Genomic DNA, 576,716 nt, shown 5'->3' on the forward strand with positions numbered 1-576,716 from the left:
TTGAAATAGAAGCCAGATTACATGGAGAAACAAAGGTCTCCCGAGAGAAAACGCATCATGGGTGAAGCTCAGAACTGGCTTGTCCAGGCAAAGTCTGGCCATGCATTCTGAGGATGGAGGTCCAGGAACAGAGCACCAGTGCACGAAAACTGCAAATTCAGTGTTGGCATGGTCTCATGGCCAGGGGACTGCCACCGCTAACAATCTACACACTGAAAGGGAAGGTATATCCTTGCTGGACAGAAGTAAATTTTACTTCCAAAGGCCAAAAGTAGAGACAGCTAGAATCTACTCTATGTGGGCCCCCCAAGATAGTGTGGAACAGGTCCATCATTCCTATCCAAAATTTTAGGAACCTGGAGGCAGGCTAGGGAAAACAAAAGTCCAGCTGGAGCTGAGAAAAGCAGAGGCGGACCCCAGGGCTGCAATTCTGAGTCTCCTCACCTCTTTTGGAGGCACCTATAGAGATCTCACACAAAGGAGCATGAGAAGGCAGTGGGAGTCTTTGGACCCACTGTGTCCAGAAACAAATGACTAAAATGCTTTCACTTAGGACCCATTTAGAGTAAAATTCTCATCACAAAACTAGGGACCCCATAGACAAGGGGAAAACATATGAGATGTTTTCCCCACAAACACTTTTTTGGTGAAGACATAACCTATTTTTCATCAAAGACAAAAATTCAAAAATAACTAAATGGGGTCTTTTGTTCCAATTTTTTATTTAAATTCTGGTCAGTTAACATAAAGTATAGTATTGGTTTCAGGAGTAGAATTCAGTGACTCATCACTTACATACAACACCAGTGCTCGTCATGAATGCCCACCCACCAAATAAGGTCTTTTATTGGCAGAATGAAACATTTCAGAAGGAGAATAAACAGGGTGAGTAAGGTTGGACATCAGATGAACCCACCAATTAGAGATCCCTTTCCATCGAAAAGTAGCATTAAAAGTGCAAGTTACACCAGAGCTAAATCTATTCACACTAAGGTACACATTTAAAATACCCAAATTAATAGATTGAGGGAGAAGAATCTGGAGTGTTAGCTCCGGAGAAAGGAGCTCATCATTGGAAAAATTGGCCGCATTGAGAACTCCAGGAAATGTCATAAGGTTCCAGTTGACAGAACAGGAGGCCAAAAGGTCCTTGAAGAAAGGTGAACAAAGGCCTTTGGAAGGGCTTCTAAGACAAACTTACAGTCCCCATAAACCACTGCCCAGATTTCTAGCACAAACTGCTCATATGCTACGGAAGGTCACTTTAACATAGCAATTGACTTTCTGCTAATGATAACCCGATAAGCTGGTTGCTAATAAAGATTAGAGCAAGAATTGCATTATACATAAACAGTGTATACAAATAAATCAATAAACAATTTGAACACATATATTTAAGATGCCACTATTTTTATATGGTGCCTTTTCCCTGCAAATACTAGTATCATTTTTATCTTGTCTTCTTAGTATCTGTTACATAAATTCCATTCGAGTTGAAAGAAATTGTACTATATAGCTATTAGTGAAAGTATTAATTACTTTCGAATAAAGTATTTGTCCTTTTTTTTTAAAAGGAAAACAAAAGATACCAAGATATAGATATAGAAATCCCTAACTCGAGAAATTAAACCAATTTTTTTTGTTCATTAGTGTTCCTTTTTTGTCAGCTTTCAGTACCTTTACACCTTCCGAAATGCTCAATTCTATTCATGTACACTCTATTGTTCTCCTTGTTTCAACTACTGGCAAAATCACAAAACAGAAGACAAAGGAAGTCATAATATTCTATCAGTTCAAATCGAAGGACCACGCGTTTAGGAAGGATTCAAGCCTGCTTTTGCAAAATGATCCTGAAACACAAAAACATGATGAATATATCAAAAATATTTCTCACATACTGCCTGCCATAAAAAGATTGTTTGAATTAAACATCATTATTGCTCTGTTGTCAACATGTTAGAATATAGAGATAAGCCACACACATGCCTAAGCTCTATCATGATCCACAAATTACTGTTATTTTTGCCATTGCTGGTTTGTTTTTAACTTTTAATATTTTCCACAGCACACTAACCCAGACCTTGGATTCTATTTTTGTCAGTTTATTTTTCTTCAAATTATGAGACAAATTCTGAGCAACCCTTTGAACCTCTTGAATGTTTTAAAGTGTATCACTGATGAATGATACCATCTAGGTCAGAGGCTGTCACTGACATGGTGTTTTGTCATATAAATGTAAGCAAGGCTAAGAAGTGGTTGCTATTATTTAAAAGGCTTATTGTGATAGACTTGCTTTGTTTCATGAAATGAGGTACCATTTTTTTAATCATTTAGAACTGACCTATCTTATTGGTAGATCATAAAAATTTTAGAGATATAAAGAATGTCAAAACTATCTCATTGAAACCTTTTCTTCTTTCTATGAGGAATCGGTGGCCCAAAGTTTAAATGGCTTGCCAAGATCACTCAACTAAAACAAGGGTTTGGGGGACCTAGAATCCACTTTTCTGCTCCACTGCTGGGTCCCTCCTAGTATATGTGACATCTCTTCATGTGTCCAGCTATGCTTATCAGAAAAGTTCCTACAAGAAGAGCTTAAGAAAAACAAAACATTTAACTGATACTGGCCCTTATTCTAGTTCCAATAAAAGACATTAAGTGGCGTTGGGAATCACTTGTGATTTTTGCTTACTGGTTATCATCCCACTTCTCTTAGAGTGGGTATGGTTTTAAAACTTCACTAACATCTAAGTGAGCATGAATTGAAGGATTCAGACTGTAGACTTTCCAAATGTGTCAGAAAAAAAAATGTGCAAATTAGAGGATCTAGGCATAAGGTGTATACCCGGTTATGTTGTTGACAGTTACATGGTCAGATCGCTGTGTTCCAGCTTGCAAATCAAGTGTTTCAGTGTGCCATAAGATAGCAGGAAAATGTGATTCTATGATTTGTCATCCATCTGGAAGTTTTATCTGATAGAAACAAAAAAATTAAGTCCTCAGAAAATAATTAATATACAATTTTCCTACAAGGCTTGCTGTGCTAAGGTCTGCTCCAAACTGGAATACCTGAAAATCCAGGATGGAGTCTCACGTGGACAGAACAAAAAAAGGAATAGTAATTCGATTGCTATGGATAACCAAATTTAAGCATTTTGACTGAAACCCAAAGTTAAGTATGCAGGGTAAATTATTTGGATGTCGTTTAACCAAGTAGTAGAAGCAAAAATTAATAGTAAAAGAAGAAATGTTTTATTCAAAATAAAAACGAATACTGGAATTTAAAAAAAAATCCTAAGGGGTACATGGGTGGCTCAGTTAGTTAAGTAGCGGCTCAGGTCATGATTGCAGGGTCCTGAGATGAAGCCCCACGTTGGGCTTCCTGCTCACAGGAGAGCCTTCTTCTCCCTCTCGCTCTGCCTCCCATTCTGCCTACTTGTGCTCTCTTTCTATCTCTCTGTCAAATAAAAAACAAAATCCTAAAAAAAGAAAAAAATCCTGAATAAGAGAACCGTAAGCTTCGTAATTCTATGGATGAAGAAGAAAGAAGATGTATTATTATAAACTTTTCTCCAGATATTAGGCACAAAGAGATAAAAAGCTATCTAATAACTATTGAGCAACCACTATGTCCAGGACACTGTTTTAGGGACAGGGAAGGATTTTAGTAAAAATAAAACAGGCGAGATCCCTGTTCTCAGGCAACCTAGCATTCTATTAAAGGAAGGCAGTGGATAAAAATGAAGAGATTCACTGAATGATGTTCCTATTCTTTTGTTGTTCACCAAGTGTTAGGTTTCTACTCCTACATCAAAAGAGTTTGAAGCAAGTAAAGAGGGAAAAAAAATCTACATCTCTTTTCATATTTGATTTCCTTTTCTGCCAGAAAATTATACAGTGATTGTCTATAAAATTTTGATTTCATCTCCTTAAATATGAATACCTATTTAGGCACATTAAATGTTTTTCATATGAATGAATCAATTTTATAGTTAATTAAACAAACACGGATTGAGTATCTACTACTTGCCAGACACTTGCACGGGGACTAGGAATATACATTTCAAGGACTCTTACAGGGTAAAGACAAGCAAAGACAATTATCTTTGCTCCCTGGAAGTGCCAATACTCTTGTCCTAAGAAAACATAGATAAGAATAATGCCTAATTTTTCGTAACACTATTTCTAATAATTCCATTTCCACCATCATTTTTAATCATACGTCCACATGGTCCAGTCCTTATAACCGTTCATGATATGTGTTATTTTTCCTGTTTTATAGATGAGGAACCAGGTGGATACAGGTCAACTGTTTTCCAAGGTGGCACAGGTAATGAATATATAATGTAATGAGACAAATTTTTCAGCCAGGAATATTTCTTTAGTTCTTGGACTATTTCTTATTTTAAGACCTGCATTCCTTCTACCAAACCCCACAGGGTCCTGTTTATCTACCACTCCCTACTATTTCCAAGCATTTAGGCACTTCTTTAAATTTGTTCAAAAGTCCAAGTAAATTGCAGAGAGTGATTTGTTTAGAGAGTGCTTTTATGGCACTGCCCCCACAAAACATGGTAACGGAGACCCCAAAATGACTTGCCTCTCTGTGAAACGATGTGCCCTATTGTGTAGGAGTGTGCTTTACTCCTAAGATATGAGATTCATGCAAATCATTTCCATGTTGTAGGCAGGCTTCTGAGCAATATGTAAATAAGCGAGAGAAAAAATATCCACATTAATAAACAGCCCTTTGGATATATGAAACCCATCTGCAACATTAGGTAAAGAGTTTGTATACTGTGTAGTCAGACGGGATGTCCATATTGCATTCCTCAGTGTCTGCAAGGGAAAACAGAATGATGGTTCAGGTAGGGCGGTGCCATATGGCTGAATCCATGAAAATATCACAGAGTTATTTTTTTTCAGCAACTGTGATCAGTCCATGTAAGCAAGGATCAAGTCTCTGCAAATAGAATTATGACACTCCAAGTTTCATCCTGTTTCCAAGGTCTCTTTCTCACACATCCTGCTGAGATTAACCTATAATATTTCTCTGCACGTGGATTGAGTTCTCCTAAAATAGGGGATGGCGACCAAAGGGAAATTGCAAGTAGAAGAGACACAAGCAACAGAAATGGCCCAAAGTGAGAATCACAGATTGACAATACAACATGTGCCAGTGAGCCCATGGCTGACATTATCAAGTAAGATGACTCAGAGGGAGGAAAAAAAAAAAAAAAATCCACCAAAGGAACTGTTAACTCACACTAAACAGGAAATGACTGATTAAAGACAGAACAGAAATGCAAAGCCAGGACCCCTCAAGTCGGAGATCTTTAGCTGTGCCCTTGTGGGACAGGACCATAACATGTAATCACACCTATACTTGCCTGATATTATTGCCACTCTCTTGGAAAAGTGGGAATGATAGCAAGAGAATAACAAGCATGCTGTCATTTCTTTCTCCCTTAATTTCTCTACTTACTATTTTTCTATTCCTTTCCTAATGAGATTAGGAGTTCAAGTTTGTTGTTATAACCACAAAATAAGAATTGAAGGATGACAGAAACCAAAGAGTTAGCCAAATTTACCTGGGACTTTGGCAGAGTGTTCACCTCACCTTCTCTTATAAGCCTTAAATTCTAGATAAAATAGACTGCTTCTTTTGCCGCTATTACCACCTGCTTTGGAAAAGATGACTTTCGATGTCTTTAATAATATTTTTGCAAGTTACACCCTGCAACCCAAGAAACTCAACACCTTTGACTAGTCTGCCTGGATTCACGTCAAAATTCCGACCACTTTGTCCCCCAAGGGAATTCTACTTTTATTTGACACATGAAGCATATTCATGCTCGTTCTCAACACCCAACTCTGGATTTCATGCTCAAATGTATTTTAATCAGTATTCTCTTTGATACCTCAAACTAACTTACCTTCTGCTAACTAGACCACAGAGAGGCAATGAAGAGGCCTACAACTCCTGAGACCCCAGTCAGCGACAGCAAACAGTTGCATATGAACATTCTCTTCAGAACATTAGCCCAGTCAGCCAGGTTTCTCTCGCAGCCCTGTCTGCCTTGCCTGTCATCCCAAACACAGGATCCCCACGGTCACTCATCTCTCCTCTACTCCCACTTCCTTATCGCTTTGCTCTTCCTGCTCCCTGAGTCCACTGCCAAATGAACTCCCTCTGCCTCTTTGCCCTTATAAAAATCTGGCTCTCCCCTGAGAACTGGCTATGCCTTGCATGTCTGGAGTTAGAGGAGTGGAATGGAGGGGTTAATTACTCTGCCAATTTCTGGTTTTCACTTTAAGACCATTTTGTTCCTCCTTCATATCAAATCTTTTCCCCTTTCAGGTTTTGCCTCCTAGGATGTCATGTTTTACTTCTCCTTGCTGTTGTCACTCACATTATCTTTACTTCATTCCACCTCATTCCCCGTCACTTCTCTACATGTTTTGAGCACTTCAGAACCTGGCTTTTTGTCTTCTCCATCCCAAGATCAACCTTTGTTCAAAGGAGCTGCAATTTCCATAGGAAAACCCTGTATCGCGGTGAGTTGGCTTCCCAAGTTTAGTGGGTTTTACTTCTTCACTGAGCACCCCCCACAAAAAAATGTCTCATTCCCACAAAATGTCCTACAATTAAACTATTAAAATCCGTGACCTTCTCTGACCACACTTGCCCTCTGTCTAAGCTCGTTTGTATTGTCTTGTTCCGTAATTTGTTGACATCCTTCAGCTTCCAGTCCCACAGCAATAACAGAGGAAAAATGTCACTTATTTACCCTTTTTTTTTCCTCCACTAGAAATGTAAGGTCTAGAACTTATATTGCACTTCCAACACTGCCTGGCATTGCTTCTCCATAGTTCATTTTTCTCCTCAGCTGCTCTTGCAAAACTTTACTTTCATTCATTGCAAACAGTCTTTTTCAGAATTATCTAGTGACGTGATCTCTTTTCCCATGAAAGTAAAGCAAAAAGGTCAATAAAGGGGAGGAAATTGTTGAACCCTCTACCTTTATTACAGTTCTTTATGTCCCCTAATCGATATGCAAGGAAATCCTAAGTTCCCATGTACCAACTGGGATGTAAAGATTAGCTGAGAGAGCTAGCAGGGGTTTGGGAGTCAAATGGCCAGGAGAAGGGGACACAGAGTTGGTTACTGTTCCAACAAGAAACCCGAGAACAACATGGCTGCATAACAGAGAAGTCAGTTGACCCAAAGATCCAAGCAGTGTCCCTATAAAACCACAGACTAGTCATCATTGAAGAAACACGGAACACCATTTACGTCAAGGGAACAGCTATAAGTCACATCTGGAGAAAGCATCTGTGCAGAGCCAAATCAGAACTGGTCCCCTCCCTGAGCCTGGTGGCAATTACAAAATCCCCCTGGAACTTGGAACTGACTCTGGGAAGAATACGATGAGAGAAAGCCAGCGTAGAAAATTTAAACCTCCACGTGTGGCTAAGTTTTTAACCTGCATTAACCAATTGTAAGTTTAGTTTATTGAACCAATTGAACCTGAAATTGACTAGGCAACATTTTCTGTTATCCAGAGAAATGGGGGCTTACAACAGAATGATGTTGAATTATGAGAAAATAAGGTTATAAATCCTACTCATGAATATGGTATGCCAAGTTAATAAAAATTTTGTATAATTACCAGTGTCAAAATGCACAAATCCTACCTGAAGAAATTTTCCCTGAGAAGATACTCAGTCAACCATACAAAAAGAGATATGTGTCCTAGGTTGTTCATCACAGCATCGTTCATAATAAGGAAAACTAAGGTATCTGTCAATGAAAGACTAGTATTTATTTAACCATAATTAATATACATAATAGTATGCAATGCAGTAATTTAAAATAATGATGTAGATCTATATTTGTGTGCATAGATAGATGTCACCACATAATACTGAGTGAAAGGGGAAAAATGACAGCTCCTCCCCATATATGAAGTATTAAATTTTCATTCTTCCTGAAATAAACAAATCCTTAATAACCACTTGGCACTCATCCAGGGCTCATTTTCCTATTATGGCCAAAGATATGCTTATCAGCATCCTTGCTGACAGTATCTTTGTGACACTTCATCAGACAACTCCTCATCTCTTCACATTTAGAAGCAGAAGGAATTTTGTCCCATCAGAAAGAGAGCGAGGGGTGAGGAGAACAGGTGGTCTGAGAGGACACTGTTGGGCCCTGATGATGACCCTACCCATAATCGTCAGATTCAAGATATGGATCTCTTAGCCTACCTCTTAACTGTGATGCTAGCCTAAGTTCCTTTGTTGGATATTTTTCCTTTTCGTTTTAAATACTCTACTTGACTGGTCTTATTCACAACAAATCTTAGGTAGATATCCCAGAAAGAGACCATGAGATGAGAATTTATTTGTGTGCCAGCGATTTCCTGGGAGGCTAGCCAGGGAGTAGGGAAATAGAGTGGGGATTTGGAACAAAGCAAGCTAAGGTGTGGTTTGGGGAAGAGTCCCCAAAGGCAAATTATACCTCACAGTTTGTCCCAACTGGAGGCAACAGAGTTGGGCTTTTGTACACCTGTATCTCTTAATTAATGGCTAAGGTCTACCATGGGCACTGAAATAACCAGACATCCCCTACTCTCTGAGGATGCAGACAAAGCAACCACAGAACCTCCCTCCATGGGTTCAGGCCACTAGATACAAAACCATAAGGAAGTTGGGGTAGGGATGCTGGCTAGAAGACAGAAATTACAGAAGGGATCCTGGGGCATCTGTGTGCAAAATATCAGTGCCCACTATAACACCCACAGCTTCAGTCAGTGTAACAAATTCCAAATCTGTATCACCACCACAGACCTAGCCCCTGAACTCCAGACCCATGTACCTGTCAATTGGACCTCTTCCTTGTCAACCAGCCTCCCCAAATACACCTTGTCCAAAATGGGGCTCACATCTTATCCTCAGGTACTGCTTCTCTCAGTGAATATCACTTTCATACCCTCATGAATCAGTCCAGAAAATTCAATTCACTTTGCAGATACCTCATCCTTAATTCACCAACCCCCGCCCCGATTTTATCTATTCAGTATACCTCTGATCTATTCCTGACTCCCATGCCTTAGTTCCAGTTAGTCCTTTCCCAAATGTCTCCTTGTTTCTTCACTGCACCCCCAATAATACATCTTCTGTTACACTACCTACCTTGGATTATCACTCTTAGATTTAAATCTTACCATGACACTCTTCTGTTTAAAATCTTTCCATAACCTCTCATTTTGCAGCTTAAAAAACTAAATACTTGGTATTTCCAATTATGTCCATCCTGTCCTAACTCCTACTATTCCAGCATCATCTTCCAACCTTAAAAGCCCAAACTCAAGACACATTTAACAATTTATAGTTTCACAAAGTTGCCTTGCTCTCTTACTCTCGAGGCAATCAATGAGTACCTTTCATCTGCCAATACTTGGTTCCTGCATTAGATTTTCTGAAGACTTCCTTGGCATACCCTTTCCATCAGGCTGATGAATTTCCCCTTTTGTTCTCCACTGCAGGCTATGCATATTCTCATGGTAGTATTTGTTTATTCCTAGATTGTTAGATGACTGGATCTTAAAGGACAGAAATATCATATACATCCTGGGCCTGTTTTGCATGTTGCCTGATGTTCTAACTCCTGTCCTTTTGTCCCTCTTTTGACCCCTTATCCATGAACAGGCAATAGAGTGTTGTATTTGGGACCAGGGATACAATGATAAGTAATGCTGGGTCTCTCCGTGCAGTCTAATAAGGAAGCTGTTCATATATGAGATGATTCAAATATAATACTATGATGAGTTCTGAATTAGGGGGCTCTACTGGGTGCTGTGAATTTCCAAGAGAAACATTAAGCCTAACCTAGAGGCTTAGAGAAGGCTCTCTGTAAAAAATGACGCCTGAGCAGAATTTCAAAGGAGGAATAAAGGTTAGCCAGTGAAAGAAATGTGATTCCTCCAGATGTTTCTATTTCAGCTTAAAGTCAGCAGCATTATCAACCAAACGGGTCTTGTCCTTAAATGTCATCAAAGAAACAACCAGCCAAGTTGGAAAAGAACAGTAGAATGAAAGGCCTTCCTCACCAAAGGTTTGTGTGATTTTGTCACTTTGTTGCATTGTTTCTGAGACTCAGTGAAGTTAAACACCAATCAGGTTTATGCATATATTTAATAGACTCCCCTTAATGTAAGCATTATCTGGAATGAACTTTATTCACACTCATTCTAGATTTTACTAGAATTAAGCAAATTTCAGGCAAACTTTATATAGCTGGTCTTCCATTGTCTTTTTAAAGAAAGGTATCACCAGAGTCCAAAATGTTTGTAAGGGTTTTTTTTTTTTAAAAACATTATTGAAATAGGGTAAATTTTTATTATTATATATGGAAGCTAATCATTTCAGAGTAAACAACAGATGTTTGCACCCTTATTACTGTTTGGTACTGACATCGGTATTAAAAGATAATATGAAAACATGTCACAAATGTGAATGATGAATTCAAATGTCAGGAATGGAGGCAAAAAAATGTTTAAAATAGAAAATTTAAGGGTCTTGGATGAGAAGTAAAACTACGAGCACCTTCTTCAGGCAATGTGAAATACTACCTTTCCACAGAATAATAATAACCTGGAAAATTCCAACGCACATTTCCCTTCAAAGAGTTATCACCAAAATGCTCACTTGACCTATTTGGTAATAGCACCTGTCAAAAAATTCAGTTCTGTCAAAAGTAATAAATTTATCAGATATTATGTATATAGATAAATAAATAGACCCATTGCTAGATAGATGTTTTCATGTTGCATACTATATTTTCTGGACATTATATAATATGTTTCTAGATACCTAAGTTCATATGTTTAGATACTGATTGACCTATCTTACATGCAGTTGCAGATTATATTATTAATTTAAATTGTTACCACCATTCAGTGTATCCTGAGACAGAATCTGATTATGCTAAGCCATGAGACTGCCAAAATGGATTAGTTTTCATCCTGTAAAAATTTACTAATCTTTTTTATCCATGTAACTAAAAAAATATTGGTGCATTGCATAAAAGCAAACATTCTATGTCTTTTTTCTCATCATTAACTTAAAGTCATCAAGCCCAAGGAAATGAGACACCAAAGGCTTTACCTCTAGAGCACAGGATCTGTCTCCTCTGAACAGAAGATAGGCTCCACTTAGTTGGGCATCTTCTCTGTCTTGTTGAGTGCCTCCTCAGGGTCTATGATAAGGTTCAGAACCTAGGAAGATATACACTACATATCTGTTAAATGAATGAATGAATAACATAATAGTAACATCATTCAGAGATTTTGGGGTTTCCATTAAAACCGTATCACCTTCAGTACAGTTTTGTAACTTTCAAGACATTGAAAGTATATTAGAAATCATAAATGTTATATCTATAACAAAATTTAGAAATAACACTGTTAATGAAGAGGCTAGAAAAGTAAGTTGAGTTCACATTCATTTTTGCTCTCCACATAGAAGTAAATGGGAATTGACTATAGCCCCCTGTTGTCTACAAGGGAAGGCCAGGGAGGCAACTGGCTCATTTCCTTCTCCACAACCATTGACTATTCATCTAGAATTCTCTAAAGTAGCCCATGAAAAACAAGAATTGTTCATTTCCCTAGAGAATTAGTAAAGATGACATGACTTAACTTTACAGTGTAAAGACATTGTTACTGCTGGAGGAATGGTTGTGACTCTTCCCTAGGGAAATGAGGTGGGGATCTAAGGCTTGGCTTCTCATCCAGGTCCCTCTCCACAGATTTGGGACTTTACTATTAATCTGAAAATATCTATTCTTGGTCACAACAGAAGCCACGATAAAAGAAAGTGACTGAATTCTTCCAGTCACATCTTTAGCATAGTGGCCAATAATACTTCTACTAGAAGTAGAACATGGGGTATGAATCTTCACATGAACTCTTAGAAGTGAGGTAATCTTGGGTAGCTTCCATAACTTTGTTGTGCCCCTTTATTGCTTGTGAAAAATGAAAACAGTAATAGTTTTCACTCTGTTGGTTGTTGTGAGAATAGTCAGTGATCAATCAGCACACAAGAAGTATTTGTGCTACAGCAGCACTAGAATAGAATATGACAGTCATTGCTTGGCCACAAAGGGTGAGAGTCTCATGTAGGGAAGAACAAACCTCCCTCCCTCCACACTTCTCACACTGGCTGACCTAGACACAGAATGTTAAACTGAGGCTATTAAAATAGGTAAGGACATTTTTCACTTGCGGGAAATAAAAGGGAAAAAAACTGAAATGTATTATCTCCCTACTTCTGGTATGTAATCACCATACTGTCCTTCAAGTCATTTTCACAATAAACCTCAATGTCACTATCATATTCCTATCTTCATATTCAAGAATATGAGGCTGAGAGAGATGAAGTAACTGGCCAAGCTCCCAGTCCTGATAAGTGGTAAATCTAGGACTCAAACTCAGGTACATATTGTTTGAAGAATGCCCTGTGCTGCTCATGGTCCTGGACCTCTTGTGCAGGGCCCTGTCCACACATCCTGTCCCAGCTACTATGAGAACACTCCCGGCAACTATGAGAACAGGTTGTGGCCCCATCGCTCCTCTGCTCCACGGCTCCTAAAGTAGTTTGAGTAATGAGAGCTTCAGCTGAGCTCTTAGGGGAAGGTAATAATTTCCGAAACCAGTGCTTCCCAAAAGCTAACATGCCCTGGAGTCACCTGAAGAACTGTACACAAGATTCAGTATTCCTAACACCTCCCTGTGATTCTGATGCTGCCGGCCCTGAAACTATGCCCTTGGGTAGTGAGAACAGCCTATCTTATGTGTGAAAAACAGAAATCAGCTTCATTCAGTGCCTGTTTGAGATGGCATGCTTTGGTTTGATCTAAAGTAAAAAAAAAAATAAAAATAAAAAAATTTTTAAAAATTCAATAATAGGGATCGATGTCCTTCTCAAGTAAGTTTACTTTCCTAAATCAACTGTTTTATTTGAATGGTACAGAAGGGTCACTTACCAGTGAGGGGAAAAAAAAAAAAGAGAAACAACTGAGAACAGCCTGAAAAAATATGAGAATGAGAGAGAGAGGCAGATTATGAGGCATCAAGACGTAAGTATGGGCACCTAGACCTCTAGCCCCTTCAAAATAAGATTCATTGATTTATCATTATTATTATACCTCTTCCAGCTATTGTATCTGGCTTAGACATCCTCACACAGAAAGCTACACCATGAGCTGAGGTACAGGAAGCTATATGCAGATATGTAGGTAAAAAAAAAATAAAATAAAATAAAATCCTCCTCTCTAGTCCCTAAATACCTACTTGAGAAAATAATCTAGACAAGTGAAAAAGAAACACACATGTTCTTCCCCACTCCCCTTCTTTCCTTAAAGGAGAGGGAATTTTCCTCTATTTCCCAGGAAGAGAAAGGTCCAAGGGGATCCATGCAGCCTTCACATTTAGGTCTCGGGAAAGGGGGAGCAATTTCTCTGAAGATGCATTCAGGAGAAAGCTCAGCATTTTTCTCCTTCAGGTCTGCCTGACAACAGGGAGAGTGTCTAGGTCCACACTTCTGTGAGTCAGGAGACTCCAGCCCTGCTAGGGAGGCCTGCAGGTATGTGACATTGCCTGAGAGGGGTGGGAGGTCTATTTACTGAGTGGTGTTTCGAGTGGTTCACCTGTTAATCAGACCCTATGTTCCACCATTTACTAGTTAAAGCTGGCATTCTGGCTTCCTCCAGCTGCCTCAAATACCTATCTTTTATTTGTATATTAATTTATTTGCCGACTTACTTATTTATTATTGATGTAGAATGAACATACAGGGTTCTATTAGTTCCAGGTGTACAACTGAATACTTAGCTTGTAATTGATTATTTATTTAGGAGAAAGAGATGTGATTTTTACTGGCCTCCTCCGAAACCCTAGTCACAGCTTACTGGAATGGGGAAGGTTGGTAGAGAAGGGCACAGTATGATTTGGAAGGAGAGGCAGCCATCACTGGTAGATTTAGAACATGTCAAATAAATGCTGTTTTTGCTACTGAACGAATCATTAGATGGGTTAATTTGTTGGTTATTTTTTCCAAATAGCTTTGTGTGTAAAAGAAATTTTCTGATCCTTTTTCTGTAGACTACTTTGCTTTGGAGGACGTAGAGTATTGGAGAAATAATGCTAGAATTAAAGTTTGGATTCCTAATAGTGCAGCTGACCTATTGCATGACCTCGGGCAAAAGCTATGCAAATAGTGAAAACCAAAAGATAGTGTTGATTGAATTATCATCCTTCTGACTCAATTTTGTAATCCACATGTGTATAGGGCTCTTGAGATTCTTGAAACAGAGAAGCTAAATGACTTCTATATATTCTAGCCCAAATGCATTAATTTTACTGAGACTATGGATTGTATCTGTTAAATTTCTTACCACCTTTCTTTTGATAGAAAATACCCTTCTGTTGCATTTACTCTATTCATAATATATTCTGATATTCATCTGCTCTTCTTTCCATTAATATTTCATTCAAATTGCAAGGTGACATCATTGTTTACATACTGGTATTTAAACATCTTTCCTGGGGAATATTTTCCCTTTTTATTGTTTAAACAAGGTAGCAAGCAGATGAATTTAAATTCAAGCTGAAGATAAGTTTTATATACATGTTTTTATTCTACTGAACACCATATACAACTCAAACTAAATATAGCCCCCCTAATTCAAAATCCAAAATGTAGGTGGAGGGAAAATATTTATTCTTCATTAAGCCTATTTGAGCTTTTGCACAAAATCTAGTATTCATGTCATTTCCCACCTAGAAAATACGAGATGAATTTGACATTTAAAAATATACTTTTCCCCTCCAGAACCCACTTTCACAATAGCTTCTGCAAGCACCAAAGGCTCGAGGGACAATCTTTAAAATAGCAGTTTATTTCCTGATTTCTTTTTCAGAATTAAGATAAAATTGTGAAAATAAATGCTGGAAGCCTTCAAGTTGAAACTTACCCATTGAAAAATAACATACATGTCTCCATTGTCAAAATGTGTTTAAAAGGGAAGAGCTTAATGGTTTCTCATTTTAGCAACCCAGATGTTTGTTGTCAGCTGATCCTATTATTATTAATAGGACTCTAATTGATATTAATTCTTCAACAACTAGGTTAGCACTTTCTCGCTGTTTAACTTCTTCTCTATCGTTGCCACATTTAACTGTTTTTTAAATTCCCTCCAGTCAAATTCTACATGACCTTGTCATCTGTAAAGATAAGCTGTAAAGATAGCAACTTTGTTTAGAAATACATTTTACCAAGCTTAAATGCTATCGAATTCTCATCAGCCAACGAAGAGCAAGCCACACTTCATTTTTTAGATAGCTCACATTGTTTTCCATAATGTAATGACTGGAACTTGGGATGTTTAAATGGTACTTCACAGTGCAGACGTGGTCTAAACTTCCTCGTGATTATACATATGCTTTTCTATGGTGCGCACTAATCTCTTCTGCCTTGGGTGTTTTAACAAAATGGCTGAAATTTTCAGCCATTATGGATGAGTTATTCAGCAAATCTGTAAAAGCAATTCCACTTGACAAGCCTATAGTACTACTTTAAGTGATTGAATCTCTTTGATTCCACAATGGCAAGGTCCTTATTATTCTTGCAGGAATTTTACAAGTTCTAAGAATATTTCCAAAATGCCACTAGCCACACTGCCAAAGAGAGACAGGCAACTCAGTCAGAACTATACTAATTTGATTTAGGGAACCCAGTTAAAGCAATGATTTCTTTTAGGGAAGAAAATAAAATAAGATGATTTGTTATACTTTATACTCATACGTGCTGATCTTTTATTGGATTGAGTGTCTTAACGTTCAGTCCATAACATGGCCTTATTCTCTTGCTTAAATTTATTTTCTAGTAAATGAATGGAAGCCACAGAATTGGTGAGGTCATGGAACTTATTTATCTGAAACACTGAATTGTATACATCCCTTAAAGGCAAAGGGATGTTTTTTGCCCTGAGGGTATTAGTCATGGTCCATAGTTCGTGGGAAAAACGAAGGAAGTCTCAAAATTGTGTTCCTATTATTTCCATTTCTCTAAGACTTTGTTTGAATTCCAAAGTGAATTTTCTATTATCCCATTGTACATTGCATAGGAGGGTACCAACCAACAGCCTTTGGGGAGCAGCACCTGCAGTTACATTCAAAGGCATGACTTTTCCAAGCAGTTTGTGAACTGGCCGGCATTGTCCCCGAAAGGATAAAGGCCTAGGTTCTTTACCTGACTGGCAGAAGCATTCCAGCACCACGAAAGGACTCTAAACATTGTTTTGTAAGTAATGAGTCCTGCTGGTTTCATCCTGCAAGACACTGAAATCCCACAGGGAAAATGTGGTTGGAAATAAAACAGAGGGCTGGGGCCTTTAATGAGTTTCCTATCCACAGATGCCATCAAGCTTTTATACTATTCATTTTATTTCTACAGCTTCAACAAAGATTCCCAGAGTTGTGGGCCATACTCTTAACACTGAAGTGCATAGAACTTGGCAGAAATCTACACTTCAGAGATAATAACATATCATTCCATGAAATAAAGAAAAAGGCATAATCAAAAAAAGAAGTTAAATATGGAAACCTGTTTTGACAACAAAGAAATACAGACGAAGCCAGATAGGAAAGGTGTTATGTATGCATGTTTTTTTCATGTTTCACATAAATTATGATATTGTAAGAACCTATCAAGTTTTCTGTTTTCTTTTTTCATATATTTTTAAGTCAGATAGATTATTTATATTGTTCTCCATCTTATATCAAGGAAAATTTTCAGGCTGGTGCTTTAAATGAACAGAACACTTGCAAAATCTATCAAAAACATATATGGCTCATTCCTCAGTTGCATTTTATTAACTATTATAGTTGGAGATTCCTCAAAGTCACTTGGATGCCCAACAAAATGAAATTAGACTTTCTGAATTAAAAAAAAATTGGAAAAATGAAAAGCAATTGTTACTTAGATGGAAATTACCAGTGGAAACAAATATTCATTACATGTATTTTGTTAATAAAGATAATTACTGAGTTATAGAAATTTCCCTGAAATTTGTACCGGGGGAAACATCAAGTCTCATCAAATTTTTAATTAAATGACAGATGAGGGATTTTTTTGGGGGGGTGGATTTGTAATTAAAAAAAAAAAAACAACTTAGATTTTTCCAATCTTATAAAACTATCCCTGGCTTTATTTTTCACTTACAAAGGGTTTTCATTTTTATTCAAACTAGAAAATTTTGCAAGAGACTAAGAGCAAACCAAGAATCATGGAGAAACTATATCATAAAAATCTATCTCCCACCCCACAAATCTCTTTCCAGAAATATTTTTACTTTGAAAAATATTGAGCTTCCATTTTGAGAACTTGATATTGACACTTGGCTGAATTTTTCAAATTGACCTCTGATAAGTCAAAATTCTCTGAATGTTTTAGATTTTACAATCTGATCGAGAGAATCATAGTTGCTTAACTAAATTAATGGTAAATCTCAAAAATGATATTCTGAGTTATTATTAATAAAAAATAATGCTGAAACAGCTAGTAAAAAATTATTGAAACCATTCTACCATTTCTAACATGTCTATTCCAATGCAAATGAAGGAGAAGGTAATAATTCAGGAGAGAGACCTATAAAAACTTAAAAAAATAATAGATATGCAAGAGACCTAAGTTGATGAACCTTCTTAAGTAGATGCTTGAGGTAGTTCAAAGGTATTAATGGAAAAAAAAAAAAGAAAAGAAAAGCTTTTTGGAAACAATGAATGAAGAAAGCTATAACATCTCTATCACTACCCCAAGTCATGTGTTTTAAATTCCTTAATTAATAACTTTCTGCACTTTTGTTCAACTGATGTTTGTAACTAAGAGGCCAATATGATGGGAAAATTATGTGTATTCAGATTCACGGATAAAACCCAGAAGTCAGAGCCCTTACTTCTACCACATCCACCATCACCTCACACATTTTCTTTTCTTCACTGCATGAGTCAGAAGAGCAGCTTTCATTCTTGTGAGTGCCTACTATGTGCCAACCATGTTAATGTACATTTGCAATAGAACAACTTCCCACAACATAGATTGTTTATTCCCATTTTATTGATGAGACTTAGAGAGTTTACATAAGAAAAGTTTCCCAAGCCCAGACCCCTTTAAAGAAGTTGATCTAGGATTTGAACTGTCTTTTTCACTCCAAAACCTATGATCCTCACACAAAACATGCTGCATTACATGTTAACTTCTATTCCTTCTTCTTTGTACACTGTATTTATGTCTCTATTTCTTCTCTTAAATCAAAGAGCCTTTTTCCAGATGATTTGATCAGTGAATTTAGTCAAAATGATCAAATGGGTTAACATTCACAGATTTAATCTGAAAGCATCAATTGAGAGGATTAATTTTTCTTAAGTGAATTTTCTAAGCTTGGCAGTTCAAATAATGTTAAATTAGTGGAACTATATTTAGCACATAATACTGCTTGAACCAACTGTAATACCTGAGATCAGCATGGTGCATCAAATATGAAAACTACAGAGAACTGTCAAATAGGAATGCCATGATCCCAGCAACAATGGGAAATCATTAAAGAGAAGAGACTAGCAAAGATGGGACAACTTTAACAAATTGAAAAGAAACACTTCCCATGAAACAGTAGATAATAGAGGTACACTTAAATTTAAGAGACAAGGAATTTTTCACCTATATACTATTTGTCTTTAATCAGAATCATTACATCTCCACAGTAGGCAAATGTTTTAAAGTACATGCAAGATTTGAAGCTATCAAAGAATTTTCCCAGTTGTTTTATTGATTCTGACAGCAAAATAGTGGTTTGGGGCTTCATTTGCCCTCTGACTATCTCTTTGGGTTTCCAGACAATTTAATAATTTAATTCTCTCAGAAAAAAAATAGCATTGATTTACTATTATGTTTGCATTATTTTGGTCTATTTCCTAGTATTATTTATCTTACCATGAATTTTAAGTGACAATACCTTGACATTTTAATTGCACATTATTTGGAATGTGTTAATTTAGTCAGTTAACCCATTCGAGATTTTTTGGTTTGTTTTTGTTATTCAGAATCGCAAAGACTTATATTAACCCTTGTGGTTTTAGCAAGCAATGGTTTGAACTAATTCAAACTAATTCACTGGTTAAAAAAATTAACATGCAGGAAAAGTGACTTTATTCCTCAGTATGCATTAAACAAAGGCCTCAGTGACTTCACACAAAGAACGTATTTGAGGGGAAAGGAACATCTTATATTGGTTTTTGATTGGGAATCATGCACTATCTCAGAAATAATAAAATAGGGTTTCATGTTTGTGGAGCTATGTGAATTTTAGAAATTTTAGCTGATTTTAAGGTTTACGACTTTAATTTGGGAGAAAACATTGGAGACTTGGATTTCACAAAGTAATTTAAAGAAAAGGTATTCTCCACATTTTAAGGACTACGGAATTGGAGTCATCTGGCAAACAGTTAATGTGAAAGTTATGCACATTCTTTCACTGTTTGTTATTAACCTTAATTTCATTTTTAAATTCTTCTCATTTTAACACAAAATGTGACATGAACCTTTTCAGTCATTTTGAATTGATTTTTGTTTCCACAGGCACATCTTTAAATGAGCAGAGCTTTGGGAAACTGAAAAGAAATTATATAGGAAATCTGTAAATTATGGAGAATGTATTCTGGCAATACCCTACTATGTACCAAAAATTACATATTTTTTTAAACAAGCAACACTCGGGATATAGATAGATTCTATGCCTCATATGTTTCTAGAGAAAGTCTCTTAAAGGCTTATGGTCACATATAATGGAAAAAACAACACACAAGAAAATTTCTATGCATAATCTATTGTTACTACCTATTTTGTGTAAGTAAAATAAGTAGCAAATTATTTCAGAGGTAAATAACCATTTTTAATGCTTAAGTTAAATTATTTGGTAAAGTGAACAAGTTTAGTGCTAACTAGTATTTTGCATACATACCATAAGATACAAAATAGCACGTGCTTTCTATTTATGTTGGTTACCAATCTTGATATTCAAGGGAAGAGTGTATAAAGTTAACAAGCAATTATTATTTGGCAAATTAGTACTCAACAACCCTGAGTAAATAGGAAGTTTGAAACCTATCTGTTATACAGCTACTTTAATTTGCATAGCACACTGGTGTGTTTGCTTTGCAAATACTTTGCAATGAATCATCATTTGTACTATACAGTCCAAAGAAAAGCAATCAAAATTCACAGCAAGACAATGAAATTAATTATAACTGTTGAATTCTGTGGTGGTAATTCCTCCTCATGCAGGAAGATTAATTGCATTGCACTTTCCTTGCACTCCACTAAATGATCTGATGAATGTATAATCATTTACAGATTTCTCAAATGCTGAAAATTGATTACCTTTGATTAGCTCTGATCTGCACAAAGAGCTCTGACAGAGTATCAGTGAAACATTACAACATTACAGACAAAGTAACAAATGATTTAATTACCAGTGTGCTTATTAATGTTAGATTCCCTGCAGTGATCCTGGCAAATCAGGGGCCTGTAATAGACCTGTGGGTTTCACTGAATTCCATTAGGGTTTAAATAATATTTCTCACTATTTCTCAAATCCTTCTTTTCATGGCTCCTTAATAACTCTAATTAATTTTAATTTGCACAAAAAAAATCCATGGCATCTTTAGAAACTTTTAATTAGCTATAAAATAAAACTATTCTCCTCCCAAGAAGACGTATATGATCAGCTTTGGAGTAGACTCACAAATAAGTTTTCATTACTGGTAGTTAGCTCTCCATAATATTATTAAATGAAAATCTAAAACAAATGTTGAATTGCGTATGTGGTCCAACTTTCTCTCCTCTTCTAGTGGCAAACAAAATGAAAAATTTAAAACAAGAACCAAGTTAAAAAACAGTATGCTAAGATGTTTAGATAGTAGTGTGTTAAGTAAGCATCATCATAATACCCTCTCCTCTTTGTCGCAAACGCATACTTTCAACCATTTTGTTAACTAAAGTATAGAAAACACACTGATTAAGAAGCTTCAGTGTATGTTGAAAGAGGATTTGAAAATGCAAGAGCAAGAGAACACTGGCCCAGTTAGACACAGAATGTGATGAATAATGTTGGCACAAACAAATCAAGCTTATCTAGGCTTGTACGCGGGAACATTCTGAGATCACTTTGGATTGGCAGCTTTTAGGGCTTTCCTCAATTTGATGCCATTATATATGACATTAAATTATTGTGAAGCAATGACAATGAAAACCCAGATGATCAGAGGAGTCAAACAGAGCAGCTTAAATTAAAATATGTGGCTGCAAGTGTTTCCAGGCAAAGAAAAATTAGAGGGTAGGCAATTAAAAGGTTGTTTAGCACAGAATGCTGATATACAGACAACTTTATAATAATATTTTTTCACAGTGGCTTTGCAGTTCTGCAGAGACAAGGCAGTGCTGCAGGTGTTTCTGGGTGGCATTTCAAAGCCACTAGCTGGAAAACTTAAGACATGGGGATATGCAGCCCCCAATGCTAATGAAAACATTTATTATGTTCCGTGCTGTCAGCAGCTGAAAAGCTATCCATCACAGGGAAATAGCACCGAGTCAGGAGTCTCTTTTAGTGGAGAAATATTGAAGTCAGATTGTTGATGTCAAAAGTCAAAGTCTAGTTCAGCTATCTGTTTTATGAATCTGACTGAGACACATTGTGCCTGTGCGCAAACTGATATCTAGCAGAGCTCATTTTAGCAAATGTGTGATTTAGAAGTCAAAAAAACATTCGTACAACCAAACTCATAGCAGGCAGAGGCTGTGGCACGCATGCATAGTTTTTACATTTTAATATGACACCGTTTGGTAGTGTTTATCATCTGAAATCCAAACCATATCAACTCTCTAGCTACGATATTTAAGATCTGTGTACTTTCAAAAAAAAAAAAAAGAAATTCACACAGAATAAGAGAATACATTAAAATACCGCCACAATAGCAGAGTGACTGGCCTCGTTGGGCTTGGTTTTGTTTTCATTTTCTTCTGCAAATCAAACCACAAATAAATAGTGAATTCACTTTATTCCCAATTAAAAAATAGACATGCGAGGTCAAAATTAGATGAGTATTTAACAGCCACCAAATTGCACACACAACTCAAAGGCCTTTTTTGGACATATGCACATCATTACACTCCTGAAACCTCTATTATAATATTGTTTATAATGTCTGAATATATATGTTACATAGCCTTATGAACCAAACATCTCCAATAGCCAAATGTCGCTATATTTGTAGAAAACAAAAGTAAAATAAAAAAAAAAAAAATGAGTGAACTCACTATGCTTAGGGCTTCTTTTCTTTTTTTCTTTTTTTTTTCTTTTTTTTTTTTTTTTTTTTTTTTTGCTTCTTTTGATACTCAGCTCACCTTGTTTCAAAAGATATCCACCTTCTTCCTTTTACCACTGGAAAAAAATTCAAATTTATTTATAATAAAAGTAAATGAGGTAAAATTGGTTTGGGTACTGCATATTCAATCCTGTTTAATCAAATTCTTAAACTAACTTCAAAATACATGACACAGCTTGGAAACTATAGTTTTCTTTTAACAAATCATGGGGATCAAAGTGTACATTCCGCCTGTATTTCTTTAAGCAAGGGCTTTGTGCCTCCGAGGGAGCATATGCTCAGAATGCTATTACACTTGCCAGCCTTCCCGCAAATTTGTGGTGTTTAACAAAAAACAAGCACATTTTTCAATTCAAGTCAGGAAGACTCTTTTATTTTTGCTGATTTCGCTTTCTTTTCTCTTTTCTAGCACAACCCTCAGGGCGCATGATGTAATGGTCAGCGCTTGTACGTGGGAGCAAGAAAGCTTTTCATGAACTGCAAACTTTATTCAATAAAAATGATTGTGCTCCAGCCCTTATTCCCTCCTAAAGAGGAGAAAACATACAAATATCATGTAGAAATCTCGAGGAATCCTAAAGACTCCAGTAGGTCTTAAAAACATTAATTTTGGGAGTGGGGGGTTGTTTGTTGTTTGGTTTTCTGTTGTTGTTGTTTTTAAACAAGGAAAAGAAGCAACACATACACACACACACACACACACACACAATAGCAGAGATTATTTTTACCCTAACTTGGTTCAATGACACTAGATGTAGAGTAGGGATCTATGGCTTGAAGGGTCACGAGTTTGAGTCAAAACCCAACTTCAAGTTAATTGGCTGGCATTGGGGGCCGCACAAATTGAAGAGAGACATATTTGTTTCTAATGGGGGATGAGTAGGTCACTGTTCCAGAGCCTCTGCCCCTCCTTGCTATCTTGCCAAGAACTCACTCTCATAAGTAAATATCTTTAGAGCAGACAACTTTCATCTTTCCTGATAATAAATAAATAAATAAAACAATCACAATAGATCCTGTTAGAAAGTGAAAGGAACAAAAAAACCTCCAAAAACAAAAAACAAGACAAAACCAAAATAAAGGTGGGATTTTATTCCTTCCAGATGCATAGTTGAAAGCAATGTTTGTTTGCTAACTCTGGGGTTTGCCTGTATTATCCAGCAAATCTGCTGACACCCATATGCATTTAAGTAAAACCTAACATCCTACCCTAATTTTAATACTTTGTAATGGATAAAGGCAAACCTTATATTTTAGTGGTCATATTTTCTTCTATCTTTTTTTTTTTTAAACCAATTTTTTAAATCAACTGAAAACTTCTTCGGGATAGTAGGCAGGAATGTTTTCCTTTAAAACTCCTTCCAGGTAAATATGTCAGCTTACTGCTATTTGGAATACTGCTATTGGAAAACCACTATATGTCTGTCAGGGAAAAAAGAAATCCACAAAAGGGGGGGCAGCCACCATATGGAATTCACTAGACACTAAACCTCTTGTCCACCCAAATTACACCAGTCCTCACATAATAAGAAGACATTGCAGAGGCTGTGCTGTATGCCTTCCAGGCAGAGCTCCATAGCCAGCAATTAGTCTATATAGTCAGAGGCCAAAAAACCTTATTGTCTTACTTGCTGTATAATTATCTGTTATGATGAACTGTGATTCTAAGGACTATTGTCTTTATGCTTGGATCTGTGTGTGGAGTGGTTGTCTGGCTGAGACCCAAGAATGGACCTTCCTTTTAGTATCTCTGCCTGAGTGATTTCTCTGGTCTCTTCCTGGCTGGGTAAAACAGAGACTGTTTCTGCATGATTTCTTGGGTTGATGAGAAGCAATTATGCCTTAAATGAAGTCATTCATGTCTGCCATTTTGTTTGCATATTTTCCAGTGTTCACCTGTTATTAAACCTGTCTTTAAACTGTAAGCTAGTTTCAAGTAGACTTTTGTGTCTAACACAGTTTGGTAATCAGAGGAAAACAAAATAGATAAAATGTTTTCTGCACAAATCACTCAAGCAAGAAATCTAATAAAGTGATTAAAATCTAAAATAGCTTTTAAGAATTTCCTGGGCATTTTTATTACTTTGAATATTCCCTCCATTCACTGAAAGATGGCAATTGTCTTAGTAGTCTTAGTTTGAAACTTAAAGCAACTTTGTCATCTGTTGGGAGAGGAGGACAGAGCAGGAAAAGGAGAAAGGAAAGTGCTAGTAAATCTTATTCTCATTGTCAAAATAGTTATGTTGTTCATTATAATATAAAAGTGATATGTTGGCATATATAATACAAGGATATTGGAAGTATTTGTTTAAAATTGATTATATCTTATAGATTGAGTCCATTAGAAAATATGGATTAAGTATTTAAATATTCTATATTGTCACTAGGCATTATTACTAATTAAAAGTATATCCTAATAAGCTTTATAAACTAAAAAGAATATTTTACATGGACTCTTATAAAGCAAATGTTCTACTGTACACCTTCTGGTCTTAAAATATCTGAAAAATAAATGCACGTACTAGCCTACAATGCAACATTAGATGAACTATAATTTAAAGATAGAATACTTACAAAACAAAAATTAAGATTACTATCAATTTATCTAAACCAATGCATGTTTTATTAAATGGAGCTTTACTGAATAACTTTTTTCCCTGTTTCGGAAGTTTTTACATTTAGGTAGCTATTAGCTACTCTTTGTTAGTGAATATACTTTATAGGTACAATTCGTTTTAAAATAAGGCTCAGTAGCTGAGCCAGAACAATTTACTGGACAGTTTTTTAACGGTAAATACAACATGGAATTTTGTTAAGCAAGTTGCACGTATAATTGATGTTATAATTATTTAAATTATTTCATATTATTTATTCCCATTCATTTTAGAAAAGAATCTTTATTTTTTTTTAAAAAAAAGGATATAGACTTGAAAGCAATTTAATTTTAAAACAATTTCATTTTGTCTAACTTTTTAAAAATTCAGCTAAGCATGTGTGTTTGATTTTTGAGCTTCAATGAAATAAGAGAAGACTTGTTGATGGTTTAAAAGTACTTAATTTATCACCACTGAACAGAAACCATTTCCCCCCTGAAGAGGTTTGTACTAAGGTGACCTCTGCTGTTTAAAAAAAAGGCTTGCAAAAAAACAGTCCCTTTCCTAAAATACTCAGTAATCTTAAATTACAAGGATAGAAGTGGATACTGCTGTGCCTAAAAGTATTTACTAAATTCATTACTGTTTCGATTATATATGTGATTTCTTAGCCTTTTTCCTTTAGAGCTGGGAAATTTCCTTACCTCCTTGCATTTTGCGTATAAATTCTGACTGACTGGGATCCCTGCCATTGGATTTTCTTCTCACTGATGGGTTTTCTCTACTCCTAGTGGGGCGAAGTCATGACCCAGAAAAAAATTGATTCATGAATTCTCAGGGTATAAGTAAAGAAGAGAGGAAATATGCCTTGGCTAAGCTCCGACTAGTGACAATTTAAAACCTGTAATTAGTCTGAATTCAAGCTGCAAAAGGAATCTGAACTTAAAATTCATTAATTCGAACTGATATATTAACTTTAACAAACTAGGTCCCTTATTTAAAGAGTCATTTTCACAAGCTGTTGAATTCACTGCTGGAACCTAAATTTTACTGATTTTAAAATTATTTAAAGATGGTGGAAAGACCACCAGATTGTATTGCATTGTGTTTGTTCTACCTTGATAAACCTAACTTTTACTGGATCTGCTGAGTATTCACACCCTAGTCCTGGGTTTTACTTCCATCTTTGTCCTAAATTTCATGTTTGTAAATCCCCATTGTCCTGGGGAACACGTGTCCTTTAGCTGTTTCCCCCCTGATGTTTCCAAGACCCCAAGTCCCCTTTAGCTAACTCCCTGACATTTCCATGAACCACACTGCTGAAATGTTATACAGTAATTAATGTTGATCCTAGTACACACTCAGCCTCCAGTACAAATTAGGATGGAAAAGGTTATCATAATATTTTGCTAGTCTATTTGGTAGATTTGAATTGCTCCCTGTGGGGGACAAACAAAAAAGAAAGGTGTTTTAAAGTTAGGCTTCAGAAGGAAAAAACCTTCTAGGTAGTAACGAGTCCTTGAGAATCACACACATTTTAAACTTTTCATTCAAAAATACTTAACCGTCCTGCATCAGCATATTGATCATTAAGCTATAACTCCCTGGGGACCAACGTGCAAGACTAACAAGTGGGTCAGTAGGTACTGTCAATGGATGGGCTCCGGAATTCAGACTGAAACTGTTATCATTGGGTGGAGTTCAAATCCAGGTACGACCAGCAGCTGGAGCCTCTCCAACTGTCAGTCGTGTCTGAAAAACACTAAGAGACTAAATAATTTAGATTACACTATATTGACCTGTATAATTGTTTAAATGAGTAATGCAGCCACCAACTGAAAGAGGTCAACCATCTGTAGAGGAAACACAGAATTCAGTTTCATTTCCAAACAAACTTTTGAAGAGCAAATTGTTTTTTCTGTGGGAAGTAGGGGAAAGTCTGAAGACAGATTAATGGCATCTCCCCCTAAATAAAGGTTAAAGCTTCTGTCACTTATAGAATGCAACTTCAATAGAAAAGAAGTCATAAAGCAGCTGGACCAGCTGCCACATAATCAGCGTAAATGGGTATTGTTTCGGGTAGGTTAAAAGGTAAGTGGCTTTGAGAATGCAGTATTATTTCATTAGATGCCGTCATCATTCATTACGTATATGTGTGAGTACATGTGTATATAAAGGGGAAAGACTTTGGAAAGACTAGATCCTGAAGTTAGACTAACCACATTTTTACAGACGATGGCAAAGTATTTGTTTTAAATGCAACTCTACCTCAATCCTTATCTCTGAAGTTAGCTATAAATCAGGATTTGAGATGCATACATTATGCATCCAGTTTATTTTGAGAAAAAGTGCCTCTTTTAACTAGATTAACATGTACTGATCAAACTCTTGGCGTTCGGGCAGTTCACATCAGATGAAAGGCTGCAACCACCAAGTACCCCTACCAAATTACTGTCCCGAGCCACTACTTTCCAGTGGGTTACTTGCCAGGCAGAGTGGGTTAATTACTGGATTTCTTCCCTGATCTTCTGTTCTCCTGCCATTGTACTTGGGAATGGGCTTCTCCAAACTCTTCATGGTATACAAATTATAAAAGAAGAGAATGACACGGAGGAAAGAGATTAAGTTTTGTATGCCTACGAGCTAACTGAATTTTAGGCCATGAATTAAAAAATAACAGAAATATCTTTGCCATTGGTCTTAACTTCCTACTTATGTGTGCACACACACGTACACACGAGCTTCCTCTTAAATTGCTTGAGGCTGTGCATAGATAAATGTTTAGTGAGTTCTTTCCTCAAATGCCTTTGGGCGTGCTGCCTATCCATCTAACAAGAATATCTTCAGTATTCACCTTTGCATCATTAGTCATCTGATAAAACTTTTTATGACAATGATTCAACACATCAAGAAGATACTTGCATTGCACATGTGAAATGTTGAGCTTTTAAATCACTATTTATTTAGAGTCACAAATCTTTGCAAATTTGGGCAATATCCACATATTGTTCCTGAACTGTAATTTGGGGAGCCACTGGCTGGTAACAAATGCTAGTTGGAAATCTATCACTTTTAAATATCATTTACTGAGAGTTGGTTCTGTGAAAAATGCCTCAATAAATAAATTCATCATTTCCTTTTAATATAATAATGTTGAAAAATCCATTGACTTATAATAGGCCCAGTCTGAAAACTAGGCCCAGAGCACATAGCCGTGACGCCAGTCCCTGTACTATATTCTCATGCTGACTTTCATGAGTAAGCGCTTTGTCTTCTCTCTCTGTCTCTCGCTCTCTCGTTCTCCCCTCTCCCCTTTCTCTTCCCTCTCGTTTTCTCCCCTCCCTTTTCTCTCTTTGTCTGTCATATACACATCTGACAGAGCCTCACATATTCCTCATCTGAGCCAAGTTCAATCAAGAAGAGAAGAAGCAGGACTTTACATGGGTTTTGTATTTATTTGTGAGTCCTGCAGGCCACCGATATTGCCCTCTTCCTCCTCATTCATATTCCAAAAGTGAAAGCCGCAAAGGGTAGTGATTTGGAAAATATGTCCCAATTGATGGATATTTTTCAACTAGAAGCTAATATATTGGATATTTCCATTGTAGCAAGCAATCCTAAGAAAAAGGAAAAACTCAGGGGTGGCTAAGGAAAGAAAAACTTCAAATATGTTTTCCACTTTTCTGACATGGTATACCAATTACATTGACATAATCTTGACACTTTGATGTCAACTTATTTCTCTTTTGGTCTAAATATTTCTCTATTATCTATTACAATATTCACCAGAATTTTGTACCAGAAACTGGAAATAGAAAAAATAGATAGTTCCAGAACACAATTACTGAAATGCTGTGCTGTATTTCTGAATATTTTTCTGGTCTTAAAACAAAAATCATATTTTGTTTGAATAATACTAATATAATCATCCTTTATTTCAGCAAATCTGAGGCCCTTACCTCCTGCTAGACGCTGGACTGAATGCTGAGGATGTGGCAGTGAATAAACATACTGCCCCAGCTCTCATGGAGCTTACACATTAGCTATAAATTATGGAAATTATTAAGCCCCTTAAGTGAAGGAGAACCCAGTTTTGATGGAAAGATAGTTTGGGGACACATATCATCTAGATCAGCACTGTCCAGTATGGTAGCCATTAGCAACATGTGGAAATAGGAGGCTACTGCAGGTTTTCAGTGAACACGCCTTATAGTTTTCAAAGACCACTGTGGCTTCTTTGTTGAGAATAGAACAATCCTGGTTTATGCCAGTTGTGTTGCAATATTATTAATAGTGCTCTCTCTCCTTCTCAAAGATGCCTGTTTGGTTAACAACCACACGGGTTACCCTACAGGATGAGACTCTGGAGGTGACCCAGTAGAACACTGATCCAGGTAGTTTGGATAAAGACAACAGTAGTGAAATAATGCATATTATGCACAGGAAATTGACATTTCTATCACATAATCTTATGATTCTTTTCATTTTTAATTGGGGCAAAATGCACATAACAAAATTTGCCATTTTGACCATTTTTAGGGGGCAGTTCAGTGGCACTAAGTACATTCATAGTGTGGTACAATCATCACTACCAGTCATCTCCTGAACTTTTTTCATCTTACAAAATGGAAACTATATACCCATTAAATAATAGCTCCTCATTCTGCTGCGCCCCTAGACCCTGGAAACTACCATTCTACTGTCTGTCTCTATTAATTTGAGTACTCTACGTACCTCATATAAATGGAATCCTTTGGTATTTCTCTTTTTGTAACTAGCTTATTTCACTTAGCATAATGTCCTCAAGGTTTATCCATGTTGTAGCAAACATCTCTTCAAGACTGCTTTAAACTCTTCTAGGTGGGTGTGCCTGGGTGACTCAGTCTGTAAAGCATCTGCCTTCAGCTCAGATCATGATCCCAGGGTCCTGGAATCGAAACCGGTGTCAGGTTTCCTGCTCAGGGGGGAGCCTGCTTTTCCCTTTCCCTCTGTGCACCCCCAACCCTGTCCTCATGCTTTCTCTCTCTCTCTCTCCTCTCATTCTGCACTATCTCTCTCTCAAATAAATAAATAAAATCTTTAAATAAATAAAATACATTATTTTGGTGTATACTCAGAAATGGAATTGCTGGATCATATGGTAATTCTATTTTTAATATTTTAAGGAACGACCATACTGTTTTCCATGGAGTCCGCACCATTTTACATTCCCACCAACAGTGAACAAGGGTTCCAATTTCTCCACATCACAGCCAATACCTGTTATTTTTGTTTGTTTTTGGTTTTTTTGATAGCCATCCTAATGGATATGAGGTAAAATCCTGTATTTCTTAAACTCAATTAGCATATCCAGATTCAACATGGTATATCTTCCTAGAATGTCAAGTTATTGCCAAGTGTTGGGTAAAACCTATTTTTGTGCTTAAACAGATTTTTTGTGAAATTGAATATATTTTGCATAAGAATTTCTCATATATATTTGTAAGATAAAAGTTTCAGCAAGACACTTCAGTCCAAGCATGGTCCCTCCCTAGGTCTCCTTGGAATGCTAGTTCATTCTTCTCTCCTTTTTGAGGTGTTTGGGTGGAAGTTTGTGAAGCAGTGGGAAATCTGTTCTTACTATTACTCATACCAGTTAATATCAGCTAATATTTGAGTGTATGGTTAACCAAATGTCTGATTTATCAGATATGACTTTTAAATATTTGAATTTTTTTTTACTGGAGGTAAGAAATGGCTGTCATACCAGTTGCTAATAACTGTGAAGATCCACAAATCATCTGAGAACTACACTTTGGCAAATTCTTCCAACCTAATTCCTCCCTTGTTTTTTCATAAATGTAACTAACAATTATTAATGTGTCCTGATTTCTTTATTTTTATGAAGCAGCAGCATTGAAAAGTAGTTAAAAGAATGGCCTCTGAAAACACACTGCCTAGATTTTTTTTTTAATTATTTATTTGACAGACAGAGATCACAAGTAGGCAGAGAGGCAGGCAGAGAGAGAGAGAGCAAGGGAAACAGGCTCCCTGCTGAGCAGAGAGCCTGATGTGGGGCTCGATCCCAGGACCCTGGGATCATGACCTGAGCCAAAGGCAGAAGCTTTAACCCACTGAGCCACCCAGGCGCCCCCACACGTCCTAGATTTTAATTTCAGTTCAGCAACTTGCTAGTTGAGTGGTCTGGATGACCTCAGGCTACTTACTTATCCTCTCTGTGCCTTTAGTGACTTCATCTTTAAGATGTCAATACATGTAAAGTATTTTGAGCAGGGCTTCAACTAATGTTTATTATTTTTATGATTATTTTAATTTAAATTGTATTTAAACATATATATTTCAACCAAAAGACTAAATGTATGCTTTCTGATTAGTCAACAGTAATGTTCACTATGGTTATGAAAATTTATTATTTCTGCTAATGGATCACTGTATAGGTAAACAAAGATAAACATAAAAGACATTCACATTGAAAAATCTCCAGATTTGTCAATCAAAAGCTTTGACTCAATTAGAAGCACAGATGAAAAAAATTATTTCAAACCATTTGATTTAACATTACTAGAAATTATTCAGATTGAGAGAACATTTCATTTGATTCATCATCTCTAAGACAACTCACCACTGACACCAATCAACTGAAGTGCTTATTTCATCCAAAAATGTGGTATTGTATAGATGTTTTACTTTTTTAAGATTTATTTATTTACTTATTTATTTATTTGAGAGGAGTAGAGAGAGCACCCACAGGGAGAGAGGGAGGGAGAAGCAGATTCCCCTCCTGAGTAGGAAGCCCCGACGTGGGGCTCAATCCCAGAAACCTGGGTTCATGACCTGAGCCAAAGGCAGATGCTTAATGCACTGAGCCACCCAGGTGCCCCGGGATAGATGTTTTATATGGCTGTGTTACACATTATTCTACAACTGCAGTGTATAAATGCCTACTCCAATGCACTATCATCTGAATTAGAAAAGGGCATTTCAACTCCACAGACATCATGATACATTCTCATCTATAAATCCAGAAAAGCCACTGACATTGAGTAAATAAATGGCAACAATAACTCAGTAACTTATCACAAAAATTCACAATCACTAAATTATTCAGTTATCTGTTGACATGACATAATTTGTGGCGGCCCAACCATTGCTACCAAACGATAGCATGTCATTATTATCAAAATATGAACTTAACCCATCATAATGACTACATCTGAATTTAACTAAGAGTTTATTAGTGAGATGAATATTGTTTTATATGAAGATAATATTTTTTTGGTCATGTGGTCTACAGTAGGCCTGAATATGTCCTTACCTGGGAATAATTTGGCTAGTAAAAATGTTAGTTACAAAAAAAAATCATTCTCCCCAAATTTAAAGATAAAAATACAAGCCTGAAGAAGTTTTAAAATTCAAAGATAAAAAAAAACAACAAAATATTAATTAAGTTCAATACAGTTTTCTCAGAATTTTATCATGTTAGTTTCTAATGAAACTATATACAGTGTAGATTTAGTCCAGCACAGGACAGCCAGAGGTAATACACAATGGCATTTGTAGGTATCTATGATTCAAGGAATTGTGTTTATCATTGATGACTAGTTGTCAAAAAACAGATTTAATATGGAAGGGAAGATCCAGTCAAAGGCTGGTGGATGATTTTCAGTTGATTCAGCTCATTCATTCATTCATTAAGTTGACATATAATTCACTTACCATAAAATACACTTTTTCAAACTGTGCACTTCAACAGTTTTCAATATATCTATAAAGTTGTGCAACCATCACCATTATCTATGTTTGTCACCTAAAAAGGAACTCTTTAATCCATTAGCAGTCACTTCCCATTTCCCAATCCCTCCACCCCTGGCAACCACTAATAGGATTTGCCAATTTTCAACATTTTATATAAATGAATCATACAATATGTGGCTTTTTGTGTCTACCTTTTTTCACTAGCATAATATCTTTAAGGTTCATCCATGTTAGAGTATTTAGCAGAACTTTATTTTTTTATGATTGAATGATGTCTCATGGTATGAATTATAGGATCAGCTTTCAATTCCTGCAAAAAAGCAGCTGTGATTTTTATAGGGACTGAAATAAATCTGTAGAAAAATTTAGGAAACATTGCCATTAACATAATGTTGAATTTAAATCCCTGAACACAGGATTTCTTTCCACTAATTGAAATCTTCTTTAATTTCTTTCAACAGTATTTTGTATTTCTCACAAGTCTTGCATTTCTCTTCTTAAATTATTCTTAAGTCTTTACTATTTTGATACTACTGAAAGTGAAATTATTTACTTAATTTCATTTTGAAATATTCACTGCAAGTGTATAAGAATACAATTTTTATATATTGTTTTTGTATCTGGTAGCCTTGCTGAACTCTAATAATTTTGTGTGTGTGAATTCTTTGGGATTTTCTGTATACAAGTTCATATCATCTGCAAATAGAGATAATTTTATTTTATGCTTTTCAATGAACTTGTCTTTTATTCCTTTTCCTTGTCTAATTTCCCAACTATAGCCTCCAGGAAAAAAGTTGAATAGAAGTAATGAGAAGTAATGAGAATAGATTTAATCTTGTTCCTGACCCTAGGAACAAAAGATTTGGTCTTTGAACATTAAGTATTACGTTAGCTGTGGTTTTTCACAAATGTCCTTTCTATAAGTGCTTTTTGTAGATGAGAAATTTCCTTTCTGTTCCTATTTTATTAAATGTTTTTATCATGAAAGTAAACTGGATTTTTGTCAAATGCCTTTTCTACATCTATTAAAGTGGTCATGTGGTTTTTCTCTTTTATTCTATTAATATGGAGTATTACATTGATTGATTATTGAATGTTGAACCAACCTTGCATTCGTGACATAAACCCCACTTGGTCATGATGTAAAATCCCTTTTATATGTTGCTGAATTAAGGTTGCTAGTGTTTTGTTAAGAAATTTTATTTCTATATTCATAAAGAGTATTGGTCTGCAGTTCTTCATTCTTGTGATTGGTTTTGGTATCAGGCTAATCCTGGGATAGGAATGAAGTAGAAAGTGTTCTTTCCTCTTCTTTTTCTTGGAAGACTTTGTAAAGAATTGGCATTAATTCATCTTTAAAAGTTTGACTGAATTCATAGTGAAGCCATCTGGGCCTGGACTTTCCTTTGCAGGGAGTTAAATGGTAGCAAGAGGAGGAGGAGGAAGAGGAGGAGAAGGAGTAGGAGGAGTAATTCCTTATTCTTATTATAGAATTATTATTTCGGATTTTCACTCTTATTTCCATTCTTTATTTCTTTCTTGTCTAGTTTTGGTAGTTTGGGACTTTCTAGGAATTTTTCCATTTAACATAGGTTACATAATTTGTTTCCAGGCATAATTTGTTCATAGTATTCCGTTATAATTCTTACTATTTCTGTAATAATAATAGTAATATCTTCTCTCCTATTATTGATTTTAGTAATTTGAATCTTCTCTCTTTTTTCTTCATCATCCTACCTAGAGATTTCCCAATTTCGTCAGCCTTTTCAAAGAACCAGCTTTTGTTTACATCACTTGTTCTCCACTTTTCCCCTATTCTCTAATGCGTTGATTTCTACTCTAATCTCTATTTTCTTCCTTCTTTTGGTTTGAGTTTAGAGCTCCTTTTCCAACTTCTTAGGGTAGAAACTTGGGTTATTAATTTGAGATTTTGTTCTCTCTTCATATAGATGTTTACTGCTAAGAACTTTTCTCTAAGCACAGTTTTAGTAGTATGCCACAAGCTTTGGTATATTGCATTTTCATTTGATTTCATCTCAAAGGATTTTCTAATTTTTCTTTGTGATTTCTTCTTTGACCCATTTGTTATTTAGGAATTTGTTGTTTAATTTCCACATGTTTGTGAATTTCCCTTAATTTTTAATTATTAATTTCAAATGTCATATCTTTGTGGTCATAGAGCATACTTGGTATAATTTCAAGGTATTTAGTCTTATTGAAAATTGATCCACTATATAATCTATCTTGGAGAAGATTTCATGTACACTAGAATTAATATGTAGTCTTCCATTACTGGTGAAGGGTTATACAAATGTCTGTAAAGTCTGTTTGTTTTATAGTATTTTTAAAGTCTTCTAATCCTTTGTTGATTTTCTGTCTTGATATTCTATACATTATTGATATTGGAGTATTGAAGTCCCAACTGTTATTGATGACTTGCCTATTTATCCCTTCATTTCTCAGTTTTTCTTTAGGTATTTGGGGCTTCTGTCATTGGGTACATATATGTTTACCATTGTTATGTCCTCTTGATGCATTGATCCTTTATTATAAAATGTCCATTATCCCTTGTAAAAAATTTTTCTACTGATATTAGTATAGTCACTACAGCTCTATTTCAGTTAATGTTTCACAGTATATTCTTTTATATTCTTTTTACTTTTACTCTTTTGCATCTTTGGTTCTGAAATATGTCTCTTACAGACAGCAAACAGTTGAATTGTGTTTTTTAATTCATTCTGCCAATCTTTGCCTTTGGATTAGAGTATTTAATCCATTTATATTTAATGTAATTATGGATAAGACAAGATTATACATAACATTTTGCTATTGTTTTCTATATGTCATGTCTTTTTTCATTCTTGCATTCATCTATTATTGGCTTCTTGTAGGTTAAACAGATATTTTCTAGTGCAGCATCTTAGATCAGTAGCACTTCCTTTAGTGTGTATTTTTATTTTCTTTAGTGACTGTTCTGGTATTTATAATTAATATATTAATTAATAATATTCTAGTTCACATTAATACCAAATTAACTTAATAGTATACAAAACTTTGCTTCTATACAGTTCCTACTCCATGCTAATACATTTTTAAAAGTTCTTTAAATGTAATTTCCTTTAGTTCTTTGAACATATTTTAAATTGTTGATCTAAAGTCTTTGTATAGTAAGTGCAACATCTGGACTCCCTCAAAAGCAGGTTCTATTGATTCCTTTTATTCCTGTGTATGGGCCATATTTTCTTGTTTCTTCTTATGGCTCACAAATTTTTGTTAAAAACTAGACATTTAAAATTAATATAATGTGACAACTCTGGAAAGCAGATTTCCTACTCCAGGTTCATTGTTGCTGCTGCTGCTATTATTTATTCATGAAGTGACTTTCCTGAACTAACTGTTACTTTGGAAAGCCTATATTATTGTTATGTGTGGTTACTGAAGTCACTGTTCAGTTAGCTTAATAGTTATCTAATGAATGGACAGAGAATTCTTTAAATTCTTGAAACTGATAAGTTTTCCAGCCTTTGCTCACATTCTATGTGTGTATTTGAGGCATCCCTTCAATGTCCAGGTAGTCAGTTTATATCTCTGCTTCAGTATTTACTGCCTACTTTCACAGAGCTTCAAGGTCAACCAGAGGTGAGAACTTAAATCCTTCTCAGACCTTTCCTAGGCATCCACACAGCCCTGGGCATGAGCACAGCATTGTTTATACATGGCCTTCTACCTTCCCTAAAGACATCTTATTCCCTAGTAGATTTTCATTCAGCTTCCTGTTTGTTCCAACTATCACTGCTGCCTTAGAAGTGATGTTAAACAATTTCAACTGATAGTTTTCTCCCAGGAAAAAAAGCTGTTTTCACTGAGAGATCTGAATCGAGTCAAGTAAATACAAACCCTAAGTGGAGATATCCAAAGAACTACCAGTCAGGTCAACTGATGACAATTCTGAGAGTGGGGCTTTAAAAAATCTTCAACCCATCATGACCTTTCCAGTGGTGGCTAAGTTGCTTGCTTTCCTTGTGCTTCTGGGGCTGTTGGTTTGCAAGACCACTACAGAGTTGGGAAGTAGGGCGTGTTATTAGACCAAGTTAAAATAAAACCATAAACCTTGCTGTTCCTATCAAGATTCAATGATTTTTTTTTTTCTTAAGTAAATGCTCCTCAGATTGCTGCAGGCCTTTGCGTAATTTCCAGAGTTCTGAAAAAGTTATTTTGACCATTTTGCAAATAGTCTCATTCTTTTATGTAGGAGTGAATTTTGAAGTTCCTTACTCTGCCATTCCTGTTGACGTCCAGCCAAAGCCCTTGATATTTAAACACCAAGCTATTTATCACTTTTAAAGAAGATTTAAATAGATGATCTGGAATGTTTACTTCTTTAATTCCTCTCAATCCATTTCAAATAATAGTTATTGAAGTCCTACAGCTCCTAGGGCCTGAGAATAACTTTCCAATATGCTCTAGGTCTAGTGCACTGACTCAGATTAAATATAGATAAAATACTATAATTATTAATAGCTCAGACTTAATAAAGAGGCATCTTTGATCCAGAGAAATTATTATTTTTTTTCTTATTAGTAACTCAGCACAGGTCACAATAGGTGTCACAGCTAGTGACTACAAAGAGGAGATCACATCAGTAAATTAAAAATATACCAGTGACAGCACTTCTTAGTTAATGTGCCCCCAAGTTTGGAGGTCAGTTCAGTCCAGAGAGAAGGAAGAGAAAGACCTGTTGAGTCACTGGGGTTCCCTGGTGGGCATGCCAGGAAATTTGCAGAGTATGCTATGTTCAACAGTATTGCATATTTTCTCTCCTAAGTCATGTCTACAATGAGACCCATTCCTATATTATGAAATGTTTTAAGTAGCCCTACTGAAATGTCATAGTATAGCTAAATTACCCTTTGCCTGTCTTTTCAAATCTTTACAATTTATAAGTTCTTGCCTTGTTATTGCTAACTTGTAATATTTCTGATATCAATTCTACAAAACCAAAATTGATGTTGGCAATATTCAATAATCAGGTCTGGTACATCAATTTATTTAATTTTCTAGAAATAGATTTAACCACTAACTTTTGCTAGTTTAGCTGTTGATTTTGGTAGAATTCAAGATCAAACATTTCAAAGATATAAAGCCATATCTGAGGTGGATGGCTTACTCTTAAAAAAGTTTCAAGGTAAAATTATCTTTGCTGTGTACTTTTCCAATACATCTTCAGGAATTTCAGTAGCTCTAAAGCCGCTTTTTAAAGGAAAAGATTAGCCCTGAGGGTCAGCATCTTTCAACCCACCTCTGCACAGAAAGGGGCTCTTCTCTATAAACAGAATCCAATCTGACTTCCTGAAGGTCATAGCAGCATATTAAACAGCCACTTGTCTGAGATGATCAGAGTATTCAATTAGATGTCACATATGTATTTAATCCTTGCTTAACCCCTTTCTATTATTAATCCTATTTTATAGAAGATGCTAACACACTGAGGTCCTGCTGCTAAAAAAGAGAGTAAATTTTATATTTGAACTTTAACGTTTTGTTTCTACAACTGCACTTTATACTACTACTCTAAACACCTGAGAGCCAAACATACTTATTCCTAATACAGAACCTGTATTCAAAATGCATTTTTTTAAAGATTTTATTTATTTATTCAACAGACAGAGATCACAAGTAGGCAGAGAGGCAGGTAGAGAGAGAGGGGAAGCAAGCTCCCTGCTGAGCAGAGAGCCCAATGCAGGGCTCGATCCCAGGACCCTGGGATCATGACCTGAGCTGAAGGCAGAGGCTTTAACCCACTGAGCCACCCAGGAGCCCCTAGTCCTGTAATTTTCAGTAGAGATGATGTATTTCCCAATCTAGTTTGCCACTAAAAATTCAAAGCAGTACATACCCAAAGGAATATTTAGAGGAATTTGTATAGATCATTTGTCTAATAGATTGAAAATTACTTCATAGCAAGGTAAATCAGAAAGTAGTAAACTTGGACCACATTATCTAAATTCCCTCACCACAGTCATAGATTTCTTAAATAATTTATAAATTATTTACCAAGAAATTACCAAAATTATTACCAAAATTTACAAATTGCTAAAATTTTGATATGATGCCCTAGATTTTTATCAAGAGTCTAAATAGGAAAAATCATACAAAACTATCATTGTAAATACCCTCTATATATTTTGTTCAATGTCTCTTATATATAATTAAAAAAAACCTGGTAGCAAAAAGGTTTCCTTTGAAGAAGCAAGCTATATATTTTCCAAGATAATAAAGAGTTCTGTAATCCATCCTCCTTACCTTGTTATCAGCTGCCAGGAATCTCTAAGCTAACTGTAGGGTTTGATCACAGTTAATGTATTTGCTCCTGTGAGAGAATACTTTCTACCTCTTTCAAAAAATCTTTCTTTCTTTATGCTAATAGCATTTTTGTCTACATGTATTTAATAAGTTACTCTGAAACCATTTTAGAAGCAAGCAGGTGATTTTTTAAGTTGTCTTTCTCAAAATTAAAGTTAAAAAAAAAAAAAAAACTCTTGTAGTTGTTTCCCTGTGACTTAATACTGAAGCTCTGTAAAAACCATAAACACTATTTTGAAAAGAATCTTTAGTGATAATTTTTAAATGTCATTTACTCTCATCATATCAACTAAATAAGAGGAAAGGGGATTGATGAACTCTAGACCTTTTACTTCCACAAACCACCTCCTTCAACCACACAATGGAAGAAGTAGCTATGGTCTACTCTTCATATTTATAACTTCCATTGGCCCTCCAGTAACAGTCTACCATACGGTTCGAGACTTGAGTAGTCCACAGGATGGAGAGTCCTGATGTTAGGACTATACTAGAAATGCCTCACCACTCTACCTCATGGTATGGAGACTGTTCCTGTCCTGTGACTTAAGTTCAAGAGCTATAGGCATGGCTCTTCTCGAAAAAAGGTGATTTATATTTCTCTTTGTGTATTTGTGTGGGTGCACTAAAGGACAGGGATCGACAGATAAATCAGGTTGTCTCTTGTCTTTTGGGAAATAAATGAGAATTAACATAATTTGGGGGTACTTCTTGTACTTCTTCCTGTTTTAAGAAAATAGTTGTGTCAAATATGCCTGTTATGTCAATTTCTACACCAGACCCTCTTAATGTTGATTGCTTTATTTCTCTCCTCACTCCTTTTACCCACCTTAGACTGGAATTTTCATGGTTATCTCTATTCTACATGATATTTTGCTTCTATGTGTGAACATATCCATCTTCCCATCGAGGTTTCTAGGTTTGAAGACAAAGAATGTGTATTTTTGTATGCTTCTAGAATCTGGCTTTAATCTGTACGCAGCAGTTCTTCAGCAAATACAGATAGATTTCACTGTGTTAGGACTACTACAGAAGGATTTTGTTGAATGGATTTTTCAATACAATTGTCCCTATTTTTTATAAATGATGAAGCTGGCCTTATCTTTAAATTAGGAAATAAAGTACTGGCAGTAGTGGGCTAGAGCAGTTAGAAATGTCAACTGTCTGGGTCAATAATCCTGGCAAATTATCCACCTCTTCTCAATATCTTTATCTGCAAAAGGGGATAGTAATTAGACACACCTCACAGGGTGTTAAGACTATTAGTTAACACATACAGAGTACTTCGTGCTTGCACAAATTATATGTTAGCAATGAAAATAAACAGGAAACACAGAAATTCTGACTGAAAATCAAGAAAGTCATGATTAAAAGAGTAACTTGTAGGGGAGAATTTGATATGTAGAATTCCATTAACAATTTATAGATCTATAGCTATAAGTCTATAGGCACTGGTGTTACATCAACATGGATTATATGACTTTCCAGAAACAATTTTATTATATGAGACATTACGAACATTGAAAAAATCTTGCCTAATAATTTTATCAGAAAAAAATTCTTATTTTATTAATGACACAATTTTGGAAAATATTGTTTTATAACTAATATAGAAAAAATAACTTTTGCATGAGTTTTGTCTCTGGTGAGATTTATCCTAGAACACTTGTTTTTAGAACACCTTCCTTCTCATAACTTGGGCAACAACTTATATTGTGAGGTAATCAGCTATCTTAATAGATCACTTCGCCTCTAGGGTCAAGGGTTGAATAACATATTAATCTCTCTTTTGTAAACGAAGTGAAATAAGTGAAATAAGTGAAATAAGCATTTATGACATGATACTATTAATAATCTCTGTGCACACATAACAAACGTTCATTCATTTACTGGTCTACTACATATTCTGATACTGCCCACAAAGGAAGAGCAACATATATTAGAAACCATAATCAACAGTTTTACTCTACATCAAGATCAGGCAGTCATAATTTATAAATTCAAGCAGCTAACTATCTTTATGCCTCTATTTGGATCTTTACACCTTCAAATTTAAAATAACTCTAGTTTCTGTCACAGATATTCTCATAGGAATTGCCCAAGGTAAATAAAGAAAACCTATGAAAATTTTTTAAAAATAATTAAGTCAAAGTTTTAAAAATTGATAATAAGCCAACATTTAGATTTCCAAAATTCCTTCTAAATATCCCTTTGATTCTTCTTTGTAAACTCTGTACTTTCTTAATAACTTAAGCTTTTCTTTTAAAAAAATTTTTTTAAAGATTTTATTTATTTATTTAAGAGGGAAAATGGTGGGGATGGAGAACAGAGAGGGAAAGGAGAAAGACAAGCAGACTCCTGGCTGAGCACGGAGCTCAATTCCAGGATCCAAGATCATGACCTGAACTGAAACCAAGTGGGACATTCAATGGACTAAGCCACCCAGGCGCCCCGCACTCAAACTTTTCTAGTTAACTCAATATTAGTCATTTTTGTGTATTAGATATTTTATTTTTTTTTTATTTTTTTTTTGTAAAGGTTTTATTTATTTATTTGACAGACAGAGATCACAAGTAGGCAGAGAGGCAGGCAGAGAGAGAAGAGGAAGCAGGCTCTCTGCCGAGCAGACAGCCCGATGCGGGGCTCGATCCCAGGACCCTGGGATCATCACCTGAGCTGAAGGCAGAGGCTTTAACCCACTGAGCCACCCAGGCACCCTGTGTATTAGATTTTTTAAATACAGCCTTGTAAAATAAAAATAATTGTCCATTACCATAAAAAATAATTTCTAAATTTACTTTTTGCCATTCCTACAGTTTCTGAGAATTAAAGACATCAACATAAATCTTGGTAAGGGAAACACAAGTTATGGCTTTATAATTCTTTGTACTTTTGCATTTCTTAAAAATATTCATGATTTAAAGACCCTTTTTTAGCTTTTGGGGGGAAGAGAATTTGGTACTATAATGAAGAAATTCTTAAACAGCAGTAAGGCTATACTATATATTAATTCTTACACAATTTAAAGATTTTTTTTCCTTTAGCATTTATCATTATCAGTTACTCGAGTTTATATTTGTTTTTTTTTTAAGATTTTATTTATTATTTATTTGACAGATAGAAATCACAAGTAGGCAGAGAGGCAGGCAGAGAGAGGGGGAAGCAGGCTCCCCCTGGAGCAGAGAGCCTGATGTGGGGCTCGATCCCAGGACCCTGGGATCATGACCTGAGCCAAAGGCAGAGGCTTTAACCCACTGAGCCACCCAGGCACCCCATCGAGTTTATATTTGTTAACTAAACATAGAAATGGTCAGAAAGGGAAATAACTTGATAAATCCATGAGCGATTTTTTTTTTTTAATGTTCTACTTCATGCCAAGGAATTTAAGCCTTGGCATTCACAATATACTACCTTATGAGCCTTCTACAGAGGAACACTCAATTAGATTTTATAACATTTAATATGGAGTTTGAGTCATCGTCCCAACAGTCAAATTAGCATCTGAAATTTAGGCTGTACATTCCACACTGGCAATAGATGTTCCCATATTTTAAAGGAATAATAATATTGTAATTTATTTTTTTTAATGATTGAGGAGCATGCAACCTTGTGAGTTGCTGTGGAATTAATGACATTACCTTAATGTGCACTTTTTAACTAAAGATTGCAAAGGACTAGATGATTGTCAGATATCAAGGGGAATTAAGGGATTGATTTTGAAAGTCATTTAAATTAACAACAAACAGTTTTATTTTAAAATATTTTTAAGAGCTGCGTGCTGCTGGATGAAAAGTATCAAATACAAAAGGAAGTTTATTTTTCATATTAATATTAGAGATTGAAAAACATGATACAGAATTCTAAAATAGCATGCTAATTTATCTCTATAAAATGTGAAGTGGACAGGCTTGATTAGCGAATTGATTAGTTAATTTCTTTAAATCTTTAGTTCTTTCTCACAATATGTTAAAATCTAAAAGAAGGCTGGAGACAATAAGCTAGACATGTTTGAAGAGATTGACAATTTAAATGTGAATAGGGGTTTATCATTTAATAACAAGGCAAATGACAGTAAGAAATATGACAAAAATGTCAGAATTTGAGATAATAACTTAAAAATATACCATAAAGATAAGTATGATTGTGGACATACACACCTATGAAAATCATATGCCTATATTTTGTTCCAAAAAATTTTAGAGTATATAAAATAACTACATGTCAAATTGTGAAAGTTTAAAAGAAAATATTAGGCATTTTAAATATTTTACCAACAATGAAAAAGTAAAAATCTAATATTTTATGCTATTTTCTTCTAGCATACTTGCACATTGAAATAATTTTAATTTCCAGAGGTAAATTTAAAATTATGAAATAGAATCAAAATGTTGAGATATGTGTGCTTGTATGTACATTGAATCAATATTTATGATCATATACATATAATATGTAATATGCATAATAAATTAGTCAATATATCCAATGTGGTGATAGTCTATAAAAAGAATAATTCCTGTATAATAAGAAATGCTACCTATTCCCCAAACTATGGGTAAATAGCAACAGCCTGTGGTCATTTCTGATGTTGCAGTTTTCATAACTATCCTGTTACTTTAAGTATAAACACAATATTTACTTTAAGCAATTTCTTTAAGTATTACTAACAGTACTGCAGTATTCATTCACAAGAAGTATTCTTTTAGTACCTATCCTAAATGGTCTGAAATGTTCTCTTTCCTCCTTCCACCAAGCACCAGCTTTCAGGAAATAAAATCTGGATCTAAAAGGTTTGATTAGCTCGTCCTTGGCTACTGTGGAGGAGGGGTTGCTACCTTCCTCCTGAAAACATAGCAAACTTCCAAACCTTGCAGACATCAACATACTGTGTGACCCAGTTTACATCCTGAGTGGCTACTAGGGATGATTCAAATCTAATGGGTGTTGGTAAGGAGTTTAGATTGTAAAGTCAGGGCAAGAAGAAGTCATTAGAAATTATTAAGCAGGAGAATGAGATGGCGTTTTTAAAACACTCTGTTGGATTTCTGTGTGGATCAGTGTGGAAAGATTAGTGTGAGGACGGGCAGTGAGGAATCCGTTCAGATGCAAGTGGGTAGCTGCAAAGATGGAGCAAGATGGACAGATTCAGAAGATGTTGTGCCAAAGGGAATTTCTGATGGATTAAAAGCTGGGCAAGGGAATCAAAGACAAATACTAAGTTTTTCACTTAGGTAAATACGTCATGAGATGAAGAATGCTGAAGGACAAACAGGTTGGAATCATCCAACCTGAAGAATTGTGCTTCAGACATGATAAATCGGCGATCTTTTTAAATGCTGCCTGTGGAGACATGGCAGGGATCAGAATCACAGATCTGGAGCTTGCAAGCTGAAGAAGTCCAGCCGGAGGTTATCCTTTGAAAGTTATCAACCTGTAAATAATACTTACACTTTGAGCCTAGAGTCATTCATTCATTTGCCTATCAAACAAATATTTATTAAGCACCTAATATGAACCAGGTACTGTTCTAAGTGTTAGGAATACAAAACTGAAAAAATTGAGATGGAAATCCTTGCTGTTACAGGGCTCACATTGTATGAAGAGATCCCCTAGGAAGAAAACGTAGATGGCAAGAAGAGAACCCAGGATGAATCTCCAGGGCATTCCCACCTTGATAGAATGATGGGGCAAAGAATCCACAGAGAATAGAGTGAAAAAACTGCCAGGGAGATAGGAGACAAACCAGAGAATTATAGTTTCACAGAAGCCAAGAGAAAAAGTGATGCTTTTAAATCATCTTTTTTTTTTTTTTTTTTTTTTAACAACTGTTCAGCTGTGCGAATGTCTGCTGAGGTGTGTAGAAAGATTGGAAATATAAAATGGCATTTTAATTAGGTGATAATAAGGTTGTGTTCTTCAAACCTAGTGAAATGGCAGGCAGAATCTGTATTGAAGTTTTTTGTTTTTGTTTTTGTTTTGTATTCAAGTGTTTTGAGCCAAAAATTGGAGGAGGGTAACAAAATGGAGACCATTAAGTATGGACCCATTAGTGAGTGTTCCTATCAATGGAAGTTGAGGAGTAGGCAAGTGGCTAGGAAGCAAATGGGTAGATTTATGTATGACGTCTGAAGGCCCTTGCCAGAGCAAGTGGCACAAACTCAACATTCCGTAAATACTACACATTATCATTGATGATAAGCGATATTTAAACGTAATAGTTTGGAATAAAAAAATAATGTACTGGCAGTAGGTTGTCAGTGAGCCTTAGAGTTATGAATTTTTCTACTGGAAGTCTTAAAATTAGTTCAGATTACATAAATATTAAATTTAGAGAATGAATAAATACAGTAAACAATAAAGATATGTGGGTGGCATTTCCATCAATTGAATTGGCAATTTTTTAAATGAATTTATTTATTTATTTGACAGACAGATATCACAAGTAGTCAGAGAAGCAGGTAGAGAGAGAGAGAGGAAGAAGCAGGCTCGTCGCTGAGCAGAGAGCCCGATGCAGGACTCAATCCCAGGACCCTGAGATCATGAACTGAGCTGAAGGCAGAGGCTTTAACCCACTGAGCCACTCAGGCACCCCTTGAACTGGCAAGTTTTAAAGGTATAATATTCAATATTGGTGAAAGGGCAAGGAAATGAATCATAAGCTGAGTTTGTAGGATTATAACCTTTGTGAAAAGCAATTTTATATGTATCAAAAGCCTTAAAAATGTGCTTACTTTTTGTTTTATTTTTCTGTGAATGTCATTATAGAATATTTAATGGAAAAGAAATTCTAAAGTTAGGGAAATACAAAACTCTGATACTGTAAAAAAGAAATGAAAAATATATACATTCTGTAAGAAGCATCTGATAGGGGGCTGTTCACATAAAATTGGTGAAATACCCATCCATTCAAACTTCAGTTACCTGCAGGCTAATTGCTATAAAGCTCTATCCTTAATGCTAGCCTTCAAGACCACCTAGAGTTTTCTGCAGGTGGAAATGCAGCTGTTTACCTTCTTAGTGGGGTGAGCTTCTAGGAGCACAAACACTTGAGTGCCAGCCTCCAGATTGATTTTGTTTGTTTCCCCTATTTTCTGAAACAGTGCTAGGTTGGCCATATTCCTCCAAGTATTTAGTGGTTAGGAACTGATTTACCTACAAGAGCTCTATGCTCCCTTTAAGCATCCCTGTTTCAGAGCATTACGGTTCAAATCTGGGCTGCTTCTGCAGGGTTCAAAGAACCATACCACCCCACCAGATAATTCTGATTTGTATAAAATTTGGTGGCCTGAGGACACAGCCCTCAAGTTGGCATATTAAGTGAAGGTAGAAGTTCTTCGCACAACCACATAAACCAGTTCAGCATCTTGGAATGAGATGATTCTGCTATGAAGGGGACTGCTGCTGATTCCCTAAAGCTTTAAAGTACAGACTTTTACTTTCCCTAAAGCTTTAAAGTACAGACTTTTACAGACTCATGTCACAAAGCAGTGCTACAATATTTTATATTTAGCACTTTACAAGATTTGAAATGTTTTATTACTTCATTTGAGCTTTGGAGTAATGCTCTCCCCATTTAAGATATTGAGAAACTCAAACTCAGGGACATCATTCCCTCTGCAATGAGATTTTGCTTCAAAAGATTCCCTTAACCTCTGTGGGCCTAATCCTAAAATACGACACAATACATGGCAGGAAGGCTACGAAGTGTGAGCGGTTATAAGGGTGTTACATCAATTTACCTCTGCCCTTTAAAGGCCGTAGGGAATACACCGACAAGGCTATCTTTGCACTAGCTGCTTCTTACATATGGCCCAGAGCATGCTTCCGGCACCAGTGTCTTTGGAAGAGGTGTGAAAAAACTTCTCTCTGAGTCCAGGAGAGTGGGCTGTTCAAATCCTCCTGGAGACAAAAGAAAGAATTGGTTCCAGTGCCTTTTTCAATCCTAACAGCTTTCAGATGACACATTGGGAGTCATTTATACAGACTTGAATATACCCAAAAGCATTTCTCGCCAAGCCTTCCCACAGTCTACACGAGCCAATGCAGATCACTTTATTTAAAAAGGTTATATGTTATGTAAAACCCACACAACTAGCTGTCTTAGATTTTTCTCTTCCCCCTACTTGGACTTCTGTGGGGTTTCCTCCATATTTTCCATCTCTAACTATAGACTAACTGATTTATTGTCACCCATAAAGCAATGTTCATTTTAGTAAGCCACCTTCCAAAGGTACCAGCCCTTGGATGTTCTGCTCGGCTCATCAATAAAACCATACTGCTAAGAATTCACTGTCCCTGCCAGTTGACAAGCAAACTAAATTCAAAAGGCTACACTCCTGAGAATTTTTTTTGGGGGGGGGGGGTTAGTAAATCAAACCAATATACTACACAGCTTATGCCCAAAATGTCACTTTTTTTCTGATAGGAAGCTCTTGGGGTCATTTTTGAATCTCTTCCTTGATCTGTGGGTTAACTGTACTTAATCTCCTGCTACAGGTGGATGCTTCAGTAGAACGTGTTTTCCTAGATGGTCATACCAGCAGCTGGAAAGTCTGCCTTATACATTTCAAAGGAAAAGACTCCACTCAGCATGGTTTAGCAACAAAGGGGTCACTAAACTTCTCTGGTGACACTGGAGTGGGGAGACTCGCTGCTGGTTATGTCTGGACCAAATGTCCTGTCCCCATGAAAGACCTTTGACAGGTACTATTGCCTCCTATCTACACAGTGGAGAATAAGGTTTTATTCTCAATTATCTGTTACTGTCTCTACTATTGTAATTCTGCATGATGCCTTTCATTTGTTGTGGTAACCAATGGCTTACTTTTTATCTTTTGTTCATATTTACAAATATGGATGGTTTTAAATAAGATTTACATACATAATATTTTTTAAGCTTGTATTCAAACTCCAGTTGGTTAACAAACAGTGTAATATTACTTTCAGTTGTATAATTTAGTGATTCAACACTTACACATAATACCTGGTGCTCATCGCAAGTGCACGGCTTAATCCCCATCACCTTTTCACCCATCTCCCCTCCCACCTCCCCTGTGGTTACCATCAGTTTGGTCTTTATAGAGTTTATTTGTTCTTGGCTGTCCTCTTCTTTTTTCCGTATGATCATGTGTTTCATTTCTTAAAATCCACATATGAGTGACATCATATGGTATTCCTCTTTCTCTGACTTATTTCGCTTAACATAGTCCTCTCTAGCTCCAACCACATCGTTGCAAATGGAAAGAGTTCTTTCTTTTTTATGGTTAAGTAATATTCAATTTTATATATATCACATCTTTTTAAAGGTAATTTTATTTACATTCAATTAATTAACATATAGTGTATCATTAATTGCACCAAAAACCATTAGATACCTAGGAATGAAGTTAACCCAAGAGGTAAAGGATCTGTACTCTGAAAACTATGCAACACTCATGAAAGAAATTCAACAAGAAACAAAGAAATGGAAAAATTTTCCACACTCACGGATTGGAAGACTAAATATTATTAACATGTCTGTTTCCCAGAGTAATCCGTACATGCAATGCAATCCCTACCAAGATACCATCAACATTTTTCACAGAGCTGGAACAAATAATCCTATAAATTGTATAGAACCAGAAAAGAGCCCAAAGAGCCAAAGGAAAGTTGAAAAGCTGTCAGCATCACAATTCCAGACTTCAAGCTCTATTACAAAGCTGTAATAATCAAGACAGTATGGCACTGGCACAAAAACAGACACACAGATCAATGGAACAGAATGGAGAACCCAGAAATGGAACCTCAACTCTGTGGTCAAGTAATCTTCAACAAAGCAGAAAAAAATATCCAATGGAGGGGGGAAAAACACAAAACAAAACATTCTCTCCAAAAAATGGTGTTGGGAAAATTAGCCACATGCAGAAGAATAAAACTGGACCATTTTCTTACACCATACACAAATATATATCCCACATCTTTTTTATCCATTCATCTGTCGATGGACATTTGGGCTCTTTTCATAATTTGGCTATTGCAGACTTTGCTGCTATAAACGTGAGGAGGCATGTGTCCCTTCAAAACTGTGTTTTTCCTGGGGGCGCCTGGGTGGCTCAGTGGGTTAAGCCGCTGCCTTCGGCTCAGGTCATGATCTCAGGGTCCTGGGATCGAGTCCCGCATCGGGCTCTCTGCTCAGCAGGAAGCCTGCTTCCTCCTCTCTCTCTCTGCCTGTCTCTCTGCCTACTTGTGATCTCTCTCTGTCAAATAAATAAATAAAATCTTTAAAAAAACAAAACAAAACAAAACTGTGTTTTTCCTGTCTTTTAGGTAAATAACTAGTAGTGCAATTGCTGGATAGTAGGGTAGTTCTATTTTTAACTTTTTGAGGAACCTCCTTATTTTCCAGAATGGCTGCACCAGTTTGCCTTTCCACCAATAGTGCAAGAGTGTTTCCCTTTCTCCACATCCTCACCAATACCTGTTGTTTCTTGTGTTGTTAATTTGAAGCATTGTGACAGGTGTGAGGTGATCTCTTTCTGTAGCTTTGATTTGTATTTCCCTGATGATGAGTGAGGTTGAGCATCTTCTTTTGGCCATCTGTAATCTTCTTCTTTTTTTCATATGTATTCTTGTTTACAGTAATGTCTATTCATGTCTTCTACCCATTTTTTTTTCAGCATACCAGTATTCATTATTTTTGCACCACACCCAGTGTTCCATGCAATCCGTGCCCTCTATAATACCTACCACCTGGTACCCCGACCTCCCACCCCCTCCCCCTTCAAACTGGATTATTTTTTCTTTGGGTATCTTTTTGTCAGTTCTCTATATATTTTGGAATCTTAACCCTTTATTGACGTCATTTGCAAAAATCTTTTCCCATTCCATTCTGTATGTTATCTTTTAGTTTCATCGATTATTTCCTTGACTGTGCAGCAGCTTTTAATTTTGATGAAGTGCCAAGAGTTTATTTTTGCTTTTGTTTCCCTTGCCTCAGGACATATCTAGAAAGAAGTTGCTACATGCAATGTCAAAGAAGCCATTGCCTATGTTCTCCTCCAGGGGTAGGATTTTTTATGGTTTCAGGTCTCACATTTAGGTCTTTAATCCATTTTGAATTTATTTTTGTGTATGGTATAAGAAAGTTATTGTTTCATTCTTTTGCATGTTGCTGTCCAGTTTTCCCAACCATTTGTTGAAGAGACATTTTTCCAATAGTTATTCTTGTCTGCCTTGTCAAAGACTAATTGACCATATAATTGTGGGTTCATTTGTGGGGTTTTCATTCTGTCTCATTGATCTACGTGTCTATTTTTCTGTCAGGACCATACTGTCCTGATACCTACAGTTTTGTAATATAACTTGACACCCAGAATTGAGATGCCTCCTGCATTGTTTTTTTTTTTTTTAATCCTGCTTTGGTTATTCATGGTTACATAGATAGTATTTTAGATATGAGAAATAATTCACTACCATGTTACAGCCCTGATGCATTTCACACGTATTTCAGTGAAATAGCAACAAGGGAAAACATTTGCTGATGGGCATTTGTCACTCATTATCTTCAGCCTCTTTTATTTTTTCTGCTTTATAATATCATTTTTATTCTTCCTTGATTGAGCCTATATGATTTTTGTTAACATATTCTTTGGTTCAAATAATTCCAAGTACAATTACTCTCATGTAATTTCAGGCTCAGCTTGCTGGTTGACCTGCAACCTCATGTTTCAAATATGCAAATACAATTAAAATGCAATTCTTCCAACTTGAGAACATATAGCAAAGCTAGGGTTTTATAAATATAAATATTTTTAAACCATTAAAAGGAAATATACACATATATTTATAATTTCTAATTATAACTTAAGAGTGAAAATTTATACTTTAATGAGTATAATTCAAGTTTTATAAGTATAAATTAAATTTTATTTATAAGTTAAGTTCATGTATATGTGTGTGCATCTTTTTTCTGGATTTTTTTCAATGCACACGTAATAAAATATGTATATATACTCAATTTTTAGATTTCATGTTTGAGTCTGCGACTAAGTGCAATGAGCAATTTTTTCAAATCAGTTTTTTTATTATTTATTTGCTAGAAATGAAAACAACATGAAATTATACTTTAATAGTGGATTGCCAATGCAATTATAAGTTATTTTCCCCAACTATCTCTATTTTTGGTAGATGATTAGTGCCCCGTGGGATCCAGAGACTTCTCTGATCGAGAGCTGTTTGTTTTCTTCATGCTGCAATTATATATTACACATACACCAATGATGAGTAGCCTCATGTGTTGGGATAAATATGTTATTATAAGTTCAAATGCTTAGATACTTTTTCGATGTTTATTTGAGCTAAGCAAAACATAGTGGTTTAAGTTCACAGGGGGCTTACATAAACCTTTTGGGGAAGAATTTCAGCTCAGAGGGGTTTGTAAGCAGATGGCATATGCAAGCAATCGCACTTCTCCTTGGTGGGAGGAATGGCATTCTCAGGGTATCAAAATAAGAGAGGGAGGTGCCATGACAAGTCTGTTCTCAGAGTCTCCACCTGGGCTTTCCCCACAAAGCAGAGATACTAAGCATAAGTTAGAAAGATAACATGGAATCAGAACACAGTGAAGTGCTTCTCTCAATACCCCATTTTCCCTCTGGGAGCCTTGGAAACAAGTTGAATCATGCCACTGAACTGAGGGGAAATTGTGCGGAAATTTGATAAGATTATGTTAAGGAATGTTAGAACACAGCACTACCCATTACTGGTCCTCCCAGTGTGCCATGGGTGGGACTACAAGAAACAATTTCAAAACCGGAATCAACTTTTAAAATAGTAGGACCAGCACCCAGTTCTCAAATGTACAGAACCCTGGAAAATCTAGGTTGGGGAACATGTAAGAAAAGCCCTCTTTCCAACCAGGTCAGTCCATTCTCCACCTAAATCCTAGAAGGTTCATTCTGTTCATTGTTATATGAACACAAAACAGAGATGAGTAAACTAAAGTGAAAAGAAAGAGATAACCTGGCCCCAAGGAAAGCCTTCAACCAGTATAGTAAATGCACATAGTTGGGTTGAATGGGGAGCAGAACAGAAGGAAAAGAAAGAAAGGGAAGCAAAGGGAAAAGGAGAAGGGAAGAGTGGAGGTGTCTTAATGCTATGATCCCACTAGTGAATATGTCTCAGTCAAAATCCTACAATCTGGCGGAAACACTGCTTCTCCCTCTGAGAGGGGAAATGAAGAAAGAAATGGACACTGAGCAAGCTGGAGAAGACACGTTTTTCCTCTCCTCCCCACCAAATCATTGTGTTTTAAAGTCTAGCCAGACTTCAAGTCATCCTTTCTAAAAAATACTACAACTACAATAGATGTTTGTGGGACAGGTGTTCGTGGACATCTTCTCTAAAAAAGACTACAACTGCAAAGATGTTTGTGGGACAGAACATGGTGCTCATATATGCTCTAAAACAGGTCTGTGTCTTGACCACTGAAACTACACAAACATATAAAACTGACTCCTGTCATTTTGGCTAAACTGAAGAAAACTTGTTTTAAAGATTTCACACCCACACTTACCTAGCATGTCAACTCATAATAAATGTATATTTCAAAGGAATTCTTTTCTATCTTGATCAACATGGATTTCCTCAGGATTACACAGAAGCCATATTGTGGCAAAGAAAAAAACAAAGGGCACTGTCATATTCAAAGAAGTTTTTTGTCTAAACTCACTTCGTAGACACTGAAAGAGTCCTGAAATGTAATACCTAAATAGAAAGATCATTTACATTTCCTTATGTCATACCATTTTCCTAGTGGCTGCTACTCCAAAACTGTGAACTTAACCTTGTTCTAGTCTTCACATTCAATTCCTTCAAAGAAAGTCATGAGTGTAACAACTGGCAATGGTGCTCATAGTTGGAGTTCCGTCGTTTCACTGGTATCTAGTTGACCCCATGATAATAAAGATAGTAAATATGTGAAAATTATTCTATAAGTGGAAAAAAATCATGTTAAATCCTGAAAATGTGGGAGATATTCTTATTAAGGCAATGGACTATTTCTTGAAAGCTGTTAGAAGAAAAACTAAGCTAATACCAATTCTAGTCACTTACATCTTCTACTTACAATGTATGCCTAATTACTATGCTGTTCAATAATGAGCATGGATATCTCTAAATGTAAAGATTATATCTGATTAGATTACAAGACAATACTTAGGTATACACAGACTTACAGTGGGTTGTTCATATAGTAGAACCATATTAAGTTTAAAAAGAAAGAATTTTAGCCTATTATCACAACCAAATGAAAGAAGAAGGATGGATAAATTCAAAGACGTTGCAAAGGAAAAATAAAGATTTGGTGACCTGGAAAATGGGTAAGTAAAAAGAGGAAGATCTCAAAGGCATATTGAAGATCTGAAAATCATTCAATTGTTCAATAGTTAAGCCATCCATTTATTCCATTAATTTATTAGTTATATAATAAATATTATATATTATAAATATAGAATATATAATAATTCCATTGTTTATTATTTATTTATTTCATTAATATAACAGCTGTTTTACTCTTTACCACCAGGAACAAGACACTCACAAAGACCAGTTTTTGTGATGCTTTTCCTGCAAAGTAGAAACGGATGACTTGGTTTCTTTAATGGGAGGTAAACCAGAACGTAAGAAAATATTGTAGAAATCTTGGCTCATATTTTTAAATGACAAGGTGACAACCAGAGAAGTCATGATGAGGTGGCTCAATGAGAGCAGATGTGACAATTAGATAAATGTGAAGAATTAAAACTGCCCTTAAGATTACAACAATATTTGGGGAGAAACCTGATTTAAAAACAAAACAAAACTGAGTTGCCTAAGAGTATATTTGTGTGGGATATTGGGCATTAGAGCAAAAACTATATTTTCCATATTTATTTTTCCATATGGAACATTTGGAACAGATAAAGGGCTTTAGAGAAAAACGAATGAAATCTGATGGAGTTTAGTTAATAATATTAACAATACTAATAATAACACATGGAGTTTGTTTAATGGTGATGTACCAAAGGTGGTTCATTAGTTGTGGTAAACATAAAAGTAAGATGCTAACAATAGAGGAAAATAGGTGTAGAGTATTTGGGAACTCACTGTACTATTTCTGTAACTTTTCTGTAAATCTAAAACTGTTCTAAAATAAAATGCTTACTTAAAGCAAAAAAAGAAAAAAATTAAAAAGCACTTGCTAATATAGGCAAATTCCAAAACTGGCCCATGAGCTTAGATCAGTTTTGAGTATACAGTAAATGCTTGATAATGATTAACATTATGCACAATGTATACAAATTTAAAAATTTAAGTAAATCTTGTACATAATATAAAGAAAGTTTTAGAAATATTGACTTAAATAGTGACTGTTTGGTGGCTGTTTTGGATAAAGTCAGTAGATGTTATAGATTCTAGGAGAGCACTTAGAAAACTTTTGTCTTTCTGTATATTGTTTTTTGTATTTATAAAATTCCAAAACTAAATTTACCTACCTCTTAGGGTTTTGTGAGGAGTCTATGAGTTGTTAAATGTAAAATGCTTAGAACAGTGCTTGACATATAGAAAGAATTCAGTAAATATTCTTATTTTATTTTTATTATCATTGCATCGTACTGAGGTTTGCTGAAGGAAAGAATAATATTAACAAAATGAGGTCGGAGGAATGGCAAAAAAAAAACAACAACACATAGTTTTGGGGAGAGAAAATTATCAGCTAAAAAAAAATGTCTAGTAGAGATTTGGCAACACAAGAAAACTTTTGAAGTAATCATGTAAATGAGAATAAATGAGATCTCTAACACTGTAGAAAAAGAAGAGAGCCCAAATCTTAGCCTTAAAAGAAACCCCCAATAAATAGCAGAACAAGGTACAGAAAGTTATGAAGGTTGTCCCAGGAGGGAACAAAATAAGATTTAAAAAGAAGAAGAAGAAGAAGAAGAAGAAGAAGCAGCAGCAGCTCAGCCATGCAGAAGACCTGAAGAGATCAAATAAAATGAGATCTAAGAAAAGCAAAAAAGGATTCACTCATGACTTGAAACGAATAGTTCAAAATAGGGTGATTATGGAGGAACCCAAATAAGAATGGTTTCATTCACCATGCATATTATTTGTTACTATCTTCTACTCCATGAATGTAAGTTGCTCTAGGGCAAGGATTTTTATCTCACTTCTTCATTGATGTAAGCTACTGCCTGGTACACAGTAGGCATTCAAAAATATTGGTGAATTGGGGTACTTGGGTGGCTCACTTGGTTAAGCATCCCACTCTTGGTTTTAGTTCAGGTCATGATCTGAGGGTTGTGAGATGCAGCCCTGCATTGGGCTCTGCATTCAGTGGGGAGTCTGCCTGAAGATTCTCTCCCTCTGCACTCTCCCTCTCTCTCTCAAATAAATAGATAAATCTTAAAAAAAAAAATATATATATATATATATATGATGAATTAAGGAGTAAAATAATTCCTATCAATCATTTTTAAAAGAGCCTATGTTGCAATATAATCGTTACACTACAGAAAAAGTGGCTGTTGTCCAAAATTATTCTTTTTTTTTCTTAAACAGAAGCTTTTCTGTTAAATCTTTGGCCAGGAGATGGGATTGGGAGGGAGACAAACCATAAGTGACTCTTAATCTCACAAAACAAACTGAGGGTTGCTGGGGTGAGGGGCGTTGGGAGAAGCAGGGTGGGGTTATGGACATTGTGGGGGGGGGGTGTGTGCTTTGGTGAGTGCTGTGGGGTGTGTGGACCTGGCGATTCACGGACCTGTATCCCTGGGGATAAAAATATATGTTTATAAAAAATAAAAAATTAAAGAAAAAATCTTTGGCCAGGAAATACCATAATGAAGGTAATTCAACACCTGTTGTTGTTGGGTTTTTTTGTTTTGTTTTGTTTTTTTTAGTTTGTTTTGCTAGGTCATAGCACATTTTATACTTGTTTCTGCTAAAAGCTATATGACTTAATCTCTGATTTAGACTTATAAAAATAAATCTCTATAATTTTTACAAATAGCATTAATTTTTAAAAGATAAAGGATAAACCAATATTAAATCTTACATCTTTCTTTTCTTTGCTTGTTTATTGCTCTATTTCAAGTGCTCAGAATAATACCTGGCAGGTAGTAAGTGCTCATTTTTCTTTTTTCTTTTTTTTTTTTAAATGGAATATTACTCAGTCATAAAAGAGAACGAAATCTTGCTATTTGCAACAACATGAATACAACTAGATAGTATTATGCTAAATGTAAATATGCTAAGTCAGTCAGAGAAAGAAAAATAGCATATGATGTCATTCATACGTAAAATTTAAGAAACAAAACAAATGAGCAAAGGAGGGAGAAAAAAACAGAGAGGGAGGCAAACTAAGAAATAGACTCTTAACTATAGAGAACGCATTGACGGTAACCAGAGGGGAGGTGGGTCAGGGGACAGGTTAAATAGGTGGTGGGGTTAAGGAGGGCACATGCGAGGAGCGTTGGGTGTTGTATGGAGCGTTGGGTGTTGTATGGAAGTGCTGAATCACTATATTGTACACCTGAAACAAAGAGTACATTGTATGTTAACTAACTGGAATTTAAATAAAAACCTGAGAAAAATTAAAGTACTAGTTTTCTTTCCCTTTTTAAGATTTTATTTATTCATTTGAAAGAGAGGGCAAGCAGGAAAGGCAGAGGGAGAGGGAGAAGCAGACTTCCCACTGAGCAGGGAGCCCAATATGGGGCTCAATTCCAGGACCCTGGGATCGTGACCTGAGCTAAAGGCAGATGCTTAACAGACTAGGCCACCCAGGTGCCCCATAAAGTACTAGTTTGCACTAAGAAAAAAAAAATGGAACTAAGACTACAGAATTCCAAACTAGCAACAATATATCTTTTTTCCCCCCAGGAAAAACATCCAATAATAAATATCACCATTAATTACATTTCAGCACTAATTACATTTTACTTTTTATCAAGAGGAATGGCTGGCTATCTTTTCTAGCACACCCAAAACTATAGTTATCCTATACATTTTTCTCACTTTTGCTGTTTATTGTAAATTAAACTTTAAAATTTAGAAATGAAGTTTCTGATTAAAAAAAAAAAAATGGACTGGGCGCCTGGGTGGCTCAGTGGGTTAAGCCGCTGCCTTCGGCTCAGGTCATGATCTCAGGGTCCTGGGATCGAGTCCCGCATCGGGCTCTCTGCTCAGCAGGGAGCCTGCTTCCTCCTCTCTCTCTGCCTGCCTCTCTGCCTACTTGTGATCTCTGTCTGTCAAATAAATAAATAAAATCTTAAAAAAAAAAAAAAACTCATAGAATTTAAAAAAAAAAAAAAAAAAAAAAAAAAAAAAATGGACTATTGAGATGATGAAGAACAAAAGGATGCCAAACTCAAATCTTGGTTGAAGATCAGGTTATCAACATTCCTTATGACAATAACAAAACTAAAGTCAAATATTTTATAGAAATAGAGGGAGAAAAGAAATGGGATGTAAAATTTCAAATTACTAAGAGATTTTTTTAAATGAGTAAAGTCAACATAATCATTCCATAGATGTCAAAATTAAATAAATGCAAATAGCAGGAAGAAAACAAAAAATAAGATGTTAAAAACAACATATAACAGAGGTCATAATATAATGAATGGACTAAAAAGCCCCTTCCAAAAGACCAACCATTCCGTTTGAATAAACAAAAAGGAAAATCTATAAATGCTGATTTTGTAGGGACATAGTTAAAGTAAAATGACACAGAAGAATTGAAAATAAATAGAAAAGTAAAAACATAATCAGAAATAAAAATAAAGCAAACTTGGAAATAATATATGAATAAGTGTTCTGGCAGAAAATTTTTAACATATTCAGTTCAGATAACTTGAAGAGAGTTGAACGGAAACCACCAGTTATAGCAGGAAATTATTATCATCCCTAGGTCTCAGTGGGTAAAGGGAGAAACCTTATTACTGGAATCCAGAGGCTATCTGACAGAAGCTGTGATTTTGTTCAAAACCTATAGGCATATGGCAACTCTACATGAAGGAATCAAGGAATAGGTATCCCAAGTTCATTCTGCTCCCTTCATGGGATATCCTGCCTGTGCTCCTGCTGGCCAAACCCAGCTAGAAGCCAGGGGGCACAGGCATCTCTTGATGTGTATGGTCCATACAAATTAGCATGTCGAGGCAGAGAACAGTAAAGAGTGGAGGGTGAATCTGGGGGGAATGCATAAGTTTTCCACCATGAATTGTCATAAAAGATAAGTAGAATTCAGCTTACAATCATTAAGTGAAGAAAAGTGGGGATGGATAAAAGTGGATAAGGTTAAAAATTTCAAAGATACATAGGAAGGAGTTTTTATGTGCCAATAAATGTATCATTAAAATATATAAAATAAAAAACATCAGCAATATAAGAATAATTTGATCAAACTCTGGCTGTGGAATGACATAGCTTAAAATCTGACATAACCAGAACTGACGGAATGATTGACAAATGTGCTTGATAAACATATACAGAGTGCTTTGCACTTAACTGAGAAACATATTTTTTCTAAAGACTCAGGAAAAATTAGTCATCCACAAGAAACAAAATAAGTCTCAGTAATTTCCAGAAGAGAATATTTATAGAAACATTCTCCGACCACAATTCAATAACTAGAATTTACCAAGCATGAATTTTACATTCTAGTATAAATCACATATGACTATAAGGAATATGTTATTATTACCTTTATTTCAGAAATGATAAAATCATAAAACTCAAGGAAAGACTTCTTATTTTAAACTCCTGTGGAGGTAGTAAATAAAACCAAATATCAGTTATATGTACTCTTGCAACAGAATGAAGTGATAAAGATAATGAGGGGGAAAGATAGCACCAGAAGATAGTATGCATATATATATATGAATATATATATGAAACCAGAAGGAAAAAATCAAATAAAAAAAGGAATTTCTCTAAAGACTCAACTATTCAGATTGAAAGAGTACCAGACAAAATGAAAGGAGTAACATGACTAAACACATCTTGTAAAAATTTCCTATTTCAAAGATTGTTAATCTTGTTAACCACAAGTCTGTAGCTACAAAAACCTAAGAATAATCATAAATACATCTAACATTTAAACAGGTAGGAAAGATCTCAATTGGAAAGAAAACTTAAAAGTTTTGTTCCCTTCTGCCCATCTTCTGAGTACTTACTTTCTCTTCTGGACAAATGTACCCATGCACTAAGATCATGGTTTTCTTGAGATTTCCTGTCAGTTGCTTTCAAACACTGATGTCAAGGCCTAAAACCAAAAATCACTTGAGGTCAGTTACAATCTCTCTCTATTTTTTATTAGCTATCTTTCAAAATGCATTGATAGAGCAATTGATGACTTAGATCCTTCTGAAACTTTATGTTTGGAAATAAATTACAGAACAATGATTCAGTTTATGTTGAAAAAAGAAAACCTATGAGGGGTGTGTGTGTGTGTGTGTGTGTGTGTGTGTGTGTGTCTAAACAGAGACTGAAACTGGAAGAACACAAGCATACAGCTAAGAGTGGTTACCAGAAGGATATTCAAAACTTCATGAAGATCCAACTATTGATCTGAAGAATATTCCCAGCCTCACCCAGGACAATCAGCACAGATCTATGTTCAGCAATCAACCAACATAATTATGCTTACATGAAAAAAAAGTCCAAATGTACAAGCAACTGTATTCAAACCAGGTGACTTCATCTGAGGCCATTTCACTATATAGATGAATTAAGTGGAAAATATCATTTAACAGACTACCACATTCTCCAGACTTCTTTATTTTATTTTACTTTTATTTATTTGGGAGAGAGGGAGCAAGTGGAGATGCAGAGGGTTAGGGATAAGCAGATGTCACACTTAGCGTGGAGCCCCAGGTGGGGCTTGACCCCATGACCCTGAAATCACAACCTGGGCCAAAATCAAGAGTCAGACACTCAGTGGACTGAACCACTGAGGTGCTCCTCCAGACATGTCTCTTGGCTTATGTTAACTATAATAGCTTTAGAGATATATAAATATCTCTTTAAAATTTTGAAAATTTTGTTGCAACATTTTTGCCATGTCCATACATTTGTGGTTCAATCAGTTACTGCAATTGTTCTGATTCCCTGTGGTGCTTAAGATAGCCCACTGAGTTGAGAGAGTTGTTATTTCTGAGTTCCTGCAGTTCACATTGCTATCTAGAAAGTGATACACGTAAACAATCACATCTTACTCACTTTGAACTCATTCATAAAAAGAGCATTTGCCTGTTTCATAGCCTAGTTTTACAATTTTGTGTTTTAGTTGTGCTATCAATGCATTTTCTGTTATTGAATGTCTTGCTCATTGTTCCACAAATTCCTTGAGGATAAGGATCAAATTCTATTCATTGCTGCATCCTTATTTCCTAAGATCTACCTACCTGTGACTGGCATAAAAAAATAGAAAATAAATATTTTATGGGTAGATAGAATGATGGGTGGATGGCTATATTCATGAACTACCTTCAGCTTTATTTTATCAGAAGAATTTTGCGTATAGGATTTCTAGAGAGGTAATTTGTATCTATCCTTTGTTAAAACCATTAAACATTGTTCTGACTTTACCGTGTTGATATGCTATAATAAACGGTTTTTAAATCTCCCTACCTTCCCCCCACAAAAAAAATTTAATCCAAGTGATTAACAAGTAAACTGACATGAAAGATACTTTATATTTCTATCTTTCTGGCCTACCATTTTCATTGATCCTTACAATTCCTCTTTTCTTTGTTCTCTAAAAGATTATTTCCCAATCTTTTCTATCCAGGGTCATCAAACAATACTAAGATTTTATTTCAAAATGTGTTCTCAGATTTCTAAGATACATTTTAAACTCCTCTAACCAACATTTCTATTAAGAGATAGTGCCTGGCATAATGTGTCTTTATTTGACCAATTCAAGATTGAAAGTGATAGAGAAACTCCTTCTCTAAAGCCTGTCACTCCTAAGTCTTTACCAAAAACCCAAATTCATTTTTACTTTATTTCTGTATCATCAGCCCAGCTGCAGGTTAATCATCCTATGACAGCTGTTGCTCACTGAATTAAACCAAAATGACATTAGTGAACAAAATTGAGCAAGCAAACCATAAAAATCCTAGAATGGAACAGATTATTTTCATTGTGTTCTCAATCTGAGAAAAGAAGAGATGTTAGAGGAGCTGTTACATTAAAAATTTCACATTAAAAAAATCCACTTCTGGCTACTTTCCTGTTTTCTCTTGGTCAAATGGCTTTAAATTGCCATTAAAAATCAGTAAAGAAATAATAAGAAGGAAAATCTCAATCTGAACTGAGATCTGTGAAATTAGGCTCACTCTCTATTGAATATACCCTGCACCTGTTACATTTTGCCACTGGAACGGGATAAGCATTGTAACTAAATGGATTACGCTGCATTTTACTAGAAACAAATTACCCAATACTACCATTTATGAGTTAAGACTTCCTGTAAGAAAATAGTGCAGGAAAAAAAGAGGGATTATTTCATATCTTTGAAGGGTGTTTTATCACACTGTGCAATTGCATGCAATTTAACACCTAAACTGCTTAAAGTGCAAATGATATCAACTAGTCCACCCTAAGGGCTTGGTAATAGTCCTGCGTTTGTGCTGCTAGGGCTGGTTTTGTCAGCACTTCCATTATAAGCCTGGTCTTTCAGGATTTTTTTCCACTCAACCATGAAAATTTGCTGTAGTTTACAACTTGGCATAGCAGGTTTTAGCTTAACAGCTCCTATTTTTCTTCCAGCTATTTTGTCCCAAAAGAAGTCAGTTGGCCATCTCTTTGTAAAGAAAGGAAGAAAAAGAATTTATGCTATAAATTATAGAAAGTAAATTTCAAATTAATAGTTCAACTCGAGTTTTATCTAACCTTACTGATGCTAGGGTAGTTTTGCCCTTATGGTCCCATCTCCTCATGAGGCTCCAGAAATATTTGGGGAACAAGAATCAATCCTTTCCAAAGTAACTTCTGGCCTGGCAAGTTTTCCTTGGTCCATAAATACTGGGACTACAGTGGAAAAATAAGAATATGTTTCATAAATGGCCAGGTAAATCTCAAGAGGGTTAAAAAGGATAGGAGCAGAGACATGATGACAATTACGTCTAGTTAACCGCCTCCTGGAAACACACACGTCCTCAGAAGAAAGCATTGTCAGCCTTAGGCCATGGGAAGCAAGATGTCCCAGTGTGGATGTTCCAACTTTTCTGATTTCTCTCACTTCTCCTGCGGATCAAGGGCATTTCTCAAGTGCACTTCTGGAGACATTCTCCCCATTTCTCACAAGAAATAATTTTTCATCCACAACCTCTAGTTTTCATGAAGAAAACTACATTTTCGTTTCTTTTGTTGTCTTGACAACCTAAAGCATCTCTACACCTGTGATAGCTCAGCAGAAGAGGGGCTGTGGTCTCTTCGGGTTGACCGTCTCCCCTAGAGAAATAGTTTAAAAATAGTTTAAACAACATTGATGTACTGGTTCCTTGGAAGTTAAATATAATGTACATATAAAATTATTTTGGCCCCCAGCCTTATCTACTGGTTTAACGTTGACTACATTTTAAATTTCTTCCACTGCCATATGTTTAGAAATTCTTTTGTATAATACTGATAATATCATATTTATCATAATAATATAAATTTTAAATTTAGAATATTGTAAATTTGCTTGCTTTGTCTCATTCATGTCAGGGATTTATACATTTTATTCAACAGTTTCAGGTGAAAACTTTTGGTTTTACTCATCATTTCTACTTTTTTCCTATTTTCCTATTCAATCATTTTTTTTTATTGAGGTAAAAAGACTTAACATGAGATCAACTCTTCTGATAAATTTTTAAGTGAACCACACAGTATTGCTAACTATGGGTGAAATGCTGCAGAGTGGGTCTCTAGAATTTCTTTGTCTTGGACATTGATGGACATTGATGTGACTTTCATTTTGTTGCTTTTCATTTTTTTTCTATGTTTACAATGATTATTTAATAATAAACTACTCAAAGCCATAAATCTTAAACATGGCCTGCACTGTGGTCATGGGTTTTGATATATTCATGTTTATTTTCTTAAATTGCAAATCATTTGCTTTCATTATGACTGGCTGTTTAGTACCTGTGTTATCTGGAATAGCGTTTTTCTCAGGTACCTAATTCTTTTGTATCTTTTTATCCCTAGTTTTTTGTTTAATTTAATCATGTACAGCAAATTTTCTGTAAAATGTACCTGTTATGAATTATAATTTAAGCTTCATTTATAACCTTCCCTTGAATGAAAGTTTCTTTTCTTCTCACAAATGTTTTGTGAAAATAAAACCTCTGTATCCTACAGAGAATACATAGTCTGCCCTCCTCCCCTCACTCTCTCTCTTTCTGTCTTTTCTCTATGTGTATTGGAGGGTATAATTAAGATTTTTTTAATTTGTGTTAATCAAATCTTTTTTATCATATTTATCATATTTCATCTAGTTTATCTGTTAAACTCTAAGATAATATATTAAAATCTTCTACTGTGATTATGGCATTATCAACTCTTTTTATTTCTAAGGAATTATGAATATTCTACTACTGGATTGTTTGTAAGATGAACATTAATGTTATTATGTCCTTCGTTTAGTTTAATTTTATCCATACACAGATAAATTAGATATAGATAACAAAGACTTAAATATATTTGTTAAAAATAATGAAGATAACCACCAGAAAAATAGACTGCATAGTACAACAGGGAATTCAGAAGACATTGCTATCAATTGAGCAAAAGCAAGGAATGGGACAAGAGGAAAGTAGAAAGTGATACTGAAAGAGTAGCAAAGAATCATCATACAATTGTAACAAAATAGAACACAACAACAAAAGATGAAAGGAATGAACATTTCAGTTATCCAGAATAATATGAATTGATTAAATTCTTACATATTAAAACAAAGATTGTTGAATTAAATTAAAAAACAAAATGGAGAGGGGTGCCTGCTTGGCTCGGTTGGTTAAGCATCCAATTCTTGATCTCAGCTCAGGTCTTTCTTTATCTCAGGGTCATGAGTTTAAGCCCAGCATTGGGCTCCACTTTTCTGAATAGAAAGAGCCACATTTAGAACAAAATAGCAAAAAAAAAAAAAAAAAAAGTCAAGTTACATTACTTATCAAAATTTACATTTGCAGCATCCAGCCCATTTAATATGTCCCCACTGATTTTATTACAGTAGTCTTTCTCCATTCTGATTTTGACTATAAAATAGCTCTTTAAGTGGACTCCATACCTGCAAATTTGCTACATCCAATTCCTCGACATTATAGCTTGAGTAATCTTTCTAAAATGCTGAGTTCCTCTCAATGTCTCCGACCGCGTTTCTCCCTAAGTCTCCAGTTTCATCACCCACTGCTGCCCTGTGAATCTTCTCCTTTAGCCACAGTAAACTGCAGTTCTTAAAGTTCTCAACATAACCCGTAGTATAGCATGTCTGAGTTTTATTATTCAATAAGAGCTCCACAAGAACAGAAATTGTGTCTGCACAGGCTCTCAATAAATATTTGTTCAGTGAATGAATGAGTGTGTGGATAAGTAAATGAACAAGGAATGAGGGAATGGCTAAATGGATGAATAAATTCTATTCCCTTTTTCTGGACTTCCACTTCCATCAGACTGTCCAATACCTACACTCGTTTTTCAAGGCTCCTCTGAGAAGCTTATGACAGTGTATGATATAATTACTTCTTTTGCAAAAACTTCTATATAAGCTGGAAGTAATGCTTGATGTATTACCTAAAAATAACATCCTTTTATCGAGTGACCGGGATTCATGTTCATTCCTCTCTCTGCCTTTATTTCCTTCCTATTATTTATCCAATGATCCCAATCCTTTCCTTTTTGTTTTGTTTTGTTCCACTCAATTCAGGATTTTTCTTTTTCTCAGTGACAAGTATTCCTCTTGTCTTCTAATACGAAGTCAAGAGTTCAGCTTTCCGAGGTTCTGGAGAATGAGTTACAGTCCCAGGAGATGACTCACAGAGAGAAAGGAGATCAGCCCACACACTTCACCTACGCTTTCTCTGAGCTGACTCACGTCTAGAAAAGAATGGCATAGTGGAGAGGAAGGGCAGGGACAAACTTTCTTGGCCTCAGTTTCTTTTTGTGTAAAATGAGGATCTCAGATCTGATGATCTTGACCACAGCTAATCTATGACCCGAAAGAAAAATATTTTGTACCAAATAATCCCAGTTCTACCTTAGATACCTAAAACACTGACAGTTCTTTCCTTTACATGAATTTTTTCCAAACCCTCCTACTATATCTCAAGAAGTGAGGGAGGGACTAGTTTTAAACAAAACTGACTATAGGAATTAGGGTAATGAAGGAAACCCTCAGCCTCTCACTTTGGGGCCTATTGTGATTAGACGACGAAGGCAGGTGTCAGGCAGACCAAAACCCAGCCCATCTACGTATACTCTTTTCTGTGTCTCTTAGACTAAAGGACCCTCAGCTGGAGTCAAAAACCTGACCAGTTTCCACACATATTAATTTGTTCTTCTCAATGTTCAAATAGCTCTAAATTGTGGTGTGCCTGGATTAATTGTGAGGTGTGCCTCAAGTAATTTCTTGCTAATCATAAACTACCAAATTTTGCAAATAATTATCTTTTTAAACAAATTAGCTATCTACAGCATCATTCTCACTAACTTGTAGCCCAGTCTTTCCTGGAACAACAAAGATGAAGTTAGAAGCAAGAATATTTAGAAAAATAAGCATGGGTTCTGCATGTAGACATCATTCCTTATATCTGTTACTGGAAAGATACTATTTAGGACTAATGTAGCAAATGATTAATTCAATTAATAACCAATCATTGCTATGAGAATGCATGTATGGTAAAAGGGGAGGATGATCTAAGTGGGAGGGAATGCGGATAAGAAAGAAGTGCTTTGATTAGCATAATCTTATATAAGAGGGAGTCTGGGAGGTAGGCTTTCCTCTGCTCCGTAAATTAATTTATTACTCAACTCTTATCTACCAAATGCCCTTCAGAGGGTCTGTGCTATGATTTCTTGCAGTGTTTCTCAGCGGCAGCTACATATTAATACCACTTTAGAAAACCTTTTATAAGATATCCTTGCCTAGGCCTTGACTTCCAGAGATCCAGTTTCAACTGGTTTCCCATTAATCCAGTGGTTCTCAAAGGTTAGCATGCCTCAAAATCATCTGATTGTCTTGTGAAAATACAAATTGCTAGGGACCACCTCTGGGGATTTTGAATGGTCTTGGATAGAGCCTGAGAATTTGTAAGTATCGCTGGTCTGTGAAGCACATTTTAAGAAACACTGTATTCAACCATGCCACAAAAAGTAGCAAAGGATCACAACACCTTGGAAACCTATTAAAAACACAGCTTCTCAGACTCTGCTTGTTACAGGTGGGAGAGCCTGCCTCCTGTAAATGGAGGCTTCAAGTCGTGGATTCCCCATAAAAGATTTATGCGAGGATCCACACTCAAATGAAGACAACCAGAGGAAAAGTAAAAAGTACAAAGCAGTTCATTATGGACACTATGCTCTCAAGAAGGGAGAGTGGGCAGGCCTGGAGGTGGCAATGCACCAGGGTTAGGAGTGTCTTTTCTTTGTTTGCATAGGTTATGGGTCATAGCTAGAGTGGTCTCCCACTGAGGTTGTTTCCAGTCATCTAAAGGATTCCTTCTAGGGGCACCTGGGTGGCTCAGCTGGTTAAGCGACTGCCTTTGGCTTGGGTCATGATCCCGGAGTCTTGGGATCAAGTCCTGCATCTGGCTCCCACTGGGAGGGAAGTCTGCTTCTCCTGCTGACCCTCTCCCCTCTCCTGCTTCTCTCTCTCTCTCTCACTCTGTCTCTTGAATAAACAAAATTAAAAAATACAAAAGACTCTCTCTACCTGTGGGGAGGGGGTGTTTTGGCTCTATAAGGTTCTTGCCAGAATGTCTTGGCCATCTTGGCGGGGGGGGGCGGGGGGTGTCAAAACCACAATGTAAATTTATCATACTGAAGCTGTAGGTTGCCCTGGGGGCAGATGTTGAAGAGGAGAGTGAATGTTCTACACCTGTGGCTCTTGGTCTGTCAGCCCCAGAGGATGGAAAGCCATAGAGCCAGGATGGTAAAAGACACAAAGGCAGGATGTTTTGCCCTCAGGCTTCTAATGTGTCACCTATTTACCGACCTTTGCCTCTGGCTGGTGTCTAACTAACAGCCTGCTCTATCATTCTTGTGAAGGTTTTGATCAGAATGTTTGGCATGGAACCGGGAAAGTTCAATTTTAACAGTTCCCCTCAATGACTCTTCTCACCAGGCTAGGTTGGCGATCCCTCCAACAAGAGACCTCTGGCAGAAAGTGGAGATGGATAGTGGGGATGGTGTCTCCGTTTTTTGCATCGTACTCTTCATGGACTGAACCCAGATGGCAAGGTGCCTTGTGTTATCCATGTATTTCCATATGGCAAGTGTCAGAATAGAACTTGTTCCACCATAATCTGCTCTCCCTGGCCTCTCCCTCCATGACTTTCTAACCACACTGGCTTCACATCATGCCCAGGTCTTCCCTATCTTGGCCCAGCCTGACTAACTCAGCTGATTCTTCTAACACCTGCCCTATTTTTCCTATTCTTTCCTCTACCGCATTTCTCTAATGGATGTTTTAAATCACTACGACCACTGATTGCTCACCCTAGACTTCCCTGAGATGAAAGAAATCTAGCTGGGATCCACATTACTCTATGAAATAAACTCTGAACAATTTTTCTTATATTTCAGATATGTACCTTTTGGAACAGAATACTCTTTTAATATATTGGCAGTGTTAAATTGTTTGTATTTCCATGTTACTTAAATATGCAGAATTTAATTTTTTTTCATCATCAACCCATAGACCCCAGGATTTATATCTATGAATTTCAGGACTACCCTGAGGGGAGTTTGAAAAAGCTACTTTAGAATACTGGTTCTCATTGGGTTGGAGGAGTTGCTTGATTGCCTCAGGCACTGGATCTGAATAAGTTGAAATATTTGTAAGCTACCCTTGTCCTACTAGGAGATTCTGGTACAAGATACTGCTTTTGGTAATTTCCTGCCCTGACAATGCATTGTTGCTCTTGAGAGTGGTTATGTATCTTGTGTTATAAAGAGAAAAAGAAGTATAAGAATCAGTATATTCAAAACCACCAAAAACTCTTTAAGATCAAAGTCAGATGCTTTTCCTCAGTTGTAAGCCTTATCTCTCAGAGCCAGAGGATGTCTACTATCTCTTTTGTAAACCTCTATTCCGCGATTCTTAAACATTTATTCTATTGTCTACACTTGCCTAATCTTTCTTTTTCACAGGTTCCTCTTCCTCTTATTTGCTGCTGCTGTTGTTGTTGTTTATGATTTATTTATTTATTTTAGAGATGGAGAGAGAAAGAGAGGGTATGAGCAGGGAGAGGGGCATAGGGGGAGAGAGAGAATCCTCAAGCTGGCTCCCACTCAGCACAGAGCCCCGTCTGGGACTCGATCCCAAGACCCTGAGATCATGACCTGTGATGAAATCAAGAGTTGGTTGCTTAACAGACTGAGCCACCCAGAAGACCCTCTTCTTTGTTCTTAAATTTTATGTTCCCTGAAAAGTTATTTTCTATATCTACACTTTCATTCTCAGCAACCATTCCCACTTCCATAAAATACTCAGAAGACTGCTTTTAATCTTCATATTATTAGTCATGGGAAAAAAAATTCCAAAAGTAAATGCATTTGTCAAATATAGATTTAAATAATCCCATTTCTCATCACTGTACAATTCCAAAAATAAGTCAATACTTTCAAGAAGTAGCCAAACATTGGAAAAACAAATTCAAATTATAACCAGAAATTTCAGTCCACACTTACCCCAGCACAATAAAAAGTTTCATTAAGGGCAAGTGGCATAAAAAAAAAATCCTTTATAGAATATAGTACCTGATTAATTCAATTTTAGAACTTAAAGTACTTTAAATTCATTTTTTTTTTTAATTTAACCAACTGCTAGTCAGAGAAAAAAATCAAGAAAAGAACTTCTGGTTTCAAATATGTTCTTAATGAATAGGATTTGATATCTGGCCCATAGCTTAAAACACAAAAATAATGATATTTGGACTGAGACGACGACAAGAATAGATAGACAAGAAGGTCTTTTCCAAAAGACTATCTGGCCTAGTTGGGAGGACTTTATGTTCAACACAGATGGAAGGAAGGAGAAAAATTATATTAAAAAAAAGTAATTTGAGATGTTATTCACTGTAGAATTTAGGAATATATATTAGGTATATTTATACAGAGGAACTGAAGAAGAGCCTGTGACTCGTAACATATGAGACTTAACATTTGAAAATGATCCGATACCTCTACATTTAATCTTTGCATTCTAGTTTTGGCTATTACACAAACTGATTTCTTGGACTTTGGTTTCCTTATTAATAGAATAAAGTGTTTGGATTAGATCAGATTATGAATTATGGTGCAATGATAATTTAATTCCTAAATATCAGTGGCCTAATGTAACAAATGTTAGATCCTGCACATGTCCATGCTGGCCTGCAAGGAATCTGTTCCATTTAGTCATCTGATGACCCAAAGGATGGAGACCTCGTTCATTGAGATGCCACCATCTCAGGACCAGGCTTCATAGGGTACCCTGGTAGGGGAAGATATGATGAAGAGGGCATATACCTTTTAATGATCTCAGTCAAAGAGTGATACACATCATTCCTACCAAAGCCAATTGATCAGAACTACTCTCATGATCCAAATTAAACACCAGGGTGTCTTAGAAATTTGAAGGAGCTCATGAAAAATTTTGTAATCGTTTCTTTCTCTCTCAATATCTCAAACATCTCAATGGAAGTCCTAAAATCGATGGCTCTCTAATTATAAAATCCAGTATTATACAACACACTAAAGTGGGTCATATTACTCCAATTTTATAGATGCAAAACAGATACAGATAGAACAATTCCCAATACTTACTGGAGTTGAGCTCTAAATCCAGGGCTGTTAAACTGAAATAAACAGTAAGACTGTTTTCCCATGTCTCACTGTCCTGAGTATGATATAATGAAAACGACTTTTGAAAGCTTGTGCTTTGGCATAAGTAGGAAAACAAATCTGAAATTTGTTTTAATTATCTTAAAATGCCTAAAGGAAATTGTATGTTTATTTGTAATAAGACTACAGGTTATCTAAAATGTCACATTTCGCTGTTTTTTTTTTTTAAGATTTATTAATTTATTTGAGAGAGAATGAGAGCACAAGCAGGAGAGGCAGAGGGAGAGAGAATAGCAAGCAGACTCTCTGCAGAGCCTGGAGTTAACACCGGGCTTGATCTCGAGATGCTAAGATTAGGACCTGAGCTGAGCCAGGAGTCAGTCACGCAGACAACCCTAAAATGGCACATTTCTTTACTTTTGATTGAAATTATATAAAATCATATGCTAACAGGGATTATCTAATGCTTATTAAATAGTCATATAGCCCATCACAGATCTTGGATGAATAAAAAGAAAATATTACAAAATATTGGCTCAATGGGATAAAAATCGAATCCTCCATGATATAAATTGGATGTTAGTGCAATAGACTAGATGATGAAGAGCTTTATAGATCTAGCATTCCCAGATCACATTACATACATTGTTGTTCCCATATTTGCAAATTCTTTGTTCTTGCCAATTGAATATGTACATAGCATCACATTGGCTCTCCTGATGTTTTGTTTATACGGCACCAACTCTGCAGTTATTTGGAAACCCCAGGTGATTGAATGAAGTTTTCCCTTTGTATTTGAAGGTTTGACATCAATTAATGCAACAAGAAAGTCATTAATTTAATTAATAATCACTGAAAATTCTCTCTTGCCCTGCCACTTCTAAATTTATCCTCAATTACAGAGATGCTTTCATTTATTCATTTAGTTATATTCATTGAGTACCTACTGTATTCTCAGCACCATGCTGGGCTGGGATTATAAAGATGAATATGACAAAGGCCTTGCTCTTCAAGAGCTCAAGGTATTATGAGTAAAAATATCTTAACATTTGTTTCAGTTTGGTTTTTTCCCCTTAAGTGGGCCCCAGCACACTCTCTAGCAATTTACTTTACCTATTTGCTAATAAAACTAAGCTTTTCATTATTTTATTAAGGCATTTATGCTTGTATTGTCTAAATGGCACCTGTTTTCAAAATACTTAGGAATATTAATTAGCTTCTTTTTCAGCACAAAAGATAAAATCATGTTTTAAAATGTAATTACCTTTTATCAGTTGTAGTAATAACATTTATTTTACATATTTGTCTTACAATAGTATACAAACAAATGCTAGAAACAAGATATGTGTGTTTTTTTTTAAGCTAATAAAATATTTTTAGGATTCAGTATTTTGAGGTAATGAGTCACTTACACCTAATACTTTAAAGTATATACTAGCTTTCATCTGACAGAAACACCAGAAAAAGAACAGCCAACTTCCTAGAGGAGAATTAATATAAGATAAAAATTTTAGAGACTTCATTTTTCTCCCCTTAAATTTTTATAATTAATTATTCTTAGTTTGCTTTTGGGAGTTGGAAATGCTTTCAGTGTTTTCCAATATAGAAAACCGTACTGAGTTAATCCATAAATGCCCTCTTGTGACAGTCTCCAAAAATGCAACTACCTTTTCCCCTATTTATTTTGCTTTGTTTCTCCTAAAATGTCCAAACTGTAACAGATTTAATAAAGAATAATCAGTTTTATATTTTAATAATAAAATTAATATTTTTTAAATAAGCTATGTGATGTTTTGAAATTTAGGCAGAAAAACTTGTGACAATACTATTTCCCTGTGTAGGATAATTATCAGAAAAACCTAGGAAAGATTCTAATCCTTCTTTACCTTACTGCCCTTTGATGTGTGTGGCAAGGGAATTCTAGATGTTGTGAAAATATCCTTTTTCGAGAACTTCTAGGTTCACAGCACATTTCTCAATGTGAGAGCTAAAAGATAATAAATACGTTGACTTGGTTTGAACTAAATTATTGATGACTGGGGTGCCTGGATGGCTAGGCTGGTTAAGTGTCCAACTCTTGGTTTCAGCTTAGCTCATGATCTTGGGGTCCCAGGATCGAGCCCTGTGTCAGACTCCGCACTCAGCAAAGATCTGCTTAAGGACTCTCTCTCTCCTAGGCCTCTCCTCCTGCTCTCCCTCTTAAAAGAAAATAAATAAATTTTAGATAAATAAATAAATAATTATTTTAAGCAATTATCTCATTTCTATTCATTGGTCATGTTGGAGTTCCTAGAAACGAATGTTACTATTCACATTTTAAAATGAAAACGATTCATTATTAAGGCAGTTAAATGGCCTGCCTGGGGTAAAAGTAAGTGCACTACTAAATGACCTGTGGGCCAACCTCTGGCCTTTACATATACCTATAAAGTCATTGGCTTTATACAGACCCGTATTCAAAATCAAATGTTGGCAAAAGCTTTTCAGAGCAAACCACATGTATTTCTTAAAATTTATTTCTAATACTTTGCTTTAGGCTAAGAATACCTAATTTTACTCTAGTTTCAAAACATAAAAAGAATGTTGAAAAGTCAGTCTTTCCAAGATTCAATCTAGAGCTTTCAATAAAAATAAATATCATGAATTTCTTAAGAAAATAATATACACAGAACTTTGCAATGAGCCAGACCTCTGTTGGAACAAATTACTTGATTTTTTAAAAAAAATATCAGTTTCTTCTTCTGAAAAAAAAGGAAGTAATAATAACCCATGTCATAGGATTTTAGTGAGGTTTACATGAGATCATGTATCTACACATTTTCTTGCCCTCAATAAAGGCTTAAAAATTATAGCCATTATTATTAGACAAAAGGCTTAACTCCGTGTTGTGAACTAAAAGAAAACACAATTTAACTTTATGTTGTGGCTAGATGGCCACATATTAATAACTGCTAATTCCTTATCCTTCGCATTTAAAAATAGTGTAAGTACACAGGTGACTCTTGAACAAAATGGTTTGAACTGCGAGGGTCCACTTATATGCATATTTTTTGGATATAAACAGTAAAGTACTATATATGTACTTTTTCTTCCTTATGATTGTGTTAATAACATTTTTCTCTTGTTTACTCTATTGTAGGGATACAGTCTATAACCCATAACATACAAAGTATGTGTTAGTCAACTATTTTATTACTAAGGCTTCTGGTTAACAGTAGACTCTTAGTAATCAAAAGTTATATATACATTTTCCCTTGCTCAGGGGGTTGGCACTCCTCACCCCCATGTTGTTCAAGAGTAAACTGTATATGGCATAGCTAATGTTCACAGCAGATGAGAATGATAAAAATAAGCCAATAATGTGAGTCCTATTTATACTTCCATCATTAACTTCAATAATTTGTTTAAATTAAATTCTCTTCATGGTAAAACCCGATAAGTAGCAGAGATCCACAGCTTTTCCTAAAGTTGATAAGATCTTGAACTTACAAAGACTCTCCATCACCAACTGAGGGCAAGAGGCATGTAGAGAATACAATCAACGATCTGTGATGGAATGCGGAAGCATCCTGGACAAAGAAATATCAGAGGAGAAAGGAGGGAGCAAGAATGCTTGTCTTTCTTACGTCCAGGAAGGAAGCCTTTGGGGTAACATAACACTGAATTTCACATCCATCTGGAAATAGAGCTACCAATCCAATGTGATTTTCCATATGGGAATCCCCCACAAATAATCATGCTCTTTAATTACACAATCATGTATGAATTTCAAACCACAGAGCAGAAAACATGTGAGAAAATAACTGTCAGTTATGATATTTGAAAAGGCTCCCCATCTCAAGAGTAGCCTTTGACATCCTCATTTCGTCAACTCCCCTTCCCAATGTATCGCCATTCTTGTCCATTTCACTTTCTAAATACATCTTGAATCTTCACACTCCAGAGCCCATTGCCCTCCTCCACCTTCCCCAGAGCCCTTTGGATGAAGATATCATCATCTTTCATCTGGGTTATTATAATAGCCTCCAAATCATTATTCCTGAATCCATACCATTTCCCCAGTACCCCTCCTTGCTCCTGCCCCACCCCAAACACACAGAATTCTGTCTCCAAATTACACAATCAGGGTGATCTTTTGAAAGCACAAATATGATGAAATAACACAGTAGTTTGGAAATTTTGGCCATTTTCTGTGACTCATAGGATAAAGTGCCCAATCCTAATTTTGCCTAACATTCATACCTGACCTTCCTTGTCTATTTCTCCAATCTTGTGTCTAACCACTCCTTCCAGCAGGTTCTAGAATACACTGGCCTTTGCCTAGTCCCACAAACACATTAAATGCCTTCCTGTTTTAGGGTTCTCCTGCATCATTTTTTCTCCTTCTATCACCTTTTGCCTAATTCCTGTCCACTCCTCTTCTGATCCTAGCTCAAACATCACTTCCACATGGGGCGCCTGGGTGGCTAAGTGGGTTAAAGCCTCTACCTTCAGCTCAGGTCATGACCTCAGGGTCCTGGGATCAAGCCCCTGCATTGGGCTCTCTGCTCAGCGGGGAACCTGTTTCCTCCTCTCTCTCTGCCTGCCTCTCTGCCTACTTGTGCTCTCTCTGCCTGCCTCTCTGCCTACTTGTGATGTCTGTCTGTCAAAAAAATAAATAAAACCTAAAAAAAAAAAAATCACTTCCACAGAGAAGTTTTGCCGCCCATAGGATAAGTATAGCACATGTGTCATAAAACAACTCACTCTTAAGGTACCTGCCTGGCTCAGGCGGTAGAGCGCATGCTTGATCTCAGGGTTGTGAGTTTGAGCCCCACGCTGGACATAGAGCCTACTTTAAAAAATAAATAAATAAAAATAAACAGACACACACAAACAAAACAAAACAAACAAAAAAAAAACAATACACTTCTGTCCTGGTTCATTTCTTCCAAACACCTTAGCACAGTTTATACTTACATGTTTATTTGATGGTACATTCATAAGTACTGGCTGTTGCCCTCATTAGACTATAAACTCCAAAAGACTATGTCTATTTGCTCACTATCATATTTCCAAGGCCTCTAACAGTACATGTGACGCATAGTGGGTTCTTCATAATCATCTGTGAATAAATTTGCTTGTTTTTACTCTCTGCTAGAGAAATCACTTAATCTTTCTTCAAGATAGATAGGTGTCCCATGCAATATTTTCAGTCTTTTTCACCCTCATTCCAAACTGACTGGATTGTACTTGCCAAACAACTCAACTGCCTCAACCCATTGGTGCCACCTGTTGGCTCTTCTGTGCCTCACGCCTTCTCTTCATCCCCTTACTCCTTTGAAGGCAACTAGGCCCCTAAGGCATGCTTGTCCCATCATCCTTCTCTCAAAATTTAAACACATAACCAAACTTACCTTTGGTCAATCTCTTTCTCACAAATACACACACATCTTCTAAATTTACAGTCTTTTTCTATTTCAAGCTTTGTTCATTCATTCAGGCAAATTTCAGTGCGTCCCCCTTCCCCACTCACTTCTTTTCCTACCTTCCTCCCTTCCTTTCTCCCATCCTCTCTCTCTCTGCTTGCTGTCTCTCTGCTTCTTCCTCTTCCTTTTCATTATAATATCATATATGTAGAGAGTTCCAGAAATCTACTTTCCAAATTTTAGCTTGTAATTATTTGTGAGAAGGAACTTTCCAAAATACCCATGGCTTACAAAACCAAGGTGGTATATATTTGTCCCATTAACACCTTGACAATTCCCCAAATTCTAGAATTTTTATGGTAATATTGTGTTCCGCATCTGTTTTATGGGTAAACTTAGAAAATAATTTTAGTAAACTTAAATAATCTCAATGAATTACTCTGTTATTAAGTAATAATCAACTTGTATGTACTATATATGTGTATATATATATGTATATATTCAGTAAAATAATTTATTATGAGCTTAATAACAGGAAAATAAAATAAACATTTAAAAGGCGAAAGGAAAATGTTTTATACTTTTTGTATACAATTATTTGCTTCCTCACTCTTACCAATTGTACTTAATATTGCAAATTTAGGATTATGTTTTTTTAATAAGCTATTTCTAGTAATAACCTAAACAGGCAGAAAACTGTGAATTCTGAGTAGAATTTAAATTATAATATTGACTAAATAATTCAATCTTTCTGGAACTACATGTAAAACTCAATAAGCTCCATGCTCAATTGAATGGAAACTTCCCTACGTAGATAGATGTTTTACAAGAACATTGAGGAATATTGAAAATAAAAATATATATCAAAGCCTTCTTATATGTCAAAGTTAACTTTTGAAAATTATTTGGTATGAGTATTGATTACCTGCCTATTCTAGAATGAGACACAGCATTTTGTATTTCTTCAAATCTAAAATCTAAAATTGGATATTATTTTATAGGCTGGGGGCACCTGAATGGCTCAGTTGGTGGTGCATGTGACTCTTGATCTCAGGGTTGTGAGTTCAAGCCCCATGTTGAGCATGGAGCCTACTTAAAAAAAATTATGTAGGCTGACAATTCACTAAAACAATGATAGTTACAATTTTTTACACCTTTAGTAGTGAAACCAAGACAGGGAATTATATTTTATCCAAGTTCACCTTATGAAGTTAGTTATTTCTATAAATATATTAACACAAGGTGTAATATCATCTTTATAAGGAAGAACAAACTCACTTATAATAGGGTTTCAGTTCAAGTTATGAAATACTTAGTAAGAAATGACATTCCTATAGAGAATACACAAATGAAAAGGCTAAATTCCTACGTTGGTGGAGCATGAGTGACCTGAGCAGAAAAACTGGACATTTTTTTCAAACAAACAGGAAATGAAAGGAAAAAAGGTGGTCATTTTATGAATATTAATCCTGCATCAGAGAACCCACCTTGCTAGAGCTTATGTTTAACTCTTTAGTGAAGCCATGGCTCGAGCATTCCTTGTCTGCCAAATCTGAAATCATTATTTATTCCTTTGAGTAGTACCATTATATTCTTTTTAAAGTTTCTCAGCATGGGCGCCTGAGTGGCTCAGTGGGTTAAGCCACTGCCTTTGGCTCAGGTCATGATCTCAGGGTCCTGGGATCAAGTTCTGCATTGGGATCTCTGCTCAGCAGGGAGCCTGCTTCCTCTATCTCTCTCTTTCTCTCTGCCTGCCTCTCCGTCTAGTTGTGATCTCTCTCTCTGTCAAATAAATAAATAAAATCTTAAAAAAAAAAGTTTCTCAGCATGAATGTTAAAGTGGGATTTATTAAAAAAAAAAAGTACAGACCCTTTATTGATAAACAAATGAGAAATTATTATCATGGTAGAAGTTCTACAAGTAGCATCTCTATATTAAAGATGGAAAGTTCCAGTTCTGATATGAATATCTTAGTATGTACTCTTGGTTTATGAAATAGTCTTTGATTTTATCAGAAGAGAATATGGTTTATGGGGATCTGGTTTTCTAGACAAGTGTTTTTTTATATATGCCCCAATTTTTTTTTCTAAAGAAAAATTCAAATTTGAAAATGTGTACTTTTCTTTAGTACATTTTTTATCCCCCCACAAGAATCTTTCTTTCTGAGGCGTAAGTTTCTTTCTTGGTATTTAATAGGAAAAAACAAAATAATCAAACACAAGGAAAACCCTGTTCTATTAACTAGCACATAAGAACCTGTAAGTGAAATGTCCAGTCTTCAGGTATGATTATGACTTCCTATTATACTACTAAGTTGGGCTGCTTATCAATTTGACCAGAAGTTAAAAAGGAGACAAAACTCAAGAAAATGCATGGTATATATCTGAACAATCTTAACATTAACTTGGGAAAATTTCTATCTTCCAACATGTTCTCTTTAAGTCAACTTGAAATATACGAGAAACTACTACCCAGTGCTCCAATTTTTCTTTTAAAAGTCTTTTATATACTTATTATATCATAAAAGTATGGGTTGCATGTGCTATAATATGTCCTCCTATACCATATGAGGTAAGCTTGGAAAATAATTTACCAGGACTAGATATTTTAGCATACACTAATCACCAGAATAGTTAAAAATAAATTAATGGCCAACAAATGTTTGTTGAGGAAAAAAAATAAAATAATATTACGCATATCTTTTAAAATAGTGTAGCATGTATCTTATATCTTCCTCGTTTACTTGGGAAGTGTTACTTGTATAGCAGATAATAAATAAGAAAAATTTAAAACAGAGATCTGAATTTTCCAAGAAAAGAACACAGCCCAAATCACACCCTTATCCTTATATTGACATATTTGTCTCTATCGCCCTAAAGCATTTTTTTCAGTATTCAACTATTTAAAGTTTATTATTTGCATCACATTACATATTTTGTGTTTAATGAGTTATGACAATAGCAAATTACATCTCAGTTTAAAATATTTTTTGAAAACTTAAAATTTGCATTCTTATTGTATAACTATTTTAATATAATTTTATGGTAAAGGATTTGAGAGGCCATTTAATTCTGTCCCTCCTTTCCCACCACTGAGAAAATTTACATTGAATTCAACTGGACTGAAACCTTACTTTATAAAAGAGGAACTCCAAAAGTTGAGCGTGATTAGCTACCGCTAAATTTTAAATCCTTACTTTAGCACTCTTATAATCAAAATGCTCCATGAGTAAGATTGGGAACACTATAAATTTAGTGAGTATGTGACTAGAAGATTGATATGAATGCAAGTATACTTACATATTTTATTGTTCACTCATTTATTCAACAAGTATTTATGGACTGTTATTTGACCTGTGTCATTTAAAAAATATTTTAATGTATATAAAAATATTTTATATACTTCCTTTGTCCCTTTATAGTTCTTAAACAAATACTCAAACAGCTCAAAAATATCTATTTATACTTGATATGAATCGGCTATATTTCATACACATTTCAAAATAGTGATGATAATATGTATTATCTATAAAGAACATTTTATAACATTGTGGGTAAGAAGTTGTGAAACACATAATAATTTAATATTATCAGAGTTGAACTCCTTAGACTCAAATACATTAACAAATAGCTACATAAAGCTGGCCTTGAATGCAGTTAGCCTTCATGACTGTTGTTCTCGATTTCTCATATTCCTGCATGGAAATAAAGCAAACACAACTGATGGTATCAGTGAGGAAAGGATAGTTAACCTGACGAGAGTATACATCTAAACAGAATAAATCGTTTTTCCTGCTAATTTTTATTTCATCTTTTTTTATTGTCATGTAGGTACAATAGTTTTCTTTGGTCTTGATAGTAAATGTGGATTTTAGAAATCATCATGAGAAAATAACAGGAAGTTTCACTAAGGTAATGTTAGATAGAAAATCTATGGTTTTATTTATCAAGAGAAAATTTTAAAATATATTAAATAACATAAAAGTATATGTGTGAACATATAGACACATAAACTTATATATGTATGTTTTCCAGTTTATGATCTTTTTTTCTATCCTTACATTGATAAATATATTAATTAATGGGGTCGATGAATACAAGAAACTGTTAAAATCAAAATGATTTAAAATTGGAGGTGTTATATACCACAAGATAATTTTTTTATTTAACCAAAGTCATAGTAATATGTGCCATATTATTATAGTAAGCCTAATCAGTGAATTTTATTATAAAGCTACCCATAATTTAGTGTACTTAAAGCATAAATATGGTGTCATTTAACTGCTGACAAACCAGTTTTATTGACAGAAACAGCTCGAGTTGAAAGAAGGATCTTGAAAAGTTTACAGCTTATTTTTTCAAGCACCACAAACTAATAAGTAAAAACATATGAATTAGATAAAATACTTCATTAAGTTACTTTTATTGGGTGAGTCAATGTGATATGATTACATTTCAGAGACATTTAATTCCCTATCATATAAAATCACATTGATGTTTGGTTATATTTTCTCTTCTGGTGATGTAGCCATTCAAAGTATTTTACCCATATCAAAGCAGAGATATTATGAAGTTAAAACTAAAGTCATTTTCATCAAAGCTAATCATAAATTTTATTTTCTTAAGTGTTTCCCAGAGTAATCGCATTGCAGGTCTGTAAAGAAGACTCTTAAAAGTACTCTTGGGTCTTGGGTTCTAATTAGAAAGAATCCCATCAAACTCGGGAGCACTGCAGTGAATATAGTCAGGAGAGCAAAAACAAAAACACCCACATTTGGTTCATGAAGCTTTGGATGAACCCATTGAATACCAGCACTTTAGAAAGGTATTTCTTAATGTTGAAAGTATAATTGGCCATTCATTACTTAGATGGCCAATTGCACTCGTTTGTATAACTTATGGAAATGTATAAATGGCTTCCTTTGAGATGACATAAACCTTGAATCGCTACATAAACTGGTAAATGATAGTTGCTCGCTATCTTGTACATGGGTTCCTTTCTATTGGTTCGAGAAGGTAGGTGAACATCACAGATGCAAACTGTTTGTTGTTAAGAATGTGTGTTTACAGGTGTGGAATACCCTAAGGATGGGTAGAACCGATATCCTTCTGCAGGTGCAGACTTTAATAAACAGGAACTTGTCTTTCCCCTAATCACTTCTCTCCTTTATCATGCTTTTGGATTATCTCAATTCACATTAAGTATCACTTGTGCATAAAGCATATACAGTGTTCTATATTTATTTAGATATACATGTGACTAGATTTTCTGTGAATAAAACCCAAAATGCATTCACATGAGAAAATGGAGTGGTTTAATTTAAATATTTTAGGAGTGCTAGAATACTAATAAACATCTGGAAGAACAGATAAAACTAGATAAATGTTTAGTCTTGTTATGAGTAACACACTAGCATACGATTAGGTTTATAATGGTTGTAATTTAACAAAACTGTTGTATGAAATATTTTGTTTAGCATTCATTAAAAACTGTTAATGCACTTGTGTCTTCCATGGACTAAATTTTTTGCAGCAGACGCACGTTATTAGTATAATACAAATATGCTAAAAAGCAAACAGTTTGGTGTTAAAATGTTTTAACTAGGATTGTGAAGAGGAATTTTACACCAATCTTGATTTTTTTTCATTTTTACAGGGAAAATTTTACCACAAATTCCATATTTTAATGATATTATACCAACTCTATTTTTTAAACTCATTTTGTCACTGTTTTGTAACAGAAACACTGTAAATATTATAGATGTGGTAAACTATTATACTTGTTTTCTTATAAATGAAATGATCTGTGCCAACACTGACAAAATGAATTAATGTGTTACTAAGGCAACAGCCACATTACATGCTTTCTCTTTCACAGTAGGCAGCAGAGCATATGGTTTTCTCTTAATGGAACGCTAGCTTCTCATTAACATACCAGTAGCAGTGTCAGAACTTACAAACCAGCATAACAGGGAGATGGAAAAACTTATAAATTAGACCCTTTCAGTACTATTGAGAAGGAAATGACTGATGTTCTAAGGTACAATATTTAGCTAATACTGTGCCCTTTTCTGCACCTCCTTTCCACAAAAAAAAAACTTTTTTCTTATAATAAATATAAATATAAATATTGAAGTGCAAGTAATTTTTACCCTGCCTCTAAAAGTGATTGGCACCCTGATTTTGATAACTCTTCTTAAAAATATTTCGTTGCCTTTTTGCTTACAGTATGTTTTAAACAGCTGTATTTTCACCATCCTGTTTCAACACAGTGAAGCAGCTGAAATGTAAAGCTCATTGTCTCGTCTTCCTAAAAGAGGAAATCCATCAGGTAAACAAAAAATGAGAATGAGAAGGAAACCTTTCCTGGAGGCCAGAGATGACCATTCCCGTTACAGAAGTGGAGCCACCAAGAGGTCACTCTCGGTAGTGAAAGAAGAGAAGAATGATTTTATTTAGTCCCCATTTCGCTATGTTGTTTAAACCATATTTAGCTGTCTTGTACTAATTATGGTGATTTGAATTTTTCAGCCACTTTTTTTTTCTTTATTTCAAATTCCTTCTCGCTGAGAATTCAGCTGTATTTGTAGATGGGAATATATCAATGTCAAGTCTTGAGACACATTTTAAAATTTAAACCTATACACAGGGCATCAAAATGATACTTACATATGGATAATCACGACATGACCTCATATGCCAGGAATTCCATAAGATGAAGTTGGTTTTGTCACACACATATATATATATTTTTAAATTTCATAATATTTACCTATGATTAGACGGTTGAGTGCTATTAAAAAGTGAAATATCAAGTCCTGGAAAAACAGCTTGTGTATTCTGGGCCACTGTAGAGTCATTGTCAGGAAGAAAGCAGATGTATTAATCCTCTGATAACCAAACCTCCGGGGAGATAGCAAAGTGGGCTGATGTTTCTTTCCAAAGGCTTTAATGTCTATACCAGTTCAATTCACTGAATGGAAAATTTCACTCCTAACAGTCCACCCATTTACTAGACCTTTTTTCTGCAATATTTGCTGTAGGTGTATTCCTTATACCTGCCCATCATGGTGAATGACAAGAATCTCTTTTAAAAGAATAAGTCAGGAATATATAGATAATACCAGTATCTTTTGACTCTTAACCATAAAGATACAAAACAACCTTTCTAACAATTATTATTCTGAATAAGTAATCCACTGATATATGTAGCTTTTAAGATTACTTTTTTTCCCTTTTTGGTGAAATTCAAAATTTTCCTGAAATTTGATAACACGCAAAGCTAGAATATTTGTGACTTAGTTCAGTTTCTATAAATGTCTGAAGAATGGCCCAAAGGATCAGGAATCAATAGTATAATTACCTTAATAAGAAGGTATCCCAGTAATGTTTTTCCCAGAGATCATCAGCCTCGTCTTATAAATTGAATCCCAGTGTTTAACTTTCTGAACTTACTCATTTTCCTTTCGCAAAGAGAAAGATACACTTCTATTCACAGGAGAATTTCCTTTTTCTCATCCTCCACAGGACTTGACAATATGTTTATTTCACAATCATTCTCTTTTTTCCCCTTGCCACAAAATTTGCCATTACCCCCAACATGACTGCAAATGCTTTGGAAACTAAGTTAATAACTATGATTGATTCAGGCCCAATGTTATTAATGCAAACTATTAATTTAAGGGTGTTTCCATACTTTCTCAGTAGCAAGCAGCCAGATAACCATGGCCCATGCTGCAGATTTAATCTTCACGTCAACTAGATTCGGTTTCCCCTCTGGTAAGCAAACTATGATTTTCCACTTTACCAGGATCCAGGAGCACCACAGGAAAGAACTGGCTGCTTGGCACACCCCTTTCCTACACACAGATAATGTCTCTAGAACCTGAACAGAGGTGTGTGAAAAGTCGCTACTTCTCCGTGTGTTTTTCAACACCATGGAATCAGGACCATCTCTGCATACAGGTGTTAAAAGAAGCTTCCACCTCATGTCTAGCATTAAAACTTAAACTGTTATTCAGCTGAAGACAGTATCAGTGTAAAGTGTCACCGATCTGGTCACTATCTCTGGGAGGCTGCCAGAGCCTCTACAGTGGCTTCGTGGTGTCGTCTGTGAAGGAAGCCAATTAAGATCACAAGATAGTGGCTGGTAATAATAAACTTCTAATGATGTTCCTGACTGAAAAGAGGTAATTAAAATGTGTATATGGATGACCCCAGCTTCTGTCAGCTCAGTGTAGCTGTTACACTGACAATGTCCATGTTTTGTTTCAGGGGGGAATAAAAAAAAAGAGTGTTGCCTAACAACAATAAAATAAGCAATTCAATAATATATAAAGGATTGCCTTGGAAATGCACACCAGTTTCAATTCTGTTGCATCCCTGATGGAATTCCATTGACAGCTGTCTCTGGACTGGATATTTTGTTTTTTTGGTTACTGACTAGTAACACCTCCCTCCTCCCCCCTCCATCCTTCCTGTCCGTGCACTACACTCCCACCTCCCCCCGCCCCCACCTCCAGCCCCCATTTGAGTTTTTGGTTGCTGTTGTACTAGGACTAGGCTTTACCTTCTTCAGGTGCTTCTTGAAATCAAAGACCATGTTTTGAAAAGAAAGACAATTAATTAGAAAGCAAAGGAAGCCGGTCCTCTTATCACTCGATCTGGTCATGGACATAAGTGCTTCACACTTTTTCCATTCCCTAACCCTGCAGCGCAAAGCTTTCCTGTACACCTGCTCAGCTCAGCTCATCAATTTTCTGTGAGCCCGTTAAGTTCCTTTAAGCCTGTCCACTGAGAGGTGGTGATAGCTCTCTGAGAAAAAGAAGAGAAAGAGAAACAGAATGCTGCTCCAGGCCTTTATCTTGATCACACTGTTTGTTTTCTAACTGATGTCTGTAATGAAACAAAGAGGATTTAATCGTGTTAAACAAAAGCCTGTTGGTACCCAGAGGAAACTCATTTAACTCTTCTCCAAGTCATCGAGTTTCAGGTTTCTTGTCTTCCTCTTTGCCGATCCACCAGGCTGAGTTTCTTACCTGGGGCTTAAAATTGTGAGGTGTGAAACTCTTCTTTTGTTTTGACAGGTGCTCTTTGCTAAACATCAGCCTAGCCTTGATGGTGAAAATACACAGAAGGGGGAAAAAACTTCAGAGACGCTAATGACTGTAGTTACCCAACTTCTGCCTTAAATGGGTTTTATTAGCTTCCCTCCTTGGAGTTCTTTAGGATAAAGTGGGAAAACAAATTGGCCTGATGGGAAGTGAGTTGTGAAAAGAGAATCACTAAGGAGAAGACTCAGGGACCATCCTGTTTGAGAATTCCAAGAGGAAAATAAAGGTGATGAAACAGGGCCTAGACTGCTCTTTCTTGATCAAGGAGTTCGCTGGCAGAGCTGACAACATGACGTGTTACCGGGGAGAAGAAACAGACTCATGAGTGACATCGGTAACTTGACATTTGGCCAAGGAGTCTCCAAACGGGATTCTCAACTCTAGAATGCTACGAAGGTGGGAGACTGTGAGCTGATAGCACTCGGAGACACAGAAAAAGTTCTCTCTGGGTAGGAGAGAGAAGCCTTGAGGCCCTCTGCCCTGACTTGAAGCCACCCCAAGTGCTCCTTCGCTGGCCACTCCTTCATAGTGATTCCAAGATGGGCTCCCAGATTCCTTCCTGCATTTGTTTAAAGCTAGTTTCCTATATTCAATTCCACCTGCTACTGCATTTCTCCGTGCCTCCCACTATCTCCCAAATCACTCTTTCCTTGACATACTCTTGAGGAGTGGGAACTTTCCCCTTCTGCAGACACTGATAGATCTGCTGTGCTGACCAGGCATCCTGGGGTAAGGACCAGCTGAGCTGCATTTCCAGAGGGTGAAAAAATGTGTTAGGGTTGAGCTTTGTTATCAACACTGAGGGTTCCACTGCTCCAAAATTAAGTAAAAAACCAACCAACAAAAAAGCTTTCTCTTTTTGCTATATGAAACCTGCTTTTTCTCCATCTCTTTCTAGACAGTGGTGAAGTACTCACAAAAGATTTGTAGAAAATAATTAAAGAGGTGATATGGATTAGTGAATAAAAGAGAACTGAGACCACTCGGGGCCAATTTGGGTAGAGCTATTAATGCTTCCGATTCCTCAGCTTTAAAATGTATATACTGCAGGGGCGCTTGGGTGGCTCAGTCAGTTAAGTGTCTAACGATGGGTTTCAGCTCAGGTCATGATCTCAGAGCCCTGAGATCGAGCCCTGCATCAGGCTCTGTGCTCAGAGGGGAGTCTGCTTGAGATTCTCTCTCTCCCTCTCCATCTGCCCCTTCCCCCTGTTCATTCACTCACATACTCTCTCTCAAAATAAATAAATAAAATCTTTTAAAAAAATAAAATAAAATGCACATACCATACAATAGCAGAAAGATCTCATGATTGGTATAGCATTTAATTAATTTATATACATGTTTAGAAGAGTCCCTAAGTGACAGTTTGTGCTCAGTGTTAATCATTATTGCTTACAACTGGATGATCTTCTCCAGGCAGGTTGTAAATTCACGGACCTTCATCTCCTTCTCTGTGAGGTTCATCTTCCAAGCACTGGCCTCACTTGGTTCCCAGGCTTTTGGCGGATGTGGGCTGCTTTTCTCATGAAAAGGACTTTGCCTCCAGGAACCATTCTCTTTCTTAGCAAGTAAATTACCCTGATTTCTTCCCAAATACCCTAGCCCTAAAATACCTAGTCAGGTTATTTAGCCTTTCCTTCTTTTCATTCAAGGTCTTCAAGAGGATGGAATTATATACTTAATTTCAGTCCTTTCTTGAGCAAGACATAGCAGTTAGTGTACAAAGAAAGCAGATTGGGGCTGAATGTAGTTACTGCTACCTCCTGTTACTGCTGCCATGTACCTAAAGTTTCCATCTCAGACAGAGGATTGGTCTTGGATCCTGGGGAGTTTTTTTTTTTTTTTTTTTTTTTTTTTTTTTTATTTTTTATTTTTTATAAACATATATTTTTTATATACATATATTTTTATCCCCAGGTCTGTGAATCACCAGGTTTACACACTTCACAGCACTCACCAAATCACATACCCTCCCCAATGTCCATAATCCCACCCCCTTCTCCCCAGCCCCCTCCCCCCGGCAACCCTCAGTTTGTTTTGTGAGATTAAGAGTCACTTATGGTTTGTCTCCCTCCCAATCCCATCTTGTTTTATTTATTCTTCTACCCACTTAAGCCTCCATGTTGCATCACCACTTCCTCATATCAGGGAGATCATATGATAGTTGTCTTTCTCTGCTTGACTTATTTCGCTAAGCATGATACGCTCTAGTTCCATCCATGTTGTTGCAAATGGCAAGATTTCATTTCTTTTGATGGCTGCATAGTATTCCATTGTGTATATATACCACATCTTCTTGATCCATTCATCTGTTGATGGACATCTAGGTTCTTTCCATAGTTTGGCTATTGTGGACATTGCTGCTATAAACATTCGGGTGCATGTGTCCCTTTGGATCACTACATTTGTATCTTTAGGGTAAATACCCAATAGTGCAATTGCTGGGTCATAGGGCAGTTCTATTTTCAACATTTTGAGGAACCTCCATGCTGTTTTCCAGAGTGGCTGCACCAGCTTGAGTGTAGGAGGGTTCCCCTTTCTCCGCATTCGCCAGCATCTGTCATTTCCTGACTTGTTGATTTTAGCCATTCTGACTGGTGTGAGGTGATATCTCATTGTGGTTTTGATTTGTATTTCCCTGATGCCAAGTGATATGGAGTTTTTATACCCAAGTTTGACTCTTTGATTACAGTTCCTTGCAGAGTTAATTATGAACCGATATATTTGTAGAAGAATTAATTGTTAGGGACTGAGGCAGGTGAGAGGGTTTAGCCAAAGGCCAATAACTTGGTTACACTTTTCAGAGACCAGAAAATGATGGGTAAACTGTAGATCTGGTTGATTCCTTAAATCAAATACCTGGAATTATGCAAAAGATGAAGAAAAAAAAATGATAACCCTGACATCTTCCAAAACAGGAATATACTCATCCCTTACGGATGCATTTATCATGACCTTGACAAAATAATCTGTATTTGCTTTAAAAAAACAGCACATAAATAGCAAGGCTGGGGGGGGGGGATTCAAACACTAATTACCTAATTGGAATAATTCAAGCTGAGTAGGTCTGAAATTGAAATGGGCATTGTGGCAGGTATCTTGGGTACAGATTTCATGTTTAAGTTCTTCTTAATTAAAATGTATAAGACAAAACAAAACTCTAGTGACATGTCTGACAGTGGAAGCAATCAAAAAGAATATTTATTTCACCAAATTCCCTTTTTTTTTTTTTTTTTTTTTTTGGCTGGAAACCATATGGATCAGTCCATTTTATTCCTTTCTGTGTAATCATGCTACCTTTTCTAGTTGGAGTTTTCTGCAGATTTATAGAGGATTTTCTTATAATAGTGATTCATCTAGCTAGGTATTCACAAAATAAAGAGTAATAAGGAAAATGTTCTTTCTCCTTTCCTCCTCAAATAAAAATCGTCTGACTCAAGAAGAGCAAGTCTTATCTTTGGTTTTTCTCTTTCTATCCTGCATATCCAAATACAGTGAACTTGCCTTGCATTTGAATGTACAGAGGGCTCTGAAAGTTCACCTATGGCACACAAATTATTTTGTTAGGGTGCCATCTGCTGGTGTCAAACTACCAAAGACTTATTTTTCTTAAAGATTAATGGTAAGCTTCTAATAACACTAAAGACTTTGGAATTATCTGATTCAAATAACTCTTTGTCTTTTCTCATTTATAATAACAGCATAGACTATTTTCAAACAGCTGTCTGATGCATAATTCTTTAACACTCCAATATAGTAATATAAAATGTCACTTTTTTATTTTAAAGTTAGGAAAATGAGGCACCAGACCTAGCCTTGACTTATTGGTTCATGACCTGTTTGGATTCAAATTTCATTTTTCAGTTTCCATGGCTCCCTGACTTTTAAAAAAGTTCCGTTCAATTTTCCCCCTTAGAAAAGCAATTTAAGTGCTCGCTTCGGCAGCACATATACTAAAATTGGAAGATACAGAGAAGATTAGCATGGCCCCTGCGCAAGGATGACACGCAAATTCGTGACGCGTTCCATATTTTAAAAAAAGGAAAGCAATTTAATTGCCGTGTTTGTATTACATCGATTTCAACACTTAATGTATCTATTCACTGAATTTGTTCTCTATGTCACGATATAAGGCGTGTGCACAATTTGTTGCCTTTGCATAAAGCAAGCTTATCACCATAGTCCTAATTATTTATGATCAATATCAATGCAGTTCTCAAGTATTTTTCCCAATCTGCCTTCTATAGGAGGTGAGGAAAAGCAACTACACCCCGCCCATCTTCTTTTAAAATCTCTATCTCTTACTCTCTGTGTAAACCTTGAGTAAGTCTTTTCACTTTCCTGTGACTCTTCTTCCTTATCTGTAATTTTCAGATAAAAATAGTAACTACTTGATAGGGTTATCTATCAGGTTACTGTGAGTGTGTTAAAGAAAGTCAGGGGCCCCTGGGTGGTTCAGGTGGTTAAGCATCTGCCTTCAGCTCAAGTCACGATCTCAGGGTCCTGGGATTGATTCCCACACAGCGGGGAGTCTGATTCTCCCTCTCCCTCTCCTCTGTGTGCTCTCTCTCTCTCTGAAATAAAAAATAAAACCTTTAATTAAAAAAAAAAAAGAAATCATAATACCCAGGGGCAGGTGGGTGGCACAGTTTATTGGGCTCCTGACTCTTGGATTCGGCTTAGGTCATGATCTCATGATCTCCAGGTTGTGGGAGTGAGCCCCCCTGTCGACTCTGCTAGTACAGAGTCTGCTTAGGACTCTCTGTCGCTCTCACTCTGCCCCTGTTCTCTGTGCTCATGTGCGTGTACTGGCGCGCTCTCTCTCTCTCTTAAACAAATAAATAAATCTTTAAAAAAAAAAAGTCATGCTTATAAAGTTCTTACTTTACAGTGCCTGTAACATAGTAAACACACAATAACTGTTAGCTGCTTAACTACACAACATGTCAAATATGGGTTAATATCCAACAGTCATTGCTTTACAGTAATCTCTGGAATCTTTAACTTCCTTCCAACTGAGAGATACAAAGTATGTGTGTCTATATTTTGGAGACTAGGGGAAGAATAATCACTTTGTTACCATTTATTCTCACTCAATGAGCACTTAACTCCCTTAAATCCTATGTAAAAACTTCTACTTACTTTTCCATACTCATTTCTCAATATTCTCATTTTCAGATTCTGTATTCCAGCCATAAAGAACTTCTTTCAATTGCCTGAATGAGTCAGGCTTTCACTCTCCACATCTTTGTGCAAGCTCTTGTCCCGTGTTCCTGGAATGCCCTTCTCTTCCCAACCTGCTTCCGGTACCTGACTAACACCTTCTTACCCCTCAGCTCTGCAGTTACGAAGTTTTAAATCAAAGATCATTCTTTCATGGGCTCCTGGAACACTCAGTACTCTTCTACCCCACCGTTAGGCCAGCACATTTCTGCAGGGTGGGGAGAGGTGGGATCTGGCATGTTTGCCATTCTACTCCCAGCTTCTAGAGAGGTGCAGACGTTCAGTTGGGACTAAATATTTCCTTGTCCTCCCCCCCCAGGGGAGCATGTTTATTTTGGGGGAATTGAGAGAGAAGGCATGAGTTATCTCCTGCTTACAAGGTTGAATTGTATCTGAAGTAGTGAACATCTTTCTCCAGTTATTTCCATTAGGACACCACCAGTGTCACTCTCATTCTTAAATATCCTTTTTATTCAAATATTTGAATATATGTTCAATTAAATATATGTAATAAAAATGGATGTGACTGAAGGTTTTTTGTGTGCATGTAGGAATTTATTTTTAATTTCTACATTGGCAAATCATAAACATTATCTACTGAACAATTAAAGTTCTCATTAAAAATTATATGTATAACAATATATGCAATAAATATGTATCGAGTGCCTACTGTATGCCAGATACTCTTCCTGGCACCAAGCAAAGCAGACAGAAATTCCTAACCTCATAACTGAGCTCTATGTTTTTGCTTAAGTTTTTCTGTATCTGTCATGAGAAAAACAGAAAAGGAAAAGCTAGTCCAGCACCCTGGGGCTCACAGTGAGAGGAGCTGTTCCTCTCCCTGCCTCCAGAGGGAAAGGGAAGGAGTAGTTCCCTAAATTCTAGTTAGGTGATTGCATGGGGAAGGCTGGATGATGAAAGCAGCAGCCTTCAGTAGAAGGATGTAGCCAGCATGCAGTGTATCGCTAACGAGGGGACCCAGGAAGTCAATTCTAAGACTTCACTTCTTCCTCCTTCCTTCTTTTGTGTCCTCCATTAGCTGAAGTCCAGGGAAGCCAGAGGGCTTCCCTCTGTGCACAGAGCTCACCCTCCCAAGCACGGAACAAGTGCCAGGAACAGCGGAGTGACTCTGGAAGGACAAATGGAAAATAGGCAGCACTAACCCTGATCAAGAACATTTAATTACTATTTTCAGTCTCTCAATCTTTTTGAAATGCAGAAGATTCTTTCAAATAATTGGCAGATTTTGTGTAGCGTGGTGGGTGCCACCTGTTGGATATTAGGGCTGATTTTTAATTTATTTTTTATTTTTTTAAACCCCTGCCATTTAAACAAATAATAATGTTCTGTATATTTGGAAGCTCTTTTCTGGCATCAAAAGGAGAGAGTTAAGTGATTTAACGTGAGCAAATAAACATGTTCTAGGTTGTGATTCTGAGGCTCACGTCAGAATTTTTAAAAGGAAAGAACACCAGCAGGGTTTGAAACTCTCTGACTATGGAAGAACTAGGGGTGACGTCAATTTTGTGCAACCATTCTGGGCTTCTCCTGGAGCTGTTGCACATGGTCTTGTGCTGTAGCTCATGACCTGAAAAGCAGGCCCTGGGAAAGCTACACTGAGGTCCCATGGCATCTTTAAGGAGAACATGATTTCTTTTTAACAGTTCAAGTTTAATCTGAATATACCTAAAAGCCAAAGGCACAAAATGCAAGACTGCTATATTAACCTTTGCATCCTACCATCCATTTATCTGTCATTTGTTATATCCTCTATCTTGAAAACCTTACTAGAATTTCCCTTGGTACTACACATAGGATTTACGCTCTCAGAAGAAGTACTGTTTTCAATCATTTATAAGTCAGGTGCGTATATTTGTTATATGCTCAACTTTTTTTCAGAACACCTGACTCAATTACTTCTTTCTGAAACCACACTTGCACTCCTCTCTCCCCTGTAAATATTAATTCATTAATCTAACAGCTTAGAACTTAACACCAACAATGTTTTCCATGTTGTGAGGTTACCAGCTTGTTTGATTTCCTTCTAGGCGTTATAAACGAAGGAATACTTGGGAACACTAAGAATGCCTTACAAATGGGTACTGTAAAATTTTCACAACATTGTCATGTGCCTTTTTGAAATTGGATGCTCGTGATATTCTGTGCAGCAAGACTTTGACTCCTATAAAAAATAAGAAAGCAGGGGCACCTGGGTGGTTCATATGGTTGAGCGTCTGTCTTCAGCTCAGGTCATGATCTCCAGGTCCCACGTCAGGCTCCCAGCTTGGTGGGGAGTCTGCTTCTCCTTCTTCCTCTGCCTCTGCCTCTCCCCAGTTGGTACGCTTTCTTTCTCTCAAATAGATAAATAAATCAGAAAGAAAGAAAGAGAGAGAGAAAGAAAGAAGGAAAAAAAGAAAGCCGGCCAGCCAAGAACATAAATGAGACCCTAAAACAAATCAATATATGAATTTGGGTTCTGTGGTGCACTCTCTGACAAATAAACAGTGCTCCTATGAGCCTCAGAAGCCCTGTCTTCTATTCCTAGGGAGTCCATAATAAGTGAGTCTCTCCAAACCTCAGCTTCATCTTTTGCATCGTGAAGGGCTGGGCCAGATGCTTTGGCTCCCTTCCAGAAGCTAGCTTCTATGGAATTATCTCTGCGCATTTTGACATATTGTTCTTTTGATTTTTTAATCTTCTGGATTAAAATCTACTTGAGGGTTGAATCCTCACTATCTAGCACAGTGCCTGCAAAATGAGTATAGGAAGTCAATAATCATGTGCAGATCTGAGTATTTTGCTGAGCTGTTCAAGCATCACCAGGTCTCTAGAACTATTTCAAAACATTTTGTAACTTCTACAATGTTACCTTTCAGCTGCTAGCGATGTACAAAGATGTAGGTCAATGTAGTTAGTGTTTTGGATGTTTTAGAAAACTTGACCAGGGTTAGAACTCTCCACTCGATTAGATTTCTGAAAAGAGGATTCAAGTATATTTATTTCAATTGCGCAAAAGACCATGTTTGCATCTCATATTTTAGCTAGAATCAGACATTTGGTTCATCTTAAACTAACACCCTTTAAAAAAAAAAAAGGTAACCCTGTGCAACTGCTATGGACTGAATGCTTGTGTTCCCCAACTTCATCGATTGAAGCCCTAACACCCAGTGGGATGGTACTTGGAGGTGGGGCCTTTGGGAAGGAATTAGTTTGGATGAGGTCATGGCACCAGAGGTCCCATGGTGGGACTAGTGCTTTCATAAGGGCATGAAGGGACAGAGGTCTCTTTTCACAGTGTGAGGACACAACAAGAAGACGACTGTCTACAAACAAGGAAGTGGATTCTCAGCAGGAACCAAACTTACTGGCATCTTTTTCTTGAGATTCCCAGCCTCTGAGACAAGTAGAAATAAATTTGCATTGTTGAAGCCACTTTGTCTGTGGTATTTTTGTTACAGCAGCCCAAGCTAATGAAGACAGCAAGTGAATCTGGTTTGTATACACACATAAAAAACGCAATCTGTGGTTGAGAATTCGGTTGGTAATGGATTCTTTTATATGTATAATGAAGGAGTAAGGAATCTAATAATATAAGGGCACCTGGGTGGCTCAGTGGGTTAAGCCTCTGCCTTCCGCTCAGGTCATGTTCTCAGGATCCTGAGATGGAGTACCACATCTGGCTCTCTGCTCAGCAGGGAGCCTGCTTCCTCCTCCTCTCTCTCTCTCTCTCTCTGCCTGCCTCTCTGCCTACCTGTGATCTCTCTCTGTCAAATAAATAAATAAAATATTTTCTTTTTTTTTTTTAAGATTTTATTTATTTATTTGACAGAGAGAGAGATCACAAGTAGGCAGAGAGGCAGGCAGAGAGAGAGGAGGAAGCAGGCTCCCTGCTGAGCAAAGAGCCCGATGCGGGGCTTGATCCCAGGACCCTGAGATCATGACCCAAACTGAAGGCAGAGGCTTTAACCCACTGAGCCACCCAGGCACCCCTAAAATATTTTCTAAGAAAAAGAAGAATTAGAAGAAGAAGAAGAAGAAGAAGAAGAAGAAGAAATCTAACAATATAATCATAAGGAAAGACCACATGGAGCACTGACACCAACAGCAGAAATGACCAACTCCAGCCAATTCACAGCCTAGATGGATGTATTCAATGGCAGAGATATTTCTAGCCCAAAGAAGAACTTCCAGAGTTTGCCAGGCTGTGACTCCATTGCTGGACTTGAACTTTTCCATTTATTTTCCACTGAAAATATTTTCAGTGAAGATATTTTCACTGAAGATATTTTCCACTGAAATATCTTCTTATGGATCTTCTCAGAGAACATGGGTTCTCTATAAATGCTGCTTTAAAAAAAATATAGAAAAGTAAAAATACACTCTTTAGTATTATCTTGGTTGTATCAGGTCACACCAGGTGGATTTCAATTCCTATTTTATCTTTATACTGTCTACAAAGAATATACTACTTTTGTTATAAATGGTAGGTTTTCTTCAAACACTGATGAAGTGAATGTGTCTATCAAGGCATATGTGTTTGAGAAATCCAGTTAAACCAGTTCAACAAAAATTCTTCTTTTTTGTAATAGAATGTGCTCATCAAAATGATATACACTAAGTTATATTAAGTACAACCAAACTATCGGTGACTTGGTATTGGGACAGGAACCCCTTCATGAATTACAATAGCTACTTGCTCATTTCTCTTGGCTTTTCTTATCTGTTATCTCTCTCCTACTCTTTTTTTCTCTCTTTTTATCTTCTTTTCCATTTCTTCCCCGTCTTTCCATGTTATTTCTAGCTGCTTAATTTACATGGTAGGTTTCCTTTTAATACATACTGCGAGTTTATTGTTTCCCGGACTTTACAAGTGTCTTATCTGGTATTCCAAACCTCCTAAAACATATCCCCAGTTATACTACTATAATAGCAGGACACAATTTCTGTGAGGTCCCAGAAAACTTCATCTTTGACTAAAAACATTTTAGCCTAATTTCAGACCCCAGTTGACATCAAACCTCTGTGGTGAAAGGTCATGTCTCCAGCCCAGACTTTGGGATTATCCTGTCTACACAAGCAGAACTTCTACATTCCTAAGTGAGTGTTTCATTCTAGTGAGGCAAGAACTTCGTATATGGAACTAGAAATTCATGACTTTTAAGGGCACGCTCTTTCCCTGCTCTCATAGACCCTAAACACTGAAATATTTTCATTAACAAAAAAATCAAAACCACACCAGGTCAAGTAGGCACTGTTCTTCCAGGTCCTATCATGAGGTTAACTACTACGAAGGGACTGTGGTGTGCCCATTACTTCATTCTCAATCTATCTTTTCCTGCTTTTTTCTGAAAATGCTACATCTCCCATCTCTCTTTCTCTTTGGCCATGCCATGAAAGGATTGGTCCTGAACTCTAGCTCCACAATTTTCTGGTCTTCAGTTGCTTGATGCCTACAGTTTGGAATAACTATGAGATTATTTAAGTAAATAAATAAATAAGGAAAAAAGAAAACAGAAAGAAAGAAACTTGGGTGAAGAGGAATTCTGGAAGGAAAAGAACTGAATTCCAGGCCTGATTATGCAGCTTGCTATCTGTACATGACTTCTTTGATCTTCAACTCCTCCTTTATAAAATGAAGCAAAAACTATATTGCAGTTTCTTTGTGAATATGTGAGATAGAGCACAGACCGTCTCCAGCAGAGTATGTAGCATGTAGCATGTAATAGACAGATAACCAATAGCATCTACTGCTATTACTATTCTAAGGTAAATTCAGTAAAGAATATTTAAGTAAATTCTAATGAGTATATCATAAGACTACCAACAGCGTATTTCATAAGCTCTAAGAAAGGCACTCAGGACTTAATTACTTTTCATAAAAGATAAACTTCCAACAACCATTTAACAATTGTCTTTACCACCCTGGTTGCAGGAATATATGGTCTTGTCTTGTTTGTCCATGCATCTCTATATTCATGCTTAATCTACAACCAAACATCTGCCTTAGCATTAAAAATTAGAAAAGATGATTTAACAAAATCAGTATTACTTCCCCTAAGTATGTTTGAATATTAATTCAAAGGAGTTTTGATTTAGGATTTCCAAATAGCCACATATTTCTGTAACACTGTAAACGGTGATGCTATTTTCTGTAATTTTCTAAAATAAAGTGTTTGTTTTGTATTATTTATAATAGCTACCTGATTTCAAGTGAGATCAGAGAAAAAAATAAATTTGTGTGCACTGTAATTTGTTTTGAGCAGTAACACAGGACTTATTGAATGCTGCAATTTGACTTACTACATATACAAACATCCTTAGGGAACAATAAAAAATCATATGCACTACTTTATCAAGTAAAATTGAGGTAGCAACATGAGTAGCCAGGGAAATACATTCCAAGTTCAATGGCTCCCTCTGTTACCACCTAAGTATTGGCAAGTTCTACAAGCAGAAGTTTTAACCCTCTGAATCAGGACACATTGTTTCATGGTTTTGGGTAAAATTGTATCACAAGAGGGCACGTGGGTGGCTCAGTCCCTTAAGCAGCTGCCTTTGGCTCAGGTTGTGATCTTGGGGTCCGCTCCCTGCTCACTGGGGAGTCTGCACCCACCCCCAGTCACACTCTCCCTCAAATAAATAAGTAAAATCTTTTTTAAAAAAGCTGTATCACAAGTCATCTGTGGCCAATAATTATAGAAATCGACATGCTTTTCAGAGAAATTAGAGCAGATTTAAGTTTCTCCCCACAATGTCACTCTTGCTCCCAATTTGCCTGCTTATCGTGATGGGAAGAGCAATGGGTGAAGTCTCCTTAGGAGGGAAACCGTGGTTACTGAAAACCTGCATACTCATTTAAAATTACATGAAAATGCATATGTAGAGAAGTTTGAAAAGATAATCAAAATTTTGAAAAGATAATGGGATTGTGCTTAATATGTATTTCTTTATGTGCATCTGTACTTCTCATTTTCCTACAATAAAAGTACATTGCTTGTAGTAACAATCATTGGTTTCTACATGTCCTCGTGCCCATCTACATTTCTAAGCTCCTAGGCCTCTCCATAAGATCATGTGACTATCTCTCCATTATCAAATATTAGGGGAACTGATGTGTTACTTCATGTCCTAGAAAATGAAAATTGGGTATACTTTCTATTGTGAGCTCTCTCCCATCAGTGCTGCTAGAAACCCAGGATCTCTGTGTCTTGGCTTGGAAAAGAGCTGTGCCAGCTTTACTTCACACTGTAATACAAGCAAGAAATAAGACTTCATAATGTTAAGCCACTGAGATTTGGGGGTTTATTTGTTATTACAGCTTACCTCATACCTTGCTAACCTAATACCTTTGTGTATTTCTAATATTTTCCTATTTAGTGTTCCTGAGTTCACTTGAGGGAAGTCTAATTATTTGAGGAATATGAGGAAGCCGAGAACTAGAGACATTTACTAACTTGCCTAACTAGGAAATGGTTGAACTGGGTTTTAAATCCAGCTTTCATCAGGACTATTTTTTTTTTTTTTACCTAAAAGTATTCCTTTATTATATCACATATAATGTGACTTGCATGTGAATTGAGCTACTATTTTTGCATCATATCACCCTGATAAGTGAACAAAAGTAATTCCTTTTATCCTCTTTTATCCTTATGTTTTTCAGCATATCCCTGCTATGACCATCCTCACTGCATAAATAAAGTTCCCTGTTCCTTGAGGAAAAATCCAACCTCAGCCATGAGAGTTAAAGCTTAAGAAGGTACTATGATTTGTTTCCAATACACAGCAAAAAACAATCTATTCTCTAAGAAATCTCTCTCCTCATTTTTGTTAAAACTGGTGGGTAACTGGGAGCAAATATGGGGCAGAAACTTGTGTGTCCTGGCTACTTGATAGTTCTGCAGGACTTGGTCCTTTTTTGGACATATAGCCAAAATACTTCTTGAGAACCCATCATGTAAAAGAAGTACTATGGGCCTAACCTTAAGAGAATCTTTAATTTGGTTTGGTTTTCCAGTAATAGAGACAGAATTCTATTATTTCTCCCTGTATTTTCTTACAGTCAAGGCTGAGTGTTTTCACATGGCTCCTTTACTACTGGTGTAACTTTGGGAAAGTCTCTTCAGTTGAATAACATGAGTATATAAGCAGTCTATCAACTCTATCAGCAGAGATTAAATGAGTAAAAAATTTATCTTTTTTTTTTTTTGACAGAGAGAGATCCCAAGTAGGCAGAGAGGCAGGCAAAGAGAGAGGGAAGCAGGCTTCCCGTTGAGCAGAGAGCCCAACTCGGCACTCCATCCCAGGACCCTGAGATCATGACCTGAGCCAAAGGCGGAGGCTAAACTCACTGAGCCACCCAGGTGCCCCCAAAGTGTATCTTTTTTTAAAGGAAAAAAAATTAAGGAAATTTAGCTCAGCTGTTCTTTGCTACATTTTAATGATATCTCCTATATTTTGAGAGGTAAAATGCAGCTTAAGAATGGTTAATTGCTATAAAACCGTTTGCTCAAAACCCAGCTTATTGCCTCAAGACACAGGGAGCTAGTGACTTGGAATGGCAAAAGACCTCTGTTTATGCCTCAGAAAGAGCCCTAAAACAAAGATGAAGTTCCCTGCAAAGCTTCCAAGACAAACACTTGAATATTATGTAGATTCACAAACATTGGAAAAACCGAATCTCATGTGAAAAGGAATCAGAAGATGAAACAAAAGTATAATGAAGTATACAGTAATTATTCTCTTTCAAATCACCCAAACCTCTCAAAAATGCATCTGTATTACATTAGTTATCTGGCAATGGCTACTGAATCTCTAGAGACATTTTAAAAATTCATTTCTCCAGCACATTTGTTTCTAATAGATTGAACTAGAAAAATAGAAACTAGATCTTAACCTAAACACTCCTGGATGCTTCAGCTTGAGTTTTACAGAAAGCTGTCTTACTTATTCATATATATGCTCTGTATATGCCATGTCATGAGATTTATTTTCTGTTAAAACTTCAGTGAAATTCAAAAAAATATGCTAATACTCAGACTGTCGAGAGTAATAAACCTTTTCTTATTATTATTAACATTTATTCTGTATGAAAATGATTACTGTAGCAACGCATGGAAAAAACACATTTAAGAAAGGTCCAGAAGAAGTTATCAAGCAAATATATCAGCCTGCAATAAATTCATCAGTTTATTCTAATATATTTGTGCTAGTATTGCTGTTAATTAAATACATAAAAACATCAAGCCATTTTAACAGGAAAGTCTTCAAACCACAGTACAGATGGAGTCATGCAAAGAACCACAATGACCACAAGGTGGCAAAGCATACAAATCTACATGGTTTAGATGGGCTCTTCCAAAAAAAAAAAAACGTCTTTCAGCATGGGGGATGGGGTAGGGGTAAGGCTTCTCATGATTGTCTGCTGGCTAGAGAATAGCAAAATTATACTAATTTCTCAAAATTTGGTAATTACTCCAAATTCCTGGTTCTTGAGATGAGTGTATGTATCATGTTACTATTCTAATTTGTTATAAATTTTTTTCTTTTTAGAGCAAAATTGAATTTCTTAAATCCTAAATGTATATTTTAAAGGCAAAATTATTGGGTCCCTCTCTTACCACATTTTAAATCTATTTGATATGTATAAAACGAGTCAGTCGGAAAGTGGGCGTTATTGCTACACAAATTCAGAACCATGATGTGATTGTATGATTAGAGCTAGTTATCACAAAATTACAGTTATTTATATTTCAAAAAAATTTGGTTTGGATAAGCTAGATTATAAGACTTCTTAATATTGTTGCTCCCAAAACTCTGTGCTCTGGTTTCTCTTTTCCCTGTCATGTACTTTGAGTGATCAACCAGTTTCCAGTGACCTATAAAATAATGACTCTCATATCTACATCTGAAGTCCTGGCTTCCTGAGTTCTTGACCAGAAAATCTAAAATAGCCATCTGGATATGCCATACACAGTTTATATTTAATATATTTAAATCTGATCTCATTATCTTTCTTCCAAACTGCCTACTCTTTTCATCTGATTTCTCTTTGGGTGATCCAGTAGACTGTGACATCCAACTCAGAAACCTAGGAGTGCTTAATATCTTTTTTTTTTTTAATTTCCCTGTACGTCATGGTCTGGATCCTGCCTGCTTCTGTCGCTCTTCCATGGCTGAAACCACCATGTTATCTCACGCTGTGTGTCTTTGCTTATGCTATTTTTTGTTATCTAGCTAGTACTCCTGGGGTTGTAAATTGATGTAAGCCTTCTGGAAGCCTTTTGCCTAATGTATTAAGTACCTTAGAAAATTCACATTCTTGTATTTGTCAATTCCACTTTTAAAAAGGCAATTATCAAAAAGTTGGTCTGACATTTGTATAAATATTATTTATAATAGCAAAAAAGATCCCAGAAAACATAGAAAAGGAATAGTAAAATAAATTACAGTAAAAATATAAGAATGTTGTATAGCTCTGTCGACAGCATTTTCAAATAATGGTAATTATTTAGGAAAATGTTTATTATATAACATTAAGGAAAAACCCAAGTTTGGGGGAGTTGAGAGGACTCTGGAGCAAAACTACCTGGTTTGTATCTTGGCTCAAATTATTTATTCTCTCTGCTCCTCAGTTTTCTCATCTATAAAATGGGAATGATAACAATAGAACTATTTTGAGTATTCTATGAATTAGTGCATGTGAAGCACTCACAGTGGTGTGCCTATGCCATTGTTCAGGACTAGAGTTCTGGTGCCATGAAACCACTGACATCCTCTGTTGATGGTTGTTTTGATTCATACCACTTGATTAATTCTCTATGCTAATGTGGAAAATGATGAGGCAAATTATTAAACCAAGCTGAAATCATTCACCTTTGGTCTAAATAGGGTACTCCCTAGAGAAATTGTTTATAATTCAATAGAGCAAATTTTTTTATATTTTAGTAACTGAACTGTTAAAGAACAATAATCTCCTTAGAGAAAGGTCTTGAAAAGATTAGCCTCAAACTGAATGTTCTAGACAAAAGCAAGGTTTCATATTCCAGCTTTTGTTCTTGAAATAGAAACTATGATACACTTTTCCCAAATGAATATTAATGAATATAATTAAAAGCACATTATGATAGTCTACTGATTTACTTTTAGGGTAGCTGAAAATTCCTTAGATCACAACCTAACTTAGATAAGTAGATATGAAGGGCCTCATCTTTCCTATGTTAATTATCTTCTGATATCAAAAAAAAAAGATAATTTTAGTTTGCTTAGCCAATTGGTGAGAAATTACTGACATTATAATATATCTGTGATATTGTAGGTCAAGATTATGACTTTAATATCTTCTTTTTTTTAATATTTTATTTATTTATTTGAGAGAGAGAGAGAGAATGAGAGAGAACATGAGAAGAGAGAGGTCAGCAGGAGAAGCAGAGTCCATGCCTAGCAGGGAACTTGATGTGAGGCTCGATCCTGGGACTCCAGGATCATGACCTGAGCCGAAGACAGTCGCTTAACCAACTGAGCCACCCCAGGCACCCAATATATCTTCTTATTTCTTATTAAGCCAATCAAACTGGGACTTCTTCCAGAATATAGAATAATACTAATCTATAGGAGTATGTTTTGAGATAAATAAGTGTCTAAGTGAATTCAGGTAAGTTTAAATTCTTCAGCTATGGAAATCCTCATTCAACTTAAAAAAAAATTGTGAGTGTTGTATTTTATAAGCTCAAATTTAACTGATTTCTGAATATTCTAAAGACCTCAGCTAAAATTGATTCTACCTGTGATCAAAGTATCTGTAACCATGTCAGCAATCATACATAATAATATAAAGAATAGTCTCAAGGGGAAAAAAGAAGTTTCCTTCAAATTTTCATAACACCACTTTCATTTCACTGATATCATAATTCATTTACTAGATTCAGCTTTGCTAAAATTATTGTATATACTAAAATAAAGCCAGATTTTCAAGTTTTTTTTACCATTTCATGTTTACCCTAATTCTACCCAATCGGTGAGATTTTTCTAGAAAAGTTTTTTTTTTCCCCCCAACTAAGTTTGTTATCCATTTTCTGAGCTGTGGTGGGTTGACCTGTGGTCTCAAAAAAGATACGTCTGTTTGTAAATTAGGCTGCAATAAACATAAGGATGCATTTTTTTATAATTAGTGTTTCCATCTTCTTTGGGTAAATATCATAGAAAAACAAATACCATATTATTTCACTCGTGTGGAATTTAAGAAACAAAACAAATGAATGAACAAAGAAACAGAAATGAGACAAACAAACAAAAAAACAGACTCTTAAATATAGAGAACCAATTGGTGGTTGCCAGAGGGGAGGTGGGTGAGAGGAAGGGCAAAATATATAAAGGGGTTAAGAGTATACTTTTGTGATGAGCACTGAGTACTGTATAGAATTACTTAACCATTAAGTTCTATACCTGAAACCTACATAACACTATGCTAATTATACTTCAATTTTTAAAAAATTGTTAAAAAAAAAAAAGGTATACCTATATCCTAACTTCTCAAATCAGAGAATGTGACCTTATTTGGAAAAATAGTTTTTGCAGATGTAATTAAGTTAAAGGTCTCAAGGTGAGATCATCATGGCTTAGGGCAGGCACTAAATTCAATGACAGCATATCCTTACAAGAAACATACAGAGGTGAGCCTGGTGGTGGGTATTATGGAAGGCACATATTGCATGGAGTACTGCGTATGGTGCATAAACAATGAAGAGGAATAAAATAAAATAAAATGGGAAAAAAAAGAAAAAGAAAAAAAGAAACATACAGAGAAGCCACACAAAGTAGGAGGTCATGTGAAGTGTGAGGTAGAGATTGGAATTATGCAGCCAGAAGCCGAGGAATTCCTGGAGCCAGCAAAAGGTGGAAAAAGAAAGGAAATACTCTCTATAGAACCTTCAGAGGGAGCACAGCCCTGCCACCATCTTGATTTTGGACTTCTGGTCTCTAATACTACGAGAGAATACATTTCTGTTGTTTTAAGCCACCAAGTTTTTTTTGTTACTGCAGCCCTAAGAAACTAATACATGAACAGTATCTAAAAATTCAGTAAGTAGAAGAATAAGTTTGGTTAAATATTTGAAAGTTTGTTGGCTTTTTTCCTTAGAGGTCTGTTAGTATGAGACTTTATTTCTTTGGAAAGAGTGTTTTCAATATAATTTTACCTGAATTGATTAAACAAAGAAATCCAAGTCTTTATTTCTTATTTAGATTTGCTGCTTATAGCTTATTACAAGATTGAATGTGGAACAATATATTTTTTTTAAGTAGGCTCTAGGCCCAACCTGGGGGTGGAACTCAAGACCCTGTGATCAAGCGTGACATGTTCTACCGACTAAGCCAGCCAGGCACACCTGAAAGTGGAACCACATTTGATACGAGTTTTCTAAGAGTCACTTTCCACCCAATCTAACTCTCCTTCCTTCAATGATGGTTTCAATACTGGAGATTGCTTCGGGTAAAATCAAATTATAATTTGGGGCTACTTTAACTTTTAATCTCACAAGTGACTGGCCTGACTCTAACTGTTAGAGTAGTGGAGCAATTCCTCCTTGATAGGTCACTTGAGCTTGGGCAATGAACGGGTCTATCAAAAGATTTCTGGTCCCATGTCTGATCCTAATGCTTTCTTTTCTCCATCATACCAGAGGACAGGAAGGCCATGAGACAAGGAAAAGGGGACAGGGAGAGAGGGAGAGGGATACAGAAAAAAAGATATATAGAGAGAGACCCTGAGCAAGTGAGCTGAGTTCCTTTGCCTAAGAAAAGTTAATAAGAACTAAGATATGTACAGCTAGGTTGAAAGAATGATATCCATCCCATTAACCCTAAACGAATAATAACAACCAGCATTTATTAGATGTTTACTGTATACCAGGGAGTTTCCTTTCATATGTTCACTTTATGCTCTTAAGAGTTCTATGAAGTAGGAACTATTATGAACCCAATCTTCAGGAAAGGTTTACAAAGCACAGATGCCTTGTGAAGTGATAATTTAGGGAAATGAAAGACTATCGTTCACATTTGGGTAAATACAGACTAGAAAAAAAAACACAAGAAGATGAAAACTATTTTTTGTAAGCAGGAAGAGATATCACACTGGGAGAAATATCAGGCTGCCCCAAGAATTTCCAGAAAATCCTGGGCAAAACACTGGGTTTCCTATCTCACAAAAAACATTTATTAATTTTTACAAGATAGATTTGCTCAACTATTTGGAAAGACTTAAATATATTTAGGCAACTGATATCAGAAGGCTATAAGCCAACACTGACGGACAAGTTCAGAGGACATGATATATATATAACAACTTAATTTTCTTTTCTGTATTTTTTGACTAATTCTTATTAGTATTTTTGTTAGAACAAACTCAGACATTTATATGTCCCAATTTTCAAATTCTGTAAATACTTTTGTTTTTACAATACTGAGATTTGGATCTACTAAGGGGTGGAAAAGGCAAAATAGAAAAGAAAATGTCTTTAACAAATTTGGATAGGTTTTTCTGATTAAATGTTATAAAACTTTATCACAAGGAACACAATCTCCACACTGAGGACCGTTCTTTTCTCTAAGAACAAATTTAGTGCTTGTTGCAATACATTATTTTATTAAGATCTAATTCTAGATACTTAAGGAAACCTCCAGAGAAGTTGGCTGATTGTTGTGTTAAACCAGACATCGATGTTTATGTAGCATGTGGGTGAAAAAATATTAATTAGTAGGATGTTGGTTGAGCTGATTAAGAGTAAGAGCTGTTTGTTGTTATGTTGAGTAATAAGGTAAATAGCCAATCTTGTGCTGGGATGCACTTGCTTCCACTCCTCTCTCTTTGGTCTTCACTGCCTTTTATCTCTCAAGGTCTAAGAACCTAACAGTGGTCCTCAAGGACATCCAGTCCCCTGAGAAGTCCCACCCAGGCCAGGACCTTACCTGTCCTCAGTAACCTTCCCCTGTGGCAGCAGCTTTTGGGCTCTTCCTTATGGAACTGGGGGGTGCTTACTCTCCAAGCCTAAAGTTCAAGGGAAAAGAAAGAAATATAAACACCAGCTTTCAGACAGATTCAACATCAGTTCTGGGGACTTTTCTCTGGGACTTCGTCTCTTATACAACCTTACTTAAAATGCCAGGCATACTTTATAGAAACACTAAGAATCTCTGAAGGAGGAAAATCATGTCAGGGACCCTGTGTTCTAATTAATTTTGCCACTGTTTCTTCTAAAATTAGAAGGCAGTGTGGCACTTTTCAAACTGGTGAGGTAAGCAGGGTTTTGTTTTGTTTTAATTTCCAATCCAAAGTGTAGCTATACTTTTAGAAAGTATAGTAAAAATGAATTACTATAAGAGTAAAATAAAAATGAGGACAAAAAATATGAGTCTTTTTTTTAGTTATTATATTTAATAACAGAAAAACTATCAAATTTTCATAAAAATACCTAAACACTTATCATTTCTGTACTCATCTTGTGGTAACCCAAGACTAGCTCTACTCAACAGATTACACTTTTTATAGGATTACATTAGTGTCTTGGTTGAGGTTTTAATTTTATAGATAAGGGAAAACTATTGAATTTTTTAAATAAAAAATATATTTTGACAGCAGGGACTGATTCTAACAAAAACCTCCTTTCTTCCATATGCCCTTCTACTTAACATTAGAGTTTAAATATATGAAAGGAAAAGGAGAAGTGTGTGAATAAATCCAGCTAAGACACACATATATTTAAAGGATCGATGGACTTTAAAATTGTTTTGATTCCCAAAATATTCTCTCAGTTTTTCTGAGAAATGGTCATATCACTGCTTTGCCAACTAATCTTTTCTGCCTCCTAAACTTGAGATAAAATAAGCTATGCTTGTAGCTATATAGTTATATTCACTGTTCTCTCATAAACACACAACAACACATACACTAAAATAAAACAAAAAGAAAATAGAAATAGAATATTCAGCACCTGTGTATGATTAAGGGCTGGGTCTGTGGAGTCAGACTATCTAGATTAAAACCTGACCCCATTAGTTATTCACTGTGTGGCCTTGGGTAAGTTACTTAATTTCTTCGTACCCCAGTCCCCTAACCGTAAAGATAAAAATATATAAGACACCTATCATACAACTTTCAGAATTATGGCAGAGTTAAATGAGATGTTTGAGTCTATGGCAAAACCTTTGCTACTTAATTTGTATATACTTTTACTGTTTGGACTAAAGCACACTTTCAAGATTGGTTTGATGACCAGGACTCAAGAACATAAACCTTGGTTTCTGGTTCCAATCAAAATGGAATAAAAATATTCCACTCCATTTCTTCCCCCAAAGAAACTAAAACCCTTGAACATAATGCATACAGCGGCTATCTGAGGACTGTGAAAAGTAAATTGTAGTAGGCAGATTGGGGAAGGAGACCAGAATGTGAAGGAGCATCAAATCAGTAACGAGTTTCCCATTTTCTTCTTCTCTGGTATCTCTTGGCAATGAACTCACAAGCAGCCTGGAACTTGAGACTGTGCATTGAATGTGAACAGAAACAGCTCCAAGAGAAGCTATCACCTAGCTAATGAGCAAGAAAGGGCCCCTGGTGTCAGAAAAAGGGAGGGAAAATATGCTTTTGTCTATGATCTTTCACCGCAGCTAACCCTAAAACAGCAGTGATAACAATGGTAATGACTAGTAGGCACTTAACACTCAAATGAAGGAGTGCTTCTCCTTGACCAGAAGAACTCTTGTTGCAAGAATGTAGGGAAATACTCCACTGTGTCTTTTCTCTATATCTGCTTGGTCCTGGAGACAGACTCAAACATGCTGATTATGTTACAGAGCGGGGAAGCCACAGTCCTGACTTACTAGACAGAGGACCATTAAAAAGATGCTCCTGTGAGACAGAAGTTGTCAGGAAGATCTCAGAGAAAAGAGAGCTCAGGAAAATAACTCCAAAAAGTTTTATATGAACTTTTGGGCTCAGTCACAAGTTGTGCATGCTTAAACCTTATCTAATCTGCTTATCAAAGGCTTTGAGAACTGAATTGTGAGGTAGACCATTTTCCAGATCCTAGAGTGCCACTGGATAGTACACACAAGAGACAGGTCCAAATGGCACAGCACAAGTGTTAAAAAGTTAACTGACTTTGGAACTATAGCCCATAGAAGGCAAATAGGAATTTGTAGCTTGAATCTAACAGGATTAATTACTATTAATATTGAGAAACAAATAATGCAATCAATACTCTACAACATTAAAACAAAGCCAAAAAACCCACATAATATTCAAAATGTTCATGATAAAATCCCCAAATGTAGCATACAGAGAAGCAAGAAACTCTCAACAGATGGCATAGATGTGGAAATTATCAGGAAAAAATTTAAAGTAGTGATTTTAAATGTACTTCAAGAAGTAATGCCAAATACTGTTGAAATGAACAGAAAGGTTAAAAAGTCTCAGAAGAGTAATAATAGACATGAAAATAAAACTGTAGGTAAACTTTAGAGCTGAAAAATACAGTAACAAAAACTAGAAATTCACTGGATGGATTCGAGAACACAATGGAAATGACGGAGGAGCAAATTAGCTTGAACTTGATCAACAGAAAGTATCTCATTTGAAAAAGAGAGATTAAAAAAATGAAGGGAGTCTTGGGGATCTGTAGAACAATACTAAAAGGTTAAACATTCATGTTATTGGAGTCCCATAAAAATAACAGAAAGACTGTGGTTAAGAAAATCCATTATAAGAAAGAATGAGGAAATACTTTACAAATTTGGCCAGCTGTAACTTAAAGATTCATGAAGCTCAGTGAAACCTAAACAGGATGGGTGCAAAGAAATCCATGCCCAGAAATAATGGCAGATTTCTTTTTATTATTATTACTATGTTATGTTAGTCACCATACATCATTAGTTTTTTGGTGGCAGATTTCTTATCAGAATCCAGAAAGTAGTGGTCTGAAGGTGGTGGGAAATTTTCAAGTACTCAAAGAAAAGAACTGTCAACCTAGAATTCTACATTTAATACAAGAATCCTTTATGAATGGAGGCAAAATAAAGATATTCTCAGATGAAGGAAAACTAGAGAAGTGTTGCCAGCAAAAATGCTCTTACAGAAACATAAAAGGGAGTTTTTTGGGTTGACTCAAAATGGCATTGGAGGACAATTTGGAATGTCAGCTGTGAAGAAAGAGGGACAGAGGTAGTAAAAATAAGGGTAAATATAATAGACAAATCTCCCCTTAAGCTCTTCTTAAAAGTGTATGTTGAAAGCAGAAATTTTAACAGTCTGATGGGATTTTTCAGTATATGTAGATGTAATACGTATTACAACCACGACATAAAGAAGAGAAGATAAAGCATCTAAAAGGTTGCAAACTTTCTATATTTCACTTGAAGTGGTAAAATATTACCTTTACATGCACTATGAAAATGTTAGATATGTCTATTGTTATCCTTAGATCAACCACTAACAAAGAGAAATAGTAAAACTCAACAAATAAAACAAAATGGAATAATATAAAATATTCTAATAATTCAATATAAGACAGGAAATGGAAAGGAAGGGAATAAAAAAAAGAGAGGAAATGAAAACAAAAAATCATGGTAGACTTAAATCCAAAAATAAGAATAATTATGTCAAGTTTAAATTGTCTCAACATACCAATTTAAAAAAAGAAAAGATTTCATAATGAATTAAAAATTCAGGATCCAATTACATTTTATCTACAAGAAAATTACTTTTAAATATATGGATGTAGGTTTTGGATAAAAGAATGGAAAAACATATACTGTGTAAAATTAACCAGAAGGACACAGAAGAACTGAACAACACCATTAATCAAATAGATTTAGTTGATCTTTGTAGAACACTTCAGCCCACAATAGCAGAATACATATTCTTTTCAAGTTCACATGACACATTCTCGAGATTGGCCATCTCTTCATCATAACAAATTCAAGAGGAATTTTATCATACAAAATATTTTGCCTGATCATAAAAGAATTAAACTAGAAATCAATAACAGGAAGGTAACTGAAAAATCTCCATGCAATTGGGAATTAAAGAATATACTTCTAAATAATCCATGGGTCAAAGAGGAAGACTGAAGGTAAATTAGAAAATATTTTGAATTTAACAGAAAATTAAAATACAACAAGCTAAAGTATGCTTGAGGGAAATACTTAGCAATAAAATGTTGTATTAAAAATAAAAATATCAAATTGATCATTGAAGACATACCTTAAGAAATTAGAAAGAAATTTAAAGGAAGCAGAAAGAAATAATAAAGATAAGATCAATTAGGTTTAAAACAAACAAACAAAAAAGCAGTAGAAACAAATAATTAAAACTGAAAGGTGGTTCTTTGAAATGATTGATGAAATTGATAAACCTGTATTTGGACTAACAAAGAACAAAGAGAGAAGATACACCTTGCCAAAATCAAAAATGGAATAAAGAGTACCACCACAAGATCCACATATTAAAAGGATAATAAGGGAATAATACAAATAAATGTGTGCCTAAATTTGACAGCTTAGATACAAAGATTAAGAAATAAATGCCTCAGATTGGGAATAAGTAACATTTTGTCTATTTGCAGATGATCACCTGAGTAGAAAGTTCCCAAGAATCTATAAAATTTCTAGAACTACTAAGAGCAGAACAGTTGAACAGACACTTTACTAAAAGAGATATTCCAACGGAAAATAAACTCGGGAAAGATACTAGTATGATTACCCATTATGGAAATGCAATGCAAACCACAATGTCATACCACTACACGCTGATTAGAATGGGAAAAATAAATTTTTTAAAAAAGATTTTATTTATTTATTTGACAGAGGGAGAGAGATCACAAGTAGGTAGAGAGGCAGGCAGAGGGAAAGGGGGAAGCAGACCCCCTGCCCAGCAGAAAGCCCGATTGAGGGCTTGATCCCAGGATGCTGAGATCATGACCTGAGCCGAAGGCAGAGGCTTAACCCACTGAACCACCCAGGCGCCCTGAAAAAATAAATTTTTTAAGAGTGACAATACCAAGTGCTAATGAGACAATAGAGCAGCTGGAACTTTCATATGCCTCAGGTGGGAATAATGTATGGTACAGAACTGAAAAACAGTTAATCAGTTTCTTATAGGGTTAATAGACACCATGTAACTCAGCAGCGTTGCTCATAGGAGTCTAATCTAGAGAAATGAAACTTATTTTCATACAATCTGTAGATAAATCTATTAAAAACCAACTCAAACTGGAAACAACCTCTATGTCTTGCAATAAGTGAATGGATAAATAAACTTGACACATCCAGACAACGGAATATTACTCAACAATAAAAAAAGAATAAACCACTGACTCATGACACAACACAGATGACTCTCAAAGGCATTATGCTGAGGGAAAGAAACCAACCAAAAAGTTTACAGACTCTGTGATTCTATTCATATGAAATTCTAAAAAAGTCAACTCTGTAGGGATAGAGAGCAAATTAGTGTTCACTAGGGGTGAATGTTGGAAAGAACTTGACTCCAAAGGAGTATCATAAAGAATTTTTTTTTTTTTGAGTGATAGGACTATTCTGTACCCTGAATGTGATGATAGGGACATTGATTTATATGTGTTAAAACTCATCAAAAATGTAGACCAAAAAAAGTCAATTTTACTATACGTAAATTTTAAAATAAAAAAATGAATCTGACTACTTCTACTTCATCTGCTCATAATTCAACGTGGAACATTAGAAACAAACTGTAGCCCTTCTCTGCATCAATTTCCTTAGCTCAGAGATCTATTTTTTATTGCTTTACTCATAGGATTAATGAGATAATGTTTGTGAAATGTTTTGAGCTCCTTAAAAGGAAGTTGCTATGCAAGTATAAAATGTTGTTATCATTATCCAGGCCCTATTTTTTCTTTTGCTTATATGATGAAGTTTATGATCATCTTCATTTTCACATTATTTTTAATGAATTGTAACAATAAAATGTGGTAGCCAGGATATAAAATGAAGCACATGCATTAACAAGGCTAAAACTTTGTAATTAGAATTTGAAACATCAGTCTGTCTAAAGATAATTGGCTCTAATGATTATTTCTCTATGTACACAAGCTACAATTTTATGAAGTCCAAGTGTGGCTTATTCTTCAAGTCACTATCTCCTTTGAGATGTTCTTAGTTTATCTCGGTGTCTGAAGAAAGAGAAACAAGTGTGAGGAAAAAATTCACATCTGAAAATTAAATAAAAGAGTACTCTGTCTTCAAAAGGAAGTAATGAGAGAATAGTCTGTTTAATTTGGACTCTGCTTGTATTATTTTTAAAAATCCTTTTACTTTCTATTAACAAAAACATGACTTAAAGATAATATTTAAATTCTTAGAAATCCCCCTCCCCAATTTTCTTCTTTCCTAAGTGCAAAATAAAGAATTCTGTGATTCCCCTAACAAAAAATTTCTGAAAGCTTCCTACTTTTTGGGGGGCTAAGGTTGAATTCCTCTTCCTGGTTTTTGAGGCTTTTGCTAATTTAGCTTTACTTAACCTGGACAATGTTACTTCCTGTGTCTTCCTTCATATTAACCCTTTACTTCATCAGAAGCTTTTCCTCCATTCATGTCAATGGTTCTTCTGACTTCCATATCAAGGGATTCCTCCTGCTCCTCTGCCTGAAAGGATGAAATCTCCTGCATAGATTGCAGCTAGAGACTTTACACAAGACCTAATAAATATGGGTCACACTCAGGTATTGGCCTCTACTTATCCCTGTCTCTGTGGAAGCAAAATTATGAGAAGAAAATAAAAATTTCCTTGACAATTGAGATCAGTTAAGTGCCCAAAGCTCAGGTAAAGCCTAATCTTTGTTCTCAGACTAAGCTACACTAAAATATTTCAAAAGGAGAAGATCCAAGGGTTTTAGGGCATATTAAAAAAAAGAACAAACAAACAAAACAAAGCAAAACAGCAGAAGACATGAAGATTCTTCCATTTCTGAAAAACTAAATCTTATTTCAAAGTCTTACCATTTCACTTGATACAAAAAGAAGTTCTGCAACAAATGTTCACACTTTTCAGTAGATTAGCTGGTAGCCTAGATTCGCTTAAAGAAGTCCCCTATTGTCAAAATTTCCTGGACACAATCTTTGATACAAGGGAGATCAGGGAAGGATGTGATGGTCCCTTTTTCAAAAAAGCATTGCCCCAGAGAATTAGAAACATAAAGAGAGTTGAGAAAAAGTGTGCATCATTGACATCTTGCTGACATTAAAATTAAACCATGCTTTCATAAAAATCTATGAGTTAGGAGATAGTTCAGAAGTCAGATTGTCTAGCTTCCCATTTTGTGATAGAAATGAGAAATGAACTTCAAAGAGGTGAAACTAATTCCTGTCTAAATCCTGAAATTCTATCTGTGGTCCAGAAACATGTGAGATACATAGAATTCTTATTGAATAGGGCTTTATTAATTTTTGGACCCCTCGGCTTTTGTAACATTAGGGAATTTGAATGTATCTTGTAGATAACTGGGAGCAGAGTCTTTGAGGATTTTAAAACAGGTGAATAAAGGATGAAAACAATTTTGGTGAAGATAAGCCTGGCAGTGGTGTAGGGAGTAGATGGGAAGGAGGAGAGCCTGAAGAAAAAGGTTCCACTTAGAAGAAGTCTACGAAGCAGCTGATTTGAGGGTGAACATGATAATGCTGATTTTAGACATGCGGAATAGAGGTTACTGCGGGAACTTTAGATAAATAGAGTCAATACATTCATGGAGAGAGTAAACTGGATGGCTAAGAGTTTAGGGTAGCCAATATGGATTTGGAAATAAACCATGAGGAGAAAAGATTGAAAAACAAAGTAAGAAAAGCCTTGGCAAATACGTACAGAGTTCGGGGAGTGGAGGAAATTAGTATCTGTTGACCTGCAACGTATGCCAGCAATTTGCCTTTGAAATTTACACACTTATCTCAGTTATCCCACCTGCAATTTAAAATAGGCATTGTTGCCCCTCTACTAATGAGGAAACTGAGATTTAAGGTAGTTTGTCTAAATTTACTTAACAAGACCTGGGATTGGGATTTAGATCTATGCCTGTTAAGCTTCGAAATTCATGCCCCTTTCAGTAGCCATCAAAATAAATGGAGGCAGGACCTCAGAGAGAACATGTCATAGGAAATATGGATAGTGACCATATCTACCTCTCGGCTGCTCTAGTCCCAGCACACAGAAAGGAGTCAAGAGTAGTTGATGAATGACTGAAGGACAGCAAACCACTTATTGACGACTTTATTGATGTCTGGAGCCAGTTATGCATTGAACTGTATGTTTGTATTATTTTACTCTTTCACAACACTCCTAAAGATGTATGAGGGATTGCAGACCTTCCATGGTCACCCAGAAATCAAGCCAAAGTTAGTCTGTCTCTACATTTGGGTTTCTAACTTCTAAGCTATATTGAGAAAATCCATCCGTTTTCAGTTAGAGGACACTGATGACTTTTGTGAGATGAGTTTTATCAACAATAAAAGTGAAAATTTTATTCCATGGTATATAAACACAGAAGCCAAAGGGGGAAAAAAAAAGTAAGAAATTTGCCAGAGAAAGAAAAGACAGAAATTAGATATTTGCTAAAAGGAGATGCAAGGTTCAAGCTGATTTGTTTACATTGTTTTCTTGAAAGTGGGAAGCTGAGCCTGCTTTAAGTCAAGGGGTAATTTGTTGGTGGATACTAAAATATCTAACAAAAAAGAAGGTAGTTAAAGAGAAGCAGGGGAGCAAAAACAATAGGAGATATAGCTCAAATGCAGGGTTAAAGGATGACTAGGAGTAAAGACAAGGGAGTGGGGTGGACAGAACCGTCTTTTAGGCAATGTGTCAAGGCTGAGATGAAGAAACTGTTCCCTTTTGGCCACTGAAAGCAGTCAGCCCTTCTCCATGGGCCTTGGTGGATCTTCAGATGAACCAGTATGTGGTTTCTTAAACCAAGTCCAAACGAACAGTCTGCAAACATAATCACTTCACGGGGTAGTCAGACTTAACACTGACTGGATAATGAATGCAGGGGAGACAGATGGCTGCCTTATTTTCACTGCTGTACTTGTTTTATACATTCAATACAATGGTTCACTACATATTTCTCAAAACAGTCTCCATCGGAGTGAGTATTCACTAGATGCAAGATGGTCTCTTCCTTAGGGACAAATGGACATATCAAAAGCATCAGGGATCAAAATACTTTTCTCTGCACTGGCCTTTTGCTCAGGCCAAATGCAAGAACAGTGGCAGTTTCTGCTGATGACTCAGGATACGTAGAGACCAGCAGTTTTTATGGCATCTTGGGTGGGCTGATAATGTCATTGCCTAAGGAGTATCGCCTCTGAGACAAAGTCAGAGGACACAGCCTCCCTAAAACCTGCTTTTGTCATTTCTCTTCTTTTTGTTAGAATGAGAAGATACTTCTGTATCAAAAATGCTGGGCTGTCTTTTGAATTAAACATAGACTACAGAGCTGCCCATATCATTTGATACCATGAGATCCCACAGATGGAATTCTGGACAGTTTTATTGATGATAATTTAGCATAGAAAGTGAGAGCTCATTCAATGAAAATGGATTCTTTGCAGCATCCCTGATATTTTGGGTGGGAGAAAAGGGGCATGATTTTGTGGCCTCCCCTCTTTCTCTGAACATCAGCCCCCCCGCCCACCCTGCCCCGTGCTTCATAACAAGGCACAACAGATTGTGTCCATAGAATTGCCACATAGTTGTCCTTTTGGCATGGCTATTCTGAATGTAGCTGTAGTCATATTCATTCCAAAATGCTGGAATGGTTGGCAAGGGTGGTCCCCAAAAGGTTGAAATCATTCTCTCTACATAGAATTTTTTTACTGTTGTCTACTTCATTTTTGAACTTGTTCCTTTGGCTTCTGTAATATTGCTTCATTTAATTCCTCCTTTAAACATTTCTTTTCAACTTTCCTTTCATTCTGACTGAACCTTCCATATTGGTATTTCTCAGGTTTGTGTCCCAAGATCATTTCTGTCTCACTCTGTCCCCAAGGATCCAAGTCATTCTAATCAACATATGGTGGGCTTTTGACTCACAAATATGTACCTTCACCTGTAGAATTCTTCCCTAATCTCTAGGCACATATATAAATACCTTCAGGATATCCCAAACTTGGTGTTGAATAGAACTTTACATTCAACATGTTCAAATATGAACTCACTCTTTCTAAGGCTGTAACTCCTTTTTATTATTAATTCCATCAATCATCCAAGCCAAAACCTAGGATTCATTCTGGATTTCTTTAAATTCCACATTTAAATTCCATTTACTACTATTTTATATCCGGTCCTCATCATCCCAGAAGGTTTATTACAATAGTTTAACTGGTCTGTTGGCTCACTCCTTGTCCTGGCTTCTATCCAGACTTTGTCTGGCTGGCCGGGTGAACTCTATGATGTCGCTTACTCCTCTGCTTGTAAAGTTCCAGTTGGTGTTCTGAGACATAAATTTCAAACCCCTTAGAATAAGGGATAAATGACAATAGAACAGAATAAGGAAAGGTAATAATACCAAATAGTGACTAACCACTGGAAAGATCCAACTCTCCTGCTGCTATCTGTACATATTGTGTAGTCTTAACATGTTTACCTAATACATTCAAGTATCTCATAACAATTGAAAAATTCTTCCAAATATTTATAACATTTCTGTAACAAAGTAACAATAATACATGATAATGCTCTGTCATCTTCCTATAAAGAAAAATAGCCCACATTACCCCAAAGTCTCTAAAGTCCAATATTAGTTCTCTCTTTCTCAGGCTATAGAACTTCACCTCAGGTGGCTTTCTCCTTAGGGATTATTCTCCAGTCTTTGTGTATTTTTGTAGTTCACTTTAGGACCTTCTTGTTTAGATAATTACAGAAAGAAATTAGAGTTTTTAATAAAACATGGTTTTATATTGCCTAAACCAGAAAGGTACATTGAGATTGCCATTTGTAATATTCCCATTGATGCCCCCAGGTCTCCTGTTTGGCTATGGTTGTTTTTCGCTTGGAGAGCTCTTTTTTCTACTGGAAACTAGATGACACGCAAGACAGCAATCTTCATTACGCTTTGAAACATACGTTAAGGCTTCAGAGTAGTTAAAGCTAAATTCTAAACCATGAGAGTTTCTCTGTTTTTTGAGTAGATACCCCGGCTCCCAGACGGCCTGAAAGCAGATGAAAATGATCCAGTCAGGTGGACACATGCTTTGACAAGAATATTTATTTGTTATTATTGAAAAATACACAAAGGCAAAAGGTTGCTTAGCTGCTGATTTTCCATAGTACACAGGGTATTGTAAGAAAGGGGGAAGTATCTGTAACATACGGCAGTTTACATTTCTAAGGCATTTAGGCTTATGAGTAGTAGGTGCACCTAGGTCCATTTATTTGAGTTTAAACAAACTGAGGCACACCAGGCAGGCAAAGGATTGGAAACTATACAGTAAACTCTTCTGTGCACTTTTGTCGAGCATTGTAGATCCATCTCCCATTCCCCATTCTTCTTCTTCTTTTTTTTTCCCCCCCACATGAGTTTTGGAGTTGTTCATAGAACTGGTAATAATCTACTCTTCAAGAGTTTCCTTATAATGACAATGCTAACGGGACACACAGAACAGAACTAGTTCATGGACAGGTTCCATAGACTCTTACCAATTTGAGGCTCCAGGAAGAAAAACACCGATTTGCAAAGGCACAGTGGAGACAGGTTTAATGTATTAAATACAACATGAATCATTCACAATAACAAGTTTAGTGTTTCAGGGAACTTTTGTTAATACAACACAGTTGGTCACACAAAATACAAATGCTTCTGTTGATTTGTCTTGGCAACTCAGATACATCAACAGTGCTAACAGTTTAACAGCTTTGTTCTCATCTGACAGAAAATAATGGCAGTTCTGCAAGGCAAATGTTAAACCTGACCGTATGTATTTATTAATTCCACAGTGTTTTGACAGATTATAGGGGATGGAACTCAGAGGATGCTGACACGCTCACTGAGGGCTTTCATCTCTGTTTCTTCATTTTCGGGATTGTCACTGTGGCTAGCACTTGGATTGATCAGGTGAGCAGGGTACTGTAGCCCCTGCTCGCCTGCGTACTGCTCCCACCGCAGGTCGTCGCTTTCGTGGGTGATGTAGCGTTCCCCGATTTTGCACTCTAGCTCTCGTAAATCTAACCAGGTCTGATAATCCTGAGGAGGAAATTCCAAAATATTACCATAGAGATGATTACAACTCATTAAAACACGGTTTCATGTCTTGTCAGTTCCCTACAACCTTTTCCTTTCCACTCTATCCGTGCTGTGTCTTTCCTCAGGCACCCTGAGGGGGCAACATCAGCACCAAAGCCTTCCTATTTACCTAAACTCTGCAAATGCAGACTGTATATACGATATCATGCATAAAAGAGTGGGCAATTAATGCTTGCAGTCAAACAATCAGGAATACTGACATTCCTTTGAAATTTAATGCTACAAATAATCCTTCAGTATTGCATAGTATCATTTCTCTAATGTTTAATGTGAAAATAAATATATAAGAGGAGCCAAACACATGCATATACTTGATATTTGTCACGCATTTGTTCCACAAATATTAGCCCAGGACTTAAAAATATAGCCTCCAAATCAGCACAGTGCTTGACCAGATGGGCATCTGCTTGGACATTTATCAGGATTACACATACAGATGCTCTTGAAATCTGGTCCTTGGAGTTTTATAATGACCCTTAGATTTTGTTTTGTTTTGTTTTGTTTTTCTGTTTTTATTCTTGGTGCATGTATAAATGCACATATGTGAGTGTGTAATGTGGTATATTTCTCCCCTGTCAAATAGTCATGGGTAGAGAGAGAGAGAGAGATTTAGAAACACTAAACTGTTATTAAGTCCTAAGAAGTTGCATGCATTTTGGCAAACAAATTGATATAAGACTAACACTTTTAAGAATGTAACAAAAGATTTTTTACAAATAATACCAAGATCTCGTAAATATTTATAAGTCCATCTGATTGGGAAAATATCCAGTGATTAATGTTTACCTGTAGCCAAGGGTGACTCAAGGTCTTATCCACACTATAGCGCTTTCTCATTTTTACTTGCAGCAAGTTATTGATAAGATCAATGGCTGAAAAAAATTTCAATTATTGATAAAAACATGACAAATCTGGAACATATGCACAATTCATTTAGAGTTTATTTCACATCTGCTATTTCACACTGTTAAATGCAGTATAGTGATAACAGGCACTAGAACCCGAAAAAATAATTCTTGAGAATTCTAAAACCTTGGCCTTCATTTTATTTCGGATGTTAAAAAATGAAAATGAAAATAATTTCGGAGGAGGAAGTCTGAATCTTTTGTGAATATGATGTGAATTTCTCTTGGTCTGGTCTTTAATACATTTTTCTAAAGCAGGAGTTTGGTTTAAATGTGCATCATTTAACTATTTTTTATACTAACTGTAGGATACAACTGAGAAAGAGAAAGCATTTACTAATTTTGTTACAAAATGTGCTTAAAGTTTAAATACACATAGTAGGCTTCATTGTCTTGAATCAAATGACAGACAGTTAGATATCAAATTTAAAAGGAATAAAATAAAACACAACAGGGGCCAAGATTCAGCATAAACTCAGAGCTTAAAAACCAATGGCCCAATAGGAAAACCCTCTGGTTTCTTTCACTTTGCTTTTTAAAATACCCAATGAATTGGAATTATATTAGACTTCACTGTTTTCTAGAGGAAGACAGGAAAGAAACTTCTCTAATAGGAATTATTCAATGAGGTTAGAACCAGTCTACCCAGCTTAGTGCTCTGACTTTGATTGGGACTCCTACGGAGTGTAATTTAGGAGGGAAAAAGTGATTCTTCCTTTTTTTTTTTTTTTTAAAGATTTTATTTATTTATTTGACAGAGATCACAAGTAGGCAGAGAGGCAGGCAGAGAGAGAGATAGAGAGGAGGAAGTAGGCACTTTGTTGAGCAGAGAGCCCGATGTGGGGCTCGATCCCAGGACCCTGAGATCATGACCTGAGCTGAAGGCAGAGGTTTAACCCACTGAGCTACCCAGGCACCCCAAAAAAGTGGGTGCTATCTGTATGTATTGTGTAGACTAGTTATCTAGTCTACAGATCACCTGAGATACCCATAGCATCATGTGACATGACACCTTTGTAAAAATTATATTTTTGGCCTAGATTATTAATAGTTCACTTATTAAATTCACTATTACACTTACTTATTCTTGTAATAACTTTCCGTATTTCCTTCATCTTAGCATCTTCTCAAAAAAGAGCTTAGTGAAATCTGCCAAACCAATGGAAGCATTCACATTTCACCAGAGTTAATTTCTACCCCTAACCTACCCTGGTCATTAAGTTTCCTGAAAGATGTATCTTTCCCCTCCAAATCTTAATCAAGCTGATATTAAAAAAAATGTCAATCAATTTCCCAACTTCTCCAACAACCAAGCGCCTTTGACTCTATAGTATGGTCCACGTCAGCCTGTATGGATCTGAAATACAGGTGATCAGAGGGGTCCAGAGGCAACTAGTACAGACTACTTCAGACAGAATGAATCAGAATCCTTCTCATTATCAGGCAAAGAGAAATTATTTCTAGAGTCTTTTGGCAACCCAGAGTTCTTCTCTCTGATACTAATACTCCAAATATTTGTCTGCATGCTTGAACGGCTAGAGAATCAAACACCTCAGAATTCTTTGACTGGGGAAAGTAAATGCAACAGCACACATTTCAATGCCGTCTAGTTAGGGTACCTCAGGAAACACGGTACTTAGTATAATTTCAAATTCCATGCATGTGTTCCCAGAGAGCTTTTGAAAGTACAGTTCTCTCAGTGAACTGTGAATTGGGCATGTGCTTTAAAACAGCCATTCACATGATTTACTCACTGGTGAGTAAAGTGCACCTTCCATTCTTGCTGCTGTGAAGTCACAGAGCAAAATGGAGGATGAGGGGAGACGGGAGAGCTTATGTGCTACTGTAAGTGCGCCACGGCATTACGCTTCCCCGGACCCTGCAGGCAATAAATACATGTTATTAATTCACTCATTCTGCTTTGAATTCTATAATTAGGAAGGTAGGAGTACAGTAACTCAACAAAAGGTCTGGTTTGTGCCCAAATGCACCCCAACGGTGAATCACACTGCCTAATGGGAAGGGAAGGACTGCCAGAGGAGAAACTGTAAGCTTCTGAAGGGAATGGAATATGTGGAGATGGAAAAATTTTTCTGCTGAATGAAGCACACAATCACAAGTCTGACTACAGCCGCAGTACCCGGGCGATGTGAATAAACACAGCAAAATAATGGCAAGTACCGCCAAGAGAAAATGGTTGAGGATATAAGGAGTGAATTAGAAGGGATACATGTGTGGATAAAAATAGGTGTGTGTGTTTGTATGTTTATAAACATATTTTGTGGGTTTTGGTAGGAAAAAAACCAGGATAATTAACTTTGGGCATGTGGTATTATTCAGAAAATAGGTCCATCGTTCATGATTGAGAGCTCCATTCTACTTGTCCCTGTTTCTGGAGCTCTTAAAACATCCATCATGTCATACAATCCACCATTAACTGTACCATCCAAAGTGCCTAAAAGAAATTCTAAAGTTTTGTTTTGTTTTCACAATGTTCTCTTTATTGGCTATGTTCCTCACAGGTGTCAACCATTCATTCATCTGTTCATTCACCAAATCTTCCCTAAGGAATGACTCTTGGCAACGACTTAGGGGACAAAAGCGTTAATGATAAAGCTCTAACCCTAAAAAGCTCCCAATCTAGTTGCAAAGGCAAAATGTGAGCGCGAGCGCAGACACACTGGAGATGGTATGAAACTGTCTCCCATGGTCCAAACTATTTCCTATGTCAATGAGTTACATGATACCAGTGACAAGAATTTGTTTCTCCTATACTGTGCCACAAACTGTCTTTTTATAACTAAACCACACGAACTTGGCTCTATTCTATATGACAGTTCTTCAAGCTGTAGGGCCAGCAATTCCCCTTTGCTTTAGCTTCCACCGAGCGTTCCTTCAGCTGCTCCTGCACATTCCTCAGTCTTCCCCGGCACCCTTATTTTGACTTTCACTAGCTTTTCTTAGTGTTCCTATTCATTGTTGACAGAAGCTTCCTCATAATTAACTGACTTATTTGTACACATAGATATTATTCAGGTAGCATAGAATTGAGGGTTTTTAAAGTTCACATTCATATTCTTAGATAGTCCTGATAACAATCCTATGAAAGTAGTTTTTATTATTTTCACTGCCACTTTATATAAAAGGAAAAGGTCATGTAACTTGGCCTAAGTCAGATAGCTCCTGGACTGAGGCTGAAATCCAGGGGTCTGGCTCCAAAGCCCTTGCTCTTAGAGACTATGGCATATAGTAACTAGATCATACTAGTAACTCATTATTATTAACTGATTGAATGTTAAAACTTAATTAAGACAATTATCATATGATCTCCTTGATATAAGGAATTTGAGAGGCAAGGTAGGGGGTTTGGGGGGTAAGGAAGGAAAAAAATGAAACAAGAGGGAACTGGGAGGGAGACTCAATCTCACAAAACAAACTGAGGGTTGCTCGGGGGAGGGGGGTCGGGAGAGGGTGGTGGGGTTATGGACTTCTGGGAGGGTGTGTGCTATGATGAGTGAAGTGTGTAAAACTGGTGATTAACAGACCTGGACCCCTGGGGCAAATAATACATTATATGTTAATAAAATAATTAATTTAAAAACAATTAAGTTTAACATTTTTTCTAATTATTAACATTAAATTCTTCTTAATTATGTTTCTACTATACTTTTATGTTCTCATGTTCTTCTGTGAGTTTAACTCAACATTTTGATGTTCAAAGACTATTCTGAATGTGATATGAGTCCCTCCTACCATAAAGGCTAAACATCCTAATTACCTACCACTTCCAACTGAATGAGTCTATCTGCTATGTATTAGACTTTAAGAAACTTTTCTTTTTTTTTTTTGGTAAGGAAAATGCTTTAATATGGATTAAAGTCATCCATTTATGCTGGATGACTCTATCCTAGATCACAACCCCAACCTCCATGCCTACTGGTTATTCTCTGAGCAAGGCTGACGAAAAAAGACAACTGCCTCCCAGGAGTACTGCCATCCAGTCCCTACTTTATCATCTTTTCTAAAGATGGAAGATAGATGGGAGATTTTTTCCAAACGTTTTATTATACTGAAGGCACATTAGTCCTTAGTAGTACTCATTCTACCATTCTTATTTTAAAGGAAAATTCAATTACTCCAGAAAAAATTTTAAGTAAACTAATATTGACTAATACTGACTTTTAGTCATCTCCTTCTAAGGGCCAGGATTTCTTTTCTAAATGTCTGCACACTATCTACTCAATCATTCAGTCTAGGATTTTGTCAAGGATAAATGTTAAGCTTCTTGTTGAATGACTTTAGAATTTATTCTTTCCCCCTTTCAGAAATTCAGAAAACTCAGGCCTGTCTGAAGTATTCTAGCATCTCTCTCATTTTATCCATGATTTATTAAAAATCACTCACAATGGTTCTAAGAGCATCACTGTGAGCTTCTTTAACATGCAGTCATTAACATCTATCATATTTATAGCTGCCACTGAGTGTCCTCCTTCTTGTGATACAACCACCCCCTGCCCCACCCCCCACCCCACACCCCCAGGTGCTAACTCCCAGCAGAAGCTGCTAGGTATAATTTAAGAGTGCAGAGGATCCAAGCTAAGGGAAGAGGAAGCCAGTAACAAACAAGCAAAAAGACTAGTAAAATGGGCATAGTCCCAGCAGTCCCAAAAGAGAGCCAGCAATCAGAAGAAAAGTCCAGATGGGGGTCTCAACTCCAGTTCCCAAACTTAAATCTAGGTGCAGCAATCTGATTTAGAGGGAATGCAGGGGAGGAGGGGGAGGGAGAGAAAATGGGAGAGATAGATGCAAAACTGGGCCGTTCTGTGAAGTACTCTCAAAACTAAGCAATGGTGACCAGAAGCACAGACTGGGTCCAGCTGTGGGAAACAGGAGTAAAGAGGACTGACGTAGAATGGGAAGTCAGAAGGGAGGTACATGCTGGCACTGCAGCAGAGCAGGATGCCAGTGCCCAAGGGGGAAGAGAAGAGGCAGAAACTCCAGGTTCCCCAGAACCCATGAGGATATGCAGCTGGGTTAGGGGTCTCTGTAGTCCCATGGGAAAGGGATATTGGAGAAGGAGACAATGTCTCAGAAAATCTTGATATCTTACACTTCCTTCCCTAGATAGAGCAAAAAGGATATATCCAAGTACCTGCCTTTCAAGAGTTGACGTTTATTGCAACACAGTGCTGGTCTCCATAGTTCTGGGCAATCAGCAGATGCCATTTAACAGCTGACACTGGCTGGGGCCAAAGCTATGCAGGAACTCCTCTATTCCCTGGCATTATATATATATATTTTTTGTTCCACATTCTCCCCCCTTTACTCTCTCAGTTTGAAGACTCCCCAGGCCTCCCTGAAGAAAACAGGAGAAAAATGGGCACTGGCTGATTTCTCCTTCTCTTTGCAGTAAATATGGTAACTTTTTCAGAGACTGGTAGGATTGCTTTTCTGATTTTCCTGCCCATTTATTCTGGGAGTTAGCCTTTCTCTTTCTCTTCCTTAAACTCAATCCCTTCCTTGTCATTAATTAACTGTCTTAAATCCAAGCTCTCTAAACACCTTGGACAGCCCCATCAAGGTTATGAGGAAGAGAAGCAGAAAAATATTCACCTTTAGCCCAGAAGGCTGCCGATAGCCTGCAGAGTTTCAGTAAAGATCAAATACATGCTGGGTGCTACCATTCTTTTTTTTTTTTTTTAAATCTATTATTTATTTATTATTATTATTTATTTATTCGACAGAGAGAGACACAGTGAGAGAGAGAACACAAGCCGGGGGAGTGGGAGAGAGAGAGAAGCAAGCTTCCCACCGAGCAGGGAGCCCGATGCAGGGGTGCCATCCCAGCCTGAGCCGAAGGCAGACACTTAACGACGGGGCCACCCAGGCGCCCCTGGTTGCTCCAGTCTTAAAGGGTCTCATGACTGCCTGTCTATCTCACCGATAGCTAATACTGAACTGAATGATAAGCACCAAAGAAATCTTATGAAAACAGTTTTATGGGTAGAAATTCGAAGAGGACATTTATGATGTAATACTCCCCACACCTTCCCCCTTGAGCACTAGGCATATAACCATCAGCTTCAATCAGCAGAAGTGCAGCTCCTGTCTGCTCATGGGTCCTGTCCTGGGCTACTCAAATAACCTTATGAAGTTGCACTGTAAAAAAATTCAAGAATTCTTTCTTAACCTTCGTGCCTGGGATCCCACAACAGAGGCCATGTGGGAAAAGTCTTTCCTTTTTCTTTGTTTACTGGAAAATTTTAGGCGATTGTATGGTTCAGGTTTCATTTTTAAAAGAATACTTTATCCTTCATGAGCAAAAGGTCTTTGTGCCTTCTAAAACATCTCTAGCCATGGATTCACACTAGTGTTTCCTATAAGTCAGAAAATACGAGAAAAGAAAATCTGTTTTTTGAAGCCTGGGGTTTCTTTTTTGCTACAATAAATTCTTGGCTAACATGGTTATTTCCCCCCCTAACTTCCTGTACAGCAATTTCTCTCATTGCCCCATCAGCTGAAAGACTAAAATGTCAGGAAAGTGCAGAGAAAATTTAATCAGACGTTCTCTTTTGCTGGAATGGAACTTTCAGCAGATGTTAGGAGAGCTAAAGTTCTGGGTAGCCTGTGTGCCAGGTGTACAAGTATATCGGAACAGAACCAAAACTAAATGGTATATGCGGGTGCTGAAGGGCTTTGTGTTTTAAGATGGAAAGAAATGTTCCATCGCAGTGTTAATTGTATAGATTCCATTTTCTTCTGGCATCAAAATTCAGAATTACCTCTGAAACTGCAGAGACTATATGGCAGTCATTTTGTTATTTCAAAGCAAGTGCCAAGTGTATGGACAGAACAGATTCTCTGTGGGGGCCTGGCTGGGTCAGTCGGTTGAGTGTAGGAGGGTAGGACTCTGGATTTCAGCTCAGGTCATCATCTCGGGGCTGTGAGATGAGCCCCAGGTTGGGCTCCGTGCTGTGTGTGGAACCTGCTTAAGATCTCTCTCTCCCTCTCCCTCTGCATACCCCTCCCCTGACCTTTCTTCCTCTCTTTAAAAAAAAATAGGTTCTCTCTATATAGCTAGCACATTTGCATATGCCGTTACGATGGCTAAATTGAAGGATGTCCAAAACCTGGAGAAAATCCTACCAAATGAATAGAACTGGCCATATTTGAATATATATTAGGTCCCATGGATCAAAACTCTCAGTCACTTCCCATTTCCCATCTTGTATTATCTCAGTATATGCCTGTCCTCCCCCCATCTTTCCCACTAGATTTTAACTCCTTTAAGGTCACACAGATTATGTACTGATTTTTGCACATAAGTTTCATAAATATTTAAAATAAAATGCATCATTCAGTGCATTAGAAAAATGCTCACTAAACGGCATCTGGTAGATTGAATACATTAATTAGAAATTTAAATGGCCATTTTCTCAGCTCTAAGTTTTAATATCCACATTGTGTGCATATGGTTCGTATTATTTTGGCTAAACATAGCCCTGGATGGAAAGACTCACAACTCAATAAAATGTAATCGACCACAGTATTGGGGACTCCTAGCAGAAATTCAGAAAAATGCTGAGAATACCGGCAATAGAGATCATGTTATTTTGCAATGTTGATTTAACAGAAGTGAAATTACCTGTGAATCCCATGGGCTGACCTCTTTTCTCCAGAAATAGTACCTTTTCAACATTTTTCCCATACTGTCTTCTGTCCACCCACAATTAGTCAGGTACAAATTTTCAAATGGGAAACCAGATCAGAACTATTATTCTGGTGATGGGGCCATCATCCATCGACCACCGAGCTCCTTGCCTTCTTTTTTCATTTTTCCCTTTCGATTCCGCCTCCCTGCCTGTCACAATATAGTGCTCAGTACTTCTCTTGGTTTGCTTCATGCTGATGGTAAGTTGTGTGTTTATTTTAAAAATCGTTTTGCAACCCTTCACATTCCAGCTCTCAACCCAGCAAGCTGTTGCCCGGCAACACTAACTGGGCCGCTCCTCCTGGGCTGAAACTAGAGGCTGCAGGCCGCAAACAAGGCCACTGGAAATCCTCCTCTGACTCGGTCTGAAGTCAATGACCACAGTCCAATGAAGCACAGGACCCTTCCCGACTCAAGTCGGTATCTTTCCTTTTCCAGTTCTTTCCTCTGTAGAAGGTTACTCTACCAACGGTTATGCCTTTGCTTTATGTTCAATTTCATTTCCTTGTGAAAACTAGAAACACAATCTTGGAAATCATGAATTGTTCAAACACAGCATACAGCAGCCCCGAAATGGATGCCAAACAGATTCAAAATTTAAGGTAGAAATTGAAATAAACGTATATGATCCTAATGATGTCCGGGTGGACTTTTTCTTTTTTTTTTTTTTTTCCCTTTTGTACATTAAAATCCTTTGGAGAGGTTTCTGCATTTCTGGTTTTCAAAAAATGCTAATACCCAAGCTGCAGGTTCAAGTGAAAATCTTTAGGGAGGGGCTTCCAGGTATCAGTATTTTTAGAAACACCTCAAGTGTTTGCTAGTATGTGCAGCTAGCATTGAGAACGACTGCCAAACCGTGCTTCTCAGAAGCGTGTTACAAACCTGCCTATGAATAATCCAGGGATCCTGCACTGAGAATTCTGATTTGGTAGATGTGGGGTAAGACCCAAGAGTCTCTCTTTTAGTAGATCCCAGGAAGAGCCTTAGACCACATTTTGAGTAGCAAAAAACTAGAGGTATGAGAACACTGACAGTAGTTAATAGTTGGTTTCATATCGCCCGAAGGGCCCCTGAATGGATGGACATAAACATAGAGAGAGGTCTTTAAACACAAAGAAAGCTATCTGTCCTCAGCCCCATCTGGTTCAGTATTCTGCAGGGAAGACACAGAGGGTTTTAGGATTCCGAGGATGCCAACAAGAAGAGCAAATGAATTGGATTACACAAATAAGTTCCAAAGTAACTGTATCTGGAGTTATGGGCCCTCTTAGTAAGATGACATTTAACAGGGACGAATGAAACGAAGTCCTCTTTTTAGGATGAAGTCCTCCTTTTGGGTCCCACTTTCCTACCCGCCAAGGAAAGGTCGAAGCATAGACTCGGGAAACCTGGCTTATCAACAACGTCCGTGAGAAAGAATTCAGGATTCTAAATCCACAGTAAACTCATCATTTGTTCCCAGCTCAACTGTGATTTTATGCCACACTCAAAGAAATGCATTCTTCATCATGAGGAAGAGGCGGCTTCACTTTACACTTAGCTAGACTCACGGAACCTTGATTGTGAACAGTTTTGGGGCGATTTCAAAAGAACATAGACAAAGAGGAGAGTGTTTGGACCAGGGTGAACAAGAGACTGAAGGAAAAGCTGACTGCCCAAGAGAAGAGAAAAGAGGAGGGGAGTGGAGCTCACGGGTTGCATGACAGCTGCTTCCAAACCTCTGATACGAGCCTCTATTTGGAAAAAGAAGCCGGCTTACTCTAACAGTGGATATAAACACTGAGATATTTTAGCTGATTGTGCAAGGGTCAAATTCAGAAGAAACAGGGCTCCTCATGGAACTTTGCATTTTCTCTCACTGAAGCAATTTAAGAATGTTCTGGATATTTTGGAACTATAGAGCAGTATAGGGGTTAAGTAAGATTTTTAAGATGCTGTACTTTGGAGTATTCTGTGTTCATTATAGAAGAAAGCAAACTCACAGAGTGCTTTAAACTTCACTGCTCCTCTGCCCTGACATTTCAGATGTCATATTTCAACTCAACTATGATATACATTCATAAGTGAAATTTTAATTTTATAATTGAGATATACAGGAAACACTTTAATTTGGGGGACAAATAAACAACCAACTTTTGAGCACCTATGTCAATATTCTTTTTTTTTTTTTAATGCCAATATTCTTGCTAAAACCTCTCAGCAGTTTCTCTCTACAAATTACCGTATTTTAGAGAAAATTCTATTAGTTTTATCTTACTTACTATCAAAATCAATGATTCCTTTCCTGGAGGTACATCTTTACATATATTATCTCATTTAGATTTTGAAATGCATGTATACATACACACACATACATAATACAGAATTCACTCTATCAGATTTTTAAAAAATTACTCTATGCCTTTGGTTCATAATCTTAAAGTTCCTTATTATTGAATGAATTGCATGACTTAAAAAAAAAAGGAAATATAAGTAACTCCAGAATTTCAAGCGGGGATTATTAAACTCCAGTGGAAGTTCAAACCCACATTATTCACTTTAGTTTACCAATCGTGATAGAATTTCCTGGCACTCAGTCAAGCATTTTAAAGCAGTTCACTGGCTAGTCCCCTCACTTCTCCTCCATGCTGTTATGTCTGACAGTGGTGCTAATATGTTGACAAATCAATCTATTCATTAATATTCAGCAGGCTTGCCGGATCTGCAAGCCTCATAAACTGTTACAAACAGAGTTTAATTATTAAAATGACAATTGTCTTTCTTTTGTTTCTTATACATTTGGATTTCTGGGTCTCATCTACCCAAGGCTTATTTTCAATGGGGTTATTTTTTGTTTTGAACAATATGTAGTGCAAGAGGGACCTACAGCTGGTTCCTTTTCATGGCAAAGTGCTACTTCCAACTTAAGTGTTTAGCGTTCTGGAACACTGTTGGATTTTGAAAACATACCATGTGGTATTCTTGGTGCTAGGCTTTTATTTAGCTTTGCTTTGTGTTTGTACTGGCTGTATTTTTCATCTTCAATTTCTGAGGGAAAAACACACTTGTGACCAATTTTATTTGAATTAACCACACTGAATGGTTAAAAATTGCTTTTAAAGTAAAATTGAGATGCTTTGATAAATGTAGTGGTATATTATGATAGCCATTCCATGATTCGAGATGCCATGTATTCTACTTTATGTATAAATGTCACCCTAGGATTGAGACCTGCTGGAAGAATAAATTACAGCTATGTTTATCAGGGCAAGGAGGAGGCAGAAATACTAACACTGAGGCTATTTGAGTATACAGGTGGAAAAAACCTATGTCACTGGGGCATTGTCATTATTTGATCATTTTGAACTGAAGACAAGCTACAGGATTCATGCAAGGAGTTTTCCTCCCCCACCCCTTTTAATATGTGGAATGTCAAAGCTTCCTGTCAGCTCTTAATTCTTGATAATACCATCTAACCATGTGACTCTGACGCTGAGCAGTAACAACACAGCAGGTGATTTGAGAGTAGGTGCTCCTTCAGACTTCACCTGTGAATACAGAATATGATCTCTGTCTGCGGGGGTTGGGGGCTCATCATGAGACAATTGCCAAGGTTGCCTCTGTGTTGATTACTGCCTGCATGCCTCCCTGATGGCACATAAAGGAATATCAAAACTCAGAAGAAAAAAAAATAGTAATTTCTCTGGTGATCTTCACTGTCTATTGCTAACCTTCCCCAGATTCAGCATGTGTCTCTAATGGAGCACATCGATTCAATTAAATGATGGAAATGTACTTTTGACTTTAATAAATGCTTTCCCATTGCTGTGGGTTTGTCCTCATTCTGGTATGATGACTTGCCCTGGAGAACTATGATATCTCACTTTACCAGCTATGCAATCCATATCACTCAGTTATCTATGTCACTTCCCTTCTTCCTCTAAAACTCTTGGAAAAACAAAAGCTGCCTGCTAAAGTCATACATAAGAAAGAATATGTTAAGATGTATGTTACGATTATCAGCAATTGAAAGAATACAGGAAAAGAGAATTTGTACGACTTTCACAGTTGAAAATTCTCCTTCGTGTGGGCACAGGTTTAGAGTGAAGGTTACATCTTCATCTGCCCAGTCACAACGCAAGAGCTGGTGTTAAGGGAAAGGAAACATAATCCTGGCTCTTTGGTGAATAAGACTTATATATAAAATATTACATATATTGTTTGTATATTTAAAATTTTAGACATTTTCAGACCAGGCATGGAAGAATGATAGTTACATAAAAGGTTGTACTCCATTTATTTCTGGAGCCTTCTTTCCCCCCACACACTTTTGTTCATTTTTTTTATATATATATATATATTTTTTTTTCTTTTTAAGATTTTATTTATTTATTTGACAGGCAGAGATCACAAGTAGGCAGAGAGGCAGGCAGAGAGTGAGAGAGGAGGAAGCAGGCTCCCCGCTGAGCAGAGAGCCCAATGCGGGGCTCGATCCCAGGACCCTGAGATCATGACCTGAGCCGAAGGCAGAGGATTTAACCACTGAGCCACCCAGGCGCCCCAATTTTTTATATATTTTTAAAGTACGCTCCATGCTGGGCATGGAGCCCAACATAGCACATGAACCCACGACCCTGAGAGAAAGGCCTGAGCTGAGATTAAGAGGCAGAAGCTGAACTGACTGAGGCATCCAGGCACCCCACTTTGATTATTTTGTAATGAAAGTATTACAAGCACTTGGTAAAAGATCTAAATTAATCAGCAAAAGAAGTTCAAAATGAAAAATAAAAACCTCACATCACGTTATGAGACCCATTTTCCAGAGATTACCTCTTTCAACTACTTAAAAAATTTCTTCTGATTTAAACCAGTGCTACTCAGAGGAGGTCCATAAACCACTGCCAATCTGTTCATTGGTCTATGGCGAGATAAGTATAGAAAGTAAGACCAAGTCTTTGGAAACTTTTATAGCAATCTGATACTGCTGTCACATTTATTTTATTTTACAAAGTACTGGTCCATATGTTTGGAAATCAAGATAAAATAAAACTGGTCCTTTATCACAGAGTTTGAGAAAAACCACCTTGTGGTCACCTGGTGGCTCAGTCGTTAAGCGTCTGCCTTCAAGTCATGATCCCAGGGTCCTGGGATCCAGCCCCCGCATTAGGCTCCCTGCTCAGCGGGGAGCTTGCTTCTCTCTCCCACTCGCCCTGCTTGTGTTCCCTCTCTCGCTTTGTCTCTCTGTGTCAAATAAATTTTAAAAGATCTTAAAAAAAAAGAGAGAACCACCTTAAAAACGAAACAAAACAAAACAAAACAGATTCCCTTCCTTTAAGGACAATGAATCATTTCATTTTTTCCTAGACCTTATTGTTCTCTTTCCCCCAAGTAATGAGATTATCCTAAAATTAATGTATTGGCCACGTTTGTAATTTAGACACAGTGGCTGGCACATACTATGAATATGTATATAATATATAGAGAGAATATTTATTCACAAGTATTAACTCTTAAGATTAAATTATACATTAAATCATATACAGGTAAATTTGTATAACTCAGTCCATTCACCCAGGCAGACTCTTACATGAACTCTGTGAAAGCTATGGCTCTTAGAGCTCTCTTCACCTCTTCTCTGTTCTCCTTCTCAGCATTGTAGATGTTTCATTATCTACATTCTTTTGCATAAGTATAATAACATCTGACATGCTTGGTCTAAAGGTGATCTAAAATTTTAAACAAATAATATGTGGAATAATTTACATGTAACTATGATGAACTATAAAATTATAATGCCTCCCCCCATACCCCATAATATCAAATTTGCAAAACTCTGTCCATTCAAAGGAGAATTTTCATGTGTAAAAAGGATTCTCTTTTCCCATATTCTTTTAATTGCTCAAAATCATGGCACCTATGTTAGTTTCTTCTGTATTGTATATAACTTTATTACACAACTTTTTGTATTTCCTGGAGTTTATATGTTTTTTTTTTTATTCTTCACAGAAGAAACTGGTCAAGAAGCTTTTTCTATTCTTACCAATCTCATGACAATGTATATTGTACTACATTTAATATTTGGAAGAAATTACATGTCCTGATATTAAATATCTGATGAAGAAAATGTGAGTGCAGAAAGAGGTTGGGAATTAGGAATTTTATAGTTTACTTATATTTAAATCCTGGGAATTTATTTAAAAAGTGTTTAGAAAAAAAAATTTAGAACACTTTTCAGCTGTCAGATCTTTCAGAGGATCAAGGCTCTGGAGCAGCGTTTTTGAAAGTGTGATCCATGGACTTTTTACATTCTCAGGGCGGGATTGCTATTTATGGGGATGGAGACTGGGAATCTCCATTTTTAACTAGAAATTGTTGGCATGCCAAAGTTAAAAAATGCCTGCTATAGTCCTAGAGCTAGACTGCGACGGGTTATTTAAAATGAGCCATAATCAAGAAGGTTCTTTGGCAAAATTATTAGAAATCCCTTGCCTTGCCAATATTCCTGTGTTCTATTAGCTAGTTTTTCCAGTTCCTATTTCTAAGCTCTACACTCCTGTTATCTACTTCTTAAATCATAGACAGAGTCTTGTTTGTAATTTTCTGATGTTTTGGCAATGTCCATCCAAGATTTACCCTTATTTTCGTACCAAATGTGGTAAACATGGAGAATAGCCTGATCTATCTCTTGTTCTTTTGGAATTGCTAAAAATGCAATGAAAGGAAGGGCATATTGACGCATGATCAGGTAAGTCATCATTTTCCTTAGTTTCACCCAATTATCTAAAAAATGTTTAAGGGAAAATGGGCTGCTCTTTCCATAAGATAAATTTGCCTAATCAAGTAAATATTTTAAAATAGGTATATAAGTCCTTTCAAGGAACTGAGAAAGGTCATAGGATGAATGTGTTGAGGGCCAAACTGAACTTAGTATATGATAAAGCTGATCACTGATGGGTAACTGGATGGGGAAACTGGATGGTGTCAAACACCCATCTAGTAGTCACAATGACGACATGAAACAAGATGAAACACACAACACTGGCTTCGAATGAACTGTAACATTCTCAAACTCCCATCTCATGATTACCAAAAGTCTTCTCTTATGTAATTAGTTGTAATCATGTGATTCATTCTGGAGTGTTTTATGTATACATGCATTCTTATTTAGCTGTATTTATAATGTGTTATTTGGTTAAATATATATAAATACCTATATATAACTGTAATTAAATATGTGTTTAGTTACACATATAACTTTATGTAATTATATACAAGTGTGTGTGTATAGCTAAATACATATATATAGACAAATACACCTATCATGTAAAGTGGCTGGAAAACAGAAAGTGTTCATATATTTAAGGTACTCTAGCTATGTCAATCACTGGGCTAAGCACTTTCCAGTATGATTTCATTTAGTACTTAATAAAACCCAGTGAATTAGGAATTACTGTCACCATATTTCAGACAAGAAAACTGAGACCTAAGAGAGTAAGTAACTTGGATGGGGTCACCATTACTCTAAGTGGAAGAGCTCTCAACTCAGGTCATTATCACAACATGATCTTGTTTCCCTGTATTTTAAGACATTATTGAAAATTGTGTTTCTACTGTAGCTCTAAGCTACTGAAAGCATATTAAAAATTTAATGGGACAGCATGGCAAAATCCATTAGGATAATCAAGAGGCTGTAAATGTAGTAGATAAGAGCCTCTACCTTGGAGCTAGCTGACAGGATTTGCACCGTGGCCCCACTTAGGCAAGTCACTTAACCCTCTGTGTCTACAGCACTTCATCTTCCAAACAGAAACAATTATCGTATCTATTCAAAGGTTGGGGATGAGTAAATGAGTTCATATATATAGAGTGCTTGGCTATAATGCAAATGTTATAGAAGGGCTAGCTATTGTTATTTTTTTCTTTGAAAGTTTAATTTTATTATCTCCCCTTTACCTGTAACATTTGGTCAGTGAAGTTTTCCTCAATTTTCTCATTTTTCAAATCATACCTTGATTCACACAAAAAAATCTATTTTTATAATGGACATCTGTTAATGCTTTTGTGTTTGTTTTTAGCCTACTATCCTTTCCCTGCAGGAACTTACTCTCTCCAAACTGGAGAGGCTCTCCATCATCTATATGGCCAATCAAAGCCAGGTTCCTGCGGTGACAATGGGATTGTTCCCAGGGTATTACGGGATTTAAGCAGAGCCAATCAGTGCCCCTTTCAGAGACTCTATGGCTACTGAGAGATAATTACTCTTCCATTCTGAGATCATGTACAATGAGTAGCATGTAAAACCTAGGGCTGCTGGGGATCACTTGGCACCACATGAAGAGTCCACCTGAGAAGGAAGCCATCATAAAGTAAAGCAGAGATGATGAGAGATGGAGGAATAGGACACTTGAACTGCTGGCTCCAAAGAGATGAGATTCACCTTTTGGACTTCCCAGTTGTGTGAGTCAATAAATTATCTTCTGCTTAAGTTAGTTATAGGTTTCTATTATTTGCACACAAGAGTCCTGATTAATTAATTCACTGCTAAATTATTAGTGAGCACATCTCTAGAATGCTAGTACTTGGCTTATTATATTATCATAGCAAAAATAATGAATGAGTTTAAAATATTCTCTATAGTGTCCTAAACATCAAGCCATGAGAAATAAGCACCCTTTCATGTACAACAATGTATGATATAAAGAATGAAGGCAGTAACTTCAAGTCCAATTCCTACCACTGTTTGACTTTAGGCAAGGCACTTAACCTTTCTGGTTTCTGCCTATTACAGAAACGAAAACAAGTTTCATATTGGAGGACTGTTGTGAGGTTCAAATGGCACAATGGTAAGTCTAGCACTCCAATATATATATTATATTATATCAGGTACAATTCTACACCAATAGAAAAAAAAAATGCAGGATCCAGGAATTTTTTCATCTGACACATCTATGTATGCTAAAAGACCTTACAACTTTCTTTTTTCTTTTGCATTTTCACGCCAAGAAAAAAAAAATACAACTACCAATATGTCTGAAGAATACTTGGGAAACATGCACATCAGTTTGCATATAATTTCTTAAAATTATACAATCAATTCTTGGTTACCCGCCAGAGCAACTGCTTAGCTTAGTGTTCTAGCCTCCTCCTAACTCGAAGTCCTTGGTTCACCCCTCACCTGCCTTTGTAGATGCTTTTCCCATCCTTTTATCTCATTCAGTCTCTGTTACAACCTCATTCTATAGGCAGAAATCATTATTCTGTGGTACAGTTAAGGAATCGAAGCTCGAAGAAGGTTAACTGACGGCTAATTAGAACGGCAGGCAGCATGATATCTTGAACTGTTGGACTGTTGCTCCTTACCTTTGATTTTAGAGCCCTTGAAGTGCTTTATTTTATTTCCTTGTATACGGATTGTTAAGGGTTCTTGGTGTGGTTTTAAAGTATACTGAGACTAAAAATTCACTAAGATCAGTTGTGACCATCCTTTGCCAATACTAGTTTGTTTGTGTATTTCTCAGATCCCATGTGCTTGAAATTATGTTGTACCAGCCCATTATTACTTTTCATGAGAGAATGGTTTGTTCTCCACCAGACAGTGGGACAGACTCCAGGCCTGTAACTACTTCTATAACATCTCAGCTGTATTAAGGCATCTTTAACTGACTTTTTTATATTCAACTATTAGTTCTGTTCATACACCAGCAGCTAGGTAACTCATTTGCCATCTAGAGCCTCAATTAGCAAGTAGTACAACTCTTGTGCCTCAAAGGCAAGGATGAGTCAGAAGAAGATACTGAGGAGAAATGCCAGTTAATTCCCAAACTGACTTGAGTGGTTTAGAAAAGTGAGGTTCTACCTGAGCTGGAATCCACATCACTTTGTCTCAGTGGTAGGAAATTTTCGGCATATAGAAATATGTACAGCAAGTAAAATATGCACTTCCTGGTCAAATATAAATGTCTTTTAAATTGCCCATGTAATTGTCTTTCTGAAATGCTACATCTCTTTCTTTGCAAATTTTCGTGACTTGCCTAAATTCCATCTCCTCTGAAAATACTAGTGTGACTAGTCAAAGCCACAGTGATTCTTCCTCCTTTGACTTGACATCTTTCCATTCAACTTTAAGTTCCTTGAAAAATATTTTATGTTTTGTCCTTTGGAGATATATAGATATATCTATATCTATAGATATATATGTGGTTTCCCAACAGCAGTTCATTGAGGCATTAATATTTAGGTCTCTGGTATCTACTATCAGTGATAATTAAACATTCACAATCTGTAGCTGTATGTTTCTGGCCTCAATCGGTTGTATCGACACAGCTAGGCCAGCGCATTTCCATGGTACCAGAGAGGGAACGTCATTTACTCCACTACTCCAAGAAAACGATTTTAAAATGTGGAGGCTCTTTTCCTAATGTCCTCCGATTCCTGCATAACAGGAAAATGTTGACTGGTTTCAGAGGTATTCCAGATTTGTACTGTGGTAACAATGTCAAGTCATTTGACTGGATTTCTGGATTGCAGGTATCAAGCATAATGGTCAACCATATTTAAAGGTAGTGTTTCCTAACAAGGATACTTGTCACAAGATTAATGTGATAATCCCACCTTTCTGCCTTCTAGAAAGGAAACATAATGATACTTTGCTTTTTGCCTCTGTTAAATTATCCTAAATATTTCATTAGTGCTTTGGCTACATGATAGTTCTTTTGTAGGTCACAGATTTCTTTAAGATATATTCATCCAGCTATAATTTGCAACTAATTAGAGATGTCAAAGGGTTGTTGCTAATAGTAACTCAAAGTCCTGATAATGTATAGCTCTTGCCTTTTAATACCAACCATAGCCTCAGAACGTAATTATCTCAGGCAGTTTACATACACTCTTTTCCGATTCCTACATCACCACACTCAGTAACAGGTGTCAAACAGATGTTTATCTATGACTGTATTTGCCTTTTTAAGTGATGAAAAATCTGAATGAACTTAGAACTAGATGTGGCCTGAAAACTAAAGAAGGACCAGTCATTAAACCATGGTTAAAGGATGTACGCACAGATTGTCTGGGTATGAATTCTGGATCTGCCACTTATTAGCTTTGTCATTTTGGCCTGTGGTGTCCCTTCTCTTGCCTCAGTGCTCTTATCTGAATTACAGGTATAATAGTAAAACTTATCTTATGGGGTTGTTGTGAGAATTAAATAAATACTTAAATAAAGTATGTTCATCGGGAATTCTATTCCAAAGTGCTGAATATGACATTTTCTCTGCCGTGATTGCCCCTGCCACTTTTAAAACTCTCTCTCGGGACACCTGGGTGGCTCAGTTGGTTAAGCCGCTGCCTTCAGCTCAGGCCATGATCTCAGGGTCCTGGGATCGAGTCCCACATCAGGCTCCTTGTCCTGAAAGGAGCCTGCTTCTCTCTCTGCCTCTGCCTACCACTCTGCCTGCTTATGTGTGCTCTCTCTCTCTCTGACAAAAAAATAAAAACAAACAAACTCTCTCTCTTTAAGAAGGAAAGATTTTTTAAGAATTTAACTTAAAATAATGCAACATTGCCAAGGCAATCTAACCTAAATAAATCAATCAGAGATACACATAGTAATTATATATGTAAGGATCAAAAAGGAACAACCTAAAAATAGAATACCAGGGAAATGGCTAAAGAATGTCACATGAAGGAAATCAGCACACAAAGAACTGGCATGCTAATATATAATATGATAATTAAAATATCACTATCAAAGTTCTTGTGTCCATAAGAGATTTAAGTGCTGAATACAGAAACAAGTATATGGTTAGTAAAGATTACTCCTATTAGATATTAGCCATTTCCATTACACCAATGTTTATAAGTTCTAAGGCAATATGCCAAAATATTTTGTTTTTTTGTTTCATTTACCTCTTAATATGTATCACTCAATTTGTCTATAAAATATGTACACTTCATCAGAAGATGTTATTGGTCTCCATTTGCTTTACTCCTTCCCAATCCACCTTAATTTATGCCTCTGCTCCACTGGACAATTTACAATGAACATTTAACAATTTAGTAATTCACAACTGAATTAATAGTGTAACACTGAAGCATTAAACCACTATCATTTATGAATGGCAGATTACCTTCGTGAGAGATTTCCTTCCAGGGATTTGGTGGATACATGAAAGCTGCGTTCTGGATTTGGTCGTGTATGTCTTCATCTTCATTAAAAGGGAACGTGCCACTTAGGCTTACATAGATGATGACTCCAACAGACCACATGTCTAGAGAGCGGTTATAGCCTTTGTTCCTTAGAACCTCAGGAGCCAGGTAAGCTGGGGTCCCCACCACTGACCTCCGGAAAGACTTTTCTCCAATGATCCGGGCAAAACCGAAGTCACAAAGTTTCACCTGTTGGTAATAATGGTTTACAGAAATGGTAAAGTCAGAGATTGTGTGTCTATGTGTGTCTTAGCCCAGGTCTACCAAAGACAATTAGAATACTTTGCATATCCTTATAGACTTCTCATGCATGACAGAAATAATAGCTACTTTCCATTTTATATACTTGAAGACAGTGGCTGAAGTACTGCTACAAAAGTATATTTTCATTCATAAAAAAAAATCACCTAAACATTCACCCTTCCTTCCCCCCCAAAACCAAGAGATAAATGTGAAAATATGTATACTCAGAAGTGGGTAATATTCTTTTACCAGGCAGAAAAACATCACACAAATCTGGAAGTGACAGATTGAACACAAGGTCTTATTATAAATAAAGGTTAAGGGATCAGCACAGGGACCCGTCATGTTACCTACAATAATCCTCAAACTCAGGTCTGCACGGGAACCTAGACAGGACCTGAAGATGTCAGGGAAGCAAGATGGACAGTCGCCTTAGGTCATGTCAGATAGAAGATTCCCTGGGGAGATGTGCAGTAGTTTTCTATCCTCTGAGATGAGGAAAACCAGAAATGTTTGCCCTTGTCCCTCAGAACAACGCTGAACTTAAATAAGTCCCTGGGAAGTGTTCTCCACCCTCTCTGGCCCCAGCTTTCAGCACTGGCCTGGGGTTGCCCCCGCTGCAGGCTGTGCCTACACTGGCCGCTGAATGAGCACAAGGAGAAGGCTCATTGTTGCACTCGGGGAGGCTGAACCGAGAAGCCAGAGTAACAAAGCCGTAGTCCCCAAGATCTAAGAAGGAAGCAAGGGAATGAAAACGAACAGGTAAAACGTGAAACAAATAAAGCTTTTGAGAAAAAAATATCGCAGGGGAGCCAGTACTGGTGCTGCCGTCAGCTGGCTTTGCTGAGAGAGGCTTTCAGACTTGCCTGGGGGAAAGGATCTGCCGATGCCAGCAACACGTTTTCTGGTTTGAGGTCACAGTGAACGATATTTTTAAAGTGAAGATGCCGCAGAGCCACAAGTATCTAGAGAGAAGAAAATCATCAAGATAATCTTATTTTGGTCTATGAGTTTATTTCAAAATGTTTTTTTACTAGGACATAAATTGGAGGGGCCACGAGAAAACCCACAGTGAACAGTTAAGCCTCTGTATATGCAAGACACGGAAATGAGCTAAATTCACATGGCAGGTTTCTAAGGAAACGTCAGTGGAAAGAGTGGCCTATTATGGTATTGATACAGCAACCAAGACAGGTGTAGATAACAGATGGCAGGACTAGCTTCCAGGGGCATCCATTCTTGAATCATTTCAAAGAACCAGGACTCAGCCACTGTGCAACTGAAAGTTTCATGAGTAGTTTTAATACAAGGGCCTGCACACGCGTGACTCCCTTGGTACGCTGGATTCTGGAGACCACAGATAAAAATAAAATAATACAATAAACCCCCCGCCACCTTTCTGAGTGTAAGTCAGACTTGGGACTCGGGACTAAACAAGGCTAGGAAGCTGCAGTAAAACAGTGGTAACATTTGATATTGAATATTATCTTTTTATTTTCCTGCCTCTAATTGATTTCTTACCTGAGTAATTAAAAACTTCGTTATGTGCTCTGGCAACCTGCCCTTTTCACTTGACAAGATCATCTCCAACATGTCTCCATGGAGTTTTTCCATAACAACAAACACTCTTTCAGGCGTCTCAAACATACACTCCAAATTTACAACACCAGGGTGATGAAGGTTCTATTAAAGATAAATAAAGCACTTGAAGAAAATGAGTTTTTTGATACTGTTTGGCAAGCTCACTGATTATATAAAACTGTTCAAGCTTAAAGCTATGGAGAAACCCACACTTTGGATTCTTAACATTTCTGAATTCCACATGTGCTGCCTTATATTTTTGAAATTCTAATGTCTCCAAAAAATATATCTTTACTTTCTATGCAGAGTGAAATTATTTTTTTCTACGCTGAAAAACCTAAGTTCCAGCACAGTGAATTGCTAATTAGGTTTTAATTAGAATGCCATATTGAGAAATCCAAATTTCGCAGGATCATCTCCAATATTAAGCACACCACCCTAAATAAGCATACCAGGCCATCTCTACACCCTTGATAGAAAGTTAACGTCGACAAGATGAAATCTGTACTTGCAGCACATCTGACGGCATTGAAGAAGCACATTAGTCATAAACCTTTCGGAACCGCTCTATCAGTGCTCTAACACAGAGTGAAGACTGCCAGGAAAACCGTGAAAAAAAAAAATTATTTAGTTCACATTCTGTTTGGTACCCCGGGCTACGTGGTCGTCCTCTGTGGTTCTCAAGCACTCAATAAATATTTCCACAATAAAGCAATGGCTCATGAGAGGTTGCATTTGGCTTGACATGTTAATTGTCACATATATCAAGTAAAATTACTCTTAACATTAGATGGACCCTTAGGAGGATGCTTCAGTCTGAATGTGGCTGTGGGGTCATCAACAAAGCCTTCGATCATCTGACCTTTATCTTATTTTTCTTCTGGGTACAACAACAACAACAAAATCCTAACATTAAAAGAACTCTTATACATTCCACTTACATTTCAATGAGAAACAAAAAGAAAAAAAATCATCATGAACATAAACTACCTGAAGAAAAAAATCAGGGACTCACTGAAATGCACGAACAGCTGAACAGAGAAAAAAATAAATAAATGATTTTAGAAAAAAAAAAAATTCTCCATCAGGGATAAAAGTGCATGTAAAATGAAATTCTCACAAACTTCTCGAAACCGCAGACAGCTTGCTATTTAGACCTCACAGATGGATACTGGCTGGTGAGCAGCAGAAGGGACCACAGGTGAGTCTGTACCATTGCTGTCCTCCTTCTGCCCATGGGCAAGGAGAGCCTGGCGTGAACTGGATACGGAGGCTGGCAGAAGCTCCCATGATGACGACCCGTTTGTCAGGATGCCCTGCCCCTACTTGGGCCGTGTTGATCTCTACCTCATACATCTGATGGGTCTTTTGGATTTTGGTGCCTTGGTGCCCAATTCTGTCACCATTAATGTGGTCAGGGAATAACAAATTTCTGAATGTGGTCTGAGCTGATGTCTACCCCTCAACCCCAAAGCCTTTCACCTCCAGAGGGCTGGAGTCACTGTCCTTGAAACTGTCACACTGTTAACTGGTCAAAACTGGCTACTTCGGGATAGACTAGCCCTCCAGAGTCAGAGCTGAAGCACATGGGTGGGAGGGGGAGGATGAGATGACCAAAACTGCTACTTTATTTGTCCTGACTGATTACAAATAAGACTGGACAGCTGCTGGGGCTTTGGCCAGCATGGGGGTGCCAGATTGTTAAGTGGGAGATGCTAACAAATGACTCCATGGATGCATTTGATATGCATTATGGAAGACCAACGATAGCACTGCTCGTACCTGAACCCATGCCCAGGCTGTCACATGGTCTTGAATCCACTTCCTGGATCCAAAGAAGCCACACCAGGTAGAAAGATCATCAGCCTCTGGGGTATCTGGGCATTTTAGCTATCCTCTTTTAAATCAATGATGTCAGTAAAGGGTCTAAGAATGACATGAGAGGGGTGCCTAGGTGGCTCAGTTGTTAAGCATCTGCCTTTTGCTCAGGTCATGATCCCAGGGTCCTAGGAACGAGCCCCGCATCAGGTTCCCTGCTCAGCGCTTCTCCCTCTCCCACTCCCCTTGCTTGTGTTCCCTCTCTTGCTGTGTTTCTCTCTCAAATAAATAAATAGAATCTATAAAAAAAAAAAAAAAGAGTGACATGAGAGTCCTGCCTGGGTTATTTTTCTCCTGGGGCAAGTCCACTATGAAATGTGCTAAGTGTACCTTCCTCTGTGAATATCTTCTGAACTGCTTCTTTTTAAAATTTATTCTAACTTTAAGCATTTAAGCAGTATTCTGAAGAGTTTGGCTTTCTTTCTTTCTTTCGTTCTTTTTTAAAAAAGATTGTATTTATTCATTTGAGAGAGAGAGACAGAGAGAGCACAAGCAAGGGGAGTGGCAGGCAGAGGGAGAGGGAGAAGCAGACTTCCCACTGAGCAGGGAGCCTTATCAAGGCCCAGTCCCAGGACCTGAAGATCATGACCTGAGCCGAAGGCTTTGCTTAACCCACTGAGCCACCCATGCATCTCTGAATTTTGCTTTTTTTTTTTTTTAAATTTAAGATTTTACTTATTTATTTGACAGACAAATCACAAGGAAGCAGAGAGGCAGGCAGAGAGAGAGATGGGGAAGCAGGCTCCCTGCTGAGCAGAGAGCCCGATGTGGGGCTCGATCTCAGGACCCTGAGATCATGACCTGGGCTGAAGGCAGAGGCATTAACCCACTGAGCCACCCATGCATCTCTGAGTTTTGCTTTCTTAAATGACCAAGGCTTTGTTGACTGAGTGAGGAGCAGGAAAAATGATTAGGAAAGCAAGAGACCGATAGAAGATAGCAAGGCAAGGGGTCTCCCGTGTAGACCCAGGAAAACTGGAGTGTGAAGAAGATCAATGTAAAGGGGCTCAGGAAGGACAGGGGAGAAGGGGAGTCAGGAAATGGCCAGGAAGCTCTCCTACCTAAATTATCCAAATATAAACGCAAGGTGGTTTCTCATGTGCTTCTTCTACTTGCATTCCTCTAAGTAAGTGAGGTCTTAAAAATACTAATGTTCTATGTCAGTATTTCTTTTTTCCTTTTCCCTATTCTACAACATGATTTAAGGAGCCCCTATATAGAGGTGAGGACTTAAATGGGCTTATCTCTTTGATGTATTCCCAGAACGTTTTAGGCCAAAAGTATGGAACAGACTAAGGAGATTGTTCACTGTCAACTATCTTGTTAACTTTACTTATCTATAAACTCTGAAGGACTCTGAAACGTCCCCTACTAACATCTTTATGAAAGGGATAAGGGAAAATTTTGTTATTTTTAATAAAGGACTTTATAGTTAGGTATATAGATTGATAAAAAATTCAGTAACATGGGTGCCTAGGTGGCTCAGTGGGTTAAAGCCTCTGCTTTCGACTCAGGTCATGATCCCAGCGTCCTGGGATCGAGCCCCGCAGGAAGACTGCTTTCCTTCCTCTCTCTCTGCCTACTTGTGATCTCTGTCAAAAAAAAAAAAAATTAAAAAAAAATTCTTTAACACTGAACTAAAAGTCATGTATACACAACTGGTAGAGATGTTTCAGAAAAGTTTAGACTAATACGTTTGCTGCACTTGGCCCTTGCTCTTTTATAAAAACCTTTATGCTTTATGGGTTGGCTAAAGAGAAGATTGAGTGGTAGTTGAAAAATCTTTCCAAGAGGAAAGATTTTTTTCCCCCTGCAGAGCTGATATATAACAAGTTGACATTTTTAAAGATTATCATGTGTAGCTGAGACATGGCATCATAGATGCTCACTCATAAGCTATATTTTTTGCATTGAACCAAATGACCAAACTTGTTTTTGTATTTGGCAGTAACAAAAGAAAAGAGAATAGAAAGAATCATGCCTTATTTATCCACATCCTCCATACTATACTGATGAATACTTCTCCACTCTAGAGAAGATAATATTTGGAGATTGGAAATTAAAAAAAAAAAAATTCAAGGCATTATATTCTATTACAATTCATATCACCTTTTTAATTCCTTAAGGGTAACTCTGAGATAAGCTTCAACCCAAGTAGTCCATGTCACTTGTTCACAATTTTACTCTTCTATATAAAATATGAAATAGCTTCTCAATTTTTCCTACTAATGTCCAAAGTAACTGAATTAACTTAAAAGTGTCTTGATGACCAAAACACTATGGCAGACTGGTGTTCAGAAAGAATTGTGCTAACTGCTCAGGCCTACCTCAGGAATTCAGATAATAAATTTCATGGCAGAATAATCTACTACTGGACTCTCTGGCCATCTGTTTGTTGCATTTAAGTAACTTAATTTTCAGGAAATGAAACATTTGGTCAAGTACAGGAAAGAATAGTGTCCATTCACACTTAACAGATTGATGACATATCCATGGGGTGAATATAAATTATTCCGAAGTCTGGAGGAAATACCATTTGGAGATCAAGACAAAAATTTTCCTGATTCAACCTGCCTAGAAAATTCTTATGTAATCAATGGAAATTCATCACTAAAAGCAAAAGTTTTTATAAAAGTTACGATATTTTATCTTAAAAAAAAAGAAGGATTTAACTAACTAACATTTTTAGTGTATGCATACATTCTATTCTATATTTTTTTGGATTCATGTTAAGCAATATTTCCTTAGTACTTATATTATTTAATTCTAATAGTGTTGCTTTATTTTAATATTCAACTCTGAAGTTGAGTATTCATTCCAGATATTTAGCTGTGATAAGTTAAAGGTATCATGTTTTCCCCTTCTTTATCCTGCCTTCAGGATTATTATATTCAAACATATGAGAGGGAGGAAAGGGGAGAATTAGAATCAACTTATCTTTTTAACAAGTTATTTAGGAGTAATACAGCCTTAATATGGGGACTTCTGCCTACTTTCCTATCAAACATCTGAATGATTTAGTTCATAATGAGACAGAGAGATATAATCGGTGTAATCAGTGATGAGTACAAGGTCTAAATTATAAATGGCATGCCAAACAGAAGGAAGCATGTGCTATTACACAGTGGTATTGGTGGGGACGTGAGGTGCCTTTCTCAGAAGTAAAGCACTGTGGCAATGGCTTTGTTAATTCTCATTACTGCCCGTTTGCCAGGGTTGAGAGAAGAGCACACTTTCTTATCCATTTTCCAATCGCATTCTTTTTCAATCCATACTTCATTTAAGGCCCCTTGAAATCACCATCTTTTGATGTCTTATAAAGGGGAAATAGCATATAATTCCCAGAGAGATGCTATAAACGTGAATGTAGAAAGCGGATGATTATAAGAAGACTCAGTAAACCTAGTAAACAAAATGGTAAGGGAAGCTCAGCTCTCTCCCCTAAATTCCAGAATCTTTTATCCAAGTGTCTTTTAGGTTTGTTCATGTAAATGAATGATGCCAACAATGGGATCAGTGTCTTTCCATCCAAACTTACTCTTCTGGTGTTTCCTCTCTTGGTAAATGGCCTGCCATCTAGGTCAGAAACCTGAGTCACGGGGTGCCTGGTGGGTGCCGGGGTGGCTCAGTGGGTTAAAGCCTCTGCCTTCAGCTCAGGTCATGATCCCGGAATCCTGGGATGGAGCCCCACATCAGGCTCTCTGCTCAGCTGAGAGCTTGCTTCCCTTCCTCTCTCTCTGCCTGCTTGTCTACCTACTTGTGATCTCCGTCTGTCAAATAAATAAATAAAAATTTTAAAATAAAATAAAATGCTGTAGGTTAAAAGAAAGAAAGAAAGAAAGAAAGAAAGAAACCTGAGTCACCCTAAACATTCCCTTTCCTCTCATTTCTAACAATCACCTGGTCTCTGAAAGTTTCAGAGTTCATCCCCTAATGACTAATATAACAGATGCCACCACTGGTGTGAGTTGAAAAGTGATTTTCTGAAGTCTCAAGGGAATGACAAAGACATTCACTCCTTCAAAATATACAAATTTTGGTCACTGCTCAGGTAAAGACCTCAGCATCTTTGGTAGGAAGAAACCCATAATTTTCCTGCTACTTGGGTGACTTCTATTTATTTTATATCTAATTCTCAATAAGGAGATATTCATAGTTTCAGCTAATTCTCAAAGGCCACTAGGCAAGAGTCATCAGCAAGAGAGAAGCAAAGGAGCAGCAGCTGAAGGCCGCCATCACGACGTTCCTTTTAAATTAACCCTTTTCCTCCATGCCAACCTCTACTCCCTCTGGATACATGAGTTATGAAAACCAAATTTCTTAGGATTTCATTACTGTCCTGAGGATGAGAAATAATGCAATTAAAATGGACTTTTCAGATAATAAGGGTCAATGCGCTTCCGCCTTCTTGTTGTAGTGAAGACTTTTGGACTCCCTTCTCTTTCTCCATTTTTGCTTTAGCCGGGAGCAGGCATGACTACAAGGAAAGTCTCAAGGTGTGGAACATAATTTTAGGAGTACAGTCCTTGGAGACAGACTGCCAGAGTGTATTGGAGCTCTGCATTTCCCAGCTTTTGACTTCCATTTCTTTGTATGTAAAATGGCATAAGAATAATGTGCCTAAATCGGAAATGTGACTAGGACTTAATTATTTAATGTGTATAAAATACTTGAAATGATGCCTGGTACATAGTAAAAGTTAACTGATATTATTATTAGGCAGATTTTCGGTGATTTTAAAAAGATCTGGATCACATTTTTCTCTCTAGTTTGGTACCTGAGAGTTTACAGTAAGTGGCAGCAAAGAAGTTTTCCTTTTGCTTTTCATCTAACAGAGGCTAAGGGTAAGTGTGAACTGCCACAAACTTGCACCTTCTAGTGTATCCACCACCATCCTTCCCCTCACTGTGATCTTAGACATCAGTGATGGCAGAGATGCATCTGCTCTGAGGTCAACGAACTGAGGGCTGTGTCACCCTAGGTGAAGGCCCTCCTGGCCTCAGGTGAGAATGAGATCACCTGGTTGTTGTGTGTAAATGTGTGCCCATTTCATGCTCAGCTGGCAGAAGGTCTACAGTTTAAATGAGCTCCTACTGTAAGTAGTTATCTTTTAGCATTTTTTGCAAACTTCATCTGCAAACTTTTGCAAAGGTACATTCATAATAACCTAGAACAAAATAAAACTAACATGTCAGAGGAATAAATGCACACAATATTACTTCAGCCACAAGACCTGATAGAACAATCCATCCTCCTGTATACAGATGTCACTGGCTGACATTTAGATCAATGGGGCCACAATCAATGTAACCAACTGGATTCTCGGAACTCAGAGACCTTCATACAAGTTTTGGTAAGAGTTGTCTGTCTGCTCATACCATCCATCACAACTGGAACGTAATTTGCTTTAGTTGTAGCAGTAGTTAGCACAGATTAATGCCAGTTTCATATAGTAAAATTTTGTGAGAAAAACCGTAAGTTGAAGCCTCTTCATTAACTGCTAAAAACAAGAGATACGCCTGTATCTTGCCTGGTTCTCAAAACAGTCAACTTGCAGGTGGCTAGCTTGTAACGAACAGTTGACAACAACATCTTAAAGAGCTTTAAGTCTTAGGGATTCTATTAAGTAACACTGGCCCAAGAAATAAAAAGAAAAGAAAAAGAAAAAGGACCAATTCAATATTTGCACAGCAAGAAAATCAGCTGAGGTCTGATGCATGATTTTGTATTCATGTATACCCATAAGCCTATCCACACATCTCCGAGTCATTCTTCTCTTTATCAAATCTGGAAAAGCTTCAGTCTAGCTTTGGATTCCAGGGTTGCTGCAAACACATGATAAATATAATGAGTCTTCTCCTTTCCCTATAATCGAAGCAGCTAAGGGCGGGGGACGGGGACTGGGAGGGAGTATATATAAAACAATACTTAAAAAAAAACAAAAACCCTTCTGTCATCTTCTCTTATACTGTTTCAAACTTTTTTTGACTTCTTATCAGGTAGCAATAGTACAAAGATACGTGATATTTTCCATCCATCACCAAGAATCCTTCAAATTAGAGGTACATGGAAGATTTAAAAAAAAACCAAAAAACAAAAAAAAAAAATACAACCAAATCTAGATGTTCTAAGTCTGTCTTCTGGACTGATACACTGAGGTTCCACTGAAATTAATGTTTATATGTGGGTGAATTTGATACTGTAATTTTGGGGGGAGAAAGAGTGATTTCTATCAGGAAAACTTGGGACAGGCCGTCAGTAGACAGAATCTTGTCCGTATTCTGGAGCCTACCCCTTGATCCCTAACTAAGTCCAGAATTTCAAGTTGACTAGGTAAAAAAGTGTTGATATTTGAGAGCCAACAACAAAGAATTCAAAGACAGAAAATCAACGACTGATCAATACCTTCAAAAAAAATCAGTGTTAGTAACATTTCACCCATAAAATATGACCCCCCCCTTCTTCCATCCTATTACTCAGTTTGTGTTTTGGAGAAAGGCAAGATTTAAAGTATGGTTGTTAAAATAGAAAAATTGGAATTTGTAAATCTAGATGTGCTTATTGTATATAAAAGCTGAAAAACAGCTCAAATATCTCAAATATCTGGATTTTTTTTCCCCAATCTGCTATCAAATGCATAGCAATGGAGACACATCTGGAATACTTTTTTTATTTCCTGTTAATCTATCTGGCTAGAGACATGAATGCATAAATCCCATCTAGTCTTGGTGTTAGATTTAAAGTGTAATTTTTAACAAATCATATCTCTGTAGCCCAGCTTCTATATTTAGATGCCAGCACTCCAGAAAGTATAACATTCTATTATGCCGTTAAATGATCTGTGCAGATACATAATCCTTCTGATGTCTTATATATCAGATAATGGGAAGTGGAGCGAGTATATAGGGTCTACTGGACAGGAATAGAAGATAGACCTTATGTGCAAAAAGGTCAGTTGGTGATATTTCACATTTGTGTAAGCATTCTAAGGCAAAACGTGTTTAATTGGCATATTCTCAAAATTAAATAGGTTCCTAATTATGGGGCTTTTATAAGTGAAAAGACTGTATTCACCTTCAAGACATGGATATCATAGATAGCATTTTCTAAACTGTCTAATGAGGGAAACTTGACTCCCATCCCCTTCCATGAAGAAACTCAAAAGACTAGTGTTCTTCCAAAAATATCATGGGAAACACTGATTTTAAAAACACTTTATATATTATTTAATTTAGTTAGTTCTCCAAAGCATTCTTGCAAACCAAGTACAGCAAGTCAGATGAACGCTAGCTCCTAATTAAGGAAAGCAAAGTTTAAAATGATTCCACCCCCAACCCCCAAAAGGGAATAGTTTTGACTTGGAACCTGGCTTTCTGACACTAAGTTTTCACCACGACTAACTTCTTACTGAACAGAATATCTATTTGGAAAAATTTCTAAGTTCCTTTTCCTTTTCCTATAATAGATGTTTGTTTCTTTTTTGCCTCTATTTTAGATACGTAAAAACCTAATCATTGGGCTTCATTTTTTGGAACATGCAGAAGATAACAAGATTACCTTAGAGCTGCAAAACATGTCTTATTTGAAGAAACAATTTCATGAAAATTGTTCATGCAATAAAATACAAGGAAATATTTGAAGAAATATAATAAACAAACAAATGAATTGACAGAAGTATAAACTAACCTTTCCCTACACACTTAAAGAAAAAATCAAATTTTGCAAATTGTTCTCTAGAGAAAGAAAAATTGGCTCCTTCATGATTTTTCTGAAAAAAAAAAAAAATCACCAGTTTGCAAAATTTTCATTTTCCCACTCACACTTAGCAATATTATTCTCTGCTTTTCTATCATGATCATTTCTTCTCCACCTCATGATCATCTTTCTAGACTAAGAGAACAAAGCTATTTACTTATAAGATATATATTTCTGGGGCACCTGGGTGGCTCAGTTGGTTAAGTGGCTGCCTTCGGCTCAGGTCATGGTGCCAGAGTCCTGGGACTGAGCTCCGCATCAGGCTCCCTGCTTAGCGGAGAACCTGCTTCTCTCTCTCCCTCTGCCCGCTGTTCTGCTTACTTCTGCTCTCTCTCTATCCCTCTGTCAAATAAATAAATAAAATCTTAAAAAGATATATATATATATATATATATTTCATCTTGCTCAATGAAGACAAATTGCCATGTTTTTAGACAAATGATAAGGAATTGTTTATTATCTTATTGGCATGCTCTGCAATTCTGTATTCCCTGCGCTTCTTCAAGGTGACATAATTTATTCAATAAATATTTACTAAGGCCCTTCAGGGGCCAGGCATATGTTAAGGTATGTTTCAGCATGAGTCTAGGCTTTGAGTCAACCATGTTCTTTGTTATGATGAAACAATGTGTTTCAAGGTTCTCTACTTAGGGAATTCACCAGCAAGTTATTGGAACTGGTTTCTAGAAGATACACTTTACAACCTAGTGTGGCAATACTAATACTACTTTAGTAAGTATGTAACCTTTCCTATCTGCCAGGCACTGATAAGAGTTTCACAAAATTATCACATCTGAGTCTCACAACATCTCTACGAGGTTTTCCCGAGAAGGAAACTGAGGCTTAGACAGTGCAAGTAACTTATCCAAGCTCCTAAGAACTCTTAAATTAAAAGTCTGAGCTTTGAAACCAGGTATCTGATTCCAGCACTCATGTTCTTTAAATGCTGTCTTACACATCGCTTTAATTTTTTCTGTGGACTCAAATCCATTTAGGACTGGGGTCCTAACAGGGGTGCTTCAGGTGCTGTGCCACTTAAGCCTCCTCACTGTGATCTCACAACCCATCTCGGCATATTGTCTGGTTTTCTGAATGCTGCCTCTGGTCACTCTTCTCAGTGCTCCCTCTGCCTGTTATGACATCCATCTTGACAAGCTGCCTTGATGACTCCTTATTTTCCTGACTGGCAGGACTTCCCATGTACCACCACCACATTGTAGTGGTGGGATGTTACCAAATCCCCTCTCGATTTTGAGGTTCCTCTGTCTTTAAAGGTATTGCCCTGACATATTCTCTGACTTCTTTTGCACCCAAAGCCCAATTTCCCCCACCCAGGATCCAGCTTTTGAGACAGCCTGTAACATATGGAACAATTAACAGCTATTCTACAAACTCTTGCCCCTCATCAAATACCACAATTTTCTAATTAGAGCCTAAAATTTAATGATTCATGCAAAAAGTTTTATAACAAAGTCCCTGAAAGTTTAGTACAGTATGTTATTTAAGACCATTTTGTCAAACGTTAACCTATTACTTGTAATGTTTTTACAACTATGCTAGGCATTGTGGAAACTGAACGAGGTGTTGCTGAGACCTTCATATTTTTTATAATCTAATTATGAAATAAGAAGTATTTGATAAGTAGTACTGCTTTATATGAAGACTAGAAACCATATGTAAACAGGAGATATGGAAGAGCGCATAATACAGTCAGAAAGGATTGATACATCTCAAAGATCAATCAAAGGTGGATAAACAAAGGAAACCAAGATGGGCATCCAGGCTTGGAATTAAAAGCTGACCAATGGCCAGAGGTTAAGAGTATGAAAAGAACAGTGACTTGAAGAGAAATGAAGGACTCAGTTGAACAGGAGTGATAAGGTCCAGCATGATTAATGCACAATGCTAAAAATGGATTTGATGAAATAAGAAAACTAAGCTAGGGAGGGACAGGATGGAAACCCACTAAAAACTCATCTGACTATGATCTTCAGGATGGACCAGGGGAAAAGGCAGGGTTAGCAAGATGATGAGAGTGGGGTCAGGGGAGTGGGGAACCAAACTATCAGAATATCACCCATTGCAGTAATCAAGTCATGAATTTATTATTATTATTTTTTAAAGATTTTATTTATTTATTTGACAGAGAGAGATCACAAGGAGGAAGAGAGGCAGGCAGAGAGAAAGAGGAGGAAGCAGGCTCCCTGCCGAACAGAGAGCCCGATGTGGGACTCGATCCCAGAACCCTGAGATCATGACCGGAGCCGAAGGCAGTGGCTTAACCCACTGAGCCACCCAGGCGCCCAAGTCATGAATTTAAAAGTCTGGTCAAGGGATGCCTGGGTGGGTCAGCTGGTTAAGTGTCTGCCTTCAGCTCAGGTCATGATCCCAGGGTCCTGGGATTGAGTCCCACACTGGGTTCCTTTTTCAGTGAGAAGCCTGCTTCTCCCTCTGCCTGCCACTCCTCCTGCTCTCTCTCTCTCTGATAAATAAGTAAATAATATCTAAAAAAAAAAAGAAAAAAAGTATGGTCTAGATTAGTGCCAACAGAAATGTTAAGGATGAAGCCAAGACAACAACATAGCAAGAAAGAAGAGGAACAGGGGTACTTTGTCACTACCAGCTGAAAATAGCTAATAGTCTCCAACAAGGTTTTTTTTTGCCTTTAGACATTTTTCTCTATAATATGCCATCTCCAGATGCTAATTTGATCATAACATTTTTTCAAAACATTTCAATAATTTACAATACCCAAGCATAATACAATCCAATCAACTTGGCACAATATCTAAGGTTCTCTATGAACTCACATGAAAGCCATTTCCTGGTCTTACTGCACACTATGTCCCACCACAAGCAGTCTCCTAACCAAGTAGGCATACTCTTGGGGAACAGAAAGATTTCTATGAGATATGTGAACAGAGCATAGTTTTAGGAAAATCTGTTTTGTTTATATAGTTTCAAGAAAATCTGTTTTGTTTATATCTGTACCTTACTGCCTGGAACATGGTGGGCACTCAATAATATATGAGGAATGAATGAACGAATCAGACCAGTCTACAAATAACTGCTAATACAGAGCTGAAAATATCTGTGTAGTTCTCAAATTCTCCATCCCCATGTTTCCTTTCATAATAATTTTTCTTACTTTCTACGGATGCTTCTTACTCCAAATATTACTAGAATGCCTTGCCATGGGGAGAAAAAGAAAATTTGAAATACTGTGCCAGTCTGAAATGAATGATTCTAACATGGAAATCATTTCATCTGTAACTTAGTTTCTAATTCACGCTTTCATCAAAATTAGAGATTTAATAGATTTATTAGCAGAGAGAGGGCTGAATGAGTTTCTGAAGATAAATGGCTGTTTTTGTTTGCTTGGACTTTTAACTTGGCTCCTATTGTTTTTAAAAAAGAAAGAAAATGGTTGCTGAATTCTAATTCAAACAAGTAATATTCACACGCCAATTTATGAACTAAATTAAAAAAAATCAATCTCAATAGTGTATTTTCAGTAACATTGTATTTTTTATGTTTAATAAGTATAGATAAAATTTTAAGGATAAAGTTTTTATTAATAATTGTAATGATAGCTGAACTCAAAAGAATGTTTTAAACACTTATTAAAGTGTTATAATCAAGAAATTTAAAATATATACTTTTTTTTACTGTAAATAATTAGGAAAGGGGACCAATAAAAGGCTTTCAAGTATAAAAACACATTACATTAGAACACAATTTTGCGGGAAATGTGTAATATATTCAAAGAAAACAAGGAATATTGTGAATCATATTGTTAAAGAAGAGCCCATTCATATATTTTCTTAAATGGTTAAGTATATCAAATGTCTATGACAATTAGATTCAAATGCACACTTGGAAAGGAGTGATATAATGGCTTTATTTTAAAATATTAGTATTTTTAATATAGTACAAAATTAAAACTCTTTAAGTGAGAAAATAGTTCTAGTTGTCATCTTAAAAATATACAACCCAGGTACAAGGTACAAAGTTTTTCAGAATTCTTTTTGAAGAAAAAATGCAGAAAATGTTTGAAAGCTACTCTTCTAAAATGATCTAAATTTTTTCTACTCATTTTTCATAGAATATTTATTTTACTAAGGTAGCCCCTCAGCCTAATAATTCTTTCCAACATTTCTTTGGTTATCAAAACCCATGAATCTTTCAAGACTTCACCAATGCCATATTTCTCTTGGAACTGATTCCAGCATCCTGGCCTCAGTCATAATCCATGATTCCTTTCACTATTCTTCCATAACTATCCTGACTTGTAGTTACTTGTACCTGACTGCCCAGATAGATGATAAACGTCTTGAAAGGTTTCATTCATTTTTACATGGCCCAGAGGCTCGGTACATCGTCTTGTATGAATGAAGCAAGAAAGTACTTATTACTTAAAGCAGATATCGTTGATTAACTTTATATTTTTATTAATTGAGGAGGAGGGTTCTTGCCTTAGCAATTGGAAGAATGAAAGCAAAACAAAATTAGGGAGAGAGTATCTTGCAGGGAAAGACATCCTCATGTCTTTGGTTTTGGGTTGGCTGGTATGGGGTGAGAATTGCCCAGCAAAGTGGAGAGGTCCTAACGTCAAAACTATGAGACTCAAGCGCCTCCAAGATAAATTAAGGAATGACCTGGGAAGGGATGAGGGAAGATGCCTTTAAAGTGGAAGACCTAGGGGCGCCTCGGTGACTCAGTGGGTTAAACCACTGCCTTCGGCTCAGGTCATGATCTCAGAGTCCTGGGATCGAGCCCCACATAGGGCTCTCTGCTCAGCAGTGAGCCTGCTTCCTCCTCTCTCTCTGCCTGCCTCTCTGCCTGCTTGTGATCTCTGTCTGTCAAATAAATAAATAAATAAATAAATCTTAAAAAAAAAAAAGTGGAAGACCTCACTCTGGGAATGAGTCCCACATTAACATAGGCCAGTTTGCTAAAAGAAAGGAGAAGTTCAGGAAGAAGGCTGGAGGAACTAGCAGGGAAGGAGAAAAGGGATCTTGTAAATGCGGGAGAAACAAAGCGACCAATGCCTCACGAGGACTGAGATTCGTCAAGTTGGATAAAAACTGAAAAAAGCCAAAGGGTGCTAGGTGGACAGAAGGAGGAAACAAGGGGATGGCAAAAGGACCTTGCATTTCCTTTAAGAAAGGTGTGGAAACCAAAGACAAGGGAGTGTACGAACAAGAATGGAAAGACGAAGAGAGCGCACATCTAAAGTGTATGGAAGGGAGAACTGGATGCCCCTGTGCAGGGCAGCCTGGACAATCGAGACCATATTTGATTGTTGCTACTGCTTTGCTTTTGAGTGAAGAGGGACTTGAATGGGAAGAGGAGTGCCTCACAACAGAAAAACTGGACTAATAGAGGTAATTTTGGAGGTAAGTGTAAGGGGATCCATTTAGTTTACGGCTTATAAAATTCTTCTGTATTTTTTTCTATATTGTGTATTCTATATTCAGTTCTTTTTAAAATCCAAAATGCATTCACACATTGTAAACAGAACTGCTCGTGTTGTAATTCTGACCAAACAAGTCTGTGTTAGGAAAGTATATTAGATCTACCAATATTATTTAAAGTTTAAATTTCTAAGTTTTGTAAGATAGAGTTGCCATCTCCTTGTAAAACATCAGTTTTCTGTGATATCCCTAATCATAAAACAACAATCTTCTTATTCTTACTTTGCTGACATGAATAGAAAAAAAAAATTCAAATTTGCTACCTTTTTTTAAATCAAGACACAACTTTTAAAATAATAACACAAGTAGGATTCCTTGAGGATTTTATGAAATATTTAACATCTACATTAATTAACATTCTACTGAAACATAATAATAATGAGGTATTTACATCTAATGAAAACAGGCTATTCTAAATGATAAAAGTAAGCTATGCCATAAGATTCACACTTGCCTTAATTTTTCAACTACTCAAAAATATCTGCAGAGCTTAGTTTTGTAATGACTGAATCAGATTTTGGAAAGCCCTGACCTGGGTTATATAGCAAAGAGAAAAAGGACAAAGAAAGAATTCTACTGTTTCACATATTCCTTATTTACACAATTCTGAAGCCCTCCATAAGCAAAGGTACTTTTCTACAAATAACAGAAACAAATCAGAATTTGACCAGAGGACTAGGAGAGCTTTATGAGCAAGGACTTCTGCCATTAGTCACTTCAGGTCATATGGCCGCTTCTGGAGAACCAGGAGGAAGAGGACAGGGTAGAACTCGTGAAACTCCAGGCACAGCCATAAACTAGGACTCCAGCTTCTGTAAGTAAGGGACCACAAGGCAGAGGATACCAAATGTTTCTAGGAATCACTTTTATATTCAGAGGGACAGATTCTGTTCTCAAGAGTAGTAAAAAAAAAAAAAAAAACCTTGCTCATCATCTAGTTGACTTCAATCATGGTACTTTTGCTGAACATGTAAGTTAGTGAGTCAGAATTCTAACCTCCACTCTCCATCCCTGTTACCACTTTGTGTTTTCAGGTCCTAAAAGATGAATTCTTACTTTTGATAAGAAATAGAAAATGAGGCAATGGAGGGCTTTCAAAGAACTAACCCATTAACCATAGTTAATCCTTCTTAACTAACCAATCAACCAATTAACCATTAGTAGCAAATGCAGACTACACTTCTGCTACCTGGTTGGATACTAGTAGGCCATTTTATGTGACAGGATGGTGTTTCTGTACAATTTTAATTCAACAAATATTTGCTAAACATCTGATATATGCCAGGAACAATTTCTGGTATTTGGGATATATCAGTAAACAAAAGAATGATATCTACCCCCACTCCCGAAGTGTATATTCTTGTGAAGGGGCTGGGGATGGGGAAATACACAACAAATACAATAAATGAAATTCTGTAATAGGGAACAAGGTGATAAGTGCTATAGAAGAAAAAAACAAAGATCAGAGTAGGAGGGATGAGGCGTAGGGATGGGAGAGGGTTTGAGTGAACTGTAGCTTTCAATAAGGTAAGAAGGGTACTTATACAGTATATTTGAGCAAGACTCAAAGGAAGTGAGCTTGAACTTCACTGTCTCTGGATATTGAATTATAATCTTTCCTGAGAGGCTGATAAATCAGACAATGGTTAAAGGGTTAAAACATTTTCTTTCATTAGTTTCAGTTGGGAGATAGGATGAGTCCCCTAATTTTGAGGAACAAATTTTAAAACAATTGGCAACTTTATGACAAAGTATGAACCTCTGAATCCCGTATATGCATATAATGAAGCCAAACCTTAGTAATTGGAATCACTTAGCTATACCTTCAGTCAGATGTTTGCAACTTATTTTTCTGTTGAATTTTCAATCACGTGTTACGTTGCAAACATCTGACTGAAGGTATAGCCATGTGATTTAAATGAAGACCCATGGCAACGGGCAGCTCTTTCTGTCCATGCTTTCATAAAACCACCTTAAAAAAAAAAATAAGACCCATGAGAACAAGGATCTTTGTGTCTTGTCCCCACTGTATTCACTAGACCCAGGACAGTGCGTAGCTGATGACAGGTACTCTATCAATATGAGTTTGATGAAGAAAGTGAATGGTTAGGGACAGAGGGGATGAGTGATAAGCGAAGACTTTTGAGATTCCAGGCCATAATATGAGAACGGGTCAAACTCTTTACATGCTCAAGGGGCAGAATTTGACTTTTAACCCAAACAAACTTTTTTTTAAGACCATAATGAAAATTTTCCCAAATGTATGTTTCTTGTATCTGAGTTGCTGATTGCACCTATTCTTTTAGAAGAGGAGCTGGGAGGCAGTTTAGGCTCAGGCATATCTAATTTTTCTATCTCACTATAGAGTCCTCAGCTGATACCAACTGACAGGCTTGGGAGAACCAATTACAGGGCTTAGATACAGAGAATTAGACCTCCAACATCTATCCAAGCACTCTATGCCACTGCAAAAACAGGTACAATGACAGAGCATGTTAACCAGGAAGCTTCTCTCTCTCACGTCTGGTTAGCAAGAATAAATGCCTCTGTACATATGCCAGTCTGGAGGTTGGTATGTTGCAAAGGATCTGCCTTCAGGACACCACTTGGGAATGGAGACTGGGAGAGCAGGGGCCAGGTTTGGCAAGATGTCATTTACAGCTCAATGTTGCCAAGTTAAGAATTTTCTAAAAAATCTTTTTTGGTAACCGATTAGCAAGCACTACACTATGAATGTATGTAAGTGGCACCTTCAGAGCCTAGTTATCATCTTTCCCAGGAAAACAGAGAACACTGTGGTAGCTCTCTGTGTTGCACAGTTGTCCAAAAGCACAAAAACACCGTCTTTAGAAATTCTGAGTCCCAGAAAATTCTGTGTTATTTTTCTATGTGTAACAGGCATTATTTTTGGTTGTCTGTACACATGAGCTCCTTTGGGGCAGAAATTGCATCTTTCTCCATTTTTTATTGTATGAAATTCAATAAATGGCAGTTCAATGAAACAATAAGTGAAGAAATCCAATCTGTTTTGCTTTGTTGGCCATGTTCAAATGTAAATTACTCAATAAAGCTATGAATTAAAAATTATGACCAGCTTGCACAACAAGTAGAGAATTACGGTGGTTATATAAAATATGGGCATTTATCAATGGTCTAATTGTCTAGACTGAATAGCTAGGTCAACTACATTGAGCAAACAGTTGCTCAATTTCCTTTCAGTCTGTGGAAAAAGTTTTAATGGTTACAAAAATTATATATACCGCATAATAACCTTGACTAGCATATTCTGGCTTGAAAAGGGGATTACTGTTAATGAAAGGAGTTAAGTAACATGCTCAGTATTAAGGGAAAGGCTTATAGTGAGAGACAAAAAGGACATTAATAATACCAAGACGATCTGATTTTCAGGCATACACTACTCATTTACCTGATATGCTGACAGTTACATACTGAATTCATGTAATTATCACAGCATAAAGGAGGGATGTTTATGAAGGCAAGGTCATTTATAATGTAAAACAAAATGGTCTCAGCATGCCCCCCATGAGCAAATGCTGAAACATTACCAATTTAATGAGCATTAATAATATATTAAAACCCAGAATTAAGTACATAGAAAAGAACAACTCCTGCCCAGACTTTGGAGAGATACTACCCAGGCAATAGTTTGATGCTTGAGCTGCCTTTCCAGTTATTTTAAAGTGTACCCCCAAAATCTATACCACAGATATCTGGAGAACTTTTCTTTGTTCTGTGCAAGTTGAGGGAGTGTTTTAGAGACTCCAAATGAAAAACAAAGAAGTACCTGTAAAATTGCAACCTCATTACGCAGCTGGCTTTCTTGTTTGGTTGGAAATCTTAATTTGTCAATGATTTTAATAGCTACATCTCTTCCTGTTTTACGATGCTTTCCTTTAAAATAGAAAGGGAAAGATATAAGCATAATGTTATTAAATATCACCTATATTAAAGAACACCAGAATTTACAAGGACAATTTTGGGAAATACAAAAATGTTTCATTGAATACATTAGGATTTCTAACGAGCAATGACTTATATCCATCAAGATTTCATTTCTTAGCTCCATTATTCTAAATCAAATATGTACTATAAAATTAGCCACAGTTTAGAACACAAAAGTGGGACATTAAAAGCTATACATATCAACAGCCTGATATTTTCTCACAAAAATATATGTTTTAGAAACAGGATATCAAGCTACTTAATACACACAATCTTATACCTCCAGCAAAATGCTCTCCTTAAGAAATTATAATTTTAAAGTCCTGATAAACTAATGCATGTCGTAAAGGAAAGAATAAAAGTTTTTGGCTCTCACTTACTAGCTTGGTGACCCTGAGTTTTAGGTTCCTCATCTTCAGTGGAGGGGTTGTTGTGACCTTTAGGTGAGTTAAGATACTTGAGTGCACTCAGTGCCCAGATAATAATAGAAACTCAAAAAACCTTCATCATCATCACTGTCATCACAAAGACAGGTCTTTTAGATAAATTACAACCCACTGAAGCCTCACAACAAACCTCCAGGGAATCTATAAGGCACCCTCAAGCTCTTGACTCCTATACTACTACACTGTATTAGTATAAAATATAGCAGTGTTGGGGCGCCTGGGTGGTTCAGTTGGTTAAGAGACTGCCTTTGGCTCAGGTCATGATCCTGGAATCCTGGGATTGAGTCCCGCATCAGTGTCCCTGCTCTCTCTCTGTTTCTCTCTCTCAAATAAATAAATAAAATCTTTAGAATATAGTAGTGTTAAATAAGTATGGAAATGACCTAATTATTCAAGTTTTTTTCATATACAAACTAACCTGAAATTCCATTATATCAACCATTTATTGTAAATCTAATTTCCCCCTATTCTCCACTCTCACTCTTCCTTCTGACTCCTTCCAGACTCTTGCTGACTTCCCTCTGACTCCTCTTTCCTTTACTACCAGATTGTCCTGTTTTCCCATTCTCTACTTCCTCAACATCACTTACTCTTTGACGCACTGCATGCCATCTCTATTCCTACTCAGTCATTTTATTCTTTACTCTCTTCAAGGGTCAGAGCTTCTTGCCTCCACTCCTCTGTCGTGATATAGAGTACTTGACCTCTCTTTTGACGGCAGTTCTCATCTGCTTCATCCCTTACCTGTCTGGTCTTCACTTTTAAGTTTCCTTGTGGAGGCCTTTTGCTGGGCCTGCTCCTTCAGTATTGGGTATTACAAATTATCTGGCACCTGCTGGTCCCTCTTGACCTCATTTCTCACCCCTACATGATGTGCAGTTATGTATATTTACTGCGTTCTTTCTTTTTAAGATTTTATTTGTCAGAGAGAGCATGAGAACACAGGCAGGGGGAGCAGCAGCAGGCAGAGGGAGCAGCAGGCTCCCCGCTGAGCAGCAAGCCTGACGTGGGGCTTGATCCCAGGACCCTGGGATCATGACCTGAGCCGAAGGTAGACACTTAACCGACTGAGCCACCCAGGTGTCCCTATTTACTATGTTCTGTATGTCACATGACTTTTTTTTTTTTTTTTGCAAGCAGTGATTACACTGTACAGCACTGTTACACTGATATGCATTAACAAAAACCACAGTGTCTGCCGACTCATTGGTGGGTTTTCCATAAAAAATATCATTTCAGCATTTTATAAGAATCAAAATTATTTTTTATTTTTTTATTTCTTTAATGTGAACTCCATACCCAGTGTGGGTCTCAGAGTCACTACCCCAAGATCAAGAGTTGCATGTTCAACTGACTGGGCCAGTCAAGTACAGCGCAGATCACTTTTTAGAACAGAATATAACTTAATCAGTTTTTAACTAAAAAAGCACATATTATACTAACAGAAATAATAATGAGTGAGACACTGTGATTATTTCAGAAACCTCCCACCTCACAAAAAAGATAATTTTTTTAACTGGTTATACCCAGGAACTGAAAATTGAGGGCTCAGTTTATAGTAGAGATAAAGCATAAATATTAAATGTTTCTTAAAGACTTGAAAAATATAACTGAACTGGCTAGAATCTGTAATAGCAGAGGGTTAATAATAATTTCACCAGATAGCCTGACAATAAGGAAAATGGTAAAAATCTAGTATTTCATTTCAAAAATTTAAAAAATGACAAGCTTAATGAAATACATTCTCATGGATATTAGAATTAAAAGATTATTCCTCTAGTTATGTGAATCTATTTCTGTAGAGTTCTGATTAAATATGCTAAAAGAAAATGGAACTAATTTCTTTATGAATTATGACTTCCTTGCTTCTCAATATTTTGTCTAAATAAGCCAATATTTAATCAGTATTATGTGTAGACTTTGTCAATAGTTAAGCAAAAGAAGTTTTTTAGGAGTAGAAAAACTTCTCTTACAAGACAGAAATACCGAGTTTTTCAGATAGTGACTATCTCAAGAGAAATTTCTGAAAAGGTAAAACATGGAAAGATATACATACAAAAATATATATACACAGGTCTTGTCTTTTTTTTCTTGGAGATATTACTGTTAAATACAAGTAGCTTAATACTTAAATACAAGTAGCTAAAATTCCAAGTTAATAAAAATACTAGTGAACTAACCTACCTCCATAAACAATCCCAAATTGTCCAGAACCCAGTACTTCATCAGGAAAAATCTGATATACTGTGCTGATGTCCTACAGGTGCAAGTCCAATGAAAAATAAAGATGAAGTGGAACAAAATATTAGCCCTGATAAATTACATAATTCTATTATATATATTACTAATATTACTAGATATTTTAAGGTAAACGATAAGATTGTAAATGCTAGATGAAATGTACAGCTTTACTACAGAAATCAAAGCACATTCTTCAATTAATTAAATAGGTAATGTTTTTGCAAACTATTTGGTTCTTAAGCAGCAGAGGTTTTGTAATGTTCAGTCAAATGTTTTAGTGCAGAGAAAAAGACTTGAAACTATACTAGGCTACTTACTCTAAGTATTCAAAAAAGGATTTGCTAGTGGGGATGGTTATTTAGAAATTTCAGGTGAAATAATCATAGGTCCCTGTCACATGTCTGTGTGAGTCCTGATTCCAATCACTTCACTCTTTATGGCTAGGCTGGTAGGATGCTTCTTTATCAACCATTCATCCCCAGGTGGATTAAATGCAAGGGGCTGAATCACTGGGAGTTGGAGACACCACAAAGGAATGGCAATCCATTGTGATACTCTCGTCCGTGAGGTAGCTATTTTTACTATATTTTACTACTTTTGGAGGCCAAAGGATCCAAATGTCTAGTCTTTTCTCTTTGAAATAATAATTGCTAAAGAAAGCATTAGGTTTTAACATCTCACAGCCTCTGATTTGATGATTACAGTCATGAAAACACAAATAATACTTTTCACTTTATATATTCCTATTTTATCATACTGAATTTCCTCCCATCCCCTGCTCTTAGTCTTTGTCCTTTCAGAAAGTCCTTCAACATCAAATCCTACCCTCTTCATCTCCTACCCACTTTTATCTTTTCCTTTGTTCCTCTTCCTATAAAACAACTCCCAACTGTCTCTATTTTGTTACCCCTTCAGAATAACCAGGGGGTGAATTCAAGGTTGTCTAGAGACAAGAAAACAAATTAATACTTTAATACTGTTCAGTATTTTGAGTACCAGCTGTTCCAGATGAAAAATCATATGGCTCAATGGCCCACTCCAAATTTTGAGTGGATTAACAGTGGCTCGACAGGATGGAATGACCTGACAGGTATCTAGAATTTACCAGGAGGCTTACAGATTAACCTTCATTTCCCAAAGTCTTCTCTGGCTGAGCAAGAGCAACAGGAATGCAACTGTTTACAAATATATTTCAAGATTAACAGCATAAGACCACAACTAACCTTCACCACGAGGTTTTCCTAATTCTCTTCAATTTGGCTTTGGTTTTCGGTTTACTTTATGCCATTAGCAAAGGATGCAAAGCTATAACTAGTGATGAATAGCTTCATGGATTTTAGTCTTCAAAAAGTAAACCCACATCAGGGAAAGTAAGTCTATAAACGTTTTGCTTTTGATCATAGGTATAGCAGGGAAAATAGAGCAAAAGGTCTGAGTCAAAGGACAGGATAGGAAAGGCTCTATTATATTTTGGCTCCCTGCCATGACAAAATATAATTCGTTATCTCATGTCTATAATTTTCCAAAAACTGAGTTGAAAGGATGGAGTTATGGTGCACAGCCGACTAGGGTGTTGGAATATGGACCCATAAAATCTGATGATTTATGCAGTTTTTGGAGGTCTTGATATGCACGAGTGACTCTAAAAGAATTTGCAACTCCTTGTCATAAGACAGTACTCCTAAGTAGCAATCGAAAAACGAGAATAAGGGCATATTTAAGTTACTTGTGCAGCTCAAAGAATTAATTTTGTTTGGTATTGTGTTATATCAACCATTAAAATTCTAATACTGAGGTGGGCAAATGTGGGAAAAATCAGTCACTGCATTATAATTGTTTATCCGAGATGAATAATAGGTATTTCGCTCTCCACACTACGTGATATAGAAAACCACTTAAAAAATCTACATAATGTAATGTTTCTAAAATCTTACGAAGAAAAATTTCCTAATAGACCCTACTTTACTTTCTAGAAAATACTGAAAATTAAAATGTTAGATAAATAAACATGTATGTTAGGATACTCTTATTTTCCAATAAAGAATCACATTACCAAGTTTTATATAAGTAGGTACACACTCACCACATTTTCTTGAATCTGGCAATTTGATACCGAAATACTCACAGAAACATCTCCTGGAAATATATGTTAAAAAATACACAAAAGAAGTAAGAGAAGTAACAGCAAAGCGACCAGATAGATGTTTACTAATCAAGTTGCAGGGCTATTTTTAAATCACAGCAATTAAATGTTTATAGGAAAATGTTCATTGGAACCTTTCTTTCCTTTTATAATTACAGATTTACTCTGTGCTTGTCTTTGAAAAATAATATTTTGTCAGCTTAGAGTCTGGAGTCCTGAAGCTTTGGGTTAAATGCTGACTACTGCTTCACAACTCTGGTAAAGCTGAGACAACTTAATCTCTCTAGGGCCTGATTTCCTCACCTGTAACACAGGCAAAATCATTAATGTCCACCTGCCAGGGTTGTTTTAGGTATTAAAATAAAGACCTCACATAAAATGTTTAGCACCCAAATAAACATATATAACTTATTAATACATATATTGGTTTATACATCAATTAAAAAGTTATAATCATTCACCAAATAACTTACTGAGATATGAAAAACAGGTTTTCCCCCCCATAGGCTTCATTATTAAGAGCCATTATGAAATATAAAAATTAAACATTTTTACATAGATATTCCTTTAAAATACCTTTTTAAAATTCATCCTCAACACTTGATTATGGTTGCATTTTGGTAAAATCTGTCTCATTCTATTAATTTACTAACAGAGATTTCTTCCTAGGATACAATTATCAAGTATTTTCAAGTACTCTGCACAGAGTACCATGTTGGGGGTTTTGAGGGAACATGTTAACTCAGATTTACAAAGAACAAGACTGGCATTCCAGATCAAACACAAGCCGACTAGATTACTTGTTCTCTTATGACCAATAGCTCTAGGTTTCTGCTGTCGCCTAATATATAGGGTTTACTTGAATTTGTTCAATGTTCAAACATGAATTTGTTAAACTGTTCATATAAAATAAAGAAAACAATAACCTAGGATAATTTAATGAAATACCTTAGTAGGGGGGGCAGCTTCTACATAAGAAACCCTATGTTCCCCAATAAACTAAGTCAGCCCCAAAGAGGCTCTCTTCAACTGTCCTCCAGATATGAAACTAGAGCAGACTCACTGTGCGAGTTGGTTCCCGAACCTACAGTCGAGCCCTTGGGAATGACGGGCATGAGGGCATGCTGGATCGCCATCTCCCACATCCTGGCCACATCCGCACCAACGCCACTGGTGAGGACGCTGCTATTTGGTGGTGGACTGGAAGGATTGACCACGTTTTCTCCCACATAATACACTACATTGGCTGTAGTGATCTCAAAACAATGAGGATTGGCCCCATTAGGAATTAAATCTGAAGGTTTTGCCGGTTCCAGCGATAAAATTTCTGATAAAGGAATTTCCTGTGGATGAAAGAGTGTACTAACTGCAGTTTATCAAAAGCCTATAAATGTTCAAATAAAATTCATGCTAGGCACATGTGACAAATGACATAACAAATAGCCATTGTTCATATAAAACAGTTTTATTAAACACAGAATACTGTTAAGCAAATTTCAAAGATACCTTTACTAGGGGAAACTTTATCATCTCCTCTTGCCAGAAAAATTCAAGGGCCTTTTTTACTATTCATGTGGCAAGAAAAAGTACAAATAGGAATGATGACTTTGAACCTGCATTAAGATCTATGAATACAAATGATTAATTTTTATAACTTTGAGATAGAATCACAACACTTTTGAAATGCATTTGGATATGCATGGCTGCTGCTAAGCTTTAACTATCCTTTTAGGCCCTGAAAATGAATCATATAATTTGATTCAATAGATGCTAATATAATAGTATAGCCAAATGAATAGTTTGAGTGAGGTAGACCACAGAGATTGGTTTTAAAACCAACTGTTTTTAAAAGACAATTTTGTTAATAAAAAAAATTAATCACCACATTGTCTACCCAGAGGTATGGAGTGACTAAGAAATAATAACTTTTAAAGTAAAGTTTTTCATTTAAAATTTAATGAGGTTTCCTTTTCCTGTTAGAGCTGTGTAGACACTGTGAGTCACGTCAGCTATGGCTGAGGCTGCATTAATTGTGAGGGAGTGAGTATATACTGTTTTCACTATGAACTTCTTTTGGAACCATGTTTTACTGGGTGATACATTATGTGACATCTGTATTATTTCACATAGAGAGACAAAATGGAAACTGCAGCCAAATTTTTCTCTAAAGGAAAGTACTCCTTATGCATATTGGCAATGCATGGAGATATCATCCAATGTTTCTTAACCCCCTGTGGAATGTGCTGCAAGACTACAGATGAACAAAAAAACTGGATGTAGTCGATTTCAAGAATTTTCTTGTAGCTAATCTGCTGGACCTTGAATATTCTAGTTAAGATACACATATCTAACAAACTCTATTAAACTTCCTCTTCCCAACCACCATTCCGTGGAGCCAGAAGCACTTCTCAAGGAAATTTGAAATTCACAGTCGACTAACTTGGGGTCACAACTGGATTCCCCCCAAAGTACATAAACTACATGAAAAAAAATGTGTAACAAGCACAAAACAGTCACATCTGTTAGACGTATTTTGTATTCCTAACATCCTACATTCCCAAAAAGACAAGAGGAAGCAGGAGACGTCAGTTAAGGCACGAACCATCCTTACCTTGTAGTACCTACTTCCAGTGTCATTCTGAAAGAGGGTAATACATTTGCTATCCAATCTCCAATAGTGCCGTTTCCGCTGAAACAGAAGTGAGATTTAGGATCTTTTAAAATTTTTTTAAATACCCAGGATTAAATAAACACCCAAGAATGATAAAACCAAAACATTTTCCCAATGGAGACATAAGATCTGATGGTGGGAAGCTCACAGGCTCTAGACCAGGAAGACTCACACTGAATTTTAGACTCCAGAAGATGACTATTTAGCAACTGTGTGGTTACGTTTCTGCTTCCACTTCTACATCAGAGTTAGGAGTAATAAAAGAAGTAATATATTTGTATTCAGTGTAGTGCCTGGCACTTAATGCATGCATAGTAAATATTTCTGGTTTCTTTCTTTCTTTCTTTCTTTTTAAAGAATTTATTTATTTATTTGACAGAAATCACAAGGAGACAGAGAGAGGGAGAAGCAGGCTCCCTGCTGAGCAGAGAGCCTGATGCGGGGCTCAATCCCAGGACCCTGAGATCATGACCTGAGCTGAAGGCAGAGGCTTAAACCTCTGAGCCATCCAGGCTCCCCCCAGTATTTCTGGTTCCTTAAAGACGTATTCATTTTAGAGAGAGCAAGCATGCAGAGGTAGGGACAGAGAGAAACTGATGGAGAATGAAGAGCCCAAGGAGCTTGATCTCCTGACCCTGAGATCACCTAAGCCAAAACTCAGAATGGGATGCTTAACCTACTACTCCACTCAGGTACCTTTCTATTTTAAAATATTTCTATTTCTATATATTCTAATATTTCTATTTAAAATATTTCTATTTTAGGGGTGCCTGGGTGGCTCAGTGGGTTAAAGTCTCTGCCTTCAGCTCAGGTCATGATACCAGGGTCCTGGGATTGAGCCCCGCATCAGGTTCTCTGCTCAGCAGGGAGCCTGCTTCCCTTCTTCTCTCTCTCTCTCTCTCTCTCTCTGCCTGCCTCTCTGCCTATTTGTGATCTCTGTCAAATAAATAAAAATAAAATCTTTAAAAAAATAAATAAAATATTTCTATTTTAAAATTTATTTGACTGCGTGAAGAACTGAAGGTAAACTTGTAGTTCTTAATATAATAAAAAAGGTTAGATATAAAAGATGTAAAATTTACGTATACTCGTTATTTCAGAACATAGGAAATACCATGTTTATCTAGTCAAGTATTCTGGCCTTCATTAGAAATGGAAGAATTCTGAATTTTACAGAAGAACTAAAAAATATTTCATTGGATGTCAAGTCTGACTCCATGACATCAACATAACAAAGTCAGGGAAAGGCATCAAGCTCTATGTTCTCTTAAGTCCACTACAGATCTAAACTTCCATGATCTGATGATGAGGTTCTTTCAGTCTAGGGATATGCTCCATAATTTTAGGGTGTGTGTGTATGTGTGTGTGTGTGTGTGTGTGTGTTGTGTCTGTGTCTGTGTCTATGTGTGTATGTTTATGTATATTCATCTTTTTAGAATAGGAAGACCTAGCAGTATTCTTGGTCTCAACCAAAACTAATCTTAGACTGGTCAAATATATTAGATATGTTTTAAATACCATATGTATGCCATGTCTAGGAAGAACTAGAAGATGATATTCAATTGGATCCTATAGTAAGTCATATAAATCTCTCTTCAGCAGAGAACACTGTTATTATAGATAGAGTAATTATGTTATGGGTGTCTATCTACCTAAAGAAATGTTGGTGATCCTATAGATAGGAGGTGAGGAGGAAAACAATACCAGTAACTGAGAAAGATGCTTATCACCAAATGTCAGTAAATTCAAAAAAATGATGATTTTTTTTCTCTCTTACACATATGCACAATCTTATTCATCACCTATTAGAAAAATCTGGAGTAGTGAACACCTCAGACTACATTTTAAAATTTAAAATATATGTCTTTTATCAAATAAAATACAGAACTACTGTATTCCCAAATAGGTCAGTTTTTAAGTGAACACTTAGGGATTTAAAAGTATATTAACAGTTATCGTTGTTTTTTCTCTCCCTAAAATGTAGTAGTTTTTTTTTTTTTTAAATTCTGAATCACAAAGGAGCATTCTGAAAGCACATACTGTCATTTCCATGACTGCTATAAAATGACAGGCAGACATTCAAGTTGTTTGGAGATCATCTCAAGTAACAGAGGTAAATGACTTTGTTTCTCTGAGATTGCTGTCTACAATTTCTTCTAACTCAGTTGCTTGCTTAACTACATCTGACATCTAGAGACTGTTAATGTGTTCTACCTGATCCTCCACCATGCCTAAACACAGCTTTGCTCCTGGTAACTCAAGTCTCCCGTGGTCTTGACAAGGCATTAGCAATTCTTCTAATGAAAGCTAGGGAGCCACGAGTCAGCTGTGGGCTATAGATCTTACCAGGGTGTCCTTGCTGGTGTAGTGGACCATCCACCCTTCTTTCAATACTGTGCTGCTTTTCCTCTTCGTGTGTTTGACAGACTGCACGACTCTCATGAGCGGGATATTGTTGCTTGTTGATGGACTTGCAAAGTCAAAATATTTTGGGAGAGAAATGTTTTTAGATACAGATCCTTTCCTGCATAAAACCTTATTTCAGCTATTTCAGAGTGAAAATCAAAAAACATTCAGATCCCATTTTTGGTGAAATGCATTGTCAGAATACCATGGTTCAGAATCTGGATTAGTTTAAGTGACAGGCACTTCACATGTACTCTTTAAAAATCCCAAGGGAGGATAATAACCACCTTAGTTTTTAGGTTGAACCACATGGTGTTCAGTTTGCAGGGAAACACCAGATAGATTACCGTCTTAGTGTACTGAGACCACGGTATTTGGAATACACATAAAAAGTTTATTTGCTTATTATCACAGACTACAGGCAAAATATTAATCATGTGCATAATATCACAGAACATGAATTTGAGTCTGGATAGTTTCATAAAAAGTAGAATCTGCTATTTAAACTCTCTTAAATAACTATTGTTCATAGAATTATGCTGATCCTTTATCTCTTTGCTTTTTCCTTCTGTCTCTTCCTATTTTCTTCCTCAACCACTGTGCATATATGCAAGCACCTTTTCCAATATTCCCCCACTTGGAAACTACAGAAATGTATGCCTTCAAGAGACAGTTCTGTCATAAGACTAATATTTTTCAGTATATTTCTTATGCCATTAAATGGAAAAACTCCAACTACTTTATTGCTCCGCCCATGAACAATTTCAGTTTGCCAATAAATATGGCATTTGTAAAATGGACACCAAAGTCTGAATACATTTTATAACATAAATCAGAGGCTGGAAACTTTTTTTGCAAAGGGCCAGGTGTAAACATTTTTAAGTTCTGCAGAAGACTTAACTCTGCCACTGAGGTGCACAAGCAGCCACAGACAATATGAATGGTCATGGCTATGTTTCAATAAAACTTTATTATGAAGCAGGCAGCGGCCTCATTGGCCATAGTGTACTGATCCCTGATATCAAAAATGGGGTTCATCTAGTAATCAAGAAGGATAGATGATTAAATCCCAAGTATAAAATTTCACATACTTCTGAAATAAAATACAGAACAGTGAGATGTAGACATAAGTGATATTTGTATAAGGGGCCAGCTATAAGATAGATAATGTCCACTGAGGTTAGCCCCTGATCTTTGCAGGTCCACACAATGAGCTATGAATCATCATTAATTTAGCAGTAAACCTGTGGCTGGCAAATATGAGTAACTCTCACATGCAAAAGAAAAGAGATCACAGAAAGAGGCAGCTAGGAAAGGATGCAAACCTATACCTCTCTAGGGCCATCCAGACCTCCTAACTCCACTGGCTTTCCTCTACAGTTTATAGCACATTCATAAACAAATCAAGCACACACTTTAAAATTTCTTCTCCAACAGATAAAAATAGCAAAGACTCTTAAAGAGGAAATTCCCCTGCTGGAGTGAGACCAGGAGTGCAGCTCCCACCTGATGGTTCTGTTGGAGTCCTCTGGGTCCGGGTCTGGGTCCTGCATTTCCCCACTGTCATTCTGGCACTCTGCCATCACCACCTCAGCATCTTGAACCATTGCCTCTTCCATGTCATCCATGAGCCCACTGTTCCTTTCACTGTCATTGTCATCACTCCCTTCTTCCATGACCACATCAGACTCTGCCCCAGGGCTAAGCAAATCTAAAAAATTGTTTGCATCCATGAAGATAAGCCTGGAATCCTAAAGTCAGGGCTTAAGAGGGTTAGGCAATCCTACAATATATCAATTGGAAGCCCTAAAAAATACTTATTTCAAGAATTTATCTTTCCTTTTTAAAAAAATTTTAGTTCATAAATATCTGAAGTTATCAGAGGATGAACAGATAATTTTACAACCAGATGTTTCTTTTTCATGCCCCTAAACCTAAAAACATGAAAAGACATGGACAGCCATGGTAGGAAGCCAAGTGCGGGATAGAAGCAAAATTCTAGGAAGCAAAGCGATATCAGGAATGAGTGAGGAGGAAACTGGTCTATTTCAGTAGCATAGCTTTGGTGGGAAAAAAGGGATACATGGGAAGATGAGGGAAACTTTCACATGCAAGAAAAGTCAGGGTCATTGATTCTTGCTATTCCAGTAACTTTTTAAGTCACGGATTCCAATATATCAAATTGGTCACATAAGCAGCAGTTTTTAAATACTTAAGATATTTGATATTTTAAGTGATATTGAATCCTGTCATCAAGCATTTGGTGGTAATGTAATAAATTATAATTGCTGTTGGCCCTTGAACAACATGGACTTGAACCATGTGGGTCCACTTATACAAATATTTTCTTCAATCAATACAGTACTGTAAGTGTATATTTTCTTACTTACAATTTAAATAACCCTTTTCTCTAGCTTACTTTATTGTCAGAATATATTATAGAATACCTGTAAATACAAAATGTGTGTTAATCATCTATGTTACTAATAGGCTTCTGGTCAATAGTTGGCTGTTAACAGTCAATATTTTGGGACCCAAAAGCTAACAATCAGATTTTCAGCTGCCTGGAGGGGAGGTAATGGGTAGCTAAGCCCAAGCCCCAAGTTGTTCAAGTGTTGACTGTACTTACTAATGCAGAGTCCTTATTTTAAAACTGGAAAATGGACCAGGGACTGCAGCCTGCTAAGTCTGAGAAATTCATATTTTTACCAAATTTTTCTAACTGTGTGGGAAAATGCAATTTCAAAGTAATCAACAATATAAAAAACTGCACTGTTTCCCCTTAGTTCCAGTTATCAAGAACATACTGACATTTCCTGGCCTGAACAAAGTCAATTCCACATGCCACAGAAAGTAGGAAAACTGCCAAGTTTTCCATTTTGGGAGCTAATCCATGAATCTCCAAGGCAGGAACTGGTAAAGAAATGCTTTCCTTGAGAGATTTCCCCTCTTCTTCTAGGTACATATTTCTTCTAGAGAAGAAAGTTCTAGAGTAAAGATAACCCTTTATTTTCTTCAGAGTTTTAGCAATAAAAATATTTGTTTCTCTGGCCTTCTGTCCAACATTTCTTTCTTCCCTCAGAGGAATCACAAAACTGGTATTAAACTGAAGGTATAAAGCAGTCTACCATCTATAGATAAAGTTAGCCTGGGGTACTAAATCAAATATTTTGCTAAAGACTCTATTAGGAATACTACTTGGGAAGAAAACATCAATTTTTCCTTTAGGACATTGTATTTTTCTTTCTTTTTTTTTTTTTATTTTTTTTTAAAGATTTTATTTATTTATTTGACAGAGAGAGATCACAAGTAGATGGAGAGGCAGGCAGAGAGAGAGAGAGGGAAGCAGGCTCCCTGCTGAGCAGAGAGCCCGATGCGGGCCTCGATCCCAGGACCCTGAGATCATGACCTGAGCCGAAGGCAGCGGCTTAACCCACTGAGCCACCCAGGTGCCCCGGACATTGTATTTTTCTTAGGAGTCCTTCAGTGTTAATTTTTATAGTTGAGTTTTCCCAAAAGACTATTCCCAAGTATAAAAAACAATATATATTTTTAATTGACTGAATTAAAGTTCTTTTTTATTATATTGAGGATTCAAATTAATAAGCATACATATAATGGAATTAACTGGGTAGAAGAAGGAAATGGGTGATTATTTCTTGATGGGTCAGTCTCTGATTCTTCCCTCCCTTGACAGGAAAGATAGATTAATCTTTATCCCAGTGCTTGGAATGAGTAGGATGGAGAAAAAGAGACCAAGAGCTATAACTTGCAGGCATTCCAACATTTTCTACACTTCTGAACAAACTAGGAAAGGAGTATTAAGAAGAAAGCTGAGAAAGAAATTCTGGACATCCAAGACTTCAGTACTGGCTGTGCACTGCATAAAAATCATGCAAAGCTCTTTGATTTCAGTCAAAACTCAATGACGAGCCCTTTTCTAATGTAAAATAGGAAAAACTGAGCCCATAATTTACTTTGGGCTGGGTCACATGTATATGCACAGGAAAAAAAAAAAATCCTGCCAAGTCATTAGGGACACACTCTTGAACAGGGCAGAAGCACAGATGTGACGGTTGATCTTTTGCTTACCTCCATTAATGGTCACTTCACCAAGGCAGTTGTTGGGCACTTTGGAGGCACAACGTTTGTGACAGTTGAATCTGCAATCTGATTGTAACGATGTAGAAGGAAACAAAAACCAAGCACTTGTCAGAAGGAGAAGTTGTGGACTAAGTGAAAGAACAGTGACTTCAAACGGATGAGGACTACTTTCTAAATCAACGTGTGGCTGGCGACAAATGTCCAGGGGGGACAAGATCCTTCTCACCTTTGCACTGAAGGCCCTGCCGAAAGAGGCCCCTGAGCAGCTTCTTGCAGTACTGGCACACGGTGGGCCGGGTGTATGAGTGGATGACGAATGTGTGTGGCACTTTCACCTTAGACATCAAAATCTTGTCGAGCTGAATTGGTCGTCCAATGTATGACTGAGAATTTGACCTCTTCTCCCGACCAATAAAGGACTCAGATGGTGACTTTTGCTATTTTTGCAATACAATAAAGGATAATAAGATGTAAGAGGTGCCTTGATTTATATATACATATAAACATACAGATATATTTATATATCTATCTGTATAATTTTTTAAATTGTTTTGTTTTACTGCTTAGTGATGGTCCATAAGGAAATGAAAGAAATAAACTAAAGCCGTGTTTCTGTTATTTAATATAATTTAATACCCCTTCTATTTCTCATCTGAATTACCTTATTTTTATAGTCTAAAAAGAAGAGAATTAGAGATCAGAATATTTGAACCTGATTTCCAGGACTTTCAAATTTGGGGATTTTAAAAAGTAACAATTAGTTGTAATATAGAAGTATAAAGTTGAAAACAAACACACAATGGTACTTTACCCCACTACACATGTCATTTCATTGATGTTTTTTGAGGTATGACATGTACATGGTTAAAAAAAGGCAAGGAATTCTGCATATGACATCATTAAAAAAGTGCTTACAGTTCCTCTGAAGTTCCTCAAAGAAAAAATAAATGTGGCTTGGTATTATTCCTCAACAAAAGAAAGTTAAGGGTTAAAATGATACTATCATTTTATAATTAAAAACAAAGCAACTAGTGGACTATACAAGACACACAAATATGGGTGTTTGGTTATAATTACACATCTGTGCACTCTTGTGTTTCATTTTAAAATTACTTAATCAGTCCAGTACATAGGTTTTTTCTCTTTTACTTAAATGAATTAAAATTAACTGTGTTTCTATGTTTTTGGGCAATTTCATGTAGCTCTTGATATCATGGAAATGTACTTAAGAATTATCAGAATAAAAGAGAAACTGAGTTACTTTTTAATAGTTATAAGACTTACAGATCTCGTGTATTAAACTTCTACCCTCAGCTATCATTGTGTGAGACACTTACAAGATAGGCTTTGTTATCTAAAGTCAAGGTATCTAAGCCCATAAAATTTAAATATATTCTTTTGAGTTAAATGCCAGAACACGAAATTCCATTTGTTTGCCTCCAGAGCCCTTATATTATTACCTTACTCAGCTTCTGATTTGGAATGGCTACTGACAAGATGAGAAGAAAATCATACTTATGTAAATTTCCACCCATTTCAATGCCTATCAGCACCAAAAGGTAGCAGGATTTGTTACCAAATGGGGGTATTTTGATTTGCAGATTTACTAGCTACAATAAAAAGAAATTTGAGATGAAGTTCTACATAGGGATAAATTTATAATTACAATCCTATAAAAGAAAACTATAAAGGATAATTACTCTGGAAAGTTCAACTCTTCCAGAGAAGTTTAAGGAGCTTATAATGATACGCCAAAGGTTTGCCAGACCAGAATCACGAATATACCGAATAAGTATCTTCAATGGAATTGAAAAATAATTAAATCCATAGGGTTAGGTCTCAGTTTTATGTGTCCTTCTTTAGTAACTGTAGTTAACAGGCCAGTTTTAAGTATAGACTAAAATGAAAATTGATATTTTTCCATAGTTGGAAAGTTTCAACACTCAGAATAAAAGTTGATCTGATGTCGCATTTTATAATTTTCTCAGATTTGGAAAATCCTATGAAAAGCTGACCAAATCACTCCTCAACTATTTTCCTTAATTTAAGACACCTAATTCTAGGCTATGGTAACAGAACCCATTTCACAAAGGACTATTTACCGTGGAGCAAAGTCAGTCAGAAAAGCAAGAGGCAATCTGATAAATTGAAATGTCTTCTTCTTAGCCATCACGGTAACATTCACATCAACACTGCCTTAAACTACAAGTCATTTCCTTTATCACCTTCAAGGCAGGATTGCATCCGGAATTTTAAAATGTTATGTGAGTTTATAGAAGAGAAGTTAGCTGTCACTGTAGCCCAGAGACTGTATTATACACACATTCAGGCAATGGTGAGATTCACACAGTTGCATGTGTGCTCGGCACAGAATAACAACTCAAAAATTCTGTAATTTATAGTGTCAGAAATTAGGACTTCAACAGCACTTAAAATTTAATAGCAATTTAAGGTTTTAATAGCATTAATAAAGAATGCCCTCCTGGCATTCATGACATTTTAAAATTAAAATCAGCTAGCATCACAACCAGAAATATGTATCATTACCTTTCTTATAGTTCCAAATACATTACTTAATTTCAATGTGGCCTATTTTCTAAATTAAAAAGTAAAGCTTTAAAATCTTGAGTTGGGTTGCATGCATGGTGACTTATGTGGGAACTGATCTACTGCTGGAAAGAGCTTGTGTTGTCTAATTTTACTAGACAACACACTCTCTGGGAATGGAAGAATGGGAAAGGCTTTGGAAATTTTGTTTGCAGAATTATAGTCTATGTTTCTGGAGTGTACACACACACACAGAGATGAATGTGTTTTCCCTTATGAGGATGCAAATCTCAGAAGCTAAGACGAAGAAAGAAGACTGGGTCATTATCTGATAACTCAATAAGTGCTTATATTTATCCATTCTTCAATCAAAATGCAAAGCAAGGCCCTCACTGATATACAACAGACTGTAAAACAAACAAAAGTCTAAGAAATAAGGCATTGCCTGTAATACACATTCACCATTGTTTATGTAAATTTTAAAGAACAAACTTTTCTGTAATCCTGCCAATCATCCCTTCAAAACCGCTTCTAATGATGTGAACACAAACCAAATATTCCCAAGGATTTTCAGAATCAGTGATACATTTTCCCTTAATAATTAATATTCAGTTACCACTTTAAACCAAAAAAAGTAATTTCAATTGTGTGAAGTTTTATTTGAAGGTATGTGCACCAAAAAGCCATAATTACAGTTTTGTTTGTTATATCAAGTTACAGAGTAGGCAAAATTTAGAAATCGGTAATGTTAAAAAAAAACGATCCTTAACAAATTCTCACTGATCTGAATCCAACTAGCTTAGTCTTTAAAATAACTTCAACATGAAATTAGACTTAGCCGTGAGTCAAAGAACCGGGCTTTTGTGCCTGCTGACACATTGTCATACAAAACAAAGAGAAATAGTCTTGTCTCATTTCTTCCTTAACTTCATTTTATTTTTTTATTTATCTGTATAATTACCATGTGCACAGTCCTTTAAGATCTTCCTTCTCTCTCTCTCTCTCTCTTTTTTTTTTTTTTTTTTAAAGTAGGCTCCATGCCCAGATGGGGCCAAACACAGGGCTTTGAACTCATGAAACTAAAATCAAGAGTCAGATGCTTAACGACAGAGCCACCCAGATCTGCCCCATAAGATCTTTCTTTAAAGTTAACTCTGATAAAGGGAAAAATTCTTCTTTACTCATCAATACTAGTGGAGGTTTTACTGGGTAACTAAATGCTGCTTCAATTATCTTCCACTGTTACTTGCTGTTCCAGCTTGCCACCATGGATTGGGTGAACCTGAGCAACCTGCAGAATGATTGTTTTTTTTTTATGGGAATAGTGAGGAAAGTGGAAACGCTCTGCAAAGGGAACAGCTACATTGTGTTTCACTCTGCTTCATTATTGTGTTCCCAGCAAAAACTGGCTCAAAACTCACAGAGCAGATCTCAAATTCCCTTCTCTATAATTATGGCAAGCACATACAGGAGAGAATGTACTTCTAAAAATTTCTACATTTCTACATTAGCCAGTGGTATTATGAATTGTTCTCTTCCTGTGAAGAGTTTAGATCAAGTTACAGGTGCGCAGCTTTTGGGAGATTCGACACAACTGCGAAGTATGGTATTGGGATGCCTGTGTATAAACGATGTGATTTGGCAAATTGTACCTGATGCAAAGTGTAAAGATTTCTTCTCTGTTCTCAGTGTAAGATGTATCACATCACAGACCGGAGAGAATATGAAAACAGAAAAATTATGAAAGCTGATTTTTAAAGCCAGGATTAGAGATGAAATAAAGATTGCAGAGATTAATTTTTAAGTCTACAGTATTGTAAAGTATCTGTAGTATTCTTATGCTAAAAGTATTCATTTGCAATTACCGCCAAAGTTAAAACTACATGCACTGAACACCTACTCACATAGATAATATACCCAGCTTCTCTACAGACTGAACTTGTTTTTTAACCTGGTATGCTAAATTAATGACTCAGCAAGTTTGGAACCTTCCCAGGAAATGATTGCTTAGATTACATTATGGAAACTCCAACTGCCAGCCCGTCTTTAACATTTAACAGGACTCTGAAACCATTTCCCAACAAGGTATATTCCACTTAGCAGTTGAAAATGAATTCTCTGCATTAGTAAAGCTAGAAAACAGAGGAGGAAGAGTTGCCTTTCCTTGTCGTTTGCTGATTGCCAAAGATGTAAAAATTAGACATAAGATTTTGGAAGATACACCTCACTTTACAAAATGCCTGGTTCAAATGAAAATTTCTGCAGTGTTAATATATTTATATTAACTAAAATTCACTTCACAGCCTCATATTGGGAATAGATTTGGGGTGACATATATACCCCTTGACTTAAGGAGAACAGAAAAGTAGAGAATGCTTTAGCATACATGTTGACAACCTTCTTGGACTTGTCTCAATCATTAGGCAATAGATCCTAATAGATACTAGGAGAAGGACACTGTCTTAATCATATTTGTCCTCTGTTAATGGAAGAAGTGCCCAGTACATGATAAACAAAAACACTGCTTGAACTGAATGGAAATAATGTTTTCAAGAAGTAACTACATGAAAATAATAGATGTGACATTTCAATAGAGAAATTCAAGTACACACTATCATATAAGGCTCTTTTAACAAAAGTGGTTTTTTTTTGTTTTTGTTTTTGTTTTTTAATTTGAGAGAGAGAAAGAAAGAAAGAACAGGGGGACAGGCAGAGAGAGAGAAGGGGAGAGGGAGAAGCAGGCTCCCCACTGAGCAGGGAGCCCAATGTGGGGCTCAATCCTAGGACCCTTAGATTATAACCTAAGCCAGAGACAGATGCTTAACTGACTGAGCCACCCAGGCGCCCCAGGTCTCTTTTTAAATGTAGTATTATATGGGTTGTAACTTTGACGTATTTGCTTTACAGGATTTCAATTTTAAGAGAATACAGTTGGCTAAGGAATGTTTTTCATTGCAACTGCTCTCTGTACTTATCTGCCTGTTCCTTACTCCTACTTGCGTATCCAACACAAATACAAAATCTGTCAGAACTCTTCTGCTCTAGAAAGGGAGGGACAGTTCAAATACCTGTAGGTTGCAATACAGAATTTTATCAGTATCAATATCAGGGATGTAATAGGGAGTGGTGGAGACTCTGGAAAATTGGAGGAAGATTCAGAATAAAAAGAATGGCCACTGTTCATACACTGCTGATAGCTGCCATGTGAGCATGTGGCCTAGTGTTGTCAGGCCTCTCCGTTGTTCAAAACAAAACAAAACAAAACAAAATCTAGTTGTTTTATGAAATAACTCTATTTCTAAATGTTGGCAACCCTGGAAAAAATTTCATTGTGCCTGTCAATTCACTTGGGGAATAAACCTGGTCCATGGAGATTCCCAGATCTGTGAACTAGACAATGACATAAAACACTTTCTTTAAACTTTATACGTGCCAAGCTCTTTTCATAGCACTTCACATTCACTAATTTATTTAAACTTCATGCCCACTAGTGTTATGACCCCCTTTTACAAATAAGAGAACTGAATCTCAGGGAGGTCACATCATTTGGCCCAGATCACACAGCCTGTTGGTAGCGGAACTCTGAATTCAGGTGGTCCTGTGCTGGGTAATAACAGTGACTCCTCTTCCTCAGCCCCTCCCAGCTCTCACATCCCCTGGTTTTATGCCAATGTGAAAGCAGAAGGTATTTTCTTCCCTTCACTTAAGTTATGATGGAAGAATTCTTGGGGGGAGGGGAAGAGTGAGAATAATTAAGTAATAACATGTTCTGCACATGCCAAAATGCAGTGTGAAAATATTGTGAATCTCTTAACCTTGACCTACAGAAGAGACTTTCAACCAGCTTGTCTGTGCTCAGAGGAGAGCATCTGAGTCATGCATGTTTTCTAGAACAGAATGACTAGATGAATAAACAGCTTCTGTTATATGAGCATCACCCAGTTGTCTGCCTACTTTCCTACTCAGGTGCTGTTATACTTAAAAGATATGAGCACAGCTATGTGAAAGCATCCAAACAAACATTAATCCTTTATTTCAAAAGTTTTAAGATCTAGCATTTTGGACTATCACTCCAAGAACTGTGCGGAATAGCGCCTTACGATAGTTCTCTTTTCCTGCCAACATGATTGATCTATTCAATTGAACAAGTGTTTCCTGGGGCAAATCTTATTTTTTTTTTTCTTTGAAGATGTTATTTATTTATTTGACAGAGAGAGATTACAAGTAGGCAGAGAGGCAGGCAGAGAGAGAGAGAGAGGGGGAAGCAGGTTCCCTGCTGAGCAGAGAGCCCGATGCGGGACTCAATCCCAGAACCCTGAGATCATGACCTCAGCCGAAGGCAACGGCTTAACCCACTGAGCCACCCAGGAGTCCTGGGGCAAATCTTACCTGAAAGCCGAATTCAGATGCTGCAGGACAGAGAAAGACCAGTAAATAAATCTCTGTGCCCGGTAACCTTAAATCCAGTAGAGTTCTGGATACAAAATAACTTACTATCAACAATCACAATATGTGCTCTTCCCTTCTTTCTGCATACCGGGTTCTGCTTTATTCTTTAGATTTCAGCTCATATGTCACTTTCTCCAAGAGATCTCCAGACCACCCAGCCTACTGTTCACTCCCCATTCACACTCTATTACTCTCTGGCACGCCATCCTATCTCCTTCAGGGCTATTACTGCAGCCTACGACTGTCTTATTCACCCACTTGGATATTGGATTTTTACTGTTTCCTTTCAATATAATGTAAGAGCCATGAGGAGAGCATCTTGATGATTTTGTTCATCACTGTATCACCAACTTCTGAAATGCCATCTTGCATAGATTAAGTGCCCATATATACGGAGGTTCCAAGAAAAGAGAAACCACCCGCATGGTGGAGGCAAAGGTGGTCATTCAGAAAAAAGGCTTCCTGAAGAATAAGCATTTCGTGTTGACCCTGACGTGAATCCTGCCATGAATATGTTGAGACAACTTGGAGATTTCTTTTACATACTCTGATACCTCTTTAATCTCTCTTTGAAATGCTTATCTAACCCTACCCCGAGATGCTGCCAGTAAAACATCACTGTGAAGGCACAGTCTGAGGCTGACCACTTTCTTTCTCTCTTTTTTAAAAAAGATTTTATTTATATATATATTTATTTATTTGACAGAGACAGAGAGCACAAGTAGGCAGAGAGGCAGGCAGAGAGAGGGGAAGCAGGATACCTGCTGAACAGGGAGCCCGAAGCGGGGCTCGATCCCAGGACCCCAAGATCATGACCTGAGCCGAAGGCAGAGGCTTAACCCACTGAGCCACCCAGGCGCCCCTGAGGCCAACCACTTTCTGAAGCAAAAAGAAACGATCAACTTCTCTCATCACCATTTAGATGAGCACACTACATCTCACACAAGGAGTGAGGGATTTTCCCGCACAGACCAGTTGTTGGGTAAACGATACACATCTGAAGACCGCTGGGAAAAGGAATTCATAGAGGAACAATCATGTTTCCATGCCCTGTACTCCACTGAGTACAGGGAGGTTAGGGTGTTTGGCGACTTGATTGTTCAGTGCTGTTCTGCTACAGTTCTGATTCTACATCCCTTGAACTGTCTGCCAAGTATGCCAGATAAATGAGTTTGCCTCCTCACTCAGTTGGATACCCTAAATATATATAGCATAAATAAAAGCTAATCAACACCTTTTCATAACAGTGAAAAGAGTTGCTATATGGCAGGAAAAAAAAAAAAAGTGTGCCCTTGCTTAGTGGTGACCGAAGCCATATTTTACAGTGGAGAATGCATTTCTTAATGTTGGTTGCAATTTGTGAAAGCTTTCATGGTAATAACATATATATGTATAATCTTGTATTAAAAATACAAGGGGGTCTGGATTTCCTGAGTGCTAAAATAATCGTGAAAGTTACATTAACTTTTTTATTGCATTACTCTATTTTGGGTGAACAGAAATGAAGGGTAAAGAAGCCTTACTATCTGCTTAAGCAATCCACCCTTTGCACGGAAAGCACCAGACGGTTCAAGAATTGTTGCAAATTACATGCACTGTTCTTTCAAAATGTCAGTTACCAACACCCTACAAATCGTGGGCTCTTGGAGGAAAGAGGAAACATAACAGAAGATAACCTCTCTTTTTACTTGAAGGCAATGTGACCTTAATGCCAGGCACTCTAAATTTACACAATAAAAAAGGAGCACTTTCACTGAGGAAGAAAATAATTTTGCATGTCAACAGTTTCTTCTCTGGGGCTTCAAATGTCAGAGTTGGTCTACACATAGAAAATAGAGCAGAAGGTAAATAGATTATGTGGAAAAATCAAGAATAGTGATGTCAGGAACATCCATTACCATAGTATCTGATCCTGCCTAAGTTGACAGGGGCCTGCTCTGGGTTTATGAACTCACAGGAAAGCTGAATGAAATGATCTGGAAAGAGGCTGTCACACTGACTACTGCCTTAGAGACACCAAGGAAAAGCTGGAAAAGCACGCCATAAACACAGTTCAAGGCTATAAAGGTTAGCCTCTCCCTTCAAAAATAAGTGTAACTTAAGGCCTCATAAGGATAATTTTATAGTGTTTTATAGACTCTTAACCTATAACAGTGAATGGTGAACACACAGCACTGTGTGTGTGTGTGTATGCACACTTGTGCTTCTGAAACATGGTAGAACCAAGAGCTAGATTTTAATATAACTCATTTAAAAAAGAGAGAAGAAGATGAGACTTTTTCCCATCAATTTTGAGTTTAAAAAATACAAGAAAGCACAACCTCAATACAATTATACCACTCAATAGTATTTTCAATGCTCAGCTACAGAAAAATAGTTAGCACCCAAAACACTGGGCTATTTGGGGCAAGAGTATATTTGTTCCTAACTTCTGGACATTGTTTCATCTTGCATTTCACTATATTTATTATCAAAATGGTAATATTTTCACTCTTCTTGAGAAGGAAGAGAGGAATTCATCTGATCAAATAGAATGGTAGAAAACCATGTCTAATGATTGAAGTAAAATCACCTATCTAAATATTTCTGAGAACACAGATAAAATACGTTAGAATCTGAATTATTTCTCAAGTTTCTGGAAGTGTAATTCATAACACCAATTCTAATCTTCCATTTTCCTCACACTTCATTATTATTTCTCTTAGACAAAACTTCACTTTTTTTTTTTTTTTGAGTAGAAACTCATGAAGACACAAACTCTCAGAGTTAACATTGAGTAATCTTTCTTTTCTTCCTTCCCTTCCTTTTTTTCTTTCCTTCCTTCCTTCTCTCTCTCTCTTTCTTTCTTTCTTTCTCCATAGTAGTCAGCTAAGAACCCACTAGGACCTCTGTAGTTGTGACTGGTCAGGAATTAAATGAGAAGGGACTGAAATCTGGCTAGGTCTGGCATGACAATAGACTAAACAAATGTCTCTTATTGATAAGAAGGGGTGGAGGCTGTTTTGCAGGGCAAGGTAGAGACCAGTGTTTTGTGTCTTAAGGCTTGGCTGTGGGAAGAGTTAGGAAAGCCATGGTCCCTTTTCTAAGGGGAACACAGGCCCTTCAGAGCCTGCTCTAAAGATCCATTAGTTCCCAAGACCCATATGCTTGTAAGTGTGGGCAAGTGGTAAATGCCCCTCTCCCAGGGGGGAGTTCATGAAAAACACACCTGAGTGTTTACATTTAGAGTTACATCTGGAAGTTTTTGTTCAGAGCATGAATTAATAATATACATGTATTTAATATTACAGAGCAATGTAATTAATAATAAGGCAGACATGGTGAATGAAATTAGGCAACAGCTGATTAGTAACACATCAAGCAGACCACACACTCTTAATTTTACTGAAGGGCTCCTTCCTGACAAACCCACCACTGCACATACTCTCCTAACTCTCAGAGGATGGAGACGTGCTGGTTCAAGAACTCTTGGATGTCTTTCCTCACTGAACATACACACTACCCAGGTCTGAATCTGGAGAAATAGTTTACACAATCATCAAACGAAACCTTGCAATATCTGGCAAATGTACTACATGGACGTTATGGTGCATATTTCAGTGGAAAAATGACTTTTTTAATTCAGATGAATCATGAGGATTCCAGGAACCCCAGAACACAAGAGTAATAACAATTGAAGTCTTTTTTTCTACATAGACTTTTCTACTTTGGAAAATATCCTGGAAAATATTTTATTTGGTCAGAAATATCATCATAGTTTCATTCAGGATTAGAAATAGCCCCCCCCCCCATTATTTGCTCATTTGAAAAGAATCTACCTGGACTATGATAAAGGGTATCAGGATATCCAGTAACTGATAGATAATTCAATACTGGTATTTTCTTGTCTTTTTTTTTTTTTTTTTTTTTTTAATGAGCAAAAACAGTAACTGAATGAATCATTTGTGGGGGAGATTTTTCTAGGAAAGTATTCAGGCATGAGTTCCTTTTAATACAATGCTTATGTAATTAAATGTGAGTCAGTAAATGTTATCAAAGTAATAGCAGTTTGTGGCAAATTATTATTTAGAAAATATGCACCCTTAATAACAAGTTAAACTGAATATTATCTAACTTTCATAAAAACTAAAGGATGCAAAAGGTGAGGATATAAAACAGTCAAACACAAGGAAAACGTTTGGAATTAGCAACTTATTTCCTAATAATTTCTGTAAGGCGGTCTGAATATTAGGAATTACCATAGGACTAGACTAGAAGCATTTAATTTTACCAAAAATAGATTCTCTGTAGAGCCCTTTAACTTCAAAGCAATAATAGCAAATGATTCCTGAAAGATATTTTAAAATAATTTTAAAACTTTAAAGTCCCCTACTATTATTGTATTATTGTTGATGTGTTTCTTTGATTTTGTTATTAATTGGTTTATATAGTTGGCTGCTCCCACGTTGGGGGCATAGATATTTAAAATTGTTAAATCTTCTTGTTGGACAGACCCTTTGAGTATGATATAGTGTCCTTCCTCATCTCTTATTATAGTCTTTGGCTTAAAATCTAATTGATCTGATATAAGGACTGCCACTCCTGCTTTCTTCCGATGTCTATTAGCATGGTAAATTCTTTTCCACCCCCTCACTTTAAATCTGGAGGTGTCTTCGGGCTTAAAATGAGTTTCTTGGAGGCAACATATAGATGGGTTTTGTTTTTTTATCCATTCTGATACCCTGTGTCTTTTGACAGGGGCATTTAGCCCATTAACATTCAGGGTAACTATTGAGAGATATGAATTTAGTGCCATTGTATTGCCTGTAAGGTGACTGTTACTGTATATGGTCTCTGTTCCTTTCTGATCTACCACTTGTAGGCTCTCTCTTTGCTTAGAGGACCCCTTTCAATATTTCCTGTAGAGCTGGTTTGGTATTTGCAAATTGTTTCAGTTTTTGTTTGTCCTGGAAGCTTTTAATCTCTCCTTCTATTTTCAATGATAGCCTAGCTGGATATAGTATTCTTGGCTGCATGTTTTTCTCGTTTAGTGCTCTGAAAATGTCATGCCAGCTCTTTCTGGCCTGCCAGGTCTCTGTGGATAAGTCAGCTGTCAATCTAATATTTTTACCATTGTATGTTACAGACTTCTTTTCCCAGGCTGCTTTCAGGATTTTCTCTTTGTCACTGAGACTTGTGAATTTTACTATTAGGTGACGGGGTGTGCGCCTATTCTTATTGATTTTGAGGGGCGTTCTCTGAACCTCCTGAATTTTGATGCTCGTTCCCTTTGCCATATTAGGGAAATTCTCCCCAATAATTCTCTCCAGTATACCTTCTGCTCCCCTCTCTCTTTAGTAAAGTTCTTAAATTTTGAAAATTCCATAAGACCCAACTTATTTTTTAAAACAATATATCATCACTATATCTTGTGACTGCAAAGGACAACACTGTCTTAAATTCTGCTTCATTCTACTAAAAGCAGTGTGGGAAAAGACAGCAAAAGCACACAGGAAACTGAAAATATGCTTTCACCGCAGATGAACAGAGGATTAATCATATATAAAGATTCTCAGCAACCAATAAGCAGCTCAACAGAAAAAAGATAGGCAATTTACCACAGGTGAAATACAAACGGCCAATAAATATATGAAAAGCTGTTTATCCTCCAATAAGGAAATAATATTTAAGCACAGAAATTTTTCACCTATCAAATTAGTAAATAAAATAAAACAAAACAAAACCTTTTAAAATACTGATAAAATCTATTGTCAGGAAGAATGTAAGGCAGTAAAACCTTTCATACACTGTACTTCTCAAGATTATAAAGTTAAACTTTTACAACTTTTTGAAAATCCCTTTGGCAAAAAATTGTATATAGTCTTCAGTCCATTTGGCTTCTAAGAAGATAACTTACTAAATACACTCAACAAATGTTGACCGGAAAACCTACTAACACTTTTACAAATGAACAACAAAAACATACGTATGCTTATTTCAGCTATGTCTAAAATAAAAGAAATGAAAACAAACTACTCAATAGGAGAGATTAAGAAAATTAATATATATCACTGCATTATAACACCAGGAAGCTTTTACAAAGACATATATACTATAACTATTTGTTTGTACATTGGCCATTTATGCAAGCTACATAAAAGCAGAGAATTTAAGTAATTTTGTATGCTTTCACACTCCAGAGTTATAAACCTAAAAGCGTTAATTGACCAGGACATGAGCGTGGAACCGTGACCAGGTTTTTATAATAATTCTGCAACTTACACTACTATCACGAATTTTATGCATCATTTTCTTCCAAGGCAAGTATAAAGACAAAAGTCTGCTATCTTTTCAACAAACTGGATATAAACAAGTTCAAGAACAACAGCTTGTGCTGAAAATGCATCTTATTTGCATCAGGAGCCATCTTGTGAAAGCCTAGTGGCCTTTAGGTTGTATAACTTTCACATAAAAGTAGACTATCTCCCTCAGTCCCTTAGATAATCTTTCCTGATTGCAATGTAGGAGAAAGAAGTGAAAAAATGCTTCTTGTTCTTCTTTGGCTTCATTCCCAAAGGACAGTCTGAAGGGAAAGATACTAATTCCCATTTCAAAGTATGTCTGGAAGGCATTGTAAATTACACAATTTAAATTTGCAAGAATATAAAAAAAATTACCTAGCTTTCACCCTGGACTTTTCTAAGTAGGGCATGTTTTGCCCAAACACAGAAATTTACTATTATTGAAGTAGATTTCTTCACTTTATAATCCTATGAATCAAGATATCTTGACTTCTCAATTCTATTTAACCTAGAACACGTTCTAGTTGTGTTTTCATTAGCTTCCTTTGTTAGAGTTACTTTAACAAGACCATCTAAGAATGGACACTAATAATGGTATTTGAAATTTATAGTCTCTTGAGAAAAATAATATGTCAATTCTCAATTTGCCAGAAGTAAGGAAATAAGGAAAACTAAATATTAACATGTCAATTGGTCAAAACAAGTTATCATAATAAAAGCACCCTTGTATACTCTGCTTTAACATGTGATCTAAATGCCTTTCCCCATATCCAGGCTATCAATTGCTTAAGATAAATAAAAGGCCAGTTTTGGAGGGGTGGGGGCTTAATTAAAAACTCAAGGATGAAAATTTGTGAATTTTCTAGATATAATTTCTTCTTGGACTGAGACCTGATATATCTATTTGCATACAATCCATTTAAAAAATAACTAAATAGAATGTAACAGATAATACATTAAGGATTAAAAGCTCCTTTCTTAAAAAAAAGGTAAGTTCATCTTCAGGCAGTTCTTGTTGTATACCTCACCATGCCAGCTAAAACATGTGTGTGTGTGTGTGTGTGTGTGTTGGGATGGTGGCCTCACTCTGCATGGTTCTGTGGAACCTGTCTTCAGGATACAATTCTAATATGCACGCATTTCAGTTAACATGCTACTGGTGAGGTGCATGCTGACTGTATTCTGTTCTATTCTCAACTTGCCTTTTCAATTTCCTAGAAAAACCTATGGGCTTTCTGCAGTTCAACAGGTTGGATTCTGAGCTAAACTCTGACTTGATTACTCTCACAAAGTCAATGTAAATAATTGTCTGATGTCAACCTATTAGCATTATGCTGGTTTGTAAAAGATGGGGAAGCATATTCCTACTGTCAGGTAGAATTAGTACCTACCTCAAAGCCAGGACTCACAGGAGACTGAAACATGAAGTTGGAAGAGCAAAAAACAGGCAAAGATGCAGAATAAAGGGGAAAAAAGAGAAGAAAATGATGTTATTTGAAGAAAGCAAGGCACGTTACCAGTAATGCTTTATATAGATGTATTTTTAAGCAAAATATTATACTAAATAGCCTTTAGGGTCACAGAGACATCTGAGTTGGAAAACACTTTTTAACATTTAAATGGAATTATGGACACTAAGCCAAGACTGCAGAAGCACAGTTTACAATTGTGAGTTGGGAGAGGTGAAAAAAAAAAAAAAAACCTACTTGTTAAGATGTCAGTGATGAAAGACAGCTCCTTCACCTTGTTGAAAATAAATTATAGTCAAAATGAAGCATTTTTGACCTTTACGGGAAAGATTAGATTTTCTTCACAATAATTCATCCTCTCAATGGGAAAAGAATGAAAAAGGTCATCAAAGTAATCAAATGTTACATAGTTGTTATCTGCCTGCTGGCGAGAATAACCTGATGAATAATCGGTATTAGTCAGTGGTTTACAAACCTGGAAAGTCCAACAGTGGGTTAAAGTTTTAATGAGAGAAATATGCCTACAGTGCATTCTTTGCTCATCTTAAAAGTCTTTGCTGCATATCACTGTTTTCTGTCTGATTTCATTCAAGGTTGAAGTACAACTCGAAAAAAGAAAGGTTATTCTAAAAAGTTGTTTTAAGAGGAATAGCAATGAAAAATAAAAGAAACTTGGTTAAGTAGACCTACATATCCTGTATTTACACTGAATATGTCGTTTTCATCCCAAATCAAAACCAAAATACAGCTGACTCTTTTTCTTAACAAAAAGGCATGGCCATTGTTTTCTGAACCTTGATATCCTATTCAACAATCAGAGACATTGGGAAGTAGTGGACATTTAGATTGAGGTTCAGCTAAGATTTACTGTTACCCAGTAATATCTGCTATATTTCTAGATTGACATGATGCAAGTGCAGAACTCAGGGTTAATAACTGCTCGTTTGAACAGATCCAAACAGACTACTGGGGATGTTAGGGAAGAAGAACTTCCTCTGCCTTATGGTCCTTCTAGCTGGACTTAGAAGCAAATTGACATGAAGAGATTAACAGGAGAAAATCAAATTTAATAGGAATACATATGAAAAATCCACACAGACTTGAAATTTCAAAAACAGTGAGGAAACATGAAGCTCGTATGAGTTAATGAAGGGGGTAGAGTCTGAGGATATGTAAAGGGAAGAAGGTCTTTGGGAAGAAGGTTTTAACAAGAAGGTGAAGGGAGATGTCTGGAAAAATAAAGCTGCCCTATTATGCAGATAAGTTCCTTAGGTAAAGGGAGTCTCTATTAATAGCTCTCTTCCTGTTACAGGCTCTCTTTTCCAATGTAAATTTAGGCAGTTGTGGGGGAGGCCTAGAACTTTTCCTGCATCTGTTGGGTTTTGATTGCTTTTAACTCAAAATAATCTTTATGCCAAAGTGGCCCATCTTGGGAAAGCCTGCCCTGTGTCCCTACAAGATAAAATTATAACCCTGTTTGTGTGTACTTTTATGGAACATTTTCCTATAGAGATGGCAAAGCTTTCTTTTTGGGAGAGGAACTCAATTTTTTTAATTTCCAAAATAAGGTGTTATCCTTATGCTCCTCAACATATCTGATATGTAAAGTTCATGATTTTCTTCTCATTTGTAAGCTCTGAATACCTTTACTCAGGGCTCTCATCAGCATTCAGTTTTGGCTGAATGCTATTCGGCTCATGATATTTGAAGATGATCTATGCAACATATGTTCATTTATTCCTCTAAATTACTGTTTCTCAAGGTGTATTCTGCCCCCAAATAGGATATCCCTAGGTATTATGAGAAAAAGGGATTCCATACTTGAGTTAATTTAGGAACACTGATTTCATTATTCCAAGATTTCTAAGACCCATAATTGTTCTTAATAAATATTACAATGTCCAATACATGAATGAACTGAGAAGGACTTCCCAGTATTGTCTGATCAGGATTTTTTTTTTTTTTTGGCAGAGTATTTGATAGGACCATTACTTTAAAGAAAATGTTGGGGGAGAACACACAGCTCTTTCTACTTTGCTATCAAGGTAGAATCACCAGAAACACATGATGATAAAGATGAAAGATAAAGAGAGCTGCCTATTTCTTTAGTAGTTGGCTGTAATATTATATATAGAACTAAATAATGGAGAAATATTCCATGTTCATGGATAGGAAAATTTAATATTGTAAAGAAGTCAGTTCTTCTCAACTTGATCTAGAGATGTGATGCAATCCCAATCAAAATCCTAGCAAGTTATTTTATGGACATCAACAAAGTAATTCTAAACTTTAGGAGGAAAGGAAAAACATCCAGAATAGCATAATAGCATAATATTAAAGGAGAAGAATATTATTGGAGGACCGAGATTGACGTTACTTGACTTCAAGTCTTTCTATAAAACTAGAATTATCAAGACAGTGTGGTACTGGTAAAAGAAGAGACAAATAAGATCAATGGATCAGATTAATGAGCCCCAAAATAGTCCTTTATAAATAGAGTCACCTGATCTTGGACAAAAAAAAAGGCAATACAATGTACAAAAATAGTTTCTTCAACAAATGCTGCTCAAACAACCAAACTCCACATGCAAAAAAAAAAAAAAAATAATAATAATAAAAACTCTAGACACATACCTTACACACTTCAGAAAAATTTAACTTTAATCATAGATCATGGACCTTAATGTAAAACACAATACTATAACATTCTTAGAAGAAAACATAGGATAAAACCTACATGACTTTGGATATGGTTGTACCTTTTGAGATATAATACTGAAGGTACAATTAATGAAAGAAACAAATGATAAGTTGCACCTCATTAAAATTAAAAACTTCTGCTCTGCAAAAGACACTGTCAAGAGAAGTAAAAGACAAGTCACAGACTGGGAGAACATATTTGCAAAAGACACATCTAATAAAAGATCATTACCTAAAATATACAAAAACTCTTAAAACTCAACAATAAGAAAAACAACTTAATTTTAAAGATGGGCTAAAAACCTTAACAGACACCTCACCAAAAAAGATATAAGCAGGGGTACCTGTCTGGCTCAGTCAGTAGAGCATGAGACTCTTGATTGCGGGGTTGTAAGTTCGAGACCCATGCTGGGCATTGAGATTACTTAAAAATCTTCAAACAACAAAAAAAGAAGATACAAGCAGATAGCAAATAAGCATTATGAAAAGAAGCTCCACATCATATGTTATCAAGAAAATGCAAATTTAAACAATGAAATACAATCATACACCTATCAGAATGGCCAAAGTCCAGAACAGTGACAATACCTAATGCTAATAAGGATGTGGACTAACAGGAACCCTCATCCCTTGCTGGTAGCAATGCAAAATGATACAATCATTCTGGAACACTGTTTTATGGTTTCTTATAAAATTTAACATACTCTTATGATCTATTAATCAAGCTTTTTGATGCTTACTCAAAAGAGTTAAAACTTATGTCAACACAGAAACCTATACATGGATGTTTATAGTAGCCTTATTTGTAATTGCTGAAATGTAGAAGCTACCAAGATGTTCTGTGTTCAGTGCATGGATAAATAAACCATGGATACCTAGACAATGGAATATTATTCCATGCTAAAAGGAAAGAGTTCTCAGGCTAAGAAAAGACATGGAGAAAACTTTAATGCATATTACTAAGTAAAAGAACCCAATATGGAAAGGACACACACTATATGATTCCAACTATATGACTTTCCAGAAAAGGCTAAACTATGGAGAAAATAAAAGGAACACTGGTTAGCAGAAATCAGGTGAACATGAAGAGGGAAGAACATGTGGAACACAGAGGACTTTCAGGACAGTGAAAGTACTTTATATAATATCATAATGTACTTTATATAATATCATAATGATGAACAGACAATTATACATTTGCCCAAAAAAAGAACGTACAGCAAGATCGAACACTGAGGTGGAACTTTGGGTGATTATGACGCGTTAGAGTAGACTCATCAGTATTAACAAAAGTACCACTCTGACAAGTGATGTTAATAATGGGAGGGGCAATGCATGTGCTGGGGCAAGTGGTATAAGAGAAATCTCTGTATCTTTCTTTCAGTTTTGCTGAAACTGCTCTAAAAATGAAGTCTAAAATATTAAAAATATTAAAAAGCAAGAAACAAAAAAAAATGCTTGTACATATCTTTCTATAGAAAGACACATATAGAAATATATGTGTCTATAAACTTTTCTGTTGAATATAAACCTAGGAGTAGAACTATGGAGTCACATGATACACATATATCCAGCTTTAGAAGATAAAGGCCAACCATTGTCCAAAGCTGTTGAACCAATTTATATCCACACAGTAGTAGTATATGTGAGTTCCAGTTCCTCCATATCTTCATCAATACTTGCTATTGTCGGGGTTTTTTTTCAATGTTAGACATTCTGATGTAGAACTATTTCACTGTTGATTTAACTTTATTTTATATTTTTAAAGAGCTTTATCCACTTATTTGAGACAGAGACAGAGAGAGTGATAGACAGCACAGGAGTGGGTAGGAGAGAGAGAAGCAGGCTCTGCAGTGAGTAGGAAGCCTGACATGGAGCTTGATCCCAGGGCCCTGGGACCAGGACCCAAGCTGAAGGTAGATGCTTAGCCAACTGAGCCACCCAGGTGCCCCTTGTTTTAACTTTAGACTCCTTAAAACTAATGAAGTACATTATTGGTTGTGCTCTTTTATAAAGTGCTGTTCAAGTATTTTTTGCCTGTATCTTTTATCTTATGCCTTATCTTTATCTTTATCTATATCTTATCTTTATCTTATGCCTTATCTTTAAATCGAGTTGTCTATCTTCTAAATTTTTGTAGATGTTCTTTGTATATTCTGAATATGAGTTTTTTATAAGATAGATAACTTGAAAAGATCTTTTCCCATTCAGTGACTTGCTTTCCACTCATTGGTATTTTTTGCTGAAAACAGTTTCTTAATTTTAATGATCTCCAATTTTTCACTCTTTTCCCTTTGACAACAATCGGGCTGTCTGCTCCACGGAGAGCCTGCTTCCTCCTCTCTCTGTCTCTGCCTGCCTCTCTGCCTGCTTGTGATCTCTGTCTGTCAAAAAAAAAAAAAAAATATATATATATATATATAAAGCTTTCCAACCCCGATTTCTTGTAGCTATTCTTCTATGTTATCTCCTTGAAGCTCCCAATCTACCTGGAATTAATCTTGTATATGGTGTAAGGTAGAGTCAAGATTCAAGTATTCCATATAGATAACCAATTGGTCCCAGAAATATGTGTTGAAAAGACCATCTTTACTCACAGCAGTGATATCCTTGTCAGAAATCAGTTGGCTAATACATACATACAGGTAGTTTCTAAACTCTCTTTATTCTATTTGATTGGTTTATTGTTCTGTTCTTGTATAATACCACCTTGTTTTTTCATACTTAAGCCTTGTGCTTAAGACATCTACATTGTCTTAACTGTGACTTTATAATATGGAAATTCTCCAGCATGTTTCTACCTCAAGGGTTCTCAGCCTCAGTACAACTGACATTTGGGGCCAGATAGTTGTTTGTTGTGGGGGCATGTTGGGTGTATTGACCTCTCTGTGACTTCCTTCCTTCTGAGACATTGGTTCTTCAAATCCTGATTGCTTTGGTAGCTCTTGGGTACCTCCAAGTATTATTTTGTTCTCTTTTCTTCTGTTATGTTTTATTCAGCTTTTATAATTGTCCCTTGTAGGACACTGATGAGATATAAATAAACTTCTTCATAGTTCTGAAAAAGATCAACTTTTTGTCTAAGACTAAGTCTTGTAAAACATGGTTTCAATTGGTTTTGACTTTTCCCAAATACCACAAGAACATTTGTAAATTAAAACAAAAAGATGAAAAAAATGAGTAAAACAGACAGAAATGACAAGATCATCTAACCCCGACTTCTACGATTTTCTTAAAAACATATAAAATGGATATCATCTTATTAAGTATACTTATATATAATGATAGAATATATTAATGTATCCTACTTAAGAACCTGTTGAGTTTTTCTCATTTCCTTCTAATACTGGTGATGATTTACTAAAAGGTATATACCCCTGTTGAGTTGTTATGCCATAAACTGACTGCATTTTGGGTCTTCCTAAAAGAGGGGCTGCCTCATGGTTGTTATAATGAACAGTTTACTGCCAAAACTGGTGACAGACAGAGCCTGTCATATGATCTATGTTGTTATACTTTTTTTTAATCTTAGCAGTAATATGAAAATCTGAGATTCAATTCATGTGTCAAAAATTAATAAATTAATAGAATTACCAGTGTCTTCATCTGTATGTGAAATGATGATTTTATAGTCAAAATAATCCATCAACAATGGACAGGAAAAATCATTTTCTTATGTTTGAGAGAAAAATCTATACACTTGTCATGGCATAATTGCAACATGGATGAATAATGGAATTAATAAGCAATGCTTAAAAAAAAAAAGCAATGCTGCAATGCCATCTTTTTATCTTGGTCATTGTCTTTTTCAGAAATGGAAAAATATCTTTTATTGTATCTATTACTAAAAGGTTTTATTATTATTGCCATAATATTACTTTTGATTAGACATTTACTATAAATTTTTAATTGCAATTATTGACCTTTCATGTCTTGCCCAGGGATAAAGAGGGACATAATCAGTGTACTCCAAAATGCCTGGGTAGGGTGGTTTTGTCCCTACATAAAGTAGGTAAGGCATGACCATGACCCAAGACAACCAGAAAATATGTGCCCTCTCAAAGTGGGCCAGTGTTGGCTTCCTTTCTCAGGTATTGGATAAGAAGAAGAGATAAATAGGTATACCATAAGGGCACAAAGAGCTTTGATACGTGTAAAACATGACTTTTCAAATAGTGTCACAAATATTACTTCCAAAGTCATTGCTCATTTAAAGGCTACCTGTCGGGCATTTTATAGTATGTTATGAAAATTTATGATAATAGTATCTTTCAAAGTATTTTATGGCTCCAGTATTTTCTCACCTCACAAATTTCTAAGTTGGTCACAATCTTATAAGCCTCTTTGACAGACATGGTTAAAAACGGATTTTAAAAAATACATTATAAAAACATTTTAAGCATTCTACTATAAGAATTTCCATTCAGCAATAAAGCACTAATGAATTTCAAGATTTTGTGCAAAATATAGCTTGTAATCAAGTAATTCAAATGATGAAATAATTATTTAATTTGGTTAAATAAAGCAATTAAATAATTTGATTTAAAAACCCATGTTAAAGACTATAGTTACATAACCTAAATTATATTTACATATAAATTATATATATTTATAAATATATACATGCATATAATTTAAATATGTAATTCAATTTATACTTATAAAATCTAAATTATGTGTGTAATGTTCTATATTATTTATATGGCTGTATGTGTATGTATATATATAAATGTGATAGATGTATATGTATATATTATAAAAAGTTAACATAGATCCAAAAGAAGGATCTTCAGCATTAATCATCTAGATTCTAATCTAGTCCAAAAACAAATGGCTTTAGAGCTTTAGATTTCTTGTGGGATGTTAGATAAAATTTTAAGAACTAAAAATAATATACAATTAATTTACAATTTTGCTTCTTAAACTTATTTTTAAGTATTCTATAAGCATTGTCTCAGTGACTGACTTAAAAGTGAGAGTAACTGCTATAACTTGAAAAATCACTACCTATAAAAATTAAAACTAAATCAAGGAATTTCAGAATTGGGAAGCTGACATGAATTATTTGAAAAAGTAAATAGCTTTTGATTTAAGCATCTTCCAATTAGACTATCACTGGTTTCCATTAATGCGACATTACAGGATAATATCACACACATACATTTTGAATAGTTACCAAACATAAGATATTCTTCTAGTTAATGGCAGGATTAAGTACTTGCCTTCCCTCAACAGGTTTCCTTCATGAAAGACAGACTGAAAATACAACAAGGTCTCAAAAGAAAGTCTTGGGAAGACAGACTATAACATTTTCCTATTTACCAAAATGGGCATTCATTTGGGCGATATGTCTGGTTTATGCTGTAACAAAATTTAAATGATATAAAGATCACAATAAAACAGTTTCCAAACAAGGGACTCATTGATACACCTTTTTTTAGAGATGTCTTCAAAATTTATTGCCTCTTTCTACTCCAAGAAGGATGAATTTAACCTTAATGTTGTAATAATTTTTAATGTTTTTCTTTAATTGATTTTTATAATAGCTAGATTATAAAAAGTCTTTGTAATACTCTTTGGCGCACATGGAGTAAATATGCGAAATTTAATGTCTCACACTGTTAGCTTATGTTCTTATTTTAAATAATTCACATAATTACCACAATTTTTACTTGGTTTTATATGTTTGGAAAAATCCAATTTAACTGTCTTAAAAAAGAATATTTAAGTGATATCCATATGATAAGTATTTTTAGAGCTAATGGAAATATTTAACGTATTCAAGTCCAATTTTTCTCTCAGCATTTGTCAATCAGTGTCACTCTGACAATATTCCAAAATGTATGCTAGTGATGCCAAGACGTTAAAGACTTTCCTATTTTCATAAGAGCAAATTTAAAATTTTCTCCCAGAATAAATATTCAGCTACGTCACAAAGTACTCTAATCATCTTCAGAGAAGTACTTCTTTTATCTCTGGTTTCTAAATTCCAACAAACTATGTTTTGCAATAGTCACACATGAATTTGTGCTGCTCTGGCCTGATGACCACGATGAAACCTCACATATCTCTAATTGCAGGAGGCTCACAGATAAAAGCAAACTCAAAGCTGTTGGATATTTGATGAAGCACTGACCAACCTATAGCACAGGCCCTGAAGAAACCTAGTCATTAACACCCTGGCTGTGTCCTCCCTCCCAGGGCCCTGTCTTGATTGACACTGTTATCACCCTGGCCCACAGGTTCTTATGTAAAAGGATAAGTGGATAAACAGGAGGCTGTACCAGGAGAGGCTCCTCAGGGGCGCTGGTGGAGAGCTCAGCAGACGCCGTACGGACGGTGCTGAGCCCAGTGAGGGAAACGTTGGAGAGCCTTCTCCTCCTCACGCCACTGCAATTGTTGGGGATTTTAAATGCACATCTCTTATGGTAATTTAGACCGCATCCTGGAAAGAGAAAGTAAAAAATGATTTTTGTTCAACCATAAATTAAAAGCTCTTCTAGTATTAAATTGTGCATTTTTAAAAATAGTACTGTTTCTTGAGGCTATTTGGAAATTCAAATTTTCTCTTGAGCTTTTTCTGATCTCTTTTCACATTTTGTAAATAGGGTGGGTTTTGAATTCTGATTCTATTGGACAAGCTCAGCATCTACTCTAGTTACCATTTTAAAACAAATGTTCTTTGATAGAATGGACTTGGGTTCTGAGGGATCTAGCAACAAAAACCCAGAGGGATCACTTGAGGTGCATTTTTTTTTTAAAGATTTTATTTATTCATTTGACAGAGAGAAATCACAAATAGATGGAGAGGCAGGCAGAGAGAGAGAGAGAGAGAGAGAGAGGGAAGCAGGCTCCCTGCTGAGCAGAGAGCCCGATGCGGGACTCGATCCCAGGACCCTGAGATCATGACCTGAGCCGAAGGCAGCGGCTTAACCCACTGAGCCACCCAGGCGCCCCTTGAGGTGCATTTTTAACTGCCACAAGTTTGAATGTGAGTGGATACATAAGGGAAAGTTAATCAGAGTGCATCACACTTTTGAACTACATTGATTTGAATCCCTGGTTCACAATTTTTTGTCCACATGACCTTGCAAACCTCAGTTTTGCTATCTATAGATAAGCCTAATAACCATGTAGAATTAAGAAAATATGTAGAATAACTTACGTGGTAGTTTCCACAAGGTAGATAATTAGGAACACACTATTCTTTTCAATATTCCCACTATTCATTGTTCACATGAGAAACAGGGGTACAAGCTCATCTGCCACTCTATAGCTGAATGACCTTGCATGGTTTGATGAGCCTCCTAAATCTCTGCTCATTTCAACAAACATTTATTGAATGTCTACTAATCCAAATTCTGACTAAGGATGCAGAAATTTTTTTTAGTTTGTTGCCAAAATAACACAAAAGAAACATAGCTACAAAATATGGGGGAAACGGTATGAGTGTCCAGTTTCCTGGATCAGAGCAAATAGGCTGAAGACAGGAAATGTAAAGAAATGAACAGAACAGAATCCATGCACCCTAAAATTGCTGGAAGACATTCAAGGGAAAGAAGACATTATTGTACAGGACACAACATAAGCAGAGGGCACAGTGTAAGCAGATAGCTCGTATGTTCCCACATGTGACTGACGTGACTGGGGAAGGAAAGACCTTACCTTCACATTTAAGGCCTTGACGCACCAACCCCCACAGCATTTCTCCACAGTGATCACAGAAAGCTGGAGCTCTGTATGAATGAACAAAAAGAGCGTGGGGACGAATCTGAAAGTCTTCAAAGGTGGCAGAAGCTGTAGAAATAGTAAGATCAATAAGTGAAATGGATACTCTGATCTGTAGGTAATTAGCATACAGGATAATTAATATGCAAGTATGGATATAACGCTCTGGGCAAAGTCAGGAAAAATAAGATGCAACGGTGCTTGGCATTAGCCGTGAGATTCCATTCTTCCCACCCATAGCTTTACCACTGATGGCACAGCATAGCCTCTCTTCTTCCTACAAGTCAAAGTCTCAGGGCACTTTGAGAATAGGTAAAATGGGTAAGAAAGCATGAATCAAAGGACAGTTCAATCAGATTTACAAATACCAGATGTTACTTTAAAATATTTTGCTTTTTCTTCCCCAGAAAGGCAATCAAAAATACTAATGAAAAAAAATTTGGTGGATTGAATTCGACAGATCAGAAGATGGGATAGTTGAATATGACCATGAAAACCTACATCAGAAGAGTGGGGCCCCACTGGAAGACAGATGAGAAATCTGAGCATCTTCTTCTTGGGGACATAGGGTTGTTTGAACTCTTAGGCGATATAAAAGACCATTTATTATGACCTAAAATTAACTAAGCAGCTTCTTCAACAATATGTAAGAGGGACTTAAATACACACTCTGGTGAATTCCAATCCACTCCTTAAGAAATACACTTAAGCATTGTGTTGATGATGTGGGGTTACTTTTTGTTATTGGATATTGCTACTTATGGTACTTCTTCAAAGTACTAAATTTCATTACTCTTTTAAGTTATATTTTTCCAAATGATATTTTTTATGGTGTTTCAAAAGTAGTTTATGGTTTTTATTGTTGTTCAAGTCAAGAAAGATACAGAGAATTGAAAGTTAAAGACCACCCACCTTCCCAAAATTCTAACGGTCAAGAGATATATCTTTCTGGATTTATTTGCATATGTAGGTTAATGCTGAGCTTACCCACAGCTGTCCAGGGAGAGCTGACAAGGGAGGGAGAAGAGCTGAATGCAGCTTTGCTATTATTCAAGTGGCACCTCACTTAATCATCATGAGCGTCAGTTTCCCAGACATAAAAAGAGATCTGGCTGTTGGTAACTTCTACAAGCCCTAAAAGTTTACACTTCCATTAAAGTTAGGATCATGTGTACTTGATTTCATGAGGTTTTATTCAAAGAGAACTTGGGAGGAAAACATAGGCCTTAAATATATTGTTCTACTCTGCCCCTCTCTCTTCCTTCTGGTTGCTTTCTTGCCTTAACTTTTTCAAGACACCTCTGTTAAGCACCTTCAGTGTTTTCGATGGTACAAATGGGGATAAAGATCTAATGACGAGTAAGACATCTCTACAGAGCCTACCCAACTAGCAAGAAAGATAGGTTAAAAACAAACAATCCCCCTCCCTGATAATAAGTATAAAATGACTCACAAGTTTCAGAGAAACAGTAAAATGTGGCCTACTATACTAAAGAGAACTAAAACTACAACCCATAGATGTTCTGGCTCCCAAATCATTGTCCTTCTCATCATGCCAGAGTTACATTTTGTCTTCCCTATCTCCACCCAAAGAGTTATGTCCAATAGCCCAATGCTGTGGGGAATAAATATGCACTGTTTTCCCACTGCTGCCTTGGAGAGCAGGCTATAGACTAACAAATCACTCACTGAGTGTACTTCGGAAGTGCTTACCTTGTTAACTCAGGTATGAAGGTATCATAGAGTGCATACTGAAAATGTAGGCCATTCACCTCTGCTAGGTAGGTGTCCAAAATTATGAGGACAACTCTGAGGGTATCACGTCCCTCAGGGCAAGTGATAACAGAAAGTTCAGGAAGGTGCATCACTTCCAGCATAAAGAATATTACTGATGGTTCACAGGACATAGAACTGGACCATAATAGAAGAGCAAAAAAATTTTAATGGGTTGATTGTTCTTTGAGCCTTGAATAAAAGCACTTTATTCTAAGTTAATGTGCTTTATTGTTGAAAATCAGCTTATTAAAATTATGAATTTTACCCAGTTGGAGAGATAGTTAAAATAACAAGAATAATTAGGATTTCTTGAGCTCTTAATATATATTGAATATTATGCTAAGAGATTTAAGTATGGGAAGAAGAAGCTGACCAAAAAACCACCAACAACCACGTACCAACACTGTCTACATGAAGTTTTGACTAGTGTTAATATTCTTTATAAAAAGGATATCAACTGAAATAAGTTTGAGAAATTGCATACTATGTTTCTCACTTCAAGATTCACAATATTATAGTCAATGCCTATCAGTAAAGGAGCATGATTTGGGTACCAATCATCTACTTTTGTGGTTTGGTCAAAACACATCTAATTTGGGGATGGTAAATTCTCTTTAAAACTGAGCTCTCTTACTTACAGATAAAATTTATTTTTAAAATATCAAAGAAAATACTCTGTGCAGATCGTTAACTCCTTACCTCTTCTTTCCCCTACCCCTAAAAAAGTTACCCCTCAGGACCAAACAACTATGATGATACTATAATACCAATTAGTTAATAATTATTGTGGCTTTCAAAATAAGGAACATCAGTATTTGAGAATACGAATACTAAGCTGTGCACTCAGATATTTTTGAATTAATCAGAAAAAATATAAATAATTTACCTGAAGATTTTCAATGACCACACTCCTCCACCCCACCAACCCCATTTATGTCGGGTAAGTTTATTTTTTTCACTTTTTGAAGGGGATTAACATTCATAAGCAGTTAGCACCCTTGACTTATGTTTAAATGCCATTTTCTAAAGTTCAATTTTAATATTCTCCTGTTAATTTTAGAATAATTAAATACATTTTTAAAATAAAACTACCAAGTGTGGGGAGGTTTTACATCCATTTGAAATCAAAGCACAACATCCATTCATTATGAATTTACCTGTTCTGCACCCTGGGGGAAATCAGCATTAGCTGAGAGTATGCATGCCATCTCGTCTAATCACAAAATTGCACTTCAGAGATAATCACTTAGCACAGGAAAACAAAGTGAATGCTGTAATTCCATTTCACTTAAGTTTTGGAATCAAAATGGACAGATAAGAGTACGAATATTAAAGTGTCTAGAGACTCTAAGAGAGGAACAATGTGCTATCTGTCAGTTTGTCATAATCAATCAACCGACCTAAATTAAAAGCATGTGACAGGGCTACAAACTAAGCACAATGGGCCCCTTATACTGGTATTTGTATCTCTTTGATTTGCTCTATTCAAAATCTATTGTTATACACCAGTGTGCAGGAGAGGAGAAAATGACATGCTTTCCTTAGTCACTGAGCATTTGAAACAGGTAATTGAGCCAAAAACTCTAAAATAATCAGTAGTTCTTTTAAGATTCATTATGAATTGTTGCACAAAATGGAATAAACTGTTTGGTTAGCGGTACAGAAGAAATGAGCCTTCTGAAGCAAAATAAATAATCTCTGGAGGTCAAAATTATTTGCATAATAAAATAAAATAATGTCAGCTCCTCCAAGATTTTCAGTAATTTTTTTTTATTGATAATTTTGGCAATTTGGGAGAACCATTAAGTCTTTTTTTTTTTTTTAAGATTTTATTTTATTTATTTGACAGAGAGAGAGAGAGAGAGACAACTAGAGAGGAAACATAAGCACGGGGAGTGTGAAAGGGAGAAGCTGGCTTCCAGCTGAGCCAGGAGCCCAATGGGATGTGGGGCTTGATCCCAGGGTCCTTGACCTGAGCCCAAGTCAGATGCTTAATGACTGAGCCACCCAGGCACCCCAGAAACATTAACCCTTCCTGGCATCAACAATTTGGGACAGATATAAGAGAAAAAGTTAACACATTGCAAGTATCATCTCTTTCCATTTTTAACAAGCAATCTATGAAGTAGATATTATCATCCCTACTTTACAAAGGAGAAAACTGAGTCTCAGAGAAATTAAGGAGCTGTCCTAGGTGAAATAGGATCTTGATTCAGTCTTCCCACCTGAACCATACAAATTCTTTAAGCTGCTCTGGATCAAATTATTATATTTCTCTGACTACTAAAAACACTATGGACTATAAACTGCACATTTATTTTATTAATCACTAGAAAAGATTTTTTAAAACTCGCTATTAGTTATAACACACTAACCTTGTATCATGCATCCTTATCTCAGATGCAAAAGATACTGGAAGAAAAGGAGTCCATGTAGTAACCATAGAATGGAATTAATTCCAATTATGATTAACTGTCCTTTCTGCATGGACTCCATTTTTTGAAAGCCTTCGGCCTCCAAACAAATAGGAATCAACAATAACTCGTTTTAAAATTGTCACAAAATCAAAGGTAATACATCACTAACAGCCCATTGGAATTTTGTGTCCACGTGATAACCAGTGTTGCCGGTTATGGCCAAGAGCAAAAGTTTTTTAAAGCTGTTAAGATTTGTTGTAGATAAATTTGCCTTTTCTTAACCTCCAGAATATTGCAAAGAGCTTCTGGATACCATTCCCACATAAAAACACATACTCATCAGTTTTAAGGCTAAGAAACCATTCTGTCCTTTAACATCCCATCATTTATCCAGACACACATAATAGATATACACAAATCATCCTCTGTTCTTTGAGAGCTTCCATTGGTAGAATGATGACCCCTCGCAAATCAGTTTATTGCATTTGTGAATATCTCAAATTAGTAGAAAGATTTTTTAATTTTTAATACTGAGATCCAAACACTCCTTTGTAACTTCGATATGGTCCACATCTTTCATAAATTAGCTCATGGAGGCCAAGTGGTCCTAATATCTTCAAGCATGTAGTTGACAGACACTAGTTTTATTGACGTATCTACAACCTACTATGTAATGTCATACATGTTTGAAATAGAAACATGACAAGGAACTGTATCTGTTGTTGAGGGTTCAAAGTCAAAGTGAGGATGACAGATCCATAAAAATCATAACAGAAAATGCAGAGAAAAAACACAAAAGAAAGGGTGACTAGAACTGCCTGGATCTGTCAAGGAAAGCTTCCTCAAGGACAGAAACAGAAGAGGACCGAAGGATGAAGTGTATTGTATTGTGAAAAGTAGAGAATGGGACTAAGAGGGAACTTTTTTTTTTTAAAGATTTTATTTATTTATTTGACAGAGAGCGAGATCACAAGGAGGCAGAGAAGCAGGCAGAGAGAGAAGGGGAAGCAGGCTACCTGCTGAGCAGAGAGCTGGATGAAGGGCTTGATCTCAGGACCCTGAGATCATGACCTGAGCCGAAGGCAGAAGCTTAACCCACTGAGCTACCCAGGTACCCCAAGAGGGAACTTTTTTTTTTTTTTTAAAGATTTTATTTATCTATTTGACAGAGAGAGACACAGCAAGAGAGGAACACTACAGAGGGACAGTGGGAGTAGGAGAAGCACGCTTGCTGGAGAGTAGGGAGCACAATGCGGGCCTCGATCCCAGGACCCTGGGATCTGGACCTTAGCCTAAGGGAGATGCTTAGCGACTGAGCCAGCCAGGTGCCCGAAAAGGGAACATTTTTATATGTCTGATTTTATTTAATTATAGACAATTTATAGGATTAGCTACATATTTCTTTATATTATGATTACTGTGAGTTCTTGACATTTCATCTTTGGTGTACTGTCAGGATGGTTAGCAAAGGGATTCCCAACAGTCCATGAGACAGTTGCCTGAAGTCTGACAACAGATCATTTCGATCCTATTGTGGCCCAGATATTTGACGACACTTGTAAAATTAAGTTTGCATATGTCTGTACTACCTCTGCCCCCCATACACACATATCTGGTCATTTCTTTCTGCTTCTTTATTTGTCCCAGTCTCTCTAAGCTATGTTTGTACCAGATTCTCCCTTTGAAGAAATGAGATGGGAATTTCCATTTTTGACTCATATGTGGCCAGAAAAACGTTAGTGAGGTGCAATGATGGGAACTTGGGAGGCTATGAATATCCCAGAGATTAAAGCAGCCAAGAGGAAAAATACCATAAAATGTATTTAGATATGTTTGATTAGGCAGTTCAGAAAGTTCTGGGAAAATATTTTATAAGTCCATGGCCAGAGACCCTTAAAAAAATAGAGCTCTAAGAGGAATGGTCTTCAAAACTCATATGCTTGTTTGCAGATCCCAGGTTCCACATTTTAGGAAGTCCCAACAATCTGTAAATACAGTATTTGAAGTTTAAAAGCGAAGCCTGTCAAAACCATAATTTAGATCACATTTTAAAAAGTGTCTAGCAATGCTTTTCAGAGATGCCCTCGCTAGTTCTTTATTACTGTAAAGGTAATATGGTGTTGTAGTGATGAAAATCATGGACAGAGCATCAGAGCAGACCGGGCTACTAATCCTGGTCATAGCAAATGAGTGGGTAAATCACAGTTTACCTCTCCGAACCTCTGGTCTATTAAACTGAACCTGTCTATTCAACTGGCTTAGTAAAGCTCACCTGACTGGGTCATGAGGAAGTCACAAAGAAACCAGCCCAGTTCCAGTGGTGGTTATCACAAAAATGTCTTAGCATAATTTAGATTAACAGTATGGTAGCTTTGTGATCCAGAAGACCTGGGTTTGCATCCCAGTTATTATTATTATTTATAATATTATGGTCACCATCAATATTAATAGAAGGCAATACTGCTTTTAAATCTATTGCCAATCCATAGCACTTAAAAAATCTAAGTGGTTTAAAAACTATTACTCTTTGTTCCCTCTATTACCTCATAAAGAATAAGTTTCCACTCCAGAGGAAATTGCTTTTCTATCTACTGTTCTGGTTAACACTAATTAAATGGAGCTAAGCCCACAGGACAGTGTCTAGTTCCTTCTCTAAAATGAATCAATTAACAGTTAGGAATTGCCATGGGGAAAGAAGGGTCACCATATCCTGATGTGACTGAATGACAAATGCCACAGCTGGAAAGAGATTAGAGAGCATCTCAGGTCAAGAAAGAACATAAATGGTTGCCCCATGTGTCCAACGTAGAGGAAAAAGAAAATTAAGTAAAAATGTCATGGAGTCAAATTCTAGCTAATGAGGGCAGGCTCTGCAGGCACCCTGAATGAGGGAAAAAAGGTCAAGTCTTTTTCTTCGAAAGCTCCAGCGCATACAGGAAACGTTATACCTTTAAGAGGATAATGACCTCATTTACATGAGGAACAGCCACTGCACAAACCACCCTTTAGACTGCTTAGAAATGGCTGGTGGTACATAAGGCGAGGTACAGTACTCTCTGAAATGCTCTGATAGACCGTGGGGTTTCTGGCAACAACTGGCATCACTGTTGACAAGGACAGTTGCACACAGAGACACCAGACTGAGGTCCTAGATGCTTGCTTTGAATTGAAGTTTCACTGTACCTTTCATAAAAACAGATGCTTACTTTGGACTCATAAACAACAGAACCCTTAAGAGCTGTGAAATCTGCTGGGTATTCCCACTGCAGAAGAAGCAAGAATTCAGTGCAGGCTGAACTGAATCCGGGCTTGCTGCAGGCAGGAACAGTTCTCGCTACTGCTGAGGGGACCCAGAGCAGGGGACATGCTTTTAAGAACTAGGCTGACTCATTCATTCATTGTTCTACTCTGGCTCACCAGAATAAGAGCTTGAGATCCATTGAGTATCTAAGGTTATGCTTTTTAGTCAGGTGCACTGAGGTACAACTTACATTAAGTAAAATCCATGCTTTTTTGCGTACGGTTTTGATAAATAAATCATTATGTAACTAACACCATAATGGGCCAATTTTATCAACTCCTCTCAAATTCTCCCATGCCACTGTGTAGACAATCCCCTCCTCTCCCCCCACCTCCCTCCCCTGGCAACTCCTGATTTATTTTCTGTCCCTTTTTCAAAATGTCACATAAATGTAGCCTTTTGAGTATAGCTCTGTCAGCATAATGTGTTTCAAATTCATGCATGTTGTATGTGAATCTGGAGTTCGCTCTTGTGTATGGCTGAGTTGTAGTCCGTTGGTTGATTTGAAACAGCCTGCTTACCAACTCCCCAGGGGGATGTTTCCCATAGACCATCAGTTTATCCATCTAGCAGGGCATTAGGGCATACAGTCGTTCTGAGATTAAGGCTGGTAGGGCTGTAGGATCCAGGGCCCAGGTTCCAGTGGGACGGCAGAGGCAGAAAGGAATGTTTGTGATCAGTCCAGGACATCCATACACAGACTTTACTGTTGAAAACAAATTTTTTTAAAATTTTTATTTATTTATTTATTTTACAACACTGGACAGCAAATGACTTTGGAAGGAGATGAGGTGGCTACACTGCTGTTTCCACCTACCACTTGTAAGCTGCAGGATCGCTCTGTACCTCATTTCCCTCATCTTTTGAAATAGGTATTAATTATAAACTCAAATAACAGTTTCACAAACATTTTAATGAGAAAACATTTAAAAATAACAGTATTATATTTGGCACTACACTGAGGTAGTACACAAAATATGGTGAAACATAGTAGACATGGAGATTTATAATAATCTTATGGGGGTTTTTTTGTAATTAGCAAAAAATAAATCCAAAATAGATCATAGACATAAAACCTAAACCATAAAACTTCTAGAAGACAACCTTAGAGAAAATGTTTACGACCCTGAGCTAAGCAAAGATTTCTTAGATACAACCAACACTTTCATTAATTTTCAAAAATTGGTAGACTTTATCAAAATTAAAAACTTCTGATCTTCAAAAGATCTCTTAAGAAAATAAAGAGACAAGCTACAATCTGGGAGAAAGTATTTGCAAATTACATTTCTGATAAAGGACTTGTATCTAGACTATGTTAAAAACTCTCAACAATATTAAGGAAAAAAAATAGGTTTGAAAGACAGTTGATCAAAGAATCTAATGTAGATGGTAAATAAGCACATGTAACCTAGTTCACTGGGGGTACATTGTAGGTTCAGTGGGCTTTGGTACCTTAGTTTGGAACTATTATCTCTATTTATGATACTCTTTCTGGTGTAAAATTATTCTTTTTTTTTTTTTAAGATTTTATTTATTTATTTGACAGACAGAGATCACAAGTAGGCATAGAGGCAGGCAGAGAGAGAGAGAAGATGAAGCAGGCTCCCTGTGGAACAGACAGCCCTATGTGGGGCTCGATCCCTGGACCCTGGGATCATGACCTGAGCTGAAAGCAGAGGCTTTAACCCACTGAGCCACCCAGGTGTCCTGGTGTAAAATTATTCTTGTTCTAAATATTTAATTTACAAATTAACATGTTTGGGGACATAACCCATATACAGGTCTGTCTATACTTATTACAGGATCTTATATCACATTTCACCTTTATAATTGAAATCACAAACTTTGGTCCTATTTAAGAAAATATTTTGGGAGATCATCATTACCAATTTTTAGAAAACACCATGAGTACTTGCAGATTATGATTTTTAATCTAAATTAACTATGTTTGGACAAGCTTTAATTAATTTTGTGCAGCAACATTCATGTTTTGAATATCAAAATGCTCTGCATGTGTATGGTAAGTGAAATACTATTGCAACTTTGTTCATTTCCTCATTCAATATACATTTTATTCTCATACAGAATAGTCATATCTGACATTTAGCATTTAATTCCACTTTCCTGTTTCAAATTGCAAATCCCAATGTCATTATTATTTAAAGCAACAAAGGGTTTATTTTATCAGCATATAAATTCTAAACAAGCTACCTAGTGATTTCAGGACAAAAAAGGATAAATAGCATAGGAAAAAAAACATTTAAAAGAAGATAGATGTAAATTTTTATGTAAATTTGATATTTCCTGCTCCAGTTTTAGGTAGTAATGCTCTTCCCATGGGATACACCAAGTACTGAGAGGGAGAGGAACAAAGTAGTTTTCAAATTATATATGTAATCCTTGAAATTCAGATAGTAGCTCCTTTCCTAGTCTATAGTAATATTCTCCTATGGTCAAGTATCATTTCATGTGATGGCAGAGTTCACTGTGCACTGGGCATGTAGGTAACACAGAGGCAGAAAGGACTGTGTTATTCAATACAGTGTAACGGGTTAGGAAGGCCAGTTGTGGAGCAAGACTGCCTGGTTTGAAACCCGGCTTCACCCCTTATGAGGTGTCTAAGCCTGGCCATGATTCCTGATTCTGTAGGAATCAGTGACGGCATCTGCACAATGAGAGTGATACCAGTAACAGTAATTCAGGTTTTGAATGTGGACAAATTAGGCTAAAACTCATGACATTTTTGAGAGGGGAGTTCTGGAGAATACTTTAGATCATCTTGAATCCAGACCTACATATGGATTTTCCAAATTATCATATCTGCTACAAATTTAGTATCACTTTGCCTGTTCCTTTCCAATATTTCTACTTCATTTCTTTTTTGTTGCATTATTCCATTTTCTAAGGATTTCCTGAACAATGTTGAAATATGCTCTTTTCTTCTTAAACTTAATTGGACTGTGCTTTGCATATTCTTGTTAAAAATGATGTGGATTTAACTATTTCTTATTAAAATTCATGAAAGATTATAAAAATTGACTTACTAATAATGTCAAATCAACTTTTTATTCCTAAAGTAACTTGGTTATTTTGTATTATTCTTTTGTATTCTTACAGATTCTATTTTTCTCAATACTTTATTTAGGACTTTTATATCCAGAAAGAAAAAAATATTTCATTAATTGCTTATAGGTTCTGATTTCAGGTATTCCTGGGTTTTAAGTACAATTTTACAACTAAGTAACTGACTGATTTCTGGCAAATTAGGTAATTTTTCTACACGTCTGAAAAAGGCTTATCACAGTGCTTAGTAAATGGTTAAGTGTTTAAAAACACTTGTCATCCCGGTGGTGGACACAGTCTATTCTTTCTTAGTTTCCTTTCTGTCTTAGTCAGCTTGGGCTGCTGTAACAAAATATTACAGACTGGAGAGCTTATAAACCAACAGTTCTGGAAGCTGGGAAGTCCAAGATCAAGGCAGTAGCAGATTCAGTGTTTGGTGAATCTGTTTCCTGGTTCACAGATGGAGGTCCTTCCCTGTCACTAACTGTAGATGGCAGAAGGGGAGATAGAGCTCTCTGGGGTACCTTTTTTTTTTTTTTTTTTTTTAAAGATTTTATTTATTTATTTGACAGAGATCACAAGCAGGCAGAGAGGCAGGCAGAGAGAGAGGAAGAAGCAGGCTCCCCCAGTGCAGGGCTCGATCCCAGAACCCTGGGATCATGACCTGAGCCAAAGGCAAAGGCTTTAACCCACTGAGCCACCCAGGCACCCCTGGGGTATCTTTTATAAGGGCACTAATCCCATTCATGAGGATCTACCCTCATGACCTAATCACCACCTAAGACCAATCACTTCAGAGTAGGGATTTCAATGCGAAGTTCAGGGATGTAAACATTCAATCTGTAGCATTTCCTTTTCCTTCTTTTTTTTTTTTTAAGATTTTATTAATTTATTTGACAGACAGAGATCACAAGTAGGCAGAGAGGCAGGCAGAGAGAGAGAGAAGGAACCAGGCTCTTACTGAGCAGAGAGCCCGGATGCGGGGCTCGATCCCAGGACCCTGAGATCATGACCTGCGCTGAAGGCAGAGGCTTAACCCTCTAAGCCACCCAGGCACCCCCTTCCTTTTCCTTCTTAAAATGTCTTTTCCAGGTTTTAGTATTAAAATTTTGCTGGGTTAGGGTAAGGTATTTGACAAGAGTTTCAACTTTCATGTGTTCTGAAATAGGCTGTACTTAGATGTTTGATAGAAATTCTACCAAAATTGCCGACACATTTCTCTTTCTTTGAGTGTGCAGGGAGAAAGTTAATACATCTTTAAGAAATTGTAATTTTTTTTTTCTATCAGTTAAGTGTGTAGATGTGTGTATGACTGTATATACCAGAGAGTAATGAGAACATTCCAATGAATTATTACAACCCAAATCATATGACAGTGAATAAATCTTACAGTTAAAATATATTTCAGTACTCAATTGATTTTAATTGTATCTCTAATGACAATAATGGACTTTAACATAAACGTGCAGTTTTAAATTAATAAACTGTGAATACTTGAATCACAACATGATTAGCATACATTTAACATGATAATCCCTACCTTAAATCATAAAATAGTATTTGAAATGATAAGTAAGCATTAAAATAAACATTAAAAACAAAGGACAATTTGTACATCAACTTCCAGCTTTGGTAAGTTAAAAGCTCCAGCCATTATTAAATGCTGCATTCTATCAGAAGGCCATATGGCAGAAGAAAGTGTAATCATTTTCCTGGAATCTTTTTTAGTAATTTTCCTAGATGAAAATGATAAAGAAAAAAAAACAGAAACCAAGCCATGTGCCATATTTATCTAAAAAGCTGATGAAAATAAACCCTAAAAGTGGAAATTTTAATGGAAGAAAATTGATTTGATAATAAGCAGAGAATAGTTTCAACATGTACCATGTGTCAATTTTAGCCCATCTTCCTAAAGGGTGCTATAAACATAATATTAGCACAAGGGATTCTAAGCAAAATGATCCAAAAGGTGATTTTGCCTGTAGGATTATTACATTTGGTAGAGCTTTGAAGTCTTTTCAAAGGTCATTGTTCTTGGCACTCAAAGATGGTATCTGGCCTTCAACATTTCTTGGCTCACTCTACATTTACAGTAACACTCTCTGGATTATTTCTACACTCAACATGATTAAAGCAAACAGATACAGCCTCCTCCAACATATTCCAAAGTAGCAAAAGATTCATGGTCATTCCTCTAGGATTTTATATTCTAGCTGAGGAAAGATGGTAAATATACTAAAAACAAACAAAATAGGTCAAGTAGACCATAACACAGTATGTAACCAAACATGGATTTGGAGATTATAAAGGTCAGGAAGAGTGCCTGGGAAGGAGAAGGGAGACTGCACAGAACGATATGCTGTAAAAGTTGAAGGCAAGTATTAATCTTGGATTGAAGAAGAAAAAGAATTTCTCAGATAGAAACACAGTGGGAATAAGGTTCAGGAGAGGAAATAAATGTGGGACATTGGGGGTATTGAAGGAATCAAGATATTTGGATGGGAAGGTTATTACAGTCAAAAAGTAGGAAAGACAGTGGACAGTTTATTGGAGGTCAGCTGATGGCCAACTTTGGAATTTCAAGTTGAGACTCTAGAATGTAGTAAGACATCATTTAAAGTCTTTTTTTTTTTTTTTAAAGATAGGAATTTATTTTAGTTAAAAGTTTCACATAGAGAAAAGAGCATATAAGAACTAATGGGTAGGGTAAAGAAGAATAACAAACTTTCTATCCAAATGAAGAAAATTACCATTACCTTAGAAGCTCCCTGCCTTGTGATCCCCTCCCCAGCTAGGCGGATTACATAAAAAAGGGTTTTGGTGAGATTAGCTGACTCATGTTTAGAGCATGTAAAGGGAAAACACAGAAAATACAGAGACACTTGAGAAAGCAACAAGAACCCAGGGGGCCTTGAGCTAGGAAAGAAGCATGGGAACAGAATACAGAAGAAAGGAACAAGCTATGGAAGAATGGGAACGCAAAAATGACTCCACTTGTTTGTTCTGCTTGTTTATTTCTGGAGTTGTTTTAGTTTGGCTTGTTTTTGGATGCATGAAACAAAATATTGGCACCATTGGAAAAAAAAAAAGGAAAGAAAGGAAGATTTGAAGGAAAGGCCCATGTTTTAGACCCATAGTTGAGAGAATGAAATGTTTAATTGTAAAAACTACATCAGTCTAGTAGAGACTACACAGACCTTTGAGAAGTAAGAAGTAGAGCAAGACTTAGGATTTGGGGCCTGAGGGCTAAGAAAGAACCAGATGGCAGGATTGTTAGAGGAGGAAGTACAGGGCAGGGGGACCCAGGAGCACGTGGTCACAGATGAAGGAGGAAGAAAGCCTTTAGAGAAGGATGAATTGTGTGGCCTGAGAAAACAGCTCCATACTTTAAACATCAGGTCAGTTAGAGACCTTTGCAAGAGTAAGTGAAGCAGCAGAACCCAGCCTGCTGAAAGCTAAGGAAGAGAAAGAAAAGAGAGGGAAGCAGTTATGTTAAGTACTTCTTTTCTCATTTAGAAAACCAAATGAATCTCCCATACATAGACCAATGGGACAGAATAGAGCTGAGATAAGGACTCTCAACTCTTTGGTCAACTAATCTTCGACAAAAGCAGGAAAAAATATCCAATGGAAGAAAGACAGTCTCTTCAATAAATGGTGCTAGGAAAATTGGACAGCCACATGCAGAAGAATGAAACTGGACCATTCTCTTACATCACACACAAAGATAAACTCTAAATGGATAAAAGACCTCAATGTGAGACAGGAATCCATCAGAATCCTAGAGGAGAATGTAGGCCGTAATCTCTTCACCATGCCACAACAACTTCTTTTTCTTTCTTTTTTTAAAGATTTTATTTATTTATTTGACAGACAGAGATCACAAGTAGGCAGAGAGGAAGGCAGAGAGAGAGGGGGAAGAAGGCTCCCTGCTAAGCAGAGAGCCCGATGCAGGGCTCCATCCCAGGACCCTGAGACCATGACCTGGGCAGAAGGCAGAGGCTTTAACCCACTGAGCCACCCAGGTGCCCCAGCCACAGCAACTTCTTTTAAGACATGTCTCCAAAGGCAAAGGAAACAAAACGAAAATGAACTTTCAGGACCATCAAGATAAAGCTTCTGGGAGTGCCTGGGTGGCTCAGTGGGTTAAGCCGCTGCTCAGGTCATGATCTCAGGGTCCTGGGATCGAGTCCCGCATCAGGCTCTCTGCTCGGCAGGGAGCCTGCTTTCTCCCCTCTCTCTGCCTGCCTCTCTGCCTATTTGTGATCTCTCTCTGTCAAATAAATAAATAAAATCTTTAAAAATAAATAAATAAATGAATGAATGAATAAATTAGAGTAGCTGTTGGAATTAAGGCTGTTAATCAGCTGACTTTAGACAGGGAGATGACCTTGGATTATCTGGGTCAGCACAATGTAATCATAATGGTCCTTACATGTGGAAGAGGGAAGCAGAGGAGTCAAAGGCAGAGTGATACAAGATGAGGAGGACTGACTTGGCTATTGCTGGCTTTGAAGCTGGCAGAAGGCCAAGGGCCAAGGAGTGTGGGCCTCTAGAAACTGGAAAAGGCAAGGGAACATGTTCTCTTAGGCCAGTGAAACCCTTGGATTTCTCACCTCCAGAACTATAAGATAAATTTGTGCTGTTTGGAGACAATAAAATTGTGGTAATTTGTTAAACCAGAAAAAGAAAACTAAAAAGGAAGGAGCTGCTCCATTTGTTTCAACTTTGCTCTGTAGAGTTCTATACCAGTATTTGGGACAAATATCCTGCTACAAAGAAAGTATTACTGCTGCTTCTTTACCTGCTCCCTTTCATATTTTTTTTTTTTTTGAAAAAACTGGGAGACTAATGCATTCAAAAAAATCCCCAAACTTTATTTAGTTACTGCCTCCAATGTTTTCTCACAGTAAAACTTCAAAGTTTTCTTGCATAGTTTCTTATGTACTTTCTGCTCCCTGACCTTTGCCTTTTCATGATAATGAGAACAGGTGATGAATTAAAAGCTTAAGAATAAAAAGGGAAAAGAGAAGGGAAATAGTATCTTGGCAAATTTGTTCTGTGTCTGAGTAAACACAAACCAGTCATATTTATACGTGTCTGAAACAGAGATGAGTAATATTTTCACACTTGGTGAAGGGAAAGGTGAATAAGTTGTCTGTGTCACTGTTACACAGTGCCCACATGGGACATGACTCCAGTCAACAGTCAATGTGTATTTGGAAAGCCATTATGACAGGCATCATTCTCCATTGTATTCAGAATAATACAAGCCACGTGGAGACTACTACTATGTTGAAATTAGTAGGCGGGCACATAGACAACAAGTCAAGCAATTACACATTTGAATATCTTTAAATTAAGTAAGAAAAAATATCTTTGAGAAATGTTTCTCTTTTGCCAGAGTTACATTTTATTGTCCTTGGTGTATAAGTAAAACCTGCCCTCATGGATCATAGTTTCAATTCTGGGCTTTTTATTCAAATATGCAGCATGGCACAATTTGTATTCCAGAATTCACATACTTAATGGTGAAATGCTTTTAGAAGGATCAGTAGAAGCCAAAAACACTACGAGAATGCTGAGAAAATGAGCAGTTAAGCTTTTGAAATTGCTGAGTATAGATGTACTTCTCAATTATACTACCAATGACATTTGCCAGAGCAAAAAAAAACTACACTGAACCTAAACAGAATGAACAAATCGGAAAGCAGAAACTAGCAAAATGGCCATGGATCATTGCATATAACTTGGAATCCACTGAAGCATAAAGTCCACGTGTCTGTGTATGTGACTGTTCATGTAATTAAGGGTGTAGGTATGCAATTTGGCTTGTGGCTCTTTATCATACTAGTTCATATATAAATGTCAATGTCATTTGGGACTACCAACAAGGTTTGGTAATTATTATGCACTTATTTATCTAGCATCTACAAAGTGAGGATACTGAACTTTGCATATTGGTGGGGAAGAAGATATACATTAAAGAATTTCTTTTGACCTCTACCTCAAGAGCTTTTTCAAGACCCTCCTTATGGTTGAAAGGATACACTGGGTTCACGGTCTTATTTAAATAACTTTACTTTCCCTTGCATGTTTCAAATATTTTGAAAAATTAGCTCAGATCCTTCATGTAATCAGTGTTGGACCAGTATTCCTGAAATACCACTTCCATCAATATTCCTCCCTTGCTTAAAATTAAATGGTTTTGTTTTTCACTGCATTATTCATTCAAGAAATACCTGTTGAACAGCAATTGCATGGAAGACACAGTGCTAGGAAGGGAACAGGCAAGGGGGGGTGGGGATGCTAAGAGAAAAAGTAAAATATGGTTGGGATTCTTATGGAGCTTATGGTCTAGTGGAAGAGATCCAATACATATAAACACTACATAAATGTGACAAGTACTATTAACAATGGAGCGGAAACTTCATGCAGAACTTGGGATCTCATCTGGATCTTGAAGAGTAAATGTAAACCTTAAGAGGCAAAGCTGGGAAGAGGCTGGTATTCTCAGCAGAAAGAAATGCCCAGAAAAGCAAAGGACAATTCAAGAAGGGACAGCTGTTCAGTTTGGCTGAATCACAGAATACCCAAAAAGCAAGTATAGAAGTATGCCAAAAGGTGAGTCAGGGCTTGTATAGAAAGGGCTGGATGCTTAGGGAAATGGTATTCAGCACATGGTGAGATGGAAGGCATTGGGGGCTTCAGGCCAGATTATGGTCATGTGTTTGGAAGAGAAACACACAGAATGGTCACGGAGAGAATGGACTACAGAGGGGCAAGGACACTAGCTAGAAAGAGCTACAGGGGTTCTGACAGTAAAAACAAAGGAGAGAAGAAGAAAGGCAAGTTATCAACTTGATAACAGAAGCAATGAGACATTATTGGGAAAAGCAGTCAACTGAGCCCTTACAACTGACTGGGAACCAAATGCTACCATCAAGGATAATAGATCACCAGCAGGAGAAGTGAGCTGAGCCAGAGGATCAATGAATTCTGTTCTGGATATGTTGAGCTAGGAGTGCCACTAGGATATCCAAGTGGTTATGTCCACCAAATGGTTAGAAATGTGCTTTGAGAAAGAGGGTTTCAGACAGAGACTGAGAATACGGAAGTCACCCATCCCAGAGACACAGGAGTGACCAGAAGGAGTACCAACAGAAGGAGAAAAGAGGCCTAGTGGAGGTCTTTGGAGGGATGGAAGAGCTATAGTCAGAGAGGAGGCAGGAGTTCAATGGAAGCTAAGGGAGACGCAATGTCCAAATAAAAGGGTAATTAAACCAGTATCAATCACTGAACAGATGACTATGGAGTAAAATATGGAATGAGAAATGGTAATAGCTAACATTTATTGTGCAAGTAGCGTGTATCAGGCACTATGCTTAACACTGTATCCATGATCTCATTCACTCCTGACCCCAAACCACAACAAGGTAGACAAGATTATAGCTTTTGGAGTTTAAGGAGCTTTATAGGAGCATTATGTCCAAGGACATAATGCTGGTTGGTATTGGCAGAACATGGATGTACCCAGGGCTATATTGAACCCTAATGACCATTTTCTCACAGTTAACAATTTCCTTGTGTTCACATGTTCACACTCCTCAAAACCAGCCCTTAGGGCCCAGTTCATGAATGATCATTTCCAGAAAGTCTTCCTGGGCTCTCCAAATATCCTCTCTTTATAATGTTGACAGCATTTGCTTTTTAAGACATAGAGCATCATTTAGTTCTATGTACTGTCCTATATTATACATCAATAATTTAAGTGCATTTCTCTCCCCTCCATTAAGGAGCTCAAAGAGGGAAGGAAACATGTTCTTTTTAGGCCCCTGAGACCTATTTATCACATTTTACATTTCTGCTGTACCCTACAAAGCAACTTGTCAGTGAGAGGTATGGTGTTCCCAGTGAGGAAATATTTGTTATAAATGAAACCATATCCCAGGACGTTTAAAGAAATTAGAATTGAATGAGGGTTAAGGGAGCAGAAACATTCTCAGTTAGATGGGTTTAACAGGATGATTCTAAGATAGCAGGGGGACGTTCCCAGCCCACTGAAAAGCCTGTGCAAGCTTGAACGGACAACGAGGAGGAAAGAAAGACCCTGCTCACTGGGTGGAGCTATGTAGGATTATTCTGAGCTAAAAGCTCTGAAAATACACTTGGCTTCTCAGGCAGTTATCACACCCCTGAGATTGTTAACAAATTAGGGCATACAGTTTTTCCAGTGGACTAACAGTTTAAGCTTATTTTAGAAGACCTGATTTCTGAATTCTGGAAGAAATTTCCCCCCCCTATTCAGGGAGTATTCTACAAAAACTGTCTCTGAAACAAAGCTTTACTTTGATAGAATCCTTCTTTAGAGTAAGATTTAGACAAACTCCAAAATAAAAGGCCCTCAAACTTCCCGGTTCATTTCCATGCAGGTGATACTTCTCAGGTCACAGGCCCAAGGTGACTTCTCACAATTCCTTCCTCGAAATGCACAAGTACAGCCCACTGCAGAAGCCTGACTGCCGTTGGGATTTGGGACACCTTATCTGAACCCAGAACATCTAACTTGATGACTGCTAGAAAGTATGCCTTTGCCCTGCTTTGAGCGCCTGTTTTCAGCTCGTTTAAATATGCTCCTCAACGTCAGTCTAAATTTATTTGAGAAAGTGAATGCCAAACAAAATGCATTTGAAAGCACCGTTCCTTTTATCGTCTGCAATGGAACTTGACTCTGACAGAAATGACAGAGCAGATCCAAACATCTAAAAAGTTTCATTTTGGTGAAAGAAAACCATAGCGATGAAGCTCTCCACAAATGAACTTTCTGCATATACCATAAGTGTATATGATTATATTTTTTCCCTAAGTTATCATCATTTATCTCTCTGAAATATTAAACTGAATAAGGTTCTTAACTAAATGCAGCTTTTCATCATCTGCAAGGGAAAAAAAAGTAAAGTACTCCTTTAATCTCACAGAAATGAATTAGATATCACAAATTCTGTCACAAGGGGAGCATTTAATTCAACTTTGGCTTCATCTTGTTCAAGATACTTTCAGCCAATTGAACAAAAAATGTAGATGGTTAAAATGCCCAATCCTGTCATAAATACTGTGACATATTTTCCAGCAAAGGTGATACATTTTTGGAGGCAAATAGCATCCTTTGAGGATTTTTCGTACTTAAGAAAGATGAATAGTTGTAATTCACAGAATGAGCAAAGATGTATCTTTATCCTCAGTCTTTGTGTATGTGTTAACAGTCTTTTCTATGCAATACTGGACCAGCTAACTATAACTCAAATTTCAGATGTTTATGCTTAGAAAAAAAAATTCTATTTTGGACTGTATAGCTCTCATCAGCATTTAGTTTTAGAAATAGAAACTTTTTAAACTCAGAATTTCTAACACTAAGACAGATTCTCATTTTGATGATGACAGCTGATTTAGGGAAAATGTTTATTTCCATTTAAAGTCTTCAAAGACACACACATAATAACTTTCCATAGTAACCATATTATAAGGGGGAAGACACGATGCGGTTTTGGATTTGGTTTGCACAATACTTACAAAGGGCTTGCTACTTTCTTTAACAGTTTTGTGAAAGGGATACAGAGCTCCTGTCCCACCACTAGCTCAAAACCTCTTCTCTTCACCTTCTTCCTCTTAATTGGAATGCTTTTTGGTTCTTTCTTGTTTGAGTGGAGAGTGCTCCATTATTCAGGGGGTAACCCACTTGCCCGATGTTATCTGACTCGGACTGGATGGACTGGGAAGCACCGGGGATCTTCTACTGAGACTTCTACTAAGTCTCTGGGTGGAGGGATTTAGGGAAATAATTATACAGTGTTGTCAACTGGGAGAGATTTGAGTGCTTTAGGCTGATGCTTTGCCACTGACCTATGATCCAGTCACCTTGTTAATCAACTGTGATGACTGTGCTCTTCAGCCTTCCTCTCCACACTTGGGGTGCTCCAAGTACCCAGTTTGGACGACCGATTTTCCCCATAATTTGTGCTGGGATCCATGCCTAGGTCATCCTCTCTATATCTATTACTCCATTTTGATTTTGCCAGTTGTCATCCCAGAGGTTCAGCCACCGACACTAAATCAGGGGCTGTCATTATCTCACAGATGTTCTGGATTCCCCAGCAAGGGCTTTGATATAGACCATGTAACTCTATTCTCCAATTACTGGCTGTGTGATCTTGGCCAAATTCCTATACTTCTCTAAGCTTCAATTTTTTCATCTGTAAACTGGGAATGACAATCGCATTGCTTCTCTAACAAAACATTTTGAAGATTCCTTGTGACATGATTAAGTTCATACTTGGTACTCTGTTAAATATTCAAGAAAGAAATCTATTATCATTACCATTCTTTCTACCTGAGGTTAGACAGGTAGACCAGTGAAGAACTTACCACTAGCTGACCATTAGCGACATGTCACCGTTTTGTTGTCAGAGCCTTCTTTGGGCCAGTTCCTGAAGCGTGGTCTGTTTGACTTTATCCCTGAACACCGAAATATTGAGCGTCCCTTCCCTGTCCCAAGTTCTGTGATCTGCTAGCTCAAGCCCTCCTGGGGCAGAGGTCATGCCCTGTCAGTCAACCCTAATCTTTCTTTGCACACCCCTTAAGTCCTTGTCACCATTTGCAACACATTTCTTTCCATGATATGGGCTTTAAAAATATATATTATATATATATATATATATATATATATATATATATATATATATATATATATATCAGAGCTGAGAAATTTCTGTCTATCTTTAAAAAACGGACTTTAATCTCTTAAGGAGAAGTAAACCACTTGAAGTTATTTTACTAGCTGTACAAAAGCCCAGTTGAAACTGTGTCTTTAGATTTTTGGTGGAGGAGAAACTGGTTGAGATTAGGGATGGAGAAGACAGAAGCAGGGGAAAGGGGCTAATTATGTATACACTTAACTTTTCAAGCAACTCTACAATGACCTATCACCAGGGACTAAAAAGTTCTGCTAACTTCAAGGTTAGCAGTGTGCGTTCGCAGCTCTTTTAAGACTCCAGCAGATCGCTGCGGGTACAGTCAAGCTTCTGCCACATGGAAAGGGGGCCCCGAATGTGCATAGTCTTTGCTTGGGGTAGAGATGTTGCCTTTTGTTATCATAACCACTCTGACATACTACTCAGCATTCCACAGATATATAAATATCCCTCATAGTTAACTGTGTTTTGGGGTGCCATTTGTCTCCTAATCATTTTCCCCATTACTTCCTACCTACTTAGTGAGTCTAATATATTAAAATCGCTCACATCTGGTGCAATTCAGCCACCCCCAGTGCTCAACATTTATCACTGAAATTAGCAGAGGCACACATAAACATGCTATCAGAAGCACACACATTTGTATATCCATTTGCTATATGTGAACCTATTTCATATCCACATCTAATTTTATCCACCCAACACCTGAATTAGTTTCTACTGGTGCCATATCGCAAACTGAGTGGTTTAGAATCACGTACACTTATTATCTTACAGTTCTGGAAGTGAGAAGTCTGAAAGGGGTCTCAGTGGGCTGAAATCAGGGTGTCAGCCGGCTGCATATCTGCTGGACCCCACAGGGGAGAACTGATCTCGCCTTTGTAGCTTCTGGAGGCGACAGGCATTCCTTGGCTCATGGCCCCTTCATTCCTCCATCTGCAAAGCCAGTAACGTGAGGCCAAGTTCTTTTCATGCTGCTATCTCTCTGCTTCTCTCTCTTTTGTTTGTCTCTTCTATACCTAAGGCTTAAGGACTATTTTGATTATACTGGGTCAAGGAGGATAATGTCCTTATTTTAAAGCAGCTGATTAGTAACTTTAATTCCATCTGCAACCTTAATTCTCATTTGCCATGCAGCTAACATCTTCCCAGGTGCTAGAGTTCAGGACGTGGGCACAATTCTGCCCACCACATAACCCTATGATTTAGGTGGAGGCAGGAATTTCTCATGGTATGGGTTTAGGAGAATGAAATGAGAACAATTAAACCACTTGCCCATGGCATAGTTATAAACAGTGGCAAAGCCAGAACTAAAACCTAGTTATACCTACATCCGGTGTCCTAGACAGGTCCTCCCACTACAGACTCCTTATTCTTTAAACTTTGAAATATAGGCTCCCTTCTCACTTTCTGAATGAGGTCATCCACTCTCCTGGTTTGACTATCCTGTGAATGTTTATATCCCCAAGTCTTTCTCCAGTCCCACTGTTTGGTAATGCATACCTAAAGCTCATGACAGATACTGGGATTAGGGAAAGGCTTGGGGAATATGTTCCGTTCATGGAAGCCTAGATGTAATTTATTCCAAAACAACTCATCAACTTCTCCCTGAAACCTGTTTCTCCTCCTAAGGTTCTTAATCTGGTCAAACTGCCCACACTCAAACCATGGATGCCTTCATCCTCTTTTCTGTCTCCAAATACCCAATAACTCACTCCTATTCTTCTCGCAGGCTTTCTACTTCTTTCCATTTCTATTGATGTGACAGAAGCCACCATCAACTCTTACCTAGATTTCTGCTTCAGTGTCCCTTCTTTCTGGCTTCATTCTTGCCTCCTTGCTCAATCTATTCTCAGTGCCACAAAAAGACAGTCAAAACCATGGCTTGTATGAAAAATGACATGACTCTATAATCCTTAGATCTGTTTATCTGCTTGACCTTCTTGAACTCCTAACGTTGGGCCCCCCACTCCAGCATTACTGAAATACTTTCATTTTGTGACAGGCACACACGCTTTCCTGGCTTTTGAGTTCCTATTTTCCTCAGAATGCTCCCCATTCCTACCTACCCTCTCATCTGAGTCCAACTATCCTTCAGTTTTTAGCATAAACTTCATTTGTCTGCCCTTGACTTCCCATTCCCCACCATATGGGTAGACACCGTCACCACCTGTTTGTCTTTATTGAGCTCCTGTATGAAAACAGTCTAGTGACTTGTCTACTCTCCAACAGGGCTCCAAGTCCCGTAACGGCAGTTGCATGGCTATTCTGAGCAACCATTCTATCCTCAAATTGGCACAGTGTCTGGCACATAGTAGATGCTCAAGACACCATTGTAACATGAAGAAATGATAGGCTAAATTATATTAAAGACTCTCAACTCTATGGTCAAATAATCTTCAACAAATAAGAAAAGAATGTCCAATGGAAAAAAGACATTCTCTTCAGCAAATGGTGTTGGGAAAATTGGACAGCCACATGCAGAAGAATAAAACTGGACCATTTCCTTACATCACACACAAAAATAGACTCAAAATGGATGAAAGACCTCAATGTGAGACAGGAGACCATCAAAATCCCTTGAAAACAGGCAGCAACCACTTCGACCTCAGCCACAGCAACTTCTTCCTAGAAACGTCATCAAAGGCAAGGGAAGCGAGGGCAAAAATGAACTATTGGAACTTCATCAAGATAAAGAGCTTTTGCACAGCAAAGGAAATAGTCAACAAAAACAAAAGACAACTGGCAGAATGGGAGAAGATATTTGCAAATGACATATCAGATAAAAGGCTAGTATCCAAAATCTATAAAGAACTTATCAAACTCAACACCCAAAGAACAAATAATCCAATCAAGAAATGGGCAGAAGACATGAATAGACATTTCTGCAAAGAAGACATCCAAAAGGCCAACAGACACATGAAAAAGTGCTCCACATCACTTGGCATCAGAGAAAAACAAATCAAAACCACAATGAGATACCACCCTACACCAGTCAGAACAGCTAAAATTAACAAGTCAGGAAACGATAGATGTTGGCAAGTGGATGACCCCTTTTGCACTGTTGGTGGGAATGCAAGCTGGTGCAGCCACTCTGGAAAACAGCATTGAGGTTCCTCAATAAGTTGAAAACAGAGCTATCCTATGACCCAGCAATTGCACTACTGGCTATTTACTCTAAAGATACAAATGGAGTGATCCGAAGGGACACATGCACCCAAATGTTTATAGCAGCAATGACCACAATAGCCAAACTATGGAAAGAGCCTAGATGTCCATCAACAGATGAATGGATAAAGAAGATGTGGTATATATACACAATGGAATACTATGCAGCCATCAAAAGAAATGAAATCTTGCCATTTGCGATGACGTGGATGGAACTAGAGGGTATCATGCTAAGTGAAGTAAGTCAATCTCAGAAAGACAATTATCATATGATCTCTCTGATATGAGGAATTCGAGAGGCATGGTGGAGGGTCATCATGGGTAGGTAGGGAGACAAACCATAAGAGACTCTTAATCTCACAAAACAAACTGAGGGTTGCTGGGGGAGGTGGAGAGGTACGAATAGGGTGGCTGGGTTATGGATATTGGGGAGGGTATATGCTATGGTGACTGCTGTGAACTGTGTAAGTCTGATGATTCATAGACCTGTACCGCTGGGGCAAATAATACATTATATGTTTATAAAAAAAAAATTCTATTGGGGTCCTTTACACAGATGCTGGATTATACCAACAAAAAGTGAGTAAGTCTTGGGGACAGTGAAGAATAGGTATTTAAAAAAAATATACCCCATATGATTTTAATAAGCAGCCACAGTTTAAAGCCACTGATGTGGTCTACTTTTAAATTACTGGTGGTGGGTACTAAGGAGGGCATGTATTGCAAAGAGCACTGGGCGTGGCACATAAACACTGAAAAAAATAAAATAAAATTAAGATGTTAAAAAAATATTATTGCCATGACAATAAGGGCTTTCTGAGAGCATATGGTCCACACAGACCTAAACAGCTTGAGGCCCACAAATGCCCAGCAGAAGTGTCAAAACAACAGCAACAAGAGGACAGTTTTATTCCATTGAGACAATACCTATCCTGGGGCTGTACTTGGAGGGGTAGAATTAGTTGGATTAGCAGTGTACAAAGGGTTAAATATGACTGTTGATCACTTCTTCAGCATTTAATATTTATAAAATTAAAACGAAAGTTCCCTCAATTTGTCACCATTATATGTCACAAAACAAAGTATATATTTCCATCAGACTTTGAAGGTGTATTTAGAATACTCTGAGCTAAGGTACAGCTATGGGAGCTTAAAAAAAGAGTTTTCTCCTTTTCCTGCCTACCTTAACAAAGAGGCACCCTTCCTCCAGGGCTTTATCAAGATGTACACATAAGGGGTGCCAGGTGGCTCAGTGGGTTAGGGCCTCTACCTTCGGCTCAGGTCACAATCCCGGGGTCCTGGGATTGAGTCCCGCATCAGCTCTTTGCTCAGCTGGGAGCCTGCTTCCTCCTCTCTCTCTGCCTGCCTCTCTGCCTGCTTGTGATCTCTGTCTGTCAAATAAATAAATAAATAAAATCTTAAAAAATAAAAAGATGTACACATAAGATTCTAGGTGTTCAAGATGTACACATAAGATTCTAGCTCCATCAGAATAAGTAGCATAAACAACTTTCATGGAGGTATTCAAATGCAATATTTTAAATGATACTTAAACCACACAGCCAAGCACTAAGTAAACTTCAATCTTCCCATGATGGTACTGTGTGCTGGAGATAATTAATTTATAAGTCAGTCTCCTCACGGAGACTCATGGTAGTCTTTTACAAATGTAAAAATGTCTTTAAACGAAGTTGACAACAGAATTCTCATTCATTTTTTTTAAAAAATTCTGCTCAAAAGAAAAGTGTTCCAATACTCTTTAGTCCAAATGTACCTGTTGGATGATTCAATTCTTGCTTTATATCTTTCTATGTGCACAGTGCCCTAGAGCTTCTGGTTGTCTTAGCACTTGACCTCATTTTTATTTTGAAAGCAAGAGAGCACGATGACTTAAGGACTGGGTTTTAACCAAGGAGAACCACAGAATGACCGTTCTTGGGTAGCTTTTTAACGGATTATTTTTATTTACATGTAGGAAAAATTGTGAAACATGATGGCCTCCAGAGAAAGGGACTTAAAAATGTTTTGGAAGAGGGGCGCCTGGGTGGCTCAGTGGGTTAAGCTGCTGCCTTCGGCTCAGGTCATGATCTCAGGGTCCTGGGATCGAGTCCCGCATCAGGCTCTCTGCTCAGCAGGGAGCCTGCTTCCTTCTCTCTCTCTCTGCCTGCCTCTCAGTGTACTTGTAATTTCTCTCTGTCAAATAAATAAATAAAAAATCTAAAAAAAAATGTTTTGGAAGAGGAGATAAATAGAATATTTTCCTTTAGTAATTAGTTTAGTTTGAATGTAATTACTAGAATCATTATGCATCCAAAGTTAAAATAATTTTTTTACAAAATGACAGTGGCCTGATTTAACACTTATTCCCCATCCTCAACTTCCCCTAATTCAGGTTTCTCTAAATGCTAGTATACAATTGATTCACCCGTCCTTCCCTTTCAAGAAATTGTTATGTCCTCATAGGGAGCCTGATTAGTACAAGATTTATATGACTCTGGAAGTTATCTGAGATACAAGTTTGCCAAATATCTATAGTAGTTTTCTCTACATTGGCTAATTTTGATTCATCCTACAGTAACTAAATTGCACATGACAACAAATATCCTCATATAAAGAAGTAAAGTGAAGGCCAAATGTAATAAAGCAATTATTTCATGGCCCTATTATTTCTTAAACTATTGCTCAGTAATATATTGCACATGATTTATTTTGAAATCTTCTGTTATTTGACAATGAACTTGTATATTTTTTCAATGCAAATTACAAACATATGTCTTATACTTAGAAACAATGTCTGGAAAGCATTTGAGTGCAGTTCTGGTGCCCCTACTAATTGGTTAAACTCTAAAGATGTTGTACTTATGCTGTCACTATTTAATGTTGATAGTCAGAAAATACCTCTTCTAAGTCAGAAATTTGGAGCTTTAAGTCCTTTGTATTCTACAGACCATCGAGATTGAATTTTGAAGGCCAAGAGCCGTTGAAGATGCAGTTAAATCTGAAACTCTGTGCTGCAAATTTGGGGAAAATAATTTCATTTATTTACCCACAGTTGTAACAAATATATAGTTTCTATATTATAACTAACACCAATTGCAGGAAATCCAGAAATCCATGCAAGAAAATAGCAACATGATCATTTTATGCCAATGCAACTGGGTCATGGGGCGCCCACATATTTGGTTAAATATCATTGCTGGGTATGTCTGCGAGGATATTTCCAAAGTAGATTAGCATTTGAGTTAGTAGACTGGGTAAAGCAGACTGCCTTCCCCAGTGTGGGTGGACATGATCTGATCCATCAAGGACCTGAACAGATCAAAAAGTTTGATGAGAGGAGAATTCACCCTATCTGATGGATGAGTTGGGACTTTGGTCTTCTCCAGCTCTCAGACTGGGGCTAATGGCACTGGCACTCCTAGTTCTCAAGCGCTGAGACTTGGATCACAACTTACACAATCAGCTCTTTGGTTTTCAGGACTTTGGACTTGGACTAGAACATACACCATCAGTTTTCCTGCTTCTCAAGCTGTCAGACTTGGAGTCAAACTACACCACTAGCTTTTCTGGTTTTACAGCTTATAGGATGGCACATCACTAGACTTCTCAGCCTCCAAAATCATATGATCATATATATCATATATCTACAACAATTATTATATAGTTATAATTACATGTAACTGCATAATACATAATAATAATGTATATATAAAAGGACATTTATTATTTATTATGGGGACTAATTATATAAAATATAGGATTAAGATGACAACTATAACATAGAAATTAAAATATAGATTACAAGGAAGAGATTATTAGGAGATATATTATATAAAATACTGTAGTGTATGGATTATATATAAGGATACTATCTTGACCCTTGAGTAAAATGGGTTTGAACTATGTGGGTCCAGTTATACACAGATATTTGACAGTACAGTACTCTAAATGTAGTTTCTTTTCCTTATGATCTTCTTTATAACATCATCTTTTCCTTAGCTTACTTTATCCTAAGAATACAGCATATAATACATACAGTATACAAAATATGTGTTTCTTGACTGTTAATATTATCAGTAAGGTTTCCAGTCAACAGTAGGTTATTGGTAGTTAAGTCTGAAGAGTCAAAAGTTATACATAAATTTTTGACTGCACAGAGAGTGCAGTTAGATCCCTAACCTTTGTATTATTTAAGAATCAGGATTATATTATAAGAATTATTATAGAAAAATTTAAATACTGTGACTAAGGAATTCATTGAGAAGATACCATCTGAGCGAGAGTGGAGGAAATGACTAAAGGAACTGCATTGATATCTGAGGCAAGAGCATTCAAGGCAGACAGCCCAGCATGTACGAACACCAGAAGTGGGAGTGGACTTGGTATGTTCAAGGAACAGGAAAAAGGCCAACTCAGAATTCAATTAGATCAGCTAGCTGCTATATTTTGAATAAACTGTGTAGGGGCAAGGACAGAAGCTGGTGAGAGATGATGTTGTCTTGAACTAGGGTGGACACAGTAGAGAAAGAGAGAAGCGATCAGCATCTGGAGGTATGCTGAAGGCAGAACAGATATGATTTAACAACTGAGCACATGGAGAGTATGAAAGAGAGAGAGAAAGGATGGCTCTATGAATCCATAGTCTGAGCAAGAGAAAGCATGGCCTTTTACCACAAGGGGAAGAGTATGGGCACAGCCAGTCTAGAAAAACAAAGGAGTCCAGCTTTGGACATGATGCCTTTGTAAAACTGAGAAGACATTCCAAATAGAAATGCTGAGCAGGCAGATGGATAGGAGAGTCTAGAGTTCAGGGGACACATCTTCAAACTATAAGAATTTAGAGCAAATCATTAGGGTAATATCAAAAGGAGAGGGACTGTCAGCCCATGGAAACTGGCACATGTTAGCCTAGATTTAAAAAAAAAAGAGAAGTACCTGGGTGTCTCAGTTGGTTGTCTGCCTTTGGTTCACACTGTAATCCTGAAGTCCTAGGATTGAATCCTGCATGGGGCCCCTTGTTCAGTGGGGTCTGCTTCTCCCTCTCCTTACCCCCACTCATGCTCTCATGTGCACGCTCTCTCTCTCCAATCAATCAATCAATCAATCAATAAAATCTTCAAAAGGAGAGAGAAGAAAGCAGAAAAATGATAGCCCAGTGAACTTAAAATATAAATTATATATTGGATTAATAGATGAGTTGAGAACACTGAAGGAAAAAAGTACTGATTAGTTGATTGATTTGAGCCAAATAAAGTCACTTTGTCTTAGGAGTTAGTCTTTTATACAGGTTCATTTTGTTATATACTCAAAGACAAGGGAATAGCCACAGCATAAAGCTTCTTTTTTTTTCTACAAAGCATGTGTCAGAATTGCAGGTTAGTCCAATAAAGTAAAAAATCCAAGAGCTGATTCATGTCCATCACTATGAAAGCATCTGGTGATACTCCACAGAGCCACATACTTGCCTACGTATGTGCATAGGTATAGGTTTTGGGGGTTTTCTCTTTCCAAATAATTGTTTCTGATAAAGACACAAGAGACTTGGTTATAAAACTTGAAGTATACAAAAAACTCAGAAAGGCCAGATGTTTATGAGACATGAAAACCATGTTTCCCAACTTTTGGAAAAGAATCTGGATAACAGACTAAGGCTGATTCCTTCGTTTCATGTCTTCTATTGCTTTTATACTCTTTTAAAAAAATTTATTTATTTATTTGAGAGAGAGAGAGAGAGAGAGAGATTGAGCATGAGTGGGGTGGTGGGGCAGAGGGAGAGAATCTTACGCAGACTCTGTGCTGAGTCCGATGTGGCATTTGATCTCACAACCCTGAGATCATAACCTGAGCCAAAATCAAGGGTCAGACCCTTAACTGACTGAGCCATCCAGGGGCCCCCATACTTTTAAATGTCTATAAGACTGCTAATGGTTATGAGATTTCTTTTGGGGGTGATGACAATTTTTTTTTTTTTAAAGCAAGAGAACAAGCTTGATAGGGGAAGGTAGGGGCAGAGCAAGAAGGAGAAGCAGATTCCCCCCGAGCAGAGAGCCCAATGCAGGACACGAGCCCAGGACCCTGGGATCATGGTCTGAGCTGAAGGCAAACATTTATCCGACTGAGCTACCCAGCCGCCCCAACAATTTCTGAAACTAGATGATAATGGCTACCCAGTGCTGTGACTATACTGAAAACCAATGAACTATACATCTTCAATGACTGATTTTTATGACCTAGGAATTTTATGCCAATAAAAGAAATTTATAAGTGTTCATAAGACCTGACAAAAAGTAAGCAAAAATGAGTTAAGTGAGGCACTTTATATCACTTGAACATTTTATACTTGAAACATGCAGCCATTTCAATTTTTTTTTGTTTTCTGTCATTGGCTAGAGACACAGTTCCATTATATGTATTTTTTCCCATTATATGTTAATAAAAATAATTTAAAAAAATTAAAAAAAATAATAAATATTTCTGAACTATTAGGGACACTTCGCAATTGCAAAGATAAGTATTGAGTGGTATTCGGCCTCAGCAACGGAAGACCACGAAGCGTGGCAGTGACTGCAGGGAACAAGAGTGCTCAAGTTCTATCATTCCATTGGTGGGGAGACTCCCCACAGCAGGGATGGGGGGTGGTGGGGTAAGTGGTAGCTGTTGTGGAACACTGAGCCTGAGTGCCAGTTCCTCTGAATTTTCAAGATAACCCTGGAGTCCAGAGTTTATTTCAAATCTCCGTATTTTTAAGTGTATATTCTAATTTTCCAGAAAAAAAAACAAACAAACAGCATTTTGGGGCACCTAGGTGGCTCAGTCTTTAAGCATCTGCCTTGGGCTCAGGTCATGATCTTAGAGGCTGGGATCAAGCGCTGCATCAGGCTCCCTGCTCAGTGGGGAGCCTGCTTCTCCCTCTCCCTGTTTCCCTCCCCCTGCTTGTGCTCTCTCTCTCACTGTCTCTATCAAATATTTAAAAAAAAAAAAAAAACCCACATCATTTTGTTGACTCTTACCGCACATCTGCAGGTTGTATCTGACCCACGAACTGCCCATCTGTTGCCATATTTTGATACACAAGAAGGAAAGAAAAAAGTCCACTCCTACTCTGACAGGACAATTTAAAATCTCGGTAGTAGGAGCTGAAACATACAGCTGCATATTTTGAAAAGTGTTCTTAACACTTACAACTCAGATGGCAAGTGATAACACCAACACAACTCCTGGTGTTCCTACTGCCTAAGTGCGTGAGTGTATGCACACAAGATTAGACATTTAAGAAAAAGTTAAAACTTCACCTGAATTGCTATCTTCTAAAATAAGGATGGTCTGTATCATCAGATCAATGAAATTGATAATCAAATGAAATTTTAAATTTCATGAAACCATTTCAGGGCAGCTGCCGATTTACAATACGTTATCCCAACATCTATTGTATTAAAATACATGTGCAAAACAACTTTGGGGGAATAATGTTTTAATATAAAATTGTGTTTCATGAATTGGACTAAAGAAATTTTAGGTAATCACACTTCACTTCTTTTTCATTTTTTTTCTGACATGATTGTGCTTGAATTTCTCCAGCAATTTCAGCAAATGTATTTTTAACTTTAACAAACAGTAAGCTTTAATGTATTCCTGTTTGACATAATGAAATTGTATAACTCCCACAGCTTTCTACTTTTTTGATATTATATAAGAACCCTGTAATTTTATATGCCAGAGAAGACAGAGCACCTGAGAATAACTGCCTATTCAAACTTGTAAAGCAGCATCTGAAGGTGTGTTAGGCATTTCTAAAGTAACCTGAGGTCAAAATTCACATGAAAACAAGAGATGCTCAAAAAATTTACGGAAATACATCTTTCTGATTACATCTTATATTTCTAATTTTTCTTAAAAACTGTTACCATTTGTCATATGAGATCTGTCAAAGTGTCAATATTTGGAGCATGAACCTGATGTTTCCTCACTACAAAGATTTGGATATTTGAAATGAAGTTTTAGAAAAATTGAAAAATGACATTTGAAACATAAATGCATGTTTCTAGTGACTGCTATCTGGATCATGAGATATTATGTAAAACTTACACAATTCCTAAAACTGTGAGAAGTAGGTGCGGTTCTTTTGGATGCCATTTTTCAATGAACACAGCAAAGTAACAAGCTTAACAGTGTTATTTACAAGGAAAGCTATTTATAGTTTCAAAATTTCATGAAGTAAGCTTTAATCCAGCTCTGTCAAACTTGACAGGGCAGAAATGAAATATTAAATAATGGCCTATTAAAGAAAAATCCTGAATGGTAGATATACTTTGACCTCCTAAATTAATTGCTGCCATTCTATGTTATCACTGAAATTTAACCGACTGAGCCACCCAGGCTATCATTGAAATTTAAGTACTGCAGAAAATTCTAGCCTTTCCAGTTCTCTAATATTAAAAGTCACTTATTATAGCAGATTTCTAATGTGTTGCTAATAACCTTGTAAGAGTATTTTTATTAAATCCAAGAGCATTTCTAAAGAACTGAGAGCTAGAAGGAGAACTGCTTGGTCAAGTTTTTGTTTTTGTTTTTGTTTTTTGAAAGAACTAACCAAGTTGCCCATCAAAAAAACTTTACCAGTTTGTTTTCCAACCAACAGTAGTGAGGCAGCACATTTCCCTATACCCTCATTAGTACTGGATATTGCCCAGGGTTTTCATTTTTGACAATCTGCTAGGTGAAAACTCTATTCTATCAATGTGCATTTCTTAGATTACAAATCATGTTGACCATCTTTTCAAATTTTTATTAATAGTCTCCTATTTGTCTTCACATGTTTTTAGTTCTTCTTTTGTAAACTAAGTCTCCAGATCTTTACAAATTTTCCCTTTAATTTCATTTGTTCACAATTCTGCGAGAGCGCCACACACATCTATACTCTTAATGCTTTGTCTTTCACGACAAGAAAGTCTCAAATTCTTGTGTCAGTGCTTTAAATTTATGATATTTTTAATTGTTCAGAAATTTAAACACGCTAATAACTTTGAATCTGGCAATAACTTCCCTTATGGATTTAGATTTCTGTGTCATACTTCAGAAACCTACAACTTATAGATTGGCTTCTTATCTCTTGACTGCTTAAAATTTATTTTTCTAAGTGGATATCCAATTGGTCCAATATCACATGGCATAATGCATTCTTTTTTCTATTGACTCAAAATGAAACTAAATGTTTATGTACAAATATGTCTCTTTCTTGACTATATTTTTCTACTGAGCTGCCTGTCTCTCAGTCAAAACCACACTGTTTTTATTATGCAGATGTATAGGATGTTTTGACATCTGGAAGAGTAAGTGCCCCCCCCCATTATTCTTTTCAGAAGTTTTTGAAAAAAAATACTACGAAAATTTTCAAGTCTGGAAAAAAGGTAAGTACAGCAATTCCCATTCTCAACACCAGATTCAGAATTGTCAAAATTGCCTTATTTGCTTCACTTATCCCTTTTAATTTTCTCCTTTGTTGATGTATTTGAAAGCAGATTCCACACATTTTGTCATTATACCCCTACATATTTCAGAATGCACTTCTTTAAAGATATTTCCATATGTAATCAGAAAGGCCATAATAATATCTTTTAAAACTAATGAAAGACTTTTTTTTGATAATTTCTGCTCCATAAACAAATGTCTCCAATAGTTTAAAAACTTTTTACGATTGACTTGTGAGAATAAGGTCCTAACAAGTTCAATACATCGCATCTGGTTATTATGTCTCTTAAATCTCTCTTGGTCAAGGACAGTCCCCCACCCTTTCTCTCTCCTTTTTTCCCCCTTTCCTTCCTCCTGCCTTCTCTCCCTTCCTTCCTTCTTTCAGTACCACTGACATGTCAAAGAAGTCTACTCACTTCTATTCCTTGTTTTATCATTTACCTTGCTCCTCTTTCTCCCATTAAAAAAAAAAGTTAGCTCTAAGGCCTTGCCTAGATTCAGGTTTTTGGATTCAACATTTTGGCAAGAACACTTTATGTTCAAATGTTACTTTTTAAGTGTCAACTTGGCCAAGCCACAGTACCCAGATATTTGATCAAACATTATTCTAGATATTTCTGTAAAAGTGTTCCTAAGGTGAGATTAATATTAAAATCAGTAGACTCTGAGTAAAGCAGATTACCCTCCATCATGTGAATGGGCCTCATCTAATCAGCTGAAGGTCTTAACAGGAAAAAACCTGACCTCACTTAAGGAGAGGGAATTCTGCCAGCAGACTGCCTTTGGACTTAAGCTGAAATATCAAACTTCCCTGCGTCTCCAGCTTCCTGACCTAACCTGCAGGTTTTGGATTTGCCAGTATCTACAAGCACATGAGCCAATTCCTTAAAATCTCTCTCTCTCTCTCTCTACACACACACACACACACCCCTAACTTCTTTATTGGTTCTGTTTCTCTGAAGAACCCTATCTAATGCAACTCAGTACTATGTACTTCATTTTACATAACATCTGGATGTCCATGGTATCTGGTTGCCCAAGTATAGTAATGCTTACTGATGAGTCGATTCAGGGGATAACAGCTTGATTTTTCCATTCTGAAGTTCCCCACCAAAATTCCCTTTAATGCAGAGGCTCTCTAAGAGTGGTTTTCAGACCAGCAACATTAATATCACCTGAAAACTTATCAGAAGTGCATATTCTTGGCCATACTTAAACATACTGAATCAGAAACTCTGGGGATGATGTCCAACAACCTGTTTTTAACAAGTTTCCCAGATTCTGATGCTCACTAAAATTTGAGAATCCAATCAAATTTTAGTTCATCCTGAAACAATTTCATTATTGGCTGCAAAATAGTGATTTTCTGATACTATTATTAATACTATATTGTTAGGTGGGATGATTCTATAAAGCGTATCTCTTCCCTTAAACTGGTGTTACCGGTTATCCTGAAATACAGTTAGTATAGAAAAGGCATGATAAACTCCTATATTTTTCCCTTTTACTTGGTATTATTTTAAAAAATTAGTTGGTACCCTAGTAATTTCCAATATAAGTATTTTTCTTCTTTTTCACTCTTTGTCTTATATGTCATGAGATTATAAATTTTTATATCTCAAATATGTTTCCATCAATTGAACTTATTTTTCTTTTGATGCTTAAATTGCACCATATTTATTCAATAGGAAACACTTCATGTTGATTCCTATATCCCTTCAACAAGATTTATTAATCCTTTTTTTCCCTTGGACTAAAGAAATGGTTATTATTGCTGCTTTTCCAGTTTCACTGAGAATTGGCATACATCATTGTATAAATTGAAGGCATACAGCATGATAATTTGATTTACATATATTGCAAAATTCTTGCCACAATAGATTCAGCTAATATTTATCTTCTCATATAGATACAACAAAAAGGAAAAAAAAAAAAGAAGGAAAAAGGAAAAAATTCTCATTGTAATGAAGACTCATAGATTTACTCTTGAACAGCTTTTCTGTATGTCATACAATAGTGTTAGCCACCATTATCATCATGTTGTACATTACATCCCTAAGTTATAAGGAAGTTGGAAGTTCACACTTTTTGAACACCTCCTTCCAGTTTTGCTTCCACCCTACACCTCTGTAAACACAAGTCTGATTTCTTTTTCTATGAATTTGTTTCTTTGTATAGATTTCACATGTAAGTGGGATCATACAGTATTTGTCCTTCTCCATCTGACTTGTTTCACTTAGCATAATGCCTTCATGTTGTTGTAAATGGTAGGGTTTCCTTGTGTGTGTTTTTTTAAATGGCTGAGTAATATTCCATTGTGTGTGTATATGTGTTTTAACAACTTCTTTATCCATTTATCCATCAATGCACACTTAGGTTGTTTCCATGTCTTGGCTATTATAAATAAAGCTATTATGAACAAGGTGGTATAGATATCTTTTTGAATTAAGTCTTTTCATGTTCTTTAGATATGTCCCTCTGAAATTTCCTCTTATAACTGCTTTTGCTATTTCCCATCAGTTTCAGTATGTTGTGTTTCTATTTTTGTTTTTTTTTTTTTCTGGAAAATTTATTTCCCCTTTAATTTCTTCTTTGAGCCATTGGTTGTTCAGGAGAGGGCTGTTTAATTTCCATGTGTTCATGAATTTTCCAGTTTTCCTCTTGTTATTGATTTCTAGTTTCATGCCATTATGGTCAGAGAAGATACTTGGTATGATTTCAATCTTCTTGAATTTACTAAGACTTGTTTTGGCCTAACATATGGTCCAACCTAGAAAATGTTTCATGCGAGCTTGAGATCAATGTGTACTCTGCTATTGGATAGAATGTTCTGTATGTGTCTGTTGTCCATTTGATCTATTGTACTCTTCAAGTCTGCTGTTTCCTTATGATTCTCTGGCTGTATTAGGCAACCACAGTTGAAAGTGCGGCATTTAAGTCCTCATCCATTATTATATTATTGTTTATTGCTCCTTTTTGTTCTGCTAGTTTTTACTTTATATATTTAGGCATTCCAATGCTGGGCACATAAACACTTACAATTGTTATACCTTCTTTACATATAAACCTCTTTATCACTGTATGCCCTTTGTTTCTGAATATAGTCTATTTTAAAGCTAAGTATAGCTACCCTGCATTTTTTTTTTTTTGGATATTGTTTGAAACATCTTTTTCTATCCCTTCACCTCAATATATGTGTGTCTTTATGGCTAACATGAGTCTCTTATTATACTGTTGGACCTTGAGTTTTCTTTTTAATTTAGTCATTCCATTTCTTCTAATTGGAGAATTTAACCCATTTACATTTAAAGTAATTTTGATAGGCAAAAACTTACTATTGTTATTTTGTTTAATTTTTTCTGGTTGTTTTGAAGATCTATTATTCTTTGTTTCCTATCTTGCTGTCATTTCTGTGTTTGGATGTCTTTGGTATCAGTATGATTTGACTTTTTCATCATGTTGTTTTGCATAATTACTATAGGATTTTCCCTTGTGGTTACCATGAGGATTACCTAAAATATCTTAAACTTCTAATACCCTACTGTAAACTGATAGCAATTTAACTTCAAATAGAATTCATAAACTACAGTTTTGCTTCTCTCCACACTTTACATTATTGCTGTTACAATTTATATTTGTTTTATATCATGCAATGAGTAATAGATTATCATTACGGCTATTTTACCATTTTTTCTTTACTTTTAAATGACAGTTTAAATGAATTATATCCCACAATTACCATATTTTGGAAGCTAACTATAACTATATATTTAGCATTGTAAGTGAGATTTACACTACATTATTATGTTTTTGTGATGTTAACTAGTGGGTTTTTTGCATCCACTCAAAGAACTTCCTTTAGCATTTCTTGTAAAGCAGGTCTGGTGGTAATGAATTCCTGTAGTATTTACTCATTTCAGAAAATCTTTATCCCTCCTTTGTTTCTGAAGAACAGCTTTGCCAGGTATAGAATTCTTCCTTGACAGTTACTTTCTTTCAGTATTTTAAATGTGTTATCCCATTCTCCCCTGGCCTCAATATCTTGCCAATATTCTGATGGGGCTTTCCTTGTATGTAACTTTTTTTTTCTCTTGTTGCTCTTAAAAGTCTTTCTTTGTCTTTGATTTTTGGTAAACTAATTACAATGCGTCTCAGTGTAGTCATATTCAGGTTCAACCTACTTGAGGTCCTTAGGCCTCATGGATCTGGATATCTACTTCTCTCCCCAGCTTCAGGGAGTTTTCACCCATTACTGCTGTGACTATATACTTTCTGTCCGTTTCTCTTTCTCTTTTCCTTCTAGAATTTCCATAATGCAATTATTATTTATTTTCATTGGGTCACATAATCCTATAGGCTTTCTTCACTCAATTTTGTCCCTTTTTCTTTTTCCTCCTCTGGCAGGGTAATTTCTCATTTCTTATCTTTCAGGCCACTGATTCTTTCTTCTGCAGGTCAAGTTTACTTTGAAACCCCCTACTGAATTCTTCACTTCAGTTATTATATTTAAGTCTAGAATTTTTGTATGGGTATTTTTTGGTGATCACTATTTCCTTGTTGACCTCATTTTATTCAAGCATGGTTTTTCTAATTTCACTTAGTTGTCTGTGTTTTCTAATAGTTTCCTAAGTTCCCAAAGAGAAATATTCTGAATTCAGCATCTGACAGTTCTGATATCTCCATTTCTTTATGGTCAGTTAATGGAGCTTGACTAGTTTCCTTTGGCAATGTCATATCTACCTGATTTTTCATCTCCTTGATTCCTTATGTAGGTATCTGTGCATTTGAATAATCAAGCTCTTCTTCCAGACTTGAGAGGTTTGCTTTGGCAGAGACAGTTCCTCACCAGTCAGCTAGGTTGGGTTTCTGGGTATATCTGTTGGTAATGTCCTTGAACAGGTGAGGTCTATGAATATGGTCTATTTTGGAGCAAGGAAATTATTTGAGCTCTGAGATTGGAGATGAGGATTGTGCCAGTGGTTGAGAACAGTTCGACAGAGCATTTGGCTTGGCTTCCTACCCACGTGAGGTTGTAGATAGGCTCTGCAGTTGTGTGGATTCCCTTGTTAGGCTTACTAGATGGTCGGGACTAGCTATTATATATCGTAGTTGTTAAGGCTATGAGCTTCCCTGTCCTGGCAGGGCAGCAAAATGAGACCCAATGTATACCTCATTAGGAACTCAAATCAGTCCAAAGGTTGCACTGAATTCCACAGGCAAATGAGGTCACTGGTTTTGCTCTACAGACAGGGGAAGCCACAGGCTGTACTCTCTATTCAAATGCCACCATACAAAGTACTGAGCTCTGCGGCATCACATGTGCTCTGGTTAGGTTCCCTAGTCAGACAGCTGAAGACTATATTCAGCAATGATAAAAATTAGATACCCTATCCACTCATAGCAGGAGCAGACACTCTAAAGCTGGTAAAGTTCTTTGTTTTCTTGACTTAAGCCAACCCACGTTCCAAGTTGAATAAAGCTGCTAATTGAGATCACTCTTTGCACAATGCAGAGATGAGCTCAGTCTGACAGGATCCTGTTGCAAACTACACCCTCCTCCAACAAGGTAAGATCCTAGTGGTTGAGCCCCACAGATTGCCATACAACCCCTCTAGTGCAAGATAAAAGTAGGTGCTTCCACAAAGTGATCCACAATGTTGGAGAGAGGCTGGTGTCCCCCTGGGCTCTCTTTCCCCACCGAAGGAACCTTAGGATCAGGGGAGACCTGTCTGAATGGTTCTGTGTTGGACTGGGGAAGGAACAGTTTGTTAACCACTTCTCTTAAACTGCTAATGCAGTCTGTCTTGGTCTGTGTGGTACTGTTGGTACTTTAACTTCACCCTTGTGTTCTAGAACTCTCTCAGTGGTGTTCTGTTTTTGAATAATTGTTAGTTCTTCTTCTTGTGAGGTAGAGCGAGACAACTCATGATTATCATTTTGGTGACATTATTAATTCTTGATAGCTTTTTTGTTTCCAGGCACAATTAAATACTGCAGGCTCATCTTGCATTATTTCCTGTCTCAGGTCTAAATCCTCCACCTTTCTAAGAACTGCAAGATGATAATCTGGATAACCCAAATAGTCTTATTCTTGGACATTTTCCCCTCAAAATCAGCTTTTCATTTTAAAGAAAACTCTTTTCAAACTTTACTAAGGGGTGCCCCAGTGGCTCTTAGTTAAACATCTGCCTTCAGCTCAGGTCATGATCCCAGGGTCCTGGGATTGGGCCCTGCGTCAGGCTCCTTGCTCAGCAAGAATGTCTGCTTCTCCCTCGGCCCATCTGCTCATGTGCACATTCTCTCTCTCTCAAATTAAAAAAAAAAAATCTTTAAACTTTATTAAGATTGCAGTAAACACATGATTAATCTGGGAGGCACTGAAATATTAAATTTATTGAATCTTCCAATATAGGAAAATGGAACTATCTTCTTTGCTCTTCTTTGAATGTCTTCCAGGAATGTATCATAATTTTGTTTTAGAGGCATCAACATTTCTAGGGTTTATAATTAAGTATTTTATAAATTTCTCTCATGAGTTTTGATTTATTATTACTTTATCCTAACCCTCTAATCAATCTTGAGAGCTTTTCAGTTAAATTCCTTAGATTTTAACTATTAGACAATCAAATTGTTGGAAAAAAAAAGTTGGCTTTGCTCTTAATACTTACATAAAATTTCTTTTTCATATTTCATTAAGAACTCTTGTACAATATTTAATAATGGTGCATGAGACCAGACTACTGTGGTTTATTCTAGACTTTTATGAGAATGATTCTTTATTATTATTATTATTTTTTAAAGATTTTATTTATTTGACAGACAGAGATCACAAGTAGGCAGAGATGTAGGCAGAGAGAGGAGGAAGCAGGCTCCCCGCTGAGCAGAGACCCCCCCGATGCAGGGCTCAATCCCAGGACCCCAGGATCATGACCTGAGCTGAAGGCAGAGGCTTTAACCCACTGAGCCACCCAGGTGCCCCTGATTCTTTTTTTTTTTTTTTTAAATATTTATTTATTTGACAGAGAGAGAAAGATAGAATGCACAAGTGGGGGAAGCTGCAGGCAGAGAGAAAAGGAGAAGCAGACTCTCCACTAAGAAGGGAGCCCAATTAGGGGCTTGATTCCAGGATCTTAGGATCATGACTTGAGCTGAAGGCAAACACTTAACCTATTGAGCCACCCAGACGTCCTTAGAATGATTCTTTCTCACTTCACTGTTTAAGAGATGCTTGATCCAGGTTTCTTAAAATATGCTTTATAAAGTTAAGGAAGTTTATCTTTATTCCTAACTTGCTATAGATTTATCTCAAAAAAATACAAAACTTCTCCAATACATGCTGCCTTAATCTTATCATTTTCTCATTTAATCCATTCATGTAGTTTAATGTGTAAATTACATTAATAAATTTCTAAAAAGTGTGCAATCCTTCACTTGTAGAATAAACCCAATTTCTATTTTCAAGTGTATTAGTAAAAATTATGAATAGTATACTCTTTGATCTTATGCAGTTCACTTATTTTAGTGTTCTCTTTACATGTTTTGAGTGAAATGATAAATTATTTCCAAACATTCTTGTGTTCTAATAAATGCATTTAAGAAATGTATACTTTCTTTTTATTTTGATTAAGCAATTTTGTGGATATTTTAATTATTTTTTTATTTAGTGCTTCATCACTTACATCTAACAACCAGTGCTCAGAATAACAAGTGCCCTCCTTAATACCTATCACCCATTTAGCCCATCCCTCAGTTTCCTCCATCAACCCTAAGTTTATTCCCTATCATTAAGAATCTCTTTTGGCTTGCTTCCCTCTCTCTTTTTTTCCTTCCCAAACATTCATTTATTTTGTTTCTCAAATTCTATGTATGAATGAAATCATATGGTACTTGTCTTTTTCTGGGACTTATTTCACTTAGCATAATATGCTCCAGTTCCATCCACATTATGGCAAATAGCAAGATTTCATTCTTTTTTATGGCTGAGTATATATATTCTTTATCCATTCATCAATCAATGGACAGTTGGGCTCTTTCCATAGTTTGGCTATTGTTAGTAATGCTGCTATAAACATCAGGGTGCATGTCTCCTCCCTCTGAATATATATTTTTCTATCCTTGAGTAAATACCTAGCAGTGCAATTGGTGGATCATATGTTTGTTCTATGTTTAGCTTTTTGAGAAACACGCATATTGTTTTCCAGAGTGGCTGCCACAGTTTGCATTCTTACCAATGGTGTAAGAGAGTTCCCCTTTCTCTGTATCCTCACTAACAGTTGTTGTTTCCTGTATTGTTAATTTTACCATTTCTGATAGGTGTGAAGTGGCATCTCATTGTGCTTTTGATTGGTATTTTCCTGATAACAAGTGATGTTGAGCATGTTTTTATGTGTCTGTTAACCACCCCCTGGATATCTTCTTTGGAAAAATGTCTTTTCATGCCCATTTCTTAACTGGATTATTCATTTTTTGGGTGTTGAGTTTGATAAGTTCTTTATAGATTTTGGATACTAACCTTTTAACATATACGTCATTTGCAAATATCTACTTCCATTCCATAGGCTATCTTTTAGTTTTGTTGATTGTCTCCTTTACTGTACACAAGGTTTTATCTTGATGAAGTCTCAGTAGTTCATTTTTGTCTTTTTTTCCCTTGCCTCCAGGGACATGTATTGTAAAGCTATGTCCAAGGTCAAAGAAGTTGCTCCCTGTGTCCTCCCATAGGATTTTGATGATTTCCTGTCTCACATCCATTTTGAGTTTATTTTTGTGCATGGTGTTAGAATGTGGTACAGTTTCATTCTTCTGCATGATGGTATCCAGTTTTCCCAACACCACTTGTTGAAGAGACTGTCTTTTTTCCATTGAATATTCTTTCCTGCTTTGTCAAAGATTGGTTGACCATATAGTTTGGGGTCCATTTCTGGGTTTTGATTCTGTTCCACTGATCTATGTGTCTGTGTTTTACTGCCACTACCATACTGTCTCAATGACTACAGCTTTGTAATATATATAGCTTGAAGTCTGGAATCATGATGACTCCAGGTTTGCTTTTCTTTTTCAGGACTGCTTTGGCTATTTGGCTATCTTCTGTGGTTCCATATAAATTTTAGGATTCTTTGTTTTAGCCCTGTGAAAAATGCTGGTGGTATTTTGATAGGGATTGCATTAAAAGTGTAGATTGCTTTGGGTAAGTATAGGTCTTAACAATGTTTGCTTTTTCAACCCATAAGGATGGAATGTTTTTCCATTTCTTTGTGTCCTCTTCAATTACATTCATAAAGGTTCTACAGTTTTCAGTATACAGGTCTTTTACCTCTTTGGTTAGGTTTACTCCTAGGTATCTTATTGTTTTTGGTACGATTGTAAATAGGATCAATTCCTTCATTTATTTTTCTGTTACTTCATTATTGGTGTATAGAAATGCAACAGATTTCTGTATGTTTATTTTATATTCTGCAACTTTCCTGAATTCCTTTATTACTTCTAGCAATTTTTTGATGGAGTCTGTCAGGTTTTCTACATTGAGTATCACTTCATTTGCAAAGAGTGTAAGTTTGACTTCTTTCTTGCCCATTTGGATACATTTCTTTTTGTTGTCAACGTTTGCTGAAGCTAAGACTTCCAGTACTATGCTAAATAATAACAATGAGAGTGGACATCCTTGTCTTGTTCCTTATCATAGAGGAAAAGGTCTCCATTTTATCCTCATTGAGGATGATATTAGCAGTCGGTCTTTCATATATGGCCTTTATGATGTTGAGATATTTTCCATCTATCCCTACTTTGTTGAGGAGTTTTGTCAGGAATGGATGCTGTATTTTGTCAAATGCTTTTTTTTTTTGCATCTGTTGACAGGATCATATTGACAGGATCACATTATTAATGTGGTTTATCATGCTGATTGATTTGCAAATATTGAACCACTCCTGCAGCCCAGGAATAAATCTCACTTGCTCATGGTGAATAATAATTTTAATATACTGTTGGATTTGATTGCTAGTATCTTGTTGAAAATTTCTGCATCCATGTTCATCCAGAATATTGGTCTATAATTCTCCTTTTTAGTAGGGTCTTTGTCTGGTTTTGGAATCAGGGTAATGCTGGCTTCATAGAATGAGTTTGGAAGTTTTCCTTCCATTTCTATTTTCTGGAACAATTTGAGAAGAAAGGTATTCAGTGCCTGGTAGAATTCCCCTGGGGAGCCATCTGGCCCTGGACTTTTGTTTGCTGGGAGATTTTTTGATTATTGATTCAATTTTTTTGCTGGTTATGGATCTGTTCAAATTTTAAATTTCCTCATGTTTCCATTTTGGTGGTTTGTATGTTTCTAGGAATTTTCCCATTTTTCCAGATTGCCCTGTTTTTTTGGCTTACAATTTTTCAGCATATTCTCATATTTTCTATCTCTGTGGTGTTGGTTGTGATCTCTATTCTTTCATTTGTGATTTTATTTATTTGAGTCCTTTCTCTTTTCTTTTTGGTAAGTCTAACTAGGGGTTTATCAATTTTATTAATTCTTTCAAAGAACAAGCTCTTAGTCTCCTTGGTCTGTTTTACTATTTTTTTTTTCTTGTTTCTTTCTCATTTATTTCTTCTCTAATCTTTATTATTTCCCATCTCCTGCTAGTTTGAGGCTTTGTTTGCTGCTCCTTTTCTAGCTACTTTAAGTGTAAGGTTAGGCTGTGTATTTGAGACTTTTCCTGCTTCTTGAGGTAGGCCTGTATTGCAATATACTTCCCTCTTAGGACCACCCTTGCTGCATCCCAAAAGTTGTAGACTGTCATGTTTTCATTTTTATTTGCTTCCATGTATTTTTTATTCCTTCTTTAATTTCCTGGCTAACCTATTCATTCTTTAGTAGGCTGTTCTTTAACCTCTATGTGTTCGTGGTCTTTCCAAGTTTTTTCTTATAACTGACTACCCGTTTCATAACATATTCTGAAAATATGCATGGTATGATCTCAATCTTTTCGTACTTATAAGGGCTGATTTGTGACCCAGTATGTAATCTATTCTGGAGAATGTTACATGTGCACTTGAAAAGAATGTGCATTCTGCTGCTTTAGCATGAAAAGTTCTAAATATACCTATTAAGTCCATCTGCCCGATGTGTCATTCAAAGCCATTGTTTCCTTGTTGATTTTCTGCTTAGATGATCTATTCTTGGCTGTAAGTGGGGATGTTAAAGTCCCTTATTATTATTGTATTATTATCAACGAGTCTCTTTACATTTGTTATTAACTGATTTATATATGTGGGTACTCTCAAGTTGAAGGCATAATTATTAACAGCTGTTAGATCTTCTTGATGGGTAGACCCCTCCTATGCTTTTCTCAAGTCCAGCTACTATCCTTATCATTTATGATACAATGACCTTCTCCATCTCTTGTTATAATCTTTGGCCTAAAATCTAGTTTGTCAGATTTTGACAAACTCTGGCTTTCTTTTGACATCCATTAGCATGATAGATGGTTCTCTGTCCCGTCATTTTCAATCTGCAGAATCTTTAGGTCTAAAATGAGTCTCTTGTAGGCAGAGTCTCTTTTGGGGGGAGGGGTGCATTCTGATACCCTTATACCTATGTCTTTTCATTGGGAACACTTAGTCCATTTAAGTTCAGAGTAATTATTGATAGATATTAATTTAGTGCCCTTGTGTTACCTGTAAACTCAGTGTTTCTAGTGATATTCTCTGTTCCTTTCTAGTCTGTTGCCTTTGGTGTTTTTCCCGTGACTCAGAGTCCCGTTTAATATTTCATGCATGGCTGGTTTAGTGGTCATCAACTCCTTTAGTTTTTGTTTGGGAAACTCTTTATCTCTCGTTTTCTTCTGAATGACAGCCTTGCTGGATGAAGTATACTTGGTTACACATTTTCCCATTCAGCAGGTTGAAGATATCAAGCCATTCTCCTCTGGCTTGTCAAGTTTCTGTGGACAGAAACTTGCTCTTTCTTCTTTTGTAGGCTAATGACTTTTTTCCTTGCTGCTTTCAGGATTCTTTCCTTGTCTGTGTATTTTGTGAATGTCTTGGCAATGTTCAGCTTTTGTTAAATTTAATGGGAATTCTCTTTTCTTCTTGGATTTAGAGTCTATTTCTTTCCCCAGAGTAGGGAAGTTTTCAACTATAATTTCCTCAAATAAGCCATTTGTCCCTTTTTTCCCCCTCTCTCCTCTTCTTATTCTGGGATTTCTATATTACAAATGCTATTACACTTGAAGGAGTTGCTGAGTTCCTTAAGTCTGCATTTGCAATCCAATACCTTACTTTCCCTCTTCTTTTCAGTTTCATTATGTTCCTTAATTTTATCTTCTATATCACTGATTCATTCCTCTCCTTTGTCCTTTTTCACTGTCATTGTATCCAGTCAGTTTTGCATCTTGGTTATAGCTTTTTAAAATTTTTTTTGGCCTGATAAGTTTTTAGTTCTTTTATCTCTTAGTACGGGATTCTCTATTATCTCCTATGCTTTTCTCAAGTCCAGCTACTATCCTTATAATTGTTTTAAATTCTGGTTCAGGCATCTCGCTTATATCTGTATAGATTAAATCCCGGCCATTTATTCTTATTCTTTCTTTTGGGGTGAATTCCTCTGTCTTGTCATTTTGTCTAGGTCACTGTTTCATATCCGTCATTGTTAGGAAAGCTTGTTATATTCCTGCTCCTAAGAGTAATGTCTATATTAAGAAGAGTTTGTATACTGTGATGTGCCTGGTTTTTCAGGAGGTATTTCAGAAAGTGTACTCTGCTGTTGTGTTTGGGCTGCTACTTCCCTTAGGTCAGTCCTCTGTAGAGTTTCTCCTTGCCTGCAGTGGGGGGATGCTTGGATCTTGTCCATTGTGTGGCAGGTTTTAACTAGGTGTGTTAGGGTCTGCTTGTTAAAAGAAGATAGATCTAGAAGGAGAAGAAGAAAAAGCAGCAGCAGCAGCAGCAGCTAGATCTTATTTCCTCTAGATCTAAAGCTTTGCAGCACTCTCTGATCAGTAGACTTGGTGTGTGTGAGGGGTATGTGCTTCTAGGGGAAGGTCTTCTGGGTGGGGGCCTGCTGTGCTGATTCTCAGGCTGACTTGCCCTAGTGGAGATGCACTTGTGGGGTTTGGTGTAACCAGCTCTGGCCTCCACTGGGGTGTGCTGTGCTGCTCACCAAAGTTAGTTAGTGCTCATGGGAGATGGAGGAGAAATGGTGTTGCTGGCTCTCTCATCCCCAGAGCAGAGCATTCATGCCCATCATTCTTCGAAGTTCTCAGAGAAGAGCAATCAATCACCCTCTTGTGTTCCCGGCTCCTGTCAGATTTCTGCATTCATTCGGTCTGTATCTAAGCTGTATGCCTGCCAGGTGGCACAGTACTCCTGTGTTGTCTTAGGCATGTGGCTGAATTTCAAAACTCCCAACTTTTGGGACCCAAGGGCCAAGGACCTGTGCTTATCCTCTGGGGTAGAGTCTCAGTGGGCTGTGGCCAGTATTGATTTGTCCCAGAAAAGCAGTCCCATGACTACACAGCAGTTCAGAGTCTATGTTAAAGCACAGCCACAAGCCTGCACCAAGGCTTGTTGCTGTCAACTGGTGTCTTTGTTCCTATGTTGCTGTCAACTGGTGTCTTTGTTCCTATGATAGGGCATGGGCAGTGTGCTGGTGCTGCCAGTTCCTCTGTCTCCAAAGAGACCATGCCACCACTCTCAACTCCACTCCAAGAAAGGGAACTGTTTCTCCCTGTGTGATCCAGGGGATCCTCAAACTATGCTGTCTGATTCCAGGTCTCTGCCCTCCTTCCTGACTGGAGTACCACCAAACTCACAGGTGTGACCCCAGCGATGGTGTGGACTTCTTAAACTTTACGCTTTGAGTTCTATGACTTTTATAAAAACTTGTGGTAGTAAACCCCTCTCCTTTTCCCAGTCAATTCTCCTTCAGAGAAGAGTTTTTCTTGTGCTATCCCCTGCCTGCTGCATTCTCTCCACCACCCCCAACCTCTGCAATCAGGGTTCCCTCCCATTCACACCACCTGCAGTTCTTTTCTCCCCCAAACCAACTCTCTGCAGCCCCTACTGTCCACGAGGTGGTTGTTTTTCTACTTGTAGATGTGCAGTTTTGTTCTCTCAGTCCCCGGATTGATTTCTTGGGTGTTCACAATGATTTGATATTTATCTAGCTGTGTTTAAAGAACAAGGCAAGCCCACAGTCCCCCTACATCTCCACCATATTAACACCTCCCTCTATATACTTTCTTCTTAAGACCATTTTGGCAATATCCTAAAGTACAGGATGTACAGTATTTTCATTATTATTTGTTTCCAAATAGTCCATAATTTAACTGTTTGTTTTTATTCTGTAATCTGAATTTTTAGAAGGGTAGTTTCAAACTTCCTAGTTGATATATTATTTGCCCTTTATTTTTTTAAGATTTTATTTATTTATTTGACAGAGAGACAGAGAGACAGTGAGAGAGGGAATACAAGCAGGGAGAGTGAGAGAGGGAGAAGCAGGCTTCCTGGTGAGCAGGGAGCCCATCAGAGGGCTCGATCCCAGGACCCTGGGATCATGACCTGAGCTGAAGGCAAACGCTTAATGACTGAGCCACCCAGGCACCCCTTGTTTGTCCTTTAGATTATTTTATCTTATTTTATTGCATTCATGTTAAGAAACATGCTGTGGGTGGTTTCTACTTTGAGGAATTTATTAGGATTTTTTTCATGATGTGATCAATGTGGTAAAAAAAAAAAAAATCCATGACTTTTTTCCCCATGGGTTTTTGGTTAACCTTTTCCTATGCTTTCATTTCAGTTACCTCATCTCCATTTACTGATCTCCAGCTCACAAAGTTTTCCCATTTAAATAGAGAGGTTTCCTACCCCTTCCATGCAAAAACCATGATAATATTTAGGAATCTATCTACCAGATTGTGGACTAAAGCTAGTGACTCCTTTTCACTTTCTGCCTTTCATTCCTCAAGAAATCTGCTTCACCTTTGCTAACCCCCTACCACACCAGGTGTGACAATTAAATTCCAGGGCTATGGTTCTGGTATGTAGATGATGCAGAGTTCTACATCATACTGCACTGGGTTTGGGGTTGTTTCTAGTGCCCTTAACTCAAATGAATACATAAAAATCTATGAGCTCATCAAATGTAAGACAGAGTGAATGAGAGGATAACTAAATATTTATTGAGCACCACTGAAAATAGGGCAGCAGTTAATTATTTTACTCTATTTTATTTTATTTATTTATTTGAGAGACAGAGAGAGAGAGAGAACGAGAACAAGCAGTGGGAGTGGCAGGCAGAGAGAGATAGATGCAGGCCTCCAGTCCAGGCTCCTGGAATTATGACCTGAGCTAAAGGCAGACCAACTGATCCAAGCAGGTACCCCACACCAGCTAATTTTTGAACACACACACACACACACACACACACACGCACACACACACAATTCATTCTATGCAATTTTTGGTCTGTCAAAGCTAAAGATGTAGTATTGCTCTATCAAGAATATCATATCATTGCATAAACAGGTATCAGATAAGGAGAAGAGATTACTCTGCATTGGCAAGAAGAGAAAAATCTCTGAAGCAAAAGGATCAAAAGCATATTACACATCAATACTGCAATGTGCTAAAGCCAAATCCTTTGAATTACTCACATTGATAGGTTATCCTAAGAAGACAATAAAGCTTATATTCAGCTTCTTGACTCTGTAATCCTTACATTCTACTGATCTTCAGCAATTAAAAGTTCTTAAATGAGGAATTGAATTTGTGTATAAAAGACCTCCATGATATTTTTGATATAATATCTTCCTTTGTCCTCCCTCTATGAAACCTTTATCTTCTAGGTGAACAGAAAAGCCAAATTCTTATGTAGTTTTTCTTTTATTTTTCATCTATTTTCTGTCTTTATGGTTATGCCTATTCTGGTTATGCCTATTATTTCACAGAAATGAAATTATAGAGTAACTCACCACTTGTATCAGATTTCTTTCATTTAGGATAATACTTTTAAGGTTCATCTGTGATGTATCATGTATCAGCATCTGATTCATTTTTATGGCTAAATAACATTCATTGAATGGATATACATTTTGTTTATGTATTCACCAGTTAAAGGAGTTTTGTCTTTTCCTACTTTTTGGCTACCATGAATAATTCTGTGAATACTTACGTACAAGTTTTTGTGTGAACATGTTTTCTCTTGGGTATATACATGTCCATCTCTTTTCCAAAACAGCTGTATTACTTTAGATTCTAATCAGCAATATAGGGTCCTAATTTTTTCACATCTTTGCCAAAAAACTTGTTACTGCCTTTCTGTTTGATTTTTGGGTATAAAGTGGTAACTCATGTGACATTGATTTGCATTTCCCCAGGGACTAATGAAGTCGAGCATCTTCACATGTGCTTATTGGTCAGGTCTGCAATCTCTGTGGAGAAATTTCTATTCAAATCTTTTGCTCATTTTTTTTTTTTCAAATTCTTGATCCTTTTTAAAAATTTGGTTCCTTCATTACTTTTTAAGCCTTTGAACTTTAGTGGAAATTCAATCCATGTATATACTGATGGGAGATTTTCAGTAATACTGTTGTTAGATGTTATTCAAGTTATGAATTTTTTAAAAAGCCACACACAAAAAATCATTAAACATTTTTTTCTTTTGATTGATGTGTAATAATGACAATGTTCTAAACTGATTATCACCCACATCATATTTTTTAAAATGATTTTATTTATTTGACAAAGAGAGTGAGAGAGCATAAGCAGGGGAACAGCAGAGGGAGAAGCGGGCTCCCTGCCAAGCAGGAAGCCCTATGAGGAGCTCGATCCTAGGACCCCGGGATTATGACCTGAGTTAAAGGCAGACGCTTAACCATCTAAGCTACCCAGGTGCCCCCATATCATATTTAAATCGAAATCTGAGTTAAGCACCCATGCTTATTCATAGTCATAAAATGACATAGGGGTCATCCTAGGGGATCCATCTTTCAAGTTGACAGATCGCTGACCCCGTCATGACTTCGGGAAATATCTGACTCTGACATTTCAGTCTCAACTACCCATTACTTCTGACTGTAGTGCCAGCTGACCGTTAAAGTTTATCAATCTTACTTTTGGGGGCTCCTCTATAATCCAAAACACAGATGTTGCTTAGTAATTACATATTGTCATTCTAGTATTCTTATCATCCCTTCCTAATAGAGTAACACATAATGATGTCTTTATCAAGCAAATAAAATTTGAACAATTTAATGAGATGGACAACTTAATGGGATTAGGAAGGACAATTTAATGGGACAACCAATTAAATGATCTTTAGGCAAGTGAACCAACTATAAAAATATATTCTGGATATAAGATGATTCAGGCCTGAGGATCTAATATATAACATGTTGACTATAGTTGATAAAACTGTATTGCATAGGGGCGCCTGGGTGGCTCAGTGGGTTAAGCCGCTGCCTTCGGCTCAGGTCATGATCTCAGGGTCCTGGGATCGAGTCCCTCATCGGGCTCTCTGCACAGCGGGGAGCCTGCTTCCCTCTCTCTCTCTCTCTCTCTGGCTGCCTCTCCATCTACTTGTGATTTCTCTCTGTCAAATTAATAAATAAAATCTTTAAAAAAAAAAACTGTATTGCATAATTTAAATTTACTAAAAGTAGAAAATAAATGTTTTTACACACAAAAAAGTAAATTTGTGAGGTGATGGAAGTTATGTAACTCAATGGAGGGAATCCTTTCACAGTATATACATGTATCACTCATCATGTTGTACACTTGAAATATTTTACAATTTTATTTGTCAATTATATCTCAATAAAGCTGAAAAAATACCAAATGGAAACACAGAGGAAAACATGACCTAGAAAAGAGGAGATTTTATGGCATTAAATATTTAAAGAATGGCATAAAGAAGTGAGAATAGGATTGGCTTTGCATGTGGTCAGTGGGCAAACTTAAATGACTCAGAAAAATGAGTTAACTATTAGGGCTTGAAGCTTGCGAGTCTTTGTTTTAGGGATTGTATAACTATTGTTATAAGTGCATAAATATTTGACATTTTTAAAAATTTAATTTCAAAATGTATACAGTGGCCATAATGTAAAATAAGAGATTTGTCTAAATATTTTCTCTTTACCTATTAGTCTCAGTGGAGACACCAAATGTCTTTACAACTTATAATACTTATTTTAAAAATTAAAAATAAGTATTGGTCTTTAAATTGAAACAGCTATAATCATTCCTTCCACAGCAAGATAGTAAAATGTTGTGTAACTGCTCCAAGATATATTTTATATGACATAGCATTTATTATAGTACTAATATGTCAAGTTTCTACAATTTGCACTACAATACTTGAAAATTGTTATTAAGCAAATCTCCTTTTTTTATGGCAAACGAGAACTAAATATAAGAGGATCCTTATCCATTGATTAGCACCTGCTTCAGAAGCAGATTATTTATGGAATGAGGAAACTCCTTAAGAGTTAGTTTATTCAGAGTATGCTTTATCATTGTACCTACTAAAGAATTAAGGAAGACATGCATTTTATTCTCCTAAACAAAAGGAGAATATGTAAAAGTAGAAAAGAACTATTTTAGAGACTTTGCTAGCTCAGATTCATAACTATTCAGTAGAAGAATATCTTAGAAGAATTTTTAACTTATAAGTTGTAAATCTCACCACATAAAACAATAATTGCTAAGAGGTGATTAGCATAAATGTCAACAGAAAGAGACAAAGTCAGGGAAGGGGCACAGAGAAGGTTTTCACGCTTACAGTATTTCTCGAATTCTTCAGTGGGATGATTGGGGTATTAGTCAGAATTCTCCAGATTAAAAACAGCCAATAGCATGAGATTGGCTCTCACAATTATGCACAATTATGGAGGCTAACAAGTCCCAAGATCAGCAGTCAGCAAGCCCTAGAGTCAATGAAACAGTTCCAATCCCAATCTCAGTCTGAAGGCAAGAGAAAAGCAATGTTCTAGCTCAGGGACAGTAAAGCAGATTTTGTTCCCTTGCTCTGCCTTTTTGCTGGTCAGGACTAAAAGAGATTGGGTGAGGAGGCCCACCCACACTGGGGTGGGCTCTCTGCTTCACTCATTCTATTGATTCAAATGTTAATCTTATGCATAAATATCCTCAAAGGCATAACCAGAATGTTTAGCCAAAACTTTGGGCACCCATGGCCCAGTCAAACTAACAGAAAATTAACCATCACAGTTGACCATACTGGTATTCATTGGTATTCACAATTATCTACTTAAATTATACATCCGTGTGTGTACTCTCTTATATGTACAGTAAGAAAAGCTGTACTCAAAAATATTGCTGACAAGTGGCATTAAAACTTGTGTTGCCAAATGTAGTAAAACAACAACAACAACAAAAAAACCCCAAAACAAAAAAAGCCCTAAAGTTGTGTTTTGAATAAATAAACGGAGAAGACACAAATTCTCCTTCCCAAAGAATTAAGCTTAATATATATAGGTAGTTCCCTTTCCAGAATGACAGTGAGATTACAGTGGAGAAACCTGGTCAATACCACCCTAACCTGGTGATGGAAGACTCACATCATCAGTGAGGTTGTGTTGACACCTGAGAAGTATATAGCACTTCCCTGGTACTTTATACAAAACATCCATAACCCAGCTTATTCATGAGAAATCCATCAGGTAAACCCAAATAGGAGACATACTACAGACTATCTGGTCTGTCTTCCTCAATACTGTCAAAGTCAAGAGAAAAACAAGGAAAGTCTGAGAAATTGTCACTGACCAGTGGACACTGGAAAAACATAACTAAATGCAATGGTGTACTATGACTGGGTCCTGGATCAGAAATAGGACCTTAATGGGGGGGGGGCAAAAAACCCCACAGAACTGTTAAGTTCAAATCATGGACCAATGTTGATTTCTTAGTTTTCACAAATGTACCATGACGGTGTAAGATGATATAACATTAGAGGAAAGCAAATCTGGGTGAGGTGAACTTTCTGTACTATCTTGACAACTTTTCTGTAAATCTAAAACTATTCAAAAATTTAAAGTTTGTTAAAAAGCATTTGGGTTTTGACTGTTGATTCACTTGCTAGACTGGTATCATCTATGGAGGCTAGTCTGATTTTAAAGCTGGAAAGATGCATTTGGGCTTGTCTCACTTGTTCTGCATGTTAAGTACTCCAGAAGACCAAAAATAGATTTCAGTCATTACAGATAGCAAACCAAGACCTATGCTCAGCACTAAATGTTTTTAAAAGCATAAAACCAGCAAGAGTAGAGATTTACACAGGAGATAATCCTGAAATTGCTATTAAGCTTGAAGGACAAGATGAATCTATTTGGCTCAATATATAAACATTACACATTTTTTCTACATGGAAAAGGTAGTATAATAAAACTATAGATTAAACATATTTTTTATTAAAATTTTACATTTTTTACAAAAAAATGTATGATAACCATTAGAATAACATGTCATAAGGAATAATGTCTCTTTTAGCTTGGAAATTTTCAAATATTTTAACTCCCTAAAATCAAACTTAAATTTTTCTTTTCATGTTGAGAACCATATACAAAGTCTTAAATTAGAAAGTAAAGTATATCAATCATGAACAAGTATTTCTGGATTGCCTACTATGTATCTAGCACTGAGCTAATTGTTACAAGCTTTTTTTCTACAAACAATAACCTACTGTTCTGTCCTTCAGGATTATTAATCTTGTTGAATATGTGAGATAAATGCATATCAAGTACATCCATTTCAGCAAACTTGTGTCTTGCTTTGTCATTGCTCTTCATGACCTGATTCCATAGGAAGTAATTTTTTGCAGGTCAGTTCTCACAAATCCAAATGACCTTAAGTGCTCAAAATTCACATGGTATAAGAGCTCATGTGGAGGAAATATTAACACATCACCAAATGAATTCAACTTAGACCTTTAAACCTATATGAATATCAAAGTGTAAAGGTTGGAGCAAACCAATTTCAAACTTTAGTTTCAGAAGGGTTATGTCTAATCACTGTGAAAAAAGGTGTCTCCAGATGGTTTGCCCCATACCAGATCTTCATGGCTTCCTAATATCATCCCTAGACAAACATTGCTTGTGGATAACATAGTGAATCAAGGGGTAGTTTTTGCTTTGCTTTTTTGTTTTTGTTTTTCAACACCAAGGGATTACTGTGCGGGGAGAAAAATCTTTTTTCTCTTGATTTTTTTTTTTTTTTTTTAATAGAGGATCAACGGTTTGGACTCATTGAGAATTCTCTACACAGCTTTATATTACCATGCTCTCAGGATTAACAAGCTGTAACAATCAGAACCTCAAAAAACTTCTGAGGAAAATAAAAATAGAATAAGATGAGACCCAGAGTTAGCCAAAAAAAATTGTCATTTTCTAGAAACTAAAAAACTGAAATTGCCTCACAACATGAAAAAAAAAAAATGAGCTCAGAGCTCGATTCAAATCTCAATTCTTGTATTAAAATACATGTAGGAAAAGAAATATTTGGTATATTTATTTATGTGGCAACTTCACTTGAAGCCTGAAGTCAACACTGGTAACAGCCTATAGCTGTCTTAAAAATAACTAAGAAAAGTGGAGGTACAAATCCATTCTGGTGTAGTACTGCTCTTTTCAAATACATCTTTCTATTTTATTCCTCCATACTGCATAATGAATAGTGCTATTGCTGTTGAAGACTTAAAACAGCTGCATTTCTAATTTTGGCAGATTATGAGGGATTTTTACATGGGTTGCATGTTAAAAGCAAAGAAACGACACGCCACCCGGCAGAATGAAAGTGCTGGGCAGATGGCGGCACGGCGGAGCTATTGAATTGAAGTGCTACGAGTCACCACCCATCGTGGGACATCCAAAAGGGGCATGTGGCAGCTTTTCAAGTGAAGCCCAACCTTATACCTCAAACAAAAATAACCCATGTCCATGAGGTCTCCAGAGGGCCATGCAGTAGCCATTCTCCAATTGGCCTTTGTTAACAGAGGCAGCCTTCCATGCCTTTATTTCGCTGATTTTGATGGTATATACAATTCTGACTTTCTTTCCTTCCTTTCCTCCTCCGAACTCTCCTGTCATGTGTGTATGCATGTGTGTGTGTTGGAGAGAGAAGGAGAGGAAAAGAGAGAGATATATAGGGAAACAGTGTATATGTCATAATTCTTCCCATTACTAAGGGAACTATCCCTGCAGAAGACAAGAAAGCATTCCAATGTCTTCACAGTGAAAAAGGAAAAAGATATAAGATCATAAATAGTCTTAAAAAAAAATCATAAATAGTCTTGATCAGTATCAATTTTTACTGACCAATCTTGACCAAAACATTTTAAAAACCGCATTCAGAATGCTGCTATGTCAATTTCCCCAAAACCTAGAGAAGTGATTTTCCTGAGAATAAACAGATGGGCACTATACCAAAAAAGGTTTGGCCTTCAAAACCAGGTTTCCTTGAATTCAAAGCAGCTTATGAAGTATGAGGATAAAGTATTATGACTGCTTCTTAATAAATATTCTAGAATATACATTAATTAAATGGTATCTTTTCTGGGCACCTGGGTGGCTCAGTTGGTTAGGCATCTGCCTTCAGCTCAGGTCACGATCCCAGGGTTCTGGAATCAAGTCCTACAACCAGCTCGCTGCTTATCAGGGAATCTGCTTCTCCCTCTCCCTCTGCCGCTGATCACTGCTTGTGCACTCGCTCTCTCAAAGAAAAAAAGAATGTTGTCTTTTTAAACTCAGACAACATCCACTGTCAATTAATGACATCTTGATTATATTTTTTTATGTTTTTGTAAGCCAGCAAAAATTTATGTTGGAAAAAGGTAAGGTAAAACAAAGAAATGAAGCCATTCACCAATTGTACAATTTGTTTATGTATTACACCATGATGCTGTGCTCTTCTTCCTGACCTTTTTTTCTCCTAACAACACTTCCCATTTCCTTCATTTGTATTATGATTTTACAAGATCCTTATGTTCTAGGGAGTGTGTTAGATACTATATATTATTATCATGTGCTTCCTCAGTTTGAAGGTGAGGAAACTGACACCCAGACCCTAACTAGCCTTCCCAGTGCCACAGAGCTAATAAATGCAGTGCTGGGAACTGAACTCAGGCAGTTCATTTCCAGAGTCTATGCTTTTAAGCAGTAAGGTATTTTGTGTAGCATGCAATGAAACAAGATAAAGAAATTAAGAAACCTGGGGAAATGGAATCTTGTGGCAAATACAAAGAATTAGTACAGTGAAAGTAACATAGCATTGACTTGTGCCATATCAAAGGTGGCCCATGAATTCCAGTCTCAGAGGGTGAGGTCAAAGCAAAAAGAAAAACCAGACATCATGTAAGAGTAACATTACTTATAAAATAAAGCTGTTTAGGGGTACTAGAGTCTTGGGAATTTGTCCTGTAAGGAAGTCATATGGTAATATAGTGGACAATTTCTCCCCGGAGATTTTGGTAATAGATACACTACCAAAGCATTCAGGTGTGTTATTTCTAATATTCCTCTAAATGTCATATCAAAGAACATTTCAGTAGAGGCATTTCTGCAGCATGTGTGTGGGGGGGGTTGTGTATGTGTGTGTGCAAACAATATGTTTTAGATCTTTAGGAGTAAATTTGGTTTATCTCCCTGCTCTAACAGAAATTTTTTTTTTGATAGTGAAATGTTTATATCAATATGGCAGCTATTAATTAATGTGTCTATTAAACACTTGAAATATAATGTGACTAAAGATCTCAGCTTTAATTTTACCTATTTTTAGGTAAATATAGTATAGCCACTCATAGTTAGTGTGGACAGGACGGAACTAGAGAAATGGTTGGGTTGCCTATCTCTCAGCCAATTCTCATGAACAGAATTTTCATGTTTTTATAACAGATGGACAAAACAAAAACTGAACAGTTTTATTCTCCAGTTTAAGCCTAGAACACAAGAATTTTGTGCTAACTCAATACTAATAATTTTTTCAAAGACTATGACAAAAATCATATTCATATCACCTCTATATAGAAGTTAGCCAAGGAAATACCTATTTACCAGATACTATGATTGCCTAAAGCATTTTTAATATTAGGATCTGATTCTGTAATCACCTATTTCGTTACCTCCGATGTGTAAAAATCATTTTTGAGTTGGAGTGTAATTTCTTACATAATTCAGACTCAAATCTGGTAAATGAGGTAAAATAATAAGACTTTTGTGTGTGTTGTGTATTTTACACACCAATTCATGTAAAAAGGCAAAAAGAATGAACTAGTATCTTAGGATATTTTCTAGAATGATTCTGAATAGGCAAAGTTCTCTGAGATCCTGTTACACATTGAGGTGCTAACATGGTAAGATTTACATACATGAGCTGGTTAAATCTCCAACCCAATAAGCAAATATAAAGAATTTTTGGTTACCCAGAGATCAGAAAATACAGAGAAAAGGTTCCTTTTGTGTGGTTTTCATTATTCCTGTGTTCTTTTCCTGTTTATCTGAATGAGTTATAATACTGGCTTCAATTAGAGAAGTAATAGTTGAAAAGAGAAGAGAGGGAAAAACTCTGATTTCTGGCTGGATAGCCACTCACCAGATGGTGAAGAATTCGGCCTTAGGCTAATTCTGTGTGAACAGAGGGGCTTGATATGTCTGTCTCTGAAAACCATGGTATGTACATGGAGAGATCTATGGAGATTTAGACTCTGGTTTTGGAGCACATGACTCAGCTTTTCCTATAGATGGTGCCAACTGACCCTTAGGCACAGACAGCTGTTCTGTTAGGTGGATAAAAGCAATGGTGTTCCAATGGGAGGTCTAGGGGTGGGGGGAGGAGGAGGAGCAGGAAAGGTCAGCCAGCATCCCAGGATATCAGTTCTTGTTCTTTCCAGACCTGGAAATAGAGAAGTCAGGGCCTGAGGCCAGCTCCAGTGTCACTCCTAGGAGCTAACACAGATATGGAGCACGGAGGTCCCAAATGAGGAAATGACACAAAACTGATGAAGGCAGGTGAGATAAGCATGGGGGGGCGAGGGGAGGTGCATCCAAAAGGAGTGATTACTGAATACATTTAAGAAAAAGAGCAAGAATATTTGAAAGAAAAGAGCAATGGCTAGGAAAATTGGTTGAAGGAAGAATGAACTGAGGTGGGTAACAAAGGAGTTACTTGGACATGGTGAAGAGCATAACCTAGGAGTTGTGGGAATCAGATGGGAAAACAATTGGTGTTTAATGAATTGGGTCTCATTTTACATAAGAAATGTGAAATACACAGAAATATTTTGAAAGCAGAACTGGATTTCTAAAAATAAGTAATTTCTAAAAAATAATAAGTTTTTGACAACATGTAGAAGATCGTAAGAATCTGGAAAAGGATTAGTCAAGTGATAATAATATTGACATTACTAATAGATTAAGCCAAGGAGAGCCAACAGTAAGCAATGAAATTCAATTCCTACAGAACAGCAGTAACTTTTGGAGTACCAATTTAATAATGTGCTTATTAGTTTGTTCATTTTGTTACTTCAAGCATCCATTCACTCAACAAACAGACGTTGATTGCATGTGACATGCCAGGTCCTGAGGATTCAATATAAAAATAAATGGTTCTTGTGGTACACAAACAATGAATTTTGGAACATTGAAAAAAAATTAAATTAAATTAAATTTAAAAAAATCTGTAGTCCATTGGGGTGGCAGTGGAACAAGAAGGCAGAGTACCTCACATTTCACTAGGCATCTTGTGAAATGCTTTATATATACCCTCATGAAATCTGCAGCCCAACATCAGAGTAAAGACACTACTATTGCTCTAAGGACTCAGGGAAAGAAGGTGACTAGCCCATCATTACGAAAGACATAAATGGCAGATCTAGGACTTATTCCAGTCTTTGACTAGAAGTCTACTAGTTATCAAACTGAATTTATATGGATATATGCCATAAAATAATTGTGATGTGTATTTCTAAGTTAATATATGTAAAGCACTTAAAACTGTGCCTAACACATAATGAATGCTATACGTCCTTGTATCATCATCACTAATGTTGTTTCTCTTAAAGAACGACATGAGGGGTAATATTATTTATTCAAAATTAAACAAGAGAAATTGAACACAGCAGGATGTAAAATGTGTATAAAGTTTTCAAATGAAATAAGATTCTTCAAAGAACTTTTCCCTTTAGGGTTTGTCTTATGCCCCATGTTACCTGGGGAGAATGTTTTCACTCTGCCTTGACAATTAGGATTAGTGTAAAAAGACAGAGAAGCAATGCACTATTGTGCCACATCTCCCTAGAGACTCCACTACACAAAGAGACAAATAATAGAGAAAACTATCAAATTAAGGAAGGAGTCCTCTGAGCCACCACATCCCTGTTGAGGTCACAAGTTGGGAAAGGTGGAAAGTCTACGGAAACATTCCAATAGCCTCCTCTTTGTATTCACTTTTCTATGAAAACAATTAAAGGTAGTGCAAAGAATCTAAAATGAGGTTTACTTGCAAGATAAAGAGGAAAAGGAAAGAGGATTAGTATTAACAATAATAGAAAGGAAACACTGAAGACACACTTAACATAAACCATAGGTCGAAGAAAAGAGAAATGACCTGTAATCTTACATTGCATTTTTCCATTATTACAATACTGCCAGCACAGATAATTGCACCTTACGTTGGACAGAAATCGGCATCACCAAGCCTGGAACACTTACATGTCCAAAACAACTACAAAAAAATATAAATTGAGTACTCAAGGCCAGGTCTTTGACAGCCTTAATTACTCAACCAGTATGAAGACTGGGGAGGTGCTTCCCATGATTAATTCTCCCTTCTTAAAAACAAACAAACAAAACTATGTCTATCTAATGTATTCCTGGGGAAATAATAATACAGTTATCCAATGTATCACTCTCATGGTTTTCCTCCTCCACTCAATTTCAGAGGAGTAGAGAACACTGCTAAGCAATGTCCTACATCTGAGAAAAATGGATATAACTGGGACAGTACCATATAAATCAATAATTTGCATTTTCTATAAAAATAAAAGGACCTTGCTAGAATTTTGCCTCGTTTGTTTTATTTTGCTTTTGGCTCATGGTTGAGGTACAGAATCCAAGTAATAGCAAAACATGGTCATAAGGATTCCTTAAATATAGTGATGCTAAGACACTATTTCAATTTCGATCAGAGTTGTGAAATTATATGATGGGATCCTGTTTAAGCAGGGGCATGGTTACTTTTTTTCATATTTTGTACTGTAACTGTATGAAGAAGAGTCTCTGGGTTTTCTTAACCTGATCACAGTTTATGTATTTATTAAATATTTATTCTTTTTAATAAAGAAGAGGGAATAAGGGTTCTATGATAAAAATGTCAGTGGAACCCGTAGCTCATTACTGGTTTTGTCGTTACAAATACCATCAATATTTTGCTGAAACATCAATGAACCATAGTAGGAATTGTTTGAAGAGATTCTCAAGAAATCCTATTTTTACTTGTCCCAAGTTCAAAGGGCTAACCTTTAGTTGAGGTAATGTTAACAGCGACTAAACACTTAGATTCAAGCTCTGGTACTACCTCTACTACTTCCTGCAGGATGTAGGCAAGTTAAAATGTTATATTTTATAGCTTTAAGGTATCTGATTTCACTACCTCCCAGAGTCTTTGTGAAGAAAACCTTACTTATGTAAACTGATTCAAAAGCTTGTACTATAATGTAAACAGTACTATAATGTAAACAAAGCTCTCTTTCTTCTTAACTCCTGTTTTTCCATGTTTCAAATATTACCCTCTGTGAGAGAAAAGTGGCCTCTGTGTAGACAGAACAGATACACCCTCTCAGACCACTGATTCATGGGCTTGACCCAGAGAGGGTAGTATCGCCAGTGTAGATTGCTGAGGTCAAGACTCACCATATACTTGGAGGGGAAAAAAATGTGTCTGTGTTAAAGTGAATTTGGGAAGTGAACTTGGAGACTCCTGCTTCATATTAGCATGCACCAAAATTCTGAAAAGTCCTGCAATAAATAACTCTTTTAATATTGTTTGACACAACACTTCTCAAAGTCATCAGACCAGGATTTCCTAACAACCATGAACACTGAGGAGAAAGGCTGCTTAGAGTGTGAAGAAGAGAAGCAACCAGAATAGCTAACATTTATTGTGTAGTTGCCTGTGTGTAGAAATCTCTGAAGTGCTTTCCATGCATTAACTTACTTTTAATGTTTTTAGTAACCTTACAACGTAAGGGCCGGTATTGTCTCTGTTTCACAGGTAAGGAAACTAGGGCATATAATGACTAAATGTCTTTGCAAAAATGTGAATAGTGAGGAATAGAAAAAGAATATGAAGCCAGATGATCTGGCCCTGGAAACCGTTTAATTGTTAATGCACAGTACTTAACCTGCAGATTGAGGAAAATGTGGAACCCGTGCACTATTAGCCTTTTGCAACACTTTCATGCAGTTCTAAGGTTCTTTTTTGACTGAAAAACAAACAAAACCCCCTGAATCTCACAGACTATACAGCTTGTTCAAAGGAAATCAATGATATTATATGCCCAAGAAATTAGTTCTCCAGCATCTTGGAACAGGAGCCAAACCACTCAACAAACACATCAAACAACATGTGAGAACAAGACTTGGTGTGAGGGAGAGTATGTGATCACTCTTAGGTGGCTGTAGCTCTCCTTGGAGTCCTCTTCATATTCTCATTTTTCCTTCATCAGTTATATCTAAATGGGTATACATCTCTTCACTTTTACTGCTAAAATACTTCTTAACCTCTCTCTAGTTCCAGCTCTGGAATCACTGCCTGAAAAGAGGACCACAGCCCCCTCTGCCTGGACTATATAGCACTAGCTTTCTCATGAGACTCTCCTCTCTAGATGGTGTGATATAACTAACCAGCCACATGTGGTAACAATGCTTTGCAAAAGTTCTAAGTAATACTGCATAAATCTGTTGTTAAAAAAAATGGTGAAAAATATTTGGAAAAAAATTGATTTTTACCATCAATGAAAGAAGAAAAATTCAACATTTAGCTCTAAGACTTTAAATTGTAATTTTGCTACAGAAATTCTTATAGTCTTTGTCTATTTTCCATTTAACCATCTATTAGATACACACACACACACACACACACACACACACACAAATTATTAGAGATCAAGCCCCCAAAAACAAAAAACAAAGAGTTGAGTCATGGGAATGCAGTTCTGTTATTAATTTGCTTTGCTACGGCTGAATTACTATGCTTTGATGGAGACCCATCGTGAAGAAGGCTTCAGATAAATTTCATGAACTTTATTTTATAATTTAGTACTATACACTTGAACTTGACTTTGGCCCCAGTAAGAGAAATTTCCACTTGCAGTGTTTTCCTACTCAATAACAATAGTAACAATGCTAATCCTTTGCTTAACAGACAAAGAAAATTTGCCAGTGGTGGGAGTGTGCGTGGTGGGGAACTTCCATGGAGTTATTTCTTTTTTATCTCCAGAACCCAACCCATCCACCCATGAGCAATGTTTTCCTGGCTTACTGGGTCTAAATGCACTAGCTCACACAAGCCCTGTTTTTCAAAAAGAAAAGGAGAGAGAAAATCAGCAAATTAGCCAGGAGCAGCCTGGTTAGTACTAACAGATGATGAAAGGTCTCAGCATAAAATGACATAAGCAAGAGAAAATTCTTGATGTTGCCTGAAGAGACAAGAGTATTTCACCTTCCTCAAAATTAGTTTTTTCCATATTTTCTCACATTTTATTGTATTCCTATGTCAGAACATGTTGCTATTAGAAGAAGAGTGGTTAAACATTTAAAAGAATCAGATTATGTTCATGCTGAACTACAGACTAAAATTTATGGGGAAAAACAGAAAATTTTAATAAATGAATTTTAACAATAGAATTATAGTCGTTAAGAGGAAAATCTCCACCACATTATGTTCTGAAATGGGTTGAAAGGCAACAGAGGGGATACCCAGTGTTTTGTTCCCCTGCCTCCTACAGCTATAGCATTTTGAATGAGGTTGATCCTTAATCACACCTTCAGGAAATGCGTATTTCTCAAGTACAGCACTTCATATTCTTCCGGGACTGGGTCAAGAATTTGTAAGTGATATGAGCTCGCTTGCATCCATGCCTGAAGTGCCTTCGTTAGCAATCATTTGTCCTGCCTCCAATTATAATGCAATGCAACCCTGCCCACATTATAGGCACTAATTTCTGGTAAGGGCTGAGTCAGAGCACAGCAAGGAGATGTGAACTTTCTATTTCTTACTATTGAGGACATGCTTAGAAATAATAGTTTTATAACAAATCAGTATTTTTTTCAAAATTTTGTAAATGTGATAACTTCTAATGTGAAAGCCACTCATACATATTTATTGAGAACCTCATCTATGGTAACAAAAGGATGTGGGGGCAGGAGGGAAGAAGAGATTGCTGAACAGTAGTTAAGGCCGGTAAAGATGAGTCTGCATTGAGACACAGAGGCAGGGGACTGTGTCTAGAAGCCACGTGTAGCTCAGGACCAGGAATGGCAAAAATGGATGGTAAAGTCATTCAGATTACAGACCTACGTAACAGGCCCCGTGAAGGTGTAAGGGAACATGAGATAGTTGAGACGGCATCCAGGTGACATAAGACATGCCCATGGTGGCCTACATCTTGGGGGGAAAGAAAAAAGAAAGGTAAAAATACAGTCTGAAGATGGCAGGGGGGCAAGGGACTGAAAACTATAGTCAAACAACAGGGCCCAGGATCGGATTTGGGACCAGCAAGCAAGATGGAGGAGGAGCGCCCAAGCGAGGACCTCGGAACTGGACCAGGCCTTTGTGGTGAGCTCAGGCACAGGCAACTGATGACAAGCAGAAAGGAAAGGGGTGTGGGGAAAAACAGAGTTCTAATGAGGGGAGGGGTGGTTAAGGAAAAACCATTTTTAACATTTACTGAGGAAATCACAATGTGAAGCATAACAGTGGGAGAGGAGGGACGAGAATCCAGCTGCCGAGGAAGCCAACAGGGAAACGCAAAAGATCATCAATTAAATATAATTGAATGTGTATATATATATATATATATATATATATATATATATATAACACATATACTACAGATATTATATATAATAAATAATTATAAATACATATATTTAATTAAACATATATGCTTGTATATTTAAGGGTTAAATGACACTGAGGAAGGGAGACTACATGGGCTGGCAAAGTTGAAAGCCTCCAGGGTTCAAATCTGAAACTAGTCTGTTACAGAATAGCTCATTTTAAATACCGACAAGTCAGCTGATAAGAGTAGAAGAGGGCTTCCTGAGCCTGGCATTGGGACAACAGGTAAGAAAAAAAGGCTACCTTTAAGAGCCCTCTCAGCAACTGTGGCCAGGGAAACAGGAGAGGTGGAACATGGAACAGAAAGGGTGGCTGGCAAAAGAAGTGGAGTATAAGCACCATGAGGGTCTTGGTTTGCAGAGATGGTGAGGAGAAGCATCATGCTGTTTGCTGGGCGGTGGGGCAATGCAGAGGGCTGTGTCAGGTCAGTGTGCTGAAGAGCAGGTCCCACTCACTGAGGTAACACACAAACAAACAGCCCTCTTCCCTCGCCCATAAGCACAAGCACACCCACACACAGCCTGCATTCAATCTGTCTGGTATCACTATAAAACGTTTGACAACAAAACTAAAATGGCAAGAAAAATAAATCAAATTTTGAAATGCAATTAAAAAAAATTCTCATATATTTCTGGACATTGCCAGAGGCAAAAAAAAAAAAAAGATTCATAAAACATATTACATTATTTGCAAAGCAGTCTGGCTATGAGTTTAATATGAATTATAGAGAGAATGGATCCAGGGCATGATTTCCCTGAATAATTTATTTCAGGCAGCCCCTCTGATTCAGAAATAGGAAACTTAAAAAACAACATGTCTAAGGCACTAGTTTTTTGAGGCCAGGTGCGCTAGTTTTGTAAGAGAGCCAACAAGAGGTAACAGCATACAGGTTTCTTAAAAAATTAAAAATACAACTACCACATGATCCAATAAGATTCCACTACTGGGTATTCACCTAAAGAAAATGAAAACACTAAATCAAAAAGATATATGTACCTCTATGTTTATTGCAGCATTATTCACAATAGCCAAGATATGGAAGCAACCCAAGTGTCCATCAACAGATGATTTGGTATGTGCATACAATGGAATATTACTCAGCCATAAAAAGAATGAAATCCTCCTTTGTAACAACATAGACATCTAGAGGGTATAATGATAAATCAAACAAGTCAGTCAGAGGGAGACAAATACCATATGATTTCACTCATGCAGAATTTAAGAAACAGAACCAATGAACAAAGGAAAAAAGAAACAAGCAAAAAACCAGACTCTTAACTTTATAGGACAACCTGATGTTTGCTGGAGGGGAGGTGAATGGGAGTGATGGGTAAAACAGATGAAGAGGATAAAGAGTACACTCATAACAAGCATGGAATAATGTACAAAATTGCTGAACCACTATATTGTATACCTGAAACTAATATAACACTATGTTAATTATACTTGAATAAAAGATATATATGAAAAAATAATAAAGTGGTTGGTATTATCTACAAAAAACACATGAAAGCTTTTGCTTTTTTGATTTAGCAAGTGGCAAACCTATAAACAAGAACTTTATAACTTCTATCTAACAAAACAAGTTGTTTTACAGGATCTAGCTATACAGTGAAAATGCGGCAATCCCAGGACCTCCCACTGTGATAGGTGATCAATAAAGACAAAGACAAATTGGAGTGAATCAAAGCAAGGTCCAGCTGAATTATAAACAAGGCAACCAAGGTCTGGGCTCTGAACAAGTTGAAGAACTTGAGGAAGTGCAATCTAACATCACTAAAGCTAGTGGATTTCCTTTAGTCAAAGAGATAACATGCAAAGATGGCAAGAGGGGAGAAAAGAGCAACATAATCGGAGTTTCTCAATAATTCCTCAATTTGCACAAAAATCAACATTAAAAATCTGGATCTCTATGTATTAGTATTGCACTGATCACTGTTGTAAGGATCCCCACGACAGCTGTTCTCTGGCACTTTTTTTTTTTTTTTAAGTTAAATACGCCTATTTTTTTTTTTCTGCATTGATACACACAGTCTGATTAGTAACTTCTAAAACCTAAATAAGAAATATAAATCTGGGCAGAGGGAAACACAGCTGCTCCTCAGAACTGGCTGGTATCACATGATATGGCTTGACCTGCTATAACTCCTGAACTCAGGTTTCCAAGTTGGTCCTGGCTTAGAGTGAGTAGACATCTGACTTAACTAAAGCTACGGATTCCTAGCCCTGTTGCTATCTCTTGGCTTCCAGACCCTCCATGCATGTATTTGGGGCCCTAATATCTGTCTTTCACCGTTGGGTAGGTTGTTTTTTTGTTTTTTTGCTTTTGCTGCTGCCCAAACGATTCAAGATGATGAATGGAAAGTATGCTTGTGTGTTGCTGGGAGGCCGGGGAGATGGTACAGTTGAGGAAAGTGACTGGGACAGTACTGAGGGCAGAATCAGCCAACTCAAGACAAACTGTTTGCTTTTTCCAAAAAATAATTTGAACGTTCCTGTAGACAGAGGTCTAACATTTTCTTTTAGGGCAGAGTTTGATGTATGTTTTCTATGTTGCCTTAAAGATTATGCCGAAGATTTCTTCAAATACAAACTATTAATCTATGGATAGAGAAATAAGTGTACTACCTGACAGGACAACTTCAATAAGATCACCTTCCTGGATATCACTAGCCGTTTTCACCAGCTGAAGGATGTTTTCGGAGGTAGGGTCATGGCGAAAAAGCAGGATCTTATCATACATTCCATAGAAACCACACTCAGGAAACTGTAAATACAAATACCACAATAGGTTACATGTCAAAATCTTCCTGAATTTAGAATAGAAACAAACAAACAAACAAAAAAAAAAGTGTCAGGACACAAATACAAGTTAACTGGTATTTTTATGCTACGTCAAATAGTTAAGGTAAAATTGACACTCAGTAAAATTCACCCTTTTTAGTGTGTTGTTCTGTAATTTTTGACAAATGTATAGGAGAACTACATACCATATATGTGGTATACACAAAACAGTCAAGATACAGAACAGTTTCCATTACCCCCTAAAATTTCTCCATGCCCATTTTATTATAAACTTCTCCCCTGATGCCCAGCCCCTAGAAAACACTGATCTTTCTGCGTCCATAATTTGGTCTTCTCAAGAAGATCGTATGAATGGTATTGTACCATTTACATTGTATAATTTAAAATCTGACATTTTTCTTTTTCTTTTAAGATTTCTTATTTATTTGAAAGAGAAAGGGAGCATGAATGGGGAGGAGGGGGAGAGGGAGAAGCAGACCCCCAGTGAGCAGGAAGCCTGATGCCAGACTTGATCTCAGGACCCTGAGATCATGACCTGAGTTGAAGGCAGCCACTTAACCTAGTGAGCCATTCAGGTGCCTGAATCTGATGTTTTTCATGTAGTATAATGGATTTAAGGTTGTCCATTCTGCTACATGTATCATTAATCTTTTCATTTTCATTCCTGAGGAATGCTCCATTATATTGCATGGATATACCACAGTGCATGTATCCATTCCTCAGTTGAAGGGCATTTTATTTCCAATTTTTGACTAGTACAAATAAAGCTGTTATAAATGTTTACTTAGAGGTTTTTGTGTGAACACAAGTTCTTCTTTGACTGGGGTGTATGGGAGTATCTGGGTAACTTTATAAAACATTTCTACTAAGATTTAGCACTTAGATAGTATTACTTAGATTTCCATTTCCTCTTAAGTGAGGTTTGGTAGTTTTCTTTCAAGGAATCTACTGATTTTATCTAAATTGTTGATTTTCTGGTCAAAAGGTTTTTTAAAAAAATATTATTCTTTTATCACACTTTTAATGCTGTAGGGTCCATAGTGATGTCTTTTTATTACTTTTTCATAATTTGTGTCTTTTCTCTCTTATTGTTTGATCAGTCTCTGACCATCAGTCTATTTATCTGTTTTTAAGTCAGTTCCATATTGTTTTTGATTACTGTAACATATTTTGAAATGAGGAAGTATCATGCTTCTAGCTTTATTCTTCTTGCTCAAAATCACCTGAGCTATTTGGAGTCTTTTGTGGTTCCTTATGAATTTTAGAATTGTTTTTTCTACTTCTATAAAAAAATGCCATTGGTATTTTGAATGGTATTCCATTGAATCTGCAGATTGCTTTGGGTAGTACAGACATTGTAACAATAGTAATTCTTCCAATACATGAATGTGCAATGTCTTTCTATTTATTTGTGTTTGTTTCCTTTCTTTTAGTAATGTTTTATAGTTTTCATTGTACAAGTCTTTCATCTCATATTTTCATTAAAATGTTTGAAAATTCTTTTCTACTAAGTCCATTACCTTTACCATTCTGGTCTATTTTCATTAATTCTTTTAATTCTTATGGGTTACATTTCCTCCTCCATTTCCTGCTTTTTCATATGTATGCTTTCTAAAAATTGAAGTATGGTTAACATACAATGTTTCATTAGTTTCAGGTGTACAACATAGTGGTTCAACAATTCTATTTGTTATGCTATGCTCACCAAAAGTGTAACTACCATCTGTTACCATAGAATGCTATGAAAATACCTTGACTACATTCCCTGTGTTGTACATTTCATCCCTGTAATTTATTCATTCCATACCCAAAAGCTTCTACCTCCCACTCCCCTTCACCATTTTGTCCAACCCCTTACTCTCTGGAAACCACCAGTTTGTTCTCTGTATTTATGGATCTGTATCTGTTTTTTTTGTTGTTGTTGCTGTTGTTTGATTGTTCATTTGTTTCTTAGATTCCACATATAAGTGAAATCATATGGTATTTGTCTTTCTCTGCCTGACTTATTTCACTAAGTATAAAAATAGAAATGCCATATAATCCAGTAATTCCACTACTGGGTATTTACCCAAAGAAAATAAAAACACCAATTTGAAAAGATACAGGCATGCCCCTATTTACTGCAGCATTATTTACAACAGCAAAGATATGGAAGCAACCTAAATGCCCATTGACAAATGAATGGTTAAAGAAAATATGGTTTCTGTATAATGGAGTGTTATTCTGTGTATAAAAGAATGAGATCTCGCCATTTGCAACAACACAGATGGACCTAGAGGGTTTCATGCTAAGAGAAATAAGCAGAGAAAGACAAATACCATGTGATTTCTTTTTACATGGAACATACATCTACTTTTTAAATTAGATGCCAGATTTTACAAATTAATGTGAGCAGTTGCCTTTGCTGTCTTCCCTTAGAGAATGTTGATATTTGTCTTGGCAAAATATGAAGAAAATTGCAGATCAGTTTTGTCTTTTCAAGGCTTATTTTTAAGCTTTATTAGGTTAGCTTTAGAGTAGTATTTCCTCTAGGGATAGTTTAACCCTACTACTAATACATAACTCTTTGAACATCTCCATGGAATATCTCAAGTGTTCAGTGAAATTTCTTCCCTTTGCCTGATACAAACTCAATGTCTCTCAGTGCTATGTGAGCTCTGGAAAGTATTCATTTCAGAGCTTCCAGGCAACTGCTCTTTCCTCTTTCCTCTGCCTTACTAATTTCCATCATACACATACACAGATTTGTATTCAGCCTAATACTCAAGCAGACCTTTAAGCAGATTTCTGAAGCTCTATTTCTGTATAGGTCCCATCTTTCCAGTATTTCTTCCCTAAAAATACTTTCAACCGGGTCACCTTGAGCTCTACTCCGTGTGTCTTCCCCACAGCCAGGCAACTAGGCTCCTCTTAGGTTCTTTCTCCCCACACTACACTTTGGATCCTGCCTCCAGGCAGAAAGCTCACATGACTGTAGTGCTCACCTTGTTTGTTTCTCTTCTCAGGGATGACAGTTCTGCACTGCCTGTTGGACAATGTCCAAAAACAGGCATTCTACACATTTTGTAGTGTTTTCTATGTGTTTGGAGCAGGTGAGCATGTCTTATACCAGATACTCCTTGTGAGTAGACCCCAAAGTTTCGTGTGCTTTTAAAATATAGATTGCTAATCTTTTCTATCTAACCTTTTGACTACCCAATTCTATGTAAACAGCATTTGCAAGAAAAGTCAGTTAAAGACAAATAAAATGTCCACAATTGGTTACAGTACATTTTAAGATTATGTTGAAATAAATATACAAAATACATTAATGAAGTAAAATTATAAATTTAATAATTATCATAAAACTCTCAAACCTCAGTTTGAGAGTTTGAATTATACTTTAACTTAAAGAATCTTCTATGATTTGATAACAAATGTTCTTCAAAATACAATACATTAATTAATACACAGATCACCTTAGCATATCCTTTCCAAAACCGTGGGTAGCTGATTCTGACTCAAGATAGGAGAGAGAAAATTCAAGGGATTTAATGTCTGAGGTGGGGTGAGTACACAATAATAGCTGGAGAGGAAGAGAGATGAAACAGCAATTGTCTTCCCAAAGATGAGCCAAACTTTACAGTGTCTTCTAACTAATGTCTGAAGGATATGCTATGCAAAGGAAACATCAGGTGGCAATACTGAAGAGGGGCTTAGGAGGCAAGGATTCTGCCACCTCATCACAATTTCTGTCAATATGTCCACATACCTCTTGCTTTCTTCAACAAGGAATTTGTCCTTTCTTCAAGGACATTACAAGAGATATCTAATCTCTTGTAATGTCATTACAAGAATGACAACAAGAAACATTACAAGAATATCTAAATTCTATTTCTCTATGGTCTTAGCTTGCTGACACTTGAGTATCCCAGTCTATATTGTGCCTCTTCGTAAAACCATGGGTATATGGAATGGATGATTTTGTACTCAAGTAAGGCTTGAGTGCCTCACATCATAATTATTATATTTCTTTCTGAGGGTGACTCACAAAACACTTTTAAAAATAAGAATAGATAGAATAATACCAAGATAGACAACCCATATTAAAACTATTATTTTAAAAGCTGAATTTAAAAAATAAAGATAGCATTATAAATATTCATGGAAGTTATTTGTCCAAGATATAGAGCACTGAGGTGTGGATAGCCTCTCTTCCACATTCCATTTTACTGGGTCATAAACAAGGCTTTTCGCTCTTCATTAACAAGCCATTCAAAATCAGGTTGTAGAGCCCTGTGAAGCAGGGCAAGGGGTGAACATGAAGGCCTTGCCTCATGGGACAGTTGTCATGGCAGCAGAAGAAACTGAGGATTAGATTTTTTTTTTTTTTCAAATTGTACCTTTTCTTATTGGCCAGAAAAAATATATACACACATTTGCCTTTTACTGTTTAAAAAAAAAAAATCTTTCCTTTGATGTAACATAACATTCTGCTTGAACAGAAACTATACAGTAAGACTTCCAGAAATTATATTTAAAAATGATGTCAGGAAGGTGGAAAGTATAATGAAACAATGCCTGACAACTGAGAAGAGAACATATTGGGGGAAAAATATTCATGGAACAACATTCCCTAATTTGGTCATAATCATCTGTTTTTATGTGAAGGTGTGTGAGCTTTGAAATCTGAAAACCCTCATTAAACTAAACAGGCTTTCAGAAAGGCTCAGAGGCTTGTAAACTCAGCTGGAGCTTATTACAAGATCAGTTCTGTGTTTCTCAGAGGCTTTGTGGTTGTGAGCACAAACATCTGAGATAAGTGATTTCAAGCTCTCTCCAAGTTCGACTGTAACAAAACTGGCCACTGTGAAAATACGGCCAACAATTACGGCACTGGTCCTAAGCTCTTTAATTCTACCCTATGCTGGAAACCTCTGTGCTGCTGTGTGTATCATTTGGCATTTTTGACCACAGAGCACAATTTACTGTTACATTTCACTATAAATTCATGGCTGGCCAGACAATGTGCTCCAGAGTAGAATAAATACATGTTTTAATGAGTTGCTGAAATGTGACCTGGCCGACGGGAACTCTGAGGAACAAAGGGTGCTTTTCCATAGTTGAGGCCAATCACAAAGGGCAAGGAACAAGCAATACCAGAAACAAATTAATCCATGATTCAGTCAAGTAGAAAAAAAAAGAGCGAGAGAGATGGCCTGATTAGGAAATGAAAACACACAGCCAGTTTACTTTTGCTAAAAGGTGATGAAAATCCTGGGATTAAATTATTCTGCTCAATAACGGAACACATCAGGCAGGTGAATATTGCACTCTTCTCATCGAAGGCGCTTTCCAAGTTATTTTCCAAGAACTCTCTCATTGCTAACAAGTGGTGGCCACCCTTAATGAGCAGAGAGATAAAAAGGTGCTACCACTTACTAGTTGGGCCAAAATACTACCTAAGTACTGTTCCAGGAGTACGGAGACAACAAGGATGAGCAACTATCTTAAGAGAATAGCTATACAGTTGGGTGAAGCTGTCTCTGGTGTCTCTTGTTGGACTTGCCCCTTTAGCACTGAGCTGTGAAAAGCAGAAACGATTAGGCAGCTGATGATGGTTCTGAAAGCAGATCCTGGATCCTGCGGACGGATGTGGTGAGCGAGACCCAAGACAACAGTGGTAAATTCGTATTCTTAACTTTGCCTAGGCAACTAACACATCCCCTTTTTAATAACCTCACAATCTAAATAAATAAAAAAAAAAGTCTAATGACACTGAAAATTTAAGTATATAAGAAAGTTAAGTGTGTGAAAAAAAAAACAACAAATACTTAGTGAATAACCACTGGTGATTATCATGTACCCAGCGCTACAGCTGTAGCAATAAAATTATGAGCTGGTTCAAGCCCACCAAAAACATGAACACTAAATTGTCATTTAGAAACACAAGTTATGAAGTGTAAATGAAGGGGAAAAGAAAAAGTGAATACTCTATATTATCTGGAGGCATATTTCTGAAATGCATTCAAATTTGGGCACAGGCTCTTTGATTTGGTGATTTCATATCCTCAAAAAGGCACACACGAAAAGAATTCCACCCTATGACCACATAGCTATGTGACTAGTTTCTGAATCTAATCTTAGGAAACAGAAACCAGAGAAAAATTTTTAACTTTTTCTTTTTAACTCCCTCCCTCTTCTACCCAACCACCCCTCCAAGCCAGGCAGGAAACGGAATAGTGTTCCATCACAGTCACTAAGAATCACTGTCAAAGGCAGACCTTTGCTATCTCTCCTAGTGGCAACTGTTGGTATAGATTCTTGGTTGAATCATGGCTCTCTCAGTCCAAAATACATGATTCATGAAAATAAATCTGGAACGCCTGTTTTCAAGAAATATTTTTAAAAGTCTTTGCAGAATTTCAGTTTCTGAAATGACGACTAAATGACAGTTATAGCGTTGCCACAAGAAGTTGCATTATATACTGCCCAAGCCATGAAAAACAGCCTAACTGTCCCCTGCGGAGCCAGGAGTGCAGGCATTCTCCATTTTACTTTGCTATTTTCTGGGCCATGGGCCTGCCGTCCAAATGCCAAGAACCCTGGTGAACAATCACAGCCCTTGCTCCCTCTGTAATTCTTTCTCTCACCAGCCGCAGCAATCATGACTCTCTGCTCTACTAACCCAATGCTTCCTTTGAAACTGGATGCCTAACACCAAGGGTCTATCAACTTCAGAAGTCTTCAAGGTCTGAATTTACAAACACAAAAGTCACTGTGGCTAGTCCTCTTCTCTCCGCTCTAGTGCCAAAACACTTCCTTTTCTCATCCAAGACAGGGCTTTAATTTATTCCACTTTTGCTTTCCTAAAGGCAGATGAGCCACGTACTTTCTTCTGCTTAGATTTTCTTTTTTTAGATACTCTCCTTTCCATTAAGTTCAAAATCCCAGGTTTAAACAATCATTTTCGTTCACAGTTTTACATTTGGACCTTAGACTTACTTTCCATTTACATTACAGCAAAGAAAAATAAAGAGAAAAAGATATCTGAGGGAAAAAAAAAGGAATATACTTCATCAAGGATAGGTTAGCTTGTAATCTTTAGATTAAAGTGAAATGGTAGACTTTGGTTATGAGATTTAAAAGGTGGCTGTACTACCAGACACTGAAACATGCATATAACTTCAACTTGCAACACCTTTGGAAAATAAAGCTAGACTAGAAATTCTTCTCCCTAGAGCATATAAATATATTGACGTTATATACCAGATATTGCTAAAGAAGTCTGTTTAATAAATTACATGCTTATCTTTAAGACAGCAGATGTGACTCAGTGTGATGCTTAATTGTTAGTAGAAACTTTTCTTCTATGTTAATTTGAATAATATGTCATCTATTAAAAAGACAAAAGCAGTAAGAAATGACTTAATACATCATTAACTCTAATGCCGCAACTTCTGTGTATAGACTTCCTGGAGGTATTTTAAATCATTATTTTGTTGTCTATAATTTTTAAGGTTTAAAATAAATGTTCATATCTAGGCAATTATAGGTGGTAATAATTAATGAGAGCCTCACACTGTTGTGTAAAAACATATTATACTGCATTATACCTTGACAGATTACTAGTCAGTAATAGCTATTACAAGTCTTAGTAGGCACTCTGAAATTACACAACAGTAATTAGGTGTGTAGATGTGCAGCTTGGAAATGGAAAAAAATGTACTTTATACTCTTTGCCTTACTCTGAATTCAACTGTCATTATAGAATACTGTATATTTTTGGGGCGCCTGGGTGGCTCAGTGGGTTAAGCCGCTGCCTTCGGCTCAGGTCATGATCTCAGAGTCCTGGGATCGAGTCTGGGATCGAGTCCCGCGTCGGGCTCTCTGCTCAGCAGGGAGCCTGCTTCCCTCTCTCTCTGCCTGCCTCTCCATCTACTTGTGATTTCTCTCTGTCAAATAAATAAATAAAATCTTTAAAAAAAAAAGAATACTGTATATTTTTTGCATTTCTTAATAAGGCTACATGGTTGTTCATTAGTTAATGAACTGATGATGATGGGAGCATGTATTGGATAAAATGAAGACTATAACAGCAATTAAAAGGTTTTAACAAAATTTAAAAATCATTAATTTTGGAGAAGAAAAATACCCAGAGTTAATTTATTTTCTTTTCATTTAGAGATGATTGGATTGACCCAGAATTTACTAAGGAATCTATCCAAGGTCACAATACTAGGTAATGTCAGAACAAGGATGAGAAGCCTAGTCTCCTAACTCATACTGTTTGATCGTCCCTCTCAGTCCATTTCTCCTAGGAAAGAAACACAGGAAGAGTGGCCAAATGTCCAGCCAACAGTGATTCAGAAATAAAGACCCTGAGCACTTTTTTGGCCAGAAAGTGCTAGACCCAGACATATAGATTTTGGATTTTGAACAAAACTAAGGTAAACGACTTAATGAACTTTAAAACAGCTATTCCATGGCAATCTTCAGTTCTTACTAGATAGATAAGTCATTAAAAGTGTAATGGCGGGGCGCCTATGTGGCTCAGTGGTTAAGGCCTCTGCCATTGGCTCAGGTCATGATCCCAGGGTCCTGGGATCGAGCCTCACATCGGGCTCTCTGCTCAGCAGGGAGCATGCCTCCTCCTCCTCTTTCTCTCTGCCTACTTGTGATCTGTCTGTCAAATAAATAAAAATCCTAAAAAAAAAAAGCGTAGTGTCACTGAGGCACCCCACTGAAGGCTAGATGACAGCAAAATGGACAGCTTATAGCAGAAGAAAACCCGGTTGAGGTCATTTAAGACAAGGGCAGGCAGTCTTCCACATCCTATCCTCAAAGGAGAGGTTTATTTTAAGAGAACCATAATTAATATTTATAGTATTTTTGGTCCTTTAGAGAAAAAGAAACATATGCATATTGTTGAGTAATATGTTTGAAAAGATTTCCACTAAATTACCTAAGATAAAATTGGAAAAAAAAGTACTATTATTTGGAAAATTTGTACATATGTCTATCATGTACTTTGATGATAATAAATGGGAGATAATTAGTGTATTACAATCTGAGTTTGTATTTCAGATGCAAGAGGGGTAACTTTTTATTACATTAAAACTAAATTTTAATATTAAATATACATAGACCAATGACCAGAAAATGCTAATTTAATTACACACATTTACCACAAAGTATTTATGTAAACTTTAATATGGCATCAATCCTCCAATTGTGTGGACTATATAAACAGATGGCCAATTTATGAAAATCAGTTTAAAAAATCAATCTTTAGTAGAATACCTAAATGAGTGAACCATCTCCTTTTTAACTGTTTTACCCTGATGTTCTAAAATGCTTGATTCTGACCAAATTAATTTTATTCCAGGCAATTTTCTTTTACACAATAATTGGATAGATCTAAGTATGTATAATTATCAGGGATATAGTTCATGGTAGAGAGGCGAACTGCCTAGATTATGCCCCAGATCATAAATCTAGAAATGGAGGTTAGGAAGAAGTATTTAGAGGTAAAATACTTTTCTTATGAAAGATCTCTGAATGGTGTACATAAAGGAACAAGAAATGGGTATGGGACACAGACCTTCCAAGTCAAGTGGAAAAGCTGATGCCACAAATGTAACGGTCCTGCTGAGCACCCACATGGATCACTACAGCACACGTGACACACAGAACAACTCTCTTAAGAGGTCGAGAGCCGTGTCATGGCATACCACAAGTTCATGCACCCAAACTTCTAGGTACTGTGTCCCTAGCTAGAGATGCAATGATAAATCAAAACAGATACGGTCCCTTCTTCTCAGAAGCTAAGGAAGGGGTAACTGTCTAAAGCAGGAGAACACAAATTGGGGCGGGTGGCAAACATCAGACAGTTAATCCCACAAATGAAGGTATAACAGCAGAGTGAGAGAAGGATAACGAAGAAACGGGCACCTTCTGAAGAAAGCATACAACAAAGGACCAGAGGGAATGAGGAAAGGCTTCCCTGAAGAAATGCTGTTGCAGCTCAGATCCAAAGCTCAAAAGCAGTAACTTCAGAAGGAGGGTGGTAGAGGGTCAGAGGGGCTGGCAGTGCAAGCAACTGTGCAAAAATTTTACATGTTCTTAACAGTCGTGGTGATAAGTCTCTTTGATCAAGGGTAGAAAAAAGTATTTCAGGTTCCCACATCATTACCCCTTCATATCGCCTGGTGATCCACACTGGGACCAATGCCTGTGTCAGGATCTACCTTATAGCTCTGATACTAAAGGAGACTCCACAAACTGCTTCTTCATTAAGAATCCCCTGGACCAAAAAAAAAAGAATCCCCTGGACCTAGATCAAGATCTGAATTCAGTGATAAAATTAACATTTCCTAAAGCCTATATACTTACTCCATGAGAAGCGCTATGACAAAAAGGTCTGAAATAAGTTTGGAAAATGTGGTATGTACTATACCCTTCCTAAAAATTCACTATGCATTTTATCATAATATTTATAAAGAAACTTGCTTCTGAGTCATACTTCCATATTTGACACATATATGTGTATATATATGACATATATCATATGTATGATAGGCATATATATATATTACTATATATATATATATATATATATATATATTTGTTTCCTGATTGCTTCCCAGAACCACTGTAGAGATTAAATAAACTAACCCTACAATATTTATAATAGACCCATGGAAAATGATAATGTTTGTTGCTGTTATTACTAGTTATAAGTAAGTTAGTTATAAGAAAACCAAGATTTTCTAGTCCACTCTGTTCTTCATCAAAAACTCCAGATGAGGAACCACTTGGATGCACAGGAAGGCATGCATACTGTCCTACAGTTTCTGCTTAGTTCCTGTAGCTTCAACACAGCTCACATGATTTCTAATTTGCTCTAGCCAGACCTTCAAGCTGGATACCTACACTGAGGCTTTCTTCACTTTCAGTGTTGTGCATTTTCTGATACAAATATTCATTACACCTAAGATAACGATTAGTTTCCTTCAAAACTAACCTATATTTGGTGAAAGTTTTTAAATTAACTAGCTTTTTAAACAACTCCGTTGTATATATTCATACTATGACATTTTCGTGTTAATTTCACGTACTGTACTAGAAAAAAAAGCAAAGACCACAGATTTGGATGTTGGCATTGATATTGCGGAATGCCATTGTTCTGATTGTGCTGCTAATGATCCTTTGGTTCCATGGGTAGAAATCTCATTTCCTGAAAACCAAATCCCCAAGGAGCTGCTGTATTTTTTTTCTTCTTTGTACTGATAAGCAGGCAGTGCATCTGATTTAAAGGATCAAAATGAAAACAATTTCTCTCAATTACTTTGATGTTCCCCAAGATAAGAAAGAATTTCTTCACCCCCTATAAAATGCCATACAGCTTCTGGAAAGAATGCTGTAGCTTGTGGAAGAGTTAGTAGGGGCCAAAGATAATAAAACCACCTGCCACCCCCACCAGAAGTAACATTTAATAAATTGGCCTTTCAGTTAACTCCCAAGGGGCCAGATGTCCTCAGCTGGGCTTTCAGGCAAGAGCAGCTTTGGCCTCTCCTACAAAGACCTCTTTACGGTTGTATTAAAAAGGTATCTGCAAAAGCTCTTAAGGATATCTGTGATGCCTTATAACCTAAGGATATCTGTGATGCCTTATAACCTTGGTTCAGGTTATTGGGTCATAGAGAAATGTTTCTATTTCCAGCAAAACTGACTAATGGTCTATTGCTGTCGCTCATAAAGGCAGGTGTAGATAATTTACAAAGATGAAATCTGAAAAATGGTGAGAGAGAGCAAGTTCAGCTGATCCCAAGAGAGAAAGAATTAAAGAGTGAGATGTTGAGGAAAGAAAAAAGAAAAAAATCTATAGACATTTGTGTTCTTTGATGAAGGGCACAGAAAAAATGAGTCTCCCCCGACTATCCAAAAGTAGGACATTCCTAGAAAACCTTTTGTAAGCCGAAATGTTGGTAAAGGGAAGAAGCAATTACCATTAATTTACATGGGAGAATTGTTGAGCATTCTCAGACACAAAAAATAATCTTTCTTAGGCTCTTCTGATGCCGGAGGACACATCTTGCCAAGGGATGTACAAAATAAATCGAGATAAAGCACAGATGCTCACAGGTACAGTTCAAAGCTGTAGAGACCGGGTGCCGACACACTCACTGAGTGTAGCCCAGGGGAAGGTTATTTGCAGGGCCCCTCTCACTGACTGGGGTGCACACTGCCTCTTTATCTGCCCCTGCAAAGCCAATGCTCCACACTATTTTTGCTTTTCGCCTTTCTTTTGGTAAAAGCAAGAAGCCTCCTCAAATTCCTTTCAGGTAGCTAAAATAAGTCTTAATGTAGGTCTTTCATAAAAGCAAAGTGGCTTGACAAGAATTTTCAAAAAGTGGGGGAGGAATACCTATATGTAAGTGAAATCTTATACTCTGACTTAGCATTAAGTAGGTTAATTTCTTTCATTTATCATACGTATCACAATTGATCTATAAATATATATGCTAATACAAAATAACAATTTTTTAAGAAGAAAAGCAATGACACTATACTAATACCTTGTGACATAAATGATTCCGGTACAAGTTTATATTTTTATGTTTTGGCTGCTTGGAGAACGGTGGTAAACAATATAGACAAAGATCCCCCAACTTCAAGAAGATCTAAGATGCCCTTCTCCGTTATCTCCGTGGGAACTTCAAGTATTTCTTAGAGTTGCCAGAGGCAATCCCCCAAGAGTTAACTTCCTGTTCCCTTTGCACCTGTATGATCCAATCGGCCAATAATCACAAGACAGTACAGATGGGAGAAGTCATTGTATGTTTTAAGTGAGATATTGTGAGAGAAGTTCCTATTTGACTTTATTATTTTTTTCAGAGATTTATGTATTTTGAGGGGGTGGGGAGGAGCAGAGGAAGAGAGAGAGAATCTACAGCAGACTCCTCATGAGAGCAGAGCCCAACAGGGGTCTCACCACCCCAAGATCATGACCTGAGCCGAAATCAAGAGTCTGATGCTTAACTGACTGAGCCACCCAGGCGCCCCTTCTTTTTGACTTTGAAAGGGGACACAACAAAGCCCTCTAGAGAAGAACCTGGTTTACACTGTAATAGCTGAGAAATCTGGGCCATCTCAATAGCCCAGCAACTGCAAGTTGTCAAAGCCGCCTATTGTATTCTTGAGGCAACTGGGAGTTAATAAGAGGGCGGTCTGTGACTACCTTATCTCATCTGGGTCCAATCATTGCATTAACTCATATTCCTTTCCACAAGGAGGGAATGGGAGCATACAAAAATCAGAACTGAGACATCTGAATTGAACATAATATTTTAAAGCTCACTTATACATTTATATGTATATAAATATATATATGTATATATATATATATATCACTCTAAATTCAGAGAAAATAAAATTCATTAGTTGAGACTGAAACACATTAAGAATCAACACTATCCTTCACAAAACTTCAAAAACATTTGTCAGAATTCACGCCAGCAGCAAAATACTCAAGATGTATTGCACTCCAAATTGCACCCCATTTCCCTCAGCCTGTTTACAGAAATTGTCCTCAGCCCTCCTTGCATACATTCTCACTGGAATGGGCTCCAGGCGAGCTGTTCTTCACATTGCCAGGTTCCGCAGGGAACCCTCCATCCTCTAGGGCAACATGTCAGAAGCATTTGCCCCAGGGGATCACTCCCTCCTTCCAACACTTCCTTCCTTTGATTCTAGAATAGTTCATTCTCTTGGTTTTCCTTCTACTTGAAAGGCTATAACTTTTCAGTCACTACTACTGAATCTTTCTCTTTTTTCCAGCCTATTAGAGAAATGCTGGGGTGGTCCGGGCTCATTCTGCAATTAGTGGATTTTCTCTATTTATAATCACCCCAGAGGATCTTATCCAGTCCACTGGCTTTAGATACCACATATACTCAGATGGCACAAATGTCTATCTCTAGCAATGAGCATTTCCCTAAAACACAGACCCATTTATCTAACACTAATCAACATCTCTGTGTGGCTACATCTATGAGATTCACAACAGAACTCTTGACTACTCATCCCTGATTTTTTCCCCTTCACTGTCTTTATCTTAAGAAATAGCCCCAACATCCAGTTGTTCGGGTCAAAAAGCTTGGAATCATCTTTAAATTTTCTCTTTCTCTCTCATTTCACATGGAACCCATCAACAAATCCTATTGGCTCTACAATAAAAGCATGATATACTGCAAATCTACCATCTGTCACCATTTCCTCTGCTATCTCCCAAGTCCAAGCCACCATGTCTTGCCCATACTACCGTAACTGCTCAAGCCACCTGCTCCTCCTCTTGGCTGCACAATCTATTCTACACACGGGAACTGGATTCGCCCTTTAAAATCATCTATCAGATCAGAGCCTTCCGATGGCTTCCCTTCACATTTAGAATTATCCTTCAGTCATAACCAGTCTCTGCCCTCATCTTCTGCCACCCTTCCTCCACTCTGGTCCCATTATTGTTTTTCAAGTTAATCAGAGATAGTTCCTCCTGAAGGCTTCTACACCTGCTCTTTTCCTCCTGCTTGATATTTACATGGCTAATGCCCTAATTCCTTCATGTTGCTCAAGTGTCACCTCCTCAGCAAGGCTTTCCCTGACCACTCTAAGTAAACAGCAAGACTTTCCATGACTACACTAAGTAAAATACAGCTCCTCTAATGCCTTTCTTTTATCCAGTTTCCTTTGATATCAGAGAAATCATCACGACCCGAAGTTAGAGATCTACACTTTAAAAAATTATCTGTTTCTCAACCACAACAAAAACCCCATTAGAGCAGGAACTTATTCCGTCTGATTCACTACTCCTACTCAAAGGCCTAGAATAGTGTCTCGTACATAGTATGTGCTCGTCAATATATAGTGTTAAATGCATGAATAAATATCATGACAAAGCAAGCTATTTTACCTCATGAAAGTATCAGAGGAATTGGTTACTTCACTTTTCTTTAACATTATCAACCCAACCAAAAGTTGGGTAAGTACTGAAGTACCTAAAACTAATTCATGACTTCTCAGTAAAGGTTTTTAAATCTATCTGGAGATATTTTAAAAAATGGGTACCTAGCTGTCCATAGATTTAAAGAGATGATCTCTCTTCATACTCTAAATCCACAACTAAAACATGTCAATGACCTGTATTTATTGGGACGATCTGTTCCCCTTGGACTCTTAAAATAAAAACAGTCTTTATTTTTAGAAACCAGGATTTCCTTTCCCTGCAGAGGTTACAGCCCAGACCATTCAAACCCTCAAATGTTTACAATGACTTTGGCAGACTGCTCACACAGAAGAAGCATGTTTCCCCAATTTAGAAAGTCCAGGTCTCTGAGGGTCTAATTCTCATATTCTGTGCCACTGTGGTTATTTCCTCAGTTGGCTTATCAGAGTATCTTATCACCTCTAGAAACTTTAGATTAAGCAAAGAAAAGTGAATATGCTGCTTCCCCAAGTCAACAGACAACCACCAATCTTGGTTCAGTTTAGCTCTTTCCCTTATCAACTACCACTTTCTACTCTCCTCTCAGCCACGCTACTTGTGAAGCTTCAGCCATGAAGCATAGCTAACTCATGGTCTCATTCTTGTTGTTCCTTTTGTCTGGAATACTTTTCCACCTAAGTCTACTAGCACACACCCTCACTTAATTCAGGTCTCTGACCAAATACCTTTGTATCGTTTACCTCACTGTGTATATGTATAGTATCTCTCCGATCAGTAAAATGTGACCTCACTTGAACAGGGACAATGTGTTTGATTCATTGTTGTATCCCATCACCCAGGACAAGGCCAGGCACAGAGTGGTAGTCAATTAACGGTTGTCAAATGAATGTTCCATAAACAGCGTATCTTCATCATCCCTTTCCTATTCCCCCATTATTCACTGAATGAATTTTCACTTACTTTGGCACTAGCAGCCTATTTTGACACCCTTAAAGTATAATTTCTTCTCTTAGTTATGAAACAACTCACTTTATTGATTTGGAGAATATTATTGGAATATAAACAAATATTACTCATAGCTAACGATTATTAATATAGTTTGCTAATTTGCGAACTGGCATATTTTAGGAATCCATGATTTTGTTTCACTACTTCTCTGGAATAATTTCCCCAGTTTCATTCTATATGTTCCTACTGCCAATGTACTGTAAATAATTTCAGCTTAGGTAGCTTCAAAGAACTAGAATTTTAAAAATAGAATTTTTAAACTCATATATCAAAACCATGCCAAATACTTTATGTACATGTCTATGGGTACTGTATAATTTGGCTATAGATTTACTATCTGCAGGATTTCACAATAAAAAATATCAATACAACATACTAATTCCATTAATAATTAGAGTCACAGTTGAGGTCCCTCAGAGGTACAGTCAGTTGGGCATTTGTCTCAGATCGTGGTCTCAGAGTTGTGGGATCGAGCCCATGTTGGACTCCACGCACAGCAAGGAGTCTGCTTCGGACTGTCTCTCCCTCTCCTTCTGCCCCTTCCCCCATTCAAGTAAATGAATAAATCTTAAAAAAAAAAAAATCAGAGTTAAAGCTATAATTATTGAATACCTATAATGTGCTATGATTTTGTATTTTAAAATATTGGAGAAAAATAAACTGAAATTGCTACAACCAACCAAAATGCATGGTAAAGGAATTAAATATAAAACAAATAGTTAAATAAATAAATCAGAAAGAAATATAAGAGTGTATCTGTCTGACTGGGGACAGTCCTTTCTAATCATTTAACCCAATAAGCCTTCTGGTCCAAGGTGGCAGATGAAACATACACATTAAACTTTCATATCTAAAAGAAATTAAAAAATAAATTGTCATTTCTACAAATTCTACTGAAACAATAGAGAAGTAAAAAGGGAATTTAATCCATATTACCCCAAACTTGGAAGTGGAGAGAGCAACAGAAGAACCAAACTTCTAACAAGTATCAAGAAAGTGGAAATCTGATGGAAACCGATCACATACAGGTTGTCACCTTCCCATGCATATGTTTACATGGAGACTCTGACTGGGTTTCCCTGAGTATCAGTTCAGGGAGTAGGAGTCTCAGCTGCATCATTCCCTTCTGCATCCTCAGCACCTAGTACACTCCAAGTACATAAGAGGTGCTCAATGCATATTCATCTATTGAGTGAATGAATGAATAGCCATCAATAGAAAATTAAAGAAACAAAGATGAGTCATCCTAATGTATTCTTACACCACCTTTAAAATTCAATGCAGTCACAAAAGAAGTTCTCAATATGTTCTGAACAAATAAGCAAATGGTGGAAATAAAATCTTTAATGTTGTGAAAAATTTGCCATGATGTTCCAGCAAGTGAAAAAGATCATAAAATCGTATAGACAATGAACCCATTTGTTGTTAAAAAATAAATGCATTCATAGAAAAAGAACTTGAGGAGAATCCAAAATTACCAACTGAAGATATATCTAGCAAAGGGATTATGAAAGACTGTATTATCTTTTGTGCTTTTTTGCATTTTTCAAGTTTCTCACTACATATGTATAATCCCTTTGTAATTAAGGAAGGGGGGGAAGCTATTGTATAACAGAAGGCTTTGGTTCTGCCATTCTCTTGGAAGTACTATGCTTTATCTTTTCTCCCACTTTGAAGCCAGCCAGCTCACACCATGTTATGTGCCAGACTGTAGTCCCACTCTTCACACAGGAAAGGAGGGAAAAAAATGGAGGTGTGACAAGGATGCAGTTTCATAGACAGGCAAGAACCAGGCTATGGGGTGTGCTCTGCATTCTAGGATAGAATTTCATAGCCTATCCAGGTTAGAATATAGGCCAGATACATCTGTATGAATGTATATATGTCTATGTTGGAATGGTATACAGGTATAGGTGCTTCCCCCACCACGGTACAGTCACAAGCACCAAGATAAGATCTTGGAAAGACCAACACCAAGGTCAGCCACACTTTGCTCAAGTATCTGCTTATTGATCATTACTGATCCATGCTTTGTGTCAGCTTCCTTACCTATGTGCAAAAAAATCATGTGGCTATCTGCATCGCTGGGTGATATATGCAAGTGTTAAATCACCATACTGCTAAATCACCACCTGAAGCTAGTATTACCCTGTATATTAACTAACTGGAATTGAACTAAAGCTTAAAAAAAGGATGAGGCATGCCAATTAAGCTTTCTCACAGCCTTGATCCCTCAGATATCTTCTGCTTTTAATCAAGGTTTGTGAGGCCATGAAGTCTAGGAAGATAGGTAACAATCTCGTGACCAAGGGGATAAAGTCAAAGGAATCACAGAGATACTATCCCTGCAACCTGACATTGTGGAGCAGCAGAGGAGACCCTAGAGTCCCCTACCCACAACACAAACTCCATGTTAAATACACTACATGCCTTATTGTTCAGGATTGTTCTGAGGGTTTTCTGTGATGTGGGGCTGAAGGTATCTATGATGGATGAAACATAAAAATGAGCACTAATTATTTCCTTCCCTGTCTCCATGTCTACTTAGCTATCCTGTAATCTTTAGTGCCCTCCCACTCTGGTGCTGAGATCGACCACATGACTTGCTTTAGCCAACAGGATATAAGCAAGCACAATTCAAGTTCTGTAGATTAGCATTTGTGTTCTCTTGCCGCCTGGGAAAACTACCACTGCCATGTGACCAGCACACACATGCATACACACACACATATGCACACAAACTGAGAAAATTTTCTTCCAGTATTCGAAACTATTATTTGGTTCAGCAAAGAACTCATTCCTGTCATTGACAACCATGTGAAGTTCTGCCATCCACCTTTGTTTCATTTTCATCTTAGTCACATAAAATTATAAACCAACGGTCCTGCCAGAACTACAACTGCTTATCATTAGCAACCACAGGTTGCCACCATAAGATACAAGAGTTTGGAAAAAAATAGACACAATTATTCTATGAGATATAATTGGCTATCTGGAATTTATAATAAAGGGTACTGAACATTTCATTATTATTTGTAAATTATATATTATACTACCTTTTATATCATTAAAATTAACAATAAATTATTTTTTTCAGCATTTCTTGTTAAACATTTACTAGCATACTACTGAGTATGATATAATGTGCCATCTTGCCCCATAAATCCCAGAGGAAGAGACAAAGTAGATTCTTCCAGTTCTCCATCATAAAAATATATAATATATACAATAATAAATTAAATTATCTTCCTCAAGGAAATGGTGTTCAACTCTTTAGGAAAGGATGACATAGTTAGTAAAAGTGGGCTGCAACTTCCTTATAAACCTGAAGGAAAAGCTAGAATAATGCTTAGAGGTGAGGTGGGGAGCTGGATTTCTAAAAACAAGAACTTTTTATTTGCATTCCTCTCTATGAATGAACAAATTTTTCTTATTATTATACCCAGGCTCTCTCAAATGTTTGCACCAGTTAGAAATAGGAATCAGGTAACAGCTTCTTATATGGGCCTCATTTTTGAGGACCTGTGAGGGCATCACCAGCTTAACATAAAGCCAAAGGTCAAAATATGTTATTAATTGATAACAGTGATTCAATTCAATTTTTCCATCTGTGAAATCATCAAAGAACAACCTAGAGTACTAAAAAAAAAATTTTTTTTAAAGAAATGTATTTAGAAAAAAAGTTACCTGAATTCCTAATTTTTTTCATAAACTTTACTTACTATTTCCAAAATATGTGCATGAAAATAAGATCAAGTAACCTAGTAGTTTATTCCTTCCCACCATTTTCCTCCCAAAGTCATATTAGGAATAGAATGTGGGAGGTGTGCAAGACAGATACCCAGGCTGAGGAAAATCAACCTCTTAGTAGAAAGAAACGGGAGAGACCTTGTGTGACTGTTTGGAACAGGAAAAATGTAGAAAGAGAAATAAGACAGTAGGGTTTTTTTTTTTAATTTTGTTTTTAATAGAGAAAGGAAAAAAACAAATTGGTAAAGACAAGTTGATGTGGTGAAAAAAAGCTTGTGAAAGGGCAGGGCCAAGAAATGTAAATAGTGTTCCAGAAAAAATAAGGTGGCATATAAAAGAAACAGGAAGAGGGGGAAAGAAAAAAAAAAGAGCCAGAGAGAATGATTAGTTTCCAATTTACTGTGCCATGATGAGTACTTAAAAATCCATTCTGCTAATGCTTCTCCTTAAATTTCTCCTTACCTTCTCCTTAAATTTAAGTAGCTGGCCACTCCCCCCACATTTTAGGGATATGGGTCTTTGAGTGGCTCTTAGTTTGATAAGAGCTGTAAATGAAGTTAACAGGAGGCTGGTGTTCACACAGTATTACATATTCTGTTAGTCCACTTTTTTTTTTTTAAAGATTTTATTTATTTGACAGACAGAGATCACAAGTAGATAGAGAGGAAGGCAGAGAGAGAGGAGGAAGCAGGCTCCCCACTGAGCAGAGAGCCCGATGTGGGGGCTCAATCCCAGAACCCTGGGATCATGACCCAAGCCAAAGGCAGAGGCTTTAACCTACTGAGCCACCCAGGCACCCCTGTCTGTTAGTCTACTTTTGATATCCTGACTTCTTGAGACATTCCTGAGACAGGAGACACTTGATATTTTTGGCAGATAGGATTCATTTTTCCTTCTTTTGGAAATGATATCTATGCTTCCTGCTTCCTTTGGCATGTCTTTCTCTCTCTCTCTCTTTTATTCCTAAAACTTACTTCCTTTTCTCTTTCCACCCCAGGGAAAGCCAAGCCATTGTAATATCTTTCATGTGTATCTTTGGTGTGTATATGCATGCATATATTTGATTTATAAAATAACATTATGCAACATTTCATTTTAGTCCTTTTTTGCTTTTGAGATGCAGCCATGTTGCTATATGCACATCAAATTCATAGTTTTTACCAGATTCATTCTATTCCCTGGTGTCCACTATAAACTACTTACCAACTTTTCTAGTGATGACCCAGATTTCTACCAACTCACTGCCCCCTCAAACAGTGCAACAATAAATAGCTTGATCCCTGCTCTTCGTGTATCTATGTAAGAAATTTCTTGAGGTCATATGTACCCGAACTGCTGAGTTATGATATTTGTATAGTTTGATTCAACTAAATGGTACCGGAAGGCTCCCTAGGATGGCTACACCAGTCTACACTTTCACCAGCAAAGCCTGAGGCTTCATAATTATACAAATCCTTCCCAACATTATCTAGCTTTAACTTTTTGCATTTTAATAGATGAAAGGTAACATCTCAAAATTCTTTTAGTTTGTCTTTACCTAATTACAAAATGATTTCAGATTGCGGGCATTAGGAGTTTCTTCCTCTGTAAGTTAGCTGTTCATATTCTTTATTTTTCTTTTGGTGTTGCTTTCTTTCTGTGGCTGATTGTTTGGAACTCCTTGTATTCTATATATTGGGTTTTAGATATGAGGAATATCTTCACCCATTTAGACACACATTTATTAATGTCCCTGATGGGGTCTTTTAATGAGTAGAAATCCTGAAAGTGATGTCACCAATTTCATCAGTTTTTCATTTTATGATTTGTTTTGAAATTTTGTTTAAGATAGCCTTCTTCCTACTCTCCACTACAAGTCAGTCTCCTAAATTTTCTTGGATCAATTTATAATTTTAGCTTTTACACTTAGGTCATTCATCTATTTAGAATACACCTTTGTGTATGAGATTATAAATGCATGTTTTATTTTTTCCATATTGTAAGCCAATTTTCCCCAATATCATCTACTAATTCATCTCTTCCTAATTGATTTATGTTGCAAGTCTTTATCATATATTCTTTATCATATATAAAAATTTTCCATATATATCAGTTGAGTTCTGAGCCCTTCATTCAATCTTTTCAGTCTATCTCTCTGTTCTTACACCAACAAAACTTAAAAAAAAAAATTACTATGACTTGGTATCATCTTAATATTTGATGGCTGCCTCTGTTTTCTTCTTCTTGAGGTTGTTTATTTACTTCTGAATCTGTATTTTTCCACAAAAAATTGTAATAAAATTAGTATTTTTTAAATGAACTGAAATTGTGATCAATGTTAATTTGAGCAACGTTTGACATCTTTATATTGAATAATATCATCCTAAGAGCATGGACTGTCTCTTTTCATACACATCATCTATTATGCTATTTACTAAATTTTAATATTCCCCATGGAAGACTTATACAAACTCAATTATGTTAATTTCAAGATATTTAATACTTCATATTGCTGTTTTTCCCATTGTAATATCTAGTTGATGTCTCCTAGTATAGAAAAATATTATTGATGAAAGCTGATTTTGCAACCAGGACCTTAGCTGACTCTGTTAATGGTTCTAGAAGTATGCCTGTAAATTCTTCACGGTTTTTTCTTTTAAGATAGATGGTCATTTCATCTGCAAATAGCAAGAGCTTTCTCAGAAAGCAATCATTCCAATCCTTCCATTTCTTTTTTTTTTCTTAAAGCATTGTTCTTTACCTACTCAGTTTTTAATGTTCCAAAATATGTACTAAACTTTTCCATGAAATATAATTATTTGTTTTTTGTACATGATACTTCCTATATTAAGAAATGCCATTCTAATCCTTTATTCCCAAGATATATTTTTCATAAACAGGTACTGAACCTTATCAATTGCTTTCCTGGAATTAATCAAGATAATCATTTGGGGTTTTTTCCTCCTTTAATCTAATAGTAGATGAATTATTCTGACTTTTTATTTTTTTTAAAGACTTTATTTATTTATTTGACAGACAGAGATCACAAATAGGCAAAGAAGCAGGCAAAGAGAGAGGGGGAAGCAAGCTCCCCACTGAACAGGGAGCCTGATGCGGGGCTCAATCCCAGGACCCCGAGATCATGACCTGAGCCGAAGGCAGTGGCTTAACCCACTGAACCACCCAGGTACCCCTATTCTGACTTTAAAAATATATATATACCAAATATCAAGTTCTACTTTATCATGAGGCATTATTTGTAATACACTATAGGATCTGCTTAGCTATTGGTTTACTTTGGGTTGTGCTGTCTATATCACATGAGAAATAGACCTATAATGATCTTTTCCTCTGTCGTGCTCATCAGGTTTTAAAGTTAAGATTACACTAGTCTCATTTAGTGAGCTGGACAATTTTTGCTCATTTCAATTTTCTGGAACAATTTTCAGCATCAGGAATTAGAGTTCCTTAAAAGTTTGGTATTTTTGACTTATGAAGCCAACAAGGTACAGATTATGTGTTTTTAATAGTTTTTAGTTAATTGGTTAATTCAACCCGTCATTGCAGTGAGTATACCCCTCAGCTCTCCAGGTGGGGCATGTATTTTAAACCTACCAGTCTGCAAAATCTGTTACCTTTGTTATAGTGAGTGATTCAGGGATTGGGTGTATCATCTTAATGGCTCAGATAAAATAAAACCCAGATTTTTTGTGTGTTTGTGAAGGGTTGGAAAAATGAAGCTGTTCATTGTCTGGCCTAGTAGTATAATATGAACCTTGAGATCATAAGGGGAGAGACTGGACGTTAGGGGTTCACTGTGTAGGACTGGAGGCAACTGCAAGGTCAACTAAGCCAGGAGATAAACCCTGGTAGTACTGTTTGAGTCCTGGATAAAACCAAATCACCCCACTCAATATGGTTTGGTGTGGCAAGTTCCTCAATAAAAAGTTTTTCAACTAGTTTCTGCATTTGTAATCACACAGTTCCAAAAATTTGGTCTTAAATCCTCAGCTTGGAAACTTGGATCCTCCCTGGTTCTTTGTGGATTACTGACCTTCTGCTCCCTAAAACACTGCCTGAGGGAAGCTGACAACTCTGTGGCCCTTGTTCTCAAATGTGCTGGGACAGAGCCTTCTTACTCAATAGCCTTGATCTCACTTTCAGACCATGGCTTGCTTTTGACCCTGTGAACAACCAGCTTTCTCTTTAGCTCTCCACTCAATCAGCATAGCCTCACAATGCCCAGGTCACAGAGTCACCGATTTGCAGATAAAGTGGAGATTTACCAATTACCACTTACATTCTTCACTCAGTTTTCATAGTTAGTGTGGACATAGTATAACATTACAGTTTCACAATCTAATGAGAGAAAAAAAAACCAGCAAAAATATCTTGATATATAGTCATATCTTTATCTATATCTATAATGGTAATACATACATATTTTTTCCTCTAGTAAGTTCTGGCACTCACAATACCCCCACTGAGCTTCTAGAACATATGATATCATTTCAAAGACATATGACAGAGAAACAATGTTTAGATTTCTAAAAGTGACACAAACTGAATTTTAACTGTAACAAACTGTTGTACCAAGCTATGTTTAAAAACTTTACATTTAGAAACAATGACACATGCTGCCAAAGTCTGTTTGAAGTGTTCTCTCTTCGTACTATGCATAAAGACTTTCTATGTTTTTAAATCAAAATTTAAATCAAAAATTGATCAGTGATGAAGGTATATTCAAGATTTTGAGGATTTCTTCTTGTACATTTTGAAAACATACACATGGTAGTTCCTCTTTTACAAATTAAACTTTCAAGAATAAAAGCAATATTACAAAGAAAAAAAACTAATATTCTTTGGATATTACTTTAAAGCAAGATAAAACTTTCACCAAAATTGTCCAGTGTCTGTCCTTTATTCTATCCTTGATGGACGAAAATAGGACCAGTGTGGATATGGAGTACTCATGTGATTTAAGGAACTATGCCGCTATTCCTTCCTAAACCTCACTGCAGCCTGGAGTTTTTACCATGTTATCAGAAAGTCTGAGGTTCTGCAGACAAGGCTCTGTGAGCCTGCCTAGTGGCAAAACCGCAGTAGTAGTCCCAGACTTAAGAGATGTGTTCTTTCGGAAATTATGTGACAGGCTCAGGACTCAGTGAAACTACTGCCCTTTGAGACAGCTGTTTATGAATTTTATGAAAAGGGTAGAGTGGCCAAGGACAAATTTCCATGCTACTTTTTTTTTTTTTTAAAGATATATTTATTTATTTATTTGACAGAAGGTTCACAAGCAGGCAGAGAGACAGGCAGAGAGAGAGGAGGAAGCAGGCTCCCTGCTGAGCAGAGAACCCGATGCGGGGCTCGATCCCTGGACCCTGGGATCATGACCTGAACTGAAGGCAGAGGCTTAACCCACTGAGCAACCCAGGCACCCCTCTATGCTACTTTTAACTTAAATATATTCTGTGGTAGAATAGACTTTGTCTTAGTCCGTTCAGGCGGGGCAGTTTATAAACAACAGCATTTACTCTCACAGTTCCAGAGGCTGGTCGTCAAGACAAGAGTGCCAGCATGATAGGGTAAACCCCCTCTTACCCTTATGGCTGGATGACTGGATGGCAAAATTCTATTTCTTCACAGGGAGGAAGGGGTTAGGGAACTCCGTGGAGTCTCTTTTTATAAGAAAACTAATCCAAAAAATAAAACAAATGAATAAACAAGCAAAAAAAAAAAAAAAAGAATCAGATCCATAAATACAGAGAACAAACTGATGGTTGTCAGAGGGGATGGAGATGGAGGAGGGAGATGGGCAAAATGGGTGAAGGGGAGTGAAAGTTACAATCTTCCAGTTATGGAATGAATATATCTCAGGAATAAAAGGTAGAGCATAGGGACTACAGCCAGTGATATTTTAATAATGATGTATAATGACAGATGGGAGCTACACTTGTGGTGGGCATTGCATAATGTATAAAGATGTCAAGTCACTGCGCCACATACCTGAAATTAATGTAACAGTATGTGTCAAGTATATTCAAAAATTTTTTTTCTTTTTTTTTTCTTTAAGATTTTATTTATTTTATTTGACAGACAGAGATTACAAGTAGGCCAAGAGGCAGGCAGAGAGAGAGAGGAGGAAGCAGGCTCCCTGCTGAGCAGAGAGCCCGATGCAGGACTTGATCCCAGGACCCTGGGATCATGACTTGAGCCAAAGGCAGAGGCTTTAACCCACTGAGCCACCCAGGCACCCCCAATTTTTTTTTCCCCCTTGAAAGAACACTTATTACATTCAGGAGGGTTCTACTCTAGTGACTTAAGCACCTCCTAAAGGCCACATCTCCTAATACCATCCCACTGGGCATTAGGATTTTAGCATATGAAACTTCAAGATGCAAACATTCAGACCACAGCACCCTTATACTATATGAACTTCATCTTTTTAATTTTTGATTCATTTATCTGTGTAGTCAAAAGACTAAAAATCATGCAATTATAACCCAGAGTTTTCAACTATATAAAAAATAATATAAAAAATAATAATTGTAGGATATTGTATATGATTATGAACAAGGATCAGCAGAGTCAATATCATACGGCTAGGAGACTGGAACAGCTCTATACCCCAGTATGGAGCAACTGAAGCCAGTTAGCTGTTCTACCATTCTCAGGTTCTAGCACAGTGCCTGGGCATACAGACAAGCATCATATTAATAGCCTAAGGATTCTGCAATTAAAGCTCTTTCTTGATTTCAAGGAGCTCCCAGTCTAGTAAGAGAGCTTAAGAGCCATGCAGTATTTACACAATGATGCAGGGTGCCAAGGGAGCGTGGTTGGGGGATACCCAGCACCACCTGAAAACTACATGGAGAAAGTGTCATCTCCCCTGAGTTTTGAAGCATGAGGTGAAGCTGCACAAACAGGGAGGGACATGTGCAAATATATACTCCCCGCGTGCATGACTAAGGATTGAGTACAGCCGTATCAAATGGTATTTCAGGAAAACGGCAGGAGAGCTAGGCAGGGAACAGTCCTTGATTGCTACAACAAGGACTCTCTGTTTTATTGTGGACACAAAAGAGTTTGATTGTTTTTTATTTGTAACTAGAAACATGGCCTGATCACGAACGAGGTTTCCCACAGACTGGCTTACAGCGAGTGAGAGTAGGAGCAGCATTGATCCACACAGGAAATGCTGAGGGCCTCCCCAAGGGCAGAACAGTGAGGGCTCAGTGAAGGGCAGCAGACCGGATAAGGAGGGTGAGGTGTGCCCAAGGAAATGGCAGAGTCGAGACAACGCTCCGAAATGGGGATTCAATCACCAGACGGTTGATGTTGAAATACTTGGAAATTAGGAATCTAGGGGCAGAACGGACTGGCGAGGAGATGAGGAATTGTTCTAGGAGCGACGACATGCCAGGACACAAGGTCTGTTTTCTGGGTGTGCCTCCCTTTCTGAATGCACTGCTCAAAAGCCAGTAATTTTCTGCCAAAATTATAGTTTCCTATGGGATAAATAAAAAGCTCTTCTCACCAAGAGAGGAGGATAAAAGCACAGAAAGAAAAAAAAAGAAGAAAAGAAAAAAAGAAGATCCATCAATGAACAGAGTGAAGAATGTGAGAGAAGGGAAAAGTGAAAGCGGTTGTCAGAGCGGGGGGTGGGGGATGCACGAAAGAGGGAAGGGGATTAAGAGGGACAAGCCTCGAGATATAAAAATAAATAAGTCACAGTGACGAACAGCATAGGCATGTAGCTAATCATATTGTGATCACTTCGGGTGGTGAGAGATGGTTACTAGACTTAGCATGGGGAGCACTGAGTCATGTACAGAACTGTCCAATCGTTGTGTTGTACATCTGAAAGTAATAGAATGTTGTATGTCAACTGTACTTCAATAAAAAAAAGTAGATTATTTCTCTTGGTTCAAAACAGAGGGAGAGGAGGAAGGAAGAAAAGGAGGGAGGAAGGGAAGAAGGTGGAAGTGCCAACCAGAGAGAGTAGAAAGACAACAGAGTGTGAGCCAAACTTGAGCAGCTGCCCAGATGTGACTCCAAGGTGGCTACAAGTGAGTCTTCAAAGTCTGGCAACCCAGCAAACCATGACAATAAAACTTCCAGACATAGCTGGTGGTTCAGCAGGAGGTCAGACAACTCAGACATCTCTTTCAGTAAAAGCCTGTTCTCTCTCTGAGGAAGCCAGGGAGGGAAGGGACTGGACCGTGTGTTATTTTACTTCTTTTTCCGTATTTGCAGACAGATGGCAAATATATTACTATAGAAGTTTAATTGCAAGGTCAGGACTTATTTACATTCTATTTATAAAAAGTCAATTCCTCAATAAGCTTTAGAGCACATGAGGTTCAAATTCCACCAAGGTGTTGGGTGTAGTTCATACTTTATTTTGTTGGCCAATATGTTAAAACTGGGAGATTTCATATCATTTCTGATTTCTCCAAAGTTGGGACCAAGAGAGGCCTTCAAATGCAGAAACAGGATGATTTTTGAAACCTTAATCTATCACTCTTGAAGGAAAGAGTATTCTTGTCACATCAATTATTTTTCATACTGCAGTTATATTCTTTGATAGAAGCACATTCTCTTCCAGTAGAGAGAAGTTTTTAAATCCAGGAGTTCCTATCCTCAAGAATTCTCAGTTTATAAATTTTATCTATAAGACTAAAGCTGTGTCCCAGAGCAACAGCATGTCAACATTGTACAGGTGGTGTCCCTCAGTCATATGTGGCCATTTTGGTCTTAATCATCACATGGTTCTAATGCCTAAGGAGGCTTGTAATTGTGTTGGGTGTTAAAGGTTCCACAACTGTAGTCAGCACACACAACTGAGATTAGGTGCACAGGCAGTAAGAGTGGAAGGTGGTACTGAGCAGCACTTCCTTACACTAGTAGGAAGCAAACTAAAGAAGAGAAAAAAAGGAAAACCAGTAATTGAGACAATGCCACGGACACATGGAATTCGCCTCAAAGGGCACGTGGATCACCTGGTGTGTGGAAGGCTCAGGGCTCATATAACGGACTCTAATTTAAAAACAGCAATCTTTCTATTAGTATGAAAGTAAGCTCCATGATGAAACTGATCACATTCAAAAACATGGGTTAACACGGCTCTGCACTTTAGGTAACTTTAACCACTGTCCTAACACTAATTTGAAAATGTAATAATCTCAGAAGCCACCACAGATGGGGACGCGACTGCGTCACCAGTCCTCCTCATTTCGGCAGGAGTTTGGAGCTTGTGCAACTTAGTGATCCTCAGAATACATCTGGGAGTTATTTTAGCACAAAAGGGAGGCTTCTATTGAGATGCACAACGCTGTACTTCCACTAAGATGTACGAGAACTCGCCAAACACACAGGAACTGGAAGAGCTGCCACAGGCTGGGTGACTGAAGTTGGGATGGTGCGTCGAAGGGGCCAGCCATATGCATACACAAAACAGGGGCGCTGTGGCAACATTGGCTGAGAGAAAATTCTTAAAAGAGAGTACTCTTATTCTTAAAAGAGAGCACTCTTACAGAAATTTCATACATATATTTTTCTTCATGACTAAGAAACTGAATGTTAGTCACCAGCAAATACTTATTTATAAAAATGAATTTCAACTTTTTTCACATTCAGAGGCTTATGGTCAAAAGTTAAAATAATCTGGCTGACCTACAATTGATTGTAAACACATGCAAAGGCTTGGGAAATACAGACAGACCTCCCCAATGTTATTAAATCAGAGACTATTGTGTCCACTGAATGGGCAAGCAGCACAGTTTACTATTTTTGCATGATGGCAGTTTTCAATAGCTCTCTTATTTTCTTTTTAATAGGCAGCATTCCATTCAGCCAACCCCAAATTCCCTCTTTCCTCATATTGGAGAAATTGTTCTGCATTCTACTGAGTTATGCCAATGCGAGAGCTCACACAGCTCCATCCTTTCCATCGTGCTTGCACCAGTGGTTCATTAGAACAGCTTCTGCACTTCAAATTCACTTTAAGGGGCACTTTTGTTTCACCAACTGGAATTTTTTCACCTTCAACCTACATTCAACACATTAACTAAAATACATATTGGGGAATTTTTTTTTTTAAAGATTTTATTTCTTTGTCATTTATCAGAGAGAGAGAGAGAGAGAGCAGAAGCAAGCATTGTGGCAGGCAGAGGCAGAGAGAGAAGCTGGCTCCCGCTGAGCGAGGGACCCGAAGTGGGACTTGATCCCAGGACCCTAAGATCATGACCTGGGCCGAAGGCAGCAGCTTAACCCACTGAGCCACCCAGGTGTCCTGGGGAATTATTTTTTGATTCCTACCCAGAAGCTCCATTCTATCGAGCCTTACAACACAACTCATTCCACTCAGTCTTTCTTTCTAGATCCTTTGCGATAAAATACACACACACACACACCCTAATAATAGTTTCTTATTAGTTTTTGTTTTGGTGGCTTATATTTATGTAACAGTAGACAGGTATTCTATAATAGATATACAATAATAGATAAATAATACTAGATACTTCATTAGTTTTTGTTTTGGTAGCTTATATTTATATAGTTACAGTGTGAAAGTTAATCCTAAATAAAATTCTTATAGAACTGGTGGCCTGAGACACACCCCTGTTCTTTAGATTTTATAATGTTTTAATTTTAATTATCATTCTAATCTCTTATTTTAAGTAACCAGTATTGAAATTCCTTTAAAGTAGAAAATGTTTCCTTGCCTCCTTAAGTATAACTTGTTAAACATAACTTGAAATTTTAAACATTAGCTTGAAGTCACGATAATAAATATCAATAATTACTGAAAGGAACAGAGTGGGCCATCAAAAGCAGAGGCATTTTCAAGCCCTGGGCTCAATGCTCAAATTCATCAACTAAATTGGGATTCTCGGAGCCTGGGATTGCTTATCCACCAAGTGGGAATAAGAACACATTTCTCATCTGGCTGTTGGGATGACTGAGTTAGATAATTAACAGTACTCAAAAAACAAGTCTTCATCATTTCTCTAGAAGGCTGGAGTATACTCAGAATCTGCTGAGATAGGTGAAATGCTTGCTTCCAGTCTAAATAGCACCACACTACTGCACTTTCAGAGTGCTCAGGCTTGATTTTATTACTTTTGACTGTCATGCTATCATAAGCTCATGCTGTCACTGGTATCATTATATTAGCCAGTGGTCTAATGGGTAAAATAAAACGGGGGCACAGGATACAATAAATAAAAGAAGCTTCCTATATACACAAAAGAGTTCTCCTTCCTCTTGCAAGCAAGACAAGTGAGTTTCCCTAAATAAAGACGTTCCTGTGGGAAAATGGGAGAAGAGGTGTTTGAAACTGATCTACACCAACTGGGCCAGTCACAGCCGCCCAATTCTTTTGGTAAACATATGAGCAGCCTCGGATAATCAGCAAGATGTGTTTTAATGAAAACGAGTCATCGATTGAACCAGACCACAAGTTCAAACAAGAATTAGCAAGCAGGCATAAACCATCATACCACCTGTTACTACACACTCTTCAACTCCCCTCTCTTAGTCTTCTCTCTCTCTCTCTCCTCTTTTTAAAGATTTATTTATTTATTAGAGGAAGAGGAAGAGAGGAGAGAAAAGAGGAAGAGAGGAGAGAGAGGGGGAGGAGTTGGACAAAGGGAGAGGGACAGAGAATCCCAAGCGGACTCCATGCTGAGCGTGAAGCCCAATGCAGGGCTCAATCTCACAGGCTTGCAATCAGGACCTGAGTGGAAACTAAGAGTCAGAATCTTAATTAATTGCACCACACGTAGGTGCCCCTCCCCTCTCTTAGTCTTTTTAGGCACTCCATATACCACTCTGCATGAAAGACGTGCCATTTCACAAGAATCAGCTAGCCTCTACTCAAATCAGAAGACAGAATGCTTCGGGGCACCTAAGTGACTCAGTGGGGTAAGCCTCTGCCTTCGGCTCAGGTCATGATCTCAGGTTCCTGGGATGGAGCCCCGCATCGGGTTCTCCACTCAGCAGGGAGCCTGCTTCCCCCTCGCTCTTGGCCTGCCTCTCTACCTACTTGTGATCTCTCTCTCTGTCAAATAAATAAATAAAATCTTAAAAAAAAAAAGATTCCTATACACCTTTCATTCCAAGGATGGAGGTACCTATAAAACTCCCCAAAAATCTTGTCTCATCATTGAAGAATTCTAGCATCCATTTTACTAATTAGTGAATTCTGTGGTTCGTATTTATATGTAGTTCATATACATTTATACATTTGTATATATTATATAAGTTTTGTGGTTCAATATTGAACTGTTCTTAGTAACCATTTTTTTAAACTTTTATGTTGGAATAATTGTATTAACATATAATTTATTTGTTTCAGGGGTACAGATCAGTCTTACACAATTCACAGCACTCACCAGAGCACACGCCCTCCTCAATGTCCATCCCCCAGCCACCCCATCTCTCTCCTTCCCCCTCCCCTCCAGCAACCCTCCGTTTGTTTCCTGAGATTAATGGTCTCTTAAGATTTGTCTCCCTCCCCCGCCCCATGTTGTTTCATTTTAGTAGTTACTATTTTAGATTGCAGACTCCCCTTAAAAGTCCTTCTTATATAACTAGTCACACCTACCAAGGAGAGTCAATGTCTATACATATATGACTGTCCATACTAAAGTATTTTAAAAGTAAATTACAGATTAGTAATCAGGAGGGGTGGTTGTGATTATTGTTATTTTGTGTTCCTTGTGGTAGGGAGAACAAAAGGCAGAAGCTTCACATCCAGGAAACATAGCACCCATGGCCTGGATGGTGCCCCAGGGTCTTCTATAGGTATTCAAAGTACTCAGGACATGGTTTGCTCCTCACAGGAGCCACAGAATGAACAATGGGCTGAGCACCTAAGACCTCATTTTTCTCCTGTGATTCTTTCTGCTGTGGAATCTGCATAGAGAACTGGCTACACTACCTCCTCATCTAGTTAATACACATTGTCTTGTGACTTTTGGCTCATTCTGGATCCAAATGCAATCTAAGCAATTACCCCTCTTTTTCTCTTATTTATTAATTATAATCTGCTTTAAATTTATAAATTAGAATACTCTTTATTTATTTATTTTTTGGGGGGCAGATAGATTGATTTTGTTTTTACAATGATAACTTATCTGCAGAACAGAATCATCTAGGGAATCTTATCTTATCCCACAAACATAATGAATCAGAATGCCCATGGTGGGACCCAAGAAGGCATAGTTGAAGGATTAAAAAGGGGAAGATCCTATTCCGCTCTGATGTACACTCTTGATAAAGAATTACTGGGGGGCGCCTGGATGGCTCAGTGGGTTAAGCCTCTGCTTTCGGCTCGGGTCATGATCCCAGGGTTCTGGGATCGAGCCCCGCATCGGGCTGTTTGTTCAGCAGGAGCCTGCTTTCTATCCTCTCTCTCTGCCTGCCTCTCTGCCTACTTGTGATCTCTGTCTGTCAAGTAAATAAAAAAAAAAAAAAAAAATTAAAAAAAAAAAAGAATTACTGGAAACTGCCAGTTTCAGATAATGACAAGCTACAGTTTCAAACCAATCTTCCTCCACTGGGGATAGATGGAGATATATATATATATATATAGATAGATAGATAGATAGATATAGATATATATAGATATATATCTATATATATGGTGGGTAGTTTCTTTTTTAAGATAAATCACTTTAACTATATCAAAGAACTGACAAGATAATAAGGAATCATTAGCTCAATACTGCAGGAACCCAGAGAGATAAGCTAGAGATGGAAGTTTTCTTTCCACAAGTCTATTAGCCAGTTCTTACTTTAAAGTTCCTGCAGATTTGACCTCTGTTTTCATGTTCTCACTAGCAAAAGGTGACTGAATTAAAAGGCCCCAAACTGACAAAGGGTGGAGGATTTAACAGATCACCCTTGTAGAAGCAAATGTTTTTCCTTTTGGAATCCCAACTTAAATTTAGGGCACAGGTGAAATAGAACGGATTTGCAGCCCAAATTGGCATTATGAAGATCTTCCAAAGAAATTCAAGCCTTAAATATGGGTGGTGCTAGACTCAAAGTGTCGCCTCACGCCTAGCAGAAGCAAACATAGATTCTTTCCAGAGAAAGTTAGCTTAATTCCAGAACTCAGCAAATGTGACTATGTTCAAATAAACTATTTCTGTTCATCAAAAGACATCATAAAGATAGGGAAAAAAAGGAAGACAGTGGATGGGAAAAGAATCTGCAACCCATGTAAGAGACATAGGACTAGTATCCAGAATATAGAGTTTATACAGACAGTTCACAAAGAGTAAATCTAAATGGTGAAAATACATGAAAAGGTGCTCTACCTTATTAATAATCAGGGAAATTTTTTTTTAAAAACCCACAATTAAATTACATACACTCCTGATTGCTTGATGATAAAACCTAAGAATGGGACATGTTTTTGAGAATTAAGAAACAGAACCTCTCATGCCTTTCCAATATGAATATAAATTGATTTTTAAAAATGCTTCAGAAAGCATTTGGCCTTTTCTAGTAAAGCTAAAGAAATTCACATGCTATAGAAATTCCACTCTGGGTTATACATCCTAGGGAAAATCATGAACTGGGAACATCAAGAGATATATCTATATAATAAAGTTCTTTGCAGCACTGTTCTTGAAAGCCAAAACTAGAAACAACCCAAAAGTCCGATAACAGCATAAGAGATGAATGAATTGTAGTATAGACATGCAATAGAATATTTTATAGCAATAAGAATAAACAAACTACAACTATACACAATAACATAAATCATAATAGTAAATGAAAAAAGGCAATTATGATTAAATTTGTATGAAAGTCTAAATCAGGTAAGACCAACCAATATTGTTTAGCTGTGCATTCGCAGTGGGAAAATTTTATTTTTTCTTTTACTTTTTTAGGATTTTATTTTTAAATAAACTCTATCCCCAGTGTGGGGCCTGAACTCAGAAGCCCAAGATCAAGAGTCACACATTCCACCAACTGAGCCAGCCAGGTGCCCCACAGGGGTAAAATTGAAAGGAAAAGGAAAGGAATTAGGGAGTGGGAGGTTATCATTGGAAGAGCTCTCAGTGTTCTTTTCCTTGACCTGGTGATAACCGCATGAATTTTTACTTTATAATATTCATTAAACCATATTTTCAGCTTATAATATGAAACTCTCCTGGTTTCATATTTTATCTCATAATGAAAGCAATATTTAAAAAAAAAAGAATAAGAAAGAGGAGTAATAGGAAGAGGGAAGAAGAGAAAGAGAAAAAAGAAGAAAGGAGGGGAGGAGGGAGGGAAGAAGGGGGAGAACAGGAGAAGCAAGACTGGTTTAAATCCCAAGTTCCGTAAGACCCATGACCGTATCTTTTCTCTACAGTGTACAGTGTCAGATCAGCTTATCATGTAGTGCCTTCAGTATACCCACGGACCCACTGTGTTCAGTGTAAGCTCTAATTTGACCATTGACCTGACTTCTGGTTCTCTTTGACAGCTTTCTCAATAAGCTAAAAATGATAACACAATACAGTCTAAAAGTAAGTATTCAAGGTGCAGGGGAAATAGGCAGGATATCACAGGATGACCGTTGCTCAATACAATTTTAGCCTTATTTAATCTTACAGTCATCATCTTGACAGGTATCATTAAGAACCTCAACTGTGGCTTTCTTTCCCTGGGTATTGTCCATGAATCTCACCAATGCTAACAGTGCTGACAATATGGTAATCGATGTCACCCTCTCCAGATACACAGAAATATGTGACTTGTTTCTCAGGCTCATCAGGAATAGAAGTACTACCTATAATTTGTATATGTATACTCTCATGGACTTGTTTTTGAGTACCTTAAAAAATTTAAGTTAGAAAAATGTGGTTGGTGAACATAATTCATGAATTCTAACAGATTTTGAAACAAATAGTAAATAACTGAATAACTGAAATAAATAATAAATTTTAGGGACCAAAGTATGTGATTTCTTAAAATGTAAAACTTTAATTCAGAATTTGAGATTATAGATGTTTGGGGAAAGGGGAAGAAAACAAACATATAAACAAACTTTTATTGTCAACATTTGCTCAACATACTGCACATTCTTTGGGGTTACTTTGGTATCACTGGCTCCCTGAACTTAAAAAAAAGGCTAATCAATTCCTGACTGTTTTGAGGGAGAAAGGCCTTCTCCCAGTTGAATCATGTTTTACTCCAAGCACACTCTCCAAAGAGGAATGGTTTGTATTCCATGTTTTCTTGTTTAAATTGTTTAAAGTTATGTGATTAATCTTACATTATTCTTAATATAATCCCCAGCCCTCACCCCTAAAATCCTCATTTTCATGCTACCAGATCTTTCTGAATCTTTTCCGTCCCTGAAACAAAAAAAAGTCTCCAGATTTTCTGCTCTATCTGAACAATCTATTCAAATTCTAGAGTTCTTGTTCGGTTGGTCTATGGAACTCCAATTCCGAGACAAAGAGTTTCCAAAAATCCCATGCAATAATCCCATCCAATTCAACTCTGTAGAGTTCTTATCCAGTTTGAAAACCTTCAGCAATGGCTGCTCAACCTCCCATTAGACAGGATCCATCATATGAGTAGCTTAAATTATAAGGAAGTTCTAACTAATGCTTGTAAATGGTACCAGTTGGACTTTGTACTGCATTTCGGAGCTACATAAAATATCTCTATTCTCTCAACCTTAGACAGGTCTATCAAAAAATACTTCAAGGGAGTTCTATTTTCTTTTTAAGATTTTAATTAATTTATTTATTTATTTATTTGACAGGCGGAGATCACAAGTAGGCAGAGAGGCAGGCAGAGAGAGAGGCGGAAGCAGGCTCCCTGCTGAGCAGAGATCCTGATGTGGGGCTTGATCCCAGGACCCTGCGATCATGACCTGAGCCGAAGACAGAGGCTTTAACTTAACCCTCTGGGCCACCCAGGCACCCTGGGAGTTCTATTTTCTTATTTCTGGGTTAAACATATTCCATTTTGTCAACTGTTCTTTAAAAGATAGGGTTTCAAGACCCATTACAGGACTAAACTCCCGTTTTGTCAATGTTCTCTCCAAAACAAAGTGCTCAAACTGAACATGGTACTTTGTACTTAATTCATGTTATTATTAAATATGCAGCCTAGAAGAAAGTCTATTTTTGTCAGCAATAGAATACTGTCAACTGAAAATCAGTCAGCAAACCCTTCAGAATCTCTTTTGTTCTCATGCACGTTATATGACATGTAAGTGATTAATTTCAATGGTTATGTTTAGTTTTATACTAGTATATAATAAATATCACCCTGTTAATTACAGAACAACTTTTGAATTACTTGAAATATTTACCTTTACTCTTTCAACTAAGAAATTGAAATCAGTTAACATTCAGTGAGTATCTACCATTTTGTAACAGAAAATTGGTTGTTATTTTAAGGATAAGGAAACAGAAGTCCAAAACTTGAAAGTGACTTGCCTTGGAATCAGCATTCTTATCTAGTCTGTGTGACTCCAAAGCGTGTGCTATACCTCCCTGTCCTTTACTAACCATCCCACTACTTTAGATATACAAAGAATTAACAATAGGCTTTCCAGTCTTTATGTAAGTCGATGATACGCCTCCGAGTGGAGTAAGGCCCAAGGAGGGAACTTTGCAACACATAACTAGAAACCCCTCACAGGGAGACATACTGATCCACTAAACACCAGTCCTTGATGGGTTAATTTCACAGTTAAGAACTAAGCTAAATGTCTCCATCACGCCCATACATTTCCCTCTACTCCATTAGACCATCAAAAGTAATTTTGTAAAAATAAAGAAATAAATAAAAAGTCCAAATTTACCACATACACAAAATTCCATGCATGCCCTTGAATCAAGTAATTATTTAAAAAGAGATACCAAGGGACGCCTGGGTGGCTCAGTTCGTTGAGCAGCTGCCTTCGGCTCGGGTCATGGTCCTAGTGTGCTGGGATTGAGTCCCACATTGGGCTCCTTGTTCCGTAGGGAGCCGGCTTCTCCCTCTACCACTCTGTCTGCCTGTGCGCTTGCGCTCTTGCTCTCTCTCTCTCTCTCTGACAAAAAAAATAAATGAATAAAATCTTTAAAAAAAAAAAAAAGAGATACCAAGTGTTAAACTGAGGCATATTAAAATTTTAAGTTTATTTGAGCAAAAATGCCTTGGAATAGGACAGTGCCAAACTAGATGTGGTTAGAAGCATTCCACCAACAGGAGCTAGGGGCAAGACATTTGTAAGAAAAAACCCAAATAATTTCCAAAAGGAAATTATTTGATTGGTTATACAGCTTAAGTGGTTACCTTGTTTAAGAAAGCTTGGTTGGCTGTTTGTGACTGGTTGTCCTTTAGGTTTTGATTTCTTAGCCTTGAGGAATTATGGGTTTACATTTGGGTTTGTTTATGTAGGTTACTAAATCAAAAGAACCTCCTGTGTCTAATGGCCTCCTTAATTAACTAAGTTAGCATACGTTTGTAAAGCACAATTTCTTCTTGGATTCTGGAAGCGATGCCATCATCTACTGTTAATTATCACTGCTACTTTTCTGAAAGCTCACACAGTTTCATGATCTATTTTGAAATTTGGCTGAAGAGTTTGAGGTTAAACTTACTAACTGGGAATTTACAAATTCTTCTATTACCCTTTCTGGAAAATTGTTTTTAATCTCTTAGAGCTCTTCAGTTCTTCGAATCTGTGAAGATTCCAACATCCCTCCATGGTGAGTCTGGGCTCAAAAGAAAATCCCTTCATTACCTAAGGGCTCATTCACTATTTCCACATATTTTCAGGCATCAAGTTCCTGTTAGCCAGCTTTGTTCTACCTTTTTTTTTTTTTTTTCGTTCTACCTCTTTGAGTTGGAAGCTCCTTCTCTTTGATTTAAAAAAAAAAAAGTTCAAACAAAACAATTACTAAGTGCTTTTGTTACCCTGTTGTCATCTAGAAATACCACATAACAGGACTCAAACTTAAGCCTATTTCTCTCATGGTCTTCTTATTGTGAAAGTAGTTTCAAATTCTTTCTTTTTGGCAGGATGCTGCATACTTTACATTACTCCATGCATTAAACTTCCTCAAAGCAGTTTTAAAAGATGTTCCCCCTGTTACAAATATCTTTGGTTACATATCTCTCAGGCCCAGCATGATACCTACTGTCCTGAATCTGGGAGACCAAGTCACTCTTTCTTCTCTTTCAAGATTTTATTTAAACTCAAGTTAGTTAACATATAGTACAGTATTAGTTTCAGGGGTAGAATTTAGTGATTCCTTCAGTTGCATATAATACCCAGTGCTCATTACATCACACGCCCTCCTTAATACCCACCACCCAGTTATCTCATCCCCCTACCCATCTCCCCTCCAGCAACCCTCAGTTTGTTCCCTGCAGTTAAGAGTTTCTTACAGTTTGCCTTCCTCTCTCTTTTTATCTTATTTTACTTTTCCTTCACTTCTCCTATGTTCATCTGTTTTATTTCTTAAATTCCACATATGAGTGAAATGATATGGTATTTGTTTTTCTCTGACGTATTCTGCTTACCATCACACACTCTAGCTCCATCCACATCATTGCAAATGGCAAGCTTTCATTTTTTGGATGGCTGAGTAACAACAGTCCATCATATATACCTATGTTTCATATATTCATATAAACACACATATCATGTATCATTCCATCACATATATATAAAAACCACATCTTCTTTACCTATTCAACAGCTGATGGACATTTGGGTTCTTTCCATTGTTTGACTATTGTGGATAGTCCTGCTATAAACATTGGAGTGCATGTGCCCCTTTGAATCAGACAGGATACAAAAACAATGAGACCAAGTCACTTCTAATCCCCGAACTCCACATTTCCCTCTGTTCCCCCACTTCCCAAAGCACTGAGCCTGGGCCAAATATTAGCCAATAAGAAGGAAATTAAAAGTATTACAGCGACTTATACAAATAGGAAATAACAGAAGTGTCAACAGATAAGAGTCCTGAAAAAAAAAGAAACAGGGGTCATGGGAGCTCCACATATCACCAAAAGGAGAAAACCGAAGCACCACAGACAGGTCTACCCTCAGGGACACACCTAGAAAGAAATTCCTCCATACCTGGGAATTTTCCCACCTATTTTTCCTTTTAATATGGTTATCTCTGTTCCTCAGAATTCATGTAAAAATCTCTTGAAAAAGAGTCCATGCCAATATTTTCCTTTATGTGGAAAAAAGCAGCAGTTTGCTATGTCAAACCTCAGCCCAAATGTATAGTAATGTATAGTAAGGAAACAAAGAAACTAGATACCACGTATGCATACATACAAAGGTATAAGAAAATAGTGCTGTGGACTGTTATATAGTGAAATTTATTTACATAAATGAATACAAACATTATTAAACACTGTAATTATAGGGGTGCCTGGGTGGCTCAATTGGTTAAGCAATTGCCTTTGGCTCAGGTCATTATCCCAGGGTCCTGGGATCAAGCCCTTGCTCAGCAAGGAGCCTGCTTCTCCCTATCCCACTGCCTACTAGTACTCTCTCTCTCTCTCTGTGTCAAATAAATAAATAAAATCTTTTTTAAAAAACTGTATATTATATAAAGTAATACACAATGATATTATATATTATGTATTATATACATTACATATCATGTCAAATATCCTCTATTATACATTACATATTATATACTTCATACCAACTTTTGTGTATAAGTACATATATTTTTCTTCTATTATCACCCAAAATGTTCCTGACACTCACTCAATACCAATACAACTTGACAATTGCCCAGAGGGTGCAAAGCTCTGCCTAAAATATAACGTGTGCTCATGTCCATCTGATCCCAAAACTTCACAACATTGGAGTGCATGTGCCCCTTTGAATCAGACAGGATACAAAAACAGTGAGACCAAGTCACTTCTAAGAGATACTACGGAAGTACTTTGGGGATCCACAGGAAAGCAGTAGATAGCAGTTGTGTTTTAAAGAGATACCTATAAAAGATAAATCATGGGAGAACACTGAAAAGACTTTACCAAGAAGCTATAGTTATCATGTCAATAGAGATGAGAAACTGGGTATGACAGAGGCCAATTCGAAGCATGAAATGATAAGATTTGATGAAAGTTTAGATAGAAAAGTCTGTATCATTGAATGTCCTTAGGCAGAAGCAGCAGAAGCAAATTCTAATTTATGAACCTAAGGAATTTACTTAGAGAGATCTGAATAGCTTGCAGAATCTTAAGAGGACCAGAGAGCCTGAGAAAGTTCATCCGTTATGAAATACCTCAAGTTACAAGACAGAGGCCTCACCACTGGACAGTGACCATAGCTTGTGAGCCCACGGCAAGACACCGCTAGACACTGTCATCAGTCAGCTGCCACTGCCTTCTCTTGTGGCCACCAACTGACAGAAGCATCAGGGAGGGCACCATACACAGGCCCGAAGTGGATCTGGCTGTGATAAGTTACAAAGACTGGGAAGGGGTTTTCAGCCTCGGTAATGGCTGAGGATTCTGCCTCAAAATACTAGAGAGCTCCCCCAACATAGGAAGATCTAAAATAATAATAATAATAACAAATGTCCACCACCAGATGAGAGTAGGAACATTTTTTAAATACTTTTCAAATTTTGGGGGGGGGTGGAGACAGAGTGAAATAAGTGGGGGTGGAGGGGTAGAGGGAGAAAGAAAATCTCAAGCAGGCTCCACACCCAGCATGGAGCCTGACACAGCGCTCATTCTCACCACCCTGACATCAAGAGTCAGAAGCCTAACCAACTGAGTCACCCAGGCACCCCTGACACATTTTTTAAGCTCACTTTGTGTATTGCATATCCAAAGATTACAGTCTATAGGAACACTTCCAAAACAATCAGAGAACACAATTTTACCAAACTAACTTGACAGGTAAAAAAAAGAGGAGTCAGCATATTCTTCCTTATAAGTATTTAAAAGGAGGGGCACCTGTGTGGCTCAGTCAGTTTTAAGGGTCAGCCTTCGGTTCAGCTCATGATACCACAGTCCTAGGATTGAGGCCCGCATCAGGCTCCCTGCTCAGTGGAGACTTCTCCCTCTGCCTGCTGCTCTGCCTACTTGTCCTCTCTCTTTCTCTCTGTCAAATAAATAAATAAAATCCTTTAAAAAAAAAAAAAGGTATTTAAAAGGAGACCATTTTATCATTTGTGAAAATTCTTGGAAAATGCACTGAGGTATATGATTCACTTTACTGCTACGTCTATGAAGTTGCTGTTGTATGTTCTTCTTTGATTAAATAATTCTTTCTTTTGTCAAGAATATCCATATGGTTTGTGTACCCAGAAATAGGTCTATGTCTGTATTCCTCAAGAATCTGAAAATATTTGTTTTGCTAAGATACCATATCATAATGCTTTCTAGTTGAAGACTGAAATCCTACTTCTTTTGAGAAGGTTCTGGATAAGCAAGAGATGTCTTCAGTGATAATCTAAACAGTGAACATATATTTATTTTGTTACTGGAGTTACTGGATTATATAGTAGTTCTATTTTTAATTCTTTGAGGAACCTCTTTACTGCTTTCCACAGTGGTTGTACCAATTTGCATTCCTGCCAACAATGAATGAATATTTCCTTTTTTCCACATCCTCAACAACACTTGCCATTTCTTGACATTTTTGATACTCAACATTCTGATTGATTTGAGGTGATATCTCACTGTGGTTTTGATTTAGATTTCCTTTATAATTAGTGATACTGAGTATCTTTTCATATGTCTGTTGGCCATGTGTTTATATTTGGACAAATGTCTTTTCAGGTGTTTTGTCCACTTTTTAATCAATTTTTTTGCTTTTTTTGTTGTTAATTTATACAAGGTTTTAAATATATTTTAGATATAGAAACATCATATGATCCAGTAATTCTGCTACTGGAAATTTACTCTAAGAAAATGAAAACACTAATTTGAAAAGACATATGCACCCATGAATTCACTGCAACCTTACTTACAATAGCCAAGATATGGAAGCAACCCTAGTGCCCATCCATACACGAACAGATAAAAAAGATGTGGTATATAAGAACAATGGAATATTACTCAGCCATAAAAAAGAATGAGATCTTGCCATTTGCAACTACATGAATGGACCTACAGAGTATTATGCTAAGGGAACTAAATCAGAGAAAGATGAATACCAATGATTTCACTTACATGTATAATCAAAAACAAAACAAAACAAAACAAAACAAATGAAAAAACAAACAAAACCAAAAAGACCCTTAAATACAGAGAACAAACTCATGGCTGCCAGAAGGGAGGTGGGTAGGAGATTGGTGAAATGGGAGAGGTACAAACTTCTAGTTCCAAAACAAATAAGACATGGAGATGAAAAGTACAGCATAGGGAATATAGTCAATAATAATATAATAACACCAGATGGTGACAGATAGATGGTGATTATACTTGTCATCGTAAGCACCAAATAATGTATACAATTGTCTAGTTTCCATATTGTATATCTGAACTAATAAAACATTATATGTGAACTAGAATAATAATTATTTTAATTAAAAAATAAATAAAATACTAGTGAACATTTCTGAACATTAGCAGTGCTTCCCTTGAATCAGTCAAGTGTTTTGCTTGCAAGAATACTTGAAGAATTATGTTCTGGCCTGATTCACAAATTACAGTTTGGGGAATTTGCCTTATCTTGAGGACTATTTTAGTTTAGTGATTTCTCCTGAGTTTTGAGTATTACTAACAACAACAACAAACTTCTAAAACAAAATGCAAAATTTTGATTTTATTTTAGGTAGGGGAAATGAATTATAACTATAAATATTTCCTTTGAACAATTTTAATATTTAAATTATATTCTATTAGTATTTTGTTTTGGAACTCTTCACTATTTATTTAATAATAAGGATGAAAACTAGTAGAAGCATTATCCAAGTATGTTACATTTAAAGATGTGTATCATAAAAGTCATACTTGCTAATGATGTGTGCTTGGCTGAGTGAGCAACTTACAATAAAGAGATATATATTATGGATAAAGTCCAATTATTACTCGGTTTTTATCATGCCAGCTGTAATGCAACATAAGATTCATAATTTATTCAACAGCATGCTGATCATATGCCATAAATACCACTAGGTCTTTACTTTTGCCTTTTTTTAAAAAAAGGAGTTGATGCCTCTCATTAACAAAAGTATTCATCAATTGATGAGTTTAACAATCCCTGGAATAGCCAGACTCAGAGATTTTTCCTCTATCTGATTTGACTGATTTACAACATAGAAAGCAAACAAACATAGAAATTGTTTTCTATCTCGTTGCTCATATTACTGTTTTGTTTTCTTTTCATTTGTTTAAAATTAAAATTATCTCTAACCATCTTTATACAGAATGTGGAATCTTTCAAGGAAAGTCTTCTCTGAAGGGTACCGTGAAAATTAAATGCTTGAAAAGCACTCAGCGAAAAGGCTACTCAGTGAAGCAATGGTGATGAAGAGAATGAGGATAAAGATGATGATGATGATAATGACAACACAGTTAAATCATTCAGCTCAACCTCTTTCCTACCCCTCCAGACCAGGCATATCTAGTATGCTAGGAGTAACTACAGATCATCTAATGTTTCAGGAATAACAACAAAGGACCCGAGAGTTTGTTGCTATTTCACTGTTGTTATCATGACTTTGTCATGATATGACAAAGAATCTGCTCATCAGAGGCTTAAAGTGTATGCTTAAACCCATTTCTGGTTCTCCTACTCTAATATATTATTTGAGATCTGAATGGAGGTTGCCATGCTCCTTGAAAGACACAGAAGGGGTAGTGGTGAGTACAGCAACTCCAGTCATAACTGGGTCTCTTGTTTCTCCAGTTTGCATGAAGCCATTAAAAATGTCCAGGTCTACCCTTCTGCTTCTCTCCACAGTCCTCAGTCAGCTCCTCTTCAGTCCTGGCCATCTCAATGAACCCCAGATTCAGCGGTTGGGAGATCCCATGACCTGCTACTGTATTTACTTCTTATTATTATTATTTATTTACTTACTTGTTTTTATACCTCATGAATGGGATAGGTGCCCTTATAAGAAAAGACATGAGAGAGATGGTATCTCTCTGTCTCTGTCTCTCTCTCTTGGTACCATATGTGGATACAGTGAAAAGGTGGTATCTCCAAGCCAGGAAAAGGGTCCTCACCAGAACCTGACCACGCTGACACCGTGATTTCAAATTTTCAAGCCCCCAGAATTATATGAAATAAATTTCTAAGGCTTTAGCCACCCAGTCTATGGTATTCTGTTAGAGCAGCTCAAACTGACCAAAATAGATAAAAACATATCACTTCCCAATGGCTCCTTTGTTGTCCCTCTCTCAGGTCCTTCTCACCCTCTGAATCCAGGCAATCACTGATCTGTTCTTCTGCACTATGGATTAGATTGCACTTTCTGGAAATTTCTACAAATGGGATCATACATTATGTACTTTTGAGTGTATCACCTTTCAATCAGTATAATTACTTTGAGATCCTTTCATGCTGTACCAGATATGAATACTCTACTCCTTTTTCTTGCTAAGTATTATTCCACCATATGGATATGGATATACAACAGTTTGTTGATACATTCACATGTTGAACAGTTGGGTTATTTTTAGTTTGAGGCTACTGCAAACAAAGCTACTATCGGTATTTGCACATAATTCTTGGTATGACACACCATACCAAGGTACAGTAAATTTCTCTTAGGTAAATACCCAGGAATAGAATAGCTAGAATATATGCAAAGTATTTGTTTAGCTTTTTAAGAAACTGCTCAACTGTTTTCCAAGGCGATTATACCATTTGATATTTCCAGTAGCAGTGTTCCAGTTCCTTCACATCCTCACCAACACTGAGCACAATAAATCATGTTAATTTTTGCCATTCCGAAACTGTACCTGGTTTAAGTCTAGGAAACATACATATCATCTTCATGTCATAAATGAGAAAAGTGAAGCTCTGCCTATATTTTTCTCCCAATGAGATAAATTATAAAAAGTCCCTTCAGGGGTGCCTGGGTGGCTCAGTTGTTACGTGTCTGCCTTTGGCTCAGGTCATGATCCCAGGGTCCTGGGATCCAGCCCCGCATCGGGTTGCCTGCTTCTCCCTCTCCCACTTCCCCTGCTTGTGTTTCCTCTCTTGCTGTGTCTCGCATTGTCAAATAAATATATAAAATCTTAAAAAAAAAAAAGTCCCTTCAATAATACAGAAAAATAAAATTTTTTAAATGTCAAAATTCTTATGCTATTTAATATTATAATTGAGGTTTTATACTACAGATTTAAGTCACAGTAAAATTAGCAAACAAATGAGTTTTAATACCAAGCATACACTACAATTTGAAATAGCATAAAAATAAAGTACTTTTACAAGGTCAGAAGGTCTATATTTTGTACCGTAATCACACAGAGTTAGGCAGGTTGAGATAGAGACCTTCTTAGTATACTGAGCTATCAAATATTAATAATGTTACAAATGTCTCACATATCAATTTATCTCAAATGTTCTCAGGAGCAATTCCTTTGTAGAGAAGAATTTTATTCAATGTTTAAAGTTTCCAAGGTCAACCCTTGGAACAGCTTGGCCTTGTGAAATTTCAACCAGGATGCTAAAATGTGATGACCATTATAAGTAAGTAAAAAATGGGGAAAAAATAATTTTGCCATCCAATGACAGCAGCAGCCAGGAAAACTGCTCAGATGTCATAAGTGCCAGAACATAGAACCATGAAGAACTCAGGCAAAAAGAAAAGGTTTATTATCTATATGGAAACTTGCTATCAACTCCCAAATGCCTGGATGCAGCAATCCTTGTCATGACATGATGGAAACCAGACAAGAAAAATAATTCACTTAGCAAGGTTTAAGTAAAGCAGCCAATATTAGAGTGCTACCAATTTGAAGCCACTGCTTTCAAAAGCCAAACATTCCCCTAATGTTCACTGGATCAAAAGTGATCTAATTGCAAAATAAAATGCATTAAAAAAACATAGAGGAGAATAGAATGGCAATACACAGACACCTACAAATCAGATTCCTTTTAAAAGACTTCACACTTGCATCATGGAAAAAAAAAATGACAATCTGCAGATTATTAGTGCTGCCAAAACTGAAAAAAGTTCTTGTGGCTAAAATAAAAGCAAAATATGCATAAATATACAAGGGTAACAAAAGACTATTTTTTGCTTGTAGGAGCACTGTAATTTTATTTAAATGGTAGGTGTTTCTACAGAATAGAAAATGGAATTGCACTTAAAAAGACATCCAATTCCATATCATATATAGTAGTCATCTTTAAAATGTTGGCAGGAAAAAAATGCCTTCAGGAAAAATAGAAGAAGCGAACTATTTTAAAGCCAAACATACCATAATAACTCAAGAAACACTTCATCTAATCACCTTTCCCCCCTTTCAGGTAAATCTGAGATATGTTCTCCTTAAAGAAAACAAAAGCCTCTATCGAGCATCAATTTGTTCTAAGATACTTATGAACCTAAATCCCACAACTATCTTTACAATGATCTGTTCCATGGGAAGTTGGGAGGTAAAAACAGTATTTTCTTTGAACAATTTGTGGTTTCTTACACTTAAATAAGAGCAATCTTCAAAATCATATTCATGAACAATAGGTATTTTTTTTTAAATAGGTGTACTCTTTATTTATTTGAGAGAGAGAGAGAGTGCACACAGAGCAAGAGAGAACACACGAAGGGCCAGGGGCAGAGGTAGAAGCAGACCCCCCACCGAGCGGGAAGCCCGACTTGGAGGTTGACATGGGGCTCCATCCCAGGATGCTAGGCTCTTGACCTGAGCCAAAGGCAGACACTTAACTGCCATGCAAGTGCCCCGAACGGTGGGTATATCTGATTCAGATAGGAACAAACAAGTACAAGTGTGGTCTTTTGCTCTGTTTTGGGGTTTTGTTTGTTTCTTTAATTTCTTAAGCTTAAAAAATGAACTTGGTCTCCAGAACTCCTATGCAATACTACTAAAGCAGTGGATTTTAAATCATTCACAGCTACTATCTCACCACAGTAAATGAGATGTAAAATCTGATTAGATTTTTTTCTAAAACATATAACATTATTTTTATTCCATGCATAGATATCTTTTGCATTAATGGAAGAGCTAAAGAGAGACAATGAAATAAGCAAGCTACATTCCTTCTTTCTTTTTTTATTAACAGTACCTTTTCTAAACACAGCAATTCAGGGGTTCTGTTCTGAATTTACTAACATCAAATGTTCTTCTCAAGACAGATTTTTTACTGTGGCCACTTTAAATCAAGCTTATTAGCAGTTTGCAAATTTCTTCTGTGCATAGTGATGAAGTTTGTTTTGTTGGTATAAAATGCAGATATATTAACATGTTTTAATGTTTTAGGTTCAAATCCAACTTGTAATTCAAGGTTAACATGCCGATTTTATAAAAAGGGGCTCAGAATTTCAAAAAGTGATTTTAGGCTATTTTCAATTTTTAATTTTATTCACACAGAATAAGGGCCATGATTTATAATACATACTATGCTATACAGTAGAATATACTTTAGTATATAAAATTATTGTATCCCTTTTATTTTTTTAAAGATTTTATTTATTTATTTGATAGACAGAGATCACAATCAGGCAGAGAGGCCGGCAGAGAGACAAGAAGGGAAGCATGCTTTCTGCTCAGCAGAGAGCCTGATGCGGGGCTCGATCCCAGGACCCTGGGATAATGACCTGAGCTGAAGGCAGAGGCTTTAATCCACTGAGCCACCCAGGCACCCCTGTATTCCTTTTAAAAGCATGGATATGCAACAATTATTACAACTGCAAGTTTAAATTAGTAAAGAAGTAAACAAAGCTATAAAGTTCCTCTTACACTAAATAAAATCTATCAATTTTCAATTACTAGGGAGTTTTTTTGTTTGCATTTGGGTTTTTTGTTTTGTTTTGTTTTGCCTATTCCTTTCATTCCCCTTCTACATATAAAGGGGTAGGTATTTATAATCACCATGGAGAAAAAATGCTGCACCCTGATTTACTTATTTATTTCAAACATAGTTCTTCATCACCAATATAAAAAACAAAATGCAGACTTCCCTCTCTGTCTGCCTCCACCACTGTATTTTATTTTGGAATCATTTTCTCAGCGAAAAGTCTCAGAAAGAGAAGACAAATGATAGAACCAAAGGAAAGACCACAGTTTTTGCCCTCTAATATAAGGATAAACTTTTCCAATGTATCACTGTGTGAATTCACACATGTCCCTATAGACTCACCTGAAATGATTTATAATTTTTAGTTATTTAGTAATTTAGTAGCTGGACAGTATTATGTACACTTAATTTATATTTCTGTAATATTACTAAGTTGAACATTTTTCCTTTCAACTTTGATAACTTTTCATTTATATGAAAATTTATTTTCATTCTCAGAATATCTTCTTTGGCATATCACTCTTACACATTTTCATTAATTCTGTAAATGACATCATATTAATTTTCTAGTCACCAAACGTATCCAATAGTTCATCATATCATTAAATTTACAGAGAATCTGAAGTAATATCTGCTGAGGATGTGGAGAACAGGGAACAAACCCTCATGCACCAGGATGTGGAGAACAGGGAAGAAACCCTCATGCACCATTGGTGGGAATGTTAATAGGTATAGCTACTATGGAAAGCAGGATGGAGGTTCCTAGAAAAATTAAAAATAAAACTACCATATGATGCAGTAATTCTACTACAGAGTATTTACCCAAAGAAAACAAAAGCACTAAGTCAAGGAGATACATGCATTCCTATATTCTGTGCAACAGTATTTGCAATAGCCAAGATATAGTAGCAATCCACGTAACCAAGGATGAATGAATGGATAAAGTTGTGGTATATATACACAATGGAATACTACTCAGCTATAAAAAAGAATGAAGTCTTGCCATTTGTGACAACATGGTTAGACCTAGGGAGTTTAGGCTAAGTGACATAAGTCAGACATAGGCAAATACTATATGATTTTACTTATATGTGGAATCTAAAACACAAAACAAACAAAAGAGAAACAGTCACAGATTCAGAGAACAAAACTGATAGCTGCAGAGGAGAGTTAGATGGATAGGTGGGCAAAACAGGTGAAGAGGATTAAGAGCTCTAAGTGTTCAAGTATGAAAAATAGGTCCCAGGAACGTAAAGTACAGAATAATATAAAAAACTTTGTATGGTGACAAATGGTAATCAAACTTAATGAGGTGACAATGTTATATAAACATAAATATACAATAATAAAAGTATAATATAAAATATAAATAATATATAAATAATATAAAAACTTTATATGGTAACAAATGGTAACTAAACTTATTGGGTGGCTAATCTATAAATGATTATAAACATCAAATCACTAGGTTGTATACCTGAAACTAATATAATATTATATATATAAATTATTATTCAATAAAAATTTTTTAAAAATTGGGGGGTGCCTAGGTGGCTCAGTGGGTTAAAGCCTCTGCCTTCGGCTCAGGTCATGGTCCCGGGGTCCTGGGATCGAGCCCCGTGTTGGGCTCTCTGCTCGGCAGGGAGTCTGCTTCCCTTCCTCCCTCTCTCTGCCTGCCTCTCGTCTACTTGTGATCTCTGTCTATCAAATAAATAAATAAAATAATTAAAAAAAAATTTTTTTAATTTACTGAGTATCTTTATAAAGCCAGAAATATGTCACTCCTAAGCCATTTTGCTTTTGTTTATTTTTGTTTTTCTTCTACTTTTATTTTAAATGTTTATTTATATATATTTAATTTCTTTTAATCTATTTTACATAGTAAATATGTCTTCCTGTTTTTGAATCACATGAGATATAGAAAAAGTTTATCTACCTCCATATTCTTATATCAGTTTTGCAACATTGTGTGTTAAATAACTCATGTTCCCATTATATTCTCACCCAAGTTTCATATAATAAATTCTAATAAATATTTCTGGAATCTTTGTCCTTTCTTCAACATGAGTTGCCGTGTAATTTAGTAAAGGGTATACATTTTGGTGACTTTATGGGTGAAATGAAACTGTCTGAAATTGCTTTCAAATCAGAGTTCTTTTCTAGTAGGAAATTACAGTAAAATAGACCAACAAGGTAAGAATGATAAATATAATAATTTGGAATATTGCCAAACTCTAGGTATTAAAACAATCATTCAAGACACTTAGCAGAACACAAAATGTTCTAGGATGCTTATTATTATCATTTGGGACATTTTAAAGCCTAACAATATATGACATATGCTGTGAACTGCATATTTAAGTAATAAAAATAAACTTTCAGCTTGGTTAAAACAGTCAATTTTTTATTGGTAGATAGGAAATTACAAAAGAAGACAAGCAAAATAAACATAATTTACTGAGATCATTTTAAATGTGTTAGCTGGTCATATTAGTATGTGTGTTTCCTACTTAATTATAAATGCTACACTCTTCTTTCATCTATTGATATATAAATAACAGTGATATGCATATTTGTAACACTTCTAAGCAAGCAAATGATTTCTCTGGCTAAATGATATCTCCCAATAGGTTTACATGGTATATTATGTTGGCATGAATTAGTTTGTTAGGTAAATAACCTTAAATATGAAATAGCAATCAACAAATATGCATAAAAATCACTTAAACGTGTATGATGTGCTTTCCTGAATTGAGTTATTCTAGTTTGTATATCTGAAGTAAATTCCCCAACTCCTGAATAGGGAAATCAAAATGAATGTTTAATTACAACAATATCAAAGTTTTTAAATTGCATCTTTATTTATCATCTTATAGATGGCTTTTTGTGTGTGTGTGGAAGATACAAAACTAGTCTATTAAAATTTCTGGATGTAGAACCAGATATTCCTGTAACTTGTGAAATAGGAAAATCAAATGTTTGGGAGAAAGTTATGGTATAACGATATCAATCTAGTAGTCATCAACCCATAAATGGTATTTAACCCATAAATGTCACGAGACTGAATGAGATCTCCAATAATAAAGTACAAATAGAGAAGAGAACCAAGTACTGATCCCTAGGGTACTCTGACCCAAAGAGGTCTAGAGAAAGGGAAGTGAGGAACAAGTGAGTTATGGGCATCTGGGTAGATGTGCTGTCTGCTGCTCTAAGGTAAGTCAGGTAATGTGAAGACCAAACAATGACTAACGGATATAGGAACTTGGAGATCACTCTTGAACCTAATCAGATTGCTGGTGGAGTGGTGGGGACAACAGTGTTAAATTGAGAAGTATGTTTAAGAGAAACCTAAAGGAGAAGTACAAGTATAGACTTGTTGAGTTTCAATGCCAAGGGCAACAAAGAATGGCTAGAGAAAGGTGAAGAGGCAAGAGGGATTTCTTGGTTGTTTTAAAGACAAATGAAAATTTGTAACAGTTAATTCTTTCTAAAGTTCCTAAATAACACATTCCCCTAATCCAATCAAAAGCTCTCATGAGGAAAATCCATTGAGAAATGATGACCTGTGAGCTAAATGGTTAGAAATATTTTTGTCTAGAAAACTTGGTCCTCAATTAGGATAGTCCTATTTTCAAAGTGATTAAAATGTACAGTAATTCTAACTACATATAAAAAGCAACAGTCAATTCTTCTTCTGCCTTTCATAAATGATAGTAGGGTAACGGGTAATCCCCTGATCATCAGTATTCCCAGAACAGGTTAAAAAAAAAAAAAAAGCAAAGCTGGACAAGGTGGTCTTTCAGGAAGGCTATTCGTATGACTTATAAACAAATTTTATGTAAGTGATGAATTAAAATTCCTTTGGTATTTATTCACTGGTCAAATGTAGTAAATTTAATTCAATATAAAATAAAGCTGGAGAGGTGAAGTTACTATCACCAGTTTAATGTTCAAAATGTACTGTGAAAGAAAGTGTTTAATGTCGAAAAGTATCAGAATTGTACTGTTAGAGCATATAAAGTACGTAAATATAATCTAATCCTGCTTTAGCCACATGAAGTAACAAGGTTTCTCGAACACCTGAAACTTTAATGGAAGAGGCCACTTTGCAAGAACCATAGTGGGTACTTAATTCAAACTACCCATGGGGGCACACACAAATGGTACAGACCCTTTGTCCCACTGAGCCCAGGAATCTCAAGCCATACCCCAGACCACTCCAGGAGCAATTATTCACCTTAGCCTTCCTGTTCTTCCTCCCCACTCTCCCGGGTACCATGACTGAGGCCTGGGGACCATAGAGTGGAAAAGATTGCAATTGCACTACCATTTACTTTGCATTTCTTTGCTAAAATGAACACAGTTTTGAGGTAATCACTAGTTAACATAAAAATCCACAGGACATACAGAAACTAATCCTTACACTGAAATTTAAGCTGAACTCAACCAATTCATACCAGTAATAGAGCCATTTAATCAGGATCAGTTATAACTACAGAACTAAATATCATCCAGATCTCACCTCGTATTAATACTTAAGGCATTCCAGAAACCATCGTGAAGATGTATGCACACTTAAATATGCAGGCTTGTCCTCAAAACATTTCCAAGTTGTTATGTTATGAAAATGCCAACAGAAATTTTAATTTAATTAAAATGGACAAATATCAGCTTTTCTCCCTTGGAAAATTTTGTCTCTGAAGACACGTCTGAAATGAAAATTTGCCCCTATAATTTTTTTTCTTTGAGAACTGCACTTTCCTGACAGCAATATGCAGTTCCACGCAGTTACACCCACTTCCCACTGCTTTTCAGACTTCTGTAGCAGAAGCGCCACCAAAATACACATACATATTCATAAGCTGTCTGAAGCATTAATTCCACACATGGCAATGTACACTTGCATCTGCGGTTGGAGCTTCTAATTTGCAAAAGCAAATATAATGTGTCTAAAAATCTTGATGAGTGAGTCTTTCAAATTCAAGCCCAGAACATTAAGGATCCACATATACATAATTTCAAGCAGCAATAGGCTTAAGTTTTCTGACTACCTAATATAATTCTCTCCAAGTCAGAGTGTCACTATATGAATATAATTATTGCCAATGCTAATTTCTCTAATTTACTTCTTATATGTATTTCAAGTTATAAATATTCATAACCAAAGTCCTCCGGTAGGGTCTCCTTCCACCAATAAAAACTAAATTATTCTTGCTATAATACAAATCTATTTTCCCCCGTTCTAATTTATGATATGGCTAAGAAAAGTGGCTTGCAATATCTTCTCAAAATAAAGAAATAACAATCTGCCCTTTCTTTTTTCTTTTTTTTTTTTCAGGGTACAAGGGTCTAGTGGTGGAAACACTGACAATAAAATGTTCAAATCATCTTCCACATTTCTGATTCTTTTTCATTTTTTTCTTTTGTTCTTTTTTTTGTAATAATTTCAGCAGCAATTGAGCCAATCTATTGCCTCTGCCCTTGAGTTCTAATTTTGCTTCAGTACCTATAAATGGCATCTCCCTTACTCTCCTCTTTCTTGGGTCGGGGTACCTCCATGATGTGGCAGCTGGTGAAGCCAGGAAAAGCCCGGGGTTGCTAATTCATGACTTTTAAGCACAGAAATTTGCACATAAGTGCTTCACAAATAAAGAACTGAAGGATTGGCATCAACCTAAAAGTACATAAACAGTTTGCAAGATTCAAAGTTGTAGACTTGCTAATTTCTTGGCAAATTTCAATATGATAAAAAATCATCAAAAGGTGAAAACCTCAATTAAAGAAGTAATTGTTTTAACATGGTTAAACACGTGACATGTTAATGAATTGACTTCACAAATCTTGGTGAAAGAAAACAAACTGCTTCTCCACTAATATTTTGGAAAAGATGACAAACTACTTTGCTTGGATTTTGATTTCTTGTTTATTTGTGTGGATTTTATTACACATGCTAGTGGTTCAAAACAAACACCTGAAATTGCTCAGGGTTCCTAAGGAAAGCCTCCTGCCATATTTGGAGATCTGTTTATTTATAGAACTTATTTTCTCTTCCTAAAATACTGTAGTAGCAAAGATTAAAAATGTTTATTAAAGAATCTTGCAAATGAACATAAAATGTTTGGTAGCCCAAGGACTTGGCCAGCACTGCACTCTCAGAGTGGCTTCTCACAAGACTGTTTACTCACAAATATATGCATCTTTCAGAAAGATCCAAGCTGTTTAAAGTAAATTCTCATTATTCGTCGATTCTGTATCTGTGAATTCACCTACCGGCTAATATGTATTTGTAACCCCAAAATCAATATTCACTGTGTTTTCAGGGTTTCTTCAGACATTTCTGGGTCATTCACAGAGTGGCAAAATTTCTGAGTTGCCCACTGTGCACATTCCCAGCTGACACTCCGCATCCTCATTTTAGCTCTCATACGGTAAACAAGTGTATTTTTCTCAGTCTAGTAAATGCCACCTTTTTTGTACTTTGTGCTTCTCATTGGTGATTTCGTTATTTAAAATGGCCCCCAAGCATAATAGCGAAGGGCCGTCTAGTGTTCCAAGTGGAAGAAGGCTGTGATGAGCCTTACGGAGAAAATACGTGGGTTAGATCAGGCATGAGTTATAGTACTGTTGGCCATGAATATATTAAACAAGGTGTCTTTAAAACGAAACCCACACATAAGCAGGAATATGTATCCATTGGTAAACAAAAATATAACCAGAGACTCATAGGAATTAACACTGTATTTCCCTAGGAGCAACGAATGGTTCGGTATTTGCTAATTCAGTGTTTGAAGTGACTTTGTAGAACATTACTACCATTAACTGTGTATTTCCAATCAGTTTCACTGTGGTATACCATTCCAAGGGGAGGGAGCAAAGGAAATAAAGCAGAGTATTCACATTAATTTAAAACTTTGTTTCTAGATTTGGTCCAATTTTTATTTAATTAAAGTCTGTATTTTGGACTTTGAGCTTTATTAGTGTTATCTTTGATTTATAGCAAACAAAGAAACAGAAAACACAATGTCTACAGGCTGACCATATGACTTTGAATCTAACAATGAAATTACTTTTCTACTGCAATCCTAAAAATCACTATTCTTCTTCCTTTTCAATGCTTTCTTATTTGGGAAGACCATGTCTCAAGAGAATATATGACTTGCTGTACCATGTAAAACCCAAAACGTAAAACTGTGAACACTATAAACTCTGCATATAGCCAAATGTCAACTTCAAATAGAAAAGAAAAAAAAACAAGTTTGTCTTTGCTGTTGTCACTGATGGATTTTCTTGAAAGAAAGTCTTTGCCAAATGTATAAATCTTTCCCTGCAGATATCACTTGAATATCTTCAGGTTGTTTCAACTTTCTGTTTTAGTCACTTTAGGAAAACAATCCAATCCCTCACTCCTCTCCATCCTTCTCCACATTTGCTCCTTACCTGATTAGGACCACTGGTACCAACTGTACCTATTTTTAAAATGTTACTGTATGCCATACAGATCTTAAATTTAAAACATTATTTTTATTTGGAAATAGAAGATAACGCAATAAGCACTTTTTGTATGATACTTCTGTCAATTTAATTGTCAGAAACCATATTAGCTAGCCAATCAATCTTTGTTTCCAGAGAAACAAAAACCAATAGTGTGTATACGTGTATGTGTGTATGTGTGTGTATGTGTGTGTGTAAGTATTTAAATATACATATATGTATGAAATGTACTGAAATGACTCACATGAGTGCAGAGGCTGGCAAGTCCAAAATTACAGGGCCAAGAGGCAAACTGGAAACCCAGGCAGGAATTGATGCTGCATTTTTTATTTTTTTTTAAGATTTATTTTTAAGAATTCTCTACACCCAACATGCGATTCCAACTCACAACCCAAAGATCAAGAGTTGCATGCTCTATTGACTGAGGCAGTCATGCACCCTAATGCTGTATTCTTGACATTTCTTTTCAGTTTTGTTTTTTTAAGCCTTCAACTGATTGGATAAGGCCCACCCACATTATTATTTAAAAACAATTGGTTATGGATGTAACTACTACAAAATACCTTCACAGCAATATTTAGATTAGTGTTGAACCAACAAATGGACAGGACCACCTAGCCAAGTTGGCATATATAACTAACATACATAGTACCTTAAACCATAAACATGCCTCCAGTGAAAACCAATAAAAAATAGGAAACAAGAATAAATTGAGGCAACAGTCCTGAGCTCAAATCTCAGCTATTTCACAAACTTGTGTATTTTTTCTCTTAACTTCAACCTATCTGCAAAAATGGGGAGCCAGTGTATTCATAGGTAACTTTTGGTAGTATTATATGGATTTGAGGAAGAACTTAGGGTAATCAATGAGTGGTAGCACTATACTATTAGTGTCTATGTGTTTTAAAACTGATTGGCAGACATTGATATATTCCTGGCAGGTAGTAGGAGTTTCATAAGGCCAGTTTGTAAATAACCATAATACAAACATATTAAGAAAGAGATGCAGAAGTGACTGCATCTAATGCATAAAGCAACTTAAGAATTCTGGTGTAAATTTAACAAAAGGCACATTCTGAAACTATGAAAGGTCAAAACCAAACACATGACATCCAAAGACACCACTGTAGATAGATCTAAATGTGGTTGTGTAGACCTGGATTACCTTACAAATCAACTGATAAAGACAGAGTGTTGCTAAATTTAAAACAAGGTCACAAAGCAGCATCTTCCAAATGACACTATTGGAACATGTAAAGGAGAACTGTAATTCAGTCAGTTGGGATGACGGATAAGGGATCAGAACCTGAAGATCCATTTATTGTTTATATCAAAGTATCCAAGGAAAAGAGCCTTATCAGGTGACCCAATAAGGCAATGAGGTTTTTACACAACCTAGATGGAATATCCTTCAAGACCAACCAATTCCTCATGTTTCAACTCTGAGTCGATTCAGCAACTTTCCAGTTTCTGATTTGCAGGTGTCTTGCTATGGAGAGGCAACACCTTCTCCACCATTAAAGCACATCATTCACTGTGAATTGGCAAACAGCCATTCTAGATCATAAAAATTTTTTATAAGTTTTATTAGCAGGGGTTTGTCTTCTAGGAACTACAGCAACTCCTGCTGGAAGGAAAAAATACAATTTCTGGAGTTTAAAATTTGAGAATCGGAAACTGCACCTCAATAACAGGCCATGCAGGACTGCCCTCTCTGTACTCCTCCCCAGTGTTGGCCTCTGAGCCGTATCTGTATACTGGAGGCCGAAAAGGACCCAGTAGCTTCAGCAAAAAGATGGTAGGAAGTATTTTAATGGGCAGAAATTGTGAGTAGACCATTCCAGATGGAGAGAAAAGCACAGCTAAGGTTGAAAGATGGGGAAACACAATGTACATACTGACTAAAACAGTCCCAATTTGATGTTCGTACTTAGGAAGGTTGAATAAGAATACTATAAAGCTAACCCGGCCATTTGGAGCACTATAAATGACAAGATTGGAAAACATTTTGTTTTTATTTTACTGGCAATGGGAAGCTACCAAGTCTTGATTTTTTTTTTTTGAGCTGGTAAATATCAAAATAGTAACTATATTAGCATAATTAACTTGTTGAGAGCATAGGAGATACCTTTGAGAAGGGAGTGACTGGCCAGCAAAATTTACTGCAAGAATCTACATAGAAGGTAATAACAATCCAAGCTGGAAAGACAACTGTTGAAATAAAAACTGAGGATGCGAAGGTGAAACACTCAGGAAAAGACTATCATTGGAATTCACCAAACATCTGATTGGATGGGAAAGATGGGGAACCTGGAAAGGCTGATATGTACTCCAAGGTTAGTGATTCAGATTTCAACAAGAGCCACTAAGAGAAACACACATGGCAAGGAAAAAAGTGGATATAGAGTAGCAGGAAAGACAAAGAGGTTGAGTTAGACAATTGGAATTTGGCCTTAAATAATGAAGCCAAGTATAGGTGTTAAATAGTGATATTAAGAGATACAAACGATTAGTGTAAAATGATGATTGAAAGTTATGTAACAGCGTAACATTATGTTTTTTTAAAAAGAGCAAATGTTGAACACATATACAAATATGAAGAAAAAAAGGAACATCAAAATATACTAAATAATCCTGGGAGTTTTGAGAGAAAAGAAAAGAGAGAAGAGTTTTGAGCTATATTTTCAAAAACTTATAAAGATAAGATCAAAATAAGGAAACTGCCTTTTCAGTGGTGACACAAGATGGGAAAAAAACTGACACTAAACACTTACTAAGCAAGTGTACTTAGTATTATATATACTTGGGATTTTTCTGAGTGAAAATAAAAACAGCATATATTTACATAAATGATACAGAGCTCTTATTTTTAAAACATGTTGAATCTCAATTCTTCCACAGATCTTTTCCTCTCATTGTTAAAACCATATTTTGCAAGTTTAATAATAAGGCATATAATGAATTTCTGCCAATATATAATGTATAAATTATTGCTAATAAATATACTACTTCCTCTGTTTCCTTTCATTTAAAACTATTAGCAAAGTGTCAATGGAGAACTTCATTATAAATCATGGGCAAATTGACTTAAGTTTCTAAGGAGTAATACATCTAAATGCTAGAAATACTGGGGCGCCTGGGTGGCTCAGTGGGTTAAATGTTCCACAATTGACTTTGGCTCAGGTCATGATCTCAGGGCCCGAAATGGCACCCCTTGTCAGGCTCCGTGCTCAGTGGGGTGTCTGCTTAAACTTCTCCCTCTCCTTCCACTCCTCCCCTCACTCATGTGAGCTCGCTCTCTCTTTAAAATAAATAAATAAATCTTTAAAATAATAATCATTGGGTCGCCTGGGTGGTTCAGCTGGCTGGGTGTCTGCCTTCAGCTCATGTCATGATTCCAGGGTCCTGGGATCGAACCCTGCATCGGGCTCCCTGCCCAGTGGAGAGCCTGCTTCTCTCTCTCCCTCTGCCACTCTCTTGCTCTCTCTCAAATAAATAAATTTTAAAAATCCTTTTTAAAAATTTAAAAGACGAAACTTTAGTTAAAAAATTTTTTAAAATGGTACAAATAGTATTTTTTTAATTTCACAATTTAAACAATCTATAAAATAATATTTAGGTACTTAAAGGTAATGTTTGTTTATGACTGAGGGAGCTCACAGTCCTAAGGAGGAACTACAGGTACATAAATAACCACAGTGTGCCGTGTATCATGGTTAGTTTTATGTGTCCACCTGGCTAGGCTGCAGTACCCAGTTATTTAAATCAAACACTAATATATATGTTACTGTAAAGGTATTTTGCAAATGTGACTAATGTCTACAATCAGTTGACTTGAAGTAAGGAGATCACCCTCAATAATCTCAGTGGCTCTCGTCCAATAAGTTAAAAGACCTTAAGAGCAAAATAAAAGTTTCCCTAAAGACGACATTCTCCCTCATGATTGTAGTACCCTTTCCTGCCTGAGAATTTCCATCCTGACAGTCTGCCCTTCGGATTCCAGACTTAAGAGCCGCTACAATCAAATAAGCCATTTCTTTGAAAGAAACTTTTTTTTTTTTTTTACATGCCCCCTCACATCCCCACCCACACCCACACCCATATTTTACTGGTTTTGTTTTTCTGGAAAACCCCGACTACTACAACATGACAAATCTCATGGCAGAAGTACAAACATGCAAGATAAACAACCTGTGGGTCATATAAGTTAGAAGAACCAGGATGGTCACAGTCCATAGGTTTTAGAAATCAAAAAGTGTTCAGGAAAATGCCAAGTATTTCTCCAGGTACGATGGAGAACTCCAGGTATACATAGGAAGCTGTCTTCATGAGTCATGGTCTGTTCAGGGGTTGATGGGAAGCATCAGGGAATTTTAAGTAACAGACAGATTTAAATTACATTTTAGTAAAAAAAAAAAAAAAAAAAAAATTAAGTAGGCTTCCCTGCCCAGCACGGAGCCCAATGCAGGGCTTAAACTTATAATCCTGAGATCAAGACCTTAACTGAGATCAAGGGTTGGACTGCTTAACCAACTGAGCCACGCAAGCACTCCAGGGAAGATTAGTTCTGTAGTAAGGCAAAGTAGGGGTGACAAGTAATACCAGTATTATATTTCTGCTGTCTCTCCTTACACAGAGACAGCAAATGTTATGGAAACTCAAGTAAATTCTACTTTAAATTAATACTTATCACTGCAATTATAAAGAATTATAAAGAACTTTCTTCTTTATAATTTATAAATTCTTTATATTTATAAATTTGTAAATTTATATATTTATAAATATATAAATTTATAAATTCTTACAAAGAATTAGATAGGTAGGTGAGGGAGCTGAATGAGTAAATACACTTGATTTAGAGGTCTGTAAATCAAAATTCCACCTAGCAAGCTGAGTCTTCACTCCCCACTACCACAGAAATCTTGAGATTTTCCAAATGTTCCACCCACGCATAAAGACGGAGGTATGTGAAAGTCAAGGTAACAACCTAACAACACGGTTTATAGAACTAAACTGTTCAAAAAGCAAAGTTCTCCATCTAATAATCTCCATCTAATAATCTAGCACTTAGGTCCTTTCTCCATACCTGGCAGAGATAGCAAGAATCATAATACTAGCTTGACCCTTCTGTATGTTGTCTATCCCTTAAACATATTCAATGCCTCCTCTTACCAGAACCTGGTTTTATCAAAGCAATATTCAGAAAACATCAAGAACACGAGACTGTCAGCAAGTATATAACCAGTAGTAGAAGCCCAAATGTGCTTCTTTGTGTTACCCTCCCCATACTCAATCCCAGCTAAGAAAATGCATCCTAATTTTTAAAACAGAGTTACCACAGCAACAAAGTGAACAGTTAAAAAGCAATGAACTTAATCAATGCAAGTCATTGTTGGAAAGATTATCCCTTGAGACAAATCTCTCACTGCTAAGATTATTGCTATTTATCTGAAGTGTTTTCTGAAAAGGTAAGAATGACTGACCGAGGGCTTCAAATCAATGAGGTATGTTTTTTTTTCCCCCTTTCAATGAGCTAAAGCTCCCAGTAGACCTAAGCTACACTTTTAATCACGACATTAATCGATAACAATTACACCCAAGAGAATGCCAATATAGGTTTTCCAGGAAATCACATAGGGTTTAAAGTGCTATACTTGTAGAAGTAGTCAATATGATGTATTGTAAAACAGAATTTGGGTTGATGTCTTCCTAATTTCCCTAGAGCAGAATTTTGGTGCTCCAGACCCAGAAATGTTAGCCTACTATTTCTCAAACATTAATGTACTTATGAATCACCTGGGGATCTTGCTAAAATGCAGATTCTGATTCAGCTGATCTAGGGTGGGGCCTGAGACCTACTTTTTTACAAGCTCCAAGTGACATCCTCACTGCTGGTCAACAGACTGCACCTGAGGCAGCAAGGTGTCAGCACATCACGAGAAAGGGCACACAAAAGACATGCATACTGGTGGAGAGATGCTCGCAAAAGAAGGATTGGACCATAAGATTCTACTTCTAGAATTTTCACCTCAAACTACCTTCCTTGAGAGATAGTTGAGAAAAATTGTACACTGAACATATCCTGAGGAGTAGCACTTTCCAAATGTATTCCAAGGAACCCCAGTTATCTAGCATATTAATAGGTGATGCCAGAAAAATAAGGCACTAACAGGTGACTCCAGAGTCACATAACTCGGTTAACCAAATGTTAAGTAATAATAATGGCTAACATTTGTTAAGCATTTACTATGTACCAGGCCTGCTCTAAATAAATGACATGGAATAACTCATTTAATCTTCCAGGCAATTTTACGAGGGAGAAACTATATAATCATCCCCATTTCACAGATGTGGAGAAGGAAGCAAGGGAAGTCAAGTAAGCCAAGAGTCACAAGGCTGGTGCATGCTGGAATCCAGGGTGAAGCCACTCAGGGGTCCTTCCAGAGCCCTGCCTCCACTCTGTGCAACATGAGCACGTTTTAGTGTTGATGAGAAGTCTGACTCACCACAAGGTGAAAAAAGGACTTGTGAGTGGTCAAGGAAGGGGGGATATGCAGCAGAGAGGAGAAAGGAAAATCTAGAAGTTAGGGCAAGATCAGAAATAAGAACAAGCTAGAGAAGGGAAAAATTAGAAAATGAAAGTAACATTTGGACAAAAACAAGATTTAGAGAGTGTACTGTGAAAACAGAGGCATCATCCACTCATACCTGAATGAAGACCAGTCTGCTTGGCAAATAAATGCCCAGGAGAGGAAAGCAGGTCAAGTGGTGAACCTCACCAACCCAAAGGCAGGAAGACTTGAAAGGTTTACTTGACCAAATACATGAAAAAGCACTTAAAGACGACAGTCATGATTATTCTTATACTAATTACCTAATTTACAGATTATCTGTGTCCCCTGCTGGGTCTCTTTCTTCTTTGTTTGGGTATTTTGCTTCCAATTAGCAACTCAGTAAAACTGAGTTGGGAGAAGAGAAGACTATTAAATGGTTGGGGGGAGGGCTGCTTGTTGAGTTTGTTGCTCTTATTTTGGGATCTAGCAATAGGGTTGGGAGAGGGCATAAGATATGAAACTAATATTGAAAGTACATTCTTTTTAATCCTAGATTTCAAGGAACCCTCTCCGCCTTGACTTCATGTTGCTAGACCCAGTTTGAATTATGTAGTCTGAGCTAGAAAACAGCCGGGGCATTACACAGAGTATACCTTAGATCAGGCAGAACTATAAACAAAGTAGTTGTTTGGTTAGATGAACACTGGGACACAGTTCAGACTGTTCAGACAAGCATTAAAGCAAAAACTGACCTCGGAAACTTCTGACATTCACTGATCCCTAATGCAATATATATACAGAGATGCTCATGGAAAATTCTAGCACTAGCTTTAAGGAAACGAAAAACCGGGAGACAAGGAACTGCCTCTTGGCATCCAGAAACGATCTGATGAGTAAATGTACTTAAAAGTACAGAAATGAGGCTAATTCTTTCAAATCAGACAAGTGGGGTCCCTTGGCCTCCGAGACTGAACTGTGTCCCAACAACTGTACTTACTCTGCACCATCCCCTCACCCTCGCTACCGCTGCCCCCCCCCATAGGTACTGCGCCCCTCCGAGTGTAGAGTTCTAAGGTGAAGCGATCTAATTTTGTTATGCTGGTACTTCAACCTACATTTACAAACTTTTCAAATATTTTAATTTTATCTAAATGTTTTCCATCAGCATGTTCCTTTTTACAAGAATCCTTTATTGTTCCAAGACAGAAATCATATCCCTTTGAATTCCAGATGAAAACATTTTAGGCCTATTTATGATTGTATTTCAACAGACATGTATACACATGTAAAGCAGCTTCAGTGTTATTTAAAAATACACTTGAATAGTTCTCATTGTGTTGATATTAGCAAGGCACTTAAGAAAATGCTTCCAGGTGGCAGGCACCTGCTCTGGTTTTGAAACACCAACCTCAAAACCTATAGTCAAGCACCAAAATGGGGAAGAGCAACAAACTGTATACTTCAGCACCTAGCAGTTTTGGCAGCTCATTTGGAACTGGTTATTGCCAGCTGGGCATTTTGCCATTTCCTTGAGGCAAAATTAAAGTGGAAGATGCAAGGGTTTTATTGTAATTTTCCACCACATATTTATATCATTATGGGTTTTGTGCTGCTCTAGTCCCCACACAGTCTCACTGAATATCTTCTTATTATGTCACTGAAATGTGAAGCAAATATAGGATGATGCAGGGAAAACAAGTGGGCACTGTGTATAGTAAATGATTGCTGAAGATAACACTATGCCTATCAGAACGGGCTACATAATTTGCAGGCCCTGTGCAAGATGAAAATGCAGGGCCCTATATTCAAAAGGCAGAAGAGAAGTTCCATTAAAGGTACTAAAATACCAAGATTTTTCCTTTCCTCTGCAGTCTCTCTCTCAACCTACCATGGTATTGTTCATCTGTGAGTCTGTGTTGTGATCCCTCAGGCAGAGGGTTACCTGCAGAGTGCATGCACACTTCAGTACCAGCATGCGTTTGCCCCCAGGTGCACACAAACTGCCACCTCCCCATTGGGTATTGAGTCTCTTCTCCCTCAAGTGGCAGACCAGTGCTCCATTGGGGGAAGGGGAAGTCAAGTCAGGGACCTCCCTTCCCCAGGGCACACCAACCCAACCCATCCCCAGGAGCACGGAAAATCTCTATACAATGATACATCAGGCACCTGAATTGGGATAGGTGAGAAGCTCACCCCATTGAGGCACTGTTGTGACACTCTGGGATGGGGACAGCTGTATCGATGTCCAGTCCTGATATGTCCTGGGCTCTTGCTCTAGAGCCCACCCCATCCCTGCCAGGTACTGAAAGGCAGCAGCTGTTGTGGGACAGGAGTATGAAGGAAGAGGCCAGGTCTTTGAGGTCCTAGGAGGTGGGGGTGCAAAGCAGTGGAAAGCAGAAGAGAACCTGTCCCAGACCAGGGGCAGCCTCCATTATCCCATCAGACTTCACTTAGGAAACACAAATGCAAACATAAAACTAAGGGTTTCAAGACAGCAAAGCCAGAGCATTAAACCTTAACCAAATCCTCTGGTCACAGGCCTATACGCCAGTCCTGATCCATTTAAAAAAACAAAACAAAACAAAAAACACCAAGACCCATGGGCCTCTACTTACTTCTGCAGCATATGTCCTAAAATTGGACAAAAAAACATTAGTGTGACTCCCGCACAAGGATGACACACAAATTCATTGTGTTCCATATTTTTATTTTATAGACCTAAATACAAATACACAACGGAGTACACACAAAACCTGGGAAAGGTGGATTGCATCAATGTTAGTACCCTAGTCGTGATATTATACCACGGTTTTGCAAAATGTTACCACTGGGAGAACCCAAGTAAACTATATAGGAATTTCTCTGTATTATTTCTTACAACTGTATATTATAATTATCTCAATTTTTAAAAAGATCCAAGGCCTATTAAATGGACAAAAAATCAGCATACAGGCCATCATTACCAAAACTACCTATACCTGGATATATTCAGAATATTAAATTGAATATAATTTGACTTTGATATGATACAAAAGAACAATTCTTTAAATAACTAGGTCAAATACAAAATCTATAATCAGCATGTTAACCGTACTGTACGCTACCAAGAGAAATGTGCTCAGTTCTATTTCTTGTTAAAACTTCTCTTACCTACTTAAAATAAAATGAAAACACACAATCTAGAAACTATAAAAATACTCTAGAAACTAAAGTGGTCTTTCCAAAAGCATGCCTTTATTCACAAAAGGGGGATAAGTGTGTATTAAGCAGCACAAAAATCAACTTTAAAATTATTGCACCCAGAAAGTTGGCTTGGGTACCATTTACAACCGAAAGTACATATTTGATGCTGGTACAGTTACTTAATTTTTATGTACATAAGACAAAACATCTTGCCTGTCGAATGCTAAAAAAACCCCTAAAGTATAACAGGGAAAATCCGAATTCTCCAGACTGAGTTCCCAAGGACCTGAGCCAAGTGAGAATTCTTTGTTGCTTTTTCAGACTGTGTATGTGAACAAATGCCCAAAGGGGATCAATCTTGTCACAGTCCTGGGGGGAAAGGGCGTGGCCATGTCTGTGGGGCCTCAGAGATGAAGAGTGCTCAAAAGACACCTAATTCTACTCAAACAGCATTAAGTAAAATAGTAGAAGGGAGGCCCTCAACACCATACAGCCGAACACATTAGCAATTTCTATCAACTATGGCAGCCGGTTCCCATTCTGACCTCTCAAGTGCTTAGCACCAGCTCAGTATAAATTATGCATCCTATTACTATTTCTTGCTCAGTCAGACAGCATTCAGAGCCAAGATAAACCTACCTTTGGTTCAAGCCAGGACTTAACAGAGACCTGAAGAACTGATTACACAAAGCAAGAGGCTTGGGATCCAAATTAATTTTGCCGCTGCTAACTCTGTACCTCTGGGTAGAACACTGAGCTGTTCATTAGTAAAATGAAATTTGAATTTCAAAGATAAATGAATATTCATTCACGTTGGGGAATTACATACTAAGGCATTCAAAAAAAAAAAAAATTTGTTGAATGAAAGACTGAATTAATGAATGGATATGTAAAGACTTTCCTCCAACCTGGCTTTTTTCTCTCCACTAGCTAAATTCCCTTTCAGCTTTATTTCAGAGTTAAAATATCGAAGGAGAAGGGAAAGAACCACAAAGAAGACAGCACTTCGCTCGTGACCTCGCTTGACTGGATCGTGCTGCACCGCGACATAATTCATCACTGTCAGCCCCAGTCAGATGTGGACATGCCGGCAACTCCAAGTCAGCGTTTGCCAGGTGTGGCAAATTACCCAGTCTTCATCCAGCCAAGCTTTGAGCCTGGGAGTCTAACAAAAAGCACTTAAGAAACCTCCCGAGGCAGGAGAGCAGCGCTGGCCGCCTATCAATGCCTCCTTGCTCGCGGTGCCCTAGTTTTGCCCCGGCTGGCTCACGTTCCTGTGGACGGATTCCGAGGCTCCTGACCGGGCCAGTGTACTGAGGAACTGGGCTTCTCCCTGTCCCATCCTGGCTTACCCCTGATGTCTGCACACGTGACTTTGATACTCTTTCTCAAAGGCATATTCAAACCCCTCTCCACTTGGTGTAGGCTTGGGTCCCAGGCTGGCGGGGCGCCCTCTCGGCAATTCCCTGCCGCCTCCATTGCGGGCACCGACACAAATACTGCTTTGTATCTACAAAATCCATGACTCTGTTCTAGTCCATCATTGATTCCTTAGCACTCAAAACTAAGCCAGTTACAGTTCGTTTAATGAACTGTAGTTCATTTAATGATCTATGATGCAAATATATTAAGGACTAAGCAAAATACAAGTTAAGAGCCAACCTGAACTGTGTGACTCTGTAAGTAGTGGAGAGGATGGTCTAATATTTTAAAAAACACCAATCTAAAAGATTACAAAACGTGTGGCTGAACATAGATGAACAATGTAAAAACTAGTTTTCTACAATGTGTCATTCAAATCAGCGGCCACTCTAACTCCCAGCTTTTCTTCCAAGCTCTATTTCAGAGGTTTCTTACCACCTTTAAAGTTAAAATGCTACTAAAAATGTGCATCAAATGACCTTTTAATCATCAAAGAGAAATTAGCACAGTCAACTGCACAGTGCCATCACATTAAATAATTAATCATGACATGGCAAAACTACCATTAGAACTATATAAATTATTTAAGCTAAATCAAACATATGGTAGTTAGCTATTTCTTTCCAATCCACTAGAACATCCTAGTTAACATGAATACCATTGAGGGTCTTGTGATTTATATCTTCCCAACATATTTTCACCTCTCCATTCCAGAAATTCCGTTTCAAAATGTTCCTAGAGGGAAATGGTTGCGAGCAAGAGGTGAAACATAAGAGAGAGGAAAATCCAAGTACGTAATACAAGCCTGTGGTACAAAATGAGGTCTGAATATGAAAAGAGGAAATGTGGAGAAATGTATTGATAACAACCTAACCATTAATCCAAGTTGTACTTCACTGGAAAGCTTGAAACCATTTACAGAACTATGCAATGGAACATTCACTAAGAACTCAACCTGACGTATCATGGAACATCCTCTTATCTGGAGAGACTCCTCATCTCAGGCTTCTTCCCAGACTATTAACAATAGTCTTTAAGTGGACTCCTAGTCTTTAAAGTGGACTCCTAGTTCACTGACCACTCTGACTCTGATTCTCATATAGCACAACTTCAGATCTCATTTTTATTTCCAAGTAAACTAAAGAAATTATAAAAGCTCCTATGTCTACCTGTCGGTGTGGTGCCAGTGTTCTACACATAAATAATACTCATTTCTCCATTAACTTAAAAAAAAAATATTTCTACCTTCAGTGTAAATATAGGCAAAGGGAAGAATTTAATGAATGGAACACAGCCAAGTCAGTCGTTAATCAGAACTCCCCTTGGGAGCTTTTCATCTGGAGTTTATAGAAATTAGCACAGAAAGAAGGAAGAAAGAAAGGCAGAGACCCTGAGCTAACACCACAGACTACTCAAAACAAACAAACAAACAAACAAAAACACACCAAAACCAAAAATTATGTGCCACAATAGAACCATAGTGGTATGGAGTTGATTTTCATTCTCTTTTAAAAATATGGTTTACTGGGGTGACTGGATGGCTCAGTCTGTTAAGTGTCTGCCTTCAACTCAGATCATGATCCAAGGGTCCTAGGATCAAGCCCAGCTTCGGGCTTTCTGCTCAGAGGGGAGCCTTCATCTCCCTCTCTACCCTGCTCATGCTCTCTCACTATCTCTCTCTTTCTCTCAAATAGATAAATAATAAAATCTTTAAAAAATATATGGTTCACTGTTGCTTACATCTATTGTTATGAAACTTGTGAAACATAACAATAGAAAAACTGTTAGCCATGAACACATTTAAATAATCTGCAAAGTTATCCACTTTTTAAATTCTCATCATTCACTGTCCAATACATAAACTTCTTTTTGTTATCTACTATAATTGTTTGGGTAATTTCTTTTTCTATTAAAAAAAAAGATATATATATATCTCCAAGCCATATCATTAATAATCCTGTAGAAGTTTACATTTACTCGGACTTTCGCCTTGTGTTAAAAAGGTTGCTTAGGGATTCTTTAGCTTTGCTAACAGTTTTATGTTTCAGTGGACTGTAAAAGCTGTTGCTACGGACTGAATGTTTGTGTCCCCGCCTCCCACCCCCAAAATTCATATATTAAAACTCAAATCCCCAGTGTAAAAGATGGGGCCTCTGAGAGGTAATTAGGTCATGAGGGTGGAGCCTTCGATTAGTGCCCTTAGAAGAGAGACAAGAGAACTTACCCTTGCTTACTCTCATCTGGCAAGATAACAAGATGGCCATCTACAAACCAGGAAGTGGGCTCTCACCAGACACCGGATCTGTTGCCACCTTGATTATGGACTTACCAGCCTCCAGAACAGTGAAACAATGTCTGTTGTTTAAACCACCCACTCCATGGTCATTTGTTATAGCAACCAGAACTAAGACAGTTATCATTCAGGATATTATGTCCTCAGTAAAGTAAGTAATCTATTTCATGTAATGCTATGATTATTAAAAATGGTTTCCACATACCAAAATGTCCCCAAAGTCCTGGCAGTCCAAGAGATTGTGTTTTCTCTATGGCTACTTTCAGAATAAAATAAATGTGACCTACTAGGCTTCAAAAATTACTCAATTTAACCACATTTAGATAAAAAAAGACATTTTAAGGACTGAAGGCTTCAATTAATTTTTCTAAACATACATTTACATACCTTACTTTTATGCCAGCTGGGTGTGTGGAATGTGTGGGGCATGTGTGTGTGTCTTAAGAATGAACCTACATCTCTTAGAAACAGCTTGGGAAATGTGTTTTCTTACAAGTTTATATACCTGACATCTGTGAAATTTTAAACTAAATGTTCTCCACAAAAAGCGATAGAGTAGGGCTCCTTCTAAATCAAAATAAAGTCATATTATGAGTACGACGAAGTCCAGAAGTGAACAAATATACTTAGCTTTTTAATGATGCCTTCTCTCAATGAAGCTGAAGCACAAAAATGAGTGACAAACTGATGCACTGCAACTTTTGAAAGGATTAAATTGCAGAAATGTTCAGTTAGGGTTCCCTGACTTCTCTGAAGAGAGAGCTATGGACTGTCTTCCACTAACACACCACAAGGAAAAGAGAAAGTATAGTTAAGATTGTGGGGAGGAGGTGGATATTTGTTTTTATTAAACAAACACATGCCATTTACTATATTCTAGGCACTATTTTAAGTATTTTACAAACATCTACTCAATAAATCCTCATAACAACTGTATGAGTAGGTACAGTTATATAATTCCCATTTTACAGATGAGAATACAGAGAGACAAGGAGATAGAATAAACTTGTTTGGTATAAACTGCTTGACCCAACATTTGAGCCCAAGTTCTAAGACTTTGGAGTCCATGCTCTTAATAATTACCTTACTCTGCTTCTCCTGGCCATTGCCTCAATTCTTCTTTTCAAAAATTCCACCCAAAAATCCAATAAGAAAGAAAAGACAACATCTTATTACAGAGTAAAGTAAAAGTGGTTAGCTTTGGAGATTTTTCCTTTTCAGTAAAAGGCAACATAACTATTTTTCATTGGGGGAAAAAAAAAGGACTTCCAAACACAAATAACAAAAACAGCAGGGAAGGAAATTCTATTTTCAAGTTTCTAGAAGGTTATCATAAACAACGAAAAGAGAAAAACAAATTAAAGTTTTCAAAAAATGGCATTTGACAGTATCTCTTGTCCCTGGCTGCCCATGACAAGTTGCCTGCACTGTGGATGGTGACTGTGCAGAGCGCCCTAAGGTGTGAACATTAAAGATGACCATGCTTGGAAAGAAAAAGGAAGCATATTGTAAGCTAATGTAAATGCACAGTAAGGTCTGAATGTTGTGGAAATAAGCCCAGTCTGCTTCTCAATTCATGAGTTTAGCTGAGATGTCAGAACAGATGACAAACAACAACAAACAGAAACACCATACCACACAATTCTCTCCAATAGTGGGGATAAAGATCCATAGCAGCTTATTTAATTTGATGCTAATTTACTTCCTTGTTTAAACATTCTAAATATTTGTTATCTACTAAATATTCATGTATTATGTTTTACCTTGAGGGTTTTATTCTCCAAGGAATTAATTTATAAGCACCTGTAGTATAAAGTACTTTCCTCAAAAGAACAGCAAAAACTTTTATTTGAAGACTTAATATCAATTAATTGGTCAACATATGGAACTGGAGATGAACTCAATCTTCTTGGCATTTAAAATTTCAAATGCTGAGAGAGATATTTCATTTGAAATAAATACTTCATTTTATTTCAAGACAAATCAAAATTTTATCTGTTCTCCAATACAATTATTTTTGTTTGGTTTTAGTATCAATGAAAACCTAATAGTAGACTTTTTTTCTCACAGTACCATACATTGCCTATTTATTTACCAAAAATTGGTTTATTTAATCTGTTTCTTTTGAACATAAACGTTTTTGAAGGATCTGCTTTATTTCTGTGTAAAGTTTCATAAGTGATATTAATTTACCCAAAGAAAATTAAATAAGTTTTATACAGTAATTACTTCTATTAGATGTAGTAATAGACTATTAGCACAAATCCTGTAATTAGGTAAAGAAAAAAATAATAAAGCAAAACCTACCAATATATCAAACTTCCAAATAAGGAATATTCTAGTAGGGAAACAGGGTAGAGTACACTGTATTCTTCAAAAGTCAGTGTCACAAAATATAAAGGAAAGCTATGGGAATGTTCACATTAAAGGAGAGTAAAGACATAAACCCACCAAATGCAATACCTGATCCTAGGCTGGCTCCTATGAGAGGGGGAAGATGCTCTAAGGGAAGTCACTGAATCAGTTGATAAAACTATAATACAAATGACAGATTAAAGTATTTACCCATGATAAATTTATTGAGGCTAATAATTATACTTTAGTTGTATAAAGGAATACTCCATTCTATCTAGAGATGATAGATGCAAAGGCTCATGGTATGTACCACACTCAAATGGTGCAGGGGGTAAAAAAGCATGAGAATGAGGGGAAGACAAATGGGTTACAATTATTTAGGTGAACCTGTGTCGGAGGCAGGCCCCTGGCCAGGGCGGCCTCCGCCATTAAAAGATGGCGCCTGGCTAGTTGCCAGGTTAGGATTGCCTCGTGAGATTAAGCAGAACGCCCAAAGAGGAAGTAAACAGCTAGCGAAGTTGTTTGTTTAGGTGCACAGCCTGATTTGCTCCCTCCTGTACCCTGCTCGCTGATTGGTCATGTAAGCGTATATAAGTGTGTAGACTTGCGGAAATAAAGAGAGAGAAGATGCATCTGAACTGGGGCATCTTGTCGTCCTTGCGGGGCGAGGGCGATAAACCTGTGTAAAAGCCAGAAGACCAATCTTTGTATTATTTTTATTTTGCAAATTCTCTGTGAATTTAAAATAATTTCCAAACAAAAAGTTTAAAAATGGAGTAGGGGGAACAACAATGAAAAATTATTGCTCTGAACCAGAAGTATGGATTGAGCTCACTCTTTACAGCACACAGAAACAGAGTCTCTGAAACTTGCCCTCAAGGTACTGATATTATGTTGTAGACTATCACTGATATTCGAGTCTCAAAAGACTTTGGTCCACATGGAGTGCCAGTTATTTCTAAAACTAAGGTCTCCCAAACGGCACTCCTAAATACACTCCAGTTTCTCAGCTACTATAAACTCACAAAGTGCACAATGAGAAGATGAGGAACATTCATCCACCTTAAACACAACGGTTGTAGGATCACAGAGCCACCCCAGATCAGCCTTGGAAATAAGGTTCATCCACACCACCAAGGCTGCAACTCTAGTTGTCTGACTCAATGGATATTTACTTAGTGCCTATTACGTGCAGGCACTGGACTGTATGCCAGGAAGAGAAAATGGATAAGCTTTAGCACTCATCTTAAGGAACGTACAATCTAAGGAGAAAAAGACATATGATTCCGTAATTACAATATCATCTATGAAATGTTGCTGTAATAAAGGTGTATGTAGAATGTTCTGAGAAGGTCTAGTGAATAGGTGAGATTCATTCAGTTTTTCAATAAACATTTACTCTGTGTCTGAGAAAGGAACCTTAAGGATGAGTAAGTGCCTCCCCAACTGACAGGAAAAGAAGTGAGAAAGAAATTCTGGGTGAAAGCAATTAATAAGACCTAAGACAAAAGCATAGAATCACGGAAGTGTAAGCTGTTTTTATTGACTAGTAAGATCAGAATGGCTGAGCACAGGATCTCCTGGGGTGTGGATAATGGGTGAGATAAACCCAAACAGAACCAAATCCTGATTGGCCTTGTATAGCACGCTAAGAAACTACAAAGTTATTCTATGGAGGAAATGGTAGAATATTTGCAGCAGGAAAATTTAAGTGATGAAATTTTTATTTTAGAAAGATAATTCTCGTTGAAACATCAAGAATGTATTACCAGGAAAAGACAGGAGTCAGGAAAAAGAGTTCACATGTAATTACAACAGTCTTCAAGAGTTGTGATCAGAGGAAAGAGACATTTAAGGAAGCAGAGTGAGCAGGGCTCAGCAACCAGATGACTGCATACAACTCAGTATGGCGGGGATGGGGGGTCATTAACAGTGACTGAGTTTAAAATGCCAGTGTAGTATGCTTAGAGATGCTCATTATGGAATTTAGCATTATGGCAAATACACTGAAGTTCAGAAGAAAATTTAGAGTACATGTAAAGATGCTAGGGTCATACTGATGATGATTAAATATAAGATAGTTTTCTTATATTCCCCAAGAAAGGTTGTGTAGACTGAGAAGACAGTTAAGAATAAACATTTAAAGATGATCAGGAAGGAAATAAGCTAAGAGAAGGAAGAATAACGAGAGGACAGAATTATATGGTAGCCAGCATTACAAGATACTTGTATATATGAGTTAGACACCCAGTGACCACAATTCAACCAACATGTAATACACATTCCCTGTAGTGTTCAGGTACCAGATAGCTTTGCTACATCCTGATTATTATAATGGCACCAATTTTTCCACTACATCTGAATAAGGCGGTAACTTTTAAGTGTGGATACAGTTCAAGTTAAGTTCTCATTCTACCCATTCTTGCCTAACACTGAACTACAAAATCAAACAAGAGATTTCATTTTAAAAGGAAGCATAATCATGGACACACTAGAGCCTTTATATCCCTTTAGGGCTTATAAAGCAACACAAAGAAAAAAAGTTCACAAACTCACTCTTGAACATGAATTTTTCAACCCTTCTTTTAAAAAATTAGGGATGAAGGAACACCTGGGTGGCTCAGTGGGTTAAGCCTCTGCCTTCAATTTAGGTTACGATCTCAGGGTCCTGGGATCCAGCCCCCCACTGGGCTCTCTGCTCAGCAGGAAGCCTGCTTCCCCCCTCTCTCTGCCTACTTGTGATCTCTCTTTGTCAAATCAATAAAAAAAAAATCTTTAAAATAAAACAAAATAAAAATTAGGGATGAAAAAATATTAAAACAAACCATGGTTCAAATAATGCAAACTTCTGGTTTCAACACAGCAATGCCAAGTGCTTCTGGGTTAAACAATGAGCCTCCTCCGCATGGAATGCCTGCAGATCTCGTGAGAGCATGTGCACATGCACACACACACACACACACACACACACAGCCTTCTCAAACACAGACTTTATAGTCATAGAAGCCTTTTAAACATGTTGCATTTACCCCCCATGGTGGCCACCAGTCTCATGCAATCATCTATCCTCTCACAGAAATGGCGATACCCATAATAGTAACTCAGCATAGCAACCAGGTTTTATAACTAACTCCATAAACCAATTTATTCTCTATACAATTTTTTTCCTTTTTAAATTTCTAATGTACTACCCAGATCTTCAATGTCTTTGGCCTCCCAGGTCACCACAGAAAGCAATCTGTTTTTCCTGTACAATCTTTTGAATAAATAATACCCAGTCATCTGACTGCAAGTATTCATTACACATGAGCTATAGAAAATAATCGGTCACAGATCAAGTTTAGTAGCTTCAAAACAAATGACGTAGGTATGATTTATACAAAATTCTTCATGTGGTTCACCAGAAATGATCTGAATTTTGTTCTACGCACATTATACAACCTTCTCTTACATTTTGTGAATATTTCTCTTGGGCCGATATTCACTTTATGCCTTTCTAACTCAGCAAATAAAGGCTCAGATCCAAAATGGCTTTGCCATTGTCTAGCATGTTAATAGAGCAATAATTATTTTAGTGCTTCAGTCTGGTCAAAAGATGACCTTATGATGAACCTCCTGTAAGAGAAACAGCATTGTTTATAAATAAAATCTCATGCAGAGAGCTCTTTAGCTTCCAAAGGAAGAAAGCAATCACTATGTTTGCAGGCAGTTAATGTTCTGCCCTTTACTTTAGGTACATAATATCTACATTTTCATCAACATTTTTTTAAAATGTTGCTCTAAGTACAGAATCCTGGGTTTTGTTCATGCATATCTGGAAACTATTCTGTTTAGGGAATATCCCACAAGCAGCTAGGATGCAAAAAGGACATTCTTTACAGATTCTTGCTACTAAGAAAATACTCCCACAGTTCTTGGTTCGGTCCCATCACTGTCTTAAAGGAGCATCTAACTAAAGAAGAGCTGCAAATTTCTGTGAAGAATATTCTCCGCATTCTACACAAACCTAAGGAAAATATAAAGTTGTGTCAAAAGTAAATTATACAAAAGTCTAACTCAGGATTGCAAATAGTGCAGTCCAAGCTTAAACACCACATTTGAATTCAAACAGACTTGAATTCCTGGATTTACAGGCTGGATAACTTTGGACAAGTTACTTGACTTTGCCAAGAATCCACATGGAAATAATTGAATATAATATGTGAAAAAACTGAGCCTAGCACTTGGTAACACATAGGCACCCACTAAATATTACCTTCCATCTTGACTTTCCATTTTGATACTGTCAGTGATAATACCATTAGGGAATTCCATAATTTTTCATTATGCAAGTTTGTGGTTTGCATTTCAATGATTACCTGCCATTCTGTAAACCAAGAATATCACAAATAGACCATTTTGATACCTGGTAACTATCAAAAGAGGACTCATAAGTTATTTTTAATGTTAATTATTTCCATAGCCTATGTGTTCATAGAAAAATGCAAGAGAAAAACTATTCAAATGCAAACATATTTTAAAAAGATTTTATTTATTTACTTGCGAGAGGGAAAGAGAGAGAGTGCATGTGCTTGCACGAGCGCTTACACCAAGTGGGAAGGTGGGTAGAGGGAAGCGGACTTCCCTCTGAGCAGGGGAAGCTCAGTGCCGGTGCCTGGCTGAATCCTGAGACTTCAGGATCCTGAACTGAAGGCAGATGCTTAACTGACTGAGCCATGCAGGTATCTCTCAAAGGCGAGCATATTAAAGTATACATGTGATTAAAAAATATAAACAAGGCTCATAATTTTAAAATACCCAGGGTCTTCATCCTATTAGACTGATACAAATGACAAAATCATTGAATGAATACCACATTACCACTCCCTTGGTACTACCCTAGTAAACTGGGTCAAATACAAACACTCTTTAGTGGGACACTGTCCTTATTATATAACCCAAGAGCTGACTGTAAAAAGAACCCGAGAGGTGACAAGTCCACCTTTGTAAAGTTCTTCAGTAATAGGTCAGAGGACAGAAATAATAGGATGAGACCATTATAAAATTGTTGATGGGATCGGGGGGGGGAGATTAATAGTTTTTGATTCCCAATTGTAAATATCCCCCCAAAATGTCATATTCACATTAATAAACATTTTTCATCTAAATGATGACTAGCCACCTGCTGAAGTAAAACAAACAAACAAACAAACAAACAAAAATCAGGAGCCCACTTCTAATTGGAAACAGCAAGATTATGTGTATTTTCCATTGTGTACTTTGGCTCTCCAAATGTTCAATTTGAGAACTCTGAGGTTAAGCCTTAGAAACTCCCCCAGTTCTTCATAAACTGACACATTCCTCAAACACACACTGCATGCATTCAGTATAATCAGAATATGCACAGTTGGAATGCCATGCTTGAGGCCTTTGCATTTTTTAATCAGTTTGTGTGAATTTTAAGTGCGTTATCAGCTATGCTGATAGTGCAGCAATTCTGTATTTGGAAAGTTTTTAAATGGAAGTAATAGGATCTGAATGTTTTAATGTTCCTTTATTCATTTCAGAGAAACAGACTCTGTCACACTTGCTACCTTCTGCCAAAATCTACAAGGATCAAACTTAGTGGTAGCAGACTAAGCTAAATAATGTTTTGTCCAAGTTTCCAAAACAAGCTTTCACAATTTTCCATTTATGAAAATTAAAGGTAGGAGCTATACTCTATCATTTTGAACAACCAAAATATTTTAAAAAATAAGCTTGATTCTTAAATCTTCTATCCCCCTCCAAAACTCTAACCACCATTATTTCAAGAAGCACCAACACATGGTGGTCCCCTTCCCTTTCCTGCTAAATGAGCTCTATCAAGGGGAAATCAATTTAGTAAAGTCAATTATCATTTTCTGTTCAGGGTCCTATACAAGTAATCAGGCACAATGTTAGTCTTTCCAATTATGATCCATATATTGTCAAAATGTTACTTGAAAAACAAACAACTTGACTAACCCAACAGATCACATTCCCATTCAAGAAATGTATTCCCCATACTATGAAATTATTCTGTCAAAAACTGTTGAGTATCTTCTTTAACTGGTTGCCATTCTAGGAGACTTGGGGATAGTTATAGAATCAGCCATATAAAATCACTAGGTAGATTCTTTAGGATATATCTTGCCTTTTTGTTTGTTTGTTTGTTTTAATTTGTGAGCCTTGAGGCTACATACATCCCAGCATATGTCAGTATTGATGACAACATACCATTTAGTCCAACTGGACACTAACTCAGTAATCAATTCAGTATGTCAGTACATACCGAAAAGTCAGAGAATTAATCCTCTTGACAGGAGACCCTTTCAGATTAATGGTATATCCCATGGGAGGACTGGAATATTCATGTTTTAAAATTTTATGGAGTATGAGAATTTTCCCAAAAGAAATAGTATTTTTCATTCTAGAATCTAGTGAGTCTCCAGTTTTCTTTAATGAAGACTCAGAGATAAATTTTCTGGATTTCAGAAGAGAATTTTTCTCAGATTACACCGTGCCAATAAAAGTCATAGGTGCTTCCTGGTGAAATGAAAATGAAGACCTAACATATCCAAAGGGGAATATAATTTATAAAAGGATCAACCTGAGTATTTTAAACAAATCTTCTAATTTGGAGGGCGAAAGAAAAGGTTTGTTTGTATGTCCCTTTGTTGATTCTAGCTACTCTTGATACAACAAAAAGCCTTTTAAGGAATTACCCTTAGGCACGAAGCCTATCGTAACATATTTCTCTACTAACACAGAAACCTCACATTTAAGAAAAACAGAAACTTGTTCAAGTTCAGACGATTTCCTCACTTAAATTCTAGCATTATGCCTACTTTGAACCAGATGTTGTTCCTAGTCACATGCTACTTTTCTTTTTCATTTCACAGAGGTCATATTTACTGCTAAAACATTTCTTTTAAACTTGCGTTTGCATATCAGAGAAAATAAACAAAACACAAAAATGAAAGACAACTGATTCACTTATTTCCTTTAGGCTGACAGATTTCATAGAAAGTGCTTTTGTAATAAAAAAATATTAATGAAGTAGTAATGTTTTGTGCAGACATTTGCTCCTCTGTCTACTTCATTTATAAATACATTTTAATGAGGTAATAGAGACTACACAGATCTGCAAGTGTTCCTTTTTCTAACATTTGTTCTGAATTCAAAGATTAGAAACAGCTAATCTGCCACATTTTGGGGGCTGGTTTATGAATACAGCATTTAAAGCACATTGTTCGAGCATCTGGAAAGCTAACATCTCATAAATAGCCCATCCTCCCAAACATATGATTAGACAATAAGGGTAATCTGAAATTGTTTAAAATCAGTAGCCATAAAGTAGATACAGCATACTACAAATTGTCCCTCCCTCCCTCCCCACTCTCCACCCCAGAGCTTGTATTGAAACATGCCTTAATGGGCCTTCCTTTGCCAAAAAGACATTCAGACTGGAGTTTGCCTTTGTACAATTAAATTATGCACTTTGTCAAATTTTCTCATTTAAGAAATCTATATTTTACTGAATTATATCTGAGATTTAAGTCAGGTCTACCCTGGAAGTACTCTATGTCTCCATTCTCGTGGTACATGATTAAATACTGTTTTCTAAATAAAATATTTTTTCACTCTTCTCAAGTCAGTATATATTTAAACATAGCAATCAGCAGACTTAATAAAAGACATGGTTCAAATATAGTCTCCCTTCTGATAGACCTTCTGATAGAAAAAAAAAAAATCCCACATAACACATTTAAAATTTTTCCTTATTTCACATATATAGGTATAAATATATATTTTTTTTCCTTTCCAGATTAAAAACTACAGTATAAGTGATATTTAGAAAGAGTATAACCATCTTATTTTATACATAACGTGAGTCCCTGGGAGTCACAAATTTACCAAGTCCATTGTAATATCCTGGAGTAACTCATGTAAAAGAAGTCTCTGAAGAGGAAAATAATCTTTCTGATTTAAGTATCCAATTTCAACTTTAAAGTCATGTTTGTAGTAACTTACATTTATTGAGCAATGATATCTGTCAGGCAGAGAGTTAAGTGTTCTACATGAATTATTGCATATACTCTTCAAAATAACCCTATTAAGTAGGTACTACTACTCATTCCATTTTACAGATGAGTAAACTAAGACAATGTTTCCAAAATAGGCCCAGTGTCTCAGAGCTACAATGCTCATAAAAACTTTTAAGTTTGGACAAAACATTTAAGGTGGCCTAACAATATCATCTTGTTTTGGAGATAAGCCAGACAGTTTAAGTTATGCTAGTAGTAGAACAAACTTAAACCTAGTTTGTTTGTTTATTTTCCTCATTCACAGTCCAGTAGTCATTTGCATTTTTTAAAATTTCTTATTCTATACAGAGGTTTGTGTTTTTTTTTATTCTTTTGTATTCCCCACTTGTGACCATCCCTTCCTTAATCTGCTATGTGTTCTTCCAGCCCATGCTTTAATCAATCCCTGACTACTTCATAATCATTCATTGTAAATGTTCACAACTGACACAGAGGAACTATTTTTTTATTTACACACACCTTCTACACTATCAGTATGTTGCTTTGTTGCTCAAAACTATGCTTAGGGGAATCTGTCTTTGTAACATATATATGTATATCTAGGCCATCATTTTTCATTTCTAGTTATATACATCCTATGAACATATCATATTATCATGTAAGTTATTCCTGTTTTTCATCATGACAATGTTATAGTGAACATATTTGAATGTGTCTCTTTGGGCTTATGTGCAGAAATTTCTGACTCAGTGTATATGTCCAGCATCACTAGACATGGCCAAATTCTCTGAAAGAACTGTACCAATGCACACTTTTACCCACTATATAGACATTCAGCCCCTTCCAACTCCCCTGCCAAATATTCTCTAATGCATAATATTATCTAAACTCTTAAATTTTGTTGATGGACTTAAGTGGTTTTCTCTTTCTTGTTTGATGCATTTTCTTTAATACTAGTGCATTAATATTGTTTAGATTTCCTTGCCTTTAAATTTATTTATCATTCACCCATTCCTCCATTGGCTTATTTCCATTTTTCTTATTGATTTTGTAAAATACCAAACAAATATTGACTTGTTATATCTATGGTTTTCTCTCAAACTAACTTGGCTTTTAGTTTCCATTTTATATAAATAGTATCCATTATTATATAAAAATTTTAGGGCACCTGGGTGGCTTGGTGGTGCGTTAAGCCTCTGCCTTGGGCTCGGGTCTCTGCCTTGGGCTCGGGTCATGATCTCAGGGTCCTGGGATCAAGTCCCGCATTGGGCTCTCTGCTCAGCAGAGATAAGAGGAGCCTGCTTCCTCTGCTCTCTCCCTCTGCCTGCCTCTCTGCCTACTGGTGATCTCTCTGTCAAATAAATAAATATAATCTTTAAAAAAAAGTTAATTTGGGGATAGTAAAGTTTATTTTTTTCTTGATTATCACAATACAGTTTAATTGATTATAATAAACATGTATAATTTTCATCTGAAACTTTTAGAAATGGCACTCTTATTCTTTGCTCAAAGAAAATTAAGAGAACAAGAACTGAACTTTCCTTCTCTGAACTGAACCAAATGACCCTCAAAGTGACTATTTAATCCTTGGCTACGATCAATAAAACTCAGAATTTATCACCTCATTTTTAAGTGGGATTATCTTTTCATTTTATATCACTTCATTTTAAGTAAAAATATTTGAATATTTATATTTTTATTAAAGTAACACCACCCATCTTATCAAGGATCCCAGAAATTATATGATTGTACATTTTATCTACTGGCCAATCTATGGTATTTTATTTTAGCACCTGTTTGTACCTGGGTATCATATTTTGCATATGCTTTCTTCTTCCTTTGGAGTCAATTTTTCTGATCACCAAGGTAACCTACACTTTTAAACTTTTGGAAAATTTGGAAACACAAAATTACATACAATTGAGGATTATTATATAAGAAAGAGATTACAAGGACAAAATCTATTTTCCCTATAATTCATCATAAAATATTTATTTTGAAAAATACATCTCAAAAGTATAGAGTTTGTAAACAATCCATTTTTGAAAGGCAGCCCCTAATGAATGCCTTCCCTATCTTGCATTATTCTTGTGGAAATCATGTGGATGACTAAACAGTACTTTAAGTTGTTCCACTTATCTAATGTCTTGCCATTAGTTATATAACAACAGGTAAGTCACTACATCTCATTTTGCTTTTATGTAAATTAATATATTAGGCAAAATGATCTCCAAAATTCTACTCCTTTAAAGTCTGCTACTCATACCTCTACTCACAATTCTTAAGGGCCTAAACAGCAGCTATGAAACTAGAATTTCATTTTAACATGCAGCTGCCCAAAGTGGGATGGGCAACTTCCTTTCTTCAATACAGCTACTGAAATAAAAAGCATTACTCACAAACCAGAGGCAGTGTGCCTCAGAGGAAATGGATTCTGATGATGTCAGGTATTTATTGTTTCTTCCAGAGCAGACAGAATTGAACACCCTTTCTTTCCCCATCAAGTAGGAAACACTTCAGTATAAGAAATGTATAATATAGGATTCTACTTTACAATTGAACACATACCCATTTTCTGAATTATCTCTGAAAGAACTTTAGTTGATTTCCTATACATTGAAATTGCTATTTGTTGAATTCTACCAATTTCAATTTCATATATAAAAAAGCAATCCCTTTTACTCCTCTATTTTCTACCCATCAGCCCCATTATTGAATAGATGGTAGTGAGTTTGAAAAAAAAGAAAAAAGAAAAACTCTCCAGAGAGTAGCTATTCAAACCTCTCAAGGCGAAATACAGAGGAAAGCGAGACAGCTCTCTTCTACGGAGCCTGCCCTTCTCAGTCTTCCCTTGAGAGAGAGCCTCTCTATAGATTTCCTACAGCAGTAGACGTATTTTTTTTCCTTTGAAAAGTAATTATATGGGTTTTAATATTAAATTGCATGTGTTCATAAAACTTTAATTTGTTTTAAACTACACAAATATGTTTAAGCAGAGTTTCTCAGTTTAAAAAAAAAAACTTAATGAGTTTCATCAAACTGGATCTGCTTTAGACAGAAGCTGTCAGCTGTTCATTGTTCTAGTTGGGAGAACTCATAAATCCGAGTTGTGATTTGGGCAAAAATATAGCTGTACCATTTATCTAGTTTGTTTGTGTTGACATACTGTTGTCTAACTTTTCTTGTTTTGTTTGAAGTAGAGGCCTGATTTTTTTAAGTGATTTTTTTTTACTTTTAAAATAATTCTGTCTGGTTTCTTTCACACAGCACAAACATTATTGGAATTTCAACAAAATATTTCTTTTTCCTTAACATTAGTCCTCACATTAACTAAGTTCTTGGTTTTGCTTGCCCTAAATCTTAGAACAAAGCAGAATAATGAAAGCACGCTCTTAATTATTTAATGTTTGGTTTTCTCGGTTTATTGATAATCACAAAGAATAAATTTTCTCCCAGTGCTTTTGTTTTCAATTTCACTAAATATTAGTGGCATTATCTTGTAACATATTTATTAAAAGAGTAGCAACAATAATAAGTTACTAACATTATGAAGCAATTATTATGTGCTATGTACTTCCCAAACCATTTTACAAGGATTATCTCATTAATGCTCATACATCCTATGAAGTAAATACCTCCATTTTAGGGAAGGAGGAAACTGACTCACATCTGTTAAGTAATTAGACAAAGGTCATACAACTAAAGGTGGTGGAGCTAAGACCCACATTCAGGCAGTGGACTCCAAAGGCAATGCTTTTAAATGCTATTCATTACTACCTTCTATTACATAATGCTGCACTAACACTGATTTTTTTTCCCCTCTGAAGAACTAGCTTATCCTTCTCATTTATGAGTTTACAATCTGATAAGTTAAAATGAACATGTAAATAAATATAAACAAATATAGAAACACCAACAAACAAGTACATTTAATTGGAAATGTGTTGTGTACTCGTGCTGTGAATGATATCCCAATGCACTGGGGAAAAAAAACTATTTTATACAAACACCAGAGCAGTTAAAGAAAATGAAAAGATCAAAACTATTCATTGCTATAACTTAGCAACTTGGTTGTACTGATGACCATAATAATATTTTCCATCACCTACTCTATTTCCTGCTTTCATTGGCTTGAATAATTGAAAACTGGATGACATATTCTGCTTTTGCCTTTTTTACTGGGTGAAAAATCTTAGAATTATATAGTGCAGTATACCTCTACAGATAAAACAGTGTGAATTAATTAGTTATCTTAGACCAACTTTGATCAAAAATTGGCTGCTTCTCTTTCGAAGACTCATTTCCTCAATTGCACTGACCAGACTCTGTAATTTGTCCTCTCTAGGCTTTGCATTTGAACAAATTATTTAAAAACCTACATAAAACCAGTAACAGGGGTGCCCGGGTGGCTCAGTTGGGTAAGCATCCGCCTGCAGTTCAGATCACGATTCCCAAGGTTCTAGGATTGAGTCGGCATGGGCATCCGGCTCCTTGCTCAGCAGGAAACCTACTTCTCCCTCTCCCTCTGCTGTTACCCCTGCTTTTGTGTGCATTTGCTCTCTCTGACAAGTAAATAAATAAATAAAATCTATTTTAAAGAAACAGGAACATATCCCTCCTAGGTCCAGGACCCCTTTTCATATCTCACGCAATCATAAGTCCTACAAAACATTAAAATGTGTAATAAATGTCACTTAAAAAAGGTATGAACTAGTACCATGAGAGAACAAGAGAAAGGACTTCTCCGACGACACAGTCAAGACAGGCTTCATCGGGAAGGTGGTAATTATGCCAAGTTTTCACTACAGCATGGTTAAAAGGAAACAGACCAGTGGGAAGCAGACAATTCAGAAAAGGGGCAGCATGCTTGGAAACATCAAGTCCTCTAGCCAGCGGGGAAATAAAGGTGTTTGGAAGTAAACTGGGGCTGGTTTAGGGGGCTGAGGCAGGACTGTCAGACTGAGGTTTTGACTCTATTTGCTAAACCTTGAGCAATCACTGACAATTTTAAATCAGAGACATGAACTAGGAAAATTACTATGGTAATTGAGAGTAGAATGGAACCCAGAGAGGTTTATTACAAGGTTAGAGGCTGAAAAACCCAGTATGGTATTGAAAACCCTGAAGAACTACAAAGTGATGTTGTAGACATAGAGCTCAAGAATGACGACAGGCAAGAGGTCAATCCACAGGGATGAAGGTGAGCAGCGGCCGCTGGCGTGAAGTAGAAGGCTGAACTGCAGAGAGGAAATGCTGAGAAGTCACATGACCAAAGTCTGGATGTGGCTGTTGGCTGTCAGGTTTGCTAATGCCTCCTTATTTTCCTTATTCAGAAGCAGCAAGGAAAGCAGCCTCCCTGGATAGAGCGCTGAGAAAGAGACTAGGGTCATCAACTAGGGGAGCAAGCCGGAACTGTGAAGGCCCTGTGGGGTGAGCAATGGAACGTGCATTCCTTATGGACAATGTAAAGGTGGCAAGGCCGGAGCGATCCTAGGTCAGGAAGAAGCTTAAGAGAAAGGAAAATCAGAGGAAACAATGGGAGGCCCCATAATTCCACGAAGTATTCCTAAAAAATCAAAATGAATTAGAACCATAAACATATCACCAGGATGGTTAGCTTAGCTTCTGGTTCTAAGTGTTTAAAATGATTCCATCTTGTGCCTTACCCAACAAAAAGTCTTCATGTCCATGGGGATTTAGACCTAGGTGGCCCTAAAAACTGAAGGGGAAAAAAAAAATCGTGCACTTCCTCAGCATAGTAATTCCAATAAATACACAAACTGTAAAAGAAGGAACGGCAACCAAGCACCTTTTATTCTTATGGTGACTGAAGTGTTCTTTCTCGTTTTTAAGACTTCAAAATTAACTTACTTCCCAAACTAAAAGAACAAAAATAAACAAAAAACGCTGCTTTTAGGTCTCCCTGCTTTACTGTAGCCCGAAGGACAGGGTTGGTCTATCTTTAAAAAAAATGTAATTTGGTTCACAACACATAAACCACTACACTTTCAATCAACTGCTTCCATAATTATCAGCCATTAGCATTAAGGATATTTATTCAACTTTCTTCCTATGTATTTAGAAGAGCTTAATATTTAACACTATGAAAATGAATCAAGTTCATTTGTATGAATGAACCTTTAAGCAACTAAAAACCTACTTTCAAGAAAAACAAATTATGATGAAATACAGTGACATAAAATATTTAATGTAAATGGACACCTGCAACCTATGGCTTTGTCAGGTATAAATTTAGCACAAAATCTACATTTTGTACCTAAAACTTACATAAGTAAAATAAAATTTATTGTCATTAATTACAGTAATAGCTAGAGTAATAATAATCGGCATATATACTCATAACTAAAACACTGATTCTCAATCACCAATAAGATTCACTTGGGTTTGCTAACCATATTGTGATACACACAAAGCTATACATAAATATGTAAAAAAAACTGTTCATCTGTGTTTTAGGAAAATTTTATTCAATTTCAAGCAATATAGTAAAAGCTTTTAAAATAATTTTGAGTATGCCAGATTCACTTCACCATTACATTCATTTTTCAAAACCTATCAATTAGTAAATGTCATACTATATTAGAAAATACTGTTACTTCATTAGTGCTTGACTTTGGAAGGTACATGAAGTTTGGTAGAGCACAAAATTCACTGGTGAATTTTCTGTGCTGTTAAGTCTGAGAAAAAGCTTCTATTTTGCCCTTGCACATAAAATTCATGTATTTGGGTACAAGTTACTAAATCTCTTTTATTTATGTTTTAATTATAAATATTTAGAGGGATGCCTGGGTGGCACCTAGACAGTTAAGTGTCCAACTCTTGATCTCAGCTCAGGTCTTGATCTCAGGGTCATGAGTTCAAGCTCCAAACTAGGTATGGAGCCTACTTAACAAGAATAAAAGAAAAAAAAAGAAATACTTAAAGAGAAAACTTCAGAGTAGAATAAAAAAAACATCATCTCAATTTGTCCATTCTTAGCATTGTGCCATATATTCTTCAGCCCTCTTTATTAATAAAAATATATTATAGGTAGACTTGAGATATCTTATATAAGCCTATCAAGAAATTACTTAAAGTAATTTAACTAGTAATTAAGTAAATTAAGTGATTTAAATACTTAGAAGTATAAAGCTTTACAACAATACTTTTCAGATACCTGGGGTTTTTTAGTTAGCTTTTTATTACTGGTATTTAATCATACAGTGATCAGAAAAGTTATCTGTATTATATCAACATTTGGTGCCTATTGAGTTGGCTTTCTGTCATAGTACTTGGTCCACTTTGTAAATATTCACTGTACGACTGAAATACAGTTTATTTCCTAATTACTGGGTGTAGGATTCTAATATGTCCATTAGACCAAGCTTGCTAATTGTTATCAAGGTCTTCCAAATCCTTACTAATTTTTCATTGTTAGTTGTCTGATCCAGTGGTTCTTAAATTATGATCCCCAGACCAGCAGCATCAGATTACCTGGGAAATCACTGAGAACAGAAATCCTTAGAGGCTCCACTGCGGACCTACTAAATCAGAAACCTTGGGGATGGGGAGTGGGGTCCTGCGATCTGTTTCAACAAGTCCTCCAAATGACTCTACTGTGTGCTAAACTAGGAAAAACACTGGCTTGATCTATAAATATCAGAGCAAAATATGTGAAAACCCATCCATTCCCATTATGGATTTGTTGGTTCCTCCTTGTAATTCTGTTTGTTCTGCTCTCAGTATTAAGGGCTATGTTATTTGTTGTTTTTGTTTGTTTTATTTAAATTCAAGTTAGTTAACATAGAGTATATTATTAATTTCAGGGTAGAATTTAGAGATTCATCAGTGGCATATAACACCCAGTACTCATTACATCAAGTGACCTCCTTAATGCCTACCACCCAATTACTCTAATCCCCCATCCACCACCCCTCCAGCAACCCTTAACCTGTTCTCTATAGTTCAGAGTCTTTTATAAATTTATCTCCCTCTCTGTTTTTATCCTATTTTATCTTTCCTTCCTTTCCCCTATGTTCATCAGTTTTATTTCTCAAATTCTTACATCAGACTGAAATCATATGGTATTTGTCTTTCTCTGACTGACCTATTTCACTTAGCATCATACACTCTAGTTCCATCCACATGATTGCAAATGGCAAGATTTTATTCTTTTTGATGGCTGAATCATATTCCATTGTGTGTGTATGTGTATAGATAGATACACACACCCCACATCTTCCTTATCCATTCATCTACTGATGGACATCTGGGCTTTTCCCATAGTTTGGCTATTGTGGACATTGCTACTATAAATATAAATATTGCTACTATAAATAAAAATTCATACTATGAAGTCTTAATCCCTAGTACTTCAGAATGTGACTATATTTGGAGATAGAACCTTTAAAGAGGTAATTAAAGAAAAAAGAGGTCATATGGGTGGGCCCAAATCTGGGATGACTAATATCCTTGTAAAAGGTTAGGACACAGAAGGGCAGAGAAAGGACCACATGACAACGGAAACAGAAGATGGCATCTGCAAACCCAGGAAAAGGTCTCAGAAGAAACCTTTAGTACTATGAATAGATAAACTTCTGTTTTTTAAGCCACTCAGTCTAAAGTACTTTGGTATGGCAGACCTAGAAAATTTATACAGAAGGTAAGTACAGAAGAGAAACTGGTGGATACAGACCAAAACATGCTACAGACTAAACAGAAGTAGGTGTTGATGAAGGGCAGGATATGGAGCTTGAAACCTGCTCACTGAGTCTCTAACCCAGAAAAAAAGAAAATTCTAAATTGTTCCTTAAACATTTTTGCTCATTCAATATATCTTAAATATGCTAATACCACCATTATTCAACAAATAAATTTATGGAGCCCCTTCTATGTGCCAGGAACTATTCTATGGGACATTGCAGTAAGCAAAAACAGATTAACATTCTTGCCTTCACTGAAGTGTCCCATCTGGTGGGAGACAGTAGACAGTGAACAACAGAGGGGATAAGAAAATAGATGCACTATATGGTATTTTTGAAATAATAAATGCTATAAAGAAAACAGAGTAAGAGAAATTAAGAGGAAGTGGGTAGGGTTTTTTACGATTAAAACACAGCTACAGAACAGGTTTCCTTGAAAAGATGACATTTGAGCAAAGACTTGAATGCAATGGGGTGTTTGTTAAGAATTGATCTTGGGTCCGATATTAAAAGAAGCAATGCATAGGCATTATTTCCTTTATCCTCAAGATGCTCACCGTGAAAATATACATTACACCAATTTTACAGATAAGCAGACAGAAACTTAAGAGACGCTAAGAGCTACTACATGGAGAGACTGGAATAACCGGGTGACCCAAATAATCAGCAAGCAACCAAACCTGGCTCCAGCACTTCCTCAAAGGCAAGTGAGGGAAACAGAAGAAAATGAATAAATAGAATAGGATTGCAGGAAGGCCAAGTGCTATACTAGAAGTAAGTACAAGGAATTATAGGAGAATGGAGATTTAGCAAAGCCAGGGCATATTTCTCAGAAGGAAGGGATCTGAGAAAAATGAAAGTGAACTACATGTACTCTGTTTAAATAGGGTTTTTGATACAACATATACTCAGTTAAAATATAAATCAAAATATTCCTAGGATAAAAACGACTGCTATATATAGTAAAAATAATTACCTCAAATAAACCAATTAAACAAACTAAATAGATATAAAAAAATGTTTAAAGCTAATCTAATGATATGAGAAAATGAGGATCTAACATTGAGACAAAAATATATAAATTTAATAAAGTGCACTATAAGCAGCTTAGCCTCAGCTCTGTGTGGGTGTGTATATGTAGAATGTGCCTGTATGTGTATCAGATACAGAGATATAGGTAAAGACTGGAAGAAGGAAAGCAATTTTTGGCCGGGTAACAGATGGTCACCTGCAAATAACAACAGTTTAAACAAGAGAGTTGTTTATTTTTTTTTCCACTTTTAAAAATAAGTCTGGAGGTTGGCATTCCAGAGTTGGTATGAAGGTTCCACAAATTATCAATAACTCAGGCTCATGCTAGTTCATCACTCGCCATCCTGATGATATGACCCTCATCCTCACAGTGAGGCAACTGAGCTTTATCCATCAGATACCTGTTCTGGTCAGCAAGGTGATCTTAGAGGAAAAAGAGAAAAGGGGCACACTCTTGCTGGTAAGATGACTTCTTATAAAGACCACATAACAATTCCGCCTAGAACATAGGATATGCAATCTTCACATGAATAGCAGCATGGCAGTCTAACTGATGTTGCTATTTTTCCCATTTAATAAAAAAGGGTGAAGAGATTAGGAAGGGATGTTGCCTCTGCCATGAGACTTTTCTACAATGTACAGGTAATACAGTTGACCCTTCAACAATACAACACAACTTGTGCACAAGTCCACATATATGTGGATTTTTTCATTATTTTTTCTTATAAATATAATACAGTACTATAAATGTATTCTCTCTTCCGTATTATCTTCTTAATAATGTTTTCTCTTCTCTAACTTAATAATCCCATTTGCAACTGCATTGAAAAGAACAAAACACCATGGAATAAATTTAACCAAGGAGTTAAAAGAACTATACACCAAAAACTATATGACACTGATGAAAGAAATGGAAGAAAACTGAGGATTACACAAGTGGGAAGATATTCCAACCTTATATATTGGAAGAATTAACATTGTTAAAATATTCTTACTACCAACACAATCTACAGATTCGATGCAACCCCCATCAAAATCCCATTGGTATTTTTTATAGAACTAGAACAAGGAATCCTAAAAAAAATTTTTTTGTTTAGATTTTATTTATTTGAGAGAGAGAGAGAGAGAGAGACAGAGTGAGAGTATGAGAGAGGAAGTCAGAGGAAGAAGCAGACTCTCCATGGAGCCGGGAGCCTGATGTGGGACTCAATCCCAGGACTCCAGGATCATGACCTGAGCCGAAGGCAGTTGCTTAACCAACTGAGTCACCCAGGTGCCTCAAGAATCCTAAAAGTTGAAGGAACCACAAGATTATGAATACCCAAAGCAAACTTGGGAAAGAATAACAAAGCTAGAGGGAGCATGTCCCTGAATTTCAAACTACATTTCAAAGTTAAAGTAATCAATGGGTATGGTACTGGAAGGAAAACAGACACATAGATCAATAAAACAGAATAGGCCAGAAATAAACTCACCCACATATATAGTCAACTAGTCTACAATAAAGAAAAATTTTCAATGGGGAAAAGACAGTCTCTTTAATTAACGGTGATGGAAAAACTGAACAACAACATGCAAAAGAACAAAGGTAGACCGCTAGCTTACAGGATATAAAAAAAAAAAATTCAAAATGAATTATAGATTTGGATGTTAAAATATGAAACATAAAACTACTAGAAGAAAACATGGCAGTATGCTCTCTGACTCTGATCTTAGGAATAGTTTTTTGGACTAATCTGCTTAGACAAGGGCAACAAAATCTAAGAGAAACAAATAGGATTACATCAAACTAAAAAGCTTTTGCAGAGAAAAGGAAACCATCAACAAAATGAAAAGGCACCTACTGAATGGTGAAAATATCTGCAAATCATACATCTGATAAGGGGTTAATATCCAAAAATATATGAAGAACTTACACAGCTTAATATGTTTAAAAAAAAAAAAAAAACCTAACTAAAATATGAGCAGAGAATTTGACCAGACATTTTTCCAAAGAGACATACTGATGACCAACAGGTAGAGAAAAAGATGTTCAGTGTCACTAACTATAAGGGAAATAAAAATTAAAACCAAAATGAGGTATCACCTCACACCTGTCAAGATTGGCTAGTATTAAAAAGACAAGAAATTACAAGTGTTGGCAAGAGTATGGAGAAAAGGGACCCTTCACACACTGCTGGCAAGAATATAAATTGGTGCAACCACTATGGAAAACAGTATGGAGGTCCCACATAAAATTATAGATAAAATTAATGTAAGATGTGATCATTCCTCTTCCAGGTATTTATCCACAGAAAGTGAAACTAGTTTGAAAAGATATACACACCATTATGTTCACTGCAGCATTATGTACAATAGAAAAAATACAGAAGCAAACTGGGAGTGTCCACTGACAGATGAATGGATAAGGAAGACATGTCATACATACACACACAGATACAGACACACACACACACACACACAGGAAGATTACTCAACCATAAAAAAAAAAAAAGATAAAATCTTGTCATGTGTAACAACAAAGATGAACCGTTAGGTATTATGCTAAGTGAAATAAGTCAGAGAAAAGCAAATACTGTATGATTTCACTTACATATAGATCTAAAAAACAAAATAGATACACATACAAAACAGAAACAGACTCACAGACATAGGAAGCAAACTGTGGTTACAGTATTACGAGGTATAAATTTCCACTTATAAGTTAAGTCATGGGGATGCAATGTACAGCATAGGGTATTTAGTTAATAATGTAATAATTTTGTACGGCTATAGATGGCAACTAGACTAATTGTGGAGATCATTTTATAATGTATACAAACACTGATGACTATGATATACACCTGAAACTGGTAAGATATTGTAAATCAATTATATTTTAATTTTTAAAAAAGAAATTATTGAGAGCTGAGTTGATAGAAAAAGATATCATCACTGAGTCAGTGTTGGCAGAGAAGAAGCCAATAAAAACATAGAGATTTTCTTAAACATAAACCCAGGTCATACCTACCACTGAGCTTCAATTATCCACTGAACTCTAACACTATAGCTCCTCAAACAGTGAAAACAATCAACAGGACTCTTACTGAAGAATCTTGAGAGACAAGAGATCTATGAAATTGCTTCTCAAATTTGAAAAGTGTTGTTAAGATGTGGGAAAGTCAAAATGTGTGGGGCTGCCCTCATCCTTGAGTTTTAATGTATTCAATTATTTTGGACATCGATGTTCTCTTTTATTTTTTGTTAATAATCTACTACACTTTCACCTTTCCTAAGAAATGAAAATTATAATGTTGAATAAACAACTTGTAAAGCTAAAAAAACAAACACACACACACAAGCCCAAAAACATACTTTTAAAAAGAGCTGCAAAATTACATGATACCACTGAACATTTCAACATTTGGAAAATATTTAGATGGACTTTGAACATAAGACAATGTGATCAAGGGGTACCTGGGTGGCTCAGTCAATTAAGCACCTACTCTTGACTTCAGCTCGGGTCATGTTCTCAGGGTCATGGGATTGAGTCTAGTGTCAGGCCCTGCACTCAGTGGGAGTCTGCTTGAGATTCTCTCTCCCTCTCCCCCAGGTCCTTTCCCTCTTGTGCTATAAATCAATCAATCTATCTATCTATCTTTAAAAAAAAAAAAAAAGACAATGTGATCAAGATCACTGCAGAATTCCAAAATATGAATAAATTAAAGCATATGATTTTAATAGTATGTGATTCAGAAAGTGTCACATTTTACACAGAAGCATATTTTGTTAAATTGATAAATATAATTGCAAAAAACAAAATAAAAAAAGAATCAAAAACACTATCTATAAGGTACCTATAGTATGACTTACAGGGCATAATACAACGGAAATACACACATATATATATTGGAATATATAATGGAACATTATTCAGCCATAAAAAAGAATGAAAACTTGCCATTTGCAACAAGATGGATGGAGCTAGAGAATATAATGCTGAGTGAAATAAGTCAGTCAGAGAAAGACAAAGACCATATGATCTCACTCTTAGGTGGAATTTAAGAAACAAAACAAACAAGCAAGAGGAAAAAAAAAATAAAAAGAGAGACACACAGATAAACAGGCTCTTAATTGCAAAGAGCAAACTAATGGTTGCTAGAGGGGAGGTGGGGGAGGCGGTTGAAACAGGTGCTGAGGATTACAGAGTAGACTTGCCATGATGAGCACCAGCTGATGTATAGAAGTGCTGAGTTACTACATTGTATACCTAAAACTAATATAACACAGTAAGTTAACTAATTGGAATTAAAATAAAAACTTAAAAAAAAATTCACAAATAAGCTATGCATCTATTGTTATTAATGTTTGATAAGACCAGACCAGTATCTTGCTTAAAATTTATCATCTAGAATAAGATGTTGATAAATCTATTTAATAACAGACCAGAATGTTGTATTAGAATACTAAATGCAAATGACACCAATTGTAAGATGAAACTAGATTTCAAATAATAAAATATGAAATAAAATCTTAATTTTAAGGAAATATGATATAAATGTAACTAAGCAATAAAGTTTCATATTTTTCAAAGGTTAAGTAATGATGGTTGTTAGTAGGATTTATTCATTCATTAGCAAACTCAATCAGTATTTAGTGATGTCAGGCTTTCTTCCAAGCTCTGAGGATACAGGTGTCAAAAAGACAAATCCCTGACTTACAGAGTTACATTTTGCTGTGGGGCACAGCTGACAAAAAGATATAAAAGCAAACTGCTGGTGGTGTTAAGTGCAACAAGGAAAAATAAAACTGGTGTGTGTGGGCGGGGGGGAACCAACCATGAGAGGAAGATGAGTGTAGTTTGAATTTGGTCAAGGCAAGTCCCTCTGAGGAGGTGATACCTAGGTAGAGCTCTGACCGGAAGGGGGAAGAGCACCCCATGAGTATCCAGGGGCAGGTAGAGAGAAGAAGATGCCAACCAGAGAACCCTGAGGGATTTTAGCACTTGGAGGTTCGGGAGAGAAGGGGAAATCAGCAAAGGCAACTGGGAAAGAGGCACTTCTGTTGTAGGGAGAAAAGCAGGAGACTGCAGTGTCATGGAATCTGTGAGAAAGTTATTTCAAGAAAGGGGAAGACAATGACTACGAATCAAACGCTACCAACAGCCTGAAAAAGATGGGACTAACTTAACTCTGTAACATTGAAAATGGAGCAGTTTGGAGTTTTTGTTTTGTTTTAGTTTTGTTATAACTAACAGAAACTAACAAGAACTAACCCAGGTTATTTTTATTTATTTTATCTATTAGATAGACACAGAAGTCTCTTTTGCAGCTAGGACAGAAATGAAGTTGAACTTCAAAATGGAGAAAGGGGACCACCCGCAGCTCCCCAATTTAAACACCTGACACAGCTCCAGCTGTACTTGGAGACCAACTGCAGGGTCAACAGCCAAATCCCAGAGAAATACCATCTAACTGGTACAGTTTGGACCACATATTTACCCGAGTAGTTTATGTGACTCCTGCTAGGCAGAGGAACTATGTCTAATCCCACTGGCTTCATCCAGGACCTGGTCAAGCACAAATGTGCTGGGCAATCCTAACTACAACCAAACCCTACCTTCATCCTGGCCATTGTTTTAAGAGCTGTGCCAAGAATAGCGCACAACATTATCTCCGCAATCCCCATCACCAGCTGAAATAGTGTAAAGATGAAAAACCCAAGATTCATGAATGCTAAATAATGCATCATTTTATGTGGGAGAGTTGAGATTTTTCTGATGTTCATGAAAACCTATCTAAGCTAATTAGGTCACGCTCAATAAGAAGCTCTCTTTGATAGCTACCAATAGTCAGAAGTCAGTGAAGGGTCTGGATTTAGGGGTTCTGATCATATATTCCAGGCAACAATGTACAGAGAGGATTGAGTCATCCTTAAACGGATATACAGCAACCCCAATCCTCTAAATTATCAGCTGGCTAGTTAGGATGCAGCCTTCCACTGCCATTCCTGGTCTTGCTAGATCCTGATGCCATGTTCTTGCAAGGGCAGGATGTGTCTCTAAGATATTGTAGCCAATCCATGAATTCTGAACACCACTTTTTATTTCAAAAAAGTAAAAACTCGTTTTAGCATCCCTTATGCTAATAAGCCAAAAATTTTACCAATGAAAATCCATTGGTAAAATTAAAATGAAAATGGCTTCCCAGTAAAACTTTTCATGGTTGACCAGAGATAAAGACAGCTGGTGGTATATATCTCTTCAGACTGGCCTTTTGATTAAATGCTTAGTTCTGAGTGATGTGTATTCCCAATTAGGCCAATGAAAATCCATTGGTAAAATTAAAATGAAAATGGCTTCCCAGTAAAACTTCTCATGGTTGACCAGAGATAAAGACAGCTGGTGGTATATATCTCTTCAGACTGGCCTTTTGATTAAATGCTTAGTTCTGAGTGATGTGTATTCCCAATTAGGCCAATGGCCACCCTACAATACAGCTTGAACTAACACAAACACATTATAATACTGTACTGTCATGATGAAATGTTTTAACGTTGTTATAGTAGTATATTCCAAAACCCATAACACCTTTCTACCACATCTCCATACAACCTGAGATTTACATACGAAATTTTATATTTTGCTGTTGCTTCCATAGTTCATCATATAGTTTTAATTTTTCAGGCTTATGTATGTTCTTCATTCCTAGAATGCATTTCTCTGCATCTATTTTATTTCTGGCCTTAAATTATAGCCCGAGACCTGAATGAAATGGCCATCTCAATAACAGCTTTAACTTATAAACTAGGAAATTAAGACCTACAAAATAAAGGAATTAATGAAAGGTTACATTTCTAGTCAGTACCAGCGATGGGACCATACACACACCACCTAGATTCCCAGTCTTTCCATTCATCCCACCATCTTCACTGGTGATGAAGTTTCTGACACAAAAGTACACTTGATATCAACTTCACTAATGGAGGCTACATCGTTACCTGTCTGCACACCCATCACAATGGGATCATTCTGTTCCTTCAGCTTTGGGCTTCACTAAAACATGTGCATCTGGATGAAGGATGACACGGTACAAAGACCAGTGCATCCAATATCTCACATCATAGAATAAAGGAAGTTCAAATTGGCTGACTAGAAAATACTAGAAAACAAAAAAATGGCTGCCAGTCTATACAAAGACAAATCCTCTTGCCAAAGTTTACAAGGAGTTTTTCACTTGAGCCAAGCATATCATTTTACATTCCAAATATAGCTACCCAGGCATCAGTGTCCGTTCCTCAACCCCTCAAAAAAAAAAGAAGGAAAGAGAAAAGAAAAAAAAATTAATGCAGCCAGTTGTTGAAATACCTGAATAACTGCTAATACAACCACAACCAAAGCTCTGTCAGGGGCACTAAGCAGAACAACAGAGGCAGGAAAACCACAGATTTCTCATTAGAGTTTTGGGGAATAAAAGTAAACAACCAGTAAAAGTGTCCACGGAGGAAGAAATACAAACAGATTACAGGTGTGAATAATAGAGAAAACTTTTCTAAAATCTGCAGCAGGAGGCCCTGTCGATAGTGAGCATGAGAAGGACCAACAGGGCTGTCAGCTCAATGTACTAATGAGCTGATCCATCTTTCACCTTTATATACTCCAAAGAGAAGGGAAAAAGCAAATTCAGGACCAAACTGAGTACAGAGGCCTCAGAGGCCTGTTTGGGAGTGACTCCCTGAGGTAGGAACCCCCTTGCAGCCTGGGGAGCTGACAGGATTAAAAAACAAAACGAACTCTGGAAAGACTGTTAGTCTTTCCAGAGCTCACCCAGCTGCCTCAGCATCTAGGACATGGGAGCTGCTTGTTGGTCCTGAGTGAACAGAGCTCAAGTCTACCAAGGGACTAATTTCTCTGGAATCATCACTGGCTTATTTCTGGGATAATGGGGCTAAGGAGAAAAGAGCCTTCAGAATCAAATGAACCTGAATCTGAATCCCAACTCCACTACTATGTTTCACTGGGCAGATTACACAGCCTCTCAGTGTCTTCCCCTGTGGATGGTCAAGTTACACACCCTGAGGACTGTGGTCAAGACTGAACAAAATCATGAATGCATGTGAAGTATCTGGCATATTAGACAATCAGAAAACACAGTCTCTGATAGAATCACTGTTACGGTCACTTTTCCTGGCTCCCCAGTTGCACGTGGTGGCAGACCGGACTACCTACCCTGACAGAACAAATCTACCCGAACCACCTCTGACCTACAAACGTCTAACTTATAAAGGCAGAGAGTAAAAGTGACTTCTATAACTGCTCTCTTCCCTGACCATTAGGGGAGCCCTCAGAGGAAAATACTCCAGTTTCCTCATAGGAGAGAAAGAAAAACAGTGAATGGCAAAGCTGTACACCTTACCTCATTGTAGACAAAAAGGAAGCAATGGCCTTTGTGACCTGGTGGCCCCTGCCTGACAGTAGTTCCACTACATTTTGAGTATTTCATCTAATTTTGTTAGCTTACAAATCCAGCAATTAGTATTTCAAGTATCCTCTTTAGAAATGCAAATCCCTGGGGCACTTGGGTGGCTCAGTAAGTTAAGTGGTCAGCTCAGGTCATGATCTCAGAGGCCACAAGCATTGAGGCCTGCATCGAGCTCCCTGCTGTGTAGAGCCTGCTTGAGATTCTCTCTCCCACTTCTCTTCCCCCACACTCTCAAATAAATAAACACATAAATAAAATCTTTTAAAAAAAGAAAATGCAAATTCCTTTATTCAGATTAGGGTTATGCTCACATCATACTTCATTCATACACTTATGGCAAGTAGTAAAATCAAACGTCTCTTCTCCTATGGTCCCTGAGGAAGAACCAAAGATAAAATACTAGAATGCCATGGAATACTTTCTAAGAGCGGAACAGGGTTAGTAGGACTGAAAAGTGCAGCATGAGGGAAATTAAAAGAAGTCGGGGGGGGGGGGGCACTGAAAATCTGACAGAATAATGGGAAACCCAAACTAGCCAATTTAAAAATCTGCCTGCAAGATGTTTGCCTGGTGTCCGGGAGAGAGGAGCAAGTCCTCTCCTTCTTTCCCTTCCGAAGTCTTTGTTTCCTCCTCCTCCCAAGAACCAGAATGCAGAAGTCCCTCATTAGGACCGCAGTGATGTTTTAACATGAATTAGGGGGATTTTTGCAAAACAGTGAGGAAACTTAACTTCATCTGTTTAACATTATTTTGTATAGGAAAATGAGTTCTAAGTTCTACAGAACTCACTCACATGACTCCCTGAAGCAGAAACTGTAAACGTCTCTTCCAGATCAATAGCGCAGTTCATGAAGCGAATTGATGAGCCGCCGCATGATTGAACAAATACACGGAGGGAAGGCCTCCCTGACGAGCAAAGTCAGGCAGCCACCTGATCGATCTCTCTCCCCTGATCTTGGTTTTCTCTTAAACACATATTATTATTATTAGATGTTATAATACATAATGCATTATCAGACCTTACAATAAATATAGTATTTATTGTTGATTCAATGTCTGCCTTCCTCATTTGACTATAAACTCCATGAGGGTATACATTGTTTCTCACACTAAGTCTTCACCTAAAACAGTGTGGTAAATCACAGATGCTCAGTACCTATTTGCTGAATGAGTGAATAACTGAACTGCACAGGAAATGCTTCCATGTGACACTGTATGGGTGAACACTAAGCCCTGAGGAGCAGGAGCAGCACTCCAGATCCTTCCCCCACTCAGTCTCTCCTTGTTGTTTCACCCCACAAGTACCGGACTACACCTGAGCTTGTGATCATGTCCTTTTAAATCATGCCCTACCAATCCCTTTGAAACACTAGAGACTGTGTCTCATAAAACTGGGGTTTCTCCTTGGCATCAGTCCTCCCTGAGAATATTTTTGTGTAGAAAAAGGGCAGGCTTTCAAGAAGAGTTTCCACCTGCGCCAAAAGGAGAAAATTCTACCTATGTAATGGCTTTCCCTGCTTGTTTACAGTGCCAGAAACTTCTTATTCTCTTTCTTTGAAAAGACCTCTGAAGCCAAATCACATAAATGGAACTTAAGAAATGAACTTCCCATTTCATTTTCTGGAGGAAAAAAAACAAAAAAACAAAACTGATATTTAGAAAAGTAAGGGGCGAGGACACTACAAGGTGCTTTATTTATATTTGGTGCCTGAAAGTCACTTCCTCAGAAACCATCTGCTTCCAATATTGGAGAAGTCTCCCCTATTTTAACAATGGCACAATTGTTAAATTGTGTTAACAATTACCACCCATGTGTTTTCTCCCTTTTAATTTTTTTGAGTATAGGGGACATACAATCTTATATGAGTTTCAGGTGTACAACACAGCGATTCTACTTCTCTATACATTATGCCATGCTCACCACAGGCACAGCTACCATCTGTCACCACACAACACTATTAAAATATCACTAACTATGCTGTACCCTCTATTCCTGTGACTTACTCATTCCATAAGTGGAAGCCTGTATCTTCCATTCCCCTTCCTGAATTTTATCCGTTACCCCCATGCCTTCCACTCTGGCAGCCACAAGTTTGCTCTCTATACTTACTGGTCTGATTCTGCTTCTTGTTTGTTTATTCATTTGTTTCATTTTTCAGAGTCCACATATGAGTGTAATCAAATGACAATACTGTTTATTTCTAATAATTTACCTTAATTATAAAAAGACCATGACTATTACATCAATGGCAAAAGGCAAGCCAAATCTATGTTGTTAGAACAATATATTCACTATTTATACTAACTAATAAAATAGAAGACCATTTCTCTACTTGGACAGACTCACACATTACATGCTTAATAAAACTCAAAATAAATCAGGCCATCAGAGCACTTGGGTGGCTCAGTTAAGTGTCTGACTCTTGGTTTTGGCTCAGCTCATGATCTCATGGGTAGTGAGATCCAGCCCTTCGTGGGCGCCACGTTTCGCAGGGAGTATGCTGGAAGATTCCCTCTGCCCCTCCCCTAACTCATGCTCTCTCTCCCCTTCTCTCTGTCTCTCTCTCTCAAATAAATAAGTTAATCTGTAAGAACCTTATAATAATGTCTCTTTTATAGTCAGTCACCCAGCTTCCCCATTAAATAAATGGGTGAAATAAAATAAACTTCATTTTATAGCCCTTATGTAATTGTAAGAATTCAAAGATGGAAAGGAGAATTTAGTAACTAATTAATTACTAATACTCATAAAATTACATGACTTAGGTATAAGCATTCAAAGCCTAGAAAAAGACTTGTAATTCAACAGGTGAAAACATGCTCAGGAAATAACATATTTTTTAAAATAATAAACTCAGTCTAAGACATTTCTGTAAAACCAAATACAATTAATATTTTTCACAATCTGAATGAGTAAACTGATCTTTGAACTAAGTATACTAAAGGGTTCTTGTAGACTCTTCAAACATTTCTTCTATCATTGAGTAGCACTAGTCAAATTAACCATTCATTCTCAGAAAGTTATGGGCAACAAGGGAGAGTCCAGAAGTGGCTTCAGAAAATAAACACTACACTCAGAATACACATGAATATACTACATTTGTGGTCTCCAAACAAGTATACTTCTTTCTGCTGTGAGTGCTTGTCCTAAAAATAATCATGATTATAAGACAAATACATTGATTTTAGGCATGACCCACTGCGTTGTGCTGAACGCTGTGGAAGAACAGAAGGTCTACTGTAGAAAATATTTCTGGCTATTAAAATTTAGAATGAAATCCAATCTAAATTGCATAGGCAATGTGTAACCCAGAAGGGGGCACAGTGATACTCTTCTTAATGTAAAGCAAGACAGATGATAACAGTGCTCCTAATAGTAGAGACTACAAAACCAATGGTCTAACTAGGCTTCTCAGACTTGTTACAACCATGTCAAGAAACAATACAGGGAGGTTTCATGGTAGCCCTAATTTAAGGTCCTTTAGTTCAAATATCATCTGAGATGTTGTCTAGAACTGATATATAGAGATATTTCTTCTACAGCTATAACTCTAGAAATTAAGATCATTTTAGTCATTGCTTACTGATGTCACTGTAAGATTTTCATGCATCACAAATGCCTTTTTCATTGCACAGTCATACCCTATATGTGTTCAATCATTTGCAATTTAGAAACTGCTTTAATAAAGCACTTTCTATATCTCCTATCCTTTGAAGTAAATGTTTAAGTTCTCTCTCTATAAATAAAGCAATTGAGGCTTAAATAATTTAAATGACATTCCTAAAGCCACTCGATAAGAAAAACTTGGACTCAAATTTAGATCGTTTGACACCAGGGCCAATAGACTTTCCACTACATCAACTTCCCAGCTTTCCCCAGATCTTTATCTTACGCACTTATGTTTTAATTCTGTAATCAGACAGGTTACATTTTCCACACTGACTAAGAAAACAGACTAGTCTAATTTTCAAGCGGAGATGAAACAGGCCCTCCCTTCCATCTTTTACTTTTTTAATATTCATTAAAAATTACTTGACAAGGGGTGCCTGGGTGGCTCAGTGGTTTGGGCTGCTGCCTTCGGCTCGGGTCATGATCTCAGGGTCCTGGGATCGAGCCCCGCATCGGGCTCCCTGCTCTGCAGGAAGCCTGCTTCCCTCTCTCTCTCTCTCTGCCTGCCTCTCTGCCTACTTGTGATCTCTGTCAAATAAATAAATAAAAATCTTAAAAAAAAAAAATTACTTGACAATACATGAAACAAGCCAAATTAAACTCATTTTTCAGTTAGGAAGAAATAACAAAAGCAGTCCAAATAGACTATAACTAATACCTCCTAAACCAAGCAGAACTTCAACTGAGTAATAGCTGTGGGGTAAAAATGCAAAGCAAAAAGGGAGTCCTCATGAAGTGAGTTGGTTTTAGCTTACTTCCAGTAAGAGGTGCCCCAACTTGCAAACTACATCCTGACACACCATTTCTCGAAGCTTCTATAACAAAAATAATTCTATCTTATGTCTTCACCAACTGTTTTCATCTTTGGTAGTTTCATAGAACAAAACTCTGGCTTTGACAAACCATGATATTCTACTAGTTGGACTAAGCTGCCACTCTTCACTGAGAATTTTACTGAACAGCTGTAGCAGAGGCTTATGGGTTTCCTTTCACTGACCTCTCAAGTGGGAAAAACAACGTATTAAGTAAAACTGGCAGAAGAGAGTCTGTTTTGGAGTAAAAAAATCAGAGGTTTTCTAATTTCCTACTCTGGACATTTTGGAAGGTTCCCTAATTATCTTTTCAGAATCGTTCCTTTTGTGTTTTAATCAATAAGGCAAGTATAAAACCTACTCACACCTCCTCAGGGGAAGAAAAAAAACAGAAAATCAGATATAAAGTATTTTGGAAACAGTGGAATCCAAAACAAAGTGTTTTCAACTGAATGCTTCACCCATATGAAGAAAATATACCACTTCCCTGGTGCCGAGACCAAGCCATCTTATTTTTCGGTTCTATTGTCTGTTTTTCATCTGGGGGACCATAAGAAAGTTGCATTCTGTTGTTGTCACATGACAACACTCACACCATTTATTTTTCATATTCTTCTGTCTTCACAACATTTTAATCTTGTATTTTTTTTAATTTTTTATTTTTTATAAACATATATTTTTATCCCCAGGGGTACAGGTCTGTGAATCGCCAGGTTTACACACTTCACAGCACTCACCATAGCACATACCCTCCCCAATGTCCATAACCCCACCCCCCTTCTCCCAACCCCCTCCCCCCAGCAACCCTCAGTTTGTTTTGTGAGCTTAGAGTCACTTATGGTTTGTCTCCCTCCCAATCCCATCTTGTTTCATTTATTCTTCTCCTATCCCCTTAACCCCCCATGTTGCATCTCCACTTCCTCATATCAGGGAGATCATATGATAGTTGTCTTTCTCTGCTTGACTTATTTCGCTAAGTAAGATACCCTCTAGTTCCATCCACATCGTCGCAAATGGCAAGATTTCATTTCTTTTGATGGCTGCATAGTACTCCATTGTGTATATATACCACATCTTCTTTATCCATTCACCTGTTGATGGACATCTAGGTTCTTTCCATAGTTTGGCTATTGTGGACATTGCTGCTATAAACATTCGGGTGCATGTGCCCCTTCAGATCTTGTTGTATTTTTAATGCACTGAGCCCACATGATACACTCCATGCTGTTTACTGGGATTACCAGGGAAAGACAGAGTATCATTAAATTACGTTTACTACTGCAAAGAGTGCCAGGAGGGAAAAGGTACCTAGCACTAGGAAAAAGGAGAAGAGGCAAACCTGACCTAGTGAAGAGGACAGGGAAAGTTCTCATGAGGAAACAATATTGAAACATACAGTCTCTTCTCCCCAGTTTTCACTTCCAAGTATAAGAACCATGGTTTCAGTTCATTAGTGTTCTTAAAATGCTCTTGTTTTCCTCTCTTCCAATTCTAATCTGATGCTACCAAATTAATCTTTACATTTTAAAAATCTTCAACTTATGTTTTTCCTTTCTCTTCAGATCTGTTTTCATATTTGGATATTATCCATTACCCTAGAGAACAGTGGCTTGAAATGCACACTTTTCCCCAAGAAAAAACAGAAAGCATATAGTTTCCCAGAGAACCTAGGGTAAGATGGTATCTCAAAAACCACAAAAGAATAACAGCAGTTTTAGCTACTTTTAAGAAACAGAGGAACTATATGAACAACCAAAATATTTTTGAGGTAAACTTAAATGGTATGATATAATTTTGCAGTAAAAAATACTCATTTTAAAAATATGAATGCATAGTATCAGTTGTAAAGCAATGAATCCATCTTTAAAGCAAGATACTCAACAATATTTATGAGTTAAAAAGCAGAACTAAATCACAGTAATTGGGACATCTGGTCACTACTAGGCAATGACCAAATGGGAATTCAACTAATAACATATTAATATTCCTGCCAATGTAACTTGGTCAGAAGTTATCCTTATAAATCTACAGAAAGAATCAAAGACAACAATATGGAGAGTTCCACCTAGTATCTAAATAGTGCCCATACTTAAAAGTCTTTAAGGGTGCCTGAATATGGAATTTCAACTTATCTACCAATTAATCCAATTCTCCCTTTTAAATGTAGACCCTGACTCAAAAGAAGGCACATTTTATCTGACTTACAAGCATAAGCAAACTACATCTTAGGCAGTCCAATGTTCTGGGTCCAATACCTATTCTTCCTCATAAGCCCTTCATACAGGCAGCATGAAGAAAAGAAAAAAAAGCTACTTTTTCTCCTAAGACTACCACTCCTTTTTACCAAAGGTATGTTGTCATTTTTGCATTGCAAAGGCTCAGGAGAGACATTTCAATGTTCATACCGCACACATAAGGCAAAGGGAGAGTGTGAGCATGTAGATAAATTGAGGGACATTTTGGTACCCAAAGCAAATTACTCTGAAAACAACTTTAAGGGGAAGCAATTTAGGAGTGCCTAGATGGTTACGTTGGTAAAGCGACAGACTCATGATTTCAGTTCAAGATCTCAGGGTCATGAGACGGAGCTCCATGCCAGGCTTTGTGTTCAGCTCAGTCTGCTTGTCCCTCTTTCCCCCTCCCTACTACCCCCACACTTGCTCTCACCCTCTCTCTCTCCCAAATAAATAAATCTTTGAAAAAAAAAGGAGCAATTTACTTAAAATCCCAAGACCTTGGAATTAAGGTAGAAAGGCCAGAGAAATAAAGGAACAGAGGACTATAGTTAACGGCCCATGTGAATAAACTTACCACTAGATTTCTCATAGTTTGCTGGAGGGTTCTCTTGAACTGTCCCTAAATTTGATCTTTCAGCCAAAGTTCAAGTTACTTCATCAGGTTTTTCCTCAAATAGCTGTATCTTAAACGAACTAAGAAATTACAGTAGTCTTTTCAGATCTTCAACAATTTTCTATATTTTTCTAGAACACAAGTCATGTGTACAAGCAACATCTAATTATAAAAATATACACAAAACTGCTACCATATATTTATGATAATATCAATCAATCTGGGAGTACTTAGTGATCATATGAAATTAATATGCAAAATGCAAGGGAAGTAGGAGCCAAAAATTGCATGCTCGATTGCATACTGAAGATAATGTAAGCATCATGGGGGTGGATGACTGTGCTTGTCTTATTCTCTTTGTAATTATCCCTACCCTCCAACACAATGAAACAAGCATTAAATCAACATTTGCTGAATGAGTACGTTTTCAAAAATCCTACAATGAGGAAATCAAAATGGCCATCAAAATGTTTTGGTTATCTATGTCTTGCCATTTGCCCTATCTCTATGTCATTTCTGGTACTGGCAGGAAATCCCAAATTCCACTCACCTGGCTATTTTCCATATTACCTATTACAACAAATCCTCTGCTAACCCTGTCTTTTATTCAGAAAACTGTCCATTAACTTCCATACACCTGAGATACAATAATACTTGTTAATAATTACTACTTATATGAGACCTTAGAAAGTACCTTTTAATCAATGAACATTACCTTGTGCTCAATACTCTTTAAATGTAATTTAATTTTTAAAAAAGATTTATTTGAGAGAGACAGTACAAGGAGTGGGAATGGCAGAGGGAGAGGGAGAAGCAGGCTCCCCACTGAGCAGGGAACCCAACTTGGTGCTTGATCCCAGGACCCCAGGATCATGACCTGGGCCTGAAGGCAGATGCTTAACTGACTGAGCCACCCAGGAGCCCCAGTGTAATCTGTTCTTTTTTTTTTTTTTTAAATCTAGAATGTTCCATTATCCAAAAACTAAAATGAACAGAAATACTATTATTCAACCATGTTAAATGATGAAATTCCTTATACATTAGTCATTGTGAAAGTTCACATAAGATAAAGTGATAGAAAACAATGCACGGAAATTTAGAAAGTATATTGCCATTATTCTAGAACTGCCCCAAAGAAAGAAAGAAAGAAAGAAAGAAAGATTGATGAGCCTTGAATATGGCAACTATGTCATTTAGAGGTCTAGTCTGTTTCTCTCAGTCAGTCTTCTACTGAAATAATAGGCAACACAAACATTTTATAAACAAAATAGTCAAATGGTTAATTTCTTAATTATTCTATTAACACCATATAACACTTTGACAGCTGTTATATATGATAAGAAATTCTGACTTAATTTTCCACCATCAAATGTTTGTCCCATGTCTTCCGTAGCACACTTCCCTGGGACATGATATTACAGAGATATATGAGGAAACTGTTATGTGCTGCAGGTGTTTATGTCTAACTAGGAAAACAAGATCTACAGGAGGAAGGATAAAATACAATGGTAGCAGAGACATAAAATGGTACAACCAACTCTCTGCATGTTCAGGGGAGAGACAGATGACACATACCAATGGAAGGATGGGGGCAATTAGGAAGGAGGTAATTGGAAAGTACTTCTCAGAGTTGAGATATACAGGATGAACAGGATTCAAACAGTTAAAAAGGAAAGGCAAACAGTAGACCTAAACAGGATTTAAAGACAAGAATGTGACAGAGGTAGGAGGTTAATAAACAAAACCACTGGGCAAAGAAGTTAGAAATAATAATAAAACTGCTATAGTGGCTTTTGAGTTTTGGATTTTATTTTTGTGTTTTAATTGAGGTATAATTGACATACGACATTATGCCAATTTCAGGTGTGCAACATAAGGATTCAGTATTTGTATACACTATGAAATGATCACCACAATAAGTCTAGTTACTATCCCTTACCACACAAAAAAAGTGTACAAAAAGTACAAAAAATTATTTTCTTGTTAAAAGAAATTTTAGGACTTACTTTCTTGGCAATCTTCAAGTATTCACTAAATACTATTGACTATAGTCAACATGCTGAACTACTCATGACTTATTTTAATTAAAAGTTTATAACTGAAAGTTTTTATAATTGAAACCGCTTGGCTCTCTTTACCTATTTCATCCACCCTTGATCCTCCCCTCTAGTAACTACCATTCTGTTCTCTGTATGGTTTTGTTTTGTTTTGTTTTTTAGATTCCATATATAAGTGAAATCATATAGTATTTGTCTTTCTCTATCTTACTTATTTCACTTAGTATAATTTCCTTAAGGCCCATTAATATTATTGCAATCAGCATGATTTCATGCTTTTTATGGCTGAGTGGAGATAGATAGACAGATAGATAGACAGATATACCATACCGTTAGCCATTCATCCATTAATAAAGTCTTAGGTTGTTTTCAAATATTGGCTATTATAAATAATGCCACAATGAACATAGGAGTGCATATATATTTTGAAATTAGTGGGGTTTTTTTCTTCAGATAAGTACCCAGAAATGGAATTGCTATATTATATGGTAGTTCTATTTTTAATTTTTTGAGGAATCTCAATACTGTTTTCCACTGAGGATGCACCAAATTACCTTCCCACCAGCAGGGCACAGGGTTCCCTTTCCTCCACATCCTCAACAACATGTTATTTCTTGTCTTTCTGACAAGACCCATTCTAATACATGTGAGGTGGTATCTCTTTATGGTTTTGATTTGCATTTCCCTGATGATTAGTGATGGTAAGCATTTTTCATGTGTCTGTTGGCCATCTGTATTCCTTCTCTAAAGAAAGATCTCTGCTCATTTTTTTAATGAGTTTGTTTATGTTTTTGCTATCGGGTTGTGTTCTTTATATATTTTGGATAGTGACCCTTTACCAAATATATGACTTGCTAATATTTTTTCCCATTTGGTAGGTTGCCTTTCATTTAATTGATAGTTTTCTTTGTTGCACAGAAGCTCTTCAGTTTGAGGTAGTCCCCCTTGTTTATATTTTTGCTTTTGTTGCCTTTTTTTTTGGAGTCAGGTCCAAAAAATCATCACCAAGCCAAATGTCAAGGAGCTTGTCACCTATGTTTTCTTTCGGGAGTTTCAGATCTTAATTAAAGTCTTTAATCTATAGTGAGTTAATGTTTGTGTATGGTGTAAGATAGTAGTCTAGTTTCCTTCTTTTGCATGGTGTTTTCCCAACACCATTTATAAAGGAGACTGTCCTTTCCCCACTGTATATTCTTGCCTTTGTCACCAGAAAATTACATGTTAATATCCCTGATGAACACAGATATAAAAATCCTCAACAAATATTAGTAAACCAAATTCAACAATATATTAAAAGGATTATACATAACAATCAAGTGAGATGTATTCCAGGGATACAAGGATGGTTCAACACTTGCAAACCAATCAGCATATGAACAAAATAAAAGATAAAAATCATATAATCATCTCAAAAGATGCAGAAAAACCATTTGACAAAATTCAACATTCATTTGTGATAAAAACTCAACAAAATGGATATAGAGGGAATGTACCTCAACATAATAAATACCATATATAATAAACTCACAGCTACCATCAATATTCAATAAAATACTGGAAACTCTTCCACTAAGACAAGGAATGGCAAGGAAAGGCCTGGGCAACGATGGCCACTACCCCCACTTTTATTCAAGATAGTATTAGAAGTCTTAGCTACAATAATTAAGCAAGGAAAGAAGTAAAGGGCTTCCAAACTGGAAAGGAAGACATAAAACTATCATTATTTGCAGTTGACATGACACTATGTATAAAAAACCCTAAAGACTCCTATAAAAAATTTCTAAAACTAATAAATTAAGTAAAGTTGGAGAGTATAAAATTAACATACAAAAATCTATTGTTTCAATCAGAAAGATAAATTAGGAAAATAATCCATATATAATTGCATCAAAATAATAAAATACCTAAGAGTACATTTAACCAAGAAGGTGAAAGACCTGTACCCTAAAAATTATAAGACATTGATGCAAGAAACTGAAAAAGATACAAATAAATGAAAAGATATTCCATGCTTATGGATTGGAAGAATAATATTGTTAAAGTGTTCATATTACTCAAAGCATAGTACAGTTTCAATGCAATGCTTATTAAAAATTCCATTTGCATTTTTCACAAAAATGAAATAATCTTAAAATCTGTATGGAACCACAGAAGATCCCAAATAGCGGGGCACCTGGGTGGCTCAGTCAATTAAGCCTCTTGGTTTTGGTTTAGGTCATGATCTCAGGGTCATAAGACCAAGCCCTGTATCAAGTTCTACACTCAGCATGGATTCTGCTTGAGATTCTCTCTTCTGCCCTCTAATACCCTCCTTCAGGGTACATGCACGTACATGCACACATGCTCTCTCTCTCTTTCTAGAATAAATGAAAAAATATTTTTTTAAAAAAGATCCCAAATAGCCAAAGAAATTTTGAGAAAGAAAAACAAAGCAGGAGGTATCAGTCTCCCTGATTTCAAACCATATTATAAAGCTATAATAATCAAAACAGTATGGTACTAGCATAAAAACAGACACAAAGATCAATGGAACAGAAAAATCCCAGAAATAACATGCATATATGGCCAATTATTTTATAAGAAAGGAGGTAGGACTATACAATTTGTATTTTGTTTTGAGGTTTATATACCCAATGATCAGAGAAGTTTGGCTTGCAGTAGACACTCAAATCTAGGAAACTTCATTTTATCTCCACTTGACATTGAGCTCCTACACCCACAGTTTCACCCCAAAAGCTGTACTGATAACTGATGCATATTTAAGATCTTAGAAATCAGGGGCCTGGGTGGCTCAGTCGGTTAAGCAACTGCCTTCAGCTCAGGTCACGATCCCTAAATCCCAGGATGGAGTCTCACATTGGGCTCTCTGCTTAGCAAGGAGTCTGCTTCTCCCTCTGGTCCTCCCCCTTCTCACACACACACTCTCTCAAATAAACAGGTAAGATCTTTTAAAAAAATAAAATCTTAGAAGTCAATCTTCTCACAGTGTTTCTTTAATCTTTCTGGCTCTCTCAAAACTTCCCTCCTGTAAGGACCTATTTAGAAACTGTCCCTGCTCCCCTTCCCCCTGGGGATTTACAGGTAACAAAGCCCAGACACAGAGGTGGGTCAGGCCAGGTGGAGACATCCAATCAGTGGGGGATGCATAATGTCTCCCTGGTTACCAAGGAGTAACCAAGGCCCTGCCCTTTGGGAGCCCTTTTTGGCGCCAATCCCAATCAAGGTGTAATAGGCTGGTTCAAATGTCTACTAGGGTAAATTGTAACTCAATTGGTCACCTAGCATCACTGTGGAGTTTCCTGTGTGTGTTACAATCTCATTGGTCACCTGTGCGTGGCCAGGCCCGACCGCATGGCCTTCGTCCTTAAAAGCTAGCCTGTGAAACAGAGAAGGGTCGCCCTCTCATGCAAGAGATGCGACCCTGAACGTTCGGTTAGATTCTTGATGTTTGGTGCGAAATAAAGCTTTGCTTGACCTTCGCTTTGTATCAATCTCGCTCCTTTAATCACGGACCCATTATTGGGGCACAACACCTCCTACTACACGTTCTCTTCAACCTAATAGAAACTCTACTCTCACAGTCTATAAACTCCCTCCTGATATCATTTTTTATAGAAAGCAGAAGAAATTAAAGAAAGCAAATGAGTATAAACTTAGAACTCTGAAGATGCTATAAGATAAACAGTATAACAAAAGAGAGTTATGGGAAGGCCTATTTACATAGCATGGTCAGAGGAAAAGTCTCTGGGAGTGACATTTAAGATAAGACATGAAAGAGGAGAAGGAGCCACCTCTGGGAAGAAGGGAATAGGGTGTTCCAGTCAGAGGGAACAGCACGTACAAAGGCTTGTAGGCGAGAAAATCCTGGCCTCTTCGAGGCACAGAAAGGTGGTCAGTGTGGCTGGAACACTGATCAAGGGACAGAATAAATGCAAAGGTCAGACAGGTGGCAGGGGGCATGATAAGGAGTTTGAATCTTAGGCCAGTTGTAACTGGACTAAGTTGTAACTCAGTTGTAACTGAAATGTTTTAAACAGGAGGGTAACACGGTCAAATCGGTGTTGTTAAAAGATGACTGTGACCGTGGTTCACAGAGGTGGCACTAGCCGTGGCACTGGGGACAGAACCGATGTGGGGCTATAGAAAGGAGGTTTCTGACACTCTGTCTAGTTTAGCACCTGGCCCATGCTAAATGTCCCAAAAATAAATAACAGAAGTAATGGATAAGTGAGCTGACAACCTTTGAAGCTGGAAGGGGCCGTCGCAAATCAGTCTCAGAGTAATTAGTCTGGCAAATGCGTTTTAGACTAGAGAGAATCTATGTGGGGAGAACGTTAGTCATAGACCCTGAATATCCGGACCACTCAAAAACATTCTACAGTTGACTATGCCTTCCGAAATTTAGAGTCAAGCTTTATAGGCTTTGCATATTCCAAAACAGCATAGCAGAGTAGAAATCTTATTTATATGCAAAAAGGATTAAATGTCTCTATGTAAGCTGTTCCTGGAGTTTAATAAGAGTCTTTGTTTGTTTATCTTGTGTCTGGCCAACTGTGTGTGTGTGTGTGAGTGTGTGTGTGTGTAATATATGTGTTTAGAGATGCTGAAGACTGATGGTCAATCAAGAGAAACCCACACTGACAATGTTAAGAGCTGGGAAGTGAGCCAGTTTGCAATCACTATAGGAACTGCTTGAGCTGAGTTCCTTGTCGCCACTCTGGTAATAAGCATTCCTCAAAGGATGCCACTTTGCATAGTTTAGTCCTCTCTGATGCAAAATATGTCACTTCTGAAATCAGGCTGAATTGTTTTAAAAAGAAGTGTCAATAAAATTAAGCTCAACCTATTCACTGATTACAAGAACAATAAAAATATGCTGTAAAAAGTCCACCAGAAATAAATGAAAGGAAATACACTTTGAGAAATTAAGCTCTGAATCTGATCTTCACTATATATTTTTTTTTCATATACTTTTCATGGAATCATATAAGAGGGGGAAAAGGGCTGACAAATTCATCAATTCATGGTAGGAATTTTTCTTCAGAAGTAATGAAGAAGAGAAAGATATTTTCTTGGAGTAAAGTGGAACTTTTCAAAAATATATAATATTATAAAAAGCCAAATGAACAAACTTCCTAGATAAATTCACATTTTCTTACTTAGGAAATGTTTTCACAGAACAATGAAACTCTAGGCATAGTCATATCAATTTATTATTTCTAGTTCCTATGGAAACACGCATTCAACTTAATGTCCTTAAAGAGGACAACCAGCATGGACACAAGTGCAAAGCAAATAAACTTAGGGAGAAATCATGTAATTTTTATCTCTAAGAAAATAAGCTCTGATATATCAGAAACAATCACAAAGAAGGGTCCATAAGTCACTGCGAAAAATGTTCTCTGAAGCTACTAGTCACCAGTGCCATTAGGAAAACAAAAGCAAAAACATAATCCTACACTTTGTAGTCCCACAGGTAGAAATGCCGTATGTAAATAAACACCACACTCAGCAGTAAGAAGGCTGAGAAAAGATTAGGCCAAACTCAAAGAAGAAAGACAGACAGAAAGACTGATTTACATATGAATAGTGTCTTGTTCAAGGCATCTCAGTATTTAAAAATGAATCTCCTAAACAAGGTCATATAAATGAGAGTACAAACAGTTCTTGTTTACAAAGCTGTTAGGCAGAACCCATGACCTCAAGAGAGATAATTCGGTATAAGTATAAATATGTTTAAATCAATCAGTAAATATTTATTGGGACTCTATGCTAAGCACTATGGTAAGGCCTATAAGGGAAAAAAAGAATTTTGATTCATTTGACAAGAATTTATTGTGCATTATGGGTGGGCCACGTACTAAGACAACCATCAGGGAACATAAAATAGATAAGATACTACTCTACCACACCGGAAATTGTTTGCAGTATAATTTATGGGCAACACACACTACTGGAATGGCTTTATAAGATGAAAAATGGACCAAATGAACATAACAGACACGTGTGCTAATAGTTTTCAGAAAAGAGAGATCGTGACAAGTTTTTTGGTGAGAGAGGTTTTCACCAAAGACATGAGTGTTGACCTGGGTTTGAGTAATGGATGAAGGGAAATGGGCAGTGAATATAATTGACAAAGGTGACAGAGAAGGAATTTACAAGGTTGGCCTGGGCACTGGGAAAAAAAACCTGAGGAGGGGAGACAATGATGCAGGGCTAGGTTGGGGTCAGAAAGAGAAATGCCCCTTACTAGATAAGGTGTTTTACTCTGGAGTGAAGCAAATGCTCTGGAAATAGAGACAGGTGATGGATGTACAATACCATGATTATTAGGAGAATTTCACCTCACTAAGTTTTTTTAATGTCCATGATGATGATAAAAGTATTGCTATTATTAATTGCAAAATATTGGAAATATCTAAACAATCAACCATGCAGAGACTGGATGTTGGAAATCCATAGGATAACACTGGAAATTCCACTGATTAAATAAATAAATAAATAAATAAACCTGAATATTTTCTAAATATAATTATCACAGGAGAATATTTAATGACACAGAATTAGTTTCATAGTGTATTGTGTAACAAAGCAAATCCTAAACAATTTACCATATCAAATCTATAATAAAAAGAGTGTAATGATATAGTCTGAGTGTTAGAATCATGAATGATTTCAATTTTCCTTTTCCTGATTTTTCATTGCAAATATTTGAAAAGTTAAGATAATTTTTTTTTTAAGATTTTGTTTATTTGACACAGAGAGAGAGATCACAAGTAAGCAGAGAGAGGAGGGGAAGCAGGCTCCCCACCAAGCAGAGAGCCCGATGCAGGGCTCGATACCAGGACCCTGAGATCATGACCTGAGCCGAAGGTAGAGGCTTAGCCCACTGAGCCACCCAGGTGCCCCTAAGATAAGTTTTATTAAAAATGTGCTTCCATGTAAAATACAGAATTTTATCAGAGTAGAGTCATTGCAGATCTAGAATTTAGCAAGATTCAGGATCCTTTTCTAGATAGAGCCAGGCATAAAGTAGAAGAACTGCACACAACATGGGAGTTTTAAGTACAACTTACAACATTTGTTGGAATTAAGATGAGCTTCAGGTGACTAGCTTACTCCATAGCACATGTAAATTTTCAAGGATTTTCTTTCTCTTTTTTTTTTTAATCTGATGATATTTTTTCTCCACTCTGCCTGAGAGTGACAACATGAAGACTAGCCTATTTCTACACTGTTTTTCTGTTCTTGAAAGTAGGTTGAATAACACTGACTTCAAAGTAGTCCATGGTCTTTCTCCTTTTCCTTTGGCTTACAATCCTTGTTTTTCTCTGAAGGTGTTGCCACAGAAAGGGCTCTTCCTCTCAAAATACGAAATTCACCAACACTGCTCACTTCTTCCTTTCCTCATTCTTAACAACACCCCTTGAATACGGTTAACTTACGTCACTAGAGTCATCAACTCCAGGTTATTTTCATTTCTTCTCCTTAGTATTATCAAGGTAGGGTAAAAATAAAGGCAATCAGATGAAACTCTTACCCTTACATCAGATTTCCTCCATATTTCATGAAATCCATCAAACAAATGCCCAGATTATATTTCATAGTAAGATGAGCAAAAGCACACCTCTTCAGCTGTAGGCCCCTTTCCTTGTGCATTCATGGATGCCAAAATCAGAACCTACAGTTCGGGAGCTGCACACAGTTGCATCTTGTTTTGAGTTTTTGTTTGCAAACTGTCAGTAAGATCAGAATAAATTGCATGATATGCAGTCCAATATGTATATTCTTGAGCACATCTCAATGTATCCACCAAAAAATATTCATAGCTGCAGGTGTACAAAAAAAAAGGCAGAATTATGGCTTGATTTGCCTTGATAAGCATGGCAATTTTCTGTACACTTTTCATAAAGTGCTAATCAATTTCAGCTCAAAATAGATTGAAACACCCAACAGATTGCTGCCATAGTCCACAAATGTTTGTCATTCGTAGGATGTGGCAATAATGTGAATTCTAAGGAATAAAACTGCAACTGAACTATACCTTGTAAAAATCCCTTCCATTTGTCTTAATAACCCCTGAAGCAATGCTAGGAATTATTTTGAAATCACACAAGTCTGGATTTTCCATTTCTTTCTTGTTACATCTAAGTATTTCTTGTCACATAGTAATATCTGTAAGTGTGGTTATAGTTGGATTATATTTAGACTCAGTGTAATGATGATATTTAAGAATCAGATATCACATCCATATTGTTTAATATCCTTCTAAAATATAATTACAGACATCACATTCAATTTGGAACTGAATCATTGCAGACTTGTGCAATAAATTACTCTTTGTATCTTTATCTGCTAAATACAGAATAATTTTTTGATAATGTTTTGTCAATATTCTAGTCCTTCCATTAAGGTTATTTCACAAACACTCAGAGGTGTTAATATTCATATTAACACACCTTTCCGAGTAGCAGTGTTCCTGCCATATGAATCATTCATCTGCCTGGGACGTTTTGCCAAACACAAGTGCCAAAACTTTGCTGAGCCCTGTTACACTCCTACAAGGGAGCCTCTGCTCAAAACTGAGCAGATACTTTCTCTTTCTTTAAGTATGAGAACCAAATGGTAATGACATTTAGATCTGGGTACAATATGCTCTCCACGTAAAGTAGGAAATTAAATGAGAATAGATAACATTTCAAATTTTCACACCTTCCTCTTTAAAACTACAAAAGTGAAAATATAATTTGGGTGTGGGGGGATAAAAGCTACACAGTTTGTCCTTAGAGAAAAAGGGTACTTGAAAGTTGTGACTTAAAGCAACTTCTGTGATCACCATCTGCCAAACAATTCGTCACCAAAATCACTGGCAGTAGAGTGTCACAGATTCAGTCTCTGTGGTCAGAAAGCCTGAGTTTTTAAGTTGACTTGGCCATTAAATATGTGATCCTGAACGACTCAACTATATCTGTCTCCCCATCTATATAAAGGGGGTTATGAGTAACTCACGGTAAGTGAGATAATACATGCAAAGTTCTGAGGATTAAATGAGATAATACATACCAAGTTCTTAGCAAAGTAGGTTCCAGTCAATTCTCAGTAAACATTAGCTGTTCATATCAGCAACATCACCATCAACATCATCATCTGAAAGAGTAGTTCTAGTCCCACAGTCTGAGTATGATGGTAACTGTTCTTACCTGCTTTACATCAACTTGTCTTGCCAAAGTTTGTTTCTAAGTCTGGGTCCCCATGACTCACACATATTAACCTATTTTCTGAAAGAGATGATAATGTCTTTGGAAATCCAGTCAGCTCCCCAAGAAATGCTAAAGTTTCAGGTGACTAGCTTACTCCATAGCACATGTAAATTTACCACTAATTACCACCCACTAATCGTGTTAAAATAACGGTGAAAATGGTATGTAAAAAAATGGGAAACACACTTAGAAAGTGTTCTTGACTCTCCTATACAAATAGAAAACTGTCATCTTTTCCTTATTCCAGATCTAGTGTAACAGTAGCTGTATTCATTGATCAGCTGTTCCCATAATGTCACTCTTCTCACTCATTAGTGTCATCTGAATTTAGCTAGACAATCACCTGCATGGAGCCATGTGAGTTTCAAGAGTCACTGAACAAAAAGGTGATGCATTCTGACCCTGAAAAATTGAATCTGATGTTGTTACTAGAGAAGAAATTCATTTATTTACCCAATGAAAAAACAGATTCACACCATTCAGGGAAAACTTACTAATGTACTTAAAATGTAACCACAAAGATACATTTTAAATCTTCTTCAACAATTACAACAGTCAAAAGGAAAACAGCTGACTGCTCTGACTCAAAAGCCATTTAAAATCTCCACACCAAACACCTTCTTTTTCTTTCCTCCCCTTTAGAATAGCTCTGTTTGGTAGTTGCTATGGAGCAAATGAAGGCACAAAAGCAGTCAAAGCAGAAGCACATTCAAGAAAATTCAGGTTATTAAAAATATATATATGTATTTTAGACACTGTTTTCCTGAGATCACACAAAGTGCTTTGCCAGTTCCCCTTGACACTGTATTAAATTTTATGTACTCGTGTTTTTCTTCAAAATGCCAAAACATCAGCAGAAACAACTTCATGTGATAAACTATCGCCTAGTTCACTTTTCCAAAGACAATCTAAATACAAATTATAGATGAAGGTTGCAAACACGGCTTTATAAGCAAATCTGATACAGCTTTTACTCCTTTTCTCCTACAGTTAGAGGCACTTCCTCAAGGGCAATCTTTTGGAACCTTAGCTAGATACAGTTACAATTAAACTTCATTGCATATTTTTCAGAGAGCAAAGCAAGATCACAATATATAAAAAATGCTTTGTATGTAGTAAATATTCAACATGCAGTTGTGAATTCATTTGTGTGAATATCCTTCTCATACAGAGAATGTTTTAATATTTGTTTTTAAAAGTGCCTGAACATATCACACAAGATAGCCCTTTTTTAAATTAGTAATTTACTCAAGTAGATGTGCACCCAACCCTAAATTAGCAAGAAAAGCCACTGTATAGAGAAAGAAAATAGAGATTATGTTCATACTCATTACCTTTGTATTGTTATTTCTACCATTATAAAATATACTGTTTTTATTTTATAATTTGTAAGTTCTATCACTGCAATATCATTTATTAATACAGATCATATATATAGGAATATAAGATCACCTTGATTTTCACCAGTGGTGTGGATGTTCAAAAGAGTTTGAAGAACTACACAAAATGGAAAACTCTTCATTCATGGATCAAATTCATGCAGCTATTTTATGTTTTTGAGATCTATCCTCTAATAATTTTATCAAATGTAGCTGTCAGGTGTATTAATAAAGGTTTTCACTGCTTGCTAGTCCCCACAACTAAAGCCGTGTGTGTCTTGAATAGCAGGTTACACATTTCAGCTTCAGGTTTTAGCTCCTATTTTAGTTTTAGTTTCAGTTTTAGTTTAGTTTGGTTTTGGTTTTAGTTCAATGACAGGAAAAATAAAGACCAAGGATGAATATGTGTATATTGTCTTTATAGCTGTACAGATTTCACCCTGAGAAATATAATACACTTATCTTGGGCAAACTCCTAAGCCTCAGTTATTACACACATAAAATGGAGATCATGCCTCATAGACAGAAAAAACTGGCAGGCAGGGTAGGGGCAGGGCAGTCCACAAAAGCCCATACAGGAGGAAGTATTATCATTATTAAAGTTCAAAAATTATATGTACATAATACAGAAAGCAAGTGTTTGCAATAATGGAACCATGATCCATCGCTGGTAGAGGATGTAAAATGTGGCAGTCTTTATGACAAACAGTCTGGGATTCCTCAAAAGGATTAACCTAGAATTACCACATGACCCAGTAATTCCATGCCCAGGTATATATCCAAAAAAATGGGAACCAGGTACTCAAAAAGAAACTTGTACACACACATTCTTAGCAGTATTATTCACAATAGTCCAAAGGCTGAAATAATTCAGGGGCCCGAGAGGAATCTATAAACAATTTATAGTATATACATACAATAGAGTATTATTCAACCATAAAAAGGAGTGAAGTTCTGATACATGCTACAACACATAGGAACCTTTAAAACATTATGTTAAGTGAAACAAACCAGTCACAAAAGGACAAATACTGGGTGATTCCACTTGTATGAAATGTCTACAATAGGCAAGTTCAGAGAGACAGAAAGAAGATTAGAAGTTACCAGGGGTTAGAGGGAGGAAGAATTAGAGGGTTACTGCCTAATGGGTATAGAGTTGTTATTGGGGTGTTGAAAAAGTTTGGGAACTAGACCGTTGACTGCACAACACCATGAGTATACTTAATGCCACTGAATTGTACACTTAAAATGATTAAAGTGGTAAATTTATGTTCCATGTATTTTATCACAATAAAAAAATTTTAACAAATAAAAATAAAATTATAATATCCTCTTTAGTATAATTCTTTCTACTCTACTCTCCTCCTCTTTACAATAAAAATTCTTGAAATGGTTGTCTTGGCTCCTAGCCTCCACTTCTGATGTCACTCAGCAACCCACTTCAACCTGCCCTGGGCCCCACAGCACTCCTGGAATGCCGTCCACCAAGCACACCCTGCGGCCAAATCTCCCCCTGACAGTCTATTGACTACCATCTCATTCCAAAACCACCCTGCTCCCTCGGTTTCTTGAAAGGGCCTTCTAGGTTTTCCTGTCCTTCTCTGACCCATCTCTGCTCAGCTTTGCTTTGTGTGCTGTTTTGGGTTTTTTGTTTGTTTGTTTTGTGTTTTGTTGGTTTGCCTATGTTTGGTTGTGGGCTGTTCACCCTCTGTTCATTCTTCTATTCTTTTCCCCTCAGGTTCCCTATTTGGGACCTCTTTTCATCCCATTCCATGGACGACCCTCACTAGGCTTATCCATCCCCTCCCAAGGTTTCAGTGAAGATTGTTGTTTTCCCAAACCCTCTCCTTCCTTTTCTGTCCTTACCTTGGTGAATTGCTCCACCATCACTCAATAGTCCAAGCCATAATGTCATCCTTTTCCCACCCCCACAAATTCAAACACCCACACATACACTCAATATTCTTAAATCTTAGGTCTAGCTTAAAAAAAAAAAAATCCAAATCAATACAGCTTTAATTGCATCTTTAAAACACAAATAAATACTCTGGCTTCTCTTCAGAGTGAATAAATCTTTCACCTTTTAGTAAAATAACACAAATAAGTCTGAAAAATCATCCGATATCTTGCTGTTTCTATAGCTGGGCAACTTAGATCTTATTCACCAGCCTGCTCAACTATTCCTTTTTCAGAAACATATATACCTTCCAAAAAACTTTCTGATATCCTTGTTTTTAAATGCTGTGGCTTGCTGAATCAAAGCAGCTGAGTTTGATACAAGGTCAATGTCATTTCCTTCAAGAATTAAGTCAGTTTTCTTGAGATACCAAACAAGCAACACCTACTCTCATCCGAACCCTGCGGATATATTTTTCACCCAAGAAATTTCTGATTTCAACAAGAGAATCATTCTCCTCAATAACAATATTGATGGGGAAGTGAGTATGCATAGACCTCATCTTGTAGGGGAAGCCCAATGTAATGCCATTGATCATGTTCTAAACTTGGCTACAGATAGGGAGAATAGCAGCCAGATGTTTCCTAGTTCCCCAGCACTTGTCAACCCAGAACATCCTCCTTCCAAGAAGATTGGGTACTACACTCATATGACTAAAGTCCCTTCATAGGGTTCCTCTGAGGTCCTTTCATTGTAACAGTACGTCCCTTCAGAGTGATGCTGACGTTTTCTGGAACGTCAACAATCTGATTGCTGAGAATGGTTTTCAGTCTCACAGTAAATGTGGGAAAGAGCAAGTCTAGCTTTTTAATAGCTCTGGAATTCACTCACTCCTTTCTGTCCTTGCAACCCATGCCAGATATTTTCCCTACGAGACTGCTACCTTATTAAGTGATGGCCTTGCCTCTCTCGTTCCACTTCAAACTCTTCTTAGTGAATCCAGAATCAAATTTCTGAAGTACCAATCTGTCTATACTACTCTCCTTTATAAAAATCTTGCACAGCTCGTCACTGCCAGAATCGTGCTATGAGGTGGCACATGTCTTCATAATGCAGCCTCACCTTACATGTGGCACACCTCCTCTCCCCCATCCCAAACTCAATGCTCCAAGCACAGTAAACTACTCTCAGTTACTAAGCCATGTTTTCTGAGCCCTACAGGCATGCCACCCAACCTGGACTTAGGACAGTGAAAGAGAAACCATGTACTTCAGGATAACAGACATAAAGAACTATCCTAGCAACGTTGCAATGGAAGCTGTCTCAACCTATAGGTCTCTGCATTTATTGTTTCCTCCATTTTCTCTTTCAACCATTTCACCAATTGAACTAACATTTTTCATTGAACAAAGCTACTGGTTCTTCCACAAACTGTTTCCTGAAGCCTAAAAATAGAAAGACTGAACTCCCAAAACTCTGTATTTTTCCATTACTCTTAATTTACCCCTTTCATAATCTTTATGGTACTTTACTGTAATTTTCTGTTTGTTACTCACCTCCTGCTCCACTGCAAATGACTTTAGATTCCTTGAGGACAAAAGACTTAACTTACTCATCATCATATATCTCAACCCAGCTCAGTCTCTTACTATAATAGTAAGCTGTCAATAAATACATGAATAAATCAATGTTTCTGGATTATGAATTAATAATCATTAAAAGCAAAACTCTTTTAAATACATATTTGAACACAGTGATTTTAATACTGTAGTTAGCATTTAATTATCCTACAAATAATAATTTACACTGTGTTTTACTAGTGTTTTCTACCAAAAATAAATAAAATATACAATTTAGGGACAAATGACCTGCCACTGAGCTTTTGGTTTTCTAGGTTTTCTTATGTATCTGCATTTGATTAGTAATCATGTATTATATAGTAACCCTGTTAAAGGTACAAGACCAATCCTAGTTATCTACTCTCTAGAAACAATTATGGTTAAAAATAAATAAGCTCCAGTCTAAAAAATTATACTGTCTCCAGTTTCTCTTTCTCTCTCTCTCTCTCTTTTTTTTGGTGGCAAAATAAACATAATATAAAATTTACTATCTTAACCATTTTCAGCTGTATAGTTTAGAAGGGGTAAATATATTCCTTTTTATGCAACCAATCTCCAGAACTTTTTTATCTCACAAAACTGGAAGTCTATACCCATTAAACAACCCCCCATTTCTCCCTCTCCCCAGATCATGGCACCCACCATTCTACTTTCTGTTTCTATAAATTTGACAACTCGAGATACCTCATATTAGTGGAATCATATGTGCTTGTCTTTTTGTGACTGGCTTATTTAAACTTACCATGTCCTCAAGGTTCATCCATGTTACACCATGTGTCAGAACTTCCTTCCTTTTTAAAGTTGAATAATAGTTCATTGTATGTATATACCATGCCTTGTTTATCCATTTATCCATGGATAGGACATCTGGGTTGCTTCTACCTCTTAGCCACTGTGAATTATGCTATTTTGAACACAGCCACCATTTCTTTTAATAACAGAAAATAAATATACAACCATTAAAAATAGAAGAGTAAAAGTTTACAGAAAAAAGAAGTATCTTTCCATGTGTGTATTTATTGCTTTTTTCTATAGATATTATTTTTAGATGAAATTTTCTTTGTGACTCACACTTTCACTAACAGACATATGTTTAACACAATCCAAACATCATGTCTGTTCTAAAAATGAATATTCATTCACTTTAATGACAAAGTAGCTCTTTTTAGCTACATTTAGAAGGAACTTACTTTGGGAAAAAAAACTTGTCTTCTGATTTCTGGGTATATTTGATTGACATATCATACAATACTTTATTTCATGCATGAATATGTAAATGGCTACCAGCCCTTTGGGGCCACATCTGAGATTTTCCATCTAAATTTGCACAGGCCAGAGACCCCAAGACAGGGAACAAACATAAGTAAAAATGAATAAATTGAGAACACAATTCACAATTATGAAACTTCTGCAATCTGTCTTTACTCACTGCTCTCAGATGCATCATTGTCAGTATCTGACCCCGTTAGGTGCCTGATAAGAGAATTTTGAAGGCCAGCAGATTTTATTTTTAACCTCTCCATATGGGTGACCTTCTAGTTTCAATGTGAGCATCATCTGCAGAGATGATCATCAAATGGCAACTCCTACCCTAAAATGTTTTGGGTAATTTTGTCAACTCAAAAATGATGCTCAGTTAAAGAACAATATGTACAGTGTGATCTCTCTTTTACTTAAAAGTTTGTACATAAATACATTTTAAAGGTCTGCAGGAGTATAGATAAAAATGTCATGAGTAATTTACTGACATTACGACTAAAAGAATTTTTCAAAATGTATGCAATGTTCTGCTTGTACAATGAATAAAAGTTTAAAACTGACTTTTGCTATCAGGATTTTCAGTGAGCTAACTTCTTTTTTAATGTGAAACATATACAACAAATACTATTTCAGAAGGAGGAGCAAGATGGCAGAGAAGTAGGAGACCTAAATTTGGTCTGGTTCCAGCAATTCAGCTACATAGTTATCAAGCCATTCTGAACACCTACAAACTCAACAGGAAATCAAAGAAAAGAGTAACAGCAATTCTATGAACAGAAAAGCAACCAGTTTCTGGAAGGGAGGACATGAAGAGAAGTGAATCCAAGGTGATATTTGAGATAGATTGCAATGGGGAGAAGTCTCTGTCAGCTGGCCACCAGCAAGTGTTAGAGCAGCAGAGCGCAAAATTGGAATGCTTAGAAGTCTGTTCCACTGACCGACTTTGCTCCAGTGGCTCAGAGAGGTATGGAGCCCTCACTGGGACAGTGTGGTCTCAGGACCATCTGTGTCACAGAAAGACCAGGGGTACCTGAGTATGGCAGAGCTCCCAGGTATTGGAATGGGAAATCCAGCTGCAAAGATGGAGCAAAGGAGGGCACTGTCAGCTCAGGATTGCCATAAAGCATGATCCCCAGCACAGCTGGACCACTGCTCTTCGAGCAGGGTCCCCACAAGTGGCAGATCCAGAGAGACCCTCCCCTTCCTCCACCAGGAAGAGCAGTGTGGGAGCACGTTTCAGGAATCTGATGGGTTTGGAAATGCCAAATGAGGTTGTGTGCCACAGATAGAAAAGCTCAGAGTACGGCCAGAGACCAGGAAGACAGCAGTGATGGACTGCTTTTCTCTGAGGGCGCACTGAGGAGTGGAACCCTAAGCTCTCGACTCCTGTGGGGCTAGAGATTGAGAGGCTGCCATTTTCATTCTTGACCTCCAGAGTTGTACAGAAAGCTTCAGGGAACAAAAGCTCCTGAGAGGAAACCCAAGCAAATTATATAGCCTGGCCCCTGGCAAAGGTGGTGTAACTCCACCTCAGGAAAAGACATTTGAGAATCACTGCAACAGGCCCCTCACCTAGAAGATCAGCAAAAACATACAGCCAAGACTGAGTTTATCAAACAATGAGAACTCCAAAACTCCAGTGCTAGGGTAAGACAGCAAATGGAATTCATGGCTTTTTCCACATGATTCTTTAGTCTTTCGAGGTTAAACTTTTTTTTAATTTTCTTTATTTTTATCTTTTTCTTTTTTATCTTTTGAATTTTTCCTTTCCTATTTTAACCATTTTACCTTATCAATACCTTTTTAAAAATCTTTTAATTTTCATTTTTACAGTCATATTCTATCCCTTCATTGTATTTAACCTTACTCTATATATATATAGAGTTTCCTTTCTTAAAAATTTTGGGATACAGTTGCTTCTAAAAGACCAAAATATATACTAAATCTAGTATATGGCTTTGTTCTAGTCTACCACCTGATCACATTCTTTTCTTTTTTTTTTTTCTTTCTTTTTTCAACCAACTTCTTATCAATTCCTTTCTTAAAATTTTGTTTTAGGGGCGCCTGGGTGGCTCAGTGGGTTAAGCCGCTGCCTTCGCCTCAGGTCATGATCTCAGAGTCCTGGGATCGAGTCCCACATCGGGCTCTCTGCTCAGCGGGGAGCCTGCTTCTTCCTCTCCCTCTGCCTGCCTCTCTGCCTGCTTGTGATCTCTCTCTGTCAAATAAGTAAATAAAATATTTTTAAAAAAAAATTTGTTTTATTTTCATCTTTACAATCATATTCCATCCCTTCATCGAATTTACCTTTATTTTTGTATGTATATATATATATATATTTTTTTCTTTCTTTAAAATTTTGGGAAGCAGTTAATTCTAACAGACTAAAATCCCAAAATCTAGAGTGTGGCACTGTTCTATTCATCAGCCTCTTTATATTCTTTTTTCCTTTCTTTTATTTTTTTCCCTTTCTTTTCTCCCCAGTTGTGGGTATCTTCTGATTTGTTTAGCGTATATTTTTTCTGGGGTCGTTATTACCCTTTAAGCATTTTATTCTCTCAATCATCTATTCTTCTCTAAACAAAATGACAAAACAGAAAAACTAACCTCAAAAAAAAGAACAAAAGGCAGTACTGACTGCCAGGGACCTAATCAATATAGACATTAGGCAGATGTCAGAAAAGGAGTTCAGAATGATGATTATGAAGATACTAGCTGGGTTTGTAAAAAGCATAGACGATTGGGGCACCTGGGTGTGGCTCAATGGGTTAAAGCCTCTGCCTTCAGCTCAGGTCATGATCCCAGGGTTCTGGGATCGATCCCCGCATCAGGATCTCTGTTCAGCAGGGAGCCCGCTTCCCTTCCTCTCTCTCTCTACCTACCTCTCTGCCTACTTGTGATCTCTGTCAAATAAGTAAATAAAATCTTAAAAAAAAAATAAAGAAAAAAGCATAGAAGATACTAGAGAATCTCTTTCTAGAGAAATAAAAAACTAAAATCTAACCAAGTTGAAATCAAAAAAGCTATTAATGAGGTGCAATAAAAAATGAAGGCCCTTACGGCTAGGATAAATGAGGTGGAAGAGAGAATTAGTGATATAGAAGACCAAATGATGGAGAAAAAGAGAGATCAACATCTACTGGATCACAAGGGGAGAACTAAAGAGATAAGTGATACCATAAGATGAAACAGTATAGAATAATTGGGATCCCAGAAGAAGAAAGAGAGAGAGGGGCAGAAGGTATATAGGAGCAAATTATAGCAGAGAACTTCCCTAATTTGGGGATGCAAACAGGCATCAAAATCCAGGAGGCACAGAGAACCCTCCTCAAAATCAATAAAAATAGGTCAACATCCAATCATCCAATAGTAAAACTTACGAATCTCAAAGACAAAGAGAAAATCCTGAAAGCAGCTCTACAATGGTAGAAATATTAGACGAGCAGCAGACCTATCTACAGAGACCTGGCAAGCCAGAAAGGACTGGCATAAAATATTCAGAGCACTAAATGAGAAAAATATGCAGCCAAGAATACTTATATCCAGGTAGATTGTCATTGAAAATAGAAGGGAGAGATAAAAAGTTCCCAGGACAAACAAAAACTAAAAGAATTTGCAAACACCAAATCAGCCCTACAGGAAATATTGAAAGACGTCCTCTAAGCAAAGAGTGAGCCTAAAAGTAACATAGACCAGAAGGAACAGAGACAATATACAGTAACAGTGACCTTAAAGGCAATACAGTTTCACTAAATTCATATCTTTTAATAGTTACCCTGAATTTAAATGGGTTAAATGCCCCAATCAAACACAAAGGGTATCAAAATGGATTTAAAAAAAGACATCAATATGCTGTCTGCAAGAGACTCATTTTAGACCCAAAGACACCTCCAGATTTAAAGTGAGGGGGTGAAAAACCATTTACCATGCTAATGGACATCAAAAGAAAGCTAGGGTAGCAATCTTTATATCAGACAAATTAGATTTTAAACCAAAGATTATAATAAGATATGAGGAAGGACACTATATTATACTTAGAGGGTCTGTCCAACAAGATATAACAATTTTAAGTATCTATGCCCCTAACATAGGAGCAGCCAATTATAAAAGCCAATTAATTACAAAATCAAAGAAACACACTGACAATAATAGAGTAATAGTAGGGGACTTTAACATACCCCCACCCCGAATTGGACAGATCATCTAAGCAAAAGATCAAAAAGGAACTAAGGGCTTTAAAACACACTGGACCAGATGGACACCACAGATATATACAGAACATTCCATCCCAAAGTAGCAGTACACACATTCTTCTCTAGTGCACACGGAACATTCTCCAGATTAGATCACATCCTGGGTCACAAGTCCGGTCTCAGCTGGTACCAAAATACTGGGATCATTCCCTGCATATTTTCAGGCCATAATGCTTTGAACATAGAACTCAATCACAAGAGGAAAGCTAGAAAGAACTCAAATGTGTGGAGGCTAAAGGGCATCCAACTAAAGAATGAATGGGTCAACCAGGAAATTAAAGAAGAATTAAATAATTCAAGGAAAGAAATGAAAATGAAAACACAACTGTTCAAAATCTTTGAGATGCAACAAAGATGGTCCTAAGAGGACAGTATGTAGCAATATAAGCCTTTCTCAAGAAATAAGAAAGGTCTCAAATACACAACCTAACCCTACACCTAAAGGAGCTGGAAAAAGAACAGCAAATAAAGTCTAAACCCAGCAGGAGAAGACAAATAATAAAGATCAGAGCAAAAATCAATGAAAAAGCAACCAAAAGAACAACAGAACAGATCAACAAAACTAGGAGCTGGTTTTTTGAAAGAATTAATATGATTGATAAACCCCTGGCCAGACCTATCAAAAAGAAAAGAGAAAGGACCCAAATTAATAAAATCATAAATGAAAGAGGAGAGATCACTTCCAATACCAAAGAAATACAAACAATTATAAGAACATATTATGAGCAACTCTATGCCAGCAAATTAGACAATCTGGAAGAAATGGATGCATTCCTAGAGACCTATAAACTATCAAAACTCAACCAGGAAGAAATAGAATATCTGAACTGACCCATAACCAGCAAAGAATTTGAAGCAGTCATCAAAAATCTCCCAACAAATAAGAGCCCAGAGCCAGATGGCTTCCCAGGAGAATTCTACCAAATATTTAAAGAAGAATTAATACCTATTTTCCTGAAAATGTTCCAAAAATTAGAAATGGAAGGAAAACATCCAAACTCATTTCATGAGGCTAGCACTACCTTGTTCCCAAAACCAGACAAACACCCTATCAAAAAAGAGAATTAGAGACCAATATCCCTCATGAACATGGATGCAAAAATTCTCACCAAAATACTAGCCAACAGGATCCAACAGTACATTAAAATGATCAGTCACCACGACCAAGTGGGATTTATTCTTGGGCTGCAAGGTTGGTTCAACATCTGCAAATCAATCAGTGTGATACAATACATTAATAAAAGAAAGAACAAGAACCATGTGATCCTCTCAATAGATGCAGAGAAAACATTTGACACGGTACAGCATCCTTTCTTGATCAAAGCTCTTCACAATGTAGGGACAGAAGGGTACATACCTTAATATCATCAAAGCCATCTATGAAAAATGCACAGCAACTATCATTCCTCCTTATACCATGCACAAAAATAGACTCAAAATGGTTGGAAAAAACCTCAATATGAAACAGGAATCCATCAAAATCCTTGAGGAGAACAAAGGCAGCCACTTCTTTGACCTCAGCCACGGGAACTTCTTCATAGAAACATTGCCAAAGGGCAAGGGAAGCAAGGGCAAAAATCAACTATTGGGACTTCATCAAGATAAAGAGCTTTTGCACAGCAAAGGAAACAGTCAACAAAACCAAAAGACAACTGAAAGAATGGGAGAAGATATCTGCAAATGACATATTAGATAAAGGGCTAGTATCCAAAATCTATAAAGAACTTATCCAACTCAACATCCAAAGAATAATCCAATCAAGAAATGCACATTAGACATGAATGGACATTTCTTGAAAGAAGACATTCAAATGGCCAACAGACACATGAAAAAGTGCTCAATATCATTCAGTATCAGGGAAATACAAATCAAAACCACAGTGAGATACCACCTCAAACTAATCAAAATGGCTAAAATTAGTAAGTCAGGAAACAACAGTTGTTGGCGAGGATGCAGAGAAAGGGGAAACGTCCTACAATGTTGGTGGGAATGCAAGCTGGAGCAGCCACTCTGGAAAACAGTATGGAGTTTCCTCAAAAGTTGAAAATCGAGCTATCCTACGACCCAGCAATTGCACTACTGGGTATCTACCCGAAAAATACACATGTAGTGATGTGAAGAGGCACATGCACTCCAATGTTTATAGCAGCAATGTCCACAACAGCCAAACTATGGAAAGAGCCTGGATGTCCATCCTCAGATGAATGGATAAAGAAGATACAGTAAGTATATATACACAATGGAATATTAGGCAGCCATAAAAAATGAAATCTTGCCATTTCCAATGACATGGATGGAACTAGAGGGTATTATGCTAGCGAAATAAGTCAATCAGAGAGGGACAATTATCATATAACCTCGCTGATTTGAGGAATTTGAGAAACAAGACAGAGGATCACAGGGGAAGGCACAGAAAAATGAAACAAGGTGAAACAAGAGGAAGACAAACCTTAAGAGACTCTTGGTCTCAGGAAACAAACTGAGGGTTGTTGGTGTAGAGGGGCATGGGAAGGATGGGGTGGGTGGGTGATGGACATGGGGAGGGTAAGTGCTATGTTGAGTGTTGTGAATTGTTTAAGACTGATGAGTCACGGGGCGCCTGGGTGGCTCAGTGGGTTAAAGCCTCTGCCTTCGGCTCAGGTCATGATTCCAGGGTCCTGGGATCCAGCCCCACATCAGGCTCTCTGCTCAGCAGGGAGCCTGTTTCCTCCTCTCTCTCTCTCTCTGCCTGCTTCTCTGCCTACTTGTGATCTCTGTCTGTCAAATAAATAAATAAAATCTTTAAAAAAAAAAAAAAAGACTGATGAGTCACTGGCCTGTACCCCTGAAACAAATAATACATTATACGTTAATTAAAAAAAAAAAGATTAACCATATGTGAACTTAAGAGTGTTTTGAAATTGGGTCCAGTACCACAATCTTTACAAACCATAGGTTTTATATGAGCCATGGATTTCTCTTTCTCATGAAATTTCAAGTGAAGTTCCAACATGGGTAATAACTCAAATGATAATTGCTTATGTAATTTACACTGTCTGGATTAACTTTGTAGGGAAAATACCTTTTTCTAAGTTTCTGCATAATAAAGGTTTAAATACCGAGAATAAATAAATAAATAAATATTTCAAATGTAAAACTGGACTGAGACACACGTAATAAGATTTTATAAAAACATACAAATATACATCAATGTATTAATATTTCAAGTTAGCAATGCCAATAATAACAGAACATATTATATAACATATTTCAAAATTAAAAGAGACACAAATAAGTTCATCCGCAATTTATAGTCCAAAATGTTATACGCTCATGAACCTTAAAGATACTGAAGATGATTCTCCATATAGGAAACTTTTGCATACAAGAATAATATAATATTATTCACCCATCTCTTTGTTCATCAAATATGTAATAGATGCTATAGCATTCCAGAAACAGATTCAAAGATGTATCTAATAAAACAAAAAAGAGAGCAGTCTCAACACCTCAAGGACTCCAGTCAGGTGACAAAGACAAATGATGGCTTATGACTAGAGCATGAGAGCAATTCACTCAGAGTAGAAGAGAAAGTGGCTGGGGGTTCGGAATGAAGCAGGCACAGAATTCTTCCATGAAAGAAAGAATTCCTTTTTCCGTGAAAAGGCACTCCACAAAGAAGATGAGGAAATTAAGCCTTGAGAATGAGTAAAAATGTACCTGAGGCTGAGCCCAGGTTTACATAGGTAAAGCATCAAGTCTCTAGGCAGTGAGAACAAGTAGAGCAAAGGTACAGAGATCGGCAAAAATTGCCTAAATACTTTCCTTTGTAGGCTCTATTCCTCAGTCCTGAGAAAATAAAACACAGTTTTATTTATCTTTGAGATGAACTTTCAGTGGGCCCTATAGTTCAGAAAGACAAAACAGTGTAATTCTTTAAACATTCATGATCCCTACTCCTCCAGAGGTCCCCTTAGTTTTTGGACTATGCGGACTCTTCCTTCATATTCTTTAATAAATCCCCATTTACTCAGGATTTAAGAACACCACCACATACCAATATAGGACAAAAGGGTGACTTCAGATACTTAACAATTATCTAAAAAATGCCCCCATTTCCTGACAAAACTTGAATAAGAACAGCATTTAGCAGGGTTAAGGGGGAATTCCCCGTTTCCTAAGAAGTGTAATTTAAATAAAAATATACTTTTTTTTTTCAGATACAATGGTTGGAACGAGTTTATAGAACACCTAAGCTATGAGAAAATACTTTCTGATACCTCTTGAGGCAACAGCACGACGTGGCTGGCAGGAACCTGTGCAAGGAATGAGGGAAAGGAGAGGAAGGCATGTGCTCCCCACTCTGACACATTCTTGAACAAGGAAGGCTCACGGTAAGGTCCAGCCACTGGCAGACACTGTTATTCATTAATATTCTAGAAATCAGTGGAATTTTAGGGTGTACCTGGTATGTTCAATGTGCTTCTGTGCCCTGGCATTCTTGTAATGCTTAGCAGTAGCTGCCAAAATTAAAAAGGTATGAAACTAGTACATAAAGGATTCCTAATATGTCTAAATGCAGATACAGCCAGACCCCGGTACAACATGAAATGATTTTTTTTAAAAACTCAATTGTCACCATTTCTTACTCTCTCTTGTTCTCTCCCTCCCAACCAAAAGGAATAAAATCATAGTTTCAGTAAATTGATGGCAATGTCTTTTATGATATAAGAATCTCGGGGGAGAACCTGTCAGTGTGTTCAAATGAACAAGTTTATTTTCAAAAATCATATTTGGGAGAGAGTTCCTGGAAGCATACTAAACCATGCAATGATAAAACTTACTCTGTGCCTAGCACCATCTGCTGACACCCTTCCAGCCAATTCTCTTAATATAATAACCCACACAAGCCAAGAAATGTAATGCAGTCAGCAGAATGGAACCACACCCACTGTGCATGTATATTCAATGAGAGAGACTTTAACAGATTCCATAGCTATTTTGCAACAGAACAAAAGATGGACTGAGCAACTACATTTGTTAGTTTTCCTCTGTCAGCTACATTTATCACAGTATTAATCATCCAGATTTGTATGTGATGGTAAAGGAAAAACATGAATTGTAGTTGTCCTCCATCCTCTGATGGTAGGTGCTGTCATTTTAACTGGAATGATTGACATTCGACATCGAGCAGTTTTCTGGAAAGGAACTTGTGCACCTCTCAATGGCACATCTGGTAGCTGCAGATGGTGAGGATTAGCATAATTTTCCCAGCAACGATGCGCCAAAAGCATAACGCAAATTAAGACTTATGCCTGATGTCAATTGTTTGTTTCTTGCCAATGTTAATATAAAATCTTCTAGAGATGGTAATGCTTACTCTCAGCTCAAACTCCAGGAAAAAACCCAGAGAGCAATCCTAACTGCCCTACGGGTGGACATGAATACTTTTAACACAGCCTGATGCCACTACTGCTCTCCCTTCCTCTTGTACAAAGATGCTTAGGTCTCCTGCTAGGGGTGTAACCCGTTGTACACGATATGGAGTCAACAAAATGCATGCCCTTTATGATGCATGAAGATTTGATCTGTATCATATCTGCATGTGTAGTATATTTACTATGTCCATATCATTGATGCAGTAGGAGCAATATTTCAAATAAGCATTAAGTAAGGTATCTGTTCTGTGAAGACAAGAATGAGAAAACTGAGCACCTAATCTATGCAAGGAACAGTGCTAGGCTTCCTGAAAGACATGACAGTATACAGGTATACTGCTTTTTCTCACAGACTGCAAAATGAAGAAGAAAAGCTTAAGTTATAAATATACAATGTAATATGTTGTAAGTGATATAAGCCCCAGTGAATAAGACTTGAGGCAATGTATAAATGCCCAGATGAGTGGACCAACATAATCATGCAGGAAGACCTAAAGAAAGATCAACTTTTACATGAATTAGCCTAGAGAGGCATCCCATGAAGGGATCCTTGAAAACGAGAATATAGGGTATATTTTAATAATCTATTAGTAAGCAAATATATTCAAGAGAAGAAGAGAAAAATCAGACCTAAATGGTACAATTCAAGGTTAACAGGACAATAAATCACAGTAGTATTTGAGGGAATCTGTAACATCCGTATTGACCCACAGGGTTAACATAAGTGAGTAATGGGAATAAAACTCCATACGGCAAGGAAATGAGAGAAAAAGTGAAAGAGTGACAGAAAGAACAAAGTACACCACACATACCAGAGATTCAGTTCCTAGGTAAGGCATAAGTTATTATTACTATAACCCTAAGTTACTTACTATATTTGATACATACTCAACATTGTTTCTAAAACAGTTAAAAAAGAGTTCATTAAAAAAAGCATACAATGTATAAGATGAAATAAGGTAAAAAATAACATGGTGGGTAAAGCAGAACAGAGCTCTAGCCCTTTATTATTCAAGTAGTGATACTGACCTAACCTCTGAAGGAGGTGTCTTCCATCTCCTGAACTGCTGTGTTCCCAATTTGTGCAAACACCCTACAACCTTAACATGCTTGGGTTCTCCTCAGAGTAACATTACCAAAGTCAGTGGTATTAGACCTCTAGTTCTTAATAACTCTTTTCTTAACTTATCTTAATTGTAATGCAATTTAAAATTTTAAGTACTGCTAGCCTAATATGAATGAAATTATTATTTTAAAGGCAATTACGTTTCAGATATAAATTAGACTATTTTGAAACCAAAATTCTGATTAAGATTTGTAGTTGCAATGATCTCTACCAGTGCTCCTTTAATACTAATAGATATTTATACTATTATCTACTAGTATTAGGGATTAAAAGAATTTCCATTTACATGAAAAAAAACCTATATGAAATAACTAATATCATTACCTAATAATGAAGCACTCTTCTAGAAATACTGTTGCTCACATTTTAAACTTATTTTCTGAAGTGTTGACCAATGCCATGGACATTTGAAAAAGAAATAAAAGAGTTATCTATTGAAAATGAAGTACCAATATCTTCAGTTGAGTATAACTGCACACCTAAATAGAGACAGAAGCACCTGAAAAACTAACTATATAAAGTAGTTATTTTCTTATTTGCAAAAAAAGAGAGAGAGAGAGAGAAATTAAAAAAAAAATACAATTCTAGGGGCACCTGCATGGCTCAGTGGGTTAAGCCGCTGCCTTCGGCTCAGGTCATGATCTCAGGGTCCTGGGATTGAGCCCCACATCAGGCTCTTTGCTCAGTGGGGAACCTGCTTCTTTCTCTCTCTCTGCCTGCTTCTCTGCCTACTTGTGATCTCTCTCTGTGAAATAAATAAATAAAATCTTTTTAAAAAATACAATTCTATCTTCCTTTTAATTATTAACTAAGTGATCATAAGAAAATTTTCTCATCCACAAATATAATCAGGTATCTAATATACCTTGTTACTTTCTGTGAGGTTAAAAGTTTTGGGGAAAATCAGACAAGAAGTCAATATATCCAGGTGTTTTTAGTTACGAATACATCCAAATAAATCAAAGAAGGATTTTTAAAATGGGAAAGGTGTCATTTAAAAGCTATAGGGGGTGCCTGGGTGGCTCAGTGGGTTAAAGCCTCTGCCTTTGGCTCAGGTCATGATCTCAGGGTGCTGGGATCGAGCCCCACATAGGGCTCTCTGCTCAGCGGTGAGCCTGCTTCCCTTCCTCTCTCTGCCTGCCTCTCTGCCTACTTGTGATCTCTGCCTACTTGCGATCTCTGCCTGTCAAATAAATAAAATCTTTAAAAAAATAAAAAATAAAAAATCAAAGCTATAGGCTGGGGCACCTGGGTGGCTTATTCAGTTAAGTGTCTGCCTTGGATTCAGCTCAGCAGGGAGTTTGCTTCTCCCTCTGCCCTTTACCCCACTCATGCTCTCTCTCTCTCTCTCATACACACACAAATAAATAAAAAAGATATTTTTTTAAAAAATTAAAATTAAATAAAAGCTATAAGCTGCTAAAGACAATTCCATCTTTAATAGGGTTTTTGAGCATTTAGAAAATAATGCAGACAGGGATGGCATAAAATGAGTTCTTATCTAGCCTGGTCTAAATAAAAGTTTATCAGAGGCCCTTTTCTTTATCTAACAAGAGTTTACAGAGCATATATGTATGTGTGTATGTGTGTGTGTGTGTTTGTACATACACACATATACCCCAGGCTCTAAGGCTACAGAAGAAAGCAGAAAAGTGTCCTTAAGGAACATGGAGTCCAACAGAGGAGACAGCAGTTACACAATCACACAAGAATATGTGAAGTTACAGTGTAGTAAGACAATAATGTGATAAGTGCTACTAAGGGAAAAAAAAAAAGAAGTATAGAGACAAAGTCAAAGGTCTATGCTATGCTATCCTAGCATAAAATCTCTAAGATCTTTTCACTATAAAAACTGTTCACATTGGAGTTGAAATAAAATGACATAGTTATACCCTCCAAATTATGAGAAGAATAAAGGTATACGCTAGGCTGTAGATTGAGAATATTGGAGATAATAGCTGGCAGTACACCAGGCATTTAGGGAATCTAATTTGAAGAAGCTCATACGTAGACTTCAATCCTATGCATTCTCCTTGACTCCAAAAGAGAACTCTTGAAAAACATAGGAAATAATTTAAGCAAAAAAATCTTTCCTTGGTTATTCTCTAACAAGGTTCTCAAATCATTTGTATCATTTTCTGTCGGCATATGAATGTCTTAAATCCCTGGATGATTGCATTATTGATACTACCACAGTATTCTTTTAGTATTTTTGCCAATCTTTTATCAAATGGAATTCTCTCTAGACACCATTCTGTTCTCCGAAGATAAAGCAAAGAATTGCTAGTTTCTGACATGCTCAGATATTTCAAATGTTTACTTTTTTTCTCACTGTTAAGAATTTTTGTCAGGTCTCTGAATCTGTTTTAAGTAAAAAAATAAATCCCTCAGGGGCATCTTTTGAAAGTAAAAGCCACATCAAACAAAGAATCTTTCAAAACTCAATTTTTGCTCATACTTTACTAATTGAGTGAGAGAGTTAAGCCCCCTAATTCTTAATTCTTCATCTATAAAGCAAATATGCTGAAAGGAATAACAAATGTGACCTAGCACCTGATGTAATAGATGGTATCTTAAAATAAATACATATGTGTTTGTGTGTGTGTGTGTGTGTGCGTGTGTGTCTGTGTGTGTGTGTCTGTGTGTAGGTAGGAGTAGATGACAGATGGACAGATAGGTGAATAGACACACAGATGGGCAGATAGGTGATAGAAGTGGGCAGATAGGTGATAGAATTAGAAAGACAGATGATAGACACGATAGATACGACAGATACAACAGAAATGATACACAGAAGAATAGGTAGATACATGGATACACAGATGACAGAGAGACAGACAGAAAGATAAGAGACGCAGTGATGGTTGGATGAATAGGCAGGTGAGAAAAATGACAACATAACAAATAAAGGTGAGTTAGGCAATAACCTTAGAAATACTCCTAGATACTCTTAAAGGACAATCAACAGGACTGAAAGCAGCCCCTTGACCTGCTCCCCCCCTTTTTTTTCTTTCAATAAAATGGCTAAAGATAAAATATTCAAAGTATCTTCCAAGGGAATGAAATCTTCTGATCCAATAACTCTTCCAAGAGAAGACATTGCCTAACTAGTACACAGATAGATGAGAAGGCAAATATTGAAACCAATTACACATAAAAAGCCTAATTGCTGTTTGGCACTGCATACTCTGATAAGCAAAGATATGTAATTTTTTATGAAACTGATCAATTGTTGTGAAAGTAGATGCTTCATATGATTGAAAATTGGATCTAACACCACGGTCACAATTTCTTGTGCTAAGTTTCATCTGCCTTTCACATAAAATATACCTGGTATTAAACAGTAAGCAAGTATCCCTACCAAAACTACTAACCAAATATTTAACAAATGCCTGCTTATATCCAGGTACTGTTCTAGACACTCAGAACTTATTAAAGAAGAAATGTCCCAACATACAACGGCTCTTCTCACAAGGCATGAATATGGTAGCAGGATGCCCAAAAGACAGCTATGTAATAAGCTACAAAGATAAAATGAATGAGCGGAAAAAGTCTTTTGCAAGAGCATAAATACCAGTAGTGTGGCAGAGGTACAGGCTGCTTAGAGACTCAGGCAATAATCAGAAATACAGTGGAATTTAATCATATAAAGCAGAGCCACCTTGGATGGCAAAACCCTCTGCCCATCTGTGTGCTGTAACCAAAAACCACATGTGAAATGCTTAGTTAAGATATCAGTTTTCCTTTTCCTCTCCTTCTCTCATACACATACGCATGGGCTATTACACTATTACAGTCCATCACTGACAGTTATAATGTTTCTCCCTTCTCCACCTTCATTTACACGAATGAGCTGCTCCTCTGTAAGGTCTATTCCAGTGCACACCTCTTCTGCAAGCATCCCTCTAACTGAATAGGATCTGACCCTCTTCTCTTTCTCCGAGGCACTGTCTCTCTGCTTTTACTACTGAATGGTACATTTTTGGTATTTTTTAATCCCCCTTTGAGATTTAAAAAGTAAAATAAAACAAAACAAAACAAAACAAAAAACACTTTTAGCCCTTATAAAAAATACATATTCTCTGAAAAATATCTAGAGAGATATTCATGGAATTAAATTCAGAAAGAGAATTTACACGTAGCTAGCTATTTAAAAATATATACATATATAAACAGCCAAAATAACCTAAATTTATTTTTTATAAACATTTTTTAAAAGAGTTATTTTAGAGAGGAAGGGAGGGAACATGTGTGCATGTGAGCAGGGGGGAAAGTTGGAGGGGGGAGAGAGAAGAGAATCTCAAGCAGAGTCTTCACAGTGCAGAGCCTGACATGGGGCTCAATCCCAGAACCCTGAGATCATGACCTGAGCCAAAATCAAGATACCTAATTGACTGATCCATCCAGACACCCCTATTTTTTTATAAAAACCTCTAAAGGACTATCTATTCACCTCTCAAAAAAATTTTTTTAAGTTTTACTTATTGGACAGAGAGAGATCACAAGTAGGGAGAGAGGCAGGCAGAGAGAGGGAAGCAGGTGGGAGGGTGGGGGCAGGCTCCCCGCTGAGCAGAGAGCAGGATGCGGGGCTTGATCCCAGGACCCTGAGATCATGACCTGAGCTGAAGGCTGAGGCTTAACCCACTGAGCCACCCAGGCGCCCCTCTCAAAATTTTGTCAACATTTCTCAGCACTGATGCTGACAAATAAGTCACTTAATTCATTTCCTTGATATTAATAGTAATGACTTCACTTTGGCATAAATTAAGAGTTATTCAGTTTCACCATGTCCTCTTCATATATGGCAGATGTTTTATCATGCACTCCTTAGAGGTCAGGTTCTCCAGGTATTTTTTTTCCACATACAGCTCTTTGGCACCTTAGTTTCTTTCATTTCAACACACAACCATTCCTTCCTTTAAAAACACACCAACGTATTAAATGTACTACCTGGGTAAGTACACAGTAGGTCCTAGGTAAATAATTATTAATTGAGCTTTCTCTTTTCATTTAAGTATTCAAATTTTTGACACACCTTAGCCAAACGATGGAGGAAGTTTCTCTTTGTATCAAGAACAATCTTTTGTGCCTTGTTCTACCAAATGGGGACTCATTTCTAGTCATCATACCAGAAAGAAAGAAAGAAAGAAAGAAAGAAAGAAAGAAAGAAAGAAAGAAAGAAAGAAAAAAGAAAGAAAAAGAGAGAGAGAAAGGAAGGAAGGAAAGAAGAAAGGGAGGAAGGAAGGGGGGGGCGGATAGGCAAGAGTATTTGGCATTTTCTCTTTCAGGAGTTTGTTTTGCAGTTTCCATGCTGACAGACTGCACAATAAAAAAGTTTTACACAAATTACCCTCCTTTGCAATGCCAAGAATGACTTAATGCTCAAAGGTCTATTGCATATATGCCCTGACCTCCTATCATATTATTAATCTTTGGAAAAGGCACAGGCTCAAGGCTGAACCTTAGGTGTGCTTTCACTTTTGTGTACTGAACAATGGTATTTTAGAAGTGGATTCATTAGACAGAGACCACATCAAATGTTCTACAGTGCCCAGCTGGCATTCTAAAACTGATTATTATTAGAATTGATAATAATAAATATGAATGGCCATTCATTGGAAGGGAAGTCACTAAAATTCTAGGTGGCTTCATTCACTGCTTACAAATAAGAATCTGTCAACATTTCCATCAAATACATCTATTTCTAGAATGTCTCAGCCACAAAAGTTATTTTGGAATAGAAGCACCATTAAAAATGTCCATGAAAGACTATTTCTTTATAAAGTTAAAAATAAATTCCATTCAACTCTATGAATTTGAAATACTTAAAATACCGTATGTATTTAAATAACATATCTGTTTATTTGCTTCTGAAATGGCTATTGATAAACCTTCTCAGAGTACAATTCGAACTTTTTAAAATGAAAAAAACAATCCATGAAATAAAAAGTTATACTACTCTGATAGTTTGATACATTTCTATTTTCTAGTATAAAGAGTAGAATAAGTAAAGTTTCATAAAAGAAAATGTAAAATACCAGATTTCAATACATTTAATACATATAACAGAGCAGTTTTTTATTGCCAAGACCAAATACTCCTATTTCAAATTATACTTTATTGAGAGTGTTAATGACCAAGGTTATCGTTTTAGGATAAATGGAATTGTTTTTGTTTTTTAAATAACTCGTTTTTAGCTTTAGTTTTGTTTTCCAAGTCTTGTAAGTGTCGTTCTTTTGTCTTCACACAGGTACTGGGTGTCAACGTTTTCCCCCTTTCTCATTTCTATTTGTTGAATGTAACTTTGTTCTTGAAGTTACCCCCCAAAGTGTCAATAATTCCAGTTACAAAAGTGACCATAAACATATGAAATAAAAAAAATTATATACTCTTTCAACTTCAAAACTGAAAGATAAGAAATGCCTTGCAGATATTATTTTTTTAGCATGTGGCTTTAAGGCTTCTACACAGATAGTCCTGCTGGGTTCATGAAGATCAGTTCCAGCATAGGAAAGAATGCACAGACACCTGGCTTCTAATTCTAGTTCTCACTGTGATTTGAAATTCTAGTTCTGCTCCTCGGTCTGACTCTACACTGACACATTCAAATTTCCTTGATAATTACTGAAAACAACCCATGAAGCTATCTTCACGTTCAGGATGCATTTTCTGGGCAGTTTGTGAGTTAGTGAGTACTTCGTATGGCTCAAGTATTTCCGAGGCAGAGATTTAAAAGATAAACAAAAACTTGCATATCTTTGACCTCACAAAGCCTGGAAGCTAGCAGAGAAGAGAAACATTATGCAAATAGTTATATGAATATTTATGTAGAGTCATGCCACCTGCTACAAAGGAAACATTTAGTGAAAAATGGAGTGTATAACCATGTAAGGTTTCTCTGAGAAAACAACACTAAAGCTGAGACAGTCGGGATGGGCAAGGGTGAGACAAGTGAAGGAGAAGGGAAGTAGAGGAAAAGTCGTCCAGTCAGAAGGAATGAAGAGTACCAACTCAAGGAGGTAGCAGGGGCTCGGATGGAGTCTTTAAGAAACTGAAAGACAACTGTCGGGGCCAAAGATGGAAAAAGAGGCCGGCTTCATCTCCTGAGTGGATGGGTGGATCGAATGCTGGAGGCCTTCTTTGCAGATTTTTATCCATGTCATAGATTGTGAACTTCATCTTAGGTGCAGAAAAAAGTGTAACATCTTCAGTGGGAAGCTAGAAGTCAAAGGATTTCTGGTGATGTGGTCTGCACCTCCTGGGATACAGAGCAGGTCAGAGTCAGGTGAAGAATGGTCAGGAGCCTGCAGAAAATAATCTACAGAAGTCACTGAAGGTTTTTACAGAGGGGAGTGATTTGACGACACTTGGATCTGTAGAAAATTCTGTTTGCTAAGTAGAAAATGGAAGAGGATACTTGTAATACAAGCACACTGAGAATGGTCTAGGACTGTGGGTTTAACAGTAGAGATGGAAAGAAATAATCAAATATCACTCAAAAACACAATGGATGGGGCACCCGGGTGGCTGTCGGTTAAGCATCTGCCTTGGGCTGAGGTTTTGATCCCAGGGACCTGGGACCAAGCTGTGAGTTGTCGGGTTACCTGCTCAGCATGGAGTTTGCTTCTTCCTCTCCCTCTATGTGTGCGTGCTCGCTCTTTCTCTCTCTCTCTCTCTCTCCCTCCCTCCCACCCTCTCTAATAAATAAGTAAAATCTTAAAAAAAAAAAAAAACACACAATGGACAAGACATGGTGATTATAAAGCAGAAAGGGCACAGAGAGTGGGTGGTGGTGTGTGGGACATCTCAATTTCTCAAGCAAGCCAGGGCAATACTGAACCACCCCTGGATCATACACTACATGTACTGTCAGTTGAGCTTAAAACTTCAATTTCTTCAAAAGAACTCTAGTAAAACTAAACTCAAACTAAGAGGTCGCATTTAAGTTCTAGACATCTGATATTAAAAAGTATACATTCAACATATATTTAAATTCTAAGCCCTTAAGAAAATTTAGGAGAACTGGATACCCTTTATCTCAACACCATGTTTATAAGAATAAACACACCTTGGGCCCCTGGGTGGCTCAGTTAAGCTGCCTTCAGCTCAGGTCATGATCACAGCGTGCTGGGATTGAGCCCCATGTTGAGCTCCCTGCTTGGCGGGGACCCTGTTTGTCCCTCTCCCTCTGCCGCTCCCCTTGCTTGTGCTCCCTCTCTCTCAATAAAATCTTTTTAAAAAATAAATTAAAAAAAAAAAGAATAAACACACCTTCATTTCTATGTGCTTCCTGGATGACTCCCCCTACCCAAACCACTCACTCTCACCCAACCCACCATCACCTCTCACCTGATCTCCTGTAAAAGCTCCTAACCAGGCCCTCTGTTCCCACTCTGACTCCCACAATCTAGTCACCACACATCAGCCAGAAGTGATCCTTTAAGAATTTAAATCAGCTCACAACATGTCTCCTCTCCAAACCTATTATGGCTCCTGTCTCCTTCAGAGGGAAAGCTAGAGTCTTTAAAGATTCCACAATTCATTGCAATCTGACCATACCTAGCTCCCTTCATCTCATTCACTCCATTTCAGCCTAAGTGGTCTTACTGCTGTCCCTCAAACACTACAGGACTTTGGCCTCGCTATTGTCTCAGGCTGGTATATTCTTCTCCCACATTTCCACATACCTACATGGCTACTCATTCTTCTAATTTCAGTGTTTACTCAAATGTCACCTTCTCAAGAAGGTCCACTCTGACACCCTAGTAAAAGCTGCAACCTGCTCCCCTGTCCACCACTATTCTGTTCCACCCATAGAACTCTCAGTTCTCCTTACCCATATCTTTTACTCTTATCCATAGCACTAATCATGCTTTATATAATTTACTGTTTATTATGCTTCTTTTTCATTATCTCCACCTGCTAGAACATAAGCTCTAAGGAAGTAGGGCTTTTGTCTGTTTCGTGCATTGATAGATTATGTACCTAGAATAATGCTTAGTATACATTAGGTGCTCGATATATATTTGGAGAACAAATGAAGGAAGAAAGGACAAAGTATCACCTCATTGAATCATGTCCAAACCCTGTGAAGTAATATGGACACAATTACCTCTATTTCATAGATGAGAAAACAGAACCTATAAGAACTTAAATAATTGAACTATGTAATTAATATAAGCCAGTATTTAAATCAGATTTCTTGACTTTTAAGTTCAGTAAATTCATTTATCCTTAATGCTACCCAGGCAACAGATTGTAATTTTTTTTTTGAATACAGTTGATACACAATGTTACATTAGTTTCAGGTGTACAATATAGTGATTCAACATCCCTATATGCTATACTATGCTACACAAAGTATAGGACCATCAGTCTCCATACCACCCTCCTACAATATCATTGACTATATTTCCTGTACTGTACCTTTTATTCCCATTACTATCCACTTCATAAATGGAAGTCTATATCACCCACTTCCCTTCGGCCATTTTGCCATGCCTTAGCCCTCCACCCTCCTTCCTCTGGCAACCACCAGTTTATTCTTTCCATAGCTGCATAATATTCCATTATATGTATATACACCACATCTTCTTTTTCCATTCATCTACGGATGAACACTTAGGTTGCTTCCATATTTGGATAGTGTAAATAATGCCCCAATAAATGTAGGGGTACACATATCTTTATGAATTAGTGGTTTCATTTTCTTTAGGTAGATGTTCAATAATGCAGTTATTGGATCATATGGCATTTCTATTTTTAATTTTTTTGAGGAACTTCTACACTGTTTTCCACAGTGGCTTTACCAGTTTGCATTCCCATCAACAGTGCACAAGAAGTTTCTTTTTCTCTACATACTCAACAATACTTGTTATTTCATGTCCTTTTGATTTTAGCCATTCCCTGTCATTAGAATTACAGCCTCTCTGTGCCAGGTGCAGACATACACACATGCTCATGCACACATGCACACACATATTCCCCATCCAGACTGTTAGCCTACCTTAAGTTTGTTTATCCCTGTTATGAGTAGTATTTGCTTAAGTAACAGGAGAGGAAGTTGCTATCAGTGGTTTTCTCTCCCTGAAAATCAGCAAGCTATCAGGAAAATAAAAAGAAAGAATTTATTTTTCCTACCATCAGCAAAATCCTTAGATATGGTTATAAAGTTGGGCAAACAATACAAAACAAGATAGCGTGGCAACCAAGTTAAAGTTCATTATATTATGGTGACTAGCCCTTAGTTACACAAAATTCTCTAAAAAGGCTGAGCTTTAAGGTGTTCCAATTACAATGAGAATTAAAGACACAGAAATCATGGAAGAGGTAAGAACCTCCTTCGCTTCTATCACCCCAACTAGCATGCAAGTGAGTCTTCTTTTAAGAGCCTTAGAAAAAAACAAACCAAGTAACTAGAATGCGGGAATGAAAGGGGTTACAGATACAAAGTCTGAGAAAATGATGACGTTTATCAATAATGCAAGTTCCCCTCTCCAGAAAGGTGATTCCAAGTTTATACTCATATCAACAACATAAAATAGTCATTTCCCCACACCAAGTATTAATGTTTTCATCTTTACTGATTTAATAGGTGAAAATTACTCTCTGAGAGATGTTTTATGTGCATTTTTATTACAAAATTTCACATGCTTATTAGTATAATCTTCTTCTACTTCTACTTTTTTTTTTTTATAATGGCCTGTTTGTAATCCCCAAATCACTGGGAATGAATCCCAGGACTCTGCACTCAGCACTCACACAATCACTAGCTCATATGTTAAGCATTTATAAAGCTGAAAAGCTTACAAAAGGTTTGGTTTACTCTGTTTCAATAGACATTCAATAAGCAGGTAGAATGTGAAGATCTGGAAATATCTCCAGATGTTTAAAAAGAAAAAGGCTCAGACAGGCTTAGTAACTTATCCAAGGTCACACAGCTAACCAAAGAAAGAACTCTTCATAATGCTACAAAAAAGAGATAAGACACAATCCTTTCAGAAATAGTCAAAGTTGGAGCCTATTTGATAGTAAACAGTGTGACTCAGGCAACTCACATTTAAACTTAGAGTTAAAACTCACTACATAGGGAAGAACTATATAATATTTTTACATTTCAAACTGATACTTTAAGAAAGTAATTGAAAACAAACACTTTTATGGAAGAAACAAAGAGTAAGTACATGTTGGAAAGGATGGTGTATTCCAAAGCTCCCATGAACTCTCTACACTGATGGAACCACACAAACAGCTGTAATGTTCCCAATTCACTTTGAAAAAGGGAGTGTTTTCCATGGCCAGATGACAAATGCCATACTTAAGGCAACCCTGTGCACTGCATTGTAACGATTTCTCGTGTGGAACTACAACCCAGTGAGAAAACAAGAGTTTTGGAGAGGACTTTTGCCATTTACTAACTATGCAGCCTTGTTGTTAAATTCTTTGTGTCACAGTTTCCTAATCTGTAAGATGAAAATACAATTCCAACCTCAGAGCATATTTTATGAAGATAAAAAGAAAACAGATAAAGTGCTGTGTACTTAGTAGGTACCTACTTTGTTCTGTTTTTTCCTAAAGATATGATTAAGAATCAGAGCTCTGAAAGACTGACTTACTAACTTGGCAGAAACTGACTGCTTCCATATGATCTCATAGTATTTTGACAGCTAGCTAACTGTTCAGTGTACAATAGCTGTAGTAAGCTATCAAGCAAAATAGGGCCCACCGAAAGCCTATTAAGTCATACCAAAAAAGCTCAGTTATTGCTAAAGAGATAATGATGTACAGTTATCAGGAAAAAAAGACCTCTGCAATACTCAAAACATTATCTGCATGTGAAGTTGGATTTGGAGGGCATTTTACATAAAAACAGAAAACCAATAATGTTTTCTCTTCTTGAGATGAGCTCAAACACTAAAGAAATGAGGACACACCCAAGATGGAGGCTTAAGAGGATCCTGAACTCCACCTACAGCCACACCAAATCTACAGCTACGGATAAAACAATTTCTTCTGAAGACCTGAAAACAGCTAAACAGCTAAACAGTTCCTTCCTAACAAACAGTAATAGGGCCACTTCAAGGTGGGTAGGAGAAGCAGAGATATTGCCTTGCCAAAAATACCAGCCCCCAGTGCCACAACCCATCATTGAGAAGGATGTCACAAAACCGGAACTGCTCCCCAAGGAGCGAGGGGTTCATGCCCACATCAGGTACCCCAAACCTTGGGACCTGCAATGAAAACATGAGCCTCACAAAATATCTGGCTTTGAAAATCAAAGAAGATCGTATGAGAAGACCCAAAGGATTATACAGAACAGAGATACTTCTCTTAAAGGGCTTGCATGCAGACTCAATCCAGGGATCAGCATGGAAGTAGAAGTTTAAAAGTACCAAGACTGTATGGGAAGGTAATTCATTTACTAATTTTAAACCATCTGCCAGGGGGCGGGGGCCTAATAAGACTCTCTCGGGAGATGGGAGGTGATGGGGAACACCATCTTTTTGCTCTCCTATTACCCTACTAAAGATGACAGGACACCCTGGCCCTGTGCTCTCCTACAAACCCACAAAACCTGGCAGGCATGCCCTAGTCCAGCCTTCCTAAGTCTTCCTAAGCCAGGGGCCAATGCGCTACACACAGAGGATACCCCTTGACCATCTGGTGGCCAAGGGCTTCTGTTGGTGGGCCTCAAGGGACTATAACATTAAAGAGAAAGTTCTTGGTAGTCTACCATCCCCACAGCACTACAAAGACAACACACTGAACAACATCCCACCCCCACAACTGTCCACATCCCCAGCCTTGGGCTTTCAGTTTCACCCTGAAGGGTGGACTTTAGGATTGCCACACATGTAAAAGCTACTGAGCTGCTCTCAAGGAACATAAGCTGGGTTGCCATGTTTACACTCTCCCTTAGTTTCACTATAGCTCTCCACTACCTCCCAGAAAGAGGCTTATATACTTGTCTGAAGCTCCAGTTTTTACAGCTTGGCCCAGAGGATATCTCCAGATCTCCTGGTCTGTAGGCCAGTAGGGTTTACAAATGCAGTGCCACAGAATAGTATATATTTGCAAACCTTAAAAGCTGCTACCCAAAGATCTAGCTTCCAATCAGCCTGACCCTAGGTGCTGATGGAAGTCCTTCCTTTTGGAACACTGGCAGGTCTTAAAAACACCCTCAACGACTAGGACCTGTCAGGAATAAATCCAGGGTGCTTAGACAATCACAAAGGTTTGAAGACAAACAAGAGCTAGAGCAAAGTTGAAAATAAGATCTATAGCCTACAAAAAACCACTCTTCCAAGACTGGAAGAAGTAACTGTTTCACCTAATACATGGAAACAAACACAGAAAGTCAAGCAAAATGAGGAAACAGAGCAATATGTTGCCCCAAAAAAAGAACAAAATAAAAGCTTCAAGAAAAAAAAGAAATGGAATGAAATGGAAATAGATAATATATCTGATAAAGAGTTCAAAGTATTGTTACAAAGATGCTCGCTGAACTCGGGAAAACAACAGAAGAGAGAGAAAAGGTGAACACAGTGAGAAAGAAATAGAAAACATAAAAAGATACCAAACAGAAGTCACAGATTAAAGAATACAATAACTGAATTGAAAATAGACTAGAGAGGTTCAAGAACAGATGAGATGAAGCAGAAGAAAGGATCACTGAACTTGAAGACAGGGCAGTGAAACGCACCCACAGCAGCAAAAAATAAAAAAGAATTTTTAAAAGTGAAGACAGTTTAAGGGACCTACTGTACAACATCAGGCAGAATAATATTTACATTATAGAGAGAAGAAAGGGACAGAGACTTATTTGAAGAAATAATGGCTGAAAAAGCATTTAACAAAATTCAACATCCATTTATGAAAAAAAAGTTCTCAACAAAGAAGAAACACACATTAACATAGTAAAGGCCATATATGAAAGCCCACAGCTAAAATCATACTCAATAATGAAAAGCTAAAATATTTTTCTCTAAAAGCAGGAACAAGACAAGGATACCCACTCTCACCACTTTTTTTCTATGTAGTATTGAAAGTCCTAGCCACAGCAAATAGGAAAGAAAAAGAAACAAAACCATCCAAATTGGAAAGGAAGAAGTAAAACCATAATTATTTGACATTTGCAGATGACATGATAAGTGAATTCAGTCCAATTGCATCAAAAAGAATAAAATACTACTTAATTTAACCAAGAAGATAAAAGGGCTGTACACTGAATACAAGACACTGATGAAAGAAATTGAAGAAGACACAAATAAATGGGAAAATATTCCATGTTCATGGGTTGGAAGAATTAATACTGTTAAAATGTCCATATTACCTAAAACAATCTATAGACTCAATGAATTCCCATCAAAGTCCCAATGGCATTCTTCAAAGAAAAGGACAACAATTCTAAAATTTGTATGGAACCACAAAATAGTCAAAGCCAATAGTCAAGACCACACATAGTCAAGGCAATCTTGAGAAAGAACAAAGCTAGGGATATCAAGCTCTCTGATTTCAAACTATATAATAAAGCTACAGTAATCAAAACACTACAGCACTGGCATAAAAACAGACACACAGATCAATGAAATAGACAAAAGAGCCCAGAAAAAAACACATATACATGGTCAGTTAATTTACAATAAAGAAGGCAAGAACACACAATGGGGAGAGGACAGCCTCTTTAGTAAATGGTGCTGGCATCAAAAGAAATGAAATCTTGCCATTTGCAATGACATGGGTGGAACTAGAGGGTATTATGTTGACCAAAATAAGTCAAGCAGAGAAAGACAATTATCATATGATCTCTCTGATATGAGGAATTTGAGAGGCAGAGTGGGGGACTGAGGGAGGTGGGGAAGGAAAAAAAATGAAACAAGATGGGATCAGGAGGGAAACAAGCCGTAAAAGACTCTTAATCTCACAGAACGAACTGAGGGTTGCTGGGAGTTGGGGGGATAGGAATAGAGTGGCTGGGTTATGAATCTTGGGGAGGGTACGTGCTATGCTATGAAATGTGTGAGCCTGATGATTCACAGACCTGTACCCCTGGGGCAAATAATATATCATATGCTAATAAAAATTTTAAAACTAACTAATTAATTAATTAAATGGTGCTGGGAAAACTTCATAGCCACACGCAAAAGAACTAAACTATCTTACATATTACACAGAAATTAACTCAAAATTGTTTAAAGATTTGAACATAAGACCTGAAGCCATAAAACTCCTAGAAGAAAATATAGCCAGCGAGCTGCCTGACACCTACCTTGGCAATGATTTTTTGGATCTAACTCTAAAAGCAAATGCAACAAAAGGAGAAATAAACAAATGAAACTACATCAAACTAAAAACCTCTGGAAAGCAAAGGAAACCATCAATAAGATGAAAAAGCAGCCTACAAAAATGGAAGAAAATATTTGCAAATCATAAATGCTCTAAGGGGCTAAGATCATACACACACAGACACACACATACATATAACTGACTAGCAAAAAAACAATCTGATTACAAAATGGGTAGAGGATCTGAATAGACAATTTTCCAAAGAAGACATACAGATGGACAACAGACACATAAAAAGATGCTCCAAATCATTAATCATCAGTTAAATGCAAATCAAACAATAATGAGGAATCATCTCACACCTGTGAGAATGGCTAGTATCAAAAAGATAAGAAATGACAAGGATTGAAAGGGATGTGAAGCAAAGGGAACTTCCAGGCACTATAGCTAGGAATGTACATTAGTGCAGCCATTCTGGAAAACAGTATTGAGGTTCCACAAAAAATTAAAAATAGAATTACCACATGGTCCAGCAATTCCATGTTTTAACACCCAAATAACATTTGGGTGTTAAAACCCAAAAAGTAATTTGAAAAGAGATGTACCCACCATGTTCACTGCAGCATTATCTATACTAGTCAAGATAGAGAAACAATCTAAGAATCTATCAGAGAACGAATGGCTAAAGGTGTGAAATAAAAGGAAATACTACTCAGCCTTAAAAAAAATAATGAAATCTTGCCATTTATGACAACATGGATGGACCCTGAGGTATTACAGTAAGTGAAATAAGAAAAAGCCAAATACCATAAGATACTATTTGTATGTAGAATATAAAACAAAACAAAAGCAATCAATCAAACAAAACAAAACTCATAGATACAGAGAACAAAATGATAGTTTCCATGGGGCGGGGAGACTGAGGATCAGTTAAATGGGTAAAGTGGGTAAAGAGGTAGAAAATTCCAGTTATAAAATAAATAAGCATGGGGATATAATGTACAACATAGCCAATATACTCAATAATCTTGTAGTGCATTTTTTAAAATGTTAATAGAGTAAATCTTAAAAGGTCTCATCACAAGAAAAAAATATTTTTGTAACTATGTATGGTGATGGATGGTAACTAGACTTATTGTGGTTATTGTTTTGCACTGTATACAAATATTTCATATAAATATTGAATCATGATGTTGTACACCTGAAACTAATGTTAAATATCAATTGTTCCTCAACTTTAAAAATATTAAGGAATGAAACATACATTGGCCACCTATGCATATCACTCAAACCAGATACAGAATTTTCAAAGTTAGTGAAAAAAATCAAAAGTTTTTAAATAATTTGGGAAGTTCTTTTCCTCAGCAGTACTCAATGATTTTTGGTAAAAAAAAAAAATTCTGAGTACTAATTTTTAAGAAATGGTGGTTGGTATTTCTTATATACAGAAATGTTTCCTCAAAAATAATCCTATATACTAATATAGAACTGCCTATGTTTCTTGAAATGTAAAGGAAAATACAATGTATGTCATGTTATTTTATCCCTTAAAATTTAAAACAAGTTAAAAACTGAAATAAATTTATCCTAAAACAACTACTAGTTTCTTAATTTCACAAATTTAAAAATTAAGTTTTTTTGTTATTCACTAGATCTCCAAAGTTAGTAGTATATCCAATATTCCAATTCGGAATTTTGCAGATCTACACTTATGTGTAGATTTGTAGATTAAGACAAGAAAATCAGGGACTACTTATAACATTTATGCAGGGACTCTCTGTATAATGTTTATTTAATATATGTAATACATAATTACTAATATATAATAAATACATAATAATATATGTTATTTACTATAACCTAAACTTAAAATAGCAAAAAAGGCTACTTATATCTTTTTTAAGAGTCAGATTTCACTACCTTTTAGCTAATAGGACTAAGGAAGCCCTAAAGTGGTCTGGGAGCTCTTCAGGGAGGGGCATGGTCTTTCTCTCTTCATTTTAAATCAACAAGTTTATGTGTGCCTGGGACAGACAATAAAGTACATTACAAAATGTATACTGCCTAAATGAATCCCATATTATTCAAATACTGGTGCTTCTGATGTATAAGTGTAAAATACTTCACATCTCATCACTTCACTTGGCTATTAGATTTCTTAATTTAAGGTGAAGCCCATCATCAGTTCATCCACATCATTATATCTTCAATGACTAGAATGATAATTCTGATCAAATTAGAAGTCACATTATGACTATTCATGTTGGTCTTGTTTTTAATTAAGGTGGCTGAGAATTTGACTAAGTAGGCTCTGATGTCCAATTGATCAGATCAATTGTGGTCACAAACTGTGTTATCTTTCCTTTGTTATTTAGCACAGACATTTTAAAATATTTCTTTGAAAACAAAAAGAAAGTTAGTTACATTTTAAAGAACAAATAAATACTACAGACTCTTTATCTGGATGGTAGTTTAGAGGACAGAAGGCAGAGAATATCTTTGTGGGCTGACAAATTTCAATACTCATCCAGAAGGCTGATTTACAATATCTTGATCACTGGAGTGTTCTGAAGTTTAATTGATTAATATTTATGAAATGTTCAAAGTGCAAATTCTCATACTTGTGATGCAAATATGAAAATATTTATATCAAGGTTAGCACTTGCTATTTTTAATTCAATCTACAATTCACTAAGAATCAGTACAAGCACACACCAGTAGAATGCAGTTTACATCAAATAAATAAAGTATTTTCATAACACTGAATTTAGATATATTTGTAAATAAAATTTAAACCTCTCTTCCTGAGAGTTACTATTATGTAAATCATTTGCCAGTTTTCAATTGTCAGAAAACTGTAGAATCAATTGCTTTTGTACAATTCACCCTTTAACACAGAGAGGTTGTTTACATAAAATAAGAATTTACCATTTAGTATTTTGCCCATACAGGCCTGAAATGATGACCTTCATAATGAATGCGATACAGGAGTACGTAGGAGCTAGCATGGACTGACTGCTTAGCATGTGTAAAGCACTGTGTGTTATAGATTTTATCAATCCACATGCTAAACTTAGAAAATAATTATTATGATGCACAGACACTTATTAGCCCATCTTACAGAAAAGACAATTAGGATCTTAAGCAAACTGCCCAAAATTACTCAGAAAGCAAGTAACCCAGGCTTGTCCTCTAAATCGTTCCCTGATAGTGTTCATAGCAAAAGCCAGTGTTAATAAAAACTCTTGGCTTTCGAAAGAGAAAAAGAAAAATCTTTATAATAACCCTACTACAGAGCAGTTCGAAAGGTAAAGCATTAAAAGTCCATTAATTCCATGTGTTTTCAGCGCCAGATTTATCATTTAATCAACTTACATTTGCATCTGATCCATAGTAACACAAAAATGTTAATATTTCACTAGATCATACTACCTTCTAACCATTAACATTGCTGGGCCCTTTCCAAAAAACACTCCCTCAAACTATTTTTCTTTTGATCTTTGCAACAACCCCTGGTGGTGGCAACAGCAGGGACGGCTACCCCTGTTAGATGCGATAGGGGTAAAGATGTGGAAGCACAGAATTCAGAAGTTGGGAGACTATGGAGACTCCCAGAGCTGGTGGAGCTTCTCTCTCCCATGCTTAGAACAGAGCTTAATACACAGTAATTACTGGATTTACATCCATATAAGATCATGACCTGGGTCTTCCACTCATAAGCCAGTGTCCTCTTTTCATATTGTGTTGTTTTTACTCTCTTTACGGTGTACTGAGCTCAAAGCATGACCTGGAGCAAGGTGCACTGGAATTATGATTGAATCATTTTCAAGAAACTCATTCAAAATACATTATGCTATTGGAAGAAATGAGTGAAGTTATTTTTATCGGTAATATGGCTTATCAAAAGAATACAATGCCGTCTATTATCAAAAGAATACAATGCCAATACAGTAAAGCTAATGCACCAAATTCACAGTTGTTTAACTGAAGCTGTTATTTCCTTTAAAAGATACTTTGTGAGAATGGATCATTACATTTTTTAATTGACCCAAAGAGAAGGGGTTGAAAATTTCTCTCCCACAAGGATGTTCCAAGGAGGGAACGAGATACTGTTCAGAAAGTGCTTAGCATACAGCCTGATCCATAAAGGTTTACTTGGGAAATTCAAATAAGTTTAATTCAAAATGACAAAATAAAAAACTGTACCCACAGATCCCATCAAATCTCACATGAACTTGGCTTTTATTACTGGTTCATTATTCAATTTCAATTTTTTTTAAGATATTATTTGACAGAGAGAGAGCACAACCACAGCAGCAGGAGAAAGAAAAGCAGACTCCCCGCTCAGCAGGGAACCTATGTCGGCTTTATCCCAGGACCCTGGGATCCTGACCTGAGCCAAAGGCACACACTTATCCTACTGAGCCACCCAGGCACCCAGTATTCACTTTGAATTTCTACAAGTGTTCACATCTTTTCCTTATTACGTTTATAATCATGAATACTATACGAAATTTAGAAAAATAAAAAGAAAATAATAACATCATCTGCCTTATCCCGAACCAAAGATAGCCCCTATTAGGGCTTTTGCTAATATGTTTATATTCTGTTTTACCTAAAAAAGCAAATAAGACACAACAAGGGTGAGGATAAAGGGAAAGTAGGAACAAATTTAAAATCCATGCCATAATGTCCTATAATACCTACTCTTGAAGCCCCAAATTTGGCCCTGACCTTTAGGACAATCAACACAAGATGGAAAAATGTTAATTTCACACTTCACACTACCAGTCAGATTAAAAGCATAGGAATGGCTCAGAAGGGAAACAAGTATTCTTGGAATTAAAATTTAACAGGAAAATTTTCTACAGGTTCTTCATAAAGAAAACTGAACAGTATAATGACCATTTATCAGTCCTTACTCCAGACCTGAGTTTCATAGAATCATCCTCTCTTACAAACCTAGAAATGAGTACTGGGGCACCTGGCTCAGTGGGTTAAGCCTCTGCCATCGACTCAGGTCATGATCTCAGAATCCTGGGATCCACTTAGCAGGGAGCCTGCTTCACCCTCTCTCTCTCCCTGCCTACTTGTGATCTCTCTCTGTCAAATAAATAAATAAAATCTTATTTAAAAAAAAAAAAAAACTAGAAATGGATGAGTGGCATCACGACAATAATGCAATGCCTTTTAAAACAGAACTCTTTTTTTCTTTAAAAAAAATTTTTTTTATTTTAATAAACATATAATGTATTTTTATCCCCAGGGGTACAGGTCTGTGAATCACCAGGTTTACACATTTCACAGCACTCACCATAGCACATACCCTCCCCAATGTCCATAACCCCATTCCCCCGCCCCCTCTCCTAACACCCCCTACCCCCAGCAACCCTCAGTTTGTTTTGTGAGATTAAGAGTCACTTATAATTTGTCTCCCTCCCAATCCCATCTTGTTTCATTGTTCTTCTCCTACCCCCTTAACCCCCCCCATGTTGCATCTCCACTTCCTTATATCAGGGACATCATACGATAGTTGTCTTTCTCCAATTGACTTATTTTGCTAAGCATGATACCCTCTAGTCCATCCACGTTGTCGCAAATGGCAAGATTTCATTTCTTTTGATGGCTGCATAGTATTCCATTGTGTATATATACCACATCTTCTTGATCCATTCATCTGTTGATGGACATCTAGGTTCTTTCCATAGTTTGGCTATTGTGGACATTGCTGCTATAAACATTCGAGTACACGTGCCCCTTTGGATCACTACGTTTGTATCTTTAGGGTAAATACCCAGTAGTGCAATTGCTGGGTCATAGGGCAGTTCTATTTTCAACATTTTGAGGAACCTCCATGCTGTTTTCCAGAGTGGTTGCACCAGTTTGCATTCCCACAAACAGTGTAGGAGGGTTCCCCTTTCTCCGTATCCTCGCCAGCATCTGTCATTTCCTGACTTGTTGATTTTAGACATTCTGACTGGTGTGAGGTGATATCTCATTGTGGTTTTGATTTGTATTTCCCTGATGCCGAGTGATATGGAGCACTTTTTCATGTGTCTGTTGGCCATCTGGATGTCTTCTTTGCAGAAATGTCTGTTCATGTCCTCTGCCCATTTCTTGATTGGATTATTTGTTCTTTTCCTTAGCAGAAAAGCTTTCAGTTTTTCTCCATTGAGAATGATATTTACAGTGGGTTTTTCATAAATGGCTTTGATAATATTGAGGTATGTGCCCTCTATCCCTATACTTTGAAGAGTTTTGATCAGGAAGGGATGCTGTACTTTGTCAAATGCTTTTTTAGCATCTATTGAGAGTATCATCTGGTTCTTGTTCTTTCTTTTATTAATGTGTTGTATCACATTGATTGATTTGCAGATGTTGAACCAACCTTGCAGCCCTGGAATAAATCCCACTTGGTCATAGTGAATAATCCTTTTAATGTACTGTTGAATCCTATTGGCTAGTATTTTGGTGAGAATTTTCACATCTGTGTTCATCAAGGATATTGGTCTGTAGTTCTCTTTTTTGATGGGATCCTTGTCTGGTTTTGGGATCAAGGTGATGCTGGCCTCATAAAATGAGTTTGGAAGTTTTCCTTCCTTTTCTATTTTTTGAAATAGTTTCAGGAGAATAAGAATTAGTTCTTCTTTAAATGTTTGGTAGAATTCCCCTGGGAAGCTGTCTGGCCCTTGGCTTTTGTTTGTTTGGAGATTTTTGATGACTGTTTCAAACTCCTTACTCGTTATGGGTCTGTTCAGGTTTTCTATTTCTTTCTGGTTCAGTTTTGGTAGTTTATATGTTTCTAGGAATGCATTCATTTCTTCCAGATTGTCAAATTTGTTGGCGAAGAGTTGCTCATAGTATGTTCTTATAATTGTCTGTATTTCTTTGGTGTTAGTTGTGATCTCTCCTCTTTCATTCATGATTTTATTTATTTGGGTCCTTTCTCTTTTCTTTTTGATAAGTCTGGCCAGGAGGTTATCAATCTTATTAATTCTTTCAAAGAACCAGCTCCTAATTTCGTTGATTTGTTCTATTGTTTTTTGGCTTCTATTTCATTGATTTCTGCTCTGATCTTTATGATTTCTCTTCTCCTGCTGGGTTTAGGGTTTCTTCCTTGTTCTTTCTCCAGCTCCTTTAGGAGTAGGGTTAGGTTGTGTACTTGAGGCCTTTTTTGTTTCTTGAAAAAGGCTTGTAGCGCTACATATTTTCCTCTCAGGACTGCCTTTGTTGTGTCCCACAGATTTTGAACCGTTGTGCTTTCATTATCATTTGTTTTCATGAATTTTTTCAATTCTTCTTTAATTTCCTGGTTGACCCATTCATTCTTTAGAAGGATGCTGTTTAGTCTCCATGTATTTGGGTTCTTTCCAAATTTTCTCTTGTGATTGAGTTCTAGCTTCAGAGCATTGTGGTCTGAAAATATGCAGGGAATGATCCCAATCTTTTGATACCGGCTGAGACCTGATTTAGGACCCAGGATGTGATCTATTCTGGAGAATGTTCCATGTGCACTAGAGAAGAATGTTAACACACAACTTTTGAATATAACTTGATTCAGGAATGTATTTGAAAAGATCTAGACTAAATGGAGGGATAGATGTCCTTCAAGCAATTTCTATTGACAGCCATCTCTCATATGAGATACTACTAAGTAGCAAGCATCAGTAAAATGCCTGGAATACAGTTTTTCTTTGTTGCCAGTTGAACAGAGAACCACATGTCCTATCAAATAATAAAATATAAATGTAAGGACACCTTCAAAGCCAAACACCTCAAAATGCAAGGTATCTAGCCTCAGAGAGAGTACTACCATACCACCAGGACTCTCTCCAAAATTCATTCTGGAGACTCTTCAGAAATTGGATTAAAATAAATCTTGATACTTAGCTTTAAAATAATCCAGGGAGAACAGGCTAAAGGAGTAATGACTGGGGAACAAAAAAAAAATTAGTTATTAATGAAAAAGGATTGCTATATTTTAGTAATTACTAAAGCCGAGTGATGGATATATGGAGTTCATAATTAAAAAGTGAAAATGAAAATTTAATAAAGTATTCATGGTACAGCACTAGTTGTTGTTGTTGTTGTTTTAAGATTTTATTTATTTGACAGAGATAGAGAGAAAGCACAAGTAAGCAGAGCAGCAGGCAGAGGGAGAGAGAGAAGCAGGCCTTCCGCCGAGTAGGGAGCCCAATGTGGGGCTTGATCCCAGGAGCCCAGAATCATGACCTGAGCTGAAAGCAGCCGCCTAACCAACTGAGCCACCCAGGAGCCCCTGTACAGCACTAGTCTTAATGTACTCTTGAAGATAAACTATGAGGATACCAAGAAACTTAAAATAAATATACGTATATATTTCACATATAATTATATGTTTTTACAAATACATATGTTTTATATAACACAAATATATACACACATAAATAATACGATTTATGGGGCACCTGGGTAGCTCAGTGGGTTAAGCTTCTGCCTTCTGCTGAAGTTATGATCTTAAGGTCCTGGGATCAAGCCTGACATCAGGCTTTCTGCTCAGCAGGAAGCCTGCATCTCCCTGCCTTCTGCCTACCTCTCTGCCTACTTGTCATCTCTGTCTGTCAAATAAATAAATGAAATTTTAAAATAATAATAATTATATGATTGCTTCTTTTGAACCAATTATAAGCTTGGAAACATTGACCGACGTAATAAAGTTAGATTTAGAAAAGTTTATAGGAACCTGTCTTTATGGCAATAATTAATTAACAGGGTGAGTCCCCAGTCTGGGCTCCTCATAATTCCAAATAATAAAATGTATCAATTTACAAAAGAATAGTTTCTTTGTGTTCTCTAAAACAGGCATCTAACTCATTCAGAAGAACTATCAAATACTTAAGAAACAAGTTAAAGGGAAGAGTAGGTAATTTTTCTCCACTGGATTTGTTAATTCATCCAAAGATATTTAAGACATTCTACACTTACAGTCTAGTAGTTAAGTACATAAACTTTCAAGCTTAGATGCCTACGTTAAAATCCCAACTCTGTCACTGTCTGTGTAATCCTGGACAGTCTATGCCCCAATTTTCTCCCCTGTAAAATGAGGGTAAAAAGTAGTTATCTACCTCTTAGATAAATGAGTTAGTCTAGGTAGGCCCTTTGAAAGACTGGTATAGTAATGGCTGATAAATGTCAGCTATAGTAAAGATAAAAACCATTATTATAATAATGACTGCTATTAATATTTTAACCAGCCTATCAGAAGTTGATTCCTACTAATGTTTATGCCAGTGGTCCCTTACTGGGGAGATTCTGATGGAGCTTAAGTGATCAGGGTTATATGCTGAGTTCAAACAGATTAGCTCCCAACTGGTTCTTGATCATGGATTCAAAGGCCAAGGTAAAATTAATAAAACCTGAAAGCAATTTGGTATTATTCCTGATTTTAAAAGGTAGCACTAAAGTATATCTAAATCCTAACCATACCCAGTATAAAATCATTGGCCTAAAATACCCAGACTTAGATTTTTAGTTGGAAATCAGTTTGGACTAAAGATCAATAAATCAATAATATGTGGAGAACAAACACATGGTCACTTTTCTTGAAGACAGTTTAATTGTATTCTGGATCTGCCAGATGAGTGATGTCACTTCCTAAGCTGATTTTCATGTGCACAACTACAGTGACTGTGTGAGATGGAACCCCCCTCAAAAGATAAAAGAGCACACCTTCAAGGAAGTCAGAAAAATTCTTGGAGTGGAAAGGCAGAACGGTCACACTACATCAGCAAGAGCTGTAATTTGGCCCAATTCCTAAAATTTGACCAAGTTTCCCCCTAGGGACTCCAGTCTTCCACATCCCTGTACCCCAGGAATGGTGGGGGGAGGGGCCTATGATCAATAATCCGAAAATAAACAGGATAAATGGTTTTGGTTTTTTGTTTTTTGAGGGGAGCCGGTTGTTTTGTTTTGTATAACAAGAGGCCTACTCTTAAAATGTCTGGATAAAAGGTGCTATTTGCCAATGGAGAAAACACACTGCATTGTGCAAATCCAAGCTGAGATAACTCCTGTTCTCACCAGCTGCTTAGTTCTTTATAAACTCTTAACAGGAAAGGTGGAGACCATCCTTGGAAAGCATAATAAGTTAAAATTAAAAAAAAAAAAAGTCTACAAAATTACTACCATTCTACCTCCTATGAATGAGTGACATGGGGGCTTCATCTCCCCTGGTTTAGCGCCAAGGTCTGGGAGAAGCCCTCCCCAGGAGTGACTGTAGAGATTATACATAACTTCTGGCTTACAGCATGCAACTGCTCAAAATACAGTGGCTATGTACTTGGGAGTGACAGATTCTTCATCCAAGGACTGGATGTTATGCTAAAACACAATAGGGTTCCAGAAAATCAAATATGATATCTACCCAGCGGGGTTTATGACTCTGGAGAAAATCAACTCATGAGGATCTATCAGACATTTAAGAATGTCCTAGGAGGTTTAAAACTGCATGAGAAAATAAATTAAAAAGAAGAAAAAAAAAAAACAAAACAGCAGGGCAGAAAATTTAAAACATATGAGGTGTAAATCTCAGTTGTCAAGAGCTAGAATTCCAAGAGGAGAAAATTAAAAGAATTAGGAAAAGACTTTAAAAAAAAATCCCAGAAAATTAGATAAAAAACTCAAACAGAAATGTACATATAGATGGATAAACAAATATATAACACCTGTCATCTAGGATACAATAAAGAAGTACTGAAAGTATGAATAAAATAATTTTAAAAGAAGCACTATTTTAAATCATTTAAAAAACTAAAATATGACTTAAGAAATACAAAACACAGTAATTGAGGCTTTAAAAAGTGCAAAATTAAAGTAATTAAGGTTAAGAATTGGTAGGACACAAAGGTATATGTTTTTAAATTATAATCCTAGTAACTCACATGAAAGCAGCCAAACTAGAGACTATTAACTATGAAAAAGTTCCTCACTGGGGGCCAGTCTGCTGAACGTTCCCTGTCTCAGCCCATTGGAGTTTCTCAAATTCACTTCACAAGCTTGTGGGAAACGAAACAACAGCAAAGGGACTTCCAGCTAACATTGGTTGAGGTTGTCATTTCCTGAATTTTCCCCCAAAGACACTGCTCTTCTCTACCACCATCTCTTCTGCCATTATTTTTCATATGTGAGGTTTTCAATATTTCATAATTATGTTCTTTAAATCTACAGGAAAAGTAGGCTGAGATTTGACAAGTAAAACACTGAAGTGTCTTTCATCTTTCAACTAAGTATCCACTAACAACCACAAAAGACTCCTGTTTCAAAGACTCAATTCAATTCAACAAATATTTATTCAGGCTCTATCATAAAATGTTTTCAGGAAGGAAGGCTTTCTCTGGCTTTAAATCCTTGGCCCAGTTAAATGAGAAGAATATCAACTCCTCTGAAGAGACTCAAGTCCCAGGGTTTTTTGTGTTTGTTACCTCAAATACAAGTCCAACATTCTCCCCTAAGTACCTCTTACCTGCCAAAACACTTCTAATCCACTTTTTAAAAACATTGATTTGAATAATAATTACTGATCAAAGGTAGAAATAGCACTTCCTAGTAAACAAATAGCAAGGATAAAAAAAAAAAAAATTAAGTTACTTACAGATTGACCATACAGCTTTGCTTCTGGGGACTTAATAGTAAATAATGGGACAAAACATTCTTTCCTATCATTCAATGCCAGGCACTGTTCTAGACACCTGGGATATAACAGTTGGTGGGGTTGGGGGAGAGACAAAGACTATGGCCCAAAGGGTGTTTATGCTTTTAGGTGATTTACTCAAATTTATTGACTTCACCTAATAAAAGATGTTCTGAAACTTTCTGTGTAAATCAAAGTTGTCTCAATCAAAACATATGTTAAATTAACAAAGACAGCTCTACAGTGTTTAATAAGCAATGTAAAGGCTTCTTTTTCAAAAGAAAGGGCAATGGGTGAAAATGGACATATTAAAAATGACAGCTACACTTACAATACTTTTAAAAATTCAGGTTTTTATATTTCAGGTTTCTAAAGAACACTATCAAGAACTGACAAGAACAAAATAGAGTGAAATTTTACTCTTAATAAATTATTCTATGGAATTTTCTTAAATATTTATAGAAATGTTTATTTCTCCTCTCCCCGCTGCCCATTAAAGAGAAGATTATTTTCTAAAAAAAGAAAGAAAGAAATGTGTATTTCTCAAACGGTTTTCTAAAATATGAAAATGAATTTGGTTATACAGAGAAATTATTGGGCCAGTGCTTACTGAAAAAAAGCAGGAAAATGGGAATTGTTAATTTTTTAAAAATTGTGTTATTTGTTCATTGAGAATTTGCTAGATATATTTCATATGCAGTCAACCCAATACTGGATTTAAGTGTTGGTTATTAAATATAACCGTTTATTCTGTACCTTGTCAGTTGCTTCTTCTCATTTTTCTCTTTAAATACAGAATAACAACAACAACAAAATCTATGCATTTGCTTTTCAAGCTAAAAAAAGCAAAGAGTCACTATAAAAACTATAATCTAAATATTAAATTTAAGAATATTACTGATAAAAACTTTTTAAAAATATTACTGATGATATCAAAATATTAAAAGATAATAGTAATTTAGGAAATTAACAGACAAGTTCAAATACAAATATATACATATAAGTAGAAAAAATTTGCCAAGGTATATGCATAAAGATGTTTAGAAACAAAAACAAAACTGACTTTTAAATATCCAGGAGTAGGGAACAAGCAAAACATGTTGTGATAAATCCATACACCAGTTCTTTTTTTTTTTTTTTTAAGATTTTATTTATTTATTTGACAGACAGAGATCACAAGTAGACAGAGAGGCAGGCAGAGAGAGGGGGAAGCAGGCTCCCTGCTGAAGAGAGAACAGGATGCCGGGCTCGATCTCAGGACCCTGGGATCATGACCTAAGCTGAAGACAGAGGCTCTAACCCACTGAGCCACCCAGGCGCCCCTCCATATACCAGTTCAGTGCAAATATTGAAAACTAGTCCTGGGGCATTTTGGTGACTCAGGCAGTTGGGCATCTGACTCTTGATTTGGGCTCAGGTCATGATCTCAGGGTCAGGCAGCCATCACGGAGTCTACCTGGGATTCTCTCTCTCCCCCTCTCTCTACCCCTTCCCCTCAGCACACACTCTCTAAATAAATAAACAAATAAAATCTTTTTTTTTTTAATGGTGTCTTAAGCATTCTTTCTTATATTTAAAGAGGAAGATATTAAAATAAAAGAACAATTTTATGAGTTGTGACTAGGAGATAGGCAAAATCCCAGAGGCTGCCCAGAGTCAATTATACATATTTAATATCTGTAAGAATTATGTAGTCTTATGAGGAAAAAAATATAAAAATTCAGTAATCCATTAGGTTCAAAGTTCTTTAGTGTAGATACAAAAGGGATTCACTTATCTTAGGGGCCAAAGAAATCCAAAATCCAATTAAATGATCATTTTGGGTAGGAATGTAAGGCTTTTTGGCATACAGAAGTAATATTTGAATCCAGGGATGTAAGTTACATGACTACCCTCCCTCCTTTTCTTCAAGTTACAGAAGCACACAGTTTCTATGAAACTGATCTACACTGTCCACAAGAATCCAATCTCTGTTTCAGCAAAAAGCACCGAGGTTTATACAACCTTAATGAAGCCAGGAAGGTAACAGAAAAACTTACACAAGAAGGGAACTCCACAAATTCTGTGGGATCAAATAATTACTTCACAAGTAAAAAACATCTTTTAAACACAGGACTATCTGAAATTAAATTCATAAAAGTTTGAGAATTAAAACTATAATATCAATATTTTGTGCATATTATATACACATAATTAAGCAACCAATTTTGGCTTATGTGTATAACACTGGAACATTTAGGAACTTAAACTTTATTATATTTGCATATTTATGAGTTTCATTTGCTAGATGTATAAAGCTTTATCAGGCATGTGATTACAATATTTAAAAGAAATGAAACATTAAATTTATAAATTCAATTTAAAATGTTCAGAAGTATCAAAATAATTGGGTTTGTAAAGGATACTAATGATTCTTCAAAGTTTCTTAAGTGTAACTGTTAAAATCTGCTAGACTTAAAAAGAAGTGTAAGTTGTCCTAGAAAAATTAAGACTCATCTTAACCGGTAACTTTAACTACTTGAATATTAAATTCTAGAGCCAAAATAAATATCTGAAGAGCATTTCCTTCATATGAAAATTACCTCCAAAACACTGGACATTTTATATTCAAAAACTGACATGGAAAGAAAAAGTAACAAATGGTCAAGATACAGAAACAACCTAAATGTCTATCCATGAATGAATGGATAAAGATGTGGAACGTATACAAAATGGAATATTCCTCAGCCAAAAAAGGAAATCCTGCCATTTGCAACAACATGCAGGGACCCTGAGGGCATTAAGCTAAGCGAAATAAGTCAGAAAGACCAATTCCATATGATTTCACTTACATGTGGTATCCAAACAACCAACCAAACAAACAATGATACGGAGAACAGATTTGGGAGATTATCGAAGGGATTGGACAGTGAATAAAATGAGTAAAAGGGGTCAGTTGTATGGTGGCAATTGGTACCTAAACTTACTACAGTGATCACTTTGTAATGAATGATAATATCTAATTATTATGTTGTACACCTGAAACTAATACAAGATTAATTAGTAAGAGACATCCAAGAAAATGAAATAACTATCTGAAAGAGATATCTCTACTCCCATGTTCACTGTAGCATCTTCATAATAGCCAAGACATGGGAACAACCTAAGTACCCATCAGTGGAAAAATGAATAAAGAAAATGGGATAAATACACATGCATATATGCAAATATACAAAGAGGAATATTTTTTTCAGCCGTAAAAAAAGAAGGAAATCCTACCATTTGCAACAACATGGATGGTTCCTGAGAGCATTATGGTAAGTGAAATAAGTCAGAGGAAGACAAGAACTGTATGATTTCACTCACAAAAGCAATCTAAAAAAGCTGAACTTATAGAAACAGAGAATAGAGTGGCAGCTGCCAAGAGCTGTGGGGTAACCACAAATGGAGAGATGTTGGTCAAAAGGCACAAACTTCCAGTTATAAGATGAATAAGTTCTGGGAATACAATGTAAAACATGGTAATTATAGTTAACAATCATGTATTATATACTTGAAAGTTGCTATAAAAGATCTTAAATGCTCTCATTATTAAAAAAATTATGTGAGGTGATGGATGTGTTAAGTAATCTCATGGTGGTAATCATTTTGCAATATATACAGGAATCAAATTATATATTGTATACCTCAAACTTATACAATGTTATGTGTTAATTATATTTCAATAAAGTTGGGGGGAAAACTAGAAAAAAACATAATATCAAAAGAAAAGAGTAAAAAAACCATATAGAACTTATGATGAGCATATTCACTTGTAGGAAAAAAAACCCTGATACTTACTAAAATACTTTAAATCTGGGTAATATCCATTTGGGAGCTTACATGTATTTCTCACTTTTTTTCCAATGAATGTGGCATATTAAATTTTCAGTTACTGCTGTAACAAACAACTACAAACCTAGCAACTTTTAAAAACATAAACTTACTCTCTTCCAGTTCTGGAAATCAGAAGTCCAAAATCAGTCTCCCTGGGCTAAAGCCAAGAAATGGTTCCCTCTGAGGTTCTTTAGGAAGATCACTTTTCTTGCCTTTTTGAGCTCTGAGCTCTCAGCTTTGACTGAATTACTTGCTTCCTGCCCCCTTCCTTGCATCACTCCAACCTTCTGTTTCTGTTGTCACCTCTCCTATCACTATTGTTCTCTAACTCCCCCTGCTTCCCTCATACTCAGACCCCAGCATTCCTTGGCTCTTGTCCATTTCTTCCATCTTCAAAGTCAGCAATAGAGGAAAGAGTCCCTCTCATGGTTAGAATCTCTCCTCAGTCTCATCTACTGACCTAACCTGGAAGATTCACCACTTTTAAGGCCTTCATGTGATGGGACTGGGCTCACCCAGTTAATCCAGGATAATTTCCCTGTCTCAAAGTCTTGCCTTAATCACATATGCCAAGTCCTTTTTACCTTAACATTCACAAATTCCAGGGATTAGAATGTAGACATCTTTCAGGGTCATTATTCAGCCTATTACACAGGGTAATTTTATAATTTTCAAAATAAAAGAAAAATAATTAAGTAATTGAATTATAAAAGTTATAATTTTTCATGTGGGGAAATCTAAACAGAAAAGATTACACAAAATCAAGTTCCTTTTCAAGTGGCTTTAAACCCACTGACTTGCATTATTTTTCAGGAGCCAGAACCTTCAACATTATAATTTCTGAACCTGTAATTGTTAATATTATTTCAACAACATATTTATCAACAGAAATCAAGTGAAGAGTGATAGGTATAACATGTATTTGCTTTATTCAGTCTATGCCTCTGAACATCTTAAGAAAATATGAGCTACAGCCTACACATTGTGATTGTGGGACACTATAATTTCCAAAATTTTACCTTACTTATTTGCCTATTTTTTTTTAAATAGAAAACGAGTTATCTAAATAATAAAGAGGATTTGTATAAAAACTCTCTCTCTTTTTTTTTTTTTTTTTTGGCTAACCATGTTATTTTCTCCAGCACACAGAATGTAATAAAGTACAGCTCGAAACTATGATGGTGTCCTTCTGCATGTAAGTCAGAGTATTTTGTCTTTGTGATGGTTGCTGTGGGTGCTGAAGCTTCAAGGCAGACCTTTCCTGTTTGCCTATTTGAAATAATAAAGGTAGTATGAACTACCAAAATAAGTAAAATTATTTGCTGTTTGACACAATAAACATGTACAAACCTATCAAAGTATCTTGATTTACACTGATTGGAGAAAGTAGACTTGAAACTACTTCAGATTCTACATTCAGTGTGAGATCTAATTAACTAGTTAATGAAACCATTTCTAAATGTTCGTTGTCTGTTCATCTTTAACTTATACAAAAACTTTTGATCACAGGGTTAAGTTTTGTTTTTATGTTTTAATATACAAGGATTTTTGGCCAGAAGACCATAAAATGTCTTCCCTAAGGAAGATTTTTCTTTCTGGTTTTGCTTGTTGTTTATTTTTAACTTAAAGCTCCATAGCTTTTATTGTTGAACATACACTCAAAAGGAATTCTAAGACAACACACATAAACGGAGGGTTCTGGACAAGTGGGTATACAGTCATTCTATTTAACATAGCCTATTAGCTCAGATCCCAAAGAACTGAATAAAAGCAAAGATCATGCAAGACCTAGTCTTTTATTTTTGAAGATCTATTCAAGCTCTTGGCTGTATTTGATTATTCTAAAGATGTACGTCCCAGGGTGACCACATCTCTTTCCATATCAATATACGAAATTATTATCCATCACAGGGAAGGGCACAGAGCCATCCAGTCTAGGAGCTACTCTGAAGCTAATCAATTATTTCTCAGTACTAGTCATTTAGTAGAGAAGAGCTAGGCATGAGTGACCCATCTAACTACTCCTCAAACAATAACTGATGCCCGGGTGTCCCACTAGTTAGATGAACTATCTCAAGATAGGGCTTACAGGGGCACCTGGGTGGCTCAGTGGGTTAAGCCGCTGCCTTCGGCTCAGGTCATGATCTCGGGGTCTGGGGATCGAGTCCCGCATCGGGCTCTCTCTGCTCAGCAGGGAGCCTGCTTCCTCCTCTCTCTCTCTCTGCCCACTTGTGATTTCTGTCAAATAAATAAATAAAATCTTTAAAAAAAAAAAAGATAGGGCTTACAAGGCACAGTACTTGACTAACCGATATCTAGCAAAGTCAGACTTCTAGTGCCGCTGGAGAGGTCTGCTGCCTTTCTGTCAGCCAAGAGACTACCAGAAGTCATATCAAAAGAGAATTCTTTCTGTAACCCATCCATTCTGTAAAAGTTCTAAATTTATCAAAAAGAGGCAACATTTTAGTCACCTATCTCATCTGTTATGAACAAATAACTACTGCATACTTCCAAGGAGTCATGCAGGGCAGAAATACTTAGGATTTAATTGAATTACCAATATACTTTAGATTATATCATGTCTATCTATATCTAAAGCTACATTTTTGTAAAGCCTCAAGATTGTACAATTAGTCTACAAGGGAAGTATTGGCCTTAGACCTGTACACAAGCAATACAAACGAATGCAAGGCAAGTCACAATCTGGAATAGCCAGTAGTACTTAAGTGGAAAGAAAACTTCCACAAAGCCTATGATTAATCATGCACAACAAGAGGGAGAAAGTTTAATTTAGGGAGTGTTCATTCACAAACGGACCAAAAATAAGCAAACACACACAGAAAATTTATAAAAAGTGAAAATGTATCTGCAAAGCATGATCCTTAGCATGTGGGCAACCTAAATACCAAATTCTGCTACCCCACTTTAATAAAAAAAGGCTTATTAACTCATGGGTGAGATATGGCTCTAAAATACTTTGGGCAATCAGCTATCTGTCATGACCCTAATATTCCTAGGAAGAGTCCATCTTTAATGTTCCTTACATTAATTATCAGTACTTGGCTGGGGGTGGGGGGGAGGGTGGAGGCAGTATCTTGCCACCAATAAGAGACACATTGTTGTGGTGGCCACCAGAGTGGTTATACATTTAGCTGACCATGAAGGGAGATGTTAATTCCAGATAAATGAAGCCTTCCAGAATAAGGATTTTTTTTAATTTATTTTTTTTTAAGATTTTATTTATTTATTTGACAGAGATCAGAAGTAGGCAGAGAGAGAGGAGGAAGCAGGCTCTCCGCAGAGCGGACAGCCCGATGTGGGGCTTGATCCCAGGACCCTGGGATCATGACCTGAGCCGAAGGCAGAGGCTTTAACCCACTGAGCCACCCAGGCGCCCCCAGAATAAGGATTTAAACACACACATAAATAATACACTGTCAAAGCTTCAGTGCCTTTAAGTAAATTTCAGCCAACACAATAGGAAATTTAACATTTCCCCCTCTCCCATACTCTGATAACTCCAAAATCTCTATTCAGATCTATGGGCAGCCCAGCACCCTCTGTTCTTAGGAATAGCTATAGTGAAATGAATCAGATACTGGGGGGTTTGCTTTCTATTTATTAGCCATGTGGGGGGTAAACAACTGAACTTCCTTCAGTTTCCTTATCCTTAAATTGGAGGGAAAATGTCCATCACAAAGGGCTACTATGAAAATCAGAGATGACAAATGAAAAGAAGCCAAGATACAGGCAGGCACACAGAGTACATGCCAGGAAGGTTTTGTTTCTGGAGGCTTCCCTCTGCCAGCCATTGTTAGCATAAGGCCCAGAACCTTACAGAGCATGACCCAATGTTCCCAGGACAAGCTCTTCCTAAAACTCTCCCATCACGTCATCCTGGAATTGCTCCTTGAACGTCTCATCTGTGACACTGAAGACTTCCAAGGAGAACTACTCAGCTTGTAAAAAGCCAACTCTAAACCTCTCCCCACTGCTATCCATGAGTTATGTGGTGGCACCATTCATGCCAACTCAATCCACAGGAGGTCAGAGCTTCCCTGTCCTCTTCTGCCCTCTGGTGCCACTAGTCTCATAATCCCAGAGGCCTCGCCTACTGTAGCCTGCTCAGGTCTGTTCACCACCACTGATCTGAAGCCAATACCAAAGTTTAACTTCCACCCCTCCGACACCACTGTTTGTCCGAGACTCTTTTCAAGCTTTGGGTGAGAGCAAAAGCTACAGCTGTTTGCCCTAGACCATTGCTTTTGGTCAAGCAGCCTAGAGCCCTACTGTTATTGTTCTGAGTGTCTAAATGGACCAACCAATACCTAAATAATTTTAACTCTTCAAGTCACATATGTTCCTAGTTGCAGCTTTTCATATCCAGGATGCACAACAAATCTTTCAAAGACACTGAGTGCAAAGACAATACAGATGGTTCCTCATGGTCAGGAGACTTGACTCACATAAAATGAGAAATACCCTCTTGTCCCACCCTAATCTCTTTTCTTTGATAAAGAAATCACCCTTAGGTGTTTTCAGATTCCTCCAACTCCGCATACCAGATGCCCTAGAGCTCTTATGTCCCTCCCTGAAAGTAGGTCATGATATTCCAGCATTATGAGAAGGATGGAGCCAGTGCGAGATTTCTAAGAACTCCTGGTCCCAGCTGAAACGCCCTGCCAGACCATGAGCCTACCACCATTTCTCAAAACCTAAGGAGTTAAAAAATGGGGGGGAAATGTTTGTATTTAATTGATAAAAAGGTTGAGACAATGTCATGAATAAATATTTGACCTGGCCTCATTCAATTAAGTTCCCTGGAACTTACTTAATTCAAGCATCTGAACTAGAATAGAATCTCTGGTAGCTCTACTCTGACTATAGTTAACCCTACAAAAGCCAGTAATGGTTCCATAATTATCTGCTAGTTATTATATCATTAGTATGAGTTATTTAGACAACCTAGGAAAAGGGTCAATTTTTTTTTTTTTTTGTACTTTCAACATTGACAGTTTAAAAACTTCATTAACACATTAGCCTGTTGGTTTAATCTTAAGTAATGATTCCTGGAAAATATTTTGTTTCTTAAGAAAATCTGAAATTTACATCAACATAAATCAACCTGAATAAATTTCCAGCAAAAAATTTTTACTTTAAATAAGTCAACTTAAAACATTTATGAAAAACAGACAAAAAGCAAACTGACTTAATGGTATATGGATTTCACATTTGAATAGATTGTTGTCTTATTTGATACACAAATATGTTTTTGTCTATGACATATCTTAGCAAATCAAGCTTTGATTAAATTCAGATTCTTTTTATCTTATTGTTAATGAAAAAGGAAAGAGGTTCAGATCTTTACTTCACATATTTAATTCTCTTTTAACTGGATCTCAACTGTATTATTTTTGAAACAGAACTTGTATAATGAAGCAAACTTCAATTGCTCGAAGTATGGCATTTCTCAACAATCCAAACAAACAAAAGGTACATATAATTTTTTTTAACAGAATAAGTTAGAAAAGTTTCCTGCTTATAAAAATTATTTCTTTTATTAATAAGACAATGTACTATTCTATAGACCTTAGATTATCAATAATACCATTTATTAGGTACATTGATACCTTTTGCTCAATATTTTCATTGTCACATTCATATTTTTCATTTATTTGATGATACATATGTGAAAAAAAGTGGCTGCTGACAATTAGGGAGAGTAGAAATCAGATTTTTTTTTTAAATTATGCCTAAATACAAGCAATAAATTCAACAAATTCCTCATCCATCAGTGGCTTAGTCAGACTAAAAGCCAATGAACCAGCGAAGGGTACATATTTTTCCCCCTTTCACCAAAATAAGTGGAACAAAATTCCTTCATGATTGCATATTTAAAAATCTAATCTTCGTATTTGCCAACATTGCTAAGCTGCTGTATCAACTGTTTAGCTTTAGCCAAATAAAACCTTTTTTGCAACTTTGGAAGAAACTTCTACACAGGAAACTATAAATTTTTACAGGCAAAATTGTGTCTTAATATGAGGTGCTTTTACACCAATTCTTACCTTTCTATCTAAAATATGTGATATTCCATAACGGCTATAGTGGTCAGATAATCAAAAGCTTTGTTTATTTAATTATCTCTTTTCTGTGTGAGACTAGAAAGAGAGAGTAAGAGACAGCAAAATGTGGGTTTCTCAGCTGCCAAGTAGCTTCAAGTGGTGCTGTCATTATTGGTTTTTAATGGTACAAAAATACTTAGTTGACAGTATCAAAGAAATTCCTGGGGGAAACTTCACATATTCTTGCAGATGGAAAAAAATTATGAATACATGTGAACAAAATAACCATTTTCTCTGTATCTAATTTCTATCAACACAGAAAAACTGAGGCACTTTTATCTTGTTCTTTTGTGTTCTAACATATGCCAACATTAAGAAAAGTTTTAAAAAATCAAATTCTCATTTTCAAAGCCTCTCTAGAATAATGCTGAGGAAATTAAAAGTTAAGCACAATCTTTAAAAAGATCCCCCCCACGCCTCTTTAACCTCTGTTTCCACATTTGGGCTTAGATCTTTCAGATGAATCAAGGTGACTCTAGAAGGTCAAAGGTCAAAAATATTAGTTATGTCCAACTCAGAAAAGCAAAGGAAACAAATATAAAAATAAAACAAAGAACACTGATGTTATGATCAACTCCTATGAACTGCATTTTACCCACCTCCACTCTAAATCTGGATCAAGCCCTGCTACCTGGATCACAGTAGTTTCTTGGTACAGCTTGAGCTTATTCAGTGACTCCAGTCTAAATCACATACACACATTTCATGTAATTATCTCTTCTACTCCTCTTTAAAAGATGGATGGATACTTATTGATTGTGGTTGTTTAAAGGTTTCATAATGGGAAATGGACTTCAATAAGAGGTAAGTGGTAATTAGTGAAAAGATCTGAAATAGACTTGTGATTGGCTCAGGCAACTGCTAATCCAGTTGTTTTCCCAGTAAAACAGCCTCTCATCCCAATATTACACTTCGGTATGTGTGCGAACAACTATGTTATATGAGCTATTCATCAGATGTAACAACTTAGCAAACAACCCCTAGAAGCTAGTATAAGAGCAAAATATGATCTCCCAAAGTCATTTACAAGTGCCTTCCTCTTCGTACCAGGAGTAGATTTGGAAAGGAACTTTTGATTTCGGTCTTCAGGACCAGATCTGAAAATCATTATGTTGCCAAATACTGTATCCTTACCTATTTTTTTTTAAGATTTTATTTATTTATTTAACAGAGAGACAGAGAGAGAGAGCATGAGAGAGGAGAAGGTCAGAGGGAGAAGCAGACTCCCCGTGGAGCAGAGAGCCTGATGCGGGGCTCGATCCCAGGACCCTGGGATCATGACCTGAGCTGAAGGCAGCTGCCCAACCAACTGAGCCACCCAGGCACCCGTCCTTACCTATTTTATTTCTCTTTTTTATCAAATGAAGAATCGTTGAAATTACACTTGCAACTGAATTAAATCAACTTCTTGTCAAAACTAACAAAATGTAATGAAGATGTGCTATACTTTTATCAGCATATGTGTCTTACATCTAGCAATAATCAAATTACTTCTTGAGGAAATCTTGAGAGGTTGAAATTTGAGAAGCAGTTTCAAACACCAACTCCTAAGATTTGTCTTGTTATAGAAGGCAGAGAAAACATGTTATCTAGGCTGTAGAGTCATACTGTTTTTTAATACCACAACTTTATTCATATGTTGATATAAGAATAAAATAATAAAGTACACATTTCTTTTGCTAACAAGATAGCATACTAGTTCATAAAGCCCTGGAATATCAATAATCCTATTTATTATATATCTATTTGACAAGCACTATACTTAATCCTTCGTGTGTGTGTGTGTGTATGTATACATATATATATATAAAATCCATAATACTCAAAGTAATCTTAGATAAGTCAAAACCATATATTCATAGGCTTACAAATTTGCTTGTACTGTCCAGTAAGGTCATTAAAAGTCATTCATGCATAAACTGGTTAAGATCTATATACAATCACCTCACCAAAAAACAAAAACAAAAAAAGAGTAATAACAAATGTTAAATAAAGTTCTAAATCTCCCTTAATAGCTGTGATAGGAGTCTGTTGATACAGAACAACACAGTTATCAAGTATGGGGCAAATTTTCAGACTTTACTAATAATTTTCCAGCCCTACAACTACTCTTCAACTCCCACTCCCACATACACACACACTATAGATTTCACAGAAAATTCTTTCAAATTTATCTCAGTCCCGGATCTAAAGACCCAAATTAATATCTATATTTGTCAAAAGAGCCAATCATCTAATTCCTAGAATATTTTCTAGAATATTCTAGAGAATTCTCCTTGTGGGGTGCCTGGCTGGCTCAGTCAGAAGAACATATGACTCTTGATCTTGGGGTTGTGAGTTGAGCTCCACATTGGGATAGATTACTTAAATAAATAATTTTTTTAAAAAAAGAATATTCTTTTTATGAAAATTATTAAATAGCATACAGCTATAAGAAAATGTTTTCTGAGGTGCCTGGGTGGTTCAGTGGTTAAGTGTCTGCCTTGGGCTCAGATTATGATCCCAGGGTCCTGGGATTGAGTGGCCCCCCTGCCCCCACCGACATCAGGCTCTCTGCTCAGGGGTAAGCCTGCTTCTCCCTCTCCCACTCCCCCTGCTTCTGTTCCCTCTCTCTGTCTCTCTGTCAAATAAAAAATAAGATCTTAAAAAAAAAAAAAGAAAGAAAGAAAGAAAAGGTTTTCAGTTCTGCATATTGCTAAAAAATGCAAAGCGAAGTTTCTCTTTGGATTATGAGCTATACATGAGGCTCCACTTTTTGCAGGCTACAATACAACATATAAAACAATACTTCAGCACCTGAAGGCTATACATGACAAAGTAGGCTTTTAAAAATATGTTCCAGAACACACTTATATAGTTTAATAATAAACCACTATGTAAATATGTAAATTTTGCAAATATACAGTACATGAGCTTTACATATATATCAAAATATATTCCTACTATACTACTAAGCTTAAAATCATAATTTTAAACATACAGTATTGAATTACATTAAAAAATCACTTAATGAGAGGTGCTTGGGTGGCTCAGAGGGTTAATCCTCCACCTTTTGTTCAGGTCATGATCTTAGGGTCCTGGGAATGAGCCCCACATGGGGCTCTTTGTTCAGCAGGGAGTCTGCTCGCCCACACAACTCTCTGCCTGCCTCTCTGCCTACTTGTGATCTCTCTCTCTCCGTGTCAAATAAATTTTTTAAAAATCTTTAAAGAAATCACTTAATGAAATGACTTCTGTACTGTTGTATAGAATGATACTACAATTGTTAAGAGAACAATTTTACAATTCAGAAAGAAAAACAATTACAAGCATAGCAAAGCTGCTCTCAAACCAAGGCACTAACCTTTATTATTCCTTTAGTGAGCTATCATCTATAAAATCTCACTCTTTAGTTTCTCCAGTCAGATACATGACTGTGTAAACTGAAACTATATGCCAGAGTCTAACTCATGCTACTACTTCATTTTAGTAAATTCAAAAGGGAAATATGAGTCGTCTAACAAGATAAAAACCAAAATGAATGGACAGATAGTCTTATTAATTGCATCTCACATCCCTAAATTAATATTTCTTGTTTAAAAGAAGTGTGTGTGTACATGTGTATGTGTAGAGACACAGATAGACAATGCACTACAAAATCAAACTAATTCTTCCTTTGGAATACTGTTCCTTGCTTCAAACCAATTCCTTCTTCCTATATATTCAAGGTTCTTTTGATAGTGAAAAGTAACACTGTTTCAAAAGGAAGTCAATTACTGTTTTTTTTTTTTAAGATTTTTTTAAAATTTATTTGACAGACGGAGATCACAAGCAGGCAGAGAGGCAGGCAGAGAGAGAGGAGAAAGCAGGCTCCCCTCGGAGCAGAGAGCCTGATGTGGGGCTCGATCCTAGGACCCTGGGATCATGACCTGAGCTGAAGGCAGAAGCTTTAACTCACTGAGCCACCCAGGTGCCCCTACTGTTATTTTTTTTACCTCCCAGAAAACAATCATGTATACTAACAGAATGCATGTCTTTATACACAACCAGCCTTCAAGGTTATATGCTTGCAAAGTAAAGAAATAAGCATAAGTGAACCTTTAGGCTAATACTTCCAAAAAAGAAGGAATAACATATTGTATATCTAAACATTGTTATATACAGAAGAGCAGGACTAGATTTTTTACCCAAACTAAAAGATAAAATAAATAATTCTTTAGTCATATAATTCAGAACATATTTGGAGTATATTTATCTTAAAATACTGAATTACCATTAAAAATTTTCAAGTACAATCAAATGTCTGCCACTTTCCAAACCTACACAATCAAAGACAAACTATACTCTAAATTCTAAATAACAACAGTATTAACTTGAAGATGAGTTTCTCAGGGACAGGATCTCTCTTATTCAGCCCTACACACCTCAGTTGCATGCTCCACAAGAAATGCCCCACAAATACTGCCGAAATAAACTGAGTTGTCAGCTAATACTTCCAAAGATTTAAGCTAGTCTGATCTCTTTTAGTATGAGTACTTAGGGAATCCTCAAATTCTATGAAACCCCTTTTCAAAAAGTTAATGAAACAATGAAAGTAGAGGGCTCAGAAAATCAGAACCTTCTGCTGTAAGCTCAACATGATCCATGTCTACATTATAAATTGTAAGTGACTTCAAACTCTCAGTTCTCACCTAAAACATTCGTTTCCCTCCCTCTCTCTTTTTCGCTCCTATCATGGTTGGTATCTTCAGCCAATACTTAAGAGAACCTGAAATAAGGGACAAAGGATCTCCTCCCATTTCCTTAATTCAGCACTGACCCTGTCTGCCATTTCCCTTGTCGCAAAGCAAAGAGATCTCTGCTGTCCTGTGATGGATATTCAGCCCTCTTAGTCTTGTTTCTGCCTCGGATGATAATGTATCTCAAGAGAGATGATAGAAGACAGATAAATGGAAATTTTTCTGTCCAGACTCACCAATATATATTTATTTACAGTATTCTGTATATAAAAACCCCTCAAATCCATACCTCTAAATGGAACTCTTTGCCATAACCTTAAAAAAAAAAAAAAGTACAAGGGAGTTTTTACCTTGGCTAATCCAAGCCATTAAACTTCTCAAACTCTTCTTTCAGAAACAGAAGAACTACAAGAGGAAATACAAAAGGAAGAGGGTCCCCTTATAAATCCGCCACCAAGGCTGATGAGTTTCCCTTTCCAGGTCTCTCCCCAGAGTGTTGGCTCAGGTCCCAAGTAACTCAAGACTAAACTTCAGTTTTCTTTCTACCATAACATTGTTAGCATTCTAAAACATCTTCCACACAGCAAATCCATCTTTCAGATGTCCTTGTATCTCTATGTGGAAGATACGAAGGCTTCTAATACTTTGAGTTCATTCTCTAAATACCCTAGTCACTACCCTCAGGCCTGCTGTAGTCTGTAGGTGCTTGGAGCTCTCTCCCTTCGCACTCATATTATATTGTTCCCTCCATAAAACCCCCTCTTGGTAGCTACTGACACCACTGGAGTTCACTCTCCATTTAAAATCCCAATCCCCAAACCTCTTAAACCATTAATGTTTCTCTCCATCCTAAACTCCATCAAAGGTGTGTGTGTGTTTTAAAGCTAGTCGAAAATAGTCTGTCCATATTAATCTGACTCAATCTGAATATTCCCTGTGACTCTATCACTTGTTTTAAATTTAGGTAAATTAGTGCCTGGGTGGCTCAGTGGGTTAAAGCCTCCGCCTTCAGCTCAGGTCGTGATCTGAGAGTCCTAGGATCGAGCCCCACATCTGGCTCTCTTCTCCTCCGGGAGCCTGCTTCCCCTTCTCTCTCTCTGCCTGCCTCTCTGCCTACTTGTGATCTCTGCCTGTCAAATAAATAAAGGAAATCTAAAAAAACAAACAAACCAAAAAAACCCTAAATTTAGGTAAATTAAAATTCTATAAAATTGCATTGGATTTTTGAGAAATTTTATTATATTGTTTTTATGCTTATCCAGTAATGCTCTTAAATCAACTGGGTTTGTACCGTAATGGAGACTGCTGTAGACTACACCTTCCACTGAGGAAAGGCTTTCAGTGCCTAGAGAATTCTCCTGTTCACCTGCAACAAATATTCCATAATATTGATGAGAAGGCACGTGACACGACTTGTACTAGAATTAGACAGAATCTGTCATTCACATGGAAGTTGAAAAATTGAGTCATACACAATATAAAATGTCACTACATTAAATAACCAAAAATTCTGGACACTCATTGTTGCCTTAGTCTAGCCTCCAGAACTTTTACAAACTTCCTAGATTACTGGGTTTTTTTTTTTCCTTCCTGGGGCTTTTTCCTAACATCCCTGTGCCTGATGCCACAATTAACAACACTTGGATTTAGCAAACTCTATTCCAAATACTTTAAAGAAAACAGTCATGATTATTCAAGTGACCTTTATAAGGCAAGTACTAGCCAGTCCTCCAGGGTTGAAATTCAGCACCTTCAAAGACTTCTGTCCCCACTCCCTAAACCCTGCCTGTTTATACTGAGAAGACTGGCGCCAGGGCCCCCTCTCCTTCACACTCTTATCACCCCTTTCCATGCAGCATCACTCCGATGGCTACAGAAACAACCTGAAATTCAGAATTGCACTATAAACAGTGGTGGGCACGGTGGGTCTCCTCCCTGGGTGGCCTGGCCCTGGATAATGGCCCTCTTTCCAAGCTGCCTTTGTGACTGCTGTCCAGAGTCCCACAGCCTCAAACTTAAGGGCACAATCAGCCTTGGGGTGCCCCTGGGAGTACCCCCACCTTTTATATGTCTGTGCCTCCACTTCAATGCCCCACTATCAGTATCTCGGGGTTGAAAAATTCGCTTTCACGTTCACACAAAGGTAGGACTAAAAGAGTACCAGGAGGTGAGTGGTTGTGTTCTGATCAGTTGTTTTCACAGCTGGCTGAGTCAATCATCCCCTCTTAAAAGCTTATTTGACAGGTGAGAAATTCCTCATCTCTAGATCATTCCAGCAACTCCTTAGCATCAGTGTGAGCTGGGAGAGGGGCCTGAAGAGGAAGGGAGTGGTGCTGAAATCGTGTTGAGCGTGTCCCGGGGGAGGCGGGGCCGGGTGGGGGGAGACCTCTCGTACGGGAAGGAGGAATCTGGCGCCAGGAACGTGCCGGTCCAGGGTCCAGCGGGAAGAGAGGGGGGAGCCGAGAAGTCTTAAGCGGAGGGAGAGGCACTAGAAGAAATGGACAAGCGACATACCTGGAAATGTCCCGAGGGGAATGGAAATGGGTGAGGAGGATGCGGACTGCAGAGAAATCGGGAATGCAAGAAGATGGGGCAAGGGGAGAACCAGACAACAGGGAATGCAGTGCCTCAGATGCAGGCGTCCAACCCTGGCCGGTGCCAGACCCTTCCAGAGCGCCGGCGAGGCTGGCTCCCGGCCGAGCCCCCGGAGCCGGAAAGTTGGTACGGCGAGGGGCGACCGGACGGGCAGCGCCCCCTGTACGGAGCCTTACCTTCTGGTCGACGATGGAGCAAGCCATCTCGCGGACGTGCGCCAGGCTGTAGTCCCCGGACGAGTCCTGCAGCAGCAGCACCGGCTCGCGGCTCAGGCCGATCTGCAGATGGAACGAGATGCCCCCGGCCGGGGCCGCGACGGAAGCCAAGAACGGCGCGGGCCCCGGCCCCGACCCCGGGACCAGCGCGGCGGCGGCCGCCGCTGCCGCCGCCGCCACGGGCAGCAGCGGGCTGGGCGGCCGCAGGACCGGAGGGGCGCTCATCGCTCCGCGGGGCGCGCCAAGGGCCGCGGGGCCGGGCAGCCGAGGGCGGGGGCCGGCGGAGCGGCAGCCGAAAAGTTTTGCTGCCGCGGAGCCGGGAGCTTCTTTCTCCAAGAGCCGAAGCGGAAAATAAAAACTTTCCGGAAAAGTCCCCGCGCGGGGGGAGGGCGAGAGGATGAGGATCGGGAGGAGAGCAGGGGGGAGGGAAAATGGCTGAGGCGGGAGGGCTGCGCCGCCGGGAGCGCGGGCGCCGCACGGGGGAGGCGCTGCCGCCGCCGTGGAGCAGCCGCCGCGGCGCGCTCCGAGGGACGGGGCGGCGGGTCAGCGCGGCCGGGGCGCCGGGCGCCGGACGGGGGCGGGGAAGGGGGCGCGAGGGGCGGGGAAGGGGAGCTTGGAGGCGGGCACTGCGGAGACACCACCCGGCGGGCGCCGGAGCCGCAAGAGCCGCGGCCGCGCGGCCGCAGTAGCCGCAGGGTGCCCGGTCGCCGCCCCCTCCGCCCGGGGCTCCCGGGGCCTGAGCCTCCCCGAGCCGGGGCAGGACTGAACGGCGGGGCTTGAGGCCGTCTCCGCGGGCATGGTCCATCCCTCTCCGTCCGGACTCCGGTGTCCGCTGGCCGGGTTGCCCGGCCGCAGACGGAGGGGACCGGGGCGCATCTCCTCCGACCGACTTCCTAGCGCCGCCAGTTTCCAAGTCCCCAGTCCCCGCCACCAGTTCCTAATGCCCGAGGACAACGCACTTCTACCCGTGAGGTGACCTGTGATGGACGGAAGAACGCCGAGCCCTGCGGTTTTCCGTGGGTCTTACCTTCGAAGCTTCAAGGGAGGGTGAAAATAGAGGGTCCTCGGAAATCCAGTTACATCCCGCCTCCTTCTGGGAGCCCTTGGGTTTCTTGCCAGAGAGGGTAGGAAGCCTGTCCACGGAAATGTATTTAAACCTGTCCCTACCTTTTTGTCTCTGACACACCCTGATACCCAACTCCACCTACCCCACCGCAGCTCCCAAAGGCACCAGACATACACAAGTGGCTGAATTCGGGAGATGGTCTCGTGAAAGAACAGACATTGTCTACATAAAGACAAGAGGAAGGTCTGATGTGGCCTCTTTCCCTTTAACTTATTCTCTATCCGACACCTTTATTTCTGGAGCCTCACAAACCCTGGTTTCTTTCCTCTCCCATCATTCTAAAGTCTGCTCTGTAAGACCAGTACTCCCAGCCTCACCCAGCGCCACCACCACCACCACCACCACCATCAAGGCTGTGCACTATCTTCTCCAATTCCAGTAGTTGTTTTTTGGTGCTCTTGCTGTTTTGACAGGGGTGGGGATATGGGTACTTTCTAATCTGTGGAGATGAATTCTAATCCTATCATCTCCCCAGGATGGGCTTCAGGTGTGTGGCTGTGCAGGTGCTTAGGGCCCTGACCTCGGAAGGGCCCTGCTGGGTGTAAAGCCCTGACACAATGCTTTGCTGCCTGTCACCATCTTGGAATGTTTAATAATTTTTCATTTTGCAGTGGGCTGGGCAAATTATGTAGCCCACTCCTCCAGTCCTTCCCCTTACACTGCACAAGAGCACATACCACGTACCCAAGCCTGCCAGTATGTATGTTGTCTCTTGTATTCAATTGCATTTTATTCTATTTTGTTCTATGTATGTATGTATGTATGTATGTCTTGATCTCTGCTTGTGACCCAGGACAGGACATCAAAAGTTAGTTTCCTGTTAGACCCCTGTTCTCAGAGTTAGCAAGGGAGCCTTGAATGTCTCCAGTGACACTATGTCATTCGCTGCTCTAGAAGAGATTTAAATTTATTCTCTCTGATCTGATGGTGTGATAAGCTCTAGCTGGATGCACTGGCATTTTCCAGGCTTACTTACTCATGAAGTAGTTCTCTTCACCCATGGTAAAGTATAGTTTTCCTAATATGTCAGATTCAGGTAAAGTAGGAGATCAGTGAGTTTATTCTAGACACAATGCTGTTCTAAATTCTCTGGGAAGCTTTTTTTTTTTTTTAAATATCAGAAAAAGTGTTTCATTTTCTTTTAAAGTTTGGATAAAGTGGTGCCTGGGTGGCTCAGTGGTTTAAATCCTCTGCCTTCGGCTCAGGTTATGATCTCAGAGTCCTGGGATGGAGGCCTGCATCGGGCTCTCTGCTCAGTGGGGAGCCTGCTTCCCCCACCCACCCCGCCTCTATCTGCCTCTCTGCCTACTTGTGATTTCTGTCAAATAAATAAATAAAATCTTTAAAAAAAAAAAGTTTGGATAATGTAGTCCCACAATTTTCTGTTGCCAGAAAAAAAGTTTGCTGGTCGGTTTACAAGGTACTTACAAAAAAAGTTAGTTTAGCTAAAGACATTTGTGTTTAATAGATAACGCAACAAAGTACTGAGGCCTTCCCTGTGTCAGGCATGATATGGGCACCAAGTATACAGCTGTGAAGACAGACTAGGGCCCCACCATAACAAATCACATTTAAAAAAGAAAGAAAAAAAAAAAAAAGACAGAGCAACTAAGATTCTTTGTGATCATCATAATTGCAATGAACAAAAATAATGCAATAAATAGTAATAAGAATAACTTGTGGGGAGGATAGTAGAGAAAGGAACACTGCTTTGAACTAGGGATAAGGGAAGGTTTCACTGAGTTTACATGTGAGCCAAAACCTAGATAATTGAAAAGGGCCAGCCTTAAGAAGATCTGGGTTAATTACACAGGAGGCATAGGGACCAGTTAGCATAAAGTGTAACAAAGGAATGTACTTGAGGTTTTCAAGGCACAAGAAAAGGGAAGAATATGTAAAATGAGGTCAGATAGCTGGCAGAAGCCAGATCACAAAGGGTCTTGAAAACCATAGTAAAGAGTTTTTATTCTGCTGCACTGCCAAACCACTAGAAGGTTTTTTAAACCAGAGAGTAAGATTTAATTAGCATTTTTAAAATCACACTCTAGCTACTATGTATAAGAGAAAAGAATCAAAGCAGAGACACCAGGTAGGAGACTTGCTGTTGTCCAGCCTAGAGACATTTGTGGTTTGGATGACTACAGTTATAGTAGAGATATTAAGAAACAGAAAGATGCAGGTTCTCTTTGGGGGCAGAACTAAAGGTCTTGCTGATGAAAGAGGTTTATAGGGAGAGAGAGAAAAGGGGAGTTACGACAGACTCGTGAGTTTCTTAGCAATTAGCTTATTGGTGGTGCTGTTGATTGAAACAGAAAAGATAGGGAAGAAGCAAGTTTTGAGAGAAATAAGATTTCTTCTTTGACCGTGTGGAATTTGGGATGCCACAAGATAGTCAACCTGCAAATAACATCTACAACTGAACAGTTGAGCCCAGAGTTCAAGAAAGAGAATAGGGCCAAAAATTTGGAAATCATCAAGGTGGAGAGGTTAGATGAGAAATCTAGAGAGAAATGGCTTCGGGCATTCATCAGTTACATACAACTTACGGGCACTTAGATGTCCAACTTTGGGAGAAAGTAAGCTATGTAAATAACTGCTTCTTATATTCCAGTTTCTCAGTAGTTTGAAAGATTCTTGTGGGGTGCTGGAAATCATTGAGACGGAAACAGGGGCAGGGGAGAAAATTCTAAGGAAGCCTTGAAGAATTAAGATTACTCTCAAGAAGTTGATTAATTTCTAAATGGAAAAGAATGAATAAGGAGAAAGTACTTATTTTCTTGAAAGTACTTGAGAAAGAAGAAGAAAACTCAAACCAGGGGAGGTCCCTATAAGAAGCAGAAAATTCCCGTTGAGTTGGTTATTACAATTTCGGTGGCAGGCACCTGAGATCTGACCGTTTGCTAACTACTACCCACTTTTGCTGAATGACAAGAGAATGAGCGATAGATAATACTTGAAAGAAACCTGATGTGTATCTCCAGTGACTTCAAAATTATACGTAGAACACATGAAAGGTTTTAGAGAATTCAGTGGTTTTAATGCCTTCTGGATGTTTGAACTTTGAAAAAGAGGGTATAGAAAGTGAATAGCTGTTTGTACAAATTATATTCATGAAATTGGATTTCTTTTTTTTTTAATTGTGGATATCTTAGAAAGGAGGTTCAAAATCCTAATGAAGACTCCATGTAAAAGTGATCTGGGTGTGCAGAAGCATATGAAGGTACTTAAAACAATTTCCAAAAATAAATGCTAACTAATGCTGTAGGCTAGTCTCTAAAAGAGTTCTGGATATTGAAATAATTTTAAAAATAACTGAATAAATTTCATTTTTTGTCATAGCTTATAAATTAAATTAACATTTAAATTCTCAATGTAAATTAGCAGCGTAAAGGCACTTAGAAGCCCTACAAGGTTTATTTCACGTAACCCAATACTATCTAGACATTCTTCACCTCAGAATCCCTCCTTGCTATTATTGTTGTTTTTACCACATAGCATATCCTAACATTTCACATAGCTAGAGTTCCACAGAACACACTTTGGGAAACAGAGTACTATACAACAAATGTAAAAGAATATAGCTTAAAAGTTGAAGGTAAAAAAAATTGCTCAGATAATTAAAAGCAAATACTTTAAAGAAGAGCATGAATGGTAAAAACAGATGCATACTATTGGGAGGTCTACTAATTCATAATTAATAATCAGAAAGTGGATAAAGAATAATCTGATTTGAGGGCACCTGGGTGGCTCAGTTGGATAAGCATCTTCCTTCCGCTCAGGTCATGATCCCAGGGTCTTGGGATTGAGTCCTCTGTCTGGCTCCTTGCTCAGCACAGTGGGGAGTCTGCTTCTTCCCCTTCTCCCCACCCATAGTCACTTACTCTCTTTTGCTCTCTCTCTCTCTCTCAAATAAATTAAAATCTTAAAAAAAAAAAAAGAATGATTTGAACAGAAATCACTCTGGAAGCACTGTATGCTTTGTTCAGATGAAATGGACAACAGAGAAAGAAAAGTGAGTAGAATAGATGCGCAATTCTATAGCTGAAAGCATCCTATCCTCCAGAACAACCATTTTACAGCCTAAAAAACTAAGGGTCAGAGAAATTATATACCAATCTGGAAATGAGAAATTGGAAAGAGGAAGTATGGTCCCGCGATGTCCTTCTTTTTACATAATTGGACACTGGAAATTGTAAGCATGAGGATAAAGATGATGATGGATAGATCATAGATGATTAATATATATGATAAAAACATTTTATACTGTTGTTTGTTTATGTTTCATAAATTATAGTTTGTAAGATCAGGTTAAATAAGGATAATGTGACAAAACTGTTACAACAGAAAAATAAGGTCCTAAGGAAGATGTCAACCATAGAGACATATGCCAAAAACCTACTAGAACCTGGGTGTGTGATAAAATGTTGCCTATCTTGCTGATATCTTTATGAGAAATAAAAAAGAAGCAAACTTGTTTAGTTCGCCAAGAAGAAAAGAAAATTGATATGTTCTTTAAGAAAGCAGATTTTTTAATTCTGAAGGGGGGAAAAAAAGACAAGTAAGATTGTAGAGTTAGAGACCCCAAAAAAGACAAGAGGCCTTGGAAGACAAGCCTTCAACTATATAATCATCATGATCCAGGTGAAGAATAAACTGACTCCAGTGTGACCACATGTCAACTTCTAGATGAGTACAGATCTGCAAAGAGAATGAACAAAAATAGATACAAGCTATATGAACAAGAGTAAATATAAATAAAAGTTATTTTAAGCCAAAACCAGTAAGTAATAGGTATACATAAAATGCTTAGTGTTGGGGACCACATGGCTGGCTCCATTGGTACAGCCTGTGTTCTTGATCTTGGGGTTGTGAGTTCAAATACCATGTTGGGTGTAGAGCCTACTTTAAAAAAAAAAAAAAAGAGTGGTCAATTTTTAAACACTCTCCCACCCCTGAATAATTAAGTTGTAGGCAAAAATTGAATTTTTCATTTTAATTTTTACTTACATGAGGTTAAATATTTTAATGTGCTTATTGGCCACTTGCATGTCTTCTTGTTTAAATATTATACTCTAAATTCCTTATGTGTTTTTATATTGGACTATTCCTTTTCTACACATTAATAAATGAGAGATTGTTACAGGTAAGGAATGTCATTTCTTTGTTATATATAAAAGCATTGTCCAAAACGTTAAAATTTTACTTTTGCACACATACATTTACATTTCTGTTATACCATTTTTTGTTGTTGTTGAACTGGATTCCCTAAACATCATTCCTTCCTGGACAGTAATAACTGACTCTTCTATTCAAGTAAGAACTAAAATCTGTTGGCCCTAAGGTATAAAATTTGCTCACGTTCCCTATAGAAAACAGAATGAAACACTCTTTCGTGATCTTCAATATACTCACAGGCTATTCTTTTATAGTTGCCAACTCTAATTGTAATATCAGCTTTTGTTAAGTCAACCCAACATTCAAATTCAGAAACCATTAACAGCAGCACAGTTCTTTTTATAAAGATGCAATTCTTCTAATCCTGTTTTCAAGGCCCATTGGTTCCAGGAATACAAACTTTTCTTCCCTTCTTATTGGATTTTATTTGTTGTCATAGCCTAACACTTTCCAGCTATGACTATCAAATACATTCCATTTTGATAATATTCCATAACCTAATTTATTCTTAGTACATGTCATTTTGTGAGATCCAATATTATTTTATTTGGTACATTTTATAAAACACTGACTACATTTTGAAAAATTAATAAGAAAGAATAAATGAGGTACAATTAATCCAAAGTTACTTTTTGGGTTCCTTCCTGGAAAAAATTTTTTTTGACCTGAAATTTCTTGTGTGTGGTTTCTGATGCTTGATTTGGAAAATGAAATTTTTAAGGGAAAGAATCTGGCAGATTTGCTTCTTAGTGACATAACCAGGAAAAATAGTTTTAATAGTTTAAGAAAAAATAATTTGCTTTTCTTGGCTTAGAAGAATTTTAAATGGCATTATTTCTGAAATTCATGTATTATTATAAAATTCATATGACACTAGGTTGAAAGGATGCATAATTAAAATGAAGTCATTTATATGGCATTAAAACCCTATTTTATCTAATCATCATGCTGCATTTTCTTTATTAATTCTTATCCTCAAAATACAATCCTGGAAAGTCATATTGTTGAAACCATAGTAAACTTTCTTTCCCATAGTTTACTATTTTTCAATTGAATTATTTATACATATGATCTCATATGCATTCAAACTAAAAATCTCTGCCTTAGCATTAAGTAGAATATTTACTTCTTGATTAAATACTAATCTTTATTTAGCTTAAATATTAAATTATTTATATTTATATGATATTATAGGTACATTTCATAAATATATTTTGTTTTGTTCAGTCAACCAGACTATCTAGAAAAACTGAAGTCCTCATAAACTGAAAAAGAAAAAAAATCATTAGATTTTTAGACTTATTTTAGAATGTATTTAGGAATTATGAACATACCCTTTTAGATGAAAGAACATTCTAGAATACCTGAAACTTTGGGCTTTGTTTTCTGGTTAATGCCAACTTGAAGTCGACAAGTGTAGATAATGGGATTTAAATGCTTTCTAGTTTGTCCATGCAACAGCTGTCCTATGACTGTCCAATACATCTTTGTCCTCTCTTTATTTCGATACGTGTTCATCGACATCTGACCTTACAAGTTGAACTTTTTTTAAAAGATGTATTTATTTGAAAGACAACGTGCCTGGGGGCAGGAGTGGGGGGGGGAGAGACCCCCTATTTGACTCCCTGTGGAGCACACAGCTCCTGAGCCAAAATCAGGTGTCTGACGCTCAATTGATTGAGCCACAGGAGCCCTTTTACAAGTTAAAATTTTTAAAAATGTAGTTATTGAAATAAATTTTACTTGCTTCAGAGAAATAAACGATTTAAATAATCAATGAGGAAGATTTATTTTAACCTTTATTTCCTTTACCAAACATATTTTCTTTGTTTTTACATAGAATATTAAAATACTTCTTAAGTGAATGACAAAAAGCAAATATGTGGTTTTAATTAATGATTTATCACCTATGTGCTTTCAAAAAACAAACCATTTTAAAGAATAGAAAAATCTTATTACCAAAATTAGTAGGTAGCATAAATACTTTAGCTGATATCCATGATTTCTGCTGTAACATTTAGCTTTAACTTTCTTTACAAGCAAAACAAAAGAAGGAAAACAATTAATTCCTAATTCTTATTGTCTGATTTTAAACAAAAATTTTAGATTAAATTTATCACAGGTGTTCATATTACACAAGACATGGGAAAACTCTTGATTTACACTCTGAACTCTCTGAAAGCTAGACTCTTGTCTTACCTTTCTTTTTTTTTTTTTTTAAGATTTTATTTATTTATTTGTCAGAGAGAGAGTGAGTGAGAGCGAGCACAGGCAGACAGAGTGGAAGGAAGAGTCAGAGGGAGAAGCAGGCTCCCTGCGGAGCAAGGAGCCCGATGTGGGACTCGATCCCAGGACTCTGGGATCATGACCTGAGCCGAAGGCAACTGCTTAACCAACTGAGCCACCCAGGCGTCCCCTTACTTACCATTCTATACCTTAGTACCAGTAAAGAGCAAATGCTTATTACTGTGCTTTTTGAATAAACTGTTCAACTCCACTTTGAAGATTAAAAATTTGCAAATTTTTTTTTCAAGGTAGTAGTCATTTATATCCACTCTGTTCAAAAGCTCAAGTCAGAAACCAGCTCTGTCAAACAGACATTTCCTATGGTACTCAGTGAATGAGGTTCACATAAATGCTATTGGGTGATTTAGTCAGATCCAGATTGACATAGTTAGCTACACTGTCCAGATAGATTTATAGAACTTTCTTAGAGCTATTTCCCTAGCACCCATCACATAGTATTGATTTTACTTGCATCCTATACCCTGTGGGAGTTGTTTTATAACCATCTCCACATACCCCTGTTCACATATCTCCAGAACCATACCTGGCATAGACTAGGTGCTGATGCTTGGTAATAGTTCAATAATTGTTTACTGAATGACTCAATAACATGAGTTTAAAATGCCTCCAAAAAATGGACAGCATAATCTAATGGCCTAGCTTCCTATAGTAACATGGCTGTGGAATAACATATACTGTTATTTTTCTGATTATAAATGTAATACATATTAATTTTAAAAATTAAGAAATAATTAAATGTAAATTTAAAAAATTATAATCTCCTAACTCATAGTTACTATTAGTCTTCTATTTTTTCTATGTAAGTGTGGGGGGGGGGGATCATACTAAAAATATTGTATGTTAATTTGATTTTTAAATTTAATATACCAAGTCATTAAATATTCTTCAGAAACATTTGGAATGGCTGAAGAATATTCTAGAATGTGGCTTGTGAATCCTGATAGTTGAACATTTCTTTATTTCGTTTTTTTGCTGACACATTTTTAAAAAATGTGAATAATAGCACTATTACTTAGGCAGAAAATATATTCATAAATTGTAATAAAGATTTAGAAACATAGTTACAAGAAAAAATAAGACAAATTGTAGGAGGGATTGACTCTGCTAACAAGGATTGTATGTAGAAGGTTTTCAAATAGAATAATATAACAAAGCACAACATTTTCAAAGAATTAATGATGGTGAAATACATTAAGCTGACATAAAACCTAAAAACCTGTTTTTTTAACTAGTAAGACATTTTATAGATTTTTTTAATTGAATATTCAGATCAAATTTGACACCTCAGGAAAACACCAGCTCTGCTGTCAGAAATCAAAACAGTGATGTATGCTATATTTAGGGAGTAAGTAATAGAATATAAATATATATACAATTTTCACTGTATTTTATTATGACAGAAATTAACTTCATGAAAAACCACTGACAAGCAAAATTGTAAAGTATTTGCTTTGCTACTTCCCAACCATACTTTTTGTTAATTGGCTAGAAATATAAGTGCCAATCTAATTTTCTTAATGCTAAAGTATAGTACTTTAAAAATGATAAGCACATGGTTCAAAAGCAGATGGAATAAAGGACGTTTAAAATTAATTTTTAAAACTTTGCAAAATACGTTAAAAAAAAGTCTACTTTCATAAACTGAACCCAGCTTCCAAACTTAGAAAGTTACAGATTACTTTTATTTTTATTTTTTATATTTTCTTTTTTGTTAAGGTCTACTTGACACACAACGTTACATTAGTTTCAGGAATACAACATGATTCCACAACTACAAAGTCATAGATTACTGAATAATGACGCAATTGATTAGACAATCCAGTTTTTAGTTTAAAAATTAATTAAACAACGCTATTCTATTTGGCCCAGAAAATTTGCCTGGCTCATCCCCAGATTATGTCAGTGTAATATCTTTAACTGATCCATACTCATAGGTACTGTTAAACTGCATATCTGAGAAGCTCTTTACCAGTCAACAGCCTTGAAGCAACAGAGAGAAGCCTAGTTTCTTTTGAACCAATACCAAACACACACACACACACACACACACACACACACTCCAGTGCACTGTATTATCCAAACTAAAGCTATGATCATTGTAAAACAGTCCTTCTGAAACTCATCTCAAAATCTTAACTTATAGAATTCTTTTTTTTTTTAAGATTTTATTTATTTATTTGACAGAGAGAGATCACAAGTAGGCAGAGAGGTAGCAGAGAGAGAGAGAGGGAAGCAGGCTCCCTGCTGAGCAGACAGCCTAATGTGGGGTTCAATCCCAGGACCCTGAGATCATGACCTGAGCTGAAGGTAGAGGTTTAATCCACTGAGCCACCCAGGCTCCCCTAGAATTCATTTTTATTTTATTTATTTATTTTTAAAGATTTTATTTATTTATTTGACAGACAGAGATCACAAGTAGGCTGAGAGGCAGGCACAGAGAGAGAGAGAGAAAGAGGGAAGCAGGCTTCCTGCGGAGCAGAGAGCCCGATGCGGGGCTCGATCCCAGGACCCTGAGATCATGACCCGAGCCGAAGGCAGCAGCCCAAACCACTGAGCCACCCAGGCGCCCCTAGAATTCATTTTTAAATGGCAGAATGATAAATGTGGTTGTTAGGGGCTAAATTATGTCCCCCGATAATTCATATGTTGAAGCCCTAACCCTCAGTACCCTGAAGGTGACTATATTTGGAGATAGGGCTATTAAGTTAAAAAGAGCTATTAGGGTGGGCCCTAATCCAATCTGCCTGGTGTCCTAATCAGAGGAAATTAAAACAACGTGGAAAGAGGTTAGGAGCATGAATGCCCAGAGGGATGACCATGTAAAAAGGCAGCAAGGGCACAGGCATCTGCTAGCCAAGGGGGCCTTAAAAGAAACCAGTCCTCTACTTGTGATTTCTCTCTGTCAAATAAATAAATAAAATCTTTAAAAAAAAAAAAAAAAGACAAAAAGAAACCAGTCCTGCCAGCATGTTGATGGTGGACTTTCAGTTTCTAGAACTGTGAGAAAATAAACTTCCGTTGCTTAAGCTGTCTAGTCTGAGGTGTTTTGCTATGGCAAACCAAGACAGTAGCATGTAATATGTTAGGGTAGAGTGAATGTATTTTATGTACACATACAGAGCACAAAAGACAATGGTCTATTTTTCTGGACCACAGGCACAGAGTACAACAGCGTCTCTTTCCAATTTTTGACCTTTTGGGTTCCACCCGAAAAGTGTGGGAGGGGAGTATATTTCTGAAAAATGTCAAGGAAAAATACTAAATTACTTCATAAGATAATACAACCCTGAACTTAACAATTCACAGAAAATTAGAATAATAGACTCTTTTTAATCAAATCTATTTTGCTGTTTTTGAGTAACAATTACATTTATGAGATCAATCTTGATTAAGTTATTATAATACAAAGTGGATTAAATTTTATCCTTGAGGGAATGAAATTTTTCAGGACTTAAAATATGCTTTTAAAAAACCACAAATAAGGAAAACAATTTTCATATGGTGTTTTATATATTTTGGAAGGAATACTAGCTGCTATTGTCTGTAGAATACTAGAGGTAGAAGTTGTATTAAAGACCATCTTACCAAATTGCTTCATTTTAGAGGTGAAAAAAAGAAATGCTTCAAATCACACAAGTTAATAAAAGTGTCAAGCCAAAAATGAGTCAACGCTGTTTTGATTACACCAGTGGTCTGCAATCTGCATTTGGCTATGCACCCCACTGTAAAAAAAAAAAAAAAGAGAGAGAGAGAGAGAGAGCAAGAGCGAGAGAGCATGTACTTCTGATATTTGTACATTTATTTGTAATTTAATGTATGTATAATTACATGAATGTTATATGACTGGTATAAAATAGATACAGAAATAGAAATTCAAAATGGCATTTAAAGGGCTTCCAGTTCTGAATAACATGAAGTAGATACAATTTTCCCTATACCTACTGCTCAGTACAACTAATAACCCCAGACATTGTATGTTAAAAAAAAAAATGGGGAGACGGGAAAGTAAAGAGAAGAGGATGGATCAACTAGAGACATTGAGACCCATGGAATAACATGGAAGAAAGTTCTCTATGTTTTCTTTTTGCCTCACATGCCTATACTGGATCCTAGAGAAGCCCACAACCTAGAAACACCAATAAGTGCACACAAAAAGCCCTAAAAGAAAGTCTGCTTTCTCTGGCCACAGGAGCAGGAAAGGGGAAACCTAGTAAGAACAGAAAACTGAGACAATAACTTGCCCTACTTCAGCCTAACACCATGGGAAAAACTGGACCCCCACACATAATCAAGGCTAAAAGAGAAGCCTAGACTTTGCTTCTCATCACCCCACTATAATTGGCACCCCCCCACACACACCACCCCACCACTTTCCCCTGGAATGATATCAGAGTAAGCCAAGTGGACTTTCAGTCCTTCCAGGTGTCAACAATCTCCAACCAGTAGAGAGAACATGATCAACCTAGATTCCCACTCCTCTCAGTGGTAATGAAGCATCTCCCTTCCCCTACTGCTAGAGTGTTCTCAGCAGAAGAGTAGTGGGGAGCCTGAAATTGCACACCCATCCAGCAATGAGGTGATTTTCCTCACTGGAACAACAACAGAGACTGACAGAGCAATTAGATTTCCATCTCCACCTGGCATTAATTAGGTGGCACCTCCCTTTCACTCCTTGCACAGTATCAGAGAAGACCTGATGAAACAGGAGATTTTAATGAGATCCAGAGTTTCATAACACAGGACCCAAAATGTCCATATTATAATTTTAAAAATTACTGTCAAAACCAGAACCAGGAAATCCTTACTTGAGTAAGAAAAGAAAATCAGGGAGCCTGGGTGGCTTAGATGGTTAAGCATCTGCCTTTGGCTCAGTTCATGATCCCGGGGTCCTGGGATCGAGTCCCGCATTGGGGAGCTTGCTTCTCCCTCTGTTTTTCTCTCTCTCTCTGTCTCTCATGAATAAATAAATAAAATCTTTAATTAAAAAAAAAAAAGGAAAAGAAAAGAAAATCAACAGATACCACCTCATCTCTAGGAGAAAAACAGTTCAAATGATGGTCGATTTCCTTTTTTTTTTAAGATTTTATTTATTTATTTGACAGGCATAGATCACAAGTAGGTGGAGAGGCAGGCAGAGAGAGAGAGAGAGAGAGGTGAAAGCAGGCTCCCCACTGAGCAGAGAGCCCGACACAGGGCCCAATCCCAGGACCCGGGGATCATGACCCCAGCCGAAGGCAGAGGCTTTAACCCACTGAGCCACTCAGGCACCCCGACAGTGGATTTCTCATTAGAAACTGTGGTGGTTAGAAGAAAGAGCCACGATATTGTTTAAGTGTTGAAGGAAAAGACTGTCAACATAGAGCTCTATATCCAATGAAAATGTCCTTTAGAAACAACAGATAATTTAAGACATTTTCAGATAAAAGGGGACTTAAGTGAATGTGTTGTCAGCAGACCTACTCTGAAAGAATGACTAAGGAAGTTGTTGAAACTGAAAGGAAAGGATAAAAGAAAGAAACCTGGAGCATAAACAAGGAAAAAAACTATGAGAAAATAAATACATAGTAAATACAATACACTTTCCTTCTTTTGAGTTTTTAAAATTAGATTTTCTAGTTGAAAGAAAAATTATAACATTGTATGATGTCACTCTTGGTCTATATAGAGGAAATAGTTAAGACAATTATAATGATGATAGGCAAAGGGACTTAAAGAGAAATAAGGTTACTACACTTTATTCAAATAGGTAAAATACTGATGCCAGTATACTATAACAAGTTACGTATATCTAATGTAAAACATTAGAAAAAACGCAACCACTAAAAAAGAAATCTATACAAAGATATATATTCAAACATACTACAGATAAATCAAAATAAATTTATAAAAAAATGTTCAAGTGACACACAGGAAGGCAGAAATAAAAAATAGAAGAGAAAACAGGATAAACCAAAAACAAATAAAATAGCAGATATAAACCTTAATACATCAATAATTACATTAAATGTAGATGTTCTAAATATAGTAATTAAAAAGCAAAGATTGGCGGGGTGGATTAAAAATCACAACCCAATATAGGATGTCTAAAAAAACTCACTTCAAATATAACACTATAGAAAGACTGAAAAGCAAAGGATGGAAAAGATATACCATATTAAACACTAACGAAAACAAAGTGCATGTATTAATATTAAATAGACTTCAATGAAGAAAACTGCTAGGGACAGAAAGGGACATTACATAATGATGAAAGGGCCAATATGCCAAGAAATCACTGCAATCCTAAGTGGATTGCCCTATGCCTCAAACATCACAACTGCAAAGTGAGTGTGGGGGTGGGGGACAACTGATAGCAGTGAAATGAGAAACAGACAAATTCACACTTAGAGTTGGAGATGTCAACACCCCACTCTTAACAAAGGATAAAACAACTAGACAGAAAACCAGCAAGTATATAGATGAAATTAACACTGCCATCAACCAAAAACATGGGATTTACAATCTTAGGACCCTCGCCACAACATGAGCAGAATACACCTTATTTTTAAACACGCATTGGGCATGTATCAAAATACAGCATATTCTGGGACAATTAAACAAATCCCTACAAATTAGAAGGATTTAGATCATACAGAATGTGTTCTCTGATGTAATGCAATTAAACTCGAAATCAATTACAGAACAATAATGGGAGAATTTTAAAACACTTGGAAACTAAGCAGCACACTTCTAAGTAAACAATGGACTGAGGAGGAAGTCTTGAGGGAAATCAAGAAATACATTGAACTAAATGAAAATAAAAATACAACATATAAAAATTTGTGGGAGGCAGCTAAGCAATGCTGAAAGAGAAATTTATTGTACTAAAGGCATATAATGGAAAAGAGGAAAATCTCAAATCAACAATCTAAGCTCCCATCTCAAGAGCCCAGAAAACAAAGAAAACAAACCCAAAGCAAGCAGAAGGAAGGAAATAGCAAAGGGCAGAAATTAAGAAAATTGAAAACAGAAAAATAGAAAAAAATCAATGAAACAAAAATTCAGCTCTTTAAAAACATCAGTAAAAATGGAAAGAAAACTCTAGGAAAACTGACAAAGAGTCGAGAGAAGCCGCAAATTTCTGATATCAGGAATGAAGCAGGATATATCACTACAGACCCTGCAGACATCGAAATGGTAAGGGAATACCATAAAGAACTCTACACGCATAAACTTGACAACTTAGATGAAATGGAGCAATTTTTCAAAAAGAACAAATACCACAACTCACTCAATAGAATGGGTAAGTGAATCACCCTTTAACTATTAAGGAAATTAAACCCATAATTTTAAAAAATTCTTAGACATGACATCGAAAGCATGATTGTCTCAGTCAGTCCAGAATGCTATAGCAGGATACTATAGACTGGGTGGCTTGAGTAACAGATTCATTACTCACAGCTCTGGATGCAGAGAAATCCAAGGTCAAGGTCAAGCATTGTCAGCTTCTGGTGAGGGCCAGTTTCCTAATTTGCGGATGGTCATTTTCTCCTTGTACCCCATTTGGGGGGAATCAGACAGAGAGAGAGGAAAGAGAGGAGAGACAGAAAGGGTGAAAGTTGGCTCTCTAGGGATTCTTCTTAGGAAGACACTAATCTCATTCATCAGGGCTCCACTCTTACAATATTACCACCTAGAGGCCCCACCTCCAAATATCATCACCTTGGAGATGAGGCTTCAAAATATGAATTTAGGACCTGGGGGCACAATATTCAGTCCATAGCAATAATCCATAACAGAAAAATCAATAAATAGGACTTCATCAAAATTTAAAATGCTGTTAAGCAAAAGCCCCTATTGAGAGGATAACGTTCCAAAAAAACAAGAAAGAGACAGTGAGACTGAAAAAGTATGCAAAGAAATAATAGCTGAAAATTTCTAAAATTTGGCAAAAGACATATAAACCTACAAATTCAAGAGGCTGAGTGAAACCCAGGACAGATAAAACCGAAGAATTTCATAACAACATAATATAATTAAACTTCTGAAAAATAAAGGTGAAGAAAATATCTTGAAAGCATCTAGAGAGCAATGACACTTTAGGGGAAAAACAATTCAAATGACAGTGGATTTTTCATCAGAAACCAGAGAGGCCAAAAGAAAATGGTACAATATTTTTAAAGTACTGGAAGTTTTCTTTCAGTTGAGAATTGTAGCTGAACTGTGAAAATTCTTTCACAATGTACACATCTATCAAATCATTATGTTGTTTGCTTTAAATATATTACAATTTTCTGTGTCAATTATAACTCAGTAAAGCTAATAAAAGTTTACTTTTATTATGGATACATTCTCAGAAAAAAAAAAAGGAAGAATAGAATTTGTTTCCAAGAAATCTAGCCTTAAAAAACAGTGAACGGGGGCACCTGGGTGGCTCAGTGGGTTAAGGCCTCTGCCTTTGGCTCAGGTCATGATCCCAGGGTCCTGGGATCGAGCCCCGCATCCGGCTCTCTGCTCAGCGGGGAGCCTGCTTTCCGTCCTCTTTCTCTGACTGCCTCTCTGCCTACTTGTGATCTCTGTCTGCTAAATAAATAAATAAATAATCTTAAAAAAAAAATTAAAAAAAAAACAGTGAACGGAAATGTTCTAAAAAGAAATGATTTTATAACAGAAGAAAACTTGAAACTTCAGAACAGAAAGAATACTAGAATAGGTAAAAATAAGGGTCAATGTAATAAACTACATCACTCCTCATGAGCTTCTCAAATCATATTTGATGGTTTAAGCAAAAATTTTAACACCATCTGATGTAGTATGTGATGATTATAGAGGTAATAGTTGAAGCAATTATATTTTAAAAGTGGGGAGGGTAGAGGGACATAAATGGAAGTCTACACTCAAAGTGTTAAAGGGTCAATGAGAGTATTATAAGAATCATTTCTGTATTATAAATACATGAGACAAAATAAGTATAATTACCTGAAGTAATTTCACAAATTTTACCGAAGTATGTTAAACACAGTAGTCATACACAGTGTACATTTCTCACTTTTGGTTGCACAACATACTTTGAAACCTCACCTGTTTTTTGATATATTTGAATTCTGCTTTCCCAAATAGAATTTAAAATCTGTATTTTCTAACTTCCCTTTGGGCCTAGGATTGCAACCAAGGGACCGGTTTCTATCAATCATTTGCACCCCCATGAGTCTTCAACTTGGAAGTGATTAAGAATAGGCTCTGGAGAACATCCTTTTTTTTCCCTTTTTTTCCCCCTCTAGTAGTTGTACAGTTGGTAGTGTCAAGGGCAGCTTCTCCCTTGGGACTGCTGTCAAAGCAGTTCAGAAGTTGGCAAAAGACTATAAGTGATGTTCTGGTAAGGTCAGTGTATTTCTTCCCACAGTCTTCTCAGTGACTGGATAAACTCTCCAGTATCTTTAATAAAGCCTTTTTTGCTCAAACTAAACAGAATGAATGTTGTTTGCAACTAAGACTCTTAACAATAGAATAATTGATATCAGAAGTGTAAGAAGCCCTCGAGGAAATGGATATCTGGGTATTCACTATTTGGCAAGTTGGGTGTGAAAGCTCTCAGGATCCAGTTAGTTGTAGATAGCATGCCCAGAGCATACTGTAAGGAAACAGTTGCTTATTTTATCATCTGTGTCCTTGGTCACCTATTTAAGTCAAGGAGTTGGGGAAAGGAATGGTTGTTGCCTTAGAATAGTGTAATGGGGGGGGGCACCTGGGAGGCTCAGTCGGTTAAGCGTCTGCCTTCTGCTCGGGTCATGATACCAGGGTCCCGTGATGGAGCCTCACATCAGGCTTTCCGCTTGGTAAGGAGCCTGCTTTTCCCTCACCATCTCCCTGCCAGTCCCTCTACTTGTTCTCTCTCTCTCTCTACTGAATAAATAAATAAAATTTTGAAGGAAAAAAAAAAAAAAACCAGAACGGTATAATGGGCATGAAGAATGCCAGATCTTTAGGGTGAGTCAACTACTAAATGTGCTGAGCATAGAAAGAAAGGAAATGACAAGCTTAAAGTTTTAAATTCTCAGTTCAAGAGAGTCAAAAAGCCAGGGCGATAAAATGATTACCCTAAAATTAGCTCTCATCTCTGCAGGGCTGATGAAACTGAAAATTAAATGCACAGTCTAATCCTGTGGTTTCTGAATTACATCACTTGAATTCAAATGGTACAATGTCTTTTATTTAAAGCTAAGAACTCTGGAATCTCAATTGTAATCGGGATAAATGGAAAAACCTTGAAAACTCAGAGCACTTTGGGTACTCTCGGTCATTAAACATCCCTTGCTAGAAGAAATAGTTTTTCCTCCAGCATTTGATGAGCTGCTTCTGCCTTCATTGAAAATTATGTAAGCACCTTGCCTGGGGCAGTTACTTTGCAAGGTGGAATAAATTTCTTCACAACCTCTTCTTGATACCCTTCAATGCCTCAGACTTGTAACTTGGGTCTGAGTACAGTATGCTCCATGAAGCCACTGCAAAATCAAACCCAGAGCTCATACACCAAAAAAGAATGCAGTATTTCACCAAGTTACATTGGCAAATACCTGCAGGAGTATATGTGGGAATGGAGTCTAAGGTTCAGAACAAGAACAAATGGAATATAATTATATATTGAGGCAAAGTTTTAGATAGAGGTTTAGGAAAAAAGGAAATTTGTAATAAAAAACAAATAGACACAAGCATCTTTGTAAAGGATGCTGAAAACAATGATGGGAGATGCTGCCATTAATATGGCCTTCATTAACAACACTTAACCCACATAATCATAATCAGAGTCATTTGACACACGGCACTTGGCCTTGCTGATGGATTAGGAGATTCTTGGGTTTAAAAAAGTTGTATACCCACTAAGGTCCCATTTTATCTGTATAAGCAAAACAAAACAAATAAACCAACAACAGCAAGAACTCCACCTGGGAAACAGATTCTAGGATTGGGCCTCCATGCCATGGCTCCCCAACTCAATTCACAGCACAGGATTTCTTGAATGAAGAGGAGGCTGAGAATTCTTGAGAATGAACCCTATGATGACATTGTCTTAGACTGGGTTCCCTCAGAAGAAGACTCAGTAGTGAAGATTCCTGTGAAAGTGGCATATTTTAAAAGTGCTGCCAAGAAGAGCCAGGAGAAGAGTGGGGGAGGCTAGACTGGGAAAAGGAAAAGCCAAACCAGGTGCAATTTCAGGCAACATCCTAGCCTCAGCCTGACTCCGAAGAATCTCTGGAGCACAAATTGGACCTCAGAGTTTGTCCCAGCTCAAGGCAAGGAGGCAAGGGAGCTGAGCTTTCATATTTTTATACCCACAACCATTGGCTCATGGTTACCTGAGGGGTCCAGGATTTTATTTCCAGGTACTTTGATTCTCTGTACCTGAAGGCTCAGAGTGACTCCATTAGTCCACAGGGAGTTTCTAAAAGAAGAATTGCAGATCCACGACATTCACAGAAAATGGTAAGAAATATGAGTAGATTTGTATGGAGCACATACAATGCCCATTACAGATATTACATAGATCACTATAAATATTACTGTTAGCCTTCCTCCAAAGGACCTGAAACACATAACTATGCCCCGAGGCTTTTGTGATCAGGTAATCTGACCTAATGCTAATCCCTGGGGCCCAGAATAGGATAATGTTCCTGTGGACAAAGATCTTTATGGGGGAAGGAGGGGTCAAAAGATAAATAGAGTTTGGGCTTGAATTTGTAGCATGATGGGATCAGGGTCTATGAACACATCTTGTGGGTATTCTCCCCGTTCTTTAATTTATTGTTTGAACAGATATCCTCAGCAACTGGCAGAATGTCTGAATTAGCTACTTAACCTGTGGAGTTAGGACTATTAAGGCAGAAACAGCCAAGTGAAAGCCAGGGAGATCTTACTCCCCATAAAAAGAACAAAACAAAAGCAATGTTGCTTTTTTTTTTTTTTTTTTTTTAAGAACATCAGAAGTTAGAACCTCCACAAAAGACTGGAAAAATTCAGGAACATTGACTTCTATCACATCTTTATACAACCTTTCTGTAGTCTTTACAGATAATTCTTGGAGAATTGCAGTAGTTTCTTGTAAGACAAATCCAGTAACAATTGTTATTCTATATCTGCTGTTATAGATAGTAGTTATGGATAACTACTGCTTCTTGTAATTGTTTCTGGACCATTCCAACTAAGATGCCCATGGCTGTCATCTAAAACAACAATCAGGCATACATAGCAGCACAGCACTCTTACTTCAAATGCGAAGGATAGATACTTCAATGGGTGTAACAGACCGTACAGGCACAAGTGAATTACATGTCCATGTGGTACTCACTCCTGCTTACTCCTGCTACATAGCATTTTTTTCTCTCAATCCACGACTATGGCCTCATGAAGAATTCCCTTTTGTCAGTTCTCAAAGGAGGGTAAAATCTGAGTCCAGTATACTTTGGCTCTGTAGTAAGTATTGGTATCCGAAAGCAGTATACTCTGTAGCCACTCAAGGGTGATCTGAGGAACTACAGAGAAGTGAGATACTCAAAATGGACAAAATTTCAAATGGTGAATCTCAGGATCCAGAAGTGATGGCCCGAGTTATGGATATACACTGATTCGTGGCTACATGTTTAGATTTTACGGGAATTACAAGGAAAAAGATTGGAAAATAGATGGCAAGGAAGCTTGGGGAATAAGACAGAATATGGAGGAAAATATGACACAGAATATGGGAGAAAAAGAACTATGTCTCTTTGAATACTCATGAAGATACTCTGGCTGAGAGAAAGGTTTTCCATAATCAAGTGGTCAAATTGACTTGCTTTGGAGTCGGCCATTTTCCTCAAAACCAGTGCTGAGAGTTATGGAGGTGATGCGCAGTCTCAACAATGTGGTCTTTTTAGCCAGGCTGACCTGGCTAATGCTGCTTCTATGTACCCAACTTTCCAAAATAACCAACATTGAGCCCCTGATAAATTACATAATTGGCTAGGGAGGATAGCCATCCAGAGTAGTTTAATTATAGTAAGCAGTAACATCCTCATTGAAAAAGGTAGAGACTTATTCTACACTGGATTTGCCTTCCTTTCCCTTTCCTTCCCACCGTGTTTCTGCCAGCAACATTCTGTGAATGCCTTGTTCACTCTCACAACTTTCCACATTTAGATTTTAACCCATACTAGATTACTTCCAACAAAAGAACCCAGTTAAGGGTTTCCCTAGTGTTATTGTAAACCTTATTACTTACAATCTTTGGGGATAGAATTGTTGACTAGCCTACTAAAGATTTATTTATAGTTTTAGATGGGTGTCAACACCTTGCTAGATTAAAGTGATGTCTTATATGATGTTATAAGCTTGGAATCAACAACCAACAATGGTTCTACTTCTCCTGTAGCCAGGACACATAGAAATGTAGAAATGGGATTGATAGCTTGCACCATTATACCTAACCATGCACTTATAAAAGGTTTACTTCTTGTCCTTGAAGTGGAAGATTCTACTGTTTCAAGGTCTTTGATCCAATGGATAAATACTTTTACAAGGTCACACACAAGTGGTTCCATTAAATTGGAAGTTGATGTGAGCAGGGGTTTTTTGGGTTTTTTTGTTTGTTTGTTTTGTTTTGTTTTGTTACTTTTTGTGTTAATAAAACAAAAAGAATATATCATATTGGCTGTGGGTAATTGATCCTTATAATTGGAATGCAAACAGGTATCTTATTCACAGAGGACAGGGAGAATTATATTCCAAATCTAGAGTAGCCTAAGGAGGCTCCATAAAGCCTTGTCCAGGAATAAAATAAATGAAAGTTTATAATAACTTCATACAAGCAAGTCTATAAAAGGTTCAACTCCCTCAAAACTAAAGATTTGGGTAACAAGGTAAAAAACCATAACCAACTAAGATCTTGGTTGAGAGTGAAAGAAATATGGAATGTGCAGTGAAAGCACAAAATTTTGAATACCAACTTCAGCTTTATGATTAGTTTCACAAAAGGAGGATACCTGTAGAAACTCACATTTTACTTCTTGATGGTCACGTTTATATTCATGTAATAAATTTTCCAACGTTATTAACATATAGTAACATTTTCTAATTTTTAGTATATGTGCTGCCAAAGCGAGCACTAACATATAGTAACATTTTCCAATGTCTCACTTTCCAATATTATTGTATTTTAGCCTCTAGTTTAGAAAATACCAAGAAGGAATTGTGAGAACACCAGAGGAGAAAAAGATATCACCTAGATCTCATACTGGGAACTGGATTAAGTAATTGAAGAGAAGCTGGATAATCCCTTCATGAGAAGAGTGAACACTTTTAAACTACAATGGATGTTTATAGACTATTAGGCTGAAAACTATTGTTGCTGTGCTGTTTCTAAGTTTTATATGGTAGAGAAATTGATGAATTTGTTTGTCAACTGAAAGATGGGCTGAGATAGATATTCCTCATTTATATCTGCCTATTAAATAAATTGTAAACACCTTCTTTGCATTTTGATATATTACCACATTCTAAGTTCTATCTTCTCAAGTTTGATTCCCTTTTTTTTTTCTTTTTAAATCTTATATGTCCAAGAGAGTGCAGTAGCTATATAGGATATATAGCCATAATTCATCAATCAGAAACATTCACAGAAGACAATGATTCAGAAATGAACTACATGTGAAAAGTCTCTGTCAGTAACTTTTTTTTTTCCCCCTACTGCAGGTAGTGCTATCATTTCTGAGACACTGGTGACAGATTTCCTGTCAGGCCAGCTCTCTGGTGTGTTCCCGTTTGTTTCTGGAAGCTTGTGTGATTTCTTTATTTCTTCCTTCTTCATCTCTTTTCTGTAAGTAGTGGAAATGAATTGTCCTGTTTGTAATTAAGAATTTTAATTATACCTTATAATATGCAATGTTTGAAGCTAGTCTTCAAGAATATGTGGTATTAGAGGGGAGAAATAAAGGACTTTTCAAACATCTCCTTTGTTTGATCCTTTTGTAGCGTTCTCTAAATTCATTTTTCAAATTGCTAATCTTAGAGAAGAGAACAATAATGAGAAATATCCACAAATTTCTCACTGTGAACTTTTTTGAAGAAAAAATAAGATGGAAATATTCTCTTTCTTGGCCACTGCTTCTATTTCCAAATAATTTTACACTGCAATTTGAAGGCATGACTAGGGCAGTCATTATCTCTTTTAGCCTAGTACTAGGTGGGAAGACTAGAGGAAGTATGACAGAAAATGCAAAGAAATTGCATTTTTACAATAATGACTTAGGAAAACTTTTGGGAATCGACTTAGGGTGGTCATTGAATCAAGTCATTTGACCATGGAAGAAAGAAAATAAAAGAGAAGGAGAAGGACTCCAAAGAATAGAAGTTGATTAACCTGTTGTGGCACATTAAAGATGGACACAAATTCGTTGACAATTGTCTCCATGCTTTTACCATAAAGTATGGTGGAGGTGATGTTATATCAGATTGAATTGAGAAATGAGAAATGAGAGAGAGGGAGAGGGAAATTCTGGATCTTTTAACTCTTCCAACCCCCCAAAATTATAGTCTCAAAGTTATCCAAGATGAGGCCTTCGACATCATGGAGGAGAAGAAAGCCATCTACTTTGTGCTTATCCAAAATCCTGACCTCCAGAATCAGAGATAATAATGTATTAGTTGTTTTTTTGTTTTGTTTTGTTTTGGTTTTAATCACCAAGTTTGGGAGTAGTTCACTATACAGCAACAGGTAACCAGAACACCATACTATCTTCATTTATTTCTTTAGTAACTTACATATGCTGACTGTTATGCAGTATACCCATCTCTGGGCTTAAAGTACATTGGAATAAATTTCTCTCAAACTGGGTTTTAGTTCCCATTTTATGAAGGGAAAATATTTTCAAAAGCCACAGAAGTTGATTGTTTGTAATTATTAATGGAAAAAAGTAAGTAAGGGAAGATTTGGAGTATAGAGGTAGGAAGGTGAGAAGACCACGTCAAGAGGTTACTTTAGTGATCTTGTGGAGATTCTTCCCCCAGAGGGACAAACAAGGAGATGCCAGTGACAATGAAAAGGTATGACAAGGGTGGCTTTTGGTCTAGGGAACACAAAGGAGCACTGAGCAGAGAATTCTAATAAAGGTAGAAAGAATAATGTCCATAACCAGGAGAATTAAAGCAAACAAACAGAAATGGAATGAAGAGTTACCTGCAAAGACTAATCCTAAAAATAAGTGCTGTGATCTTTCTTGATCTAATCAAAATCTTTTTTGGAAGGAAATACAAATGCAGGCCAACTATCCCAGATGTGTTTGGGAATTTAAATTGTTTCCAAAATCTAGAAAGGAATGTCATACATTTACTGTTTATTTGTTAACAACCCTGTCCAGGTCTAGGGCCACACTCTGTAATCAAACACATTAATATTTTTGTATTTTGTAACAAAATGTACAAAAACAGATGAAGATATAAATAGCTTCACATCAGTCCAAGTCAAGTTTTGCCACCTAATGAGTACAGTTTAGGTTTAATGCTGGCTCCAAATGAGTCATGGAAAGTTTTTAGTTTTCAGAGCTTTTGAAATTTTTAAAAAAGATTTTTAAAAAATTTTTATTTATTTGAGAGAGAGACAGTGAGAGAGAGCATGAGTGAGGAGAAGGTTAGAGGGAGAAGTAGACTCCCCGTGGAGCTGGGAGCCCAATGCAGGACTCGATTCCGGGACTCCGGGATCATGACCTGAGCCGAAGGCAGTCGTCCAACCAACTGAGCCACCCCGGCGTCCCTAGAGCTTTTGAATTTTTAAATGTGGACAAAACATTGTTCATCTGTAATAGACCGCTTGTGGCTAAATATATATGATGACTATAAGAAAACATGATTCCACGTGGAATAAAACTACTGTACTTACGTTTAAGTTAACAAAAAATATGTTTGACCATTTTGAAGATAAAATGAAGATTACCCTTAGTGACTGATAGTTATTATCCTGAAACAAAATCTAAAATTATTTCTAACAAAAAAGTATTACAATTATATATAACAATTATTTCCAACCTCCATCCAACTTTGAAGTGTTAATAAATATAACAAAAAATTTAAGGCAACAATATACCTTAGATCACCCCCTAACAGTTTACTGTAATAGAATTTGGATTCTAATACTTTTGGACTAAATAAAAGATGGAAAAGAGACTTAAGACATAGCAAACTTCCAACTTCTGTAATTATTCTTTCTTCTTTCCTCCCTCCCTTTCTTTCTTTCTTTCTTTCTTTCTTTCTTTCTTTCTTTCTTTCTTTCTTTCTTTCTCTCTTTCTTATTCAGGGCTTGGACTCACATCCCTGAGATCAAAACCAGAGCTGAGATCAAGAGTCAGACACCTAACTGACTAAGCCACCCAAGTGCCTTCCAACTTCTGTATTATAATAATAAAATCTTATATTTTTTTTATCAGTTTAGAGCTTTAAAGTATTTCAGTATGGTTATATAAATAATAATTTTCATTCAATTCAAAATTTATGATACTCAACAGAAGTATTAAGTACTACGCTATAGTTTTTAGCCCCATTGATAGAACTCTGGAAAATATAAAATAAACATATGTCCTGGTCCCTTGTTCTTAACACATTGAAATAATTAGATAATGTGATGGCCGCGTAATGTAGATAAATGTTAAATGAACAAAGTCAAGAGCCTGAATATTGGGCCGTTGGTCAGAAAGTGTCATCTTCCCTTTTCAGAGAAAGTAAACATTTACAAAGCTATTACTAAATCAGTTTCCTTTTCCTCCAGCCAGGCCTCTGTCCACTCCCCTATCCTGCCTCTGGGGAAGTCTTTGAAAGGTTACTTGGGAGGTGAGTCAAAGGACTGATTTAAAAGATTGTGATCTCGGGCAAAAAACAATGAGAAAAAAGATTGTGTGGATGAGGGTTCCAATTGGAAAAATTTTTCTGACCAGAACAGCCTCTGGAATGATAGGGAGAAGGTGCAACTCTCACGATCATGTTTTAATCGTGTAAAAAAGAAATTTTTTTAAAGTCATGCTCCACTTGCAGTGTTTAAGGTTGCAAAATAAACTCTGATATGACAAGCTCATATTTCATTTATTCTGTCTATAAATGAAACACCACCTAAAAACTGCCAGAGCAAGGTCAGTGTTTTCTCCTGAGATCCTTAAGCAGAAAATTTCTCGTGACAAATTTTTAGATCATAAATCTTCATTTATGACTTCTAAAGTTTATTTTGAGAAGAGTCTTTAATGACAGATTACTACACTCCAAGGTCAGCTTTGTTTCCACTTTAAAACACTTACCAAAGACTATAAGAAAGTCTTTGAGAACACAGAATTCTTCAACTGTATTAGAAGTTGCTATCTGGAATAAAGCTAAATAATAAAAAAGAGGCACATTTGTTTATAAATGATCAAATCAGCTAAAAGATGATCTCTTATCATTTCTATTTGCTCTTAAAGCACAAATATTGAAAACTAAAAATTTAAAAGACATTGCGCTACTTTAAATGTTTTACCAACAACTCTTATTTGGCCCGTTTCTTTTACTCATTATCTATAGAAGAAATAGAGGATTACTTTGTGTGTTCTTTTTATTTATATATTATCTTTTGAATTTTTCTCTTTACACTTCATTCATTCTTCACTCAGTCTCATTAAGTGACTTCATTCTTCCACTTGCAAACACGATTATTTTGGAATGTGTATTTGTTTCGATAGTCCTTATTTGGATTTGCCTAACTTTTCCAACGCAACCATTTGCCTCATTGTAAGTTCCTAGAGATGAAACACCAATGTCTTTTCTGATGAATCCTATGTGATTAAAAATACAAACATCTATTGCAAGGTTTTTAATTTACTATTAGTTTACTTCCATGTTTTAATTACTGTACATTTACAAATATTTTTTTAATTTTAATGAGGCAATTTCCTTCTCATTACTCTTCTTTACTTATATTTTTTCTTGAAATAGTTGCTCATGTGTTTTCCAGAAGCATCATAGAAGTACTTCAAGATTGTTAACAGATTCTGTTAAGATTTTTATTTGAACAGAATTCAGCATATAAATTAATTTGGGGGAATTGATATATATACTATATTGAATCTTACCAAAGAGCTCTGTAGAAAATAAATGCTCATTCGTTTAAATCTCTTTTTTTGGTAATATTTTCTAGTTTGCTTTTCCTTTCTTCCCTCCCTTCCTTCCTTCCTTCCTTCCTTCCTTCCTTCCTTCCTTCCTTCCAGATTTTATTTATTTAGAGAGAGAGTGAGAGAGCACGAGTAGGGCATAGGGTAGAGGGAGAAGCAAACTTCCTGCTGACTGGGGAGTCTGATATGGGACTCAATCCCAGGACTCTGATCATGACCTGAGCTGAAGGAAGACGCTTAATAGACTGAGCCCCGCAGGCACCCCTGCTTTTGTTTTCGTAAGAATTCTGTGCTTTTTCCTTTTTTGTTAATGGCTAACATTTCCTTGGAGGCACTGATATAACAATCCTGTTACCTCCAAGTGCATTTCTGTCTTTTCTGATATTTATACCCTTCATTTTCTCTTTCTTGCACACTTCCTCCACTCTTCTTTCCTCTTCCACTTCTCTCCCTTCCTTCCTTCCTTCCTTCTTTATTGGTTTGTTTCATAGCATTAGCTTGAATTCCTGGGGAAAAAAAAAGATAGAGATGGTGATGCAAGCCATGTCATTCCCAAATTTAACTTGAACATAAATGCTCCATTAATAATAAGACAGTTGGTTGGAAATAAAAACTCTTGATCATGTTGTTAATATATCTTTCCAGTTCAGTAAAGTTTTTTTCAACGTTGATCTGTATAGTGAAACTTTTTCTTTTTTGATTTACTAATACAAAGATAGTAGTGTTTCCTCCCACTAATCTACCTTTTCCTTCACCAATCACTTTGAAGGATATTTTCAAATTTGTTGAACATTTTAGTCTTCTTAGGACTTTTGAATTGATATCCATCAGTAAATTTATTAATTGTTTTTTCCAAATTTCTTTAGATGGTTGTGATCTTTTTCTACCTTTTTTAAGCATTATGGTTAACTCTAATTCATTTTGGTTAATAATGGAAACATTTAAGCATTGCTTCAAGTCTGATTTTGTATCTATTAATTTTCATATATATAATACATTTTAATTTTATTCTAAATCAATGTTTCTCAAAATTTTAAAGCAATATTCCTTTAACAATATAAAAATCTTATGCTTACAAATTTTATTCAAATTCCAAAATGAATGAAAAATAAGCTCTCCTTCAACTGTGAATTTCTATTTTAAATACTTTGTAATTTAACTACTAGAGCAATTTTTTTTGTTTCCAAGATGCCTATGATTAAACTTTAAAACATTAATGTCTATAGTTATTGTGTTTGGTCAGAATACGTGAACTATATTGAGTGTCTTACCGCTTACTGTAAGAGGAAGTAATGTGAATGCTCCATGGATTCTGAAAAGTGAGTGTTCTCAAGTATAGGACAAAAAATGACATATTTGCAATTTTTCAAATCAAACTCTTAATTACATTTGTCACATCTGTACCTTATTCATGTATCTCCTTAATTTGTCAAAAATTGATAGAATGGTGCAGTCTCCTACTTTTACTGAATTTTTTTTTCCTAAAGATTTTATTTATTTATTTGACAGAGGAAAACACAGCAAGGGAGAGAATACAAGCAGGGAGAGAAGCAGGCTTCCCCCTGAGTAGGGAGCCCAATATGGGGCTTGATCCCAGGAAGCTGGGATCACGACCCAAGCTAAAGGCACAGGCCCAACCCACTGAGCCACCCAGGCGCCCCTCTACTGAATTTTTTCAATGAATCTTTGTATCCTTAAAACATTTTCTTTATATATTTTTACACAATTCTGTATTTAAAGGTCCATAACTAATATCTTCATTATGGGTTGTATAACTTTCATTGTTTTCTTTTTTCTTTTTTTTTGCCTTGAATTCTACAAAAACTGCTTTTTAAAAGGCTTGTATTGATATATTTTTCTGCCTTTTAAAAAACCACTAAGCTCTCCGTTTCTTTAACAGGAACTTACCCACAGTTGCATATCTATTAATTAAAAACATCTTTGTCCAGAGGTGGCTTAGCCAGTTAAGTGTCTGCCTTTGACTCAGGTCATGATTACAGGGTCCTGGGATTAAGCCCATCATGGGCTTCACATTGGGCTCTCTGCTCAGTGGGGAACCTGCTTCTCTCTTCCTCTCCCTCTGCCTGCCACTCTGCCTACTCTCTCTTTTTCTGTCAAATAAATAAATAAAATCTTAAAAAAATAGTAATAAAACAACCTTGGTCCAAAGGCTAAAATATGTAAAGTTTATACTTACAGAGGTAGCAATAGGAAAAAATATATAATTGCCTTTATTTTATGAAAATCTTTATTCTTTATTGGGAGGGCTTAAGCTGTTACACATTTTTGGTTATAAATTATTTGCATATCTCTTTGGCCAGCTTGAATTTTACAAACTTCTCTCTTTTTGGGTATTCTCTATAGATATCTTGCTCCTTCTTAGTATACTCTATTACTTTTTGACCCAGATAATTTTATTAAAATGCAATTTTTATATTACAGAACTGCTTTTACAATATTGATTTTTGATACTAGTTTTATAATGACATTTTGAGTCATTTATACTTAGTCCTCCTATTTTTGCCTAATTTCATTACTCATCATATCATATAAATTCTTACAAGTTCCCTATTCTTGAGCTACTAATTTTGCTTCATTTCTCAGTTGAACTAAGTACATTTTTGGGTAAACTTTTTTCCTGAAAAATATGTGAAATTTCCTTTTTCAAATCTATTATCTCAGAACGTCTCTCTGCTGCCTGAACTTTAGCTTTACGTCTCTTTGAATCAGAAGGCATATATCTCAAGGTGTTATAAAGTGCCTCCTTACTCTTAGGAGTACAGACTTGGTGAGAATCCAGTCATGTCACAGTGAAAAGCCCAAGCTGTCTTTCTCCTAATGGCCCCGTTTGGAGGCCTTGCCTCACAATCATGGTAGATCATGCTTTCTCTCCCGTCAGGTAAGTAAGTACTGGAGGCCTAGATTCAATTACCATCCTACCTGCGATTTCAACAGCCTTTAACACAGTGACCCTTTCAACCCCTAGAAGAATCTCCTCTGTGACCTCAGTGAGAGCAGTTTTTGGTAAAGCGCTAGAAGCAGAACCAAGATTGTAAGAGGACTAGGAGAAAATAAATGAAGAGGAAATGAACTCAACTGATATAGACTATTCCTTCAAAGAGGCTGGTAGGTGAAAGAAATCAGAGAAGAGCAGGAGTACTGGAGGAGGAGACTGGTTGAAGAAAGTTATTTCCAGGGGCACCTGGAGGGCTCACTCCTAAAGCATCTGCCTTCTGCTCAGGTCATGATCCCAGGGTCCTGAGATTGAGCCCCACATGGGGCTCCCTGCCCAGCCATAGGCCTGCTTCTCCCTCTGCTTGTGTTCCCTCCCTCACTGTCTCTCTGTCAAATAATAAATAAATAAAGTCTTCAAAAAGATTAAATTAAAAATTTTTAAAAAGATATTTCCAGAATGAGGGAGACCTTTGCATACTTGAAGGGAGAGAAAAAGGAGGTTGTAGAGCAAAATAGGTTGAAAATGCCCAAGAATGGGGACTAAAGTGTGAGGCATTATCCCAGAGAGCACCAAAGAAATTAGGGTCAGCATACAATTTCCAAATCTATGCTTTGAGAGGCAGAGGATGTTTGTTTTTCCCAAAAGCCTGTCTTTTTGTAAATCTCTAGAGTTGATAGGCAAACCTCACCCCTCGGAAGTTCTAAATTTGAAGTAGGGTCTACTTTTCAAAAATCGAAGTATAATTGTCATGTAATGTTATGTTTTCAGGTGTACAACTGATTCGACAATTCCATATATTACTCAGCGCTGGCTATAATAAATGTAGTCACCATATGTCACTGTACATTATTACAGCATTCTTATGCGCCCTATGCTGTACTTTTCATTTCCTTTTCGTGTTTCATCTGACTTATTTATTTTAGAACTGGAAGTCTGTACTTCTCAGTCCCCTTTGTCTTTTTCGCCAGCACCCCTCATTTCCCCTTTGGTCACTTTTTAAAACAAGATTTTTACAAAGGGATTTTTTTTAAAAGCCTGAAACTTTATGATAAGAGTAAATAATGTCATGTTCATTTTGTTAACCTGCTGATACCTGGTATAGTTTGACAACTGTGCTCTTACCTCTGATTTTCATTCATGAGCATGAGAAACCTTTCTCTGGAGATGATCCTGACATAGTCTCTACCATATAGTTTAGCCTCTGAGCTGGAACGATAATTAAGGAGAATTAGCATATACTGACAAAGACTAAAATTATTGTTTTTATTCATAACTGTACATTTTTTGTAAAAAAAGTTCAGTGAGCAGTGGTGCAATTGGTAATCAGTAGAAGACTTTTCTTTTAACATGTCCCTTTCATCTCAGACCCTGTTATTAAAGCATTTTTTTGATCTGTGTATTTTAGTTGGTTAAAATCACTTTCCTTAACTCCTAGGGTATATACATGTGTTAATGTAAGCAGATACAACTCTTCTCCTTCAATTAAAGTAATAGTGTAATGAAAACACATATATTAGTTGTGTATAGGCATGGCACCTGTGGTTTATGCTTGTTAACACTGGAAAGGTAAATGTATAGACTGACAAGCCAGATATTAATCAAAATTAAAATCAGCACCATCTTACCTACATTACTCCCCAAATATTGGACTAAATGGCTGATTCCACACTGCCACATTTCCCAAATTTGCATATGCTAATATTTGCTTTGTTCTGCATGTTTTAATAGCTGATTAGAAAGCTAAGTTAAAAGAAATTACAATTACCTTTAACAATTATTTTAAATAAATTATTTTAAATATTAAGTCTAGCATATTTGAAAAAGAAGATAAACTTGAAGCCATATGATTTTAAGAGGAATCATTCTCAAGTACTTTCAGAAACATTAATAGTCTTGGGTTTTCGATTTAAACGGGTATGTAGTCTTTAGAAGCAAATCTTCTGACTAAATCAAATGTACTTTGCTGGGCTCCTGGGTGGCTCAGTCGGTTAAGTGTCTTGCCTTAGGCTCAGGGGCTCAGGTCATACGGTCCTGGGATCCAGTCCCACATCGGGCTCCCAGCTCAGCAGGAAGCCGGCTTCTCCCTCCCCACTGGCCCCACCCCAGCTCATGCTCTCTTTCTTTAAAAAAAAAAAAAGATTTTATTTAGTTATTTGACAGAGAGAGAGAGATCACAAGAAGGCAGAGAGGCAGGCAGAGAGAGAGGGGGAAGCAGGCTCCCCGCTGAGCAGAGAGCCAGATGCGGTGCTCTATCCCAGGACCCTGAGATCATGACCTGAGCTGAAGGCAGAGACTTAACCCACTGAGCCACCTAGGAGCCCCTATAGCTAAAATCTTAAAAAAATATATCAGATGTACTTTTCTGTTTGTATTTTAAGAGATTATCTGGCACCAAGCAGTAACCAAGGCATTATCTCTAGAAATGGGCTAAGTTTAGAAAAACATTGAAATAAATGTGACTTAAAAAATTCATTTAAGGGGCACCTGGGTGGCTCAGTTGGTTAAGGGATCGCTTTCAGCTCAGGTCATGATCCTGGAGTCCCAGGATCGAGTCCTGCTTTGGGCTCCCGGCTCCACGGGGAGTCTGCTTCTCTCTCTGACCTTCTCCTAGCTCATACTCTCTCTCACTGTCTCTCTCTCAAATCAATAAATAAAAAAAATTAAAAAAAATTCATTTAATATATCTACTTTAATCAAGGGTTGGCAGATAGAGAGATTCATTAAAAAGTATACAAAAAAAAGTATACAAAGTATACAAAATTAGGGGCACCTGGGTGGCTCAGGTGGTTATGCACCCAACTCTTGGTTTTGGTTCAGGTCATGATCTCAGGGTTAGGAGACAGAGCCTTACATTGGGCTCTGCACTCAGTGTGGAGTCTGCTTGAGATTGTCTCTCTCCCTCTTCCTCTCCCCTCTCTCACTCTAAAAAAAGTATACAAAATTAAGTTTATATTGCTCAAGTGGACACAGCTAATAACTTAACATTTCTTTAATTGACTGGCACACAGGGAGATAAAGAATAATCTAGCTATAATATTTTGTCAATAAATTCAAAACTAATATTAAATTATTTAGTCTTAGCCTTAGTTTTTTAGCCCCTAAATATCCCAAAAGACATTCTGCAAACTAAATGGGCACAGACTATAATGGAAATGAGTTAAAATAATCACAAGTTTGTTATAAAAAATCCAGACTACAAATCATAGGTTTTACTCCATCAGAAAAATAAAGCAAGGCAAAGACAATGAACAAAACAAAAGCATGAATAGGGTGCAGTTTTCTGACAACTAGAACAGATTAAACAAAACATGTTTATTTTTATAAGCATTTTCACAGCTCAAACAACCTAAATTTAAAGGGATCACAGGCCCTTTTTACAAAGTAAAAATGCAGACTCTAAGTGATGACTAACTTGTGGAATACTAAATAAGGAAACAGAAACTTAAAAGTTATAGGACCAATAAATTATGTCTCAGGAGAACGGCCTGAAATTTCTGCTGCTGAATTAAAAAAAAAAATATATATATATATATATATATATGTGTGTGTGTGTGTGTGTGTGTACAAATGTTTATATACAATATACATAAATAAATATAAATATATATTTACAAGTATATATATGCCAATAAATTTTCCCTTTGTTGTTAGTTTATAAGACTTTGAGTTTTAACAAGAGGATCAAAGGTAGCGTTATACAATGCTAACATCACAATATATTTAGAACTTAGCAGACTAAATTGAGCGTGATTGCATGATATCCCCCACCCCACCTTCTGTCAAACTCTAATTTTCTAATTTCTTGGTAAACAAATGAACTGCACACATCTATTAGTATGTTTCCTAGATAGCTCTGTTCATGTGAGAAAAACTGAATTCTGACGGGGCAGAGGCACTGGCGGGTGTCACAGCAGACTCTGACATGAACGCACAGTTCATGCTAAGAGAAGGAATGAAGGCACTCCAAGCATTTAGTGACGATCTGAATCTGGCGGCTCACATTGCCAATAGACTGGTGCTTCCTTTTCATTATTAATTTTTGTTGTTGACTACCAATCTGTATTCTGCAACTTGATGAATTTTTTAGATATTTACAGCAGGAAGTCAAAAAATTTTAATAATCTGTACACTAAAAAGTATCACTTTAAGGAAGTGGTGGGGAAAGGGAGAAGATTCTGGGCACACATATAAAATGACTGTCCTTCAACTCCAGTCTCTGATGTTTCAACTTCTCTTATCTGCAGTGGTAGGCCTTTCTCCCAGGGACAAGAACAAGTTTGGGGATGAACTGAGAGACTCTGAGGACAGGAATGGAGTACATACTGTTCAGCCTTAATGAGGGAAAAGTTCATGTTCTTGAGTATAAGCAAGACCTCCCTCCCTGCGCTCTTGGTGCTCTCTCCTAGGCTCACTTAGCAAACATTAAGAGTGGCAGCAATTAAAAACTGACTGGTATCTATGGGTTATCTCATCTTACTCACTGACCTATTAAAAGGTTTATTTACCAGTCTATTAAGGGCTCATCCAGATGCCTCGCCCCCTTCTTCCTTGTTACTATTCTCCTGATGTTGTTCTTCCCAGGTCCCTGCTCAGCTAGTAACCTTGTTAGCTACTCTTAGAAATCAGCATAAACCTGCATCTCAGGGCATCTCTCCTTTCCTGCCAAGTAGACAACTTGATGTTCTTTTTTTTTTTTTTTTAGAGGATTTTCCTTAGATAATGTCTTTCAGGGCAACTCTGGATGGAGTGATGATGCAGTGGCTAGCTACTTGTGTTAGCATACAGTGCTAAGTCAGGGATGCAAGTTAAGACAGAAGGGGCAAAGCAGTAGAAGAGCTACCATGGGATTCTGAGCTACCTACTCATTCATTCTGCAGACTCTTCCAGATCTGCTATTTGGCAGATCTGAATCTCATACAGACCATTTTCATTTAACAATGAATTTTCATACAGGCTACTTTCATTTAATAATGAAATACTACTGCATGTGTGCAATTTTTTGATTCAGTAGATCATAACATGGGCAGTTCAGGTAGTAGAGTCACTCAATCTCTCATGGTCAGGTCTTCAATCTCTACTAAAGCAGGCCAGAGGTTGGCTTTCAAATAGAAAATGGTTAATAGCAAAAGAAGATATGAACTTACTCCAAACCTTAGGGCTTTCCTATCAAGGTTTACCAGATCCTGTCTGTCTGCCAAAAACTCTGAATAGAGATCTATTTGCTGGGTCCTAAGTCTTAGGTGGCAAGGTAGTTTATACTGGCTCTACTTCCCTTACAAAATATTTTTATGCTTTTAAACATCACTTGAAACTTCCTTATGGATTATTCAGTAAATAAATCGGATCCATGTGCCCAAATGTAGTATATTTGGTCCCTGTTATCCAGAGATGCATGAAATCGTGCCTCATTGTGGTGGGCTGTATCATGGGCCTCTCGTTTTAGAAAGGTCAGCACAACAAGCTCCAGAAGACACAGAGGCCTAGAAACTTCACTTTTGTGAAAAACACAGCACTTTTGTAGGGTTGATCCCCTCTCCTTTGGCATATATGTACTTTGATAAAGCATCTAGGGTGCTTGCTACTTCCTAATCACCAGATTGAATAGGCCTAAAAGACCTGACAAGGCTGCATATGTAATTGGCACAACAGCCTGCAGCTCTTAGAGTCAGACCAGGGGCTTGACACTTAACCACATCTGTTTTGTAGCTATAAAAGATAAAACATTCCTTTCTATTAGTCATAAAGGCTTTGTGAATTTTCCTTTATGCAAAGACTTTAGCATTCAAGGCCTTCAACTTGTCCTCTTCTCTTTAGGCACTATAGAGAATAGTCAGAAATAAACAGCACAAGCCCCAATTAGGTAGTCACCATCATGCCCAAAGTGATCAAGTGTCACAGACACTTAGTCTTCCAATATTCTATCCTTTACCTACTTTCTATTTCCTGCCACTATAGGTGATAATTTGAGTAATAGTGATGCTACCATATGCCATGATTTCTTGTCATATATCCCTATAGTAAGGACGTTATCCGCAATCTTCATAAATGTGTTAGTAACTCAATTACAAAATTCCATTTTAAAGGTTTATTTCCTGGGGTCACTAGTGCCAGTTATTTTTTTATGATCCTAGAAGGAAATAGATGTAGAAGGAAATAGATTCTCAAATGCAGATATTAAAGCAAAACTAATAAAGAAACTGTTTAAAATTTGTGGGCAAGGTTAACCAGAGATGGCTATGTTCCACTGGGCTAGCAACAGCAGAAGTTATATACATAGTTTTATAGCTTTTGGTATAATTTGCTTGTCTTTGGAAAGTATATTAATAAAGGGCATGCTTACTTTGAATGTAGAGGGATGAGATTATATTCCATGGCCTATAATAGAATAACTTATTTGCATTTTAGTGATACACCATAGAATGGATATAATTCTAACATCAGTAAAAATGCAGTAATGCAAAATGGCAACATTAGCCTGAGTTTTAAGCAACATGATTATATATTAATATTATTTAAAATGTGTGTTTTTTAAATATGTGGTTCCTTGAAGATCCATCTTACATTGGTGCTTTAGAATCTTCCAGATCCTGTGGGGTGTGTGGACCTGGCGATTCACGGACCTGTACCCCTGGGGATAAAAATATATGTTTATAAAAAAAAAAGAATCTTCCAAATCTGCTAAATCTCACTTCTAAGGTACTTAGAAATATTTGTGAGAAAAGTGTGTATGCTAGAAAGCCATTTAGTGGGTTGAATGGTGGACCTTACAAAGATATGTCTACATCCCAGAATCTGTGAAGGTAATCTTACTTGGAAAAGAGGTTTTATTTTTAAAAGATTTTAAAGGATTTATATATTTTAGAGAGAAAGAAAGTGACCCTGGGGGTTGAAGGGGAGAGGAAGAGAGAGAAATTCAAGCAGACTCCCTGCTGAGTTTGGAGCCTGTGACAGGGCTCAATCTCATGACCCAGCACTGTAATCAAGAGTCAGATGCTTAACTGACTGAGCCACCCAGGCATCCCTCATCCCTCAAAAAGAGCTTTCAGCAAGTGTAAAGAAGCTAAGAATCTCAAGATTATCCACTTGGGTTCTAAATTCAATGAAAAGCATCTTTATCATGTTAATAGAGAAGAGATACAGAAAAGAGGAGAAAGCCATGTGAAGGTGGAGACCAAGAAGTGTCTGGAGCCACCAGATATTAGAAGAGGTGAGAAAGGATCCTCCCTTAGACTCTTTGAAGAGTATGGCTCTGCCAATACTTTGATTCCAGAAATGTGAAAGAATAGATTTTGTTCTTTTAAGCCACTATGTTTGTGGTGATTTGTTATGGCAGCTCAAAGAAAATAATACCGTTACCCATAAACATTCTACTTCAGCACATTTTCCTGATGAAAATGACACTAGGTATTCAAGGCATAAAGAATGATTACAGCATAATTCCTTTAAGAACTCACTTTCTAGAGGGCAAACATACATATACAATTAGCTCAGTGTAATAATACTGAGTTAGCAGTAGGAGAGGAACACAGAGGAAGAAGTTATAAATTTTGGCAAGACTATTCACAAAATGTCAAATGTTTTGATGAGGTTGGAGAATAAGATTGCATGACGGAAAGAGACAAGACATGAGACTGTAAAAGGTCACAAGGACAGACTTAATGATTTTGATTACTATTTTAAAGAGTGTAGGACTTTGTCCTGTAGGTTAGAGATGGCTAACTTCAAATGCCATGGTTGCTACCTGGAATTTGATATTTAGATGGATTACAAAGCATAATTGTCTCATGTATTCATTCATCAAAAATGTATTGAGACCATATGTGCCAGTGGTATGCTAAGAATTTGGAATTTAGTGATTGGCAAAATAGACACAAACCCTGCCCTCATTGACGATATAAACTAAAAAGGAAAAAGAACTTTGGTTGATGAGCCATGGGCATGTAGGGAGAGGACACGCTTCTAGTTTATTTATTAACCAGACTTTGGGAAATAGGGAGCTATTGAGGGTTTCAAGCTGAGATCTGAAGGTAGCTGTGTTTCATGAGGATCACTCAGTGTTGTGAAGGATGAATTGGCCTGAGAAGGGCCAAAGACAAAGACAAAGAAAACTATAAAGGACTATTGTAACAATCTTGGATGAAATTACAAGGATTATAATTGTGGGGGGAAAAGTGGGAATGGGGGAAAATGGCGAGCTTAAAATTATATTCCAGAAGAAAAAGTGACAAGGCCTTGCAATTAACTGGGTTAAGGCAGTGAAGTTGTGGAAACCTCTGATCATCTCTAGCTTAGATTTTTACTAACCTATGGCAACCTTGATTGTAAAATGCTCTGTTACTGTACTTATTACTGAAAAAGCCCCCAAAACTCTATTAAAGCATGACACAATGCTTTCTTTCCCCTTAGAATTTTTATCTTGAACAAATTGGAAGGGCTATTTTGAATTTTAGATAGAAAATGTTTAAGTCCTACTTCACTCTTCTGAAAAGAAAACATAAAACAAATTGGCTAAAGCATTCCTAAAACATTTTCGTCAGAATCTAAATCTTGTAAGTCATTTTCTATTCAAAATTATCAAAAACCATTCTGTCTATACAGTGTTATCCTCTCTGGTAACAAGAGTCTCTATTATTGTTTCAGAGACTGTCTTTGAAGTTATAAGCTTTGATGCTGGCATTTGTTGATCTCGCAAGAATGTGTCAAAGGAAGGCTTTTAGACAATGCCTAGGATTTATATGCCTTCAAGTGATCCTTTAAATTTTTCTTGACGAAAGGTCAGGGGATTGCCATTGTCCAGCTATATTAACAAGAATAATTAAGATGTTGATGCATGAATGAGCAATGGAAATTATATTACAACTGTGTCCTGGGCCAACAATAATTAGAAGATGTCATCAATTATGAGATACATCCCGATTTCAGAGATGTGAAAATGAGGGCAGAAAGTGCACTTTAGCACTGATGAAGTATGGGAATGATGGCATTAAATAAGATAGGCAGCACGCGGGGCGTAAAGATGTAAATTAAATTAAATCTTATTGTCATTTCACTAGAAAAGCAAATGTCATGTTAAATTCTCAGAACATGATAGAGGAATGAGCGATGGTGGGCATTTTACTTCCTATGTTTCCTTAAACAATTGGCTAAAATCTTTTGGTAATTTATATGTTTCTAGGAATGCATCCATTTCTTCCAGATTGTCAAATTTATTGCCGTAGAGTTGCTCATAGTATGTTCTTATAATAGTTTGTATTTCTTTGGTGTTAGTTGTGATCTCTCCTCTTTCATTCATGATTTTATTTATTTGGGTCCTTTCTCTTTTCTTTTTGATAAGTCGGGCCAGGGGTTTATCAATTTTATTAATTCTTTCAAAGAACCAGCTCCTAGTTTCGTTGATTTGTTCTATTGTTTTTTTGGTTTCTATTTCATTGATTTCTGCTCTGATCTTTATGATTTCTCTTCTCCTGCTGGGCTTAGGGTTTCTTTCTTGTTCTTTCTCCAGCTCCTTTAGGTGTAGGGTTAGGTTGTGTACCTGAGACCTTTCTTGTTTTTTTGAGAAAGGCTTGTACCGCTATATATTTTTCCTCTCAGGACTGCCTTTGTTGTGTCCCACAGATTTTTGAACCGTTGTATTTTCATTATCATTTGTTTCCATGATTTTTTTCAATTCTTCTTTAATTTCCGGTTGACCCATTCATTCTTTAGAAGGATACTGTTTAGTCTCCATGTATTTGGGTTCTTTCCAAACTTCCTTTTGTGGTTGAGTTCTAGCTTTAGAGCATTGTGGTCTGAAAATATGCAGGGAATGATCCCAATCTTTTGATACCGGTTGAGTCCTGATTTAGGACCGAGGATGTGATCTATTCTGGAGAATGTTCCATGTGCACTAGAGAAGAATGTGTATTCTGTTGCTTTGGGATGAAATATTCTGAATATATCTGTGATGTCCATCTGGTCCAGTGTGTCGTTTAAGGCCTTTATTTCCTTGCTGATCTTTTGCTTGGATGACCTGTCCATTTCAGTGAGGGGAGTGTTAAAGTCCCCTACTAACCAAAGAGACACAGAATCTATACTCAGAAAACTATAAAGTACTCATGAAAGAAATTGAGGAAGACACAAAGAAATGGAAAAATGTTCCATGCTCCTGGATTGGAAGAATAAATATTGTGAAAATGTCTATGCTACCTATAGCAATCTACACATTTAATGCAATTCCTATCAAAGTACCATCCATCTTTTTCAAAGAAATGGAACAAATAATGCTAAAATTTATATGGAACCAGAAAAGACCTCGAATAGCCAAAGGGATATTGAAAAAGAAAGCCAACGTTGGTGGCATCACAATTCCGGACTTCAGGCTCTATTACAAAGCTGTCATCATCAAGACAACATGGTACTGGCACAAAAACAGACACATAGATCAATGGAACAGAATAGAGAGCCCAGAAATAGACCCTAAAATCTATGGTCAACTAATCTTCGACAAAGCAGGAAAGAATGTCCAATGGAAAAAAGACAGCCTTTTCAATAAATGGTGCTGGGAAAATTGGACAGCCACATGCAGAAAAATGAAATTGGACCATTTCCTTACACCACACACAAAAATAGACTCAAAATGGATGAAGGACCTCAATGTACGAAAGGAATCCATCAAAATCCTTGAGGAGAACACGGGCAGCAACCTCTTCGACCTCTCCCGCAGCAACATCTTCCTAGGAACAACACAAAAGGCAAGGGAAGCAAGGGAAAAAATGAACTACTGGGATTTCATCAAGATCAAAAGCTTTTGCACAGCAAAGGTCACAGTTAACAAAATCAAAAGACAACTGACACAATGGGAGAAGATATTTGCAAACGACATATCAGATAAAGGACTAGTGTCCAGAATCTATAAAGAACTTAGCAAACTCAACACCCAAAGAACAAATAATCCAATCAAGAAATGGGCAGAGGACATGAACAGACATTTCTGCAAAGAAGACATCCAGATGGCCAACAGACACATGAAAAAGTGCTCCATATCACTCGGCATCAGGGAAACACAAATCAAAACCACAATGAGATATCACCTCACACCAGTCAGAATGGCTAAAATCAACAAGTCAGGAAATGACAGATGCTGGCGAGGATGCGGAGAAAGGGGAACCCTCCTACACTGTTGGTGGGAATGCAAGCTGGTGCAGCCACTCTGGAAAACAGCATGGAGGTTCCTCAAAATGTTGAAAATAGAACTGCCCTATGACCCAGCAATTGCACTATTGGGTATTTACCCTAAAGATACAAATGTAGTGATCCAAAGGGGCACATGCACCCGAATGTTTATAGCAGCAATGTCCACAATAGCCAAACTATGGAAAGAACCTAGATGTCCATCAACAGATGAATGGATCAAGAAGATGTGGTATATATACACAATGGAATACTATGCAGCCATCAAAAGAAATGAAATCTTGCCATTTGCAACAACATGGATGGAACTAGAGCGTATCATGCTTAGCGAAATAAGTCAAGCAGAGAAATACAACTATCATATGATCTCCCTGATATGAGGAAGTGGTGATGCAACATGGAGGCTTAAGTGGGTAGAAGAAGAATAAATGAAACAAGATGGGATTGGGAGGGAGACAAACCATAAGTGACTCTTAATCTCACAAAACAAACTGAGGGTTGCTGGGGGGAGGGGGGTTGGGAGAAGGGGGTGGGATAATGGACATTGGGGAGGGTATGTGATTTGGTGAGTGCTGTGAAGTGTGTAAACCTGGTGATTCACAGACCTGTACCCCTGGGGATAAAAATATATGTTTATAAAAAATACAAAATTAAGATTAAAAAAAAAAATCTTTTGGTAAGATTCCTGGGTAAATTTGTTCTTAATTAAGTGTGTGTACATTTGACTGAAATGGGTACTGAGGCTCAGGGCGCCTGGGTGGCTCAGTTGGTTGAAAGACTGACTTGATTTTGGCTCAGGTCACGATCTCGGGGTCATGGGATTGAGTCTGCTTGCGCTGAGCATGGAGCCTGCTTGGAATCCTCTCTTCTCTTTCTCCCTCTGCCCTATGCTCTCTGTTCTCTCTCTCTCAATTTAAACAAGCAAATAAGAAAATGTGTACTGAGGCTCTCTGTATTTCCCTCCTTAGGTACTTTTACGGGGATTGTACTGTGTACTTTGTCTGACAGATCAGTCTTGCTTGGGTCAGGCAGCAGAACCCACAGAAACATCCCTGGCTGCCTCTGTAAGCTACTGAATCTAAAGAAAACAGCAAACCTCACAGGTGCATTCACCCAGCTACCTTTGACACATTTAGGTAGTTTTTGTTTTTTAACAAAAGCTCATCAGAGTCTGTACTAAAAGGTACTTTAAAAATAAAAACAAATAGAGAAAAACTGCATTTGAAGAATTACAGGGGGTAGTTTAGCCCAGGTTAGAGGTAGTGAAGTAGAAATTTAAACGGTTCTTATTTTCTATTGCTTTTTAGTTAGGTTAGTTGTTTTATAACTGTTTTATTTTGAACTCAAGTATTTCAACTGTAGTTTTTGGGGGTTTTTGTTTTGTTTTTATGGCAGTGAATGAGAAAGTAGTTATTTTTAATTCCAAGCTGACACCTTGAAAACATAGTGAAACAGGTTGTCTTTCAGAAAATAAAATGAATTAAACGAAAATGAACTTCTATGATTAGTGGGAAGGGATGTGATATGCACACTTTGGAATTAGGCAAAATTAAGACCACCAACACCATGACCTCCTTGCTGTGTGAATTTGGTGAAATGTTTACCCTCCTTGAGCTTCACTGGCAAAATGGATGTGCCAGTGTCTTGTTTGTAATGATTAAATATGATAAATAACATAAGGTTCTTAACACATAGTAGATGATCAGTAAGTAGCAACTGCCATTATTACCATTGTTACCATACTTTGGCATCACACAGGTTCAGCAGTTGGAGGGTTTCTTTAGTTTACACCTGGAAGCTTTACCTTTGCGGTTTGGAAGGGCAACAGCAAGCCAGTTTAGATGAGGTCTGTGTGCTTTGTTATTACATCAAAGCACATAAAACAGCCATTTTTGTAGGTCAAAATGGCACAACCCCAACAATTTCATAGGGTCACCTAGTATTATGAGACCTGTTTAATATGTCAATCTTTTATGCACCATTTTGCTTTTTTTTTCATCACTACACTTTAAAACTGACATGAAAAACCCATCACTGCTGGGATGAGAAGTCAATCTGGATAGTAATCTTTTTATCTTTCCAGTGGTGTTTTCTATTTTGACTATTAAATAACTCGAGTAGTTGTTATAGCAAACTAGAAAAATTAGAAAACAAATTTAGGAAAAAGCACAAGAAATAACAATTAATAAACAAAATGGGTAACACAGTTACACAGTAACACAGTATTTTTTCTATATTTACATCACTAGATCGGGCCTTGTGAGTATTTGCGGGATGACAGAGAAACAGTGGAAAGGCGCTGCCCTCAACTGTGTCTGCAGTCTTGTCCTTTCCTCTGTGCTGAATACATCTCCATTTATTAAACAGCTTCTAAGCTGAGACTATCTGAAGGGAGAGAGGTGCTAAGTAGGGAAGACACTGAAGTTTACCCCAAGACAAAATGTGATACCTCAAAATCATCTCATACATTGCATTGCACATTCTTCTACATTGTTCTCTGATATTTGAACCCCCAAAAGCCAGATGTGAACATGAACGACTGGTACTGTTACGGTTGGTTTATCATTCCTGGCAACTGTTAGTCTTCCTAATCCTACTTACTAAAATTACACTGATATGTTTCAGAGTTCCTTGTCACTCGCAGATAAAAGCTAATTTGACTTTAGGTGCATCAGATTTGTCCTTCCAACAAGAACTCTTTTCCCTGAGAAGAGTTTTGTGTGTTTTGATGAGGACAAGGAGTAAAGTGTAAGTGATTGAAAAGTGGGCTTTTCCTACAGAATTTCACTTCCATCTGACCGCAGATGCTCAGGAAATGAGAAGAAATCGATTGTTGACTTCAAGCTTTTCCAAACAAGCTGCACTTCAGATGTCTTAACTCCAGTTTAGGTAAGGTAAACAAAGACAAAATAAAGGGAGGCTTTGCGCTGAGGAACTCTCTCCTTTCAGGAATTCAATCATTAATAAATAATCACTTTTCATTCCACGTTTATCCAGGCTAGACCATAACTGATTCTTATTAGGGGAGCATTTGATGGTAACAAATGGTCTCATATGTATTTTTAAGGAAAAAAAAAATATATATATATATGAGGGTGTGCGTGTGTGTGCTCGGAAATGAATTTAAGAAAAAGATTTTTAATTTTTAAAAATGAATGTGTTTCACAGAAGGGTGGAAAAACTAGTGGGAAATAAATGGAAATGGGAATACATTTGCAAAACTGAGGTTCAGAATACAAGCAGACATTTTGATGACAGATGTACTTATTATTTTTTTTAATAACGTGTTTACTTTTGGTAATAAAAGTTACCTTTTTATCTCTTTCAATAAAACCTGTTTATCTTGTTCTACAGAAGCCAATGGCTCAGAAAGAAATATTTTCTCCAGAATGTTTTGTTCTGGAAAACAGAGTCATTTAATCACTTGATAACCCAGCTAAAGACTTAAAACATTCGTAGACTATACACAGATGAAAAGGACTTTCAACCTTCTGATATTTACTACCATTTCAGCTGTGAAGAGAAAACTTGCTTAGTTAATTTTTTTTTAAAAGAAATGTGTGTTATTTAACTACTGGGTTAGAATGAATATGGGTACCTTCCCTGTATTCTGTAAACCCCTAACCCCGTGACTGTGTACAAAAATCTACTTCTTCTCAAAAGCTGTTCAGCAATATACTAGACCTCTACACCACACTGCAAGGAAAGAAAGGATTAAGTGGCCAAATGAGCTTGAGGACACTGTGCATAATATTCTCTTGCTCAGGATTTCACCAGCCTCCATTGGTGAGGCTGCCCAGGGTCCTATGTCTTCAGACATACTCTCAGAAAGCCATTCAAAGCCTTCCCACCTCTTCGATCCTAGGACATTTTTTCTAGTCCCTGGGCATTTTTTTTCTCTAATGTTTTTGTCCTAGCTATTTAATCTACTCCCTAAAACCTCTTATATTCTTGGGGCTGTAAAGATAATCTTTTATCTGTCTTAATGGGGGTAGTAAAAAGGAGGAAATACTAGGATATGAAACATAAGTAAATATTGGAAAAAATATCACCCCAACACATTCTTCTAGAAATCCTTATCTTTTCTGCAAAGAAATTTTACTTTTAATCCAGATATCACTTCTGCCATCATCTCAAGAGGGACTTGTGTCTTTGTCACAAATAGGGTTTTGAGAACTCCTACTGCAATAGCACCAGCTGGCTGTGCAGTGAGTGACATTTCTCCTGGTGTGGAGCGGGGGAGCCTCATTACAGAACACATATTTCATCTCTTTTGTTTGTAGGTCACCACATGTTTCCTCAAGAGAGTCTCAGTCCTGTTCTCCAAGAAGCTCAGCTAGATGTTCAAGCGAAATATTCCTTGTCTGGGATAACCCTCTAATAGGAATGATTGACAAGTGAGTAAAATGGAGAATTGGAGGAGATGACCAATGTGCAGTTCTTCAACCTGACCCCAACTATGACCTTGTCCCTCTCATTGATCAGACACCTGATATAAGAAAGTAAACAGATTCAGCTCAGCCTGGCTTTTATGGAACTAATAGGGTTTCACTTTCTGATCCTATTCATTTCTGTGGACCCCCACAACCACTTGTCTGAGCAGATTAGAAATTGCAGCAACTGGAGTCTGTCCATAAACCAACACCCCCTACATGGCTACCGTATTCCCCTAGATAAAAATATCAACCCTGCAGTCTTTCAAAAAGGGTTGTTTACCATTAAAAAAGAAGAAGAAGAAAAAGAAGGGGAAAAAAGAGTCTATTTGCTCCACAACCAGGACAAAAAGAAGTGTGCTTGCACTTCCGTAAGCCTTAGAAACATTATCCCATTAGGATGAGAAGTATTAGGAACTCTACCCTTGGTCTTAGTGTCTCCTTTTGTGCCCAAGGCCTCCACATGGAAAGCAAATTTAGTGTTTGCCCATTTGAGGCCACTCATATTTCTCTTTGCCTTGACCCAATTTTGGAAGGTCAGTGGCTGCTCCACTAGGAGTCCCATAAAATCAGGAAAATGCCAATCAAGACTTTTAACTAGGTAAGAGCCCATTTAACTGTTAGAACCAGAACTGAACTTCTGGAATCATGCACCTCTCATTTCTCTTTTTAATTCAGACTTGAAAATAAGGCTTTAAAAATCACCCTCAATGCCTTCGTTTTAGGTATTTTCTTGGGAAACTGAGAATTTAACTTGTTGGCAAATTTACAAGACTATATTTTCCTTTCTTTTCCTATGCCTGTCATCCTGCATATGCTCAGAGTTACGGGCACTTTGTAGTACTCTCTGTGGCTAGCCTCATCACAGTCCAATGGCATTTCTGAAATCAGCAGTGACTGATAATATCCTATGAAGTGGGGACTGAGAGAGTAAGCTCCAAAATCAAGTTGATCGGATTTAAATTCTGGCTCTGACAAGTATTAGAAGTGCGACCTTTTTTTTTTTTTTTTTTTAAGATTTTATTTATTTATTTGACAGAGATCACAAGTACGCAGAGAGGCAAGCAGAGAGAGAGAGAGAGAGAGGAGGAAGCAGGCTCCCTACTGAGCAGAGAGCCTGATGCGGGACTCCATCCCAGGACCCTGAGATCATGACCTGAGCCAAAAGGCAGAGGCTTAACCCACTGAGCCACCCAGGCGCCCAGTAGTTTTTAAAGAAAACTAACCTCCCTAATTATTTCCTTTAATTTACCTAAATTATTTCCTTTAATTTAAATTAAATTAATTTTATTTTATTTCCTTTAATTTACTTCCTTTATATAAAGTAAATAAGGAAAATAAGACACTAGGGTAAAAATAAGGAAAATAAGACTAAGAATTTAAGTGACTGATACATTTATAATAGTATTAAAAATCATGATAGACCATGTTCATAAATTGTATTAAAAAGTAGTCTGTAAGTGTCTGTAAATGAAATTTCTGGCTAAGTGACAGCACATTTTGTTTTTTGTGGAAGTCAGCAAGATAATCCTAAATTCACATGGAGATGTAAAAGACTAAGGAGAATGGGAACACCTTTACGGAATGGAAAAAAAAATGAGAAAACTTTGTGACATTATTACAAGGATAGGCTAATAGACTAATAGAACAGAGTAGAGAATCCAGAAATAGACCCATACATATAAGGACAAAAGAAGACCTGAAAAGCAGTGGAAGTAGAATAAACTATTCAGTATATTATACTGAATCAATTTAATACTAATTTGGAAAAAAACATGAAATAATATCTATCTCAAATCATGCACAAAGATCAAGGGATTGCAAGTTAAATATGAAAGATAATATAATTTCTAGAAGATAATAAAGGAGCATTTCTTCATAACAGGAAAAAATCTTAAATAGGGCACAAAAAGTATTAACTCTAAAGGAAATGATGATCAAACTATTCTATACTAAAATTAAACACTCCTCTTCTAAAAACAAAATCATTAACAGAGGGATATCACAGTTCACAAGGGAGAAAATATTCGCAACACTTTTACCTGGTAAAGACCCTGTATACAGGGAACTCCTATCAATCAATAAACAAATGACAGATAATACAAATAAATGGGCAAGAAATCTGACATTAGACTCCAAAGGCACTCATATAAATACCTAAGAAGTTCCTTAAACCTTAGTCTTCAGAAAAATACATGTTATAACCTCAGTGAGATTAACTGTATTTGGTCATTGTGTATAATCCTTTGTATATATTGCTAGATTCGATTTGCTAATATTATGATAAGGATTTTTATGTCTATATTCCTGAGAGCTATTGGTCTATAGTTTTCACTTTCTTTGGACTGTTTCTCTCTAGTTTTGATATCATCGTAATACTTTCCATTAACTAAACTGGGAATCTGTTTCCTCCCTGGGAATTGCTGGAAGATTTCATGTAGAATTGATGTTAATTCATTAAGCATTTCACAGAATTCTCCAGTGAAACCATATGGGCCCGGAGATTTCTTTTTTGGTAATTTTTAAATTAGTAATTTAATCTTTTTAATAGTTATAGGTCTGTTTAAGTTACATAATTCATATTACGTGAGTTGTAGTAGATTAGATTGTGTTTTCCAATGCAATGTTCCATTTCATTAAGTTGTCAAATTTATGTGTGCAGAGCTGTACATAGCAAGATGTTATTATTCTTTCGGTGTCTGCAGAATATCCTTTATCATTCTATAGATATCCTATATCATTCCACATATTAGTAATTTATGTCTTCTTTCTCTCCTGTCAGTCTTGCTGGAGATTTGTCACTTTCACCGATCTTTCCAAAGAACCAGGTCTTTGTTCCATTGACATAGTCTATGTTTCTATTTTAAATGTTATTGATTTCTGCTCTTATCTTTAATATTTCCTTCTTTCTGATTACTTTGGGTTTACTTTACTTTTTTTAGGTTCTTGAGGTGGGAACTCTAAAATTCTTTCAACTTAGCTGTAGATTTGAAAAATTTCCATAACAAAATGTTGAGAGGGAAAAGACTTTAACTCAGGCTTTCCTGACCTGCATGCTCACCTTCACACTAGTATAAATCTTATTATTTCCCCATTCTTTGAGTTTCTGTAATTCCTTATACATATTTCCATCATTGTATTTGTTACCTGTTTGCATTTGTCTCCTCTATTAAACTCTGAGCTTTTTGAGAATGGAGATTATGCAATTTATCTTTGTATCCTAAATACTGGTCTAGGTACTTCTTCAACCTGATAAAGATTATCTATAAATACCTTCCAGAAAAATGTTATACTCAACAGAGAAAGACTAATGCTTTTTGCCTATGATTGGGACCAAGGCAAAAATGTATGCTCTTGCAGCACCTGGGTGGCTCAGTTGTTAAGCATCTGCCTTCAGTTCAGGTCATGATCCCAGGGTCCTGGGACTGAGCTTCACATCCTCACATAAACAAGGAGCCTCCTTTTCTCTCTCCATTTGCTGCTCCCCCTGCTTGTGTTCTCTTGCTCTCTCTGTCAAATAAATCAATAAAATCTTTAAAAAAAGAAAGTAGATGATTTATATCCTAAAAGTTACACAACATTGATGATAGAAACCAAAGACTATATAAACCTAAATAAATGAAGAGATACAGCATTTTCATTGATTAAGAGATTCTACATAGTAAAGACATCAATTCTCTCCAAATTCATATATAGGTTTAACATAATTGCTACCAAAATCTCTAAATTTTTTATTTACAAAATTATTCTAAAAACATATGGAAAGGCAAAGGAACTAGAATACCTGAAATAATTATGAAAACTAAGAAAATTGTGGGATGAATTGATCTACCCAATTTCAAGATTTATTATGTATGATATTGTACAGATAGCCAACAGACACATGAAAAGATGCTCAACATCACTCATCATCAGGAAAACTCAAATCAAAACCACAATGCAATATCACTTCACACCTGTCAGAATGGCTAAAATAAAAAACACAAGAAACAACAGGTGTTGGTGAGGATGCAGAGAAAGAGGAACTCTCAAGCACTGTCGGTGGGAATACAAACTGGTGCAGCCACTGCAAAAAACAGTATGGATGGAGTTTCCTCAAAAAATTAAAAATAAAATTATTATGTGATCCCATAATTCCACTACGGGATATTTACCCAAAGAATATGAAAATGCTTTGCAAAGATATAGGCACCCCTATGGTAACTGCAGCATTATTTATAATTTATTGTCACAAGTTATGGAAACAACCCAAATGCCCATCCATAGATAAATAAGAAGATGGGTATGCAACAGAATTTTACTCAGCCATAAGAATGAATGAAATCTTGCCATATCCAACAATATGGATGGAGCTAGAGAGTATAGTGCTAAGTGAAATAAGTCAGTCAGAGAAAGACAACCATGTGACTTCACTCATATGTGGAATTTAAGAAGCAAGACAAATGAACAAAAATACTAGAGACAAACCAAGAAACAGGCTCTCAACTATATAGAACAAACTGAAGGTTGCCAGAGGGAAGGTGAGTAGGGCATTTGTGAAAGAGGTAAAGAGGATTAAAAGTACACTTAGCATATGAGCACTGAGTAATGTATAAAACTAGTTAATTACTATATTGTACACTTGAAACTAATATAACACTGCATGTTAATTATGCCGAAGTTAAAATTTTTTTAAAAATATATAGAAAAATTGAATAAGTCAGGATTTTTAAAAAACCATATAATACTAGCAGAGATAGACTCATACATCAATAGAATAGAATGTAGAATCTAGAAATAGATCCCTATTTGTCTGACTGATTTTTGACAAAGGTGAAAAAGCAATTCAATGGAGAAAAGGAAACGTTTTTAACAAGCAGTGCTGGAGCAACTGGAGATCCTTGGATTTAAAAAAAAAAAAAAGGAACTTCAACCTAATATTATACCTTATACAAAAATTAACTCAACAATCAATGATGGACTTAAGTGTAAAGTGTAAAACTATAAAACTTTTACAAAAATAAATAGAAGAAAATCTTTGGAGTCTAGGACTAGCCAAGAGTTCTTAAACTTGATGCCCAATGTTCAATCTGTAGATGGAAGAATTGAAAAATTTGAACTCCATCAAATTAAACATTTTTTGTTCGCAAAAGATCCTGTTAAAGGACAAAAAGATAAGCCACAGACCGGGGAAAGGTATTTGCAAACCAGATATCCAACAAAATACTAGTATATATAAAGAACTCTCAAAACTCAACCATAAAAAAACAAACAAACCAATTAGAAAATGGGCAAGATTTGAGGAGATATTTCACCAAAGAGAATAAAGAGATGACAAATAAGCACACAAAAAGATATACAACATTATTAACCATTAAGGAGATGTAAATTAAATATTGCAATGATATAGCACTACACACCAATCAGAATGACTTTCAAAGAATGACAAGAAATGCTCACAAGGAAGGGAAGAAATTGAGTCACTCATACATTATTATTGGAAATGTAAAATGGTATAATCACTCTAGAAAACAATTTGATTTCTTAAAAAAATTAAACATGCAACTACCATGTGACTCAACACTAGTATTCCTGGGCATTTAAAGAAATAAAAACTTATATTCACACAAAAACTTATGCATGAATGTTTACAGCAGCTTTATTTATAACAGCCAAGAATTGGAAACTCCGATGTCCTTCAATGGGTGAATGACTAAACAAACTGCGGTACATTTGTACAATGAAATATTCTTCATTAAAAAAATTAATTGATACATGAAACAATCTCCAGATGAGTCTCCAGATAATTATGCTGGGGGAAAACCCCAGCCTAAAGGATTATTAACTGTATGATTCCATTTATATAGCATTCTTGAAATGACAATTTATAGAAACGGAGAACAGATTAGTGGTTATGAGGGGTTAAAGAGGGGGTGAGATAGGAAGAAATTAGTTGTGGCTATTAATGGAGAATATTAGTAGTGATAGGAAGTCCCTTGTAGTAACAGGAACATTCCTTATCTTGACTGTATGAGTGGTAATACCCTGATATGGTATTATAGTTTTAGAATATGCTACCATTGAGGGAAACCGGGCAAAGGGTACATAGGATCATTCTGTATAATTTCTTACAACAGCTTGCAAATCTGCAATGGCCTCAAAAGAAAAAGTTTAATTAAAAAAAAAACACAATGAGAGAATACTACATAACACTAGAATAACTAAAACTAAAAAGATTGAAAGTATCAAGTCTCTCTGCAGGTATAAAACAATGGAAACTCTCATTACACTGTGGGTAGGATTGTAAATTGGTGTAACCACTTGGGGCAACTGCTTGGAATTATCTACTAAAGTTAAACATTTTTGTACAATATGGCCGGCAATTTCACTTTAGATTTATATCTAACAGAAATGTTTAGAAATGTGTTCCAAAAGACAAACATTTTTCTTAATTCTCTCAAACTAGAAACAACCTAAATGTTCTTTAACAGTAGAACAAATAAATAAATTATGATATATTCATACAAGAAAACATTATACCATGATGAAAATTAACAAAATAAACAGCATTAATGAGTTTTGCAAACAATGTTCATTTAAAAATCCAAGTATATTAAACAGTATTTACTGTATGATTCAACATCTTTAAATCTCAGAAATGGGCATAACTAGCTTGTGATGTTAGGAGTCTGGACAGAGGTTACCTTTGGGAAGGAAGATGGGGTTAGTGACTGAAAGTGGCATAAAAGGGATTTCTGGGGTTCTTAACCTGGTTGTGTTCACTTTGTCATAATTCATTAGTCTGTACACTATGATTTGATATCAACAATAAGTGCACTTTTCTGTAGGTACATTATACAGTTGAAAAGGTGTTTTTTAAAACATGGTAACAGGGGCACTTGGGTGGCTCAGTGAGTTAAGCCTCTCCCTTTGACTCAGGTCATGATCTCAGGGTCCTGGGATGGAGCTGCACATTGGGCTCTTTGATCAACGGGGAGCCTGTGATCATCCCTTCTCTCTCTGCCTGCCTTTCTGCCTACTTGTGATCTCTGTCTGTCAAACAGATAAATAAAATCTTTAAAAAAAATAAAAATAAAATATGATTAACACCTTCAGGAAAAATTGGCAAATACGTTTTCTATGACAGACTTTACTATACCTCTACCAATAATTGATAGGTCAGGTAGGAAAAAAAAAAGTTGAGGATACAGATAATTTGGACAACACAATGGACAACCTTACTCAATAATTAGAACACATAAATGTTTATGAAATGGAACCACATACAATATCTTAACATTTTACCTGTACTCTAAAATTCTTTCCTCTCTCTGAGGCTCAAGCTTTTTGTTTACAAAAACAGGACATATGGATTTATTTCTTTTTTCTACCCCATAGCATATTCTCTATATTAGTGAACTCAAAGTGAATTGTTTGAATTGTGGAATAGAAAATGGGAATTCCACATACAAAACAATTTTAAGCTAGTATCTCAAAATATCTATTAAGCACCTATATTGTACCAAGCACTGTGGTAACTTGTAGGGATACAAAGATACATGATACAGGATTCCTGGCTTTGAGAAATTCACCATCTAGTAGAGGAGACTGATACACAAAACAATGATATCCATTGATGTGCTGGAGCTAGCTGATAAATGCTCATGAGAGCCAACTGTTGACCATTTAGGAATTCTTGCCAGCCAGTTGTTAAAACCAGTGATAGCTTCATATTGGCCAAGGTGAGAGTATTTAAAACAATGGAAATCAACAAATACTACTAATCAGAGATCCCCCATACTCTCCAAGGAGCTTGTTTACTAGCATATTACTAACTGTATCATAAAGCAACTTGATAAACCGTAAGAGACTCTTTTTTAAAAAAAAAAATTTTATTTATTTATTTTACAGACAGAGATCACAAGTAAGCAGAGAGGCAGGTAGAGAGAGAGGGGAAGCAGGCTCCCTGCTAAGCAGAGAGCCTGATGTGCGGCTTGACCCCAGGACCCTGGGACCATGACCTGAGCTGAAGGCAGAGACTTTAATCCGCTGAGCCACCCAGGAGACCCTATAAGACACCCTTAATCTCACAAAACAAACTGAGGGTTGCCGGGGGGGGGGGGTGGGGGGGGAGGGTAGGGAGAAGGTGGTTGGGTTATGGACATTGGAGAAGGTATGCGTTATGGTGAGTGCTGTGAAGTGTGTAAACCTGGTGATTCACAGACCTGTACCCCTGGGACTAATAATACATTATATGTTAAAAAAATTAAAAATTATAAATACAAAAAAAAAAAACCCTTGATAAATATTTTGCAATACAAAAGGAACCATCTGTTGTGAGTGCACAGAGAAGGCTCAACAAATCAGGAGAATAAAGTTCCAGAATATTCCAATAGATACGTTCAATTTGACTTGCTGCCACAAAATGAATAGAATTTTGTCATAATTGTAAAGGTGGCCATAACATTCCAACAGAAGGGATTATATGTGCAAATCACTGAGAAATGGGTCATATTACGGGGACAGGCCTGCATCACACACTTGTTTGGGTTATACGTTATACAAAAGCACTGTATTGAATGGGTTTTAATTCACATCTTCATTGTTTTTCAATTTTGCATGTTTTCTTTATAATCATTGAATCCAGGAGCTTCTTTTCTGACAGATGTACTGCTTAAGGGGCATATATTTGCATTTTTAAAAAGTTGCCTTATGGTTAATCTCATTGTGTAGTTAATATGATCTACAGTTACTCCATCAGAATATTTGCTAGGCTCCCAGTTTAAATCTACAAGTACTTTTGCTAAGACATGATTCACATGTAATTATATTAATAATTAATATTTAATAATACTTATCCATTTGTTGTAACAAAATCCAATTTGAGTAACAATTCTTTTTCTGTAACTTTTGCTATTGACAAATAAGGAAATATACTAACATAAATGTTTTTTCCTTGTAGAAGAAGTGTGTTTTTCTAACATTCAACAAGGTGCTTTATGTGTGTTCAGAACCTGGTGGGGGAGAACAGAAGTGTAGGGTAGTAGTGCTCAGGGCATGGGAATAGAAGTACTTTCACCTATTTGCCTGTTTCTTGAAAGTTAGGATATAATGTTTTCTATTCAGTCCTTCATTTATTTCCTAGTTCCTGTTTGTCTACTATACACAATTTAAATTCTGTAGTAGTTATATGAAGCACATAAGAGGAAATCAAGTATTGTATAATTGAATTAATTAATGAATTACCAAAAGTTATTAAAGAAAATTCTAACCCTTACTGTCCCAAGAACTCTGGAAAAAAGTGCTTGTGATCACCACCCATGAAATCTCCAACAAATCCAGTAACATAAAACGATATGAATTTGTACAGTCTAAATCCAGTAACATAAAATGATATGAATTTGTACAGTCTATATCTAAAGATGTTAAAATTACATTTAAAAATAACTTTTGTTTTTACGCGCCTTTTTTTTTTTAAGATTTTATTTATTTATTTGACAGAGAGAGATCACAAGTAGGCAGAGAGGCAGGCAGAGAGAGAGAGGAGGAAGCAGGCTCCCTGCTGAGCAGAGAGCCCAATGTGGGACTCGATCCCAGGACCCCAGGATCATGACCCAAGCCGAAGGCAGCGGCTTAACCCACTGAGCCATCCAGGCGTCCCTTATGCGCCCTTTTAAATTGACATTCTTATTTATAGTAGCAACACAGTAGTTTTCATTTTACAAGCATGAAACCATAGGCCCAAAGAAATGTACTGGGTTAACCAAGATCACACAGCTTATAACAGCAGGAACACAGCTAGATTTTTTTTGATGATTGTTATCCTTGCAGTGATTCCTAAAGACTTGGGCACTTTCCTCTTTACAATGATAGAGTGGATATTTCTGGGGCAATCCTGGCCTTTGAATTGTCCTAAAGAAAACGAATAGGGAGACGATAAAGGGAATCAAGTCAAGTTGGAGGTCTAGAATAGTTTACTGAATGAAAAAGAAGAATTCTCTCAAATTACCTGGCTATCATGCTCATATTTTAGAAAACTGTTGAATATTGTGATGGGTAGTAAAATCTTCACTAAGGATAGGCAATGCATTTACAAACAATGGCAATGAGAGCAGATAAACGAGATTACTTAAGTGCCTTAAAAAACTACATCTATGTGATCTTTGTGCCCCAAATTACCTTTAAGATTCATGCAATTGAATTGAAAGTTGTTTTACTATTACTTAGAACATCATTATGTATTTGCACTCTAGTAAAGTAACCATTTATTCCAAATTTGGGAGGGGGGTATTTGTTTTAATTTTGACACAGTTCAAAATTAGTAGAATTAGAAGTAGTGTTTTATGACTCTCTTTACCACTTGCTTTTTCTTAGGATAAAATGTCTGATTAGTTGCTTTAAACAGCTATGAATGCTGAGCTCTTTTAGCTGATTAAGGAATTTTCTTATGTAATAACATTCCCATCATCTGGGATTTTATGCTTTTTTTTTACCAGCAGTGCTTAAAGGCAAGAAGTTTTTGATTGGGCTTCCACACCTAAAGGGATAAGGAAGAGATATAGAATCATAGAATTGGGATCCAGGAGTCATGATGAGAGCAGTGCTACAGGTATGTAGTTGAACCTAGATGAACTTAGGACTCCTGGTCTGAAATAAATGTCAATACTTTATTTAAAAAAGACTATAATGGAGAAAAAAAAATTAAAAAAAATAAAAAAGACTATAATGGAGTATTATGTAGCCATGAAAAAGGATGAGCTCTTGCCATTTGTGACAGCATGGGTGGACCTAAAAGGCATCATGCTAAGTTAAATAAATCAGACTGAGAAAAACAAGTAATATATGATTTCACTCATGTATGGAATCTAAAAAACAACAAATGAACAAAAAACAGAATCAGACCTATAAATACAGAGAACAAACTGATAATTGCCAGAGTGGTAGGGGTTGGGGGTGGGGAGGATGAGTCAAATAAAAAGGATTAAAAGTCCACTTAGAACTGTGCTATATTAGTTTTGGGTGTACAATATAATGATCTAACAATTTTGTACATTACTCAGTGCCCATCACCTAAGTGTACTCTTAATTCCCTTCATATATTTCACCCATCCTCCCCACCCACCTCCCTCCTGATAACCATGTTCTCTGCATTTCAGTGGGTTGTCTTTGTTTTGTTTCTTAAATTTCACATATGAGTGAAATCATATAGCATTTCTCTTTCTCTGACTGACTTATTTCACTTAGCATTATATCCTCTGGATTCATCCATGTTGTTGCAAATGGAAAGATTTTGCTCTTTTTTATGACTGAGTAATAGTCTAATACACACACACATCACATCATCTTTATCCATTTATCTATGGATGGATACTTGGGTTGCTTCCATAATGTGGTTATTGTAAATAGCGCTGCAATTACCAGAGGGTTGCCTATATCTTTTCAAATTATGGGATCATATGGTAATTCTATATTGAGGAACCTCAAAATTTAATACAAAATTTTTCACAATGGCTGTACCAGTTTGCATTCCCACCAATGGTGCCTGTGGGTTCTTTTTTTCTTCATATCCTTACCATTTCCTGTGTTTTTGATTCTAGCCATTATGGCAGGTGTGAAGTGATATCCCATTGTGACTTTTATCACTGATAATAAGTTTTTCATATGTCTATTGGCCATCTGTATGTCTTCTTTGGAAAAAATGTCTATTCGTGTCCTCTACCCATTTTTAATAGGGTTATTTGTTTTTACGTATTGAATTATATAAGTTCTTTATATATTTTGGGTATTAAACCCCTATTAGATATATTATTTGCAAATATCTTTCCCTATTCAGTAGAATGTATTTTTGTTTTTTGATTTCCTTCACTTTGTAAAACCTTTTTATCTTGAGGTAGCCCCAATAGTTAAATCTCTTTTGTTTCTTTTGCCAAAGAAGACACATCTAGAAAAATGTTTCTATAGCTGATGTCAGAAAGATTACTGGCTATGTTCTCTTCTAGAAAATTTATGGTTTAAGGTTTCACATTTATGCCTTTATTCCACTTGAGTGTATTTTTGTGTGTAGTATAAGAAAGTAGTCTACTTTCATTCCTATGTATGTTGTTGTCCCATTTTCCCAACACCATTTGTTGAAAAGACTGTCTTTTTCCCATTGTATATTCCTGCCTCCTTTGTCATAGATTGATTGACCATAAAAGAATGGGTTTATTTCTGGGCTCTCTACTCCATTTCATTCATCTGTCTGTTTTTGTGCCAGTACCATTCTGTCTTGATTACTACAGCTTTGTAGTATATCTTGCAATCTAGGATTGTGATATCTCCAGTTTTGTTCTTCCTCAATATTGCTTTGGTTATTCATAGTCTTTTGTGGTTCCATACAAATTTTAGGATTATTTATTCTAGTTCTATGTAAAATGTATTTTGATAGGGATTGCATTAAATCTGCAAATTGCTTTGGATAGTACGGACATTTTAACTATTGGTTCTCCCAAGCCATGAGCATGGAATATCTTTCTATTTGTTTGTCTCATGTTTAATTTCCTTCATCAGTGTTTCATCAGTGTTTTATACTTTTTTTATTTATTTATTTATTTATTTTTTTCTTAAAGATTTTATTTATTTATTTGACAGAGAGTGTTTTATACTTTTGAGAATATAGGTCTTTTACCTCCTTGGTTAAGTTTATTCCTAGGTATTTTATTCTTTTTGATGCAATTGTAAATGAGATCATTTCTTTAATTTCTCTTTCCACTAGTACATTATAAGTATTTCAAAATTCAACAGATTTCTATATATTTATTTTTTACTCTCAACTTTACTAATTTCATTTCTCAGTCCTAGTAGTTTTTTGGTGGAGTTTAGGAGGTTTTGTATATATAGTATCATATCATCTGCAAATAGTGCAAGTTTTACCCCTTCATTACCAATTTGGATACCTTTTCTTTTTCCTTTCTGATTAGGTTTTTCACCATTAACTTGTTAAATTAATTAAACAATTAAATTAATTGTTTTCACCATTAATTGATGTTAGCTAGTTTTTTTTTTTTAATATATGGCTTTTCTTATGTTGAGGTATATTCCTTCCACACCTACTTTGTTCAGAATTTTTATTATGAATGGATGTTATACTTTGTCAAGTGCTTTTTCTGCATCTGTTGAAATTAATGTGATTGATCATGTTGACTGATTTTACCAATATTGAACCACCTGTACATCTCTGGAATAAATCCCACTTGATCATAGTGAATTATTTTTTAATGTATTGTTGGATTCATTTTGCTAATATTTTGTTGGGGATTTTCTTGCATCTATGTTCATCAGAGATATAGGCCTATAGTTCTCTTTTTAGTTTCTTTATCTGGTTTTAGTATCAGGGTAATGTTGGCCTCATAGAATGAATTTAGGTTTCTTTTATCTCTTATATTTTGAAATTTTTTGAGAAGAATAGGTATTAACTCATCTTTGATTGTTTTGCAGAATTCACATGTTTGCAGAATTCACAAGTCTGGTTCTGGACTTATGTTTGTTAGTAGTTTTTTGATTACTGGTTCAATTTTTTAAAAAATTTTATTTATTTTTTTAAAATTTCTTTTCATTGCTCCAGAATCTATTGTTTATGTACTATACCCAGCGCTCCATACAATATGTGCCCTCCCCAATACCCACCACAAAGCTCACCCAACCTCACACCCCCGGCCCCTTCAAAACCCTCAGTTACTTCCTCAGAGTCCACAGTCTCTCATGGTTCGTCTCCACCTCCAATTTCCCCCAACTCCCTTCTCCTCTCTATCTCCCCATGTTCTCCGTGCTATTCCTTATGCTCCACAAATAAGCGAAACAATATAATTGACTCTCTCTGCTTGACTTATTTCACTCAGCATAATCTCTTCCAGGCCCGTCTATGTTGATACAAAAGTTGGGTATTCGTCCTTCCTTTTTTTTATATATATAATTTTTAAATTTTTTTATTAACATATAATGTATGATTAGCTCCAGGAGTACAGGTCTGTGAGTCACCAGGTTTCCATACTTCACAGTACTCACCATAGCACATTGATTACTGGTTCAATTTTATTGCTAGTAATTGGTCCTTTCAAATTTTCTATTTCTTCTTGATTCAGTTTTGATAGGTTATACGTTTCTTGGAATTTATTAACCTCTTCTAGGATATGCAGTTACATGGCATATAATTTTTCAAAACATTCTCTCATATTCCTTTGTATTTCTTTGATGTTGGTTGTCATTTTTCCTCTTTCCTTTCTGATTTTATTTACTTGAGTTATCACTCGCTCTCTCTCTTTGATGAGTCTGGTTGAAGGTTTATCAAATTTGTTTATCTTTTCACAGAACAGCTAATTTCATTGATCTGGATTTTTGTTGTTGTGTTTTAGTCTCTATTTCATTTATTTCTGCTTTAATTTTTATTATATCCTTCCCTCTGCTGGTTTGGGGATTTGTTTGTTCTTCTTTTTCTAGCTTCTTTAGGTGTAAGTAGAGACTATTTAATTTTTTTCTTGCTGCTTGAAATAGTCCTATATTGCTATAAACCTCCCTCTTAGAAAACCTTTTGTTGCATTTGCAAAGAGTCTGGACCATTGTGTTTTCACTATCATTTGTCTCCATGTATTTTCGTATTTCCTCTTTGACTTCTTGGTTGACTCATTCATGTTTATTATCATCTTATTTAACCTCTGTGTATTTGTGTTCTTTTCAGACTTTTTCTTGTGATTGATTTCTAGTTTCAGAACATTGTGGTCAGAAAAGACGCAAAATATGATTTCAATCTTTTTGAATTTGTTGAGATTTGTTTTTTGGCCTGGCATGTGATCTATTCTGGAGAATATTCCCTATACACTTGAAAAGAATGTTTTGGGATTGAATTGTTCTGAATATATGTTAGATCTATCTGGTCAAATGTGTCATTCGAAGCCAAGGTTTCCTTGTTGTTTTTCTATCTGGGTGATCTATCTATCCATTGATGTAAGTGGAGTGTTAAAGTCCCCTACTATTATCGTATTACTATCAATTTCTTCCTTTATGTCTGTTAATAGTTGCTTTATGTATTTGGGTGCTCCCAAGTTGGATGCATAAATATTTATAACTGCTATGTCATCTGTTGAATTGTTCCCTTTATAATTACATAGTATCCTTTTTTCTTTCTTTTCTTTGTTTTAAAGTCTATCTTGTCTGATGTAAGTATTGCTACCCCAGCATTCTTTTCATTTCTATTTACATGATAAATGTTTTTCTATTCCTTCACTTTCAATCTGCCATAAACCTTTTGAAATGAGTCTCCTGTAACCAGCCTATATCCATTCAGTCACCTTGTGTCTTTTAATTGTACCATTTAGTCAATTTACATTCAAAGTTATTATTGATAGGTGTGCACTTATTGCCATTTTGTTATTTGTTTTATAGTGGTTTTTGTAATTTTTCTCTGTTCCTTTCTTCTCTGGCTCTCTTCTCTTGTGGTATGATGGTTTTCTTTAGTGATATGCTTAGATTCCTCTTTTTTTTTTTTAAGGTTTTATTTGTTTGACAGTGATCACAAGTAGGCAGAGAGAGGCAGGCAGAGAGAAAGAGGGGGAAGCAGGCTCCTTGCTGAGCAGAGAGCCCGATGTGGGGCTTGATCCCAGGACCCTGAGATCATGACCTGAGCTGAAAGCAGAGGCTTAACCCACTGAGCCACCCAGGTGCCCCTTCCTTTCTCTTCTGTATGTGTATCACAGGTTTTTGATTTATGGTTACCATTAGGTTTTTATGTAACATCCTATGTATATGGTGGTCTACAGTAGAATAATGGTCATTTAAGTTTGAAACAATTCTAGAGATGGCTGGGTGGTTCAGTCTGTTAAGCGTCTGCCTTCAGCTTGGGACATGATCCCAGGGTCCTGGGACTGAACCCCACATCAATCCCTACATCAAAGCCCATATCAGGCTCCTTGCTCATCAGGGAGCCTATGTCTCCTCTGCCTGCAGCTCCCATGGCTTGTGCTCTCTTTCTCTCTCTATGACAAATAAATAAAATCTTTTTTTAAAAAAAGTTGGAAACCTTTGTAAAAGCACTAAATTTTTAGTCCCTGCCCCAATTTTTATGTATATGAGGTAATACTTTCATCTTTTTATTTTGTAAATCTCTTGACTGACTTTTATAGATATATTTTATTTTACTGTTAGTGTTTTAACCTCTGTAATGTAAAATAAAATAAAATATATTTTATTTTACTGTTAGTGTTTTAACCTCTGTAATGGTTTTATAACTGATTAATCTACTATTTTTATTATGTTTGTATGTATCTGTGAAATGCTTTCCTCTCTTAATTTTCTTACTCCAAATTATGGCCTTTTCTTCCCACTCAAGGAATTCCCACTAATGTTTCTTGTAAGGGTGGTTGAATGGTGATGAATCCTTCAACTTTTGTCTGGGAAACTAGCTCTTTTTCTATTCTGAATGATAGCCTTGGATAGAGTATTCTTATTGCAGCGTTTTTCTCAAATTAAAAAAAAAAAGTTAAAAATAAAATAAGAGTAACTACAAATCTAAAAAAAAAAATTACGATCTTTTCTCTAAAAAAAATTGAGTTATACTAAAGCAGTTTGATTCTAGACCGTCCCATCAAGACTTTAGTAGCAACATTTTCATGTAAGTCAAGAAGGGAAAATAAAAAATCACAAGCCAAAAGATTCTCTCTGCTGATTATTCATATCTGAGTAGTCAAGGGGTCAAAGTCAGAATTTCACAGGAAAGCAGGATCCAGAGTCTGTGAAATATACCAAGGTGTTTGAAAATTGGCTGTGGCGGGTTGTACAATCTGACCAAACTTTCCCTTCTCTTCCCTCACAGAAGTCCCTGACTTGTCATCTTACTTCTTTTAGGACACAGTATCCTGGGTGCCTGCTGGCTCAGTTGGTTGAGCAACCAACTCTTGGTTTTGGCTTCAGTCATGATCTCATAGGTTGTAAATTCAAGCCCTGTGTCAGGCTCTGAGATTAGCAGGGTGTCTGCTTGAAGATTTTCTCTCTCTGCCACAGTTCACTCACTTACTCTCTTTCTAAATAAATAAATCAATCTTTTTTAAAAAGGATAAAACAGGCAAGACTAATCTTTGGTGGAGAAAATCATGGCAGTAGTTGCCTGTGATGTCAGTGGATATGCATGGGGATTGATGGGGCACAAAGGATCTTTCTGAAGTGTTGGTTATGGTCTGTATCTTGATAGGATTTTCTTTACACATCTGTCAAAACTCATCAAAACTCAACAACTGTTACAGTTTGCATGTTCTATTGTACTATACAGTTTACATCAAAAGAAAAACATTGGACACAAATAGTGAACTCTAGCTAATGATATGCATGCAAAAACATTTAGGAGAAGTGTACTGATGAGATTTACTTTGAAATTAATTAAAAATAACCTGAATAGATGTGTAGATAGAGGAATAGACAGATGGATAGATGTGATAATATATAGTGAAATTGTAATGATAGAAGTTTTTTGTTTTTGTTTTTGTAGGCTCCGTGCCCTGTTTGGAGCCCAATATAGGGGTCAAACTCACACAACCCTGAGATCAAGACCCAAGCTGATATTAAGAGTCCAACACTTAATTGACTGAGCCACCCAGGTGGCCCAATAGAAGCCTTGCTTAAAAAGCTTTGCTAATTTTTTTCAACTTTACTATATATTTGAATTTTTTTGTAATGTTAGGTGAAAAATTTAATTCCAACACTAGTCCCTTGAATGTATCTCTCCTGGCCCTTACTCTCTAGCACTAGGATAAACTAGGCTATTTGCTAGTCCTAGGATGCTTTACACATATTTGCATATTGACTAATTGCATCCATCTTCTCCAATTAAGTTGTGAGCTTCTTAAGGATAGAGATTATGCAATTTACCTTTATATCCCAAGCAGTAGTCTAGGCACTTTATATCCCAAGCACTAGTCTAGTAAGACAGATACCATATGATCTCTCTTATATGTGGAATCTAAAATAAACAGATAAACCAAGCTCATAGATAGAAAGAACAGATCGGTAGTTGCCAGAGTTGGGGAGTGGGAGAAATGGGTGAAGGGGCTCAAAAGGTACAAAAAAATAAAGGAATCCAATACTGAAAGGTTACTTGAAACCAGAGCTCTGTGGCCCATCTTAATGGATATAAAATAGCATTACTGTTTGTATGAAATACATTAAAAATAAAAAATGAGAAAAAAAGAAATATATGCAATGTACACAAACACTAAGTGTACAGCTCAGTGAATTTTACAAAGTTAATTACTTATGAAACCACCACCCAGTAACAGCAAGGAGGAAACTTCCTTCACATCCATTCACCATTATCCCCTATGGAAAAAGAGAGCCCCTATTTTACATCTATTTTTGTAAGTTAGTTTTGCATCTTTTAAAAATTCATATAAATGCAATCAGTCTTTCATTTAATACTGTATCTATAAATTTAACCATCTTGTCTGTAAAAGTCATTCATGCTTTCTCATCACTGCATAGTATTCTATGTGAATGAAAGAATTTACTTGTTTTACTTGGCTTTTTGTTTCTGTTCTGATTTTGAACAATTAAAAATAAAGCCATAATTTTAAAAGCTCAAAAAGTATAGTATTTTAACAAATTGTCATAGGCATCACATTTTCCCCTAACACAAAGGAATTTTGCTCTTATACTCAGCAGGTTTAGAGAGTTGGCCATTAAAGAAACGAATAAAGACAGCACGAACCACAGAAATTCCTGATAAAATAAACAACTATGAAACACAGGCTGTGGCACACAAGTAAACACGGCTTGCTCTACAAAGTGATAGAAGAAGGAAAAAAGTGTAGAGGAATTTGTTGAGAAAGCAGTAGTAGGTGACAATTAGGGGCTACTCTAAGAGAAGGCACAGGAGATCACTACATCCACTATGATCACTAATGAGCAATGAGAAAATAGAAAATTGTTTTTAAGAGTTGAAGAACATGGCATGAGAGTGAAGCACAACTATACTGTTGCCGAGAAGGCATTTTGCAGGACGGTGAATGACATTTTTCTTTTCTTTTACATTTCTCTGCTAGATATTTCATCTGCCTACACTGATGACTGGAATTAGAGATTGATTAATGATCCAGAGAGAGACCCAGCAGAACAGTCTTAGTAGAGCTGCACTGAAGCATTAAGCAAGTGCTAAGGTTAAGGTCTTTTGAGCTTAGTCTATAAGCACCAATTGCTAAAACCAAGTTGAGACTGTGTAAGCAAAATGAAAAGAAGAATGGAATAATCAACCAAATTCAAGGTAGCTGGCCTTTCCAGATAATTCACCCACAAAATCCTACATATGAGTCTTCTTGAACAGCTGGTTTTTATAATCGTCTCAGTATTTCCTGATATTAGACCTTTAAGTGAGTATTCAAATGGTAAGAGCCAACTGCTCCTCAATACCATCAGCAGCTTCACTCATTTAGCACTTTTAATAAAAACTACTATCCAGGGACGCCTGGGTGGCTCAGTTGGTTGGGCAGCTGCCTTCGGCTCAGGTCATGATCCCAGTGTCCTGGGATTGAGTCCCACATCGGGCTCCTTGCTCAGCAGGGAGCCTGCTTCTCCCTCTGCCTCTGCCTGCCATTCTGTCTGCCTGTGCTCGCTCTCTCCTCCTCTCTCTCTCTCTCTGATAAATAAATAAAATCTTTAAAACAAACAAACAAACAAACAAAAAAACTACTATCCATTTGCTACAAATGAATCGCTTCAATTATACACTCCATTACAATGGCACATATGTATGAAATAACATTTTCCTATGTCACTGGCCTTTGTTTAGTAATTTACCCTACTCGAATGTTCCTAAGATCAACCTAAAATCAACTCAGTCATTTTGTTTGTAATCCATAACATTATCAAAATGCACAGACTAGTGACATTTTTGTGTCCAAGTACTGATCCAAACATTTTACCTATGCTTTTTAGGTTTCTTCAAATTTGGTTTTTAATCTTATATAATTTATTTTTTAATAGATAATTTCACACTCTGAAGTTCACCTATTTAAAGCATACAATTTAGTGGGGTTTTTAAAATATATATTTGCAGAGCTGTGTAACCATCACCACAAACTAATTTTAGAACATTTTAAGAGCCTAAAATATTATTTCCTTTGGCCACAGTTTCAAATCATAATCATATTTTTTTAATTAATAAGAAATTAATTAACAGGGAATCCCACATTTTAGAATCATTTCTTTTTCACATGGATTCAATGGCCTCAGTCTGTGTGTGTGTATACATGTGTGTGTGTTAAGAGTCAGAAAGAAAGGAGATCATCTATTTCAAGCTTCTAATTGTATAAAAATGTTCCTGCAGCATTTTTTGTGAACAGAACTATTTTTGTCTCCTTTGCCTTTTAGGTAGCAAGAGTGTATATTTAGAATTATTGGAAATGTATGATAGATTCTTAACTGGAGCTGAAAGATTTTCATCCCCAGACAGCTCTTTAAAAAGGCAGCCTTGGAGTGCCATGGTGGCTCATTCAGTTAAGCATCTCCTTCAGCTCAGGTCATAATCCCAAGGTCCTGGGATAGGGCCCCATGTCAGGATCCCTGCTCAGCAGGGAGTTTGCTTCTCCCTCTCCCTTTGCCTCTCCCCACTTACTCATTCTCTTTCTCTATCTCAAATTAAGAAATAAAATCGTTATGAAAAATACCTCAGAGTTAAGGATAAAGCTAGCAAATTTTAAATAAAAATAATAAACAAACAAAGAAACAAACACACACACAGCTTTTCCAGGGGTACCTGGGTGGCTCAGTTGGTTAAGCATCTGACTCTTGATCTCAGTGTAAGTCTTATCTAAGGGCTGTGAGTTCAAGCCTGGTGGTGGGCTCCATACTGGGCATAGAGCCTACTTTAAAAAAAAAAAAAAGCAGCCTTTCCTGAATGAAAGCAAGACAATAAGAGAACTCCTGGAAATTGCTTTTGCTATGGCCATGAGGAAGCAGAGAGTGAAATATCTATTTCATTCTTCATATGACTAAAGAAACCTGTGATTAGACATGCACTAAGATTCTACCTTAGCAGGTTATAATGCACATGCTTGGAAATAATTTCCTAAGTTATGATTACCCTCTATCCACTCTTAACTGTTTATATCATAAAAATACTGAAGCCTTGGCAGTGATGATTTCTCTGAGCCTGGTTGACTGGATGACTCTGGGTTGGACTAATCAGAAATCTAAGATCAAGATGAGAAAAGCTGGACTCAATTACTGAAATATGTGGCTCAAAGATAGAGCCTACTGGTGAGTGTCATCTTCCTGCCCTGTGGACCAGAGAAGCAGAGGCAGTTAATACGCAGTGAGAGAGAAAGAAGAATGAAGTTGTTGTGTGCAAATGAGCAGACCAGACAGAAAGAAAAGGGATCTGAGGGGCGCTCAGTGGGTTAAGCCTCTGCCTTCGGCTCAGGTCATGGTCTCAGGGTCCTGGGATCGAGCCCCACATCGGGCTCTCTGCTCGGCGGTGAGCCTGCTTCCCCTTCTTTCTGCCTGCATCTCCGCCTAGGTGATCTCTCTTTCTCTCTGTCAAATAAATAAATTAAAAAAAAAAGGGGGGGAGGATCTGAGTAGTGAAATAATTCTAAAGTTTTCCATACTCTAGTTCTTAAGCCTTCCAATGTTCTACTGAACTTGGGCCCTTAGATTCTGTGAGAAATTTCCTTATGCTTAAGTTAGTTAGTTTTACTTTGTATACTAGAAACCCAGAGAGTCCTAAAAGTAGATGACCTTAAAATAGAACGTAAAGATTTAAGTTTCTGAATCACTTATGAATGATACCAAAGAAATAAAAAGATAAACTTTCTGCTTTTGATTAACTTAAAATCTTATTGTAGAAAGAAGAAATTCACTTATAAGAAAGCTTTCCAAAACAATGCAGCTTATTCTCTAATGAACATTATGTGGCATAATTAGTTGCTATGGAAAATGGAGAAATCCATGTGAGCTCTAGCAATGAGGGAAGACCTCAGAGGATTAATTCTTTGTGTTAAACACTGAATTATGAATAACATTCAGTTAAGTAAAAGTGACAAGTGTTCTAGATTAAGAGAAAAGAACCCAAGAACTTGCAGAAATCCAACCAAAGAATAAAGATAAAAGATGAGATTGGGTGGGTGGGGGGTGGATCAGATGATGAAGAGGCTTGAATTCCAGAATGAAGAACTGTTTGGACTTCCTGTAACCAACTCAGTTGGTTAAAAAGAGAAATTGTAGATCCTTAAGCAGAGGCACAATGTGACCAAATACTTAAAAGTTTGTATCTGGTTGTGGCGTGCTGTATAGTTTAGCAGCAAGTGAACTAACTTAGAAGACTTGTCTCTCTTGGGAGATTCATTTCTCTGTGATTAAGGAAAGGTGAAAAAATCTAGGACAAGAGGAAGGAGAAACAAAGTTACTTAGATCAGTGCTTCTCAAACTTTACTGTGTGCATGAAACACCTAAGACCCTTCTTAAGATGCAAATCTTAGTAAGTTCTAGGCTGAGGCCCAGAATTCTGAATTTCCAACAATCTCCTAAGTAGCACCCATGCTTCTAGTCTGTGGACCACACCTTGAGGAGCCAAGTTTTTGAAAATGATGATCTAACCCAAAGTGCTGAAGGAAAATAAAAGAACCAAAGATGACTCCAAGGTTTCTAGTGTGCTAGAGGAGAGAGGAGAGAGAAAAAGAGGGAACTGAGCCAGTCCAACATTTACTGAGTGACTACTCTTCATTATTTTCTTTTATTCTGCGACCTTACCATATAAAGTAAACCCATTCATTCACTTAGCACTTACGTACTTAGCAACCACAAGTGTCAGGCATTTTTCTAAATGTTGTAGATTCAATAATGAGTAAAACTATATAGTAACTCTGTTTATAATTTAAGGGGAAGGACAGAAAATAAATAAAATAACTAAAATGCACATTATTAAAGTTGGGAAAACCAAGCAAATAGTTCAAACTCACATAACTATAATTTTGGCTGAGTTTCATTCAAATGAGTCCCATTAAACATCTTCTGCATAATACAAATATGATGAATTTATAAGGATTTCAAGATATATGTTGAAGTTAAAACTATTTTTAAGTACTTGGAAAGTATTTTAAATTTAAAAAAATATTTCTGGGAGAGTCTGGGTGGCTCACTCATTAAGCATCTGGCTTCCACTCAGATTAGGATCCTGGGGTCCTGAGATCGAGTCCTATTCATGTTGGGCTCCCTGCTGAACAGGGAGCTTGCTTCTCCCTCTCCAACTCCTGCTGCTTGTATTCCCTCTCTCGCTGTCTCTCTGTCAAGTAAATAAATAAAATCTTAAAAAATTAAAAATACAATAAAAATAAACAAATATTTCTGAAAGTCCTGGGTACCTTAGATTTGTCATCCTGGACACTTTTTCAACAAAAGTGTGTCTATGAAGATCAGTGTGTCTATGAATGTGTAAAGGAATATTTTCTGGCTTTACAGTCATCCCTCCCAAAACAAACATCTGTCTTACTAGTCAGGTGATGTATGGTCTGACTGAGTGTTCATTTTTCATCTGTAAGGGGCCACCCCAAGTATTCCTCTTTGTTTCTTATCATAGGTCACAGAGAGGAATTTCTTTCCAAATACACTATAGAAATTCATTTCTGCAGTAAGTTGAAGAAAATATTATGGGATTCATTATTCAAAGAAAGCCAAGAAATGGGTTGAGAAATCTATCTTTGTCTGTATGTATATACATATGTATGCACTTATCTATCTATAGTTGTACTTCTGCCATCTATGAATCTATAAAAAATGAATAAATAAAATGTAAATGGAAGCCTATTAAACTATAATTGCTATAAAACAATAGTTTCTCATCCTCTAAAATTTATATTTAAAAATTGCTAAATGTATCTTTGTTCACTAAGCACTTTAATTAACATCTATAACGTGGTGATTATATTATTCAACATTTAAATGCTTAATTTGCAATCTGGAATTGCAGGCATTCCCTGATAAAGACATATTTTCATTTGTTGCATTTGTATTTTTAGTAGAAGACAAAAATAAGAAGATACTTATATGGTAATATGATACGAGATCCATAAACAAAAGTTTCACTCCTTCTTTTTATTGCTCTTGAGATTTAAAACATGGTAACAATCTACATTTACGTATTGAGCTGTTGGATTTTTTTTCATGTTGTGAGAGGTTTGAAGTACTGTACCTGCCATCTACTGGAAGTCTATGGGAGGTACATTTCCCCACTAGCAACTCAAGGCCTCCAGAGAATGAGTCTAGAAAATGCTAGCAGTGCTATTTGAGAAAATTGTATCACAGGATTTGAGGTTCTTTACTACTGGTGAAGAAAAGTCAAGATAAAGTAATCACATTAACCACTGGTAAAAGTACAGAATGAACTCACATACATTTGAGTAGGCAAAATGGAAAGAGTGATTCATCTCTGAAATATTAAAATGACTAAAAGGCCACAAGCAAAAACATCTACAAAAGTCCTTCCCAGCATTTTTATCAAGGGGAGTATCCTGGCCATAGACATATGAATATGTAATTCTAAACCACTACACGGATCTCTTTGGATCTAGGGCAGCCAAGATTCAGAGACCTTCTCTAATGACTTCTGTTTATTTCTGAGCTTAACTAGATTGTATGAAAAGGAGTAAGGGTAAATGCAAGAGAAGACAGGATAAGCGCAGGCTATAGCTGAAATGTCAAATTACTGTAAAGAATCAAACACAACATAGTTAGTTGTTTAATTAATTATATGCTTTGTGACTCCATTTAATTCCTTCAACTATGCTCTGGGTCAGAATAGGTATTTCTAGCCTTTCATGTAACCTAGACACCTACATGTCCAGGTGCCTAGACTTTTCCTATCCAGATCATATCAATCTATTTTCTTACCCTAAATAATTTTAATATAATGTCTCCAGCCACTCCTTTTCCCTGGGGGGGAAAACCAGACACTAGGAGTTACTCTTTAATTCAATTTTTATGAATGACTTTAAAAAGTGTGATTTCAAATACTTGAAAATAGGAAACCTTCCAGCTTTTAATCATTCTGTACTTTGGGTGTCTAGAAGGAATTCTTAGCAGTAATAAGCTCCAGAATTACATGGTCCTAGACAGAGCTTGAAGGTTTCATACAGATTAACAGTGGCACTAAAAGGCAGGATATTTACCTCAAGGTCATACAATTTAGTAGTAGCCAAACTATAATTTGATTGTTTCATTATAGTTAGTTACTATTGTTTCTAGGACTGTGTACTGCCTCAAATGTAATTGTAGAATATAAACTGGACTTCGAATTGAAATGGGAATGCCCTTGAACTATTGTCATGGGAGAGAAGGGAATGTAGGAGAGAAAGAATAAAGATATTTGCCAGATATGTCGTTGGCATTGTAAATTATGTGTATTCATTTTCACTTTGAAATTCAAACAAGATCACTCCTCACATCAAAGCTTCAGACTTAAATAAGCTCCTGTTTTCCCCTAAATATACCAAAGAGAACACATGAAGACAGTGGTGTCCAGAGTTAGGGAGAGACTTATAAAAGCAGGTAACATCCAGACATTTCTAATCTAAGTGATGAAACGGTAGGCCTTTTATGTTGGACAATATTATAGATTATTAGATCCTGAAAACTTTCAACTGCAAATACCTGTAAGTATGGGCTAATCACATTACTAGCATTGTTTAAAATACATAGTCAAACTCAACAAAGAAGTTGTAAAACCTGCAGGGGAAAAAGCACGGAACATTGAAAACCAGATTAGAAAACTGATGCTGACATGTTTCCAGTTTAAGGGAATAGGAGATATAGTCAGTCTTGTTATTCAAATGAATTTAATAAACATCATGGACCAAAAAATAAGATATTAAGACTGCTTCAGTTGGGGAGTTGGACTAGCAAAACTTCCTTTCTATTGAAACCTTCCTTTCTATAACAGAGTTATAGAAAGCCAAGACATATAAAAGGCTATACACCCTTAGGGAATTGTAGCTGGGGGAAAATCCATCTATTGGCAAAGCGAAACGAAACAAACCTTATTGAGTTCACCTGGGATCTAGGTAGGAAAAGAAGCCTACACCGAAAAGTCGCATTGACAGAAAGAGCAGAGAAAGACCTCAGGAGTTTAGATAATAAGACTGGAAATACACTAAAAGAGAAGTATGGTTAAACTGAGTTAAACAAATAATCAAAAGTCTAAGAAAGTAATGTCATGTTATTTAAAAAGCATAAAATGGAATACTTTGCAGCAATAAAAAAAGATTAGGTAGACCGATATATGCTGATGTGTAAATATTTCCAAAGTTCATTATTATAGAAAATATAGTTACAAAAGCATCACACAGTATAAATACATTGTTGTTTAAAAGAATTAAAAAGACAACTATATGTTTGCTTTAAGGATATGTATTTTCTTTACATCTGGTTCTAGTTAAATGCTTTGTTCCTATAATTTTGATTGAATATAGTACAAAATTATTACTAATAAAAAATTGGACCAGACAAATTTGAAAAAAAATGAATGAAAAAAAAAACTTGCAGAAATAAAAAATGTAGTCACTGAAAGAGAAAAAAGCGATTAGTTATGGCTAGAGATAGAGTTAGTGCATAGAAAGATAAATTTGAAGATATTATTCACAGAAACAAGGAGAGACCAAGAAATGGAAAAATTAGAGAGGTTAAAAAGACATGAAGGTTAAATTACAAAGTCCCATACAAATTCAAAAGAAATTTCAGAGAGGAATAGTGAGATAATGGTGGAGTCTAGCTATGAAGAAAATGACAGAATTTTCCAAAAGTGATAAAACAATCTAGTCCACAGATTCAAGAAATCTTATAAATCCCAAGAAGTTTCTAATTTAGCAAAGACAAGTAAATGATTTCAAAAGCAAGCCAACAGATTAACAATCAACAGTTAGACATAGCTGTTTTATCAATAGCAATAGTGAAAAAGGGAAGACAGTGAATTATTTTCTTCAATGAAAAAAATTAAACTCCCATAAAAAAGAGTATTTTGCATTCATCTGAAACCATTTAAGAATGGGATCAAAATAAACATTTCACAAAAAAATGACTATATTTATAATCAAAAGACCATCACTGAAGGAATTTTTAATGAATATTCAAGAAGAAGGATATTGAATCAATAAAGAAAGATTAAGTTGGAAGAAGGAAAGATGAGCAAGTAAACTGGTAAAAAAAGTAGATAAATCTAAAGCACTGACTGCATTACACAGCGAGGACAATAATGGTTAATTTGGGGAGGAGGGAAGAAACAAGTGGAAACTTAAATACCCAATAAAAATAAAATGTAAGTTGGAGTGGTAACACTTTATTTCAGGAAAGCCTAGTGTCACAGTTAATTTTATGTGAAAACTTGCCTGGGCCATGGAGTGCCCAGATATTTGGTTAACATTATTCTAGATGTTTCCGAGAGGGTGTTTCTAGATGAGATTAACATTTAAATCGGTAGGCTGAGTGAAGCATATTGCCTTCCCTAAAGTGGATAGGACTCCTCCAGTTGAAAGTTTAAATAGAATAAAAAGGCTGACCCTTCCATGAGCAATAGAGTTCCTGACATTCTGAGGACTGAGCTACTGTTTTGTTTTGTTTTGTTTTCTGCCTTTGCACTCAAACTCAGATCTCTTCCTGGGTCTCAAGCATTGAGTAGAACCACACCAGCAGCTCTCCAAATTCTCAGACCCTCAGACTTGAGCTGGAACTTAACCATTGGCTTCTTGAGTCTCCATCTTGCTAATTCACCCTGCAGATCTAAGAGTTACTAACCTCCATTATGGTGTGCCAATTCCTTGTATAAATCTCTCTCTCCATCTCTCTTCTCTCCCCCACCCTTTCATCCTGCCCCACATCTCCATCTTGAACTTGATCTCTATCCTACTGGTTGTTTCTCTGGGGAACACTAAATAAAACAAATTTTGGTACTGAGAACAATTTTATAGAAATAGAATTAAAGGGATGTGCTTTCTGAATTGGTTCTGGGGTTTGGGGAACTGGTTTTCTAATCTCATTAGATTTAAAGCTGCTAATTACTGTATTTCTATTAGTAAAGAGAGGACAGGTAGTCCCTGGGATGATCAGGAAATAGAGATAAGCACACTATCACTGCTAGAGACTCCCAAACAACCACTTATAAGCAAGGGTCTGAGTGTCTATGTATATGATACCTTTGAACATTTTTGTCAAATTAACAAGTATAAAGATTGGCCAGTACTTCCTAATGGCACTGGACAGAGTGAGTAAGGAAAAAGATGAGCTGAGGAATTCAAATTCCCAGCACAAGCACCACTGAAATGACCTGAAAGCTTCTGTGTGTGCCCTACAGATCCCCTGTAGCTTCAGGGCTCAAATTGCTGAAACTCATATGCAGAATCTCAACCTGCAACTGACCGAATTACAATGCAATTTGAACACCTAGCCTTGTAGGGTGTCTACTATTAAAGTAAAGATATTGACTGGGCAAGAATGGGATCTTGAAAAGTGGAATGGAGATGTATGAGAAGACCCTGATGAAGTTGGAGACGCTGGTACCCTAAATTCTGATGAATCATCTTTGTCAATGGGAGTAGCCTCTTCAATTTTAGTGGAAACAGCCCCCCCAGCCCCAGCAGAAGCCTCCCCATCCCCATTTGAGAGGATTAACCCTGTATTGCCTAATGAAGCTATAAGGGCCTCCCCTGAGATAGCTAACAGGCAAGACAATGCTGATTCTCTTCAGAACTCACTCTTACAACTGCTCTTTGGTTTTTTGTTTTTGTTTTAATTTTTATTTATTCATTTGACAGAGAGATGGAGAGAGAACACAAGTAGGCAGAGTAGCAGGTGGAGGAAGAGGGAGAAGCAGGCTCTCCCATGAGCAGGGAACCCAATGTGGGGCTTGATCCCAGATCCCTAGGATCATGACCTAAGCTGAAGGCAGCTGCTTAACCTACTGAGCCACCCAGAAGCCCCACCCGCCTTTGCTTCTAGACTTAAAATTAGCTTCAAGTCCCAGTAGGCTCTTAAGACTGAGTTATATATATAGTTACACAGATTATGACCCATAAAGAGGTGTAATTATACTCCCAAAAAACTACTTGAATTTTCTAACTTAGACAGAAATTTGGAGAACCTGAGTGGGAATCGACTATGCGGGACAATCGTGTCAGAAATATAAAGTTGATTGGGTTAGGTTCATTGGTACAGGCTCACTAAGCAGAGATTCTGAATTTAATGTTGCATCTAGGGGAGTTAAAATGGACTCTAACATTTTCTTTGGTTGATTGGTTGAAATATGGACTAAAAGGTGGCCCATAGTGAGTGAGCTGAAAATGCTGGACCAACCTTGGTTTAATGTGGAGGAAGGGTTTCAAAGGCTTAGGGAGACTGGAATGTTAGAGCGGATTTGTCACTTAAGACCTACTCACCATCCTGGGGGCATTCAGAAGATATAACTCTCACTACAACTATGAATAATATGTGCAGAGAGCACCATCATCCTTGAAGAGCTCTCTAATTGCTTGTCTCTCTAGGCCAGAACTTACTTTGGGAATCTGCAGTCACTCAACTGGGAAACCTAAGCGCAATGGCAGTAACTGGATCCCAGGGTGGCAGGGGCCAAGTGGTGGCATTCAATTGCCAAAAGAAAGATGAGTGTGATTATTGTCATGGATAGCAGAGGAAAAGCAATACTCAGAATAGTCTGATTCAAGCCTACCTATGGTATTGGCTAGCTGATCATGGTATTCCTAGATGTGAAATAGATAGATAGAAAGTCTATTAAATTCTTATTTTATCTGTATAAGCAGAAAAATTCTAGGTTAAGTGAATAAAAGTCTAACTTGAATCATAAAAACAGAGTCACAGCCCCTCAACTAATTCCCAGACTTGACCCAGTTTAAAGACCCAGAGCCCTTTAAATGCAAGAAAGGCCCTCTTGAGGAAGGAACTCTTGAGGAAGGAACAGTGTACACTGCCAGAAATTCATTCTATTAATCTTTAACCCAGCCTTCCCCAAAGGGGCATATGGCCTTTTACCAGGGTAACTGTGCATTGGGGAAAAGGAAATAATCAGACCTTTCCAGACTGGCAGACACTAATTCTGAATTGACACGGATGCCAGGAGACCCAAAACATCACCGTGGTCTACCAGATAGAGTAGGGGCAATGGAGGTCGGGTGGTCAATGGAGTTTCAGCTCAGTCTGACTCACAGTGGGGTCAGTGGGGCCCCAAATCCACCTTTTGGTTATTTATCTAGTTCTATAATGCATCATTGGAATAAGCATGAGCTTATTCAGCATGAGCCGCTGGCATACTTCCCACACTCGTTCCCTGAACTATGGAATGAGAGTCATTATGGCGGGAAAGGCCAAGTGGAAGCCACTAGAACTGCTTCTACCTAAGAAAATATGAACTAAAAACTACATTCCTGGAGGGTTGCAGAGATTAGTGCCACTAACAATGACTTCAAAGATGCAGAGATAGTGATTCTCACCATATCCCCATTCTACTTGCCTATTCGATCTGTGAAGATGACAGATATGTATCTTGGAGAATGATAACAGATTAATTTAAGTTTAAGCAAGTAGTTACCTCAATTGCAACTGCTGTACCAGATAGGATTTAATTGTTTGAGCAATTAATTCTGGTACCTGGTATGTGGCTACTGACCTAGCAAATGCTTTTTTCTGCATATCTGTCTATAAAGACCACCAGAAGCAGTTAATTTTAGCTGGCATGTCCTATAATGCAACTTCACTTTACTACCCCAGGGATATATAACTCTCTAGTCCTATGTCATAATTTAGTTTGCAGGGATCTTCACGGCCTTTCCCTTCCACAAAATAACACACTGGTCCATTACATTAATGACATTACACTGACTCGACCTAGTGAGTGAGAAGTAACTACTCTAGACTTATCGGTAAGACTTCTGTCAGAGGGTGGGAGATAAATTTAACAAAAATTAAGTGATCTTCTATCTCAGTGAAATTCCTAGGAGTCCAGTACTTTAGGGCAAGTCAAGATAAGCCTTCTATGTGATATATATATCATGGGATATTACTTAGCCATCAAAAAGAATGAAATCTTGTCATTTGCAATGACGTGGATGGAACTAGAGGGTGTTATGCTAAGCAAAACAAGTCAAACACCATATGTTCTCACTCATAAGTGGAATTTAAGAAACAAAACAGATGAACATAGGGGAAGGGAAGGAAAAATAAAATAAAACCAAAACAGAAAGGAAGACAAACCATAAGAGACTCTTAACTATAATAAGCAAACTGAGGGTTGTTGGAAGGGTGGGGAATGAGGGAATAATCCGCAATGAGTATAGTATGAAACTGATGAATCATTAAATTCTACGTCTGAAACTAATAATACAGTATATGTTGATTTAAAAAAAAAATATGCCTTCTAAGATGAAGGACAAGTTGTTGCATCTGGTCTCTCCCACAACCAAAAAAGAGGCATAACACCTAGTGGGCTATTAGGAATTTGGAGGCAACGTGTTTGGATGTTATTCTGGACCATTCATCAGTGACCTGAAAAGCTACTAGTAATCCTTAAATCAGTGGATGAAATGCTTGAGTAACACCATAGGTACACTTGCCTCTAGCTTCTACAAAATAACTGGGAAGTTCTGCAACTAGATAACTCCAAATAAAATAACTCCAAATATAATTTTCAAGAGGAAATCAATGAATATGATCCACACTACAATAGATAAAGAAATCTGATGCTCTTCAGTCTTCTAGTGTCCAGTTTGTAGCTGTTTTCAGTAACCCCGAAAGACAACGGGTATTACTCAGAGCAACCAACTATTATTTGGGATCCTTCATTTATTTGACCCATAACCAGACTTTTCCACGTCTGAGACATTTCCAAGTTAGATATAAATCACAGAAACCATTAAATAATACAAAAATAAAGATTAATGAACAGTTTGAAAAGAGTGAACAATAAACAGAAAACTAGAAATAATGTTGTAACATACACGTAAAACAAGGGATTAAATTAAAATCCTCTATTAAAAAAGTATTAAAAGAAGAATAAATGAAACAAGATGGGATCAGGAGGGAGACAAACCATAAGAGATTCTTAATCTCACAAAACAAACTGAGGGTTGCTGGGGGAGGAGGAGGGTAGGAAGAGGGTGGTTGGGTTATGGACATTGGGGAGGGTGCGGTATGGTGAGTGCCGTGAAGTGTGTAAACCTGGTGATTCACAGACCTGTACCTGAGACTAATAATACATTATATGTTTACAAAAAAATTATAAAAACAAAACAAAACAAAAAAGTATTAAAATAATACTAGTATATTATATGTAATAAGTATATTATATATTATAACCTGTAATTAATTAATGTAATTATTTAAAATAACTCTTATAAATCTTTAAGAAAAAGATAAACATCCCTGTGGAATAAGATCATAAACAGATTATCAAGAAATACATATACACAATAAGTGTGTGAAAAAATATTTAGCCTCCCTAATGATAAAATTCTACCATTGATGCTGCTCATACAGGTCAGCCTCCTAGGTCAGAGAGAAGGGTGGAATATGAGGAAAGAATCTAAAGGAACAAATGGGAAATATCCCACACTGCAAGCTTTGCTAAACAAAATCTCTGAGATTTCTCCAATAAAACATCTATAAATACGCATAGAGGAAATATGAAGAAAATTTGCACATCTTTGTTTAGAAAGGTTTGCTCATTTTGGTATGTGTACCTAAAGTACTTTGGAAGACTAAGAACCATTGTTTCCCAAAAAAGCAAGAGAAAATCTAATAGAATTTCCCCATGGGGAAAAGCCTAGTGGGATTTTACCATCAGAAGAAATTGCAAAGGTCAATTTACTTCTGAGGGGTTCCTCGATGCTAGGACAGTATGTAGTATATTCCTCTCATCACAGAAGGAGCAATAGTAGCCTTTGAGACCAGCACAATCTGATCAGTTGAATTTCACAAACTTCAGGAGTTGAGCTGAAAACAGAGAAATAACTCTATATCATTGGGAGTTTATATTTGATTGAGAATTACAAACATTAAAACCATTGGTCAGTCATAGTAAGTATCTGGAATTTTTTTTTTTCTACTTAACATTAAAAGACCCCAAGCATAGAATAGCCCAGATTTGGTAAACCCTACAACAATAATGACTATTTACTCATTTGTTCAGTTGTTTGCTCTGTTCATTCAGTATGCTTTTATGTAATCTATGTTAGGAATTGTTTTAGAGAACAGAGACCCAGACACAAGTCGTCCTTGAGCTCACCGTTAGTAATGTGGACAAATGCGAAGAATTAAATGACATAAGATGTATTTGATACAAAGTGAAAGAAAGAGATATGGGAATGCAAAGAGAATTTCTGAGGTTGGGTTTCTTAAAAGCAGAGCCTAAGAGACAAAGATTCTTGTGCAAATTATTTACTGAAGGAGCGTGTTCAAGTAAAACCTAAAATACGGTGAGGGAAGCAAGAAGCTGGGCAAAGATCAGAGCTCAGTAGAAGTTCGGCTTTACTCTGATTCTTTAAGAAGGCATTACAGAGTTGTCCCATCTTGAGGTAAGGGTTCAGACCTTCTATCAGTAAGTCACGGTTTTCAGGCTGGTCCTGAGAAAAGGGCACAGGCTCCTGTGCATTTTCAAATGGGGTGGCTTCTGTTGGCCAGGGAGAGTTCTCAGGAATATTGCTATAGGCTGCAAACTGTCATCACAGCTGCTTGGGGGATGGGTGCCCTACCCTGGGAAATAGGAGCTGTATCTACTACTTTCCACCATAAATACTGCTCAGACTCAATTGCTTCTCACATTAAGATCACATCATTATGGCACAACTTCTCCAAGCTTTTGATTAGTCAGAATTTTTGAAGAAACTTGTAAGAGGAGCATTACTGAGACAACTACAGCTCCTGTGGCACTAATATGCATCATGTTCCCTACTGCCCACCCATTCTAGATTCCTCTCTGCCTTTTATTGATCCAGGTGGCTTGCCTCGTAAGGTGACCCAGCAGACCTTCATCCCCGACAGATCAAAATCCCTGGTCATCTTGACTATACTGGGTCATGGTTGTTGTATTTACCCATTTATACTTTATTCATTATTAAAATGGAGCATGGGCTTAGAAAGAGATGACTCATGGGGTTACTCATGAGCCAAAATTATTCCTCTTTATGCTATTAAGCAACAATTATGAAACAAGTCTTAACTTCCTCTTTGTTACCAGAGTTCAATTACCCCTTACAGTATAATAATTTCTTTTCTTTTCTTTTCTTTTTTCCCCCACTGCTGGAGCCCAAAATGACTAGTGGTATCTGTATTGCTAATTTCCCTGGTATTCCTCCCCATGGAGATCTCTAGATGCACAAAACTTAAACACAAATTCTCCAATGGGTTACTATCAGTTAGAGACAAACTGAATTGTCTCACCTTGCAGCAAGAGACTGACCTTTTGGATAGCCACATCAGCTAGTTTCCAGGGCAGAGAACAACGTATCAGACATTTCTGAGCGAGGAGGTTCCTGTTGGTGGGAGGCAATCCACAGGTAGAGAGTGTGCTGTGTGCGGGCTATTTGAGGCCAGCCCTCAGCAGCTGACAGCTGGGTATGCTGCCTGCTAAAGAGCACTGGGGCTGGGGACCAACAACTCTACCATAGTAGGAATGAGAAACTCTTTGCTGAGGAATTAGAAAAGATTTTATCATGAAGATGACATTTGGCTTGTAAGTAAGCTAAGAATGGGGTTGCCACAGCAGGGTTGATTCAGGCAACAAGTTCACTGAGTTCAATCTGGAGATTTGTGGTCAGAATTAAATACTACTCTAGATTTCACCATTCTGAATTCAGTGGAAGTTCATCTAGTAGGTGTTAATTTTTATTTAGTTTCTTTTCTTTTCTTTTTCTTTTTCCTTTCTTTCTTTATTCCTTCCTTCCTCTCTTCCTTCCTTCCCCTCTCCTCTCTCTTTTTCTTTTCTTCTTCTTCTTCTTTTTTTTTTTTCCTGGATTATATGCTTTAAACTAATAGCCTGCCAGTTCTTTCTGGCAGTAGTATTACTGAATATAGCTAGTTGATGAGGTATACTGGGGTTAGTTTACAACATTTGCACTAATTAAGGTATTTAAACATCCCACTAGAATAGTAATAGACACCTTATAGAAAGGCTGTATGCTTTGGCAGATGTTTAAAACAACAACAACAGCAACAAACCTGTGTGAACAAGGTAGTCTTGCTACAGGTTCCAGAATTTCTGAAAAAATGTAGCACATAAAGTTCTATGTTTAAAGCAAAATGAGTAAGAAAATGGCCAACATGAGTAAGGAAAAAGGAATTGTGATAATTTGGGGTTATCTTAATTTATTATTTGCAGTATATAAGAAGTAAGAGAACATTAAAAATGGACATTTAATCAATAACATTACATTTTGAAATCTCTATAGTTGAAACTCAATTGGCGTATAAATGTTGTCTTCCATATCAATATTTAGATACTCACCATGACTCTGTTGAGTCACAACTATTGAAAGAGAGTTCAGAAAACGAAAGACTCAAGGCTAGGTATTTGGGGTGAGTTTGAATGTGTGTATATGTGTACAAGACAGAAGGACTTTTTGTGTCTGAGTGTCATTTCAGAACCAAATATAAATTACTTACATTCTGAATTGTGCATACCTGTGTATATCTAGTGTAGTATGTAGGTAATCAAGAATTGACACCACAATAGGGCCAGCATTTGAAATTAGAAGAGGAGAAAAGACTTTAGAATCTATCAACCAGAATCTAGTGTTGAGCAGTCAGGGGTTTTGGTTATTAAATGAAATCAAAAGCACATCAGGCCTATCAGCATCTTAAAAACCATTAGTGTTTCATTTAAAGAGAGTGTCTTGTTTCTGAAATATTCATAGCTGGAATCCACCACCACTGCTGAGATTTACATCTCCTCTCTCCCCATTATGCTCGCTGAATCTCTTTACTTGCTATTGTAGGAAAAATATTCAAAGATTTATAGGCAGCAAAGAGAAGGCAGCAAATTATGACATCCATTATTGGCATCTGCTCTTGTCTGTATCCCCAGGAAATGCAAATACAAATGACTTCCAATTTTCTACTACAACTGAGTTGCAAAGGGAACTGTTATATGCAGATGAGGCAACTTCTATTTGGACAGAGATAAAATGGAAGAAATTTCAGTCTACTACACTTGGCATACCATTTGCATAACTCTGAGAAAACTGTCACAAAGGGGTAATAAAAAATCATAAGGCTCTTAAAGAACCACATACAATGCCTTCGCTAGGCTGCTTATAAGAGAAATAGAAACAGCTTTAAGTTGTATGGGCTGGTGCAAGATCCAAAAACAAAAGGGTGACTAAATATAGATGCTTCTATATTCACTGGTAAAAGTGGTTCCTCTTCTTATGTTTGGCAAAAGGAGTACACTAGGCTTGAAAATAACTTATAATCCAGTATGCAGTAAAGACAGACCTCAAATTACCAATCTTTAAAAATTCTTTTGGCAGAAGTCATTGCCTCTCCCAGAGGAATGGCTAGGATGGTATTTCCCATTACACTGTAGGCTCTTTGAGAGCAAAGAACTCTTGTATATGCACTGAGGTCCTGTATCTTCAGTGTCTAAAATAGAGTTTTGAACATAAGAGAATCTCATAATAAAATGTTCAATAGTAGGAATTGAAGGAGTCATGCTGGTACAGTTGTGGGACTTTGGAGATGAGTGTTCTAGTCTAGCTTTTTCTCTTTGTGAGAATGTGGCCAGATTTCCCTATCTTTATGGGCCTTGGCTCCCACCTCTGAAGAAAGTCGATAATAATACCTAATCTTCTTTGGTTTGGGGAAAAATTAAATGAAGTATCATGACCAGTGTTTCGTACAGCATCAGTCATAGATCCGTCTCTCCTTTTTCTCCTACCTCCCATAATTCTCCCATATCTCTGCTTGAGAATGAGGAAGGTCAGCAATTTCTGAATTCTTAAACACCAGGCACATGGCTCATGGTAACTAGATATTCTCTCTTTGTCTGCTCTTATCTTTAAGGTTCTGCCTGCCTCAAAAATTCTTCTCAACATTCATTAAAACTTTGGCCCTTGACTCAGTTTCCCTCTTCCCCAAGTCCTGTGATCATGCTGGCCAATAACAAGGTCCACGTGAATAATATTCTCAACTGTTCTGATCACCCTCTATCCACCATGTGGGTGAGCAGGAGAGAAGGGGGTACCCACCCTAGAATTATGAGAATGGCCAAACCTGTGACACCCAAAGCTCACATGCTACTCATGATACAGCTCAGGCATTTTACATTTTTTTCCAGGCCATTATCAAGTTAACCTTCCTCTGATAAACAGCACACACAGGTGAGGTATTACAACAGTGACATTGTATAATATGGTGGCTCAGCAAGATAGCTCAGGCAGCAGGGTACAGGATGGACTGGAGGCTAAGTAAACATGGCCGATATATTTTCTTGCGTATAAAATTTTAAAAGGTAGTAGTTATAGCCACAACTGCCTGTACAGATAGTGGTTCCTGTCAATATGAAGTCTATCTGTGTTCTTGTGTATCTATTATTGTCATCCATCAATCTCCTCTAGCTACCAAATAGATGACTGACAGCTGTGCTGTCTCCAGTGACCAAGAAACTCAGAAAATACTAACTTTTGTCAAGTCGCACAGTAACTCAGTAACATAAGCAAAGATCAGATTTTTATGATTTTTCTGTCTCTTTGTCTTATATAGTTCTCCCTGAACCAGTTCACTGTCTAGAGATGGGTTATCATTGTACTTTCTTTAAATAAATCTTTCCAGTGGCTTATGGAATTAACCAACACCTCATTTCCTCATTATGAAAGTGTTCAGGCAATCATATCTACTCTGGAGCCCAGGCCTTCCAAATCCTCAGAAGAAGGTTCAAATCTGAGAAGTGAATACATTTTCCCTAAGCAGAGCCTGTCAGAACATTTTTAATAAAGACCTGGCCCAATTTCAGAGCTTTCTTTTCATTAGGGCAGGTCTGAAAGCAAAGGCCTTGAAAGTGGTTAGAAAAACAGTGTAATCACTATGGTACCATTATCCTGTCCCTGGGTAATCATTAGGCATCAGCTTGCCAAAGCGAAGGGCGGCAAATTACTCATTTATTGTTACCTGAGCTGTGCAGAAGATTGAAATCTGGACTACTAATGATTTTTTTTCACCTTGTTTGGGAGATTCTGTAGAAAAGTTCACATGCAGCACAGATGCTAGCTGGCTGGCAAAGGTGCTTTCAGACAAATATGAAAGGGAAGCAAAGCATCCCCTTCCTTCAAAAGTAAAGCTGAAAAGCTCCACATCATTTCATGAAAGCAGCTCTAAGGGAGAAATGCTAAAAGTTGTCAAGATCTATAATCGGAGAAGAAACTAGTTAGTTGGCTTTGAGTAGATTTTTATCTGCTTTAAAAGAGATTAGACACTCAAAGTACAAGCTGGATTTAACACAAATTAAGTCTCAGGTAAATATTTACCAACAGTAGGAAAAAAATTCTTAGTGACATCATCTAATGAACTGGATTTTTTTTTTTTTTTTTTTTTTTTTTTGTCACTTGCTTTGGCAAGTTTCGAATTCAACAAAGGCCCCAAGTCTAGCTATAGTAAAAGAAAACCAAGCCATTCATAATCTTGTTAAAGTTAAAACATGAACAAGATGTAGCACAGACAGGTATGGCTGGGAACATGAAAAGGCAGCCATTACAATATCTGTATCTATACCTAAAATAGATATCTAAAGTGAACCTTGAAGTGGTTCTTGATACTGGGAGTAACTGGTGTAGGTAGGCAAGGAGGAAAATTCTAGATAGGTTTAGATAGTCTTGTGAGTGCAAAATGTTACATCCAAGAGTAAAGATGGAATGTCTCTTGTTTCTATAGGAAAAAGTACAGTGTGTGAAATAGGGACATAAAAATCAAAAGCATTGATTTCTACTGCTGGCTCAGCTGGTGACTGCTTCTGTAGTCTGAGGCAATTTTCCTAGCCTATTTGTGACTAAATCTCAGCATCTGCAAAATGAGGTTAGGAATCTTTTCTGTTTGAGATCCAGCTAGTATTATTAGGACTATTGTTCATGTTATTAATGTTTATGATGCCTTCAGGGATTTTCAGATAAAAAGCATTATAATAGCTCAAAGTGTTATTAATATTATTTTTCATGTTATTCTAAAAGGGTGTTGTTGAGACTGATGAATTGACATTTGCAATACTCCTTAGAAAGGGTTAGATAAAAGTGTCGGGATCATCTAATGCACAGATTTGCTCTTTAAGAACATGTAGAAAACCCGTAAGTGAGAGCTTCCTGATCAACCTGACTTTAGGCTCATACCATACTCCTAGTCACTTAAAGAATTTGCCAAAAAGATTATATGTATCTATTTTGCCATCTAAATTCAGGGTTCCTGTCTACCCATACCAACTAGAAAGGTGAAATAATGAGTCATGATGTTTCATGTGTTCAGAATTTTCAAAGATCTAGTAATTTGTAAATTCTGATTTTTTCCTTTGTTTCATCATTGATTTCTTAAAGTGTTCTCAATGCACTGTAATTCAGTTTTCTAACAAATGGGGTTTTAATGCCATGACATCCTTGGGGATTTTGGACTTTTGTCAGAGGTTTGCTTCATGTTTAATGCCTTATAGACGCTGGACGTATTTTTACAGTGCCTGGTCTTGAATGGCTATTAAAGGGTATATTACAGGCATAAGGCACCTTCAATTTACAGTATTTTACCTACTTATACCATTTCCAGGGCTCTCTATTATAACATTATCATTAAGGTTGCCGCCCTTTGCTGCCAACAACATGATTAAATCCCATTACAATTACTTTTATTATAAAATCTTCTCATGCTTCTTGGCACTAAAGGTGCACAGAGCCAGCCATGCAGGTGGTAACATAACAGGGGGCAAAGTGTTCTGAACTGAAACGTTAGGAGAGCGCTAGCTTCGAGAAGGCAAATATATCCCCAAAGTATTCCTGTATTCTCTGGGGATGGGCTTCCTTTTGACGTTTAGTTTATAATACCAAAGAGGTTTTGCTCTTATTTTGTTTTTCTCTCTAGGGGAGTGAAGGAGGGGGATCTAATCTGGAGGAATTCTCACCAAAGAAAGGCTCAGAAAAAGGCCTACTGATGACTAGAAAAATGACAGCTGTTTTAAGACAAAGAGGAAAGAATCTAGTCAATGAAATAATGTCTCATGTTTCCTATACAATAATGGTGCTTCTCACACCTGGGAATGATGAAGTGTGACGTGGGATTTTCTTTTTCCCATTTGGTGGTGAAGTATTCATTAGTCCTCCTTACAACCAGAGGCAGTAACCTCTAACAGGTGGCCAAAAGACAGAGACTTCCTTTTATGAAACTGACTTGTCTTTCAAACTTTTAAACCAGACCTTGTTAATGGATCTTAATGCAGTCTATGTAGCCACACTGCACGCAGCAGGACCCCATGTTGTGTTTCTGCCAGGGGACTATAGGAAGCAGAGGGGAGCATTGGTCAACACCGCCAGCCCTTCGCCCAACTCCCAGTGTTGACTTCCTGCCTCTGCCACGTGTTCATGTGCTTTCCAGCAAAACACTCATGCCTCGGTTTCAGTTTCCTCATCAGCTTCTTCATCCTCGTCAGGTTGTTGAAGGGACTAAACCAGCAGATGTTTGCAAACCCCTTTGGCTAATGTGTGGCCCCCAGGAAATGTCTTGTATTTGCAGCAGTGGTCCATGGAGTTGGCAGGCTCACAGATGCTCAAGAGAACATTTACGTCTTTTCCTTCTCTGCCTGATGAATACGCAAGTATGGGGAGATTGGCAAAAGGGAAATGGAGCATTCAGAAACATAAGCAATTCATTGCTCTAAAATGCAATAAAAGGATATTTCATATAATAATAATAGCTAATGACTACTGGACGTGGACTTAAGAGGGAATGAGCATAGCGTGCGCATGGTGTCACTGAATTCTGCGGTAACTCCTGAGGTAGGCACTACCATGCTCTTCAGTTTACCACTGAGAGGTGAAAAGGACACAACTTCTATCTGAGGAACTGGGAGTAGTTTATCCAGCTGCTTTCTCCTTGTGTCTTTCCCTCTCCCTCTCATGTATCTATGGGAATAAGAACTGTTAACTTTTCACTAAGCCACAAACATGTGCACGGTTGCAAATATAAAATATATATTTGTCCAGATACAGTTTCTCAGCAGCAGAACCAGAAGGTTTCAACTAAAGAATTCATTTTTAGACACACAGCTCTAGATCCTATATTAATATAACAATCTTTTCATGTTTGCCTATGTGTTCACTTGTAAGAAGGTGCAGATGAAGCCTCTATTTTCTTGGGGCGCAATATGCATGTCTTGTCTATTCTAAATGTCAGCAGCAGAGCTAGGTGAGCATGAGCATGGTGTAGGGGGGTTGTCTGCGCCAGGAGTAGGTGGGAAGGAGGCTCTATAGAGGACTGAAAAACATTCATAAAACCAGCTAAAAATCGGATTATTTTTTCTGATTCCCATGCAATTCTAAATCACATTGGTGAAAGGGTACTGCTCCTCACCAGGGCAGGCCTCTGGTCCTCTTCCACCTCCCTCCCCTTTGGTATGCCACCGCATGTCCCCCTTGGGGAAGGAAATTAAAGTGTGATGTGAAGGAAAGGCTATATTTTCAATACATGTTAACTATCTGTTAGGTATTTGTTTAGCATGTCGAGATTTTTAATGACTACTGTTAGGACATTTCCACAGTAAAGAGAAAAACAAAACTTCTATGGAAACAAACAGACTCGGAAACAAAGGCAAGTAACTGGCACAAAATCCTCTTTGCTCAATCCGTCCCTTAATATCCAGAAAGGCTCAGAGGCACATATCTGCTTTATTTTGTTCCTGGGGCTTGGCAGGGAGAGGTGTAGTTCTTTGATGATGAGAAGAGAATAGAAGAAGTAGTTAAGGATAAACCCTTTCCTATTTAACTGTTCTATTCTTTTCTTCTCCCCAAGATGAAGGATGATGTGTGGAAAGGAATAAGAATTCAGAACAGTGTGACTAAATCACACTTGTTAAAGTTAGAAAAGCCCTGAATAGGTCAATTTTACTGACTTCATAGAGGGAAAAAAGCACAAGAAGCCTTTCATGAGGGCTAAGAGGTGTTGCAACTCCCCCCCGCCCCGAGCTTAAAAATACTGTTTACTCACCTGCCTTCTACCATTATTGTCATCAAACTTTATTGATAAGGTCATCCCGTGGCAGCACTATAAAATAGGAGGTTTTCCTTTGGCCTACCCTTATTTTAGAAGACTCATACACTTTTTAGGGCTCCCACCTTATTGCATGTCGTGGTACCCAAGCCACCACCACCAGCACCATCACCACCATCGTCCATACTGCTATCGCCAAGCCTAAGATTTTGAGGGTTTTTGCAGTAACTCATGTTCCCAGCCTTCCCCACCCATTTCTTCCTTCAACATTTTCCCCTCCTCTGTCCCAAATGCTCAGAACACTGCAATGTGAAAAAGGCTGGTTGATAAATCAATCAGAGGCTACTTCCTGAAGATGGGTTGGGCTGGTTATTTTTGTATGCGTAAAGCAGATGGTTCCCCTGTGCTTTCAGGCCAAGAACTAAGAATTCAGACAAAGAATCTTTGAGATACTTACCCTACAATAAGGTCAGGATTAAAAGATAACAACCAACCAACACAGACATCCAGTTGCCAACTAGATAAGGTGTTAAAGAAAACAGAGGGGCATGAATTGTCAGCTTTATGCAGTAAAAATAAAGAAAGGCCCAGCCATGAGTTTGTGATGAAATGAGTCCACGGTACAAAATTTGTCCTGATTTAGTTGTGAGTAAGTGCTTACAGCCAAAAGAGCAAAGGGGTGAGGATAATCCAGAGAGCAGGCTTCCTCTTAAGGTTTCAAATAAAAGGAGTAGACTCTTTTCCCTTCTGTATCCTTTAGGACTCCACAGAAAACAGTGGGAAGGATCACAATCAATGGAGAGGCAAATATACTCTCCTTGGAACACTTTGCCTAAATATCAGGAAAAGGACTAATCATGTCCCTCAGATTCTAATGTATATTAAGAATTCAGGAAACTCTAATTAATTATATCTCATTTTCTTCACCAAAACATATTTGAACATATTCAACCTAAACCTAACCTAAACATATTCAACCAAATCTTTGGGTGATATGTATCTTTTAACTGGTTTAAGATGTGTTTCTTAAATACAAGTTTGGGCAGCAGCAGAGATATTTTTGGTGGGAGTCTCCATTCACAGCATTAAGGATCTGTTTATTTTGGTTAGTGTGTTTAACTTACTGTCATAATAAAAGATTACAAAGGACAAAGTAGGCAAAACAAGTGTCACCTTGTTACTTCACCTTCTCATCAGCTCTGTGTCTTCCTCATTTTTGTGTGGTGGTAATTTTTTTTTTTTTTTGCTTGACTATTTCAACCATCTTTATGTCTTTGCCTCTCATCTGTTTTTCATCTCTTTGACAATAATTTTCTTGGTGAAAATGCTCTACTTGGAATAGACTAGCTTGTAAGTATTTTGGAAATAAGAGTGAAAAATGTGGTTAAATTCACATCCTGACAGACTAAAATAGTTCAGTGAGGAACCAACAAAGTCTTTTGAACTGAGGAAAGAACTGATGAAAAATATTGTATGTTGGTGTAAGAATGGGCTAGAAGAAGTGGAGATGGGCATCTGTTTTTAAGTGAAAACTAACATAGCTGAGTATGGCAAAAGGCCCCCATTTCCCTTAATTTCTAGGGAACTACCTCAAACTCAGTCAGCCATGTACCCAGGATAGTATCTCAAATCCCAGAGGTGTGAGAAGTGCCTTCATTGGCAAAATGAACTTATGTTCACACCACTGCCAAGAACTTAGAGGTGAAACTTTACTACCTTTGGAGTTCTTCATTATCTCTACCAAATCCTAACTGAAAGAGAATGTAATTGTAATTATGATTGCCTCTATGCCCGTTAGTAACTAGGGAAGCTGATTTAAAGCCACGTATCTCTGAAATATTTTCCAAAGCATGTAAGTGTAAAATACTATATATGTAACATATACAAAACAATGATATACATTTCAAATACATACAGACATACAATTAATAGTATGTTTTCCTGTTTCTTCTTTTTTTCTTTTTTTAAAAGATTTATTTATTTTGAGGGAGAGAGAGAAAAGTGCAAGTAGGGGGAGGGGCAGAGGGAGAGAATCTCAGGCAGACTCCCCACTGAGCCCAAAGCCCAACATAGGGCTCCATCTCAGGACCTGGAAATCATGACCTGAGCTGAAATCAAGAGTCAGATGCTCAATGGACAGAGCTATCCAGGTGCCCCTGTTTTTCTGTTTTCTGAGTGTTGTTTGCTCTCAGTTAATGAGCATTTTTAAGGGAAACTGCAAAGTAAGCTTTCAAGAAATGGGCACAGCATACCGTGTGTCCATTGCTTTCGGTCAATGATGGTTCTACTGTGCTCTTCTAAATTGAGGGCATTTGGCATCATTTGCTCTCATTTACATATAATCTTATGACTTTTCAAAAAGAAATGTTAGAAAAAAGAAAAAAAATTGTACGGTCTTCTATATTTATCCACATGTCAACCACTTCTGATGCTATTTATTTCTTCCCATGGATTCCTGTTACTATCTGGTGTCATTTCCTTTCAGCCTGAAGAACTACTTTTAGTATTTCTTGTAAGGAAGATTCACTAGCAATGAATTCTTCCAGGCTTCATTTATGGGGAAATATCTTTATTTCGCCTTCATTTTCAGAGGATCATTTTACTGTGTATAGGATGTTTGTTTGTTTTTAACAGATTTCTTGGTATAACTTATATATCATACAATTCATCCATTTAAAGCACACATTTCGATGATTTTTAGTATAGTCAGAGAGATGTGCAACCATTCCCACAATCCACTTTAGAACCTTTTTGGATATAGAATTCTTGGTCAAAAATAGTTTTCCATCTGTTTTGGTACTTTGGTTATGCCATTTCACTATTTTCTGGCCTCTGATGTTTTTGATGAGAAATCGGTTATTAGCCACATTGTTCCCCCATATATAATGAATCATTTCCCCCTTACTTCTTTCAAAACTTTTCTGTTTGACTTTGCTATTGATCTAGCTCCATGTTTTCCATTTTTTCTTTTGTCATCTGAAACCTGCTGTTGAACTCCTTTAGTGAATTTTTATTTTGGTTATTTTGCTTTTCATTTCTAGAATTTCCACTGTTTCTTTTCCTCTTTCCCTCTCCTCCTTCTCTCTCTCTCTTCCTTTCTTTCTCTCTCTCTCTCTTTTTACAAGTAGTTTGGAGTTTGTACAAGCTGTCTCCTCTGCAATGTGCTACCATTAGTGGCTCTACTTAGAAATTTTAAATTCTTATTATCATTAGCCTGGTTTCTAAGGTGGTCCCCTGGCTTAGTGGCCAGGCAACAACTGGTCTGAGACTTGTTCAAACACCTTGAACCTACAAAACTTAACATTTTGCCAATGGATCTGTGTGGGATTTGAAGAGAACATACAAAGTTCAAACAATTTTCCTCTGTCCCAGATCTTATTTTTGCCTCAGCCCTCTTGGGTCTATGTGTGTGTGCGTGTGTGTGTATGTGTGTGTGCATGCGCACGCACAATCCCCAGTCAGTCAGCGATGTGTGGAGAACATATACAGCCCCACTGCAGCTCTCACTTTCAGGATCTCCTGGTTAAGATTCTGGCTGCTCTGTAGGCCTGCCACTCATCACAACCAGGATTGCAACCTCAGGCTAGCAGAGCTGCAGGCTTGCCTCATTCATTTCTTACCAAGTTGTCTGCTTGTACTGAAACACCTTTAAGGCATGTGCTTTTGCTCTCAGCTCCAAACCAATTCTTACCCCTCTGACAGCAAAGCTGCTGGTTTTCACAAACAACCCTATGCTGGTCTAAAAACTGTGCCAATTAAGCTGGTAGAAAGGAGAGATGGAAGTAGCCCCAGGCAAGAAGGCCACTGCTTATCACTGCTTTTAGCTGAACTTCTAGCAGCTTTTCATAAAATAATGGTGATCTCTTTGTTGTTTGCCTTTGGTTGGTTTCTAGAGTCTTGAAATTCTTGGGAGATTTGCTTTGACAATTCTGTATAGTTTTATAGTTGGCTTTTGAGAGTAGGATTTGCTGACCTCTTCCATCCTCCAAGGTCCAAAGTCCTAACTTCAAATTATGCATTTCTTACCTCACAGCAGCTCTTTTTTCCACCATTTAGTTTCTGTTCTGGGGAACAATTTTGACATACAATGCCTAACTAAAGTGGTGCAGAGATAGAATTGAATCTGTCCCAATAAACAAAGGAAAAGAATCATGCTGGATTTTAAAATGCAAATTTTACAGTTGTTAAAGCCACCTTGCTAGTGTTCTAGAACTACTAAATGATCCATAAAGGAGAGTATAGATTAGAAATCAGTCAGCCTATTTCTAGCTGGAATTCACAATATCCTTGTTATTAGCAAAGGCACTATAACATTATGGCAAACTAGTAGCACAGCATCCTAGTAACACTGACCAACAATTGGGTGAAATGGTGGCTTAAAGAAATAATGGACATAACAATATAATAATTGCTGGAAATTTAAGAGAAATTTAAAGCCTGTTATTCAAGGCTTTAAACACATCTTTAATCCCACTGTAGTCTTAACTCAGTTCCATATGTACTTCCAGAAACATCTCCTTCATATATAAAATATAGTATGGAACATATAAAATATGTTATATATATAATTTATATATGTATAAATAAATATATAAAATAAAATATTTATTATTATATATTATATAAAATAAAATATAGTATATATATATAAAATAAAACATAGTAAGGAATATATAAGTTGTTTGATTTGAAGGGAAATCAATAGAGAAGTTTGGTTTAAGGATTAATAGATAATATCACAAGAATTCAAGATAGGAAACAATAACACCAGGATTCATAGGATGGGATCTGAAAGGTCAGGACAAGGCTATCTCCTGGCTTTAAAGGATGTTCATGCTAGTGGGTCTCTGCTTCTGGCAGCTTATCTTATTTGTTCTCCTACTTTCTTCTATAAACCACCCTTCTTTCTTTGCCTATGGTTTCTCTCTCCTCCCACAAAATGACGCATGGCTTTGGCTTGGTATACACTGACTTTCATCTGACTTTACAGACACTGCAGCTCTTTTTCCACAAGTGACTTAGACACCTACTGCTCATTTTACAATTCTCAAATAAAAGAATCTGATTCATCCATTTAGGTTCAATCATCTCTGGCCAGTGGATCAGGCTTATTGGAGTAATTATGATTTTCTACGGTCATGAGGGGGCCATGAATGGAGATATCCTTGGGAAGGAGCATAGACTGGAAATGAGGACAATGACTGACATCTATAATATAATTGGTTTATTCCTATGTGAGTCTCTCCATTCCTCAAGTGTTAAAAACTTTGTTGGATTTTCTCTGAAGCCAATACACTCAATTTGCTTGGGGTGAGCTCCTTAAATTATTTTGATAACAAATACCATAGATTCTTTTATTTTCAACTTGCCACAGCTTGCTTTTCGTTCTCTACTTCAATTTTTAGATCATTTAACATAAATGCTTACAATATGTAATTTTAATTAATGTGTGTAAATACATATAATTTAACCAAGGAAAAGAGAAGGCATTTCATGTGAGGAAAAGAGCATAGAAAAATTATGCAGGCTGAAATGATCATGGTTGACATAGTTTCCTATGGTTGTTGTAAAAAGTTACCACAAACTGGATGGCTTAAAATAATAGAAACTTATTCTCCCATAGTTCCAGAGGCTAGGAGTTTGAAAGCAAGATGTCAATAATCATTTTTTGCCTCTCTCTAGTATCTCCTGGTTGGCAATCCTTGGTGTGCCTTGATTTATACCTACATCTCTCCAACTTCTGCCTCTGTCTTCACATGGCTGTCTGTGTGTCTGTCTGTCCAAATCTTTTTGTCCTTACAAGAATACCAGCCATTGGATTTAAGGTCTTAAATCAGTATGACCTCATTTATACAAAGGCCCTATTTCTAAGTAAGTTCATATTCACAAGTACCAATGGTTAGGACTTCAGTAAATCTTCCTGCAGGACACAATTTAACCCATACTGGTCTAGTTGGGAAACTAGCCTGAATGGAATGGAGGACATATAATACGGAAAAGTGAAGATAATCATGAAAATGGAATTCACGAGACCTGGTTCATAAATATTCATAATGCAGATGTAATACCATATTAATCAATTCCAAAGGTGTCTTTCCCAAAATAGCCTACATAAATTCAATGTATTAGAAGTATCTCTAGAACTCAATAATGCTGAGTTTTGTTTGCTCGTTCTTTGGTGCTTTTGTTTCTTCCTATTTTTCCTGGGAATTTCACAGATTCTCTTACATTTTCTGCAACAATTTTTGATATTTGACTGTTACCACAGATATATTATCCATGCTCTTGTCTAAAGCCCACCTGTTATTAAACTCTATATCTGGAACTAATGATGTACTATATGTTTGCTAACTGAATTTAAATAAAAAAAATAAATAAAACCTATCTGTAACTTTGTACCATAAATCCCATCTTCTCTTGGGTATTCAAGGCATGACTTCAACAAATCCTCCTCCCCCATTTTCCTATTTTCTTTTGTTTTTCTTCCAATTTTTCTATTTTCACTCTCAACTGCATCATTCCCATCAACATATATAAAGATAATATTACTTTGTTCATCTCAAAATAACTTTATTTGCCAGATGCTGTAAAAATGGTTTTATTCCCCTTTCCAACAAAACTCCTTAAAAGACTTTATATTCCCTTCTCTGGTCCTCTCCTACACACTCCAGTCTGGCTTTCACTCAACCACTCCACCCTAAATGTTCTTGCCATGCTTATCAATAACCTCCAGATTGCAAAATCCAATAGTTCATTCTCGGTCCTCATCTTCCTTGACCTATCGATAGCATTTGACATATTGGCTACTCTTGTCTCTTTGATACACTTGCCTTCCAGATCACTATACTCCTCTCAGTTTCCTTTCACTTAGCTGGTTGTGGTTTCTGGGCTTTACTGGTGATTCTTCTCCAACTGCTCAGCAGTTGAGCATCCCAGATCATGCTTGGATCTCTTTTCCTTTACATATTTATGCTTTCCTTTGGCATTTTACTCAGTTTTTGGCCTTAAATACCATGTTAATGACTCCTAAATTTTATTGCACCAGTCTAGACCACTCTCCTGCACTTCAGACTCACATATCTAACAGCTAATTCAATATGCTTAAGTGTATAGTAGTACATTCCAAACTTCCCATGTCTAAAACTATAGTCACCCTTCCACCAAATGTGTTCTGCTTTTAGCTACCTCCATCTCTGATGATGGCAACTCCATTCTTTTAGTTACTTGTGCCAAACATCTTAGTCTTTCTTGATTTCTCCCTTCTTCTCACACCCCATATCCAAGCAACAAAATGGATCTGTTGTTCGAAATAGAAAGAAGACTCAAAATATAATTGGAATCCAAACACTTTCTCCATCCCTACTGATGTAGTCTCATAACTACCACTACCATTTCTCACCTGAATTTTTACTTTAATGACTTAACTGGCTCATTTCTCTTGCATTAATCACAACATAGCAGCAAGAATAAACTCGAACTTATATAGGTCATATAAAATCATATAAAATCTATCTTCTGTTCAAAACCCAAATCCAATGCCTTCCTACTTCATGCAGGGTAAAAACCAATGTCTTTACAGTTGCCCATAAAGCCTCACATGAGCTGTTCTTTTGAAATTTTGAATCTCCTCTCATTCTATTTTTCTCTACCACTCACTTCACACCAGTCACACTGTCTCTTAACATTCATCAAACGTGAAAAGATTTGTCCTTGCCATAGGGCCCTTACAACTGCTTTTCCTTCTACTTAAAATCTTTCTTCTCCAGATACTTGGCATTTATAATCCCCCACTCCTTTAAGTGTGAGTAATTATCACCTTCTTAATGAGGTTTATTCCGACCACACCAACACCCCTTCTAAGTATTTATTATTTTGTATTTACCCTCTCATTTATAACATGTAATGTAATGATTTCTTATGTTTATTATTACTTTTACCTCCTCTAGAATACAAGGTTCATGACGACAGGGGTTTTTGTCTTTTTGTTCACTGATGCATTTCAAGCACCAAGAACAACACCTGACACATAGTAGTAACTCAGTGAACACTTTTTGAGTGAATGAATAACTTGTTTAGGTTTTAAGACTAGATCAATACTTTCTGGAGGAAAAAAAAATAATAATTTTTTTTTCTTGCCCCTCTAATGAACCTTCCTATTGAAGTATTAAGCTCATAATTACGACTAGTATAACACTAAACAGTGCTTTCAAAAATATATTTCATCACTGATACTAGTGGAGAAGAGCTGTGCAGTGTGCTAAGGAACATCATAACTAAATGGTTTCGCATAGGTTACTTTTAAGTGATTGTCAGCTGCAATGATTAACGGTCCTCCACCTTATTGTGCAATTAAACATGGCAGGGACTGACACTATCTCTTCCTTGGTATACTGCGAAGCTCCATTTCCCAGATTTGTTCATCTTGACAGTAGTTCTGGACAACAGAATTGGAAGGAAATTCAATAAAATAGGATTGCACTTCCCAGGTTGATTTCTTAAGTTTGCCTTGTGATTTTGTTCTCTTTCCTTGTGTCCCGGTCAGAAGGATAGGGTTCAGTGGGGGATTCGGAGGCCCGAGAAGATGATGGAATCACTGCATAGAAGGAGGCTGAGTCTCTGAATCACAGGGTAGAACACCACTCACCAAACCCTTTCTTGGACAATGACGTGAATGAGGGCTCAAGTATTTATAGTTCTAACTCAGTGCTAATCAGGATTGATTTTTGCAGTTGCTAGTCTGCCATGACCACCCAAAAGAACCAGCTTCTAATAGTGTCTCAGAAAGGTTGGGTGAAACTTGATTATACAAAGCTATGAAAAGGGCATATGTTAATACTGAGGAAACTTGAAACCTTTGGCAAAGCAAGACGGCCATCTCCAGAAACTGCTCTTCTTCTAACGATAACATATTAGCATTTCTTCTTGGAATAAATAGGTTGGTGCTTTTTGGAACCAAGACGTGACTCTTTGGCCTATGTTAGGATTCCTCTCTCAGTTCGATGGCAGTGTCAATAGGAAAGCAAGTTGGCTGTTTGTGCTTGGCACCACCTGGCTGCAGTTACATGGCTCAGCACTAAATACACTGGCTGTGTCAGAGTTGAGGACTGTCATTCTGATGAAGTGGGGAGTGTGCTGCCCTGGCAGGAAGCCTTTTAAATTGAATGACAAGGTTTTTCTTATTTGTTACATCCCCAGGCCATTGTCAAATCATATAATGCCAGCCCAGGAAAGTAATTACAGAACTGTTGTGAGGCTGTTAGTAGCTGCTTTTCATTTTTCCCCATTGTGACTGGGAGGTGGTGGAGAAAAATTGGGATGACTAAGAACCACAACATAAACGCCGCCCAATCTATCGGCCAGTCACATGCAGCACTTACTTTTCGCCAAGGGGAAAAGAGCAGGTTCCTGAAATATTATTAGACATAGGTGCCAAATAAAGTGAAGATCTACAACCAACTCTAAGAGGTCAGGCCATGAGGACGGATGGATTTCATGGATTAAATCATTATCAAAAATCACTAGGCCACAAAGTCTAATTCCTAAAAACAAAAGCCTATGTTGATCCCATCAAGTAACCCTTTTTCCTTTTAGCTACCTTTTTTTTTTTCTTCTTTCTAGTGTTTTCTTTATTATTTGTGTAAGGACCACAGTGAGCCTTCAGCAGCTCAGAGTAGGTCAAAGTTTTCAACAGTAAATGTAGATTGTTGTAAAAAAGCAGCTATAAGACTATATGAAGAGAACAAGACTATAGTAAATGTATTTTTATTTTATCGCCTCATCTTAATTTAGCCCTTTCTCATAAGAGCCTTATGAACTGGCCAGTGCTCATTTTCAAGGTTATGTCCCAAACTCTACTCAGTGAAGAATGGCAAGGCATTTGATAGACGACTGATTTAAAATAAAGTATGTATTGTTTGAATGTTACAACTGTTTAAAATTTAATGGAAAGTTCTTAAGATTCTTAACACAACTGAATGTTATGTTTCCAATCAGGTGACAATCTAATCAGGATGAACCTTAAGTGATTATTCATTATTCATTTCTTTGAATGAAGTGGTTTAACTAGCATGTAGCTGTGCTGGAAAGTTATTAGGTTCACGTTATAACCCTTTCTTGTTCTGAAAGTCATTGCTCTTCTTTCCTTCTTGGTCACTGAGACACAGGAAGTACATGGGTATGTCTTTTAAAGGTTGTGGAAGGCAGTTGTTTCCTCATACTCTAGGCAAAACTCCTCTCACTCAGAATGTATAGGCACCTTTCATGAAATAATTTATTTCTAAATGATCAAAGTGGTCAGAGGCTCAGGATCTAACAACTTCCCAAATGAAAATAATTAGAATCTGTGGTAAAGATAAGAGTGAGGTTTGAAACCTGTCGGTACATATCACTAAGTAGAAATAAATTATGGCTTGTCAAAAACGACAGATTTCAACAAGGTGCTTCCTTTTCACTTCGAGTAAGACCTTTTTCCACCCAGCAATTAACTTTATTCCCATTAATATTCAGTAGCATTGACAAGGCTGACAGAGTAAAGCTGGGTTTTATAAAACTAAAGACAGATTGATAGAGACTCATTACTTTGTCTAATAATTTCATCATTGTATGTTAGGTCTTAATAAATAAAGGACAAAGCTGTTGACTGTGGCACTGATTTGTTGTGCCAGGTAAAGGACTCAAATTTTCTGTGTATATTTTCTTTTTGTGATTCATAAATTTATTTTTGAAAATAAATAGTAATTTTGCCTAAAGGGTTGCAGAGGTGACGCAATAATACATTTATACCAAACCGCAATGCGTTTAGTACTAGCATAGTTTTCTTCAGATACTTCTTCACAATCTGTAAATAATAATTATGCTGCACAGTTAAATTAAATAAAATAAGCAACTGTATGTAAACGACCCTTTGATTATAGATGGAGAAAGCCTAAGAGCAAGTATTTGCTTGTGGTGCAGTAGAAAAAGAGCAAAGAATTCACTAACAACCCAAGAAAACACAAAAACCAAACATTTGTCTTCCTTTATGATATAAAAAGTTGGAAATAAAATAGAGCAGGTTTCACAAAGCTTCAAGATGTGTCAAAGATGATGTTGCTTAGAGACATAACATCTGTTCTGTTTTCATATTTGTCATATTTCCTTAAAAAATTAAAATGAAACATTGTGCTTTTCTAAGCTTATGGACACAGTTTTTTGTGGGTTTTTTTTTTTTTTTTCATATAGGGCACTTTGGCTGAGTTCAGTTTTGCGTTCTCTTCTAGAACAGTGAGAAAAAAAAAATCTCACTCTTGGTGAGAAACATGTGATATACATGCCTAACGAAATCAACTTGCATTTTTTTCCTGTAAGTTTCTAAGTTGTTCTTTCCCTCTTCCATGACATGTGACTTCTCACAGGTACAAGTCCATCATTTTTACCAAACAGCTCTTTTTCTTTTAAAATTATATAGCTCAGCCAATTTTTTTTTGCCGGGGGCAATATTAGAGAGTTGTGGATGTATTACTGACATGGAATTTTGCCACTTGTATTTATTTTCTGAGCTATGACAACCTACTGTTCTGTGGTAGAAATGACACAATTTTAGTCCTTATAAATTCATAGTTTCTGCAAAAGTCTAATTTTTCATAAGTGAAAATTCATGTAGTGAAAATGGAATCATTTCACGCAGTTCTTACTTTGGCCCTAAGCACATGCACTGAGTAGCTCTTTATTCCCCCCTTTTTGTCAGTATCAAAGTCTGCAGATGGGTAGGTCACACCTGAACACCCTGAGCAGGGAATGTGTAATTAGGTTTTAATATTAAAAACATTAGATTTGATTTCCCTATTCCGTTTGGATCCTTCTCTAACGTTCTACATCCCTTTAGATTTTTATCTCCTGTTAGTGCTTATCTCTTTTCTTTATGGCAGTCTATTTCTCTGATTTCAGCTTTATTCAGCTCCCTGGCTCCCTTCCAAACTCCCCTTCAAATTATCAATGTTAACATTTTCCTTCAGTTATTGTCCTGTTTTCTTCTTGTTATTCTTTTTTCCTAATCCATTTATGAATTTGTTTTTGCTCTTTGGCAATGAAAACTTTTTAGGACAGCAGACATTTAAACAGTTGCATTCTTTTATTAGTCATATTTATTGAGAACTTACTATGTGCAAAACCCTCTGGGAGAACACAAAGATGTTTTATATGCCATCATTGCCCTCACTAACAGCAAATGCTCACACAGTGCCAGTTATGTATTAGACACTGATCTCTGTGCTTTGCAAAGATTACTTCAATTGGCCTTCCCAACATGCACTATGTTTTAATATGTAGATTTTATTATTATTCAGGTATGGTGAGGCTAACAGATCAGGAGATGACTGCCACTGAAAAGACAATTTGTCATTCATAGTTCCCAAGAGGAGGGGGACATGGACCACAAAAGGAAGCATTAGAGTCAATTAGGAGTCAAAGGGAGAGGCTCCTGGATGGCTCGGTCCCAGTCCGTTGTGTCCAACTCTTGATTTTGGCTCAGGTCATGACCTGAAACCAGGTCCTGGTTTTAAGCTCTGTGTCTGGTTCTGTGCTTAGCGGGGAAGAGTCTGCCTGAGGATATTTCTCTCCCTCTGCCTCTGCCCCTTCCCCACTTGCACTTGCTCGTTCTCTCTCTCTCTTAAAAGAATAAATAAAATCTTTCAAAAAAAAAAAAAAATGATGTGCTCACAAACTAGTCAGTTACCATCTCTAAGAACTGGCTTGCCCAAGGAGGGGCAGATTAAGTCCTGCAGGATCAGTAATTTCCCAGACATCAAATCATCAGAATTAAAAAGATGTTTAATACACTCCAGAGACTGGGTGTTTAAGACAGCCAAATAGCTAGTAAGTGGTTAAGTCCAGACTTAGACCCAGTAGGTAGGGCTCCAGGGTTCACATTCTTAATTCTATGCCCTGACATAGAGCATTTCACCAAGGAAATTGAGTTTTTGTAGGGGAAATAGGAAATATGCAATATATATGTGATGTCATCTCATGTTGTAAGAAAACCAAAACGGGGCTTCAGAATTCAGAGGAAGGAGGTGTCAATCAGACTGGAGCATAAGCACAAGTTCAGTAAAGAAACGACTGAATGTGTTTTTGAAGGATAGCAAAGATGCCCAAAGAAATGAAGAGGTTATTCCAGGCAAATAGAATTGCTTCAAAAGTGTGAAGATCTGAAATCAATTAATGAGTTTGGTGAGTTGCAAACTGCCAGTGTGGCAAAAGTGTAAGCAAAGCCTGTACACAGAGGATTGAGGAAATAATACTGGAGGGCGCCTGCGTGGCTCAGTTGTTTGAGTGTCTAACTCTTGATTTTGGCTGGGGTCATGATCTTGGGGTCAAGGGATGGAGCCCTGCATCAGGCTCTGCTCCCGGCGAGGAGTCTGCTTGAGATTCTCTCTCTCCCTCTCCCTCTGCCCCCCACCTTGCTTGTGCTCTCTTTCTTGCTCTCTCTCTCTCAAATAAATAAAACTTAAAAATATATATAGAAAAAATACTGGGGAAGTTATTTGAGATCAGTATTAAGAAAATCATGAATTAAGTAATAAAGAATTTGGACTTAATTCAGGAAAAAAATTAGAAAAAGTAAGAGGTGTTTTATATATATTTATATATATATAACACATATACACATATAATACATACATATACATATATGTATATATACAGAGGGAGAAATAAATAAATTGAAAGTCTTTGAGAAGAGTTCCACGATCACACTTAGACTTCAGAGGACAACTGGTTTCTGGCGTATTAGAACTGGAAGGAGAAACAAAGGTGGGAAATTAATTATAACATTATAGAAAGAACACAAGTGGAAATTACAAATAAATCAGAGAGAGTTGGGGAATTAATCCCCAAAATGGTATAGAAATAGAGTTGAAAGCACCTGCTAGCAATATTTCAACATTTGAAACTCTGTCACATAAGGAGTGACTAAAGCAACTGGGAATTTTACCATGAAGAATAGAAAACCCAAGAGGTAGATCTTCTTGTTTGTTGCATTGGCCAAACCTCAGAGGCTCTTCTGGGCTGCAAGGTGTGTGAGAGAATGAAGATGTGAACAGGATTCAGCAATGCCTGTAGTTTGGTTCAACTCAGAAAATGAATATAAGAAGCACAAAGGAGCCTCAGTTCCACTACAATTCAGAACAGCACTGTTAGTGGAATAAAAGAGAGTCATTTATAATCAAATAAAGTATTTCAATATGTAAGTGCTCAGGCAAGGTTAATCTAGAAGACTTGATAATGTTGACTGATGCCTGTACCTCCTGATAGTGAACATACTGGATTGGACAGAAACTCTCCAATACAAGAAATTCAGGAAGATAAAACAGTAGAAATATAAATGGTCACTAAAAATAAAAATAAATCCTAACAGACCAGACTTGTTTGTCTATAAGAAAAAGAGGGAAATGATCTTAATTGAAATAAGGATAACATGCCAAGACAAATTACAGACTTTGGAAACAGAGAAAATGATGAAGTATGATATTAGCACAAATGAGCTGGGCCTTATTTATAAGTGCAATGTCAAAATAATTCCCAATGTTATGACGGGATAGTGACAAAGTATCTCTGAAAACATATCTCCTGCCTTGAATTCCTCCACATGTTGAGGCTCACAATCAGTCTCTGGCACTTAGAAAGACCCGGGAGACCATATCCTTCGATAAAATATGGGGGATGAAGGTGTACAGCAAAAAGAAGCAGTAATAAAAGAAATCACAGAAAAACTACGACAGAGACAGAATCTGTGTACACTGGCAAAAGCAGGCAACCCCCCAAATGAATAAATACGTTCAATATGTAAGTTTTATAATCTAGACCTCTTATTATTGTTATCCAAAAAATTTAAAAACATATGTGATGACAAGAATATGAAACATAAAAACAATCTTTATTAATACAATTCAGTGAGATCCCTGCATCTGGCATATCTTTGCTAATTTCATAACATTTAAGTCTAAGTCTGTTAGAGTCCCAGGTTTCCTTTGCTATATATTTGCATGTGGCAGCTTTGTATGGGAAATAACACTGGTGTGTTATATTGGTCACTCAATTGTAATAAGTGGCGTCGTTTTGTTGGTGTGATTTTCTGAAGTGGTGAACAAGGTTCAGGAAACACGGCACAATATTTCCTTCATTTAAACAGTACTGCATTCCTGGAAATTTTAGTTCACAACTATGAAGAAGGAAACTTTGTTGTGATATATAAAATTATTTTTCTAGACCCTCAAATAATTGTAAACCAATTTTCCCCTACACAAATGTTGATGAGATATTTGAAAGTCATATACCATAATTCTCTATTGTGCAAAGCTGACATATGCATAGTAGAACATCTAGCTTCTCTATGCACCCATCCCCTCTAAATACCAGCATCATCCTCCAATTGCCATAAAAAAAAAATAATCACATAGTTTAAAAATTCTCCCTGTAAAGAAATACTGACTTAAGTAATGGAGCCCAATGTAAGGAGATCCCTGGCCATGGCACATATTCAACTATGTGCTAAAACCTCTTAGGGAAATGATAAGCAGAATCCAAGCATTGGGTAAATGGTTGAACTAGATCGAGGTTGAAAAATCAAATGTTTGCAGACACAAAGCAGGTATGAGAAATGTGTAAACTGGGCCAAGAGAAAGACAATAGACATGTGGTCTGTGTGGTCAGTTGTCTCAGCACTATTTGTTGAAAGAATATCCACTCCCCCACTGAATCGTCTGGGCACCATGTCAAAAATCAAGAGTCTGTAAATGTAAGGGTTTATTTCTGGACTACCAATTCAATTCCATTGATCTATATGTCTATCCTTATGCCAGTACCACAGTCTTGATTGCTGTAGGTTGATAGTAAGTTTTGAAATCAGTAAATGTGAATCCTCCAACTTTGTTTTCCCTTACCAAGATTATTTTGTTTATTCTAGATCCTTTAAATCTCCATATGAATTTCAGGATCAGCTTGACAGTTTCTGCAAAGATGCCAGCTGGATTTTGATGAGGACTGCAGTGATTTTGCAGATCAGTTTCAGAGTATTGTCATTTTAACAATGTTATCCTTCTGATCCATATACATGGACTCTATTTCCATTCATTTGGTTCCTTAAATTTCTTTAAACAATGCTTTATAGTTTTCAGAGTGTAACTTTTGTACTTCATTTGTTAAGTTCATTCCCTAGCATTTTATTCTTTTCAGTCTGGATGTCTTTTGTGTCTTTTCTTACCAAATTGCCCTACCCAGATCTGCTTAGATTTTAAAACATATATCTTAAATCCGATTTATCTTTTACTCATTATTTATTAACCTGGTTCAATCAAACCAGTTGCCTCACACTTTCAGTACTTTGTGTCTTCTGTTATCTTTTGGATCTTTTATAATTTAATTATTTAAAGAAAACACCCCTGATTGACATTGCTCTACTACTTAAGAGATTATTTCATTAATCCTCACCATTCTGACACATCTGTGGATATGATCTAGATCAATATTTATCTTGTTACCATTTATTATTTGGGACACTTTCCTTCTTAAATTAAATTGTAAGCTCCATTGAGGAGGTTCAATATTTTCAACTCTAAGGCCTTCAGGGAAAAAAAAAAAGTTCTGACAGGGTCCTATGCACAAAGAAATTGCTCAAGAAATGTTTTCCCTTACCTTTTCTTCTTTCACAGAAAAGTAATTCTGCATCATGTCAAATAATGAACTTACATCTGAGTCTGTTTTTTCATCTGTAAAATAGGAGTAAAAATGTCTAACATGATAAATATTAGAAATAGCCAAGTAAAACACATTGCCCATGGCAGGCATTTACTACGCGGCATGTACTTTCATTACTGATAAAAGCAATGTGGCAACTGAAAAATTAAGCTTAAGAGTTTTTGTTGCAGAAATAAAGTAAAAAGGGGAATGGAAACTTTGGACAGTTATAAAAGTCACTTAAGACTTCAGTTATTTTAAAAGCGGCCTTAACAGGGTCCTCCCTGATTTTGGGGACATGAGTTCCCAGAGAATGGGGCTCTGTGTGCAAGGGCAGACTGGGCAGGAGATGCCTTAGGCCCCATCCCTTGGGGAGGGGCATGGCGGATACTTCCTTAGCCAGAGCTTGGAACAGACTCAAGGCCAGCAAAATGAGTTCAATGGCTGAGGTGAGGTACCCTGGTTGGGGGCCTCATAACCCAATTCAGTCTACTCTCCCCCGCCCATTAAGAAAAAAAAAAAAAAAAGACTTTAATTATTTTATTACATGTCATATCTAAGGCTCCTATCAGTGCGATATTCTCCCTGGAACTCTCACCATTTGTTTCAGGAAGAATATCTAGCAACAAACAGAAAATGTCATACACACACTCCCAATCTTATCGCTTATTTTATAGAATTTCCATCATCTTACACTGAAAACCAGATAGATGAATAACATCAAGATTAATGTACTGAAAGTCAATACTTAATGTCAAATACAGGAAGGTTAAAAGGCCCTATTCTAAGTCATTGTTTCAGTTGGAAATTAAGTGGGAAACCCTGGAAGCTTCTTTATTGTTACTAGTTTCATACTTTGTATCAGCTAACCAGAGAAAAATAATAGGAAGTCTTACATGTTGCTTGATTTTTCTTTCTCCACAAACTACTGAAACAATTTTCTTTGTAAAAGTTTATTTTTTTAAAAATTCTAACCATCAATAAGGTTTAACCAGAGAAATAGTATGATTAGGTAAAAAGTGATATTTCAACTTCATAAGTGTCACTAAAAGCACAGATCCTTTACTACAGCCATCTTTGATGGGGAAGTACTTATTTTAAATAAAAATATTATATTCTAAATAGAGTAAGTCAACAGATGTATCAGAGTGAATTAAAAAGTTGCACATTCTTGGGTTTCCCCCTTGGCAGTTATATTTTTGGCTTTGCCCTCCGTGGGTGATGGAATAATTTTTAGTCTTTACAGAGATTAAAAAAAAAAAAAGTCTGAAAGGTTATTTCATATGTACTGAGGAAATTATGTGTATCATCAGAGTCTAGCCAGGAAACAGAAACCACTTGAGTAGTTAAAGACACTTTAATGCAGAAAATCGATTCCATGGGTGATGAAAGAGCGGAGACACCAAACAGGGGACACGGGAGCAATCCAAAGATTAACAACAGCAGGAAGCCAGCTTTATCCACCACTGAAGGCATAAAGGGCAAAGGCAGTGTTCCCAGCACTAGTGGAAGCTGGAGACATTGCTGGCCTCCCTGCCAAGAGCTGGATTCATGAAGCTGCTGGCAGGGAAGGAAGAGGAGAGACCCCGGCTTATCCCTCCCCACACCCTCCTCCACAATTCAACCTGAAGTCAACTAAGCATGGGAACCACAGCTGAGGAAATTAATGCCTCTTGATACAGAGAAGAGCGGGAAGGGAAGGTAGGGGATGTGAGGGCCAACAGGTCCAATTCAGTCTACTCTGAATGTACTCTGTACATATCATGTAATTGGCTACTTGCATATCATGTAATCAGTGGGAACAGCGGGAGAGAGCAGGGGAGAGGCTGGCAGGAAAGAAAAGAACATGGAATGAGTCTGGCCATTTACATTTACATGATAGAGGATATGAATTGCACCCTTGAGTTTTACTTACTCTTTTACAGGAAAATAATCAACATGTTTGGGACTGGGATAAATTATTCTGACCCGCGATTTTGCATTACATTACTAGGCTTATCGATGGCCTTATAATCTTAGTTTTAGATAGGTCCCTGGGGTCAGGGGCCAGAATCTCACCACAAACTTTTATATCCCAGTACAATATCATAGTGTTCTAGTGGGTTGCGTGCGGGCAGGCGCAGGTGCGGGTGCGCACGCGCACACACACACACACGCACACACACACACACACACAAACACACATTTTGACTGGCAGGAACAATAGAACATAAAATGTGATAACTACAGGAAGGGAATCAGCTATGCAAATTGTAAAATATAAATTGCAATCCCAATGTTCTATGAAAGTATAAAATTCAATCTGTTCATCAAGACACTTTTAATATAATGAAAAATTTTATGACTCAATGGAAGACCTATTACAATGAAGTCAGATTTTGCTTCTGAAGTTAGTCAAAGGCTACACCTCAGCTACTGATGGACTTTCTAAAGCCAACAGAGGCAGGTTGGGCAGGGAGAAGAGAGCTTGATAACAACAGACCAGAGGCAAGATGAAGAGACCATTAGGGTCCCTGGGAAATGCCACCTGGTTCCTAGTTCCTGAAGTTAGGGACTGACTCGCATCTAGTGTGCAAATCCATTAAGGATATACTATTACCCTTTATCTGATCTTGACAAGAGAATTTTTGGTGATTCAAGAAAAAAAAAAAAAAGACAAGACAAATTGATTAAGCTGTACCTGGGTTAACTTTACTAAGCAGCAAATTGGCAGACAACCTGGAAACAATGTAAATTCGCTTCTTTAAAATTGCAGTCACAGCTCATTTTTTTCTACCTACCCGGCTACTGACAAGTGAAATTGTGATGGTTTGTATGGCTCATGTAAAAAGGCAGTGTATAGTTAACTTGCATAGAGATTCCCATAGATGAAGCTGGAAGTAAACATGGAGGGAGCTAGGAGAAACAGCTACAGGAAGCGCCAGCCCTCTCTAGAGCTCCCACATACTCACAAAAGGCTGTTCTGTTGAAAGTTCAAGAAAAGAGGTTTGCCAAGAACCCTGTTTTGGGGAAGGGAAATATGGGAGTTTATTTGCATACTAAATAATCATAGAAACATTTCACAGTATAGCTTTCATTGGCTAAAGACTGGCACATGATAATTTATTTGTATAAACATTTTCCCTCCTATTCAGAACACAGAACTCAGAAAATGTTTTGTAAGAAAAATACCAATAAAATGTTTTGTAAGAAGAATACCAATAAAATATTTCCTCCATCAACTTTGAAAAAAATGAGAATAATAATATCATGGTGTGTTTGTTTGGCATCAACTGTGTTTTGATTAACTGTTTTTTTTTTAAGATGTTATTTATTTATTTGACAGAGAGAGATCACAAGGAGGCAGAGAGGCAGACAGAAAGGAAGGGAAGCAGGCTCCCTGCTGAGAAGAGAGCCCAGGACCCTGGGATCATGACCTGAGCCAGAGGCTTTAACCCACTGAGCCACCCAGGTGCCCCATTGATTAACTGTTTTTTAGAAAGGATCAAAAGGTTAAAAATATAGAAGGAAGGAAGGAAGGAAGGAAGGAAGGAAGGAAGGAGGAATGGGAGGAGGGAGGGAGGAAAAGGAATCAAAATTGATTATAAATATTTCATATCATTAGGTCTAGTAGTTTGGGACCATGTGAGACAGGAAAGTTGGGAAGGAGGACTTAGAAAAGTAAGATGAACTCCTTTTGTATATGCAAGTAGATGTCTAATACATACTTAGAAATATAAGACTGGCTTTCTTTTTCTCATGGCATCTCAGAGGAAAAGCAGCTTCTTTAGGACAAAGATGAATATTTTCTTTACATACAAATACATATCTCTCCCTATATATGAATATATGTAATATATATTCATAAATATATATTGCATTATATATTTATACATTATATATTTATAATTTATAATATACATTATATATTTATAAATATATATTATATTTGAATGGAGTTACCCTGGGTGGCTCAGTCAGTTAAGTGTCTGCCTTTACCTCAGGTCATGATGCTAGGATCCTGGGATGGAGACCCATGTCAGGCTACCTGCTCAGCGAAGAGTCTGCCTTTCCTTCTGCCTGTGCCTTTTCCCTACTGCTCATTCTCTCTCTCTCTCACATAAATAAAACACACACACACACACACACACATACACACACATGGCCACCCACAGAAGTTGTTGGTCCTGTTCTGAGTAAAGAGTGGAAGAGGTGTGTAGCTTGAGTCAGTGAAGGGAACGACAAATAAGGTTTCCCATGTTCATTGCTACTCAATAAAGGGCTTTCCTGTGATAGACCAAAGAAAACTGAAGAAGGAAGGTGCAAATATGTTTAGGGCTGCACTGTGGATGTTAATTTGAGTGTTCTTAACTTGGTAATTATAAGAAAGGCAGAGAAAAATATTCCTGGAATGACCAAGTCACTGCCCGGACCCAAAAAAGAGCCAGCAGAATCTGCAAAGTTTTCTTTCAATCTCTCTAAAAAGATAATGTCCACCAATATGTTGTGAGAAAGTCCCTATACAAAGAAGGTAAGAAACCCAGAACCCAAGTGTCCTATTATTCCATGTATTCTAGAACACAAAACACTGACATATTGCTCTTAGCATACTAAGAAAAAAGGAAGAGGCTACAGATTATGCTAAACTTTGGGCCCAGAGAATCAGATACCAAAGAGAAATGCCAGCAACATTTAAAAGTATTATATATATCATTTCATACCCTTCAGGAAATTAGCAAAAATTTTTTAATCTTTAGTACTTTTTGTCAAAGCACTGTATAAACAATTCAAGTGGCCTGACATCTCACATCACAATATAGTGGAGCCCAACTCAGATCCTTGCACTATGATGCTTTTAAGCTGCAGGATTAGGGAAAGGCCAACCACTTTCCTGAGGGGATTAAAAAACAGGATTCAACAGCAACATGATACGCAGAGCAGTTGCTACAGTTCCCAGTGGCTGGTTTGGTGTTTATGGTTAGGAAGAATTCCAGTCCCTTTCCTGGGAGTCATGTAGGTGGGATCTAAGCCTTATACCTGGGGCAACATGTTGAAATAAGTTAGCAAAGAATTTACTCCATTGCCTTCATAGTTAAGCAAACACTGGCCACTCCACTGCATGAAGGGGTGAGGAACTAGGGTACAAGCCTTGAGACTGAGAAGTACTAGTGGCCTTAACCATCGGTCATAGCCACTCTTCATGGAGCTCTGTAGGAGTCCAGTATTTTGGGAAGCCAGCTAACAGGAGGTCAGTTTTTAAACAAGTTAACCTTAACTCTATCAAGGATTAGCAAGGATATGGGGAAATGTTAGTCTCGTACAACACCAGCGGAGGTTTCACATTTTATAGCTGGTTGGATGACAAGGCACCTCTCCCTGTTCTCCAACAATGCCCCAAAGGGACTGCAATACCCCAAAGGTGAATGACTACAAGTTTCCAAATGGTCCAAAGATCCCTATGTCCAAAATATGATTTAAAATGCTATAGAGTTATCCTGACCTGAAAGAAGCATTTGACTTGGACAACAGACATTTCAGAACGAACCAGTGGAGACAGATAATCAATATTCACAGGATCTCCAGAATCTCTTGAAGCTTGTTTATAATATTGGATCTCTGGTGCAACTTTGAGGATGAAGAACTTCAAGAATGACAGAGGAGTTGCCACTAGCCAAAAGGGAAGGGAGACAGAGAGCTAGAAGATGAACTGATTTATAGAAAATGAGGAATTGCTATATTTCTTGCAAAAAATACAATTTACAATGATAAATTCTAGGCAAATTTTATTTTATTTACCTTTTACCATATTATATTCTGGGGGGATGAAAATAATGTTAAAAAGTTCTGTGATTTGCTAATGTTTCATAGTGTTTAGGAGCATTCAAAGTAAAACCAACCAGGTTTCAAATTACTCTATGGTAAGTGCCTGAGGTATGATTTTTAATTTTTTAAACTGCAGCTTCTACAAGTATAAAATAGGATTGTTATTAATCACTAAGATTAATGAGACAATGTTTATAAAGCACTTAACACAGTGATCTCAATCAGTGGTACTTTATGGATAATATTCACATTGTAGGAAACTGAAAAAATAGAGAAAAGAGGTAAAGATCACCCATAACCTTATCACCCCACCACAAACACCGTTATTTTAGGTATTTTCCTTTTGAGGTAGATTTTTAACTTTGGGCATTGTTTTATGGATAATTGTGCCAGCTTTGTGAGGGCAAAAAGCATGAACCTTAGCATCTAACACAGTCAATGAGAAAAAATTACTGAATTTAATGAATCAGTCAATAAGTTGGAGTTAATATGTGTTTTTTTCTATATTTTTGTCTGGAAATAAAATGTAAGACACTCTCAAATAGGCAGGAATGTTCTTTTAAAAACATTTTTGATATAGTTCTTCAATAAGTAAAGAAGATTTTCATTTTTAAATTGCCTATATTTCAAAATATTTCAAAAATATGATTAGGCAGCCTCAAATATGTTGAGTATTCCTCAACTCATTTTTAATCACTCGGTCTTTAAGCATTTGTTCCTAGCACATGTAAATAAAGGTAAGTTTTTCAAAGCGTTATTATATACAAAGAGTCCAACTGCCTCATGTATTTGAAAAGTCATTTCCTCTTGCCTCTTCTTAATATTTTTTATTTTTTCACTTTTTATTTTTAAGTAGGTGCTATACCCAGCATGGAGCCCAATGTGGGACCTGAATTCAAGACCCTGAGATCAAGACCTGAGCTGAGATCAAGAGCTAGATGCTCAACTGACTGAGCCACCCCTTTGTCTCTTTAAAAATAAAATGGCCATATGGGTGTGGAATTGCTAGCTTACTTGAGATCTTGAAAACTGTGTTATTGCTGTTGTTGTTTTTTGCTCCAATAATTTATTCATCTTCTCTCAAATCCCAATAAAGTTATTGCTTCAGCAAAGGCAGATCAACACTTGCCCTTGTGCTCAACTGGTACTTTCCTAGGTAGTATTCATTTCCCTCCTGTCATTATTAGTAAGAGAGTGACTCAAAGTAGCTCAGGCGGCCTATCCTCTAGCTCAGTACTCATTTACAATTTCTGTTATGTGGGAAGAGAAAGCTGACAAATTTTAAAACACATAAATGGAACCTAGGAAATTAGGACGATCTCCAGAAGACATGTTGGGCCTCAGATGACAATATCAATTTGCTGGTGACCAGCTCTGGCTGCTCGTTTCCCTGTTCTCCCACACATACCCTGAACAAATCTTTCAGCAGGAACTCATCAGGCCTCCTTCTTCATTTGCAGCCCAGTGAGATTCATTCTCCCCCAATATCTTAAAGTAAGTCTCAGTAATATCATACACAAAACAAGCATGTACAGTCATCCTTGAATTAGTGAATTAGTCCCTGCCTTTTTTGATTTATTAATATCTTTGACCACTTTACCTGTAAAAAGAAGTTTAAATGTCAGAGTTTTGGGTGAAAGAAAAGTTAAATTTTGTTTTGGATTTCATCACTGAATCTCTTTGAATAAAACCCCAAAGTTTTATGTACTTAGAGAAAACACTTAGAATTTCATGTTGGTGAATATATCCAAGTAATATCTCAAATAAGTGTATGTAAACTGGCTCATTTCACAAATAATGGGAAAAATAAAAAGTATATAAAGAGAAAAACATTTAAATCAGTATGTAAAAGCTATTTTAAGTGATCTATAACAATTACAACTGCTTTTATAACTTGAAAAATAAAAATTAAAACTAAAAATAAAAAAATAAACTCATCTTTTGACTCCTTCTTTATTGAAGAGAAGGAATTTAGCAAACTCTACTTCTTTCTACCATTCCCCCACAGCCCTTCACCATCTTTATTAACATAATATGAATGTTTAGTTTCACCTATTCGATACTAAAATATTATTTTGAATATGCAGTGCTTTCTCTTAAAAATCATTTTGACATTTGTGTTGCACATTGTAATTAAAATAATTTTTTTGGACCACTATTTAAATGAAATAAAATGTTTACCAGAAAACAATGCTAATCACTAGTGCTGATACCTTATGGCTACTTAATCTTTGAATTCTTTTTTTGAGGAAGATTAGAAGATAATCAGTTAGGTGATAGTCCCTAAATAATTCTGTAGAAAATGGAAATGTAGACCTTGATCCATTTCTAATAAGACTTCATAAATCTTTGATTTAAAACATAATTCGTTCTATCAACAACTTATAAGAAATGCAGAATAGGGGCACCTGGGTGGCTCAGTGGGTTAAAGCCTGTGCCTTTGGCTCAGATCATGATTCCAGGGCCCTGGGATCCAGCCCCACATCGGGCTTTCTGCTCAGCAGGGAGCCTGCTTCCTCCTCTCTCTCTCTCTCTCTCTCTCTCTCTCTGCCTGCCTCTCTGCCTACTTGTGATCTCTGTCAAATAAATAAATAAAATCTTTAAAAAAAAATCGTAAAAAAAAAAAAAAAGAAATTCCGAATATACTGACAACTGGAGAAAGTAAATAGATTTCCCTGCTTCACATGTCCAAACATCTAGAGAAATTCTAAGAGTTTCTAAATTATGTGTGTTGATATGACTCTTAGTTAGGAATATTTTATTTTAGACAACTAAACTAAGGACAAACTTCTTTGATTAGATTTTTCTGCTGCACTGTATCTCCTGGGAATAAATATTTATTGTGTTATCCTTCCAATTAAAATTTTCAGGAAGCCTTATTTACTAATCCAAGTAATGCTGCCAGCATAGATAGGTCAGTCAGGTATTCTAGGCTTTGAGGAGATTCCAGATGATCCAATTATTTACTCAGTGTATCTCTATTAAAAACATACTTACTTTCTACTTCATTCTTTACATATAAAATCTACAGAAAAATGAAGTTTTCAAATATAGATGGAGAAAAAGAATTGCTGCAAAGTTCATTTTTGCCCAATCACTTGAGTAAATTTCCAGAAAGACATAAGCATAACTACGACAATATCATGGATTTATAAATTTGTTCTTTTTATGAAGAACTCAATGATAATTAATAGGGCAGATAACATTAGAGTAAAAATCAGCTAACATAAGATGGTATAATTGTATATTTTGTTAAAATGGGACATTCTGATCTTTTGGACAACAATGCTAAAGTTTTACTTTTGCTCAGCCCAATTAATTACTATGTCTTAAATACTGTATCATTTTATCCATTCCTTTAGAACTCATGTGCAAGACTTATTATGCTCTTTCATAAGGAAAGGACAAAAAGAGGTGAAAATATGTCAAAGTTGGTCTAAAAAGAGGGACAAGAAGGTAATATTTTCTTGGCATAAGGTGTCAATCCTGAAGTAAAGCAAGTACTTTGGAGCCAACCAAGGAAACAGCCAACAAACGTAGTTTGAATACCTTCTTTCTTTCCTAGAGGTGTCAAAGGAAGCCATGTGGCCTGCTCCAGCTTTGGAGGAACTCCAGAGAAATATCTCACCAAGGTTTCATGGCAGATAGGGGGCCAAATGCATCCTGGATAATATTCTTGTGGTGTGTGAAGAAGGTGTTTAAGAGCCAAAGAAAAGTCATTCTCAGGTTTCTCTGAGCCAGATTAAAAAAAAAAAAAATCCACAAAAGATAAAAGTCAACCCTGACAGAGTTCAAGATGAGTTTTAGGATTTCAGATATCCGTTGGTACTCACATCATTGCATCTCCTTATGGAGATGCGTCTGTGTTATGCTTCCCTCTCATGACCTGTGGGAAGCAAGACATCAGAAATAGAATGAGAGGGGTACTGGAAATGCAGCTGAGAAAAGAAATAAAGGGGTTCAACTTGGGGGAAACAAAGCCATTTGGCATTGACTGGGCTTCTGACACCCACAGTGGTGTACTGGAACTCATGAAAAGGTCTTGTAGGATTTTAAAAATGTGTAAGATAAAAATTCTTAGGGAATTCCCCACTGAGAAAATAGAGGGTACATATCAAAAGTTAATTGGCACCGACCACCAATGTACTCTTCTATTGCTGCCCTTAGGCAGCTGTTTAAAATGAGAAAGGAGAAAAATTGCCAAAAGTAAAAGGAGAAAATCCTTTGGAAAGCACAAAAGCCTCCAAACAGTTCCAATCTTAGAATGTTATGATGTTAAAATATGAGGCACATTATCAGGAGATGAAAGTTCAAAGAGGCCTCAGCTTTGTGTTGGATAAACAGGAACATATGCCCAGCCTCAGAAATATTTCAAATGTGTTGTGAAACTTCGCTCAGTTAGGAAAGAAATGTTAGAGTTCAGCTGTGAAAAATTCAATTGCATATTTGAAAAAAGCAGGTGCTGGGAAAGACCACAAACTTTCTAAGCGTGTCGGCACCATATCCCATAGTGGCAAACAGAAGTGAAAACGTTATTAAGGCTCAGAACGGTTTTCTGAGCGATACATCACATGAGCTGAAGTAGCATTTCCACATCATTGTGGAAATGTACTCCTCTACAGGGAAAAAAATCAAAGTCTGAAAGAAGGAAACTGAAACACTGGAAATATTCCCATAGTTGGCTTTTGTGGAAAATATATAAAAGTGATGGAAATTTGGGCAGAAGTCACCATGTACCATAAGTGAGAGATCTAATTGAAAGAGAGTAAATAATAATTTTACCCACAAAATCTAAGCCTGAAAACTCCTATGCTAAAGGGATTTTATTTGTTGATCTATGAGTCATAATGGTGTAGGGGAGTATGAATAACTTATCAAAATTTTTTTCTTAAGCCTGTTAATGAAGGGATTTTTAATAAAGTTATTCCATTCCTCTTCTAAGTGATTTCTATTTCTAGTTCTTTTGTACCCACTCCACTGGGCACAGCATTCCATGAATAGTAAAGGAGAACTGACAAATGCTGAGATTAAGCAGCAACCCAGTTCCAGTACTGAAAACAAAGGAAAAGTCAAGCAGTTCCAGGACCCCCAAGGGAGGTCAGATATTGGGGAGCAGGACTGGCCTCTGGCTCAAATGCAAGAACTCTCACTAGTTCTTCAAATTGTAGTATTCTCTGTCCCAGCCACATAAGGTCTTCCCTATTTGGGGGCCAGTCCATACACATCACCATGCCTTGACCTGCCGAATGCTCCACTCAAACATACTTAAATTCTGAGCTTTTACTTTTAAATCTCACAATTTACAAACTGTGTTGAATGGTAGCCACATAAAAATTGATGAGAATTATTGCAATTTAGTACTGACTAAAGTTACTCATCTTGCCCTGTCTCTTTCCTTGAAGCCAGGCAGTGTTTTCTGCTAATCTGGAAAATTAATCCAGGTTACTATGCCATGGGGTCAAGGGGTTAATCTCCCAAATTAACTCATGCATTTGTTTGTAAAAGACTCTAGAGAGAAGAAAAAGTAATCTGATATAGTAGCAGAGTTGAGGGAAGCATTTTAGAGCCAATTACTTTTCTGAAATCTTTATTGTTCAATCAACAATACCATCTCCCTTTGCAGTGACCTCCTGGAAACTCTGGCTTCCCATTAAATATTTTGGAAGAAACATTTAAAAAATATACTAAAAATGCAAACACACACACACACACACACACACACACCCATAATCATTCACTGTCTATAACTAACAAAGGCTTATAGCTTGTCACTTTGTTTCAGATTTTTAAAAAAAATACAGCACTTCAGATAAATTTGAAACAGTATTTGCTACTTGTCTCCATATCATCACCCACCATCCCTCCCCCTCCAGAGGCTATCATTATTTAATCTGTGTACTTCTAGGTCTTATTATGTTTCTAGATCATTTTATATATACATCTATGCATAAATAGTACATGATATTGATTTGTATGTTCTTTTAATTATTCATAAATGCATTCATGCTGGACATATTCTTAAACCTACTTTTTAATCATTCAACATTGTTTTACTTGTCCATGAATACATATGTAACTAGTTTGTTCACTTCAATTGTTTGTAGCACTTCATTATATAACTGACTATACCATAATTTATATTTAACATAACTTATTTCCCTATTCCCCAATTAGATATTTCCAATTTCTCACTATTATGCACAATACTGTATGAATATCCTTATACATATCTCTGTACGTATGCGCAAGAACTCTGTATGGATGCCTATACTTACAAGTGAAATGACAGGGTTATAGGATATGAGTCCTCTCATCTTTTTTTTTTTTTAAGATTTTATTTATTTATTTGACACAGAGCGATCATAGTAGGCAGATGCAGGCAGAGAGAGGGGTAAGTAGGCTCCCTGCTAAGCAGAGAGCCGGATGTGGTACTCGATCCCAGGACCCTGGGATCATGACCTGAGCTGAAGGCTGAGGCTTTAACCCACTGAGCCACCCAGGTGCCCCACCCAGGTGCCCCTTTACAGGTGCTCATCTTTACTACATAGTGCCAGTGGTCCTTTAAAGGGACTGTATGAATTCACATTCCTACCAGCAACGTTTGGTAGTTCCCTTTTCTCTACATGCTCACCAGCACTTCATATTTATGTTGTCAGATAGTTTGCCAATTTAATGGTAGAAAATAAAATCTCCCTACTTTAATTTAAACTTCCTGGATGATTATCAAGCTGGAAGAGCTTTTCATAATTATTAGCCATTTGGGTTTCCTATTTTGTGAATTGTTTTTTCATATATTTTACCCAACTTCTTTTTGAGATTTTATTTTTTTGTCATACTTATTTGCAGGAGTTCTTTATATATTCTAAATACCATGATTACATCCACAAGTTTGTAAATATCTTCTCTTTATATGGTGTCTGCCTTATAACTTGTGACTTACCAGGCAGATATTTTAAATACTGATATATCAATTTTTCTTAATTAATTGTGGTTTTTGTGTTTTGTCTCAAATACAGCATATTGCAATTATAATATAAACATACACATGTACAATATAAAAAGAAAAATATGTAAATGTATACACATACAAATATTATCTGCATATTCATCACTTTCTCAAAAAGTCTGTAGAAACTTAACTCACCAAATCCACTGAGTGATTTCACTAAAAATCTATGCTATCATCTGGGCCTACTCTGTTACTTAGCAATTGTTTTCATTTCAAATTGAGTGCCAACCATATTAGGGAGGCAGTATAAGATTTGGTATCAGGGAGACATAAGAGCATGTCACAGCTCTGCCATTCACTAAGTATATTGACTGGATTTCCTAACTTCAAAAACGGATTTTATCACAGTACCTATCACACAGATTCCTCTGTCTTGATCTTCTCATGTTTAAAAAGATGAAAATAACGGCACTCTTCTAAGCCCCTTACAATTAATGTTTTCAATCTTTACAACAACATAATGAAGGAAGAGATGTTATTATCTCCATTTTATAGATGAAGAAACTGAGAGACCAATAACTCAATCAGGGCCGCATATGTAACACACAGCAGAGCCAACACTTAAACCTGCAGACCCATGCTTCACAGCACCTCACTGGAATACCTCCCAATAATTACTTCCTTGCAAATAAGTGAAAGAATGGACGTAAAACACTTAGCCCACTGTTCGGTCTATAAACAGGCTCTACAAATGCTATTTATTTCCTGTGAAAGCTTTGCAAAATTTTTCACTTTATTCCAAATGTGAATATTTTCCCACAGATAACTTGACTTTAGTACGCCCTGATATCTTCTGTGGAACACCAGAGCTGTAGAATCTATAGGTTATCTATTAAAATTGTCATACAAAGAGAAATTTATAATCTGCCTGCCTTTTTTCTTCACTTCTGCCTTGTCCTTCTTCTCTTCCTCCTCCTCCTTTAAAATACCTTTGAGAACCCTCACATGCCTTGCCTTAAACTTTCAAAGTTAGGACACTCATACAGATGCACTTTCAACTTTTTCTCTTTTGACCTCCATATAAAGTACCTAGTATAATGCCTGGAAGATAGAACATGTTCAATAAATGTCAATTTTTATTATCCAGAGTCTTCACTGTCAATGTGCTACAGCACGGTCACTTCCTCTTTATCAACTGGGATTTCTACAGCAGCACGAGTGGGAGGGAGGTATAGGGAACAATGGGATGGTAAAGGACAGCAAAGTGCACTTTCTCCTTTCCTTCTAACAGAGAAAGAATTTCACTTTCTTTCCCAAGATAACCCCTCTATATATGTCAATGATCTTACCCACTTTTCCTCTTCCAGTATCTTAACCACTCTTTTCAAGTCTTTAATCTTTCATCTTTTATTCTCTATATTATTGACTCTATTTTGTAATAACTATTTTAAAATATCTCTACTTTATTGGAAGTAAGATATCATCATTGGAAAGAAGGAAAAAAAATGCCACCATTAAACTAGGATAGAACACTTCATCACACATCTAGATATTCACCATATGTCATTCTTGAGCCTACCTGGAAAGGAAAACATTAGCTAGTAGATTGAATAAGGTATTCCTAAAACTTTGCACTCATAGTCCAATTCCTCACATACTCAGGGTTGTTGATGTTATTTTCCCACTCAATATTATATTCTGTGCTACCAAAAGCATGATACACCATCTCCTAAAAGTGTTCCTCTTGGGAAACGTCTTGTCCCCGAGACATTCTTCCAAGTGCTTCACCCACCCTGTAAGCTTTGACATGCATGTGCTGACAATGACTAAAAGTCCTCACTGCTGCCTAGTTAACAATGACTATAAAACACATCCTGATTTCAGAAATGTAAAAACATGAACCAAGAAAAAGTGTGCCATAGAAACAATGAGATATAGTAGATCCTTCTCTTTGGGTTATAAACACGATGAAGTCACCTCATAACGTCAATGAGATATTTGAACATTGGAATTGGAAAATAGTGAAGAAAAGCAGATAGGACCAAAACTTTCTCTCTCTTCAAACCAACAATCTGTACATCATATGATTTTTGAAAATTTAACTAGAGCGAGCTTTTCTTTCATAGAATAATGATTTTTATGGTCATATCAAGGTTATATTTATAACGTACTTTAAAATAATATACTGCAATATACCTTATAGTACTCCAATACACTTTAATTCAGACAATTAATTCACAGACCTCCCAAAATGCTGATTCCAATTATCCAGCTCATTTTTTAAAGTTCTGACAATATTGTTTGGGAGACAAGTGGTTAATGATTTCCATATATTATTGAAGCAAATATCTGCAAAATTTGTTCTTCAAAATTGGCAACATTTTACTTGCATTTGGTAAAGAAATCCTGGCAAAACTTTTGTAATCATAAAAATAGCTGCCCAAAACTGGATTAATCTGCCTTTCATCTATGAGTCGATGAATTATGTAATACATAATTTTAAAAGGTGATAATATTTTGGTCATAATAATTCATATGGAAATTATTTAATTTTTCTCATTTCATACAAATTGTAGACCTCTCTTGAACTCCTGGATTATCTGAGTTATTTCTCCCAGAACAATAGAGCATTTTTAAAATTTAAATTCAGTTAGCCAACATCAGTTGTGTATAATACCCAGTGTTCATCACATCACATGCCCTCCTTAATGCCTATCACCTAACTGGTCCATTCCCCACCCACTGCCTCTCCAGCAACCCTTGGTTTGTTTCCTAGAGTTAAGAGTGTCTTATGGTTTTTCACCCTCTCTGATGGCTTCCCATTCAGTTTTTTATCCATTTCCCTATGATCCTTTCACTGCTTCTTATATTCCACATAAGATGAAAATATCTGATAATTGTCTTTCTCTGGTTGACTTATTTTGCTCATCATAATATCCTCAAGTTCCAACCACATCGATGTAAATGGTAAGTATTCATCCTTTCTGATGGCTGAGTCATATTTCATTATATATATATACCACCTCTTTTTTACTTATTCATCTGTCAATGAATATTTTGGTTCTTTCCACAGTTTGGCTATTGTGGACACTGCTGCTATAAACATTGGGGTGCAGGTGCTCCTTTGGATCAAAATATTTGTATCTTTGGGGTAAATACCCAGTAGCACAGTTGCTGGGTCATAGGGTAGCTTTATTTTTAACTTCTTGAGGAACCTCCATACTGTTTTCCAGAGCAGCTATACCAGCTTGCACTTCACCAACAGTTTAAGAGGGTTCCCCTTTCTCCTTATCCTCACCAACATTTGTTGTTTCCTGTCTTGTTAAATTTAGCCATTCTGACTGGTGTGAGGTGGTACCTCATTATAGTTTTGATTTGTATTTCCCTGGTGCTAAGTGATGTGGAACATTTTTTCATGTGTCTATTGGCCATTTGTATGTATTCTTTGGAAAAATGTCTGTCCATGTCTTTGCCCATTTCTTGAGTGGATTTTTTTGTTTTTATAGGTGTTGAGTTTGATAAGTTCTATACAGATCTTGGATACCAGCCCTTTATTGATATGTCATTTGCAAATATCTTCTTCCATTCTGTAGGTTGCCTTTTAGTTTTCTTGTCTATTTCCTTTACTGTGCAGAAGCCTTTTATCTTGGTTAAGTCCCAATAGTTCATTTTTGCTTTTGTTTCCCTTGCCGTTGGAGACGTGTCTAACAAGAAGTTGCTGCAGCCAAGATTGAATAGGTTGCTGCCTGTGCACTCCTCTAGGAAATTTGATAGATTCCTGTCTCACATTTAGGCCTTTCATCCATTTTGAGTTTATCTTTGTGTATGGTGTAAGAAAATGGCCCAGTTTCATTCTTCTACATGTGACTGTCTAATTTTCCCAACACTATTTATTGAAGAGACTGTCTTTTTTCCATTGGATATTCTCTCCTGCTTTGTTGAAGATCAGTTGTCCACAGAGTTGAGGGTCCACTTCTAGGCTCCCTATTCTATTCCACTGATCTATGTCATGTGTTTTTGTACCAGTACCATGCTATCATGATGATTACAGCTTTGGAAGAGAGTTTGAAGGGAGACATTGTGATACCACAATGTTTTCTCTTTCAACATTCCTCTGGCTATTTGGGGGTCTTTTCTGGTTCTATACAAATTTTAGAATTATTTGTTCCAGCTCTGTGAAAAATGTCAATGGTATTTTGATAGGAATTGCACTAAATGTGTAGATTGTTCTGGGTAGCACAGGCATTTTAACAAATATTTATTCTTCCAATCCATAAGCATGGCTTGGTTTTCCTTTTTTGTGTGCGTCTTCCTCAATTTCTCTTATAAGTATACTGCAGTTTTTAGAGAACAGATCCTCTACCTCTTTGATTAAGTTTATTCCTAGGTATCTTATTGTTTTGGTGTGCTATTGTAAATGGAATAGATTCCTTATTTCTCTTTCTTCAGTTACACTGTTAGTGTACAGAAGTGCAACTGATTTCTGTGCATTGATTTTATATCCTGCCATGTTGTTGAATCGCTATATGAGTTCTAGTAATTTAGGGGTGGAGTCTTTTGGGTTTGTCACATAAAGTATCATGTCATCTGAAAAGTGTGAGAGTTTGACTTCTTTGCCAACCTGAATGCCTTTTACTCTTTTTGTTATCTTATTACTAAGGTTAGGGCTTCCAGTACTATGTTGAACAACAATGGTGACCATGGATATCTCTATCATGTTCCTGACCTTAGGGGAAAAGCTCTCAGTTTTTCCCCACTGAGAATGACATTCACTTTGGGCTTTTTGTATATGGGTTGTATGATATTGAGGTATGTTCCCTCTATCCCTACACTGTGGAGAGTTTTAATCAAGAAAGGATGCTGTACTTTGTCAAATGCTTTTCTGCATCTATTGAGAGGATCATAAGGTTCTTGTCCTTTGTTTTATTAATGTGATGGATCATGTTGATTGATTTGTGAATGCTGAAGCACCTTGCATCCAAGAATAAATCCTACGTGGATGTGGTGAATACTTCTTTTCATGTACTGTTGGATCCTATTGGCTAGTATATTGGTGAGAATTTTGGCAACCATGTTCATCAGGAATTATGGTCTATAAATCTTTTTGGTGGGGTCTTTGTCTGGTTTTGGGATCAAGGTAATGCTGGCCTCATAGAATGAGTTTGGAAGTTTTCCTTCCACTTCTATTTTTTGAAACAGCTTTAAAAGAACAGGTATTAATTCTTTAAATTTGATAGAATTCCCCTGGGAAGCCACCATCCCTGGACTCTGATTTGTTGGGAGGTTTTGATTAATGTTTCAATTTCCTAACTGGTTATGGGTCTGTTCATGTTTTCTATTTCTTGTTTCAGTTTTGGTAGTTTATAAATTTCCAGAAATGTATCCATTTCTTCCAGATTGCCTAATTTGTTGGCACATATTTGTTCTTAAGATGTACTTAAAATTGTCTATATTTCCTTGGTGTTGGTCATGATCTCTCCTCTTTCATTCATGATTTTATTAATTTGGGTTCTTTCTCTTTCCTTTTTGATAAGTCTGGTTAGGGTTTATCAATCTTATTAACTCTTTCAAAGAACCAGCTTCTAGTTTTGTTGATCTGTTCTACCATTCTTCCAGTTTCTATTTCATTGATTTCTGTCCTAGTTTTTATCATTTCTCTTCTCCTGCTTGATTTGGGCTTTATTTGCTGTTCTTTCTCCAGTTCCTTTAGATTTAAGTTTAGCCTTTGTATTTGAGACTTTTCTAATTTTTTGAGAAATATTTGAATTCTATGTACTTCCCTCTTAGGATTGCCTTTGCTTCATCACAAAAGTTTTGAACAGTCATGCTTTTGTTGTCATTTGTTTCTATGAATTTTTAAAATTCTTCTTTAATTTCCTGTTGATCCATTCATTCTTTAGTAGGATGCTCTTTAACCACCAAGTGTTTGAGTTCCTTCTAAATTTCCTCTTGTGATTGAGTTAAAGTTTTAAAGCGTTGTGGTCTGAAAATATGCAGGGAAATAACCCCAATCTTTGGTTATCAGTTGAGACCTGATTTATGACCTAGTATGTGATCTATTTTGGAGAATGTTCCATGTGTATTTGAGAAGAACATGTATTATGTTGCTTTAGTTTGGAATACTCACATATATCTGTGAAGTCCACCTGGTTTAGTGTGTCATTCAAAGCCCTGTTTCCTTGTTGATCTTCTGCTTAGAAAATCTGTCCATTGCTGTGAGTGGGTTGTTGAAGTTCCCTACTATTATTACATTATTATCAATGTGTTTCTTTAATTTTGTTATTAATTGAGTTATATAATTGGCTGCTCCCAACTTAGGAGCATAAATATTTATAACTCTTAGATCTTCTTGTTGCACAGACCTTTTAACTCTGATATAGAGTCCTTAAAACAATCTTTGGTTTGAAATTTAAATTTTTTTCTGATATAAATATTGCTAACCCAGCTTTTTTTGATGTCCATTAGCATGATAGATGGGTTTCCACCCCCTCACTTTCATTCTGGAGGTGTCTTTGGTTCTAAAAGAAGTCTCTTGTAGACAACATATGGATGGGTCTTGCTTTTTTTATCCAATATGATACCTTGTGTCTTTTGATTGGAGCATTTAGCCTACTTACATTCAGAGTAACTACTGAAAGATATGAATTTAGTGCCATTGTATTACCTGTAATGTCCCTGTGTCTGTAGATTGTCTCTGTTTCTTTCTGGTTTATGTTACTTTTGGGCTCTCTCTTTGCTTATAGGATCCTCTTTAATATTTTTGGCAGGCTGGTTTAGTGATCACAAATTCTTTGGGTTTCTCTTTGTCCTGGAAGCTCTTTATCTCTCCTTCCATTCTGAATAACAGCCATGCTGGATAAAGTATTCTTGGTGCATGTTTTTTTCTCATTTAGTATCCTGAATATATCATGCCAGCCCTTTCTGGCCTGCCAGCTCTCTGTGGATAGGTTTGCTGCCAGTGTAATGTGTCTACCTTTGTGGCTTAAGGAGCTCTTGCTTTCAGGATTTATTTATAAGAAAAAGAAAAAAAGGGGGGCAGGGAAAGAGAGAATATAATCTCATAGGTGGACAAAACAAGATGATCTACTTGGTCCTGGGTGTATTTTGGTCTGTTTGTTAGAAGACACTAAATTCCCCCCCCCCGCCAAGAAAGAAGACACTACATCCCAAAATTGTAAAGATATATTTATATATATATGATATATATATATATATCATATATATATAAAAAACTGTAAATGTCTTGATGTAAATGCCTTGACCTAAATATATATATATATATATTTAAAAAGACTTATAAATAAAGAGTTGATAAAATAAGAAACTAGTTGAAAAGGAAAAAAGGAAAAAGAAAAAGATAATTTTAAACTGAAAGACTAAAGACTCATGTGAAAAAAAACCCGTAATTCTACATACTATTTTCTCCTAGTGCAGGGGTTTTTCAGTTCTGAGTGATCTATAAAGTTGGTGTTTGCCTGAGGATCCTGCGGGTCTCTCTGAGGGATGGGCCTGTTACACTGATTCTCAGGTGTCTTTGCCTGGGCAGAGATGCACCACCCCTTACCAGGGGGCTTAGCTCAGTGTAAATTGCTTCTGGTTACTCTATTGGTCTTTGTTCCTTGAAGGCTTTTTGCATCACTTAAGAAGTGGGTTGGGCGGGGGGCCAGGTAAAAAATGGCAATGCCTGATTTCCAGCCCTGGAGCTGAATGATCATGGCCCCTACTCTTCAGTGCACCCTCAGGGAAAGGCAGTCAATCCCTTTTGTGTGTGTAAAACTCTACAGACAGCACCCATACCAATCCTCCCTTTGTTGGGGGGGGGGGGGGGGGGAGTCTCACTTCCCATGCTGCTCACTGGACCCTTGCTCTGGGAGCTTTTGCCAGATAAGGCATGCACCCATGGCCCTCCTTCCAGGGGAAGGAGGCAGGTCCCTCAGTGGCTGTTGTTTGCTGGGTGCCTGCTTGGAGAGCAGTTGCCTGATTGTGCAGTGGTTCACAATTTATGGCAACACCTTACTGAGAGGACACTCCAGGACTCACTAATTGTAGTCAGTTTCCCCACTCCAATGTTTGGGAATTCTGCTGTATTCAAATACCCCTGTTCTTTCTGTGAATCTGGGGATCCTGAGACCACACTGTCTGCCCTAGGGTTCTGCCTCACTTCACCACCTGAGCACCTTTCAGGCAGGGACGTCCCTCACCAGAGCAGACTTTATAAGTTATACTTTTGTGCTCTACTACCATATTCTTTTCCGGTAGCCAGCTTATGGAGGCACCCTCCCCCTGCAGTTTATCTTCTGATATATTCCCTCAGATTCACGTCTCCACACCTCCAACCTTGCAGAGAGTGGTCACTTTTCTATTTGTAAAATTGTAGCAATTCTTTTCTTATATCTCAGATTGAATTCACAGGTATTCAAAATGATCTGACAGATACTAGCTGAATTTAAGGGACCAGATGAAATGCGGGTCCCCTACTCTTTCACCATCTTCCCCACCTCTCAAACAGTGAAGCACTCTAAAGCACAGGTCAAAGAATCAAAAATAAAAATTAAAACAATGAAGTACCTTTTTCCCCCATCCCCATTTTCTGACAAGAGTACAAAATAAATAATATTGTTGATGAAAGTATGAAGAAATGAATATATTCATTACTGCTGTAACAATGTAAATTTGAATATCCATTCTGAAGGGCATTTTGGCATTCTGTACTAGAAACTGTAAATGCCTTGACCTAGCAATTCAAATTATAGAAATTTATCCTAAGGAAACAATTAGAAAAGTACTCAGAGATGTAGAAAGAAGGATGTTTGTTACAGAGTCATTTACAGTTGTGAAGAATTAAAGTAATCTAAATGTTTGACTCTGGATGATTAAACAAACTATGATATACCCATTTAAAAAATTCTTTAGCCACCAAAGATCATGAAATAGATTCATATTTATTGATATGATATGGCAGAGATAGTAATGCCTACTAAACATTTTACTTGCTCCTTTTATCTCCTGTCATACCTTTGCAGTGAGGTAGAGTCATATTATTCATTCTGGCCACTGGAATGTGGAAGTCCAGTGTGACGCTTTCAGACTGAGACAATTAAAAGCCCTTGTAAGATTTTCTAATCTTTTGCTTCTCTTAGAGGTTGGAAATCAAAGAGGCAGAGCATTCCCTAGTTTGCAGCTGCAAGATGATGGAGATCATGACCCTAGCCCAAGGCAGAAGCTCAACCCACTGAGTCACCCAGGTGCCCTAAATTTTATGAGCTCTTTTTCAAGCAAATGGTTTTTAGAAATATGGGATAAAGAGAGGTACAGACAGGGTTACTCAGCCGACTGTGTGTGTGTGTGTGTGTGTGTGTGTGCACATGTGCGTGTGTGCATATAAACGGATGCTTATATGTTGCAACCCTGAGGCAAGTGAAAGAATATTCTTGCTGGCAGTAGGAAAGTTGTGGTACCATATAACATGGGATAAAACATTAAGAACAAATGTCCTCTCTATGGAAAATGCGTTGGAGGTAAGGAATGAGGCTGGAGGAGAAGAGCAGGACCCTGAATTACCCAGAAGGCAGCAGAGTTAGCTGCCTGAGCAGAGAATACTTATATACATAGGTTTTGTGGCCATCATGAAAGTCTAAAAGTTAGCATACACTGGTCTACCCAGACACTGACCCCTTCTCTCTGGCTCCCCTCAACCTCTCTTTCTTTCCTACCTTGTCTCTGGGGCTCTACTGCCTTCTCTCTTCCATCATATTTTCTCCTTTTTTTTATTCTCAGGAACCATCATGGCCTCAGGACATTTTCCATGACTCAGAAAATTTTCCGTGACTATAAAAGCAGTCAGGATGACAAACAGAATATGCGTAGCCTTTCAGATGAAAGGAAAGTGGGAAGAGTTTCTTCACATTCCCTCATGTTAAAGAGTTAAGGTTGTAGAGAAGAATGGAAAACACGAGTGTTCCTGATTTAGAGAAGGTTATTGCCCTAGCAGCAGAAGATTGTTTTCCCTGATATTGTTTAGTCCAAAGGAGTAAATGTTAGGGTGGGGAGCTTTCCTTTGTTGCTGCTTATGCTGCTTCAGCAAACCCCTTCTTCTTTTCCATTCAAGAGGGCAAATCCATAAGCAGGGAGCTCCCTAGATCTCTGACATGACATTGATGTAAAGCTTAAAGATACTTTTCTTAAAAGCAGAGAGAACTGAATGGGGGTTTGATTCTGTGCCATGGTGATAATGAGGATCAGCTAAGGAGGTCTGTTACTGGCAGAACTGGTGTGTGCTTTAAGACACACAGTAGTGCCAAGAAACAATACAGAGTGTGAGAACAAGCAGACTGAGTCACGATCCATTGCAGATTCTAAATTGTACACTTCTGTCTCTATATATAGCATGTCAGAAGTGTCATTTCTGCTGTCATGAGAACTTTTTAGATTGTCACCACCATAAGTACAGCAACAACAGTAGCATTTCTTTATATTAACTACATCTGAATCCCACAGCACGATGTAGTTTCCCCTGACACGTTTGACTTAGGGAATATTAGGCTGGGAGAATCTCTGGGGGAAACAGGGCAGTTTCTTGATTCTATGTAAAGAAAAGTAATTCTGGTTGACATAGACTACAGAGTGTTGTACTTTTTTGGATTTGGCTGTCAGAAATCTCCAAGTATGGTGAGAAAGATATATAATATTCTTTCAGCAAAGCTATTTTTTTAACCGGTATTATCTGGGTTTGAAAACAGAATGGGAGCGCCCTCGTTAATAATCCTTCTGCATCCTGATTGTGCAGCTGAGGTGGTGGAGGCGAGGGGCTGTCAGATTTTCAAATGTTTGGGGAAAGAAAAACATTTTAAAGGGTCGCATGTATTTCTTTCTGTTATTTCTGCCTTCTTTAAAAAAATACATCTTTGGTTCATTTGGGGGAGAGGCTCTTACTTATGTAGACGCATTATAAAATAAAGTCTTCCTTTGTTACATGAGAGAAAACAATTCTGGGGAATGCCTTGGGGACACTTTAATGAATGAACTCTCTTTATTTCCTTTCCTACGTGTATTAAGATAATCTCTAGTAAAAAAAATAAACCTAGTTGGTCTCAAGAACACAGAAGTGTTCTGACTACAGAAATCTTACTATGACCTGATGTAGAGAAAATTTACTTTAAATAAACATTAATCATATAGACACTCACTGTGTGGGATTAGGATGCAAAAGAAGCCAGGATCCTTACTCTTAAGGAGCTAAAATAGGATTTGTTTTTAAGCCCTAAGCATTGGTTCTTTCTTTTTTTTACATTAAAATTTACATAGAGCAAAATCACTCTTTCTGTTATATGGGTCTGTAAATTTTGACAAGCGCATACAGCTACCATAACTACCACTGTAACGAAAGACACTTAACAGTTGCTTCACCCCCAAACATTCCCCCAAATCCCTTTGTAGCCAAATTTTGCCTTTACCCCCAAACCCTGGCAACTGCTTGTTATCTATCTCCATAGCTTGGCCTTTTCCATAATGTCTTATAAATGGAATCATATAATATGTAGCTTTTGGGATCTGACTTCTTTCACTTAGCAAAACACATTTAAGATTCATCCATAGGCTTTGATGAATATATGGTGCATTCTTTTTCACTGCTGAATAGAGTTCCATTGTATGACTGCACCAGTTTGTTTATCCATGCACTAGTTAAAGACATATGGGTTGTTTCCAGTATTTCCTAATTATGAAGAAAGTTGTCTTCAATATGTATGTATCAGTTTTTCTGTAAACATAAACTTTTGTTTCTCTTGGGTAACTACCTGGTGGTAGGACTGTTAGGTTAAATGGTTAAATGTATGTTTAACATTACAAAAAGAAACTGGCCAACTCTCTTCCCCAGTGGTTATATATTATAACCCCACCAGCAATGGACAAGAATCCCATTTGCTCAGAATGCCTGCTCACACTTTGTATTGTCAGTTATTTTTAAAAAGTTTTATCCATTCAAATAGTTTTCATGATAATTCATTATGGTTTTAATTTCCCTGATGACTAATGATGTTAGCCATCATTTCACATGCTTATTTGTGATCTATGAGTCTTCTTTGGTAATGTATGTGTGTATCTTTTGCCTATTTTGAAAACTGGATTCTTTGTTTTCTTACTGAGTTCTGAGAGTTATTTATATATTCTGGATAAAAGCTTTTCATTAGGTAGGTGTTTTGCAATTATTTTCATGAAGCCTATGACTTATCTTTTAATTCTTGTAACAGTGTCTTTTGCAGACCAGGTTTTCATTCTCAGGAAATCCAATTCATCATTTTTTCTTTTGATGCTTCCAGTGTCTTACCTAAGAATTTTTTGCCTGGCCTAAAGTTACAAAAATTTTCTATTCTTCCTTCTAGAAATTTGATCATTTTAGATTTTACATTGAATTCTATGATCTGTTTTAATTTTTGCATTAAGTATGAGGTATGCATCAAGGTGCATTTTTTCTTGCCTTATCCAATTGCTTTAACATCTTTTGATGAAAATACTACACTTTATCCATTAAATTGTCTTTGCACCTATTCTACTGATCTATTTGTCTATCATTTAACCAATGTCACATTACTTTGATTACTATCACTTTATTGTAAGTGTTAAAATCAGACCATAAGAGTCTTCTAACTTATTCTTTTTTCAAAATTGTTTTGGCTATTCTAGCTCCTTTGCATTTCCCTATGAAATTTTGAATCAGCTTGATGGTTTATATAAAAAATGTACTGCTAGGATTTAGATTGGCATTGTGTTGAATCTATATATTTTTAGGACATAAACTTCTGTACAACAAAACTAAAAATCCTAAGAGGCATCCTAGAATCAATCCACATAAGCTAACATGCCTGACTGTGTATTTGACATTTGACAGTCACATAACATCTCTCTTTTAGAAAAGTACCCATTGGATAAAGCGCTGGAGAAAAATATTGAGATTACAAAATCTATTTCTTGGCCCAATATATTCTGGTGGCAGGATTCAGCATCAATAACAAGTTGGTTTTTTCAGGTGTCCAAATCAGCAGAATAGGCCTTAGAAGTCAATGTAATTATGTACTAAGGGATAGCTCTCCTTCATAGTATGCTCTACTAATGTGTTTGACACTCAAAATGGTGAACTTCAAACTGGAAACAAGATTCTCTCTGCCCAGGAAGACTGAGTGGTGTCACACAGAAAAGTGCTGTTCCTGACAGTGTCCCTGTCTGTTTGTCCTATTTGAAGAATGACAATACAGCTGCTTAGAGACACAGGCTCCAAGTTAAATTATGAGAAGGAGAGATGTCAAGGGGTATTCACATCATATTGGAATAATTCCTAGTCCAAAGAGAGCTTATGAAAGGGAGCCTGATATTCATATTCATGGGACCCTAAGATTACCACTATGTTAATATTATGGAAAAGAATAGTACTCTTTTCAGTGGTTCATCTACACCCTGTTTGTTTCTTCCCTTCAATTAGATTGTTTGATGAATTGCCAGTTTTCTTGGTTTCCTGCAGATTTCCATTGTAGAAGTTGTAAAAATCTTTTAATTGCACCAAACCAAGTACCCATCCTTTGTTGACATGGGCTTGGCTTGCGTCTTGAGAATTTTTCAAAGACTGTGGATAAAAGTATAGCAGCATGTTTCGCACATTTAAGGGGAAAAATCAACAAGAACTTTTTTTTTCTTATTGTTGCATGCTTTCTGGCATCATTTTAAATTTATTTATAATAGTGCTGTCATTAATATTATGCTCACTTGGTTGATATTATTTTGTTTTTCCCCTTTGGAAATAGAGCTGCTCAAGACTGATAAATAATAACACATTATATAAGTACTGCGTGGATTATTTAACATTCTGATTAATGAGATATTTTCTACCCCAAAATAACAATCTTCAGCACTGTGCAGATGTAAGCTTGTCAATCTCTGATCATGAATAGTGTTTACATTTGAAAGACAAATCTGGTACACTGGTAAAATGGTTAATTTTGCTCTCAAAACTTTTTTAATGAAATCGCTGGTGCAATAGTCAGGATATAAAGTTCTCATTAAAAACTGATCTTGTCTGTATGCCGTTCAGCCAGACCAGACAACACAAGCTCATGCAAGCTCAAAGATTTTTCAGAACATAGATTCAGATTCTTCTAAGGTTGTTTTTTTACTTCGGTTATTTATCAAACCAGCAAATAAACATGTCAAAAGCTATGAAGGAGATAAGGGTACAAGTGAGTGAACTATAATACAGACAGGAGTACAACACAACTCATTCCACTACAGTCTCTCTTGCTCGGACATTCCCCAAGGAATTGATCCAGTCATACAAGCTTGAATCTCAGGCTAGAGGATGGCAGGGGCATCAGTTCTACTCTATTAGCTCATAAGGAAATTCTGGATTTGCCTAGTTACCTAGTGCCCACATTGTCAGCCTTTCTTACCA

At 36.7% G+C, this 576,716-nt stretch overlaps 1 protein-coding gene and 1 non-coding gene across 3 annotated transcripts; one reads left to right on the forward strand and one right to left on the reverse strand.

The window, feature by feature from the left end:
- Positions 1-88,714: 88,714 nt before the first annotated feature.
- Positions 88,715-88,820, forward strand: LOC123388432. Its single transcript, XR_006602968.1, has one exon. It is a non-coding gene; the product is annotated as a U6 spliceosomal RNA (small nuclear RNA).
- Positions 88,821-116,269: 27,449 nt separating this feature from the next.
- Positions 116,270-444,674, reverse strand: PRKD1 (protein kinase D1). Of its 2 annotated transcripts, XM_004755158.3 has the most exons (19): positions 444,274-444,674; positions 265,877-266,015; positions 198,138-198,269; positions 196,757-196,917; positions 187,695-187,718; positions 173,253-173,463; positions 173,015-173,092; positions 170,429-170,633; positions 168,863-168,986; positions 166,457-166,534; positions 164,909-165,188; positions 163,786-163,838; positions 161,646-161,718; positions 158,858-158,964; positions 139,883-140,044; positions 139,228-139,326; positions 138,040-138,307; positions 118,106-118,191; positions 116,270-117,259 (listed from the first exon to the last, which is right to left on the reverse strand). In XM_004755158.3, the coding sequence occupies exons 1-19, from the start codon at positions 444,535-444,537 to the stop codon at positions 117,041-117,043; spliced, it is 2,763 nt and encodes a 920-aa protein (XP_004755215.3). In that variant the 5' UTR covers positions 444,538-444,674; the 3' UTR covers positions 116,270-117,040. The 2 variants fall into 2 exon arrangements, with proteins under 2 accessions (XP_004755215.3, XP_044923632.1); XM_045067697.1 differs by lacking the exon at positions 187,695-187,718.
- Positions 444,675-576,716: the final 132,042 nt, after the last annotated feature.

The sequence above is a fragment of the Mustela putorius genome, unplaced genomic scaffold, assembly GCF_011764305.1.
Source record: "Mustela putorius furo isolate JIRA1106 unplaced genomic scaffold, ASM1176430v1.1 tig00003898_pilon_pilon_pilon, whole genome shotgun sequence".
Taxonomy (NCBI): domain Eukaryota; kingdom Metazoa; phylum Chordata; class Mammalia; order Carnivora; family Mustelidae; genus Mustela; species Mustela putorius.

Bases quoted from the DNA above. Each gene is read 5' to 3' on its own strand.
- PRKD1 (XM_004755158.3), bottom strand. From the start codon at position 444,537: ATGAGCGCCCCTCCGGTCCTGCGGCCGCCCAGCCCGCTGCTGCCCGTG. The intron at 173,093-173,252 runs GTGAGAAGGATC...CGTTACAATCAG, and splicing joins GCAGGGCCTTCAGTGCAAAG to ATTGCAGATTCAACTGTCAC. The intron at 138,308-139,227 runs GCAAGTCTGAAA...TATTACCAACAG, and splicing joins CGGCAGATCCTTTCCCCCAG to GTGAAACTTTGTGACTTCGG.